This window comes from Globicephala melas, chromosome 3, assembly GCF_963455315.2.
Source record: "Globicephala melas chromosome 3, mGloMel1.2, whole genome shotgun sequence".
NCBI lineage: Eukaryota > Metazoa > Chordata > Mammalia > Artiodactyla > Delphinidae > Globicephala > Globicephala melas.
The window spans coordinates 144,563,659-145,122,203 of record NC_083316.1 but is presented as its reverse complement, the minus strand read 5'-3'; the positions used below and the strand labels follow the sequence as shown (position 1 = coordinate 145,122,203).

General features: G+C 44.6%; 4 protein-coding genes across 10 annotated transcripts; 1 reads left to right on the top strand and 3 right to left on the bottom strand.

Annotated features, from left to right (window-relative positions):
* Positions 1–92,096: 92,096 nt before the first annotated feature.
* FOXI1 (forkhead box I1) lies at positions 92,097–95,122 on the bottom strand. 2 transcript variants are annotated; one of them, XM_030829967.3, is made up of 2 exons: positions 94,546–95,122; positions 92,097–93,102 (listed from the first exon to the last, which is right to left on the bottom strand). In XM_030829967.3, exons 1-2 carry the CDS (start codon positions 95,120–95,122, stop codon positions 92,543–92,545), a joined length of 1,137 nt encoding a protein of 378 aa, XP_030685827.1. In that variant the 3' UTR covers positions 92,097–92,542. The 2 variants fall into 2 exon arrangements, with proteins under 2 accessions (XP_030685827.1, XP_060151478.1); XM_060295495.2 differs by having other exon boundaries at positions 92,097–92,820.
* Positions 95,123–104,757: 9,635 nt separating this feature from the next.
* Positions 104,758–512,645, bottom strand: DOCK2 (dedicator of cytokinesis 2). The gene is made up of 52 exons (XM_030829968.3): positions 512,548–512,645; positions 491,731–491,814; positions 481,391–481,431; positions 480,256–480,311; positions 479,671–479,767; positions 476,989–477,137; positions 471,485–471,620; positions 468,734–468,888; positions 464,677–464,758; positions 459,324–459,459; positions 457,159–457,234; positions 455,316–455,392; positions 454,603–454,728; positions 453,258–453,382; positions 447,764–447,862; positions 446,019–446,091; positions 445,803–445,906; positions 443,847–444,030; positions 443,579–443,676; positions 441,810–441,899; positions 440,644–440,744; positions 439,677–439,811; positions 409,539–409,647; positions 398,305–398,375; positions 396,415–396,521; positions 359,275–359,423; positions 331,764–331,859; positions 201,280–201,378; positions 198,648–198,742; positions 187,196–187,274; positions 177,240–177,340; positions 177,089–177,147; positions 166,337–166,485; positions 157,128–157,213; positions 150,361–150,517; positions 147,706–147,746; positions 143,523–143,613; positions 142,780–142,899; positions 138,539–138,628; positions 136,856–136,960; positions 134,445–134,586; positions 129,609–129,690; positions 128,122–128,206; positions 127,304–127,390; positions 120,875–121,051; positions 119,360–119,443; positions 112,008–112,145; positions 110,086–110,213; positions 109,016–109,181; positions 107,868–107,988; positions 106,396–106,538; positions 104,758–105,519 (listed from the first exon to the last, which is right to left on the bottom strand). Exons 1-52 carry the CDS (start codon positions 512,588–512,590, stop codon positions 105,457–105,459), a joined length of 5,487 nt encoding a protein of 1,828 aa, XP_030685828.1. The 5' UTR covers positions 512,591–512,645; the 3' UTR covers positions 104,758–105,456.
* On the top strand, positions 203,522–316,918 carry INSYN2B (inhibitory synaptic factor family member 2B). Of its 3 annotated transcripts, XR_009563504.1 has the most exons (5): positions 203,522–203,720; positions 295,331–297,586; positions 298,698–298,772; positions 308,721–308,910; positions 313,950–314,075. XR_009563504.1 is itself a non-coding variant. In XM_060296591.1 (4 exons), the coding sequence occupies exons 2-4, from the start codon at positions 296,241–296,243 to the stop codon at positions 314,134–314,136; spliced, it is 1,608 nt and encodes a 535-aa protein (XP_060152574.1). In that variant the 5' UTR covers positions 203,522–203,720; positions 295,331–296,240; the 3' UTR covers positions 314,137–316,918. The 3 variants fall into 3 exon arrangements, 2 of the variants coding, with proteins under 2 accessions (XP_060152574.1, XP_060152575.1); XM_060296591.1 differs by lacking the exon at positions 308,721–308,910 and having other exon boundaries at positions 313,950–316,918; XM_060296592.1 differs by lacking the exon at positions 313,950–314,075 and having other exon boundaries at positions 308,721–313,938.
* A 17,743-nt stretch (positions 512,646–530,388) lies between the features above and the next one.
* Positions 530,389–556,404, bottom strand: SPDL1 (spindle apparatus coiled-coil protein 1). Of its 4 annotated transcripts, XM_070045224.1 has the most exons (12): positions 556,266–556,404; positions 551,654–551,825; positions 549,696–549,872; positions 545,115–545,309; positions 544,119–544,268; positions 543,921–544,019; positions 543,734–543,844; positions 541,624–541,764; positions 536,572–536,675; positions 535,784–535,971; positions 533,516–533,855; positions 530,389–531,060 (listed from the first exon to the last, which is right to left on the bottom strand). In XM_070045224.1, the coding sequence occupies exons 2-12, from the start codon at positions 551,810–551,812 to the stop codon at positions 530,913–530,915; spliced, it is 1,812 nt and encodes a 603-aa protein (XP_069901325.1). In that variant the 5' UTR covers positions 551,813–551,825; positions 556,266–556,404; the 3' UTR covers positions 530,389–530,912. The 4 variants fall into 4 exon arrangements, with proteins under 4 accessions (XP_069901325.1, XP_030685834.1, XP_030685836.1 ...); XM_030829974.2 differs by lacking the exon at positions 530,389–531,060 and having other exon boundaries at positions 531,090–533,855; XM_030829976.2 differs by lacking the exon at positions 530,389–531,060 and having other exon boundaries at positions 531,090–533,855; positions 556,278–556,399.
* Positions 556,405–558,545: the final 2,141 nt, after the last annotated feature.

Genomic DNA, 558,545 nt, shown 5'->3' with positions numbered 1-558,545 from the left:
TCTCCCTTATAACACTCATCAGCCTCTTCAAACAGTCCCTTCCCAACAACCTTCAACACATAGTCTGTTTTTATTTTATATCCAATTATCTTCAGTTTAACACTAGAGTTTGTCTGATGCAGAGTTAGATAAATGAACAGTGGCACAGAAGGACTGAACCTCAGTCCTAAGGATAGCTAGCTATGTGATCTTGGAAAAGAGTAACTTCTTTTCTCTGAATCTCATTTTACTCATCCGTTTCCTTATGAGAGACACGGGCCTGATCAGTGTTTTCTAAAGTTTGCTCATTATGGGGCCACTGTTATGATTGGTTGCCCTTGCTGTGTACCACCTACATTATTACCTTAATGCTTGAAATTTACTTCCCTTTAACATTTAAATCTACTTAAAATTTTTTATATCATCAATGTGAATGAAATAAAATTTAAGCAGAAGGGAATGGGAAAAATAAAGACAATGAAAATAAAACATTTTTAATCATTTAGATATTTCTTGCTTCTCAATGGCTGCGATACTGAAGCCTGAAATTCTTTGTTAAAATGGGTTATTAAGTATTAGAGAAATGTTAAAGATAGTCTAGTACAAACTGAGACTTTCTTCTTGATGTAGTCAGAAGAATTGAAAGAGTTGGATGGGGAATAACTCTAACAGTGTGACTAAACATTGTTTAATGCCTCTGTACCATATAAAACATCACTCATATCCTTAGTGAGATATATCCCACACGTTGGTGAACGTAGGATTAGCTTTTGTCCAATACACCATCCCTGTGTAAGATTTCTTTTATGCTTGTGGAATCTAAAAAAAGAAAGCAAACAAATGTATAAAACAAAACAGAAAGAGACTCACAGACACAGAGAACAAATTAGTGGTTACCAGGGGGGGAAAGGGGAGGAGGGGTGGTGTAAGATAGGGGTAGGGGATTAAGAGATACAAACTACTATGCATAAAGTAAATAAGCAACAAGAATACGGCACAGAGAAATATAGCCATTACTTTGTAATAACTTAAGTTATTAATTGGAGTATAATCTATAACAAATCTGAATCACTACGTTGTACACCTGAAACTAATATAATATTGTAAATCAACTATACTTCAATTTAAAAAAAAGACTTCTTCATACTCAACGGGCTTCAAAACTCACCTCAATCCTGGAAAGAGTCTTCCAGAATTAACCCTACCCAACTCTGCAATTTCCAACTAGTCTCTCTGCCAATGCTTCCTTCACTCACTATTTTAACTGTAGACACTTGCTAGCGTCAGAGTCTTGCATTTTCTTTTTTTCTGATTTGTGTACTGAGCGTTTTTTAATCTATTTCTCCAAGTGCTGAGTAGGGGGGGACAAAAAGAGGCACAGAAGTCCAGGGAATCAACATTCTTTCAGCATTCACTATATTATACATTAAGTTAGAAGTGTTCATCTTCTGACAACTCTCTGAGGTAGCTGTTATCACCCTCGTTGTATGGAAAGTGAAGCTTGAGCTCAGAGAGCTTAGTGCCTGCTCAGGGGCCACAAGAACCAGATTCAGTTCCAAGCACAGACCCTGTCTGTGAGACTCCAGAACCTTCTGTGCTTTTCATTGTACCAAGTTGTCTGCCAGTCCAGGACACCATCTTTTGAAACATGATGGAAACAAGTACACCGTGGCTTTGAAATGATTTGAGCTTCACAGACTATTGAATTGGAACACACACACACTAATATACAAAGGAGCATATAAATATGTGACCAACATAGGGTGAGCAACATTTATTCTCTGAATTAAGGATATCATTAACAAAACAAAAATAACTGCCACTACTGTTTTATATGAGCAGAGATAATTTAACATCAAAAAGGAAGGAAGAAAGAAAAGGAAGGAAGACAGAAAAAGAAGGAAGATCATAATAATTTTGGAATAGGACTACCTTAACAAAAATCTTACTGGATGTGTCTCTTTGCCTCTCCTTCACTGATGCAGACTAGTGAAAACTTCACCTCAGATCTGCATGATTCTGGATGTGTGTTTGGAAACTCCCCATAGATAACAGCAGGAGAAAAGAAGGAGTTTAAGAGAAGTAGGGTGAAAAAGGTAGGTGGGCTAAGATAGCATTGAGGCTGAGAATTCTGAAAATCAAGTGACGATGGGGGCTGGGGCTGAGTAGGATGTGGTGTCTCTGGGGCCCCATTGTCCCCAAAACACTGAATCCATTCATCCGCAGGGTCCAGCAAGTGTTTGCAGGACCTGCTTCAGCTCAAATACCTGTGGACTAAGATTCTGTTCACAGGATTTTTGATTAAATCTGAAGACCTTCTACCCATCCATAGTTCCGATCACTTCTTATGAGTATGTTCAAACTACTGTACTTGGGAAAAAGTCATTAATGAGCCTTTAAAAATAAAGAATTAACTTTGTGTTTCTTCTAAATTAATGTTATAAGAAGGAAAAAGAGATCTGAAGTCAGAAAAAGATAGATTGTAATAATGTATTTTCCTCCATAAAAATGTCTTAGAACAATGATGACTACTTACTGTAGTGCTTTCCCTCTTCAAGTTACTATAGATTCCGTCTTTTTTCCCCTAAGAACATAAAACTTTAAAAGCATGATTTGCTAATTAAGGCTTGAGACTGTTATAGATGAGGCCCTAAAAAAATCTATCTTCTTACCAAATGTAAAATAGACAGCTAGTGGGAAGCAGCCGCATAGCACAGGGAGATCAGCTCTGTGCTTTGTGACTGCCTAGACGGGTGGGATAGGGAGGGTGGGAGGGAGACACAAGGGGGAAGAGATATGGGAACATATGTATATGTATAGCTGATTCACTTTGTCATAAAGCAGAAACTAACACACGATTGTAAAGCAATTATACTCCAATAAAGATGTTTTAAAAAAATCTATCTTCCTTAATAAGTTTGCAAATACAACACTTTACTGAAACCCAACACTGGTTGCTATTGTTGATTCTAATGTTAATCAAATAAAGGAGATTAAAAAGCTGGTAAATTCTCCCATAAAGAAAAACGCTGTTAGAGAACAACAAGGTGATTAAGCATTTTATGGAGCTGAGTGTGAGTGCCTCAGTTAGTTTTATTACAAATTCTTGACATAAAGTCTTCATTTCCAGGAAAACGAATTGAGTAAATTATCTCACATCTTCCCCTTGTTCTCAGAGTTCCCATTCCCATCCTCCCACAGCTCATGGTAAATTACAAGAGCTGGTCTCTGTGCCTAGGGCTGGCTTCCTGCTGGAGCATCAACTCCCTTCTGAATATTGCTTTGTGCAACTCCTGTGTACACAGATTTGGGAGGTAATGAGCATGTGCTTGGATCATTCCCTGAGGAACATGACCTGTGTGCTCGCTCATTAGAACAGCCAATGGATTGGGAGATTGGGATTGACATATATACGCTAATATTATAAAATAGATAACTAATAAGAACCTGCGGTATAAAAAATAAATAAAATAAAATTCAAAAATTAAAAAAAAAAAGAAAAGAACAGCCAATGCTTTCGCCATAGCCAATCACATAAAGGAAGGAAGGAAGACAGTGCATGGCTTCTGCCTCTGGTCTGAAGTGGAAGTTGGATTAGCTGCCTTCTGTCTTCCATAGCAGCTGAGATTACATTTTGGACCGAGTCATTTTCTTTTTCTCTGAAACACTTCTGAACTTTAGAAAGAGGTTATTAACAGAAATCCACATGGATCACTGCATTAACTAAAATATTTTGATTTCTAATTAAGAAATTACTTTATGTAAAAATCCTGCCATTTGTGACAGCAGGAATGGACCTTGAGGATATTATGCTAAGTGAAATCAGCATAATTCACCTTTCAGACAGAGAAAGATGAATACCGTATGTTATCACTTATATGTGGAACCTAAAAACACTGAACTCACAGAAACAGAATGTAGAATGGTGGTACCAGAGGCTGAGTGGTGGGGAAAATGGGAAAATTTGGTCAGGCGGTACAAATTTTAAGTTATAAGATGAATAAGTTCCAGGGATGTAATGTATAGCATGGCACTCCAGTTAACAACACTGTATTGTATACTTGAAAGTTGCTAAGAGAGTAGAGCTTTACTGTTCTCCCCATCACAGCAACAACATGGTAATTGTGTGAACTGAAGGGTGGGTGAACTAACCTTATTGTGGTAAACATTTCACAATATATCCATGTATCAAATCATCACACTGTACACTTTAAACTTATGTTATATGTCAGTTACATCTCAATAAAACTGGGCAAAAGATAAAGTTCTGTGTCAACATTTCCCTCTGAAATAGGAAGCTACCCAAATAGAGTTGCCAATAAAATATGGGACATCCAGTTAAATCTGAATTGCAAGTAAGTGACAGATAATTTTGTTACTATAAATATGTCCTTACCATAAATGTCCTGTTACTATAAATATTGTACAGCACATAATTATATTAAAAATTTGTTTATCTCAGAATCAAATTTAACTGGGAATTCTGTACTTTTATTTGCTAAATCTGGCAATTCTATGCCCCAAACACTACAACCATGAAAAGAAAAGCAGTCTGAAGGCTTGTAGATTCAGTAGGTATGGAAGCCAAGAAAATATTGAGGTTTTCCAACTTGATGTCTAAAATAATAAAATGCAGACACTTACTGTGCCAGAATTTGTCTCCCTCCTTCCTTCAACATTCTTGTAACCCAAGAAAGAAGATGCGTCTTTGAGAAAGCCGACAAAAGATGGACAAAAGCCGACAGTATTCGACATGGTGCTGTTTTTGACAGTTGCTTGCTATGCCTGTTTGCCTGAAAACTCTTTGCACTTGGCTTTTCAGAAAATGCCTTCATCCAGCAAGGCATATTCATGACACAAGTTGGATTTATTTTCAGAGATCCATCAATCAGGGAAAACCTTCTCTGTCCCTAAATAAAATGTGTTTCTAATTCTATCATGTCAGCCCTCCATCTCCCAACAATACTTCCCAGGTTTATTAAAGACATAGATCCTGATCAGGTGTTTCTCCCTCTGGGCGTTGCCCCCAATGCCCACACCTCACTCTCATCAGCCAGCCATGTAATGAAAAATGAGTGCCTTTATGAAAAAAAAAAAGTATTATGTTCATGAGGTCAATTACAATAGACTCTAAGTGTGCACTCACTTTTTTTAAATGAAAAAAATGTATATGTGCATGAAAACAAGTTTGGAAGAATAAACACCAAAATGTTAATGATTATCCCTGCGTAGTGAGATTTATGGGTGATTTCACTTTTTTGCATTTATTTATTTAGCCTAGCTGTAACTTTAGTCCCAACCCATCTTCTCTATGGTTTAAACTCTCCAGGGCATTTCTCACCATGTTAAAATATCAGTCACTTTGAGGCAGAGCTTCTCAGACTTTACAGTGTAGAAAAACTACTTAGGGAGCTAGTGAAAATGCAGATTCCAAGGCTCTCCCCAATGACTCTGATTTAGTAAATCTAAGCTGGGGCTCCCTAAATCTGCATTTTAAATCCCTCCTCTTCCATTCTAACCTAGGGGAACTATGGACCATATTTTGAGGAATATTGGCTTATGGCTTCATTGAGTATTTTCTACATAAATTAAATGTGTGACCATAGTTGAAATTTATTTTGGCTACTGATGCCAGAATTCAGTCATTTTTGAAAATTTTATGCGTATATATGTATATAAAATATATATAAATGTATATAAAATTATACACACGCACACGCACACGCACACGCACACACACACACACATTGGGCTGGCCAAAAAGTTCGTTCGAGTTTTTCCGTAAGATCTTATATGTATACATGTATGTATGTAATTTTCAGGCATATATCAGGTCCACTTCATTTCTAATTAAGTGTTTGGGGCAGAAGCTCCCCCCCTCCCCGGGAAACAGAGACTCACAAGGTCTGCTTGATTCTGGGAGGGGGGAGGAAGGAGATGGATATTCCAGCTTCAGGTGCTTTCTAATTCAGGTCTTTATTTCTTCTATTTCCTAGCCTTTTTGTTTGTCTGCTTCCAGTTTCACTTGCCAACATAATGTAAATTCCAGTGCTAAGGTCTGAGATTTTACATGATTTTCTTTAATATTTACATTTCAATACGTAACTCTTTGTGCTAAAAAACTCCCTACTGCTAGCCCTGCTGCCATTCCCCTGGTCTTGGAAACCATCCCCCGCCCCCACCCCTCTACCCCGGCCTGTGCTGCTTGCTATAGCATCCCTACTGGCTTCCCACTGCTGCTTTTGCCCCCATGATCTGCTCGCTCTGCACACTACAGGTGGATGTGCTTTATAAAAGGTAAATTAGATCATGGCATCTCCTGCTCCAAATCCTCCAGCGGTTTCCTACAGTCCACTTTGGAAGAAGCACAGAGCTCCTGACTCTGGTCTATAAGGCCTTATGAGCTCCGGTTTCTGTTTGTCTCATACATCTTTCAGTCCTAGAACATGCTGACAACTGTTTTGCAGTTGTTTCCTTCTGACCCTCCCAAACTGGTTTCTTTTTACGCTTTAGGGTTCAGAGAGGCCATCCTCTAATATCACCCCATCCTCTCTCTCAGCCCCTTATTTGTTTCCATATAATACTTGATTTAAATTGTACTTTTTAAATTTATGTTTCTCTTTACTTTTCAGTTTTGTTTGGGTTGGTCTCTTTCACTATGACTACATATCTTTTATAAGGGCAAGAAACTATCACTGTGCTCACCCTTGTCTACTCATTGCCTATGATTGTCCTCTGTGCCTAGCACGATTCCTGGAACATAGTTAGTGCTCAATAAATCTTGGTCCAGTGACTGAATGAAGGGGTTGGCCTGCTACAGTAGCAACCTGTAGAGTCAGAGAAACCAGGGTGTGCATCAGCGTCCGTCACTCTGTTGGGCCCTCAGCAAAGTTCTGACGTGGAAGTCACACCTTCGTGGCTTCTAAAGCCCTCTGATGGAGGGACAGTTCCCATGGGGGCCAAGGAGAAAGTGGATGAACCACAGAATCCGAACACTGAATATTCTTAGTTTTTTTCTGCTGTCTGATTCATCCTGGCGCACAGACCAAACATCCAAGAGAGCAATGAAAAGCACACTCATGGCTGTCCTAGAAGGCAACAGCACGCCTGAGAGCTTCAGAGCAGCCTCGTGTGGTGTGGGAAGGATTATGAAACTCTGATAAAAGAACCCTCTGGGCTGCGGACCATCATTTGAATAAAAATCAAATGACTTAGGATCTGTCCAAAATGAAGGATGTTTTAATACTTTGTGTGTAAAAACACTGATATTTTGCTTCTTTTTTATTAAACAGATTTTATTATTTTTCAGAATCTTGTCAGCATAATCATTTTATGGGTGGATGAAATATTCAGCCCTGCTGAGGCAGGAGTTCTTTCGTAGCAATTACCTTGTGGCACTTTCGCTGTAATGAGGTTTTCACCGAAGGTTTTTCCCCGGGTCTGTGTAATAAATGAAATATGACCAGAATTTAAATTTGTCAATTACAAGCAAGCACAGTGCATAAACACACAACAGAGCCATGAATTCCAAATCGCAGGCTGTTGCTGGGGGGCAGATGCTCTGAAAATTAAAATGGAAATAAAACTACTGACTGGCAAAGTGAAAAGTGGCCCCCATAGAAAGCAAATATCCCCTAACACTCATGCATGAATCTAACCAACAGGGCGAGCTCTTGATTACAAATTCTTTACCGTGAAACTGACAAATTAAGCAGCGAGTAGTGAATTTGTGTTCGAATAATTTACATTGGCCTCTGATCTCTTGCCCTATGTCTTCCTATGTTTCTTGAGGCTAGATCAAAAGGATTTTGGACACGGTGGGTCAGAGCCCACAGCAGTGTGCAGCCTGCTGGTGGTGTTCTGTCTGAGTGGTTCAAGGAGAGACAGACTTGGGGACAGGGTCTGCTGTCTCCCAGCAGCTGCTATTTTCACTGACCTGACTTCAATAATTGCTCCTGTGGGGCCCTCTGCCGACCATCTCTTGTACAGGGAGAAATTCTAGGAGTCTGCAACTGTTGAGGACTCTTGACACATCGTTCATTTCATTAAACGAGCCACAAAACAAGAGCAACTTTTTTTGAACTGCATGTATAAGAAGCCCTAGGCAAGGGAAAAGAAACACATTTTTGTAAACTTATCGGAGTACCGTGCATGCATTCATGTGACAATTCTTTCTTGAGTATCTCTTGTGTGTCAGTCACCAAGTTTTAGGCATATAAGGGTGAGCCCAAACTGACAGGTCTCTTGCTGGTCTGCTGGTGGACATGGATAGCTCGTGGTCTGGAGGAAGAAACAGACTGGAATCCACAAACAGCTCGATTTAATTAGGGGCATGCCATGTGTTGGGGGCAGCTTTCAGGAAGAGTGTCCCTGAGGTAGGGACATTCAGGCTGAGATCAGAAGGAGAGAAGGACATTCCAGGCTGAGGAAACAGCCTGTTCATGGGCCCTGCATCAGAAGACAGCTTAGTGCATGAGAGGGCTTGAAAGAATGTCCAGCAAGGCTAGAGAGCAGGGAGCAAGGAGATGCCTAGGGCAAGAAGAGATGGGAGAAGGGGCAGAGGCCAGACCATGGAGGTTGTGTGGAGGAATGCAGTCGCTCCTGAAACCCATGGGAAGCTACTAAGGGCTCTTAGACAGGTAAAGACTGGGAATGGTGGTGGTTGATAAGATCATATTTGTGGTTTGGAAAGATGGCCCTGGCTTCATGATGGAGAACAGATTGAAAGAGGGAAAGAATAGGCTCAGGAAGTCCAGTTAAGAGTCTAGTTGATAGTCCGTGTGAAAGTTGGCAATACCTTGTTTAAAATGGTGTGCAGAAAGATGGAAATGAAATCAGAGAGTGTTTAGGGGATAGAATTAACATGGACTTGGTGATGAGTGATACACGGTGCTGGAGGGTCAGGAGCATTAAGCGTGGCCTGCATTATCTCCTTATTGTTAGAGCCTTGCAAAATAGCATTGTCCCCATTGTACACCTGAGGACAAAAATGGGCTCAGAGCGGTTTAGTCTTGGGCTAGAGATCATTCAGCTGGGAAGTGGCAGGGCCATATGACTACTACTCCCCTGCAGTGTCTCTGAGATCCCATGGGGATATTTACCCAGGAATTCATCTCTCCCATGTACTCTCAATGTATCCCCTACTTCTTGAGAACACCCTAAAATGCTTACTGTATTTGTTTCCTTGTCTGTCTTTCCTGCTAGCTTGTTGAGGCCTGGGCCTTATTTGTCCCTGTATTGTCAGTAATTAGTCCAGTGCCTGGCTCAGAGTGGGGACCAGGAGGGTTTGTTGAGTGAATAAGAAACTTTCACCAGTCTCTCATGGAAGGGAGCCAGTTGGAGGTCACTGTGTGTTTTAAAACAACATTCTCACTGATCTAATTCTCTCTTGCATCAGGACCACAGTTTGGGAGTTTTTGCTGGGAGACTCGAAAAGGACTTTCAAGAAGGATCTAGAAGTTTCTAGTAGTCTAGTGTGGTTAAAAAAGCATAGGCTTTGGAATCGTGTGTCTTTGAATTTAAACCTTAGCTCCTCAGTTTATAAGCTGCACATCCTAGAGTTACTTATCCTTTCTGAGTATTCATGTCCTCATATGTAAAACGAGGATAATTTAAGTATTTACTTAATTGGGCTGTTATGAAGATTGCATCTGAACATCTTTACAAAGGGCTTGGCACATTAGTTTATAATTCCCTGTTTTTGTAGAAAACAAGGGGCAAGGTTTCATGGCTAGTCAAGAAGGCAGATGGGGCTGGGAATGTCTCTCCATTTGGCCTCGAAATTCCTGTCGCTTACACACTCCTCTTCCTGTGGTTTATTCTGGAATAAGGAAAGAGGAAGCTGGCTCTCTGGGAGTCCCTGACAAGCTGACAGATGTCCCCTAAGGCAGCTTTCAACAGAGAGCTCTTTTTTATTATTATTATTATTCTTTGTGATTTACAGTGTGTGCCTACAAGCCTCTGGGCATGATCATGGGGTAGGAATGGAATTAATAAATCGTATCTGGTTCCTGCTTAATTCACGGCTCTGACAAAATTAAAAATGGAGACAAGTAGGAGAACCTAAGCAAACAGTGTCCCATAGCCTGGATTCTGGGGCACAGGAGGCTGCGGGAAGAATGTTGCCTAGCCAGAACTGCAGCTGGAGCCAGACAGATATCCAGATGCAACAGAGGAGCCTGAGGACGTGCCAGAAAGCAACAAGTCTTTCCAATTGAAACCTTTTGATCTAAGAAACCCAGGACTCTGGGATCATATAGGCATGGGTTCAAATCCTGGCCATGTGGCTTTTTTCTGTTAGCTGAGCAAATGGCTAAAGTCACACAGCTGGTTATTTGCAGAACCAGATTAAGATGTAAATCTGAATCCAAACCTGTGGTTTTATACACTGTGGGAGAGGAAAAATAGTTTTCTCTCTACCCTTCTAAGTTCTTGGCTACAACTCCCTGTAATAAAAGACAGATTTTATTACAAGAGAAAAACAAACAGAAGTTTATTAAAATGGTTAAAAAACAAAATTCAACGGAGTAAATTTTAAAGATCTTACTGGCTTTATGCAACAATTCATGAATCAGGCAGCACCCAAGCCAGCAGAGAGAAAGGCGCTCTGAGTAGCTGTACAAAATGAAAGGCTTTTATAGGCAGAAGGGAGCAGGAGCAAGAACTTTATACTAGGCAAAGAAGTGGGTTGGTTACTGTAAGGTTACTTTCCTTTAGGGGTTGGCAGGGGTCTATCGGGCAGATGACCTCACTAGTGCCGATCAGGTGATTCCTGATCGACTGGTTTAAGATTCCTTTTCTGGGAGAGGCAAAACAGTAATTTCACTAAGTCAAGCCTCAGCTTTATGGGTTCAGGGCTTAGCATAAGCAATTCCATTTTAAGCCTGTTGTCTTGCTTTTAACAACATGTGTTCCTTTTGTATACATGGGAGATACCCAGAGAAACTGAGTAACTCCCTGAGATGGTCCAAGCCTCTACCTTAAATACCAGCTTCCACTAAAGACAAAAGAAAGATGGGGAGAGGAAGAGAGGCTGGTTATGAGAAGTTCCCAGGAAAGACACAGCAAACAGGAGTAAGGTTTGCTATACAGACTTAAGTCAGTGTCTTCTCCATTGACCAGAGTTTCTTCTGATTTAGAGTTATCCTCCTCTTCCTGGTACAGGGTCGGAGATGCCTACAAATAGATACGTCCTTTATAAATGTAAATGTCCCTTACACAAGGGTAACTTCTACTCTGTTTAAGAGCTTCTCTTGTGTCTGCAGTTTCTCAAAAATAATCAGCTCAAAATAATCCTTATGCCAAAAAGGCATATTATGGGGTGGCATATTCTGCAACCCTTCACAATCATGTTATATTGTTTATGAACATAGTATAGCATATTATTGTTGCTTAAATATTTACTGCATAACTATGAGTTCCTTAGAATAAATGCCTGGTATACATAAGGAGCTCGATAAATGCATGCTGAAAGTTTTGCTGTCTTAGATTTTTCTCCCCTGAAATTCCCTGCCCCCTCAATACCCCACTCTCACCTCACAAACAATTACATCAGTCCCTGGAAAAAGCATCTTAGAGAAAAACATCTCAAGATCTTCACAAATTGCCTAATTCACAATATAAAAATAAATATCTGCACAGTATGTCTTTCAAATCTCATTTCCCTCCAGTCATGACATTCCTGGGTAAACTCTCACGTCACACATTGACCACTGACTTTTTTCCCCCATTACTTGATGGCCACTTTTCGCAATGAAATATGGTTTTTATCTTAGGAGAATTGCCTCATATGTGCTGCAAAGTCAAGTGGTGATGAATGTGATGAAGGGGGAGCTCAGCTCCCTTACTCCATCCCCAGGACAGCAGGATTCGAATTCTCCCCTCAGCAAAATGTCAACCTGTCACTCACTTACCCCTGGGGTGCTTGCCCAGAGTCAAAGCCAGGGAACCCCAGGCCAAGGGTCAGTAGTATTGTAAAGTCCCTGTGGGCCATTCCTCCCCCAAGTCCAGGCTCAACCCTCTTTCGGTCCACGGACACCCACCCCCATTTTCATCCCGAGCTTTCTAATATTTCCAGGCTTATGTCTTATCATAGTCAATATATTATTTTTAATGTAAAATTTTCCTAGTTACAAAACCAACACCATTGTGGAAGACTCAGAAAAGTGCCCCAAAAGTAAAACAAAAAATCACCTGTAATCTCTCCACATAAGGACTATAACTGCTAATATTTTTGCACAAAACCTACCAATCTTTTCCCCCACTTATTCTGCAGCTTTGGAAAAAGAATGTGCCTTCAAATGTCCTTATGTTTAAGAGGGAAAAAAGTCCTTATGTTATCCCTTCCGGAAAGAACTCAAGTTATTCTTATCATGTAAACTCTTTCAAATAAACAGTCTGTCAAAACTGCCCCTACGTCATTTGTTGCTATAGCAACGCTTGGCCCTAAAGTGCAGTTAACAACCCTCCTGACTCCAGCCTCCAAACAGAAGCTGCCTTTATCTCCCTCAGAGCTCTTTAGAGGCGCTCACTTTGCCAAACTATACATTTAAATTAGCAGCTCCCTTCTTAGTGGCTACAATTTCTTTTGCTTCATACCATGCCACACCAGGGGTCTGAGAAAGCAGTTAGGGCAATAAATGGAGATGCGGAGGGTTGGCAGCAGCTCCCCTTTGGTTGGTGGCCTTCTGGGGATCTGAGGCAAATGCAGATTCTTTTCTTCTGGTGCCATCTTTGCTGGGCACATCGACTGTCGTCTTGGATGCATGTCACCCAGGGCAAAGCAAGGTAGATTTCAGCATATGGCTTCAATCCAATTATAGCGAAAATTCTGACGGTACCATATTTAACCAAACCCATGTAACTTTTTTGAACTAAAAGTACTGAGGAAAATCTCACACACGACATTCTGGAAAGCTCTTTGTAATGTTATGTACAGCTGCAGAATATTACAGCTGAAGGGACGAGGGTTGGTGATGAGGGAAGATATTCAAAGTGCAGAATATACATTATTTCATTTGATTCTGACAACAACCCTATAAAGGCAGGCAGTATCTTTTCTTTCCTGTTTTAAAGATGAGGATGCAGAGGCTTAGAAAGATTAAATGACTTGCCCAAGGTCCCTGACCAGAAAGTGGTAGAGCCAGATTCAAACCCAATCTACCTCAGAGGCTGTGGTCTCGGTGCTTATGACATGTTGCCTTGAAGGACAGGAATAGACATGCATGGAGCTCCTATTCTTTGCACAAAATGCTAGAGGTTTTACATACAGTGTTTAAACGTCGTGATTGGCCTGGGTGGACACTGTCATCCCCACTTGCCAGGTAGCGAAGCTGAGGCCCAGAGATATGGTGTGTCCAAGGTCGCCCAGCTAGTAGTATAGAGGGACTTGAACTCACGCTGCTGGGCTTCAAAGCCTGTGCTTCTTCCTCTGTACAGCCTTGCCTGGTATCTAGAAATCATTAAGCCTACTGCCCCCTGTATACAAATGAGGAAACTGAGGCCTGGGAATACTAAGTGGCTAGCCCAAGGTCATCGATCAAGGTCCAGAGACCACCTCCCTCCAGGCTGACAAGAGTTCCTCGGCTGACCTGGTATGCAAATAGCCCCTTTTCAATGGCCAAATCGCAGGGTGTCTGCAAAGCAACTGCACTTGAAGAGTGTGGTTTACTGTGGGATTACAGTGGGGTCTTGAGCCATTGCTGCTCTGTGCTTGGCCATCTCTTCTCCCTCACCTGCCATTGTCACGCCTCACATCCAGGGAAATCCATCTTAGAAGTGAAGTATCAAAGTGTTTCCACCGAATGATATTTCTTTTTTTTTTTTTAAGTCTGTATTGAATTTGTTACAATATTGCTTCTCTTTTATGTTTTTTGGCCAAGAGGCATGTGGGATCTTAGCTCCTAGCTCCTCGACCAGGGATCGAATCAGCACCCTCTGCATTGGAAGGCGAAGTCTTAACCACTGGACTGCCAGGGAAGTCCCCTCAAATGATATTTCTTTCTTTCTTTTTTTTTCTTTAACATTTTTATTGGAGTATAATTGCTTTACAATGGTATGTTAGTTTCTGCTGTATAACAAAGTGAATCGGCTATATGTATACATATATCCCCATATCCCCTCACTCTTGCGTCTCCCTCCCACCCTCCCTATCCCACCCCTCTAGGTGGTCACAAAGCACCGAGCTGATCTCCCTGTGCTATGCGGCTGCTTCCCACTAGCTATCTATTTTACATTTGGTAGTGTATATATGTCCATGCCACTCTCATTTCGTCCCAGCTTACCTCCCCGTGTCCTCAAGTCCATTCTCTATGTCTGCGTCTTTATTCCTGTCCTGCCTCTAGGTTCTTCAGAACCAATTTTTTAGATTCCATATATATGTGTTAGCATAAAGTATTTTTTTTTTCTCTTTCTGACTTACTTCACTCTGTATGACAGACTCTAGGTCCATCCACCTCACTATAAATAACTCAATTTTGTTTCTTTTTATGGCTGAGTAATATTCCATTGTATATATGTGCCACATCTTCTTTATCCATTCATCTGTCACTGGACACTTAGGTTGCTTCCATGTCCTGGCTATTGTAAATAGTGCTGCAATGAACATTGTGGTATATGCCTCTTTTTGAATGATGGTTTTCTCAGGGTATATGCCCAGTAGTGGGATTGCTGGGTCATATGGTAGCTCTATTTTTAGTTTTTTAAGGAACCTACATACCGTTCTCCATAGTGGCTGTATCAATTTACATTCCCACCAAGAGTGCAAGAGGGTTCCCTTTTCTCCACACCCTCTCCAGCATTTATTGTTTGTAGATGTTTTGATGATGGCCATTCTGACCGGTGTGAGGTGATACCTCATTGTACTTGTGATTTGCATTTCTCTAATGATTAGTGGTGTTGAGCATCCTTTCATGTGTTTGTTGGCAGTCTGTATACCTTCTCTGGAGAAATGTCTGTTTAGGTCTTTTGCCCATTTTTGGATTGGGTTGTTTGTGGTTTTTTTTGATATTGCGCTGCTTGTAAATTTTGGAGATTAATCGTTTGTCAATTGCTTCATCAAATGATATTTCTGATGTTAGGTCCTATTTATTACTTCTGCTCCCTGTGTGCTGGGTCATTGAAGGTGGTGGTGTCACTTCTGCTTCCAAAGGTCACAACTGCTGTCGATCATCCTCTAAAATGGCCTCTGGTTCCAGGTTCTGGTAACTGCCTTCTCCCCTTGCCCCTTCAGGCTATGGATAGAAATGGTGCCGTTTCTAGCCGTGGTGCTACTACCCCATAGCTTTCTTCTTTATCCAATCTTTCCCACACCTTTGTAAACTGTCTCTTTACAAACTCTCTCCAGTCACCCAGTTTGAATGTTTCCCACTGGGACCCCGAATGATTCACTGCCCCAGTTATTCTCTGACTCATCACCCAGTTTATTTCCTTCCCCAAACTTACCACAGTCAGTAATTGTTTTATTTATTACGAATTTGCTTTCTTAATGCCTTTCTGCCTTCTACAATGGCAGCTTCAAGAAGAACAAGTCTTTGTTGATTTATTTTCAAACATTTTCTCCTAATGTCAGGATGGCCACCTTCTCAGCCCAGTTGTCAGTTCTGTAGGAAGTTTGCAGAGAGACCTCTGGAATGATTGGTTGCAACTGAGTGTAATGTTGGCGGCCACCTCAATTGAAAAGTTCCCTCTGAGACTCTGTTTTTAGGGTGAGAGCAGAGGTGGTATTTCACAGCCTGTCTGACCCTGATTGCTATTTGCTTCTTCGGATTTGTCCTGGATGATTCCCACTGCCACGATGCTGTCTGTGAAGAGCATTATTATCACCGTGCTGAGGTCAAATTCATCTCAACCCACAAGTGGATTCCACTTGCTATGTGCACTGAATAGGGCTGTGGTGCTGTGGCCTGTACCCGCTAGAAAGGGAGACCCACCTGTGCAAAACACGACCTGCCTTCAGCCGCTGTCCTCGGACGTTCAATGTCTGAGTGAGAACTGTTTGAGGAATCACGTGGAAAGAAATGAAAACCTCACCCATGAGTCCATCCAGATAATTTCTCAAAGGCCATTCAGGAAGAGCCATGGGACCTCCATCTATTTGGTGCCAGAAGGAGGGCCCCCACTTCAGACACACAGGGACCAGCACTCCCAGCATCAGGGGTCCCAGGGAATCCCCCAGCTGCCTTCCAAAGATAGTCTCACCTCCACTTCACTGGCCAAAGCTTGCAGTCTCTCATCAGCATGAGAGACAGGCCTCATTGAGTTTGAAAGTTCAGCCTCTGGTTCAAATTCTGGGTTCTCCACTCACTAGCTCTGTGTCTCTGAGCAACTCACTTAACTTCCCTGAACTTAGTTTTTTCATCTGTATAACGGGAATACCGTCAGCCTTCTGGATCTACACACGGGAACCCGGAGGTGCGGAGGGCAGATTTTACTACATATTTTTATATAAGGGACTTGAACATCTTTGGATTTTCAGTATCTGCAGGGGGTCCTGGAACCAGTCCTCCCGGGATACCAAGGGATGACTGGACTCAAACCTACTTCCTAGGGTCATGGTGAAGATTGAATGAGATAATACAGGTAAGGCACTGAGCACATGTTCAGTGAAGGGTCACTCTAGCAATTTTAAGGAGATATCAGATTTTCCATCTGAAAGGTCTTCTAGGTAATGTTTAAACAACCAGTTTTGCAGCCCTTACACCCCTTCTGTATCATCTTTCCTTTGCATTTCAGTGTTTCCCTAAAGCAGTCATTTAGGTTGTTTTCTATTTCTACTCCAACCAAACATTTTAAAAGATAGTTTATCATTGCTTTTGAATACCCCCACCAACCCCAGTGACCCAGCAAAGGAAAATGTGTTAAGATATGGAATATTTCCCCAACAGCCCTCCCAGTCCTGCCCTGGGGCCCTTGAACCACCCATCCTACCCACCAGGTCCCTTGTCTCCCACTTGACAAGCATGGCAGTGTGACTGAGCCCAGAGGTGTGTGAACCGTGGGAAGAAGTGCACGTTCTGGGCTGGAATCCTACATCTGCCATTTACTTAGTTGTGTGAATGTCGGGACCCTATGGAATTGCTCTGAGCTTCACTATGTTTGTGAATATAGTGTGAAAAACATTTGTACCCAGGGCTTGGAAATGGAAGCGATTTCTATTACACTTAGATTTTTCTTTTCTTTTTTTCTTTTTCGGAATGATTAAATGAATAATTCTAATACCCGAGATTGAGTCAAATAGTTACTATGAAGTATAGGCCACTCCTACTGGTTAAAGATCTTCAGTGATTGCATTTCTAAGCATTCTAATCAAATTATAAATGGTTGCCTTGACTTAAGTATTGATCCAATCAGGTGCTTTGTTTTTCTTTCTTACTTTTGTGTGTGTGTGTGTGTGTGGAGGGAGAATGCTGAGGTTGGCGATCAGGTGCGCAAACCATGATGATTCATGCACATAGAACTGCCCATGGCTGCTTTACACCACTCAAAAGAGAGCAATGACCCTGCCAGCAGCTTTTGCTATTTAGGGTCTGCTCAGTGCAGTTCTAACTGCTCATCTCTTCACCAAAGCTAAGGAAGCCTCCCAGACCTGAGCCTCCTTGCCAACCTCGCCTCTCACCCCTTCGGCCCACCTACCCCATACTCTGCCGTTCCCCAAACACGTCAGGTTGCTCTCCATGGCTCTGCCTCTGCCCTCAAGGCCCTCCTCTCGTAGTTTTCTCATTCTCCCCTGGCTGAATGTTACTTATCCTTCCAGAAACAGATACAATGGCTCCCTGAGGCTCTAAGCAGTGCTTCGCATGGGAAGCATCCGCAACAGGTGCCAGTTTGCAAACTGTAACTGGTCCACAGTGAGACAAGTAGAAAAACAGCAATTTGACAGAGCCGTTTTAGGTCCATCGAATCTGGTAATCATAAGTTTATGCCATTATTTTGTGTATGTTTGCTTTTTTAATTTTCATTTTTATTGTATTTTACAAAAGTGTTGGTATATGAGAGACCAGAGAAACAAAAACAGAACTTTTGTTTCCTGCAGCTAGTTTGAGAAGCCCTACTCCAGACATACGTGCCCAACCCTTAACCTGGCTTGATTTCCTGTGATCCTCGCCCCCTCCCCAGCCTCACCTTCCTTCCCATCTCTCCTTTTCACAAACTCCGTGCTCCTAGCTGCTCCCTGCCTTGAATCTTCCCATGTGCTCTCCCTTCTGCCTGGCAGCTCTTACATCCTCTCTCTCTATGTAGCCTCTGCTCATGGCCTTCTGGGGCAGCTCAAATGTGAATTCCTCATCCAGGCTTCCCAACACACCTCAGTCTCACTTAGGGCACCCCTTGTACTTCTGTGACACCTGTTATTTCTCTTGCTTCCTAGCACCTGATCCCAACTGGAGAGTTTGCTGGGAGTTGCATTGTTTAATGCTAGACCTCCCTTATCCCCTGATATCGCATCCCTATGAAGGCAGATAACATCATACTAGCTTGTCCATCATCTCCCTGGTTTCCGTAAAATGTCTGGCACAACTAGGTGCTCAGTAAACATTTTCTGGCTCTTTGGATGACTGAGGAAATGAATGTTCAATGGAACTCAAAGATCACCAACTGTTTTAGTGAATTATCTGCCTGCCCTTGGGCAGAGTTGTTCATTTCACCTTCCTGACCCCTTCTTATGCCTTAATAAACTTTTTTTTTAAAAAAAAAAACAGCATTTCTTTGAATATATACTCACAAGAAGTAGGGCTTTGGCATCAGGGAGAAATGAGTTTAAATCCTAGCTCCTCCACCAACCAGCTGTACAGACATAGTCAAGTCATTTGAACTCCCTGAGACTCAGTTTTTCTCATCTGTAAAATGGATATATAAACACTTACTTCACAGGATTGTTGGAAGAGTTGATGAGATAGTGCAATTAAAAACATTGAGTGGAGTGGCACAGAGTGGATGCCCAATCAATATTAGTTCTTTTCTCCTCTTGTTCCCCCTCCTTACTCTGTCGTTACTTCATGAAGGCACAGGCAGTGCCTTATTCCTTGTGGTACTAAATAGATGCTAAATACAAATTGTGGAGTGAATAAATGAATAAATACTTATTAAATTATTCTTATTAAATTGTTAAATAAAAAATAATTATACCAAGTGATCAATGTTTTCAGCTTCTAATCTGCAAAGTGGGAATAATAACCTTTATTGTTGAGATGATTAAACAAAATAATGCATGTAAGGGCTTCCCTGGTGGCGTAGTGGTTGGGAGTCCACCTGCTGATGTAGGGGACACGGGTTCGTGCCCCGGTCCGGGAAGATCCTATATGCCGCGGAGCGGCTGGGCCTGTGAGCCATGGCCGCTGAGCCTGCGTGTCCAGAGCCTGTGCTCTGCAACGGGAGAGGCCACAACAGTGAGAGGCCCGCGTACCGCAAAAAAAAAAAAAAATTGCATGTAAGTGCTTAACACATAATAAGTGTTCAATAATTGGTCATTGCTGTTATTATAATTAATAATAATAATAATAGATCAGATGGTATCCCCAAATCCTCAGCCCGAGTTCATTTGAAATAAAGCAGATGAGCAAACAAATAAAGGCAGTGGACAGTGGTCTGGCTGGACTCCTTTCCAGAAATGTCGTGGTGGATGTATAAATAAAATCCTCCTCCCGCTCGGAGCACAGCTCAGGTCATAAGCTCTACCCGGAGTGACAGCAGGGGCTGCTGTTTCCTTAATAAAGAATCGGCCAACTGAACTTCAGCTTCGATACAGAGCTTGAGAACTGAGTTTAGTTGGAAGCTTGAGGAGCGGTAAGTTCCTTGTGGCAGGAATCGCGTAGGTTCTGAACAGAAATCCGTTGCCCGATACTCCCAAATCCAGGGCCCTGAATGTCAGCCTCTTTTTATCTTTGGCTGGCTTGGGGACTGCAGGCTAGTCACATGCCCTCTCCTCCAACACCAGCTTAAAGGGAGGCATCCATGCGTATGGATGAAAGAGGAAGAGAAGCAGAGCACCAGACCACACTGGGGGTGGGTGGAGAGAGGGAGCAGTACTGAGGCTGCTGAGGGCTGCCCTTTTCGAATTCTCACTTGCACTAAGGCCCCACATGAGCTCTCAGCAGTCTTTTAGAGCACGCAGGTATTCCTCAGGGTGACTTTCTCTTTCAGGTGGAAGTGGTTTCCTGGTTGCAGCAAGGCTTAGCCTTGGTCTCGTCCCCATGATCACTAACAACTTGGAGGAAGATGTAGACGGCTCGTGTGTCAGATCCAATGATACAATCATCTGGTCATCCCCTATGATCTCACGCCACGTCACTTCCTCCAGAAGCCTTCCCTGGCCCTCTTGTCTGGTCCAAGTGCCACTCTATGAGCTGAGCACCGCCATTCTTCTCTACAGTCACACTCAGCCCATTGAGTTGTCATCAGCTATTTACCTGCATGTTTCCTCCTTTGCCAGAGATTCTCAAGGGTAGAGACAGGTCACTCATTTCTGTGCCCTCAGCACAGAGCTTGACTCAGAACAGGTGCTCAGGGAATATATGATGAGTGAATGAATGAATGAATGAATGGAAACAAGGCTCAGGAAAATAGCTAATAGGCTGAATAATAAATAAGGACCTAAGAAAAGATGATACACAGCAGGAGGAGTTGCTGAAAGAAACAAGACAAAATTTATTCAGGTTAACTGTAAAGTTCTGCTCCCGGTCTTAAGACATCAACTGTGCAAGGGTAGGATGGGCCAGTGCTGGCTTGACAGAGCCCATGTGTGTATCTGGGAGGGAATGGAGGGGCAGAGACAGACCTAGTGTGAAGAGGAGAGGTGTTAAGAGTCAAGAAGTGAAATCTTAGAATTAACAGTACAGTGTGCAGAGCTTGGAAGATGACAGCCTTTTCCACCATATCTTCTGGTTTGACCTCATCTGGAGTCCAGGGATGTGAAAGAGAGAGTTACCTTTCTGGAGAGGGTGTAGGATGAGGCAAGAGAGGTGCCCAGGGTGCAACGTATAAAGAAGTCCTCACTCCCAGGCTCGTGCAAGTGCAGGATGGGCACATGAGAGCTGGGGCTTCTTCAACATTGCAACTTGGGCGTCTCTCTTATTCTCGCTGGTCCTGACCCTGGGGGTCATCGAGAAAGCTCTGAGAAGTGAAAATGGTTGAATGTGTGAGGGATGTTTACCCGGGAGAAGAGAAAACTCCATGGGGATCTGATCACAACAATTAGTTCATTAATTAAACAAGTATTTGTTGGATACCCATTTTGTAATACAAAGCATCATGCTAGACATTGGAGAAGGGTCTTCGATACAAAAATGAGCAGGATAGAGCTTCCCTGGTGGCACAGTGGTTAAGAATCCGCCTGCCAATGCAGGGGACACGGGTTAGAGCCCTGGTCCTGGAAGATCCCACATGCTGCGGAGCAACCAAGCCCATGCACCACAACTGCTGAGCCTGTGCTCTAGAGTCTGTGAGCCACAACTACTGAGCCCACGTGCCACAACTACTGAAGCCCACGTGCCTATAGCCCGTGCTCTGCAACAAGAGAAGCCACCGCAATAAGAAACCCACGCACCGCAATGAAGAGTAGCCCTCACTTGCTGCAACTAGAGAAAGCCCGCAGACAGCAACGAAGACCCAACGCAACCAAAAAATATATAATAATAATAATAATAATAAATATATCCCTGCCAGAAGGGAGTGGTAGGATGTATTTAAAGTGATGAAAGGGAAAAACTTACAACCAAGATTACTCTACCCATTTGGTAGGCTATATATGTACATGCCACTGTCTCACTTTGTCCCAGCTTACCCTTCCCCCTCGCCATGTCCTCAAGACCACCTAGAGGGGTGGGATAGGGAGGGACAGAGGGAGGGGGATGCAAGAGGGAAAAGATATGGGGATATATGTATATGTATAGCTGATTCACTTTGTTATAATGCAGAAACTAACACACCATTGTAAAGCAAATATACTCCAATAAAGATGTTAAAAAAAATTACTCTACCCAGAAGGATCTCATTCAGATTCGATGGAGAAATTAAAATCTTTACAGACAAGCAAAGGCTAAGAGAATTCAGCACCACCAAACCAACTTTACAACAAATGCTGAAGGAACTTCTCTAGGCAGGAAACACAAGAGAAGGAAAAGACCTACAATAACAAACCCAAAACAGTTAAGTAAATGGTAATAGGAACATACATATCAATAATTATCTTAAGTGTAAATGGATTAAATGCTCCAACCAAAAGACATAGACTGGTTGAATGGATATATAAACAAGACCCATATATATGCTGTCTACACGAGACCCACTTTAGACCTAGGGACACATACAGACTGAAAGTGAGGGGATGGAAAAAGATTTTCCATGCAAATGGAAATCAAAAGAAAGCTGGAGTAGCAATTCTCATATCAGACAAAATAGACTTTAAAACAAACACTATTGCAAGAGACAAAGAAGGACACTACATAATGATCAAGGGATCAATCCAAGAAGAAGATATAACAATTGTAAATATTTATGCACCCAACATAGGAGCACCTCAATACATAAGGCAAATGCTAACAGCCGTAAAAGGGGAAATTGACAGTAACACAATCATAGTAGGGAACTTTAACACCCCACTTTCACCAATGGACAGGTCATCCAAAGTGAAAATAAATAAGGAAACACAAGCTTTAAATGATACATAAAGCAAGATGGACTTAACTGATATTTACAGGACATTCCATCCAAAAACAACAGAATACACTTTCTTCTCAAGTGCTCACAGAACATTCTCAAGGATAGATCATATCTTGGGTCACAAATCAAGCCTTGGTAAATTTAAGAAAATTGAAATCATATCAAGTGACTTTTCTGACCACAATGCTACGAGACTAGATATCAATTACAGGGAAAAATCTGTAAAAAATACAAACACATGGAAGCTAAATAATACACTACTAAATAACCAAAGGATCACTGAAGAAATCAAAGAGAAAATCAAAAAACACCTAGAAACAAATGACAATGAAAACATGAAAACCCAAAACCTATGGGATGCAGCAAAAACAGTTCTAAGAAGGAAGTTTATAGCAATATAATCCTACCTTAAGAAACAAGAAAAATCTCAAATAAACAACCTAACCTTACACCTAAAGCAATTAGAGAAAGAAGAACAACAACAACAAAAAAAACTCCAGAGCTAGCAGAAGGAAAGAAATCATAAAGATCAGATCAGAAATAAATGAAAAAGAAATGAAGGAAATAATAGCAAAGATCAATAAAACTAAAAGCTGGTTCTTTGAGAAGATAAACAAAATTGATAAACCATTAGCCAGACTCATCAAGAAAAAAAGGGAGAAGACTCAAATCAATAGAATTAGAAATGAAAAAGGAGAAGTAACAACTGACAATGCAGAAATACAAAGAATCATGAGAGATTACTACAAGCAATTATATGCCAATAAAATGGACAACCTGGAAGAAATGGACAAATTCTTAGAAAAGCAAAACCTTCCGAGACTGAACCAGGAAGAAATAGAAAATATAAACAGACCAATCACAAACACTGAAATTGAGACTGTGATTAAAAATCTTCCAACAAAAAAAAGCCCAGGAGCAGATGGCTTCACAGGTGAATTCTATCAAACATTTAGAGAAGAGTTAACACCTATACTTCTCAAACTCTTCCAAAATATAGCAGAGGGAGGAACACTCCAAACTCATTCTACGAGGCCACCATCACCCTGATACCAATATCAGACAAAGATGTCACAAAGAAAGAAAACTACAGGCCAATATCACTGATGAACATAGATGCAAAAATCCTCAACAAAATACTAGCAAACAGAATCCAACAGCACATTAAAAGGATCATACACCATGATCAAGTGGGGTTTATTCCAGGAAGGCAAGGATTCTTCAATATATGCAAATCAATCAATGTGATACACCATATTAACAAACTGAAGGAGAAAAACCATATGATCATCTCAATAGATGCAGAAAAATCTTTTGACAAAATTCAACACCCATTCATGATAAAAACTCTCCAGAAAGTAGGCATAGAGGGAACTTACTTCAACATAATAAAGGCCACATATGACAAACCCACAGCCAACATTGTTCTCAATGGTGAAAAACTGAAACCATTTCCACTAAGATCAGGAACAAGACAAGGTTGCCCACTCTCACCACTATTACTCAACATAGTTTTGGAAGTTTTAGTCACAGCAATCAGAGACGAAAAAGAAATAAAAGGAATCCAAATCAGAAAAGAAGTAAAATTGTCACTGTTTGCATATGACATGATACTTTACATAGAGAACCCTAAAGATGCTACCAGAAAACTACTAGAGCTAATCAATGAATTTGGTAAAGTAGCAGGATGCAAAGTTAATGCACAGAATTCTCTTGCATCCCTATACACTAATGATGAAAAATCTGAAAGAGAAATTAAGGAAACACTCCCATTTACCACTGCAACAAAAAGAATAAAATACCTAGGAATAAACCTACCTAAGGAGACAAAAGACCCGTACACAGAAAACTATAAGACACTGATGAAAGAAATTAAAGATGATACAAACAGATGGAGAGATATACCATGTTCTCGGATTGGAAGAATCAGCATTGTGAAAAAGACTATATTACCCAAAGCAATCTAAAGATTCAATGCAATCCCTATCAAACTACCAATGACATTTTTCACAGAACTGGAACAAAAAAATTCACAATTTGTATGGAAACACAAAAGACCCCGAATAGCCAAAGCAATCTTGAGAAAGAAAAACGGAGCTGGAGGAATCAGGCTCCCAGACTTCAGACTAGACCACAAAGCTACAGTAATCAAGACAGTATGGTACTGGCATTAAAAACAGAAATATAGATCCATGGAACAGGATAGAAAGCCCAGAGATAAACCCATGCACATATGGTCACCTTATCTTTGCTAAAGGGGGCAAGAATGTACAATGGAGAAAAGACAGCCTCTTCAATAAGTGATGCTGGGAAAACTGGACAGCTACATGAAAAAGAATGAAATTAGAACAGTCCCTAACAACATACAGCAAAATAAACTCAAAATGGATTAAAGACCTAAATGTAAGGCCAGACACTATAAAACTCTTAGAGGAAAACATAGACAGAACACTCTAGGACATAAATCATAGCAAGATCCTTTTTGACTCACCTCCTAGAGAAATGGAAATAAAAATAAACAAAAGGGACCTAATGAAACTTAAAAGCTTTTGCACAGCAAAAGAAACCATAAACAAGACGAAAAGACAACCCTCAGAATGGGAGAAAATATTTTCAAATGAAGTAACTGACAAAGGATTAATCTCCAAAATAGACAAGTAGCTCATGTAGCTCAATATCAAAAACACAAGAAACCCAATCCAAAAATGGGCAGAAGAACTAAACAGACACTTCTCCAAAGAAGATATACAGACTGCCAACAAACACATGAAAGGATGCTCAACATCACTAATCATTAGAGAAATGCAAATCAAAACTACAATGAGGTATCAACTCACACCTGTCAGAATGGCCATCGTCAAAAAATCTACAAACAGTAAATGCTGGAGAGCGTGTGGAGAAAAGGGAACCCTCTTGCACTATTGGTGAGAATGTAAATTGATACAGCCACTATGGAGAACAGTGTGGAGTTTCCTTAAAAAACTAAAAATAGAACTACCATCCAACCCAGCAATCCCACTACTGGGCATATACCCTGAGAAAACCGTAGTTCAAAAAGAGTCATGTACCACAATCTTCATTTCAGCTCTATTTACAATAGCCAGGACATGGAAGCAAGCTAAGTGTCCATTGACAGATGAATGGATAAAGACGATGTGTCACATATATACAATGGAATATTACTCAGCCATAAAAAGAAACGAAATTGAGTTATTTGTAGTGAGGTGGGTGGACATAGAGTCTGTCATACAGAGTGAAGTAAGTCAGAAAGAGAAAAACAACTACCGTATGCTAACACATATATATGGAATCTAAAAAAAAAAAAGGTTCTGATGAACCTAGGGGCAGGACGGGAATAAAGACGCAGACATAGAGAATGGACTTGAGCACATGGGGAGGGGGAAGCGTAAGCTAGGAGAAATGAAAGAGTGGCATGGACATATATACACTACCAAATGTAAAATAGGTAGCTAGTCGGAAGCAGCCACATAGCACAGGGAGGTCAGCTTGGTGATTTGTGACCACCTAGAGGGGTGGGATAGGGAGGGTGGGAGGGAGATGCAAGAGGGAGGAGATATGGGGATATATGTATAGCTGATTCACTTTGTTATACAGCAGAAACCAACATACCATTGTAAAGCAAATTTAGTCATACTGCAACATGGATATACCTGAGAAACACTATGCTAAGTGAAAGAAGTCAGTTACAAAGGTCACATATGGTATGATTCATTTATATGAAATATCCAGAACAGGTAAATTCACAGAGATAGACAAGACAGATGCAGGATGGTAGTTACCAGAGGAAGTAGGGAGTGGGGAATGGGGAGCAAATGCTTCAGGGGTATGGGGCTTCCATTTGGGGTGATGAAAATGTTTTGAAACTAGATAGAGATGGTGGTTGCACTACATTGTGAATATACTAAATGCCACTGAACTGTTCACTTTAAAGTGGTTGGTTTTCTGTTATATGAATTTCACCTCAGTTAAGACAACTAAAATCACCCCAATACCATTTACATACCTACAAAATTAACAAGAACTGCTTCAATATCATCAAATATCTAGTCAGTATTCACATTTCCCTGATTGTTAAAAAACAGATTGCTAAAATTGGGATCCAAATACGATTCATACATTCCAAATGGTTGATATATTTTTAAGTCTCCTTTAATCTACAGATTCCTCACTCTCCCTTTCTTTCTCTTTCTATTCGATACCTATCTTCTTCCATTTTTGGGGGGGTTATTTGTCTTGTAGTTTCTCAGTTTGCTGACTATAGCTCTGTGGTGGTATTGAACATATTCCTTTGTCCCATGCACTTTTTGTAATCAGACAATTAGACCTAGAAGCGTGATAAGGTTCTATGTTTTTATTCTTTGAAGGGACAAGATTATGTCACAGCACATGATATGTGGTTGTCTCTCTTTGGTGACGTGAGCAACCATGGATGGTCATTGACTAGATCCATTAATCTATCAGGAGTGTACAAAATGGTGATATTCTACCATTCCCTTGGAGTTTATTATCTGGAATCTTCCTAGATAAAGAGACTTCTTTTATTAAACTATTTGATTATGCAGAGGAACAGTTCCTCTAGGAAGGCAGGATAAATTCTTGATTCTCTCCCCTTTTTAAAATCAGTTTTGAAAATAAAAAAGTTGGCTCTCTAGAATCTTCCCACAGTGGTCATTTGCCCAGTATCATTTACAAACTCACCTTTGAGCATAGTTGATATTTCTCAATCCTTTGCCGTTATAGCCTTTACTGATGTTCCAGTTGTCCCAGTTTTCGGCCAGTGGGAGCCTCTTCAAACTGGCTCCTGAGTCCTATTGTCACAGCCCTGGTGGTCTTTGACGGCTCCCTGGCTGACAAGATGTCTTATCTTGTACATTTCCTCCTAGACCTGGAATCAGTCCTTATCATTTTTCCCACAAAGCCCTGGTTCTTTTTAATAGTTAGTGGTATTTAGAAGCTACAATCTGGAAGGGTCCCTTTTAAAAACATAACCCTAATGCCACTATCATACCTAGAAATTTAACCATTATTCCTTAAAATGTGAATCCCATTTAAAATAATACCCCTTATGTGAAATTTTCGAGGCACTTAACTTTCACATTCTATTCTCATAATCCAACCTTCACATTTTATTGTGCGATGCAATAAATACTACCAATATATGCCGGTCACCATGCCAGGGGCTTCGCATAGCTTACTCACTTACTACTTGCTTAATACACACCACGAGGTAAGGAACATTATCTTCATTACATAGACAGGAAAACTGAGGCCTAGAAACACAAAATCACTTGCTTATGAATAGAAGCTCATACAGAATAATGGAAGTCATGTAATTCTGGGCCGTGAGCTCTTTACTCTGCAATACAGAAGGAATGGGACATGCGTGGAGGGCAGATAAGATGTGCAAATATGTTCTGAGATGTTTAAAGTGCCCTTTAAATGTACACTTGTTGCTGGTTATTATGAGTAGTGCTATCTTATTCTATACTTGAACAACCCCTCGTAAAATAAATTACCTTTGACTTGGATGTAACTGGTCTTTTTTTAAAGTTTTTCTTTTAATTGGAAATAAAATTTTACCTCCTAGCTTAGAGAAAATCTGTGTTTATTTTTGCCTCCTTTATAGAGGACTTGAAAGTCAAGGATCTTAGTGGAATCAATTTTAGGGATTCGCCAGAGAGGGTTGCACACTGTGTATCAAGTTCTCATTGATTTCTCCCCCATAGGAATTGCCAACTCTACAGGCAGAACAAAAAAGATTTTCTTCCTGACTCCTTCCTGCCCTCCTGAGCAGATACCTTTGAAACAAAAATGCAGAAATAAGTACAGACATCCAAGGCTCTGAGGTTACAATCTATAATTTTCTCTCTTGTTTGAATTGACCACAAAGTACTGACATTTATTTAACAAACACGTAGTATGAGACCCTGTTCAAATCCCTTTACAAATACCTACTCATTTAATCCTCTTATGAAACCCTCTGAGATAGATATTCTGATTAGCCTAATTTTACAGATGGAGAAACTGAGGCACGGAGGTAAAGTAATTTTTGCCCCAGATGGTGCAGTTAGTGAGCTGTGGGGCTGGCGTCTGATGTCTGCGTGCCTAACCACAGTGCATTGCTGCCTCTCCAGCCTCAGTCTCTCCAGCTGCAACGTTCATGCTCATAGGACTAAAGTCTCTGGAGCTGGTAGCCCAGTTTTTATCGGTAAATGTACCTGAAAAAATGTACTTTCAGGACCGAAGAATTATCTTGCCTGACTCAAGGTTGCAGACCAGACTTAGCAAAACACATCTGTCTTGGTTGTGGACACCAGAGACTGGGAATTTGAAATGATGTGCTTTCTTTTTCCCTAATCAGGTTTGAGTTTGACAAAGGAAACAGAAATCTTGTGTGCAGAGGTAGATCCTGCTTGAGGCAAGACCCCCCGATGCTGCGGTACATCCAACATCTGGAGGAAGAGTCAATTACACTTCTGGGTGTTTATCCAGGTTTCCATGGTAGCAGCCAGCTGAATGTCTATGTCTGCTTCTTTTACTTCTAATATGGCTTTAATAATAATCATGATAATAATTATAATAACATAACAAATCGCAATCCTAATGGCCTACACTTACCCAGTGTTTGCCAGGGTCAGGGAGAGTGATGACAAGTTCCATGGGTGTAACATTTGATGCTCATAATAGAACTATGAGGCAGATGCAGTGCTGACGTGCATTTTACAGATGAGGAAACAGACCTAGAGACATTAGGTAACTCATTTAAAGGCACAGAGTGTTGCAGATCTGGGACCCCAAAGCAGGTCTGCTTGACCAGGACCTGAGTTAGTTTTCCAAACTACTTCTTGCATTATAGAATCATGGCCTTAACTCAAAACCCTCATCAACACATATGGAAATTCAGGTTAAGATTAAAGTTCTCCTTCCTTTATTTACTCATGGACCAAATATTTCCTGAGTCATTACTCTGTATTAAGCTATGGCCAATAAATTGGGGGAACAAAACATAGCCCCTGTTTCACGGGACTATAAAGAGCCTATATAGGGAGAGAGATGGGCCTTTACAAGATTAATAGGGAACAAAAAAAAGTTAATACCTTGGTGCCTGGAGACCCCAAAGGAGGGGCACCTACTCTAGTCTAGAATTCAGGGAAGGCTTCCTGGAGGAAGTGATATCTAGGCTGTGACAAAAAGAACAAACCAGAATTTTGTAGGAAAAGTTGGAGTTAGGACAAGGGGCATTCTGGACATAGGAGAGAGCATTTGCCCAAAGGTGAGAAAAATCAGACACTTTCAGGGAAGTGGAAGAAACTTAGTATGATCTGAACAGGGAATGAAGGAGGGGCAGTAAGACATGAAACTGGAAAGGAAAGGACTGATTTTTCAGGAACTTGTATGCTCTGTAAGAGTTAATACTTGATTCCTGGGTTGATGGAGAGCCTTCCAAAGGGGAATTCTCTTGAGCTATCAGCCAACAGAAGTCAGCCTTTCCCAACTCACTCATGAAGAGCTGTGGTCTGACCGTGGGACCAGCCATTTGACAAGGAGACCACCCTGGGAAAGTCAGAATGCCTGGTGATGGTAATGACAGCACTTGGTGAGTTGCCAGTGATTTCTAAATCCCCTGTGGTTGCTCAGAAGCCAGCTGATGTCCTATGGCAGGGAACCATTCATGATACCTTACTAAAGATGCTTCTCCAGAAAACGAAGATTACTGTCCCAGCGCATAAGAGTAGTGACTGGGACACTGAGTAGAGATTAGGAAATCAGCTGTGCATCTTGGGAAGAATGCAAGCTCCTGTATTAATTGGTATCTAGTTTCTTCTGCTGTGAAAGCAAACTGTTCCCTTGTTTGGAAGATTGCACTTTTAAAGGTGTCTCAGTTCAAACCTCAGCTTTGTTGCTTATTTGCTGAGGGGCTTGAGGCCAGTTACAACACTCTCTGTGCCCAGGTTTCTGGGTCTCCAAAATGAGGAGAGTAAGAGTGCCTACGTTTTATGGCGTTTGGGACTATTAAGTTGATTAGGTGAGACAACACAGAGAAAGTCCTTATCACCATCCCTGGCATGTAACACTCAACAAATGATGGTGCGTATTAACATTTCCAGCTCCATCTCCTTAAGATCTGAATGACACATAACTCAAAGATAAGTGCATTTTAAAATTAGACATGTAAAGCTGAAGGAATGAATTGGTAATGGTGGCATTTCAGACAGAGCGGAAGAATTAGGATACTGAAAAGGGTTGAAAATCCTTGGAGGAGGACTCAGGAAAAAACCACAAGCTCATTTTGACATCTGGCAATTCTTTCTCTCTCTTTTCAACTTTTTATTTGGAAATAATTTCAAACTTACAGAAAAGTAAATAAACCTATTAGATTCATCTACTGTTAACATTTTGCCTCATTTGCTTTTTCTCTCTATATGCATGTGTGTGCACACACACACACATGCGTGTACTCACATACACAATTTTTTTTTCTGAACCGTATAAACAAGTTGCATATATCATGGCCTTTCACCTCTGAATACTGTACTGTATGTTTACTAAGGATGAAGATATTCTCTTACATAATTATAGCAGAGTCACCAACATCATAAATTCAATATCGAATTTTTATCTAATCTACCATCCACATTCCAGTTTTGTCAGTTGACCACAAAATAACACTTTCCCCTCAGTACAGTTACCAGTCTAGAATCAGACTTTGCATTTGGTTGTCATATCTCTTTGGCCTCTTTTAATATGGAACATTTCTATCTTTTCCTCGCTTGAGTCTCTTTAGTCTCTCTTTCTGAAAAAAAAAAGGGGAGAGGGTGTCAATCAGAGATACCTGGGTTTGAATCGTGGCTTTTCACTTAGGAGCTGAGTGACCTGGGCAAGGTACTCCAGCTCCCTGAGTCTCAATCTTGTCATCTGCCAGATGGAAATAGGAATCACATATGGTGGGATTTCAGTGAAATCATCTGTGAGCCTAGGCATCTAACAAGGAGCCTGGAACCTAGTATGATGGATCAATACATTGGATTAATGATCAATACGTTGGATTAATGCAATTAATGTAATCAGTAACCCATTAGAAATTAATGTAATATAGGGTAATTTTTTCTGGCTCTGCCACTTCCTTGCTATGTGACCTTCAAGAAGTTGTTTTGCCTCTCAGAGAACTCAGTATCCCGGGCTATAAAATTGCATCTTTTAATACCTTCCGCCTGGGAATGAAGGAGACAACACAGGTGAAGCATCCAGCTCAAGGCTGGTGCTCAAGGTGTTCAGTTAATGCCAGTAGCTTCCCCCTTTGCGAATGCCAGCTAGCCTCTATCAGCAATGAAAACTTATGCCTCCATTTTCCCTTATGATTTCATGCAGAATCCTGAATAAGGCAGGTGTGGAAATTAACTCCAGGCCCTTACAGCAGGTGCCATCCTGTGAGAAGCTCTGAATTCCCCAAAATGTTTACTGTTTAAAGGAGAAACTGCATGGAATTCCCTGGCTGTCCGGTGGTTAGGACTCGGCGCTTTCACTGCCTTGGCCCGGGTTCAATCCCTGGTCCAGGAACTGAAATTCCGCAAGCCATGAGGCATGGCCGAGATGGAAGGAAGGAAGAAAGGAAGAAAGAAGGGAGGAAGAAAGGAAGGAAGGAAGAAAGGAAGGAAGGGAAGAAGGAAGGAAGGGAAGAAAGAAAGAAAGAAACTGGAGACCTCACCTCCCCAGGGAGGTTTTCGCTGAGTGTGTTTTGGAACGCTACTCTGTTGGTCAAACAAGCTTCTGCTGTGGGTGTGTGCCTGCAGTGGGGGTTTGGGGCCATGGTGCTCACAGAGGGATGTGATTCGTTGTGGACCGAAATTAGAGTCTGGGGATTCTTGTGACCTTCCTGTCATCATGGACACTCTGACGGGTGACTGCCCCAAACAGAGTTCCCCAGGGCTGCTCGGGATGCCCAGGTCTTCCTAGGGCGGCCCCTTCCCATCAGTCAGGTCCCAGTCAGTGTTAGCTCCTCAGGGAAGCCTTCTCTGACCTCTGCATCTAATGTTACCCCCCAAACTCCCCAGTATCACACCCCCTGTTTTATTGTCTTCTTACACTTAGCACCATCTGATAGCTGGTCTGGTTTATCTGTTTCCCCGATTCTTATCTGTTTCCCTGACTAGGATATAAGTCCCAGATACTGGAGAATGTGTCTGTGCTCCTCTCCACCAAATCCCCAGCCCATGACATGGTGTCACCAATTTCATGGTCACCAATATTTGTTGCCCGAATAAGTGAGTCCTCTCTATTCTCACCTCCCTGTGATGGGGTCCAGTGAAAGCAGATTGACAGAACTCACCATTCTTTGGGTTCTGTCTTGACTTTGGGGCACATAGTGGAAGGTCACCAGGGGATCTGTGATGGATGGGTCAGGACTGAGTTAGGAGGGTCGTGGCATTTAACCCCTGGGAGATCAGCTTGCTCTCTGGGGTGGGGTTTCCTCCCTTCCTTTTTTAACTGGAGTTGGTTGTTTTGACCCATCCAACCCACCCTGGATGCAGAAACCCTGGGGATGGTCAAGAGCGCTTTACTGAACTGTCTTCTCAAACATGGCGACCTTCCTTGTCCAAATGAGCTGCAAGTAAAAAAATAGGAATCGTAGGTTGCAAAATGAGGTTACTGATTTGATTACCCATGAAACTCACCCAACATGTAGGACTGATAAGGAGCGTGGTGGGCTGGGGAAGGTATAATCACTACACCTTCAAACTCTCATTTTATATCCCCCAGGATTTGGAATCAGGGCTTGGGGTCCGAATCCCAGTCAAGCTCCATAACATTTGCATGACTTGGGAAAATGCTTTTCCTCTCTGGAGCCTCACTTTGCTCATCCATGTGTTGGAACCATAATGCCTACCTCACCTGGGAGGATTGAATGACGTACCCTTGTTGGGGCACCCAGCACAGGCTGAGGCTTTCGTAATGGGTGGTCACGCAGGTTAGGGTAAAGTTCAGGATCATGGCCTCTGGAGTCAAACAGACCTGAATGTGTGTCTCAATTCTCCGTCTTGCAAGCTGGGTGACCGTGGATAATGCACTTTACTTCTCTCAAGCCTCTGTTTTCTCATCTATAAAGTGGCTCTAATGATACCCGCATATTTCTTAGCGCTATTGGGTGAAACAGCTAGAATATATATATTTTTGCATAAAATGTCTTTCAGTTAATTATTACTGTTTAAAGCTTTATAAATTTACACCCTTCCCTCTCAGACAGAAATGAAACCATCACTGTGACCAGGTCTCACAGGACACCCAAATCCCTAACTAAAATAACAGATTTATTTTTTAACCAAATCCATGAAAAAAATTGGTCTCATTAGAGGTCAGTAACCTGTGCAACAAAAGCGTTGATGGAAGGATCTCTAGCTTTTGGGAATGTGGGGATTCAGCTCGTAGGGATGCAGCCCAGAGAAAAGATGGAGTCACTGCCTCTGTCTGCTCTCCTGTATTTCCTCTTTCCTGCCTCCCTTGGCTCGAAGCATGAACCCCGTTCACTTGGCCTCTCTCACATCCCCCTTCAGTTTCTCAGGAAGCCAAGTTAGCAACACTTCAGACACTTCATCCTGAGATGCGCTCATCGAGTATGACCGGCCCCAGAGGCCCTCTCCCGCCAAATAAATCTGCGCTGCTTGGTCTGTGTGTGGACAAGGCAGGTGCCCTGTGGTTCAAAGAGGCTGGAAGTGACCTTCTCTAACTCGACTCCACGGGTTTGTTTGCAAGAACACAGACACACGAGCGGCCACTGACAATATGTGTTCCAACATCATATATGGGGCATATTTTGCTCAGAAACATGCCCTGTTAGTTGTTGAAACCTTTTTTGCATTCCCTGAAACAAATGACTCTACAGTGTATTTTCTTTTGGGGGGCTGTAAATAAAAGTCTTTTGTGTTGACAATGATAATATTATATTATACGATCTATTTGCATTTCTCTATTCTGCGGATTTTATTGCTTGGTATAAATCCCCAGGCGGAGGCACATTAAGCTTCACTTGGGGAGACACAGCACATTTTATCAAAGGGCTGGACAGCTATGTGCATGAGATGTCATGTGCGGGGACGGGTGTTTGCCCAGATGTGCGGGAGATATGCATAGGGAGCGAGAAACGCATACGTGTGTGCAGGATTTGGTGTGTGGCACGAAGCCTGGAAGGATTTTCTTTGGATCCACAGTCAAAATGGATTTCCAAGACAGTGATGGTCTGAGCACACGCCTCTTTCTTGTGCTACATATGGCCCCATCCCTCCAGCCAGGTCCTCAGGAAAATGATCGCGCCTGCTTCCGGTCAGTGCTCTTTGGCCCACGTGGTGGGCAGAAAACTGAAATGAGGACAGAAAAGCATCTCAGAGACTCACGGAGGAGTTGAGTCACTCACCACCTTCCTGCAGGTCTTCTGAATACTTCTGAGCGTAGGAGCGTCTTCTCCCAACAGGCAAGTCAGTAGTTGCTGAGCTAAACCACACACAAGCTTGAGCCAGGGTTAATGTCAACCATCGACCGTCCGCTGAGCACAGACCATGTGTCACGCATTGTGCTAAGCATGCTCTCATTTAATCCTTACAACAATCCGATGTGAGGTAGGTGTTATTATTATCCCCATTTTACAGATGGGGAAACAGGTTCCAAGTTCCACAGCTGGTAACTTGCAGAGTAGAAATTCAACCCCTGAGCAGTCTGGCTCCAGCTGTCATTATTTACGGCAGGAGAAAATATGCTAAGTATACCTTAAGAAAACAGCAACCGTCACTCCAATACCAGGCATTAAAAACATAAAGAAAAAAAGAATGGGTAGTGGTTTTCATGGGATAATGATGGTTGTCTGGCATAAGTTAATTTCCATATTGTCTTTCTACTTCAAGCAAGGTATCTTCTTTTCTAGTGAAGTTTTCCAGGTGTAGGAAGTGGGAACAGATTGGGCAGGCTTATCTAAGCGTCTTTGGCTCTGTTAGAGGGTTGGGTTGAAATTCACCCGAAATCCCTTGGAGAAGAGCAGAGAGTCCTTCTCCAGCTCCATGTAGAAGAACACCTGAAACACGGTGGTTTTGGGGTCACTAGACGGGTTGGGTCTTCTAAATACCCAACTTTTAATGGAAAAGTTCTGGGGCTTGGATTATTGAAGTCATAAAGTGCTTATTTAATTGTTTCAAGCCCATTTATCCTTTTTTTGAGTCTAAGGAAGATTCATTCAGTCAGGAGTAGATGGAAGGGGATTAATAAATGATTTCCTTTTTGTTTTTCCCCTTTTAACTTGGCCTGGGATTCCTTTGAATTGCTATTTTCAAACTGAACTTCTAAGTATGTAATTTGTGAGTGAAATGGCCCCCTTTTTTTTCAAGGTAATTGAATCCCATTTTTTCACTTACCTTTTCCTTCTAGAAAAATCAAAATGGTTTTAGAACTTAGCTTCAGTGGGTGATTTGATAAGGTGGGAACTTCAGTATCCTGAAAGGGACTGGTCTGGCGATGACATTCAGAACAGGGCAGTCAGGCTTGTCCTCTGCAGCTGAGCCAACCCCGCCAGCCGGCCTGGAGAGCATTTTGATTTCACTGTGTTTGCACTTGAAACACCAAAGGAATATCCACACCTCAGCCTTGGGCCAGGTCTGGGGGATAGGAGAGCGAAAATTCCGGCCAGAATTTTGTCATCCGTGGAGCAGCTGAGGGGCAATATTACTCAGAGGCAAAGCCTGGAACCATGGGCTAAAGGCCTAGATCAGTGTCTTGGAAAGTGTTGGGCAGTTGAGTCGTTCTTAGGTGGCACCTGGATAGGACTGAGTCACATTGTGACATAATGATTATCTTTCCAACTCTCTTTCAAGCCTTCTGATTATCTCAAGGTCAAAGTCTCAGTTTCATGCTCATGTCTTTGACATTTTTCTCATCTTTCTTTTTTAGAGAAAAACCAGGCCTGAGTCTTGGACTTTTAGAAGGTAACGGTTTCTGCTTTGGATTCAATAACATTGTTTCATTTTTCATTGTTGTATTTTTATGAGAACTTTTGCTGGACAGCAGTTTCTATGGTAGTACATAAAGTTTTGTTTTAAAACAAATGAGTTTGTTCTTCACTGTTAAGTACATGATTGTGCGTACGGATGCGGTAAAACTCACCTGTATGGTGTACAAACCCTAAAGTTTGGGAAACACTGGTTTAAGTGGCCCGATAGGAAATAAAAGGAGGTTGGTTTCTCCCAAACGCATAGATGTTTGCTATTTACTGGAAGGCTGTGTTCTAACCAGGGGAGGGCACAGGCGTTGAGACCAGATCTGATTTCTGGTCTTCCCTCTACCCCCACTAGCCGTGAGCCTTAGCCTCTGAGAGCTTTGGTTTTCTCATCTGTAGAGTGGGTATCATGAGAATTGGAGAACAGCGAGTGAGCTTTATTTCCTAAGACAAGGTGGGCAATGTGGGTGATGTTCCCCCAAGAGTTGCGGACCCCTGGGCTGAGCCTCAGGAACTGCAGTCCCCCTACACTCGGGATGGTTTTGTTCTGTTTTCTTGTTGCCTGAGCTCTGAGTGTGCGGCTGGCTGGGAGGGAAGGTGGGAAGGCAGTTTATATCCCCTGCAGCGTGGTGAAGAAATGTGCTCCTGAGGCCAGAAATTCAAGCAAACCCATCTGGTCGAGACAGCTCAGGAGCACAAAGGTCAAAGTTTTGTGCACAGGCAGGCTTTCCCCTTCTCAGGCTGCAAATCTTTGGCAATCAGAGGCAGGCTCTGAAGGAAGCTTAATTAAAATTCACTCTTAATTAGGGCCATTACTTAACATCAAGTCTATGTACTAAAGCTGTGTAATCTTAATTAAGAAATGGCATTAGGAAGCACAGAATGCGAAAGCCAAACGTGGATGGGCCCAGTGCCAGCACGGACAGTGGCAGACTTCTCAAATCAATAGAATTTCCAAATAGTCAAGGACCAATGAGCGCGTTGATGTGTACATGCCAGTCTGCCCCAATGCACAACTCCAGGGGGCACCCTTCACGTGGTTATGCCACATAGAGGCCCTGATGCAAACCCCAGAGGGAGCTAATGCCACACCAGGAGCCTGAACTCCTCATTGCAAAGGTGTTCACAGACACTGGCTCATGCGGAGGCCACTGTCCCTCTCCCAGCCGTGACCTCTTTGTCCTTTATCTCCTGAGCATTTGCCTCTATTTACACTAAATAGACCCAGCGCTGTTTGCTGGTTCCTGTATTTTGGGCAAGCTGAGCTGGAGGTCCCGGCAGCCGGTATGAGCAGGCAACCGTCCTGGTTGTGGTCACGCGGAAGGTCCTGCTCTTCCCACAAAGTTTAGCAAACACCTTATCTCCCACAAAGCAGGTGAGGTAATGTTTATGAAAGATCACTCTGTCCCCTTCCACCAGGCAGGGGTGCCAATGTGACCAACCTGTGTCCAAGGGTGAACTCCCCTTGGCCACCTTGCTTCACCTTTCTCCTCTCCTGTGCACTCATTTGGGTGGAAAACCTCCATGATGTCCTTCCTCCCTGCAGGTCTAGGGAGAGCAAGACTCTCTATCCACTCTCGCATCGGCCTTCCTGTCTCCACATTCCAAGGCACATTCACAGTCCCCTTGGGAGGTATTAGGGAACTCATCTTTTCATATTAGGAAATCGAGGCAGAGAGAAGTAAGGTATCTTGGCTAATGTTACAAAGCAGGTGGTTAGCTGGGCTGGGGAACCAGGGCGCTATCTCTTAAAGTCCATTCTAAACTGCTCTATTTGTGGTTAACATTCATTTAAAGATTCCTGATTTTTTATATGGATGGATGGATGGATAGATGGATGGATGGATGGATGGATGGTTGGATGGATGGATGGATAGATGAATGGATGGATAGATGGATGGATGGATAGATGGATGGATGGGTGGATGGATGGATGGACGGGTGGGTGGATGAGTAGCTAGCTATATAAGTACATGGAAAAAAGATAGCTGGACAAGTGAATAGATAGGTGGAAAGATAGAAAAATGATTGTGTAAGTGTAGACAGTTCCTGAAGACATGAGAAACCATGGACCGTATTTGCCTATGGAAAGGTAATAGGGAATCTGGGTGTGAGAGAGAGATTACTTTTTGTGGCCTTTTTCCTTTTCTTCCTCTGAAATGTTGGAATGTTTTTCATGTGCAAATATTCATTTTTTTCATTGGAGTATAATTGCTTTACAATGTTGTGTTAGTTTCTGTTGTACAGTGAAGTGAATCAGCTCTGCGTATACATATATCCCCTCCCTCTTGAACCTCCCCCCCACCCCCACCCATCTAGGTCAGCACAGAGCACCGAGCTGAGCTCCCTGTGCTATACCACATGTTCCCACTAGCTAGCTATTTTACACATGGCAGTGTCTTTCACATATTCATTTTTAAAAGTTCCTTTTCTACGTTTTTGCCCTCTCTATCCCTGTGCATCCATCTATAAGGGAGATCAGAAGCTGACGCTCTAGAAAGATTGCAGGAGGTTCCTAAGGGGAACCCACAAAGTCATTTCCTCATCAGAAACTTGCTCCTTCAGATGAATCAAACCCATCGGCTCTCTCAGATCCATGGGCACTCAGGCTTATCCCGAAAAGAACGGAAGGCAGGTGAAACTCGGCCTTTGGAATCCAAGCGCCCATGTGGCTGCCCCGGTTACCTCTGAGTCAATGACCAGAGAGCCTGCTAGCAGAGGTAACAGCAGAGATGTCGGTTTCACAGGTGCTTACAAACATGACTGGTCGAAAACCACCAACATGCCCAACCACTTGGAACTGGTTAAATGATTTTGGGTTCAGCCATGTGATAGAATTATCAAGTAGTCATTAATGGGAGATTGGGATTGACATATATACACTAATATGCATAAAATGGATAACTAATAAGAACCTGCCGTATATATAAAAAAAGAGTAACTAAGAAATCCTATACTTTCCTATACAATCCTACACATTCAACATTAGATTAAAACAGCTGAACAAACACCTCTGCTTTATGCACTCTGGTTTCATGGATCGTAGAGATGTTCTTTGGCTGATCTGAACCTCAGCCAGGCCTGGGAGCCCCCCGTTCTGCAATTCGGGGTCCTCAGAATGAAATGCGGAGAAGTCAAGTCAAAATATGCCTAAGATTTTAACAGTAACTATCTCTTGGTTGTAATCTTTTGAGTAACTTGTATTATTTTTCTGGGTTTTTTTTTTCCCTTTTCCAATGTGCAAATATACTTTTTGATTGTAAAAAAATAAACATTTATAATGAATAGTCTCTTAGATAAAGAGCAATAATAAAAATCTCTGCACAGGGAGATTGGAAGGAAATAGGACAAAATAATACTTTGGGGTGGTTAGATCATAAATTATTTTTTTCTCTTTATTTTTATAGTTTTCTGAATTTTCTGCATTTGATATGTTTACTTTTATAATGGAACATTCATATTTAAGATGACTTTTTTTAATGGGTGGACAGGGAAAGATAGCTGGGCTGTTGAAAAATTCTCTCCAAAGCCTGTTCATGTCAATCGGTTGCTATTTCATGAACTGCTCAAATGTGGGGAGGGGGTGATGATACAGAGGTGAAGGAGATGCAAATCCTTTAATCAAATAAATGGCAGCCCAGTTGAGGAGATAGACCCTTCATGATACAAGATGCAAAGTAATTTCCTAGAGGTTAGGCTATCAAAAGTAATGAAAACACAATGATATGGCAGAGGGGCTGTGAATTTCAGCTTTAAAGCCACTTCCTCCTCTGGGGAGAAACTCACCTCCATTTCTAATCATGTTGGGTCTGAACCTGAGTTTCCTCTTCTGTAAACGTTTCCTGTCTCATGGGATCGTTGTGAAGATTAAATGAAGCCTGCACAGGAAGGTGCTTAGCAAACATCCTCAGCACGAATCGCTGTGGTCATCACTTCGGTTCCTGTGTGCCAGGGCCGCTATTTGAAAGTCAGGCTTTTACAGATGTGGTCGAGTTGGGATTTGAACTCACATTTATCTCATCTCAAAGCCAATGATCTTACCCCAACAAGCCGCTGCGTTTCCCTTCTAAGCTTAATCTAAATTTCTTCTAAACTTCAGCGTATGGTCTTGCCAGAAAGAAAAATCTGAATTTCCATGAGAACATCAAAGGAGAAATGAATCTGTTTGAAAGAACATCAGAGAAACATAGACTCATCCTTTCGTGCAGCATCTTGCAACTTCGTCCACCAGTTTGCAGTTCATGTCTCTTGCTGCAGGATTCCTCCCTGGCTGTGAGTGTGACAGAGGGGGGCTGGTTTGTTTCGGCTGGAGGGAAGAGGGTCAGGACATATAGAGGAGGGCAGTGGGGTCTGGGAGAGCCCCAAGGACCTCTGCAGTGAAAGCCAAGAGGTGTGGGCAGACTGACTGCCGGCAGGCCAAGGTCAGAAGTCTGGGGGAGCCGAGAGGAAAGCAATGGAAGTTCAGGAAGAGGAACAAGAAAAGTCAAAGCGGAGAGCAGAGGAATTCTGTCTAAGGGCCTCCACTCATTCCAAAACTGGTTAGGTCCTTGGGAGAGGCTTAATACTGATCATTTCTCCCTGTCCCTCTGGTCAAGGAATCTATCTATGTAAACCCAACTGTATCTCTTCCCACCTCATTCCTTTCTATTCCATTCACTCACTCTGTGCCCGGTCTCTATAGATCAGTGTTTTCTAGAGTTTCGTATAAATGGAATCATACAACATGCATTCTTTTGAGCCTGGCCTCTTCCACTCAACATACTGTTTCTGAGTGTCTTCCCCGTTGTTGTGTTAGTAGTTTGTTCCTTTTTATTGCTGAATGACACGCTTTCCAATTGGTTCATGGGAGTTAGCTCTGTCTCTTCAGATAAGCCAGAGGCCACATTCTCTGACACCTCTGGTACATGGTATGAGCCTGGTCCTGTGGACAAAACTGGGGAGTGGCATAGTCCATCTTTCCTGACCCAAGGCATGGGAGTAACCACTCTGTACCCACATTCGACAGTTGCCCCGACACACACAGCCTTCCCCTCTACTCCTACAGGCTGACATGCTGGGCCCTGGGAGCCCAAGCATGTCTCCCTCCCTTCAGAATCATTCCAACACTTCCCACAGCCATGGAGAGAAGTTCTGGTTCAGCCACAGGGACTTAGGGGAAAAGGCCAGGTGATCACGAGCAGATCCCTCCAATACTGAGAACTTTAATTTCCTCATTTGTCAAACAGAGATACTGATATCTACCTCATGGGGTCGTTAAGTGTGCACATGGGCGTGAAAGTGCTGTTCAAAGCAGAAAATACGGTACTGTGCAGTGACAGTTAATTTGCTCATTTAATTTCACCCCGTCCTGTATTAACAACTGCCTGCATTACCTGGGACTCCCTCTCTCTCTCTGGATCTTCAATTTCTTTACTCGTCAGATGAGGGGTTGAGCTTGAGTTCTCTAAGGTGTCTTCTATCTTGAACCTTCTTGGATTCGACGGTGCTGGAACACTAGAGAAAGGGCCTACCTCATCATCCAGCCTTGAAAAAAAATACGTGTGATTTTTATTTTTTTTTTTAGAGGACCACTTGCTTCTCTAAAAATTCTCTCCCTGGGTAAAGAATTCAACTCTCATTTCGAGAACAAACCAGTGTTTTTGCATCAATAGGCTTAAATCTGTAGCTATTTCCAAGCTCATCACAGAAAATAATAGAGCTCCTTCCTTCTGGGTGTGCTGGCTGGTGCTATGAAGCAGGTCTTGCTGGAACCTGGATCTTTGATGGGGACAAACATGTCCCCACCTGGCTGGGGTAGCAGGAGCAGTGTTCCATTGTGTGAGCCAGTAGCTTCATTCAAACCACCTCTACAGGGGCCCTGTCCTTCAACAGAGGATTCCTGAGGGCCTACTCTGTGTTAGGGACTTTGTAGGTACTGTCACTCTCAACAGCCCTATGATGAAGGTTTTAGATCATTTTAAGGTGGAGAAATAGGGTCAGTGAGACGTGGCTTGCCACGTTCTTTCAGTCAGTTAATTACCAACTTGGGGCTACTAGGTCCTTTCTGCTGTAATAGGCCCTGGATTGGGCAGAGATGATCCAGATACACTTGAATTCTTTGTGGCTAGGAAGAGAAGGCAACAGTTTAATATTTACTGAAGAGAAATCCAAGAATTTCAAGGTGTCAGTAACTTACCACCTAGTTCGACTGCCTTGTTTTACTGAGGAGGAGGAGGTCCAGAGACGTGATCTGACTTGCCCAGGGTGACACGGCTGGCTGGCTGTGCGCAGGAGCTGTTACCCAGGCCCAGATGACAGCTTTCCCGGCTGCAGCGTGCCCAAGGGCAGAGTGGGGACTGCTGCAGAAACAAGGAAATGGAGAATTAGGAGCAAGGCTGTTTCCACATCACCTGCAGTCTGCAGAGCTCAAAGTAAAGAGCAGAGTTCTGGGAACCAGTCAGAAGAGATGGTTTCATAACCACCCTTCAAATAGCACAATGCCCTGTCCCTTTCCTGTGACCTCTGGCAGACTCAAGGACAAATTTCAGAGCAGCCATTTCTGAAAGACCCTCACTTCTGTGTTAAGACACAAATACTTCAGAGCAGCAGTTCCCTTTCTAAGAGCAAAGACTTTGTTTACTATTTGACCTCACGTGCCCTTTGTCTTGAAAAATCTTGGCTAACTATGAAGTTATCTTTATTACTCCATCACAAATTATTTTTTCCATTCTATTTTTGTTTTATAAATTTATTTATTTATTTATTTTTGGCTGTGTTGGGTCTTCGTTGCTGCACGCGGGCTTTCTCTAGTTGTGGCAAGCGGGGGCTACTCTTCGTTGTGGTGCGCGGGCTTCTCACTGAGGTGGCTTCTCTTGTTGTGGAGCACAGGCTCTAGGCGCACGGGCTCAGTAGTTGTGGCTCGCAGGCTCTAGAGTGCAGGCTCAGTAGTTGTGGAGCACGGGCTTAGTTGCTCCGCAGCATGTGGGATTTTCCCGGACCAGGGCTCTAACCCGTGTCCCCTGCATTGGCGGGCGGATTCTTAACCACTGCACCGCCAGGGAAGTCCCTCCATTCTATCTTTTGCAAAGACAAGAACTCCAGATCAGCAGGAGATGATCAGCGAATTGACAGTACTGATGACAGCTGCCCCTGAGGGGGCACCCACCTCCTGTCAGAGGTTATGCTGGGTAAGCACCTGACAGTCTTAGCTCACTGGATCCCCCTGCCAACCCTTGGAGGTCAGTACCCTTATGATCCCCATTTCCCAAGGGCAGGCACTAGTGTTCAGGAAGTCCATGCTGCTAGGAAGTGGCAGAGCCGGGAAATCTGAGTCCCCGAGCTGTGCTGGGAAGGATCCTCCAGTAGTCTGTGTAACTTGCTGAGGCCAGAAGAGCGAGCGCTCAGGCACTTTGAACCTAGAGCCCTTGACTGCCTCTGTGGGTCCTGGCAGAGTGGACCTCCTCCATCCGGGAGGCCTTTCCAGGATTTGGGGTGGCTGAGGAGCTGTAGAGGGTGACGTAAGATCCAGAAGGACCCCTGCCATCGAGGAAGCCTGGACGGAGGCATGAGGGACTCCTCAGCGTTGTGCATGGTGACTGCTCCCCCAGCAGAACACAGGCCTCCCACAGCTGGGCAGGTTGGGTCACATGACCCATGAGGGCAAGAACACAGAAGTTTGTGGGCCAGGCAGACGGGGAGGCTGACCCGCATTCTCCCAGCTTGTAGCTGTATGAACTTGAGCAAGGCTTCTCATCTCTTCAAGCCTTGGTTTTCTCACCTGTAAAATGGGACCAGTATACCCTACCTCAGTGTTACTTCAGATGATCTGGTGAGAGAAGACATTGTCTGATGCCTGGAAGACAGTAGATGCTTAATAATTGAGAGCTGCCATTCTTGCTACTTGGCAGGTGAGGCTCTAAGAGTCTCCTTTGGCCATAAACCTGAAATATTCTATTTCTGCCTCACCCAGAGTCTGGAGCACTGTAAGAGTGGGCTATAGCTCTAGCCCTGGCTAGGTCCAGAGCAGCTCTCTGTGGGTCAGCACCCCATCCTTTTCAATCTGGGGAGCGGCACACCTCCTCCGTGCTAAGACCTGGATGCACCCCGTGCCAGGATAACGATGCTGGACAGCTGACCTGGAGAAGTTGACAAGTGACTCGATTCAAGGCAACCAAGAACAGAGAAAGCCTGAGAGAGAAGAGCGAGGAAAGAGATGGGAGAGAGATGCAGAGGTGATGGTGGAGGCTACCTTGAACCTCCCTCACTCCTTGGGGGTTGTCTGTCCCTGGCTGACTTTTCCCAGCCTCTTCAAAGTACTGTCAGGGCTCAGGAGCAAAGCTGCAGGAACTGGCCTCAAGGGGGCAGCAGGAGCCGTGGAAACCCCAGGCTGGGTGCAAGGCTGGACTGTGCTGGTGGCCAGCTGGGAAGGGCACACAAGAGGCAATCCGGGGGACCCCGGGGAGGAGGCTGACCTGCTGAGGCCCGCACTGCCTGTGCTGGGAGCTGGAGTGAGGGCTGAGGGGGCAAGAGAGGGGGAAGCGGAGGGGTGCTGAGCTAGGATGCTTGGCCTCCTTCTGCAATCCCCTCTTCCCGGAGAGCCACAGGGATTAAACGTGGTACACCTCAGCCCTCTGGGCAGTGAGGGAGGCCAGTATAGCCTGGGGAGTGGCAGGACCAGGGATCAGGGGTGCCTGGAAGCGCATCAGGCTGGAGGCCATCAGAAAGAGCCTGTCCCAAGCCACCAGGGACCACGCAGAGCCCAGGACATTTCTTAGGACTGTGCTTGGACCCCTCTGGCCTTTGCCTAAGGGAATTGCCATCAGTGTGTAGTTCTAGGGTCCCCTAACAGCCAGATTCCTGGGCCTCCCTCAGGCCTCTGAGTCAGAAGATCTGCTGTTTGGGCCCGCTGTCCAGGGGATCTCTGTGCAGGCTCACATCTGACAGCCTCTGCCCTGTGCTGGCAACAGGAAAGCCTCATAAAAGAGCCACAGAAGGAATGAATACAGCTGTTTATTGTTCAACCCCTTGCCAGGCCCTGAGGCTAAGCGCTCTGGCATATCTTTCTATGTATTTTCCCCTTCACAATATTTCCTTCGTCTGTTCTTTACAGATGATGACCCAGACTGAGGCTCAGAGAGGTGAAGTGACATGCCCAATGGCACACAGCAGCCAGTGCCTGAGGCAGAAGCGGAATTCAGGGCTGCCTTGTTCTAAAGCATGAGCCCTTTTACTCTCCAGGTAACCAGGCCTGTGTTGGAGAAGGAATTAGTCTGTGCCCAGCCCATGGTTAAGGAAAGGAGTCAAGACGTCCCTGGCCTTCAAGAGGGGTGCATGCCTTGGACTCTGCACCACGGGGCCTGGCCTATATCAAACACTGAAACACTTAAGATTTTTTTAAAAAAACATTTGGTGATACAGGAGAACTAAGCCTTTCATTCTTTCCTCCACCCTGGCCTCTGCCAGAGATGGCTCATCCCCCTGATCAGACCAGAGTCCGTGTGGTTCTAAGCTTGAACTGTGCATTGAGGTAGGAAAAGGGGGAGGGTGGGAGAAGGGTCTGGGTCTGAGGCTCCCTGCCAGTCTGTCTTCAGACTCCTCCAGCTTCCTGGAAGCGGGTCCTTCCAGCTCTGCTTCCTACTGCCCTTGGATTTTCAACCTCAGTTTCTTTGTATGAAAAATGGATCTCCTGCTTGTGGCCTCACTGGAAATTTGCAAAGATTCCACGAGATCATGAGAGGAAGGCTCTGGGAACCCGAATATGCAGTACAGACCTCAATCATTACTTAGGACAGCTGCTGTGTGCTGCCTTGGTCAGTGTGGGGTGACCCTCTGACCACACTGACTATCCCACTAGTCAAATAAGATTCAAATAGTCCATTTGAATGTTCCCTGTGATGACCTCATAAAAGTTTTGACTCCAGCTCCGGTAAATCAGATGGTCTCTCTCTGTCATTTGTGCCTTCTCACCTTGTTCTGTCCCTAATCTGTCTGCCTCCGGTTCTTCACTATTCAAATTAGTTATCTGAACGTCTAGAAGCCAGAAGTTTCTTTCCAGGCCCCATGGCCCAGACTGAAGGATTCTCCTCCCTCAGGCTTCTGTAGATTCAGAAATGCCAAGGTTCCCACTGTGATCCAGCCAGTCCTTCTGCCACCTGAGCGTCCTACCAGTTCAACATGGTGGGGCCCACAGGTCATCAGCAAAGCATCAGCTTCCTCCCCAGCCTGCAGAGATAAGAAAAGGAAAGGAGGCCACCCGAGCATCCTTAGGTGTTCTAGACAGGCAGATTTGTTCTGTCTTTCCATCAAAGGTGATGCTTAGCCAGGAGGTTGATGGATTGGAAACAGGGAGAAGGAAAGACAGAGATAATTAATAACATTGATTGTTCCTGAGCAGAAAGATAGCCCAACAGCAGACACCTCTCACCTTTGGAAACTTTCAGGTCTTCCTGCACCAGATACCTTCTGCTTATGGCTCAACCCACAGAGGCAATTAAGAGGGGGTAACAGGTCTTCAGCTCCCTGGAGTTGGGCTGAGATCTCAGAAGCCCCCAATCTGGGCAAGTGCTTTCTTCTCTCTGAGCCTCTGTTTCCACATCTGTGTGATGGGTACTCCCTACGCCTACTCCCCCAGTCGAGGATTAATGGGAGGACTTTGAGATAATTCATAGAGGCAAGTGTTTGGTATTTAGTAGATGTGGACCCTGCCCTCCCACCAAATCTCCAGGCTTTCTAGAATGTTGTTGCTTTGTAGTCAACAAATTTCTGTACCCTCAAATAAGGGTAGACATTTGACTAGAAATTGCACTTCTGGGTCTCTAACCAGTAGAAATGAAAACTCCTAAGGATACACGGACATGGATGATTATTGCTACATTGGTTGAATTTGTAGAGAGGAAACTAGAAAAATCCTACAAAACTAATATACATCAATAGGGGAGAGGCTGAATAAACTACGGTACATCCACAGTACTGGATGAAGCGTCTATGATAAATAATGATTTTTTTTTCTTTCTATTCGTCTGGAGAGATGGCTATGATACATTCAGTGAAAAATGTATGCAGGGACATATGTACAGTATGGTTTTTTTTAAAACTTCCTTCCTTTTCTCTCACTCCCATGGGTGAACATACATATTTCTATGAACCTAATGCACCCCAGCTGTCAACACTGCAAGTGGGGTACAGAAGGGAGACTTGAGGGGGAGAAAAAAGGCTTAAGAGTCTATTAAATTTACTTCTATTCATCTCTGAATTGTTTGCTTTTTTCTAAACGTGTGTCATGTATTTATTTATTTTGTAATGAAATAAAGTTGTTAGAAGGTACGGCACTTATGTCCTCAGTGAATGAAATGAATGATTGAAGGAGGTCTGGTCATCCTACCATTTCACTCTTTGGAAATGGGAAGTGTTTTCATGTCTCTACCAATATGCAAATACCCCTAAGGGGGTTGATAAAGCCAAAGTTGTCACTGAGCACTAATCTGGGGCTTGTCAGCCTCAGGTCAAGACTAAAATAGGAGGGGGTGTGTGTGTGTGTGTGTGTGTGAGCACGCATGCTCCTGTGTGTCTGGGGGGACGAGGAGAGAAAAGTATCACGTGTCAGATATCTGCTGCGCGTCCAGCAACGTGCTAGGTATCTTCGTACGCAGACTCCAGTTCACTGAATCCAGATACAGCGCTGCAGTGCAGGGATCAGCCTCATTTTATGAACAAGGAAACTAAGGCTTAAATGCTTTGTGATGGTTTTGCCTAAGATTACATCCCCAAAGACTGAGCTGGATGCAAACGCAGGCCATTGGACTCCAAGGCAAAGCAGGATGGTTCCAAAGGCCCTAACACGCTAGGAAACTTCTGCTTTAAAACAATACGCATGATAAGAATAGAAATAGTAAGACAGTTAGCATTTATTGAGTTTTAGCTTTACCCTTGCTAGACCCTGTCAAGTACTTTAGGTATCTCAATCTTCACAAAGACCGATAAGAACCATTATTATTCCCATTTAACAGATGAGGAAACTGAGCCACAAGTAAATTGTGGAAGGATACAAACTCAGAAAGTGAAGAGAAGAAATTTGAGCCCAGACAGTCTAATTCTAGAGCCTGCCCCTTTGGCTCCCCGGGGAAACAGCATTTGATGCGATAATGCTGACGCTGGAGCTCTGCTTTCCGTGCTCTTTCCACTGAGCCTGGCTGACCTCAGTCCCCAGGCACTGCTCAAAGACAGAAAGTCTAGGTGTTGCTCTGGTTTTCCTCTGGCTCACCCTGACAGGTCTAAGTGAGGCTTCCAGGGCCAACTTTAACTTGGGCCTTCTCTGGGTCAACTTAGAACATCTCGGTTCCAACATCCCGGTGGATGTCAGGCTGCCCACTCCCCAGAAGTCCTGCCCTGGGGTGCCCAGGCCTTGGTGCAAGCCTTCACGGTGGCTGGGCAACTCTCTTCAGGGCTTTGCTCAGGAGAAGGCCATCCTCATTTATCTAAGACAGTGAGTGCCAGAATTCCACCCTTTCCTTCCCACCAGAATGATTGTTGCCATTTCTGCCAATCACCCAAAACATTATTTATTTAACATTTTAATTAAAACCCTCTTGCTGTTTAAAATTAGAAGAAAAAAAAAGCAAAACAAACTTTAGGAGGAAATCTATATTTGGTATGGTAAACCTATATCACGTATGTTACACATGGTAAACCAGCAAGGCTTACCATAAGTAGGTTACCGTAAAGTGAAGATGATAAAAGCAGAACAAGCATTGGAGAGACAGTCAGACCTACCAGCATCTACCGAGACTTTCTCCTTGACACCCTGTGAAGGCTTGAGGGAGAGTCGGAGGTACCACCCCCTGTGCCTGGGAGCTGGCAGCTCTGACTCAGGGGGGTCCCACAGCTGTTACTGGGAAGCATCGCCTTGGATGTGTTCGTCCTCCTTGATGCCCAGGTGTTTTCCATGAAGCTCTCAAAACTGCTTTAAGGACCTCCATGCTCATCAGCCTCTGGGGAGAGGCTCTTGGCCAGAGGATCTGTCTTGCACAGTGATGGCCAGCCCAAGACCTCTGTCCCTCAGACCAGCCTGGGGCCCTCAGCCGGCCCATGGGGCTGCTTTGAGAGTCTCCCCAGGAAAAGGTCTGGAAAAATGTGACATTACCTTTAACAGGTAATACTGCCCCTGAGAAAGGGAGTGATATTAGGGGAGACAAACTCTATCTTTTTTGTCATCTGTTTTTTTTTTTAATAATGAGAAAATATTTATATGTTGTTTAATAATAATAACGAAGACTTTCCTGAGACTGTCTGGCATCCCAGTGCGCTGTCCCAACATCCTGGTGGATGTCAGGCTGCCCACTCTGGGCGTTGAATGTTCACAACAACTGTTGTTTAGAGTTGAGGAAACTGAGGCACAGAGAGGTTAAATAACTAGCCCCAGGCCATAGAAAGATGCATGGGAGAGCCGGGACTTGAACCCACGCAGTCTGGTTTTGCATCTGTATTTATTTGCTCATGTTGCCACTCAGCCGGAGAGCCAAGAACTGTGCCAGACGCTGGGGAGACGGACGGAGGCAGAGTGAGACCCCCAGGGTTCTCTCAGCAGGTTCTTTTACCCCTTTTCTTTCCTGGGAAGGCAAGGCTTAAACCTACACTGCTTGTCTCAGCCCAGCCAGAGGCTGCCAGGATGGAGGGTGCAGAGCTCACTGGAGGCGGATGAAGCCAACCTCCCCTTCTCATGACGACTGGTGCCGACCCTAACAGCAGCCCCTGGCCCAGGCTGGCCCCCAGCTGGCCCTTGGCGACCTCCCAGGCGCAGGAGGAACCCGGCGGCACTCGCTCTTTGTTTTGGATTGGCAGAGGTGCATACCCTCCTCCCCAGTCATCGCTCCAGCCCTCCTGTTTACCCTGCAAACAGCCAAACACTCCACACTGTCATTTAGAGGCCAGGGGGTGGCTGCCTCAGGGCACTAGGCGGCCCAGGCCTGTTTGAGCTGTCCCTGGACCGCCCCCCTCCTCCCCCGACACACACGCCCAGAGCCCATTTGCCTAGGAATTAATGGGTCCCCACACCCTCTCTAGGTGCAGACATGAGCCCGCCGGGTGGGGAGGCAGCCACGGAAGGAGGAGGGGAGGGGCTGTGGGAAGGGAGGTGCTGCTGGGCTCTGCCTGACTCAGTTCCTTGGGAGCCCTGTGACCTTGAGCCTCTGGGGCCTGATGCCTCAGTTTCCCTATCAGCGTCTGCCCTTCCAGAACTCTGGAAAGCAGCAAACGCATGAACTCAGAAGATTCTGATGAGGCATCTACTGGGGGCATGGCCGTGGGACAAGAGCACCAATATTTAACATTTATTATAGTTAGAAATATTCAACACTGGCATTGAACTGAATCGTGAAAACCTGTCATTGAAAGTATAACATACTTTCAGAAAAGTGTGCTAATTATAAGTGTTCCCCTCAATGAATGTTCACACGCTGACCATACCTGTGCAATTAGCACTCAATTAAGAAGGGGAATATCCCCAGCACTCCTGACAAAGTTCTCACGTGCCCCTTCGGGCCACTGACTGCATCGTCTCTTTTCATTCTCCCCAGAGCTCCGTGAGGTGGTGATCAAGATGATTTCACAGTATCCTCTGCTCTGACGTTCCAATTCTCCTGTAGTCTGTTTGGTTTGCGGAGATAGTCTTTCCTCCCTTACCTGAAGGTGTGTCTAACTCTTAAGTTAAGACGAATTTTATCAGAAGAGTTTTCTGAGGCTTTTATGGAAAAGGTTTCAAGAGGGCTGGAGATCTCCTAACAGTAACAAGAACGCCCCTGGCAACAGAAATAGCTCTTATTTGTGGAGCATTGGCTTGTGGCAAGAACTTACATAGCTAAGTGCAATGAATTCTGAGAAGTAAGGTGGGCACTGTGTGTCCCCATTTACAGATGTGGACACTGAGGCCAGGAGAGGTAAAATAATTTTTCCAGGACTTTACCATCAATAATTGGCAGAGCCAGTATTCTAAACCTGGTCTGCTCGGTATAACATACTTAATGATGAAGTATGATCTTAATGATGAAGCATCTGATCTAATGATGAAGCTAGACTGCACTCTACACCCTCTTGCCTTTGAAGGCTTCTAAAAATCACGACTGCTCATTGATCCTTGGTCAGAACCAGGGAGGCTAATAGAACTTTCTCTTTCCAGTGAGAAAGTTATATTAGCTTCTCTTTTAGAGAAGGAAACAAGCCCAGAAGGGTCAGTGACTTGGGCAATACGGTAGTTCCCAAAATTTCCGTGTTCATGGGATACTTTGGAATATTGGAATTTGAGGGGCATACTCCAAAGAATCGCAAAGCAAACACCAAATTTTTTTTTTTTTTTTTTTGTGGTACGCGGGCCTCTCACTGTCGTGGCCTCTCCCGTTGCGGAGCACAGGCTCTGGACACTCAGGCTCAGCGGCCATGGCTCACGGGCCCAGCCGCTCTGCAGCACGTGGGATCTTCCCGGACCGGGGCACGAACCCGTGTCCCCTGCATCGGCAAGCGGACTCTCAACCACTGCACCACCAGGGAAGCCCAAACACCAAATTTTATAAAAATAAGTTTGAGGGATATTGAAGGTTTGGATAAGTTTATTAAACGCATGAATGAACAGATGAGTAGAGACATGTATTTGCAGCTCTGCATCTTCATCACCTCCTCCGGGGCTGGCCACTTTGTAAGCCCTGGCGTCTACTTTGTTGGTGGAAGGAGTGAGCACATTGAGTGACGCGAGAGATCTTAGTAACTCACCAAATTCTGTCTGGAGGCCTGGGATGCGGGGATGTGGTGCGGCCTCAGATCCAGCAGCCTTCCTTGATGTCTCAGTGTCTGTCATTTTCATTCAGGCCAGAGAAGGGCAGTAGGACGCCCTAGGAACAGCTGGTATAGAGTCCCAGACTCACTGTGGGTCAAGATGCTTTTCTCAAGCTTAAAAAGTCTGGTGCTGGGATGTTTTTTGCTTCAAATAATAAAAAACCTGGCAAAAGTGGCTTGAGCCATGACTTCATTTATTCTCCCATTATAAGAACTCTGGAGCCATGAAAGTTCCAGAAAGTTCCTCCCATCTGCCTGATCCTTTGCACATTGGTCTTGAGACTGTCCTCACGTGGTTGCAACATGGCATCTGCAGCTCCCAGCATCACAGATAGCCACATCCATGGCCAGCCAAAGAAGTGTGCTTCCTTCTGTGAACAGATCCTATGCTCATAGGCAAGGAAGCCTGGGAAAGACAATGTATAGCGTTTCTAGTTTCTACAATGGAAAGTGGCTCTGCCTGCAATGAAGAAATGGGTGTGGGTTTCAGGAGAGTGTCTGTTGGGAGGGTAATCAATAGAAATTACCACAGCTGGCAAAGGAGAACACCACTCCACCAATATGGTTCTGCAGCTGTCTCCCACGTGAGACATGGACTCATGTAGCCAAGGGAAGCTCCTGCTGCAGTCGCTGTCCCAGCAGAGGCTTGTTCTCCAGCCTCTCCCCTTTCCCCTCATCCCAGACTGCATACTTCATCCACGTCCCCTCCCTGTGTAAGGAGGGGGGACATAAGCACGGAGAATCTCTTACTACAAAAACCAGTTGCCTTGAGCATCCACAATATGCCAGGTTCTGTGCTGAGCACCCAATCTATTGTTTCAGTTGTCCTCACAGAAATTCCCATTTCACAGATGAGGAAGTTGAGGCTCAGAGAGGTAAAGGGACTTGTCCAAGGTCACACAGGTGGTATGAGAAGAGATTAGAGTTGAACCCAGTTCTCTGACTCCAGACCTGTCCTCTTGGAAACTATTATTAAATTGCCTTGACCTAAAGGTTCTGGGCTCCAACTCTAGAGGCTATGGGCTGGAGCATGAATTTCCATTCTGTTAGCATCTCCCTGGCTTAAGGCCAGGCAGCAAGGGTCCTCCTTTCCCCACCTGGCCTGGCCTCAGTTGATCCCTAATCTAGGTTCTGTCTCCTGACAGGCTCCTTTGCTCCTACTACTTACTTTCTTTGTGCGTGCATGGGCGGGGTGGGAGGGTCACGTCTACCTGCCACCTTCAGGAGTGCCTCTTTCGAGGCAGCTCAGGCCCACGGCTACTCTGAGCCCCCTGCTCTGCCCCGACAGGCCTCAGAAGGCGCATGGGCAATCAGAGCTGATCTTGGAATCACTGACATGGAAAATCCAGGGGAACAGATCTTGCTGGCTCTGGGCAGGTGCAGCTGTCACTGTCCCCAGCCCCAAGTTCTGGCTGGCTGGCCCCCTCCCTGGGGTGCAGGCAAAGGCAGGGGAGGGCGAGGGTGCTGCAGGAGTACTAGGGAGTAGGGTGCCGGGTGTGCTCCACATGGACACGCCCTTGCCGGCCCCAGCAGCTCCTCTGCTAGAACAAACCTGTTCCCCACGCCGTCAAGAAAACCCACTGGAGAGAGTGAGGTTGTGCCTGCCAGATAAACACAGTTAAGCTTATTGTGCGTTTTCCCCAAAATAAAGACCATCAGATGCCCCCAGTTTCCAGGGCCAGGCTCTTTGGGAAGTCACTCCCTCCTGTAACTAGTCCCTGTAAGAAAATTCTGGCTCGAGGGAGAACTGCCATACACACAGCAAACGATCTGCTGCCTCTTGTCCATCTCACTCTCCCATCTTCTTCTCTGGATCTGAAATGGCTTTATAGGAAGGGCGCTCATCTTTGTACAATGGAGTCCTACTTGGGGGTAGGAAGTTGGTCACCCCACCAATATTTCTGGATCCCCTGCAATGGGCTCACGCCGCGCTCCCTAGCTTAGAGCACTGTACATGGATGTGCCTGTTTCTATCCGTCCATTCGCTCGTCCATCCAACAAGCATTTGCTGAGTGCCGGCAGTGTGGCAGGTACTGAGGACCAGGGAACGAGATGTCCTGCCTGTGCAGAGCTTACCGTGTGGTGTGGGAGACAGACAGGTCACCCCTGTGATGTGGTCACATGCAGGGAGCTACATGTCTTGATAGGAGTCCATCTCTGCCTCACCCCAAAGGTCTCAGTTTCACTGGGCTTTGTCCTCGCTTCATCTCTTTCAGGAGCAGAAGATGCTCTCAGGAAACACTTAAGGCAGGAAGTGATCAGATTTGTGTTTAAGGAAGATCACCCTGGATTTGAGAGGGTGGGATAGGAGGCAGACACAGGTGGGGAAGTTGACCCAGAGGTGAGAGGATGGCCCTGAAGCAGCTGAGGAGGGGATGGAGAGGAAGGGCAAGGGATGGATAGGGAGGGAGTTGAACACTATGTAAGAGGTGGTGCCAATAAGACTAGAAGAGGGATGAAACGGCGGTGGTAGGAAGAGAGGGTCAAAGGTGATGCCCACACTTCTGCACTGGGCAATTGGGTGGATGTTGGGGGCCTTTAAAATTTTTTTTTGCAGTACGCGGGCCTCTCACTGCTGTGGCCTCTCCCGTTGCGGAGCACAGGCTCCGGACGCGCAGGCTCAGCGACCATGACTCACGGGCCCAGCCGCTCTGCGGCATGTGGGATCTTCCCAGACCGGGGCACGAACCCGTGTCCCCTGCCTCGGCAGGCGGACTCTCAACCACTGCACCACCAGGGAAGCCTGGGAGTCTTTTTTGATGGCAAAGAAATGTTAAGAAAAGGGACTGACTCACCAGGTCACCCACAGCTGGAACGGCTCTCCGCTTCCGGTCAAGGCGCTACATCCAGGAGACATGGCCTCGGGGCGCCGAAGGGGAGAGGGCTGCTTTGGGCTGAGGAGAGGGGAGAGGTGCTGCCCCCTTACGGCAGTGGTTTCAAATGGGTATTCTCAACCCAAGGGACATTTATCAAGGTCAGGAGACAATTTCATTTGTCCCAACGTGGCGTCTAGTGGGTGGAGGAAGGGAGGCTGCTGAACGTCATGCAATGCACAGGGCAGCCCCATAATGAAGAATGACCTGGCCCCATACGCCCATAGCGTTGAGGTCATGAAACCCCTCATTAGAGAAGCTGAATAGTGAAGTTCAATCATGGCAGCTGTGGAGCCAGATGCTCCGGTTCAAATCTCAGCTCTATCACTGAGTGCCTCTCTGGTCACGGGCCAGTTACTTAGCTGCTCTGTGCCTGCCTGTCAGGCATTTTGCATGGTGCCTCGTGTCTAGGAGATGAGCATTTAGTAAAAAGGGAGTAGTCTCTAAGCTGGTCCAAGAGTCACCTCAGATGGCTACACCCTGGGAGTGTCAGGGAGCTGACCTTTACCTGCCTGCTCAGCTCTGGACTCTGGCTGTGACGCCTTTGTGGAAGCTGGTTACGATCCCAGTTGGGCTCTTACATGATGCCAGGCACCATGCAAAGTGTTGTACGTGCATTAGCTCATGTCACCCTCAGAAAACCCTATCAAATAGGGATTTCATTCCCATTATTCAGGTGAGAAAACTGAGACTCAGAGAGGTTGTGTGCTAGGCACTGGGAATACTAGAGGAATAAGGTTTATCTGTAATCTCTAGGGCTTCAGTTTCGTTAGGGAGACAGGAAAATAAATTGACACGATAACAAAACAACAGAAAGTGTAATTTCCACTCTGCCTCATCTGCCGTGCATCCAGCAAATAATTGATGGGCATCGACCATGAGCCTGGCCCTGTCTCAGTCACCTGGGTTCCTGCCCCATAATATCTCCAGTCTATCGGTAAGATAGATGACAGAATAACACAAGCTCTGCAGATCTACCAGCATCCATGTTACTTGGCATCTTCCTAGTGCCATGTACTAACAAGCTTTGGCTCATTCAACCTTAAAATTTGTCATGGCAAGGTATTATTGCTAACCTCATTTTACAGTTTGGGGACTGAGCTTTTGAAAGATTATTAAAAAACTTACCCAAAATATTATAGTTGGTTTGTGGTGGAGCCAAGTGGGGGAGCCCTGGTCTTTCTAACCCCAGAGCTCAAGATCTTCACCACTCAGATGGATCCCCTGTTTATAGGTTCCACCTGCTCATATCTGGCACCTGGTTCCCACCACGTTCTCTGTCCGTTTGCCCCAGACATCCCTTTGAACTTCACCCTTTTGGAAGTGATCTGCAGTCAGCCTGGGCTTGCTCAGCTTTGGGAGAGGAGCCCATTCATAGTTCCGAGGTGGTGGGATCCTGAGCGGTGGCAGCCTGAAGCTTGTTCCTATGGAGCCCAGACAGCAATAGACAAAGCAGGGCAGTCCTAGGGCACCACCAGACCTCAGACAGCCTCCTGAGAGCACTTCCTACTCATCAGACAGGATCTCCTTGCCCTGATGTGACCAGGAAAATATAGGCTCAGCCTGTTCTCTGAGAGAGGCTGTGGGCATGTGTGTATTAAAGGAAGAGGAAGACATCTCATAAAAGGGGCTCCCTGCAGGGACCCCGGGGTGGGTCCTATGTCTTCCCTAGTTTCCTTTCCAAGTTTCCTTCAATGGAACCTAATCAAATGGCTCCAGGGACCTCACACCCTGACAAAATGCAAGTCAGTAGATTCCCCTCTTCTGGGCACAGATCCTGGAGGTAACTGCAGTTACTGTAGGGTGACAACATACCAGCTGGAGCCCTGTCATTGCCTGCACACTGAACAACCAGTAAGGTGCACGTTTATGGCCAAATCTTTTTTGGTTCCATTTATTCCACAAATATCACTGAGGTTCTCTAAGAGGCCAGGCAGTAGCATCTGAAAGTCAGGATGTAAATGGATGTCCCGGTGGTGAGCCAAGCAGATATGGCCTGTCCTCAAGGGCAGGTGGGATGCAAGCTGTTGCCAGGGCTACTGTCATGGCTGGGGGTGTGGTTTCCTGTCTCCAGCAACAGACAGTCTCTCTAGAGGAGTGGAGAACGGGCACAGCTAACTAGCATGTGTGATGTTCTGACATGAGAGTGTCAGGCGGCCTCCACATCCATCTGGGGGACCCCAGAGGCCTCTCAGAGGTGGTGTCCGCTGACCAGACAGAATGTTCACAAGTGGGGTTGGAGAAACCCTTTCAGTGCAGAAAAAAATTCTCGGACAAACGTTTTCAACCAATCATGAAGATAAATTGGAAAACTTGCCATGTTCCAGACTCAATATAAGCCTCACAAACGACGGATGAGCAACAGGGCTTTAAATAGGACTGGAGCTGAGTTGCTCTCCAATCCCTGATCCTTCTACTCACTTGTTCGTTCAAGAGATATTTATTGTATGCCTGGCACTGTGCCACGGGCTTTACAGGGTGATCTCATTTAAACTTCATAGCACCTCCCTGAAGTAGGTACTATTCATGCCACATTGTACATATACGGAAGCTGAAGCCCAGAGAGGGCAAGGTCGTTCCTCAAGGTTGCACAGCCAGTAGGCTGACTTAGGTCAAATCCTGGTTCTGCCATCTTCATCTGCGTGACTGCAAAGTGATCACTTCACAAACCTTGGTTTTCTCATGTGCAAAATGGCTGTGATGATCCCTAACCCACAGCGGCAGTGGGGTTTAAATGTTCCCGAAGGGTCAGGTCTGTAGATGCCTTTAGTATACTTCAATTCTTCGGCCCTGTCTTGGGGCCCAGTGTTCTGGGCTGTGACTTCTTCTAGAACCAGGCAGGGCTTGCTCTGCTCCTGAAAATTAGCCCCATCAGCCCTCAGACCACCTATTCCTGACCCTCTGGGGGCGTCTACGACAGCTGAGTTGTGGTGTCCAGGCCCAGACCTCTGGTGCGTGTGTCCTGGGGGTGCCCACCCCACAGGGAGGGTGCGGGGAGGGTGGAAATTTCCCTCAGCCAAGCATTTAAGGATTCAGCAGTCCTATTTCTCATATCTCCATGCCTGGGCACTGCGGCCGGAAATCAGCAAGGCAATAAATGTTTTAAATGTAAGGTAATAAAAACTTGGAAAAATAAAATTGAAATCCTGCCCAAGTGCTAGCTCCTGAAAGGGACTGTTTGTCTTATTGGGAGCCAGGTGAACCGGTTTTAATGGAAACGCTGGTGGCAGTTAGAGATCTGGCTCAACAAGGGAGTGATTCCCACTGGCCCCAACTCCTGGAGCCTCAGTGTCTAATGCCTGTTTGGGGAAAGGGACTCCCTGTAAAACTTCCATGGGCTCCGCTGGGCTGGAAGACTCAGAAACCCAGTTTGCAAAATAGGAGTCAGATGAGAAGAGAAAGAGCTAGAAGGTAAAACCGGGATTTTAATCCTAGTTTAGCTCCACACTACATAGCACTGTCTCTTGCCAGGTTTTGTGCAGGGTGCTTTAATAAATGCGTCCTCTTCAAGCCGTACAGCAGCCCTAGGAGTTGAGAGCATGCACTGTGATAGCAGAGACACCTGAATGTATTGCTCTGTGATGGGCCGGCACTAAGGAGAGGCAAGGTAGGTGCATGGGGCGCTCCGTTTAAGGAGGCTCCCACTCTCAGGGTCGTGAAGGTGCAGGGTTGGCATCGGAGAGTGAGGGCCTCCTTAAATGGTGGTCCGGGGGTCGGAGATGGGGGTTGTGGGGGTCAGAGGTCTCGCCTCGCCCTGGTCCCGTCCTGTTCTGTGACCTCAGGACAGCTACTTTTCCAGGCCTGAATTTCCTCAGCTGTGAACCTGGGTCCCAGAAGTACCCAGCCCTCAGGGTCACTGTGAGGAGGACATAAGATATGCTGGGTAAAAGTGCCTAGATCACCGTGAGCGCTTCCTACATGCGAACTGATATTATTACCAGGCCATTTGACAGATGGGGAAACTGAGGCTTAGAAAGGTCACACAGCTAGGAGGCAGGGTTGGATGGAACTCAGGCTGGGGTGGGGGGTTTAGAGTGAGGTGAGGGCTGAGAGGAGACCTTTGGATTTGAGGCCTGGAGATAAGGTGAAGAGGTAGGACTGTTACCCAGGACCTGACCTTGAACTTGGGTGTTAGCAGCATTGGGGTGTTGCTGTGAGATTCTGGATCTATCATGAAGCTATAGCTCGCTTCTTGGAGAATCCGATGGAAGTTGGCACCCATCTCCCCCCAAACTGCACCCACCCCATCCCATACAACCTGTTGCATATCCTTGGTCTGTGCCGAAAGGAGGCTCTTGATTTTTAGATATTGCGTGGGTGCAGCAAGTGAGTCCTGGCCCACCCCTGTTTATGGCCATCTTTGCCATAGTCCCTCTGACCCTCCCTTCCCTCTCACTGTCCCCTCTCTCCCTTGCTAGGACCTGCTTGAAAGGTTGAACCACTGGGGTTCCCCGGTTTCCCACCTCTCCCTGTCCCCTGCTTGGGACACTGCATAGGACACTGCTTGGGCGGACCCAAGTGGCCCAGGCTGAATTCCCAGGTCATGATCTACATCCTGGCAACAATTCCTGCTTTGGGCACTGCACACGGTATTGAGCCAGCTCAGGTTACAGAAATGGAAGTGGGGAATGCAGAACTGGCATTTACCAGGCACCCAATAAAATTATTCAGAATCTGTACATACTTTTGCCATGGCCCTGATAATAAAATGTCATAGCTATTGGTATATGGCCAGTTTCTTCCCCACTGGATTGTAAGACCTTTGAGGACAGCGGATAGCAACCCTGTTTTATTCATCTTGGAATAAGAGATGGAGAGAGGGATGGAAGGAGGAGAGAAAAGAGAAGGTGTGTGAGCATCATCGTTTGTGTTGGCCTGGTAGAACCTCTTTTTCTACAAGCTAAATAGGCTGAGAAAATATCAAGTTGGAGCTGTAGATTGTCAGAGGCAATCTGTTGGGAGAAAATTGTTGTGACCCAGAGGGATGGAGAAAGCAAGCCTTGACAATATCATTTGAGACCTTGAATCCAGCCAGACCTGAAGGCACATCCTGGTTATATGAGTCAATGGTTTTCTGTTTTGTTCTTTTATTTACTTTTTACCCCCAAAGCTAGTGTGCGTGGGGTATCCATCACTTGTTACTAAGGATCCTGTCTAATTCAGAAGCGGGGATGCAGTCAAGAGAGAGGGAGGGAGGGAGGGATGTCTGCAATGTGCAGGGATTGTGGTACCACAGACCCTAAGGCCTCTGGGCTTCTCTTGCTGTGGATCAAGGGCTAGAATGCAGCCTCCAGAGTCTGTCAGAGAAGAGATCTAGGGCAAGAGGGAGGCTGCAGGTCAGGCAGGGGAGGGGGCAGAAGGGAGGTGTGGAAGACAGGATTAGTGGAAGCCTGAGCAGCAGTTCCTGGCGTTTACAGCAAACAGAAGATGAGTGGCCCAGTGCCCCCCAGACCTCAGAGGGGAGGGAACGGGTATAAACAGGGGTGGGGGTGATGGGTGGGGAGTGTGGAGGCATGTAGAAGGGAGGGGCTGTCATAATCCCCAGGGTTGTCGCCCCTCCTCCCCATGACTCTGGCTCCTTCCAGCACCTGCGTTTCCCCTTGCCCCCCGGCATTCCGGCAGACCCTGTTCTGAGCTCTCCCTACCCACTTTGCCACCAATATTCAAAGATCTAAATCTGGGTCGGGGCGGGAATCAGGATTTTATCAGACTTCCCGGGTGATTCTCATGACACCCCACATTTGGAGACAACGGACCTCATTCGAAACTCTGTATTTTATGGGTGGAGTGAATGAGGACTGAAAAGGAAAGGGGCTTCACACACCAAGTCATCACACACCAAGTCAGTGGCTGAAGCTAGGACCCAGGTCCCCCCAGCAGAGTAAACAATGCTGGGTTTCTGTCTCTCGTGCGTGGACTATTTAATCCCAGCAGGGCCTGGAGTGCTGACTGAAAGTTGAAAAGAACACAGGCCTCCCCGTGCCTTTTTAAATTTTCAGAACTTAGGAGCAGGGTGAAGGTCCAGAGCCAGCCCTCTGCACTGATGGTACCAACTGTGTGTCAAGTAAGAGTCCCCTGGCTCTGGGTGAGGGCTAAAAGCACCCACCAACGTGGAGGGACTAACGACAGCCATAGAGTAATTGTCAATGTATTTCCCTCCTCCTTTGGCCTTTTCAGGTTCTAGGGAAGCCTGATCCCCCAATAAGACAAAGTTACTGTGTTTCAATCTCTTGCTGCTCAAAGGATGAGCCCTAGACCAGTGGCATCACCCCGAAGCTTGTAGAAGTGCAGAATCTCAGGCCCCGCACCACACCTACTGAATCAGAATCTATATTTTAACCCCGAGACGGGAGGGGGGTGGGGGGGTGATTCCTATACGTATCGAAGTCTGAGGCGCACTGTTACCTGCCACAGTGTAGCATGAAATAAGCACGCGCGATTGACTCTACAGCAAAGCAAACTGGCCTTGTTGACGTATTAGGATGGGCTGTGAAATATTTGGTGTCAAACGTTTTTCTGCACATTTGCTGGAAACCCACCAAAGGAATCAGAGAGTTCAAACAGAACAGCGGCAGTGACAACAACAAGCATGGATGCCTTGCTTGGTGATGGGAGGCGTCGCAACTTCCCTTAGGAAGTTCGTATATTTTTCTTATTAAATGAAGTTAAGCTAAAGCATCGCTGTCCATCCAACACGCTCACGCCCGTTGCAGAGTTTGCATTTGGTGAGCCGTGTGTGGCACTAGGAGCTGTACCAAACATTCAACACGCTTGGCCTTATGGACTCTTCACCGCAAACGTTGAGGGAGGTGTTACTTCTACTCCCATTTAGCAAATGAGCGAAGTAAGGAACGTACAGGGGAGGTCACTCTGGTTTGGGCATTTTAGCTCGCCTTTTACTTTTGTTTTATAATCCTTTTCCTACCATCTCCCACACGCCGCAGTTTTGTGTTTTCTTGCATTTATTCTGTACGTCTGCTCAGCAACCATTCAACACGAGGTCATATTATTGGGTGGAACTGGCCTTTCTTGCAAGCTGGCTGATCCATGACTGAGTCCTCATCCACCATCTTCTCTCTCACACACCAAGCTGATATTTCCTTTGCCCTAAATCATCCCAGGGCCAGGTATCACAACTAAGATCACCCCTTGAGCCCAAAGTCCACCCGAATCATTCACACTGGCCCACCTTAAACTGTTTATCTAGCCCTGTCTTGCCTTTTCTGTGGAAACCCCAATAAAGGCTGTGGTTCAGGCCTTCCCCTTGTTCCTGCTTACCTCCTGACCCAAACCTGCTTCTTCCCATGTGGCTGGCATGGCATGGGCCCTCCTTTCAGGAAATGGAAATAATAAAAATCTTCTTTCCATGGCATAGACCTCTCTGTGCTGCCACTCAGTCACCTCCATAAATGAAAACCCCTTGGGTACCGATAATACTCCCACCCCCATCACCGCCAAACCCTGACATTTAAGACTTTGAGCCTCCTGGTTTCTGGAAGTTAACAAAGACTGGACTGTGCAGTGCTCACCACGTGTCTCCTGGGTTAGGTGTCAAGACTACTGCAATAGAGGAGAGAGATCGGGCTCTACTCTGAATACAATGAAGACAGCTGGAGATGTACAGCCAACCAACAGAGTAGGGGGTCAGCGGATGGAAAATTACTAAGAGAAGACATCAAGGGTAGGAGAATTCTTCCTAAAATGACTTCATAGGATTCATACTGAAGGCAGGCCAAAGACTTAGACATCAAGGGTGGGAGTTGAGGAATTTGATCAGATATCGGAGGTGATCAGATATCTGTGTGGGAATTCTTGCTAAATTGACTCAGCAGAATTGCTAGGCAGGCCAATGACAAGGTCCAAGGATGAGGCCTTGTCAAAAAAGAGGGCTCAGAGGAGTCCATCTAAAGTTTGGTCAAGGAGCGACCCTTGATCAGTTTTGTGTGGAGTCCTTTTCTTCCCCCACCTTAACTATGTGCATCATATCAATTCTGTTTGCATCTCTTTTCATTTGGATTCTGGTTCTTCAGGATAAAAAAAGTATTGAATAAATAGACAGATTCCATATTCAAGGATAGGAGGACTCAATATTGCCAAGATGTCAATTCTTTCCAACTTACTGTGTAGATTCAATGTCACCCCAACCAAAATCCCAGCAAGTTATTTTGTAAATATCAAATAAAAACAACAACAACAACAACAACTGATTCTGAAGTTGTATGGAGAGGCAAAAGACCCAAAATACCTGACACAGTATCAGAGAAGAACAGAGTCAGAGGCTGACACTATCTGTTTCCAAGAATTACTAGAAAGCTACAGTTATCAAGACAGTGTGGTATTGGTGAATGAACAGACAAATAAATCCATTGAACAGTTCATTGCAGCACTATTCACTATAGCCAGGACATAGAAGCAACCTAAATGTCCATCAACGGAGGAATGGATAAAGAAGATGTGGTATATATATATATATATATATATATATATATATATATATATATATATATATATATATATACAAAGGAATATTACTCAGCCATTAAAAAAGAACAAAATAATGCCATGTGCAGTAACATGGATGGACCTAGAGATTCTCATACTGAGTGAAGTAAGTCAGACAGAGAAAGACAAATATCATATGATATCTCTTTTATGTGGAATCTAAAAAAAGGACTGCAAATGAACTTATCTACAAAACTGAAATAGAGTTACAGATGTAGAAAATAAACTTGTGGTTACCAGGGGGTTGGGGGGAAGGGATGAATTGGAAAATTGGGATTGACACATGCACATTACTATGTATAAAATAGATAACTAATAAGGACCTACTTAAAACACAGGGAACTCTACTCAATACTCTGTAATGGCCTATATGGGAAAAGAATCTAAAAAAGAGTGAATATATGTATTTGTACAACAGAGTCACTTTGCTGTACACCTGAAACTAATACAACATTGTAAATCAATTATGCCCCAATAAAAATTTAAAAATAAATAAATAACTTTACACATTAATGCAAATGAAAGCACACACACACACACACACAAATCCGTGGAACAGAATAGACAGCCCAGAGATAAACCCACATAAACGTAGTTAACTGATTTATTGACAAAGGACCACAGACAACACAATGGAAAAATTCTTTTCAACAAATAGTGCTAGAAAAACCTATAACCACATGCAAAAAAAGAATCTAGATACAGGCCTTATACCTTTGACAAGAGTTAACTCAAAATATATTATAGTACTTAGTGTAAAATGCAAAACTACAATACTCCTAGAAGATAATATAGGAGAAAATCTACATGACCTTGGGTTTGGTGCTGACTTTTTAGATGCAACACCAAAGGCACAATCCGTCTAACAGGCATTCAGCAAACGTAAGCTATTTTTATGGTGAAATTTTATGTGTATATAGACAAAGATTAAAGAGGGTTTATGTGCTGTTGTGATGGAATTGCAGGTAAACATTTTTGTAGTTTTTATTAACATTTAAATTATGTCGATGTTGCAAAAAATGTTTTATTTTAAATCAAAACAGTCCCTTTTTCCCCCTGTCCCTCCCTTTCTCCCTCCCTCCCACCTTTCTTTCCTTCTTCCTTTCCTTTCTTTTTTTTTTTTTTTAATAGGAGCAAAGCCAAAAGTCTTCTCTGAAAGGGTTCTGGTGGCCTGCCTGGAAGCAAGGAACTAACCCGAGAACCCTTCTGAGCCTGGGACTATGTCTGGAAAAGCTTGATTCTGGTGGCTTTTCAACTAAGAAAACGAGAGCTCTTGTTTAGGAGGAAGAAATAAACCTGAAAATACGAGTCCAGGCAACACAGAGGTCACAGGTGACACCCCTCTCTCCACTCCAGGGGACTCAGTGTCACAGGGGACAGACATGTCTGGTCTCAGGGCACTGCGTACTGGCCAAGGGAGAGCTGGATGAGTTGTTCAATGCAAACAGTGGAAGCTCCTTTTAGAAGTTCAGGGCCAGAAAGCAGAAAATGACTCAGGTGTCTGTGCGGCATCACATGAGGAGCTTGGGTGACTTGTCCTAAGTCACATGGTGAGGTAGGTGGCAGAGCTGGACCTGGCACTGTAGCAGGGCCTAGGAGGTAACATGTATGACATAAGCAGACCTGATGGGGAACACCTGTCTGTCTACAGAGGGCAGCTGTTAGCCAGAGCCTCCGAATTCTGGCCTCGCGTTTCTAGACCTTCCAAATCTCTCCAGATCTTTTTCAAATGGAAGCAGGAAACGCATGTTGTTACATGAAATGTCTCAGTTTTTGAGTGATGGTGACTCATTGTCTATATTTAAAGAACGTCATGGGTCAAATTCAGTCAGGGGTCTGCCATCATACCTTAGGGTGCCTTCTTCTGAAAACTAGGAGAGATTTTTGAATTATGCTGGAGAGTTAAATGGAAGTCCTTGAAGAGTATGATGAGCTCAGTAACTGAAGGGCCTTCAGACCAAAGTAAACATTGGCTTCTCCTTCTCTCAAACTAATATTCAAAGATTTCGGTTGAAACCAATTGAGCAATGCTGGATACACCCAAGCGACATCTTTGAATATTTAGGCTGCAAACTTAAATACAAATATTTAGCCTACAATAGTTGGGCTTTGATCTAGATGGGAACAGGGAGAGCTTGGGAAAAAAAAAAATCAGGGGAAATTTAGCAGGCCTGACCGTGTTTAGGGTTGGATTAAAGCAAGATAGGAGAGGGTCACAATCTGAGGACTGTCCTCTCAAACTGTAACAAAGGGGATGGGAAATAGCAATCAGACCATTTCTGGAAAATGCTGAGTAACAGGCCTATAGAAACAAGCCTATCAAAGCAATTTGGAAATTAAGAGGAGGAGCTGGGCTGACGTTTTCTTCTCTAATTTAGCCAAGAAACTCTGGCAAAGCTGTATCACCAGCTCATCTTGGTTCTCAGGAGACCTGGGTTCAAATCTCAGCTCCCCCACTTGCTAGCTGCTGTGATCTAGGGTAGGGTTGTGGACCTCACTGAGTTTCAGGGCTCTCGTAGATAAAATGGGAATTATAATACGTTACTAGAAAGAAGGAAGATAAACGTAGCAGCTTCCAACTGCTGAACGCTTGCTGTGTGTCAGGCATAGATCATATCACTTAACCTCATTACTTCAACATTCTTGCCATCATCATTGTCGTCTGCATATGTGTAAGCCCCTGGTAAGTGTAATAGTGCCATTTACCTCATTGTCATTATTTTTATTACAGGCCATGTACAACCTCCTGGTCCAGGGCGGGAGGTATCTTCTCTGAATCATATGATTGATGCCCCAGGAAAACTTCCCTATGCAATCCTGCCACATGAGAATCATCCTCTAAAACATAAGCAGGGTTTCTTGTCCTTCTCCTCTAACCCTTGAGTGTATTAAACAGCTTGAAAGGAAAATAGATAGTCTTTTTTTAATAAGTAGATGTGAAGATGTTTCTTTTACATCTATTACCTCTCACATAGTGCTTGCCCAAGTACTGGGCATGTAATACCTGCTAAATAAATTTTGTTAAAAAATAAGTGTGGGGCTTCCCTGGTGGCACAGTGGTTGAGAGTCCGCCTGCCAATGTAGGGGACACGGGTTCGTGCCCCAGTCCGGGAGGATCCCACATGCCGCGGAGTGGGTGGGCCCGTGAGCCATGGCCGCTGGGCCTGCGTGTCCGGAGCCTGTGCTCCGCAACGGGAGAGGCCACAACAGTGAGAGGCCTGCGTACAGAAAAAAAAAAAAAAAAAAAAGTGTGCTGTGTTTCCCCGTTACAAAAGCAATTTAAGCTTGTGATGATAAACTTGGGAACTGCAGGTAGGCAAGAAGAAGAAGGGCAGTGGGGAATGCTAAGGGACATAAGGGTCTTTAGAAAGCAAAATGCAAATCCCAATCTGGAAACTGGAAGATGGGAGGGTGGCTGCTTTCTCGGCCAAACCCCAGCGAGCTGTGACACATAGGGTACTGGCTCTCAGCTGCATCTTGCCCATTGCAGCCTGCCCCGGGCCTAGCACAGTGCAAGAGAGATGCTTGGTAAAAACGTCTGAGCTTGGGACTGCCGATTTCCCTGCCTAAGGTATGTGCAGGAATGGTGGGGTCAGGGACACCCAAGTGCCAGGAAGACAGAGTTCTCTGTGCAGCGATGCGCAGAGTGAGTCTGAGAGAACATACAACCCCTCCAGGAGTTAATGGTGGTGATGCTCTGGGCAGGGGAATGTTGGGAGTTTTAGGATCACATATCCTTTTTTTCACATTGTGTATCAGCATTAAAATTTTTTTTTTTTCCTGCAGAGAACTTACGTGATGTATATGATGTGATCACTTAAAAAAATGAATAGATTTCCTTTCGGATTTCCCCCCTAAAGATAGGTATTATTTGTGAATACAGTTGAAAGGTTCACATGGTGAAGGATGAAATGGTTGAATGAAGTCCTTCAGGATTAATGGAGTAGTGGATCAGGAAACCCTCTTTAGGGGCAATGGTCCCCTAACCCTGCTCCTTGCCCTTGACCTCAATGGAACCAGAAGGAACAATAAAGAATCATTTCTCTTTCTCCCAGGTCCCACCACAAGCAGGTGGCTTGTTAGTCACCGAGGGGCCGGTGAAATGGAGAAGCCAGCTTATCATAAGCCCCCGCCCAGGGTGGGACAGATGCTATCACTGAAGCTCAGACCCACACGAGAGCCTCAGCCCAGACTCGTGTTTAAACTCCGCCTGTTCCCCCCAGATTCCCCGACAGCCATCAGATAAGATGCATTTAGCTGTCTGGTTTGCATGGGCGTGACAATTTTCATTCAAAACGTATGCAAATACTGAGAGCAGGTTGCTGGGGACAGAGGTTGTGGTGAAATGCTTCTCAGCTTTTAACCAAATGAATCTATTAACCTCAAGAAGAGGAGCTTTTGATTTTGGCCTCTATTTGCATCAAAAGTGCAGTTAGACCCCTGTTGATTCCTTCTCCCATCTGGTGGCTTATCTCATCTCTGGGAAGGTGACATTAGCAAAGTGTTCCAGTGACTTGCCTCAAGTCACTGGGTTCCTTGGTTCCTAGTGAGGTGGCCACTGAACGCCCTCTGAACCCTCCAGCGGGGCCCTGTGTGAGATGGAGCCTGGGTGACTCTGGGCACATCCCCAAGCCGCTGGGCAGTGGTTGGAGCCAGCGCTTATGGGAAGCAGGCTTTTAGGTCCTCCTGGGCACCCGCCTCCTGTGTTTATACAGCAGCAGGGTCAGCTGGGTGAGGAATTAGTGCACAAAGAGAAAAGTGCAGCACAATCCTCTCTAATTAATTAAGGCTCTGAAAACAGTGCGTCTGGAATGGTAACCCGATCTCTGCAAAGGGAAGGGGCTAATCTCCCATGAGGCCAGGAGAATTTTGAAGAGGTGTTTCCTGCTTCCCCTCTCAGGCCTGGTGGGCTCAGTCTGTCATCTCCTAAATCCCAGGCAGGACATCAGCTCAGACCAGTGGCCTTGGGCATCGCCACCTTCACGGGCAGTCATGTGGTGCCCTGGGCTTAGAAGGACCCTCCTCTAAAGTTGAGCTGTAACTGTCTTGAAATTCTTAATAATTTTTGAACAAGGTCCCCCCCCACTTTCAGTGTGTATTGGACCCCCAAACTGTGTAACTGGTCCTAGGCCTGAAGATTGCCAAGCTACAGCTCCTTAGCTCAGCATTCAAGGCCTGTTCCGATTTAGTCTCCTCATTGCCTTTTCCAATCATCCGCACGTTCTGCACTCTCAGGAACTGGTTGCCTTTAGCCTGAGATTCTTTCACACACCTCTCTGCCTTTGTACTTCTTGTTCGCTGCACCTAGTAAGGCTTTCCCGCTCTTCATCTTCCTGCAGACTCCTATTCATCCTTCAAGATCCTGGAGAAGAATCTTTTTTTTTTCCTCTGAAGATTTCTTTGAAATCCTGCTGCAGGCAGTTGGTGGCTCTGTCCTCAGGGCTCTCAGAGCTGCTCAACATCTGCTTCGGTGCTCTTAGTGGTCTGCAGCGTGATGAGGCCTCTGTCTCCTAGGAGTGTCTGAAAATATCTAACAGCTGGTATGGCAGACGCACCAACTGATCAGAGCTGATGGAGGGAGGCCGGCACAGCCCAGAAGCAGGGTCCCTGGAGGCTCCCTGCAGGGCCTGGGTTAGCCCGTCACTTCCTGGATCGTGGGAATCAGGGGGCCTTTGGGACTCAGGGCAGAGGCTGTTTGCCAAACGTTAAGGAGTATTTCAACCTTTTAAAAGCAGGTACTGCTGTCCGGGTACATCCTGGCTGACCAGCAGCCCTGAGAGCTCCCACTGGAACATGAGCTGACTTTCAGCAGGGACTGGGTGTGAGCATCTCTCCGTCCAGGTGTCCAGGACAGGGCTTGGCCCGGAGTCAGTGCTCAGAAAAGGAGGATGGAAAGGTGTGGGGAAAGGCAGGATGGTGTATGACAACCTGGGTCCTGGGCATGCTTCTCAGGGGAGAGGGAGTAAAGAGCCTGCTCTGGAATCTGGAGACATCCATCCTTCCAGCTTTCCCCTAAGGACCCTCTACAGCTAATGAGTCCAGCATGTTGCAAAGTATCCTGCAGAGACTGGGAGACAACGCAAGAAGAAAGAGGCAGTCCCAGGACATAGGCATCCACACAAGACACAGAAACTCACACTCACACAACAACATACACACAAAACGCTCAGTACATGTGCAAATCTATAGATACATGTCATTCACACATACCACATACTCCCAAATATGCCCCCATACCCCCAGAGCCAGGAATGACCCGTAGAAGCCAGTGCGTGGCCAAGGCAGGCATCTCTGCTGGCTTAGGAGGGTGGCCAGAGGGTGAGGGTAGAATAGGTGCTCCGGAGGGACAGTGACCTGGGCACTGGGAGGGTTTGGACAGGCAGAGAGAGGGAGGCAGAGGCCACAGGGGAAGGAAGGTGCCAATGGGAAAGCTGTGGAAAGGGGAAATAGAGTCAGGGGAGGAGGTCGGCATGTGTGGGGAACTTCCATGCTCCAGGCAGACACGAGGTACTCGGCCAATGTCATCACCGCTCATTTTCATACCCACCCTGTGAGGTGGCGATGCTGACCTCGTTTCCCAGGTCAGGCTGAATGAACCTCACGAAGTGACTTGCCCAGAGCCCCACAGCTGGGGAATGGAGGCTGTGCGCCGATCCAGGTCCGCTGGATTCCAAATCCTCTGTAGTCTATCTCCACCTTGCACCCATCCTGTAGGCAGCCGTGTATATCGGTCTTCATTCCCCACCCTGCACCTGTCTCTCCTTCCTAAAAGATGCACCTGGGTCACTGCCCCTTCTCCCCTGGTTACACCTCCGTGAACTCTAATCGGGAAAAAGTGGACAAGAGCGGCAGCACAATGGATTGACACTTGTTATCAGGGCTGCTGGCTCGTTCTTTGTTGTGGGAACAGGGATGTCCTGTGCCTTGTGGGACGCTGGGCAGCATCCTTGGTCAGGAGCGTCCGTTCTTCCTCCTCCTCCAGTTGTGACAACCAAAAATGTCACCCCTGGGAGCCCAAATCACGTCCTAGTTGAGACGCTGAGTTAGACAGACGGCTAGTGTGTGAGGACCTGGAGGGGATCTCGCAAGCCTCCTGGCCCCTTCTGCAAAGCAGGGTAGATGCCTGTTCCTCTGGCCCGGGTGCTGATGAGTCAGGCTGAGAGGCAGGGGGATGGATGCCATGACCTCTGGAGGGCCTTGTGGGCGAAGCCGGCCCCGCCCTCCCCCACGGGCGACTGGGCTCCCACAGAGACACTTTGTCCAGCAGCTCCCTTCCGCCTGCCGCCCCAGGACGTGCAGACCCAACGGCCAATTATGAAAATGAAAAATCCATGTCTGGGCCTCAAATGAGTATTTTCCTTTGGCGCTTTGAGTCTCTTGTAATAAGTGGCTGGTTCACCCAGGAATCCCAGGAATGTGGGCCTGATAATGAAAATAGGTGTCTGGCCCACTCACTGGCCTGGCACAGAGGCCTGCGCGGGCAGCCTCCCCATCTCGAGCTGGCCCTCCCCTGCTGGGCCGGGACACTTGGATGGGATTCGCTGTCCCCACTTGGCCCTGGGCCTGTTTCCATATCCCCGCTTCCAGCCACCTGGCTGCAGCTCCTGCCGCCCGGAGAAAGCAAGAATCCTTATGAATGTTTGGCTTCATTTCAGGAGAGACAACACAAAACACACCTCCACGTCCAAACTAACATTTTTGGAGGGTTTACTGTCTCGTGTATCACCACAACCATGATACTGTTGTTATTTCCATTTTACAGGTGAAGGTGTCGAGGCACAGAGAGATTAAGTCCCTTGCCCAGGGGGTCACAGCTGGCAAGGGGTGTTGCTGGGATTTGAATTTAGGCGGCCGTTTCCAGAGCTGATGCTCTAAGGAACTGAACTTGGATGGCAAAGTGACCAAGTTGTCTGGGGTCACTGGGACCGAAAACTGGGACAGGAGGTCTTGGCTTTGAGTGTCCGCTGGGTGGGCGAGATGGGAGGAGCTCTGCAGAGGCTGAGAACTCCCAGCCCTTCCATGTCTCCGGGGCCCTGGGAATCTTACTACACCCTATAAACGACAATGGAAGTGTTGACAGGGAGGAAAGTGTACTTGGCCAGGGTGGTCAGGGAAGTCCACCTTCCTCGGGGCTCCTCCTGAGGTCCTAAATCTTTGATATTTTTACCCCAAAAGAGCATGTCTCCAGTTCAGGATGCTAGTCCACGGTATCACCCCAGGAATCAGTTTAGCAAGTCAGTTGGATCCCGAGGGGCTAGGGTTGCAGGGTATCTCTGCCACCTGACACCACGTGCTCCCAGGCAAGCGACTGAACTGGGGCTTCCTCACCTGTAAGCTGGGGAGAATAAAACTGACCTCAGAGTGAGATGGCGAATGTGAAGTCTGGCACATGGGACTCTCTGGGGACACTTGATTACTATTTTGGTGGAAGATGTGGGGAGGGGGGTCACCTGTGGCCCTTGGGAGTTGGGAGCCCCTGGGTCACCTGCGTCAGGTGACCAAACCTCTCTGGGACTCAGCTGACTTACCTGTGAAATAAGGGAAATGACAAAATCCCATTTCAGAGCCAAGGGCCATAGGTGGAATGCACTGGGAGCGTCAGGTGGTGTGGACAGCGTGTGCAAAGGCTCACTAGTGTGAATGGCCTTGGCTGGTTTGGGATTCCAGGGAGTCGGTGATGCTCAGACAGGGCTGCATGGAGGGTGTTCATGAGAGATGAGGCTGCCACGTGGGCTGGCTCCAGTTTTGAGTCTGATATCCTCCCCTGGTTTCTGAAGTCCAGGGACTTGAAGGTACAAGAGATGTTGACACAACTGAAAAGGTTGTTGACTGTGCCGCTCTGTTCCCAGCACCCCTGGGGCCCAGAGCTGGGATCCCAGAGGAGTGAAGTTCTACAGAGTGGAGGAAACACTTTCGCTGGGCTGGGAAGGAAGAGAATTCCAGGATGAGAGTCCCCCCCGGGGGCAGATACCTCCTCTTCCTCCCCTGTGCTCTGGTCCCTCCCTGCAAACACGCACAATTATGTGACACTTACAGGGGACTGATTGTGGGCTCAGAGGACAAGGGTAGGGCCTGGGCTGGAGCACAACACTACTAATAATTGCCACTACTTATCAAGGGCTTGCTGTCTGCCAGGCACTGAGCTAAAAGCTTCCCAGTCATCGTCTCATTGAATCCTTACCAGGGCTCTGTGGCGTAGGGATCACACTTCCTGTTTCATGAGGAAAACAAGGTTCACAGTGGTTAAGCACTGTGCTTAAGGTCACACAGCCGGCCTTAAGCCGTGGAGCCCAGATTCATCGGCAGGTGATCCAATCCCAAGGCCTTAACTAGTACACTCTCTGCAGCCTTCTCACGGGCCTGCTTCTCTTAAACAGGTGAATAAGGTAAGAGGAGTACCCTATAAACGTCTTTTTCAAGCTCCCTTAAGAGTTTATCCCATTGCGTTTCAAGTCAAATGTGTTCAACATTTAGTGAGTGACTTCTACAAGCTGAGTTTTCTATGTTCAGTGTTCTAAGACAAATCATCTATTTGAAGATGCATCACTGGTCCAATGATGACTTTCCAAGAGGAAGCATAAAGAAAGATCACATTAATGTAATGTGCTCTGAATTTGGCCACTTGACGTCACGGGAATGGAGGAAACATTGGGCCAGGCTCTGTGTTAAACACCAGTGATGCAAATACAATTAATAAGATACATACGCAAATTCATGCATTATCCCTTATCATTTTTAATGCATTTATAAGTATTCAGTACACTTTGTATATATTTTTATTAAAGTGTAGTTTACGTATGGTAAGATGCACACGTATTAGGTGAATTCCTTCATATGTGTACACTCACATAACCACTAGTCCTTCAATGACTATTTCTTAAGCATGATTTTTTGAAGGCTGGGTATACAATGGTGAGACTCGACAGCAAGACCTCCTCCGTTCATGAAATCGAAAGTCCAGCGGACAGGAAGGCGATAACTGGGTCGACAAAGGAAGAAGTCCACACAATTATTGCAATTGTGTTTGTATTATGAGAAAACCAAGCAGTGTGTGAAGATAAAGAAGAAAGAGGAAGAGACTCCATTTCAATAGGGCAGTGGGGGAGAATCTCTCTTTTGTGGAAGCTGGAACCTGAAAAACGAAAGTTGCGGCTCCTGGGGGAAAACGTGACAGGCAGAGAAAACAGAAAGTGTGGAGTCCATGAGATGACAAAGAGCTGGCATTTAAGAAGACCAGGGTGGGACTTCCCTGGCGGTCCAGTGGTTAAGACTCCGTGCTTCCACTGCAGGGGGCATACATTTGATCCCTGGTCGCGGAACTAAGATCCCGCGAGCCCCGTGGCACAACCCAAAAATTAAAAAACAAAACAAAACAAAAAACCTTCTAAGAAAATTTAAAAAGAACAACAACAACAAAAACTTCTAAAAAGAAAAAGACCAGGGTAACTGGTAAGATGTGGGTGATGGGGAGGGGTGGGCATTGGCCAAGACAGACCAGGCTGTTACCAAATGCAGATGTGTGTGCCCAACACACAGTGAGGCCAAACAAAATGAAATGCCAGCGTTTGGAGCAGAGAACGGCTTATCGCAGGGCCAAGCAAGGAGAACGCGTGGCTTGCGCTCAAAAGCCCAAACTCCCCGAAGGGTTTCAGCAAAGTATTTTTAGAAGCCGGGTGAGGGAGGGTGCTCATAGGGTAGGTGATCAGTTTATGTACAATTCTCTGGTTGGTTGATGGTGAGGTAACAGGGTGGTGGACGTTATCAATTCATAGGCACCAGTAGGTCTGGGGGCTCACGCTCATCAAGTAGTTAATTTCTTCCATTTGGTGTTGGTTTTAGCATCTGTAAATCAACTCAGGAAGTGTGCATCAGATACTGTTATCTAAGTACTTCAGAGAGGAGCTACAGCAGAGGATATAGGGGAGGTGTCTGTCCGGGGAAGGCCCCATAGGGTCCTGCTCAGTTACAAGACCTCACCAACCAGCCAAACATGGTGAGGAATTGGAAGTTGCTTTTATGGACAGAGACGTACCATCCAGGGGTACTGGTGTTGTGGCTGAGACATCAGAGAGGACTTCACGAGGGGATAACTTCCAGCTGCCAGGTGGGCAAGGCAGGGAATGGGCATTCCAGGCAGGACACTGTGAGTCCAAAGGCCCCGTGGTATGAAGCAAGAGTGCTTGTTCAAGTGTCTGCCCGGAGCCCTGCTTGGCTGAAGCCCAGGGGAAAACGAGGAGCTGGGTGGGAGGTGCGAGTGAGGAGCGAGAGGCATCCGGAGACCAGCCTTAGTGGGCACTGAAGGAGTTTGATTTAATCCAGAAAACAATGCTAGAGAAAGATCGTCTGGGCGGTGTGTAAGGCGAATTGGAGACCACAGATGTGGTACGTGGGGAGTCCCCAGAGGCACTGGGGATCTCTGGAAACTGCGGCAGATGGTCTCCTGCGAGCCTCACAGTGCTGTGGATAGAGGCCCTAGAGCACCAGCGTCTGTCTCGGAAGTCTACTTGAGGAAGGTGCTGTGTTTTATTTTGAGGTCCACGGTACCTGGACATAGCAGGGGATCAGGACTGACTGATTGAATGCATGGATTCTCATCTCTCACGTACCTCTTGCTACCACGCCAGCAAGAGTGCTCATGGCCAGGAGCCTCCAAAGGGAAAGGCTTCTCTTGGGAGGTGTGTCTCACGCTGCAGGGACTTTCATAGCCAATCCTGTGCGCTCAAGCAGTCTGCTACCCAAACACCCCCGCCTGGGGATGAGCTCTGGGGCACCATCCACGTCCCTGGGGGAAGTCAGTGACCCCTAAGCCATGGTGGGAGGCTGGGCTTCAGTGGGACAGGGGTTTCCTCTGGCAGTCACCAGAGGCCACGTTCCCTGGCACCAGGGTGTGGGGTTTACACGGGTCCCAGCCTGAGCCCTGTGTGATATCCCTGTGTTTTATTTTTTTCACAATCACCACCAGTGGGTGCCCATCCGGTACCGGGGCTGAGGCTGGGGTTCTGGGTTGGTCGAGACATCCAGAAAGAACCACAGTTCCTCAGGGGCCTTCCACTGGCAGGAGTCAAGGAGCTCTGTCAAACTTGGCTCCAACTCTGCCCGCAGGGAGGGAATGGCAAAAACAGGGCTCCCTCTGCCTTCTCCTGAGCTCTGTACACTCGCGCCCTCAGGCTGGATCCAGAGGGTCCAGGCCCAGACCCTCATGGCAGCTGTGTCCTAGAAAGTTCTAGAAGGCCTGCTTGGTGGTGGGTAGAGGAATGGTAGGGGTGTAGAGAGAGAGGTCTGCTTCTGAGAGCCTTTCCTTGGGCTCTCGTCCTCACGGTATCTCCCCACTGCTCAGCTGGCTGAAGACTAGGGTACCAGGAGGGGAGGGGAGAGGAAGTTCCTGGGAACTGGGGAAACGGAGGCTGAAAATCAACCAGGTTTCCACCCTTAGAAGTCACCTGGGAAGGCCTGGATTTTATCCCAGAGCTTGGGGAATTAAAGGTAGGTTTAAGCAGGAGTGGGACAGCATCCAGCTTGTGTTCTAGAACGATCTCTGGGGCAGTGTGGATAGGGATATCCAAATCGGTATCAGTCAAGTTTCTCCAGAGAGATAGAACTAATTAGATCTATATGTATAATGTATATAGAATATACATATATCCTAAGATTTATACATATCCAAAGAGAGGTAGAGAAAGATTTATTTTGAGGACTTGCCTCACATGGCAAGTCTGCAATCTGCAGACTTGGGAGGCTGGAAATTCACCCTTTCTGAGTTCAAGGGTGCCCTGCAAAAACACGTGGTAGGCCAGAGTTAGCTCACGAGTCACAGCCTAGCATGACAAGTTAAGCTATTCATAATCAGCATGGCCCGGGGACATCTCTGATGTTATCCCTGATATCTGACTGGCAGGAAGGCAGTATCTGGGAGGAACTAGACATGAGGAGTTATGGAAGCTTCTGGAGCCTTGGGAAGTTACCAGCCTCAGTTCTGGAATGAGGGTCCCTGACGTGGTGGGTTTGGTGGACCCACCAGTGTTCTCCTCGCCCAAGACTCCTTTAATTCTGGAAGTCTGATCGTGGATTCTACTTGTCTCTGTGGCCATTCTGGGGCCCCAACGTCTTGATACTTAACACAAGGGTTTCTAAAGGACAGAGCAGAGCTGCCTGAGAAGGATAACCTCCCAGACAGCTGAGGCCAAGGCGGATGGCTGGGCTGGGGCACGGAGAACAGCATGTAGTGCTGGGGCTTGGAAATGGCCCTTATCTCTAGCTGCTCAGGGGGAGCGTGGCAGCTGTTTATGGGTAAACTCAGAGCCTAACCTCAGCTGGAGGCAAGGTAATGGGGCAAGACAGGTTTGGAGAGCACCCAGGCCAGGCCGCCGAGGTTTAACCTTTTCCAGGCGGCAGTGGGTGAAGGTATAACACTGCCCCAGATGAAGGACCAGCCCTAACCCGCCACCCTGTTTTCAGCTGGTTCCTACAGGAGAGGGGAGAGCCCTGCCGTGGTCCAGCCAAGGTCAAGTTGCTTTTGCAGATTTTAGTAACTGAAGTGGCTGAGAAAAGCACTGAGTCATTTACTCCTGCAGCAAATAACCACGACACCTGCTGTATGCCGGGCACTCTTGGGGCTGCACCGTGAACAAGACCAGCATCATCCAGCTATGTTCAAGCTCAAGGGTTCTTTAATGACCCCTCGGCCCCATCTCCAGGCCAAGGCAGAGAGTACATGATTATCCCCATTTTACAAAAGAAACAACTGACACACACAGGGTCACCCAGGATATAAGGGTAGAAGGTAGACGATAACTCAGTTCTCCTTCATTGGAGCATAAAGTTTCCACTTTGTTAAAACACAAGACGGTTTTTCTAAACCCTCCACTATTCGTGTATCTATTCACTCAGTAGCTTTGTCTGACATGCTTAGTGATTGTGACCCTGCCCCAGACTCAGCGTGGCGTGCCTGGGATGTAAAAACAAAGGAGCTCGTTCCCTTTCCTCAAAGAGTCTGTGGTCTACGTGGACCACAGGGGTCATGGGCTCCACAGCCACCCCAGGCACAGTGAAGGAGCGGGTGGAGGGGCCCTGAGTGAGGAGGCTGAGACATAGGATGGCTTGGAGACAGACCTTCCATTTGCTGTGTCACCTTCGTCAAGCCACTCTCCTCTCTGAGCCTCAGTTTTCCTCATCACTTAAGTGGGCATAGCAATAGTACCTACCTCAGTGGGCTGGTGTGAGGGCTGAATAAGGTGATATGGTGCCTGACACAGTCAGCACTCAATGAATGATGATCATTTCAAGGTCCAGGAAAGGAAACCCAGAAGGACAGGTAAACAGGTCCAGAATTCAGTAGGACAACCGATTTTGTGTGTCTGTCACGGCGTTTTGTTTTTAAACAGTTTTGCGCAGTTATTAAGTGTATGTACTGAGCACAAATCAACACCTCGAAGCAACCCCTTGAAGCAGGTATGGTTGTTTTCTTCCCATTTTGCAGACGAGGAAATTGAGGACCAGTGATAGAACGTTCTCCAAGACCACACGGCAAGAAAGAATAAAAGACTGTGTCCCCCAACGCTTGTCCCCGCACTGGGCCGCCCCACTGTTAAATGGAGGAGGGAGTTTGGCTGTCATTTTGCTGTGGACAGGACAGGAAAACCGAGGTTTAAATGGTGGCGTGAAGGGCGCAAAGGTGACGGGGAGGTGCTGACAGAAAGGGCTCTGAGACCCAGAAAGGGGGACTCCAGCAAAAGCGGAACCGCACCCAGGATGACCTCCTCTGCAACATCAGGCCTATCTTCTCTGCGTGATGCTCTGTGGTCCTACCGAGAGGAGGCATGAGCGGGTGGAAAAAGATGACCGGCTGTGGGACGCCTTCACTTCCCCAAGTTCCCAAAAGGTTTTCCACCTTCACGATGATCTCATCCAGCCAATGACAATGAAGCTACCGATGCTGCTGTTGCTGTCCATACCTCCCTGCTCCTCCCTTCAGCCAAAGGCAAGAAATCCTGATGGATTTCTGGACCATTGAGTGCTGAGTCACCATGATAGAAACATCTGGTATCTGCTCACACAGAGGAAGCCCCCAACCAGAATATCTGGTTGATCTAAGTCAAAGTTGGCTGATACTTAGCATGGGCCTGCCACCCTGTCCTCCCTCGCCCACGCAGACATCAGAAATCGGTCACGGCACTCCTTCCGCCGAGCTCTGAGAAGGCCGCTGTATTCATGGCCTAGTGCTGCCTTAACAAATTGCCGCACGCTGGGCGGCTTAAAGTGGCAGAAGTTTATTCTCTCCGAGTTCTGGAGGCCAGAAATCCAGAACTAAGGTGTCAAGAGGGCACACTCCCCCTGAAGGTTCTAGGAGAGAATCTTTCCTTGTCCCTTCCAGTTTCTAGCATGTCCAGGCTTTCCTTGGCTTGTGGCTGCATCCCTCCAATCTCTGTCTCAGTCTTCACGTGGCTTTCTCCCCTTCTGTGTGTCTGTGCTTCTGCTCTTCTCCTTCTTATAAGGATACGTGTCAATGATTTTAGGACCCACTGGGTAATCCAGGATAAACTCATTGCAAGACCCTTCACTTAATTACATCAACAAATGCAATTTTGCAAATTTTCTAATCCTTATTTTCTAATAAAATCTCATTCACATGCTCCAAGGGTTAAGTTGTAGAACTTTTGGGGTTGAGGGTGGGAGCCACCATTCAAACCACTACAGTCACAGAATCTTTCCCAGTATAGTGTTCAAATGAATTGACCCACACAAGGTAATGTTGGCCCGTGAAATGAAATCTTTTTACAATCTCTGGTCTAAATCAAACCTGGTGATTTGATCGAACTATAAATGTTTGTGGAGTGCCATTTATGTAAGAGCCTCAATGCTCTCAGCTGTGCAAGGGGCCATGGTGAAAACTAAGAGAGATCCATATCAAAAAACACGTGGCTGGCACAGGATGGGCCTTTAGTAAATGTTCATTGGGCTATCCAGGCACCTTGCTGCGTCCCGTAAAATATAGTTTCTGCCCTGAGGGAAAAACCCTGGTAGGTACTAAACCTCAGGAGATCCTAAAGGGATGAAGTTTCCCATGAAGTTTCCTTTCCTCCCACTGCAATCACGTTTAACAGCTGTCTTCCCCAGTCCTTGCTTTTATTCAACAAATATATTTTAGCTGCTACTCTGGGTCAGCTCTGTGACAGGTTTGGGAATAAAATGTCTGATGAGCCCTCATGGGACAGAGCCCACTGAAGGGGACAGGCTGGGAGGTGGGCTGTGAAAGACTATTGGGGCTCTACTTTAGACGGGAGGTCAGGGAAGCCTCTCTGAGGAAGAAAGAGGAAAGATGACAGGGTTTAGCCAAGCCATGAACTGAGGAACGATAGACCGAGAACCTGGTGGAGCCGAGGCTGCACCTGTGCTGGTCACCTCTGTACCCCCAGGAGCCCAATAAGGAGGTGTGAAATCACATTTAATAGAAAGGTGATTGTCTAGCCCATTTTACAGATGGGAACAGCAAGGCAGGACACCTAAGCTTGCACTGAGGGTATGGATTTCTGTGGATGAGGAGAGCCTGGCATGCGCTGACAGCCAGTTTGCAGAGGTGGCCCCTGCTGTCCTACCTGCCTCGCCCGGTATCCCTCACCCAGGCTCCTCCCCATTGGCTCAGGCTCTCTGAAGGAGCTCCATGCCAAGCCAGGGTGAGGGGAAGAGCGGGAGAAGGACAGGGAGGTCTCATTTCAACCTGGTACAAAGTGAATTCCTTATGCAAAGAACCAGATGAGCAGCCTGGGATGCTGAAAAGCTGGAAGAAACATGCCCAATTCCCAGCAAGAACGCCAAAGAATCATTCTATTGGGAAATCTCTCCCCTGCTGTACAGGTTTTTGTATTCCTAAACAGTTGAAAAAAAATCAAAAGAAGATTATTTTGTGACCTGTGAAAATTATAAGAAAGTTAAATTTTAGTGTCCATAAATAAAGTTTTATTGGAAAAAGACCCGCTCATTGTTTTACCTCCCATCCACGGAGGCTTTTGTGCTACGCAGAGCTGAGTAGTTGCTGGTCTCTCAGACCTTAGCCCTGTTGCTTGGTGCACTGCCAATCACAGGGATGCCACGAGTGTCACCTCTGTGTAAAAGACACTGTCAAATAGGAAGCATATAAAATTCACTACAGATCAGCATTAACAGATGACCATTTGCAATTGATTTTGAGGACAGGTGACACCCACTTTGAATCTCAACTAAATGAAATGTTATCCCTCCCTGAGAATCCCATCTTCTCATTAGTAGAACTGTATTCCAAAACATTGCACTCAGTTATTTTATTTTTATTTTATTTTTTCATTAATAAAAAGTTCAGAGAATTTTTCTCTCTTGTACCTTCATAGTATCCTAAGTTTTGTCACTTGGCTTGTAGAGCTTAATATAAAAAGTTTGCTGAACTCTGACCCAGACCATTGGACTGTGCCAGCAATTTCATTATTTTGGTCTCCCAATTCCATGTCTTAGGTTGTCTTACATCCATTCAGAGCCTAGGAATCCTTTACAGACCATAGTCAAATTTGGGTTCTCACCACCCTTAAGGGGGGCATTAAAAATTAATGGGAAGATCTGTTAAAAGGCATCTCTTGTCCTGGCCTCCGGGTTGGCTCTCTTCTCTTCTCCTGGCATATCCAGTCCTTCCCTTCCTACTCTTAGGGAAGACTCTCTGACTCATCAAGCCCTCATTGATTTTCCTCTCCTCTGCTCTGAATCCCCATAGGAGAACCTCAATTCATCCTGGTTGCTTGATAGATCAACGGATAGCAAACCAATGGAAAATAAATTCCCTTCTATGAATATTTATCAAACACTGTGCAAGTGGCTAAATCAGTGGGAGATTCTACGTGACATAAATCGCTACTCCCAGGACCTGGTGGCTCAGGGGCCCTGGATTCTACTGGCAGTCGGGAATCTTGAGCCAGATTTAGCTTGTGCTCCGCCACTTCCTAAGCGTGTGACCTTCTTTAGCTGTCCCAGCTTTCGTGGTCTCCGTTTCCTCATCTGCAAAAGATGGGGCTCAGGTTGGGTTCCCTCCAGGCTAGCCTGAAGATTTATTCAAAACCAAGTAAGTTGGCAAGAAGGCACAACTACAGGGACAGTGCTGAGTGTTGCCAATGTCCTCCTCCCTTCCAAGCAGTAAAACCCAGTCCCCTTGATTTTCCCAGCCCCAGTCCTGGACGAAATGTCTCTTTAAGCATTTGCAGCCCCACTCCTCCCCTCCTTCCTTCTCACCCATCAGGTACATGCCCCCAAGGAATTCTGGAGCAGACTTAACCTCCCATAGCCCCAGGCTCAGACAAGCCCAATTTCTTCATCCAGGACCAATTATTTGTTTCCTTCTCAACTTAACGAATAATAATGAATCACACTGTCAATGCAGAGGCCTTTCTGTTATTCTCTCTGTCTGCCTTTGGATTTCCTCTTTGGTTGTGCAATTTGGCCTTTACAATATCCTTTCCTTGCTAACAAAAATGAAGCACTTGAGGGCTTCCCTGGTGGCGCAGTGGTTGAGAGTCCGCCTGCCGATGCTGGGGACAGGGGTTCCTGCCCCGGTCCGAGAGGATCCCACATGCCGCGGCCGGCCCGTAAGCCATGGCCGCTGAGCCTGCGCGTCCGGAGCCTGTGCTCCGCAACGGGAGAGGCCACAGCAGTGAGAGGCCCGCGTTCCGCAAAAAAAATAAAAAAATAAAAAGTAAATAAAAAATGAAGCACTTGAGAGGAGGCGTTTGATGATGTTCGATCCCCTACGCCAGTAATTTGGTGAGTTCTTGACTCTTACTTCTCCCTCTCCCAACACGTCCCTTGTAGCTTCAGTCACCAGATCCTGCTGCCATTTTTTCTTCAGAAGGTCTCCAGTCCATCCCCTCCATCCGAACCCCACAGCCATGGCCTGATTCGCTGGCCCGACCATCTCTCTCTGTTTCCACGTCCCCCCCGCCTCTGGCTTAAATCTTCCTATGGCTCCCCATCACCCAAAAGATAAAGGTTAAGTTTCCTTCCATATCAGTGGCTCATAGCTGAATCTGACACAGTCTGTCCAAAAGAGTCATTTCTAAAACTGAATTTGGATGTCTTTAGTAGGGACATGTGATCAGCTGGCCCCCGAAGCATCAGAATGTGAATTCCCATGAGGTTCTTCCTCAGCTCACCTCTTCAAATGTTATGCTTTCTCCAGATTGGCATCCAAGCCCCCTTTTTTTTTGCGGTACGCGGGCCTCTCACTGTTGCAGCCTCTCCCGTTGCAGAGCACAGGCTCCGGATGCGCAGGCTCAGCGGCCATGGCTCACGGGCCCAGCTGCTCCGCGGCATGTGGGATCTTCCCGGACCGGGGCACGAACCCGTGTCCCCTGCATCGGCAGGCGGACTCTCAACCACTGCGCTACCAGGGAAGCCCCCAAGCCCCTTTTTATTAGGGAAGAATTTTGTGTTAGTCTTGGAAGAAGGCAGAGCCCAGATGCCACCCCTCCCTACTCAGATAGAGTGGAGCTACTGGACTTCAGCTGGGTCATTTGCATGTTGCCCTTGGGCTTTCAACCTTGAGGAGTGGCCCAGGTAAGAATTACTCCTGGAGGGGTGGTGAGGTGCCAGCACTGTGGTTCTCACCACAGGGGCCGGCGGCTGACCTGGACTGTCATTCCTGCACCTGGTCTTCCCTTGGCCTCATCTTTCTCCTGCACCTGGTTCCCCAGTCTTATCTTTGATCCATGAGCCCCTCAAGATCCTTCCCCTGTGTCCTTTTCCACTATTGTTATCCAGAGTGAGTTTCTGTGGCTGCAAATAAGATGCCCAACTCCTGCCCTGAGTCCATGACATCCACGTCCCCTTTCCTCCTTGATCTCAAGGCTCTGGCCATGCTCTTTCATGTCGCTACACACTTGCACCTGCTGGTGGTGGTGGGAGAGCAGTCAGCCCTATCATAGGAACTTTTTGTTACGTGAGCCAATAAAACTCTCTTGGGTGGGTGTTTCTGTCACTTGCAGCCAAAAGAGTCTTGACTAACGCAGTCGTTAAGTAGTAAATTTTATTAAACTTAGAAAACATTTACTGAACGCCTATTACAGGTCAGGCTTAAGTGGAGATCAGTGCTGAGTCTTACTGGCTAGCTCTGGGTAGTTTGCTCACCACAGAGCTGTTGTCCAAGGACAAAAATCAGGGTGCTGTTACCAGAAGGAGGAGGTGGGGCATAGGTGCTGAGCAGACAAGCACAGTAGTCTAGATAGACACTGGTTATCATCATTTTTATCTTATTAATTTTGAAGCTAAGGAAGTGTGGCTTTGTTAGGAAATAAGGGACCCTGGAGAAGGAGCAGAACGTTGATAAGCTTGGACCAGGTTTAGGATGCACCTTCCCCAGTGGGAGTTAGTGCTAAGACCTCAGTACTGGAGGGAGGACAGGTGTGGCCATGGGCTCTGAGGTTGGCCATCAGCTGACGTTCTGCTCACACATATTCAGATCGCCTCACTGCCGGTTCACCATTTTTAATATTATCAGGGAGAGCCAGAGCCAGAGAACATAGGACCATTTCTAATACTCAATTCCTTATACTCCTTCCCACACTCCATTTATTCATTGATAGATTGATGTTGCTCCAAAGACCTTGCCCTGCTTGTCAAACCGCTTTTATCAAGCCCTCCCACGTCCTTGTGCCTCAGTTTCCTCCTCTGTAACATGGGGGAGAGTTTGAACTGCACTATTGACCTTGCAAGGTTACAAGGTCATCAAACATGAGTTTCCAGTTTTGAATACACTGAAATGTACAAAGTCTCATGGAAACATCAGCCGAAGTGATTTCAGATATATGTACACGTACAGTTACTTTGCTGTACAGAAGAAATTAACACAACATTGTAAATCAACTATACTTCAATAAAATTTACAAAAAGAAAGAAAGAAAGTAAATGTCTTCATGTCTCTACCGGATTTAAACCACTTTGGTGGTGTTGCCTGTTTGTAGACTGAATCCAAATCCTTTCTCAGGTCCACAGAGCCCTGCCTGACCTGCCCCATGCCAAACTTCCAACATTGTCACCTATCCCTCTCCCTTCTGATCCTCAGAAGTACAAGACCTCTCCCAGGACAGGCCCTTGTGCCCGCTGATCCCTCTGGCTGGCTCAACGCTCTCTCCCCTCACTTCTCACCTCTCAGGCTCAGCACAAACCTCACCTCCTCACAGAAGCCTTCCCTGACACCCTGGTCCAAGTCAGGAATCCTGATAGACACACTCATAGCACCTGGACTTGGCCTTCTTAGCTCTAGCTTCAATTGCCGTTACTTATTTGTATAATGAGTTGCTTTATGCCTGTCTCCTGCTAGAATGTAAGTTCCTCGAGGGCAGGGTCTATGAGTGATTCACCTCCATGCTGAGTCCCACAGTTCAATGGAAGCTTCTCAATAAATATTTACTGAAAAAAAGAATGAATGAACAAATGCATTAAATATAGATATTAATTTAAATTCCTTTTCTGTATGGTAGAAGTTGGGGTAGACACTGGTTATGTCATATATTCTACCCATATCAACAGATTAGGTAGAAAATCCAAAGGTAGCTAGGATGTGTTAACAGACTCACAGGCATATCTGCTCACTCAGAGAGACATTTTCATGGAAATAACCATCACTACTAACCTTAACACAATACAAATCATGCAGTGCTCATTTGGACCCGAAAGAGAAAATCCTGTTGTGTAATATTCAGAAACTAAAGGATCTGAAGCCACATCCAACATTATATCTGCAGGTAATTAATAAGCATATACTATTCATTAATTGAGCAAATATTATTGTGCACTAACTGTGTGCCAGGTTCTGTGCATTGCCCTGGTGTCGCTGAGATGAACCAGCAGACAAGACCCTACTCTCAAGGCATCTACATCCTAGGTGGGGAGACAGAAAATAAATTAGGAAATAAATGAACTGGTCCTGCACAAAGTGTTTTCAAAAACCCAATCTTGATTAATTACCATGAGCCACTCTGGAAATGAGGCATGAGTAGCCCCATTTTACAGAGGAGGGGACTGAGGCTCAGAGAGGAGAAGTGACTCACCCCAGGTCACCTAGCTGGTGAGTGGTTTGTCACTGAGGGACATTGTTTCCCTTTTTGTCTAGCACATCCTGCAGCCAGAGACTCAGGTGGAATGCGTCAGAGCCTTTGGTGATTGAGATGGAGATAGAATTTTGCATAAGAAAGATTTACTGAAACCAGACCAGGTGTCATTGCCATCCTGCTAAAAGCCAGGCTCTCCACACCTGTATTTTGGAAAAAACAATCACAATTAGAAGAACTGCTGGGCACACTTTGACAGACATGTTCGGGAGGGCTGTGGGCTGCTCCTGGGGTGGGCGCTAAGTCCTTTGATCGCCCTTCAGAGTGCCCTGAACTTACTCTCTTCCATCTCTCCCTCCATGCAAATTCTTGCCCCCATGTTCTCCCCTATAGATGTAATGAGACCCACACTGCTGCCAAGGCCTGTGAGGTCCTACTAGTGTCTCGTCCTTAACATCTAATGTGCCAAGAGCTCGTTCCCACTCCAGGGCCTTTGCACTTGGCTGTTCCCATTGTCCTGCTGGAGTGGCCTTCTTCCAGATCTTGCAGGGCTCCTTCACATCTGCAAGTCTCTGCTCATATGTCACCTCTTCAGAGAGCCTTCTCACCCCTTCCGATCTTAAATAGTGTCCCCAGTCACTGCTGAGCCCTGTCTCTGCTGCAGTTCACTTCACAGCAATTGATCATTAACTGGCATGGTATTAAATGTGAATAAAATTATATAACCTGCTTATGTTTTATTGGCCGTTTCTCCCATTAGGAGGTAAGCTCTGTTAGGGTAGGGACTTTGCTCACCGCTGTGTCTCCTAGACCAACACCTAGATCAGCACCTGGTACATGGTAGGTGCTAAAGAAAATCTTCTTGACTGAATTACATTCCCAAAGCTAGAGGGAGTTGCCCCCTTCCATTGGCTACCTCACCCTTCAGTTTTACAAGACCCAAGAAGGCACCATTTGCATTGTGTCCTGTGTGAGTGGCGCCCCCTGGAGCCCACACAGCACCGTGGAATTCCCCGTGAAGCCTGCTTCCTGGAGTTGCGCAGCTGGGCTTTCTCGGACGTGCACAGTCCCTGACATCAGACAGCTCTGGGTTTGGATTCTGGTTCCATCACTTCCTGCTTGTGTAAACCTGGGCATGTATTTAAACTCTCTGTGTCTCAGCTTCCTCAGCTACATACTGGGGGTGATGACAGGACCTGCTTGGTAGGGTCGCTGTAAGGATTTAACACGATAATATACACAAAGTGCTTGAATATAACAATGAAACTCTATATCTATGCCTGATAGTAGGGTAAGTCAGATGCTGAGAGATCCATAGAGAAGCTATAGGGGCTAAACTAGACACTACGTGATAATCACTACAATCGCTTCAGTCAATGGGTCACAAACTCCAAGGCAACCAGGGCCAGACGGATCACTTATATGAGTGAAGCAGGCAGGGTGGCCGCTGGAAAGGCAGTGCTCCGTCTAAAGGGAGTAGCTGCTCCCCTGCTCCAGCCATGGTTTGGTGGGGGAGATGGCAGGTGGGCGAATCTTGGCTCAGTATTTCCTGCTTTTCAGAGAAGCCTAAGTCTTCATATTTGCCTGAAATCTCACAGGCTTTAAGTATTGGCAAATAATTAATTCAGTGTTCTGGAACCAGCCTCTGCTAAGGTTCTAACAAGCTTTGTCACTTCCTGGTATACATTCCAAAAGTCTCTTTTAATTTTCATCAACCTCATTGAGGTATAATTTACCTGCAGTAAAATGTTCCTGTTTTAAGTGTGCAGATCCATGAGTTTTGACAAATAGATGCATACATGTAATCACCACAATAGTCAAGGTATAGAATGTTTCCATCATCCCAGAAAGTTCCCTGGGGTTCCTTCCCGATCAATCTTCCCCTCTGCCTCCACCACAGCCCTAGACAACTACAGGCCACCCTTGCTTTATTGTCCTTCATTTTATTGCACTTTGCAGACATCTTTATACACTGAAGGTTTGTGGTAACCCTGCATCTAGCAAGTCTGTCGGTACCATTTTTCCAGCAGCATTTGATCAATTCATGCCTCTGTGTTGTATGCCATTGTATGTATTGTAATTCTCACAGTATTTCAAACCCTCCACCAGCAAAAAGATGATGACTTACTGACGGCTCAGATACTGGTTAGCAGTTTTAAGCAATAATGTATTTTAAAATTAAGGTGTAAACATTGTTTTTTTAGACATAATGCTATTTCATCCTTAATAGACTATAGTGTAAAGTTAACATAACTCTTTTTTTTTTTAACATAACTCTTATATGTACTGGGAAATCAAAAAATTCATGGGACCAAAAAATTATTGCTATGTTTGCTTTATTGTGGTGGTCTGGAATCAAACCCACAGTATCTCTGAGTTATACCTGTATCGATCTGCTTTCTGTCACTACAGATTGACTCTTCTAGAATTTTATATAAATATTTATATAAGTATTTACTCTTTGTGTCTGGCGTCTTTCACGTAGCACAGTGTTTTAAAATCCTTTTGAATTTTGTAAGGCTTGTTTTACGGCCCAGAATATGGTAAACATATCATAGGCCCTAGAAAATAATATGTATACTACATTGTTGGATGTAAGGTTCTAGAAATATCAATTTAGTCAAGGGGGTTTCTAGTATTGTTCAGATCCTCTATGTCTTTACGGATTGTTTTGACTATTTATTTCATCAGTTATTGAGAGAGAAGTGTTAAAACCTCCAACCAAAATTGTGGAATTGTTTGCTTCTCCCTTTCATTCTGTCAATTTTGCTTCATGTATTTAAACTTCTTCCATTTATGAATACTTGTCTACCTAATGAGTTGACTGTTTCATTACTTTAAAAGTCCCTATTTTGCTCTGATAATATTCCTGGTCTTCAGGTCTATTTTATCTAATGTTAATAGGGCCAGCTCCTGCTTCTTGGGCTTACTATTTGCATCCATTGACTTTTTTTTTTTTTTTTTTGCGGTACGCGGGCCTCTCACTGTTGTGGCCTCTCCCGTTGCGGAGCACAGGCTCCGGACGCGCAGGCTCAGCGGCCACGGCTCACGGGCCCAGCCGCTCCGCGGCATGTGGGATCCTCCCGGACCGGGGCACGAACCCGTGTCCCCTGCATCGGCAGGCGGACTCTCAACCACTGCGCCACCAGGGAAGCCCAACAGTCTATTTAGAGTTAAGTTTGTACCACTTTACAAAATATGCAGAAAAAAAAATCTTGCAATCCTATAGATCCATTTACCATAAAACCTTAGCCCTTATAGCAAAGTTGCCATTTGAAAATCTATATACACCTACATACATTATAGACTCTACAAGACAATGTTACAGTTTTGTTTTCAAGCAGCCTTGTGTATTTTAAAGAAATTAGGAAGAAAAAATAGACTTTAATAATATTTACCCAGAATTTTACCATTTCTGATGTTCCTCATTCCTTTTGAAAGACTTGAGCTTCCATGTACTACCATTTCCCTTCAGACTGAGCAATTTCCTCTAGTTTAGGTCTGCAGGTGATTAATTCTCTTAGTTCCCTTTTATTTGAAAATTCTTTGCATTAGTTCATTTCCACCGTCCTTCAGGTCCCGTCTCACCTCCTCCACGCAGCCTTCCTGGGCTCCCAAAACACAGGAGGCCCTCTTCTCAGACACTTTATTGGTGCTGGAGGACGTGTCTTTAATGTAGAGCCACATTGTAGGAGGCTAATGAGCCCAAAGGCCATCCACAGAATTGAATGCTTGGTGGACGACCCGTCCTCTTTCATCCATCCTTCCCTCTCTCCTTCCCTTTCTGCCTTCCCTCTCTCTCTTCAGATCCCATTTCTTCTCAGAGGAAGAGGACCATAAGAGGGCAAGAAGCAGCCTGCAGAAGCTGACCGGGGAGACCCCCTTCTTGACCCGGGTCCCCCCTCCAGCAGTGCGCAGTCCCCCCTCCCCTCCCGTGAGCTCCTAGCGTTGCTACTTGGAACGTCGCAGCCACCGACAAGAGTTGTCAGAGCCCTGCAGACAATCCTTTTACTGCCGTGCCCATTACATTCTGGGCTGAAGGAGAGTGGGCACTTTGTGTCGTGGATCTGGGTTCTAAATCGCCACCTCCCTCCCGGGGGGCTAGGCTGGTCTCTGTTTGGGCCCCTTCACACCGGGTGCCTTGTCCAGACTGCACACCCGGCAGACCCGTCGTGGGAAAGGAGTGGGGCTCAAAGAGCGGGCGCGGAGATTATTCATGGAGGGGGGTGTGTGTTTGGGCAAATTTGGTGGCAGTGGGATCTAGTGTGACAAAGAATCCTGGTGCAGCCTTCAGGGACCCACATTCCACCTCTGCCTCCGACTCCATCTCACCGGAGACATTTGTGGGGTCCCTTCCTCTTCCAGCCTCAGGTTTCCACTCTGTGCAGCAAGAGGTCAGCTTGTTCCAAGTTTTCTAAGGTTTTTTTTTTATGGTCTGAGACTGTATCCCTTCCCTTTACCTCCTTAGCCAGCACTGCATCTGCCTCTACCGCCAGGAGAAGTCTGGGCCTCTGTGGAACGGAGTTCCCCGGGAAACAATCTGAGGGGTTTTTAAGGAGGCCCGCTTGTTCTCATCTCGGTTTTCCTGGTTTTGCTCTCTCACGGTGAGTCCAGGGCTCCCCAGTGCCAGGTGCAGTGGACAAGGGTTTTAGCCATGGCATCGATGGATCTGCGTTCGAATCCTGGCTGTGTGTCCTTGATCAAGTTACAGAATCTCTCTGTAAGTTACAGTTTTCTCACCTATACGGTGGAGATAGTAGTATTGATTGCACTGGACTATTTGGAGGATTAAATGCAGTAAGGCAGGTCAAGTCCTAACACAGTGCCTGGCACGTAGTAAACCTACAATGAATGTCATCATCATCACCATCATCATCGCTATCGACCACCTCCTCTCTTACTCCAGGGAAAGAGAGCCCCCCAGAGTCTGAGGGGGCAGCTTGGTATGGCTTGAGCCCTCGGTATGGGCGTCTGAGGAGGGCTCTCCAACTAGAAGACCTCCAGCTTCCACGCACACGTCATCCAGCAGGCCTTGTGCCAGGACCCCAGTCACTCGCCAGTGTCCACACTTGTGGGCTGTTGTGAGGATAAAAGAGCTCCCCCTGCACAGCACTTGGCCCAGGGCCTGCCCACAGTCCTCGGCGAATTGTAGCCAATAGGACTGTTGTCACTGCCACTACGGTCAGCCACATCTGAGGCTGTGCTACAGATGAGCTGCAGAGTCAGATGTGGGCAGGGATGGCCTGGGGACTTGAGGAAATTTGCTCAAGCACTCTGAGCCTCGTTTTTCTCATCTGTATAATGATGGGATTAGTACCACTCCCTGCACAGGGCTGTTAGGGGGATCACATGATCATAACACAGGAATGACAATCGCATGAGCCGTAATCCGGGCCATATTTTGTGTCCCACAAGCTCTCCTCTTTTTGGGGGCACCTTTGTCCTGTCCGCATGCCAATGTGGCAGAGGGAAAGAGCCTGACACCCATTCTTTCTCTGCCTCTTGTCTCAAAAGCCTTCAGCTCCAGGCTGCACTTGGCCCCATATTGAGTCAACCAGCAGCCAAGTGACAGGAAAACTCACAAGGAAGGGACACACGTAGATTTTTTTTTTTTAATTAAAAAGAACATAAGAAAACAAAAAAATACTTCCCAGGGTGTGCTGTGATGCAACGTCACAGGCATGTAAAGTACATACAAAACAAGAAAAAGATTCCAGAAGCAGCACGCAGGGACCCCTCTGCGGCGGTCTGCAGCCCCTCCCGGGCTGTAAAAAAGGAAGCACTTATTCAGCCTTGTTTCTCTTGGCAGACTCAGCCACCTCCAGCTCACTGGTCCATGACGTGCACACAGGAAGCTGGGCTTTACAAGATTTTGTCAGTGGGCAGTGAGGGGGTGGGGGGGTTGGGGTGCACACTGCCCCTCTCCCTGCTCTGCTCATGGTCTGCGGGGCTGGGGAAGCAACACCCCTCTGTGGGGAGAGGCTGGACGCATCGTCCTGCAGGGGCACAGATCTGGGCTTCTCCCTTGAGTAGTAGCAAAAGGAGTGTCGGCCGGTAAGTGGGGGGCCATAGAATGAGGACTTGGACCAAGATGAGATGTGCCTAGGGCTGGTGCTAAATTTCATGGACGGCCAGAAGGCAGTGGGGAGATTTGCATATGCTTGCCCTCATCAGCTCTCCACACTGACCTTCCCTGGCTGCTCAACCAATTCCTCCATCCCAGCCTTCATTGGCCCAAACTTTGGGAGTCATAGAGACCTGGACTTGACTCCTGGTTCTGCCGCTTCCTAGTTTGTATGACCCTGGGAAAGTTACTTAACTTCCTCAAGCCTCAGTTTTCTCATCTGTAAAATGGGGAGGTTTATATGACCCTCACAAGGTGGCTGTAAATAGAAAGTACGATCACGCCTTCAAAGAGCTTAGTACAGCACCCAGCACATAGTAAGTGCTCAATAAATGGCCAAGTTGATTACTGTCATGCAGGCACCAGTATTTCTACTGCAAAGCTGGTTGTGGGTCTGTGGATGGATATGTGATAAACACAAGGTTTACACAATGTTCTAGAAAAACGATGAATTCCTCTGAGCCTCCTGTGTATGTCTGGGCAGTTTGGAGGTCTTGGACCACTTGGATGCTGAAATGGAGGACCCCGAGCGTGTCCATCTGGTTCGGGAGCTGTTGTGTTTCTAGACCTCGGTGCCCTCCCTGGGGTAGAGGATGCTGTTTGTGTTGACGCTGTTGTAGAAGTGAGGGCTGAACTGGTTGAAGACGGAGCCTCCGTAGCCCAGAGCATTGCTGGGTGTGGGGCTGGCCCACTCACCCCCGCCCGCGTGGCCACTGAAGTTGGTGAGTGGGGTGTAGGAGTTGAAGTTCAGCAAGTTCTGCCCCACCTTGTCAGCGGGCTCCGGGCTCAGTCCCGGCGTGGTCACAGGGCGGCCCACGGGGCTTGACCCACTCACATAGGCTGACATGGTGGAGAGGAAGCTGTTGAGGCACGGGGTTCCCGGCGGGGGCGGCGAGGGCTGCTTCTCTGGGGAGCTGGTGGGACCCGGCGAAGCACCATCCAAGATGTCCTGGGCCTCCGTGGTCTTGGGGCTGCCTGCCAGGAGACTGGGCTCCGTTTTCTCCGAGGCCAAGGAGCCCGTACTGGAGGAAACGTCCGATTTTCTCTTCCTCTTCCTGCGGAAGTTTCCATTGTCGAACATCTTCTCACAGTTGGGGTCCAGGGTCCAGTAATTCCCTTTGCCTGGCACAAAAGCAGGAGAAGGTAAGTAGAGAGACGGAGCCAATGCTTTGCTTCTGCTCCTTCTTACTGTCACAAACTACAATCGAAGGTAACAAATGCAGAAAGGCAGAGAACAAAACAGGAATTCCACAAACCCCCTCCAAGGCCACAGCACACGGATCTTTATTTAAGCACCCACCTCACACCAAGGCACCCTGGGAGCACAACACAAGAGAGGCCTAAGCCACGAAGGAGTTTACAGTGCGGTCTCTTTAAGAAGTTCAAGTACTGGGGGAAGGTGAGGGTGGGGCTTCTTCCATTACTGATGTAAAAGAAAACTCAGGGAGAAATTCAGGGCTCCCTGAAAGTCTCGGGGGTGAACTCCAAGGATGGACTTGAGTCCCTGCTTCGGACTGAGGGACTTTGGGTGAGCCTCAGTTTCCTAGCATGAGAAGTGGGCCCATTGGGCCTGTCCCTTCTTCCTCACGCTGGCTGTGAGAGAGGGCTAATGCTAGATGTATAAAAGGGGCTTTGTAGCCAGGAAGGACAGTCTGAACCCTGCCTGCCTGAGTCTCTCGGCCTGAGGGTGAGGCCAGTCTTTGGATGGGATGCTCACCCTCTTCTGGGGGACAAACAGCCCTGCCCACACAAGCCTCAAAGAGGGTGGAGGTGGGGTTCCTCTGAGAGGTACCCTGGGCTCCTATGTTGGGACAAGAGTGGACTTTAATTCTGGGAAATGGACACATGACTATTTAATATATTACTCTGTGTACGTCTCTATATTTTAGAAATTGCTCATTAAAAAATTCACACCGTGGTGTGAGTCACCTCCATTCAGATTCATTCTCCGTCACTGTCACATCCTTCTGTGTCACCCGAGGCAGGCTGCTTCACCTCTAGGTGTTATTTTCCTCATATGTAAAATGGGTTTCATAAGAGCCACCCCACAGGGCTGGAGTCAAAGAAACCATGTAACTAGGGCAGGCAGCATCATGTGGCCCTTACTGGTTGTTTCACAGACACCGGTCCCTTCCCATCAGGCCTAGGATACACTTGCCTTTATCTAGTCCAAGCACTCATTTCCCATCCCCTGCCGGCAAAGGACTTCCTACATGCTGGATTCTGGGGATTCAGGTTAATTGTCACAATCACTGCAGCCCATCGAGCACTCGTTAGCACCAAACACCTCACATACATCATCTCGTGACCCCGCCACCCACAAGCCTGTATAGGATCCACTCTTACATTCCTATTTTTCAGATGGGGAAACTGAGGCTCACAGGTCCCTGACTGGTCAGCGGCACGGCCAGGATCCAAACCCACATCTGCCTCCAGGGTCCATGTGTACAGATGACTCCCTTTGGCCCCCAGTCTCGGGGGGCACGGCCGTATTCAGGACTTTCTAGAATGGGGTGTCGGGAGGACTGAGCCTTCCCTGGGGGCACGAGCCTGCAGGCCCCTTACCTGGGTCGTCCTCGTCACGGGGCACCTTCTTGAAGCAGTCGTTGAGAGACAGGTTGTGGCGGATGGAGTTCTGCCAGCCGGCCTTGCTCTTGTTGTAGAAGGGGAAGTTGTCGGCCACATACTGGTAGATCTGGCTGAGGGTGAGGCGCCTGTCGGGTGCCCCGTGGATGGCCATGGCGATGAGCGCCGAGTAGGAGTAGGGGGGCCGCACCAGCTTCATCAGCTCCTCCTGCGAGGGGATAGGCAGCCAGCCCAGGTCGCCGCCCCCCAGCCCGGACACGCCGGGCAGCAGCTGCCTCTGCACCCCGTAGGTCTGGGGCAGGAAGGGGCTGGCGCTGGCGCCCGGCAGGTAAGGTGGAGGGGTCATGGCCGGCCCGTTGAGCCAGAGGTAGGGGTTGGGGGTGGCCCCGTACTCGCCGCCGCCCTCGAAGGAGGGGGGCCGCTGAGGGCTGGGCACGCCCTGGGGGTGGAAGAAGTTCTCGTAGTAGAGGTTCATCTCGGGGGGCTCCTGGCCGATGCTGGGGAACTGGGGGCTGCAGCGGGGCGGGGAGGGCGCTGGGAGGTCGAAGGAGCTCATGCTGGGGCTGGGCTCGGCCGGAGCCACCTGCCTGGCACCTGCGCAGGGGAGCTGGCCCTGACAGGTGCTCAGCCGGCTGGGCCTCCCACTTATACCCCAGGGCTCCGCTGGCGGCCCCACCCAGGGGCGGCCACCTGCTGCAGACCTGCCCCTCCCTCCTTCGACTGCCACCCATGTCACCAGAGGGGCACTTCCCTGCTGGCCATGGCCACGGCAGGGCCCATAAGGACACGCTCGGCCAGCTTCCTCGCGGATGTTAACAAGGACAAGGGCGCCTGTCTTCTCCTCCTCTGCTTTGCCTTTCCTCCCTCCTCACTGTCTCCCCTCTTTCTCCTCAGCACGTTCCCCGGTTCCTCCTTCATTCTGTCTCAGCTTGCCTTTCCCCTTTCTCTCCTTCTGAGTTTTCTACCCTCTCACTCTCCTTCTCTCTCCTCCCATCCTCTCTGCATCTCACTCTTGGTCTCCTTCCTTCTCTCTATGCACTGAGCTGTTTGCGTCTCCCTTCTTACAGTCTCTCTGTCTCTCCCTGAGCTTGATTCCAGATCTTTCTGCCTCTGTCTCCTCTCACTCACGTCCTCACTACCTCTGCTTCTCTCCCTCTTCCTTTCACTATTGGTCTCTCTCTCTCTGTCTCACGTCATCTCTGTGTCTCTTCCCCAGCCCCTCTGTCTCCCTCTTCCTTCTTACCCTGACACCTCACCCAGATTGGAGGGGACACTTTATGAGAAGCCACATTGTGGGGTCTTTTGAAGTGAAGACACATCTTCTGGAGTTTGCAGGAGAGAAGCTGGTCCTGGAGAATCAGAAGCACCTCTGGTCAGTTTCAAAAGGACAGGCAGTTATAGGCAATCTTCTTACACACAACACACACACACACACACACACACACACACACACACACACACACACACACACACACACACACACACACACACACACACACACACACACACACTGCAGGCAGGCAGAGAAAGGCCTGTGGATTCTCCCGAAGGGGCAGTGGAGCTCCTAAAAATAACAACAAAAGGAAGAGGATGTGAATGGGACTCCAGGGGAAAATGAGAGAACTTGTACTCTCCAGGTTTCTTTCTGGCTGCAGAGACAAAGCAGGCTCTGGTTCCTTATCTGATCACAGTCCCTTCATGTTTCAGCCTGCAGAGTCCCCCAGGGACCCAGGAGCTGAGGCCAGGAGCAGAGCCCACCACAGCCCATTCCCCTCACCCCATCTCTGCCCCAGGCTCCAGAAGCAGGTGCCCCACCCCAGTTGGGCTTCTCTCTGCCTGTGGCCAGTCTGTCCCCTCCCTGGGCTCCGTTCTCCATCTGTGGGCTTGGAGATGACTTATCCCAGCCGCCCCTCCATCCCAGGGCAGGCCCTCAGCTTGCGGAGCGGGTGGGTCCCCTTTCTCAGAGGGCAGGCAGCTGCCCCTGAGCAGGTTTTAGAGCAGCTGGAGACCTCTCTTTGGGATCAGCAGATCGGAGAAAAGTTTGAGCCAGCCTCTCCGGTCACCACCTCCCTCTGGCCCTCCTGCCTCTACTTCCTTCTTTCTCCCCATTCAACTTCCTCTCACCTCCTCTGGACCTCATGTGTCTTCAAGGCCGAAGAAGGAGGCTGCTTCCTGTCCCAGCTGGAGGAGGTGCTTCCCAGGAATCCTTCCCTGTTTGTGTCTCCTCCTCCACATCAGGTACACGTGGAAAACCTAGATGCCATCAAATGGATCTCATTAACAGCGTCTGGGTGCCCAGAGGATGGGTTTGGGCACCTCGGTGGGAGGTGTCCTCCCAGGCCCTGAGGAGCCTCCTGTCCTCACCATAGAACCAGCGAATGAAAGGTGGCTCAGAAAGGGCATGATTGCCCAGGTGAGGCTTGGGGTCAGCACCCTTTGCACTTCCTTTCCGAAGAGCAAAGTGACAGAGGCTGCACTTTCGTTTAGAGTTTTTCTACCAGGCCTGACTTGCTGAGGGCAGGGCCCTGACTTTTCAAAGGACAGTCACGCTGGAGCTCACCAGTACAGATCCAAAGCCTGACGGTGAACCTGCCAATGTCAGTTCTGATCATTTATCCTGCAGAATTAAACAGAGCAAGAATTAGCTACAGGGGTATCCACCATAGCATTATATATAGCTGTAACAAACTGTAACTCACCCCAATGTCCAACCATAGGGGACTGGTTTTAAAAAAAAAAATTAGTATCATTCAAACGATGAAATATTATGCAGCTATGAAAATTAGATTGTAGAATATTTAGTGATATGAAAAAATATTATGTTCTAAAAATATATGAAAAAACAGGCTGCAAAATAGCATGATTTTTTTGGTAAAAATACATATTTACACATGTATGTGAACTATGTAAATATAAAACTGTCCATTATTATTTCAAGATAGAGAATTAGATGTTATTTTGTTGTTGCTTTCTATAGTTTCCGATTTAAATGATTAGAGAAAGGCAAGCACACATGTGATTTTCTTTGGGGGTTAAATATAAAAGGCCAGCAAGAGGCACTGTAGAAGAGATACAGCAGACACAGGCCCTGAGATCAGGAGGATCTGGGTTCAAATCCCAGCTTTGCCGCTGAACAACTGTGCAAGCTTGACGAGTGATTTAACTTTTCTTGGCCTCAGTTTTTTCAGGTGAGAATGGAAATAATGCTGTGAATTCTGTGGATGCTGTGAGCATTCAATGATATAATCGATGTCAGTCATTTAACATGGTGGTTAGAGACACCCTCAAATTTTACTTACTATACAGAAGAGTCAGTATACATTTGATACGTACAGTTCATCACTGAGTTTGCTACCTTTCCAGTTAATTGTTTTTTGCAGCAGCACGTGGGCAGGGGGATGGTATGGCAGGTGGGGATTTACAATGAAGGAACAAAGGGAGGAATACTTAGTGCAGACACCAGCTATACAGCTGGACTCTACCATCTGCAGGTGAGGGTCAGAGGGGCCCCGAGTTACGTGACAAGTTCACAGCTGGGCTGGGTTTGGACCCCGTCTCCCGACCCCTTGTTCCGCCCTGTGCCTATTGCCAGGGTCTCCTTCCTTAGAGGTGTTTTTGAGAAATACTCACCTAACCCTCCCATCGCACCTGGGCCCCGGTTCCTTCCCCTGCAGATCAGAGAGAGTCCAGCCTGTCAGGAGGCCTTGCCCACACAGAGGCTCTGGCCCAGGAGTCCAGTGGCCGGGGATCCCAGCCTCTCATGCCCTCCCCACACCTCGCAACTGGGCCAAGCCTTCAGGCCAGGGGCACCCAACTCATCCCCAGAGTCCTCATTCATTCCTGATTTCAGGAGCACTGCTGCAGCCCTTGGGGTGTGTAACAGGAGCTGCCTGTCCTACCCCCAGGGGAGGTTTGGGCGCTATATCCCGGAAGCCCCCCTGAGCCGTCCCAGGGCCTCTAGGAAAAGAGTCAAGTGTCTCTATAAACTAGGGTCCTTTTAGAGATGAAATTATTTTAGCCTTTTTTGAGATTTCCCAGAGGTGGAAATCCAAGCCTGAGAAGGGATGGTCTGCCCAGCTTCAGGGGAAACAGTAAAAGGTTGGACAGGTGGGGCCTGAGCCAGCCAGAGATGCGGGGCAGCAGTTTGCATGTTGCAGTCCAGAGGGAGCACTTCTTGAATGAGAAAAGACCATATATTCTGAGCCCCAGATTAAGACGTTTGGCACAAGGCAATAGAACATGAAAAACATGCACTCTGGGGCTGGGTGGAGCTGGGTTCAAGCCCTTCCTTTGCTGTCTGGTAGCTGCATGATCTTGGCTCTGTTTCTCGGCCTCACAAAGCCTCAGTTTGCTTATCTCTTAAATGGAGCTGCACATAGAACCTGTCTCGTGTGCATTTTGCATGAAAAATGATGTGATATATATCAGGTGTAGAGCCCAGGATGTGGCAGACACTGCTGATGAGGAAGAGGGTGATTGTTGAATGCCTGGGTACCAGAGGACGGATACTGACAGGGAGGCTTGGGCAGGAGGCCCAGCATTTATCCTCCTCCACACAGTGTTTTTGCTCTCACCTTGGGACAATCTCACCAGTTGGGGGCAATGCCGGGGGAGGAGGGAAGGCTTTGCCACTCTTCTGGAGCATGTGCCCAGCAGTCGGCCATAGGCACTGGAGCCCATATGGCTCTAGGAGCCCACACGGGCTCAAGGCCTGCAGAAAGGGTGAATGTGCACAGGCCCCACCCCCCTGGGGCCATCACCTCTGATTTTGACTTTCATGGGCTGGAGGACTGTGTGAAGAAACAGGCCAAGGAGGATGAACAACCAGAGGCCGAGGAGGCAGGTGGGGTCTGAACTGGCTGCTGCTGCATCACAGGGCAGGGCAGGGAGCAGGAAGCTCAAGCTCTGGAGCCAAACTTCCGGGTCTCAGTCCTGACTCTGCTCCTTGGTAAGGTAACACCTCAGATAGCAATCAACTGTCCTGGGCCTCAGTTTCCTCATCTGTAAAATGGGGAGAGGCAACTCCCTCCCAGTGCTGCTCTGAGGACTAAGCCAGGCACGTACGTAGCACGTGCTCCGTGAATGTGAGCGCTTCTCAGGGGCTGGGAGCCTGAGGGCAAGGGGAGAGGCCTCTGGGGAGAGGGCCACCAGCTGAGGCTACACGTCCCCGAGCTTGTGCACTTACCTGCCTTCCCTGGATTCCCCTTTTGTAGGCTTGGCTGCTCGGGCTCTGTTCCTTAGTACACATGAAACACAATAGCTCCTGAGTTTCAAGGTTTCTGGAAGCCTGACAGGGTGAGGATTGGTTGGGATGGGGAATGGGGGCATCTGGGACTAGTTGGCTTCTAGCCTAAGACTATCTGTGCCACGGTTTCCTTATCTGTAAAATGGTGACAAGAGATCGGTTCTCTGCGAATGGCAATGAGCTGTTATCTGGGCCTCCTGTCCTGCCAGGGTAGCAGTGTTCCGCAGCGCTGTCTCAGTGTACTCTGGAGGCTTGCCATGGGGCTGGCTTCTCTGTCCCCAAGTGTGGGCTTCTAGGAGCCTGGCCCAGGCTTTAACCAGGCTGGAACTGATCCTGGGTCCCCTCTCTGCTGCTCCGGTTTCTGGGTGATTTTGAGGCTGGAGAAACATAGGCCAACACTGCTCTCTGGTGGCCAACTCTTTAAAGGCAGGGAGCAGAGTGCAGAGACTGGGTGACATCTCTGGTCAGTGGCCCAGGGTTTCTGAGCCCCTTTAATAAAGAGAAAGGTTCCCAGGACCAGCAGCAGCTTCAAGGAGGAAACATGCCCCCTGGAGAAAAACACCTTAACGCCACTGTGATGGAAATAGTGGGAACTGGGTTGGCAATGGGGCAAAATGCCTTAGAAGGCAGCCAAGGGGGACAGTTGGACTGGTCTGGATTCCAATTGGGCTCCTCCAGTTATATTTTCGGAGTGCCTTGCTGTTGTTTAATCTCTGAACCTCTGTTTGCTCATATGGAAAATGAGGTTAACCAGGGTCACCCCCCTCAAAGGACTGTTGCAAGAACTGAATGAGACGATGCAGGAAATGCCTCTGAAGCGATGCTTGGCAATAGCTCATTCCTTCACTTACTCAGAAAATGCTAATCGAGTCTCTCCACGGCAGTAGTTCTGGGCGTGTGTGTGCAGGACACTGTCAGAGTCACACAGTGTTGAGGCTCACACCCCTTCTCCTTTTGCCATCTTTGTGCAGTGCCTGTAGTTGTGATTTACTTACAATTTTTTAATCGGTTCTCACATTTCTTTTCCTTTGTTGTTGTTTTTTTTTTACTTAATGAATTTATTTTAAAGATAAATTCCATACGATTTCTGGGAATGGATCATCAGTACCAGTATCATTTTCCATAAATAAAATAGGGAGAATGAGCATTTACTTAGAGCTTACACCATGCTGGGCACAGCCCGAATCCTTGCCTTGTTATCTCATCCAGTCCTCGCAGCAGTTCTAGGAGGTACTGTAATTATCACCATTTTACAGATGAGGAAACTGAGGCAGCACCGGCCTGAGCTTGCTCACTCTGTGCTAGGACGTGAGATCAGCCAGGTGTTAGAGAGGGGATGAAACACACCGGCCAAGGACCTTCTCCTTGGAGAAGGCAAAAGCACTGAAGAGAACTGAAAAGGGAGCGATTTTTCTCATCCTGTGTGTGACAGACAGAATAAGGACCCCTCCCCAAGAAGTCCACTTCCAGATCCCCAGAATCTGTGAATTTGTCATCTTCCAAGGTAAAAGGGACTTTGCAGAAGTGATTAAGTAAAGACCAGATAGGGTGATTATCCTGCACAATCCAGGTGGGCCCAGTGTAATCAGAATTGTCCTTCTAAGAGGGAGACAGGGGAGATTTAATAACAGAGGGGGAGAGGTAAAAATGGAGGCAGAGATTGGAGCGATGTAGCCACAAGCCAGGGAATGCTGAATGCCTTGCCACCTTTAGAAGTTGGAAGAGGCAAGGAAATGGTCTAGTGGAATCTCCAGAAGGAACCAGCCATGCTGTCATCTTGATTTTCACCCCTAAGACTAATTTAGGACTTCTGACCTCAAGAACAGTAGTAGGTAAGTTTGTGTTGTTTTAAGCCACTAAGCTTGTGATAATTTGTGACACTAGCAATAGGAAGCTAATGTAACTGGATTCCATGTTATGTGAAGCTGTGACCACGTGCACTGAAGATCCCTCCTATACCACCAGTGGCCTTTGTGCTGCACCTAGAGAAACAGTCTGCTCCACAAGGAGTTCCCCTCCCTCTCTGTCTCTCCCCCTCCCTCCCCTTCCCCCATCTCTGGGTAAAGAACACTGGTTAGAGGCAGTCGCTCTAGCTGGGCTTGGTCACTTATTCCTTTTTTCACTCTGGGACTTGGTGGGCTGTGTTGGCCCCTCTGGGCCTCAGTTTCCTCATCTAGCAAATGGGAAGCAAAGCTGTGTGGATTTCAAGGTCCTGCCCAGCAGGTCTCATATATAGGACCCACCTACAGAACTGATCAAAACCACTCTCCCGGGCCTGTGCCCCAGAGATTCTGACCTGTGAGGCCCAGGTGGGGCTGGGCATAGTGCTTTTAGGGAGCCCCAGTGCACACGCAGCTTAGAGAGCAAGTGATCTGGGGATAAAGGCTGTGTCCCCCATGTTATCCCTTGGAAACATGCTGCTCAACAGCCTGCTCCTCGGACCCCAAAGCATAAAGTCCCTGCTCTGCCATTTCCAAGCTGTGTGACCCAGGACAAGTGCCTGTGCCTCTCTGGACCTGTTTCCTTATTGTAAATTGGAACAAATAATAGTCTATGCTTCAGAGGGTGGTTGTGAGGATTCAACAGTTACTAAAGTGCAAATTGCCAAGAGCAGTGGCTGGCACATAGTAGGTACTCATGTGTGTTGCCCACCATGGCATTCAAGACCCTGCACACACCTGTCTGACCTCTCCCATCCCACGCACCCCACCCCCTCTCTGAGGCCCCGCCTCCGGTTGTGGCCATGTGAGCTTCTCACAATTGCTCAGCACGTGCCTGCCTTTCCTCCTCTCCACCTGGACGACTCCGACTCACCTTCCCATCCTGCCGGGGAAGCCTTCCTCCCCTGCTGGGTCCCTCCGTACCTGGCACACTTTGCTTCACTGTGGGACCCGCAGCACCTTGAGGGCAGGGATGGTGCTTTCTCCAGGGCTTTGGACAGTCCTCATCACGTTCGTGAGGGAGGAGAATGGGCTGTGAGCTCTCCTCTTTACTGTGGTTTGCACTGTAGAAATTGGGGCCACAGTGGTGACCACCCCATGTGTCCCTGTAAATCAGAAGAGTTGATGCTTCTACGCCTGGCCCAGGGATCACCTGCTCTTACCTCTGTGTCTCATGGTCAGGGTCGCTATGATTACCCAGGGTGCAGCTGGGTGGATCTTCCTGTGACCTGCCCTAACGGCAAATCCTAAGATCCCTGGAAACCACACCTACTCATTTGTAAATGTGGTCATTTAACCCTAAGATTCAGGCAGCCACTGTTTATGAGAACCTAATATTTTCCCAAGTGTTCACTGATTTAAACATTTAACACAAAATATGTCATTTGTGTTTAGTTTTAAACTCCATTTAAGATCTGTGTGAATTTGGGGAGTCTGCCGTTGGGATATATTTTTCATAAAATCTACTTCCTTTCCCCCCAGTTTTATAAACAGTCAAAAATAACTGCATCTAACTCTCTTAAGAATTTTCTCATTGGAGTCATTAAGAGTTAAATCTAAGAAAAACAATATGGTTAACTGTGCTTATTATTATAAGAGTTTGGGTTAGTAGCCCTGATTATTATAAGGGTTATTTATTATAAACCTCTCAGTAAATAGAAGACATTCATATTTTATAAATAGCTATGGAAGTCTTTTGCATGGTACTTGCACTGCGGGTTTGGTGAACATCAACTCTTGCCTTATCTGTGCTCTGTCCTGACTCCTTCTGGGCAGGAGAAACCCACCCTAACCTCGCTGCCCTACCCCCTTCACAGGGGACGATTCCTTTACCCCCAACGCCTCTGTTCCTCACCTGACCCACTCTTTCTTCCAGAGTCCACCTCTCGCAAAATCCTATGAAGAGAAAAGTTAGCTTTGGGGCTGGTCCTTGCCTCTCCTGATACCCTCGTTATCACACCCTGAAACGTCTCTCATTCTGGGCCTCACCGCTCCGAAGATCTTCCTCTAAGCAGTATTTAAACTTCACCCACGGGACTTCCCTGGCAGTCCAGAGGTTAAGACTTTGCCTTCCAATGCAGGGGGTGTGGGTTCGATCCCTGGTAGGGGAGCTAAGATCCCACATGCTTTGCGGCCAAAAGAAAAAAAAAACCCGAAACATAAAACAGAAGCAATATTGTAACAAATTCAATAAAAAGACTTTAAAAATGGTCCACATGAAAAAAAAAATCTTTAAAATAAATAAATAAATAACTGTCACCCACCGCTCACAGCGCCAGCCGTGAAGCCACGAAGATGCCCTGGTGGGTCCAGCTCTTCAGCTCCCTGGGGACACTCCTTTGCGCACGTGCACTTCCTTGCCCCTTTGGAAAGTGAACTCAGCCAGATTCCGAGCCTCTGGGTGCTGTCACCTCACCTTAGAGCACTCGTGATGCAGCCAAAGCCCCAACTACCACCGAAACAGAACCCACTGGACTGTTGAGGAGAGAGTGGAAGCTGGACCGGGCAACAGGGCTGGGGCTTGGTGAGAGGCCGTGGTGGCTACGGGAAGAGACTGGGGTGGACAAAGGCGACAGACGGCCCATGCGTGAAGGCGTGCAAGAGGCAGCACAGAGTTAAAGCCAAGTTTCCTGTCCAGCTCCTGCCAGTTTGATCCCAGCCTTTCCATGTATCACGTGTATGATCTTAGCTCACACAGCGCCTCTGTGCCTCGGTGTCTTCATCTGGGAAATAATGTAAAGTACGAAACTGTTAACCCAAAATGAAATAAACGAATATTTAAACGAACTGAAGTCGCGGAGAAGATTCTTGGGGGTGGCACAAACAAGGTGGACGGATTTTGCACTGGGATGGGCTGCAGCCAGGTTTCTTAACATCACTGGAGGCCCTGGGCCTGCCCGTCCTCCCGACCAGCCCCAGGAGCAACCTGTCCAGTCCTGGGCCGTAGGGATTCAGCTGATGGAATTATGCAATGAGGCTTGCTTGAGTCACGGAATCGTTTTTATTGTCAGTAAGAAATAGCAACACTTTGGAGATGATCAGCTAGAAAAAAGATGGGTGGGTTGTATTAAAAAATGTAAAGTACAAAACTGTTAACCAAAAATAAAATAAAAGAATATTTAAAAGCGTTTCTGGGGGCTTCCCTGGTGGTGCAATGGTTGAGAGTCCGCCTGCCGATGCAGGGGACACGGGTTCGTGCCCCGGTCCGGGGGGATCCCACATGCTGCGGAGCGGCTGGGCCCGTGAGCCATGGCCGCTGAGCCTGCGTGTCCGGAGCCTGTGCTCCGCAACGGGAGAGGCCACGACAGTGAGAGGCCCGCGTACCGAAAAAAAAAAGCTTTTCTGTTAAGCTTAGAAAATGATACAAAAATATACCTCCTTATACCTAAGAAACTGGGCTATGAAAAGGTGTGCCCAGGATGCTGGGCAGAGCGTACTGGGAGAAGGCATTCTTGCTGGATCCTCGTGTGGCTAAGAATCCAGGTGGGGCATTGTCACCCAGCACCTGGGTCACGGGCCCTGGTGACACTGGGTCTGTCACCACTGACAGTTCTGGGGCCTAGATCAGCCCACTCCCTCTGTCTGAGTGCAGGCAACCAATGGACGGTCTCCCCACTCTTAGAGGCATCAATGTCCCGCTGTGTGTCTCCTCTTCTGGAAACTCCCATCCTTGTCTCCCCAGGTGCAGCCCTGGTCAGCAGCATCTCACAGGTCGGTGGACATTAAGTTGGAGGTCTGCTTGCCTTCTTCGGCAGGTTTGCTAGCCAGCTGTGCGGGAGAAGAGGATAAGGAGACACAACCCAAAATGGGGTTCTCATGAGCACCAAAGCAGGGCTTCCTGTCCCACTCACAAGGGCTGCTGAGCTGACCCCTCCCTTAACCCAGTGAGCCTGAGCTGCCGTGACTTTGACTGATGTGACCAGAAAGGCTGTGCCACGCAGTGGTTAGAACACAGCCTTTGCTGTTTCGTGGACCGTGTGAACTTGGGCAAGTCACTTGCCTAACTCTGTGAGCCTGATAAAATCCTCACAGTGGAAGGTCAAATGGGATCGTGTTTGGAAAGGGCTTAGCATGGTGCCTGACTCACTGCACGCTCACGGTGAACTTGCAGTTATTACGGCAGCGGAGTCCTGCTTTAATTGCACCCTGAGGATCAAGGTGGTGAAGGTCAGTGGTACCTTCATCTTGAGCAAAGACTGACAAGTAACAATAGGAGACGGGACTTGAGAAGTCAGGGCTTGGAAACAAAACTTTTAAATAGTAGGATTCTGTAATATAAGTTGAATAGGAAAGTTCTTCCAAAAGAATTAAAAAGCACTTTTAGCTGCCCAGGTGCAGCAAAGGACAGCTATGGTTTCTCAGGTCCCAGGGGCCCTGCACACCCGTCTGGCACATTCCTGCAGCCCAGCTGGGGTCCAACCTGCTCAGGGCAGCCACCTGGGGACCAAGAGGAGAACTGCACTCTGGGCATTTCTGGCCACCGTCCCCACCCTAGGGGGCCCTGTCCATACCTCCCTGAGGGTGACCACACCGTGCACACGCGCATATACACACACGCCCCCATTTTCTCCTCTCTCCGCCTCCCCCACTTCCCTTCCTCCTCCCCACACCCACCCCCCTTCCTTGCACTGTCTGGGAGCTCACCATCGTCTTGAAGAACTGATTTACTTTCTTCCGCTTGAGCGTCTTCTTGTCGCCTTCTGACAGAGGGAAGAAGGTCTGGCTGAGGCGGGGGGATGAGTTGGCCTCTTCCGTCCCGGGCATGCCGGCCACCGAGAGCGTGAGGGCTGCGGGAGAGCCGAGAGCCGCCGTGAGCGGTGGGCGGAGAGAGGGTGACTTCGGGGGGCAGATGGGAGATGCACGTGGGGGACAGAGATAGCATCCAGGGAGAACAGGCAGGGCAGGCAGGAGGCGGGAGGCCCGAGTACTGCCGTGCCGGGACTGTCGAGCCCGTCCGTCCACTGCGCTGAGGCCTGCCCAGCCCCGCACACAGCAGCCTGCAACGTGACCCGATCGAGGCCTCGTCCAAGGGCTTCTGGGCTGGAAACACGGGTCCATGGTGAGGGAAGGCCCTGGCCACTGGGGCCCTGACTTCCTCAGGGAACAGGGCCTTTTGCCCAGGTCGGGGAGATCGTGTGGGCTCACTCTTGTCTTCCAACACGGAGAACCCAGAGGTCCCGGAAGGAGAGCATCTCCAAACAAGGTGTCATCTGGTGATTATGGCCCCCAGCTCAGAGTCACACAGACGACTCTGACCCTCGGTTTTGACTTTGGGTACCTGGGGGTAAGAGCACAGACCTCAAGGGCGTTGTGAGGCCTGCTGCGAGGACAAGAGTGAAACGGCCGCACGGGGGTGTCCTGCCTGGGGAGGCTGGGCAGTCGTTAGGGGTACAGTTCCAGGGGCCTCCACTACTTAGTGGCTGGGACAGTCAGGAGATTGACACTCTCAGTGCCTCAGTTTCCTCATCCATACAATGGGGCTGGTCACACGATCTACTTCATAGGTTTGTGCTGAGGCTTAAATGAAACAACGAAGGAGGAACATTTGTCACCAAGCACAGACTGGCGGACACTAGAGACTTGCCACGTGCCAGATGGAGCGCTCTTGGGCAGGCTACATCCCCAGTTAGAGCCCCAGGTCCCCCTCTGTGAATTAGCAAAGGTCACCTGTAAGCTGCAGACCTCCTCACGACAATGAATGAGTGATGGGGGGAATGGAAGTACCTGTGCATCAAACACTCTGCAACTGTAAGGTATGGCAGAGATTTCTGTAAGTTCCGGAAACAGCCTTCCAGGCCCCAGAGGGAAACACAGGCTAAGAGATTTACCCGATCCCTGGGAGGGCCTGGCTAACTGAGAACCCAGGACCACCTGGTGGGACATACCACATTCCCAGTGGATCCTGAGCTCCAGAGTGACAGCAGGCCTCCACTCCAGCCCTGGCAGGGCCACAGAAGTGGGTGGATGTGGCGAGAGCTCAAAGGACAGGGGGGCTGTGAGCAGAGCCTCTTACCCCCATGGTGCTTAGCTCACTTTGCTATGTAGATATGGTTCCCACCCTCCTCCACCCCCAGACACCTCTATACCCCCCGTGCTGGTGGTGGCAGGGTGCATACCTGGGATGGTGGGCATGGACTGGCTGGCGAAACTCATTTGAGAGAGGATGGATGCCCTGGGGGCGACGGCCACATGCTCCGAAAGGTTGGTATCACTCATGAACTCGTGCTTCCTGGAAAGCTGGATGAACATATCATGCCCACATGTGCATACAGAGACACACAGACACACAGACACACACCACAGAGGCTTAGCATGAGGCAGTTCTAGGCCCTGAAAAGTCAGCGATAAAGGTTTGCCATGGCTTCTAGGGCCCCGCCCCAAGTTCATTTATTCTGTTTTGTGTCACTCTATGTCAGCGTGCCATGCATGGTTGCACAGGTTGTATACTATACAACTCTGCTGTGTGTGTGGGGGGGCGGGGGGGGCATACGTTTAGACTATTGTGTGAATGACGCCCCCTAGAATTGTGAAACACAGTCTTGTTTCCGGCCTTCCCCCCCTGGCAAGAATAGCCTCTGAGGCCTACTGGGAAGTTTGTGGGGGATTCTTTCGTCGCTGGAAGGCATCTCAGCTGGGCCTTTGCCCTTTCATCCGGCAGCCCTCCCTTCCCAGGAGAGTAAATCCCTCTCCCCCTTCCAGGCTCCCAGAATGCTTTCAACAAACCTCTCTTTCAGGGGGAAGCTGGGGTTGAACCCAGGGCTGTCTGGTACCAAGTCTCATATTAAATAGTTATTCGTTTATAAGACAGTAACTCTTAAAGTCAGGGCAGTGAGAAGTTCATCTCTGCATCCCCAGCTGGGCTCCCGGTCCACTGGAAGAGCTTAGCAGAGTCTGAGACGTCAGTGGTTAGAATGGCCCTGAGGTGGGGATAGAGGGCCGAGGCGGAAACACCTGGCCCAGCCCTGGGAGGGCGGCTCTCCTGCTCAGTGGTGGACCGGGCAGCCTCTCCCCAGCCTCAGAGTCCTCTGCGATGGTAGGAAGGACACAGTGACAGGCTGGGTCATACCCCACTCTGTCACATCCAGGCTGCAGGGGCGCCAGCAAGCACTTCACCTCCCTGCCCCTGAGATGCCACCTCGGGAACCCCACTTCATCGTGAGGGTGAGGCTTGAGCGGCGCTCGTCTCGGAGCCCCAGGCAGTGTGCCGGGCATGCAGTGGAGATCTGCCGAGGGTGTCAGAGAAGATCCAGCCTTGGCCACTCACCCGCTTCAGGTCTGCCGTGGCCTTCTCGTCCGCAAACACCACACTGCTTCTCTTGCTCCTCTTCTTGGACCGCCGCAGCTTGACCTCTGGCAGAGTGCTCCCTGGGAAGATCGGCTCCTCTTGCTCCACTTTCGGAGCCTTGGGAGGTGCTAACTCCTGGTCGAAGCTGAATGGTAAGAGAGACAGCAGCAAAAACTGCAGTTAAGAGCTTCAGTGGAACTGTCTTGCAGGGACCCAGGCTGACTGAGCTGTCACCACGGGGTCGGGGGGTAGATCAGCTCACCTGGCAGAGTTTGGGGAGCCACTGGCTTAATTTGCAAACACTCAAACTACAGGGTAAAATAAAATTGAAGGCAGCGGGCCGTAAGACTGGTGATAGGAAGAGAAAACCGGTTAAAAATAGGGATCTGGATTCAAATCTACGCCACTTTTTAGCCGAATGACTTTGGGCAAATCACTCAACCTCTCTGAGGCACGATTTCCTTTTCAGTAAACGGGGGTGTTTGCAGCAACCTTGCAGAGTAGACAAGAGATGAGGTCAAGGACCCCTTAGCACATTCTCCCAGAGAGAGTTCTCCATCACAGGATCTGCTATTACGTTAGTTGAGTTGGGCCAGGTCGCGCAGATGGCTCCAAGAAAGTGGAAGGGGAGAGGCTCTTCTTGGCCGAGGAGGGGAACCCCGACAGAGGTACAGGCAGGCACAGGAGGAGGAGCTCTGGGATGGGGAGTTGGTGGGGACGGGAGCCCCGGCAGAGGCAAGAAGATGAGGAGCTCAGGCTGGCTGATGGAGGTGGCTGGACAGGGAGCCTGTGGGCCGTGCGGTGTCCTGCTGGGTCCTCAGGAAGAGCCACCACACCTCTCTGGGCCTCGACTGACCCGCTAACAACGGCAATAAGCCGCACAGGGTAGTTGTGAGGGTTTTGATGAGGCGCTAGGTGGGGAAGGGCTTTCAAACAGAAGGGCACGGAGATGTAGAAGGACGGCCAAGGACAGAAGGGCAAGGAGCGAGGCTTTGCTGAGGGCTAGGCTGCTGCAGGGGCACGGGGGGCTGCGTGGGGTGGGGACTGACCTCTCGGAGGTGAGTTTGCTGGGCGTGCTGCAGTCAGAGCTCGTGGAAGCCATGGAGATGATGGACATCTGCCTGTAGGAGCGCAGCATGGACCGGGGCCGGCCCACTCGCCTGTCCTCGAATTCGGGCTGCGGGCGGGGAGGAGGGTGTGGTTAGTAGCCAGGTCTGCGTGGGGCAGAGCAAAAACTTCCTGGCTGGCTGAGGCTACGCACAGCTGTTTAATAAAGAATTTGTCAGGCCTTTATTCCTGGCTCCTGGGAGGTGATGTCTAAATCCTTGCCATTTCCCCACTGGTAGGAGTGTCTTTTGTTTTTCACAGTGGCCCCTTTACACTGATGGGAAGACTCAGGATGGGAGCTGGCCAGAAAGAGCAACCTTGTGATTACAGGGCTGGGACTCTGGGCCAGATAATATCAGCTCAGCCTCTGGGGAGGAAGGGGGACTGGAGATGGATGTCAACCACGTGGCCAACGATTCATTCGATCATGCCTATGAACCCCAATTAAAACTCCAGACACTTAGGCTCAGGTGAGCTTTCCCGGCTGGTAATCACACATGGAGGTGCCAGTAGGAGAGATACGGTGACATGTCCTGAGGACACAGAAGCTGTGTGTTTGGGACCCTCCCAGACCTATGCTTCTCTTCATTTGGCTGGTCCTGATTTGTTTCCTTGCTAATAAAACTGTAATCGTAAGTACAGTCATCCTTCAGTACCTACGACCTCGGAGGATACCAAAATCCAGCGATGCCCAAGTCCCTGACATAAAATGGCACAGTATTTGCATGTAGCCTGTACATGTCCTCCAGTAGAATTTAAATCCTCTCTAGATTACTTATAATACCTAATGCAATGTAAACGCTATGTCAATAGTTGTAACTATAATGTAAATGGGAGGTAAACAGTTGCCGGCACAGCAAATTCAAGTTTTGCTTTTTGGAACTTTCTCGATTTTTTTCCCCAAGTATTTCTGATCCTCCGTTGGTTGAATCTGCGACTAGGGAACTCATGGATATTGGAGGGAGGGCCGACTCCTTGACTTTTGTGAAATTATCAGACCTGAAGGGGTGGTGGGAACCTCCAGAGTTGTAACCAGTTGGTCAGAGGTGCAGGTGGCCTGGGAACCCTGGTGTCTGAAGTGAGGGGAGTCTTGTGGAGGACTTTGCCCTTAACCTATGCAATGTCACCTAACTCTGGGTGGTTGCCATCAGAACTGCATTGGGCTGTCACACAGGGAGTGCTGGAAGAGGCGACCTGTCTCATGGAAAAACTGTTGTGCCAGAAGATGAGACCTGAGTTCACCTCCATGCTTTCCAGTAACTCACTTCTCGTCTCTGGGCCTCAGTTTTCCCATCTGTAAACTCAGAGGGTTGGGCCAGAAGGCCTCTGAAGGACACACTGCCTTGCCGTTTTATGATGCTACTTTCTGGGGAAGAGGATAAAGAAGAAGTCCCGTGAGCACCAGGCTGATGGCCTCTTGAGGACTCGGAGCTTGTGAGTGGCCCAAAGCACTGGCTTTGCAGGCCAACAGAGCCGGGGGCAGTGACCTGCACTCACTTGTCATGTAGCCTCTGGCAAGTCACTTACACCTAGGAACCTCCAGAAGAGACACAGGGCGTTAAAAGTCACGCCCAGGCTTGTTGTGAAGACAAAATGACCTACGTGCTTAGATTAGACCGGCACATAACAGGTGCTTCACCAACATTGCTTTTATTATTAGCACGGTCCCTTGAGTGCTAAGGCCTCAATTTGTAACTGGCGTTTATCTGGGGTGACTTTTGAGGGACCAAGTTTCCAGAAAGGTTCCTTGGATTGGCCCTGGCACTGCTGGCTCTCAGGTCCTTCTCCTCAAGGGCAGGTTCCTTGGCTCCAATCTCATCCTCCTCCCTGCCCCACCCCTCCCGGCCACAGGGACCACCAGTACCATCTCTCTGACACCGTACTCCTTCTCCACCTTCACTTTCAGGCTCTTGAAACATTCTTCCATCCGGTCGTGGAAGGGCCGCAGATTTTCTGACACCCTTTTCTCATGGATCTTAATCCCAGCTCCCAGGAAGGGGATCTGGAGAGAAAGGTGGTAAATGATGAGCCAAAGGTTGGCCACCGGGCCCCATGGAGGTGGTGGAAGCAAGTCTGCCTGCTGAGAATTTGTTGAGGGCTTTAGGGTCTTGGAAACCTTCAAGCGGGGTCACCAACCCTGAGAAATGGGAAAGCTGAATCCTTGGGGTTTGCTCTGAAAACAAGACCTCTAGGAGAAAGACCTCCGGCTGCCCTTGCCCCACAGGAGGGCTGGACGCCCCCCACCCCCATTAGAAGCCATGTGTTAGGGAAAGTCTGCACCTTATAGAATCTACTGAGGGGCAGAGTGTGAGACCAGAGGAGAGGACTCTCTGTTGCTTTAACTTAAAGCCTTGCCCAAGAAGTTCTTGGCAATGCAAAAGGGAAGGTATGATTGTCAGAGGCTGGGAGATAGGAGAAGGGAAGGGTTGAACAGAAAAGGAGGAGTGGGCACAGCCTGGTCTCACAGCACAGGAGATCCAGTGATACGACCTCATGTGGCTGCTGAAGAAAGATACCCAAATGTTAACACCGTGGAGTTAACCAGCCAATAGGGAGCTTTTAAAAAGTGATGTGAAAAGCCTTGGGAAGATGAGAGGGGAAGAGATAATTGACGGGAGACAGTTACGCTCTTATATTATCAACAGAGGGCAGGGATGAGGAACCAAACAGGAAAATAGGGGGTTGGTCTGCACACTAACAGACAGTGAGACCTTCACTTTCCAGTCCCCACATTGCCAGCAGTGCAGGAGCCAGGGGGACCTTCATATGCAATAGCTTGAAGGGTCTGTCCTGGAGAAAGTGAATGGCGCATGTTATACAGACGTCTGTGGATCACTCAGTTACCATATGTAATGCCGTCCAGGCGACAATACCTTCTCTCATATGCACAGAAATTCATTCAGCTTTTTTAGTGCCCCACTCTTTACTATGAACAGACTGCCAAGGATCACCAGGCATTGAAGGAAATTCTCCAGTGTGAAAGACAGAGATCAGAACCAACAGATAGGAAGAAAAGCAAAAAGGGAGGGAGGGAGTAAGGGAGAGAGGAAGAAAAGAATGAATGGACTAACGTGGAAGAAACAGAGAATGAAGAGAGCTTAAGAAAACTTTATATTTTTTTAAATAAGCAATATATAGAAAAAGAAAAAATTTTCTATCCATGACACAAGACAAAGATTTTATTTAAAAAAGAAAGGAATGGGACTTCCCTGGTGGCACAGTGGTTAAGAAATCACCTGCCAATGCAGGGGACACGGGTTTGAGCCCTGGTCCAGGAAGATCCTACATGCCACGGAGCACACCACAACTACTGAGCCTGTGCTCTAGAGCCTGTGAGCCACAACTACTGAAGCTCGAGTGCCCAGAGCCCGCGTTCCGCAACAAGAGAAGCCACCGCAATGAGAGAGTAGATCCCGCTCACCACAACTAGAGAAAGTTCGCGCGCAGAAATGAAGACCCAGCACAGCCAAAAATAAATAAATAAATTTATAAATAAAAAGAGAAGGGAATGATAATGGAAATACTACATACAAATACTAGTGAGATATAAAGTTGCTAATGGAGATAAATGTATAGCTTTAGTTTTACATATTAGAAAAGACAGAAAATCAATTAGCTAAGTATACATCTCAAGATATTAGTAGAAGAACAGCAAACTAAACCCAAAGAGAGTAAAAGGAAGGAAATAATAAAAGTAAGAGTGGACATGAATGAAAAAGAAAACAAACTGACAACACAGAGGATTGACAAATCCAAAGGTTGGTTCTTTGAAAAGACAAAAACATTGATAAACAACTTAAAGGGCTAATAAAAAAAAATAGAAGGTACCAATAACCAATATCAGAATTTAAAAAGGAGTATCACTATAGGAAGTACAAGCATTATAAAAGATAATAAGAGGACATTATAAAAAAGTTTATGTCAATAAATTTAATATTTACATAAAATGGACAAATTGCTAGAAAAATACAACTTACCAAAAAGGGGACGAAAGAAATAGGAAATCTGAAAACTATTAAATTAAATACATACTTTAAAACATTCCTGGCCCATATGGCTTCACAGACAAATTCTAGCAAACATTTAAGGGATAAATAAATGCCAACTTTATACAAACTCTTAAAAATTTTTAAAATAGGGAGTAATTTTCAACCCACTTTTTGAGACCAGGGTAACTTTGTTACAAGAATTGAACAAGGATATTATAAAAAAGGAAAATTATAGGTTAATACCTCTTTTGAGCATAGACACAAAAATCCTGAAGAGCATATTTTCTAATAGAACCCAGAAATATATAAAAATGATAATACATTACGACCAAGTGGGATTTATGTCATACATGCAAGGTTGGTTTAATAGTCCAAAACCAACTAATATAATTCACTGAATTAGCATAATAATGAAGAAAAACAATATGAGTATCTCAATAGATGCATAAAAGGCATTTGACAAATTAAAAATCCATTCAGGATAAACCAGCAAACTAGGCATAGAATGGGACATCATCTTTAAAGCATCCCACTCTGTGAAATACTGACTCTTGCCCTGATGTGGGAGACGCTGGAACAGAAGAAGTAAAACTTCTTATATTAGCAGATGATATGTTTGTCTGTAGAACATCCAAAAGAATGTACAAACAATTTGACTTATTAAGTGAATTTAGTAAGGTCGCTGGATACAAGGTAAACATACCAAAAAAAAATTGTGATGATATTGGGAAATTAAAAAAAATACCATTTATAATAGTTAAAAATATCAAATATCTTAAAACAAATCTAATAAAATTTGTGAAAGATCTTTCCAGTGAAAACTACAAAACTTTGCTGAGTGAAATTAAAGAACTAAAGAAAGGGAGAGAGATTCCATATTCATGTACTGGAAGAATCAATTATCATTAAAACAGAAATTCTTCCTAAATTAATCTACGTGCCTAATATATTCCTATCCAAAATCTCAATGTGTTTTGGGGGTGTGTGAAAATTGGCAGGCTGATTTAAAAATTTATATGGAAATACAAAGGACTAGAAGGACCAAGACAAATTTGAAAAAAAAATTGCAGTACTGTCACTATCAGATCTCGAGTCACTATAAAGCTACAGTAATTAGGAACAGTATATGGCATTGGACAAACAGACCAATGGAATGAGTAGGAAGTCCAGAAATAGACTGACATCTATATGATCACTTTATGTCAAAGTTGGGAAAAGTAATAGTCTTTTCAACAAATGGTGCTGGAATAATTAGAAATCTGCATAGAAAAATAATTTACCCCTTACTTCATGTCAGCCAAAATGGATCATACACTTAAGAGTATAGGACAAAACAATAAAACTTCCCAAGAAAACACAGGAAATATCGTCATGATCTTGGGAGAGCCAGAGATTTCATAAAGTGAAGACAAAAGTAATAATCATTAAAAAAATTGATAAATTGGACCTCATTAAAATGACAAACTTCTGTTCTTCAAAAATATATCATTAGAAAGTAAACAGATAAGCCACAGACTGAATGAAGATATTTGCAATACATAGATTTGACAAAGGACTCATATCTAGAATAGATATAAACTCCTATGAATTATTAATAAAAAGACAATTCAGTTAATAAGTAAAAGATTTGAACAAACGTTTCAAAGAAAGGCTATTCAATTAGCCAATAAACACATGAAAAGGCGATGAACACCGCTGCTCGCAAAGGAAATGCAAATTAAAATTAAACTGAGATACCACCTCACAACCACCAGAAAGACTAAAATTAAAGACTCACAGTATCATGCGTCAGCGAGAATGTGGAGCAACCCAGATTCACAGAAGTTCTTGGTGGGAGTGTAAATTGGCTCAGCCACTTTGGAAAACTGCCTCTTGGTATCCAGTAAGGCTAAAGATAAACGCGTGACCCAGCACTCCCACTACTAGAGAGAGAGTGAGGACGCTGAGAGTTTATGCCCATCAAAAAACACGAACGAGAATGTTCCTACAACTCTGTCCACACTGTCCAAAACCTGAAAACAACCCACCATCAACAGGAGAATGGATAAATACATCGGTATATTATTGGTATATTGTATAGTCACACAACGGATACCACTTAGAACAAAAAAAGAAAAACTTCTCTTGCATGTAACAGCCTGGATGAATCACAAAGGCGTTACAGTGAAAAGAAGAAGCCAGGCACACAGTAACACATACTGTGTAATACCACTTTTATGACGTTCAAGAACTGACAAAACTAATCTATAGTGATAGAAGTTTGGCAGTCATCTGTTCAAGCCAGATATTCTAACATAGTATAACCGAGCAATTCCACACCTAGGTATACATCCAACAGAAACTGTGCATGTGTGTGCCAAAAAGACACACACAGAGATGTTCAGAACAGCACGACCTGTAATACCCTCAAACTGAAATCAACCCAAATCTCCATCAGTTGAAAACTAAATAAATATGTTTTGGCACAGTTATACAGTCCCGCTGCACAGACGATTATACATCAATGAAAATGAATCAATGATGGCTATGTACAACAAAATAAATCAATTTTGAAACATAACAGTAAACAAAATAAGTTAGACACAAAAGAATGCACACTGTGTGATTCCATTTATATATAGGTCAAAAACAAGCAAAAGTAAACTACAGTGTTTAGCAATGAGTGCTTGGGTGGTTAAAAAGTATTTTTACAAAGCAAGTTAATGGTTACTGTAAAAGCAGGAGAGGGGTCGACCTTGGGGAGGGCTGGCAATGACTAAAAGAAGGCACAAGAGAGGCTTCTGGGTGCTAGAGGAATCCTGCTTCTTCATCTGGTGGTGGCCACGTAAGTGTACAGTGACAACTCAGTGTGCTGTGTATTTTTGTTATGTGTAGTTTCCTCTATGTAATATCTCGTGAAATGTTTACAAGAGGAATGTACTGTAGACATCGTTCCATGCCAATAAATAGAGAGAAAATTTTTACGAAGAAAAAAATTAAGAAGCGATCACTCTTGAAAACCATGAAATCTTGAACACATAATGTACTTTGCACTTCTAGCTTCTGTTGGGTTGCTAGTGGTGCAAGTACATCTCCCTTTGAAATCTAAGGGTCTCGTGTTCTGAGAAGATCCAAAGTGAATCTGGCTTTGGCAAACCAAGATCCAATCTATAATTAAGCTCCAAGAAGGGAGGGAGGTAGCAGGCCCACAATTTTATCCAGCGCTTTATTTCTGTTGCGTGGCACACAGTTGGGACTCAAATATATATAAGTTGCAAGAATGAATGGAATAAAATGGAAGAGCTAATGTGCTGTGTGTAACGTAAAAAAGGTCACCTTCACCCTGCGCAGAGCAGCGTCTTTTGAGTATTCAGGATGCTGGACTCTGAGTGGGAGGAATGTGGCCCAGGGCAATCCCCTTTGCAGGCTCTCAGAAGCTGTAACATCAAATACATGCTTTCAAAGTCTCCTTCCTTTGCTTGTGGTGCCCCTCTATGAACTGCAAGACTTTGGAAGAATTTCCTTAGAAGGCACGGCCTGCTATCGGCTGTGCTCTGAGGCCACAGTCTGGTCCATGCTTTGGGTGTGGTGAATACAGCCCAGAGAGTCCACTACCAGGTGATAAGACATGCGCAGCAGAAAGGCCCAGGACAGTGATATGGATTGAGAATGACCCCCAGCACCCAGACACATTTGTGTGACATGTTAGCCCTCCCTGGGGCACCCCAGAAAGAGCTGAGGAAGGGAACCAACCAAAGCTGAGTCTTCCTGCTTCCCGAGCTGGGGATGGGGAGCGGGGAGTATCATTATTTGAGTATTAAAGGGCACGATGACCTCAGAAGGCTGGGGCTCTTGGGGGTGTCTGGGTTTCACAGGTGGCACAAGGTAAGAAGGGAGAGAAAATTCCAGACTCACAAAATGCATTCAGGAGAGTGTATCTGCGCAGCGCCTGGCATTTTATTTTTAAGGCCTCACTTTGCATAATTTGGCAGAGGCAGAGAAGGACTTGAATTAGGAATCCTTATTTTAAGAAAAGAGGCTGCACCCAATGCTTCTCACTCCCTAATTCCCCTAGAGTAACAAAAACTCCCTACCACAGTAGCTGGCTTTTCTTTGCACTGTAACTGGCAAGAAGGGAGGAGGGAGGGCCAGCAGCTGCAGACGCTGCCCCCTGCTGCCCTGCTCGTCTCCCCAGCCTCCCCCCAGCGCACCCTCCAGAGCCCACCCTGCGTCCTGGGTGCTGGGTGGTCCGTGGAGAGCACGGAGATGCTTGAGGAGGGGCTGCTGCAGGCCTAGACCAGGAGCCTGGTCCTCTGAATGCCTCTGGGCTAGGGGTCTGGGGATTGTTTCTTCTCTAGGGAGTGGCAGAGAGCAGGAGAGAGCAGGAGGGAGAGAAAACACGGGAGAGGGAGCCAGAGAGAAAGCAGAGAAGGAGGGAGGGCAGTGGAGAGAGATGCGCAAGGGAAGCAGAGCCAGGAGTGAGGTGTGAGGCGGGCAGCAGAGACAGGCCAAAGTCAGAGAGGGGACGGGGAGAAGCAAAGAACTTCCAAGGAGAGGAGAAAGACAGAGACACATGCACAGCAAGAGTCAGAGAGAAGGAGATGGCGGAGGGAAGGGGCAGAGGGACAAGGATGCAAGGAGAGGGCAGATAAGCAGATAGCAGGACAAAGCGGGCGGGAAGGACAGTCCTTCCAAGGTGCCGGGCTGGGCTCCGGAGGGCTGAGCAGCTCGTGCAGAGTGCAGACCCTTTGCCTGAAAACCAACCAAACCGAGGCCTCGATTATTTTCAAAACCTGATATCCATCTGAGCACTGTCTGCGACAAATTGGGTCAGCCTTAGTAGGAGGAGAGGTGGGGTAGGGGCCGAAGTCTTCCATTATCTGACTGGCGGGTGCTGGGTGTGGTGGGAGGTGGTGGGAGGTGCGTGGGACCCTGGCTTTCACTTCAGTCCCCCTGGGGGAAGCCACCTCCTGAATTCAACATCCAACAGGGCAGTCTTAGCAACACGCAGCACAGCATCACTGCCCGGCGCCAGTGCAGCACCCCAAGGGTGCAGGGCCCCAAATCCCGCTTCCACGATGCACCTGCTCAGGTGAAGACAGAGTCAGAAGAAAGGCCAAAAGCCAGAGGGCAGGAGAGCAGTATGAAAGTCGGCCATACCGGCCAGAGGCTAGCAGAGGGCAGGCGAACCGGGGAGGCGAAAGGACGGACACAGGGCTGGCCTACCCCCAGTCTGCCTCTGATTTACCTGCCACGCAATCAGGTCCTTGAGGCAGCTCAGCTTGTCCTGGTCCTCGGGGTGGTCCCTGGTGTACTCTTCAGTGAAGAAGGCCTAGCAGGACAAACAGACGTTGGGGGTTTCCTGTTCCTTTGCCGTGGACCCCACGACCCACCTCTCTGGCACTGGGAGAGGCTTCCAGTTGACAGGGGCAGGAATGAGGCCATTCCTACGTGGATGGGCAACAGTCAGGGACGTGTAGGGACTGACGTTTCCTCCTCCCGGGGCTCAGATCGGTATCCACTGGGAAAGGGTCACAAACCCCAGGAAATTGTTCTTGAAGAGGGGTCTCTGGACCCGCAGCAGCAGCATCACCTGGGAACTTGCCAGAGATGCAAATTCTCAGGCCCCACCCGGACGTACTGAATCAGAGCCTCTGGGGTCGGAGGTGGGGTGGAGGCAGCTGTGTGTGAAGAAGCCCTGCTGGGGATTCTGCTGCACAGTCAAGGCACCGTCCCAGGAGAGAAAACTCAGTAAGGAAGTTCACCTGGTGGGCTTTCCAGCTCACCTCCCTCATCGTGTGTGACCTTGGCAGCCCCAGCTCCTTCTCGGCTCCTGTTCTCAGTGTGTGCACGTACATACACAGGCATATCACCCCTCAAGGCTGAACAAAGGATTACCAATGGATGACTCTACGGGGTGTCCAAGGGTAGCTGGAAGGACTAACCGGAATTACTGTCCGTGAGTTATACTATTGTGCCGTATTCCTAGTTTTACATCAATGGATGACATAGAAAAGATAATAAAGAGTCCATCATGAGACTTACGAGAACGAAGAGTCCATTTTTCCCTCCCATTAACGTATGGCCCAGGTGAGAGCCAAATAAGGACTTTCTATTCTTTTTCAGAGCTGGGAAAAGTTATGTCTCCTTATTGAGTAATTATTTTCCCCCAGTGGAAAATGTGACTCATATAACTGATGGCGTTTCCCTTTTCGCCACGGACACCAGGAGCCTCAGAAATGAAATCTGTGGCTGAAATGTGTGGGGATTTCTGGAGGGTCCTTATGACCTGAATATCTAGATTATAACTCTCGCTTGAGAGTCGATCTCCCATCCCTTCTGTATTTTCACAGATTCCGTGTTTCATTCCTTCCCATTTCTGGAGGTCATTTCCATCATCTATAGAAGAGATGGCTTGACACAGGTAGCGTGTACTTTGATTTGTGGTGCTTGACTTTTATGGTCTGGCTCGAGGACATCCCAGAGCCTCCTCTTGACAAAGGTATCTCGATGTGCCCAGTGGGATAAGGGATCTCTATGACCCCTGACAGAGCATGGCATTGAGGGTGGGAAGGAGATGAGATGAGAGGTGAAGGAGATGAGGCTAAAGAAACTCTGGAATGTGTATGAGGTCTAAACAAGCTGAAGTGTCCTTCTGAGGGACAAACAGCCACAGCAAGATGAGTGGCATGCAGCTGTGTCTGCTCTGGGCCCTCCTGCCACTGCTCTGTCTCCACCAGGGCCTGGAGAGGGGAGCCCTCACCGTCTCATACTTGGCGAACCCTCCCATGACAGCAGGGTCCACGATTCCATTCAGGAGCATGGAGAGTGGGTTTATCGGGAGGCTTTCGTCACTCTGGTACTGGTTTATCATCATCAGGATCTTCTCGTTGGCCACGGACATGGTTTCGATGGCGTTCTCCAGAGGGCTAATTGTGGTCTGTTGAAAACGAGATCAAGAAGAAAGGGCCTCAGCAGGTCGCTTTAAAAATAGATAAAATTATTGGTATTGATTTCATTTGGGGTTGGAATTCAAATGAGGCAATGCTCCCCAAGGGGCTGTAGCAGGCTCTTGTGGTAATTACTGAGCCCTGGGGGTTGCCGGCTGTGTGGGGAGAGACAGGCTGAATCTGTGCTTAGCAAAAGAGGGATCTCCCTGGGGAAATGCAGGCAGGAAGTGTCAGGCGCTCGCTGGGGTCTCAGAGGCTGGGTGTGCTCCAGGGAGGGTTTTTCTTCTTACTACCTGGTGAAAGACGCTCCAATTCAACCCATCTGGTATTGGTTGTGCACCTACTATGTGCGAGCACTTAGCTGAAGGGATTAGAGCAGCTGACGATGTGATCACCTGGCCTGGCCCACAGTAGGTCCCGAGACTTGTTATATGAGGGGTCACTGCTCCAAGGTAGATTCGGTTTAGTTGGGAAGATAAAACTAACCACGTCTTCAACACCTCTTAGAAAGCAAGATAAACACAGTGCCATCAGGTGCTAACTGGCAGAACAGTGGTTCCCAAGAGCATGGGATCGAGAGTAAAACACTAAGCAAGAAGTCTGCACACTTTTTCTGTGAAAGGGCCAGATGTTGTGTGTGGCAACAACTCAACTCTGTTATTGTAGGAAGAAATCAGCTACAGGTGATATGTAAATCAATGAGCATGGTGGTTCCAATAAACCTATTTACAAAATTAGGCGCAGGTGGGCTCTGGCTCACAGGCCATAGTTTCCTGACTCCTGAACTAAACTAAGCAAATAAAAATGAGTGCCAATCTTAGCCATTTTTTCCTGTGTGACCTTGGGCAAGTTTCCCAAACGTTCTGAGCCTCAGTTGACTTACTGGTAAAATGAGGATAAGAAAACCTACTTCAAAAAGTAGCTGGTAGGGCTTCCCTGGTGGCGCAGTGGTTGAGAGTCCGCCTGCCGATGCAGGGGACACGGGTTCAGGCCCCGGTCCAGGAAGATCCCACATGCCACGGAGCGGCTGGGCCCATGAGCCATGGCCGCTGAGCCTGCGCGTCCGGAGCCTGTGCTCCACAACGGGAGAGGCCACAGCAGTGAGAGGCCCACATACCGCAAAAAAAAAAGTAGCTGGTAGTTACTGTTATTAACTCTTGTAGGTGTCAGGACAGGGACTAGCAGCTGTCCTGAGAAGGGAAGACTCCCTGGCAGGGTGGGTGGGGCTGGAGGGAAGGGTGAAGTAATCCGGGAAAACTTCATGGAGGCAACCCTAAGTGTTACCATCTGTTCAGTGGTGGTGCTACAGGGCCTGCTTCAGTGGGGACATAGCAAAGATTAGTTGAGATAATATGACACTTGACTTAGCAAAGATTAGTTGAGATAATATGACACTTGACTTACAGCGGAGTTCTTTAAAAAGTGCACCTGCTAGTTATTGTTAACTGTTGAGTATATGTGAAGGGGAGAACCAGCCTCTACAGCCATGCTCTTGGTCATCTTTTTAAACCATTTCCTTAAATCCCTGTGAAATCTTAGCCTCCTCACCCCCCTTCCTTGTTTCTGGACATTTTTGAAAGTGGCTGTCTCTGCAGTGAGAAGGCCCTGGGAGTAGGCTCTCTCCTCTCTCTCTCTGTGATACAAGACACAGTGACACAATGTCATCCTCTTTCCGTCACACATGCACGCACATACACACTCAAGTAAGCATGCGTGCGCGCGCGCGCACACACACACACACACACACACAGAGCTGTGGGGGGAAGGCTGCTCGGCCTGGTAGAGGCGGCAGCCCATGTTCCACAAGCTGCAACCCATGGTCCAGTTTCTGTCAAGCACACAGACCTACCCTGCAGGGGCTTCTCCAAGCTGAGGTCTAGACTGAGTTCTAAAGGAAAATCTATCACAACCACTTGGACTGAGCCCAGTAGCACACCTGGATTTCAACAGTAGCCTGGTATGTCTGAGAGACTCATGCTTTACGGTGAGTTGTTAAAAATGGAAAGTCCTGTTGCTTGGCTTTCTTCCTCATTTCTGAAGCTATTTTTGTATCCCTACATCTTTAACCTCGTTACAGACAACAGGACAGAGAATGAGAACGAAACTCCTTTGGATTCTCACCTCTGGATGTTTGTGTAGATGAGTACGTCACTCTCTAGAGCAGAGCGATGGGGGTTACATATTTGGTGGAAGACCTGGAGGTCCGGAGCTGGTAACAGTTATAAAAGCACTGATCACGGTAAAAGAGATGGCGCCGTTTGTGGACTGCCTCCCCTGTGCCAGCCCATGCTGGGTGTGTCCCACACGTGCTCTCATTCAATCCCCCCAACAGCAGGTAAGTCCTTCACCTAAGGGTAGATGGGGCAGCGCTGGGGAGAGAGCGCCAGTGTCCGAATTCCAAAGGCGAGCTTCTCCCCCACATACAGACCACACTCTGCTACCAAACTTGCCATACACTGGTTGTTAGGACTTGGTCAGGCCTTCAAATCTCTGGTCTCTTTCCTAAGCTGAGCCTCAGTTTCCTTACTGGCAGCACAGGTATATAGCCCCTGCCCAGCTTGCTGTGCGGGGAAAATGAATTATCCTGGAAGATACAGTCAGAGCTCCATACCCTTGGGTTTTACATCCTTGGATTTAACCAACCTCGAATTCAACCAACCACTGATACGGAGGCCCAACTGTATTCACTGTACTTACGCCCTTTTATGTAAGGGACTTAAACAATTTTGGTATCCGAGGGGGCTCCTAGAACCAACACCCTCAGATACTGAGGAATAACTGTACTTTGGAAACAATGTTAAAGGCACTCGGGAAAGCGGTGATAATCCCTCGCCATCGAGTGGTGTTTCACATTCCTCAAAGGCCTCTCCCACATTATCACCTTCATGAATCCTCTTAGGAAACCTCTGAACTGTGTAAGATAGACATCATTATTACAACCTACTTCTACCACTGATCACTTTGGCAGTTCAAGTCCCATCTTTGAGCTTCAGTTTTCTCATATGCAAAATAATTTAAATGGACAAGGGCTAGGAATGGGGTTGCACATTGGAGATGTGTAGGCCAAACTGGGCCTGGGTCTGTCATTTAGCCAGCAAGTGAGTTCTAAGTTTTTAAGAAACTAATTCAGCTGGAAGGAGTTTGCCACAGCTTCTACCACTCCCCGTTGTCTTAATGGGACGAGTTCCCATATTTACAGTTATCTTCCTGGGCTCTGAAGGTATTTGAATTTATAGCTCTTGGATTAAATGACCTTCAGAGTGTCTTTCAGCTCTGAAATTCCATAGTTTCCTCATGTCTATTTTACAGATGATGAAAACTAAGGCCAGAGATACACTGTGTTTGTCCAACATCCTATAGCTTGTTAATAACCAAGTTGAATTTGGGTCTCTGACCCCCAGCTCAGGACTTCTTGTAAAGATTACATATTCTCAGGGCCAAGAAAAAGGAAAGGACCCTCAATAAGCAGAACTTACACTTGAATCCTATCAGAAAACACCTCTCTGTACAAACAGCACTGTAGTCATGACGATTCATAAAAGAAACAACCAAGGACAAGGTACAAATTCTATACCACAAAAACAAATGCTTGGAGAGGAATTCACTCAGCACCCATGAAACTTCTGTGTCTGAGACATCCTGAAATTCTTGGTAACTCAAATGAGGGAGGCTATCAGAGATAAAGTCACTCTGGTCAACTTTTTGGAGGTTTTCCCAATCCCTTCTATCAGAGGGTATCAGGATAAAAGAAGTGAAACAAAAATGTTGACTATTTCTTTCCTAATTTCAGAATCCTGAGTTCATAAAACGAGGTAAGCACTTCATATATTATGGGTTTCTGCATATTAACTGACTGATTGGTTAATGGATTTACTTAATAACTATTATTCTTTTTAATATAAATTTATTTATTTATTTTTGGCTGCATTGGGTCTTCGTTGCTGTGCATGGGCTTTCTCTAGTTGTGGTGAGCGGGAGCTACTCTTTGTTGCAGTGCGTGGGCTTCTCATTGCAGTGGCTTCTCTTGTTGCGGAGCACAGGCTCTAGGCATGCGGGCTTCAGTAGTTGCGGCATGTGGGCTCAGCAGTTGTGGCTCGTGGGCTCTAGGGCACAGCCTCGGTAGCTGTGGCGCACAGGCTTAGCTGTTCCATGGCATGTGGGATCTTCGAGGACCAGGGATCGAACCCGTGTCCCCTGCATTGGCAGGCAGATTCTCAACCACTGCACCATCAGGGAAGTCCCTTAATAACTATTCTTGAGCACCAATTATGTGTCTAGGACTATTCCTTGCACTCAGAGATATGGCAGGGAACAAAACGGACAAAAATCTGTCTTCCTGGAGCTCACAGTCTAGTGGAGCTTATATTATAATGCTATTATATTTAAAATTCTAGATATTAAAAATAAACACACAGGCAAATTATGTAGTCTATTAGGAGGTGAGATACCATGGCGGGAGATGAGGCGTTCAGAGAGTGCAGGCGGGAATTCCTTCAGTTTGCCTACAGTCCTGTGGGGACAGCGAAGGAGGAGAGGCACCTTACTGAGCACCACCAGAGGAAAGGGCACAGCCAGGGCCAATGGGTAGAGACTACGGCTTAGTAGAAAGTTTCTGATTTCTCACCTCAAAAATGGGATTCATAATATGATGTACTTCACACAGTTTTGTGGGATTAAACAGGATAATGTTACAAAGTCCTTGACACAGCACCTGGGACACTTATCCAAGCTTATCATGAACCGATGTGTCCCATGAATAAAGGGCATGAGTAGTTTCTTCCTCTCCAGGGCACTAATTATTGGGGTGGGCTGGGGACATGTTAAGGAAAGAGGAGAGAATGAGTCCATCCAGGTGCCTGGTATGAGAGGTTATAGTCAAACCTCACCTCTTTTACTAACCTTGAGCAACCCACTAACTCACTCGGTTTCCTCATCTGTAAAACGGGAGAATAATAATATCTACCTCGCAGCCTTGTTGAGGGGTTTAAGTGAGGTCACACATGTGAACAGTCTGGCACATGCTCAGTAATGTCTGCTGATGTCATCATCGTTATTATATGGTCCCTAAGGTCTACGCCATGACTGTGAAAAGGAGATTGGAGGACCACCTGGCTGCTGGGGGCCCTTAAGGGCTGAAGGGGGATGGTCTCAATGTTGATCATACAGTAGCTTGAAAACGTCAGTCAGACAATGTCCCTCCTCTGCTTGTGACTCAAATTCACCCAGTGGAAAAGCCCAAGTCCTTATGGTGCCTACAAGGCCCTATATGACCTGCTATCAGACTCCTGCTACTCCCCCGTCACTTGTTCTAATTCAGACATAAGCCTGTTCTGTCCCAGGGCCCTTGCACTTGCTATTTCCTCTGCTAGAATGTCCTTCTCTTCGGTATCTGCAAGGACCATGTCCTCACTTCCTTCAGACCTTTGATCTAAAGCCATTTAGCAGGAAGGATTTCTACGACCATCCTACTTAAAATACCCACCACTCCTTCATCACCTTTCTCTTTTATTTTTCTCCATAGTGGTTATCTCCACCTGACATAGTATATATTCACTTAGGCTTTTTAGTGCGTCTTTGCCACTAGAATGTAAGCTTCATTGCAAAATCTCTAGGTGCTTGATTGACATGTGTTAGGTACTCATTAAATATTTGTTGAATGAATAAGTGAATAAGACATCCCGAATATGTCCCTGCTTCTCAGATTTCACCGGATTGACCTTTGCATCCTGAGGGCTGCAAGATCCCCAGCTGTTTGAGGACATGGAGACCCTGAAGTGTGTTGAGAAGCAAAACACATGCTATCTGCACCATGGAGTTCAAATACTTGCATTCTAGCCAGAGCTTTGCCTCTGTGTAATTTCCTTTCTCTGAGCTTCAGTTTATCCAAGTATAAAATGGACTCATAGTGAGATTCTGCAGAGGGGTCCCCAAAGGGCTGTTGGGAGGGGAGGATATGAGAGGGTGGTTGTGTCGATTGAGTTCCAGGCCCTCTTCCTCCCCCTGCACCCAACCACAGAAGCTCCCCATTCATCTGCTTTATTACTGGATTCTATGGTACCTTTCATTTGCAGGGAAAAAAATGTTATCTGATGCTTAAAAAAAAAAAAAATTTGAAAGCAGGTAAACTGGATGCTGCCTCAGGTCCCTTCCTGCACCAGAATTCCTGGACTCCTGCAGTGGCTTTGAACAAAAGCATTTCCCTTTTTCCAGTCTCAGGAGCCTCCTGAGCCCCACAGACTCACCTGGGACATTTGAGTCACCTCAAACCAGCGCAGGATGCCCGGAAGCTTGTACGCGGTCACAAAGGAGGTCCTCTCGATCCACATCGACTGTCCCGTGGGCAGGGGTGACAAGGGCAGGAAAGCAACACACATGAAACCTGACCATCAGAGTTTGGTGGGAACCCAGCCAGGCCCCCAGGCCTCCTATCCACCCGGAATCAGAATAAAAATTACAAGACTCAGAAATACGCTCCCACTTTACCCTGAAGAATTCTTTCCCAAGGTGAAGTTTAAGTTTTCCCTGGATTTGGGTCCAGTATGTTTTAACCTGGGTCTCTGAACAGGCAGAAGTTTTAGGCAATATTGAATGCATCCACCTGCATTTTCTGGGGGGAGGTCTACAGTGTTCATCAGATTCTTCAAGGGACAGTGACTCCCCCAGTGCAAAGAATCACAGTCCAAGGGAAAGAGCTGAGAGAGACTTGGAGCTGTCTCCTCGTGCCAGCCTCGGCCCTCGGGAATAGAAGACAGGTAGGTCCTGGCTGGGAAGCACACAGTGACACTGGGGACTGTGAACTCCCTGAGGTTGAAAGGTGCATCTCACGCCAGGCCTGGGTGGTATCTAGAGAGTGGAGAGGCTCAAGAAATGAGAAAGCAAACCCAACGGAAGAGCCTGGAGAATGGGTGTCATCGTACCAATGGAAGCTAGTGTTCCTTCCTTTGGCTTTAGATCAGATGCCCTCCCAATTCTGATTCTGGCAGGTGCAGGCTCTGGTTGGTAAAGGAGGCCCTGGGCAATGATCAAGGCTGCCAAAGGGGAGGGGAGGGGAGATACTTACGGCAAACTCATTCTCAGGGTCAACGGTCCCCCTGCGCACTGGCCGGGAGTAGTGGAACTTCTGCACGTAGTTGGACTTATAAAAGCTGCAAGACAGGAAGAGGCTGAGGCTCCTGAGAGCAAAACCTGACCTGACCCTGTACCGTCCAGGGAGGCCCACTACGGTAAACTCCACGTCTGGCAGAGTCCTCGCTGCAACATTTAAAACCAGGCTTTCCTTGTAAGATGATTTAGAAGCTAGTCGGTCTTAGGCCCTCATGAGAATATAGCACCCCGTAGGGTGCCCCCAAAGTTGGAATTCTATCACTAATGCACATAGTGGTGCCTGGGTTATTGTTTCTTGTGATCTCAATGAAGGGTCTGGATACATCTAAGGTCCTAGGCTAATGTCCCAGGGGTATCTTCCAAGGATCTCCTTAGGTGTCCCAGCCATCCCCCAAATCACTCTCCCTTGAACCTCTGGGGCGGTTCTAACGTCAGGGCCAGCAGGGCATGGTAGCCGTATGGTGGTCATCCCCTGCCCAAGGGTGCCTGGCCGAGAGGTGACGGGAGGCTGAGCTCCAAGATGAGCTTGAGGATCTGCTCAGCCGCCTGCACTGCCGTGAGGCTGCTTCTCCCCGTAGGAACAGGCCTTTCCTCTCACAAAGGAGCTCCTGCTTCCAACGGGTCTTCCCAGAAGAGAGGCCTTTTCCTAAGCCACTCGAGGTGCTCAACTGGGTGTCTGGGCCTGAGTGGCGTGAGCCAGACAGCTTGGAGGGGGCAGCGTGGTGCCCTGCTTTGTTGCCTCATCCCTGACCTTGCGATCTGGCATTAAACAGACCACACCTGCCTTCATGCTGCTTCCTCTAATGTCCCCTATTTCATTTTATTATTTATTTTTTATTTTATGTTTTGGCTGTGCCTCACAACTTGTGGGTTCCCCAACCAGGGATTGAACCCAGGCCCTCAGCAGTGAAAGCGCCGAGTCCTAACCACTGGACAGCCAGGGAATTCCTCTGATGTCCCCTTTTTACGTCGTAATCTGAACACAACCATTGTCAATGCACCTTAACAAATGCCTACAAGATGTCCCTGTGGAGGAAGTGCTCGGCCTGAGCACCGGCCCTCTGTCCCCCACCTGCCTGTCGCCCGTCTGCCCACACTCTCTGGCTGTGGATTTCTGGAGCCACTCTGGGATCAACCTGAGCAACCGGCTCTCCACGTCCACTTCAGCGAAGCCCACTGCTGCTTCCTGCGGACTCGCTCTGCCACAAGGTGAGCCTCACCCCTCGCTCTCCCCGGCCATCTCTGGTGTCAGCCTTTTCAGGGACAGAGCCCAGAGGGGTCATGGGAGAGGTGGTGCTTCTCCCAAGAGGAAAAGGGAGGACAGGCTGGCTAAGATAGGGAAGGAACTAGAAGGCACCACGGCCTGTCCTGCTGCCAGCTCGTCTTGGCAGCCCCATGGGATGCTCCTCCCCAACACTCCCTCCCCTGAGCTGTGGGACTTACTTCATAATCTGGTCAGGCACCGGCTTATTCTTGAACCTTGGGTGTTCATACAAGACGGGCTGGACAGTGAAACACTGGATGTCTGTGATTCCCGCAGTTAAGAGCTCACAACGTCTCAGTCGGGGGGACAGTTCCAAGCACAGCAGGTCCCAGGTGAGACCTCCCAGGACAGTCCTTCTGGGCCCAAGTTTTTAACGAGTGACCAACCTCAGGGTGCTGGCTGCCAACTAGGTCCTAGTGACCAGTTAGCAGTCACCGTGGTCCTTGACAGAGCTGCCCGTCACTTGCAACCCATGCCAGGGCTCAACCTCTGCTAACAGTTGGTTAGTAGTCCTTAATTATCATTATCATTGCTATATTATTATCATTAACAAGAATAACGCCTAATGCATTTATAGCTGTCCATCAACTGCAGCGCACGTCTCCCCATGGTCTCCTTTCATCTCTCCGGTTTTGCTGAGCAGCGCTGTTAACGTGAATCATACTTTCCAGAGACAAGGACATCAAGGTCAAAGAAGCTGGACAACCTGTTGAAGGTCACACAGCTTGTGAGCACAGAGCAAGGGCCTGTATTGGGGTCTCTTAACCCTAAGCTCAGGGTTCTTTGATTCCAGACTTCTGTTCAGTGCAGCCCTCTGACCAGCAGCATCACCATCACCTGAGAGCTTGTTAGAAATGGTGAATCTCAGGTCCCACATCAGACCTACTGAATCAGAGTCTGTATTTTATAAGATACTCAGGTGATTCATATGCACGCTCCAGTTTGAGAAGCACTGCTTTAGAGAAGGCAAATACGTTCATTTTGTACTCCAACTCTGAAAGTTTGAGAGTAACTGTCTGGGGCAGGAATGTAAGGCCATGTCCAGGCTCAGTGGGAAAGAGGTCCATGATCGATTAGTGATGCCTGCCATGGGCACAGGATACAGGAGAGGCATCAGGTGTGCCAGATCTTTGTCATGCCTATTCTAGACCTTTATTCATTGTAAATCGATAATATGGCAAGCCAAATAAACAAGGTCAGTAGTCACTGGTCCCATCCCTGGACCTTACTTCCCTTTCCCTACCTTCCATGGCTTCTTTACCCATCTCTCTTCTTCAGGTATCCAAGTACTCTCATCCCTCTATTCTACCTGATGACCACCATAAGTCCAAAAACTCTTCCCCTAAGCCTGACACTTCTGCCAACTAAGGAATCACAGACTCCTCTTGTTGGCATTCAAATATGCCAATATTTGAATATGGAGTATTCAGATATTCTAATATGATTCCAAGTCATTTCCCACCATTATCTCTGAGTATCCAACAGACTATACTGTTCCCTTTGTGTGGACGATTTCCCCACAGCTCCATGAACATTCAATCTATCCTCATCCAGGTGTCCTTTTCCTTCCTGACCCTCCAAAGCAACGCATCTGTAATTAGGACTCTTATCTCTCCAGCTCCCTCTCTTCTCCCTTCTGTTGCTTCCCCACCAGACTGTGAGCTTTCTGATGCAGAGGCTAGGGCTCTTTCACACATAAGAAATGGCCGAAATATAATTCCAAGTTAAATTTAATCCCCCTCCCCCAATAAGTTCACTTCATACTAATGTCTTGGGGCTTTAACTGTTTTACCTCTGAAGAGTATTTCCACATGAAATGAGAGTGCCTCAGAGAGAGACAGAGAGACACAGAGACACACACACATACGCGCACGTGCACGCGCGCACACACACACACACACACACACACACACACAGAGGAGAGGGCAAGAGCGAGCAATACTTAACACAAATGAATAAACCTCACTGGGAGGATTTCCATAATCAGGAAAACTACCTTCCTTCTCAAGTCAAATAGCAAACAGCCTTCTCTGGGAGGGAAATCACCCTGGATTAAGTCTAGAGCAGGACTGGCAAACTATGGCCCTCGGGTCAAATCCTGCTCACTGCCTGTCCTTGTATGGCTCACAGCTAAGAATACTTTTTATATTTTAAAATATTTGAAAAAAAGTATTATGTGACGTGTGAAAATATATTAAATTCAAATTTCGGTGTTCATAAATATAGTCTTATCGGGGCACAGTCATACCCGTCCATTTATGTACTACCTACGGCTGCTCTCCCACCACAGCAGAGTTGAGTAATTGTGACAGAGACACATGGCCCACAGAGACTAAAATATGTCCTATCTGGTCCTTTACAGAGAAGTCTGCCAACCCCTATTTTAAAGTAGGTTCTAAACCATGTCTACTGATCTTAGCAATTGGACTTGGCCTAAGAGAAGAATCCAAACCTGTCCTGGAGAAGCCAGTGACATCAGAGCCCTCTGATCACGTCCAGCAGGATGCATGGCTTGACTCTCTCACCATGTGCTGAATGTATGCATGGAACCGTGCTGAATCTATACATGGAACTGTAGCTCCAAGGTCTAGGCAGAGGAGAGGGCGGGGGACAGGAGACACCCAACAGAGACCTTTGCTTTCAAATGTCTTCTACTACTTGGATACCTAAGTGAGAAGACATGAGATTTGTCCCCTTTTCAAACTGCTTGTCAGCTTTGCAACACGTAAAGGCAAGAGAACAGAGCCTTAAGAGCTTAGATTTTGGCAAAAGTCCAACCCGAGTTCAAATCCTAGTTCCATCAATTCCTGGGACCTGGTATAAGCTGCTTACATTTTCCTGAGCCTTAGTCTTCTTATTTGCAAAATGCAGAGTGATACTACCCAACTCACAGGATTACTATGAGGATAAAATGAAACAATGCGTGAAAATGCCTGGTGCGCCACCATGTTACAATAGTTAATAAAGAACATTCTGTTCACTAATCTTAAACAAAACAACGGCACTACAGAAAGAATGCAGACTTTGAGACAGATCTTGGAGTTCAAATCTCAACTCCATCATTAACTAGCTTTGTAACCCTAGGCAAAGCACCTTACCTCTCTGCCCTGTATGTTCCTTCTCTATGAAATAGGGAAAATCAATACCCACCTAATAGGGTTGTATGGGGATTAGAAAAATTAGTTATAAAACACTCAGTCTCATGTGTGGCATGAAGAAGATATTTAGCAAATGTCAGCCCTCCCACTTTCTCTTTTCTACCTGGTTCCTGGAGCTGAATCAGGCCTGCGTATAATGACGTGGCCCAGTCACACAAGCTCTCCCCTCCCACCGCGAGTTAAAAGGTCACAGAGTTGTTCAACACCAGGATATCCACTTAGAAGGGCCTTAGTACTAATCCCATGTCTCGCCTATAACCAAACTCCCATTTGTAACCAGCCAGGCCCACCACCGGTTGCACTTCCTCCTGCAAACAACCATGGTAGAGCAGGCATGAAGGGCAGGCGAGCACAATGAAAAGGTTACAGATGAATATTTATCACGCGAGTGGAAAATATTTGGCTTAAGGTTCGGCAGACTTAGCAGACCAGCCATGAAACCTGTCAGCCCCATTTTAAAGGATGTAACTTAATTTGTGCTACAGGGTGCAACACAGGAGCCAGGCTAGGTTAACGTATCCCCTCCCCCGTCGCTCAGCTGTCTGCCTTATCCTTGGGTCTGTACCCTCTCTGACCCCCTGAGCCCTGACCCAGCCCAGCGTCAGAACCGGCCTTATGAACATTATGCTTTGCTGCAATGGAGCCCATTTCCAGCACGCTCTACCCAACCTCACTAGCACCATCTCCTGTCGCCTTGGCCTTCTGTGTGCTCCAGAGAGCTGGCTCCATCGGTGGTACCTCCCTCCCTCCTTCCTTTCTCTATCTATCTCCTCTTGCTTTTTCCTTCTCTCTTGTTTTCTTTCTCTTTCTGTTAACCAGCAAGTATTTTCTGAGAGTTGGCTTCGGGGATTACTGCAGTGAGCTTGGCAGCGCAGGTCTCTGCCCTCCCGGAGCTTCTGTTCTAGTTCTGTCTTTGAGAGCACAACAGATAACGACAGATTGAGATCAATTCTCTAAAGCAAACAAACAGGGTTTCAGATAACAGAGTCCAGAAGGCTTCCGATATGGGGGCCAGGGAAGGCCTCTTGTGGGAGGTGACACTGAGTTAGGATCTGATGGGTGAGACAGGAGCTGGGGGAAAGGCATTCCAAGCAGAGGGAAGAGAGAATGCACAGGCCCAGAGGCGGGAACAAGCTGGGCATGTTTAAGGAACAGAAACAAGATCTGTGCGGCCAGAGAGAAAGGGAAGGAAGAGTCGGAGGCGAGGACACTGGAGACACAGGAAGGGGTCAGATGATGGACAGACAGCCTCGCAGGCCTTGGTCGGGAGTTTGGGTTTTATTATAAGGGCAATGTGGCACCATTCCAGTTCTCGGAACCTTTGCTTTTGCGGATGGCGGCTCTTCCCGCTGTCTGGGACATTCTTCCCACCTCCCACTAAGCTTTGGCTCATTACCTCACCTTCAACATCGCCCTCCTCAAGGAAGCGTTCCCTGCCCTCCCAATCACGGCAAGCTGAAGGGCTTTCTTTTAGCATTGATCACGTTTTTCTAAATGCATATTTAACAATGCAATTAGCTGTTCAATGTCTTTTACTTGCTACACTGAAAGCTCCCTGGAGGTAGAACCCCTTTGTGAGTGTAGTCTCCAATGCCTTGCACAAGGCTTGGCAGAGTCAGGGCTGGCAGTACTCATCACAAGAATGAAGGAATGAGTGAGTGAGTGAATTTATCAATGAAGGCAACATTTAGAGTTTCCTGAGATGGGTTCTTTTTGGATCCCACACTGGACACTAATATTGGCACCACTGCAATGATTCTGGCAGCACTTCTGAGCTCTAAGACGGGGCTCTGTGGACTGAAGTCCCGGCAGGGCTGCCCATGCCTGGCCCTTGGCTGGGGCATTCTTAAAGGATACACTGGCCTGGGGCATTCTTCACATCATCCCCGGGGGCAGAGGTTGTGTTCATCTTCTCTGCGTTGGGGAACTGGCTCATCAGCTGCATCTGGAAATCTTCTCTTCGCTCATACTCCTTCCCTCGGTAGATGAACACTTTGTTCTGCAGAGAAATGACACCCATCAGAGATCCCAGGGCCCAGCCTTGGAGGAGATGGTTCAAGCAAAGCTGGGAGGCCTGTCATGGGGACCTTCTATAGATCTCTCCACTCTCTGTTTCTCCCCAAGGGAAAGAAAGGAAGAGCTCAAGTCACTGACCTTCTAGCTAGACACACCACTTCTTTAAAAAGATGGGTTCTAAAGGGAGAGGAGATCATGGATGCTGAGAACTTTTTCTTCCAACGATCTTAAGTGCAGCTTCCAGAATAATTCCTCACTCAGCTTTCACTGTGTCACACCCACTCTCCCATTTACTTGACCACACAGTTTCCCTCCTGCCTTTAATGGACCTTGTGGGCTGGACCTGTGGGCTGGAAGGGACCAGCATTCAGGTCCTTCACCACTTGGATCTGTGGAAACACGCTCTTTATTGCTCCTTGACCATGTTAGCTTCTTTTAGACTGGTCGTTTTCAAACAGGGCGTGATTTGGGATGCTGGCAATGCCTGGAAACATTTTTGGTTGTCACGGCTCCAGAGAGGGCCACTACTGGAACCTAGTGGGTAGAGGCCCAGGTGCTGCTAAACATCCTTCAGTGCACAGGACAGGCCCTCACAGCTAAGAGTCACCTGGTCTAAAATGTCCACAGAGCTGAAGGTGAGAAACCCTGTTTTAGACCATATCTGTGCTGCCTCTAATGGCCCCTAAATTCTTCTGTCCAAACCCATGTCTGCCACTGACCTTTATATATCAGTGTTTGTTTCCAAACCTGGCCTCTCATCACAAAAGCCTAGGAGCCTTCTAGAAGTTCAGATTCTTGGGCCTCACTCCAGACTTGCTGAAATGGAGTCTGTGGGAGTGGGACCCAGGAACGTGAACTTTTAACAAGTTCCCCAGGGGTCTGTGATGCAGGATCAGGTGTGGGAAGTCATCTCTATTCCATGCAGGAAAACTTCACTAGCTCCCCCCTCTGCAGCTCACTCTGGAGGGCCACCCTGACTGCCGCACCGACTGGTCATGGTGAGTGGTTTGTCTCCTTGACGAGACTCAATCAGGGGAGGTCAGGTTTCTTTTGTATCTCCCTGACCTGAGGATTGAACCACAGACTCAAAGACCAGAAGAGAAGTCTTCAGCTGACCTAACGCAACTCTCTCCCTGATGAATCAATAATCCAGGAAAGCAGCAGTTCAGACACTGTGCTCCAGGGGATCCCTGAGGGGCCCCAAGACCCCGTCAGGGCCTCACAAGATTAAAACTCTTTTCATAACAGCCATTTTCCTTTTTCACTCTCATTCTCTCATGAGTATACATTTAAGGCTGCATGATGTGTGGTATCACCAACAGACTGAATGCAGAAGCAGATATAAGAATCTAAGCTGCCTTCTCTTAATCTAGATATTTAAGAGATTTGCAAAAATATGAAACAATCTCACTATATGCACTAATTTTTTATTGGAAAATACAGCCATTTTCATAAAGATCTAATTTATGTTAACATATGATGGGTTTATTCTTCTTATTTTTAAATAAATGGATACAGTTAATCCTCCGTGTCTTCAGGTTCTTAATCCATGGATTCAGCCGTGTATCAAAAATATTTGAAAAAAAATTCCAGAAAGTTCCAAAAGGCAAAACTTGAATTTGCTGCACTCCAGCAACTATTTACATAGCATTTACATTGTATTTGGTATTATAAGTAGTCCAGAGGTGATTTAAAGCACTTAGGAGGTTATATGCAAATACTACACTATTTCATACAAGGGACTTGAGTACTAGATTTTGGTATCTGCAGAGGGTCCTGAAACCAATTCCTGGTGGATACCAAGGGACAACTGCATTTAAAAATCTTCTTAGCTTTAATTTTGAGTATCGTAAATGTAGACAGATAAAGTCTACAAATACAGAAGTTCTTCAGGGGCCTTGATCATTTTTCAGAGAGAAAATGGCCCTGAGACCAAAAGGTCTGACAACTAGTGCTCTGCAGTGCCTGCTGGGTAGCAGAGCTCCTCCAGCCTCTCTGAGCACCTCATTCCCAGTATGGGGTGCTCACTACCTCACAAGGCAGCTCTGATTGCTGTGTATGTCGAGAAACACGGGGGGTGGCTGAGGTGCTGAGGATGGAGGGGGACTGGGGTGTGTGTGAAGGTGGGGACAGCGTTCAGACAGAGAAGAGCACAGGTTCTGAGCACAAGCAGAGCCTCAAAGCACAGAGGGAGAGCCGGGATGCCAAGGCCGCGGATCCCTGGCCTGTGTCTGCGTCACCCACAGACTTACCCGGAGAAAGGAGGGGAAACCCTGGCCGTAGTATCCCACAGCAAAGTAGTCTGGCTTGGGTCTGAGGATTTTCATGATGTTTTCATAGAATTTTGCCTGCTGGACCTGGAAGAAGAAAACCCATAACTTGTGACAACATAGATGTGTATTAAAGGCACATTCAACTCCAAGAGGCCACAGTTAAGATGGGCTCCTTCCACCAGAACCAATGTGCCGAGTGCACGTGTTTGCATAGTCATGGAACTGTCTGTAATCATAATAGTGATGGCTGTAACCAGATACCCTGTTAATCACGCTACCTGCACCAGCACATTTACTTGCATTGCCCTCATGACAATCCCATGGAATTGTATCTCTGTTTTGCAGATAAAGAAATGGTATCTCACAGCGCAGCCAGGAAGCACGGAACTGAACCCAGCCAGCTGTTCAGAGCCCCCAGCAGCATCGTCACTCCACTCTCCCTGGAAATGTGTTTGTGGCGGCCTATGGATGGATAAGTGTTTCCGGATATAGACGTCTTCCTATGCATGCACACCTAACATATTTCATCAATTCCAAGCGGTGTGTGTTTTTCATATTTTAACATCTTTGAAAATAGTCTGTGTTTTACTTTACACCTAATGGCATCTCCCAATTACTATTAACTGGAGAGAAATCATGATGGGGCACGTAAAATAGACTGGTGCATCTTAAATTGGACACAACATGGAAGATATATGTGTGTGGCCCCGGACATGAAGCCTGTGCGACGTGGGCTTGGTGCACGGATGTGCATGCCCATCAGCGTGTGCGTGAATGTACACTGGGTACGTGTGTGTGCATGGATGTGTGCTGTGTGTGTGCCTGTGCACTGCACACGTTTAGAAGGCGTGCGTGCCTCCACACCCACAAACAACTATGTGGACAGACTCAGGTAGATGTAAGTGTTTCTTGGTGCAAGTAGTGTGTGTGTTTGCCTCATACCTTAGAGCACTATAATCCACGTCCACGCCCCCACCAGAAGCTATCAATCTTCTTCCAACATTCTGACTCTCGTTTTACAGTTCCCTACGAACAGCTGGACTGGCATCTCAAAATGGGCTCAGATGGGGCCCTGGGGTCCTGGCTCTCAGGCCAGTGGGAAGAGAGTGGGGGGAGCAGACAAAAAGTCCTGCATTTTCCCTGCAGGGGTCACCCACCCCCAAGCCCTGGCCTCTGCGGCATAAACAGGATAGGCTGGCTTCCCCCCACTTTCCACTGGTACCACCAAGTCACAAGCTTCGAGGAGCTAATGGGGATGGCCAGATGGGGAGCATTTTAATGTGATTTACCTGTTAATCAGAAAGCACGCATTTGCGTTTTTATTTAATTGGCCTAGTGATTTGTGGGAATTTTCCTGCAAATGTAGCACAGTGTTTACTGGGTGGGCAACGGCAGCGGCCCCAACGCCAAGCAGGTACTTAACGCTCCATCTGAGAAACTGATGAGTTTTCCCAGAAGACCTCCCTTGGGAAATATTCCCAACTGGGAGGGAGATGCTCAGCACAGCCTGGCTCAGCTCAGGCCCTACTTCCATTCCTTTCCTGATGTCCTAACCCCATGTGGCTTCCTGCCCCGCCTCCCCCTCTGCCCAGCCTCTCTGCCGGGCTAAGGCCCTGAGCACCCAGCCTCCAGGGCAGTCAGCTCCCCCTGGGGACAGCTTACCAGGTTCTGGCTCAGCAGCTGATAGTCAAAGATTTCCATCTCATACTGTTCCGCCAGCTCCTTGCACAGACTGATGGCCTCTTCCCACATCTACGAGGAAGGTCGTGGAGACAACGGTTAGGGGGACCTCCAGGCTTGCAGAGCCCTTGCTAAGGAAGGGACCAGGGCAGCTCTCTCCTGGGACTGAGCCACGGGCCTTACTCTGGCCCGGACCCAGTCCTACACCCAGGGAGCTGAGCGTTTCCCAGGAAGCAGACCTACCCTCTGCCTCTCACCCTAGTTTCGTGATAAATAATGGAACACCCACAGACGAGGCTGGATACTTTATTTACATGCTCTCGGGATCTTCACAACCACCCTGAGAGGTGACTAGTAGCATCTGCATTTCCCAGGTGAGAAATGGAGGCTCAGATCAGCAGAGCATCTGCCCCAGGTCAAACGCCCAACCAAAAGCAGGGCCAGGATGCACACGAGTGTGACCCTCGACCTTGTGCTTCATTCCCTCCCTTAGAAGTGCTCAGTAAATGAACATTTGACTGCCTCAGCTCCCTGTGTGCAGGTGGGGCAGGGAGGTGGTAACCCCATTTCCCAAACAGAAATGGTTCACAAAGAAGTAAGAGGGCAGCGAGTTTCCGGGGACAGAGTTGACGCCAGATCCAGTTCCCCTGATGTTCGCTCTTAGGATCTTTCCACTCTGCCAGTCCGTCACTTTCTTTTTTCCTTTGGCCAACTTTCTTCCCTCCCTCCCTTCCTCCCTCCCTCTCTTTCTCTCACTTTTTAAAAAACTTGTGGTGAGGACACAACCTGAGATCTACCCACTTAACAGATTTTTAAATGCACAATAAAGAATTGTTAACTATAGGCCCAATGTTGTACAGAAGATGTCTAGAATTTATTCATCTTGCGTAAATGAAATTTTATACCCATCACTTCTTAACGGTGTTATTTAGGGTGACTGTGCAGGGGGCAGCATGAAAAAGAGTGATGAAAACTTTTTTTAAATAGGTCTTTTCCATCTTTAAAAAAAAATCTGAAAAACAAACTCTGGACAGAGGGGGTCCTTTTCATCTGCTCCGTTTTGACTGAAACCAATAGATTATCATTCCATCCTTGATCAAAGGGGTCATCAACCTCTGCAGAGAGGCAGAGGGAGGTGCTGGGTGGGCTGGAGATCTGGCAATCTCAAGGGACACCCATTACATTTCACATTTGGCTTAAAATGGAAGATGCACCTTAATGGAAAAGCTGGGGGAGGTGGGGGAGGAGAGAGGCGACGTTGCCAAAACACAGTGTGTGCTTTGTCGCAAAAGTGCTCTCTCTGCATCCAAGCATAAAAATAAATAAAGGCAAGTGCTGAGTGGAGGAGCCACGGCTGTAAACCCATGGACAGCTTAGTGAGCAGCATAAAAATGCTTTATGTGCCAGGAGGAATCAAGTCCACAGACCAGGCTGGGCTGAGGCTTTTTTTTTTTTTTTTTGGCTGCATTGTGTCTTCGTTGCTGCGCGTGGGTTTTCTCAAATTGCGGTGAGAGGGGGCTACTCTGTGTTGCAGTGTGTGGGCTTCTCACTGCGGTGGCTTCTCGTTGCGGAGCACGGGCTCTAGGTGTGTGGGCTTTAGTAGTTGTGGTGCGTGGGCTCAGTAGTCATGGCTCAAGGGCTCTAGAGCGCAGGCTCGGTAGTTGTGGCACACGGGCTTAGCTGCTCCACCGCATGTGGGATCTTCCCCGGACCAGGGATCGAACCCGTGTACCCTGCACTGGCAGGAGGATTCTCAACCACTGTGCCACCAGGGAAGTCCCTGGGGCTTTCTTTAAAACCCCCAGGCCGGGCCAGGGGACTGTTCAGCTCAAGTGGAGGTCTTTGCCAACTTCCCACCATAACATGCCAGAAATACTCTCCCCATGTGTTAAGAGATCACTAAGGGGCCAAGGAGGGGGACAGGCAGGGAGTCAGATACCTGGAATTTCCTTCAGGTCTGCCCATGTGGTCACTAAGACCTCTGACAGTCCCTGATCCCTGAGTCTCATACATTAGTTACTGAGCATCTGCTGGCTTCTGGGCATGGTATACACTGACGGAACAGTGATAAAAATGGCCAAGACACAGTCTCTGCTTTCATGACATAGGAGTGTGTAAAGCACACACATAAACAGATGTACTAGTTGGGTTTTGAGGGATGTACAGGAGTCCACCAGGTAATGACAGATGGACTTATGGAGTAGAAAGTCATTGTGTGTGTCTAGATCAATGAGTCTCCATGAGGGGAGATATGGGGAAAGGAAGTTAAAGGGATGCTAAAGAGTTTGGGCTTCATTCTAGAAGCTACGACAGCAGTGGCTTCCAGGGTGAGCTATACCCATCTGCCCCCTCCTCTCTGCTCCCAAAGTACTTTAATACCACCCCGTTCCCACCTCCTTTCCCCGTTTTTGCACAACACCAAAGGGTAGTGTGCAAAAAAAGATGATAATCGGTATGTCTGCTTTACCCACTAGATAATAAGCCCCTTGACACTGGGGATTATGCCTTTTTCCTCTCTGCTCAGCACAGAGTGGGTTGAACTGGATAGTTGGCAGAGGACAAGGCTTGACATGTCCTTTTGGGGCTTTCACACTGTGACCGACTTAGTCAGCTCATAAACCAAGAGTAAGCTCTGACATCGAGTCAGCAGGACAGGAGGTTCCAGGGATGGCAGAGTCTCTGCCCTCAAGAGGCTTATAATTGTAAATTATAAAGACAGTGTTCTCCAACCGCTCAACTCCTGGGAATTTATAAGCCCTTCCACAGACATTACCTCATTTTATCTTTCCAGGGAAGGTGGGAAGATCAGACTAAGACAGATGCAATGAACTGCAGTGACAGAACAGGCCAAAATTAAGTATTAAATTGTGTCTTGATGAACTGTAAGAGGCCTTGCCATTCAGAGGAGAGGCAGAGCTGTATGGAAGCTGGAGGACTCAAGAAAAACTTGACAGAGGAAGTGGCCAGTCAACTGGGGCCTCGAGGGCAGAGTAGGTAATAACGATGACAGTTAAAATTTAACAAGCTACTACTATGTACCAGGTCCTCTGTTAGGTGCTCTACATGCATTTTCTCACCTAATTTTCACAATGCAACTAGGAAGTACGTACTGTTAATGTCCCACTATTATGGATGGGGAATTGGAATCTCTGAAAGGCCAAGGAGATTGTGGGTGGTAGAGGAACGAGGCTTGAAACCCAGAGCCTGAGCACTTAACCACCGTGCTATGCTTCCTACAGCATTTGGGTTGGTGTTTCCTGAAGGTCTACTGGAGACTGGAGGATGGGCAGTAGCAGGTCTGGCCAACCTCCAGACCAAACCCAACAAAACATCCTGTTCTTGCTGTTTAGAGATCAATGGTGGTACCATGATGTCATTCATACATTCAATTAATTAAGTTATTCAATATATATCTACTAGGCCCCATATGTAAGGCTCTGTGCTAGCTACGGGGCACTTAGCAGTGGACAAGGCAAGTCTCTGTGCTCATGGCCTTCTAAAGTGGGGAGCCAGACATGAGCAAGCAAAAACAAAACGATCAAGGTCATGTCTGATAGTGATAAGTACTCTGAAGATAAGTCAGTAAGCGTGGCTCAGGGCAGGAGTGCTGCTGTGTCTCAGGTGGTCTGGAAAGGCCTCCTTCAGGACATGACATCCTTTGCTTGGGCAAAACCCTGAGCTGTGAGAAGGAGCTGGCCATGGTAAGATATGGAGGAGAAATGTTCTAAGCTGGGAAAAGCAAGTGCAAAGGCCCTGAGGTGGAAAAGAGCTTGGCATAGAGCATGTGAGCAAAAGGGAGCCTGGCAGAGATGAAATGAGAGAAGTAGTCAGGGGACAGCTCGTGTGGGGCCTCATGGGTCATGGGAGGGATTGTGTAATTTGTTCTAAGTGGATTGGGAGAGCCATTTGAGATGACTGTACGCAGGACAATGGCGTGATCCAATGCATGTTTTATGATCACCGTTTCCCATATGGAGGATGATCTGTTGGGGGGAATAGAGGAGGCAGGGAGATTGCTTAGGATTCACTGAGTGTCCAGGTGAGCAATGTTGGTGCCTTGAATGGAGGTGGAAGGAATGGAGATGGAGAGAAGTGATCAGACTTAGGGTCGGGCGGGAGAGCTGACCAGACCTGCAGATGGACTGGGTGTAAAATATGGGAGAGAACAATCCTTTCTGGTAGCTAGGGTTTCCACAGAGAGAGGAAGGGCAGGGACCAATTACCTTTCCTTTGTCAAAGTAGCCTATGATGATCTCATAGAGCGTCTCCTTCAGCTGTCGGTGGGTCTGGGGGTGCTGCTGGCCTGTCTGCATGACCTGCGATGCGCACTGTTCATCTGACCACTGCGGAGAGAGGACACACACAGTCACCTGAGGCAGGTGTCTCCCCTAACTGCTGAGGAGTGGGAGGAAGCCCTGCAAACATCCCTGCCGGCCTCCTTGTCACCCTGAGTGTCAATCAGAGAGATGCTGGTCTGCAGTTCCCACGGGAAGCGCCTCCTCATTGCTGTGGAGTTACACTTATTTGACTCTCCATTGGCTCATGTGTATGGCTTGTAGGATTTTTCTCTGCAACCCTGCAAGACATGGTCTCAGCACTTCAAAAGCCAAAGGAAATCTTACAGACTTTGTCCTGCTCCAGCAGCACTTTCAAGAGAAGAAAAACAGCTCACAGGGCATGCTAATGATTTACAGTTGATGTTTGGATGTTATATAAAACAGTTTGAATGTTATGTAAAACTGCAAGACGTATCTCGGGTGTTGTTGCTGCTGAATGTGAGGGTCACTAGAAACCTTATGTGACCAGACAAAGCAGTGCAGAAAAGTAACCTGCCAGCTTAAGAGTTTGGGGACACAGAGCAGAACAAAATGTATTTGGCTAATTCTTTTTCTTTTTCACTCTCCAACTTGCTGTGAGGGCTCCATGGGGATCCCAGCATGAATCCCCTTTACTGGAAAGGCAGTACCTTGAGAAGCCAGGTGTGGAGAAGGAGTGTATAGGCAGCCTCTGTGTAATTGTCACAGTCCAGGTGAAGGTCGCGGAGTTTGTACAGGTACCTGTTTGGGGAAATATGCTAAATCACCAGGTGCAATAACAAGCAGGCAGGTGGTAGGGCCAGGCCAGAGAGAACAACTGAGTCACAAGGGAGTCCTCCATTCCCGCTATCCAGACTCGCATGGGTGACAGTGATAGCACCTAGCACTCGTGGGGCATTTAGTGTATGACGGGAACCATGCTAAGTATTTTGAATGCCTCAGATCACTTAATCTGTCTGACAATCGTGTAAAATAGGTCCATCGAGACTTCTCATTTACAGATAAGAAAATTCTGGCCTGGAGAAGTTAGGTAACATTCCAGCCAGTATTCAACTTGATACTGAATACTCTGCCCAGTGCAATACAACAAGGGAAATCAGGCAAGGAGAAATAAATAGCTTGTCAGAGGTCATGTGCTAATGAATGAAGAACTGGAACGTGATCCCAGTCTAACTGCCTTCAGAGCCTATGCCCTAATCATTGTACAACTCCAAGGGCATGGACAAGCCACAGCACTGTAAAGGGCAACTCCTACCCTCTCTTCAATGCTCTCTAGATGTAAAGGAACTGAATTTTCTGATAAGCAAAGCAAGTGGACCAGGGGCTAGAGACTGGATATTCACGTGGAGGCCTGGAGATGTCAGCAGAGAGAACCTACTATTCAACTGTAATAACACTCCCATCTCCCACTCTTTTCCAATGTGACAATCCAGTTCTGAATCCTAGAATGAGTCTACGGTTGAAAGGTGTTAAGAACCGGACAAGAACAAAGGAAGGGAGCTTAGGTCAATTAACTGATACATAGTAAGTATTAAGGGGCAGTGAATTCACTTCTCTGTGCCTTAGTTTGCTCATCTGTAAAATGGCAGTGCTCAGAGAACCTACCTATAGAGTTGCTGGGCCTATAAAGGGACAAGCAGATCGTGTATAAAAGGCTCTGTGAATGACAGCCTGCACCGCTGCTCATAAATGTGAGTATGCACCGAAAGCGATTAGCCCGTAGCCAGTGCTGAGCAGTGACAGCCATTATCTACGATCATTGTGAACCACGTTCTTCTACAAAACGTTCCCTCCTGCCACTGCTGGAAACAGAATCCAGAGCCAAAAAACCCCCACTGCTTTGGTGACTTGCACGTCATCAGGAGCATTTATTTAAACGCAGCTCTTAGTAATTGGTGAAGGGAAGATGCTGTGATGTGATGCCCTTGGTCCTTCCTCCAAGAGGAAAGGTGCTGTCTGTAACCCTGCCAATATTCTGCCTTGGCTGTCTAACTACAGGGAACAAAGGGCTTCTCAAGCATCTGTACTCAAAGCAAGTCTCAATGCTCAGGCTTAGATTCCTTTTATAAGAAAGCTTTCTGCTTAGAATGTCACCCAAGGAGGAGCTAGAGCTGAATGTCCCTGGCTACATAAAACATGGCCAGAGAGCCAAATGGAGGCTGCCTGAACTCAGGGTAGGGACTGCCAAAGATTTGAAGGGGAAGAAAGTTCAATGAGTGGTTTCTGATAACTAAAGAGCGAGTGACCTTTTGCTCATTTATTTATTCAATCAGCAAAGCTGTACTGAGCACACAGGCTGTGCCAGGCATTACAGATAAATGGTGGCAAAAGCAGATGCCACTCTCAGGGTTTGGGATTTATAATTTAGGAAAAGGGACAGGCATCAATCAAATAATCAAATAAGTAATTGCAAAAATACAGCTGTGATCAATGCTCTGAAGGAGAGGTCTATGGTACCACGAGAGCAGGACTCATCCAGGTAGGGCTTCTAGAAAGGTTCCCCTAGTGTGACAGTTGGGCTGGGATCCCAAGGTAAGAGGATGAGTAGGGGAGCATCCAAGAGAGATTCTTCATTCATTTATTCATTCTACGAATGGGTGCTTTATATATTATATCAATTCATCCTCCCAACAATTCTTTTATAGGTAAGAAAACTGAGACCTACACTCGAGTAGATAGAGCTAGAAATAGACAGAACCAGGTTTTGATAGCAGCTATTTCTGCCTCGACAGTCACTCCTGCTGCCCTAACTTTCTGCTGATCAATAGAGCTTTCAGGGAAACTCCACGTGGCGTGTGTGTAAGGAGTGTTGAGCCTGCGGTCCACCTTTAAAAACCCCTGCGTAGATGGTCAAATCCTGTCTTATCTCCACCTGCCTGGCCTTGGTCTCTTAGATTCCTGATGACTGGGTCCAAAAAATTTGAAGAGAGTAGTCAGAGGGAGAGCTTCCCTGCTGCTTTCAACTCCTTAATTGGCCAAGGCACCCCCTCCAATCCTTTGTCAACTCAAGGGTTTGGTGATCAACTACAGAGCCCAATGGAAGACACCCTGATGGGCCCGACTAGGGATTTGAATGCAAACAGATGCCAGGTGGGCAGCTTGAGTGAGGTGGATGGGATGAAGTTCAATGGGGAATGGAAACGATGTCATGACCAGAGCACTCCTGCCCCCGTCTAAAGGGGCCACTACCACCTAGCCTAGGCAGTGGTCGTCAGGACAGGATGAGGGCCCAGTGTTGCCATACCTTCTGAGTTTTTCAGAAGAGGGAAATTTTGATTTTTATGTAACATCTCTAGAGTTTTAAAATTTGGCAACCAATTAAAAATGTTTTTAAATACTATGCCTGCCAAATAGGACAGATTTTCATACTATATCCTGTTTACAATGTCTGGTTTAGGCAAATGTGGTCTTCCTAGATTACTATAGGATTCACATCTCCAAAACTTATGGAAATCTGGGATTCCCCATCTGTGTTTCTAAAATGGGAAGAAAAGAAAAGATGTTGGGGGAGAGAACCATGTGCCAGGCACTCTACCTGTAGCATCTCATTTAATCCTCAGAACAGAACGGAAACATTCTACATGGGGAAACTTCAGCCCGAAGACACTGAGTGATTTATCCAGGGTCACAGAGGAAAACAGGTAAAGCCTCCCAGGTCCTTTGGATCCAAAGCCCCATGCCACTACAATAAGTCATGTCTAGTGATGTTATAAATACTAACCAAGCTCAGGACAACCTATGGAATTATCTTTTTTCCAAACGATAGTTCTTATTTCTGGAATAATGCTAACTAAGTACCTAAAAATATTTGCAGTATTTTGCAGAGTGAATTTGGACTCGGAGTCTCCGGTCTTTGATAGAATGTGTCAAAAGCCTTGAAAGGGCCTTGGTCGTTAACCCTTACAGTCAACGCCACTTTGCAGGCTTTTGTCGCATAAGGAGATGCATAAAGATATATGTATGTCCAAGAATTTTGTCATTGTGCTATTTATGATAGAAGAAAGTTGGAAACAACCTAAATATTCAACAACATAGGATTGGCTATATAAATTATGGTGTATTCTGGAAAGGGAATTTTATAGTTTCATTAAAAATTAAGTTGAAATACTTCTGTTGACATGGAATTCTTGTCAAGCAAAGAATAAATTATGAGCAATATGATCTCATTATTGCAGAAACTAGGCATGCATAGAATTTGATCTATATATAAACATAGATATAAAAAGGTCTGGGAATATGTACAGATTATGGGAGTTTATTTCATATTTTGTTTTGCTTGTATGTATTTTATGAGGTTTTTTTGGTAATAAGTATGTATTATTTTTGTAATGAGTAAAAGTACCAATAAAAAAAACTTTGGAGGAAAAAAATGAGATCCTGAGACACACTGGCAAGGGAGTTCTTTGCTTCAGCCGAATGTCCCCCCAGAATCCTTCATATGATGTTCAAATACATATCTTTTAAATGCCTACAAAGAAGCAGGCATCATACATCTTGGTATTTTTTTCCCTTCAGAACTGGGCTGGCGGATGTTCTACCAACCCTGGACTAGGGCTCCACATGCCAATCTTGTAACAAACGCAAGTGCAATTCACCAGCTCAATCCACAGCAAAACAGCATGGCAGGTCAGAGAACTCCAAGTGGATTTGGGGGGCTGATTGTAGGAGATGGAAGGAGTTGAATCTGGGGAGATGGATAGGAATCAGAACAAAGAGGGTCTGAGTGTCAACAAGATACGCTTAAACTCTATGCTGAAGGCAGCGGGGAGCCATCGATGGATTGAGCAGGAGAGTGACACAGCAGGCCTGGGTTTTAGAAAACAAAAATCTTACCTTATGTACATCTCTTCCCGGTTATTATCTTTGTAGAAATTCTAGATAAGGGAGGAAAAACAGTGATGAGGTTTTTTCTTTGCAGAGCCGCAGGGGTGGAAGGCAATGTGATGAAGATGAGAGGAAATTGCTATGTACTACCTGGGCGAGATGGGAGCAAGAAATTTACTTTCCTGAATGCATCAAGCAGCTCATTCTGCCTTGAAAGTCACTTCCCTGATCCTTAGACTATAAAGGGGCAGAGGAAGTATCTCAGCCATCACATCGGGGGGTGCAATCCAGCTACTGGCTGCACTGAGGGATGCCAAGATTGAGGCCGTTTACTCTGACAAAGTCTACTATGAAAGGCAACCCAGCCTAATCTTTGAAAGCCCAGACCCTGCACTCAGGCAGAACTGAGTTGGAATCAGAGTAATAGCAATAGAGTAATAGTAATCACAACAGATCCCAGTGATGATAACAGATCATAACTTCTGATAGTGCAGAACTATCAGAAGTTATGCTGAGATTCCACAGTCAAAAACATTTAAGCCTGGCAATACCTATTCCAGCTCAGGGCTCATGTAGACCAGCAGTTGTCCTGGAATCCTGTGCATTTTAAAACAAGTCCTTACAGATTTTGAGCCAGGAGGTCGGGACCCGATCCTTGAGCCACACTTTGAGAAAACCCAAGTTTAATTCAATGCATCCATGTGCACCTGAGGCTCCGAGAGGGCGAGGTGATGTGTTCCAGGTGTTCCAGAGCACAGTCAGTGGGTGGCAGAGCCATACTAGACCTCCAGACACACCCACCCCATCCTGTTCTTCTCCCTGATACCATGTTTAAGCCACACACCAAAATCTAGCAGAATCTAACTGCTTATAGACCTGCCTGTCCCAACTTTCTCCCAGGTCATATTCTGACAGTTGAAGGTCAGTTTCTTCAACCAACTTCTACCTCTCCAAAGAGAGAAACTGCTGAACTCCTAGAAAACGCCTCTTCCTGGTGCTCTTTATGTAAATTGGGCCTTGTGGAGTCATTAGCAATGAATTCCTTTCTGCTGTAATCAGGAGTTTTAAACTCCCCTTAGCATTTCAGAAAATCAATGGCAATATCTGGGCTGTTTAAAAAGAGTCCACTTAGGGAACCTAGAAAAATGGTACAGATGAACCGGTTTGCAGGGCAGACATTGAGGAGACACAGATGTAGAGAACAAACGTACGGACACCAAGCGGGGAAAGTGGCAGGGGGCGGTGGTGGTGGTGTGATGAATTGGGAGATTGGGATTGACATGTATACACCAATATGTATAAAATGGATCACTAATGAGAACCTGCTGTATAAAAAAATAAAATTCAAAAAAATAAATAATAATACACTTTAACATATTGTTGCTGAATTGTAATGACTTCAGCATTCATTACAGATATGTTAGTCATTTTCAAATCACTGAAGAGGAAGTGTATTTTAACTATAGAATTAAAAAAAAAAAGAGTCCACTTAGGGTAAACAGAAGACACACAACAGAACTATGGGGACAGGATTTATATTTCTGGAACACTGGCAATGGCAGGGGGGATTGATGTGATAGATGCCACATGGTCTTTTGGTCAACTTTATTCATTTTAACCACTTTAGGGTGGGCTGGCATGGTGAGTATGAAGCACTGTGGCTGCTACTAGCTGTCTCATAGCCACATCACAGTACATCTGAAGGGAGACTATTTGGGAGCTGGCCAATGGCAGGTCGTGTGGTACAGGGGTGAAGAGTCTGGGTTTGGGACTAGCTGCTCTGGTTAGCCTATCCCATAGTAATTGTCTATAAATGCTAGTTATCAGTATTACTTCGTTCTGTAAGAGAAGGAAACAAACACACAGTGAGCATTTAACCATGGGTCAGGACTGCGCAACCTATGAAATACGTACTATTATTTTCACCATGGAACAGATAAGAAAACTAAACCTTCAGAAAACTTTCTTGACTTGTGTAGTCTATTAATTACCAGAGGTAGGATGAGAACCCACAGCCTATGTGACTCTAAAACTCATACTCTTGACTTCTTTATGCTGCCACCTTCCTTCTTTGTGTGTTAAATGCTAAAGGAAATACTGTCATCCCCTGACAGCTGCAGGGGATTGGTCCCAGGACCCCCACAGACACCAAAGTCTGAGAATGCTCAATTGCCTTAAATACAATGGCGTAGAATTTGCACATAACCTACGCACATCCATATACTTTAAATCAGCTCTAGATTACTTATAATTACTTAAACAATGTAAAGGCTATGTAAAGAGCTGTAAATCCAATGTAAATGCTATGTAAATAGTGGCCAGCATGAGGCAAATTCAAGTTTTGCTTTTTGGAACTTTGTGGAATTTTTTTTCCTGATTATTTTCAATCTGTAGTTGGATCAGCAAATGCCGAACCCTTGGATAGGGAGAGCCAACTATAGTCATTCCCATCTCATATGCATGATAAACTGAGGCACAGGGAACGTGAAATGATTGACTTCAAGATGCAGAGCTAGCGGATGTCAGGGAAAGGACACTCTCACGTTTGTCTGATTTCTAAAGCTCTTAGTGCTGCTTCCCTATCCAGAGCCATAGTGGAACCCAAAGCCAGACCTGCTCCCAAGACTCCGATCTGACCCAAAATGGGGAGAGCCGCGCACATACCAGCAGGTTCACGGTGCAGCTCATGCGGTTGTCTTTGCTCTCGTCCGTCATCACGCCCCGGTAATCCAGCAGCTTCTCCAGGAGGCCTTTGACCAGGTTCACAAAGTTCTCCACGGACTTGGAGATAGTTGGGTGTTCCGCAGCACACTCCATCAGGCTGCGGCACAGACGGGAGGGCGGTGAGCTCGAGGCCGAGGGAGAAAGAGCGTGCTCGGGGTCGGGGGTCGGGGGCGGGGCTGCGAGTTGGGGGCGGGGCTCGGGAAGGGTGGAGAACAAGCCAAACAAACAGGTGTATCCAAGTTCCCCTGGTTCACTGGCTCATTTTGTTCCTTTATTCAATCACTTAACTCATTTATACGCTTATTTGCCCATATGGTGTAGAAAGTAACTTTTTCCCCACCATCAAAATGAGAAAAAATAAAAATAAATTTCTACTGAGGGCAATGGTGTGGAGAAATGGTCACCTTTACAGACCCACATTGGGAGTAAATCAGTACAACTTTTTGGGGCAGCAATTTTCACAATATCTGTAAAAATTGTCAAAGTACATATCCTTTGATCCAATAATTCTACTTTGGGGAATCTATTTTACAGAAATAATCCCAGAAGTATGTAAGGATATATTTACAGTACATACAAATTGTGTCTAATAGTGAAATAGTTGGAACTATCTTAAATGTCCAATTAAAGCATATTCACAAAATGTGACTATGAAGTCATTAAAAAGTATGAGATCAATATGTTTTGAAACAAAAAGCTCTGTAAAATGTATAGTTGAGAAAAGTGAGTCTCAGAACAATATGTTCCATTTAACCAACTTGCAAAGAACCTACCACGTCCCAGGCATTATTCTAAACGTCTTACAAATTTTACCTCATTTAATCTCCCATCACAGTCTCATGAAATAAGATGTTTGCAGATGGGGAAATTAATGCACAGAGAGGTCAACTAACTTGCCCAAGGTCACACAGTTGGTAAATAACAACAGTCTGGCTCCAGCATCTGCTCTCAACCACCAAATGCTATATGTGAGTGGAAGTTCATGTCTACTTTTAAAATTTTTATTTATTTATTTATTTTTGGCTGTGTTGGGTCTTCATTGCTGCACTCAGGCTTTCTCTAGTTGTGGCGAGCAGGGGCTTCTCTTGTTGTGGAGCACGGGCTGTAGGCGAGCAGGCTTCAGTAGTTGTGGCTCGCGGGCTCTAGAGCACAGGCTCAGTAGTTGCTCCATGGCATGTGGGATCTTCCCAGACCAGGGATCGAACCCGTGTCCCCTGCATTGGCAGGCGGATTCTTAACCACTGCACCACCAGGGAAGTCCCTGTGTGTCTACTTTTATGTGTCTCTGTGTGTTTATGAATGTGACAGATATGGTCAGGAAGGATAAACACCAAACTAAATGCACGTTGCTTCTGAAAAGGGGTCTAGGTGGGGGAATAGAGGAGGACAATGTTCATTTTTCAACTGAAATGTGCATATCGTATTTGAACAATTTACAACATTTGTTGTAATAATAATATTCTAAATTTTAAAAACAAAAATTAAAATAGTGACATTCCTTAAGTACCTGTGAGTTGCTAGGCACTATTCCAGGCATTGTGTAGGGCGGGGATGGGGAGAAAGATATTAAAAAAAAAAAAAAAAGAAATATAAAAAGAATCATGCCTACCCTCAAGCAGCCCACAGGAGAGGTAGGGAGAGACAGATGGATTAAAATTTTGGTTAATGACTACTTCTTCATCACTTATTCTCCACCAGACATTGTCTAATCACTTTTTCTAAAGAAATGATCACAGTCATTATGGTAAGTAAAAATTATTCCCCTCATTTTGCAGATGAGGTAATCAAGGCCCAGAGAAGCTAAATGTCCTTCCCGGCATCATTCCGATAGTCAGTGGTGACCTTGGGAATCAAGACAATCACGGGTCAGTATTTTCCGCAGAGAAACACTGTGGTGTGTTCTCAGGCATCTTGAGTAGACAAGCATTTCCCAGGCTACGTCTGTTTCTGCCTACTCTGCCCATAGCAGTTTATAAGTCCCAAGAGCTCCTAAGAGGGGGAAGGTGAGGAAGGCAAGGACTCTGGAGGGTCATTCTGCCCAGAAGCCAAGCCATGCTGCAAGGACGCGATGTCTCAAACTGTGGCTGTGATCAGACAAATCCACCTTCGCCATGAGAGAAGCACCTGTTCCCGGCTCTCAAGGAGAGATGGAAATTGCCCTGTGATTTAGGCCTGTCTGGCTCAGTCATCAGCTGTGCCTAACTCCTTGTGGGATGGTCACTTCCAGCCTTGCTTTCCGTCTTAATGACAATGCAATGAAACTTTGTCCCAGTGTTTGGGGTGTGATTTCTCACAGCCTCCCAGTAGGAGGCATCTGAGGGCCTGAGCATGGCCAGACCAGTGGCTCTCTGCCCTGGTCGCATGGCAGAATCACAAGGGGGGCTTTTCCAAAGCTCAGTCTCCACTCTGGGTCAATGTCTTTGTATCTCTGGGGATGGGAGCCAGGAAGCAGTATTTTATTTTTTCAGTTCTCCAGGTGATTCCAATGTACAGCCAATATTAAGAACAACTGGCTTTGTCTGCTGCTTTGCAGGCTTCAGTGTGCTTGGGAATCACCTGGGCACTGCGTTCATTGATTCTGATTCAGCAGGTTTGGGGTAAGGCCTGAGATTCTACATTTTGACAAGCTCCCAGGTGATGCTATATGGTTGGTCCTTTGAGAAGCAAGTGTTTAGAAAAACAAAGTCTTGGCTTTCTTAATCTATTTTTTGGCCATAAGGCAAGAAAAGTGCTCATATGGTCTAGGGTGGGAGAGGTAGATGGGCAGATTGGTTTGAAATCACCCATCCGTCCACCATCTATCTATCTATCTATCTGTGCACTCAACATGTACTCTTCTGGGAACTAGGGATTCAGAGATCTCAGAGCTAGCAATTCACTGACCTCCAGGAGTTCACCATCTAGCAGTGGAAGTGGATATAGAAATAAAAGCTAACTGTAATACATGATACTATCATTTATTGAGTACCTGTGTTCCAGATGTTGTGCTAAGCTGGTTTTACTGATTATCTTGTTTAACACGCACATCTTCTTGAGGTAGGCATTGTTGTCACCCTCAGTTTGTAGGCTAGGCTCGAGGTGCGTGGGGCTGAGTTCTAATCTCCATTCTGCCAACCTGCCAAGGTCCTCTCCTTTGAGCCCAACAATGGAATGGAAGTGGCAACGATAAAGAGCTAGGAGACTCTCGAAGTGATGCAATAGTCCCTCACTCGGTGCAAGGAGGGATGGCAGAACACTGGCCACTCCGCATCTATGCTCCCGCCTTGGTGGGGGCTGAAGGGAGCTCACACCTCCCTCGAATAGACCTGCATGCAGTATGGGAGGCCTTCAGAGGGAGGGAGTCCTGACCCACACCTTTGTCAGTGCCTATGGAACTGGACTTTTCACTTATTCCTTTAAAAACTATGTATTTTGTGCTTCTTATGACAGGTCCCCTTTCAACTGAACTGGTCTGAGTGGGATCTGGGCCCCAGAACACACCTTCTCTGTCCCTTTCAGGCTTCCAGCCCCCGTGCCACTTTTAGAAATATTCCCAGGCAGATGGAATACAGGAGGGTAGAATGTGTCTCATTACTCCATTCAGTATGGGACTCCCACTTTAAGACAGATGTGGACTAATGTGGGTGGGCTCCAAGGAGAGCTCTAAGGATGGGGAGGGGCGGGACGCTGTGTAAGGCTGTGCACTGCATGAGAGCACATGAATGCTGACATGCAGCACCACTTCATGCCCTCACCCTTGTGCCTCGATGCAGGGCTTCAGCTGCCACCAGAAGGGAAGCCTTGCTCGATTCACAAAAACACCATCCAGTTACCAAGCCATGTGCCCGCAGAACTGTGTCTGCCCAGAGTGGGCCCTATGTAACAGTGGAGGCCCTGAATGAGGGGCTGGGAAGAAGGGTTAGAGGAGCTAAGGTTCACTAGTCTGGAAGAGGAATGATAGGTAAGCTCATGGCTTCAAATAATCACATCGATATCCACCTGATCAATGATAATAATAACTACTATTTCCAGATTACCTACAAGGTGTCACAAACTGTGCTAAGCACTTTTCACGATGTGTCTTGTTTCTTCTCAATAAAAACTCTAGGAGTTGGATGGTATTTTTATCCCCAATTTGCAGATAAGGAAACTGAGGCTCAGAAAGTCAAAAGGAAGGAAGGTGCAGGGACTTGGCCCCTGGGTGTTCTGATGGGGTCCTGACTCTTCAGGTTGGGCTTGATTAGTTTTGCAAAAATCATTCACGCCTCTGTTTCAGGAGGAAAATAATGAGCTGTTTTTTAATTTCCTTGACCTCTAAGGACTCCTTTTATAAATAATCGCTCAGGAAGGATTTGAAAATCCTGCTGATCATCTGAAGACTGGCCGCAGGGCCCCATCCGCTTATAAAAATGGAAACTGCCAGCGCCAGCCCTGGTCTCACTTCTGGTCAATATTTAGATGCTTCCTTTCTTGAGCTTTAAGAAAAACATTAACTCAGGCACAATGTCATCTCCCCACTGGACAATCAGTCTCGATACCTACCCGAGGAGCAGATGATGGGTTGCTCCGCTAGCCCAGTGGCCTTTGCTTTCTAGGTGTTTAGTGATGGCTGTGCACAGTGACAGGAGGGGGCGAGGGCAGCTGGGACGGTGCTGCCTGGGACTCAACTCTGTCCACGGGGCTCTGCCCGCTGGGCAGGGGAGAGAGGGTCATTGTGAGGGTCAGAGCAAGACCTTCAGTCTGCTTTTGTTGTTAAAGTTAAAATATTCCAAGAGGACTGGGGAAAGAATTCAAGATCAGATATATATCAGAGAATCATACAAATCAGGGAATCTACAATTAAGAGGGAATCTGGGGGCTTCCCTGGTGGCGCAGTGGTTCAGAGTCCGCCTGCTGATGCGGGGGACGCGGGTTCGTGCCCCGGGCCGGGAGGATCCCGCGTGCCACGGAGCGGCTGGGCCCGTGGGCCATGGTCGCTGGGACTGCGCGTCCGGAGCCTGTGCTCCGCAACGGTAGAGGTCACAACAGTGAGAGGCCCGCTTACCGCAAAAAAAAAAAAAGGGAATTTGGGATGTGTGAGTCACATTCCTGAACCTTGGGAGAAGTCCTCACTCTTACCATGGTGTCAGAGATAGAAACTGGGAGTTAGGTGAGGGATCAAAGGACATTTCCTGAGCTTCTACCTGCTGTGTGCGCATGTTTTATAGTTATTCACTCTTCAGTATAACCATAGGAGGCTTATTATCCCCATTTTACAGCTGGGCACACTGAAGCCAACGATGGTGCATGACTGTTCCAAAGTGGTGCAGCTGCTAAGTGCTGGAATCAAGATGGAAATCCAGTGACTTCCTCCAACGATACACTAATGGCCAATAAGCACATGAAAAGATGCTCAACATCATTAGCCATGTAGGAAATGCAAACTGAAGTGACGATGAGATTTCATTTCACACTGATTATAGGATGGCTATAATCAGTAAGATGGATACTAACAAGTGCTCAGAAGGATGTGGAGAAATTGGAAGCCTTGTACATTGCTGGTAGGAAGGTAACTGGTATAGTCACTTTGGAAAACAGTCTGATGCTTCCTCAAAAGGTTACATACAGAGTTGCCATATGACCCAGCAATTCCACTCCTAGTTATACACCCAAGAGGACTGTAAACATGCGTCCACACAAAAATTTGTATATGAACGCTCAAAGTAGCATCATTCCTGACAGCCCCAAATGGAGACAGTCTAAAAATCCAACCGCTGATGAATGAATAAACAAAATGGGGTGTTTCCAAACAGTGAAATATTATTCGGCAATAAAAAGAAGTGAAATACTGACACGTGTTACAGCATGGGTGAACCCTGAGAACATGTTATGAGAAAGAAGCCAGTCACAAAGGACCACGTATCGTATGATTCTATTTGTATGTAATGTCCAGGATAGACACATCCATAGACAGCCCAGAGAAGGGGAGGGGGTGATGGCTAAGGGGTATGGGCTTTCTTTCGGGAGGTAACAAAAATGTTCTACAATTGACTGTAGTAATGGTTGCACAGCTCTGTGAATATACTGAAAGCCATTGAATTGTACACTTTAGGTGAACTGTATGGTATGTGAATTACATCTCAATGAGCTGTTAAAACAACACAGTGTCCTGAGTCCAAGGCCAGTGCTCCTGGGTGCTACCCACTGCCCACTGCCTCACCAGGCCTGTGCGCTGGAGTCCAGCAGAGCTGGGTTCAGTCCCAGCTTGTCCACTTGACTAGCTTGGCCTAGTTTCCTCGGACAAGACATTTCCCTGAGCTTTGGGGGCCACCTATGTGAAATGGGATCAAACAGAGAAAACGCAACTAAATGAGACAATACAGGGAGAGCACTTAGCGTGGTTTCCATAAATGTTGGTTGTGACCAATATCTGTCAAAGATTGAGAAAGAAAAAAGGAAAAGACAGCAAAAATTATTCCACAGCTAAGAGATAACAAGAGTGAACATTTTGGTGGATTATTTCCCTCTCCAACACAGCAAAGTTTCTTTTTATCTGACCTGTCCCATCGATATCAAAGAAACAGCCACTGCAGAGAGAGATGTGAGATTTCTTCCAAAAATGGAGCCTCTCCCATACCCATGAGCCTATCTCCAGGGGAGGACAGAGCCACTGGAGCCCCCTGGAGTCCTAAGCCCTCCAGCCTCGGGCCCACCTTCCCGGCTCCTCCCATGCTGGGCACTGAACTTACATCGACTCCAGCAGCTGCATGTACTGCTCGTCCCCTCGGCCCCCTTCCACCTCGTGGTCCAGCTTGAGGATGATTTCATTTTCAAACTGAAGAAGCAGGAGATGAAAATCAACAATAACATTAGAAGGCTGAATACTGAAATTAGTCAATTCATTTTTTTAACCAAAGCTTAGGGAGCATATATCATCTCCCAGGTTCAGTGCTGAGCACTGGGAATGCAAAATGGAACAGGATACTACATTTGCCTTTTAGCAGTTCCCGGAGAGTGGAGAAGAGCCATAGATGGTAAGTGCTGGAGCAGAGAGATGGGCATAGGAGAGAGAGAGAGGAGAGTCTACAGGGAAGGCTCACAGCCCATGTCATTTGACCTTGTTCTCAAGTTTATCTTGAAATTTTGCAGGAGAATGGAAAGAGAAAGGGCATTCCTAGCAGAGGGTATAACATGTGCAAAGGCACTGAGGGATGTGACAGAGCACTGATCTTCAGAGAATGGCATGTTGTCATGAACAGCTATTATTTCTGCCTGCCTAGCATTCCTTTCTCTATACTTTGGTAATCACATCAACCCTAATTTCAGTTTGTGAGACTCAGGTGGGCTGACCATACCTCCCCAGCTCTAGGTGTGGGTACATGACACAGGCGAAGCTCCTGGTCAGTATCTTTCATTATCTAGACCCTACAATTAAGGCCCAGATCAAGCCAGTGAGACTGAAATCTGAGGTTTTGTTGACACTCTTAGGAAAAAGAAGTCTTTCTGCTTAACTTGATGATGGAAGGTTTTAAGCCCGGGGCTGCTGGAAAGGACCACAATGAAAGAGGCTGTGGGCTTCCCTGGTGGCGCAGTGGTTGAGAGTCCGCCTGCCCATGCAGGGGACACGGGTTCGTGCCCCAGTCCGGGAAGATCCCACATGCCGTGGAGCGGCTGCACCCGTGAGCCATGGCCGCTGAGCCTGCGCGTCCGGAGCCTGTGCTCCGCAGCGGGAGAGGCCACAACAGTGAGAGGCCCATGTACCGCAAAAAAGAAAGAGGCTGCCTGAGAATGACACCAATGTAGTGGAAGGCAGAGAGGAAGGGATGGAGAGAGACTGAAACCTCGTGCCATTTTTGAGCTCCTGAATCCAGCCATAACTGAAGCTGTCATATTTATATGAATTAATGCCTCAGAGAGTCAAGTCTGGTGACAACTGTAATGGTCAGAGATCAGACTAGCTAAGTGACCTGAAAGTAAGTATGCACCTACACACCAAATCTTGTAACACTGAAGCCAGAGAGTATTTTGTCTTCCTACTTTCAATGTCAAGAAGCATTTCACCCAGCTGAGTTCAACGTTCTGAAGAGCCATTTGTTGTCTCTCTTACATGGCTGTAATGCAAAAATGGTTTGTATACTGTTTTAATATCATGCCTTGATGAGTCCATCCAAATCATGCAGTCCACCCATCTCCCTTCTTACCAGTAGATAAGAAACTGGCACTTAGCGAAGGGAGGGAGGTTCTCGGCAAAGCTCAACAAGGTCCAGGGAGCCCTTGGGCGCTCCTGGATCCTAACTCAGCCCCTTTACCCTCAGTCCTCACAATAACTCCATGAGGTCTGGAAGTCAAGGATCACCTTGAAATGCTATAATGCATGAAAAACAGCCAGCCCCTGCTTAGCACCACCCTCAGTAAGTGTCAGTTATTATTACAGATGAAATAGAGGCCCAGAGAGTTTAAGTGGCTTGTCTGAAGTCTCAGATGAATGGCAGAGACATTGGCAGGCTCTTTCCAGTGCACAAAGGATCAAGCCCAGTCGAGTTGGCTGGAATCTTTCGGTGACGGAAGGCAGAGCCCAGATTCACTTTCCCTCTGCTTCACATATCATCCGTGGGGCCGTTGTTCCCTCACTTTTGTGGGCTAAGGGCCAAAGGTAAGGACCAGAAGCTTGTGCTGATACAGCTTGTGCTGAGAGAGAATTTCCTGTGAGTTTCCACGGTTGAGGAAGATTTATGGAAGGAGATACACAGGCCTGGAAAGATGGGTAGGATTGTGATAAATAGGAAAAGGAAAGGCATTCTATGTGTGTGTGTGTCGGGGGGGCGGATGGACTGAGCAAAGGTGTGGAGCTTGGAACGTGGAGAAAAATGAGGAGAGCGTTCAGCTGGAGCAGAGAGTTCAAGCAAGAAAGGATGGAAATCAGAACGGAGACCTAGACAGAGGCCAATATGGCGAGGGTCTGGGCTGCCACTCTACACGTGAATCACGCCCCTTACGTGATGCATTTTGTTAAGCATGTCAAGCGTCATCCAAAGTCGGGGACTGGGGGCTAGCACGATTAGACGTGTATACTGTGTCAAGCCTAGGGCAGGAAGAAATATAGCCAAGGGACTACAAGAGTAGGTGCTGACGTTAGGCCACGGTTGGGGTAAGTAAGCACTGGCTTTCAATGTCTCCTCCATCCCCTCCACCATCTTGGGAAAGCTAGTAGGTCTTTCTAATCCTCAGTGTCATAGTTTATATCAGGGCTCAGTAGACATTTTCTTTAAGGGCCAGATAGTAAATATTTTAGGCGTCGTGGGTCAGTCTCTGTCACAACGACTCACCTCTGCTGTTACAGCGCCAAATCAGCCGTAGCCAATACAAAAACAAATGGGCATGACTCCAGTCCAGTAAAACTTTATTTACAAAAACAGGTGGCAGGACAGATTCGGTCTGGGGCCATAGTTTGTTGATTCTGATCAATATTATAGGAATAACAGTGGTGCCTACCTCATGGGGTAGTTGGGAGGGCTGGGGAAATTTTATTTATGAAGCACTAGGGGAGTGCGTAGGCTCAAGTATGCACTGGGTTTGCTTGTCATCTTATGATTGCTGCTAATGTTATTGTTATTACCGCTGAATGTTACTGGAAAGCAGTTCTCGGGGGAGAAAACCAGCTTTTTTGTCTAAATTGTTCAATGATAAATGCTGGCACGATTCCTCCTCATGAGATGAACTTTCCTTTAGAGCCAAGAAGCGGATGGGCTAAATAAGCACTTGTCTCAGGGTCACAAAAGAGCCCACAGGGAGGGAAATTACAAGGTTCCAGGAATGTGCAGAGCTGAGGACGCCAGCCATGCCTGAACCCTCCGGAGTGGGTTAGAGAGGGAAGGCCTCAGTCAAGCATGTCCCAGGGTAGACTCTGGCCCTTTGGGCTGCCGGGGCCAGTGCTGTGCTCTGCTCAGGAGTGGCTATGACCACAGGGTTTGACAACAAACAGACTTAGTTTGAGTCGTGCTTTGACTGTTTTCCCCACCATGTGATGTTGGGCAAGTTAATAAGCCTTTCTGAGGCTCAGTTTCCTCATCTATTAAATGGAAATTTAAAACAGCACCGACTTTATAGTGCTGTGGCGAGAAGTTAATGGGAAAACACATGTGAAAGGCCTGGCCTGGCGCTTAGCACGGGGTAAGTGCTTCATATTTGGTAGCCATCATCATCATGACATTGTTGACACTGTCCTCTTCATTAGCATCATATTACAACAGTCAAGGGAAATGGATATCATCAGCCTCATTTACAAATCAGGAAACAGGCAACGTGGGACCTTTGTCTTGGGTTTCAAAGGATGGATGGGCTTGACTTAGGGTCCTCCCAAGGGTCCCATACACTCCCAAACACACACTACGTTACGTCAGCATGACAGGCCTTACCCCCCGACACTGTCACTATGCAGAGCTTAGGGCGCAGCTCTGGCTTCTCCAAATTAATCCCATTTCATCCACACTACAAGACTGCATCACATCACTGACTCCTTCCCCCACCCCTGCAACATGGATATTTGTTAAGGAGCATCCTCAGGTTACTTTCACAAAAGTTACATGCCACAGGGCCCAATACCCATCTTAAACACTCAGGAAAACGGGGGTGAGCTCTAGGAGTCCAGACCTCCTGCTGCAGCAGAATGACATCACGTGGGCCTCACATTTGCATCATGCCTTCCCTGCACTGTTTCCTCTGCCTCTCTTGACTGCTTTAGAACCTCTTGGCTATTTTCATCATCTTGTTTGCCTAGAACATGTCTTTGATAGGAGCCGGGCCCCTCCAAAGTGTGAAATTTAGGGATCAAGAGCCCTTCCTCAGCTACCTTCAAAGGTAAAGTGCTGGGCTTCCCTGGTGGTGCAGTGGTTGAGAATCTACCTGCCAATGCAGGGGACACGGGTTCGAGCCCTGGTCTGGGAAGATCCCACATGCCGCGGAGCAGCTGGCCCCATGAGCCACAATTACTGAGCCTGCGCGTCTGGAGCCTGTGCTCCGCACAAGAGAGGCTGCAATAGTGAGAGGCCCATGCACCGCGATGAGGAGTGGCCCCCACTTGCCGCAACTAGAGAAAGCCCTCGCACAGAAACGAAGACCCAACACAGTCAAAAATAAATAAAATAAATAAATAAAATTAAAAAAGAAAAAGGCAAAATTCCTTTAAAAAAAAAAGGTAAAGTGCTGACTATGACACGGGAGGGGGCAGAGATAGTGTGACAGGCCAGAAACTGGCACCAGTAAGTCAGCCTGTGGTCTCCTTTGTTAACTAAATGCTGGCTGTCCTGGGGCAGGTGGAAGCGGACATGGGAGGAAGCTGGAGGAGACAGTGTCATGTGAGGAGGGACGCCGATACAAGTTGGTGCACCTTCCTAATTTTCTTTGAGTTATCTCATCTCTTCCTGTTTCATTTCATCACCCATGGAGCTTGAGTTTGGGAACCTATGATGGTATTATGATACACATTTTAGGGATGAAAAACTGAGACTGAGAAAGGTTAACTAACCTACCCAAATTTATTCAGCTGATAAGCAGCAAGTCTATCTGACTCCAAAGCACAGTGTCCAGAAGACAGTAGGTGCTCAGTACATATTTAGTGAATTGATTTGCACTTTTCCACATTATGTTCTAAGCCATTTGAATCACCAATTCACTCCATGCCAACACTCAGTCTCAGTGGAATCTGCCAAACTGGTATCTTTGTCCATTAATTCATTCAACAAGCAATTATTGAGTTCCTGCTGTGTTCCAGGCACTGTTTTAAGTGCTGCTGTCAAATGCTATTATCTCTTCCTTCTCTGAGAAAGGGATCCTCTCTGGATCTCCTGCCTGCTGAGAGCTCAGACCCTCCTGCTGATTAGTACCTAATCCTGTTCTACAATCTGCCTCATAGGTAACCCCCCTACTTCCTCTCTACATCCCAGGACCTTCATTCCTTCCCACCAACATCATCTAGAAAGCCCACAGTCCCTCCCTCCACAAAGACTTGGCCAGCAAGACAGCTGGTCTACCCAGCCTCCTATGGGGTTACTCAGGCAGTGGTCAGCCACCCTCATTATCCTACATTATAAAAACATTTACTGGAATGTTCCTCTCTGTACCAAGGCAGTGGTGGGATGGAGGTCTAAATGCCTCCATTCATACTGAGAACGTTGACATGGTTCACGTCACATTCCCGTCAGGCACTTGACAGGTGCTGGGAGTTCAGGCCTGAGGGAACCGCTTTGGCCCTCAAAGAGGAGCTCACAGTCTTGTGATGGAGGCAGACCTATGAGCAGGTTGTCATGCTATGGGGCACAGGTGACATGCCTGAGCTCCACGCAGGTAGGACTGGATGCATTTCACTTTAACTGGGGCATGGCCACGCCAGCCACAGCGTGGCCAACTCAAGGCCCCTCTTGCGGTCCACAGCCCCACCACGGGAATCATGGAGTGTACCAGAGACATGAAATCCGTCCCAGTTAAAGACAGAGACGGTCTGGGGTGAAGTGATGTACTCCTGACGGGTAACGGCTGTCAGTCAAATGCATCGGGCATTTAATTGGGGCTAGAGGGGGAGGGAGGGAAACCTGGTGATGAGGTTGCATAAGAAACTTATAGCAGAGAGACTGCCCTGGAGCCTCCTTCTCCCCAGCCCAGCCACTCAGAGTCTACCCTCTTCCTGTCCCAGTTCCGTCCATGCTCATCCTGCTGGAACAAATCTTGGTCTCTTGCATCCAGGTGCTCCGCTGCCCCAAGAAGCAGGAAAGGCTTTCCCAACATGTGAGGCCTCAGCTGAAGGATGACTAGGATTCTTCAGGCGAAGAAATCAGAGGAAGAGCCCAGCAAAGGGACGACAGCAAAGGAACTACACGACATTGGGTATCAGGCCAGAGGGCCTGGCGTGAGCCAGGAGCAAAGGCCCTGCTAAGTTCTCCTGTGAGCTCTGCTATTTCCATTAAAACCCACATTTTAGAAAGGGAACCCTGTCATCTTCTGGGCACGTGGTTCTTCCCTTATCTCATTGTTTGGCATCGTGCACTAATACCAGCTTGCACACGAGGCCTGCTGGGTCTCAAACCCCGGTTCTGCGGTTCATTCTGGATCTGGCCATCAGGGCAGCTTGGGGCTCATGGGGGCCATGCTTCCTCCCTTTCCTGGGGACACCGTCCATGGCTGCTTACTCCGAACCAAGCGGTAACACCTGGGTCTGCTCATCCCACAGCTGGGCTCCCATCAAGCATGCAGCTTGCGTTCACATGGGAAGCTGCCCCATTAGTCAGCCTGACTGTCCCATCCCTTTTGATAAGGTAGCAATGAAGAGAAGCAACTGGGGAAGGAGCTAACGATGAACACATGCCTGGAGCGAGGAGCCCAGGGATGACCCCATTCATGGGGAATAGGTGGGTGCATGCCACAGGGATGCCTCAATAAGGGAATCCATTAGGGCAGGAAAATCACATGACAGGCAAGCCTCGGAAGACATGAGGCCACCAAACACAACTGTCAGGTTGTAATCCAGAAAGGACCTGGGTGCGCTTCTCCTTCGTACATTGTATACCATCAGTACTGGGAGTGTATCTTTTGCACACCTGCTCCCAGGACATCTTCTGAGCCAGCTGGTGCCCATACCATTGCGGGAAGTGCTGACCTGAGGGGAAGCACGATGCCCTTCATCCCATGTACTGTGCCCTTCACAGGTTCCCAAGCTTCACAGACTTTCCCCCCCGCCCCTTAAAAGGCAGCAGATTCCAGACAACCATCAAACACTCGATCCAGGGCTGCGCCTTCTACTCCCCCACCCCAGCTGGTTGGATATGGTGTCTTTCTCCATCTGAACTCCTCACCTGATTTCTTTACAGGCTCCTTGCAGGGGGGCAGCTGGTCACCAGCCTTCCTGGGACTAGAGAGCTCCCACCAGTCCCTGGGCGGGGAGCGCACCCTCTCACACTGAGATCATCACAGCTAACTAGTCTCTTTCCTCTTAGAACCACCTTTCCCAAAGTGATTGGCACATCCAATGGCTGTTTCTTCAAGAAACAAATTTGAGAAATTCAACAGGTCTGTTTACTGTGGAACAGCTCAGTGCCTTGGCTACGTTAATGTGCACTGGAAGTCTCCAACAGGGGTTATGGCATGCAGGGGCTTCCCAAGGTATTTAACCTCGAAACCCTCTTCCATAGAGCATCTGGTGGGATTAGAGCTCCACGGAACATTTTCTGAGAAGGCACTGCTTGCAAGGATGCCACTCGTTCTTTCATTCAGCCAGCACTTACTGCGACGAGGCCAGTGGCTGGATGGTGCAGTGGGCACAGCCTGGGCTTGGGATTGTAGTGATCTGTGTGTTGCAACCTCTGCTCTGCCTCTTTCTTGATGTGTGACTTCGGGTAAGTGACTTCACCTCTCTAAGCCTCAGCACTTCCATCTTAAAATTGGGTGGTAATGCTGCCTACCTCACAGGGTTGTAATAAAAAGTTCATCCCATGAACTAACTACTGTATGGAAGTTATTTACAGTGCTTGACACAGAGTAAACGCCCAGTTAATGGCAGTCATTGTCACCATCATCATCACTTTAATGACATGAAGATGAGGAAGATGCAGAAATGAGTTTAGTGCAAGGCAGTGTATAATAAGGATACCTCAGACAGCTGGAATGACACAGGAATAGAGGGCAAAGATCTCGTAAAGGATGAGCGTTGCAGTGGGCTTTGCAGGATTGGCAGGAGTGTAGACGATGTTGGCAGGAAGGACTGTGAATGTGGCAGAGAACCCGAGGAAGAGGAAACATGAAGGAGGATGCTCACCAAGGCAACGCAATTCAGGTGAGCTGGTGGGGGTGGGGGGTGGGGGTTGCCTGGAGGTGAGGTGGGAGGAAGGAGTTGGAGGAAATGGCTGGAACATTTGATGGAAGGCCAGAGCAAGGAGGGCCTGAAATGCAGGAGACAGGGTTTGGGCTTTATTTGGTGAGGATTAGAGAACCAGTGAACAATGGGAGGGTAAGGTCTGCAAGGATTTTAAGGAAAAGCACTTGGGAATCTGCTGCCTTTTAGAAGGCACTCAGATACCTGTTTTAAGGAAAACTGTTTGGCGGCCAGACGTGGTATAGAATGAGAGGCAGAAATGCGGCAAGGCCGGAGAGAGGGCACGGAGCCCAGTTAGGCGGAGCACCAGGTGAGAAGGGGGCTGAGCGGACAGGAGGGCGAGACCTGGAGGTACTGCTAAGGCAAACTTGGCAGGACTTAGACACACCTTCCTAAACTGGGAGTGACTACTGAATGTTGCCAGGAAACTGTTGTGGAAACCAGCGCTTATTCCACTGGCAGAAGCATCTGGAGTGACTGGGCCCAGAAAACGGTCCTTATCCTTCCAGTTTGACAGGATTTTCAATGCTCGGTCAGTGGCCCTCGCGTTTGACACAGGTGGCCCACTCCCTACATGCTGGGGAAAGCCTCCCATTCCATCCCCGCGGCAGGTCTGCGGGGCCTCCCTACGTATGGGCCTTGGGCTCTACTTGCTGTCAACCCTGACGCATGGCCAGGTCTGACACCTGGCGGGGTAGGCTCTCTCTCAGCTATTCAGATCTTCTGAGTCATCCCAGAGCAGAAGTGCTGGACAGAGGTGGGTGTCCCGTTGGGGCAGGTGGGAGGGAGGGGGCCTTTGGACACACCTTGAGGGGGCTCTTGGGTACAGAAATAGAATCCTTACTATTTCCTGTTGAGAAAGGGACCACGCTGATACACAGCAAGAAAGTGCATTTTAATCTCGGCCTCGGGCAGGAAAGTGTGATAGAATACTGACCAAATCCGAGCTGCCAGCTCATTCAGGGTACCAGAATAAAGGTCCCCAGCCTACCGTCAAGCCTCTGAATGAGGTCCAGGCAGATGGAGCAAGGATATCATTATGGAGAAATGGGCTGGGGATTAGGGATGCTGGCATGAGTTTCCAGCCTCATTTTTTACCTTTTTGAAATCCCCACTCCTTTGATATTCACACAGCATCATGTCGAAGAAGATTGGGATGGTGGCTTTCCGGAGCTCAGCCTCAGGGATAAGTGTCATCTCTAATATAGGTCCCACCATGCCTGGGATGAAGCAGATTTTGTTCTGGCCTGAAAGAGAAGAGGGACATGGACCCATGAGACAGTTTTCATGATGCGCAGGTTCTCAGACCATGCCTGGGGAAAGAAAAAAAGGGAGGCAAGATTGTAAAAGCAATAGTTAACACTGATATAGTTGTTTACCGGGATCCAGGCACCATTTTGGACACTTTACGTACATCCACTCTTGTAAGAGACATGTGCATCTTCCAAAACAAGCTCCGTTGTTAAGGATAATAACCCAGGCGTGTGTAAAGCACGTCGCTGTGTATAAGGGTTTTCACCTGCATCATCTCCTTTGCAAATAGGGCCCTGACGGAATACGCTAGTGATGGCAAATCAGAGGGGTACTTGAAATTATGTCTGTCTGCAACACAAGCCATGTTCCTGAGATTTGGAAAACATGCTTTTACCAACTGTTTCAGGAAAACAAGAAAAGCAAACTTTGCTGCCAAGAACCTGCTATAAAAGTATGGTCAGTGTAATAGCGGGAGTTAAAACATCACTTATGGTCAGAGAAACTACAAGTTCTTGTTTCTTCAGCCTCATTTCAAGACATTTCTGCGTCCCCTCCCCTGGCTCTTGGCATTCTTGCCACACTGGCCTGGTTCCACTGTCACAAGCTCACCTTGTTTCCTCACTGCCAGACCCGTGCACACACAGCTCCTTTGTTGGTAATATTTTCCGCTGCCTTTTCCCCAACATCTGCCCATTACCACCTGGCTTCTCATGGATGGATGGGCTGAGAAAAGCCCTACTGCATGCCCACCCCACTGCCAGCTATGTCAGATACTGCACTGGTTGGAGGTCTGTCTTCTTAGTCAACTTGGCAATGATGGCTTCATTTGATAAACGTCTGCCTCCCCCCACAGAGAGCTTTGTGAGAGTAGAGGTCATGTCTGTTCTTATTGTTGTATCTGTAGCACTGAGCATAGAACATATTAGATCCTCAGTAAATGTCTGCTGAATGAGTAAATAAATTTGTCTAGCTCCTACACTCACTGGCTATGTGACTTGGATATGTGTCTTATAAAAATGCAATGACAATGCCCACCTGTTGAGAAGACCATGTGAAAACATGTCTGTGTATACTTAGCCCAGAGCCCGGGAGAATCAGCACCGAGAGGGAGGGGTAGCGTGGCCCAGTGGTGAAGGGCACCGATTCTGGATGCAGATTGCCTGAATTATGTAAATGGATTCTGCCATCAACTAGCTATGTGATGTTGGGCAAGTTGACCCCTTGAGGCCTCCGTGTCCTCATCTGTAATGGGAGAGAATAACAGTATTTATTTCATAGGGTTGTTGTGAAGAATAAATGAATTATTATTTATCAAGCACCCTGGACGGTGCTTGGCACGTCATATAGTGTTAGCTATTGCTGCTGTCATGTTTGGCCAAAACGAACCGTGAAGGGCAGCCTTGTTGAGCAGAACGGATCAGACTCCTCAGAATACACACATCAGATGTGGCAGAGGAGGGGAAAAGAGAGGGGCACTTAAGAGTTGCGGGGATTTCCTAGGGAGCATGGGCAAGGCTATCCCAGCAACCCTGTCACTGAGCTGACACCCAGGTGTTTCATCAGCAGCTGCGTCTTTCTTTTCCTGAGTTTCAGAAGCTAAGAAGCCCATCCTGGTTTTCCCCATTGTCAGGATGCACACTGGTGGTCTCCGCCTGGGGGGGAGAGCTCCTGGGGTGCAGAAACTCAGGCGGTACGGCGTACAGCCTGGCGCCGCTGCTTTCGACTAAAGCTGAGAAAAGGAGCCAAGAGGGAAGGCGGCAAGAAAATGAATTTTAATTCAGCCTAAATGAGGCTTAAGGTTGGAGTGAGTATTTCCCCAGAATTCAGATAAAAAAGGCATCATCCTCGGAATATCTTTGGCTAGTGAGAATGAAATGATGACGGCTGGCAGAGAGTTGAGTGAAATATAAAGACACTTAACCAGGATATCAGCTTCATTATAGGATGTATTTGGATTGTACTTCACATTGATCCAAAGAGAAAAAAAGGGGGAAAAAAACGAGCTTTCCTGAAGGTTTATAGTAACTGCTAATCTAGGTTTCTGATTTAGTCCTTCAAGATCCTTTAAACCCTCAGTGGGGTTTTAAAATTCAAAGTCGACTGCAATAATAAGTAGAAGGTAAATGAGAAACTGTCAGATAAGCCACCATGGAATGGAGAAATTGCTTATACAACAAAGGCCTTTAGAATACTGGAGGGCATTGGGTCTGATAAGGATATATTTAAGATGGTTTAAAATAAAGAGCGGACATCCATGGACCAGGGACTTCTTAGACACTTTGGACCTGCATTCAGTGGAAGAGATGTTTGGAAGAATAGGGAAAGAGGAGAGAAAGAGATGCTGCTCTCTAAATGCAGTGTGATTTCAACGGCACTTACAACGCTCCAGAAAGAAAGTTTATTCATTTACATCAAAAATGGAATTTCAGCACATTGGATTTTGTGTTCAAGTAATCTGAATGTGTGCCTTTATCATCATAGATGCCCACACAGGCACACAAACACAGAGAACATATTTATGGCTAAGTGAATGCAAACTCATTTGGGAAAAAAAAATTCCTCATTCGAGGGACACGTCTGCTGTTGTTTTCAAAAAAAGGCAAGGAAGGGAATGGGCGAGAGGGTCTTTTTCACATAATGGAAGCGGACTCTCACTGGGAACAGATACAAAGTGCCGATAAGCCAGCAGGATAAATCCAAATGCCGAGGTACACAGGCTTCAGGAAAGGATCTGGTGGTAATGAGAGCACAGGGAAGAGCTTAGGTGTGCTGGTGGAAAGCAGTCCCCTGTGCTCTCTGGCCTCAGTTTCCAGTCTGTGCAATGGCCTTGTCTATCACCCCTCTCAGGAAGAGACCGTGAGATTGCAGGCCAAGGGTCTGAGGGCACTAAGAAGGCGACCTGGCAAAAAAGAAACAAAGAAAGAAAAAAGGAAGAAGGAAGGGAGGAGACAATCGCGTGAACCAGGCTGAGAATGAAGGTGGGCAAGTTGCTCACCTCAGGGGGCTGACAGGGCACCAGGCGCGCTCGAGCTGAGAGCGTGAGGCCCTGCGAGGGCTGGCACAGACCCTGAAATGAATGGGATGAGGGCAAGTTACCACCCTCTGGATTTCAGCGTCCCGCAAGCCTCTTGGGGACTCTGAAATAAAGTCGGGCTGCTCAGGAAAGACCACTCATTCACTTCAAAAGAGGAAGAAAGAACACAGATGTCTGCTCCACCTTCCCAGGCTTGGAAAATCGCCCTCCCAGCACTGCTCTAAGACAGGCGGTTGTTTCTCTCCTCGTTACCCAGAACGTGCCCGGCCCCGGCTTCCCTCCGGGCCCTGATAACCTGGGTCAAGTCCCCCCACTGCCACTCCAGGCCGTGTGGCTTTGTGCCTGTCACTTAATGTCCCTGAGCCTCTGTTATCTCATCCGTTAAATGGAGGTAATAATCATAATCCCTGTCTGGAAGAATCGTTGAGAAGCTTAAAACAAAGGGCTTTGTACAGGGTCTGGCTCATCAGAAAGGCTCAGGAAGTGTCGATGCTGGTTATGATGATGACGCTGAGCAGTACAAGCTCAGCGTAGGGCGGGTTCTGGAAAAGCAATGTGAGGAGACCGGGTCCGACCTCATGGAGCCCCCTGGGGCTTTTCACGGAACTTCTCAGTCCAGTCAGTTTGTTTGTTCACCTCTAGAGTAAAGCGCTGGCACGGGAAGAAGGTTGGATTAGACGTATCTGATCTCCCATGGCTGACATTCACCACCCTCTAAACCCTTCTCTATCCGATAGAAACATGTTCTTATCTGTTCTCAAAGATGTCTGAAAAGCCCCCGTCTGATTATGTTGGTCCACAGCTTACAGTCCTTCCATGGGTCCCACTGCTCCGCAGGCCCATTTGGCCCGATGCTCCGTCTGCACACCCCAGCCTCCCTCCACTGGCTTGCCTCCTGTTCCTCCGGTTCGCCCTGCTTCCCCCTCCTCAGGCCTGCACACTGCCCCCTTCTGCCCACCATGCTCTTCCCTCCCGCTCCCTGACCCCATCACCGCCCTGAATCCTATCACCACCGCCTCCACAAGTAAATCTTACTCGTTCTCTATCCAGTATGGAAGCTACTTGGCTACATGTGTCTTTGAGCACTTGAAATAAGGCTACTCCGAGCTGAGATGTGCTGTAAGTGTAAAAAAACCCACTAGATTTCAAAGAAAGAGTTCTGGAAAACAAACCAAAAAGAGGTAACATATCTCAGTAATGTTTTATATTGGTTACATGTTGAAATGATAACACTTTGGAATATGGGGTTCAATAAAACATATTGTTAACACGAATTTCACTGCTTTTTAAATACTTAAAAAAAAATTTGGACACTAGAGAATTTGAATTTAGACAGGTGGCTCACATGCTAGTTCCTTAGGACAGCACTGCTTTGGAGCTCAGGGCTCCCCCCGTTCCTCATCAAGGCCCCCTCAGCTCACTCACTAGGCAGGAGTTCTTTACACACTCTCTGGACGCCCCCAGCTTCTGCTCTACAGCTATGTCCCCTTGCAACCATAATTAAATAGCTCCACAATTAGTTTGTTACTATTCAGTGCAAAGTCCCTGAGGTTGGGGGCTATGTCTCTAACTACAACTGTTTTCAGTTGTAGCCTCAGCTACAGGCATAGTGCCTGGCACAGGGTACTTGTCTTCATTTCCTGTTGCTGCTATTATAAATCACCACAGACGGTGGTTTAATGCAGCACAGATTAATCTTATGCTTCTGGAGGTCAGAAGTCTGAAATGGGTTTCGCTGGGCTAAAGTCAAGTGTGAGCAGGGCTGAGTTCTTTCTGGAGGGTCTAAGGAGGAAATTGTTTCCTTCCCTTCTCCAGCTTCTGGAGGTCGCCCACATTCCTTGGTTCATGGCCCCTTCCTCCATCTTCAAGCCAATGGTGTTGCTTTTTCTAATCTTTCTCTGACTCCCCTGCCTCCTTTCCTCACTTATAAGGACACTGTAATTGCATTGGGTCCATGTGGATACTCCAGGATACTCTTACCATCTTCAAGATCCTTAATTACACCTAAAAAGTCTACTTTGCCATGTAAGGTCACTTATACACAGGTTCTGGGGGTTAGGACTTGGACATTTTTGGGGAGCTATTATTCTGCCTATCACAGTGCTCAATATTTGTTGTTAAATGAATCAATGAATGGGTGGATGGATGGATGCCTTTCTAATCCCATTTCGTATTTCTTCCCAGCAGCTTCTGCCCAACTCTAAGAAGTCATGCTTGCTTAGGCTGGTTGCTCTCCTGGAACAGTTGCCCCTCCCCCGTTCCCCTCTGTTTCAGTTCTGACCACCCTGGGGTCTACTTCAAGAGCCATTTACTCAAAAGAGCCATCCTCCTGTTTGCCTGAACTCCTGAGTCTCCACCACACATTCCACATTAAAGAACATGCTCTTACTTTGTTCTTTACACTCTTAGTTTGTTCTACTCCCAGAGCCGGATGGTAGGCTCTTCCAGGCAGGGCAGGGACTGTGCCTTTCCCAACTCTCCCGCCCTTCCCTGGAGCTTAGCACCAAGCTGGGCACCCCACAGATGCTTAAAACGTAATGGTGCAGTTGCTCTCACAGCTCTGCCGGGAGTGACCTCCCCACGTGTGAGGCCATGATGCCAGCCGCTGGAATTTGTCTTTCTTTCCCATGAAGACTGTTAACACAGCAGACCAGCATTAACCCAAGTGAATGTGGGATGGTTAAGTACAGTTATTTTGGCAAAACGTGCATTGCTTCACTCTAAGCAGAAATCAAATGTTATGATGCTACGTTATCAGGAAGAGTACATTATATTTGGCATCATCCCAGGATTCCAAGACTCAAATGGCATTAACCCTTTAGTGGCTGGGTCCTAGTACCAACATATGGTCCTTCTCTCCATAAAGACCTCCCTGCATGTACCCTCTCTCACAAAAGCACGCACACACACACACACACACACACACAGATGTCTAGACTTTTCCCTGAATAATCTTCCAGCCTGGGATTATCTTTGCAATTAGCTATCTTATAATCACAGGGTTGCTCAAATCTCTCCTGATGAGAAAAAGATGATGATACTGACGATCATGGTGATGATGCCCTGACTGCACTGGGCATTAAAACAAAAGTTTAAAACTTCACACGCATCATGATTTACTCATTATCAGCAGTCTTTGAAAAACGCAGTTGGCTATTTCATACTCTTGGAAAGTAATCTGCATATTCTGAACCAAATTATTAGTAAGAACGTTGGACTTGAGGTCAAGAGTCTGGCTCTTTTGCCTCAGCTGAGTCACTGATTTGTTGTTGACCTTGGGAATGTCCTTGTGCCTCTCTGGGCCTCAGTGACCTCACCTGTAAAATCAGGGCATTGAATTAGATGATGTATGTATCAGATGGGGATGTAGCAGAAATCTGATCGCCATGGCTAAACCGAATAAGTTCTGCTTTAGTTTTCTTCCTTAACAAGAAGCCAGAGATGGTCAGTCCAGAGCTGCTCCTCCATCCTTAGGGTGTGACTCTGGTCTTCATGGCTTCAAGGTGGCTACCACACCTCCAGGCATCTTATTGTTTCCCAGAAAGGAAGAGGGGGAAAGACTATGGGCAAAAAATGTGTTGTGCTCATTGAATTTGTCCCCCTTCCTTTTACTTTAATTGGGAAAAAAATGTTTTCCTGAAGCCCCAGGAAGTTTATTTCTTCTGATTCTCATTGGCTAGAGCAGGGTCACATGGCCATCACCTGTTATAAGTCATTGTTAACTGAGCAAATTGTGATCATGAAAAAAAAAATCAGGGATCACTTAGCCAGGAAGAAGGATGGAATGGCTATTGTGTGGGCACTCAGCCTCGTCTGCCACAGATAGCTTCTAAGTTTCACTCTGTCTTGGATATTCCACAAATTGCACTTTAAAACCCATCATTACCCAAGGCAGTGTTCTCACTACACTGGGCCCTCATGTATACAGTGCTTAGTCCTGGTTTGGATTAGCAGATTAACCTCATTAGCACGTTAGAGAAAGTGTGCTAATGACATCATCTGGCAGAACGCGGAGTGGGGTGGGGATGGGGAACCATCCATTCACTCTGCCTCCCCTTATCCCTGAAGGAGATAGGCAAAGAGAAGGCAGCAATGTAACTAATTAGCAGCAGGAAAACCCCTTCAGGCTGATATACCTTCCTCTTCCTTGGAGCCTCCGCCATCCTTGCCAGCAGCATCCTTTACTTTTTGTTTTCTGCTGTGGACATCTGTGCCTTTGTCTGACCTCTCATAACTCCATGAACGTTTTCCTTTGGGAAATTCTACCTCCCTTGATGGATGTAGGCTTGGTGGGGGCATGGATGGAGAGGTCATCCAAGGAAGGCCAATAGAATGGTGTCCCCTGGAGACTGGACCTTTAGCAGAGTGATGCTGGGAGGGAACATTCTGAAGGCAATGTCACACCACCTGTCGTGGATCCTTGAGTGTCTCTGGCCCTACCCTTCGTAGCCCATTTCCCCTTCCCCTTCCCATAAGTACCTTCCCTGATTAAGGCGGCCACAGTCAGCATCTCTTTCTTGCAACCCCCAAACCCTAACAAGTATATCTTTTAATTACATTAATTCATCCTACAGGTACTTGAATACATCAAGAAGTTTGTGATGCTTCTGGACAAACACTCGTGCCAGGGTACTTGCCCTGAATCTAACTCTAATCCACTCCAGGATCCCGTACACACCTCTTTGTCTCTCTGTGCCTTAGTTTCCTCATTGGTAAAATGGTGGGTTGGACCAGACCTGTAGCTTCAAACTATTCTCTGAAGTACTTCAGGATTTCTCCCCAGAAAATCCACAGGGCTCTACATGGGAGCTCAGGAGAGGCCCATTATAATGGGCTCTGGGCCCCCCACTCGACTTCAATTAGAATAGCTTGGCTTTCATCCAATTTCTGTGTTGAGCAGGATTTTTTTTTATTGGTCCTCAGCTAAAAATAGACGTTTGAAAAATGCTGGACAATATGATCTCTAAAGGGCCCTTCCAGTTCTGATGTTCTGTGATTCTAAGCAGGTGGAATATTTGGTAACATCTTTTCATTCATCAGCATAATTGGGAACACAGGAACGCCTGCCAAAACATAATCTATATCTAAATAAAATCTTCTGTGTGCAAAACAACGGCAATGAAGGACATTCAGAAAAGAGCAGGCTGTGTGGAAGAACTAGAAACAAACAAAGCACAGATCCCTGCTTTGCAATTCTGGCAACGCTTGATATGTAGATCTGGGAAAGGAAGCCCACCACGGCTTTACCTCCTCTTTGCTGTTGTAAAGCAAAGAACGCAAACTCATATGCAAACCGAATCTGGGCCCCATGTTTCACTGGACACATTCAGTGTTTTAAAAACTTGCAATTAGTTATCACCAATATTCATAAACTGGAAAATGCATTTAAAAATTATGTTTCCTGGCTCCTTTTGAAAAAACGGAAGATGTGACAGTGTCGGCCTTGCATTGTAAAAGGACGGCAGTCAACCAGAGCAGGACAGCAACTGCCCCTTTTAGCTGGGGCACATCTGCTTCACTCTGCTGCAGGCCCACCTACTCCTTCCTATAATCCTGACCCCTGAGGCCAGATGCTGGCTACCAGGTAGGCCTTCACTGGCACTATGCTTTTTTGTTTTTCCCTATTGCAGGGTAATGGTGAATGAAGCATAAAGTATTTCTTACATCCCTGTCATTATCCAAAGTGGAAAAACAAAAGATAGAGTGAGAAAGGTATGCTGTTCTAGAAAAACAGGGCAGAGATGGTATTTATTTATGATAGTGGCTTACAAATGGGGGTAATTCTGTATACACACATGCACGTGCACACACACACACAGACACACACACACACACACATGACATCTGGCAATGTCTAGAGACTTTTTTGGGTTAACCCAACTAAGGAGGATCTGGTGGGTAGGCATCTGGTGGCTAGAGGTCAGGGATGCTACTACGTATCCTACAATACATAGGGCAGCCACCACAACAAAGAATTGTCCAACCCCAAATGTTGACAGTACCCTGCTTTATGGATTTCTGTGGGTTTAACATACATCAGCCCCTTCACTCTTTTACATTACCTGCCTGGGCCCTGCCCGGGCCCTGCCCTTCAGGCCTTAGTGACACAGGCCTGGCTTTGATGACTACTGAGCTAGAACAGGAAAATGAGGCTCCCTCCTGATGGCAAGAGGGTGAAAATAATGATAAAAACTCTGATATGGGTGTGGCCTCCATGGCCTCACTCTCCCAGTATTTGCTCTCATGATCCTCGTAAGCACCCTGGGAGAAGATGCTGTTTCCCCAGGTTAGGCCCAGTGTCACTCAGTCCCCTGGCTTTGGGGCCCCAGGCAGAGATGTAGAGTCTGTTCTGGGCCTGGTTCCCCAGCTCTCACTTTGATTTTGTGAGCCAGTCCACAACCCTCCTGTTACCAGTATGTGCTCTTGGCCTGAGTTGAGTTGCTGCCAGCAAACACAAAACCCAGGCTGATATCCACTGTGCTTTCCCCACAACGAACGGGCCTTGCTGGAAAGGGTGAGGAACGGCTGTCCAGGAAATCAGATGGGAACTGAAAGACACTAAGATGTCTGGGGAGGCAAGAAGCAAAGTCAGGGGAGGTGATACAGGTTGAATCTAAGAGATGGGCACAGCACTGCAAGTGCTTGACTGAAGAGGGCCCACATCCGGGCCCAGGGCAGAGCAATTCGGCAGCAGAGAGTCAAGGAGGGTGCACAAAAATCGGAGGTGAAAATGGTTCATTACTTTTTACTATTTATTCATCCATCCATCTACCCATTCATCCTTTCCGCACCTATTTATGGAGCAGGATTCAGGCCTTGGGCGAGGTATGTGGCCCCCAGCCTCGTGGAATCAAAACCAAGCTCTGGGATTTGCCACTGTTTCATCTCAAGCAAGTTGCTTCCCTCTCTGAGTTTCCTGATCAGTAAAAGGAGCAGGTAATGTTTCCATCTTGCAGGAGGTGATGTGAAGACTAGATAAAGATCTCCTTAGCCCTGGTCTGACTCAGACCCTCCCTAAATGCCTGGCGGACTCCATCTCCCCTTCTTTCCTCCCACAGATGCCACTCAGCTCACACAGGATTCCTGCAGCTCACTGAAGCAGGGACAGCTTCTGGGGTCACGTTTCAGCTCAAACATACCGCAAAAGACCTTCGTCTTCCATGGAAACAATTCTCCCCCATGCGGTTGGAGGGTCTTTTGTAGATCACTACATCACATAGGAAGCGGGATGCAGAACGGCCACCAGTCAGCAGAAAGCACACGTGTGACGTGTACTCCCACAGCAGTCATGCTCTTTCTCCTTCTTGTAAAATCCAGTTTGAGTTCTTAACCCCTCAGGGGCACCAAGGAGAAGCAGATCCACAGCTGTTTTGGGGGGTGGGATTTGGGGGATGGGCACCCTCTCTCATCAGGCACTTATTAAGGACCCGGGGCGCGTACAGCGATAGACTATTATTTCAAGCTCCCACTGCTGAAGTCCCCATGGCCCTCTAACGGATGGTCTTCAAGAAGGAGCCTGGCCTGTGCAGATGGTGTCTGTCTGGTTGTGTGTGCCTACTCACCAAGTTTGTACCACATATCACGGATGGAGAAGCCAATTAGCCGTCTCATGTCCCCGTACCTAGGAGGAACAAAAAATGTCTGCTTCAGTCACCATCTCAGAGATTCTCATGAACCCCTACCCCCCTTTCAAGAGATCCAAATGCAACCTACTTATTCAGGATTTTGTTGTATTTGGCGTGTGAGAACTGCTCCAGCTGCAGAGAATCCTGAGTGATAAAAGCCACCGCCAGATGAAAATAGTTGTTCCACAGCTGTAAATGAAAGAGTGGAGAACAGTCACGGAGAGGGTCTGAAGTGGGAAAGCATATTAAACGCTGGGTAACGTGAATAATTTATGAAGATGGCAGAAGACCGAGGCAGAACCAGTTTAATTCTGTGCGCTGCAATTTTCTAACTGGCACTGACTCTGAAATTAACATCCCGGCCAGAGCGAGGATAACTGATGGATTTCTCTAGGTGCCGACCACATCCTCTCTCTGACAAATCTCTGGATTTGGGCAAGGAGGAAGACTTTAGGGCTGCTTTTTCATTGTTGTTGTTTTGCTTCATTTTGTTTTTTTGAAAGACAAGTCGCCCCAGCTGGGTGCCCTGGTGAGCTGGTTCTCTGCCCTAGAAGTAGAGGGTGATGAGGGATTAAGTATTTCAGAGCCTCTCAGCCTCTACGGAAGTCCTCCCTAATTCACCCGACAGCTCAGAGGACCAGCCTGCAACCTATTCCAGCTTAGAATATTTTGCCTTTTCCTTCTCTTTAGTTCAATGGTTCTGAAGTGTGGCTCTGCTCAGCAGTACCAGCAGCACGTGGGAGCTCATTAGAAATGCAAATGCTCTGGACCCACCCCTGACCTACTGAATCGGACCCCAGAAATCCGTGTGTTCACAAGTACTCTGGGTGATTGCAATGCTAATTTGAGTTCAAAAACCACTGAGGGCCAAGTTTACAGGTAAGCTTGTCATAACCATCACATTTACATGATCTCTTGGTGCTAAATGAAGAGACTAATACTAGAACCCACTCCACGGCTCATGGTGAAAGAGATCAGGTCAAGTGTGCAGCGCAGGGCAAGGGCTCCAAAGATTAGCAGCAGTGACAATGATATTGACACAGGATACAGAACCGAGATGGAGACCCAAACCAAGGTATTGTTGAGCCTCAGTGAACCCATCTGCAAAAGGGGTACCTGTGTATCCACTGCAGAGGGTTATGGTAAAGATGATGTGTTTAAAGGGCATGAATCTCAGTAAGAGCTCCAAAGCACTGGTTTGCCCTATTATTCTTTTCATTATTCAAGTGACTCCTTTGGTACCAAAGCAAATAGTACAACCTGGTGCCTTCGGAGCTCAGGGGCAATTATTATGAGATGCCATGGCCCTGCAAGGAGCAGGTGGGGGGCGGCTTTGCTGGACAAAGCCCACACACTTCCAGCCTCCTCTAAACATTGACTAGCAAGGGGAGGGTTAACACCAGCTGGGGAAATCACCTGCCAGTGTGACCTTCATCCTTCACTCAAAGATGTTCATCGGAAGTTTCAGATGGCCAAGACTAAATGAAAGGCAGCTCTACCCTTGATAAAGCCCCTACTGCTGCCCAGAGTATTACTTTCATTTGGGCTTGTGGTTCCAGTTTCAGAAAGGAGCAAAACAAGCCCTTCATTTTACCATGAGCCAGGAACTTTCCCACACATCCCTCCTTTCATCTCTCAAAACTTGGTAGCCATTATTAGGCCCATTTTACAGTTGAGGACACTGAGGCTTAGAGGGCTTAAGTATTTTGCCTAAGGTCACACAGCTTGTTAAACATACAGCAGAGCTGCGATTTAAACCCAAGCCTTCTGATTGACGTTCAAGTCTCTTTCTACACGCTGCGATCAGTCTTTAGCTGAGGATGCATTAACACATATTTATTGAACATCTTCAATGGGCCAGGCATTGCCATCACGTGGGGATAGGGCAATGGTTATACAGACAGCTGTCCCTGCCCTTGTGCAGCTCATACTCTGTTGAGGAAATGAGCTTTCCTTCTTTTACTTGAAACTTTATCTCCCAGAGTCCAAAAAGACCAAGTCTCTCCAGGGGTGCAGTGAAGTGACCTCCTGGCTTGTGGCCCCCGTAAAGTCAACTCTGCACACAGAAGCCGGAAGGATCATATCGTATCACTCCCTTCCTCAAAGTCCTCCAAAAACTGCCCATCACCCTGAGAATCAGATCTCAGGCTCCTCTGTTTCCGTAATAACCTCGCTTATCCAAACACAGTAAAGGTCAGGGCGTCTCTCAGCCACTCTGACTGTCCTTCCTCCTGGCGTCTCTCAGCCACTCTGACTGTCCTTCCTCCTGACGTCCCCATGACTTGCAGGTTCTGAAAGTGTACTGTTTTGGTCTGTGTAAGCCCAGAGCTTACACCTCCTCCCGTCTAAGACAAGGATATGAAACCACAAGCCAAGGAACGGGAAAACTTGGTCATAGGACATGTAATGGGTTATTTCTAGGGTGAAAAATTCCTGAATTTAGGGGATTTCATGAGAATAATCAGGTTACAACAGGAAATAGGTATGTGACAAAGTAAGTTGAACTGGTATCACTTTTGAGAATAATTCCAGAAATCCCCCTCTCCCAACCATGTTTGAGAATACCTAGACACTGTCAAATCTAATTAAGCTTCTTGCTAGCCTCTATTCTACCTGACTTGGTCCTTCAAAAATGTTTTCTGTCACACATTCCTGATTTTCTTTTTTAAAGTTGAGATATAATTCACATATCATAACATTAACTTTTTAAAGTATATCATTCAGTGGGTTTGAGTATACTCACAAGGTACTACTACCTAATTTTAGAACATTTTCATTGCCCCAAAAAGAAACCGTCCACCCATTAGCAGTCACTTCCATTCTTCCTTCCTCCTCAGCCCCTGGCAACCACAAAGCTGCTTCTGTCTCTGTGGATTTGACATTTCATAGAAATGGAATCAGAAAATATGTGACCTTTCCTTAGTGTCTGGCTCCTTTCACCACGCATGACCTTTTCAAGGTTCATCCACGTTGTCACAGGTGTCAGTCCGTCATTTCTGTTTATTGCTGAATACTATTCTGGGTATAAATATATATGGACGTACCACATTTTGTTTATCCCTGATGGACATTTGGTTTGTTTCCGCCTTTTGGCGATTATGCTGCTATGAACATCTACATGTGAGTTTTTGTGTGGATGTGTGTTTTCAGTTCTCTTGGGTATATACTTAGGAGTGCACCTGATTTTCTTTTGACTTCTCTCCTTGAAGATCTTCGTGGACCATGAGACCATAGATACAGTGCTGCTTCTTCTTGGTGGATCAGAAATGGTGCCCCTAGGTGTCTCACCCACAGCCCCTGCCCAGTTCTGCCCATGAGGCTCTGTGGGTCCAACTTTGGAACGGAGGGAAGGCCGTCATGGTCAGTGGCTCTGTGCAGTGCCTGAGAGCTGAGCAGTGGCCACAAATAGACACGGCTGGGCACTCATGATACTTCTTGCCTGAACCTTCCTTGACTCTTGCTCCTGAAGAATCAGAACCAAATGAACTAACCTGGCTTTTCAGGCAATTTCCAGTGTTATCTCCCTCAGCAAACTGCCTGGGGAGGGGGCAGGGGCTGATCTGCTCAGACTCACAGATAGAACACAAGCGTCTTGGCCTCCGTGGCTTTGCTCACAGTGGTTCTCACACCTGCAGCATCTAACTTCCATCCTTTCATCAAAGCCCAGTTCGAGACCCACTTCCTTCATAAGGCCTTCCCAGAAGGCAGAGCACATCAGGTATGCTCAGCCCTTCCGGATCTGAGGAGCACTTAGTAGGTGCAACCACAGACATGGGTCCATCGTTCCGCACCTGACCTTGTGCTCCACTCACTTCCCGTGACAGGATCCTCCAGCGGTTAAGAGCACATGCCTCAGTGTCTCACAGACTAGGGAATGGATACCAGTCTCTCTCTTACTAGCTGAGCCGTCTTTGGCTAGCTACTTGACCTTTCTGAGCCTCATTTTCCTTACTTGTAAAATGGAAAAAATATGGTAACTACCATAAAGGATTGTTGTAAGTACTGGTCGTAGAGCATTTGTAAGCCCTGTCTTTTCCGATTGTAAGTTCCACCAGTACCAAGGGTTCTGGCTTCTACTTATTTGTATCCCTAATGCTAAATTCAGTACGATGGCTTGAATACAGTTGTGCTCCAGAAAATATTTATTTATTGATCACCATTTTGTTAGAGAGATTCTCCAGTTGTTTCAAAAGATCCCAGATTTTTCTTTCCTCCCTGGCCCAAGCTGCCTGGTGGCATTTTATTAACAGCCCAGCCTGGATGGCTCAGAGAAGCCACAGAATCTTTGGCAAAACACACAGGTTCCTTTTCCCCGGGGAAGAAGTAAGGTGATTTCTGATTGGGAATTTCATCTTTTGAAATCGTAGGACAAAAGAAGGTTAAAGCTGGAATAAATTTAAGGGTCATCTGGTCCAAATCTATTACTTCGCAGATGTAAACAGTGAGATCCAGATAAATTAAACAACCACCCAGTCATACCGCTAGTGGGTGTAATTAGAATTCAGCTATTTTTAATTAACTCTCAAAAAATTATAAATGTAATATACACACAGTGAAAGAAATTAAATGACTGAAAAGATTAAATAATCAAAAGTTATTTTCCATCCTACCTTGGACCCTAGTCTAATTCCCCAGAAGAAAATGTTGCTAACAATTTCCTGGATATCCTTCCAAAAATTTTTGTGTATAAACAAACATATGTATAGACATCTTTTCTTAATAGTCTGCTATACTTTGCTTTTTTCTCTCATCAATATTTCTTGCAGATGTTTCCACATTAGCATACACAGATCTGCTTCATTCTCTTTTATTGCTGCATGGTCTTCTGCTCTAAGAATGTACTTTAATTGTAACCAATTTCCTATTTATAGACATTTAGCTTGACTCCAACTTTTTTCTTCTTTAGCATTGGTGCTGTAATCAACATCCTTGTTTATATATCTTTATGCATGAGAGACTGTTATGTAGTATACATTCCTAGACGTGGAACTGCTAAGGCACAGGGTCTATGCAGATATTGTTATTGTTTGTGTTGTCTTTGTTGTTTGTTTTCATAGATACCGTCAGGTCACCTTCCAGAATTCCAATCCAATTACAAGTTCCACTGTCATGGGCAAGTTACCCTACCTCTCTGAGACTTTAGATAGTATCTAAAGGGGGTACTTATAAGGACAAAATGAGGAAATTGCTACCTAGTAAACTCCTACTCAGCCTTTTGATCTCAGTTCAAAAATCACTTCCAGGGGAAGCCTTCCCAGCCCGCCTGGACTAAACTAGATCCATCCATTATCTGCCCTCATTACACCCTGTTCACAGGATTCATGACATATTTTAAGCAGAACTAATTTATTTTCTGTCTCCTCTACCGGATGTAAGCATCATGCAAGCAAGAAACTCATCTTTTTACTCCCTGTTGTATATCCAGTGTCTAGGATCATGTCTAACCCAACATGTACTCAGGAAATATTTGTTGAATGAGTTCATTAATGAGCCCAGCATGCCGCATGTGTTCTTGTTAAATCCTCCCCAGAAACTATGCTACTGGTATTATGATTCTCCCCATTTTAGAGAACAGGGAACTGAGGCCCAGAGAGGTTGACTAACTTGCCCAAGGTCACACAGTTACAAAATGATGAAGCTGGCATTTGAATCCAAGTGCATCTGTCTCCAGAACTTGCATTCTTTAACCACTCTGCTCTTCTGTTAAAATTGCTCTTCTTCTTCTCTCTTGGTTCTTGTTAGCCTTTGTCGTTGGTTGAGTTTTCCACTGGTTCATCAGATATCTTTACAGCAGAGACATCAAGAATGTCTGATCCTATAAGTTTCTTTCTCAATGGCCTTGAATTATTATTTACCCCAAATTCTTATTTAAAAAAAAAAAAAGACCCAACACCCAGGGTTGTTGAAATGCAGTCAGCATACCCACCTCTGTGGTGCAGAGGCCCAGCTGCCATGGCCATTGTGAAGATGCCATTGATTCTGGGAGTAAAAGTTTCCAGCTACAGATTCAGGTTGGGAACATCAGTCCAGAGGTTGTCTAGGGTCCTCAAGCTGAAGCAGGCAGGGCCGCAGAAGCTGTCCCCAAGCACGTGACCATCTTCCTGCCTGGTGGAGGCGTCCTGCCATGACCTCCCTGTGGGTAGTGCTGTGGGCCTCTTCAAGGCGCCAATGAGTGCTCCCTCTGTGTCTGTGCTCCCTCTCTCATGTATTTTGCCATCACTGGTTACACTTCCCATTATAAAGACCAAGCCTGCCCTCATTCCTCCACCAACGGCTGGGAATACTCTGGAAGCTTTTCATTTCACAGGGTCTCCAGTACAGGTTTAAAAATGATCCCAAGGTGGTCTGGTGCCCAGAAGCTGATCCAGAAATGCCTCAAGACTAAGGCTGGAATTACCAAAGGCAGAGCCAATTACAGCTTCCCAAGTAGAGAGAATGGTCTTAGTAGCAATCAGACAGCCACCTAAGATGGAAAAAAGTTATTTGGAGCCAAAGAACACATCTGAAGTGCAACCACTGATTTCTGGACCAATCAGAGTTTCCAACATGGAGAGTCTAATTCTGCAGCCAATCATTGAAGAGCTCCCTGTCCCACGGCCAGCAAAAGCTAACAAGGGCAGACTGTTTCCGGAGCTACATAGAGCTGTCTCCTAGATCCGAAAGGCACCCTGTTCCTAAGAGACAGTGCAGAAGAGTGAAAAGAGCTTGGGTATTGCAGACAGGCCTGGGGTTGAATCCCAGAAGACCCACTTAATAGTTAGGTGACCTTTAACAGGAAAGTCAACCACTTCTCTGAAGCTCAGTTTCGTCACCAGTAAAATGGGTATATCCCAACCTAATAGGATCATGATTAAGGGTCAAAATGCCCTAAGTCGATGCCTAATAAAGCTTAGTCACCTTCTTCAAAAGTTTGGATGCTATAAGATGGATTTATAGTCTGCTATTGAGACCCCAAGATCTTTGAAGGCAGGCCAGTGCTCTGTTTTGCTTCTGAGTTTCTCAAGGCATGTTGCAACAGCCTGGACTCATGAGAATTGCTCTGAAACAAAAATTCTCACTGAGTTAAACTCGAAATCCTCTCTTGGTCTTCCCTGACCATGCAAACAGATGTGAATCTCAAGGCCCAGCATCTTGAATAGGGCCTGGGAATGCAAACTTTTTTAGCCCCAAGCAGGAAGCATCATTTTTCTAATTCCCAGGTCTTGTCACCTACAGAACGGCACCCACAGAGCTCCTTGCTTTTTGCCCTTTGAATCATAAAACCACAGTTCTGGAAAAGATATTAGGGCTAATCTCATTGTACTTGCCCCTCCTCTGGGCAGCAGCTGGCAAGGGCAGCCGCGCTTAGTGGTGGATGCTGTTCCTGCTGATATTAAAGGCATAATTAATGAAACGGTAAGAAGAAAACGAGGCGTGTTCCAGGCAGGGTACAGAGAACAAATCCATTCTCACACAAGTGAGGAGAAGGTAGGAGAACAAAGATAGGTTTGAAGAATGATCCTGTTCTTGAGTGCTTCCCACTAAATATCTGTGGAAGTCTCATTCGAAAAGGAGATTTATTTCATTTTGTAATGTTGGCCGCTTTCCCGTTTTACAAATCTTGTGGGTGTGACAGCCCTAGGCAGTTGTTGTGGTGACCAGAAAGATGCCTCCCTACTGTTCTGTTGGCTGAGGACTGACATGTGGGTTCCCAGACCTGACACACTTAGGACCACCACCACCGTCATCATCATCACATCAAAATGATAATTATTGTAATTATAATGAGCTAACATTTATTAACCATTTATTAACTACCATGTTCCCAGCATTCTAGGTATTTTACACGAATTAATTCACTGAATCCTCTCAACAATCCAGAGAAGTAGCTACTATTAGTGTCATAATTTGATGTTGAGGACACCGGGGCACAGAGAGGTGAAGTAATTTGCCTAAAGCCACACAGCTCATAAGCTCAAACCTTCCATGTATGAAACCCCCACTTCTCTGGGGCACTCTCAGATGCAGATCTTCTTTCAGGAAAACTGGATAAAACCTAAAAGAATGGCATGAAGGACTAAAGCTGAGCTTCTCTTGGAAAGTACCGCTCTAAGACCACGGAGGAGAGCCAGAGGCAGGAAATCAGGTCCAAGGCTACAATTACCAAAGCCCACGGAAAGAGATGAACAAACCAGCCAACGGTTTTATGGCCCAAACACGGCCTTGCCACTGGCCCCTAGGTGTGTTCTTCCGAGCTGCCCCTCCAAGAAAGCAATGGCCTTATTAACTTCCCTGATCGTACTCGTAACCAGAGCCTGCAGGCACCTGGGCCACATTTGGAAAGGGATCAAACACTTGTCCTGATTCAAACAGCCAAAGTGACATGTTTTGTTTCCATGTCAAAGATTTATAACTCTCACCCAGACCCTGCCAAACAGTCAACCCAACGTGGTGGTGAAACTCTATCTCTAGCATGTGGCTGCAGTGATCTGCAGGCTCTGGGGCCAGCCACTGCTGTGCTTTCGTCCCACCTCTGCACTGACACGCTGTGTGACTTCAGGCTATCTGCTTGTCGCCTGGGAGTCTTAGTGTCCACATCCCTCCAGTAGAGAAAATAAGAGTCATAGTAACTACCTTGTAGGGTAGTTGTAAGGACTGAGAAAGATAACGCATAAAGCGCTTCTTGTGAGATGTGCACGTACACTGCTGTCAGAGAATGGCAGCTGTTCTCTTCATCATCATTATCATTACAGTTCAGTCGCCTGATTTAAATGCAAGGTAGTGGGAGAGAATCTCATTCAAAGATAACATTTATTAAGTATTTATAGGCCGGTGCTGTCTAGCAGAGTGGATCTCACAGACCTCAGCCCAGGCATCACCTCCCCAAGGAGACCTACTATGTGCCAGGAACACAGCATAGATTCCCTGTGAGTACAGGTCTTCACACTCCCGACTCCCGAAGCTTACCTTCTACCAGAGGAAAGAAAGAGAACAGGCATGTAGGCAAATAAGAAAGATGGCACGGAGTGCTATGAAGAGACTACAGCAGGCTAAGTGGTGATACACAGTGGCCATGGGGTTGTTAGGGGACCTTCGGAGAGGAATCAGGCAGGGGAGGCCTCTTGGAGGAGGAAGTGTTTGATCGGAAACTGTTGGGACCCTCCTTACAAGTGAGTTCCCCTAGCAAGTGCCTTGGCACGTTCCCGTTCTGGAAAAACCCTACGAAGTAGCGAGGGGAGGTGTTGTGGAGCATCTTACAGATGAGTCAGCTGAGGCACGGATGCAGTCCAGGCCTTGCCTGAGGCTCCTCGGCTGGCCAGAGGCCAGAGCCCAGACAGGAACTGAAACCCCAGACGAGCAGGCAGAAAAAGCCATCGCCCCAGTTTGCTGGCCACTCCCTAAGCTTGTGCTGTGAGAGATCCTGGGGGTCAGAGGCTTCCCTGGAGGGGGGATCCCCTTTTAAGGGTCTCCTCTCTCACACCTCCAGCCAGAGGTAGCAACCTGAACTTGTCCACAAGGCTTTGAAGAGCTGGTTCTTCTTGCCTGGGCCCTGAGCAGATGTGTCGCCCTGTCTGCCCCAGGGGCATGCTTTGAAGCCCCTGAACCTCACAGAGTCCCCAGGTCTTGTCTGAGCACTAAAAGTGGTTTCTGGAGGAATCAGAAAATCACAGAAATGTACTAGTGAGCTTTATCTTTCAGTATCTGAGAATGGCTGCTTTTCTAGGCTCCAGTGAATAAAAAAGTAAGAAAAAAATTAATACATATTTAAAAGGTGGCACCCACTTTGACAATGAATGACTGCAAGTCTCCTCTTCAACACAAGATACATCATACGGTCACATTTGCATATGCTGCTCAGTTGATGACTATTTAATCAAGGGCCTGGTTCCAAACGCTGAGTACTTCCCGCCCTCCCCTCTCCCCGCCATGGCTCTGTGGAAACACCCGGAGACACAGACATAGCTTCCGAGTGTTTTGGGATGTGTCTGATGGAGCAGTTAGCCCAGATTGCTGGAGCAGCCCAGCCAGGGCACTCCAAGGGCAAGTCTGGCGCCTCACACTCACCTGAAACTCAAAGTTCGTGTTTTCCAGGAACTTCTGGTTCATGGTTTCTGCAAACTTGTTGATAGCTCTCAGGAAGACCCTGGAAGAAGGCAGAAGGTCACCAGGCCATCTGAGCACGCTACCCCAAACATTCCTCCCCCATGCTTCAGACTGAAGTTCCTTTAGTTCCAAAGACCCAAGGAAGAGGTTCGTTGACCCACATTAACACCTGCTCTCACTGTAGACCTGAGGCCATGTTTGCCCTGCCCTGCCTGTCTGTTTGACTTCCTTTAGAAAATCTGTATTGTCTCTTGTTTAAACTGTTACAAGCCTGTGTCAGAAAATTCATGCCATGCAGGAAGACAGAAAAATTGCCTCCTCCTAAATCAAATAAATAAACGAACAAACGACACACCAGCAATCCTATCATCTGGGGAAAACCATCACTGACATTTTGACGAACATAATTTCAAAGGTCTCCCTAGACATATATACACAAACGATATTATAAAGATAGCATTTTGATAAATGGGGTTAAACGATAAATTCTGTTTCACAGCCTCTTTTACTCAACAATAAATTGTGTGTTCCTTTCATGCCAGTGAATTCAGATATATATCATCCCTTTTAATCACTGAAGAGCATTCTATTGTATAGATGTATCACAGCGTATTGCATCAGTCTTATTGATGGACCTTTATGTTGCTTCTCAGCATTTTCTGTTATAAACAGTGTTTCAATGATCACTCTTCCATGTATGCCTTGCACCTCCCATATATACCTCTTCTCCACTCTTCTTCTCGAGATGGTAATGCTGATCAAATCTTACACGTATTGAACATTTTGTTACCTCCTGTCAAATTGTGTTTCTTCTTGAATGTCTTCCCATCCATCCCTTCCTCTCCTTCCTCCCTACTCTCTGGTCTTACAGCCTCTTCTTATCTCTCTCCCTTTCAGCCTCCAGAGTGAGTTGCCCTATGGAACAGTTCCAATCCTGTCGTTCACCCACCTCAGTGGCTCCCCACTGCCCACAGGAGAAATCTAAACTCTTTCTCTTGACCGTCAATGCTCTCCATGATTGGACCCCACCTTCTTTGCTAGGATCCTTTCTCACTATTACTTTGTGCTTCTGGTTGTTTTCTGAGTTCACAGCTGTATTCTTCCTTTGTATAGAATGCCCCCTCCTTCTAATTGTTTCAGGGCAGGGTCTGCTGCATCTTTCAGGCCCTCAGAGGACAGTCAGTACAACTGCCTTTCCAGACTTCATCATGGTCTGCGAATGAGCTATTTGTGTGACTCAGTAACGACTGTCTCCTCCAACTAGACTGTGCTTTCCTTGAAATGAGAGACTCCCTCTATGATCTCATCTACTCTCCAATCTACATGCCTTTGAGTCCCAAATTTTATATCTTCATCCCTGGCCTTTCCCCTGAGCTCCAGCTTGCATTCCAGCTCTCTGCTCTATACCTTCACTTGGACGACTAATAGGCATTGCAAGCATACATGTCAAAAGCTTGACTCCTATTACCTGCCCTCTTTCTGTCGTCCTCCCATCTAAGCTGAAAACAACTCCATTCTTCCAGTTGCTCAAGGGGTAGGGGGACTTAGCATCCTTGACTTTCCTCTTTCTCTCACATCCTACACCTGACCTGTCAGCAAAACCTCTTAGCATTACTTTCAAAATATATCCAAATGCAACTACTTCTCGTCACTCACTGCCACTGACCCGAACCAAGTCACCATCATTTCTGTCCTGGATTTTTGCAGTCACCTCCCAAGCTGCTACATGCCCAACTGTGGCCAAGTCTCCACTGTGTGTGTGTGTGTGTGTGTGTTTGTTTGTAAAATCTAAAAGGGCAGGGGCCAGATCTTCCCTGTACTACTGTCTATAATCTTTGATTAACAGAGGACAATCAATAATTTCTCTACTGAGTGGCTGGTCCAGGGAAAATGTCTATTTGGCTACCCGTGGGAAGCCAGTAAAAGGAAGTGTTTATCAGCAGGTTATTGCTTTGGCTAATAACTGGGACTCAATTCTACATGGGAACTTCTGAGTTTAGACTGTAGCGAACATACTTGAGCATCAGAAGTGTCCTGGGCTATTTACCCATTAATACCAGCCCCCCCATGGTTGAAAGTTGCTCTTACGGACATTAAGTCCCTAGCACTTCTGGCCTGCCCTGCAGGTGGGCTGAGAACTCTCCTGTAGCCAGAGAAAGCCCAGAGAATGAAAGAAGTAGGAAGCTCTCAGGATGCATGGGAAATGCCCACCGAAGCTGCAGGTATATTTTGGGTGGGCCACGAGTGTGGGAAGGGCAACTACAGCATGTGCTACACCAGTCATTGCTATTTGGGAAGCTGGGCTAGGTGTTCGTTAAACACTAAATATCTGTTTTCTTTTGTTTTAAGATCAGCACTTCATTATTCGACTTTGTATAACATCCATCTGTTAGAAGCCAGAAAGAGAAAATGTACATAAAAAAGCTTTGAAAGTTACAGAACCTTGTTTAAATGTAAAGTAGCAAACAGACCTAAGACATGTAGATAAAGGTGGCCCAAGGACTAATTTTCAGTAGCACTGGGCTCTCTTCTTCATCACCTCTGAAAACTTCACCTATAAATATTTGCTGAACAAAGAAGGCAGTGTATCCTGTTATCAGGATCACGAGATTTGTGTACACACACACACACACACACACACACACAACTGGATGTGATTTCTCGCTTTGCCAATTCCCAGCTGTGTGGATTTGGGACATGTTAATGTCGTGTTTGACACCTAGTTTCCTTTTCTGTGAAACAGCAGCGATGTAACCCCTTTCGCAGGGTCCCCGCAGGGTGTAATGGCAAATGTATGGTAAGTGCTGAGCACGGTGCCTGCCACATGGTGACAACGGTAACATGGTCGCTGTGGCCGCCCAGACCCCTTTGGGTTGCTTAATCCTTCTTCCAAAGGCAGGTACCGACAGCAAAATGGACAGTCAGAGGACAAGCTGCAGCCATCAGGACCATGTACAGACAGGAAATATAAACCCCACAAAACCCTCCACCCCATCAGGCTGCCACAAGGAGAGACGTCTTTGGTTTTGTTATTCTGTCATTTGCTAATATGTCTTTGAAAAAACATCTATATTTTCTTCTTAAAGATTCGTATCTGATTCTCCAGATGGAAATGCATTGAGTGGCTGTCATATTATGTATAAACATCTCAGACAGTCTAATATGATAGCAAAATGAGGGGTTTTACACATTCTCAGTAGTTTCCATAACAGTTATTATTTTGATTGTCAACCTAAACCTCCTCTGGCTCACAAAGGCCAGCCCAATAACCAGGAAGGATTAGCTCCCTGTGCTGATGGGGGGACTGGTGGCAGAGAGGGGCTGAAGTAAATCAAGGCTCCTCCCTCTCTCTGGATTCCTCTGCAGCCACCCTCTGGGAATCAGAATATCACTTAACTTTGGTTTCCCACCTATGGGTTTGGAAAAGTATGTCTTCTGTATTCTTAAAAAAAAAAAATTGTACTTAAAGCCTAAGCATGAATATGTTGAAGTGGGTTAGAATGAAAACACACTCAACTTTTTCTGTTACTTTCAAAAATGATCTCGAAGTGTTGAAAGCAAAGTTCACGATCAACTAACAACCTCACATTTCCTGCATTTCATCCGTGATGCTTAGCAGCCTCTAAAAAAATTAATAATAATCACAGTCATGGTTACCAACGATGTGCCAGGCTCTGCGCTAAGTACTCTGCATGGATTTCTTCCGTGTTTTCTTCCCAGCTTTTTAAATTCTCACATGAACTCTCTGAGTTAGATATTGTTTGCCTTTTAGAGATGTGAGTTTAGGTAACTTTCCCAAGAACCCAGCCAATACATGTGGAACCAGTATTTAAACAAAGTTATGCTGCCTTCAGAACCTTGGTATTTAACCACCATGCTATTCTGTTCACAAAGAAATCTGTGTAATTCTGTTCAACCCAAGCTGTGAGCTCACCTTGTTAATAATGACAATGATGGGAGTCTCATGCATATATCCTGTGCCAAGTGCTCTATAGACTTTGTTTCATTTAATCCTACAAACTGAAGGAGGTGTTACTGTCGCACCCATTTAACAGAAGAGGAAACTGAGCCCTGGAACGATCAAAATATTTCCCCACATTCCCACAGCTAATAAGCAGCAGAGTCCACCCAACCTCAGGTCTGTCTTTCTTTAAAGCCCTTGCAATTAACCAGAAAGATATACTGGCTCCCCTGAAGGCCAGCCTGCATGGTGTTTTGGCACTGGGCATGCTCCTACTCATGCCCACAAGGCACAGAGCCCCTTCCCACTTAGTCCCCATTATCCTGCTGCCCTGCCCACAGCTGAGAGGGCCCAGAACCAACACTCGACTCAGGCAGTCTTCCATGGGCTGACTAGAAGCCCATGGGTAATCATATGGGTACCAGTGGGGGCACCCAAGCCTGGATAGCAGTAAATCAAGCCCTTTTAGACAGTTCAAAAGCAGGACAACCAGGGAGGATGCAACGAACCCTGCCCTGAGCAGAAGCCATGAGCAGATAATTCTGTGAGGAAGCAAAGGCCATACTGCAAGAGAAGTCAGCTGCTGTGAGCAGGAAGAAGCTGGCAGAAAGGGAGCTTGGTACCCGAGGATACCCGAGGTTGCTACCCTGAGAACTGCTCCACGGGAAGCTCACTGCAGCCACTGGACCAGGTTCCCAGTTTCCTACTTCCCTTCATGTAACAGAACGAATCCTCGTTACTGGAGGCAACTGAGAGTTCCTATGTTTCGTGTCCTGAATAAACCTATGCACCATATGCATCAGTCCTTGGACTGGATGCAGTAATGAAAGGTGCACACAGACTCCTGAAGCAGCTAGAGCAAGCCTGCCTGGGGGCACGTTCCCGCTCTGCTACTCTCCCTTGCTGTGGTCTTGAGCGTGTTGCTTTGCCTCTGGTACTCTCAGCTGCCCCATCGGTATGATGAGCCGTGGGTGAAGATGAAATGAGATGTGGTGCCGGTGGCCCGGGGCCTCAGTCCATAGGAGTCCTTAATAAATGTCAGTTGTGTGGCTATCATTATCCTTAACTGCCCAGCCACCTTGTAGCTCTGAGGCAGGAGGATCCGAAGCTGAGAACACTCCAGTGTGACAACCAACCCATGCCCACAGGTTGTATGATGTGAATGAAAGAGGGAACTGGAGGTGGACACGCCCTTTCCAGTGAGAATGCCGAAGGCAGAGAGAGGGCCTCCCTGAATCCCATTCCCCTTTGGGCTGTGATTCATGGGATGTAGTTGATTCTACTGGTCAAAACTTGAAGATGGAGATAAAAGAGGTGGCCAGAAGAAGGGAGTCCTTATTCCTCCCCTAGAAGCAGTGAAAAAGCCATTCTCCCAGAGCCTTTAAGCTGCTTCCCTCACAACACACAAGGGTTCCATGCACCAAGAGGCTAGAGTGTATCAGAGGATTCCAGCTCAGGGTCAGGGCACGGCCCACCCCAAGTACCCCTGACCCTTCTTGAGTGGTTCTGGATTCTAGTTAGGGGTGCAGCAGACTCCTGGGACTGGAATTCCATGGCCAGCTGGACATCAGGATTAGATGTGCCCTGCTGGCTATAAAACCCATGGAGAGGCCTTCTTCCGGACCATATGATTTGGAGGAGATGAGGTCTACAAAAAGGGTAGGCAGTACAAATTAATGTAGGTAGGAGAAAGGGGAAGCGGGCGACGACGATTGTCAGCACACTGATGGAGCCGCCAGCGGACTGCTGAGCACTGCCCTGCTCAGTTTCCTAGGGTCAACTATTGTGACCCTACTATGTGCCTAGTGTGTGCTGGAGACAATATTAGACCTTGAAACACGTCACCAGTAAGGTAGACAAGATCCAGCCCGATGTGCCTCTTCTGTGAAATGTTCTGGATGTTCCCAGATCATAGGAATGTGAGAACAAAAATAATAGCTCACATTTACGAAATGCTTGCTGAACACTGTTCTAACTACTTTATGCGTATTATTTCATTTTGATCCTCACAAAAATCCTTTGTGGTAGGTCTTATTAGTACCCCATTTTACAGTGAGAAAAACAGAGTCCAGAGTGGTTAAGTAACTTTACCAGAGGTAACGTAACTATAAGATGGTTCGAACCTAGGCAGTCATAAATCCTAACTTCTCTGTGCTCTGGACTCTGTGCTCTGAACTCACTACAGTGGCTGCAGCGCTTGGTCATATTTCCATGGGCATACTTACTGTCTCACCAACAAGACTGTAAGCACCCTGCCTTCTGGGGCCATGGCGTAGATGGGCTCCGGATGCCCGGGACACTCAATATGTATGTGTTGATTGGTTCCATTTAGAGAAGCTTTAGGGATGCGTATAAATCCCCAACGGCCACCACTTGCCCCCTGCCCAAAATGTTGAATTTCCAGATTGAGGTGCAGATGGAGGAGAGGAAAAGAGGTTCCTAGGCATATTTTGTTCATTTACAATATTACAAAGAACTTGATCATTTAAAAATTAACCATGTCACGTACATCAGATCTTACTGAATGTTGCGTCTTACCAATAAGAAGAATGCTCTAACAGGAGGTATTTCTTGCAGTAGACATGTCACCACGTTTGCATACACAAACAGTACACAGCTGAGGAGACATTCAAATCTGCAAAACTCCATTCCCTCCTCCAACAAGCAGATAGATAAATTATATATGACTAATACATACATACATACATACATACACAGATAACAAGCGATAATTGGGAAATTATGAAAACAGAAAATCATAAAAATGTAAGTAATAGGGAGGGAAGGAAGGAAGGAAGGAAAGAAGGAAGGAAGAAAAGGAGGAAAGAAAAGAAAGGAAGAAAGATGTTGTAACATACAGACTAACCAACATATGGAGTTCACCTTGTCCACGTGAATGAATGGAGCTTAGGATGCATATTTTTAGAGGAGAGAAAATGACATTCTGGGGAACAGTGATCTGGGCTCAACCATGGTGTATGTTCCGTTTTTCCAATTTATGTTGAAATCTTTCATTAACTAGCTGCATGACCTTGTGCAGGTTACCTCTTTGGGCCTCTTTAAGGTATCTGAGCCAATAAATATGCAGTTTGCACATCCTTACAATGCACTTAATAAGACAAGCCTCACTATTTTACAGGATGAAGCAGTAGAGATGAAGAACATGGGCTCTGATTGCCTGACTTCTCTGTTCTTTCGCTAGTAATACAACACTGAGTAAGTTATTCATCTATTCTGTGCTTCAGTTTCCTCAGGTATCAAATGTGGATTATAACAGTTCCACATCATAAAGTTGTTGCAAAGATTAAATGAGCGAATACATGTAAAGTATTTACAATGGGGGTGGATCTAGGTGCATAATACATGTTAGCTATCGTAACACCACACAAGATGCAACAATCGTGAAAAAAATTTCAGGTGCTCTGTAAATGGAAGGGATCACTGTGGCCAGAAGATGAAGGAAGTCTACAACCTAAGCTATATGCCAGCAAGGAGAAAAACAGTCATCTTTTCTGGTCGACACTAGGCACATGCTTCTCTACTCCAAGGCTACATTTGTTGTCTGCAATGCTCCCATTCACTGAGTTCTTCCCAGGTACCAGCACTGTGCTAAGGAGTAACTCATTCTACCCTCACAAAAACATACCATGAAATGGATATAATCATCCCCATTTTGCAGATCAGAAAACCGAGGTTCCAAGAAGTTGAATGACTTCCCAAGAAAGAGAAGGTGGCAGAACTAAGAAGTCTGAAACCCAGGCTGTGTTTCTGAGTCTAACTTATCTTAAATGTAAAGACTTAAGTACTCAGCAGATCCTTTAGAGATACAAATGTTTCTATTTAGGAGACAATTCCATTTTCTTAGGTCCCTTAGAAAATTATATTCTGATTTTGTAGGTATAAAGAAACAAGGATTATTGCATCATCTCTGGGGGCCAGTCTCCCACAAAAAGACTAAAGTCTGTGGGATTTCGGGTAAGGACAGTCCTTCAAAGCACTTCTACGTATTTCCTCCAGGATGACTGTCGGCAGCTCAGAAGGGGGGTTTGCCCTGGTCAGGGCTCCAGCCTCTCTGGGCTTCCATCCTCCTGACCCTGTATCAGTAGTAGATGTCTGTGCATTTATTTGCTTGCCCATCGTCCATTTCTCCTTCTGGTAATAACTCTCAGATTTTCCTATGAAGAATTACTCCCCCAGCCTCCCCCTTTGCTCCCAGACTTTGTGGTTTGGGTAGAACTAACCACAGCCTCCCCAGTTCCAAAGGTGGGTCATATGACCCAAGCCTGATGAAATAGCGTATTTCATTCTCCTGGCCACAGAGGTTATGGATGGGCATGTAGCTCAAGATTAGTCTGGGAAATTTTGCTGTACCTATTGAAGAAGAGGCTTTTTCTTTCTACTGGGGCTGCTAATCCAACAAGACATATTTCTGGAACTTCTATAGCCAGGTTTCCACTGCAAAGAGAGCATCTGTCTAAGAATGAAGCCAACAGAGGAAAGAGCAGAGGTAGATACAGATTCCCTACAACACTGTCTGAGCACCTAGATACATCCATGCCTGCACCCATAACTCTGGGCTCTTTCAGTTGTCTGAGCCAATACTTTCTCTTTCTATTTAGGCAAATTTGAATTGAATTTCTTAAAGAAAAAACCCTAATCAGTAAGTACCCATTGTTACCACAGGGGAAGTGTAGTGGGGAGGGCTAAATCAGGAGCTTGGGATGAACAAACACACACACTACAATATATAAGATAGATAACCAATGAAGACCTACTGTATAGCTCATGGAACTCTATTCAATATTCTGTGATAACCTATATGAGAAAAGAATCTAAAAAAGAATGAATATATGTATATGTATAACTGAATCACTTTGCTGTACACTTGAAACTAACACAACATTGTAAATCAACTGTACTCCAATAAAATTAATTTTTTTTTTTTTTTTTGCCATACGCGGGGCCTCTCACTGTTGTGGCCTCTCCCGTTGCAGAGCACAGGCTCCGGACGCGCAGGCCCAGTGGCCGTGGCTCACGGGCCCAGCCGCTCCGCAGCATGTGGGATCCTCCCAGACCGGGGCACGAACTCGTGTCCCCTGCATCGGCAGGCGGACTCTCAACCACTGCACCACCAGGGAGCCCAAATTAAAATATTTTTTAAAACTTTAAAAAATAAGTACCCATTGGATACACAGAGTTCATTACACATGTTTATGAATGTCAGGTTCTGTGCCAGGAGTTAGAAACACAGAGATAAATTGGACATAGTGCCTGCCTTCAGGAAGCCCATTCTCTAGTGGCAGAAATAGTCCTATGAAGAGCTAATTACAGTACAGTGGGTAAGTGTTATAATATGGGTGTGTATGTAAACGAAGAGGAGGGGACATATTCTCCTACCATAAAGGAGTCCTAGAAGGATCCACTAAGAAGAAATTACATGGACAAGGATTTGAAGGATGCTTTCATGTTGAGTTTGGTCTAGAGAGGAGGAGAGTCATAGTTTATGCGAAGTCACGAGAAGTATGAAACAGTAGGCAACAGTGAATAGTTGAGTGTACCTGAAATGTAGGGTGAGTCGAAGGTGACTCACCTGGGTGCTTCATGTAATTTGGCAAAACCCCAAGACATTATTGACCAGCTGGCAAACAGTGAAGGGATTCGCACGCAGTTTGGGAGCTGGCTTCTTCCAAACACAGGTGACTGGACATTGCTGTGAGGTACAACCAACTACATAATTTGTTGAGCTCAGTGCACGGTGAAAATGCAAGTCTCCTAGTCCAAAAATTATTAAGAATTCAAGATGGTGACATTAGGACCCTTCAGAGTGCAAGGTCCTATACACCTACACAGGTTGCATACTCAGGAAGCTGGTCCTGACAGAAGGGCTAGGGAGATACCCACCTCTCATCTGTAACGTGGCCTGGCCTAATTCCCACCAATGCTTTAAGCACTGTAAAAGCCAGCCTCCCAGCTGAGTGATGTGAACAGGGAGAATCAGGGCAGTGCAAGCCCAAGCTAAGAATTCTTACATCTTTGTTGCTGTGCTGATTTATCCACCTCCCACCATCAGCAACAATGTACATACAGATAGCTATCTCCTTCTGCCTTGACAAACCGCTCCTCCCCTTCACCAGCCCCTAAAGCTGGCCCCAAGAGCAAGTGTGTCTGTAAAGTCACTTGGCTAGGCACTTAGGCATCCAAGTAGTGGAAGAACAGCTTTTCAGAGGACGGAAGAGTAAGGGATGGAGGCCATCTGGGACGGGAGTAAGATCCTAGGCATAGATGAGATAGAAATTCCCAGACTGTATCCAATGACAAACTTATTAATATTTATAGTTTTCCCTCTTTGCCTCCCACTGAAGAGGATCCGCCTTTGCCTCTTCAACTTCTCCTCTTCTTCTACCCTCTCAGGATATTTCTGTCTTTGCCAGTCAATTCTTGGCTCTTGTGATACAAAACAAGGACAATAGGTAGAGAGAGAGAAAACTTCCAACCAGTGTAGAGTGAAGGGGTTTCCATGTGAAGGACCTAAAACAAATATAAGAAGCCAAAGGAAAGTGAGAGAGAAAGGAAAGAAAGGAGCCGAGAAGACCCCAGTTTTAAAGGGGTTTGTGGACAGGAATTGAGGATAAGGTTCTGAGAGAGACTTGGGTAAACCATGGAATAGGAGAGATACTGAGAGACAGAAGAATGGAGAAAGGGAATATTAGATAATATTGCTGAGTGTTATGACTTGAACTTCATTTTGATGAAATGACATGATTTGAGAGAAAGAATTAAAGACTGAAATTGCTCACAGTTACTCTCATCTATTGTTGTACTGGGCCATGTGGGACCTGAGCTATACTTGGGTTACTCTGGTATTCTATGAGATGCTAATAAGTATTATATATACGCACGGAGACATAAATATATTCACACCAAATGTTTCAAAGGGCAAGTAAATCTGTGAAATGCTGTATCCTAAATCTTTCTCTTAAAGAATTCTATTAGCATACTAAAGGCTCTGAGAAGTCCTGCAGCACAGAAAGCTGTTCAAAGCTGTGTAATCCAGTGCTTCCTAAACTTATTCTACTGCATGTCACAGAATATATTTTATTGTTTTGAATAAATTTAAAATAATACAATTTTAATAAGACTGACCTTAAGCTCTCCTGTCTCAAGAGTTTAGGGAAGGCTTCATAGACAAAGTATATTTTAACTAGTATTTGAAGAATGGAGAAGGCAGGGAGTAGCCAGTTCAGTATATAAAAAGGAATAAATAATAGCAAATAAATAAATAGCTCAAGATCGGTGAGCAATTCCCTGGGGTTTAAATGTAGAAAGAAAGGGTCTGTGGCACTTTGGTTTATTTTCACCACGGAGAAACTATCCCCACCTTCCTTCTCTAACAGTGCACTGTAAAGTGAGTGCTGAGATGACGGGGCTGTTAGGCAGCAGGTGGCAGCTCACCTGTTCTGAACCATACTCATGGCCATCCAGTCTACAGGATACACATTCTTCCCAATGAGGTCCTTGAACATGATGAATGTCTCCATCAAGAAGTCCTGCAATAGTAAAGCAAAACACACCTGTCATTTTGCTTTATAGGAAATGACTGGAAGGGCCCAGATCTTGTTGGCTGTTCAAATTTTTTCTTTATTATTTTTTGGAGGTGCAGAAAGGGAAGGGGTACAGGCTGTTATTAAGTAAATCCAATGAAACCAATAGAGTGGATTTTTTAATGAAATCTTAACGATTTGTTACTGGGAGACTGTTTCACAAATATAAGTGGAACATGAATATGGAATGAGAAAATACTCTCAAAATAAAGAACTATTAATTCTGTCTTTGGGAGTAAAGAAGTAAATGCATTCATTGATGTGGCAGTTTTATAATCATCTTTCCAAATATGTATTTGAGGAGGAAATAATCTACACTATATGAATGCATCTCAGGTCATTGAGCAAACAAACTATTATTAAAATGAACATCTAATTACTGTACTGTAAACACAGCTAATTCATATGTCATAGGCACGTGAACAAGCAGCTTAGAGGAAACATGACAGGGATTCTCTCCCTCTCCTTTGAAGAGGTTCAAAGTGGACCTCAGCATGCCCCATCAGATTTTTCAGTGGATCAAACTTGTTCTCTACCTTTGGAGAACACAAATTCAAGACAAATCTAGATAGCAAAGACCAGAACCACTGGCGCCCTCCTGAGCTAGAGGAAACGAAGGCATCCAGGCTATTTGCTTAAGGTAAAATTAAAATCCATAGGAAACCCGTTCAGAGTTCTTTCCTTAAGCCAGCGGTTTTCAGATTATTTTAATAGCAGAATTCTTTGTTCAGAGAAAATCTTACCTGGAACCTAATATATAAAATAGATAAAAGTAGAAAACAGCTCTGGTTGAAGTGTGCGTGCATGCATGCGTGTGTGTGTGTGTGTGTGTGTTTATGGTAGAAGACAGTGAGGCTAGGAGAAATATAATTTGAAAATCACTGCTTTAAGCTAAATTGCAAAATTCTGGAAATGAGATTGGTTCCTTTCCAGCAATCATTGCTTCTAGGGAAAATTACCTCAATGCTTTAAGTCCCAGTTTCTGCATTAGCAGAATGGGGATAACATCTACCTCAAAGGGTTGATTAAGTGCACACTGTCTATGAGATGCTCCACACAGAGTCTGGCCCACTGTAAGTGTTCACTAAGTGCTCGAGGATGACGATGGTGAGTATAATCGCTCATCCTTGACGTCACCTGGGGAGGTGTGGATATCGTCACAGGCACACTCCCTTCCTGTGGGAATGGAGAAGAGAAGACCTCTGCCTCACAGATGGAAAGCCTGGCTTCTGAATGAGAAGATGCAGCACGGTGTAAGGGCTGGAGCAGAGGTTCAAATCCTCTCTCTGCCACATTCTGTTGTGTGGCCTTGAGCAAGCAGATTGTAGACTTGTAAAATGTGACTACTAACACCTATGCCGTACTGTTGGAGGACTACATAAGAAGTGTATAATTTAATACATAACAATTCTCTTTCCTACCATCCTTCCCACCTTTCCTTCCACTGAGGATCAAAAATTAGGAATGCAGTCTTTCTATTTCCATGTCACATAACATAGAGAACTTGAGGGGGAGAAATCTTGGGTTGTTTAGATTTCCTTTTGTTTCTTTTTTTTGTGTATCCAGAAAGAGGTTCCATTTCTTGCCAATCCTACTCCAGTTAGGAGACCTTCTCAAAGCTAAATGGATGAAGTGGCAGGACATTGGCTTCCTATTGATTCTTTTTGTGGGCAACTCTCTGAGGTTGGTCCAATTCTGGTGCCCTTGCTTCCTTCAAGGAGAGTTAAAAGTGAGCCCCTGGTAGCAGAACCCCTGCATCTGGCAATAGTAAGGAGACAATGACAAAGTTGACCATACTGAGGGCAAAGGGATGACTACACCCTGGGACAGCCCGGGCTGGGCTTTACGTTGATGATATCATCTGCTGCAGAGGTACAGGCCCACAGGCCACCCGCCGCAGGCAGACAGTCCTAGCAAACGAGCCCTGAGAGGTTAGAAGAAGAAAGGGGCTCAGAGGCCAACTTTCTCTATGCATTCGTTATTATAATGTAATAATAGCTAACTTTTAGTGGACTCTTACAGTGTGAGAGCTACTGTGCTCTCATTTAATCCCTTTACAGCCCTGTGACATAAATGATATGATCCCTACTTTACAGATGGGTAAACGGAGGCTTAAGAAATGTTAAAATTAACCTCCTCAGCTAGCTGGTGACAAACCCTGGATTCAAACCCAAGACTGTGTGACTCCAACACCCATGCTCTTAAGCCTCAAAATGTCCATGATTCATCAGCAAATACTGGTTTTAAGGCATATGTAGACTAGGCACTCAGGGCTCGTGTATGACATGGACAGAAGATGTGTCCCAGAAGTGATATTTACAAGCCTAAATGGGAGTGAGAAACAGGGAATCACACGAACATGCCTGCAAACGTAGACCCACACATTCTCCCGGTGCACAGGAAGACCTTCTGCCCTAAACTCTCAAGAATCTTTTGTGTAACGCGTCTCCCCAACACTGCCCCAGAGCATCCTATAGACTCACCACAAGTTCAGAGCTGGTCTGGAATGTCTCAATATAGAAGGAATAGTGCTGGTCACCCATCTGGTTTAAGATGGCTGTCATACATGCCACAAAGTGACTCTGCAAGAAATAAAGAAAAATGCCGTGAAACAGTGGAGAGAGGACCATGACATTCACCTTCTTCAATTACTTGACTTCAGACCAGAAAACACCTCTCTATCCCAGGTGAGTATAAAAAGGTCCCCCAGGGAGGGAGAATTTCTCCTTAGCAGATGAGCATGCGAAATTTCCCTGAGAGTAAATGTCTTCTTATGGCTCATTCATCAGCTCATTCATCCAAAAAGCATTTATTGAACACCTATTACATGACTAGGACTATAACAGGAGCTCCAGATACAGACAATAAGGGCCCTATTCTTTACCTCTCCAGCTGCTTGTACATTGGGAAGAGAGCACTGTATTAACGTCAGGAGATCCAGCGTGTATCAAGATTCTGGAGACAGTTTGATTTTCTGGTAAATAATTTTACATGTCTAATCTCCAACTGTTCCATCTGTAAAGTGGGACAATAATCCATCTGTATCTACCCTGAGAGGTGTATCAGAAGGATCAGATGGCTCCTATGGTGCCCTGAATACACTGAGGTTCCCTACAAGGGCATCAATTGTTGGACCATGAATCAGTCAGTGAGAAGCCAGCAGCTACCGGGGACAAGTACTCGCTAAGGGCCATAAAAGAAATGAGAGGAGGTAGTCCTTGCTCTCAGGAGTTCATGATCTAGTTGGGAAAGCAAGATTAACAACCATGAGGAAAAAAGCACAAGACTCTGATCAGCGAAGCAGATCAAGTGCCAGAGGGATTCAGACAAGAGGGAAATCAATGCAAGGACTTGGAGAGGATCCGCGGGGTCAGAGGAGCAAGAACCACATCCTTTCGTGCACCAGAAGACATCACCACACCCTTTTCTGCTTTTTCTCTCCCAGATTTTATAACTGTACCAGGGTGGCACTTTCTGGCAGGGCTAGTGCCTGAAAGCAGAACTTAGAGAGATCTACTCTGGGAACCTGGTAAACGAAGGACTGACCATACAGCCACCAGCTGGGAGAAGCCACTCAAGAGTGTCTCCCACAAGACTCCACTGGGCTGCCATCTCAACCAAAGGAAGTCCCACTGTCAAGGGCAGGCCTGTGGAAGCTTGGGCAGCTTGGTGTGATGCAGGTGTCTCCAGGAAACCCCACTCCTAAAGGGTGTCAGACGTAACACACCAGAGAGGTGGGCCTGGACGTGTTATGTTTGAACCAAGTATTATATTTGTATCACAAACTGCTGTCTTTGTTAAAAAAAAAAAAATAAAACTAAAAGACCAAAAAAATATAGTGTGAAAAAAAAAAAATCCTCCCAGATTACAGGGTTACAGTTCAGTGACAGTGGTGGAAGGAACAGCCTTGATGTCCCCAGGAAGCTCCTTCTGAATTCCTCCACAGGAAGTCTTTTGGGTAATTGAATGTTCTTCAAGTTCACATCCCCAAAAGTAACTCCCAAAGATACAGATTCTCATTTGCTTCTAGGTTCTTTTCAATTAGGACGTTAGGGATAAAATGCTTTCCCAGTCAGCAGGACCAGCTGTGCAATCTGTGGGGCTCAGAACAAAATGAAAATTGAAGAGTCCTTGTAAAAATTCTTCAGATTTTCAAGACAGCCACAGGGTCCTTCTGAGCACCGGGCCAGGTCACACGCCTGGGAAGCCAGCTCTGCCTGCCAGTGACCACCACACGCATGCACCATAAATGTTCAGAAAACATGCAGAGGTGTCAGGGGGCACAAAACTGGGACTCTCAGGGGTAACGTCAATGACACTATGTTGCTGGGGACCTGGAACCTCTATATGGGGGCCAACCGCCTTGGCCGTCCAGGGAGTCAAACCCTCTCTCCAGCTCACGCCCTCAGGGGGTGATGGTGAGTCTGTGAAATTATCTGTCCCTTTCAAACCAGACAGAATGCCACCATCACTGTAAATTAACCAGGTCCCACTGAAACCAAGAAACAAGCATATTATTTTTTATCCCTCCATCCAGGCTGGACGCAAGAGGGGAGAAATCTTCTGAATTTGTGTGTGTGTGTGTGTGTGCGTGAAAGAGAGAGAGAGAGAGAGCACATACACACACGCGTGTGTCTCCTCTACTCCCTCCATCTCTTCTGTGAGGGGCTTCCTCCAAGAATTCAGCCGGTGGCCACTAGAGGTCTTTCCTTTTCACATGGTAGCTGCCGTGCAGTTTTTCCGGCTTTTTATTTATTCCTACGTGAGCAGACCCACTACACTTCTTGCATATAAACAGTGAAAATTACAATATAAAGGACTTATTATTTCTCCTTTTGGAGTAATTCTGCTGCTGGCCAAAGCCTGGCTCATTTTGCAAAGAAAGGAAGGATATTCTCTGCAGGTAATTCCACTGCTTCAAAAGGTAAGAGATCTGGGGAGGTTTTATTTTTTGTGATCGATCGTCCTCTCAGAGGAAATGCTGTCGTCTCTTGGACAACAGTTTACTTTTAAAGCTTTGGCTTAAATGAGTCCTGGGATTGTGAGCTTGTGTGTGTGTGTGTTGTAAAATCCACCATTGTCAGAACTGCAGGCTGCCCCAAACGCATAGATACAGATACGGAATGCTTGGTATTTCCAAAGGCTTGATTTGAATTTGAAGGGGGGAAAAGCAAACAAAGCTCAAGTTGCCTGGAAATTACCTTGAAAAGGCTGCATTGTCTTAAGCCTCGTTTAAAGAAACTTCCGTGCTTCATATTAAATGAAAATAAAAGGGGAAGGGGATTCCAAGTGCCCATCTAGAGAGAGTGACCATTTTACTAAAGAAACCATTATCCTTTTATAAGGACTTGCTCAGGGTGTATAGTTCATCGATCAATCAAAATTACTTTTACCAGCTTGTTCATTTCTTCGTTCTAACTGCCCCATAGAAAATCCCAGCTGAGTGCCTTCCAGTACGATCTGTAGTGTGATGTTTGTGTAGTTTGAAGTTTGGACAAGTTACCTGCATTTGGCTGTTAATGAGAAATGACAGTGCTTTACTTCCCACTTGGAAGCTTCCCTTTTTGTCTGCTATGGTGTCTAGCCCACTTCAGTATCAAATCTGTCAGCAATCGCACCAATGTGACTGACTGATTTCTGAAATGGCATGATATGCCAGCAGCAGGTTCGAATTCAGTAAAGGCTCCTCTCTGTCATTTAAATTAAAAACCAAAAACTCCTCTCTGTCATGCAGTGATAGAATGGTGGAATCACATTGTGTTTCTCTGACGCTTATCCCTTTTTCAGTAGCGTCTTCAGCACGGCAATCCACCTCTTTGCTTCCTGCCCCTCTTCCCTTTTACAAGTTTGAGACCTTCTACATCCACCATGTCTTAAGTGTTTAGAAAGAGCTGTAGGGATTGGGAGTGGGGGTGATGAACAGACTGCATTTGCCCTAGCAACTCAGACACTCCTGTTGTTGACATGGCTCAAACTTTACGGTGTCGGACCCCAAACTCCCAGCCCTGTCAGCAACGTGGAAAAGCCTGAATACTGCATGGGGGACAGAGGGTTAGAGGGATCTCTTGCAATTCAGGCTAGTGAGAATGCCCTGCCTTCCATCCTTGGTGGAAATTTTGTGGTCAGCATATATTTACTACCAAGGCGTGAGGCAGCCACTCATCCACACCCAAGCAGCATTCCAGGTGCCCAGAAAGGAAATTGCTTCTTAAAACAGAATACCGGGTTGGGGGGGGGGGACCTGCATATTAAATTCTGGGGAGAAACTGTATCTGAGATGCTGTCACAAACCAGGCAGAGTCACGTCGGCTCCATTCGGGGTGGTTTAAAATGTAGCTAATGAATCACAGCATGAAGAGACATGGTTTGAAACTGGGTCAAACGTGTAAAAATAAATGCAGTCGTCGCAGGCACTCGGCTGATGAGGGGCTGCTTAACGCCTGCAGTGGCGGGGCTTACTTGCCATACAGAACCCTCTTCAGTGATCCATAACAATCAGTTGATCCGGACAATTCAGCCCGTCAGTAGGTAGGGAGCCCTTGCACACCTGGGAGAGAGCTGAAGCTCCAAAGGAAAACAATCAGGGTCTCTTCACTGTGTGATGGCAAGAGAGGAAAGAGAGAAACCCACTATTGTGTCATTAATATTAATTAGCTGGGATACTGGCTGACTGCGGTCAGGGGAGTAGCCGTCTCCAAATCAATCTACTCCTTTGCATAAAAAATCATCATCATCTTATTGACGAGGCCGATAGCTTTGGTGCACAACACTCAAACATATCTATTTAGCCACCTCTAAAGCAAACACACCTACACACACGGTCAGGACCCTGCAGTGCTGAGTGAACCGGGAAGAGGTGATCAGTTTGCCCTGCCTTGAAGAGCTAACCAAACGAGGGGAGAGGGGCATGGTTGCTGCAATGCGTCCCCCACTCCGCTCACCTGAGATCAGTGGGAGTGATGAGATCGCAGAGGGAGGGAAAGAGCCGACTTTGGGAGCTTGCTACCTAAATGCCAGCATTACTATGCGATGCCAGCTGGTGACACGTTGCCATAGTAACTTCAAATAATGTGCTCGACCAAAATAAAATAAAATACAGAGAGCGCCAAGGAGAGGAGATGAGCGAGGAAACTTTGCATGCCGAGGGAGATGAGAAGTTTTATCTATGGGGCCACCCAATTCCTTTGAAGACTAAGAGTAGCCTAATGCCACTCTCAGGTTGCTTTTCCATTCACTCCCATGTCTGCCATGCGGTTATATAACAGATTTTCTTCTTGGATGGAATTGGTGCTGTCTTTGTGACAGATCCAGGACCGGAGGTAGGAGGCTATGGTGTGAGGAATTCAGGGACCCTAAAACCCGTTCATCTTAGAGCTTTGTCAGGAAGCTCAGTTGTAGTTTGCAGCAATCTTTGGGGAAAGTAGTGTGTGTGGTATCTCAAGTTCTGGGCACTGCGCTAGGTGCCCGGGTGCAGCAGTGAGCCGGATGGATAAGGTTGTGCTCCAAAGAAGCAACGTCAGGTGGAGACCTAGGAGCTGGACAGCCTGAGTTCAAATCTCAGCTCTACCTCTTCCTAGGCATGTGACCTTGGGCAGTGTCTTGTGCCTCAGAGTAAAAGGGAATAGAAACAGTTCTTACTGCATACAGTTTTGGTGAGAATTAAATCAATTTGTATAGAGCACTTAGAACATAGAAAACCCTCAATATGATCAGCTGTTAGTGTTATTGTTGCTGTCGCTGACTCTGGTCCAGAGAAACTATGCAGATTGGCTAACTGAAATTCCTGAACTGGACAGAGGATATGATGACCCCACCTACCCCTGACCGTCTGTGGATGCATCAGGCACTCCCAATCACAGCTTCGGACAAAGAGCCAAGTGTCCTTTGACTCTGAACATGCCTTTGGTTAACAGCACGCCCCAAATAAAGCTGTTTAGTAAACCGCGTGTGTGCCTCTTCAAGCAGGGCATGTTTGGAGGTTTCTTTTATTTGGGGACAGTTGCTGGCAGGTAGGATGAATGACAACGGTGCCCAGATTGTTCAAAAGCCTGAAATGTAACTGTCTTCATCGAAAGCCTCGTCTTCCGGCTGTTTGGCTTTAGGAAGTGTCTGTCTTTGTGTGCAGTGACATCCTTTGGTTACCCAGGGATCCTGCTGTATGACAGAGTAAACCAAGTCACCTTCCTTCAGGGAGAAGCTTCTTGATGGGCACAGATCCAGGGGTTTTGTGTAGCCTGATCCAGGTCAAGGCATAACATCACAGGAAGACGGGAATGTGCCTCTTGGATGCTATGTGCTCTGGATGCACCTAGACATGTTCCATCTGTACAACACAGCAACTCTTCAGAGGTAGCTGTGTGTACCACTACCTGGCACTGTGGGCATTAATGATCAGCTCTCCAGCATCACTAGGGCCAGAACCGCAGGCAAGGCGTCTCCTCAGAGAGCTATTCTCACTGTCAAAGAGCAAGGGGTGGGGGGGTTGGTAACAAGACTGCTTTGAACCCAGGCTGGAAGGCGAGACTAAAGCGGCCACACACTCTTCCTTTGAAGCGAACACTTTCTGATCTTGGCTGGAGCCTGTGCATGTGGCTTTGTAGTGTGGGGTCACTTTAAATCTTCCAAAGGACACAATGAGGTGTTTAATCGCAAAGGGATGTGGAAGGCAAGCAAATTCTGTTCAATCATTCCTTGTGCTTAGGACTCCACCTTTATCATCTCACTGAGTCCTCTCAACAACCTCATTAGGTCAACTTTATGCCCATTTCACAGATGAGGAAAGTGAGATGCATAGAGGTCAAGCAGCTTGCCTAGACAGACATTTAGTATATGGTGGGGCAGGAATTAGAATCTGGGTCTTTCTGACTCGAAAACCTGTGTTCTTTTCATAAATCCATGATGTCTCTCATGTCAGCACTGTCAGCTCCACCTGGGCTGAGATTTTTGTCCTTTATTCACTGCTGTATCACCAGAATCTGGAATTGAACTTGCATACAGTATGAGCTCAATAAATATTTTTTAGATGACAGATTGAACTTCTATAGTATTCCCCATCTTTAAAAGAATGTTACAGGGACCACTCCCCCAAACACTGAAGAGTTAGGGTCATGTATAGAACACCTTTGCCTTAGGAGAGGACAGAAATGAAAGAATTTTTGTTCTACTTCTGAGCTTACTCCATCTTAAGTTATATTTGATCAAGCCAGAGTGAGATCACTCTTTCACACGTGCCTTAATGTAACAAATATTTCTCGAGCACCTACTATGTTCCAGGCATGGTTCTAGGTGCTCTGGACAGTCATGAATGAGATTAACAAGGGATTTGTTCTTAAGGAACTCACACCCTCATTAGGGTCAGGGATGGGGAAACACCATAAGCAAGTGAATACATAAATAAGATCATTTTAGGTAGTGATACCTGCTACTAGTGGAATATTACAGAGCAATGAGGTGGAGACGGGAGGAGACCGGTTTTCAATAGGGGAGACAGAGGTGGCCTCTTAGAGGGCTGATATTTGGGTGGAGATCTAATGGTGAGAGTTGGTCCTGCAAAAATCTGGCAGAACAGCATGCCAGGGCAATTGAGTAGCAGATACAAAGGCCCTGGGGTCAGATGCGCTTGGCGTGCTGGAGGATCGAAAAGAGGGTACAAAATGAGGAAAAGCACATATAAGATGAGGTTGGAGAGACAGGTTGGGACCAGATCCTGAAGGCCCTGGAAGGTCGGGGCAAGGGTTTAGGTTTACTTCCAAGTGCAAAGGGAGGCCATTCATTTGGGTTTTAAGAAGCTCCTTCTGGCTGCTGTGTGTTTCAAGAACCCCTCTTTAAAGAGGTGGTTTCCATGTCTTACCACCCTTCTCCAAGACGTTACACTGGAGCTGTTCCCAGGGTGGTGGGTGCGTGAAAAGTGCAACTATGTGCTCAGTGTTGACCCTTCCTGTTCGTGGTAGTGTCACCACTCCTCAGCAAGCTTTTCTCACTAACTGACCATTCTATAGCAGACTCTGACCCTCCTCCGGCAGGTGTGGACATGGACTCTAGTTTTACGTGGATCCCCCTTGTCTTCAAGTTCTGTGGTTCGTCTCCCTGTTGTTCAGAGCCGAATGAAGGGGAGGGAGCCTGCTACAGCGGCTCTCAGCCTCTGATTAAAGCCATTCGAGCCTGTGGGACTTGAGAAGGCTGCTTGCCAGGAGACGGGCTATCATTTAGGACACCCCAGTTTTTAACTGAACAGAAGATGATTTTTCTAAATGTTTCCAATTACATCTGTGGAGGTGTGGGTGGGGAAGTGCACAAATGAACACACACACCGGTGGTGGTCTTCCAAGCTTGGCACCGAATGCCTCAGGAAGGGCTGTGCAGAAACGTTTGTTTTGAGTCCTGGAGAATACAGTATTGTCCTCGGCTCACGTATTCCTGAGAAAAATCAAAGCCAGGAGCATCGCTAGGATGTGGGCTCTGCATGAGTATCCTACATGGCCCCTCACCTTCTCCTGCAAACGTTTTCATCAAGGTCGTTTAAGACACCAAGGTCAACTTTCAACACAAAAAAGGGTCATGAAAGGATATTATGACTCAGGAAGGAGGTACCGTGGGCTGCAGGATGCGATAATAACTGCCCTTTAAAGGGCTAAGAGTATGTCGTGCAATGTACTAAACCCTCTGCTTCTCCATCAATAAGGACGTTTCATAAGTTGTGGCCAGGCAAGGAAACGGCTGGAAGAGAGAGAAGTTAACATCAGTCGGACATTTATGTGTCGGACACCGTGCAAAAAAGTATGCCAATGGTCACAACAGCTACCAGTTACTGAGCGCTTACTATGGGCCAAGCGCTGTGTATGCTTCATCTCAATTAATCCTCCCAGCAGTCAGTCGATGTCGGTAAAACCACGCGCACTTTACAGATGAGGAAGTCAAGGAGCAGGGAGGTGACACGACTTGCCTAGCTCAGCTTGATTCCAGAATATTGTTTTGTAATCATGACATCATCTTATTGATATGAAAATTAAGCAATACCTCAAAGTATAATGAAGAAAGGAAAAGTGCAAAATATTTCACTCCACCATGCCGCCTGCCTAACCTTGAATATTAAGAATATTCAATATTCATTTCAATCTAATAAGCCTCTAGAATGTTAAGGACATTCTAGACATCTATTGTGCCTAAATAGAGATGGAAGGATGGGTGGAGAGATGGAGAGATGGTTGGATGGAGCTAGGTGGGCAGATTACATAGGTAGATAGGTCAGGGTTGATACCTAGCTACGTAAATAAGACCAGCCCTCTTTTTTTTTTTTTTTTTCTGTACGCGGGCCTCTCACTGTTGTGGCCTCTCCCGTTGCGGAGCACAGGCTCAGCGGCCATGGCTCACGGGCCCAGCTGCTCCACGGCACGTGGGATCTTCCCGGACCAGGGCACGAACCCGTGTCCCCTGCATCGGCAGGCGGACTCTCAACCACTGCGCCACCAGGGAAGCCCGACCAGCCCTCTTAATGACTGTGCTCTGTGGCTTATGAGTCTCCATGATTTTAGGCTCAGCTGAGGATAACCCCTCCATTTTCTGCATTGCTTGGGGTTTTGAAGGCCGAGAAAGGTTAAGTGACAGACACCAACACCACATATTAGGAAATATATCTGGTTTCGCATAGAAGCAGCTTTCCTGGAAGGCACTGAGCAGAGCATACTAAGTACTGGGATCAAATCCCAGCTCTCTGCAATATGCTCTGGATCTTTGGACAAGTTACTTTACCTCTCTGAGCCTCAGTTCTCTGGTCTCTGAAATGGGGATAACAGTGGTGACTATAGGACTGTTGTAAGGACAAAGTAGAAGCCAGGTGCAGAGGGTCCCTGTAGAGCCTGGCAACACCACGGGCACTCAAAAAGCCTTCTTGCAATGCTTAGCCTCAGCTGTCTTTCCAGTTTACCAGGAACAGTTAGTTGATCAGCTGGGGAAGTGTGGAGTTAGCTTTTGGTTGACTCGTGAAGGGTGATTTAAACCCCTCTGTGGACCTGGAGAGCTGCACTGCGGATAATGATTTGTACAAGCTCTCCCTGCCCTTTGTTTCCCTTTACAGAGACTCCATGTTTCAAGGGGTGTGGGCGGGGGGGTGGGCAGGCAGATAAATATGTTCACAGACAGCCAGGCAGCCAGGTAAGGGAGAGTTTTCAGGAGGGATGATTATTTTGTGGATAAAAGGATGTCTTTAGTTTCCTTCAGGAGGACTGAAGACAAGTGAAGAAGAGTGAAGAAGGTCTCCCACATCGTGTTCTAAACTTCAAGCCTAACTCTTCAACCAGCCCTCTCCTAGCACCTCCTCCCACCACCCCGAAATAGGTCTAGTTGTCCCTGATGCAAATGATCTGCTAGTCGCAGCACACTCAGGTATGGTGTCTGATAACAGCTTATCGGGTGTGTGTGGAGGTGGCCTCTTTGCAAGCTCTCTGCATTGCTCAACTCAGTAGGGCTTAACCAAAGCAATGACACACTGATGGTGTAACTCTCAGTCCACACTAGGGAAGGGTTTTCTCCCTTCCCAGACAATTCCTCACTCCCAATTAATCAATCAATTAGCAAATATTTACTCAGACTCATAAGGAAGATTCTTCCCTTCTCTTCCTTTCCTTTTCTCCTCTCTCTCTCTCTCTCTTTCTGTCTCTCTGTCTCTGTCTCTCTCTGTCTCTCTGTCTCTCTGTCTTTCTCTCTCTCAATACAGTAGTTCTAACCTGGAGATAATTTTCTCCCCCAGAGGGCATTTAACAATGTCTGGAAACTGGAAACATTTCTGTCTGTCACATACAGGGAGAGGGGGAGGTTGACATCTATTGGGTAAAGGCTAGAAATGCTGCTAAACATCCTGTAATTCACAGTTCAGCCTAACAGCAAAGAATGATCCAGGCCAAAATATCACTAGTGCTGAAGTGAGAAACTCGCATCTTAGAGAGATGTATACATTATGATGCTGAATGACAGGTGCAAAATGAATGTTATAGTTTCCTCTAGGCTTTTAAGAAGTGGGAATGACCTCTGTAGTTAGGAATGTTCAGGGGAAATTTCATGGAGCATGTGGGATTTGAGGAATGAGAAGAGTGAAAGAGATTAAGCTAAGAGTGGGAAAGGACATCTATAATAGGAAAAACATTTCATTTTATAATTTGATTGATTGGTAGTAACTGTCTAAAGAGCTGTGTGGGGAATGATTCTAATGCCAAGTCCTACCTCAGCAGGAAAGAGTGTGGCAATCAATTAGTGATGTCTGCTATAGGCAAGGGAGAGAGGGATAATACATGTGCTGAGAAATTGCTGTCCCACTTTTATATGGAACACAGTGAGGAAAGAAGCAGAGGTGGAAATGAGCAAAGTGTTTTGGTACAACAGAGGTTCACAGAGGGAGATCACAAGAGATATTTGGAGGCGCAGACGGAAGGACCTTGAATGCCAGGCTGAGGGCTTTGAATCTCAATCTGTTGATAATGGGATGTCATGCAGGCATCTGCCTACTGGGTTGCCTTCAGGCCAGCTCTGTTGACAAGGTCTTGGGAACTAAAGAAAGCTACCCAGAGTCCTTGCTCTTCATTTCTATAAAGGGAGTACTATTTCATCTGTTAACAGTAAAAACTGGCAGAATTATCATGCTCTGGCTTTTATGAAGCTGATCCCAATGATGAAAAAGATCCTATGAAGCTGAACTCAGAGATAAGTGTTTGAAAAGCTGACTCCGAGGGTTCACGTTAACGAGCTCCTGTAAAGCCCTTTTGGATAAAGAAGTCCTTCTGATGTCATTCACACAAAAAAACAAAACAAAACAAAAAACCCTCAAGGAGGAGGGGAGAGAAGGGAGTAGAAGTCCATTATTCCATTCCTGGGGCTCACGTTCCAGCTGACCCCTGACGAGGACACTGCCTACTGATCTGGTGCTTCCTGTCAGCCCCCAGCTCCCTGCCTGGCTGGGTCCTTCTTAGGCAGTTTCCTCTCTGTCCTGGGAATGATACCTCATTGATTTATTGGTTTGCAATTTTCCAAATGACATCACGCTCTTTTTTTTTTTTTTTTTCATTCTTTCCCTCCTCTTAAATTCCCATTTGTCCCACTTCCACTTCCCTGTCCTTTGGAATGGTAACAACTTCCAATTACCATCCTCCGCAGCCTGCATTAGCTGCCTGCAGACTCCCTCTCCCTGCCATCATTAATAAAGGTGACACTGCGGCTTGGCACGAATGCAGGTCCTCCCCCACCTGCCCCACTGTCCCCTCTCTGGGAGCAGAAGGCTCCCTGGCCAGGGAGCCCCTGCCTTTGACACTTCCTCCTGCACGCAGTTCCCATCCCTATGTTCTGATCCACACTCAGCTAAAGAAAAATCAAGTGACACAATGAAAAATGCCATCCAGAGAGCTGTCCCGGTGGCACCCAGGTATCAGATCAACCTACTACAGCTCCACATCTACTAATTCCATCTAGAAAGGAAAAAAGATGTCACAGTTGTCTGGACTGATTTGTCCTTAAAAACCCCTGCTGACTCCTTCACCCTGGCAGGCCTGGAGAAATCCTAGTAAAAGTCTAATTGAAGTTAAAGCTTAGAATTAGACAGCTGATGGGGGGTGTGATCCTTGGGAGTCCTTGCAAGACAGCTTCCTTGCAGCACAAGTGGGGAAGCCATGGACCAGAGAGGTTAGGTGGTTTCCCCAGGGCCACACAGCCTCTGGAAGTGGCAGAGCTGGTTCTGACCAGAGTGCTGAATCAACTGTACCATAATCTACCACCTGCAAACACTGGCCCCTGAGCCTCCAAGTTCCCCAAAAGCAAAATGACTGTTCTTTCCCACTGTTATCTCAGCCAGGGGGTTGTCCTGATCCCAGAAAAACAGACCTCAACTAAGGCTGATGTTTGAGATGTGCATTCTCCTTTAACTTCCTCACCACATAGGTTTCCAGATTTGGGAAAGAACAAGCCACTGAGCACTAATTTCATCTTTCAAGAAAACTGAATGGGTGTCTCTATTACCACTATTCATCCCTGCTTTGATCTATTACATTCTGTGCCCAGCATCCAAATATGGTTAAGAACATCAAATTAAAAACCAAAAGATTGATCACTGAAGTCACTCTGTATAATGAGAATTGTCTGAATGTGCGTTTACGGGGCCTCAGGGCAGGAGCAGGGTGGGATATGGGGGCTTTGCTTATGTCACTTTGCCCAAAGATCCTCAAACCCGCAGCCCACGGGCCTCATGTAGTTCACAGAAATGCTTTGTTTCATCGGAACGTGTTTTAAGAACAACTGACGTTTTGTCAACATTTTAAAACTAGAAGCCATTGCATCAATTTTGGATTTTCAGCTTCTCTGGGGTACTCGGCAGATTCAGAGACAACCATTCTGCATTCTGCACTCCCCTATGGCAGCACTGGGAGCTGCCTCCTGAAGAGGTAGGGGCTTGGGTGGGGGTAGGCACGCACTTTCCAGGTAGCCAGAGCCTGGCCTCATCCAAGAGTGACCAACTTGTCCTGGTCTGCCTGGGACTTTACCAGTTTTAGCATGGAAAATCCTGTGTCCCAGGAAACCCCTCAATCCCTGGCAAACACCCTACGTAGTTCTTCTTTTATGTACCTGGTTGGTTCCTGTGGGCACTTGCAGGTAAGGCCTCTTCCTCACTGCTTCCTTCATGCCCACATGCCTCCCGAGAATGACATTCAAGGCTTCTCACCATGTCAATCCTGTTTCTCTCCCAGCCCCCTCTTCCCACCTACATGCTATCTACTCTAGACTTCTTTTCACTCCCCTGGCATTTGCACAAGCCAAAGATGCCTTCTTTTACACACCATGAAGTCTAATTCATTTTTAAAGACCCATGCAGGTGCTATCCCCTCTTCCAGGAAGGCTTCTCTGATTTTACCTGATGCTCTTCTGTCCAGACAGAGCTAGGCACTCCCTCCCTCCCTCTGCTCCAATGACACTCAGATCTTTCTCCTTTCATTGTCCTCATCACCATTAATACAGCATCAAGTGAGAAGACCCTGGGGGTGGCCTTCCTAAGGACTCAGAGAGAATCAGAATTGTGATAAAATCAAAAACCGTAAAAATTGTGAAACTTAATTTGAAGTCCCAGTCTCTCTGTGGTTGTGAGTTTTGCACAAGTCACCAAAATGAAAACTGAAAACCATCCCATACTCCATGGCGATATTTAGCATTCCAAAGTCTAAGAACATCTGGGTCTCCTGAACATTGACATCCGACTCTCCTCCTGCCTGTAACATGGAATTGTAATCGCATGCCCTGGCATCTGTGTTCTCCACTAGCCCTGGAGACACTCAAAGGCAGGGACTTTCTTCCACATCCTGTATCCTCTATACCTGGCACATGGAAATTGCTCAGTTAAAGGCTTCCCAAGTGGGTGAGTGAGTGAGTGAGTGGACTCCCATCAAGGAGACCAGGAGGACTGACCCACTTGCCGTAATTTTAAAGAAAAAAGGTCTCCTTAGCTGTCCCAGTGCCCACAGGGCCCCTGTCGTGTTAGCTGATCACCCTGAGCCGTATTACAAGCTAGATCAACCAGTCTACGATTGAGGTCAAGCCGTCATTCTTTTGGTCATTTCTCATCAGATCATAAGATTCCAAAGTGTTGACAGCTTTAGGGTCTTTTCTGATAAATAAAGAGAATGCCAGCCCTCTAGCTTTGTACTGAGCATTTCCCCTGGGACTCTCTGTAGGCAGCTTGTAATAAACATGCCGACACCATCTTTCCCCACTCAGACCCCTCTTTCTCCTCCCCGAGCGCTCCTTCTCCGAGCCACCCGCTACCTCAACACAACACTCCAGCCCCCCGCCCCACCCCCACCCCCCGGCCGCCTCCATGGATCACCGAGCCCTGGAGATTAGACATTTGTCTTGAACGTGTTCATTCCTCTGCCCCCGGTCTCACTGCCCGTATTGAAGCTACCATCTTCACTACCTGGATTACTGCTGCAGCCTCCTAAGGGGTCCCCTGCCTCCAGCTCTGCCCCCTTTAATCTCCATGTTGCAGTCAGAGTGTGAGCTTACTGAAATGGAAATGAGACCAACTCTCACTCCTGCTTAAAATCTTCAGCAGATCCTACTGACTCTTGGAATAAAAAAATCAACCTCTTAGTACAGGGTATGATTCCCTGCATGCCCCTTTTCAACTTCCTTTCTTCCCCTCTTCCTACTCGCTCCTTTAAACTCTACCGTCAGGCCACACAGAATTGGTCCTGATTCCAGCCTCAGTATGCGCGTGTGTGTGCCCACACACACATACACACATACCTTTAAACAATTTGCCTCATCATCTCTACTGAACTTCAGGTCTCATATTTGAAATCACTTCCCCCAGAAAGGCTTTTGGGATTCTCTCCACCCCCAGCTAGGTTGGAGGTCCCTCTCTGAGCTCTCATGCCCCTGGAATCATCACTCTGATGGCATTAATCAGTTTTCGGGAGCTCTCTCCTCATCTGTCTACCTCTGCTGTAAGACTGTGAAGTCAGAGACTGGGTTAGGGTCCCACTTTCTTCTTATCTCTTCATCTGCAATATAGTGCATGGTACATACAGGTAACCAAGAGATATTTGCTCAATGAATGGATATGTGGTCTCAGATGGAAGAGTAAATGGGACACAGATTGGGAAGGTACCTAAATGGTGTGTGCTAATTTAGGTCTGCTCTGAGGGGACACACAGATTGGTAAAAGGCTCTCTTCTAATCAAATGGGAATTGGACTGAAGTCTTGTCTGTCATGGAACATAGTTTCCTCACCGTGTGATGGCTTGAGCCTGAGTGGGAAGATTTTGGAGTCCTGGCTCTTCTTTCTGGCCTCATGTCCACAGACATAGTAGGAAACAACACTGGGCCCAGTGTCAGGAGATCTTGGTCTCAGGTCTAGTCCTGCCATTTGCTTCCTGTGTGCCCCAGGGCAGGTTTCTTTCCCTCTCTCAGGTCTTCATCTATAAAACCAGACTAAGGAACCAGTTCCTACTCTGCGTGCGGTGGTGACGTAGAGTGAGCCACAGCTGACTTTACATCCTGGCTCCCCCGTTCCTAGCTGTGTAGGCCTCTAAGTAATGCTGACTTCTCGGAGTGTTATGCAGATTAAGTGTAATTACATTCCTTAAGTGGGTGCTGCAGTAGTGCTCACAGCGTAAGTGCTCAATAAATGATTACAATTAAGAGTACACGCATCCTCATATGACTAATTTATCAATGGTTATAAGGTAAAGCTACACAGAAACAGCTAAGATTTGGGCTCTTCAATTCTAAGTCATGTAACACTCCCTCCCCCAGCCCCCCATAAAGTGCCGATTGTACATATTTATAGCCCCTATATCTTTCAGACGAAGCATTCAACAAAACTGACATTATGTCACAATTAAGACAATAAATGCTTATTACATCGAATCAAGCCACAGTTACACCCATACCATAATAGGATTATATACTTCATTTTGGAATTTGAAAGCCCTTAAAACTTCAAAACATGATTTGTCACATGTTATCAGTTAAAGATTGGTAGGATATTGTAAAGGAAAACTTCCCTGCCCTTGTGATGTCAGATGATGCTCCCCTGAGGGCTCCCAGGTCTTACTCGAGTCTCCAAGGTTCTGGCTGGTAGAGGGGCATGAAGATGGCCTTCAAATGAATACCCTGTGTTCCTGGAATCCTCCTCTGGCACAGGAAACATGTAGGTTGCTGCCTTTGCAGCTGGTTAGAACAAGGGGGCACATGGAAAGTGAGAGCCAAAAGGCCTGAACGCTAGTTCTAATTTTGCCATCAATGAGTCTGGTGATCTTGGATGAATCTCTTAACCGCTATGGGCCTCAATTTCTCATCTGTAAAATAATAAGGCCTATGGCTCTAAATTCTGAAAGTCTATGATTGGTACCTGAAATTAGAGAGATTGCAAAATTAAGCCCCTTCCTTTCTTATTCCTCTGATGACGTTTTGGCCTGGAGGTTGTGGTTCCCAAACTTCACTGCGCACTAGAATTACCTGCTATCTACTTCCCCACACCTTGGGATTTTTAACGTTCCTTGGGCAATTCCAAATGTGCAGTGAACTTTGGGAACAACTGCTCTTAGGGAGCCAGTGTAGCTCAAAAGACAAAAACGAGGCAGGCCACCCTGACGGCAGACTGGCCAGCTGTCTTAAACAACTACTCAACTCCTATGAACCTACTTTTCCTCATTTCTGAACCCATAAGGGTTTTACAAGCAATAAGAGATAATGCATGGGCACCTAGTGCCTTGCTGCTCAAAGTGTGGTCCATAGACCAGCAGCATCATGGTCACCTGGGAACTTGTGAAGAAATGAAGAATCTCAGATCCCAGTCCAGACTTGATGAATCAGAATCTGATTCTAAGAAGATTCCCAGGTGGGTAGTAGGCCCAACTGAAGTTTGAGAAGCACTGCTCTAGCACACAGTGCTGCTGGATAAAAATGTATCTTTTGTACATTTGTATTTACCTTCCATCAATCCTCCCCTTTCATTCATTAACCATTCGTCAACACTTGTACACCATGTGCAGGGCCAGACGCTGGGCCCTTAGCCCACTGACTGGCACATAGTAGGGCTTCAACAGATGTTTGGTGATTGAATGAATGGATACAAAAAGGAATCAGACCTGGCTATTGGTCTCAGGGAGCTCACAGTCCAGGAGGAAAATTAAGACATGAATCCCAATATCCAGGACAGAGTAACAGTGATGAATGATGCACACGTTACTTGCACACTTCCTACGTGGCAGATACATGCTAAGCAATTTACAGGTACTATCTCATCGAATGCTCACAACAATTTTGGGGGTAGATGCTATTACTATCTGCCTTATACAAATGAGGAAACTGGCACAGAGAGGAAAAGTGGCTTGTCCAAAACTACACTCAGCTAGTATGTGGCACTGACAAGATGTGAAAGCAGGGCAGCCCCAGCCTGACCACTCTGCACCACTGTCACTGCAAGATGAAGCACTAGGGGCAATTTCTGCCTTAACAGCTTTGACTAGGCCCTTTCAAGGGCAGCTCCATCCCCAGGTGCTGTGGGGAGAGGCAGCAGGAGGCCCTGCGGGTAGGGATGCTGCAGGGTTGTTATTCCCAGCAGAAGAGCTGGCCAGAGGGCCGAGAGCTCCTGCAGGCTGCTTATCTGACACAGTTCACCACATCTAGCTGCCCCTCTGCCGGGCCTCTCTCTTGCCACTTGGACATTTTACTTGCAAATACGTTCTGCAGGCGACGCCAGGCTTCTCAACAACAAGTCCAGACAGCAGAAAGAAAAATCATTGTCTGGGCTTGTGGGTAGGAGGAAGCAATTTTCTGAAAATCGCCTGATGAGGAATAGAGGCGGGGAGTCCCAAACCAGGGGTCCTGAGCTCCAGGCTACGGTGGAGCCATGAACAAGGACAGGCCTGTGGTCACCAGGGATACAAGATATAATGTAATTCCCCTTGGTCTTCCTCACCAAACAGAAGAGTTCCCAAAAATCTGCATCTAAATCATGTTTTGGTCACTATAATTTTATCATTCAACATGAGATGGTGGATGGCATGGTAATTAACTGAAATACTTACTTGTGTTTCAACCGTCCTGTAATTTTCATTCCCTTCTCCCTCCCATATCCCTGCCATTTCTGTAGGGGGAGCCAGGCATTTTGTTCCCTCCACTTGCAGTGGTGTCCTCACAATGTGGACCAGCCTCATGGGTATCACCTGGGACCTTGTTGGAAATGCACATTCTCAGGCCCCACTCCAGACCTGATGAATCAGAACCTTGGGAGTGGGCCCAGGGATCTGTGCCTAACGAGCCTCCCAGGGGGCTCTGATGGGAGAATGGCTGCCTTCGACAGCTTTGGGCAAAGCAGCTCCAGTGAGCAACTGACGTCAGGAGAAAGGAAGAGGGACACACGGTGCTGAGAGGGATGAGAAGGCAGAAACAGAGGGAAAAAAGGGTGAAGAAAGATTCCTAGGACTAGGAGGGGAGAGGTGAATTGGGGTCCTGAATAACAAAGATCCGTAACTCCTGCCCTTGGCTGTGCCCCTAGGGTGGCTGGACCCCTGGCCCCAGCAGTACTGAACCAGAAAAGCTTCCCTCGCTTAGGGATGTGCTTGACCAATGGCTACATCAGCAGTGAGCAGGGTGCACCTAGGACCAGTGGGGTCTCCATGGGTGCTCAGCGAGGCATAAGACCCCAGGGACTTTGCACTGACTCTCTGGGTGGGGAGGGACGAAACTGAGTCTGAGTCCTTGTGAATGCCAGGTAAGTCAGGTCAGGGCTACTCCGGGTTAAATTTAAGTTGATTTAGAGAAAACCAGGGGTTGGTCGTCTTCTATCTCACAACAGTTCATGGGTGTAAATTTAAAGAGGTACTTCTTGGAAGAACGTTCTCAGTCCCTCCCAAACTCTCTTTAAGCAAAGGCAACAGTGTCCCATGAACAGAGAACAGAGGGGTGGGATGTTTTATTTCCCAATACAGATGTTGCAGGGGCACCCAGTGGAAATCCAGGGGCAGAGGCTGGGACAGCTCAAAGCCCTGCTTCTGTTCTCCTTGCTTCTAGAGAAGCAGTTTCTCTAGCGCAGACCCGGCCAATATCCCTCCGGTTACTTGGCTTCTTCATGGTGGGTAGGTTCTCTCCAGACCCTCATTTTAACCATCAAAATGTCAATTCTCACACCCTTGGGTTTAACCCAACAGGAGCTCAGGGTCTAGCACCCTTCTACCTCCCAGCCCACACCTGGCCAGGTAGTGGTTACAGAGCACTGCCCAGGCAGACGTGGTGCTAAAGCTTTCTCTGTTCTGGGCAATGAGAACTCTGCCTCCTCTTGAGTCTGGCCTCCGTGCCCTCTGACTTCTACCTTGATAGCCACTGTCTACCGTCTCAGCAGGAAGCTCTTTCCTTCTCTTTTCAGCTCACACAGCCCTATTTCTTTCTTTCTCTAATGTTTTTTAAAATCAGTTCCAACCTTTTGTTGCAATATTTTCTGATATGTCATCTAAGTCGTTGTCATTAAGTTCCTAGAGGTCAGAGACCGTGACTTACATACATCTTTGTATTATGCCCACCCCGGTGCCTGACACAGATTAGGTTTTCAGTGAATATTTACAGGATGACTCTGTACACACAACTACCTACTTGACAACCTCAGAAGGATATTTTACAGGCATCTCAAACTCAAGATGCTCAACTGGGTTGCTTGATCTTAACCTCTTCACTCACCTTAAGTCTGATCCTCTTCCTTATTTCAGGAAATAACCCCTCCATCCTCCCAGTTGCCTATATGGAAAGCTTCAGGCATCTCTGGCTCCTTCTCTTCCTGGCTACATCCAGTTGTTGGCCAAGTTCTTTCCAATTCTACCTATGAAATATGGCTAGACTCTCTATTTCTCTCTACCCCAGTTCAATACACCACCACATCTCCCCGCACTATAGAGTAGCCTCCTAACTGGTTTCTGCTTCCAATCTTGCTTCCTCCCCTTCAGGGAGCTACCAGAGTTGATTAAAAAAAATCCAAGTCTCATTACTCATGTCTCTACTTAGCCACAACAAAGCCTAAAGTCCTTTCTCTGGGTTCATCTCCCACTGCTCTGCTCAGACACACTGGCTTTCTCTAAGTTGGACAAATTAGCTTGCCCCTTACTTTATTCTTCTTACAAAAATTAACATTTTTCCTTCTCAGCACTTGTCACAATTCTTAATTAGGTATTTACGGATGCACTGACTTGTTTAACGCCTATTTCCTTTCCTTATTCCTTTCCTAAGGTGGAGCTTCTTGAGGGCAGGGACAATGTCTGCCTAGCTCACCATTGTCTTTCCAGGACCAACACAGTACCTGAATACAAGATGTGCACAATAAATACTTTTTGGATGAACACATGTTTAAGTTCTAAACATCACGCTCAGCATGCTATGCTTCCTCTTGCTCTGCTGTTACAGTTGATTAGCTAGCAAAGGTGAGACATTCCCCTGATGTAAGGCAAGACTAGGCAATTCAATTTAATCCTGTTCAGTGCAGTTCAAGTCATTTCAATTATATTCAATTCATTTTAATTTAATTCAACAGACCTTCACAGACACCAGAAATCTGACAGGCTTTATGCTAGGAGCAGAGAAATCAGTGATGAAAAGTATTCATTCCCTGCCCTCAGGGGGCTTCCCATTTATTGATCCGCATCTTATGGCCAATGACAATTGTAGGACATAGGACTGGACTTACCATGATGAAATCACAAATAGACTACTGATCGACCTAAACTGCCTCTCATTGCCTGCTGTCATCTACCAATGCAATGTACTGGGGTATCTGATATCAGTTATAGAGGTTTAAATATTGCACAAGACTAGTGGAAGTGAAAAATGAGACGATGACCAAGAATGCTGAGTACAATGACACCCTCCATCACTGGTCATCTGCAGTGACAGAAATTCTCCAATTCATCCTGAAAACTTATCCTAGAACTTCATCTTCCTTTCCAATTGATAATGTCTTCCTTTTACTCTATTTTGTCTTGGATATATGAGATTTTAGCCTACTCACTTTCCAAAAGATGTGAGATGAATGACCGATTAAAACACAAGAAGTATTATCAATGCTGTGAAGTGAGTTCATCTATTACAAGAAGCAGAAATAGTGACTTTCAAGGCACCACCACTAAGCAGATATAAATACTCGAGGATCTGGCTCTGAGTTCTCTGGCAGTTAAGGCAGAAATAAAAGGAAATCTATCAATTTACACAGTTTTAATTTTCTGACACGGGAGGCAAGGACACCCTTCTGCAGGGACCACATTATTTTCTCCTCTGTAACTACACACTGGCAGGAATTTGTCATGGGTCCTTATGAAAGGACTTAGAGAAGCAGAGTAGACCTTACCTTAATCAGTTTCACGGAAGCAACAAATGCAGCTCAACCTGACTATTCTTATATACACGCTAAATAAAGGCTAGTCTTTGAAAGGTTGATAGCATGGGATACAACACTCTGCCTTCTGATGATCTAGCTTTACACTGGATTAATTTAACTTAGCCTCTCTTACTCTTATCTGGACCTCGATGGAAACCAAACAACTATTTGCCCTCCCTCCAAGCATTAGCAGAGTTGGCTCCCTGAGATGTTTCTGTTTCCTCTTTTCTAGGCCAAATCTTCTTTCCCATCCTGTTATTTTGCTTCCTATTTTCCTCTCTGAGTATTCTACCTCATCTCCACACTACTCTTTCTTGATCTTTCTAGATCTATGATGACTCGTAAGATGTGGGAGGCACAACTAGGATAGTGTTTGTTAATAAATATCTGACTGCAAATAAAAAATATAAAGTCAGAGGATCTCAGAACTGGAAGGACTCAAAGGTCATTCAGTCCAACACTCACCCTCGTGCATGATTCCCTCTGTAGCAACCCCAATAAGGGATCCAATGACCTCTGCTTGAATAACTCCAGAAAGAGAGAAATGTCCACCTAATCAGGTACCTCTCCCCCTGTGGATAGTTACAACTGTTAGAAACCTTTCTTGTGTTGGGATGTAAACTTCTTTCTTATAACCTCAAGATGTTGAACCAGGATTCTGAGAAGTTAATGTTTTCATACAGATCCATCCCTGATCACTGGAATATTCTGCGATACTACTTAAATTTTCACATGTTGTTTCTGCCCAGTCCGAGGCTTAAATACTTTGAAAGTCAGTATTAATGGAATCTATTTGATCTGTATTCTGGAAACCTGTGTCATTCCTTACCAAACCTATGATGAGCTGGTCATGCTGATAAAACACGATCATTTGAGGGACACGAAGCATGCTATATATTTTTCCCACTGTCTTAAGTATTTGTGGCAAAATAGAGAAGTGTGAAATGGTGCAAGCCTTTTACCCTGAGTCAATTACGAGGGTGACTGGGTAGCTGATAAATGACAGCCTCTTCTGTGTGAATGGCTTCTCTACTGCTGGGCACTGCTGGCACACCAGCTTTTTTCCTGGCCTTAGTACTTATTTAACAATCTTTAAGAGAGCTCTATGCCTAACACTGAATCTTAAAATGTGACACTGTTCTTATAAAATGAATATTTAAACCACATGCTGCAAATTCATACAAAAAAAGGGAAAAATACCTGCTTTGTCCTCTAGTTTAATAATAAGAAGGAAGGGGTATAGGGGGGACGGATGAAGAGAACAGCCACCCTGTGTGTGTATGGAAAGCTACAATTTCAATACACACACCAGGATTTCAACGAGAACATTCTAAGCCATCAGCCCTGTTATTCGGGTGGTGGGTTTTTCAGACTCCCTGTTTGCCCTGCTCTTGTTTGCCCACCTCTGGGGCTCTTCATTGTCCCTACAAATCCAAGCATAGCCTGGGGAAGGCAGGCAAAGATGGTACCTAACAGTCTCATAAGCTCCTCATTAACAACAGCGCAGCAAGGTGTGAACGGGGCAGGTGTCTTTTCCTGCCAAGCAAAGTTTCCGGATTATCTACCTTTACGTCCACTGAGTCGGGACTCCTTCTTCCCCGCTGTGAGGGCAGATAATCAAGCTGACTAAAGACCGTGCTTTGTCCATCTATGTGCGTGTGGACACCACGTTTCCCACGTGCACACCCGTCCACTACGTTCAGGGAGAGAGCGTCCACCAGGTGAGTTTTAAATGTGCCTGCACTGCTTTTTTTTTTTTTTTTTTTGCGGTACACGGGCCTCTCACTGTTGTGGCCTCTCCCGTTGTGGAGCACAGGCTCCGGACGTGCAGGCTCAGCGGCCATGGCTCACGGGTGCAGCCGCTCCGCGGCATGTAGGATCTTCCCGGACCGGGGCATGAACCCGCGTCCCCTGCATCGGCAGGCAGACTCTCAACCACTACGCCACCAGGGAAGCCCTGCACTGCTTTAATTTTCAAGAGCACAGCACACAGCGTCTCGGTTGAGGTGAGCTGGCAGGGCCTCCCCTGGTGCTGTGCTCACTCAGGGTGGACGGTGCAGTGGAAAGCTTCCCTTCCACCGCTTAACTCAGTGTGTCTCTGTAAGCTGGCTTTTTTAAGGAAATAATAAATTGTTGTGAGCAGGGGGAGTCAAGGGGGCAAAGAGGACAACGGGACTAACTGGAGTCCAACCAAACCTGAAGCTAACAGGGCCAGCCCTTCACCCCACAAGGCCAGGTCACCCTGGGAGCCTGGAAAACCCAAAAGGTTTCCATATGGTCCTCAGCCTTCCATCAGCAGGATTAAGAGCCTTCTGCAGTTTTCACGGACTGACCATTCAGCAGTGGAAAGAGACCCAGTTCTACCTGTGACCTTGGCCAGGCACCTGACACCTCTGAGCCTCAGTTTTCTCATCTACTCAGGGGGGATGGTTATACTTTCCTCACAGGGCTGTGGAAAGGACAAAATAAGAGCATTACACTGAAACAATAATAATAGCTAACACTGGTAAAGTACCTACTACGTGTCGGTCAATGTGCTGCATTTTCTATATTTTGTCTTATTTAATCCTCACAACAATCTACAAGGTAGCAACTCTTACTATCCCCATGATATGGAGGCAGAAACTGAGGCTCAGAGCAGTTAAGTAAGTGGCTAAAGGTCACACAGCCAACCAGTACTGATGGCACCCGTTTTCACTCATGCATTCACCACCACTTACTGCTTGCTTGCTCCACACTAGGCAGTGAGAAGCAAAACCACAGGCAGTCCCTGCCCTCATGGCTCTTAGTCTCGTTACCAGAATGAACAAACTTCAGAGTAAATGGAAGTGGACTAGAACTCCAAGTTCTACTCAAACCCCAGTGGGATGTGGGACAAGCCCTGCCTGGTGCTGATGACTGAGACGTGCTCAAGGAGACAGTGCTGGTTCTACAGATCCTCCAGGGACAGAAACCAGGCATACTGGCCAAGGCAGAAAGGTCTTGTACATTTTCCTTATGTTTGACGCAAGCCCAGAATTACAGGTCTGAAAGGAACCTTGAGAATGAATTGAATCCATTTCTCTGCCTCTGAGAAAGACTGCATTTGTACTCTTCTTTGCCAGAGAGTTTCAGCCAGGGAAACTCGCTTATTTAAAAACCTGGTTAGGGCTTCCCTGGTGGTGCAGTGGTTAAGAATCCACCTGCCAAGCAGGCGGCCCGGGTTTGAGCCCTGGTCCGGGAAGATCCCACGTGCCGCGGAGCAACTAAGCCCGTGTGCCACAACTACTGAGCCTGTGCTCTAGAGCCCACAAGCCACAACTACTGATCATGCATGCCACAACTACTGAAGCCCCCGTGCCACAATTACTGAAGCCCCCGTGCCACAACTACTGAAGCCCATGCTCCGCAACAAGAGAAGCCACCGCAGTGAGAAGCCCTCGCACCGCAATGAAGAGTAGCCCCCGCTCACCGCAACTAGAGAAACCCTGCGCACAGCAACGGAGACCCAACGCAGCCAAAAATAAATAAATTTAAAACAAAACAAAACAAAAAAAACCTGGTTGTTTTAAACAAAGTCTGTATTTACACAGAGGTGAATTTAAGGGCATTCTAGTACCTTTAAATAGTGAGCATTTTAAATAGGATTGATTCAATGCATTTTCTTGGCACACAGCTTTTCAGGAATGCAAAATACACCTGTGCCCAGCATCTTAAGGCTTCTAAAAGATAGATGATGCCTTTCTTCCCCTTTGGGTACATGCTCGTACAACTAAAAGCATTTGTATAGAAGACGTTCCTTAAATCTTAGCTGAATCCTACCTGGGATGATTAAGGTCACTTGAGTGATCTTTCTAATACAACCCAAGAGAGAGGGATCTGAGTGAAGAGGGTGGATCTGGAATGGATCACAGCCTTGCACTGAGGACTCCGGGGAAATCTGGGACAGCCTCTTGGATTAACAGCATCATTTGTGGCTACCTCTTGGCATCATTTTCCTAATTCTGTTCTAGCTGCTCCCAGAAAATCAGTACATCCCTGAAAATCCTTTTCTTGGAGACACTTAAGGGATCATCTATAATTTGTGCCATGCAGCTTAGTACTTGATCAACCAGGATGGCTCTTAGGGATCACCAAGTCCTGCCCTTGCAGGACAGAGGAGCAACTTGAGGCTTCAGGGACCAAAGTGACTTGATCCCGGATGTGCAGCAAATCTGTGGCAAAACTGAGAAGACCATCCAGTCTCCAGACCCCAGACCTTTCCTGCTCAAATCTGAGTCTCCTCCCCTCAGCTAACTCTTTGCTTCCCTAAGGCCCAGAGCTGCGTCTCATTCTTTTCTAGGACCTCACAGCCCAGATTTGGGCACATTAGTTGCCTGAAGTACGTGTGGCTTTGCTTTGACTTGAGTGGGTTCAGACAAGACCAATCTGGCCGTGAGACATGATGGGGAACTGAATCTATGAAGCCTCTGTATTTGTCTGTAAATATAGACTTTGTTTAGCCAAGTTTTCAAAGTGAAGGTCCCTGGCTGAATCTCTCCAGAGAAGAAGAGGACAAATGGGGTCTCCCTCCATTCCTTCTTTACATACTTTTGGAATATGCTCAGTAGGTATTTGAGCCCAGAACCTTCCTATTGGAAAGAAAGGCCCCTTGCTCTCGAGCCAGATGACCTTCTGCCCCTAGTGGTCCTGGGCAGGGGTTCCCCCCCTTCCTCTCCTCCAGGACCACCCTAAGCTCTAGTTAGATAGCAGAAGCCTGGCATTCTTCCCTCCCTTGGGAACAGCCGTGAAGCTCCTCAGCTTTCCATCATGCCTGGATCTCGGCAAGGTTACAGGCTGTGTGGCTCAGGACGGCACAAAAGCGCTTAGCTCTGCCTGGGGTTTGCTCTTGTAGGGTGGGGTCCTGCTACAGCTCTTCCACTCCCTGGAGCTCTCCGCTGGGAGGTTTTGCCAAGTCACTGTCTGTAACTGATGCCCCTGCTAAGTTTTAACAACTGGTGAAAATACCTGCTCGTATTTCATGGGCACTCCTCTGGCTGGTGGTTCAAGTTGATATTGATTTACTCGTTGGGTTGCACACATGTGCAGCCCAGGTGGACCTGTCTGAGCCTTCTCAGGCGTCGGCGACCTTGACCATTCATGAAGTAGCTCCCCTCAACTTTGGGAGCTACCCCTTGAAGATGTGTATAAAAAAAAAATCAGCTCGGGAAGGCGCAGGACTCTGCATTTGGGCAAGTCACTCCCCTCCTTGGATCTCATGTTCCTCATTCATAAAATGGGAGAACAAGGATGGATGTGTTCACGGGTCCCTTCTGCATCCAGGCCCCACCCAACTGCTGAGCCACAGCAGTGAGCGGGCAGGTTGGAGGAGTCTTTCTGCCCATGAGCTGACAGCCTGTCATAATTGCCTTGCCTGAGGCCTGAAATATATTATTTTTTGCTTCAAAATACAAAAATAGAAAACTGAAAAATCAAAATGAGCAAATATTTAATTAAATGTCTACATAATGTAACATTATGTAAATGCCATTAATTATTAAATTTGATATCATAAACATTTCACTACACTTTAAAACAATTTGTTTCTTAGAATTTCTCACTTTGAAAGAATTCTCGAATACTGTGCCTGGCGATTGCTGAGGGCTTACAGCTATGAGTTACTCCCAGCCAAATGCTTTCAACAGCCAAATTATTATTTTAATTAAATATTTTAAATATTAAATATTTAAATATTTAAAAAATATTTTAAATATCACCTTTTAAATGTGTTATAGCAAGAAATATTAATGTAGAACGTGGGTAACTTTCAATGTGTGTGATAAGATGTGACGTGAAATCTCCAAAAGTGAGAATGCCTAGGCCTTTGAAAACTTAAACGTTGTTCTGGAACCACAGGGTATAATACTAAGAACTAATATTAGTAAGCATTTACTCTGTGCCAGACTCTCTTTCTAGCCTTTTGCATGCATTAGCTCATTTAATCCCCGAGACCATCTTTGAGGTAGAAACTATCCCCGTTTTACAGGTGAGGAAAGTGACACAGAGGTAAGTAATCCTTCCAAGGACACAAGTTAGTTATCAGCGCAGATAGGATGGGAAACCAACAGCTCCAGGGCTTGTGCTCTTAGCCACTCTACCATACAAAATGCTAGGCATCCCTCGGCTTTTCCAGAGGAGACAACAAGTGCTGGCAGGGCAAGAAGGAAGGGTTGCATGTCTCCACGAATTAGGAGTGTAATTTATGCGGCAAGAAATAGAATTTATCACTTGCTTGGCCCTGCTGTTACTGCTACCTCTTCTGTAGTTCTCTTCTGCCCACAGAAGTCTTCTTTCCAGCTAACTCTCAGCCCCACCTACATGCTGTTAATAATGCAAAAAAATATATTTTTTTTAAAAAAGAGCTGATAGCCATTGACAGCTCAGTCAGTATTTCATATAGCACTTAATTTCATTCAATCCTCACAACAAACTCCATCGTATAAACAAGGGATTTGGGGTTTAGAGACTTGAAATACTTTTGTCCTTGGTCATATGGCTTTCAGAAGTAGTGGAAGCTAGGATTTATACTCTGGTTTTATTGTAAAGCCTGAACTCTCTTTTCTGTTAGGAATATATGTGTATTGTTTAAGCAATTTGATTAATAAGAAGCATAGTGAATAAAAAAAGTAAAGCCCTCCCTTTCCCACAACCAACCTATTCCTCTTCCCCTATCTGGTCCCCTCTCCATGTGTTCCTCTGTTAATAGTTTGGCGGGCATTCTTCCAGACTTTTGCTACCTAATTACGTACCTATGTAGGTATCTATTAATCTATTCATTCCTTCCTCACTTATGTATTCCCATGGCTTCACTCTCTACATGTGGCAGCTCCCAGGGTGGAAAAGGCAGTGACAACCCCTTAACAGAGATGCTGAAATCCCAAGGGCAAGGCTGACCATGATAAATGTCCACGGGATCAGGAAATGCAGGTGGGGTGCTTCTCACCCCTCCTGTCTCCCTAGACCTTTGCACGGCTCCTCTGGCTCACACAGCAGTTTTGTCTACTCCTGCACGTCTCATGTGCTGAAATGGCACACTTCATTCTCAGCCTGGGAGGTCTCTGGGCTCAGGTGGCCCAGACCCCACATCTGGGGAGCTTCGAGAAGAACGGGTTATCTGCATAAGGCTAGCGGCAAAAATCTGACTCACTGCTACTTCTCTGTCCTTCGCTTAAAGGGGAATCTTAATTAGTTTATCCAGAAGAGAGAATCAGACGATAGACTGAATGACTTGGGAACGGACCATGCTGCATTGGTTTTTGCATCCCTGATGCCAAAATCGAGCGCACAGTAGGTACTCACAAAATTATCAAATGAAGAAGTTGGTACAGTAAGAACAGGGTCTCCTCCCACTGTTGCATGCGGAAGAGCTCTGTTACAGTCAATTTTTTGTTTGCAAAGATGAGCGATTTTTAGTCCTCTGGTGGATTTTTTTCCTTTTATTTTCACAGTCACAGTTCAGGGGCAAAGAAAAGCTTTCCTCTCTCTGAAAGAATAGGAGAAACCGAGGGGGTTTGGGTAACTTAAACTACAAGGCTCCCTCTTTCATATGGTGCAAAGATGGGAATATTTAATAATTGCACCAACAATGTCATCTGTATAAAAGCTGCGACTTCCTGGCTGACAGACAGTCAGAATAACCTTGTGCCTAAGAGTGGAGGCTGGGTAGTCTGTGAGCTCAGGGCTCTGGTTCTGGTGCCTGCTTCTTGGCTGTGTGATCTTCTGTTTCTCAGTTTCATCATCTGTAAAACGGGGATAATAATGGCACCTACCTCATGCAGTGTGTGGAAGAGGATTAGGCAAGATGATATAAGTAAAATATTGAACACAGTGCTTGCTATATATATACATGTGTATGCACGTGTGCATGTGTGTGTCTGTGTGTGTGTATAATAGGAGCTCAAAATTATACTAGTATTGTTAATAATAAACTCTGGACCTTCATCATAATGCTACTCTAAATATCTAAGAACTTGATTTCTATTGACAACCATTTGTTGAATGAATGAATGAATGAATGAATGCACTATACTGACCAGGGTGAGATGCTGGAGCAGGTGTTCCCCCTAAACCACCCCTGAATCCCCAGAGTTGAGCAGGTGGCACAGAGCAATCTTTCCACGCGAGTTAGCCGAATGTTCCTAATTCAGAAGACTGGGTAGTGCAGGGGGCAAGGGTTCTGAATTTTTACCCAGAAGATCTGGATTCAAGTCCCAAGTCTGCCATTTGTCATCTTACGTGGAATCATTAAGAACACCTCTCTCCGTCTGGGGCCAAATATGCAGCTTCAGGAGGGAAGTCCACAGAACAAGCAAGAAACTTAAAGAATACAATCCAGAAGGGCCTCTAATACTGTCTCGAATAGGGGTGATAAGACACAAAGTCTTCCCATTTTTGATGAAGAAATGGGTATAACAGACACTCTACTTTCCTCATACTTCTACTCTATCCCTGCAAGAGTGACGATCAATGAGCAAAGGTGGGGATGCAAGAGGGAGTGGTGGGGACTGTGCCCATCTAAAGCAGGCAGCTCTCATCAGCTGTAGCCAGTCACCACCAAGCAGGAAGGCAGGCCCAGCCAAGCCAGCGGAGCAGCTGGAAATCTGGGCAACCCTGTGAAACCCGCCTAATTTTATTTGTGTCCATCTAACTCAAAATTAATTTTATAACTTTGAATGGGCCAGCACCATGAGGGACAATCAAAACACTGTGGGCCAGATTTATCCCAGGGGCTGCCAACAGGGGTAAACGACTGCTAACCCTAAGTGTAATGCAGTCCAACATGCTCAGCCTACAAAGTGAGGTAGGAACCTGAAACCCATATCACGGAAGGGGCCTGCTGAAGCTGGCGGTTAGTCACACAGAGTCAGGGATGGGATCTGGTCCCAATACTCCAGCCAATCTTAGGAGATCAAGTAATGCCGTGGCAGAACGTGGCCGTTAGAAGGAATAACAAGAAAATGCCCAGCGTAACTCAACACTAGACAAAATACTTCATAGGTAAAAATAGTACACCCGAGGCTTCCCATCATAGAAAATCCACAGCAGACTCCAGGTGCGTGAACCAAAACCAGCACAGAAACCTATTTTGAAGGCTATTACATAACCTTCGGTGAACAAGTCCTCTGCTACAAGACAGAGCCATGCTGCGTGCTCCCAAACTCAAGCCTCTCAGTCCTGGTCACACAGCAATTTCCACTCCTGATTACTCAGCTTTGTCTTGAAGCCTCTGTTGTCTGAAAAGGCTGTTGTGCTGAGATAATACTAATATTTACTGAGCTCTTAGTACACGCCTAGTCCCGCCTAAGCTCTTTGCATACATCAGTGCACTTAATCCTCAAAAAAACCCTATGAGGAAGGCTTACTAGTTCCCCTATGAGTGTATTGAGGCCCAGAAAGGTTAATAACATTCCCAAGGACTCAGAGCTAGAAAACAGCAGCTCTGGGGTTTAAACCCAGACAGGCTGACTCCGGAGTCCAAGCTTTTAGCCACTGCCCATGATGGTGCCTGCCTAATCTTATGATACCAGGACAGAGAGAGGGCAGGAAGGGCACCACCACCTACTGAGAACATTGCAAGATAGGCAGTAGGATTCGGTTTGTCTCCAGCTTGAACATTCTTGGGAACAGAAGTCACCAGATCCCTTAGTGAACAGTATCTGTGATCCCCAAAGGGACAGACCCTCCTCCCCTGTGACTTTTAGAGGATAATCTAAATGGCCATTTGCTCTAAAAGAAAATTGAGAAAGGAGGGTGACTTGCTAACTGATGTAAGGATGGATAGAGGTTCAAAGGTCTATTTGCATTCCCCACTTCAAAACTGAAACCTCCGGCTCTTTTATCAAGAAGTCTTAAATGACAGGGCGGTATCCTCCTCCATCGGCTCCTTTAATTAATGAACTCTGAAACGTTACACCTCCGTGTACACACCTCCGTGTACGCTCAGAAGCTCTCCTTCTCTGTTCCCTTCTGAGCTCTGTAATTTATTTTAAAAATCCCATTGAACATGTGATTTGCTCTGTGAGACACGGCCCAGAGGAATCAAATTCTAACCTGATCACAGCATTCCTTTCCATGTGGCCCCAGTCATTAAAAAGCTGCCACGTCCCCCACCCTCACTTACCCCTGCCTCCGAATTAAGTGTGAATTCAGTCTGCAGTTCCAGGCTCCAGCCACCTTTCCAAGTTATTACCCACTTTTCATTGACTAATTCTCCTCCCCTTTAGCTAAACTGGGCTGCTGGTCATGATCTCCTTCGAAGAGTATTTCAAAAACCAACCCTTCATGCAGTCCTCTGGCACGAGGAATGGGTTCTCTCCTCTCATGGGTCTCCATGAGGCTTCCCAGACAGCTGCATTTGTAATTCTGCTCATGTCAGAATCTGCACTGCCATGATCTCCCTCCTGGGAAGTAAGCAACGGAATAGGAAACAGAAGGGCAAGGACTGTACTGTCAATGATTCCCTGTCACGTTTCACACACAGTAGGTATTCAGCAAATGTTTCTAAAGCCGAATTTATCATCTGGGAAATTGGTTCGTGCATGGAGCAGTCTTGGGCTTTTGTGTTTACCTTCAAAAAGATGCCAAGGAAACTACTCTAGGGCTATAAACCTTTATCTGCATGCTCTGGTTTTCACTGAGTGACACTCCTTTGTTTGGAAACTGTAATCCTGAGGTAGGGAGGGCACTCAGGGGCTTCCGTTATACCTCTGGAACTGGATGCATATAAAAACAGTGTAGGAATAATCTTTTAATTTGGTAACTTAGCAAACCTGCCTTATGCGGACCAGTGTGTTCAGTATGGAGGAGACATGGAGGAATAACCCGGGCCAGTCGCTTTCCTTGTCAGCAAAGGAAACAGAGAAAGCGCCCTGAGGATCTTGCCCTGAGCGGGTGGCCAAAGTAATCTGCAGAAGGAAGGAATAAGGGAAGGGATAAGGGAGGGGGAAGGAGGAGGGAGGGAGAGAGACCTAGAAAGAAGATATCAATGTATGGTTGTCTGTACGTGTGTGTGTAGGTAAGTGATAAATGGGCAGCTAGATAGATGATAGACGATGTAGATGATGGATGGATGGATATGAAAAAAATGAAGAGAGTTGCAAATAACCATTCTCCCCTCCACCTTAAGTCTCTCTGTCACATTATCCTATTTTATCTTTTTTATGGCACTAATCACAACCTGAAATCAATTTATCTGCATGTTTGTTTACCCTTTATGAAAAACATTCTGAATCCCCCTATTAAAATGTAAGCTCCGTGAGATGAGGGGTCTTATCTGTACTGTCCCTCACGGTCTCTCCCCCGAGCCCTGGCCATAACAGACAAATGACCATTAGTTAAGTGAGTCAACAAAAGAAGCGGTCGGATGGAATTTTCACACCTAGAATTTAGACCAGGAAGTAAAGAGGGTGAGTATCGAGTGGTAGCCTGGCTCCTCTCTTGGTGCCTTACAAGAGGAGCTCTCCAGGCTTCTCCCAGAGCAGGGTTAGCCCCAGGGGGAGAAACCTGAGGGTTTCCCCTCAGCAGCTGCTGACCCTGCTTCGCGCAATCGCAGGGACTCCCCCCTCCCTCTGAAACTGGGCGTACATTTTCAGCGTGCTGCATGGTGTGGGACTTACTTTTTATTTATGGGATTGCTTGTGTGCTCATGCCAAGCCAACAGGCACCATGACACAGGAGGACCCGTTCCCGCTCCTCTCCTCCACGTAAGAGTCAATGTGAAGGACAATGCGCTCATGCTGCCAGCCGGTCATTCCCTCCCCACGAAACAAATACACTTATTGTTAAGGTTTCATCATAGTTGGGGATTTTCACCTCCATTTTTAGAGGGGGAGAATAAGAAACAATGAAACCAGAGAGGCCGTTTAACATGGAGGGTTGGAAAAGCCCAGGTTCCGGGGCAGCGAGACTGAACCCTAATCAGGACGAGCTTGTATTAGTTGAGTGACCCTGGGCAGCTGCACCACTTGTCTGAGCCCTGCTTTCCCATCCGTGCAAAGGGGGTAGTGAAGTCTACCTGGGAGGGTTGTGGAGAGGATAACGGATGAGGAAGTGTGCCGCCTGGTGCTTGGCACTCCGTCTGGGCACTATCACTGAATGCCAGTTCCCTCCTCATTCCGCTTGGAAAACGCTCAGTCCTAGTCCAAGATCCATCTCCTCTTCCCAACCTTGGCTCAGTTCATGAGTTCAAGTGGGCTCACAGTGACTGTCTTCTGTGCCAGCTAGAATCTGGGCTCCACTGTGAGGCGGCCTAGGTTCAAAGCATGGCTCCACCACTCATTTGGTGAGTGACCTTGGAGGGCTGTGCCATCTCTCTGAACTTCAGTTTCTGCAGCTCTAAGTGGGAACAGGGCCTCGTGGGTTGTGTGAAAATTAAGCGGCTGTTGCAGGTGAGACATTTAGAACTGTGCTAGGTACGCGATAAGTGCCCTCCAGCGTGAGTGTACTCAGTGCTCCCCGGCAACCCTTCTGGCCTTCGTTCTGTCCCAGTAACATGACAAAACTCCTTCCCGACTGAGGGCCTTTGCCCACGCTCTTATTCCCTCTGCCTGGAATACCGTGTCCCCAGTTCTTCACCAGCTGACTCCTCCTCAATATTCAGGACCCGGCCTAAAGGCCCTCTCCAAGGGGAGGTCTTTACTGCCCACTCAGCCTTAGTCAGCCTCCCATTCTCTATGACAAGCTCCTATCGTGTGATTTTTCAGAGCACTTATTACCACATGAAATTATTTTTCCTATTTGGTTTGCGTCTTTATCATCTTTCCTCACCCCACTAGAATGTAGCTTATTCCTTGAAACAGCATCTGATGCTGGTGGGTCCTCAGTAGATCGGTGGGGCGACCACGTGAGTGAATGGCTGACAGTGAATGAATGAACGACTGTGCCTCCAGGGGGGCAAGTGCACTGGAGCACCTGACTCTTCACAGTGTTTGGTTGAGGTTCTGCCCACCGGATGCCCAACACAGGAGGTGCAGTAAAGGCCAGTTTCCAGAACTCCTCTGCGCTCTCCTCTAAATACGAAAACTAGCTAATGATGCACTTGCTAAAGCCTAAAGATAGCTCCCAGGAGAGCCCTCTGGGACTTCCTGTGACTAATCACCCTCAGTCACCCAGTCAGAGGAGCTAACGTACCTCATCCCTCAGATTCTGCCTCTCGGTGCATCAGACCAGGCTGGATGGTGGGGGTGTGGGGGGGGCGGGGCTGGAACATGACTCTCCCCACTGTTGCCTTCCAGAATGGCTCTGTGGGGCTGGAGACTGCTCTTCTCGTCAAGTGACAAGAGTTTGGGTCCCCTTCTCCCTCAAGAGCAGAAAGACCATAAAATTATGCCTTCCTGACATTTACTGCTGCTGCGATTGCATGTGGAATGATCCGGGTCCTCTTGGGTAAACACCGCTTTGGCTCTGAGGAGCCTCACTCAGCTGATGGCTTGTGAATGGATGGTGGGCAGCAGAGGGGAGGGGAGGGCGTCGGTGCTGCACCAGGGCTGGAGCCTGCCTGCCTGGCCCACGTGGCTTCCTGGAGCCGGCAAGGAGGGGGATGTTCACTTTTCTGGAAAAGAACCACATCAATATTCTGGGTGACTCTTACGCAAATAAGGGCAAACCTTGGGGCCGGGAGCCAGGAAAAAAAAAATAGGCCACACAAGGGACTGAGGCTATGGACGCATCAAAATAATAAGCAAAAACCAGAGGTACTGGCTGCTGGAGAAAAAACTTGAGGCTAATGCTTCCAGAGGGAAGTTTTCTGCAGGCTGGAAGAATGAGTGATTTTCAAGTGGGAGGAGAACACCCTGCATCCTTTCTACTCCTTCTTAGTGTACCTGTAAAGAGGCTGCTACTGACCTGCTGACACAGCCCAGCAGGTTATTAACTGAGGACCTTGGGCAACCTACTTCACTTCCCTGAGCCTCGATTTTCTCACCTATGAAATGGGAGAAATAATACCCCCCTAATCCAATAAGAACTCTTGGGATGATTAAATGAGACAATATGTAGAAAATGCTTAGCACCGTCCTGGGCACAGAGTAACAACTCAATTAATGGTACTAATTATTGTCGTTTCAGTTGAATTTATCCCCATTAATTTTTCACACTAAGACACAAAAGAGTTCAAATGGGTTCCATCCAGTCTATCCTCCTGATCTTTCTGCACAAAATGACATGTCTCCTCTAACTAGAGGAGGGAAGGGAACTACCACTCATTATGCACCTGCTACGGCATTACTAGGGGATTACTGACCCATTATATGGATGGTAATACAGCCCCAGAGAGATGACGTGACTTTCCCAAGGTCACACAGCTAGTAAGTAGCAGAGAAAGAGCTGTTTGGTTTGAAACCCACAGACTTTGAACAATGCCAAAGCGTTCTTCCCTGGTCAGGAGAAAGTGACGGGGACTACACTGTGTTCCCTGATCTGGGAATGGAGGGGCCCCATGGAGGTAAATGTCTTTTGTCTTGGTTATGTCAAGAAGATAACTCTGAAGTTATAATAAGGGTCTAAATCCTCCTACAGCTATTTACCAGACATTCTCGGGGAAGACAGACCCCAGAGAGGAGGTCTGAAAGGAAAAAAAAAATTAGAACGTTTGACTGATGGAGACAGAGAAATGAGACGAGGCATCTGGGAAATGAAGTGCCCTGAGTGACTGGAGCCCACTGGGCTAACTGAGGACAGAGATTTCTTCCCACGGTCAGAGACTGTTCAGCTTCTCCATCATCACAGCCAATACCACAGGGTGCTTCTAGAGCTGCTCAGAAAGGGCAAGGTTGCTAGTATTGATGATTGCCACCCAGTGCTTTCTTAAACCTGTTTGCTCATTTAATCCTCTCGACCATTGGGAAGCGGGTATCACTGTCCCCATTTCACAGACAAGGAAACTGAGGACCAGGGTGGCAACATGCTCTCCCAGGGTCACACTTTAAGGGATGGGGCTGGGATTCCACTGAGGATGGGGAGGGGGGTCCAAAGCCTGCCTGGTGCTCACTCCACGGGGTTGTTTGCTCTCCCTCCCTCCAAAACTCCTTACAAGGAGTGATGCCTCCAGCATCACTCCTAGTGTCACTGCCTGTTCCTTTAACTGGGGCAGGGGAAGGCCACTGCTGCCGTGCTCTATTTTTGATAATACTCCTTGCTCTGCAAAACATGCCTCTGCCTGCCTTACAGGGCCGCTCAGCTTTGCTCTGAGGTGCCAGGCATGTTGCTGACATTACCTTTCAGACACCTCTCCAGGCAGGCAGGCCACAGGGAGTCAAGGGCTCGCCAGCTCTCTGGGTGACATAAAAATCAGCAGGATCTGTGGCAGGCACTTTGGCATGTCATCTCACTTCTCTGTGCCTCTCTTTCCTCCTCGATAAAATGGGTCCTCAAAAGGGACCACGGCAACAGGCAGGGCTAAAGGGCATCATCTAAGTAAAGTGCAGAGCCCGTTCCTGGGATGTGGCCAGCACTTTATAAATGCTAATTAGTCCACACACACCTGAAGAATATAGAAATCACACCGTGCTAAGGTCAGAAGGTCCTTGGAAACTAGTTAGCCCCCAACCCTCTCGCTTTACAGAGAAGGTAAATAAGGCCCCCCCCAAAAGTAAAGCGACATTTCTATTATTTCACAGCAAGTAGCGGAGAGGACGGAGAACCAGTTCCCATCATTCCCAAGCAGGTGTTCCAGGGCAGGGGTTCTCAGACATAACCGGCATCAGGGTCACCTGCAAGCTGGGCTGAAACAAAGAGCATCAGGCCCCACCCCCAACCTTCTGATTCACTGGGTCGGGGCTGGGACCCATAATGTGCATTTCTATCAAGATCCCGGGTGATGCCAATTCTGCGCATCCCAGGACCCCGCCTTGAGAGGCACTGCCACAGGGTCTGCAAACTCTAAGTACTCTGGTGGAGCCAGGCAGCTAGGTTACTGTACCAGGCGAGCTGGGAACTAAAGGGTGACTGAAGATCATGCCAGGTCTTGTGGGAACAGCTGCTACTCATCATCACAGGATGGTGCTGTGCGGAAATGTGGGTCCTGTGTTTCCGGACCTTCTGTTTTCTCAGGAGAAGCCATAAATCTGTCTTTTTTATGTGAAAACTCCTAGCATTCAAATGTTAGCAACTATTTTCCATTTTTTAAAAACTGTTCCGACCAATAAATCACATCCATGTGTTGAATTTGGCCCACGGGCCCCAAGTTTGGGACCTCGGTGTTGCCCTGTCCCCGGGGCCTGGATCTGAGGGCAGAACCAGCCCTACAGAGAACTGGTGCTCTCTTTCTCTGCAAGAGGAATCTAATCCAGAAATTGTGGGTTATACCCCAAGAGGGAAGGTACCAGTGAACATTTTTTAATCTGTTGATCCCATTCACATTCCCCACGCCTACTCCAAAGGTGAAACTTAAGTTCCTCTGTGTACATTACAAAACAGGAACATTTGATCTGGATGTGGAGGAAACTCAACATCACCCTCCACTTGATGGAACAGAGAGATGTTGCAGGGGGCATCCCACAGCTGTGTGGGCTCATCCAGCTCATGGTGGAGCATTCCTGTGTTTACGCCTCTCTTCTGGAGATCGATATCAACAACGTTTGTTGCCTGTGTATGATTTGCCAGATATTTTACATATGGCGTCTCATTTAACGCTAACAACATTGTGAAAAAGTGTTATCGACCCTGTACTTCAGCCTAGCAAGCAATCCTACACCCAGAGCACCTGCAGGGGTCAGTGATGGGGGAAGAGCTCACACCAGGGCTTGGAAACATCAGTTAACTTTCCAGTAGGCTGGCTGGTTGGTTCCTGAGCCCACCTGGTCTCCCTTATGCAGAGGGCAGGGACTCTGTCCTCTATTTCTCTGTTCCCCTTACAGGGCCAAGGTCAGACCCTGCCTGCCTTGTATCCTCAAGGCATAAAAGCTGCAGCCGGAGGAGCCAGCGCCATCTTGGCAACAAATTCCTCCTCCTCACTGGAGAGGCAACTTGGGAAAGAAAATTACAGTTTTCTGTAAAATATGGAAATAGATGCTTACAAATGAGTTCAAATTTATGATAATTTCCCAATACCTCCAGACATCCCACTTTGAACATCTGTGTGGTTCACGGGTGAGTGTGTGACCTGTTGCTAACCAGAGATGAGTTGTGCCAGCTCCACAGACCCATGTTTCTTGCGTGTTTAGAATTTTCAGCTCTTGCTTAGTCTCCCTCTAAGTTAATTAGACTATGGGAGAGGCATGGGTACTCTTCCATGAATCAGAGTAGCCAGAAGTCACTGGGGAGGGAGAACAGACCAAGAAAAATAAGATTTTTCTTGCCTTGACAGTTGATTTTTTTTAACTCCCTTGTCTGTCACCTATACACACACTGCCATAAATAAGATGTACTACAGACTTTCTCAGATGTCAACATCTTAATGAGAGAATCTGCTCTCTGACACTTTGGAAAATGTCAATAAAGAAAAATGAAATTAGAGACAGGCCCACGTCCTTCCCATGTCAAACTCCCCCACTTCATGCAAGCGGCAGCAGTGGAATTGTTATTTTGCAACTGTAGAGCAGATGTGAAGCCCAAATGATATGGTAGAGTTTTATTTTCGAATGGTGCATATTTTTAAATTGGGGGAAAGGATGGGGCTTGACATTTATGGGCAACAGAGTTCCTGCTGCACAGAGACCCTGCCGTTAAGCACACGCTGAAACAGGCAGCCGCAGAGAAGTGGGGCTCTATTCTGGAGGGGCCTGTTCCCCATCCCATCCCTCCACCTGGAGAAAGCTCCTGGTATTAAGTGTCTGCTGGTTTCCTGTGGCCTCTTGGTCATGCCATTCTGTTTTCCACACAACGGTCAGAGTGGTCTTTTCCAACCCAGATGGAATCATGTCCTTCTCTGCTGAAGATTTCAGTGGAAAGCACGGCTCTTGGGATAAAGTCCAGAATCCTTAAGAAGGCCGAGGGTTCTGCCTGGTCTGCTTCTTCCTTCCCTTGTTATGCATCACATCCTTGGCATTCTCTGTTCTAGACCACAGGTCTTCAAATAGCCACTCACCCTCACTCCCTGGGGTCTCTGCACCTGCAGTGACTTCTGCCTAGAACACTCCTGCTCTACCCACCTTCTGCAGCCATCAGACCTCAGCCTCCCCCAACTTCCCAGACAAGGGGTCCCCCCTGTTACTACTTCTCCTTACACCACACACTTTCCCTTCAGAGCGCTTCTTCAGTTTATAACAAAAGACTCTATTGTCAATGACCTAATACCGGCCTACCCCGCTCAACACTCTGCAGGGACAGGTTCCCTGTTTGTTTTTGCTCGCCTCTGAATACCTGAGACTTTGCGTGATCAGGGTTCCCCAACCTCAGCACGACTGACATTTTTGGGTCAGATGATTCTTTGTTGGGGGCTCCGGGGCTGTCTCGTGCATGGTAGGATTAGCAGCAGCAGACCTGGCCTCTACCCACTAGGTGCCAGCAGCAACCCCCAAGGTGTGAAGACCCAAAATGTCTCTAGACATTGCTAAATGTCTCCTGGGGGCAAAGTCATCTCCGGCTGAGAATCACTGAACTAGGGCCTGGCACACATTTGGCACTCAATAAAGACACACCCACTGTCCAAAGCCCTTTGTCCTGTCCTTTCGAAAGTAGCAGATCCCTTTCCAAAGTCAGTAGAAGAATTAATTGCAGAAAACAGTGGAATAGGTGCTGCTCCAGTGGAGGGATGAGGATCCTGGGACCCTACTCACTGCTCTCCCCTCTGCAGCTGTCCCCAGGACTCTGGACAACACAGAAAACTCCTGGGAAATGTAGGAGTATAGGCTTGGGGATAAAACATAAAAGATGGCTCTGCCAGATGACCCTGAGCAAGTCACTCAAATGCTCAGAGCCTCCATTTTTCCATCTGTAAATTGGGAAATGACAGTCTCTACCTTACAGGTTTGTGGTGAGCAAAGTATCTCATTCAGTGCCTGACACACAAGAGGAACTAACTATAGGTTTACTTTTTTCCCCCTTTCTTATATCCTTCAGGGATCTAACCAGACAGCTGAGTTCCTTACAAAAACTTTAAGTATCTTACTAATTTTATATGAAAACAAATATTTGGAGATCGAGATCCTAGAACGAACCATTTATTTTTATGTAAAAAAAAAAAAAATCCCCCAGAAAAGAAAAACAAAAAATTTGTTTAAGATGGCAGTCATTCTGGGTAGCTCTGTAAATATTTCCGGAATAGACTGTCAGCTTTAGAGAGGTAGGTTTGCCCCTGCAGGTATAACCTCCACGGTCGGTGAACTATAGGCACACAAAAAAATCAGTTGAATAAATGAACGTCTGGTTATTTCAAAACTTAATGGTTCCCCGGATTTCAGAATATTAGTCAGCCTGAGTTTTTGTTCGTTTGTTTGTTTGCGGTACGCGGGCCTCTCACTGTTGTGGCCTCTCCCATTGTGGAGCACAGGCTCTGGACGCGCAGGCTCAGCGGCCATGGCTCATGGGCCCAGCCGCTCCGCGGCATGTGGGATCTTCCCGGACCGGGACACGAACTCGTGTCCCCTGCATCGGCAGGCGGACTCTCAACCACTGCGCCACCAGGGAAGCCCCAGCCTGAGTTTTTACTACTGGAACTCCATGGTGATGTTCCCCTCCCATTCCACCACAAAAGACAGGAGAATTTGGTCTGAAAGATGAAGAAGGGAGACTGGGCTGGCGGAATGTGGAAAGGACCCTCCACTCATGTGAGAGAAGAAATGTTTGATTTCACTGCTGTTAGTGACCAAGAGTAGAATTATTGACACCCTGATGCCTGCTGGGTCCCAGGCCCCAGAGGTCCAGGGATAAGGAGGCACATCCAAATCTTGCCCTTGAGAAGATTACCATCAGTTGAAGAGCTGCTGCTGGGCAGAAGTAGTACATACAGGAGGTAAAAAGAGGACAGTTTAGAAGGGATAAAAGAAAAATAAGAAAGTGCTCTTTCTTCATCTGCAAAATTAAAATAATTATAATATCTACCTCCTAGAGTTGTTGAAAGGAATTAAATGAGCTGATCTATTTAAAGAATAGGGTCTGCCACATAGTAAGCACTCAACACAACTTACTGTTATCATTATTGTTATTATTATCTTTAGTCCTTTCTTGAATACCTACTGTGTGCCAAGCACAGATAAGCATGTGTCATCTCTCCTCATTCTCACAGCCTCAGGAGACAGACTTTATATTAACTCCATTTTACATTTAAGGAAACTATAGATCAGGGAGGTGGGAAAGACGCACCCAAGGTCACACACTCAGGGAACACAGATCCAGGAAGCAAACCCAAGTCTAGGGCTTAGCAAACGTTTTCTTAAAGGGTCAGATTTTTCTTAAAGGGCCAGATAACAAAGTTTTAGGCTTTGCAGGCCATAAAGTCTTTGCTGCAACTATTCAACTCTTCCATTGTAGTGTGAAAGCCCTCACAGGCAATATGTAAAACAAATGGGCATGACTGTGTTCCAATAAAACTTTATTTACAAAACCAGGCAGCTAGGTTGCCAGCCCCTCTAAACCACTGCCATATACAGTCTCTCAAAAGATGTCTTCCAGCTGAAGCTATTAGCAAGAGCTGTCAAGGCTGTGATTTTTTTGGGGTGGGGGTGTGGTAGATATTTAAGACTGTGACTTAGGGCACAGCATGTGGGCTAGGGCATGGCCTTATAGAAGTCACCTAACCAATTCTTTGGCCCATAAACTGGGCAGCCCCTACCTAGTGGCCACATACCACACCCCTCCTCCCAGAGTGTGCAAAGCAGCAGTGGGCGAGGTGGCGGGAGATCCAACAGGTGATGGAGACGCTTCGTTTGACTTCTCTCTAGGTATGTTTGAATTATTAAGTGTCAGTCTCATTAAGGGAAGGGTGCTGGTATGATTCTATCTCTGGAGACAAAATCGCTATTTAAACTGAGTTTTGCCAATTTAGCTCATTTACTAAGTGGGCGTTGCCCCGTCTTAATCATTATCCTCTGGTCACAGAGTATTCGTGGGGACGATACAGTGTTGGTGCCCCACATCAATACCCAAGAGTGCACCCCCATCGGAGGCTTATGCGCCCTGGAGGATGCTCCTTCCTGCTGTGGATGGGTAGCCAAACTGGCTCCTCCAGTGATGTCCAAATATTTTTTAATTCATAAAGAAAAGAAGTCCGGCATTTGCCACGATGAAAATCTGCTGATTCTCCCCACCCCTGACAAAAACACACAGAGGATGGAATAGGGGTCATTACTGGCTGTGTTTCCCTCCCTCTGCACTAGGTCTGTTATCGACGAGCAGTGAGATCTTTGACAGGTCGCTTCGCCTCCCGGCCTCAGTTTCCTCCCCTACAGCTGCCAGGCGAGTTCAGAGTTTTGGCTGCGGCAGGCAGTGGAGGTGCCCTGACCCTGCCCCACCCTCCTCCTTGCTGCCTTCTTCAGTGCTGCACTCGGGACCCCTTCCTTGCTGCACCCTAGCCCCAGCTCTGTCTCAGAGGCACAGGCATTCCCTTCTCTATAAAAGGATGGCCCACAGCCTTATCATTCTTTGGTCTCTTTAGAAAAATTCCTTGCTTCTGTGGATTAATTCTGTGTGTACAGTCAAGATGCAGATTTTGTTGATTTTGTTCTCGACCTCCTGAAGGACAGACAGGTGGTTTTGTAATATTTTCAGACAACTGCGGAACTCTTTTGCTCTTATTTGCAAAAATACATAGAAAACAAAGAATACTTCCTTAAAGTTCATCGCTTTTTCCTTCAAGAAAAAATTCCTGCTAGCCTCCTAAAGGCTGTTTGCTTGGCCTTTTTTTTTAGTTGTATTTAGAGGTGTGAAACTATAACCATTTAAGGATGTAGCTGATACAGAGTATTGTTTTCTACGTGCTCTGCTGAGTAAGTGTCATTCCTAACTATTATTTATCTGCAGAACTTTTGGGTTATAATGTCTCATTCTACCAGAATTGTCTGATTTTTGTAGAGAACCCATTTTTCTCCCATGAAGTCGGTGTAGTGTGCACAATTTGACAATTTTAAGACATAATGTAGCCGTTGGAGCTCTAAGCAAAATAACATGGTGATGAAGGATGACTTCCCTGCATCTGCAATGTCCATCACTGCCTCACTATGAAGACCTTCATCTCACCACAAAGTAGGTAGGACATGATAAAGCGCTGGCTTCTCAACCAGCATATATTAGCGTCAGCTCCTTAATACAGTCTCCCAAACCGTGACCTGATGCTCGAATGGCTGCTGTCCAAAGGTGCTAGTGTCTTTAGAAACCGGTTCTCAGTCTAAACTGCTCCATTCAGTTGCCCTCTGAGCACACACCAGGCCTTGATGATTTAGCACAAAAGAAGGGAAAGAGAGCTAGAGCGATCCAGTCTTCTGGGACGGGATGGCTCAGCCGGATCAGGACACACCCGACATTCAGTTTCCCTCCTGGCTTGTGAGTCAAGACCCTCTCCTCTGCTGATTTTACATTTTGATCCCATAACACACAGGAGAAAGGACCTTGGCTGTGACTCACAGGTCTTGGCTCTCGCAAGCGGCGTACAAATTCCCTCAGAAGTGGCAAAGGCACGGGGGGGCTGCAGGCCATCCTTGTACACTGCTGCTCCCTCCAATTAGAGGGCTCTTCACGCCACAGTCCGGTCCGTCTATAGGAACTCTGCCAGGCTGTCCTGACTGCCGCTTAGCTGCCCACCCGACACTGTACTCCTGCTCCAGTGCTCTTTCTGTTAATTATCGGAACTCCACGAGATTAAACTCCTCGTCTCAGAAGGCCACGGCCAACACGCCGGCAGCTAGGTTCACATCTGGCCAACAGCGGATCCGCTAACCCCTGCACAGCACTCTCACTTTACAAGCCACTTTCTCAGGACTTTTTTTTTTTTTTTAATCAGAATTAATATCCAAGCCAGATGGTTAAAGTTGTTTTGGCGAAGCATCTTACTTTCTTTGCCTACTCGCAGATGATGTTAAAATTAACTTATCACACATACAGTAATGAAACTAAGAATAAAAACAATGGCATGATAACTAACGTTTATCGAGTCCTGACCCTGTGAGCAGTGCTTCACATCCACTACCTCCTTTAATACTCATTAGTACCTGAACGTGTAGGGTCACATCAAAATGAGAGAGAGAAAGCTTAGCAAAGGGTCAGGCAGCCTGGAAGTAAAGAGCAGGGTTTAGATCTAGGTCTATGTGAATCCAGTGTGTGCGCTTAGGTTGGGAGAAATGCGGACGCCGCCAAGCAGCCCCATCCTGGCACACGTGCATATGTTCCCTTACTGTATGACAAGGGTCGTGCTGGGCTGGGCAGACTCTGCCCTCAAAGGTTTGTGTGTAGTGGGCATGAGGATGGGTAAACCAGTGGGGACAGCCCAGGGTGATACTGGCTATGATCTGCTTCCGGAACAACTACCAGAGTATCTAGGAGCGGGTGTAAATCAGCCCTGATCAAAGAAGTCTGCCTGGGCAAAGCTGGCAAGGGGGGCAGGGGGAGTTGGAAATCATTCTAAGGGATTCCCAGTTCTATCCCATTTCTACTAAATGCAAAATAAAGCATGTGACCTAGGCCCTGTCCCAGTTCCTGGCTACTGCCACCGTGGCACCCACTGGCCCCCTGCCTTGGCATTTCTCAACCTCAGAGACACCCCAGGCAGACATGTGGAGAGCTGCAAGTGGGGTCACCGATCAACGCGCAGACGAACAGCAGAAAGACTGGCGCTCTTGGTCCTGCGTGGGGAGACCTAACGTTAGTCATGGACTTTGGTCACGCTGAGTGAGGAGAAGGACAAAGAAGCAGGTGAGGTCCCTAAGTCAGCAGCATTAAAGACGACACCAGAAAGATGTTCAGGAAGCGTGGGGCTCCCTGGAGCACACTTTGTTCATTCTTCTTCGTGATTACACTACGCCTGGACTCCAGCCGCCCCGCCTCCACTCCCTGCCTCATAAATCTGCACGTTGAAGGAAATCCAAGAAGGGAATGCAAAGGTTGGCAACTGCCTGGAAGTTGGAAAAGTGGGTGGCTGACCACAACACTGCTTGAAGGCTAATGCACACAGGTGATCCTCTAGCATGGCCATATTTCCAGAACAGAGGTCAGCAAGGTCCCTCCTTGTCCATATGCATTGCTCCTGCTCATCAGGAAGATTAAAACAGAGGATAGGGGGCTTCCCTGGTGGCACAGTGGTTGAGAGTCCGCCTGCCGATGCAGGGGACACGGGTTCGTGCCCCGGTCTGGGAAGATCCCACATGCCGCGGAGCGGCTGGGCCCGTGAGCCATGGCCGCTGAGCCTGCGCGTCTGGAGCCTGTGCTCCGCAACGGGAGAGGCCACAGCAGTGAGAGGCCCGCGTACCGCAAAAAACAAAACAAACAAACAAACAAAACAGAAAAGGGAAGGAGTTGGACTAAAGATGCCTTGCTTCTGAGGGTGGACAAATGAGCAGATTTCTTGCCCAGCTGAATGTGATATCAATATTAAAATATAACGAAGTGCTGAATTCATTTATGCTGACTCTTGAGGCTCAGGATAATGACTAATTTACTAGAACAGGGAGAGCTGACCTACAGCAGTGGCTCTCAGCCTTTGCCTGCACGTTAGAATTACCTGGGGATGCCCGGCTGCCACAAAAACTAGTGCAATCATAATTGCTGGGGGTGGGGCCAGGTGCCAGTGTTTGTGTAGCCCCCAGGTGACTCCAACGTGTAGCCAAGGTTGAGAACCACCGTCCCACAGGCTAAGCTGTCACACTCCAATAGAGGAAGCTACCAGTAAACAGAACCTGGTTTCCATGGCAACACGTAGCTCAGCTCCTCTCCCTTTCAGAGCACACTGGGAGGTGAATTATTTAGTCTCCTTGTCCCTACCGCCACCCTGTTTCAGGTGACAGGGCCTCAAGTGGCAGGGGATCTCTCTTACTTAATGACTGGAGTATCGGCTGGGGGTCATGATACAATCTTGTCTGTAAACACCTGCTGGAGAAACCATTTCTTTGTAGAGAATGGTGGGCAGACGTGGAGTGTGTGGAGTGGTTAGGACCTGATGCTGGGGGCAAGAGGGAGGTTTTTCTCTGAGAACTGCTGTCTGTAGTTTGAGCATGCAGCGTTGATACCAGAATGTTCTGGTAGTCTTTCTTGGGATTTGGTCCTTGGGGAGTTATGATATCAGACCTCTTCTTTTAAAAAAGAGAAGGAAACCACTGTTTATTTTTAAACATTATGCATGTGTAGTGTTTGTATATTTATTAAAAAAATATCAGAAAGGATACACATTTTACTTTCAATGTGAGTCACCTTTGGAGAGCAGAATTTGGGAAACAGTGAAAGGGACTAGGGCTTTTTACTTTACACTTGTTTGGAAGGTTTGGATTATTTAAAACAAGGAGCATATAAATAGTGGCTCCCTGGGCCAACCATGTCATTTTCACATGTCCCAGATCTAAAAGCCCCAAAATCTAACTGCAAAAGCCTCAGTGGGCCATGCACATGTTTGCTAAGGGCTTTCATGAGGAGGCCCAGGGGCCAGGAAATCTCTGACGCCTTCCCTCTCTCCTTCCCCACACATCTGCCCATGTGGCAGCTGCCTTGCATCTCCTCTTTCCCCTCCTCCTCTTCGGCCCAGCTCACCCCAACCGTCTTCCACCTCCTGTAGCCACTGTGGCCCCCCAGTCTCACTTCTTCATGCCCTTTGTCCTCCTCACTCCGTAAAATAAAGGATCCACACTCCTTACTGTGTGTGGGGGGTGTGTGTGTGTGTGCAAGTGTCATCTTAAAGATCACATACTAGCTGTGAGGTTTCCATCACTTTCATCAGATCCCTTCACTCTACTTTATCTTTCCACAAAGTACTAATCACCATCTGAAGTTATGTCTTCATTTGTTTACTGAGTCTGTGTCTACCTCTCCACTAAAATGTAAGCATCACGAGGTCAGGACTCTTGTTCACTGCTGTATCCCTATAGCACCTACAGCAATTCCTGGCATGCGGTAGGCTTTCTATGAGTAGATGAAAGAATGAAAGAATAAATGATATTGCTCTGACCCACAACAAAGAAAAGGCAAGGCAGGAGGGAAATGACTGAACGATAGGGTCCCTGGAGGAAGGTTTCTGGGGCTAGCTAGGAACTGTCTTCTGCATTTCTTGGCTGCATCTACTGTGCTGGCCACCTGACCACTTATAAGCCACTGTAGCTAGAAATGTCACAGTTTTCATTTATAACCGTTGCCACCACCCCACAAATTAGCAATAGCTGTTTCACAGATAAGGAAACAGGCTCAGAACTGTTTTGTCACTTCACTAGTCAAACAGCCAGCAAGTGACAGAAATGGGATTAAAACTCCAGTCAGTCTGATCCCAAAGCACCTTCCACAAAACCACACCATCTCATCAAATAACCAAATCTCACTTTATAAGGCAGGGTCTCAGTACACTTGGATAGGTGAGAAAGATTTCTTCAAAGAAGCCTGAAGCCTCAAGCAACCAAGGTGGGAATTCTTCTGTTGCTAAGAGACGGCAATATCAAGCCAGGCCCCCTGGAGCAGCTCTGGTGTCTGTGAGCTTCTCACTGCCCCACTGTAAGTAGCGCATGGCTTTGCTTAGTAATAGGACTGAGGTGGGCCGAGCCATCCTCACTCTCTCCAGGTCCTCTCTGGGATGCACATGTATTTGTAAGATGGCTTTCCGGGACTGGACTCTGCACAAAGGAATCACGGTTGAAAGCATCCCATGCAAGGCTTAATCCTGAGATCAAGGATGTCAGTAGCACAGTGACTTCACCAAATAGGCCAATCAGCCAAAGTCCTCATATCTTTCCCAAGAGGAAAACGACCTCCCACAAATTCACTTTTCCGAGCTTATGTGCTCCGTTCTTATGCCGTGGCTGTGCAGGGACACCTGTGGAAGAGACCTGAAATTTGATGAGGATGCTTTCTCCCTTGTTGTTGTCTTATTAACACTTATTTATATAGCTAATTTGTTGCAAATATGGAAAGAAAAAAAAGAAATGCAAACTCTGAGGAAGAGCTGAGAGCAGCAGAAAAGAACCCAAGAGAGAAGGCCGCTCAACAAGCTAGAAAGAGAAGCTCACCCATCCGGTGCTTCCCACTGATACTCGGGGGGCGAGGAAGATGTAGATTTAAGAGAGAGAAACGACACTTCTTGAAATTAATAATTCAAGGCAAAATCACACAACTTAATCGCTCCCTGTCAGCCACAGCTCATCCTTGTCTTCCGTCATTTTGCACAAATTGATTTGGCAGCATTGAACAGTCACCACATTCATTTTTTTTCTTGCAGTACGCAGGCCTCTCACTGCTGTGGCCTCTCCTGTTGTGGAGCACAAGGCTCCGGACGCGCAGGCTCAATGGCCATGGCTCATGGGCCCAGCCGCTCTGCGGCACGTGGGATCCTCCCGGACCGGGGCATGAACCCGTGTCCCCTGCATCGGCAGGCGGACTCTCAACCACTGCGCCACCAGGGAAGCCCTCATTTTTAAAGGACTTGCTTGTTATCTATAGCCTGTTAATATGTCCATCCTCCACCCCCATAAGTAATTAAGGGCAGATGTTTTCTTATTTGGAGTGAATGAAGCTCTCTTCTGATAGGAGGAGGGAAATTGTCCAAGATGAAATGTCATCCCAGAGGACACACATCACCCTAAGAGGCTCTGAGGTCCCCTCGAGTCCAGACAGGAGCTCCAGATGTGACTGCATAAGGGTGGAAGTAAAGCTGGAGTGTCTTCTGAAGCTGTGCTTTCACCACAACCCATATGGGCTGTGTAAATGTCAATTAATTAAACTTAAATAAAACTAAAAGTTCCATTGTCAGTCACATTAGCCCCTCTCTAAGTGCCTGATACACACATGTGGCTAGTGGCCACCACGGTGGTAGCACAAAACATGATTTCTATGATCTCAGAAGGATCTATTGGACAGGGCAGGTTCAAAACTTTCAGACTCTGATAGGCTTCTTACTGTCTTATCTCATCCCACAACCAGATAAGCTAGCTGTTCTGCCTACAGTTTGCCATAATCCACTTTGTGGAAAATCCAGACGTGAACTTAGGAGCTTTGTGTCTGTTTTTACGCATGCAGGATGATTTAGTTGGTGTCAAGAGGGCAAGGAATGGGGAATGTTTATCATGTGGCCAAGGATGGATGAATCAGAGAGAAGCGAATACTGGTCCTTGGGGGCCTGGCTTATAAATGTCTCCTGCATAGAACCTGAGAACCCCTTTCACCCGCACTGTGCCTCAGTGCCATTTGCACACACACTGCAGGTGGCCTCTGAGCCTGCATGGGCTCACTGCACAGGCACTCCGGTTTCCTTTTCAGGGCGGAGCATGAAGGAACTTCAGTCAACGGGGCCAGCTGTGGGCTCAAGTTGACTTCAAGCATTCCATCTGCTCTTCTCAGGGCACAGGGATAAAAGGAATTCCTAGATCCTCCTCATCCTACATGTATGGCGTTTAGCCTATCTCCAAGCAAGCCTTGGCATAATTAATAGTGCAGTTATCTGCCAATTATTCCACTATTCAAGCAGGACTAGTAGTACCCGGGGCATGGAGTGAGCATCCTGTGCAAGATTAATAATTTTCATCACTCAATTACTTGTGTAGTATTTAACCTAATAACATTAGATGCGCATTATTGTGTTTTGATTGCTGTTTCCTTCCATTCGCCCACTCTTGTGTAGCTGCTCTCTATGAAGTTGTCGTGATTTGTTGACAAATCACGTTGGGTTCCTTTTTCCTAATTTCTTACACTGTTCAACAGTTCGGATGTATCTGGGCCTCTCCGCTTCTTTTATAACTTTTCTCTCCTTTGGCTACCATGACACTGTCCTTTCCATGATCTCTTGGCCTCTCCTGTGGGTGGGCCACGCTTCAGGTCACTCACTGGTTTTGTCTGCAGCCCAGCAAAGCTGCCCTCATAACTTGGATGTGCTGTCAGCAGCACACACACTAATGGGGGGTGGGGGCGGGAGAGGAAGCTGTGCTCTGGGGGAAGTAAGGCTGGGAGATTTGACTGACCACACGCACACAGTGGAGCATTCCAGGGGCAAAGGCAGACCTGGTTCATTCAGGTGGACAGTGGGTGTCCCTGCTCAGGGTCAGTGCTTACAAGAATTAGTTTCTTCATCATAGGATGCAAGAAGTAGAGTCCAGCCCTCTACAAGATGGTAGAGAAGGGGGATGGCAAAACAGACCAGCTTATTTGCTGGTGGACTGAGGTTGCTGCCAACATTGGTTTGGTCTTGGGCCAGGCAAGCCAGTGGGGTGGCTGGCCCCGAGTCTGCAGGGTGAAAAGGTTGGGTGGGAGGACCTGGAGAAACCTCAGGTTGACTGTATCATATTCCTGTTTCTGTGCTTCCTCCCCTATACTTACACCCTCCCTACCACCCATCTGTGGAAGTCTTACGAATCTCTGAATTCCACATCCACTGAAACCCACAGAAGATTCCTGCTGGGCACACCATCTCATCGTCCAACACCAGCTAAAGAGTTTTGCCTACATATTTTACCTCCCGATCACGTGGGATTGTACCTTTGTGATTATCTCTGATTCCTTTCCCTCTTGAGCCCCACTCAGCTGGTTAGCAAGTTCTGCCAGTTCTCTTAAACATATTTCTAATAGGCTTCTCACTGCCTCAGAGCAGTTGTTCTAAAGTCTAGTCTCTAGACCAGCAGCATCAGTACCACCTGGGAATGTCTTAGAAATGCAAATTCTCAGGTCACACCATGAGAATCAGCAACTCTAGGGATGGGGTCCAGCAATCTGTTTAAGGTACCCTCCACATGATTCTGATTCATGCTTGAGTTTGCGAACTACTGCCTTGCATCACAGTTTACCCCCCTAACTATGACTTCCAAGGCTCTAGACGATCTGGCCTCTCCTTACCTCTCCAAAGTCATCTGAACCCGCTCTGCCCTCTCTTGACTTTCCAGACACAGTGGCCTTATTTCAAGCCTTAGAAAGGCCCAGGATCTTCTCAACTCAAGCCTTTGCAAATTCCTCCACCTCAAATGTTCTTATGCTCTTTGCTCTTCTTCCCACTTTTCACGTGGAAGCTCCTTTTAATCTTTTAATTCTTAGCATAAATGTCATAGAGGTTAAGCTTTATCACCCTGCCTAAAGTATCTGCTTCACCTCTGCCCTAACCTTTATTGCTTCCCTATCTCTGTTTCTTGGCTGGTTGTTTTGTATCACGATTTACAATTGTTTTCCTGTTTACTGGCTGTTGTTTTTTTTTTTTGAACTTAGAGCTAGGGACATTTGCCTGTGTGTTTCTCCTTGTTTTCACCCCTGTGTTTCCAGCATAGTGTCTGAGACACAATAAAAGCTCACTAAGTAGCCAGTTGTTGAATAAATGCACCCAGCCTAACCTCCCCTCTGTTTACAGAGCTACAAGCCTTGGAGCCCTTGGTTTGTTTATCTTCAAATGATCTTCACGATCCCCTCCAGCTCTTCATCACTGTTGGATGGGTGAAAATATGATATAACATGATGCACAAGCATTATTTGTTCTGACTACATCCTAGTCGATCCTGCCTTGGCCAGCCTTAGAGCCAAGTCACTGCTCCCAACTTTCAGCCTCATGCAGCTGCCAGATTCATCTTCCTCAGTCATCGTTTTCACCATGCCCTCTTTGGACTTGGCCATCAGAACTCATAGAATATTGATGTAGACCATTCCCATTGTCAGGCTCATGCGATTAGGGAAAAAAATGCCTGTTTGTTAACAGTAATACCAAGGCTTATATGGCAGTTCAAAAAAAGTAGAAGATAAATTGTTCAGTTTGCAGACACTCATCCTAAGTAAGAAAAGCACCCTTCTATGTAAAGTGGCAATGTCCCTCTAATATCAAGAATGGAGCAGGGTGCTAGGACAAGATCTGCATGTGGCAGGTGTGAGACCATGAGATGCATGGCCTCCCTGGGGTTCCAAGTCAGGGCCTGAGTCCACAGCTGTGGGGACTCTTGATCCTAGATCTCCGAGGCCTCACTGGCTTTCCAGATCCATATTTTTCCAGAGCATCCCACGTGACTCTGAGAGAAGGATTCCCTTTGCCAAGGTCAGCTCTAAGCAATGGGCCCAGAGACCTGAGCTGAGAACACCCCGCCAAGGCATGTAGGCCATGGTGTGGGCACACAGTTATGCTTACAAAGCTCCTTTAGGAACCTCACAGTTTGTCTCTGCGAAAATGTAAGACCTAAACCAGGCCTGCTGTCAGGGGACACTTCTTCCTCAGTGAGCCAGAACTTGCTAAATCCAGGAAGAATAACAGCCATCAATAATACTTATGGAGGGGCTTCCCTGGTGGCGCAGTGGTTGAGAGTCCGCCTGCCTATGCAGGGGACGCGGTTCGTGCCCCGGTCCGGGAAGATCCCACATGCCGCGGAGCGGCTGGGCCCGTGAGCCATGGCCGCTGAGCCTGCGCGTCCGGAGCCTGTGCTTCGCAACGGGAGAGTCCACAACAGTGAGAAGCCCGCGTACCGCAAAAATAATAATAATAATAATACTTACGGAGGACTTTATTGGTTTGGCACTCTGTGAAGCAATTTACATGAAGGATCTGTTTTAATCCTTCCAACACAACCCTATTAAACAGATGCTATTATTACCCTGCTCCACAGATGAAAAAGCTGAAGTACAGAGGTCCCCACGGGTCACACAGCCAGTCAAAGGCAGGGCTGGGATTCCACCCCGGACAGTGTTCTTACCATGACCCACCACGGCAGCATTCCCACTGCCCCTCCCACGAGGCGGATCTGGACTTGCTCCACTTTATGGAAGAGGAAACTGAGGCTCAGATGAGACTGCCCAGCTGTACCAGGTCCTCAACTCCCTCCTGTAAAGTTCACGTGTCCCCTCTTTACCATCTGTTAAGCTTTTTGGCCTTCCATATAAAGAACAGATGGATGAGAGGCAGGGGAGGGTAGTAAAGAAAAAAAGCATCACAGAGGAAAAAAAATTTTTTTTAATAAAAAAGAGGGAGTCTAATGTTATAGGTGGTTAAGTTACTTGGGAAAAACAGTGCGAGACAGAGCTGAGAGCTGCCTGATAGGACTGAAGGCTCTCCAGGAGGACTGGGAAGGAGTAAGTATGCCCGCATGCAGCCTCTTCATTTTCAGTTCTAGGGGCTCCTCGAGGAAGCAGTTACTAGCAAAGTCCAAAACTGAGGAATTCAGCTTGGCCTTCAATGATATGTCTACCAACCCATGTGCCAGGCCAAAGAGAAGATCAGAAGCCACCGAACTGATGAAGAGGAAAAAAGAGTTCAGAAAAGATGGTTTTGTTAATTATTCAGTTTTCAGCCCTCCTTTCAGAGAAGTTATCTCAGATCTGTTGTAATGGCAGCGAGGAGGCACTCCACTTTTTAAGCAGGATGGAGTTGCTAATAAGAAGTCTCAGTCCCTTCAAATGAACTTCAGTGTGATTGGAGCCAAAGAGATGAAGCGGATGCTCAACGAGGGTCTAAACTGTTATCCAGGCGGCAGCCGAAAGATCAGCAAGGTTTTCAGGTCCTAATTCTTCTTGGCAACAAATGAACGAGAAAAGTCCGCCCTAGTTGAGAGGGCACACGGGGAAATCTGGACTTGCCAACAAGATGGTTGGTGGAGGCAAAAATGGGTCACCGGGCACCAAGAACCAACAAGGCAGAGGCCAGGCTTTGGGGGAGAAGAGGTGAGAGGCAAAGAAGACAGGGGCAGAGAATTCCTATTTATATTAAACCTATTCCCTGCCTGAAGCCTGATGTCTTACAGGCCTGACCTCATATCCTCATATCCTGCTGGCCCAGGGCTGCAGGGCCAGAGCTCATTTGTGTGGCGGGCTTAACTCTCACCCCTGGTACCAACTCATTAGACGGCTGCGGCCCTCTGGGGCTTTACTAAGGAGCCACTAGGGAGCAACATAGGAAGAGGGTGCAGGGGACTCTGCCTCTGAATTCAAGGCAGCACAGTGAGATGGGAGAAAGGGAAGAATGGCAGGAGGAGGCAAGGGGAGGTCAGCTAATTACCTATCACCAAGCCCTCTGCAAACACAGAGGCCCCACCTGAATGATAAATGTTATTACTACTGCAGCTCCATTTCGTCAACCGCAGTGTTTCTATTTGCAAATTCAGAGAATCTCCAAGGGAGCAGCAGATTGCTTATCCCACAAAACTTCCACCCTAGCTTACATTCTGACTGGCTAAGGGCTACAGGATAAAACTCTTTCTGGCAAACTCCGAAACACACGTTGCGTAACATCTATGCAAATAACAGAGAATGGAAACTTTTGAAAACATTTCATAAGTATCTTTACCTAGAGTCATTTACATTTTTATAGCACTTTGAAACTTACAAAGTGTGTGCTCATCCAATGTCTCACTTAGCGCTCCTAATCTTCTATGAAGTAGTATTATCCTTCATTTATCAGATGAGAAAACAGCAGCTCAAAGAAGTACAGAGATATGCCCAAGGTCACCAAAGGAATGTGCAAAAAGGAACATAGGAGCTTAAAGCCAAGTTTCCTGGCTCAAAATTCCCCTTGTATGAATGTATGTGCATGCATGTGTGTGCTCATGTGTGTTCGCCAATATATCTTTCAGCACCTAAGATAAAGGCCGCAGCCTTATGCTAGAATAATGTTTCTGTATATGCTCATTATTATTATGAAAGGGACACACAAATACTACAGGAAATTTAGCAAAGATATGAAAGTATGAATAACAAAGTAAAAAACATCAATTTATGCTTACCTAGACACATCATGCTTAGAACAAAATATCTATCCGGAATCACACTCAACCTGATTTTTCTATACAATCCTATGCTTGCATAAACAGAGGAGGTGACAGAAGAAGGTGTAGTGATGAAGAGCACAGACTCTGGAGTCAGAGAGCCTGCGTGAAAATCCTAGTTCTGATAGGTGGTGGCTCTGTGTCCTCAGGCAAGTGATCTGGCCTCTCTGATCATAGTTTCCATGTCTGTAAAACTGAGTAAAATTATATCTGCACTGTAAGACTGGTAAGAGATATCCACAACTTGGTGGTTCCAAAGTGCTTAGAAACCTGCCGTGACAATAAGCATTATAGAGGTATTTGTTAAATAAAGGGGTTACCCAATCGCAACATACAAATTCCAAGCTCCCTTCCAAATGATTTCCTTTGGAAAAAACCCAGGAATGTGTCAGATACTCAAAAGAGTTTATATCCAATCAAACAACTCTGCTTGAGGAGCTCTGTGGAATGAGACAGTACAGTTTAAGGAAGGCACAGTGGGTTAGGTTCTGGTTCCAGCTTTGCTACGTATCAGCTGTGTGACCACACACAAATCACTTAACCTCTCTGAGCATGTAAATCTGTGAATTGAGATAACTCTGCCATCCTACGAAGAAAACGTAGGTGATATTATAAAGTGTAAAATCCTTAATTGGTAAGGGTTGATATTCTCATTCCTGATAATTATTATAAAAGTAATGGCCAATATCAACCTTGTTGAGATAATTAAACATATCAGGCCTGGTTCCAGATGTAACATTACAGGCATTAAGAAAGCTCTAACCTGACCAGGTGAACTAGTTCCAGATCATCCAGCTAACAGATTCAGTTTGTGGACATTACTGACATTATTTTTACTTGTTAACATGATTTCTTGGTATTCCAGGTGAATATTATTATGTTTCTACCTGCATAAATTCGGCCTCATCTTCTCTGAAGCTCTACCTCTTAATCCATAAAATGGTAGAATTCACTCTTTGGAAGCAACTAATAATATCCTTAGGCAATGCAGACGCTTTATTGGAAATCACAAAGCTACCTCCAAAAGCTGCACCCCACCTATGCAAATACTGAAAAGTGATGTTACTGCAATTTGTGTTAACATTTTTTTTCAAAAATAGAATGACATTAAAGCTAAAGAAATGAGTGAACTGAATAGAAAGGTCCTTTGGGTTATGGCAACGCTCTCAAATAATAGTTGCCTAGTCCCAGGATGTTCATGGCATTCTGATTAGACACAGAAAAATTCCTCCAAGTCCTCTGGGGCTTTTGTGTGTGTGTGTGTGTGTGTGTGGGAAGATCATCCTTCCATTCACAAGGGGCCATCACAGTATTATTAAGTTCCTTGCAGCAAAGAGGCAAAATACTGTGGTTGTGCACTATCCAATTGAGGAACTTAAAAGTTCAGTTAAGACCTCGGGAAAAGACTGTTTGTCATTAACGCTGTTTACCACCTGTTCTGAATAGTGGGCTCTAATCGTCAGCAGTGTCAATCATCTCAACGTACTTTGTGGGTGCAGAGATGTAATCCCATCTCTGAAAGCAGCTTCCCCTGAGCACTCCCCCTCCACATGGGCTATGTAAGGGCTCTGATTAAATGAGTTTGGAAGACACTGGGTTAAACAAAGTTAAATAGACATCTTTACTGGATATTGGAATTCTCAGAGCTTTTAATGTATATGTCAAATTCCTAAGAGAGGGATAAAAGAGGCAGAGTTCCCCTTGTGAATGTGACCACAGAACCTGTGGGCCTGGGTTTCCATGAAATGGGTTTGGAAAAGTTTGCCTTGTACACAATGCTCATCTTTTAAAAAATATTGTAACAGTCCTCAATTACTCAAAAACCCAGGCTCATTGATTTTTCTGGATATCCTCTTGAAACTTGACGTTAAGAAAGCAGAAAAATAAAGATTATGTGGTGTTAGGGCAGCTGGTTAGCTCAGCTGGTTAGAGTAGGGTGCTTACTGAGATGACACAGTGTTTCTTGTTAGGAAATGATGATCTTGAATGTTATAACCCCAAGCCTCATAACAGGAGCAATATGGGTTTACTTCCAATCACAAAGATGATTTCCTGAGTGCTCTCCCCATTCCAGACACTGTTTTGGCTTACACTGCATTCATTCCTGTTGACCATTTCCTGACATGCTTTTCCTTCATGGCAGTAAGGCACTGGCACTGGGACTCTTTTTTTAAACATTCGTAGAAGGAATTGGAAAATAAATAACTAAGAGGGATAAATAGGATACTTGCAAAGATAACTGAGAAAGTGTTTCTGTGGTCTGAGTGAAGACCTAACCAAATGAGTCTCGGTTCATTCAGCAAACTGTCTAACTACATATTTTCACAAGAGCTGCCAATCTCTAGGAAAACAACTTTCTGCTACTGGGCTTGGAAGAGCTCCAGGTGTCCTTGGGTGGAGGTCAGAGAGCTGAGAAGAGCCTTCCACACAGATCACGGTGAGCTAAGCCATTCAGCTCCTAGGCTTCCTGTAAGTCCAAAGGAAGGGCCAAGTCCCAGCCATAAATTAAATCTGCAGAAACAGGAACAAGGACAGAGCTGATGTGCTCTCAAGGGTTACACTGTCCATCACCTGCCATTGGGGCTGGGCTATCACCTCTTATGATTTCAGCGGAATTCTTCAGCTGAGTTACAGCCACGCCCTCTTACCAAATTCAGTTACTGTCAGTTACTCAGTAAGTGATGTATGAGCTTCCTGAGTGGTACGGATAGTGAGATCTTAGGTTAGATTTATCTCCCAAGTATGAGTGCCAGCTAGCAAACTGCTGAACCAAGAAAGTAGGGGCAGGGGAGGGGGAAGCACCTTTCCAACTTTGCCCAAACCCACCCAGTTTCTGGAATTCTACTAACAACTCTCAGAGAGGGTGTTACCCCCGCCTTGGCATTTCTGAAATCAGAGTATGCAAATGAGTCCCCACACAGCTAATTGCATAGAATTATATCTTACACAATATTACATTTTACTGTATTACATTATATTTTGTACATTCATAATAATTACATGATCATTACTGTGGTGCAGCAGTATGGTATGGTGCTGAAGAGCTGAGGCTTTGAATCAGATTATGGGATTTGAACCCAGCTCTGTCTCCTACACTGTGACCTCCTCCAAGTTGCTAAATTTTGAGAAAACAATCTTTTTCTCAGAGTTCTAGTCAATTGAGATAAAAACAGTCTCTATCTCATAAAGTTGTTTTGTAGATTAGATGACATAATTCACATAAAGTGCTGGGTTCTAAATTCAAGAACACTAATGACAATTATTACTAGGTTGTGTATTAATGATTAACAGAAAGTGTAGTTGTTTGGTGTAATTTCAGGAATATTAGGAAGGCAAAAAAAAAAGTTCAGTAAAATCCTTTCCACTAATCCTTCCCACTAATACTAATCTGCTGGTTAATGTTTAAGCTTCTACCTTTAAAGCACCATCAAATTTAACTTCAGGTCCTGATCTCTGTTAACATGAAAACACTCCAGGGAAGAATCATGTTTTGGCTGCTTTAAGTTGCCTACATATTAGCAGGTTTCACTGGGGCTCAAAGAATCACCGGGGAAGAAAAGGCCATTGAAAACACTGTTTACCCGAGGAAAGATGGTGACACAAACCAAGGCAGGTGACCCCATGATTACTGTAATAAAAACATGTCAGAAAAATCCTATTTGCCACACACCTGCCACTTCTTCAAACCATTAATGACCATTTTAATGTCCACATCAAATTAACACATGCTGGAGAATTAGGGTCAGAACAAAGCCACACTGATGGGCTCAGCATCCCTGGCTATTACTTTTTGGTCTGGAGTTAAGAGGAAGTAAAATTTGATGAGCATGGTTAAGTTTGTGTCCAGCCATTCATCTCCATGGAGTGGAGTCAACTTAATAAATCTTCATAAACCTTGGAGAAGAGCACAGTCCAGTTAGAGAATAAGAAACAGGGTGTCAGGAGACTCATGTGGGCCTCAGCTCTACACCATATTTATAGTGTGACCTGGAAGATGTATGTGGCTTCTCTGGGCCTCAGTTACCTCAATCTCAAACAATGAGTTGAGTGACATCACCTTTAGGACATTGTTTTAAATTTAAAATTATATTTAAAATCGATCAATTCCACAAATGATGTGAAATTATAGTGCCCTTGTGAAAAAGCTGAAATGTGACAGTTAATGTCATTCTTAACCACCATATCGAGTGCCAACCTACCCCTTCTATCCAGCTTAACCCCTGTTAATAGTTTGATGAATGTTCTTTCATTTTCTGTCTTTACATACTTATATATGTGGCTCCTACAATATATTTTAAAGTAGTTTGCATTTTTTAAAGTCACCTAAGCATTATAATATTGGACAATATTCTGAAAATTGTCTTTTTTCCCCCCTAGAGACGTATCTAGGAGACCTACCCATTTCAGTACATACACATCTAGCACATTCTATTTTTTTGTCATTTATTTTATTTATTTACTTTTTTTAAAAAAACATCTTTATTGGAGTATAATTGCTTTACAATGGTATGTTAGTTTCTGCTTTATAACAAAGTGAATCAGCTATACGTATACATATATCCCCATATCTCCTCCGTCTAGGGTCTCCCTCCCACCCTCCCTATCCCACCCCTCTAGGTGGTCACAAAGCACCAAGCTGATCTCCCTGTGCTATGCAGCTGCTTCCCACGAGCTATCTATTTTACATTTGGTAGTGTATATATGTCCATGCCACTCTCTCACTTGTCTCAGCTTCCCCTTCGCCTTCCCGTGTCCTCAGGTCCGTTCTCTACATCTGCGTCTTTATTCCTGTCCTGCTCCTAGGTTCATCAGAACCATTTGTTTATTTAGATTCCATATATATGTGTTAGCATACGGTATTTGTTTTTCTCTTTCTGATTTACTTCACTCTGTCTGACAGACTCTAGGTCCATCCACCTCACTACAAATAACTCAATTTTGTTTCTTTTTATGGCTGAGTAATATTCCATTGTATATATGTGCCACCTCTTCTTTATCCACTCATCTGTCAATGGGCACTTAGGTTGCTTCCATGACCTGGCTATTGTAAATAGAGCTGCAATGAACATTGTGGTACATGCCTCTTTTAGAATTATGGTTTCCTTAGGGTATATAGCACATTCTTTTAATTGCAGGATGGTGCTCCCTAGGATGAATGCCATTTTCCGCCTAGAGGGCATTCATGTGGTTTTCTATGTTGTGATATTGCCAATAGAACTGCAATAACCATGTGCATATATGTGAGTAATTTTCTAGATTAGACACTGAACAGAGGAATCAGTGGTGTATAGAGTACTACTTATCATCCAAATATGAACATTTTAAAAAGATATTGATAATTATACCAGTAAAACCAGCAGAAGTTGACACTACCCGTGGCAAACCAGAATGTACGGTCTCCCTAGGCAAGGAGCTTATATTTTTTAAAATTTTAATAGATAGTGACAAATGCCCTCCTAAGCAAATTGAATGAGATATTTTTAAACTTTCAAATTCTACTGTCTAAAGTTTGACTTTTTCCCCCAAAAATGAAGGATAGAATATCAAAAGCTTATGCTAATACTCAGATGCCAGCTAAACACCCTTCCTTGCTGAAAGGCAGAATTCATTACGAGAGGGCACACATTAGTGCAGAGTTCCTGCCAATCCTAGTTTTGATGGTCTGCAAGCACTCTGCCCTGGAATACAGTGCCATTGTTTATTTAATGTCTCATTGCAGTTTCCAGAATGAAAGTACCATTGGAAAAGAAAGACCAGCTTTAGCACAACTTTCCTTAAAATTACGAGTCTTATCGCCACTATAAAGTCCTCATTTCCTACGCTGTTGACCAGGATAAGGCCCTTTCTGAGTGTGACATCATGACTTCCGTCGTCTTCAATGACTTTTCCTGTGGCCTGTGAGCACGTTCTCTTTTCTACTCTTATTTAAGCATATCTGGTTTCTTTGGTACTTTCTAATCTTTCACAACCACTAAAAACCAGCAAACAATCAATTAAATAATCAGCAAATAATGCTCAATTTTTACTTTCTCCTACAATTATCTTGATGGGAAATAAAGATTATCAGCAGAGCCTCTCACTTCATTAAAGAGCTTTCTTTGCAGACATAGAAGAGATATGATGGTTTCATTATCAACAAGTAATTTGCTCCAGTGATATTCACTGGAATTAGAGAGCACTAGAGCTCCAACTTTGTACCAAAGGGAACTCTAGAATTCCTACCTTGACTACTGGAAAAATCTGTACGCAACAAGGTTGTTGATATCAGGGTGCAAAACAAGTGGAACCAATCCATTCACTGGTATTTATTGAATTTTAGAGTGTCCAGCACTCATGACTGTCATGGGAGATTAGCAGTTGTAGAAACATAGCCTAGTCTACCAAGAGTTTATAATCTAGTTGGGGAGCCAACACTGGTGAGAGCAACTGAAAACAACGTATTAAGAAGTACCTGGGGGCTTCCCTGGTGGCGCAGTGGTTGAGAGTCCGCCTGCCGATGCAGGGGACACGGGTTCGTGCCCCGGTCCGGGAAGATCCCACATGCCGCGGAGCGGCTGGGCCCGTGAGCCATGGCCGCTGAGCCTGTGCGTCTGGAGCCTGTGCTCCACAACGGCAGAGGCCACAACAGTGAGAGGCCTGCGTACCGCAAAAAAAAAAAGAAGTACCTGGAATCCCTAGCCAGGCTGGTTACTGTGGATTTTCCTTCACTAGAAACCCTGAGTCTTTTGTCCAAGGAAGTGCTGTGATTTGATGACTTGACTGTATCAACCTTACTTGCTCTAAACCATGGGTAATAAGGGAGCAATACGTGTGCTGATCTTCTGCCCAGGCTCTCAGAAATCTGGCATTTCTGCAATGAATAAATTCAATCTTGGATTTGGAAGAGTAAGAACAAAGGTGGTTTGTATATCTTTTTAGGACAGTGGTTAAGAGCATGGATTCCACAGACTGATGCCTGCTTTCTTTCAAGCTTGGGTTCCATTACTTGCTACTCTGTGACTTGGGCATATTTTTTAACATTTCTACACCTCAGTTTTCTCAACTGAAAACAGAGATAAGATGGTATTATCCTGCATGTTCTGTAAATATTCCTTGTATATTCTGCAGATTAAATGACCTAATATAGGCTAAATGCTTGAACTGATTCGGGCACATAAAAGGGCTCAACAGCCTAGTTGTTATTATTAAAAGCAATATGTCACACATTAGAATGTTATTTAGCAACCTCTAACCTAACTTAACCCATGATGCGCAAAGTACTATTCTGAGCCTTTTAAATATATTAATTTGTTTGATCCTCTAACAATCCTACGAGAGAGGTACTAGCCTTGTCCTCATTTTATACATGAAAGAGCTGAGGCACAGAAAGGTTGCCCAATGGCTAGCTAGTGGCAGAGCCATGGTTCAACTATCACGCTCTTAACCTCTGCATTACACTGCTCTCACCACTCACAGGGGCACTAGGAAGGTTTCCTCAGCTCCAGAACAGGGATAACTGGGAGGGCCAGGAACACAGTGTGACCAAAGAGACACTGACCGAAGGATCTCTGCCAAGAGGCTGGTCCCTTAGATCCACATGTGTGCAGACATGGATCATAAATAACAGGTTCCGCTTTGACAAACACACCTACAATTATTCCACTCCACATCTGGGCCTCAGACAGCTTGTTTACAATGGATTCTTTGGGACTCTTACCCTCTTAGAGAACTCTCTCCTCAGAATTTCAGCAGCTTACGCTTCAGCCTGGCAGAGTATAACATGGGAGTCAGGAAGACCTCAAGTCCAGTTTGAATTCTCATGAACTGCCTGGACAACCCTCTGTTCTGCCTTAAGAGTTCCCCATGTTATATCTGAGTATAAACAGGAGAAAGTAAGGGAGAATCAAGGACTTTTAAAAAATATTTCTGGTCTAGTGTGACATGTTTCTTACAATCTTATAGAATTCAGCAAAAAAATTTTTGAGAGGTAGGCTTTGCCCTGAGAGATTCTTTTTTAAACAAAATTATATACTTTAATCAGATTTACTACGAGGATCGAATCTCAAATCAGCAAACTCACACTTGGCATTTCTTCTATTTACCAGCTTGCTTTTGGTATATCATCCAGTTCCCTGTGTGGACTCTTCAGTAAAACATCTTGATCACTGTCCCTTGATGGTTTAATATAGCTGAATTGATCAGAATGAAAATTTTCATTAAATGTTGAAAATAGATCTAGATAATGAACGTCAGTGGGGAAAGAATCTGCTCAACTCCTGACAATGGAGGTTCCATCTTTGTCTGTAGAAGCTTGGCACTAATTGTGTGCATGTGTGTGTGTGACCTCTGTCAATCCCCCAAGTCATTTCTCTATATGGTCAGGTAAATTAAGAAATGAACCAAAATCATTAAAACATCTGAGTGGTTGAACACATTCGTTAGATGACCTTGGACAAGTGATCTAATCTCCTTGAGTCTCAGTTTCCCATCTGTAAAATGGGAGCAGTGGGTTAAATTAAGGGAGAGAGACAACACACAACAGGCTTGCAATTAATATTAGCTGTTGTTCGTGTTGCTTTTGCTGCTGATTTTGAGTCAAGGTTTTCAGAGTACCAAAGCCAACTTTAACGATATAATAGTCAGCATTAGTTCTCCCAAATATTATGCAGCCTTTATTTGCTTTTGCTCAACAGTTCTCTCCTTATTCACTTCTGATTCATTTGGCTCTTACCTGAGATAATTTCTTATTTTCTGGTTTTGTTGGTTTTTTAACTTCCACTAAGTGTCTTGAAAAGTTCAAGTAGTGGGGCCTCAACATCAAGGCCTGGAATGGATAATAAATGGCTCTGGGGTGCAGAGAGCTGGTCGCTGTCCAGGGTCTGAATGTGCTCTGAGTTTGCCCTGTGATGGAGACCCAGATGGTCTCCTCTGGGTCCACAGAGATTCTCTTTGTTTGGCTGCTGGCTCTAGTCCAGGAGAGGCCACAGTGGTGCCAGGATACAAAGGGACTTTTAGAGCATTTGCTCCAAGGATTGTAAAATCTAAGATGTCTACAGGGATCAGCAGGTCATGCGAATGAGTCTAGCTGACTGGGCACAAGAAGGTGTGGTGGAGGCAGGGGTGGTGAAAGGCCCCACCCCATCCAAAGGGTGCAGAACTGTTCATATCATAGGGAATGCGGATGGGTGCCTTACGGGGATGTGGGCCCAGGTCACCACCGAGACGCCAGAAATCCAGATGGTTTTCTACGTAGAATCTCTTGGTTTTAAAATGTTCCCAATCCATTTAATTTTTCAGACACTGTATAGGCCAAATCAAAAATAACCGTTTGACACATCTGTTAGTTTTCACATTCTGATTTAGCCTTGGTCTTTTGAATCTAAATGTAGTGCTTTCCAATAATCCCTCCAGCCGGGAGTGTAGAGCTCCGCAAAACAGGACCCTGTCAGTCTGGTTCACTGATGTACCCCGAGAGCAGTTCCTGACTCAAGGACAGGCACTTGATATCGTTTTCTTTCAGAATGAAGGGATCAGTGAGATTAATTCAAGAAGGGTGAGGAAGAGAAAGCCACTGATATGGGTTATAAAAGAGTCAGAAAGGGTGGGGTAAGGCTACTTGAGCTTTAGAACACAGCAGAAGGGAAACATCAGGTGGAAAATCAACAAATCATGGAGGCTGGAGGAAAGCAGGTGAGACAGAATAAGGAGCTTGGCTGGAGCCAAGGCTCGGTTCAAAGGGCTGCCCTCAGGGTGTAAAATCCAGAAGACAACCCCACCACAGAGCTTCTGAGAAATGAGGGCATGCATTTTGGTTTTTCACTCAAAAGCTTCATTTGAAAGGGCATCCTCAGTAAATCCAGGGTGTCAACCAACCTGTTGTGTGATATGGGCCAAGACATCGGAGTTTTCTAAACTATTTCCTCTTCCTGTAGAAACGGACATGATCCTACCTACTCTGGCAGCCAAAACTGAGGATTAAAAGACAGAATGTTCTCAGAGCCTCTTGCTCAGTACACAAAAAGTCCTTAAACGGGATCGACATTGTGGTACCTAAGTGTCAAATCCCTCATTGTTAAAATGGGAGGCTTAGAGCAGTGATGTCATTTTTAGACCTATTTTGGCTAGAAAATGTCCAGGCAGAGGCCATGATAAGACCATACCATCCCCACTGAATTCAACAGCAAAGTTTGAAATAGCTCTGCTCATAAACTATCCACTCTCAGAAAGCCAAAAGCATGAAAACTGCCACAAACATCATAGGGAATTTTGGCATGCTTGTTTGCTTTTGGTTTATTTCAAATTTTCTAGAGCTCCTTTTAGGTAATACAGTTCGGTGCCATCTTCTAAAGGGTCAAAGCAAACCAGTTGAAAATAGGACCAAACTGTACTGTCAGAGAGTTTTCTTGGCAATGAGCTTGCTCTATTCCCAGGGTATTTTGGGGAGAAGAGAAGGGCAGAGGACTCATAACCAGGTTCTAGTGAGGCTTTATATTGCCCTAGCCATAGATCAAGCTGGTAAATAAGACTCAGGCGGAGTGGACTTTAAAGGAAGCAACTCCGTGTACAAAGAGAAAGATTATCTCTACTCTTGGGATGAGTACAGCCAAACTGTTTCCATCAGGAGCCGCAAAGCTCTATAAACTTCAATAGCACATTCTAATTCTCCTAGCACACTAATGAAATAGTAAAAGTATAGCTGTCCTTTAAATGTTTGTGCCTGGAGTTATGACCTGTTTCAAATGACAGGAAACCGGAGACAACATTTGAATGGTTATGAATGCATTCAGAAAGAAGCCCTGGTGTCTAATGAGAGTTGAGAAGGCACTACAATCGAGGAGCAATTTACTACCAAGAAATCAATTTGAAAATTCCATACAACATTATCACCCACTAAATGGTCTTTCTTCAAAACTGCAGGCCCTAAAATGTTACTTCTGGATAAGGAATTTTACAAACAATAAATGCTAATTAAGTAATCTCTTCAAGTGAGTTGATTGAAAGAAAAAAAGGAATTACCTCCTGTGAAAAAAATCTCAACACTCCAGCTATATTGCTGCGGCTGCTACTGCTGCTGCTTTTGGTCTTTCTTTCTTTAGGAAAAACTGAAAGACACTGGGCAATATACTGGACCACTCCATTTTCCTCTCACCTTCATACATTATGGGTGTAACGCAATGTGAATGAATGTTCACACACACACACACACAGACACACACACACTCCACCACACACTCCACCACACACCGTGGCACATAAAGAATTCTGTTTCTGATGTAATGAATTAAGTAGACAGAGATAGTATGTAGTATAGTCCATAGTTATAAGGGTAGAGGAGAATGTTGATGTCTGAAAAAGATCCTATAAAACACACACACGCACACACATACTCATCACACAATAGAAGACGAATTAGTGTGGCGCTAAGACTGTTTAAGAGCCTTGGCAAACAGAGCAACGATCCTGAAAGCCAACAGATAACGAGAATAGAAAATGGCGTGCACATGAGAGCCACCCGTCAGCCAAGGAAATCCAAATACTTTCTAACCAAAAATAAAGAATGGCCTGGCCTACGGCTAAGACAAAGGACATGGAAGCAAGAGGAAAACATCATCACTTCCCTCTTCTCATATCCAGGGCCCCTCACAACATCACATCTTTCAGTAGATGCCATTTTCTAAAACAGCAAGGTGTTTGGTTTGGGTTTTCCTCAGCCTGGTGCACATGGGCGCCCAGTTAGTCAGGCCCTCAGATCTCAGATATCTTGTATGACAACATCATGCTAGAGAAGACACCGCTTCTGACCCAGCAAACAGCATGGGAATGAAAGCAAAAAGACATGAAATAGCCCTGTTGCACGGTGGAAGTAAAGACAATGGGGCATTATTTTCCCCAATGGTTGATCAGAATACACAGCCCTCTCTATTTCCTTTCCTGGTGTCTAGGCTTTCCAGGGCACTTGTGGATGGAAGTTGGTGACCCAAAACACCTCCTGTCTTGTGTTGATTTTGCCTTTAGGCAAAGGGCATGAAGTCCGTTCTTACCATTTGTGCAGCACCAACTTCTTGGCTAATTATGGGGAAGTTTCATATCGTGCCCTTTAACTTGAACACAGAGAAGTATTGAATATGAGCGTTGATTTAACATATTGTGAAATTAAGCCTGAAGGACATTATGTCCTCATAAAGCATAATTACTCCTGAAGTTTTATCTCAAATTGTCTCAGAGGAACTCTCACCAGCTGGTCATAAACAGGCTTGGAAAAATGTCACTGGCCATATTAAATATCCCCTAGTCTGGACAGGGAGCGCAGTTTCATGCACACCTAAGTGGAGTGGGAACAGCTCTTGGTTCTCAAAGCTCCACGGCCCTGACGGCTTGTGAGCACCACATGGAAAGAGAAGTGAAGAGAGGGTTCTCTGATCAACAGCAGTTCGTACAAGATCTGCATGTGTGTACAATGCAACACAGCTTAATAAGGATCTGAGAAAGGCATACAACTCTTAAATTAATAATAATCTTTCTTTTCTAATCCTCTCCTTCTAAGCATAGCACATACCTGACCTGTTATATAAATTACCTGAAGAGGGGCCATTTCGTCAGTGTAAAATAAAATGAAATAAGAACACTAAAAAAGGAATAAACCCAGAAACGAAATGAACTCACTGAGATATTAGCAACCAGAACCACAGCTGCCTGCAAGTTTGCCGACAAGCATCACCAAGAGTAGAAATATTATTTGAGGGGGGCTTCGGAGGGACCTGAGGGTTTTGCTGGTCACTCTCACCTCCAGATGACTCGCACGCCAAATACATATGAAGGGCTCAGAGATTGTGCCGTCTCCAAGATTGTGCCCAGGGATGATCAACCCACCAGATGGTTAACCCACTCTGGGTGATCAACAGTGTGAGTGGGCTGGACAGGGTGCAGAGAGACCAGAGACAAGGGGACACCTGCCACGTTCTCTGGAATGCTGAGACCTCAAAAGGTCATGGTCAGCAGTCCAAATTCCTGGATCCCGCTTGGAACTCTCTCAGCTTCCCTTAGTCTTGTAGCTGGAGGTGGGATGGTTCACCCTGGGGATGCGGTTGCCATGCCCCCTTCTGGGTCATCTGCTGTGAATGTGGCATACTGCTTTCACTCAGGGCTAAACACGTAGGCTACAAATCTCAGAGAAGTTCCCTGGCATAGAGGGGAATGATGCTGAAAACAGGTCAGTGATGTTTTATGAATCAGGCCTGAGAAAAACTAAGCACGTCTCCAACAATACGCAGCGCAATCAACCTGTCGATCTTTTTAAAAAAGTTAAAAGAGTAAGCAATAAATCAACAGTGAGGGGTAGGTACTTGGCCACTGAACTGTTGTGAGATGCAATTTTAAATGACTTTGTAGTGACCTTGCCTACAACATTTCAGGGCTCAAAAGACATTTTCCTCACATATTCCTTGCGGCAACTCTATTGGAAAAATGTCCTGCTTCTCTCAGATGTCTACTTCTAACAATTAGATGCCTGTGTGGAGATGGTCCTCTTTCCTGTAAATGGACAGACTTGGGATGTGGATTTTTGATTCTAATCATCTGAAGGTGAGAAAGCCATCTGGGCCAGGAAGATGTGTCATTAGAACACGTGGTTCAACTAACACCAGGCCACAGACATGGAAACAAGCCTGGCTCTGGTGCCATTAAGAGTACCTTTAAGTGTCATCACTGCTATTCCACAGCAAACCTGTTCCAAGTGCTGAGAGAAAGGCACCCTGGTGGCTTGTAGAGTCATAAAGAAACAATGCAGCTGCAGAAGTTGAGTGGCATTTTGTAACTCAAGCTGTGCCAGGGGTAACTGTGTGATAGGAAAGAAAAGAGTAGAGGATTAGCCCAAGGAAAGGGCTCAGTGATATTTAGCCTAAAGTATATCTTGTGGGATTCCACTATTGTTTATCCACTCAGATTCTTCCAAAAGCGCCAAATCTGGATGATAATAATCCTTGTAAGTGATGATCCTGCAGTGTATCTTACTCGAAGCGTATCTTATTCATTGACTTTGCAGGTAGAATCAAAGCCCTTATTTTTATTGAGGATTCATGGTGTAGAAGAGAGAAGATGTATGGGTTTGGGAAGCAGATCTGAATTTGAGTCCTTGCTCTGCTAGTTAGAAGATGCATATGTTGGTCCAGTAACTAAACTTCAGTTTCTTCAACCATAAAATGGGGATAATAATACCCACCTTGCAAGACTGTCATAAAGATTAGCACAAGGGAAATATCCCCTGCCTGATACCAGACTGAGAGTGGGTTCATAACAAACAGGAAAACTTTCTTCCTTAAAAAGCAAAAACTTAAGACTTTTTTTTTTTTAAGTTCATCGCAAACTGAATAACACCTTTCTGAAATACTATGTATCTTGCAGGTTTTGTTTCTTTAATTTAATCATTCTGATCCTGTGTCAGTCAATAGAGGGAAATGTTCTACCCTGTCCAATATGGTAGCCAATCGCAATGTGTGGCTTTTAGCACTGGAAATGTGGCTAGTGTGATCAAGAAATTGAATTTCTGATTTTATTTCATTTTAATTCATTTAAATATAAATAGCTTCATGTGGTAGACGACTCCTATAGTGTTGGACAGCACATTAAGTCTGAGCCCTGATTGATAAGGAAGGAAGGATTTGAAAATGCAGGCACAGCAAAGGTGAGGAAAGTACCCACAGAGTCTTCACATCCTCAGCAGTCACTGCAGGCAGGCGGATGGGCCCCGCCTGGCTTGCATTCACTCTAGGGACTAGCGATTATGACAGAAATAGCACCAAAACGGCCACTCTCTCCAACGGAGCAGGGTTCTGTGACCTTGTACAAGTTTCCCAACGTTTCTGAACCTGTTTTCTCATCTATAAAATGGGGCTAACGCCCCAAGGTTGTTTGCAACATGAAATGCAATAATAGATGTCAAAATGTACTGAAACTTGTAAAATGAGAGACAACTGCAAACAGTTCACCGTAGCCTTAGTTTTGTAACACTGGTCATGATTCAATCTCCTTTTTGCCAGCTTCTTTGAGGTACAATTGGCAAATAAAATTGTAACTTATGTAAAGTGTACAAGGTGATGATTTGGCATGTGGACACATTATAAAAGGTCTCTCCCCATCAAGTTAATTAACACATTCATCACCTAACATATTTGCCTTTTTTTTCTTTCTTTCTCCCCACAACCCTTTTTTTTTTTTTTTTTTTTTGGTGAGAACACTTAACTCTACTCTTTTAGCAAATTATAATTACAATATAGTGTTATCAACTATAGTCACTATGTTATAAATTAGATCCTCAGACCTTATTCATCATATAGTTGAAAGTTTGTACCTGTTTTTACCAACATCTCCCTATTTCTCCCACCTTCTAGCTCCTAGCAATCACCTTTCTACTGTTTGTTTTTATGAATTCAAATTTTTAGATTCCACATATAAGTAATAACATGCAGTATTTATCTTTCTCTGTGTCTTACTTCACTTAGTATAATGCCTCCAGACTCATCCATACTGTTGCAAATGACAGTATTTTCTTCTTTTCAAGGCTGAGTAATATATTTCACGTAGAGATATACCACATATTCTTTATCCATTAATCTGTCAACAGACACAGGTTATTCCCATACCTTGGCTATTGTGAATAATGCTGCTATGAACATGGAAGTACAGATGTCTCTTTGAGATAATGATTTTATTTAATTTGGATATGTACCCAGAAGTGGGATTGCTGGATCATATGGTAGTTCTATTTTTAATTTCTTAAGGAAGCTCCATACTGTTTTCCATACTGATTGTACCAGTTTACATTCCCACCAACAGTGCACAAAGGTTCCCTTTTCTCCACATCCTCACCAGTACCTGTTAGTCCTTGTCCTTTTTGATGACAGCCTTTCTAACAGGAGTGAGGTGAGATCTCATTTGGTTTTGATTTGCATTTCCCTAATATTAGTGATGATGAGCATCTTTTCATGTACTTGTTGGCCATCTGTATGCCTTCTTTGGAAAAATGCCTATTCAGGTCCTCTGTCCATTTTTTAACTGGGTTAGTTATTGTTTTGCTTTCGAGCTGTATGAGTTCCATATGTATTTTGGATATTAATCCCTTATCAGATATGTGGTTTGCAAATATTCTCTCCTATTCCATAGGTTTCCTTTTCATTTTGTTAATGGTTTCCTTTGCTTTGCAGAAATGTTTAGTTTGATGTAGTCCCACTTGTTATTTTTACTTTTTGTTGTCTTTGCTTTTGGATTTTTTCAAATTCAAGAAAGCATTGCCAAGATCAATATCAAGGAGCTTATCCCTTATATTTTCTCCTAGGAGTTTCACGGTTTCAGGTCTTACGTTTAAGTCTTTAATCCGTTTTGAATTGATTTTCGTGTTTGATGTAAGACAGGGGTCCAATCTCATTCTTTTGCTTGTGGCTATCAAGTTTCCCCCACACCGCTTACTGAAGAGACTATCCTTTCCCCATTGTATATTCTTAGCTCCTCTGTCATAAATTAATCGAATATATATGCATGGGTTTACTTTTGGTCTCTCTATTCTGTTCCATTGTCTACTATGCCGATACTGTTTTCATTACTATAGCCTTATAGTATACTTTGAAATCAGGGATTGTGATGCCTCCTCAAAATTGCTTTGGCTATTTGGGGCATTTTGTGGTTCCATGCAAAGTTAGAAATGCTTTTCCTATTTCTGCAAAAAAATGCCGTTGGAATTTTGATAAGGATCGCATTGAGTCTACAGATTGCTTTGGGTAGTATATACATTTTAACAAAATTCTTTCAAACCATGACCACAAAATGTCTTTCCACTTATTTGTGTCCTGTCCAATTTGTTTCATCAATGTCTTATAGTTTTCAGTGTACAGATCTTTCACCTCTTTGGTTAAAGCATTTTATTTTATTTTTGATGCTATTGTAAATAGGATTATTTTCTTAATTTCTCTTTCTGATAGTTTGTTGGTATAGAGACAGGCAAGTGATTTTTGTATATCAATTTTATATACTGAAAGGTTATGAAATTCTTTTATTAGTTCTAAGAATTTTTTTGGTGGAGTCTTTAGGGTTTTCCATATATAATATCATGTCATCTGCAAATAGAGACAATGTTACTTCTTCCTTTCTGATTTGGATGACTTTTAATTAGTTTTCTTGCCTAAATGATCTGGCTAGGACTTCCAGTAATATGTTGAATAAAAGTAGCGAGTGGGTATCCTTGTCTTGTTCCTGATCTTAGAGGAAAAGCTTTCAGTATTGCACTGTTGAATATGATGGCAGCTGAGAGCTTGTCATAAAGAGTCTTTATTATGTTGAAGTATGTTCCTTCTATACTCACTTTGTTGAGAGTTTTTCATCATGAAAGGATGTAGAATTCTGTAAAATGCTTCTTCTGCATCTATTGAGATGATCATATAATTTTTACCCTTGGTTTTGTTAATATGGTTTTGTCACATCAATTTGTGGATGTTGAACCAATTTTGCCTCCCTGGAATAAATCCCATTTGATCATGGTGTATGATTTTTCTAATGTATTGTTGAATTCGGTTTGCTAACATTTTGTTAAGGATTTTTGCATTTGTGTTCATCATGGTCTATGGTTATTATTCTTTTTTTCTTGTAGTGTCCTTGCCAGGCTTTAGAATCAGGGCAATGCTGGCCTTGGAAAATGAGTTTGGAAGTGCTCCGTCCTCTTTTATTTTTTGGAAGACTTTAAGAAGGACCAGCATTAGTTTTCCTTTAAATGTTTTGTAGAATTCACCTGTGAAGCCATCTGGTCCTGGAATTTTCTTTGTTGAGAGGTTTTTGATTACTGAATTCAATCTCCTTTTGGGTAATTGGTCTGTTCAGATTTTTCATTTCTTCATGATTCAGTTTGGGTAGGTTGTACGTTTCTAGGAGTTTATGCATTTCCTTTAGGTTGTCCAATATTTTGGCATATAATTGCTTATAGTAGTCTTTTATAATCCATTGTATTTTTGTGGCTTCAGTTGTAACATCTCCTCTTTTCATTTATAATTTCATTTGTTTGTGTCCTCTTCCTCTGTTTTTCTTGGTAAGTTCATCTTTTCAAAAAAACAGTTCTTAGTTTCACTGATCTTTTCTGTTGTCTTTTTAGTTTCTGCTTCATTTATTTCTGCTCTGATCTTTGTTATTTCTTTCCTTCTAACTTTGGGCTTAGTTTGTTCTTCTTCTAGTTCCTTGAGGTATAAAGTTAAGTTGTTTATTCAACACCTTTCTTTTTTCTTAATGTAGGCATTTATCACTATAAAATTCCCTTTTAGAACTGCTTTTGCTGCATTCCAGCAAGCACTGGCTGAGACACTATGTTAGGTACTTCCTACCCATCTCACTTATTGTTCCTTACAGCACTTTGAGGAAGTCTTTATTATTATTATTGTTGTTGTTACTTATTATTGTTGTTATTTTACAGATGAGAAGACTAGGTTTCAGAGAGGTTTAGTAACTTGCCCATGGTCACACAGTTAATAATCAGTGGAGTCAGGATACCACCCCAGGGCTGTCTTACTCCTAAATCTGTGCTCTTAACCAGTCTTCTATATTGACTCAGTAGAATGGATTGGAAGTAGAAAACAAAAACTGAAACAAAAAATCCCATAAGTTTTGGTATGTTGTGTTTCCATTTTCATTTATCTCAAGATATCTTTTGATTTCTCTTTTGATTTCTTCTTTGACCCATCGGTTGTTCAGAAGCATACTGTTTAATCTCCACATATTTGCAAATTTTCCAGTTTTTTTCTTGAGGTTTTTTTCCAGTTTCATACCACTGTGGCTGGAAAAGATGCTTGATATAATTTCAGTCTTCTTAAATTTATTAAGACTTGTTTTGTGGCCTAGCATATGATCTACCCTGGAGAATGTTCCATGTGTGCTTGAGAAGAATATGTATTCAGCTGCTACTGAGTGGAATGTTTCTCTATATGTCTGTTAGGTCCAGCTGGTATGTATAGTTCAATTCCAATCATAATTTCATCTTTCAATAAGTTACTCGTCTTTATGGGTAAGCAAAAGCACCATCCAGGACCCATATACTTTGAGGATATTTTTTTCCCTTAGCAAGTAGGAATTTATTGGTGTTCCTTTCTCTATTCATTCCAACCTTGGCCCATCTCATAACTTGGGGAACACATTCAGAAGACCAAATGCTCTGATTTGTGAGTCAATTTTAAAACACAGAGCAGAAGGAAGCATATTCTTAAATACTATATGAATATGCATATATGTACATGAGGAATCAGAATTATATTTGCAAACAGCACAAGAATCACATGTGCTTATATACTTTATTGATTTTCCTCAGCTTTTAAAAATGCCTTAATAAATCTAGTTGCTACCAAAGGACCAGCTATAAAAAAAAAAGTCCAGCTTAATTTAAAGTTGAAGATATTAACCTGCATTTGTCCTGCAGCCTATAAGACTCTAATGCGTTCCTTTCTGGCATGAGTGAACTGGAACCTTAGCTGAAATGGGGCTGCAAACCCACTGGGGTTTCCCTTGTTCTGTAGTTCATTAAAAGTTTCTCTTGGGGATGGCTTGATCTAAATTGTTCCATCACAGGTTCTTAGATGAAGACAGAGCAAGCAAGGATATAAACATAACACCTCACCAAACATTGGGAATATTTTATAAAAGCAAAGTGCTTCAGCAAGAAGTTACACGAGAGATGTTTAGTGATGGGGACAGGGCAGTGACACATACTGGGGCTCGACAAGAGGCTTTCTCAGCTGCAGCTCCATTGGCACTTGGTACCTGATCTTTCTTCACTGTAGGAGGCTGTCCTGTATATCGTGGGATGTTTAGAATATTCCTGGCCTCTACCCGCCAGGTGCCAGTAGCAATCTCCTCCCAGTCCTGACAAGCAAAGATGTCTCCAGACTTCCCAAAATGTCCCCTGGGGGTCAAAATTGCCCCTGGATGAGAACCACTGGTCTAGAGACAGTCAAACCTGGTTCAGTCTCCCCTCTGCCATTTTCCACCTGTGAGACCTTCAGCAAGGATTTGACCTCTCTGTGCCTTAACTTCCTCGTGTGTAAAATAGAGATAACTGCACTTTCAATTGTATTGGGTTGTTTGTAAGGATTAAATTAGATAATGCATGCACAGCATTTACCATAACATCTGGCGAACAGTCTACACAAAGTGGTAGTTATGATTATCATTAACTACTTTGACTTTCTAAAGTGTTCCAGCAAACAAGCCACAGACTCTAGCTCCTTCTCTGCACCGAGCCCAATTACCAGGCACTTGGTCTAAACAGAGAGTAAACAGAGAAGCAGAATAGCCAAAAGAATCTCCCTGCAGGAAATGCATTGTTACTGCCTCCAGATGAAAGCAGGCTCTTCTCCTATGATCGGGCTTGTTGATAGGACCTGGACACCTTGATTTATCTTCCGTATCCCTAAGAATGGATACAAACCAAATGCAAAATCAAGTTGCCTGTCAATAAGCAAAAAATGATTTCATTAGTGACCAAAATGCCTCAGTGGCCATCAGAAATGGGTCCCAATAGCATTTCCAGCCACATCTTTTTCTTCATTTTGATTGGGGTTTCTAAAACCTCACATTTACATTTGCACATCTTCACATCTGCAGGATTGTGACAGACTGTAAACTCTGTGAGGAAAGTGACTCTGTTCACTGCTGTGTTCCCAGTGACGAGGACAGTGCCCAGCTTAGAGAAGGATCCAATAAATATCTATTGAATGACCGTACTTCCCTCCAACCAGCATTTGTGTTCTCAGCACCCTGAGCGTTGCCCTTTCACACACTTCCAGCAGGAGAGAGCTGGCTGGAAGTATTTTATCCTCAGCCTCTAAATCCCCTGTTGTCTTTTTTTTTTTATATTTAATTTTTTAATAACTTTATATATTTATTTTAATTAATTTATTTATGTACTAATTTATTTTTGGCTGCATTGGGTCTTTGTTGCTGCGCACAGGCTTCAGTAGTTCTGGCTCACGGGCTCTAGAGAGCAGGCTCGGTAGTTGTGGCTCACGGGCTTAGTTGCTCCGCAGCATGTGGGATCTTCCCGGACCAGGGCTTGAACCCGCGTCCCCTGCACTGGCAGGCGGATTCTTAACCACTGCGTCACCAGAGAAGTCCTCCTCTGTAGTCTTTACAGAGCTTAAATTTAGAACTGCTCCTAATTCTTTCAGACAGTAAAGCAAGGAGGTCAGGAATGGTTTGCCCCTGGAAGGCTGGTTTGGTAGAAAGACAATGGGTTTTGGTGACTGACGGATCCCAGCTCCAACATCTGCTGGCTGTGTGACCTTGGACAAGTTAATTCATCACATTAAAACGTGGCTTCCTCCTCTGTTACAAAGCTGAGGGTAACAGCAGCAGCCCCAAAGGCTGTGGCGATAATTGAGATGAATGATCATTTGGTGGCTAATATTTATTGAATGCTGGCCATAAGTATACACTGCCTGGTGTAACCCTTCGACTCTCATATGAGTTAGCACTATTACCATCCCCATTTTACATACGACGAAACTGAGGCTCTCTTAGCAAGCAGCAAAGCCTGTATTTTACCTCAGAACTTTCTGACTATCCAAGGCCCCTTCCACAATGCCTGGTGTGTGGTAGACACTCACTATGTATTGAGCAAATGAAGGAAGTAATTAAGGAAAAGAAGGGCAAACTCGAGACTGCTTAATAACTCTTAGCGTGAGAAAAATGTCTTCGTATTCATTAGCAATTAGTACCCCACACGCTGAGATGTTAAACCTAGCAGAAGAGAAAATGTTTATGGGTAAAATGGAATAGAGGCTTTCTGAAGGCAACAGACATTTTAGATATAGTCAGGTTCAAGGGAACTGATGTTAGGAAAACAACTCGACTCTGAAAATGAATGTTTAGCTATCCTCTTTTCAGAAAGCAAACATTCCCTGACTGCTGTAATTTCCCCTAAGTGTTCTCACTCTGTTCACGTCTGAAAAGGACAGAAGAGTCAAGTCACAGCAGAGGTAGGCACAGCACATGTGAGTGATTTGGAACCCCTAGATGTAGATGCCACCATTTTGCTGGTCACCTCCTGGGGACCCTCTGCCACAGCATATGACACAGTGCATTTGTCCAGTCCCTGCCCATACCTCACTACTTCAGTTTGATTCTGGACATCACACAAGCCCAGACACAGGACCTGAGGAATGAGCTATATTACCCTGGAAGGAGTGGGGCATTTCACTACTTCCAACCTGCCACAGACAGAGTCAGCTCCCAACACAGTTTGTGCTTGGCAGCCTGGAACGACTTACATTTAGGACTTAGTCTCAAATCAGTACTTGCAGAAAGGAGAACCCAGAGATTGCAAAGGGGCAGCTTTCAGATGTGTTTGGTTTGCCCCCCAAATTATTTAAAAATTTAAAATCTGTTACCAACAATTAAAAATTGGAACATTTTAACACTAAACTCTGGCTTCTTCTGAAAACTCCTTGGCTCTAATGATGCAGGACCTGGGTATCACCTGACAATGAAGGCTGACGCTGAGCAGCGGCTGTGCCCTGGGAGTCATTGTTCTCTCTTCGGATCTTTCCCTCAGCCTGCTTCACTCATTTACGTTACCCTGAAGGCACTTGAATTTGTAGCCCTTCCTAAAACCACTATAGAAAGTAATAATAATAACGGTTCCTCAGATCTACTGAACACTCTGCAGGACCTCACTTAATTCTGACCACAGCCCAGCAAGAGGGTTATGACTAGTACCTTGTTTTGTAGATGAGTAACTGAGGCTCAGAGAGCTTCAACCACTTGCTCAGGGTCACACAGCTGCAAAATGGAAGAGCAGGGATTCAAACCTGTGTCTCTCTGGTTCCAGAGGCCGGTTCCTTCCCTAATACTGAACTGCTTTGGCTGGGGAGCAATCACAAAGGTGCCCCTAGTCCTCTGTGCAGGCATTCCCACAGGAACATGGATCCTCATTAGGAGTGATCTGGGGGTTAATAAACCCACAAATTAGCTCCATAAAGTGTTACTGATGGCAATTCTGATGTGGCTAATACAGTTAACGCTCGGTGAGCTGCAGCCACCCACAGCATCTGAATCAGACTGTCACTTTCCATTTAAATGATGGGGAACCTTCTTTTTTTCTTTTCCTTTTCTGGCCACGCTGGGTCTTCGTTGCTGTGTGCGGGCTTTCTCTAGTTGTGGAGAGCGGGGTCTACTCTTGGTTGCAGAAGAGGCTTCTCATTGTGGTGGCTTCTCTTGTTGCGGAGCACGGGCTCTAGGCACACGGGCTTCAGTAGTTGTGGCACGTGACTCAGTAGTTGTGGTGCACGGGCTTAGTTACTCCACAGAATGTGGGATCTTCCCAGAACAGGGCTCGAACCTGTGTCCCCTGCATTGGCAGGCGGATTCTTAACCACTGCGCCACCAGGGAGTTCCTGGGGAGCCTTCTTAATTGACTGGGGAGCCCTCACGAGGGGGAAGAATAAGTTGGGAGGCCCCCATGTGACTGAGACAAGATGAGCCAAGGGGGCTCCTGAGGTCGCCATCATGATCCCTCCTGGCCCCTCCCCCTCCCCCTCCTACATGCTCTCCCCCTGCTGCTCACCTACATCCTCCCCCCATGACTCCCACTGAGGAGAAGTTGCCCAGAAATGAGACCTTGGAGGTATGTTTGAACACCCTGGGAGAAATCCCATAGACAGGCAGACCGTACAGAGGAGCAAGTCGTTCTTTAAAAAATAAAACACACCTCAGCTACTTGGTAAGCCCAATGCAGAAAGGAGAGACAACTTCCATTAAGATGCAGGGGGAAAACCACCCTCAGAGCCAAACCACTCTCTGGGGGCCAGATCATCAGGCCTCTTGCTAAAGATGCCGTCAGCACATCACCATAACCCAAGACGCGTACAAAGGATTAGACTACCCCCAAGAACCTGTTACCTTCTACTCCTCTCAAAGCCAGGGAGGCTTTCGTTGCCCTCAGGGTGAGGTCCAAGCTCCCTGAAAGATGACCCAGCCCCCGACAACCTTTCTCCAGACTTAACTCTGTTCTCACGTCTTCCCCGAATGCGTTCTACCCTCCTGTTCCTCCAGAGAACCTGCTCTCTCTTATATCCATGCTTGGAGGGCTTCCCGCATAGTGTTTCCTGAAGTGATTTACTTCCTCCGTTGCCCCATTTGCTGCCACCCCCAAACCCTTCACCTGGCTAAGTCCTGCTCATCTTCCATGCTCACACCCGATGTCCCTTTCTTTGAAGAGACTCCCCTACCCATGGCGCCTCACGCTCAAGCCACAAAAACGTATCATCGATGCCTGCCTCTCCTATGGACTCCTACAGCATGTGGCTTCCTCATGGTGGGTGCTCATCACACTGCATTGAAATGAACGCTTTTCCTTTATGACTCTTTCACTACCCAGTGAGCTCTGGGGGAACATCTCAACTCACTGCTGTAGCCCAGTACCCATCCCAGTTCCTGCAGATCAAGGGTGCTTGGGAAGGTTTTGAGGAAGGAATACATGAACAGGAGTAGGGTTCTCCACTCTATAAAACACTCAGCACCACATGGGGAACCTTAGTTCTCAGATGGCCCCACAGAACCTCAGCAGCATGAAACCTATAAAACAGCTGAGACTCACTGTTTCCTAATTTCCTCTACCCCGGCCATGGCCTTTCCCTCTAGGGAGCCACTCCACCTGACTCAATCACATCGAAGCCAAGAGCATGAGCTCTCGAGTATGTAAGTCCCTGGGTTCCAAACCCTTTGTGCTACTTACTGCTGTGGGAGCTTAGCAAAGTTACTCAACTTCTCTGTGTTTCAGCTTCCTAAACCGGAGCTCACTGTGTAGCTGTGAGGATTAAATGAAATAGAATTCACAGCCTTTAAAAGAGCACCTGGTCCATAGTAACTGCACAGTGATGTTACTTATTATCACACCTCTTCACTCCCGGGAGAGGTTGTCTTGGCAGTTCATCACCTCCTTACTGGGGGAGCTAACACATGCTTGGACTAACCTGTCATTACTCTCCTGCACTTCCCTTGGTCTTGTTAATGTTTTTGTGCTGTCTGCCCTGATGGATGGAGTAATCCCTGAAGGTCAAGATGCCCTCTCACTTGTACTGTGGGGCCTGTAGTGACCCTGCATAGAGAGCTGGAGAACCAAACAGTTTGACTGACTGCACATCTGGGTGATCTTTCTCTTCTGCAGGGTGACGCCTTAGATGGATGGTACGGTGCACAGCACCCGGGTTCTGAACGCGAGGTAGGAGAGGGCGTCACTGACCCCAGGACCAGGCACTCTTACAAATTGGCCACCACCGAAGAAGGGGGTGCCTTCCTTACCAAAAGACGTAAGCAAACATGGTGGTCACATCATAGCCCATGGCTGAGAGGATCCAGAAAATCCTACAAGTGCCCCTGGAAAATCCTGGTTTGAACCCATTATTTTGTCCCTGTATAACTATTTTTCTCAGGACAACAAGAAGATTCATTTTAAAACACAAACGTGCTCATGTCTCTCTCTCATACACACACACACCTACACACACACCCACACACCCTGCTTGGAACTCTTAAAGTCATCCCGCTGTTTTCAGAATCACCTGAAAGACTTAACATGACCTTTAGGACCAGCATAACCGCCCCTGCCCATCCTCTCAGGGCCCACCCTGGCCTGCTCCCTGGGCTCCAGCCACAGCGGCCTTTCTTTAGCTATTACACAGGCCAAGCACCTCCTTGCCTCAGGACCAAGATGCACAGCGTTCTTCTGCCTGAAACACCCTCCTTCCATGCCCAGCCGCTCACCTAGATCACTCGCCCCATCTCTCCTGAGCTCAAATGTCACTTTCTCAGAAAGTACTTCCCTTATCCTCGATGTGAATTTGGTCTCCCTGTTACTCCCTCAGAGGACCCCATCTTTTCTCACAACACTTAGCACATCTTATAATTGCATAGTTATTTGTGTGTTTATTTGCTTACCATTGTTTCCTACCCACGGCTAAGTTCCAAAATGGGCAGGACCATGACTGTTTGCTATTCCAGTTTTATCCCGGGTGACCCACAGTGCTAGGCACATGGTGAACTGCTAATCAACTCTTTGCTTGTCTTTATCAATTTACTTAAATTAAATTCCAGAACAGGTTTTACATGCGTCTTGGTAATAGGAGGAAATATTTTTCAGTTTTTTTCACCATCAAGAGCTCTTTTCTTGCTCCCCCTCTCCCAACAGACTTCATGTATTGAAAGACAGCAGGTAGCAAACTCTACATATTAAGTCATAATTAACTTACTTTATCACCTTATTCATCAAAGGCATGTATAACGAATTAGTAGCAGTGGACAAAGGAGATGACATTCTTGACATAATTACAGCCAAATCAGAGAAACAGTAGCTCCAGAAGATCTCTTTGGCCTAAAAGTCCTGATATGCCCTGCCTCCTGCCAGCCAGTCTTCTCCTGACATTTCCCACATGCCCTTGCCCCACCAAATAACCAAGTTCAGGTAGAGGGAGCAACATTCATTTCCCTGCCTAGACTAGGCACACCTTTGACTTTGCCTCTCCCTTCATCTTCACGTACTTGAACTCCTACTCATCCTAAAAAGTGTAGCTCAAGGGTCACCTCCAACAGGAAGCATTTCCCCACTACAGTAATGGGTCAGGGTCCTGGTAGGTAGATTTCCACAGTACCCCAAAGTTGCTTAGAGCTTGCCTCTTACCACACTGTCTGTAGCTTGCCCATCTCATCCTTTAGACTCGAGAACGTCAAGGTATTCCTGATGCCCAACACAATCTTTGGCACATATCAGGTGTTTGATAAAAATATATTGGGAAGGAGAAAGGAGAGAAGGGAGGAAGGAAGGAAGGGAGGAAGGGAGGAAGGGAGGAAAGGAAAAGAGAGTTTGTGGTTTCTAGTCATGGGGAAAAAAGATAGGACATTTTGGGAAAATCCCATCATCTTAGTAGAGAGAAATGACATAATTGAAAATCAATACCAATTAGTATATTGTTAGGGTATAGAGGCCTGATATCATTAATTAGGGCTATAGGACTCCAGAATATTTTTTTTCTGTGAAACCTGAGGCAAAGAAAATAAGACATAAAAACTTCTGGAGTTAAAAAAAGCACAGTATGAACGTAGCGGAGACCCACTGGTTAGGCAGTCTTCATGCATCGACAAGGAGTGGAGAGGAACACCGTGAGCCTCACCTTTGACAGCAATATCTTCCCTGAACAAAATGTGATATGCAGAGATCCTTTCCCAGGACACTAATCTCCAACAAAAGCAATTCAAAGTCAAAGGCCTTCCCAGACCTGCTCCAAACTCAAGTCTCCAAGTGGCTCTGCACAGCCCAGGACAAAAATTCATATTCTCCATTACTGATCTTTTTGGCCCCTCTAGCTATCTGCAGATCCACTTGAGGAGGGCAAGACTGGCTCGTTTCTGACACACACGATCGTAGCCATTGATTCTGGTGCTGACTTAGCATCATGTTTCTAGGAGGTAGGCAGGCTCTCCCACCAAGGTCTTATTATATCTGCCTCTGCAGGGAGAAAGCCAGGAATACTGGCCCCATTCATGGACAGTGGAATAGAAGGCTCATTGCAGGGTGCCAGCCACTCTCAGGATCGGAAGTCCTTTTTCTACCTAATGAGCCATTCTGTGTGGGCATCCTCAATGCAAGAGTAGGTGTGGTTCAATTTCCCTTAGTTCAGTTCAACAGTCACTTTGTCATCACAATCCTTGTTGCTAACACTTACTAACATCTTATTAGATGCCTAGCACTCTGTCTCATCATCTCTTTTCATCCACACATCAGCCATTTGAGACAGGTCCCTTTTACTCACCATTTAGCATTTTATATACTTGGAAACCAAGACACAGAGAGCATACACCATTCACCCAAACGAGATTTAAACCCAGATCTATCTGACTCTACAGCCTGAGTCCTTACCCACTGGGCACTACTGTTGAAATCACCATTCTACCACCTTTCATTTCTTCCCTGTAGCCTCTGTGGTTGCTTAAGTTTTCCATCTGATCATCTCACTTATTGCTTCCTATAATCACAGGGATTGGCAGACTATGGCCTACATCTCATCCACTCCCTGTTTGTGTAAATAAGGTTTTACTGGAATACCACCAGGCTCATTCATTTATGTATTACCTATGGGTGCTTTCATGCTACAATGGCAGAGCTGAATAGTTGTAACAGAGACCTCCAGAGCTGCAAATATTTACTATCTGACCCTTGACAGAAATAGTCTGCCAACCTCTGATACAATAGATAAGGCAAACACTTGCCAAAAGCTTACCTTTTATTATCTCATTTAACACATACTACAATTGCATGTGTGTGTGCGCGTGATGCACACGCACAGGGTACTCTTATCAATCCCATTTTACAGACAGAGAAACTGAGGCTCAAAGAGCTCACAGCTAATAAATGATAGAGCCAGAATTCAAACGCAGGCTGTCAGGCTCTAGAGCCCATGCTCCTAGCCATATGCTACAGCTGTCTGCTATGAGCCTGGCACTGTGGAGGCACTGGCCATACATGCTGAGCAGGATATGGCCTTGTCCCAAAAGAGCCCCAGTGAGGGAGGAGATGATGGCAGTCCAGCTGATGAATGCCTGGATGGAGGAGAGCAGGGCTGGGGCTGTGGGAGCCCCAGGGATGTGCACTTGCTTATGTCGATGGCAGATGGGACACACAGGAGGTTGGTGACAAGTGACACAGTCACTTCTGACAAGGGGAACATTTCCTGAAATCTGCTGACAATTGCTTGGCCAAATGATTTGCTAATAGTCTTTATCTTAAGTAATAATTTAAAAAGGGATTTGGTTGCTCTAGCCAGCCTGCTCCTTGATTTTTAAGGGAGCAGATTTGTAGGAAATGGGTTTTGTTATAGCTGTTAATCTACATTCAAGGGAGAAAAGCTCATCTCATCTTTGGAGAGTCTGCTCCTATATTACATGGACTTGGAAAATATGAAAGTGGCCTAGGGTGCAGGAGTCATCTCTACTCTCCCTGGCAGTGCCATGAACCTCCCCACTTGGCCCTGAAAGTTTGGCCGTCCAGACAAACATTTGCATGGGCAGGGAGCTCACTACCTAACAGCCAGTTCACCCCACTGTTGGATTACTCGAGTTTGGGGGAATTTTTACCTTTAGCTGAGACTTAGTTTGCATCCTTGAGGCACTCAACCAAGGAGTTCTGATTCCTTTTTTCAGACACATCGCAGAAAAATGCTGCCCCCATCCCCCTACTTGACGGGGTAGTGAAGTCTTCACCTGGAACCTATTTCTCTCATATGGTTAAAGAACTCACATTCCTTCAACCAATTTTATCGTGATACTTCCCAAATCTCATCAGAATTATCTTTTCTATTGGAGTTTAGGACTGAAATTTTAGATTTGAAAAAACTTTTTATAGTGAATATTCTCATGGTAAATTTTTCTTAGAGCTCAAAGCTATGAAAAAGGTCATTACTTGTGATGAAATGACACATTTTATGTACTAAGTAATGATAATGACATGCCCCACGGGGTTTCCCTTTTTGCCATGGTTTACTAGGAAGCTCACACCAAAGTTTATGCTCAGTTTTTCTCCTCTTTCCTAACTCTGTTTTTTGCTTCCTATCTTCTGTTAGTTAATATTGCTTTTAGTTTTATGATATCTGCTTTTTTATGGTAAACTATCACGTTCATTCACTTCTATATCAGTCAGTTCTCACAAACGCTGAGTGTAGTAGGTAGGAGATGAATGATAAATACATGTGTTTCATAGATGAGAGTTTGAGCAGCATGTCTGGTGAGTGATAGAACCTTTGTTGGTTCTCACACTTTGATGGTAATGATGGTGATGATGATGCCAAGAGTCATGATACTAGGAATGATAACAGAAGCCAACATTTATTCAGTGCTCATGGCCTCCCCTGAATGCTTTACAAGTGTAATTTCATTTAAACCTTACAGTCAACTTATGAAGTAATGTTATTAGCCACATATTACAGATGGAGAAACCGAAGCACAGAGAGGTTAGGTAGTTTACCCTAAGTCATAGATTCAGAAAATGGCAGAGCCAGCATCAAAAGCTGGGCAGCCCATCTTCAAAATGTATGCCCTTGTCCACCGTGCTATACTACCTAAGTGATCTGACCACTCCAAACCGCTCCACAGGGATCCTGGTATTTCAGATGAAGACAGCCATTCATAGCAACTCTGGCCTGTGCGGCTGTGGACCTCATTCTAGGGAATATTGAGGTGAGCTTTAGAGAGCTGCTCACCATCATCCCCTCCCCCCACACACACCCCCAGCAGCAGTGTTTCTGGCTCCCTCCTCCTGTCCCAGTGTTCTGGGTGCCCCTCCCAGCCCCTGTGCCTCTGCTCAGCAAGCCAACCTCCAACACAAGACCAGCAGGAATTGTGGAAGGTGGCCAGGGCCTGGCTTGAGACCATGCCATTTGTATAAAGGTCTCTGTTCAAGCAAGACAAGGGCAGGGGATGGGGGTGGGGGCAATCAGGGGACAATGGCCAAGCCAGAAAATAGGAAGGAAGGAAGGAAGGAAGCCAAGAGGTCTGCTGCCTGGGGGAGCTCTCAGCAAGATAGGATAATGAATGCCAGGTGCTTCTCCCCAGGCTAGGGGCAGGGGTGGAGACTCGGGGGGCTGCAGGTGGCTAAGAGTGAGGACCCCTGGGCCCTGGGAAAGCAGTCTGCCCAGCTCAGTGCTTTTCTCCATCTCCTACCCTGGAGGGTAAGAAGGGGGCTGAGGCTGCCTGGCTCTCTCTGCCTACATGTCCTTCCGCTTGCAAGAAGGAAGGGAGGGAATGAGGAGGGACAGGAAGGCAGAGAAGAAAAGGAGAAATAAGGAGGAGGGAAGATGTTTAAACACGAGCTTTCATCTTTTTTTTTTTTTTCAAGCTTTCATCCTTTTGTGATTTGACCAGTATCAGTATGCCACAGGGCGTCCTTGTCATTAGGCCAACACCGTGGGCCCATCAAGTGAGAGGCAATGAGAGGTGTCCTCGCCCACCTGTGACTTGCAGCGGAGGCAGATGGGGTTTCAGAACTAGCACTTGTGGGGACCGTATGGGAAGCCAGAAGGGGACACTGATTCCAGCAATGGTCTGAGGTGTCTGCACCAGAGGACCGGGACAGAGTCAGAGAGGAGGAAATGAACAACAAAAGCCACAGAGACATCCGTGGCCCCTTGGGAATCACCAAGCCTCGTGGGGAACACGAAAACCAGAGGAGACATTGGACGGCATTTTCTCCTTAAAGCTCACTTGTATTACTTCACTTCACTCCTTAATGTTACTTGAGATTTGCCACAGCTCCCAGCAGGCACTTTCAAACCCTGGGATTTTGTCCTCTGTCCCCTGTGTGGGCTGGGGCCCAAGGCATCATGGTAATTGTGGTAAAAATGAGAACAATGGAAGCCACTGTATTTGAGCACCTACTACACGCTGCACATGCTACAGGCTGGGCACACCGTTTGCTCGGCTCAGAATCGAGGGATGGGCTCTTTAACAGCACCGGAGTCCTGCGCAGTCTGCAAACTTCTGCCTGCCGCAGAGTTCTCGGTTCATCTGTGATTAGATCAGACCATAAACTTCCCACCCTTCCCTTCTCCTTGTGAAAATTCTGCAGTGCAGGCAGGGATCCAGCAGCGGGAAAGCCTTCACTGCAGCTGCCTGCCAATGCTTTGCAGTACTGGGGTGGGTGGAGTGCTGCAGAGTCCAGGACCTGACAATGACAATTGTCCCTGCTGGGTCTGCGGTGCGGGTCCCCGACAAGGCCGTGCTGTGGGCCAGTTCTGTTGGCCCTCACCCAAGGCCCCTCTGGTGGGCGCTGGCCTTCCTCCAGCCCCAATGGACACTCCCTGATCTAAAAAGTTTTGAGGTCCCTTTGGCCATAGCAGACCACACTCAACTTGGGTAAATCTCTCCCCTCCCTTCCACAATTTCCTCATCTGCAGAATGGGAGTGATAATGTCTGGTCTTGGCAGAAATTGGTGTGAGGCCCAAATGGGCCAATAAATCTGAAAACACTCTGAAAAAACCTTAGCATTTCTATTAAAGACCAAAGGGTCACTGGAGTCATTCTTATTTCTAGTATAACTACTAGAATTTTAATCAACCAAATGCATTTGGCTGGTTTACACCGGAGTATAGGTCCCTTTGGAATGGGGAGACTTTTCCTGTTTTATTCATAACAGCTTCAGACAATTACTGAATGAGATTACCAAGTGTAAATCAGACTGATTAAGAAGGGAACAGGTGCCACAAAACCAAAGGAGGTCGTACTGACATGGGGAAGGAGTTTCCTGCCTTCTTTTGCTGTAAATGATCCCTCCCCGCAAACTGATCCCTCCCCGCAAACTGAAACAGGAAGTATGGACACCTCCACCTTGAAAAGGAACCTAGACGTGGCCTAATCCAACTCCACACCCAATGAATGAATCCATTTAAACAACGCAAATCATTGTTGCCCAGCTTCTTGCTGGCTCTCCTGGACTTGAGCTGATGGAGGAGAGGACTGAGATGTAACCACTCAACCCTGTGCCCCACTTTCATCTGACACAGAGTTACTCCTCTGATGACAAATACAAAATGGTCCAGATTCTTCTGCATGTCTGAGCAGGCAGCTCCCCCAGTGTCAGGCCTCGGGAAGAGTAAATCAAATTCTTTAAAGTTCAAAGAGTATAACCTTAAAAATGGTAAGAAAACGTCCCGAGTGATGTAGTGAAATAACATGCAGTGAGAGAGATCAGAAAATCTTTCTGGAAAAAATTCAAAAGGCCGAGTAAAATACCGAGATATCTCATCAGACTATTGCTCTTTCCTTTGTGAGAAGAAGCTGGAAGAAGTGACCAGCAATTGCATCTGAAGGTAGTAACACTTCTACCCTGGAGAGAGCAAGCTGGAGGTGACCCTTCTGATGCACCAGCAGGAACAGCTAGTGCCTCTAGCTAGGGGATGTGTGGACCAGAGAACTGTCCCTGCAGGGCAGGTACGCTAAGGTTTGTAGGAGAAGCAATTCCAAGGGATACTGAGTTCCCACCCTTGACACTGAACAGCCAAAGGAATGCATTGCTGACCCACAGACTCTTCTTAAAGATGCAAGGGAGAATGAGAATGAGAAGGCAAGCGAAGGGTATGGAGAAGAAGAAAAGAAAAGGAGAAGGGGACAAGGATGAGGAAGGAGGGTGTGATAAAGACAATGCAAGAGAGGTGTCAGGGCAAAGAGAGCGGGGGGAGATGGAGAGGGAAATCAGGAGGAGGAGAAGGGCAAGAGAAGACAGAAGAGGGGAATAAAAGGAGAGAGGAGAGGGAACAGAGGAGGAAGGCTTCGCTGGATTTGTAACCTTTTCTTTCTGAAGCTAGGCTGTAGGTTCGCAGTGATTGCCATGTTCGCTGTACTCTCCTCTGTGCTGTTTTGCATGCCTGGAACATTTCATAATTTAAAAAAGGAAGAGAAGGGAGAAGAAAGAATAAGAATAAAGAGGCGAGAACCCAGGGCATGCAGGTCCACAGGGGCCTGGTTCAGGTTCTTCTCCACGAGCACGGCGACTCCCATAGCATTTTGGGTTTTGCCCCACTCATCTTGGGGAGGCTTCTGCTCGTCCTGGAAGAGAGGGCGGCAGCCACACTGGGTCTGCATTTTCAGGATGCTCGGCGCCCTCATGGTTCTCCTCAGCCAATTCCCAGAAGAGTGGCCCATGCTCTCCAGAGCCACATCATCAAAACAGAAGCCCAGAGCGAGCTGTGTGGCTGACAGGGTCTTGGGGCTCCAGCCAGTGTCAGGCCTGAGACTCTGAGGTGGGAGAGCCAAGTTCAGGACATTGGTCCACCAGAGACCTCCCGGTCCCACGTAATATCAATCTGCAAGAGCTTTCCCAGAGATCTCTGTCTCATGGAGGCTAAACAATACACTACTAAATAACCAAGAGATCACTGAAGAAATCAAAGAGGAAATCAAAATATACCTAGAAACAAACGACAATGAAAACATGATGATCTAAAACCTATGGGATGCAGCAAAAGCAGTTCAAAGAGGGAAGTTTATAGCAATACAATCCTACCTCAAGAAACAAGAAATATCTCAAATAAAAAATCTAACCTTACACCTAAACCAATTAGAGAAAGAAGAACCAAAAAAACCCCCAAAGTCAGCAGAAGGAAAGAAATCAAAAACATCAGATCAGGAGGACTTCCCTGGTGCCGTAGTGGTTAAGAATCTGCCTGCCAATGAAGGGAACACGGGTTCGAGCCCTGGTCCGGGAAGATCCCAAATGCTGCAGAGCAACTAAGCCCACGTGCCACAACTACTGATCCTGCGTGCCACAACTACTGATGCCTGTGCACCTAGAGCCCATGCTCCACAACAAGAGAAGCCACTGCCATAAGAAGTCCATGCACTGCAACGAAGAGTAGCCCCTGCTCACCGCAACTAGAGAAAGCCTGTGTGCAGCAACAAAGACCCAACGCAGCCAAAAATTAAATTAAATTAATTAATTAATTAAAAATAAGAACAGAAAAAGAAATGAAGTACACTAGCAAAGATCAATAAAACTAAAAGCTGGTTCTTTGAGAAGATAAACAAAATTGATAAACCATTAGCCAGAGTCATCAAGAAAAAAAGGGAGAAGACTCAGATCAACAGAATTAGAAAGGAAAAAGGAGAAGTAACAACTGACACTGCAGAAATACAAAGGATCAGGATAGATTACTACAAGCAACTATACGCCAATAAAATGGACAAGCTGGAAGAAGTGGACAAATTCTTAGAAATGCACAACCTTCTCAAACGGAACCAGGAAGAAATAGAAAATATAAACAGACCAAACACAAGCACTGAAATTGAAACTGTCATTAAAAATCTTCCAACAAACAAAAGCCCAGGACCAGATGGCTTCACAGGAGAATTCTATCAAACATTCAGAGAAGAGCTAACACCTATCCTTCTCAAACTCTTCCAAAATATAGCAGAGGGAGGAACACTCCCAAACTCATTCTACGAGGCCACCATCACCCTGACACGAAAACCAGACAAACATGTCACAAAGAAAGAAAACTGCAGGCCAATATCACTGATGAACACATACGCAAAGAGGTAATATCAACAAAATGTAAAATGCCTAGGCACCTTAATCCACTAATTTTTCTTCCACAAATTTATTCCAAGAAAATAATTAGACAAGTGCTCCAAGGTTCACAGAGCAAAACATGTTATTTACGGAACTCTTAATAACACCAAGTATTTAGCAACAACCTAAATATCCAGAAAAGGATATCATTTGAATAGATCACGGTATAACTAGACAACGAAGTGCGATTAGCCTACTTAAAAGGATGGTGTGAATCTATGTGCCATAATGTGGAACTTTCTCCATGTTGTTCAGTAAAAAAACGTCTTCCTGTAAACGTGCACGCATATGCAATGTGCCTACTATGAATGTGCAAATGTTGCACAGCAGGGTGCCGAGAGTGAACTTCACCAAATTATTGGTACATAGTGGCTCTTTCTGGGTGGTGAGAAATCAAGTGATTTTCCTTCCTTCCTTTGTTTATCTATCTTAGAAATCAAGTGATTTTCCTTCCTTTCTTTGTTTATCTATACTATTGGAATTTTTACAATGAACATGTAATAATTTAAATATAGAAAACTGTTTTCAAAGATGAAAGTAAAACATGTCAAGGATATACACATTTTCTGGAGAAAAAGCAGGGTGAAAAGCAGAATAATGGCTGACTTTCAGAAGGAAAATGTGGAGTGACTTTGAAACCTGCCTAACAGCCTGACAAGATCAGTCCTTTCGCAGTTCTGGAGAAGGCAGGAAATCCCAGTGGTTAGGAGCTTATGCTCCAGGGTCAGTCCTTGGGTTCAGCGGGTAAGTGACTTGGGACAAATTACTTAAGCTTCTGTGCCTCAGTTTCCTCATTTACAAAATGTGTGACTGACAGCACCTGCCTCTAAGGCTGTCATGAAGATTAAGGACAAGAGTAAATGAACACCTATGACAATGCCTGGCACATAATCAATGTTCACTAGATATTAGCTCTTATGAAAACCAGCTTCAGGCAATTGTAGTCTAAGTGAGTTAACTTTCCCAGAATGAAGCACTAATGAACAGTTAAGGAGAGGGAGAAGGTAGAGGACAATTAAGCAAAGAAATCCACACAAGTAGACATATAAATATCTAGGCTCTGCAGCACAAGGGTTAAAGATATGGGCTGTGTGGTTTTAGACTTAACCTAGTAAGTTTTAATTGCTCATTCTGCAAAAGGGGGGTCATATACAAAAGGCCATTTTAAGGATTAAATGCCAAGTGCTAACACAGTGCTTGGTAATAACAAGTTTTTAACACATATTTGCTAATATTAATAAAAATAATTATTGTTGACTGTGAGATTAGGTAGTGGCTCCCTGTCACTACAGGTATCCAGGCAGGCTTACTTATTACAGGAAGACGACGATGGAGAGAAGACTTAGCCTTGGAAGGAGGGGATGAGCTACTGGATTCTTCCAGATCTAAAGATTCTGCTGTTGTTGAAACACAAAACTGATTTTTAAAATGGAGTTGTTTGGGATTGTTGTGCAGAGTGACTGGGGAGCCCTTCACCAACAGGGCCATCTCCCCAGAGTTACAGGGCGATGCAGCTCTCATAGGCCAGCCCTGCTTTTCAGACAGGTGAGGCAAGTGTTCCCCCAGACTGCCCATTCTCTGTACCAAGAGTGGCTCTACCTGCTCTGGAAAAGCTGCAGATAGCAGCTCTACATGCTCTCCCGCATTCACAAAAAGGAAAGCTAACTGCGTGGTGACAACAGTATTAACAGCAACAGCAAGCCCACGCTGATCACTTACTGTGTCCTGAGCTCTGCGCTGAGGGCTTTGCATGCATTGTCTTATTACTTCCCCCAACAGACCCATGCATATGTAGTGCCTATGCTATATGTGTCATCCCCATTTGACAGATGAAAGCAATGAGGCTTGGAGGGAATAAGTATTGTCAAAAACCCTTCAGCCAGTAAGGGACAGGGGTTTGAACCCAGAATGTGAGAAGTAGTTGCAGGACCTCATGATAAGTTGACAACTCATTAGCATTAGATGAATCCTTTCCTCTTTCAGGACCTGCCACTACCTGTGCCAGCCCCACTGGGTCAGGTGACCCTTCTCAAGGTAGCTGGGAGCTGGGAAAGCTGAAATTGCCATTGGCATTATCTAGTAATTCCTGGGGAGAGCAGAACACTGAGAAACAAGGCTTAAGCTGCACCCACAAAACAGCACCCCAAGCAGCAGGATGAAGATCATCTTGGGAGCAAAGCCCCGGTGCTTAGAGAAGCCAGAGGTTTTGACCTTAATGATAAGGCCAAGTACCATAGAGACAGAATACTCCCTCAGAGACATCCAAATACTTGCGGACTGTTTTACCACTTTCATTTTCTTGTAATATCCTTTGGTCAACTCAAGCAGGCTTCAAACTTGCCTCATTCCACTTCTGTGGGCTCCCTCAGACTAGCAGCAAACAGGTTCACTTTGCCATGGCAAGGCCAGGGCACAATCCCCTGCATCTCTCCAGACCTGCACATGTCCTCAAACTCTGTACTCAAATCACTAATACCATCTGCCCCGAATACCAGGAAGATGCCAAGGGGACAAAGTCATAACCTCATGTGCAAGAACATGGACTTTGGAGTCAAAGACTCCTGGGTTCATGTCTCAGCTTCTCCACTGCGTATTTATCCTCTCTGAGCCTCAGTTTCCTCATCAGTCCAATGGGCATCATAATACCTCATAGTTTTGTTCCAAGGATTAATGAGATAATGTAATACTGGGAAAGCAGTGGAGCATTGAGGCTAAGAGCACAGGCTCTGATGCCAGACTGTTTAAGTTCAGACGCTGGCTCTGTCACTAACTGTGTGTCCCTGGGCCTCAGCATATTCAATTGTAATATGGGGATAATAAGAGTATCCACCTCTATAGGGCAGGGAATGAATGAGTTATGGCTTGGAAAGTGCTTAGAACAGCACCTGGTGCATTGGTGACTACTTGGTAAATGAGAGTTGTTATGATTAATGAAAGTAAAGCCCACAGCACGGTAAAGATAAGTGTTCAATAAATGGTAACTGTTATTATTACAAGGTTCACTCTGCACGGAGAATTTTATGCATGTTTATCTCCTAGAAAGCAATTAAGAAATGAAGACATTAGGGGAAAATCTTGTCCTCTAGCAAAAGTTTCAGTCCGAGCAGAGAGAATTCACCATCCTGTTGCCCTGGCAAGATACCTTAGGAACCCCGTCCACCATTCCCAGGCTCTCCTTTCCTTTACTCAGCCATCCTCTCTTTCAGTAAATACTCATTAAGCACCACAGTGAGCCTAAAGGAGGAATGGAAATACCTAAGCTGTAAAAAAAATGCTCCAGCTCCTGCCACCCTGGAGCTTACAGGGTAGCAGGGGAGATACACGTTAAATAAATACGTACACAAATGATTATTCAGGGACAGCTACAATTTGTGTTATGAAGAATGTGGTGAAAAGGTATAATGGGGGTCCTGATATGATGTAGCATCAGAGGTGTATGTGAGGGAGGAGTTGTTAGAAAAACTTCGTGAGGAAGTGCCGTTTAAGCTGGGACTTCACGGATGAATAGGAGTTGGCTGGGGGATGCCTGGGAGTGGAAGGAGGAAGCGATCCGGGCAGACAGGCATTTTGTTCCGAGGCCCTGTAGCCACAAGGTGGCTGGCTCACTAGGGGAAAAGACACAAAGGTAGTAAGTTGACTTACCCCCAGACCATCCACTATCAAAAGCCCTCAGCTGGGAGGTTGGAAATTGGAGAGAAACCCAGGCCCCCAGGAACTGTGTTCTCAGTTGCATCTGTTATCTCTTCCCTTTCAGACTCTCCCTGCCTGGTGGCAAAGACTGCCAGGTCCCAGACCCTGACCCCGAGGCCAAGCGAACAAAGGTTTTGGCTCAAATACCCAGAAGTTGCAGACGTGGCTCACTTTTCCCACATGTGAACTTCAGCCAAGACACCACGACAGGGACTCTGCCCTCTGAATGCCCTCGGATGCCTCAATCCTGTCCCCATCACACGCCACTGGGTTTTGTGAGGCTATTCAGGCAGATAAGTTTCCCTCACTGAAGAAAAGGGAAACAGCATGAAAGAAAAGAATGGCCCCAAAGGAAGAATATGTGATTGACGTAAATGGGGATGTTCCCTTAGGAGCATCATGTATCATCAAAGAAGCCAAGCCCCAGGTCATTTATTTCTCTGCCTGTTTACACGAAATGGAAAGATATGTTTAAGTTTCCTGTAGCTTTACACTGCAAATTGACGCTCCCAGAAAGGAAGCCGTATGTTCCAGACGTAGCAGGTTTCTTTTGGAATTCGCATGTTGGCAGTCTGGCGCTATCCCCTAAATGGTACTTTCATTGTCTTTTTGTTCAAGACAGCAAGCTTCTTCCAGGATCAGAACTGCCTGCCAGCCTCCGTTGATAAACAGCCCACCAGCTCTCGTGGTAGATCAGGTTTAATGATTAGCCTAACTCCTTGTTTACCTAAGTGGCAATTACCACTGCAATGGAATAATATTTTAACTGCAGGGGAAGCATTACGGAGAGCCCCCCAAGAAAACCTACTGGCTGGGAATGGCCAACAGAGCTGCCCATACTCAGAGGAGAGGACCACTCCATCCCGGCTGGCAGATCTCTGTGTCTGAGATGCTGTCATTAGATGCTGCTCCAAAGACCTAAGGAAATGTGCCCAGGAGAAGTGTATGGTCCCAATCCTTTCAACTGAGGCTCAATGGCCCAGCAAAGTATGAAAGTGAGGCCTGTGCTTCTGAAGCATAACAGTCTAGAGTCGGTGGAGCTTGCGAAGCAACCTCACCACCGCAGGAGCAAATCTCAGCAGGTGCGATTTAAGGAAGATGGCACCAGTAAGACTCCACCTGCCCGAGCTGAGGTTGACATCCAAACTCCTGAGCACCCGGCTGTAATGGGCGAGACTCAGGCCTCCGGGCACCATCACCTCCCCACCTACTCACTCTCCTTCCCCAGGTCCCAGAAGGCAGGGGGCTTTCGGCACATCGCCATCCAAACCTCCCCCAGTCTCAGGAAGCACTTCCCAGTTTTCAAAAGGAAGAGACTCACAGCTAGCAAGTCCCTGGTGGAAATGCAGACAGCATCCCAAAGTGCCATCCAGGTGAACGGCAATCTCTCTGAACAGGACATTGTGTCCTCTGACCTTGCCTACTTAAGGCTGTCTCGGCATCTTGAAGATGGGCCTCAAAGGGTCAAGGCGTCCCACCCATTTCTCCCTAGAATGTCCAAGGTGCAAAGCAATGGGCCTGTGAGCATATGCTTGGAAGCAGGGACATGGAGGGCCTCAGAGAAAGCAACAGCTGCCATTCAGGTTCCAGATGATATTTATCACAGCCCTACCTGGGCAGGTAGAGAGTCCACTTTCAGCCCAGACAGGTCTGCTGAGATTAGCAACTCCATACCCACTTTCGTTGACATGTGTCCAGGTGATGGGAGAAGAGTGCCACCGTCAGATTCAGAAAGACCCCTCTCCTGCTTAAATGCCACCAGCGGTGCCAACCACATGCCCGGCACAGGGAAACTTAAACCTGAAATGCTTTTGCCCAAAGATAACTCTGATGACAAAGACCTTGGCCCATTGTCATCTCAGTCAAAGGAAACGTGTGTTCCCTCACATCCACAGACTCACAGCTCCCCTTCGCCAGGCTCCCACAGCCAGCCAGCCCAGCCAGGGGGAGCTTCAGATTGTGCTTCATTGAGTAACAATCACCAGGATCTGCAGGCACTCAAAACTAACAGTGAGTCAAAATCTGCCCCTGTGTGTCAGGAGCAGATGGCAAAGAACCCCTTCCAGTCACACATCCCAGCGTTTCAAAACTGTCCAGAAAGCGATCACCTCCCATCCTCTCTTCCAAGGAGGGAGACCGAACGGCAGGGCACCACGGAGATGGGTGCACTTAATCCAATCCACCTGGCACAGGGTGAGTTCTGCGACCTCCAGGGCAGGCTGCAATCCGTGGAGGAATCTCTGCACTCAAACCAAGAGAAAATTAAAGTCCTTCTGAATGTAATTCAAGACTTGGAGAAAGCTCGAGCTCTCACAGAAGGGTAAGGTGGATTTTTTTTATTGGGTTAAGCCACTTGCCAGGATAGGGGCAGAGAGAGAGCACAGGTTTCCGTTAGTAAGATGTCTCCAAAATGTCTGAGATTCTGTTGTTTCCCCAGATTGTAAGCAATGGTCCCCCTTTGTTCTGACTGGGTTTCGCCTGGTTGTAGGCTTTGGTGGATTTCCACGGTGATGTGTTTTTGTTTCCAGATGTCAACAGACTGCAGAAAGGGGGCCATGAAGCAGCAGAGTCAAAAGTGATTTTTATTAAGATGTGAGTCCAGCTGATAAATGATGGGGGAAAATGCTAGCATGTAGGTGCTTCCCCCACCCCCATCCTTGAAGCAAGTTACTGCATTTGCACAGTATTTTAGTTATTTATGGGTTTGTCACAGGGACTTGAGGTGGCCACTAAGCTTACTGTTGACCTTTCCCACCACTGACCACTTTGAAGGCTTGGGCCAGTCCATCATGGACCAGCTAAATGGAAACTGAAATGAGATCACAATTTTGCAAAGAGAAAAAAGTCACAAAATGCTTTCCTGGATGACTCAGCATCAGTCTGGGGAGGGGAAGGCAGTTTTCTGTTTAGGTGTGAGTTGTTCTTTCCTTGAAACAGTGCTCTCTAAAGACTGAGAAGAAGGAATGGCCAAAGCTAATCGACAAAAGGGTAGGAGAGGGAGGAAGTAATTAACTGGCCTTTGCTGATAGGGATCAGAATCAACATTGCCTTGTAAGAGAGAAGCACTGTGATGATACAGAGAGAAATGCACTGAACTAAGGGATCTGGAGTTTTAATCATCTTCCTCTACTCATTTGCAAAGTCCCTCAGTTTCCCCATCTATCATGCGGGGGTAAGAATAACTGGCTCATCTCATAGGGTCATTGTCAGCATGAAGAAAACCCATATGTCAAAGTGCTTAAACATTTATAAAGCGCTCTAGAAATGTGAGCTTCTATTAACGGGGGTTTCTTGTCTCTGTGTCTGTAATGGCCAGGCTTTGGTACTCATGAGAGGGGCAATGCTGTGCTGCAGGGAATGAGTCTGTAGAATGCGTGCATCCCAGGGGGATTTTGCCCACAGATTTATCTAGTAAATGCTCTGTCTTGCAGGCGCAACTTTTATCGAACCGGCCAAGATCTCAACAACTGCAGGACCTGCCAGAACACGGCGTGCATCATATACAGGTACCTGGCCGCAACCGAGGCCTGCTCTCGAGAGCACAGAAGTTGCAGGGTCCACAGGACATTCTCGTAAGCTCTCTTAGGCACAGAAACTCAAGAGAGGGGCAAAGACAGGAGGCCTTGGAATACCTGAGACTTAAAAAGCAAGGTGTTTAACTATGAAATGTTAGCATCTGGTTTCAAGGCAGGCATTGCTTTGTTTCCTCACAACAAGGTCTATGAGCAAATCCTCTTGAGATCATCATCCCTCCACTTACTGAATACCGAGTACAGGCGCCTTGCTAAGCTCTGCACGCCCGTTTGCGTCTCTTTCACAGTATACCTCGTGAGGTAGGCGTTAAGGTCCTCAGAGAAGTTCAGCCATTTGGCTCCACTCCCATAAAGCATTTTCAGAGAGCGGGGGCGGGGGGGCTCGCCAACCAAATATTCAGAGTCTTGGGACTCAAATCCAGATCCTTCTGATCCCAAGCCCTATGATCTCGATTGCTGTACCACACAGCCTCTTCCTCCACAGTAGCTATCACATGCCAACAATTACTATATGTCAAGAACTATGCTCAGCACTGTGCGTTCGTTTCTAAGTACACTGTTTCTTTCCAGCAGGGGGTAAGGCTGCTGCAATAGAGTGAATTTTTATAAGTAATAGAAGGGAAACAGCATACAGTTGGAAGAGCACTAAACTTGGAGTCAAAATCCCCAAGTCTACGCCTGCTTACTTGTCTGGAGCTCAGTTTCCTCATCTGTAGAGTGGGAACAATTATCCCTCTTGAGAGTTGCCGTTAGGAACAAATGAGAAAATACATCTGAATGCCTTTTGCAACAGAAAATTTCTGTACAAATCCAAGAGCTTATTCCTGTTATTACTGGAAAAATCAACACCCCTTTAGCTGGAAGTCTACTTTCGGTGGCACACTGGAAAAGTGGTCTAAAGCAGTCATTTCAGTTGATGGAATCTATGTTTAACAAAAGTGTATGCTTTGGTTTTCTGTATTATTTTCTCTCTCTGATGAGAAAGGCAGCTAGGGCCTGAGCAAACTGAAGCCCAACTGGGTTGCCTGTGTCTTCTTTTTAAAATGTCTCATTCCTTCCAGCAGAATCCTGAGGTTTCATCCTGGCAAGGGATGGGGGCCTGGTAGTCAGGGGGCCCCTACCCTTAGGTGAGGCCTTGGGCATTTTCTCACTGAACTGTCAACACTTTATACCTAAAAGCCAAAGGACCATAAAGTTTTTTCACCAATAACAATAACAATAACAGGAGCTTCAGGACCTCTCAGAAAAAAACATGCCCTTTACCCTGGCATGAAATATCCCCTCTTAAAAGGGGGCTCTGGAAAAGGCTTGTGCATTGGAAAGAAAAATTAGGGAGTCGCATCAATTGCTTACCTTTTGCTCCTTCTTTTTTTATATTCCCCATCTTAAGCAAATTTCCTCATCATCAGGAGGACAAAAATCATTAAATGTCTAGACTGTTAGGGAGGACAAAAACTTTTCCTCATAAACAAAAATAATTATTTTTAACTAACTTCCATTTAAATTTTGAAAAGTCTCTTTTTCAGCAGCCACATGATGTATTTTCTATTACCTTCAGATGACTTTTTATTTAGCTTATGTAAGAGAAAAGGACAAATGTTTATTTTCCAATCTACTATGAGTTTCTTGCCCTGGCCTTCGGCAAATCGTTTCTGGCCTCTGAGTTTCCTCATCTGAAGAATGAGGGCCTTTAACTAGATGGTCCCTATGGTCCCTTTCAGTTCTGACATTCTGATGTTCTAGGCTGAATTTAAAATAGTAATATTTGGCTAAACTACAACCTTCCAACAAGTCTGAGAATGTTTGCATTTTTCTAGTACTTACTTCAAATATCTCAAGCAAACATTCTAAATTTACCCCTGGATGCGCTGGCAAACCTTTATCCACACATCCCTTTCCAGTTTTCCAAGAAAAGCAGCCATTGCATGCATCTATCCCTCATTACCATTCAAAGCCAGACTTTTCTCCCAGACAGTATCTATATCGTTGTATCTAAGCCATTGGGAAGGAACAGGCAATTAGTTTGATGAAAGCAAAGAAATAAGAACAACATCTCCATCACAGTAACAGTGGGAAGATGAGAGTTGTCTTTTTTTTTTTTTTTTAACATTTCAAATGACTTCAAACCCTGTGTGGTACCCTGGAAAGTCAGATCTTGCAAACCAATAAATAAATGATGTGAAATACTCATCCTCGGGCCTTGTTAAGCTGCAGTCTCTCCCTGATGACGGATGGACCGAGTGCATGTCACTGAACATAAAGCACATGGATGCGTGACGGATTGCCTGCCGGGTCTTCTTCTCTGGAGATGTTGCTGCTAAGTTAGCAGTCCATAAGGTTTTCTAAGTGGCCCCATCAGCCGAAGACTATGGCTATGCTACTCGCTTCCATCAAGACACATGGGGTCACTGGTTCTATCCGACTCATTCTCTCTGCTCCAAGAGGAGCCTTCTGTCCACCCACTCCTCAAAGCCTCACTGGCATTCTTCTTACCATGGATCACTGTGATAGATCCTACCTCACCAAGGAGAACAGCACCAAAACTGATGCCCAAAGATTCCGTGTATTCTCATGAGTACACCAGGAAGAATGAACTCCTTGCAGTTTTGACTGCTGTGGGCTCCAGGGGAAGGGTGTGGGGACTGGCTCTATGACTCAAGCTGGTTCCAGGCTGTTTAGACCCCAAACACTCTCCTCACGTCTCCTTAGCATTAATCCTAGGACAAGGTACTCAAAGGGTTTCTGCATGCCTCCTGCGGTACCTAAGATTCAATAGCATTGGATTACCTAGTGAGAAGGTTGTTCTCTTTTCAAATTCATTTCAATTCTTCTGATTTACCCAGAGGGAAAAATCTGAGTTTGGTGCTAGAATGTCTTCAAAACCTTTCTAATGCTTACTTATCACACTTCTTTGCCAAGAGTGAGCATGTTTCATGTTCATAGCCATAGGCAAGCAAGAGTGCACAGCCAGAATGTAATCATTTCTAAATCTTTATGGGAAGATTTTAACTTTTAAAACTAGTCCCCCTACCTACTCACTGTTAGGCACGTCTCCATTTTCAAAAGGTATATTGCCTGTTTTGTACAAATGTTTTTAAGTCTAAAAAGTGAATTGGTCTAGAGAGAAAAAAATTATTGTGCATGTGGTATGGGGAGTTTCACAAAAACCATGAAGGTGGTGAATGAATGACTGCAGTTTTGGAAACTGTGCCTTAAGGAACCAGCTCCCTTTCCTCTCTCAAGGACATGAAGTCTCTCCAAGCCATATCTCTCCTCCTTCCCTCACCCCGTTCTCTGCTCCTCCAGCCACATCTGCCTGCACTTCATCTTCACGTTCACTCTAAAAATAACCACAGAACCTCTCTGGAGGTCTCTGACTACACCAATCATGCATTTATTTTACTGATGTAGCTCCCAGGAAAAAAATCTGCCTGGTTTAAGTTGTAAAATGCCTCAAATGTTTTAAGGAAAAAGAATGGGAAGTCTTTCTCAGAAAAAAAAAATTTCTTCTATCATCCAAGTGTGTTTCTTAGAAAATGGAAATAAAAAGCAAACAGCAAACTTACCATTTTCAATGGGTGAAGGGAGAGGCTGGCCATGAAAAATTTGAAAGGTGCTAGAGAGGAGAGAACAACAGAAGAGCACTTGTTTGCTCAGGGGTCTCTCTGGACAGGCTGTCTCCTCTTCTCATCCTTAGCCTCTGTTCATGACTTCAACTGCACTCATGGATTTTAATTTTAATTTCTGTGACATCAGCTTCCCCTATTTTTTATGAGTTCTCTCTCTCTCTCTCTCTCTCTCTCTCTCTCTCTCTCTATATATATATATATATACACTACCTACAGATCTTTCCATTTCTATCTTGATATCTCAAAGGTACCTCAAATTCTCCATATACGAAAACATACTTCTTATTTTCCTCCACAAAATTCTTTTCCTATGTTTCTTATTTTGCTCAACATTGTTAACCACAGTTCCATAAAGAAACTATAGTCCCCATAGTGCCTCGCTCCTCTCCTTTACAACACACATCAAACTGGCTACTGATTCTACCCTCTCTCTCTGGTCCATAAAGGCTCTCATCATTGGTCACTTCAACGCTAGCTGGCCTTTTTGCCACAGGTACCTTTTGCCTTGTCCCGAGTAATCCTCCACACAGATTGCTAAATTACCTGAAAAGAAGAATCTGATCATGTCACTCCCCTGCTAAACAATTTTGTTCCAGTTCCTGTTGTTTCCTTCAGCTAATTTTTCAAAGCCCTTTGAACATGATACTAACCTTCTTACCTGCTGGGTCTCCTATTTCTCCCCAGCCGCAGGGAACTACTCAGCTGGCTTCATATACTGTGCATTTTCTCATGCATGTTTCCTTATTTCCTGAAATGCCTTTTCTGCCCTGCTTTGTCTGGAAATCTCCTAGTCTTGCAGCTTAAAAGTCAGTTCCTCTGAATAGCCTTACATGCCTTCCCAAGAAGGACCCCCTTGGCACACACATTCCTCGACTATACCATTTATCCTATTGCATTGTAACACAGTGTTTATGAGTTTCTTTCCTTCAGCAGATGGCTAGTACCTCAAAGTCGTGGGCCAGTGTCTAACACATAGTTGGTGCTCAACAGAATCTTGTCAAGGAAGAGAATGGCTATACTGACTAGGGGAGGGATGAAAAACAGTGGTGGGCTTGAGACGGCTATTCAGACGCCCCAAAGTCAAGTCAGTGTGACCATTTGTGTGTGCCCCTACCCTTGGGTGGGGAAACGGAAGGCCTTAATTAATCAAATGTTCTTATTAGGGAAGGAAGGCTTCTGTGCAGCAGGTCCTCAGAAGATCTTTCGGAACTAAATCAAACGACTATATGTAGTACATGGACTGTCAGTTTTCAAACACCTGGAACACTACAAGATGAAACCTAATCAAATCTTCCTTCGATGACTCAGAATGCTTGTTGCAATTTCACAGGACATTGAGATCCTCGTTCATCATGGCCATCCAACATTATTGCCCAGTACTTCTGTACTGGCTGTGGTAGGAAAGGCGGTTTGCTTTGTGGAAAAGTGAAAACTCCCTCCAGGCTAAAATATCTCCCTTCTACGGTGTCTAAACTGCACCAATGATCTCTATGGAAAAGGGAATTAAGGCATTAGATTGGCAGGTTCTGTTGGTAAAGCATCAAAACCCAGTGTAGTAGGCAGAATAATGTCCACAAAAGATGCCCACATTCTAATTCCTGGACCCTGTGAATACCTTTTACTTGGTAAAAGGGACACTGCAGGTGTGATTAAGTTAAGGATCTCAGGACAAGGTAAGTAGCCTGGACTGTCCAGGTGAGCCTAACATAATCATAAGGATCCTTACAAGGGAAAGATGAAGGCGGGAGAGGCAGAGTCAGAGAGGATGTGACAACAGAAGCAGAGGTAGAAGTGATGTGGTCACAAGCTAAAGAAGGTAGGCAGCCTCCAAAAGCTGGAAAAGGCAAGGGACACATTCTCTCCTCGAACCTCCAGAAGGAACACAGTTCTGCTGACACCCTGATTTACAGTTCTGCAGGACTTCTGATCTCTGGACTCTAAGAGTAAAATCTGTCTTGTTTTAAACCACTACATTTGTGGTAATTTGTTTCAGTAGTAATAGGAAACTAAGACGCCTGCATTAAACCCTTGTAATTCGTAAACTACTCACATCTAATTGGAGGTCTGTTAACTTGACTTTATGATCTTTGCAACTATGACAGCTAGGGGAAGACAGAGATCTGTTGGGATGAAGATTAGGGAAAAGAAATAAGAAGAGAGCTACCACTTATTGAGTGTCTATTATTACTGGTCATTATAAATGCCTTTTATTTTCATATCTAATCCCCACAACCATGTGAGACAGATAAAAATACTCCCATTTTACAGATAACTGAGATAACTGAGGTTCAGGGACTTGCACACTATTCAGATTAGACAATTGAGACAGAGAGAGAGAGGAACTTGCACTCTTATTCTGAAACTTGTAAGCGGCAATGTCGAGATTGGAACTTAGTACTCCCTTCCTGTTGGCCAGATTCTACAGCATGCTGCCTTCAGAGGACAGACCTGCTTGAGGGGTATCAGGGCTCAGCAGAATGTTGTATGGCTGAGTTCTCATAATCCAAGGACATCGTGAGGGTTTGTGTTTAAGTTGCAGGACCTAAATAGTGTTCTCAAAGTGTGATCCTGGGCCATCTGCATCAGTCTCCTGGCTGTGAATACTGGTTGCTGGCCTTCACTCCCCAAACCTGCTGGATCAGAGGGGTGGCGTGGAGGATGGGAATCTACAGGCACAGCCAGTTTCCTGGGAAAGCCTGATCCCAGTGAAGCTTGAGAAACATTCAACTAGGTAAAATTAGGGTCTTGAAAGGAGGAGGTTTCTGGTTGATTTATTAGAAACTTTTGTGACATAGAAAGCTCTTGCTAATAAAGTAACCCAGAAAGTAGCTTTTGTTTGAAACGCATCATTGGACAGATGATTTACCTTTCTGCTTGGCTTCAATTACAGGGTTAGGTGGTCAGGTATAGACCTAACTAGGGGGTGCAGGTGAAAGCGGAGGCAAGAGAAAGGGAAGGGAAGAGGATTGGTGGGGGGGGGGGGTGCTTCTTCATAGACTAAGGGTATTTTTGATGCCTCCTATTTCCAATGAGAAGACAAAATGAGCTTCTGCCGGTCCACGTGGGCACACAGGCTTTCATTATGCACTACTTAGGGGATTCATTTGTAGCCTCTCCTCCCTCCCACATTTCCCAGCTCCTTGGTCCTCGTCTGAGATCAGGAACGGAATGGCAATCCCTGCTGTGCTTCCTCCTCCAATTAAGGTTCAGATCAGTTAGAGCCCAATTCTGCTCCCAGGCCAAGGGCCCAAATGCTAGGAACTGCCCTCTGGTGCGTCCTGGAGGAGCAGTTACAAACACCTGACAGGGTGGCCATGCAAAGTGCTGCCCAGGACCACCCACCCTGCTCCAGGAGAGGGTGTGGTCACGACAGGCTCCAGAACCAGGGAATATGCGTGAAGCTGAACACCAGAATCCTCCACCACTTTCCTCTCATTTCCTCAAACGCCATAGACCATAGACTGCTTTTTTATCATTATTGATTCCTCCACTGTTACAACTCCTCTGAGCAAGACAGAGAAGAAGTTAAGGATATGCAAAAGGAGATTTGCTGCAAGTGCCGTCCTTTGTACCTGGCGACCAGCATCCCTGTTCTTGGGGTCGCCCCCTCATTGTTTTAATATCTGGAACTTCCCATAAGGAGTCTCTCTGGAACACAGGCCAAAGCTGTACAGCTGTGTGCCCTGTCGGAGAAAAGCCAGGCCTTCGTCTAACCAAGGAAAGCAACGTGAGTTACCTGGGGTCATGCAGTCAGAGGCGCTGAGAGCCTTCTAGAGTTTCCTTCTATGGTTAAGTCACTTGGCCACTGGGTCTTAGTCTTGCCTGCCACTTAAAGCTATTACTTAACCAGAGAAAAAGGCATTTTACTAGAAATGCAATATGCACCCAGGCTTGTGAATTCAGCAACCAACTTTCCACGTAAATTATTTAGTATGTTCCTTTCGTTTGCTTAAGATGCCCTCCCAGCGCGGAGCCAAGTGAACTGTCAGAGCCTCATCTTCCAGCCACGGTCCTCTCTCTGGCCAGCAATGAATTCCACAGTGAGGAGTAATTATAAAGCACACAGCAGGTGTGTTCTTTCTAGTAATCACAGATGCCTTTGCAGCTCTCATCCCATGGTAGTATGGACTGAGCAGCATTCATTTCAAATGCCGGAACGTGAATGTGAATGGCAATACTACCCAGCATCCCCCAAACAACTACCACCAAACATAGCTCAAGCTCTCTTTTGGAAGCAGACATAAAGTTTGGGGTACATGTGAAAACCTCTCTGAGCCTCGACAGTTTGATCCCCAAGATATTTGCCATTAGTCCCTGTTTCTCTCAGTATGCTTATCCCTTTCTTCTTTTCCCTGGAGTGTAAGTGGAAAGAAGTAGGATTTACAGCATCAGCAATTTATCTGCAATAAAAATGAAACCTATTTTAATGCATTAATAGCTAAAGAGGCTGAAACATGCCATAAATATAAAATCAAGAAAGTTGAGCATTTCACAGGAATAACAAATGGATGGCTGCTGGCAGGAGGCCACAGCTGACCACAAAATGACCCAATCGTTATTCCTCCGTCAAGTTAACGCAACAATCATTACCATTTGTTGAACCAGGCACTGTGCCAGGAATTCTGCTAAACACTGTACACGTATCATGTCTTTTCAGACTCCCCAAAACCCTAAAATATGGGTATGGTTATTATTCCCATTTTACAGATGAGGAAACTGAGACTCAGAGAAGCTATGTGACTTGTCCAAGATCCAACAGAGCTAGGGCTTAAACCAGTCCTGCTTTCAGGAGACCTTCTTGTGCCTTTCCCTCTTACTTTCTGACCTTGCACAATCAGTGAATATTTGTGTTAAAGTTCTCTGAGACGACCTTCTCTTTCTAAGGACTTAATGTGAAGACATTCTCAACACAGAGCCACAGAACCCAGAGCGCAGACCTCCCTCACAGACAGCAATCAGCAGTGAGGTTTCTGCAGCGTGGCTCTGCTTACTTATGTGCCTAGAAGAGAACGTGCAATTCTCTGAGGACTCGTCAGCAGACAGTTGCCCAAGAAGAGGTGTACTTGCCAGCTGGAAATGGCTGTGAGTTGTGAAGCTTAAAATTGCACCCTATAAATAATGAGCAAACTGGTCATTAGGAGAAAGTTTTAGGAACAATATCCCTTCCAGACTGGGGAAAAACACTAACTAAGGTTCCTACTTTCCCAGACTGTGATTTTTCCACAGAGACACTTCCCAAAGTGGTGTGATTTATTCACGTAGACAGGAACCAAACTACCCGTGCTGATTCCATTGATTCTTACAGCTAATTCTAAAACAAAAGTTGCTGGAGCTCAATGAATCTGTGTTGCACCTGAGTTCCGTGGCAAGAGGGGCCACAGAAACACTCTAACAGAGATGAAGAGGTGGAGAGGGACTTGGAAGTGGTTTTGTCTTCAGGGAGATGCCATGGATCATTAGTTTCTCAGCCAACCTGCTTGGGGTGTACGGTTTATGGTTTAAAAGAACGGTACGGTTTAAAAGAACAAGACCCGCCTGCTGAGAAGGAAGAGCAAAGGGCCCCCGAGGACCTCAGCAACCTACACCAGACCCAAAATTGCACCGCCCAGATACTACCTTGAGTAAGCTGCCTCCTGTGGGGTGTCTGTCTTCTCTGGTACGCGGCCTCCCTGTCAGAACGTCCCTGAAATCTGGAAACACTGTGGCAGGGTGGGCTGGTCAGCTGGGTCACGCAGGGTCGTGCATGCAGCCCAGCCCAGGTTGGGTCTGATTCCACAGCGGGCTGCAAGTTCATTTAGGTGCACTAGGCCTTGGTCACCAGCCCCTCCCCTCCCCCCCGCCACGCTCATCTGGTGACCAGGATCTCACACAGATTGAAGACTGCTGTTCTTTCGATGCTGTGTGCCTTCGTGTACAAGCTTTGGAGCCAGACAACCTAGGCTCAAACCTTGACTCTGTCACTTATTAGTGTGTGCCCTTGGCAGAATATTTAACCTCCCCTTGCCTTGCCTCAGTTTCCTCACCTGTGAAATGAAGATAATATCTACCTCATGGGGCTCTGAGAATCACATGAGACGTGAGAATTACTAAACTTGTAGTATAGTGTCCGGAATATAGATTTCATTACATAAATGAGAGTCATTCTCCTCCTCTTCCTTCTTCTTCATCATTTAAATTACCATATGGCCTCACCTAACATGACCCAGATACTCTCATGTTATATCTCTTTCTTCTTAGAGTAAGACCCTGGTACCAGCCAAGCCCTGGGCTAAAACATCTGATCCCTTTTTAGGAAAAAAACAGAGGACTAGAGGTCAGGAAAGCAAGCTGAGATTCTGATCATAAATTATGGTGTGACTCCCTTCACCAACTCACTTGTCAGCTGAACGGAGATAACAACCTTCCTAGATTCCTGAGCTATTGTGAAGATAAAATGAAAATGCAGATCTGGAGTGTCTGCAATCTGAAAGTGCTATATAAAAGTAAGAGGTTTCTATTGTTTGTTTCTATATAAACTTTTATCTCTGTGTGTCTCACCCAACTTCAGTTTGCCCAGCCAAGATGCTACATCCAGAATCTGTCTCTGTTGTTTGCTTATGTATTTACGCATTTATCTACTTTTTGCTTCTCACTATTTCTTCTTCCAGACAAGCCATGACTTAGGCTTCTCGCTACTTCCCATTACCTAGAAAAACATCCTTCTGTTTTTCACCTAGCATGATGGCTGGAGCATTGATCTGTCAGCTAGATGAGTGAAATGCCCTCAAGAGGGAAACCTGAAAGCTCTCTTCCATGCTTGGTCTACACACAGCTCACTTTCTAAATGCAAAGTGGCACCATGCACAGACATCTTGGCTGGGAAAGGCTCTAAGGATCCCCAGACAGTGAACTGGGCACTCCTGAACCAGGTGTCAGGTATTCCTGTGTCCCCAGAGGGCCAACCTTGCAGACCTTGAATGCTCCAAACTATCTCAATGGCTCCGGGCCTGAATCCTGTATTATAACGATTTCTTGACCACCATTTGCCACTCCCATCCCACCGTGAGCCAGAGCTCTGTACAAACTAAGCATTCAGCACTCCTCTTCATCCATGTGGATATGAATGGAGAAGATGGTAAAGGTGGGAGGATAGGTAGATTAAGAGGAAAGAGAGAAGGGAAGGTTGGAAAAGTTACTGGTGTTCTACCTTGATACCAAACCCAAGGCAGGCATTTATTCCCCAGAACCTGCCAACAACCCTCTGCTAAGAGTCTGCTTGAATTCTCTCAAGCTGGCATTTTATTCCCTCTTTCAAGATGTTGCTGAAAGTGCTGTGGGCTGGCTAACTAAGAAGTTGAGGGGCATCTCCTCTTCTCGACCCAGCCTCAAAATGAAAGACAGATGAGAGAGGGCACTGCCTCCTGCCCATTTACAGGGCAGCTGCTACCAAAACAAAATATACGCCTTCTCCTCCCTTCCAAACTAAACAGTAGTTTGTCAAATGGATGGATAAGAAGAAAAGTGACAATTTTCCTTTATGTTAATAAATTGCCTAAAAAAACATTAATCAGTTTCTTTCCAAAGCACAGATGCTTCTCTGTACTCTGTTATTTGCCTGACCTTGAAAAGAAAGTCACCTTCAATCCTCTTTGAATTGTCAAGACCAATGGGGGCAGTTGCAAGAAGAGGATGGGGAGTTCCCTAAGTCCCAGTGATTATAATGGAAGCCTGTGGTGTTTCCATAGAAATATAAAGAGCATATTCTTCCCTGAATGTACATGGAGGGGAGAGGTGAAAAGTGATGTTTCTGGCAAGGTATACAATTACTGAAGAGTTGAAGGTATGAGTGAGGAGGTGAGGCATTCAGTCTCTAAGATAGGAAGATAAGAGACTTACTGGAGTGGGTAGAGATCACATCCTACATAAGGACATTTCCCGTTATTGTGTCCCATCTGCACAACTACCCACTGAAGTAGCTTTATAACCCCCACTTTCAGTTGGGTCTCAGAAAGAGAAGCAACTTACCCAAGGTCACCCAGCCAGTAAGTGGTACAGCCTTGGTTCAAACCCAGGAGTATTCCATTCGAGAGCCATTTCTGTATTGTCTACAATGTGCTTTAAATTGTGAACTAAGACAGACTTTATCTTCTTTTTTTTTTAAATAAATTTATTTATTTAATTTTTGGCTGCACTGGGTCTTCGTTGCTGTGCGCAGGCTTTCTCTAGTTGCGGTGAGCGGGAGCTACTCTTCGTTGCCATGTGTGGGTTTCTCATTGCGGTGGCTTCTCTTATTGCAGAGCACGGGCTCTAGGCGCCCGGGCTTCAGTAGTTGCAGCACGCGGGCTCAGTAGTTGTGGCACACGGGCTTAGTTGCTCCATGGCATATGGGATCGTTCCAGACCAGGGCTCAAACCCGTGTCTCCTGTCTGGCCTCTTGGTGCTGGTAACTAGTGGCTCTGTGTCCTTAGTAAATGCTAGCCAATATCAAGAGCTACTAGAGATCTTCTAGCCAAAGCTTAGGATTTGCCAGATCAGTGAACATAAGTATCCACTGAGGCTCCCACTTCCAGGATGTACTGCCCAGCACTGCACCCCTATTTGTCTCTGAGCCTGGGGTGGGTTTCTGTCACCACTACCTGCAACTCAATCTCCCCAACTGAAATTTAAGGAGATGGATTCAGAGGCCGGGGAAGAGTTGTCTCCAGCAAACTCTCATTGCTTTAAGGAAGGAATTTAAAGCAGTGAGTTGCAAACTCTGATTCTTACCCTCTCTTACACTATTTCACAGATAGAGAACATCTACATTCATAGTTCTCCTAGCTCCTGAAATATCCCTGCCCTCTTTTCACCAGGCAGAAAAATAACCTTCATCCTAGAGCATCAGCTGGAGCCAAAGAAAGTAGGCACCCCTTACTCATTCTAGGAATTTCCTCAGCTTTCTGGTATCAGAAATTTCATCCATCCATCCATCCATCCATCCATCCAGCTGGTCAACAGTCTAAACATCCATTCATTCATCCAACCATCCATTCATCCATACAACCATCTAACCATTCATCCAGCCATCCAACCAATGATCCATCCATCCATCCATCCATCCATCCATCCATCCATCCATCCCCCCATGCACCCAGCCATCCATCCTACTCTAGGCCTGATACTGTGCTCAGTTACAGGGACATCACAGTGAGATGGACAGATGTGGATACTGCTTTGGGGATCTTTCTTACCAGCATGTGAGACAGATGATTAAACTAACAATTGCTTTAAAAATCTGCCTTGTACGTATCTCAACTACCCCTACTTTCCAGCTCTTCATCCATATACCTCTACCAAATTATATGAACAGCCTCCTTCTTCTCCTTATATGTGATATTTCCCTGACTCCTTAATTCAAACAAACAACAAAAACAAACCACCTGAGTTTGTCAAGACTCACAACAGTGTCCTAACACCAATTAGAAAAAACAGTTCTCTGGGTGAGTCCTCAGTGTCAGACCTCCGTGTCTGTCTGTCTGTCTGTTTACCACTCTGCCCCCAGCACCTAACATAGGGCCTGGAACATGGGACATACTCAGTAAATTTAGTTTGTTGAATGATTAGCTGAATACCATTCAGTGTTTGTTGGCGCCTGGCTCTGAGCTGAGTGTTGTACCATTCTGTTGTTTATACTTCACTGAGATCCTATGAGTACGTACCATGCTTATTCTGCAGATAAGGACACTGTGGCTTGAATATGAGAAATGACTTTGCCAAAATCTCACAGTTAATCAATCGTGGAGCTTTGCCTAGAAAAACATAGCCTGCATTACTACACTCATTATTATAAGTCACCCAGCCAGGAGTATGTCCCTGTGGAGGAGACCAGGGGGCACAGAAAGTAAAAGGATATAAGCCGAAGAGAAGAAAATCTGGTGGAAGCATATCAAAAATACAGAAACAAAATAATCAGACACCCATCCCTGATGCTCCTTAAGCATGGTTATTCAGCCCCTATTACTGCTACTATTATCATCATTAATGTTATTACTACTAATATATTATGTCTTGCTCTTTGCTTTGCTTCTCAACGATGTGTCTTGGAGAGCTTTACACCTATGCTTACTTCATAGGATTCCTCAATACAGACATATTTAAATACTCTCCTTTAATGGGCATTTCCTAATCTCCATTCCTTTTTTTGTTATTTTATTTGTGTGTTTTGGAGTCATTAATGTACAGACTCCATTGTATCATCTGTACACAGGTCTGTGAGGTAAACATGACACTGTTGGGGACCAGGGTTCTCAGGGGTTTAGAGAGTCAGAGGCTGGGGAGAGCAGAAGCTCTGGCCTGCGTGCAGTGGGTGCTCAGGCTCGCCTTGACCTTTGAGGGCTTGGGAATCAGGCCAGTGGGCATCAGGAAGGGTCAGCCCATCTGGTAAGTCTGGCTCAGCCTTCTCAGAACCTGGAGAGCCGGGCCAGGAAGACTGAGTCCTGCAGACGTCCCTACAGACTGTGTATGTGCTCCCTCCACCCTTAATTGTCCACTTTCCTCCATAGGAGATTTACTTACAGAGGAGTTGCCAGTGCCAGGATGACTGGAAGAAGGCTCTTAAGCTTATAGCTGTGTTTGTTACCTGGTTTCATACTAGAACTCTCAGAAGGCCCAAAGATGAGGAGCTAGCTTGGGAGTACGGAAAGTGGGGGAAATGCAGAGTCACGAAAACGGTGTCCCTCCTTGTTTAGCAAGGAGGAAAATGAAATGTTTCATACGGAAGAGGAAAGACCCCATGTTGGTTTGTGATGTGGCATGACTGGCCAAAGCCTTCTACCCAGCAAGGGCTAGAAAGGAGCTGTCATTAAAGGGACACTTTCCTGGTCTGCTATGCCCATGTCACCTCCCAGAGACCCAGGATCGGAGTAAGTGCCACCAAAAAGGCAGATCACGATTGCCACACGTGACTGATAAAGTCCCCAAATGGTACCTTGTCACTGGGCATTCTGAGATGGCTTACTATATGCCAGGAACCACTCTAAGTACTTCATTTATATTCTCTCAATTAATATACATCTTAATTCCAGAGAAAGCCTTTGAGATAGGTGCCATTTTTATGTGCATTTTATGGATAAGGAAACTGAGTTGTTAGTTTTAGCACATAATCCTCTGTGTTACTTAAATACTTTATAATGAGGCAGTTTTCATGCATAAAATGTATGTAAAAAGAATGAACAATTAGGAGCATTAAATAAATGTGAGAGAGAGATTGGAGACGTTTTCACTGGACATCTACTATTAGGCTGCCATGTTACGTGCTTCGTTTAAACTTAGTATAACATGCCCAAGAGGAAGGCATTACAGATGCCAATTCAGTCAATGAGAAACTGGAGCTTCAGAGAGGTGGCACAAGCTCCTCAAGGTCACACAGCCAAGCAGCTGCCTAAGCATCTGGGACCTGACCTCAAAGCACATGTTTTTCCATGTCAGTTGGACACTTGGTGATGCTACATCAGTATGTGCTGATTTGAATTTACTTTCCTTCCTTCCTCTTTGTGATTTTCAGTGTAGAATATGACTTCCGGCAGCAGGAAGGCAGGTTCCATGAAGTTCTACAGAGTCTGGAGGAAGCAGAGCCAGTTGCGGAGGCATCTCCCCCACCAAAGTCCCCGGCAGAGCCCTCAGTCCCTGAGAAACAGGACTTAAGGCGGAAAACCAAGAAGGTGAAGAAGAAATGCTTCTGGTGGATCTGAGCTCATGGGGACCTTTACCTCTGCCCTTCCCGAGGTGGGGAACCACTGCCCTCAGGCCTTCTCTACTTCTTAGCGAAGGCCCCAGGCTATGTGAAACCAGAACAACTTGGGGCTGGATTACCTGCCACTGGACACATGACCACACCTCACCTGAGTGCGTGCCACTGCTCGCTGAGGACCTCACGGACCCGAGTGCCCACTTGCCTAGCTTCCTGTCACACATCCTGGTTTGTGAGTCTAGATTCCCACCATGGGCAAATCCCCCATCGCACTTTCCTACACCTCTGTAACGCTAAGCACTTCCTGCCCATCCTGGGTTCATCGTCCCAAAGGAAAGAAACAAAAATGTTGTGCAGAGCAGTAAGATAGAGGAGGATTACAAGCAGATACCCAGAGAAAAACAGATACCCAAACTGGCAGTTTTCTAAGATATTGGCATACATGAGCACAACAGAAGTGGGCAGGACATGAGAACGCAAGATCACCTTGTGGGTTGGGTCCTCTTCATTTTTAATTAGCCCCTTGATCCCAAAGCAAGGATTTGTCATTTCATGCTGTGTGGACCTTAAGAGTCTGTGGCAGAGTAAGCTCACCACAGGGTATATGGGACTTGCAGGTATGACTATCCTACAGTTGTAGCTACTCCAGGGCCCACCTTAAATCATCCTGCTTCTCAGTCTGAGGCCTGAGACTGCCTGGCAAATGGATGGGGTCTGGTTTGGGTTTGAACTTTAAGATTCCACCGTTAATTTCTCTGCAACATTTAAGATCATGAGATCCAGCAGCCTATCTGTCCGTTTCATCTTACCAGAAACATAAATAAGACTAAGACAAAACACAACACTGGTTCTCGCCCATTCACCCCTACAGCAGCCTTGTAGACAAGTTCAAAGTATATTAATCTACACAATCTCCCTTCCTGGTGACCAGGCAATGGTCACCTGATTGAAGCAGCAGCAGAGCTGGGGATGAGGATATATTTTTTTCCATTTTAGTATTAAAGACCTTTCCCTCCCAAAGTCTGAATTCTTTTAGAGTCTGGCTCATTCTTTTGACAAGACCTCCATACATGTGGGTCCAGTCAAACTTGCATGGCTGAACAAACAGCTAAAGTAATGTAATTCAGTAACTGCTACCTACTCTTAGGGACGAGGGGTAGGTTGGCAAGGCTCATAGTCCTTCTTGTTAGACTCTCTACCAGCCTGTGGTTGGACTGAGCCTGCTTAGAAAAGGCATCCTAAACTCAACGAGCATTCAGTGAGGAAGGCACTTCATAATCCCCTTTGCTGAAGACTGGGTGTCTGAGTTAGAGTCTTTGCAGAGTGCAGCATCCTGTGTAAACGTGGGACGTACGTTCCCCGCTGCAAATTGAGGCTAACTGAGCAAACCACCCGGACACTTTCACCTTCCCCTGTCCCTGCGCTGCAGTGCCCAAAGCTATTTCAGTGACAGCAAGAGGGAAATTTGGCAAGGAATCTTGGCTGGCACTATTAAATCCTGGAATGTCATTCAAGATGTTCTTGTTCTGTTTCTAGTGTAATGTTTAAACCCACAAAATGAGACCGGAATACATAACGTGAAGTTAGAATTAAGATAAATACACTTGTCATACTTAAGCCACGTTTCAATAAGATATGGTACCATTGGCTAAAAGCCACAGATTTTTCAGTATGTATCCACACGATCAACACTCAGTTGACCCCAACAACCGAAAAGAACAGCACAGAGGATAATCCAGTAAAGCAAAATCATTGGGGATCTCATATAATTTTATCTTGTAGGAGCGCTTCCATCTTAATTTGCTTTGCTTCCGCTAATTTTCAAATTAATTTATGTTCCTGGGCGGCACAGTAAAATGCAAATAATCCTATTCCCAGAATTAAGACACCCAGGCAACAGAACAGTCTATTCCAAGGCCTGTTTGTCCATTCCCGAGTGGAGATATGAACACCTACTCTACCTGTTTTATAAAGTCCGTGCACATGCCAACATTAAATGGGCAGAGCCACCCAGAGGTGATCAGGATCATTTGTCAAAGTCAGCCTGCAATGAGGAAGAGATGTCTGGGATAACTCACACAAAATGGATAATCCAACATTTGGATAATTAAGAAGTGTATGCTGCCATACACTTCTGTTGGGGTGGCCTTGGGATAAACCCTCAACTGAGTTAGATGAAATAGTGGTCTGAAAAGGTTGACATTTCTAGAGATAAAACCAAACAAGGCTATAATGATTCTATACCAAAGCACAACACAACATTGCTTGGGCCACCAAGCTGAAACTGGGAAGGAAGTCTCTTCTGAAAATTGAACGTTTAAATTGTTATGGGGGAAGTGGATTCAGTAAACACATTCCTGCTAAACAGAAACGATCATCTCTGTGTTAAATTTCAAAAAGTATACATATACCAAGACTCTATATTCACCTACTCATGCGAAAATTGCTTCTTTGTAAAGTATTATGTGACATCTACCGTGATATCCTACAGAAATGCTGTACTTGAAGTTATCTGGTTTTACAGAGCGATATTAATTTAGCAAAGGTTACTTTTATAAAATTGAAAGGTGAAGGACTGATACATCACCTTAAGTTGCAGGCGTTTATGTAGCTGCTTTCTCTGTAGTTAAAAAAATGTGTACTCGCTATACTTGGAATTAATACCAGCTCATCTATAGAGCACCTTCTTAAAGACTACGTACTGATGTAAGGTTTTGTAAATTTCTAAACTGTTTTAAATGGGATATTATCTTTTGCAATAAACTTACATATTTTTCCTAGGTTTTAAGACTCCATCACTAGCTTGGGTTGGTTTGGGTTATAAAAGTTAAACCTAAGAAGGATGTCCAATGGTCCTAATGGCAGGGAGAGTTTTCATTATAATCGCTTCTATATGTTTCCCAGGGAAACAAATAAAAAAAGAGCAGCTTCAGAACTTAGCATGGCAATGATCTCCTCAAGGCCCACACGTCCTGGGAGCCAGAGAGGCACTGTGAATCAATGATGCAATTCCCAGCTTCATTCAGACGGATACATATTCATGCTTTTTATCATTATTATGCTCATATACCTGAAATGTAACTTACTCAATATTTTTCTTTAATTATTTTTCCCATAATTCTCTTCCTAGAAAGAGGAATAATTTCTTTAATTATTTTCCCCATAATCCTCTTCCTTTATATCTATCACCACCATGAGAGAAACCAGTATGATGTTCCAAAAATAAAAGATGAAACCAAAATAATTTTTAAAAATTCTTGCTGGAGCCTGTTGAGTGTTAACGGTGCTGAGCCTGAGACCAGCTCTCTTTGTTAAAATGGCAGATCAGCAAATATTCAACACGTGCTAAAGCCCCTTTAACACCAAATGCATCTTCTACTTGACTAATCAGGATGCTTGAGAGAGAACTGAAAAGAAAACAACATTACCATCACGTGATTTAATTTTTTCCCTGCGCTGTCCATTAGCCATCTAAAACCAGTTTGTTTACCAGTTTAGGTGGGAAAAACCAGAATCAGAAGTCTTGGGTTTAATATTATTCTACTACCCTCTTTTTTGCAGGATGACCTTGGGAAAGTTAGCCTCTGTGAGCTGCTGATTCCTTTTCTTATAATGCTGAACATCACCCTTCCCTGACAAGGGTGCCTGACAATTAGGTGGGAGAGAACCTTGAGCATTACGGAGGGCACACAACAGGTGCTCAATAAATGTGTATTTATTCATTTGTTTATTGAAGTAAATTGGGGGAGAAGAGGGACGATGCCTTTATGGGACTGCAATGGGTTTTCAGAAACAGGCTTGAGGTTTTCTCAGGGCAAAAAGTGGTGTTAATAAGGAATGAACTCTTCCTGGCCTTATTAAGACTAGAAACCATGACAATGATCGATAAGTAACAAAGGCCTCAGTGAGCAAGAATACGCAGGCATGTCTAGCACAGAACAGCACTCTGGGGAATAAAGGATTCTTGCCGCGTGGAATCAAATACCCTAGAGGTAAAAGACACTGCAAGGGCTGGGCCCCTGCCATTTGAAGCGTGAGGCAACTAAGAGAGGCTAGATAGATGAGGCATCCAAGGGCTCGTGGAAATCATGTGGGAAGCCAGTGCTGGCAGCAATGTGGTGGGTGGGTGCAACGTGTGAAGGTCTACCAGACACCAGCACCCAGGGTAGTTCCAGGAACCACTGGCACTAGACTTGAGACGCATTCTGACCTCCAGGTACAGTTTCTTTCTTAGCCCATCAGAGGCCTCAATATAGCCTTCACTTGAAAAGGCTCTCATTTTAAGCAGCTCAAGGCAAATTGCTGGATGCTAAAAACGTATTTCTCTTTTTAAGTTCCAAGAAACATAGATGCTTTGTGATCATTATGCCCATCAAGCATAGCTTGCAATAAAAAGAACTAAAAGACAAATCCACACGCAACACTCCTTGCATTTGGTGAAAACCATGTTTGACCGGCTTAAGGCTCATAACCCCTTTGGGGTACTTTCATCCCAACTTCATCCCCATTTTCTTTCCACCAGTTTACAGCCTGAATTCCTACTGCTTATGTCTATCACCCCTAGTCCTGAGGTTTCCCAAATATATGATTTCTTCCTGCATCCTCCAGGATCCTCAGCCCGGGCAGAACCACCTAGAGTCTGGTTTTCTCACTGCCAGGCTAAGCCGGCTTCCCAGGTAAGTGTGCCTCTCCACTACCGGCCTCCCGTTGCAAACCCCCTTCTTCTCTCAGCTGGCCTCCACAGAAGCATCCCACCTGGTCTCCCCATGTGCACGCCCTTCCCTTTCACCACGTAGCAGCAAAACCAGTCATTGCTGAATTTAGACCTGACCCATGTCACACTCTGGCTGTCATAATCTGGCGTCCTGATAAATTTAGGAAGTCAGACTAGGTCTGTCACTATGGCTCAGGAGGTCCCACCTGGCTCTCCTGTGGAAGTTCCCATCACAGGCCCTTTCACTGTCTGCTCTACAGTCACAGTGAGTCACCTTGGGTTCCTCAGAACCACCATGCGAACACTCCCTTAAGGGTCTGTACACACTTTTCCTTCTGCCTGGAACAGTCCCCACCACACCACCCGCCCTGCCCAGTTTCCAGCTCTGCTGGGGTTTCCCAAGTAAGGCTTTCCAAGACTACAACCACCGCTGCCCCAGATCACCCCAAATACCCCTCTTATACACTCACCTGGCACCAGGACCCCTCCACCCAAGTCCTTGGCACAGCTGTCCTTGTACATATATTTATGTAATTCTTTGATGAATGTATTTCTCTCTCATTAGCCTATTATCTTCCTAAGGTAAGAATTCTGCTTATTTTTGCTCACCTTTGAATCTCCAGCACTTAGCACAATGAGATTCAAATATTTTTTGCAGGGATAAATTAAAGAATGAATTGGATTCAGTGGAGAGACAGGAAGAAATGACTCCCCGTTTTTTCCCTTATCTATGTACAGGCTCTATCTGTGCTGCAAGGAGCATCTAGCCTTCCACAGATTGGGGCCTTCAGCAGCTAATGTGGCCAGTTCTTCTAATTCCACTGTGGTCCACATGGCATTCAGGACTCAGGAACATCAAGCCACTACCATCTTCCCCCACCATTCATCTTGAATATTGACAGCCCAGCTTAACCTTGTTTCAGAACAAATTGTTTAACCTTGTTTCGGAACTTAATTAAATCCCCATGCATTTTGCACATTTTACCAAGATACTGCCTTACCGTATGAAAGAGAAAATTAGTTTTGAAATTAAAGCAGATTGTTAACTATTTTTGCCGTAATGTTTCCATTAAAATGCCAGAACTTATTACATGTGACCTAGCCCATTTCAGACAAAACGCAATTTAAAGGAGACAGGGTCTGTCTCCCTAAAGAAGCATTTGGGGCAGAGCATGTTGTCTTGGCTTAAACCACAATTAAAATGAAAAGACAATAAGCATCACACCAAAGGATTATTTACTTCAAAGCAAATAAAAGCTTTATTTATTTACCTTTTTAAAAAAATTTGGGGGGCTTCCCTGGTGGCGCAGTGGTTGAGAGTCCGCCTGCCGATGCAGGGGACACGGGTTCGTGCCCCAGTCCGGGAAGATCCCACATGCCGTGGAGCGGCTGGGTCCGTGAGCCATGGCCACTGAGCCTGGGCATCCGGAGCCTGTGCTCCGCAACGGGAGAGGCCACAGCGGTGAGAGGCCCACGTACCAAAAAAAAAAAAAAAAAAAAAATTTTTTTGGCTGCGTTGGGTCTTTGCTGCTACGCATGGGCTTTCTCTAGCTGCAGCAAGCGGGCTTCTTATTGTGGTGGCTTCTCTTGTTGCAGAGCATGGGCTCTAGGCACACAGGCTCAGTAGTTGTGGCTCACGGGCTCTAAAGCGCAGGCTCAGTAGTTGTGGCACACAGACTTACTTGTTCCGCAGCGTGTGGGATCTTCCCAGACCAGGGCTCAAACCCGTGTCCGCTGCATTGGCAGGCAGATTCCTAACCACTGTGCCATCAGGGAAGCCCCAAATAAAAGCTTTATTATCGTGAACGGCTTTCACGAATTCTCAGAATCCATAACTAACTATGGTATATTAAATTTCACTCTAATGAAACCCATAATTTTTTCTCCTGGCAAAACCTCAATATATATTTCTTAAATCTTCAGCCACACACAGTGACCTCTCATCCGTGCTTGGGCTTGGTTCCCCAGGTAGCACACGCAATGTTGTGATACCCTGGTTATGCTGATAGAAAAGCCTTCTTCCTCCTGAGCCAAACGGGCTGAGTCATTTTAACTGATGAAATCAAGAGTGGTTCACGTAGCTCTTACCCCGAGCACACCAAGCCCCACTGAACCTAATCCCACGTGCAGAGCTCCCATATGCATGATGGACAAGAGAAGTCATGTGTTTTTGTCATTGCTTTTCGTTTGCTTGTGTGTTTCAAGGTAAAAACAATATGCTTTCTTCAATCAGGGATCAAAGAGAGCAAAATAAAAGCCATGCAGAGCATCAGCATTTGCAAACTCAGACTCCGGACCTGATCTTAATTCCCGGAACTGATCCCTCACTCTTCTCCACTACTACACGACAACCAGCTCCAAGGAAACTTCTCACGTGAACCTCAGTCCATAACCACTTTTTTTCCTAATAAACAGTTATAGATTCCCTTCTCTGTCCCAGCTTACTACAGTCTAGTAAGGGGTGGGGGAGAGGGATTCTGACAATGAGCACATGTCCTTTGCTGATTCACCCATCTGGATATCATGCCCCTCCTCCTTTTGACACTCTTAATGCTGTCCTTGTTATTCTCTTATGATGATTATCTGTCTTGAATTATAGCTGTTTCTAGTTTTCTCCCTGTTTCCCAACTCTATGTAACATGTCATGAGAGTAGGAACTTCTTTCCTCCCCTTGTAAAGTCTTAAGACCAGGAAGTCTTTGTTTAATTAAAGACTTCAACGTTATGAGCCCTTGTCTGTTCCGTGTGGACCACTGCACTGGCCTTCAAAGTCTACTTTCCTTACAGTTTTCCAGCTCCCTTGGATCTAGCTTCCTCGCAGCTACCTGGGGGTTGCTCTAAGATGTATATCTGGCCATGCCACTCCAAGTTTTTCTAACTGTGCCCACCACCATCCAGGGCATAAAATTCCTCCCATAGCAACGAGGTTCTTTGCAATCCAACTCCAACCTAGTACGTGCAGCCTAACTTCCTACCACTCCACTTTCCCCTGTACCATCTCCTTGCCACCTCCTAAAACGTCAGAGGACATTACATATCAGTGGCTTAGCACACGCTGTTCCCCCTACCTGGGACACTGTTCCATTACCTATTTACCATGGGAAATAATTTTTGTTTGGGGGAATAAATGAATAGTAGCCATATTACTACTAATCATGATAATAAAGGCTCCGATTTCTTGAAGTTACAATGGGCTATTATCAAATGTTTTGCTTCCATTATCTTATATTTTCCTCAAAAAATTACCATAAGGTAGCTAATGATGACCCCTATTTCCCAGAAGAATAATCGAGGCTTGGAGGGAGATAAGTAATTTGTCCAAGTCCACAAGTATGAGATGGTGAAGGCTGGAGCTCTTGCAAGGTCTGTCAAACATGAGAGCTTGGGCTCTTCACTCCTATGCCAGACATCAAGTTGCAATTTAAATGTCAACTCTTCTCTGCAACTTTTTCTGATCATTCCCCGCTCCTGCCATGGGATTAGTCACTCCATCGTCCTCCAAGTACTCATGGTGCTTTGACCAGACTGCTGCTTATATTATCCTGGCATTTCTTTTGTCAACCCCTCACACTCACCTCCACCAGGAAGCAAAGTCCTGGGGGATAGGAAATGTCATCTGTATCCCTGGGATCCTCGAAGTGTTGATCACGTTTCCTGAGATGCTGTAAATGCTTCACATGCTTGTTGAACGAATTGGGAGAAAATATGGAGATGGACACAATCCAGGGTGGAAAGACAGACCAGAACAAGACCAGGAGTCCGACTTCAGCCCCCGATTTCCTGCACAGTTTTGGAAAGTACCTTCACCTCCACCCCCCACCTCTGTCTTCAGAATGAAACCATCTGGCTTCACAGGCTAGTTAGAAGAAAAGTGGAATTATATACATGAAAATGCTTCAGTAAGTTTGACTATCTCGTTAATTCCTATTTTTAAAGAAATAGTGTTTGAGGGTTTTTTTTTTTTTCTCCTGATTTTAAAAGGAAAGCCGAATCATTTTAGAAAGAGTAAAACTACAGAAATGTACAAATCATGTGTCCTTTAAGCAGACGATACCAACATTATTTTAGCTTCTGAACAAGGTCCCTGGGTCTGACCTCTAAGAGATCCAGAGCCTCTGGTGAGGGGCCACATTTCTTCCCCTCTTTGACCTTCAGGGCCCCATGATGGCTTTCTTATTGTTGTTGTTATATTTCTATAATCCTTCTCCATATTTAAGTCCTAGAATATCCTCACGTTATTAAAAAATTATCATAAATATTTAATGGCAACATAAATGCATCACTTATGAATGTAGCATGAATCTAGAAAAGTGGGTTCTGATTTTGAAGGATCATTGGACAGAACTGAATCCCTTGAGTCACTGAGAAGGCCAGCGCCCTGGCACGGACGACAGGGACGGAGACCTGCAGGGAAGCCTGTTTCATTCGCCGTTGTTCTAACAGGGTTTTTTCTCTGTGGGCAGCTCCATTCCCTCCGCATCCCCAGGGAAGGAGCCTCTGGATGGGATTTCTCCTTCCTGTCTGGGATTCAAGCCTTTGTGGCAGACATCTGGTGGCTGGTTTCATCTCGGGGGGCGGGGGGGGGCTTTATTTACAGCCCAGCTGTAGCAACAGCTTAATAATAACGCACGAACCCAGGTGCTATCCCAAGTCACGCCATAAAATAACTTGTAATCTGACTCATAACACTTGTGTCAAAGTAGGGAGAAGACTGTAGCACTGAAGGGGGAAAATAATGGCTCTTATTTACCGAGGGTCTGCTATGTGTTAAACTCCGTGCTGCGAGCCTTACACATGGGTTTTTACCCAGTCCTCACCATGGAACTGACAAGTAATAACCATTACTAGCCCCATTTTACAGACATGGAAACTGAGGAGCAGAACTGTGAAGTAAAGAGACTTCCTAGCTATGGAATAAGGTCACCTCACCCCTTGAGAAAAAGAGGACCAGTTCCCAGCCAGTAAAATCCTTTCAAACTCCATAACTTGTGCCCCAACCCCCACAGCCCTTAGAAAGAAATGCTGGGAGTGAGGGTGCTCATCAATGCCTAAATGGGAGACAGGCGCCAAGAGGGAGGGGATATGGGGACATATGTATATGTAGAGCTGATTCACTTTGTTATACAGCAGAAGCTAACACACCATTGTAAAGCAATTATACTCCAATAAGGATGTTAAAACTAAATAAATAAAGTTTCCGAAATTCACCAAGGACAAGAAAAGACTGGCATCTCTTCTAGCACCAGGAAACAGGACAGAAGATACAATGGAGTCTAACCTTTAAGACACACTGAAGTTACTTGTTCAAAGTCAGATCTGTCCAGCTCCACTAAGAGAAGCCAAAAGGCACTGAGATATTTGGAGGCAATTTCATTAGGATATGATGCACTGGTCATGCATCTCCTAGTACTAACTGTATGATACCCAAACTCCGTCTCTGCCTCTCCCTCTCTGGGTGCTAACAACAGCAGCCCCTGGGTGGCCAGTGGAGGCCCCAGCTTCTCTAGAGTCTGAGCTCACCTCCTCTGAAGAACCACAAGGCACATGTTACTGAGCCACGTGTGAAACTGTCACAGCAGCAGCATGTTTATTATCTAGGAGTGCTCTCTTTCCTTGTAGCAGAGGTCTGCTCGATTAGGTGGACTAGGGAGAACGCAGTGGCTATTTTAAAAAATTTAGGAACTTCATAATTCCCATCTCTGTGACTCATCATGGAACAAAAGGAAGGTCTGGAGATGAAGCTGGCATTTTTATGCTCCAGCTCTCAAACTTTGATTTGTCTAAAAGAATGCTACCACACAGGGCTAGTAAAGTATTTGGGAATTTTATATTTAAAAAAAAAGATCCTTAAGGGAAAGCCTAGCATGAAATAAATCTTTTCTCATCTTATTTTTAAAATCAGAATCTTTTAAAGCTAAACAGTGATTTGTGCTTTCAATTAGTTCTGTTCTTTCCACTCACTCCTGCAGCTTGGATAAGCGCCTGCTACATGCCATGCCCTGGGCCGATGGACAGCTTCCCCACTCACTGGCTATAAGCACCATCCACAAGACCATATCAAGCAGCAACGGAGCTACCCCAAGCTCATTATGCCATCTTTCGGTTACCAGCTGGAATTTCAGGTCTCTTGTATAATGTTTATTTTCTCTCTTAACCTGATCCCCCTCTAATACACAACATACATACATATTTACTCTTCTCTCTCTCTCTCTCTCAGGAATTTTCTCTAATTAATTTCATCTCAGGAAAACAATTTCCCAGATATGTATAGTGAAATGCTTAAGATGTCAGCTTCAAACTCTGTAGATTTGGGTATGGACTCTAGCTTTCTCCTTCCCAGGTGTGTGATGCTGGACAAGGAGCTTAAGCCCTTCTGACTACTGTTTCCTCTTTGAGAGGGGATCATAGTATTTGTCAACCTCACAGATTAAATGTGATCATATCCCCAAAGTACCATCTCCGCCACACAACGAACACTCTGGAAATGTTAACTGACATTATTATTGACATATGCATCCTCTGAAGGGTATGAATACATTCTCCCCCCATTTCCTTTCCATTTGGTCTGGGTATTCAATAACAATTCTTTTCCTCCCTTATTCTCCTAGCTTAATCATATCACAAGGGTAATAACAGTAACACTTGTATAAGGGTAATGCAAGTACCACTTAACATGTTAAGGAAAAGAATGATGGGTTGTATGTAAATAAAATAGACAGCAGAAATCTTTCATTCCTTCAGCAGGTATTCACTGAGATCATCCTGCATGCCAGGGAACCACTGTGTCCTTAGAAACGCAGGAGTGATGAAGACAGGCATTGTTCTGCAGTTGCTAGGAAGGATGTTCTCATGACAGTATGATGAGTACACAAGGTTGAAGAGAGTAGAGGTCTGATCCCAACTTGGTGGAGTGGAATGTGCGTCAAGACATGAAGGAGGAAGCGGAGTTTGCAAGGTGGAAGGTCTTGGAAGGAAAGTTAGGAGGGGTATGTTCTAGACAGAGGGAATGGTGTGCAGGGGGACGCAGAGGGGAAAAAGAGCATTCTGGGACCAAGAGAGCCGTTCCCTTGAGTTGGCACAAGTGTGGGAGGTAAGGGGCACTGGGAGAAGATGCAGGCCTAGACTGGGTGCCCTGAAAGCCACGGTGAGCAGCTGGGCCTTCATCCTTGGCCACTGTGGGGTCACTGATGCTTTATCTCCAAGAAACTGCTACTTTAAAAGACCGTGTTGGCCACAGTGTGAAGAATTAGAAAGGGACGAGAGCGGAGGCAGTGTGTCTTATCAGAAGACATAGCAGGGCACCAGTGAGAGATGGTCATGGCCAGACACAGGCTAGTGGCATCGATGGTAATGAGAAACGCTTGGATAGAGGCCTTTAGACCTAGAACAAACAGAACCCGGAGATGAGCTGGATGTGGAAGGAGGAGACTACCTCTCCTTCCGGAACCCTTTAGAATCTCCACGTCTCCATTCTAGCTGTGTCACCTTCTGTAAAACCTGCTATTTCATAAGCACCAGCATTCAAGGAGACGGAGAGTTCTTCAGATTTTATGGGTTGTTATGGTTCAATTACCAGAATTGAGGAGCTTGATCCTAAAGATATCACTGTCATCATAAAACCACCAAAATTCTACGCCATCTTAAGGTTTCTGAAAGTTACTATACAGGTCATCCCATTAGATTCCAAAGTCTAGGCAGGGCAATAGCTGGGTTTAAGGTGCTCATTATTATCTTTAAAATACCTGATGCCTAAATAGTAACTTAAGGTATTAATAGTGCAGGAGTGCATAATATGCTATTTAAAAACAGGGACTCTAGCAGTGGCACTGCTTGGGCTCAAATTCCAGCTCTTCCACGAACAAGCTGTGTGATTATAGGCAAGTTACATAACCTTCCTGTGCTTGTTAACTCACACGTAAAACATGAGTACCTGATGCAGGTTAAGTGATGTCAAACACACATCCTACTTAGCCTTCTGCCTGAAAGCAGGATATCTGCTCAATAAGTGATGGCTTTAGTATAAACACTGCTTTCTGAACAAGGTGCTGAGTCACGCCGTGAAGGTCAGGCATCCACCGACCACTTCTGGCTGGGAACACCCCACCTTCTCGTGTCCTAGACTGTCCTCACGCGTGCTCTCCGTGGGATGGGGCTGGATGTGGGTGGAGTTGGCACTGTGTCGCGGTGGCCCCTGCAGAGGCCTCCTGAGTCTTTGGGCTCACAGTGACAGAGAGTGGTCATGCAGGTGGGCTATCTGTCATTTGGGAAGTGAAGTCAGAGCTTTGAAACCCTGGCTCTCTGATGACTCAGGCATTTTCTGGAGTCTTCAGTGCTATTATGAGGTGAAGCAATGGAGGGTGGGGTGATTCCCACGTGTTTTCTTCCTTTTTGAATAAATGGCTCTGAAATTCTGGAGCTGGCCTCGTGCCAACTGCATTTACTTTTATTTAATCACTCAATAGACTCCTCTGCGAAAACTGGGGTAATTAGACCCAAAATGTATCACCCAGAGGCTTATTCGAACTACCTAAAATAAAAGCTAGAACCCAATTTCAGCAAAATTACCAGTTTGTTTCCCTTCCAAGAACTTCTGGCAGTGCTTAGGTTCCCTGATTCTGCCTATGGGACTGTCCATCCCCAGCACCAGGGAGGCCAGAGGCAGGGGATGGCCTTCTCTAGAGCAGACAGCAGCAGGACTCATTGGCGAGGGAGGGGTTCCCTGACAAACCCCCTCACCTGTGCAAACAAGCTTGGACATTTCCCCCCACACTCTGAGACCTGTGGGACAGCACAAAGTACACATGATCTGATATCAGACGTCCCTGGGTTCACAGCCCATCTTACTACTAGCCGTGTGACTTCGGCCAGGATGCTTCCATCCTTTGAAGCTCAGTCAGTCTATTCTCCTGAACAACGGGAGAGGATGACACTTACCTGTGAGGACTCAGATGAGCTCCATCACACAACAGGGATTTTCAGTCAAACTTACTTTTTTATTTTTTAACAATCTCTGAAGAGTACAAGCAGTGCAATAATAAACCACTGTGTTGCAGTTTAACTGGTAGCATATCTCTTTGTAATGTGAACATAAAATCATGGTGCATCTTACACTTGATAAAATATGACTGTAGCACATAGAAACCATTCCCTGGTAAAAATGCAAGCTCTCAGATTACTGGCTTTTTCCATTATGTGTCTGCTCGGACACCACTACCTCCTTAAAGGAACCAAGAATATGTGAAAGGGAATATTGGTTTTACAAGAGTGTTTGGATTGGGCAAAAAAAGCACCAATAACTTCAGTCAATACATAATATTTCCAAGAATCTTGCATACATCACTGTTTTCCAATCTCATCCTTATGACAGACATCACTAATCAATTCAGCACTTCTTTCTACCAAGCCAAGATGTAGCTCCGGAATCTTTCTCAACACAGTGCAACAGGGAGCCATTGAGAAGCCACCAGAGTTGGCACATAAAGTGAAATCTATTTTCTGTCCCTGACTCAGGACCTTGGGAGGCAGGGAAAGAGAATGGGCATTGGCCAAATGAGAAAACTTCCATACATGACAAAGATCTCAAAAATGATACAGTTCATTACACAGAAGAAACTAAGGTCTAGAGTGTGGAAACTTTCTCCAGCTCTCCCTTATCCAAAATGTCCTTTACCAAACCATGCTGCCTTTCTCATCATCATAGTCAAAAATCCTTGGTCATTTAAGTAAACAAACATTTATCTGATACGTTAGACTCTGGCTAAGAAAGGAAGAGAGGGCAGCAGTCATGTAAAAAGTTTTTTGCTTTTTGTTTTTGTAAACTTTCCTTCTGCTCATTTGTCACCACCGACACTTCATTGTTCAGGCAGATGATCTACAGAAAAAATCAGGAATGGCTATTTCCAGCAAATGATAATTACAATGTGCTGTGCATAAGAATCAATCCATCCTACCCCTATGGTACCTGTAATTTTAATACCTTTTATCACAACATTTCTACTCCTACAAATAAGAAAAAAAGTCACTATGTAATCCCACATAATGACACGAGAACAACCAGCCCTACACCCAATCGGGTCTTCTTGGGATTTCAGAAGAACTAGACACGTCTGGTGTTTGCCATAAATATTGATTGTTTAATATTCCAGAGTAATGAAACTAACCAATAAAAATCATATCTGGAAAGTTAAAAGTGATGGTTGGAATGGGGATCTCTCCTCCTTGCCAGATTTCAATTTGAAATGAAATTGGGGCCTTCAGCGCTAAGACAGGGACCCCTGACCTCCGAGTAATTACTTTCCAACGTCATTTTCTTTAATTTGGATGAGCTAGTTCTATTCTAAGAATTGCTGGAAAGGCCCATTTTATGAAAATGAAGCCAAATCTTAGGAAAGACCTGTTTATTTCTTCCTTCCAGTTCAGGCACATCCCTGCTCCTAGTGAGGTGTGCTTGCTACATACCTCTAGTACTCCCCACTCAGCACTCTTTATCATTGTAATTACAGCAGCAAACCCAAGAGTCATTGAGGCTAATGACACAGCTTGCAGCTTAGAATGTCTGCAAGGCTCCTGGAATCAGCCCAGGGGACAGGGAAAGTCTGAGCAGGCAATTCCTTACACTTCTCCCACACTCCCTGAGATGTGGGTTCCTGGTATTTAGAAAAAGTGTTCCTTGAAGAAGGAAAAGCAATCTAAACTGAGGGGAAAGCATGTACAAAAATATGAAGGTATGGTACAGCACCACATTTTCGGGAGTATTTCACTCATTCATTCGCTCAACAAGCATTTATTGAGTATCCACAGTAAGCCAGGCACCCTCTGGGTGATAAGGATAAAAGAATGAGTAAATGTGATCCCTGCCCTCAAAGGGGTCCACAGAATGTAGGGGGCATGAGCACAAAAATCAGAAAATCACCTTGCAAGGGACTAAGTATGGCAAGCCTGATGACTGATCGTGTTATGGCCAGATCACAGAAGCTACGAATGGCCAGACTAGTGCATTTATGCCTTAATTTGGTAGACAGTAGGGAGCCACTGAACATTCTAGAGTAGGGGAGTTTCCTGGCAAAGATGAACAGGCCAGCTGTGAGCAGTGTGCACTGGAAGGGCAAGCAACCAGGACAGAGCATCAGATAAAAGTCTCAGCGTGAAAGAGGGCCAAACTATGTTCACCTGACTATGTCGATAACACAAAGGGACAGAGAGACACACTGTACCAGAGAGAAAGGAAAATAATAATAATAGACACCACTTATTTGGTGCTTTCTATGATACAGGCACTGTTTTAAAGAATCACTGCTCTGAAGGAGAGACAGAGAGTTAAGAGCCTGCTATAGATGGAATGAGCCAAATGGATGGATGACCATCTTTAGGTCTGGCTCCAAAGAGAAGGAATGAAGATTAGGGAGGTCATAAAGTGTTTATCTAAGGTGCATTATGGGAACTGCAGATATGGAAGATTATAACTGAATAAGAAATGGTGATGCTTTTAAGGTGGAAGGACAGTAAGACAAACAACAGAGAATGATTTACATGGCTCTCTGCACCAGTAAGGCAGGAGTACCCAGCACAGCTGGCGCCCTCTAAGGATGTCACCACTCCTTTAAATGTACATAATATACAGTAAGGAACCATGCACTGACATAAGTAGGCGGAAGCAAATGGCTATAAAGAAGGTTGTTACACTTGGCTTCTAGAGATCAAATCCTTGCCAAGCTACTGTTAGAATAAACACTCAGCATGTTAAGTTCTGTAACCGTGAAGCAGGACTACAGTTATTGACATCAACTTCCCCAAACCGGCTCATACCGTACCAGTTTAAAGCAGACATCCCAAACTGACTTTCTGAGAGCTGAATCCAGCTGTTTGAGGATCATAAAATGTTTATAAATATTTTTTAGTTAGCTGCCAACACTTAAACGTCAGGAAATTTCACATAAAGTACGGGGATTTTTAGCTTCTCTCAAGAAGTTGGGAGTTCTAGCAGCTGTATGGCTAATCCCACATGGTGTCAGTCAATCAAAGCTGAGTACTACTTGTCTTCATTAAACTTTAGAGTCCCTGCCTGGTACATTTCATTCTCTCCTTCACTCATTCAGTCACTCATTCTTTCATTCATTCGTTCAACAAGTATTTATCAAGTACTTACTATATGCCAGGCACTGCTGTAGGGTCCGGAGATACAAATGAACAAAACAAAAATCCTTTCATTCTGGAGCTCATATTCTTACAAGGAGAGCCAGCCAATAAACAAATAAATAAAGGAAAATATATCTATATCTATCTATATATCTATATAATCTATAGATATCTATATCTGTATCTATATAGCTATATAAATTATATAGCTATATAGATAGATACAGATATATATCTCACTCATCTGGTGATAAGTACTAAGAAACATGAAGGAGTAGGGTGTAGAAATTGAAAGAGGATGGAGGGGTGTGGGGTGTTATAGACAGGGCAGTCAGGGCAGGGAAGCCTCTCTGATTAGATGACACCTAAGCCAAGATCTGATTAACAGGAGGGCACAAGCCCTCAGACCTGAGGGAGAGATAAGCCAAGCAGAGATGGAAATCCACCAGTGAGCTTAAGCAAAGGAGTGACACGGTTGGACATGCAACACTTACAAAAGCCTTCTCTCTGGTGAGAGAACCTTCCACCAGTCATAGATGAGGAAGTTGAGGCTCAACTCATCTGGTACACTCATCCTGGTAGACAAGTTCTAAGTCTAATTTTATTTCAGCAACTTGAGTTAACGCTCATGTTCTCCCAGCCCACGCAGGAAAAATCTGACCCATGTAGTCCAAAACAAAGCAACAACTGGTGCTGAGCATTTGACGAGACCTGGTATTCCAGAAAATTCATTCCTTGACCCAGTTTGAAATGCTTGACAAGAGGAAAAGATCTACTCACAATCAGAACGTGATCCCGCCCCATTGTGATGACTGTCCGGTTCACCGTGCGAAGAAGCTGGACCATGATTTCTTGGATGTGGTGGTAGGTGAAGGCCTGTAACACAATCAGAGACATCTGTGTGACAATCAGGACATTGTATCTGCACACCTATCCCAAAGGACATACAACAGTTGTCAAACATGGTGATCACCAAGATCACTGCCACCACTACCGTCAGCATCAACATCAGCACCATCATCGTCATAATCACTGTCGTCCTCGTATCTCCATCGCCATCACCACCTGGCTTTGAGCACCAGGAACTTCACTAACCACCTTAAATTATAAGTCAGTGATTAAGAGCTTAAGCTCTGGAATCAGAAACTTATGGTTCAGAATAGTAACTCTGTCAAGAACTATTGTATTATATTGGCTGAGTTACCTAACTTCTATGAACCTTGGTTTCTTTATCTGTGTAACAGGATCTAACCTGGAATAAGGAGGGGATTTGATGCAGGAAATTGGCTATACAGGTGATGAAAAAGCTGAGACACCAAAGAAGGTAACTTAGGGATTAGCAACAGCAGGCGGCCACTGTCATCCCTAGGCTGCAGAGACAAATAAAAGGAGGCAGTGTTTCTGGAGCCCGGGACTGGGGTTATGTGATGGAAACTGTAACATGAGAGAGCTTTGTGCAGTAGACACTGCATTATCCACCTTGGAGGAAATCCACCATGAGCCAGGTTGTAACATTTATAGGGTTCTGTCCACTTTAAATCCAAGTCCCTGAACCTTGGGTAGGACTTACCGATGCTTTCTGAGCATTTTTTGGGGTAGGCAAGGGTTTCATGCATGTTTACCTACACCCTCAGATCCTTTTACCGGCGCAGACTTAAGGCACAGACTTAATGCATACCTGGGAGAGTGGTCATGGCTAAGAGGAAGGCCCTTGGGATTATAAATTCAGTAGCTCTGTGTCTGAGTTCCAGCTCTGCCCTTGCCAGCAGTGTGTCCTCACTTATCATCCTAACCTATCTGAGCTTCAACTTCCTTATCTATAAACTGTGGAAGGTTCTCTCACCAGTCTTTCAAGGTTGACGTGAACATAAAAGTGACACATGCCGTGGTGGAAAAATACACTCGCCTAATTCCACTGCAGGAGAATCTGTAGGTCTGAGACAGATCCTGGACATCTGTGATTTCTGAATTTTATGTGGGTTACTCTGATGACTGAGAACCATGACACAACACAGTAAAGCTCTGGAAATGAAGGCTTGTATTTGGGAACATCCTGTGACTCCAGGACCTAACCAGACCCTGACATCAAGAAAGTGATAAATAAATGGTGGCTGAAAAAGCAGACGACCACTCACTCATTCATAAGTACCTTATTAATCTTTGCTGCATTCAACTTAACTGTGGTTTCTTTCTTAATGTAACGAATGAATGGAAAATAGATTCATAGTTGGGGGAGGGAGAATGAGATAACAAAAGAAGATGTGCTTATTAAAAAATTCCCTCCCCTCCCAATGTGCTTTCCATGACTACTGCACCCAAAGACGAATAACCCAGAGCTTGCTTTCTCTCTCTGCCCCAGACTCACTTCTTCTGTATGTTGGCTAATCTCCGATTCCCCAGCCCTGTGGAGCTCACCAGAAGAACCTCTGCCACCAGAGCTTCCATCAGAGCATATATTTTACAGAAACAATTTCTCATGCTCCATTAAATCCATCCAGACCTCAATGTCTTGCTAGGTTTGAGCTCCCCGCACCATCCAGCCTTTCCCCACATCTGGCATTTCCTCCTGATGCTCAGTGGTGGGCAAGAGAAAATTGCCCTTTACTTCCTGGCTGCAGGTGAACTTCTCTCCCGACTTCCTTCCCGTTTGTTTCTTCGAGTCTTTTTACTGACTTACAATCTCGTATTTCTTGCAATATATGAGCGTGATGCTTATGGTAATAACAACAATAGCTAACTTTCTGTGAGTTCTTACTAAGTGCCTGGCACCTCGCTAAACATTTTACTTCCTCTCACAACAAGATTGACGCTGTTATGATCGCCATTGTTCAGATGAGGAAACTGAAGCCAGAGAGGTTAAGTAATTTGTCCAGGGTCACCCAGCCAGACAGTCAGGGAAAAGAATTCAAGCCCAGAAGTCTGGCTCCAGAGCCTGCTCCTCACCCAAAGCCCACCCAGGCTGACTGGAACATGAACACAGATCTCTGGTTGTTACTTTGGAGCTTCACTTGCCTCTTTCCATATGTCAAGATACATAGGTACCCTGCCTTCAACTGAGCCAACTTCCAACTGCCTTCAGTGACTTCTGACCTTTTCTTTCCCTTCTAGAAAATCTTCAGTGCTTTTTCTCATTAATCCCTTACCTTCTCTTCATTCCTTTGCAGTTTCATCAACCTAAACCCACTGCAAATGTATGTGATAGTTTCCATTTCATGTTATTTTGTTTTTCAGGATTACATCTCTTCTTTTACCAACAGAGATAATAAAACCCTGTTCTCTTGCCCTCCTGCCCACTGGTTCTTTTTAATAGTCATTTCTTCTTAGTCCAAAGAGTAGCAATTAGACTGCTTGGGAAGTTTGGTATTTAAAAGCCGAAAACTGACAAATTCAATTCATTTCACTCTGAAAGCTCCCAATAAGGGAGGCTGTGTAGCAGAGTGTTCTGGGATCAGACCGATTTGAGTTTGAATCTCAATTCTGCTTATTTGAGCTGGCTGACCTTGAGCAAATTACCTTTCCTCTCTGAGTTTCAGCTTCTTTATTTATAAAATGTGGCAAACAGTAGAAACCTCAAAGTACGGGTTTGAGGAATAAATAAAGTACTGCAGGGAAAGCCCTTGATACTAAGGACTGTCACGTAGTAAGCCTTCAATAAGTGGTGGCTGCAACTCACGTTCCCCTAGGTCTACAGCAGCATTCCGGCCGGGCTTGCAGATTCCCATCACGTAGCAGAGAGTGCAGCAAAAGGCAATGCATAATCTAAACTCTGGATGATATTGAAATGCCGTCCAAAGAATGTATAGCACGTATGCAAATGGAAAACTTTCAAGATGATAAACCTGTGCGAAGCAGTAAAAATGCAGCCACAAATCACCCGCCATTCATTGATCCACTGTCAGGCAAGTGGAGGGAACCTCCAGGAAAGTGTCTTCCGGGCTCGACTAAACAGTCAGTGGCTTATAATTGAAATGACAAAGTCAGTCTTCCTATTATGGCCCTGGCAAAGGAATTAATCCATCCAACCTAAACACACTGCAAATCGTAGTGACTTTTTCCTTTTAATAATCATAGGCTGTGAGATCTGGAAGGAACTTGGAGTCCTTTCTTTAAATGAAATCTTATCCATAAACCTACTACACAACATAGTAAAAGGAGAACTCGAAGTGGGTGGGGCAACCCCTGTCTTCCTAGCTCACCCTAGGCCTGAAGCCAGCCCAAGGCTTTGTAGGACGAGGTTCAAAACTACTGCTTTCCTACAGTATTTCCAGAATTGTGATAGAGCATGCCATATATGAGACGATTTTAAGTAATAATACGCAGACACAGCATTTCCTAACTTTGAATCAAATTATGTGAAAGGTATCCCCTTCTTTCAGTTTTTTCTTTAACCCTTTCAATAACACCAAGTAGAAAAATCTCTCTTTGGCGCTAATATGTTTTTAATACCCCTTTAGTTCATGCACGACTCCTTTTTTAACAAAGAGGAAAGTCCTCAGGTTAGAGTAGACAGTACACAACAGAATCTAGTTAGAACTTAATAAAATTGTTTCATTTTTATTGTGTTTATTTTTAAAGCTATATTTATGGCAAGTGTTTAGGGAAAATATCCAAAACTTGGAAATAAAGCAAAACGAGGATGCATGGTTTTTATTTTATTTATTTAATTTTTGAGCCTACTATTTTATTTTTTTTGAATTTCTGAATTTTATTTATTTTTTTATACAGCAGGCTCTTATTAGTCATCCATTTTATACACATCAGTGTATACACGTCAATCCCGATCTCCCAATTCATCCCACCACCACCCCCACCTCCTGGTCACTTTCCCCCCTTGGTGTCCATACGTTAGTTCTCTACATCTGTGCCTTAATTTCTGCCCTGCAAACCGGTTCATCTGTACCATTTTTCTAGGTTCCACATATATGCGTTAATATGCAATATTTGTTTTTCTCTTTCTGACTTACTTCACTCTGTATGACAGTCTCTAGATTCATCCACATGTCTACAAATGACCCAGTTTCGTTCCTTTTTATGGCTGAGTAATATTCCATTGTATCTACGTACCACACCTTCTTTATCCATTCCTCTGTCGATGGGCATTAGGTTGCTTCCATGACCTGGCTATTGTAAATAGGGCTGCAATGAACACTGGGGTGCATGTGTCTCTTTGAATTATGATTTTCTCTGGGTATGTGAACAGTAGTGGGATTGTTGGGTCATATGGTAGTTCTAGTTTTAGTTTTTGAAGGAACCTCCATACTGTTCTCCATAGTGGCTGTATCAATTTACATTCCCACCAACAGTGCAAGAGGGTTCCCTTTTCTCCACATCCTCTCCAGCATTCGTTGTTTGTAGACTTTCTGATGATGCCCATTCTAACTGGTGTGAGGTGATACCTCATTGTAGTTTTTTGTTGTTTTTTTTTTGTGGTACGTGGGCCTCTCACTGTTGTGGCCTCTCCCGTTGTGGAGCACAGGCTCCAGACGTGCAGGCTCAGCGGCCATGGCTCACAGGCCCAGCTGCTCCGTGGCATGTGGGATCCTCCTGGACCGGGGCACGAGGCCGTGTCCCTTGCATCGGCAGGCGGACTCTCAACCACTGCACCACCAGGGAAGCCCTCATTGTAGTTTTGATTTGCATTTCTCTAATAATTAGTGGTGTTGAGCAGCTTTTCATGTGCCTGTTGGCCATCTGTATGTCCTCTTTGGAGAAATGTCTATTTAGGTCTTCTGCCCATTTTTTGATTGGGTTGTTTTTTTAATATTGAGCTGCATGAGCTGTTTATATATTTTGGAGATTAATCCTCATGGTTTTTAAATAGAGCATTTCTGTTAAGCCCATACTGGGGGGAGAGGAGAAATGTGCTCTTACCCTCTCAGGAAACGTACCTTTATTTGATTAATCGTCTACAATTGATTACAAACCAGAAATATCATAGCTACATAAAGATGGAGGTTAACTTGTAGAAAAACGACCAAATGTGATTTTTTTTGTTTTGCTTTTTGCTGGTTCTCTAAAGGTTCTACTGATCTGTAGAATTCTGTCTTACATGTAAGGACAATTTTCTATAAGCATCTCTTCTCCCACAAAAAAGTCAAGAATTCTAAATACTTTTGAATCAGCTCTTTCATTGTTCAGCTTGTTCTTCCCTAGTTTATCAAATAAAACTTTGATACATGCTCACTATCTAACTGTGTAAGATATTTTTAACCGTTTGAGGGCTCTACGTTATACAAGTGATGCTGACTACTTAATGGCAGTGATGTAACTTTCTTTATTTTTATCAAAGTTACAAATGTATGTAGTTTAAAAACATTCTCCAAGGTTCATTAAAAATACAAAACAGCAGTGCCTCACCTTCTCCTCCCCAGGGGAACTTCTTTACTTCTTTTAGCTGACATAGTTGTTATTTTGGTATTTACGACCATGTTGCCAGTAACACACTTGCATTACTTCTTTTATAAGCAAATGTCTTCCTCTTTCTGGTATTATCTGTAAACCCTCCACCATATATAAGACAAGGATTTCACTGTTGTTCCCCGCTCTGCCCCATTAGGCCCTGGCATCCTTCCCATTTCTCCTTCTTCCCATACAGCTATACTGTAATTTTGGTTTGATCAATAGTTGGTGTTTAAAATGTTTTGTAAACTATGACCAATTCCCATTTCTTGTACAACTTTTCATTTCCCAAAATGAGAAAAGCAATTTTGGGGGAAAAAAATCAGATATTCCTTTTAGTTCTTCGGATGATTGTTTTTAAACTATCTTTTCCCTAATTCATGATTGCCTCTTCTCCTATTTTTCAAAATTCTCTCTGCCTATTTTTAAGTTTGCTTTGCCTCATGGAGTCACTGTTTTCCTCCAGGTTACTCGTCTTCTGTTTGCCTGTTTTGCACTCTCTCTTTCTTGTTAGAGTTCTTTCTTAGTTCTCTGTAACCAGTGGTGGTAGGTCACATTTCAGTGCGGGTGACTCGAAGGCTGTTTGCCAACTCTGGGCATAGGAGTAGAGCTTGTGGTCTGGGAGCTTCACTGCAGGGTGATCTGGCTGGGACAGTTAGGAGGAGAGGCTCAAGTATCAGTATATACAAGTTTCTCTTCTGGATCAGTCTGGGCTGGTCGGATTACACAGTGGAGAATTCTCTGATTTCTCTTGTCTGAAGGGTTAAGACCTGGCTGCCAGCATTCCAGGAGCTGAGTGGGAGGAAAGTGCTGGAGCCTTCAGCTTCCAGGATGCATACTTTGGTTAAAAGCTTATGTTGAGTATGGCATCACTGCCTTCGATTTTGCCTGGTGTACGCTACTCCAGGTGCCCGCTGTTTTATCCTCTTTATAGAATAAACCTCCAGTGACCCAGATGCATGGAGTCAGGCTGCTTCTTACACAGATTTGCAACTGATCCTACTTGTTTGAACTCCTCTCCTTCCTCCCACCTCCAGCGGCACCCGGTACTACCATTACCTGAAACTTTGAGGGGACTCTTTGCTTTAGAATGGAAGAGTTTTCAGCTTTCCCCACTGCTGGCTTATGAATACCCTTCTTGGGTCTGCTGTGTCATTTATTACTTTTCCACTTGATATCTACTTTCCTTTTAAAAAAACTCCCTTTAATATTTTTCAGTAGGTTTTTAACAGGGAGCAAAATATATAACTGTGTTTCATCTACCATCTTTTCAGGGATTTCTACCCTAACATTTCATGTTTAAGTGTTTATAAGTGAGCTGATTTAATCAGAAATATTAAAAGTACATGGGATAATGGTTAAATAACAAAAAAATGAGACTGTGCAATACAAACGTCTGAAGTTTTGAAAAGAGTTCTAACGCAGCTCCTAATTTTACAGAAAGAAAAACTTCAATTTTTTTTTTGGAGGCGGGTGTGATAGTATAAGGTCATGTGACCAGTGACAAGTCGTGTCATTACAGCTAGAATGAAAAATCAGTTCTGCTGAGCAAGGTCCAGCCGACTGTTCCCTCTGCTCCAGCATGCGAACAGTCTTGGTCCTTGTGTTCATGCCAAGGACAATCCCAGCTCCTCTTTTCAGTATTAAGACGAAGGATACCAGGTCACAGCTACAGAGTTAAATCCAACGACCTTCTTTGTTCGTTTAGCAAAAGAGAAATAATGCATATTCTGACCATGACATCTATGGCCACTACTATTCTTCTCTGCTCTGTGTTCCTATATAAGTCTTTTCAACCTCGTTCTGATCTTGAAGGCACCACAAACACTCACCTAGAAAGAAAATACACTAAATTCCAAAAAACAGTACCAGCCATCACCTAGAGCAGAGTCGCCCTCTCTCTTTTTATGGCTCCTGGAGGTGATGTGATTTTTCTCATGAGTTCTGGGTTTAATGCTAGTTTATTTCCTCCTGTGTGAACTGGTTTCCATCCTGAAAGACTTGACTTCACTGCACAACAGCTCATTGTGTGAAGCAAGCGACAGAGGCAGCTGCTGACTCAAGAGAAGTGGGAGTCGGGGTCAGTGCAGTCAGGCGGGGGGGGCTTTGCTGCACCCTATCATCTCTGCCTCTCCTACCCACTGGACCACACCGCCCCCCCCACTTCCCAGGTAGGACTTGGGCAATGCCTTCATGTGGTCATGAGTGTCTGCACCGTGGGTTAGCTTTCTCTAGAAGGGGAGAGTTTGAGTTGGTGGTAGGGGGAGATAATAAAGGAAAAGAAGATGTGAGTTCTCATTCTCATGCTGCTGTTACCTGACAATCTTGAGGTCATCCTATAAGCTAGGAGCTGTGCATGTAGACTTGACATCTATGATCTCATTTAGCTTTTTAAAAAAAATCCAGTGAAGCCCCAGATGTGAAATATGAGGGTTAAGAGAAGCTTAGTCACTTGCCCAGAAATTATCCACTCACTGCGGGGCAAGCCTGAACCCAAGCTCAGCTCTGTCTAATTCCACACTCTTTCCCTGATACGAAGTGCAGTGGTGCTGGGAGGTGGGAGATGCTTCAGGCCCTCCAAAACCTCTCTGGCAATGATTCTCAGGGTTACGAAAATACAGAGTCTCTCCTAGCACAGAGGTTATGGAGCTACCCCTAATTATGCTCCTTTCTTCTGTTGGTCAACCTTACATCTCTGAGCCTCGGTTTCCTCATCTGTACACAGGCATAATCGCACCCACAGTATCAGAATTATCTTGAGAATCTCATGGTTCTCTGCAGGTATTTCTAACACTGATCGCTAGTATTCTTTGAGCTTTCACTACATGCTGTGCATACATTACCTTAAGGAATTCTGCAATCCCCTCCCTATGAAATGCAGGAAATACTTCTATTATCCCAGATTTACAGATGAGGAAATAGACTCTGGCTGTGGTCACACACCATGTAAATGCTGACGCAAGTTCCAGCCCAGGCCTGTCTGACTCCAGAGTCCAGGCTTGTAACTGCCACTGGCTCCATCTTTTAGGATCACAGAAATGAATGGATGCGGCAGCACTCTGTAGATGATAAATCATTCAGCAAATTTTTCCAAAGTAGATAATAACACAAACATTTGTGTGCACAGCTGTTTATAGCATATTGTATTGCTTATAAGATCCAAATGTAGAAAGCAAGATAAATGTCCCCAAATCAGGGATCCTATTATATAAATGATGGCTTATCCACACAGTGGAGTAGGAGAGCATAGATATTCCTTGATCTGGAAAGATATCCTTAATATATCAGTAAAAGGAGACTACAGAGCACCACATGTGATAGAAGCCCACTTATGTTTTTGAAAAATATTTTCTATGTCCAAAAGGTCTGGAAAAATGCATAGGAAATCATTAAACAGGGAGAGGAGGGAGAGATGTGAGATTAAAGGGATAATTTACTTGCTATGGTTTGTTGGACATCTTCACAGTAATCATGTATAGTAACAAAGAAAATAGAACTATTGCCCAATTGGAACAAAATGAAAGTCAGTCTACACACCTAAGGAATCATATTACAGAGGACTGAGTGGATACCTATCAGGGACCGCAGTGTGCTGCAGGCAGCCCTGTGTTCAGAGGCGAGGGTGCTTCCCCTCCTGAGAGCTCCCACCCTGTGCTAGCGTGGCCATGGAGTCTCAGTGCTCACGTGCTGGAGGGCTGTTGTCAACGTTACCGAGCGGACAGAGAAGAACTACAAAGTCACGTGGGTTAACACTTTTGTAGAAGGCGCAACTATGAAATATTTTATTCCATTTATCAGATGCTTTTAACTTCCATTTCCTGGCAGGTGAAAAAAAAATCTACTTAAAGCAACCAGAAAAAAAAAAAAATGACAAAACCATCACCTCCCACAGAAAAATCCCATTGTGCCTAGAGAGAAATGTTGCTTTTATTCAGATCCTGCAAGTTGCTCTGTGGGGCTTTTATTACAATACACTGAAATCTACAACCTACAGCCTAGAGTGGAAAAAATGAACCTCCCAAGGTCTATGAGGTTAATGCTGATGAATGGAGGCTGGTTGGAGCCACTTGTGAAGATGTACCTTGGAGACGCTCCACTTTTGGGTTTTGTTCTTCAAAACAGGAGGAATCTATGGGGACTGTGTAAGGAGAAATGGATAAGGAACACAACTAACATCTGCTGAATTCATACTACGTGCCAGGCAATGGGCTACGTGCTTTGTATTTATTATCTCACCGCATCTCGACCAAAACCCTGGGAATAAATATTACCCTATTTTAAGATGTAAAATAAGATCCATTCTAATCTAACTATTATTACTGTTCAGTATATACCGAGCACTTAATATATGCCAGATACTATTTATAAGTTCTTTACACGAATATCTCAGCTAATTCACAGAATAATCTTATCAATCTACTACACTGGCTCTCCCCATGTTACAGATGAGAAAATTCAGAGGTTTATGAAACTTGTCCAAAGTCACAGAACTGTAGGTCGTGGAACTGGATTTGGATCCACGTCCCCTTGGTTGCAAGGCTCCTGTGTTGTATACATGGCTATTGACAGCAATTTTGTATTGTCTGTAATAGCTAAATGTAACAAGGAAGATAAATATGCAAATGGCCTGCCAGAAATGGGCACCTTTAAGGTCTCCACTGTAGAAATGGGGTCTGTGAACTATTTATAATATTTTTTAAAAATTAACAGAAATTGTACACTCACTCGTTTTCAGTGTTATTACACTGGCTTAGGGCAATGTCAAAATTCCTTATGTGAATGAGAATAAGATAAACTCCAGATAGGAAGGCTGTTTAATTCTGCTGGTTTAGAAGATTCAGAAGGCGCTTATATATTACCCTTTTTTTTAATGAGTAAACAAATTATCTAATGTTTAATACATTTTGCTTGTTCAGGAGACAATGTATTTTATGCCTCCATCAGAATATGGTAAGGAATGGTGGAAAAAACCCTGGTGGTGAAGATCTTTGTTCCTATTTATCCAGAAAGTCATTCAAATATGGTTCCATCCCTCCATGTCCTGATTACGCAGTGAGCCTCCTCCCTCCATTCCTGTGCTCCTCTCTCTCTCCCCTTCCGCTAGCAGTCTGGCATTTCTCTTCTGCTTCCTTCTGCTTTGTGCCTCTGCTTTGTCACCAGCCTTCACCCACCATCCTGGGATGGCTTTAGCCACAGGCAAAGAAGGTACCTATTCAGACCAGAATGATTCTCCCCCACCCCAAATGATTTCCCAAATATACCTCCAACTATTTGTTGATATTTGAGGTTCCATGAATAAAATGTCATTCTTTGACTGAAGGCTAATTCTCTCCTGTTAAAATGAGGCCCCGAATGAGAGCATTAGAATACTAGACCATAAGCCCCTCTGAGGTAAAAGTCATAACATATCCACTCCTACCTGACCCCGCTTCATGGTTGAACAAATAGATTGTGAATCACCTGTGAGATCCTTGAGGACAGAGATTAGGTCTGTGTCATTATTTTAGGTTCAACACCTAGCACAAATATCTGACACACAAGAAGTAATCACCACATTTTTATTAAGGGGATGTAGATTTCGTTTAATTAATTAATTAGAAAAGCAAATACGAGATGTCAGATAACTGTTGTAGAGAGTAAGGAGAGATTGTTAGATAAGGGGATGAAATCAGAATGTCAAATCTAGAAGCTTCTGGGCGTGGACTTCCTCAACTGTATGGGCCACACAGCTTTACCCTACACAAATGACTAAGGGGTTCTTAGACAAGCTGAGAGTGGAATCAAAATACATACACAATCTTCTAACCTCCTTCCCACAGTGAAAATGTCCCTAATCCTCCCGACAAAGAATAGAGATACCAGACAGCTCATCTGGCGGTGACTGATCTAGTTTCCTCAGTAGGGTCTCCCCAAATCAAAACTCTACTGTCCTCTTTTTTTTAATGGACTCTCTGCCCCACAAATCCCTCCCAAATCAGGCAGGCACAAAACTGAGCTCAGAAACAGGTCTCATGAAACATCCCAGGATCCTGTGTCTCAGCCAGAATTCAGAGCCCTCGCTCACTGACAAGTCTTAAAGATCAATTAGGCCAGAAACGTTAGAAAAATTACCACCAACAGGAGGAGACTTTAAAATCTTACCCTTGAACCTCTGTTGCTTGGCCTGGAGGGGATGGAGGAAGTAGGCCAATCTTAAATGCAAGAGAACTGGCCGGAAAAGAGCAATAAGTCTGAGGAGTGAATGTGCATCCTCTGATCTCCATGTGCAGTTACACAGACATCGATGTTGCCTTTTCAGTTAAGAAAAACTCTCCCTGGAAACTCATCTCTAGAAGGAACGAGCAATACAAAACTTGTGCCGCTCTCCATGGTGCTGATAAAATCCTTCCTCCTAGAACAAAGGCATTTTCCTCATCTGGAGAAGGTGGAGTCCAATCTCTCTCCCCCTCCCTCTCTCTCTTTCTCTCTCTCTCCCCTCACTGACCCCCAGAGCATGTGCATGTGTCTGTTTTAATGTTCATAAAGCATGCGTGATTTTCTTCACTGTTCCCAAATTGTAATGATGATTTCAAATATTTTTAAAGTTCTATCACACAGCTAATATTTACTTTCATCCCCAGCCAACTCTTTTCAGAAAGTTTAGGTTGTGTGCTTCCTCCTCCCTCATTATCTCTCTCTGACCACTATATATCTGCAATAAATTTGAAAGAGGAAGAACTAGTTTATTCTTCTGATTTACTCCAAAATTTCCAATTTGATCTATGGTTTCTGGTGGCTTTCTGGAAAAGAAGGCGGCCATCTATTTCCTGGTCTCCATAATATACTCAGTGCCCTCCACTTTAATCCCTGGCTCTGATCCTTCCCTGACCAGCTGCAAGCAGGGAAGTCCTTCTTCTGAGTATTCAGTCCCTTTTTATTCTCAGCGAGCGAGAGTCTAGCATAATTCATTAGTATAACCAATTCATCTTGAACGAAATGCAAGTGTTTAGTCCTAGAAGTACATTGAGTTCCTTTCTGGTAAGTGTGTAGCATCTAGAAGTAATCTTCCACTCCCAATGCTCCTAGTTCTGGGGTGATTTTAATCTTCCCATAATCACAATGTCATCACGTGGCAGAGTTCACCTCACTTTAGCCTTGGACTGCAACCAGCTCCTTCAAGGGGTTGTCTTTTGTGTCTGGTGTAGTTTTGCTTCTCCCAGGTCCTAATCCAGCCACCCTTGGTCAGCTCATTCTTCCCACAGAGAAGAACCTGAATGCCTTTAAGAGCAAGTTTTTACCTGTGTCTGCGATGCCCTTCTACCCATGGCCACCTGCCAATCAGGTGACTCAGCAGTCAGAAAACCCAGCTCAATCATCACCTTTGGGAAGCCTTTTCTGACTCAATCACTCTAAACTCCCACTTCACCCCAGGCAGGATTAGTCGTTGTTCTTTTTGGGTGCCCACAAAACCTTACTCATACTTCCCAAAACTAAGGGACCACATATTTCAATTCTGAATGACCAAAGTGCGGTATCTCCTTGACACAGAGGAAGCTCAAAGTACATGAATAAATATATAAAATCAATGTGTCAGTGAATAGAAGGATGGTTGGACAGATGGATGGAAGGATGAATGGATAGATGAATGATATTGCCTAAATTTACATCTTATCAATTCAGAGTCTGATGCAAAATATCAGATGTGTTATCTATTCTCAAAGAACAAAGATGCTGACAGTTTCTTTCCTTCTTTTTCTTATATGAAGACACCATCTCCTCTTCTTTCACTTTTTACCCTATAACTAAGAGGATGTGGTGTTGTAGCTTGCCTTTCAGAATAGGTTTCAAGCAGATAAATATTTAGTCTTTTAGGGGTCGTTTAGAAGCTTGGAAGATTATAACTACTCCTCTCCAACCTTCCCTGAATCGTGCCATTCCTTGTCCCCAGATATAAAAACATCTCTTCTGTTCCCTAAAGTTTCTGTTTCTCTACTCACAGAAAAAAAAAAAAAAAATACTCCCCTTTCCATGGAGGTTGCTTTCAAACTCTGCTTATGAGGTTTCTAGTGCCTCTCCATAAGGTTCTTTGAGGCACAGCTGCCTTGTTACCTACTCACAGCTACAGGGATGCTTGTCAAGCCAGAGGGGGACATAAAAAATACCAGCTTTGCCTGCATTTTTACATTTCTGATCCCTCACAAAAATGTACAGGAAAAATTATAATGTCTAACAAAATCAACTATCCCTTTATCCATTCAGTATACTTCTAAATTACACAGAGTAGTTATTTAAAGTCATTATTTCTTGCACAAATATTACCAGGAACAAAAGTGACATAATATACCCATAATCCAGCCCTGAAACATATCTAAATCCTTCTTCTGTGATGCCTTCAAGCTCTCATGCCTAAGAAATCCCTCTGCAGCTCGCAGACAATTTGTGTTCTGCTTTTTCCAGTTAACATGGCATAGCATTTTTATTAATATACTTGATGGCCAAGGGAAGTCTGTTTTTACTTACCCCTTGAGGAGGTGTAGGGGAAACGTTCAGATTTAGACAGATTGAATTCTGACTCTGCTGCTAATCTGCTGTTTGTTCATCAGTAACAGGGGCATGATAACAGCTTACTCACAAGATTATGGTAAGAGTTGATTTCTGTATATAAGGTCCTTGACAAAGCATCTGGCTTATAGCAAACATTCATTTATGGGTGACTCACAAATAACAGTAATACTTTGAAAACATTAATCTATCATGAATTAGAAAATAAAGTATGCATGAGTAATTAAGATAAGACACGAGACTGAATTCAAATAAATTCAACCTTTGGGCAAGATCCCCAGCACATTGAGAGTTTATATTTATTCACCTGAAATTAGAGATACTTAGGTGGAAAAGCTTGAAAATAACTGAAATCCATCATCACTCTTTCACAGATATACTTGAGTGACCTGCCTCAGATCACACAGACTGTCAGAACTAGAGCTGGATATAGAACTCACATGGTCTCAAAAACTGTTGCAGGTTCTGATATCAAACGTCACCTCCCTGTCACCACCACCTCAACCAATGCAGCATGGAAAGCAGACATCATTAATGAATTAATCAAATACTTTTTGAGGGATTAATTCAGGCCAAGAGGGAAGGAAAGAAGAGACACATATTGAGTATCAACATGGTAGCCATGGCTAACAAAATATGAAGCTGAGGCTCAGGCAGGACATACAGCTTCCCCAAGATCACACAGCTAGCTAGTGGTGAATCCACGGTCTATGTGTCTCCAAAGTTCATAATCTTTCAACTAGAATTTAACTCAATGAAAACCAACAGGTATTTCTGACTGCACAGTCTGTACCAGATGCTATGTTAGGATATGGCAGTGAACAATACAGATGCAGTCCCTGCATCCATGAGGCTTAAAAGACACTTCAAAGGTGAGCAAAATGTGATGAGAGTCAGGTAAGGTGAAGTACCTACCACCTCTGTAAACTATTCATGTAATATGGACGCGTAAATATGAGCCTCTACCCTCTGTCCAGAGTTCAGTTACACTATAGGTTAAACGTGCTCAAACAGGCTGGCCTGGAAATTTGACCACCATTATTCTTCTGCATTATTTCTGTGGGAAAATGCATGCTGAATTCTAAACTGATATATAACAACTTTGGGAGCACAACAATACTCAAAGTTAGTACCTGCTTTTTATCTGAGGTTTTAATGCAACAGCAGCAGATTTACCTTTCTCATTAGGTTCTTCTGAGTATAAAAAATAAAATTAGTGTCAGCATGTATTTCTAGAAAGTAGACTCATTGAAGATAGGAGGATCAATCAAACCACAAAGATTAATTATTGAGTTCCTGCTCGGAATTGGGCACTATGCCCAGGCAATGTACAAATATAGAAAAAAAATATAAGATCGAATCAGCCCTATCCATGGAGAGTCTGTAAACCAGCTATAGGACACCCACATAAGAGCACTTGCAGTAAATGGTAGTCTATGTCAAAATTCTAGACGACTGGGGTAAATACATGTCTTTGAAATGGGCTGGGGGGTCAGAGATAAGGAGAATTAACCCAGGCTTCAAAATAGCTCTGATCTGGAAACAAATGCATTCAGAAAGAGCTCATGGTGGCAGTAGGAGGAGTGCTAACCATGGAGGAAGGTGCAGGGCAAGTGTGCCCCCCAAAATGAATAGACTACGGACTGGAGCTAGGAGTACTGGGAAATAGGTCTCAGAGGTAGTTGTAAATGAGGGAGCATTTTGTCTTAATCACCTTTGCCCCCTGCCCCCATGCCTAGAACGGTGCCTGACAACAGTAGGCGCTCAGTTAATGTTTAGTGAGGTGGAAAGACGTCACCTTCATAGAAAAGAGAAATAACAAAAAAAGTGCTAGTCCTGCTTCAACATATTGAAGTCCTATTGACAGTCCATATTGACAGTCCAATATGACAATAACAAACATAACACTGCACACAATTAAGTGCTAAATTCTATGATAAGTCAGAAGTTGTCAGCATGCAGGAGGGAAAGTGACTAAGGTAGGGCAAAAAGAATCGGGGATGATTTCTTTTTTTTTGGTGGTATGTGGGCCTCTCCCTGTTGGGGCCTCTCGCATCGTGGAGCACAGGCTCCGGACGCGCAGGCTCAACGGCCATGGCTCACGGGCCCAGTCGCTCCGCGGCATGCGGGATCCTCCCGGACCGGGGCACGAACCCACGTCCCCTGCATCGGCAGGCGGACCCCCAACCACTGTGCCGCCAGGGAAGCCCGGGGATGATTTCTTAATGCGAGGGGACTTGGGTTGGGTCTATCAGGAGGGGCAAGGTTTGGCTTTCAGGAGTCACAGCTGAGATACTTACAAGGCTGAGACAGAAACAAATGCATGGGAACAGACACTTAGGAAACAATAGGAAGTGGTGGGATTGTGGTTTTTAGTAAATAATTTGGCAAGCCAATCAAAACACATCTGTGGGCTAGATTCAGGCTGTGAACCACCAACTGGAGGCCCTCAGGACAAGAAGAAGGAAGAAAAAAAATGCTTTTCAGATGGAGGAAACAGGTAAATGACAGAGAGAGCAAGGAGCAGGAAGGCTTAGTGGGAGAGGAAGAGGGGTCTCCCCAGAACCCAGAGTGCCACTGAAAGCAGTAGGAAATGTGGCTGCAGAGAAAAGCTAAGTTGAGTTTGTATTCCAGGTAAAGGAAAAGATAATAAATTAAGAGTGAAAGACAACTTCAGCATGCTATGTTGCTTGGAGAAATTGTGCTGGAATTAAACGTTGTCTTTTCTAACCTTGGCTGCTAAATCAACTGTGTTTATCTCTAAGACTAATATCATCTAAAATCGCCCTGACAGAATGTCCATTCTAGAACTCTTGGGTGGTTTTCTGGAAACGTCCCTAGTGCAGTCATGGTTGCTGCCCCCAGATTGCCTATGACAGCTGGGGCTCTATAGACAGAGCTGTGGATCAAAAGCATCTTCAAAAACAGAGCACTTGTTTCCTCACTTAACACATTTCACTTAAGGATTTACATTTATACCAGTTGAGCAAATCAAAGTTATAGTTCCCTCAGTAACTGTAACCTGGACCAAATATAGCTATATTTTTCTGCCGCTGAGCGGGCTTTTAACTCATGCCTCCCAACTGTGAACAGGAGATTTAATTCAAACATTATGCAAGAAATGTTTTTTTGGAAAACAAGTGGCTGGTCCAGTGAAGGTTTAGTGTAAATGATTGTTCCTTTCAATTTGTGTTTTTATGCAAGGGTTCCCTACAGACACTGATCTTCACAGCATACTCCACAGTCTTGTGAACAGGGGTGAATGGAAAGGTACCTTCTCCACTCTTGCAAGCTGCCAGCTTGCCCATTCATGGGTCAGAGTCTAGCTTTGCCATCGCAGGCTGCTGGTGTTGACTGAAGCCTCCATACAGAGCCAGGACTGAGGTGAGAGGGTAAGGTGATCAAGGCACTTGCCCAGGAGGAAAAATTTCAGGAGTGTCAAGAAACTCATTAGTCAAAACAAATAAAATTTAATGCTACATTTTTAAAAAATATATAAATGCAAAAAATGTATGACAAACAAAATCTTAAAATACTGATTTTTAAAAATATTGCACTGAAATATTCTTTTTCTTGATTACTGAATTTCTGGTGCCCACTTATACTTTGCCTCCACCCCCAGGCAAGTGCCTCACTTGCCTGACCCTCGTCCTGGCCCTGGGAAGCCGTCGGGAGGGAGTGCAGAGAGGACGTAGTGGATTTGGCTGCAGGCAAACTCTTTTAAACTTTGGTCATAGCCAATAGAGGAATACTGAAGAAGACCTTCAGAAGTATTTCTAGTTGGTGCTGATGGAGCAGAAGGTGTTGGATTATTCATTTTATTGGGAGGAGTTCTCGTCAACCATCAACAAAAACTGTCTTCTAATTTTCCAGGTGACTCCCCTGAGAAGAAACGACCCAAAGACCATCCAGTAAGTTATGCCAAACCACCCACTTACCAAGCCTGCCAAACAAAGATCAGGCGACATTCATGTCCCAAACGCTGGCCTAGCAATTACCGCATGAACAGGCTTGTCAAATAGCCCAAGTGAATGCTGTAGCCTGCGAGGTCCTCGAGACCAGGAGAGGTTGCAATACTCCACGTTCCCGGTCCCCAGAGCCTAGTTCTGGGTTAGTGCACGCTGATGTCAGATTAGTCAAGTAATTACACAATTGCTCATTTAGTCGGAGGTTCCAATCACCTCCAGACAGATTGAGGCAGTTAACAGAGTGGAATCCTCTACTAAGGCTAGTGATTTGTCTGTGGGTTTTGTTGTTTTGACTGAAAAAGCAGAGAAAACTCCTTATCTATCAGCAGCCCTTCACACTGGATCAGGTGTACTTTGGGGAACTGCTCATCCTCAAAATGCATTCTTTGGAAGTGAGCAATCATTCCTGAAATACTTCAAAAATAAGCTTAATTAAAAATAAAAAAGTTAGACCTACAGAAAAGTTGCAAAAACAGTACCGAAAATTCCTATGCATCCTTCCTCCAGCTTCCCTTAGTGTTAACATCCTAATGTGAGCATAATCAGAGCACAACTATCAAAGCAGGACATTTGTATCAGTACAATACTATTAACTAAATGGCAGACCTTATTCTAATTTTGCCAATTTTCCTTCTCACGCCATTTTCTGCTTCATGACCTAATTCAGAATCGCAGTTTGAATTTAGTTGCCATGTTTCCTAAGTCCCCACCAATCTGTGACAGTGCCTCGGTATTTCCTCATCTTTCATGACCTCAAGTTTTTAAGAGTACTCATCTGTTATTTTGTAGAATATCCCTCAGTTGGGGATCGTTTAATGTCTTCTCATTATTAGACTGAGGTTGTGTATTTTTGGCAGGATTCCCCAAAAGAACGGTGTCGTGTCCTTCTCAGTACCTTTCTCAGGAGGCACATGATGCTGATGTGTGCCCTTCCTGGTGATGCTCCCTTTCATCACTTGGTTAAGGTGGTGTCTGTCAGGTTTCTCCACTGTAAAGTTACTATCTTTCCTTGTGTCATTGATAAGTGGATACTTTGGGAGGATACTTTGAGACTATGCAGATATCCTGTTTCTCATCATACTTTTGCCCATCACGTTCAGTATCCATTGGTGGTTCTTCCTGTAATAATGATAACTGAGGTGTTTGCCTAATTGAAAATGATGAGCTTCTTATCATCTTTAAACCCTATGTAAGGCCCAAAGGCCCAAAGCTACTGAGGTGAAAGATAATAATCTCCCTGTCAAATGTGACTTTCCCACAGCTGTATGGATCAGACATCTAGTTTAGGCACAGCACATCCATGGCACCAGAGTCATCATCCCCAACCTTCACTTATGCAGGAAACTGGGCTCTCGTTCTCACTGGCCCACATGAGTCTTCAAAATTCTCCACGCTACTAGGAAAGAAGCCATTGCCAATCAGTAAGAATTGTCATGGGAAATGAAACACATTTCTTTATCTCTGCTCTAGGTTGGGGGTTTAGTTTGTCTTTAAATTGCTATATCCCTGGAGCATCTTCTCATTGCCCAGTCTCATGAGAACCTTTAGAAGCAGCAGATCCAGGGTCACTGGGGAGAACGGAAGTGCACAGGCAGCTCCCCTGTGCCTGTGGGTTTTTCTCATTTGGGGCAATTCCTTTGAGTCCCAGACAGTGGTATGCTGGTAAATGTTTATCAACTGTCTCTCCAGGAAGGGAAAAAAATACAAGTCTGGATATTAAGTGTTTGTCAATTTTCTGGTAAGAGTACTTCCTTCATGGTTGATTTCAAGCTACCACTGTGACATCACTGAACACAACTGGGAAGAAACGGGCTGCAGCAGAGCATTAAACATTACTATCTATAATATTAAATATCTGTATGTATTTCTACCATACAGACACAACAATGTAAATAACCTCGAGCACACAGATAAGAATAAAATACGGTAAGATAATTAGGAAGTGGTACTTCTGAGTATGCATTTATTACCTTTGATTGCAATGTAGTTTATTAGTTATAGATATCTATATAAAATTTTAATAATGGCTGTTACCTAACAAATAACTCACAAAATTCCTAAAAATTTAAAACTTGGTTCTCATGAGCTGGGATGAGCCAGCTCCAGCACACCACCCCATTATACAGCGGTTATCCTGAGCCCCCGAGTACCGGAATAACCCGAAGGAGCCCCTGAAACAGCAGGATGACACTTTTCTCCAGTCCGTCCAGGAAACCTGACGAGGTCCAGATGCCCTGCAGGCGATGGCACTGCTCCAGCAGCGGTATCTGCTGCTTCTTGGCAAGCCTCCCATGATGCCTCCAAAGGATCTGGAGGGCTCCAAAGCATCTGGCTGCCGCCAGGGCTAATGGGGTACCAAGTCCTCCCCAGGCTCAGAACCTGTTTGCCGTTCTTCCAGGAGACCACTTGGCCCTTAACTGTTCTTAAAAGAATTACAGGGATGTTTCAGAAGCCGCCTGGAACAGTGGAAGGAGCATAGGAGGGAAGGGGAATAGTGAAGGAAGAGGCAAAACCACATGTATCGGGTAGAGATTATATGCCAAATAAGGGCTGCATGCTTTCACAGATGTTCTTGTTTACTGTAATCCTGGCACACCCAGAGAAAGAACAACCACCTTTTTCCAAGAGATTATATGACTTCCCAAGGTTCCCCAGCTAATAAGAAGCAGAGCTAGGATGCACTCCAGCTCTGCTCAGCCCTATAGCTCTAGCATGTAGTGTAGTACACATGGTGCTTTCTACGTTATTTGTGGGATGGATACATGAATGTAGCCTAACTCCAAAGCTTGTGCTCTTACCTCCACCGGGGAAATAATGCTGGTAAAGAGCTCTTACATGGCAGAGCATAAATGAAGTAATGGAAGGTACTGTGGTGTGTGAAAGGCTGGCTTCAGAGTGAGATGAGGTGATTCCCTGTAGGCTCAGCCTTTTACTAATTCTCTGACCTTAGTTAGGAATGTCACCAAGTCTCTCTCTGAGGCTCGGCTTCCTCACCAGTAAAATGGGGCTAATAAAGCTAATCTTGCCATGTGGTGGCCAGAAACAAACAACTGTGATGTATGAGAAAGCACTCTGCAGGCTAAAAGGTGCCAGGAGAGAAAGTATCCTGTATGTCACCGTCCATGACATCGTAATGTCATTCCACTGGCCTAGGAAGGGCACGTCTAACACCACGGTTGCAGAGGAAGAGCAACGGGTAAAAGAAATGGCCCTGAACACAGCAGAAGGTACAGCATTCTCATCTATTTCAACTTTAAGTTTAGGACTTACTTGGCTGTCCTCTGTTTGGAATGCACCACAAACAAAAGAATTTCAGCGAGCCTTGTCTCCCTACCTTTTATATAATATACAAGGGAGCAGACAGGTTAGAAGAAAACCCTGCTGTTTTTGCAGTGTGGTATTGATCCTGGAAACTAAATGATAATGCAAAGAGGCAGCATCAGCCTCTCTTCAAGCCTGCATCATGCAGGCTGCCTGGGATTCTCAGAGAGCCTAGAATTTCAGAGGAAGACACCCAAGCACAGACTGGCAGGGTCTGCTTCTATCACACACGGTTAGGTCAGGGGTGGCGCTAGACGGAGAACACCCTCTAAGCAGACTACTCCCTGTGCACGCCTCAGTCCCTTCCCCACCCATGGGGACCCTAACAGAACTGAAGACGCTAATGGCCTTCTGCAGTCAATGTCTGCTCCTCTGTAAGGAAGAGACATGAGGGTGAGTGTATGTGTTTGTGTGTTTTAAAATACATGCACCCAAACTCACACATGTGTATTCAACACAGTAGGCAAATCGCCCATAGCAGGTAAGCGAAGTAGGGGAATGGAAGCAGGAGACAGGGATAAAGGTAAGAAACACACACACACACACACACACACACACACACACACACACACACACACGAAACAAGAGAGGGCCTTGCACAGACCAATGAGGATAAAGTGTCATAAACTGAGTGTGATTAATTCAACCCCTGCACCTGACACCCAAGGAAGACAAAAAGAGTTAGGAGCATACCCTCCTAGCACTCAGAGTGGAAGACCCAAGGGAGAAATCAGTCTCTGCCATTGATTGGGACGAGTCCTATTCATTCACTTATCCGTTCTTTCAACAGATAGGCATTGTGCGGGATGGGCAATGGGGAAGGGGAGCGCGGCAGGGCAGGGCAGTCTAGGGTAGGGCACTCCCAATTACACAGGCAGATGGGTCCACAGAGGATGATAACCCAGGTGCTATGACAGAGCAGGCATAAGCTCTATGGGCCACAGGAGAGGGGTATGGAGGAGGGTTAGAGAAAGCTTCCTGGGGAGAGTGACATTTCATCTGACTTCTGAATATTTAGCAAGGCAAAGAGAGGAGGTGATGCATTCCGACAAGAGCAAACAGCACACACAGCAGCCCAGAAGAGAGAGAGTGTGGCCCCTGAGGGACTGAAAGAATTTTAATGGAGCAGGAGTTGGAGAGTAAAAGTGGAATTGGCAAGAGGGAAGGCTGAAAGTGTAAGCTCTGTGAAGCTGGGGGAGGGAGGCTTGCTCTCTGAGCTTCTGTGCGCAAAGCCTGGCATGGGACACACACAGGAAAGTGTAACACAAAGCAATTAGTGCTGTGATATCAGTCTGAACACATAGTTATGAACACAGAGAAGGAAGCCCTTAAACCTGCCTTGAGGTTGGCAGGTGCGGGAGGGGTGTGTGTGGAGAGGACACAGAAGTGAGATTTCAGAAAGGAACTATTACCTGAGCTGAACCTAAAAGGAGTTTAAGATTTTACTTGCATAAAAAGAACAGGAACTGGAAAGGAAATTTCAAGCATGAGCAAAAGCATGAGCAAAAGCCCTCTCTATCAGCGTCTAAGCTGATGAATAAAAACACCAGAAACCCCAAACTAATCATGACTAACAGAGGGCCTCGACAAAACCCCTCAGGTCTAGTCAATGGGCTCAGAGGTTTATTTTTTAAGCTGATTCTGTGTATTCTCTGCCTTCATGATGCAGATACAACCAACACCAACTTCTCTTCAGAGCCAGGAGTCACCTTTACCCACTCTGTGATTGCTAAGCAGGGTTCAACATGACGACTCTCCCGTCTGTGTCAGAGGAATGAAACACAGAAACAAAAAGCCTGCTTCAAGAGGGGGGGAAAGCCAACTCTCTCCAGGTCTGGCGCAAAATTAAATTTTATGAGTTACTTGGCAGCCAGCAAGGCACAGAACAAAGCCAGTGTGAAACCACCTTTTAAAGTAACCTAAGTTGACAATTAAACTTGCTCTCGGTGAGGGGGAGAAAAGGAGTTAATACAGGCAGAAGGCCTTTCATCCTACACCTGAGCCTGTCCCTTTCCTATGTTAAATGCAACAGCAAGCAAGCTGAGTGAGGGGATTTAACACTATCATTACAAAAATATCAACATCCAGGCTTAGGTGGACATCCCTCCCTGAGTCATATGCCACCCAGGGTTACCATGAATACGGTAATAACAGGAAAACATAGCTTCCACATGCCAGGCCTGCTGTGCTGGGCTGTAATTACCCAAACGATGACAATCTATTGAAGACAAACATTCTTTCCCAACCCCCAAACACACAATGCCCCCCAGAAGGAAGCTTGGCATACTGCACTGTAATTGCTAAATTTCTACACGTGGTTCTGCCCTTGGGCAATGGTTCCAGTAGGTATAGTCCATTCTTGGGCTGGAGAGATCAACTATCCCATGGTGCCAAGAAAAAGTCAGTAAAGAAATAGATGGCTATGTTGTTATCAACAGGGAGGATCCAAACAACCAGAAGAAAAATCCAGGAATTTACCCTGGGAGCCTTTTGAATTTTTCTCCGAAATTTCCAATTTTGAAGAGTTAGTGCCTGAAGAAACCAACAGCACACCTGATGGTTTGGATTTTCAAAGTCAGATCTTTGTACAGGCGATGTCCCCACCACTGCATAAAAATGAATTGATGAGTACAAATGAATGTGTTTGAAGACTCTGCCGTTTTATGGTTTATTAAATGCCACACTGGAAGATGCAAAGTTTTATAGACTGGAAAGGGCCCTTCAATTAAGAAGGTAAAGAACTGAGGATGAGCCCAACTGTTCTTCCATTTCCAGTGAATACTAAAGATAAAAAAAAATTAGGTCACATTAGAGTAGTGGTTCTTAAAGTGTATCCCTGGACCAGCAGTATCCACATCATCTGGGCACTTGTTAGAAAAATAAATGATCAGGGGACTTCCCTGGTGGTCCCGAGGGTAAGACTCTGTGCTCCCAATACAGGGGGCCCGGGTTAGATCTCTAGTTGGGGAACTAGATCCCACACGCATGCCGCAACTAAGAGTCCTCATGCCACAACTAAGAGTCCTCATGCCACAACTAAGAGGCCCACATGCTGCAACAAATATCCCACGTGCCGCAGATAAGACCCGGTGTAGCCTAAATAAATAAATATTTTTTAAAATATAAATACATAAATAAATAAATGATCAGGCCCCATCCTCCAAACCTAATGATCGGAAACCTGTTTTAACAGCTCCTCCAGGTCACTGGGATGTACTATCATGTTTAAGACCTTTTGCACTAGAACTGTGGTCCTCCACCCTGCCTATTATCATCACCTGGTGAACATGTTATTGCGATGCCCTGGCCAACCCCAGGCAAGTAAATCACAACCACTAGGACTGGAACTTAGCAACAGCTACTTTTAAAAAGGCTCCTTGGGTGATGTAATGTGTAGGCAGAGTTGACAGTTGCCATATACTAGAATAAGAGAGATTTAGATTAGACACTTTGCAACTTCTGATTTCTGGTTTAACTCAAAGTTATAGTGGTTGCTGAATGAATCTTCTTCGCGAAAGAAAAAGCTTTTGAGAAGAGGAGAGATTTCCATCTTCATGAGCTGGAGAAGTTAGATGTGAAGCTCACACACTGTACCAACATTGTACCAAACCCAACGGTAATAACAGTATTTAACAACTCATCAGCAAAGACAGTTGCTCATCCTGGGAAAGAGGCGGGCTAGTCCCCACGTTCAGAAGTCACTATAAAAGCAGTGCGCTCGGAGGCAGTGAGGAGTGACACTGCACCACCCACACGCCTCAAGTCCAGCTGCCACAATCCACCAAGGGGAGCTCAGAGCCTTGGCTTCTTGGCTTTGAAGTCCCAAGTATTCAGGGTGTGTGAGAGAGCAGCCTCTTCTCACCAGTGTCTGGTGTCACCCAATGTGCAAAGTGATGACAACCTGCCAGCATAGAATTCTAGGGGGCCACTCCCATGGGACAGGCAGAGCCTAGCATCGCTGCTTAACAAATAAACTGTGTACTGGGGCCATCCCTCTACCCAAATTAGGAAATTGGCAGAACACATTATAAGTCTGTTCCTCAAACCAGGGTCCACTAGTGTAGTCCCAAGCATCTAGGATTTTTTTCCCCATGAAAACGGACGTGAGCACTACTAAAATGTAAGAAACACTAAATTCTTTTCAACAAGAAGAGGCAACATTATTTGGGAAGTTTCTGGAGAAATAATAGGCCAACCATCATGTTTTTACACTGTGAGAGTAAGATCAAACATTCCCTTAAATTTTTTTTAAAGATAGAATAACAAAGAGTGGAACCAGTTCAATAGCTGGCTAGTGAACATGCTTATGAAAATAACACCATCACCATGACATTCTCACAGAGTGAATTTTAGATATCCAAGCTTTGGGGCATTATATTCCCTCTCCCCCAAAAAAGGATGAGGATAGGAAAAAATGAGAGGGAAAAGACCATGCTTTTATATCCCCAGTGCCTACGATTATGCAGACTTTGGAGTTGGACCAACCTGGGTTTCGATTTTCACCCTACAATTTATTTGCTGTTTGGCCTTGAACTTTTTAAGTCTGTGAATTTCAGGTTTTCATCTATAAAATGGGAATGGTAATCCTTAGCAGTGATCAGGGTGAGCAGAAAGAAGGCTTGGATTGCATTTAACACAATGTCTAGAAAACAGCAAATTAAGTAGCAGTTGTGATCATTAACTATTCACTCTTGAACACCCAGCTGAAGCTTCACTTCTCTTGTGAAGGCTTCCTTGACAAAAATGCTTACACACACACACACACACACACACAGTCTTTTTGTAGTTCCAGTACCCCTAGTATGCATCTAGATTTTAGTCATTATATTATATTGCAATTGCTTATTTATATGTTTATAAGTATTTTCTTAAGAAAAAATACATGCCTTTGTGTACCCAATGCCTGGCACATACTTGGTACATCATATGTACAAATGAATGAATGAATGAACAAATGAAGCTAGCTATGTATCTCACTTACCTAGAAATGAGATAAGAAAAAATTAGGATGGTAAGAGTGGAAAGGACAAGACAGGAGAGAGACATACAGGGAAATTGATAATAATGGTTGACTGTGGGATATGAGCAGGAAAAAAAAATATTGTTTTGCAGAGTTTTCTAATACAGTCAATCATAGACACCGTTCATCCAGAAAGCCCTTCTCTGGGGATTTTCTAGGGAGGAGAGGGGATGGAGAGAATGGTCACACAAATACTTAGATTTATTGGTTGTTTGGGTCTACCCAGTCCTCTGAAACCAGCCCACATAAGGACAGATATTCCTGGACATTATTCAAGGACAAGGTAAGGCTGCAAAAGGAACCTGAGTCAAATCAAGAACGTTTATCTCTGTCTTCCAAGTCTCAAGAATTGTAGTCCTGTGTTTAATCACTGCCTCTCAGTCTTTACCATTATCACCACTCCGTCTCCCTCATTATCTTCTGCAGACTCTGCCCTTTGGAAGCCCTCTACTTACTCCCACTGAGACTTTCCTTTTGGTCTCATTCCTACCTAATCTCTGAATGATGTTGACCAATATTACGTTGGCTTCACTGCCACAGCCATCTCTCTATCATCACTTAACGCCTCAACCTATCTCAAGGGTCTAGGCATGAGCAATCTGCTCATCCAGAAAGAGTCTTAACCGTTTCACCACTGCAGGAGGTAACTGGAGAAACAAAACCAAGGAAAATCAGCCAAGAAAGCAGGTAAGTGGGGTCTTCTTGGCTATGTAGACATAGAAAAACTTTCCTACCCTCATCCCTGCAAACCAGGGCTTTAGTAAATGGACAGGCAATCTAAAAAGTCTGCAGTATGTCCATACCTACACCCTGAGAAAGCCTGTCCAACAAGAAATATGGTGACAAAATGCTACATGCTTAACTCTAGTCCCCAAGCTGTCTTTCACAGCCAGGGAATTAGTCACTGGAAAAGTAGGCCCATTGAGAAAGCCATTGACTTTTGATCTTTAGACTTCGAATGCTATTCATCAGCATCAATATTTTAGAACTTAACTCAGCCCTAGTCTGAGTCCAGGACGTCTACAACATCACGATGACTCACCGCATCCTGACAGCTGAGGACCTCCAAAATGCTGTTGAGTAACTCGACACAGTACTTCTTCTCCTGGACCTGGTGCTGCATCTCATCCTTCTGCTCCAGCAGCTCCTTCAGTTCCTTGGTGATGACAGGAAGCAAAATGTCCCGGCATTCTGGAATGAAGGCAGTTCAGAGGCATCTGAGCTTCCTCGTTTTTTAGCTTCTTTTCTTTATTTTTTAGATAACATTTCATTAAATAAATAATTCATGAATATCTTCTTCTTGTAAAAAATGCAAATATTAGAAATTAGGTTAAGGGACTTCCCTGGTGGCGCAGTGGTTAAGAGTCCACCTGCCAATGCAGGGGACACGGGTTCAAGCCCTGGGCCGGGAAGATCCCACATGCCGCAGAGCAACTAAGCCTGTGCGCCACAACAACTGAGCCCGTGCTCTAGAGCCCGTGAGCCACAACTACTGAGCCCATGTGCCACAACTGCTGAGGCCCGCACACCTAGAGCCCGTGCTCCGCAACAAGAGAAGCCCGCGAACCACAACCAAGAGTAGCCCCCACTTGCCACAACTAGAGAAAGCCCACGCGCAGCAACAAAGACCCAGTGCAGCCAAAAATAAATAAGTTTTTTTAAAAATTAGGGTAAGATTTCCTTAGAACATTATTCACAGTTCTGGCCCCTCCCACAACCCCTACTCCCTAGAGGCAACCAACCAGTTATTCTATTCTATATAGATGTATGTGTATGTGCATATAAAAATGTATGTATGTGTGTTTGTATACCAGTATAAAATATGTAGTATCATTTTGATTTGGCTTTTCATTTAAGTAAAACATATCGCACTGTGATGATCATCTTTCAAGATCTTCTTATATGTTTTACATATGTACGTTATCAGTACAAGAACATTTAGTGTCATTTTGGTTTTGTTGTCTTTTCTTTCTTTCTTTTTTTTTTTTTTTTTTGTGGCCTCTCCTGTTGCGGAGCACAGGCTCCAGACGTGCAGGCTCAGTGGCCATAGCTCACGGGCCTAGGTGCTCTGTGGCATGTGGAATCTTCCCGGACCGGGGCATGAACCCGTGTCCCCTGCATCGGCAGGCGGACTCTCAACCACTGCGCCACCAGGGAAGCCCTGTTGCCTTTTTATAAAAGGGGACTATACTGCACATATTGTTCTGTACCTTGATTGTTTTCATTCACCGATATTTTTTGGAGCACCTTCTATGTTATTACATAGAAGGATCAACGTTAATTATTTATAGCTGTTTTATAGTATTCTCTATTATGGACATATTTGTTCATTTAGTCATACCCCTATTGATGGACATTTTTCACTGGCATAAACAGTACAAAAATGAACAACTTTTCACTTGCACCCTTATACACCATGACTTTCATTTTAAATAAATTAATACCTTTGCAAAGATGGGTAACTCTCTTGGCTTTGCTGTCTCAGGAAATACCCGGAAGTTTCTGAAATCCTACACAGCATTCTTTCTATATTTCTATTAAAAATGGCAAACCTTGAGAGATCAAAAACATCCCCCCAAATTTCAAGCCATCCCTACCTAGATGCTTCTAGAGCTGACATGTGAATCATATATGCCAATTTTATTTTAATTCAATACAACAAGTAGGTGCTGAACATCTTTGATGTGGAAGGCACTGTATTTCTGGAAGTACAGAGATAATATATGGTTCTCACCCGGTAGATATTTAAAATACGACAGAGGTGATCAGCAACAGAACAAAGGGCAATGGCAGAAGACAGAATAAGATACCGGTGGGAAGAATCAGACATCAGCTCTTGTTCTGTCAGCCTAGCATCTATACCTGCTCTGGCACAGCACCCTGGTTTCACCCTGGTGAGCCACCCTGCTATGGGATATAAACCTAGGGATACTGTCATAAGGCTCCCTGCCCTCCTCTGGACCAGGGTTGGGTACCTGACCCTAATTAGGATAACCTCTTGATCTGCACCTTAAGGGAACTTTAATAACAGTTACTGCTGACATTGCTAACATATTGAGCGCTTACAATGTGCCAGGCACTGTTTGAAGTTTCTTGCATGAACTACTTCAATCTTCCCAATGAGTCTAGGAGGTAGATACTGTTATTTCTCCCGTTTTGCTGATGAGGAAACAAAGGGACATGCCCAAGTGTACAGAGCTAGTAAGTGGTGGATCCAGTCTGACTGCAGAGCCTGTGCTCATCATCACTAGACAAAGGGTAGTATCTTTCCTGGAGCTCATCTGTCTGCACAGAAGTGCCCTGGGGAGGCTCGCTGCTTCCTCTCTCAGGGCTATTCTGAATCTCCCCTCTCTGAAGACTGGTTCCCCAGCTTTTCCTCTGATTCTTAAACTGCTCCCTATCATCCAAATACATTTATTTTCGGTTAAATTTATCAGACTAGGTGTATGTCACTCACAACCAAAGAATTCAGACTTGTAGAGTCATAAAATACCATGAGGGCTTCAGAAGAGAGAAATGATCTATGGTTGGAAGGTTCATAGAAGACTTTATAGGCTCTGATAGAATTGCGTCCCTTGTCTCAGAGCACTAATGTCAGTTTGTAATTAAATTCTAATTAGTATAATTAATGTCCATTCATCCAACCAAAGTGTAAGCTTCATGACAGCCAGACTAAATCTCAGATGCCCAACACAGTACCTGGATCATGGTAGCTACTCAGTAAATCTTGATGGAGTGAATGGAAGAGGTATCATTTGAGATGGTCACTGATGAGTAAATAATATTGCCATCAGGAGAGTGGGGATTTAGAGAACAGAGAGTGATTTAGAGTTCATGGACCAAGATGTAGCAACGTATACAATGGTGGAATATTACTCAGCCATAAAAAAAGAATAAAATAATGCCATTTGCAGCAACATAGATGCAACTAGAGATTATCATACTAAGTGAAGTAAGTCAGAAAGAGAAAGACAAATACCACATGATATCACTTATATGTGGAATCTAAAATATGGCACAGATGAACCTAACTATGAAACAGAAACAGACTCACAGACATGGAGAACAGACTTGTTGTTGCCAAGGGGGAGGAGGGTGGGGGAGGGATGGGGTGGGAGTTTGGGATTAGCAGAGGTAAACAATTATATATAGGATGGATAAACAACAAGGTCCTACTGTACAGCCCAGGAAACTATATTCAATATCTTGTGATATACCATAAGAGAAAAGAATATATTAAAAATAGAATGTATATATGTGTATAACTGAGTCACTCTGCTGTACAGCAGAAATGAACACAACATTGTAAATCAACTACACTTCAATAATAAAATAAAATAAAATTTTAATAAAAATAAAAATAGAGTACATGGACCTGGGTAAGTAGAATAGTCTCTTGGAAGTAGAATAACAGGAGATAACATTGAAAAGGAAAATTCTTAAATGCAATGGGTGGTGTAAGATTATAGTTCTATGGAAACAGAAAATTACAGGCAACAAAAATTTTGATTCAGCTTTGCTTAATGTTATAGATGGAATCATGGGCCACGGATTAATGGTACTTTGTTTGGACTCAAGAAATGGTTGGCCTAAGGACTTCTGAGAATACAAGGTGCTGAGTTAGCCATTACCCTTTGTTTAGAGAGAGAAGAAAAAAGACTGGATAATATTTACATACCAATTACCATAACATTTAAGTTAAATCTATACTTAGTCCGTTGAAATTTTGTCCAGGTCTGTTTATTAAAAGGGGTAAAGAAATTTCCTGCAAATTTCATGCAGAAGTTTGTTTTAAAAGTTATCTTCTAAAAGATGTTAACTTGTAACTTTGAAACTTTTTGTTTGTTAGAGGAAACTGTATGTGTAAAAATGCTTGTTGTAGGAAAAACTAGGTGAGTTCATTTGAAGTTGTAAACTCTTTGTCTTTGGGAGATGAATGACCTCACCAACTTCATGAAACTTAACTCCCTTCACTGATGTTGTCATAATTAAACCCCATCAGAAGATAAGAACTGTGCCTTCACTTAAGTTAGGTAAGAATTATAAAGTCTTCCTCTCTGAAAAGTTAATTTTTGCTAGTAAAATTAAAAAGATTCTAATAAAGGAAATTTAAAACACAACAAAAATCTTGTTCTTCCATAGTTCTCTGGGCAAAGGGAGTCTTCAAAAGATGTTTTTTTAAGGTGATTCATGTCATTGTAGCATGTAGGGCAGCTGCAGGAAGAAAAGACCAAAGAGCAGACAGAGACCAGTGTATATGCCACTGCAGTAGTCCAGGTGATGGCAAATGAGAATAAAAGTGCTGGGTTCTACCCCGCTAGACTCCTAGCCTCTGATACAACATTCTTGTTCTCTGTTGAAGCTAAAGATTTGATAAGACCTTAAAGAAAGTTGGTCTTGAGTTTAAAGCATAGTAAGACAATGTTTTAAAGCCTAGAGCAATAGGCTTTTGTGATCCAAGATTAAAAATCACTTAAAACCTCTCCATCTGTAAATGGGATCACCAGGACCTGCAGAGAGGAGGTTTGTAAAGGTAGACAAAGGGTTCATCTACTGAGGCAGTTAATTAACTCATTCATTCATTTAGTCAGTCAGTCTACTACATATTGAAGGCTCCCTAAGTGCCAGTCACTATTCTGGGATGGGAGGGAATGTAACCAGGGGCTGCTTGCCCATCACAGCAGCAGAGCCAACAGAGATAAGAGGCAGACTTAAGTAGACAAGAAAAACCCTGGTGCCTCTACCTCTTGGGAGTGGCAACCTGTCAGTGGCCATATAACAGAGCTATAGAATAGTAAAGGCCAGGTTTTTCCTAAAAAGCTCATTCTGTTGGTGTTCTAGTTGAGATACTTCAGTTAGATCTTATTACAAAGACGTGGGTGCAAGGGAAAAGGCCCATTGGAAGATTTTAGATATTAATGAAGATCTCCTTGAGAAGTCACCGGACTTTACATTCTACTTAAAATTGAGCTAAATTAGTAGATTCTCATGGAAAAGTCTAATAGTGAGTTCTCCATCCCTAGAAATATTTAAGCAGTAGGTAGCTGTCTCTGGGCAGGGATAATGAAGAGGTATTCAAAGTATCAGATGAAGGGTTAAACGGAATGATTTATTAAATCCCCATCCAAAACTCTGTGATCCATAAAACAGAGGTCCAAAGGAAGTGGCAGGAGGAAGGATGTATTTGCTAGGTGGAAAGACAGTGGACATGTCTGCATTGTTTACAGACCACTGAGGTCGCGGGAGCTACAGACCAGGCCGCAGCAGAAGCCGTGGTTTATCAATCTGAAAGTCACCGACTTTACAGGTGATCAAAACCAGCATCCCCACAGGACGAGGGCTCTTCGTGCTGAGAGTCAGAGGGATTTGAGCTGAGGAAGCCATTAATAACATAGCCTGTTTTGCAGAAAGTACTCTGTCTTCTCGTTAACCATGATTTCTCAGAAACGTCTGGCTCCTCTGTTTTGAAATGAAATAATTTTTCTCATTTGTAATTGGAGCTGTGAAATTACATTAGTCTGTAAAGCTTCAGGAAGCAGCATTTCTAAACTGTGGCTTGAATGTCAAGCAAACAAACAGAAACGGTTAAAAGATAAATATTGCAGAGCCTTAAATCAATCTTTATAGGTAGAGGCAATGAGCGTGAGAGACCTGCAAACAGAGCCTGGGTAACTTAGCCCCACAAAGCCTGGAGATCGGCCAACAAGCGATGACAAGTCCAAACTGTAATTCAGACCAGGAACTTAGGAACCCGCAGAGCTACTCAACTCTGTGTTTCCATAGAAAGGAGTTTTCTTTTGTCAAAGCGACCTGCAGAGAGGAAAATGCAGTGTTTCTGGGCTCTGGAGTCTTCCTTTTCAGAGAAACTTTTATCCTATGGCAGAAGATGCCACTGCCTGGATTCACAGCTCTCTTGAAGTGTGATATGCTTTTGCAATAATTTCACGACTCAGGTATACTTCAAATAAGATGGTCCTTTTCGTCACCTCCTTCTCCCCAGTATCAGCTCCATGGAAAGATCAAAATGTATCCTTTGTCCACGTTGGAAAACCATCTTGAGGTGCATCAGGCCACAGATATATCTGTGATCTCAGCCATAACTGCAGCCCCAGAGGAGAACACTCCTAAGAACTACACCTGGACTTGCTGTCTTCCCCACAAACCTGCTCCTTCTTTGCTCACTCTGAGCAAAGACACCCTCGGGCACACAGTCAGCCAAGCAGACTTGATTTCTCCCTCTCTCTATCCCCAACATCTTCTCCATCAGGAAGTCAAACCCATCTCACCCCCAAGCCAACTTCCTGCATCCTCTGTTCCAAGTTTCCCAAACTGATCTCCCACTTCCAATCTCAGCAGCAGGAAATTTCCCCAAACCCAAACCTGACCACGGGACTTCCCTCCTTGAAGGGCTTCAGTAGTCTCCCAGGGGTGAGTTTGACCGCGGCTCTGGCATAGCTGAAGGCCGTTAGTGGGCAGGCCCTTCCTTACCTCTCCACCCTCCACCTCCTGCATCACTCCACCATAGCCTCTCCTCTCCTGCTTCTGAGTTTTTGCATGCTATTTTCTTTGCCCAGAATGTACTTATCCCACCCATCTTCACCTGACTAACTCCTCCCTGCCTCCTAGGTCTTACCTTAGTTGCCAAATCCCCTAGGACAATGTTCCTGACACCCCAATTCTGACTTGGGTGACCCTGTTCTGTGCTCCTGTAGTATCCAGACTAGAATTTCATCTATTCATTCCATTTCCCACATTACGTGGCTATCGTCTAGGTAACAGGACGAACAGTAAGGTTCTCATTAACATCCCAGAAATGAAGCTGAGGTCCAAAGCTGAGGACAAAAGGTGTAACTGCTCCACATTCTAAATCCAAACCGTCTCCAGTAGCTGGTGTACACCAACATCCCCCGTGGTTTTTTGAGAGGCACCAGTTCAGTACCAGTCCTACAGTAATCTGCATGCACCTCATCCCAGAACTGAGGGAGGGTCTGCAGAGGACTCTGGATACAAAGCAATGCCCATAGAAAGAAGGCATTGCCTCTCCTCCCTGGAGCTGAGGTGAAGGGAGGTAGAGCCAAAAGAATCACTCATGAAACATATGAAGACGAGACTGGCACCTTATGGCCCCACTAGGGAAATGTCTGCTGATCTTCCATCCCAGGTACATCCTGGCTCCACCAGCAGAACAGAGACACTTGAGAACGTTTGGGAATCCCTCTCTTACTGTGGGGAGAAAGGTTAAACCCACAAGGTGTGTGTGTCAGGGCCTCAGTCATGTCCTCAGTGTGGTTACCCCATTTCTAAGCCTGCCTGTGGCAGCCTTCGCTTGGAATTTCACTCCACTCACAGCCAGCCCCTTACGTTATCACCAGCATGGGTTAATGGACTCCTCAATCTTGTTCGATTTTTCACAGGCTTTAAAGTGAAAGTCGTTCTGCTTTGGTCAAGTTTCTATTGACTGAAAGGCGAATTCAGCTCCGCGCAACCCTCCTGGAGAAGAGTGAGGAACTTGTGATGGCCAAGGTTTGCCCTGCTCTCCCACACTGCCCACCCCCAGCCTTTTGGCAAGCAGGGAAGACCCCTAACTGAAACCCAACATTCTCCCCAGGCAAAGCTGAGCAGGGCCAGCGCTGCTCTGCTCGGCCGCTTTCCTTCTGTTTGGTAGGGGGTGCATCTGCAGATGCCAGAGGCCACTTGGTTCCATCAGCTAGCCACGAAGGAGGACCGCCACACACAGCTCTAATCTGATAGCAGTTTGTTCTCACAACCGCCTTCCTCCAGCCAGCGCCTCATGAAGGAAAGTAATTCCACCCACTGGGAAATCAGTAACTACCCACAAACCTCATACTCCAGATCAGGTTACAAGCCTTTTACAACCCTACCACTGTTGTGCCCCCGCGCATTCTTCAGCAGCTCCTCGTGACTCACTCTCCTTACCTTCCCAGAAACACGCCTAAGTACAATGTCAGAATCACTCCTCACTCCCCCTCCAGCCTGCCTCAGCCATGACATACATCTCCACTTTACGAACCCTGAGGGCCAGAATATGTCTCCCCAGCTCAACAAACATAGCCTATTTAGAGATTTCAGAACTCAGCAACTGCAAACTTTCTCTTCAGGTATCTTACAGGGGTGAAAATATAATTAGGCAGTAAATCCTAAAGAAGAAACATACGTTCAGAACTTTATACTAGATACCCACTTAAAGTCCAAACCGAGCTATTGCTTTTGCCATATATCCTTTATATTTAACATAAACCATGATATTGCACTAAACCTACAAGCGAACCCCTATAACAAGTTAGTGTTCGCCATTCAGAAGCATAGTGATGGCAGGAAGAGTAGACTGATGTATAATTGTTGGAATTTACACAGTGATGGGAGTGTGGTTATGTCCAAAAATGTCACACTGGTTATAAATATAATTTGTAAGCTCTGATAGTCTATATGCTTATATTTATATCCTTAAACATATATAGACATAATTATTGTAACAGGTACTATTCTCATGGATATCCTGTTCTAGTGGGATATCAGAAACAATTTAAGAAGATAATAATTGTCTTAGGTTGGATCTTCGAGAAGCAAACTCTGAGATGAGGTTTGGGTGAAGGTGTATTAAATAAGGAGGTGTTCCAGAAAACACTGGAAGGGGAGTAGGGAAGTGGGACCATGAAGGGAAGGAGACCAGGTAGCCTTCAAGTCTCACAGAAGGGGAGCTCTGGGGACAGGGTGGGCCACAGGGGTGAAGCAGCTGGAGTATTTAGACCTTGGGGATGGGTGGTCCCGGGCACTTCAGGTGCTCTCAGTGTTCAGGCAAAGCAGGCCCTGCTGCCTGAGGGCAGCCAGAGAAGGCAGGAGCTGGCTATTGGGAGAGAGAGTCCTCCTGGAGCTCTTGTACACAAAAATGATCACGATTACAGGAGACATGGGAAGAGCCCTGAAAGTTGATGCTGTTACAACAAATGCCAATAGCTCCCAGCAAGACAATTAACTGGGTAACCTGGGAAAGAGAGTCTGGAGGTGCAGGGAAGACTGTTCCATGTGGGGCAGTTAAGAAGCCTTCTGAGACGGAGAACTGGAGCTGAGACCTGAGGGTGAGAAGGGAACAGCCTAGAAAGATCTCAGGGAAGGCCATTCCAAGCAGAGGAAACAGCATGTGAAGGCCCTGGGGTAGAAATTTGCTCAACATGTTGGAGGAATCATGTGGAAATAAGTGTGGCCAGATTATAGGAAATGGGAAGCATAATATGAGAGTTTGGCCGGGGCCAGGTCTCATCAGGCCCTGTGGCCCATGGTAAGGAGTTTGATTACTGGGTGGAAATAAAGATGTTTTGTTTTTGTATTTTTAATAGAGGGTAGGGGGTGGGCCTAGAGAGGAAGGTAGGAGAAGACTGAGGAGGCTTTTCATAGAGAGGAAAAAGAAGTCTAATGGTTATTGAGCCCTTACTCTCTACCAGGCAGTCTCTCTTTGAAGAAGTCTATCATTGTACCTATTTTATGGATGAGGAAACTAAAACTCAGAGAGATTCAGTAACTCGCCTAAGATTACACAGCTAGTAAGTGGCAGAGCTGGGATTTAAACATAGAAAATGTGATCTCAGAGCCCATTTTCACATCTACTAAACTACCCTGCCTCCTTACTATAACAGTGAAGGGGAAAGGAGATAAAAACTTGATTAGTTTGTAGCAGGAGAGACAAAGGAAAATGGACAGACTTGGGTTACAGTTCAGAGGCAGAATCGAACTTGCTGATGGGTTTAAATGTACTATAGAGATGTGTAAGCATATGCATTTTGAATGCTGGAGAGACTCATTTTAGGGTTTATCAAGTTAGGATCTAGTCATGAAGCCCATTTCACTGCCTCAACTAGCAAGTAATGAAAAGACTCCCATCAACATTTCTCTGATAGTGTGAAGTGGCTGCCGAGATGGCCCATTATCACACCTCTGCAAGCTCTTAGGGCATAGTCAGTGTGTCCGATATTATATTATATATGACACATAATCAGTGTGTCCTGACAGGTGCTTCCACTTTCGGTTACCCCTCTGCACTTTCCAGGATCACTTACACCGCCACTGTGACCAACCTCCTCCCTAGCCAGCACACTCATTAAACCACAGTCTAGCTCCATCGAAAGTGCTTTTAGGAATATAAAGGTGCAGATATGGCCAACTGAGTAGTGACCCAAAATTTGATTTGTTCCCTAATGCTTAGAATGATTACATTCACGATGCCACACCAGAGGAGTGTAGCTCAGCCTTAGAAGATTGTCTCATCCATCTCCTAACCCTGGCTAATGGAAGGAGAAGCCAATGAAAAGCTTGGGGCTGAACCAGCTGGCCTCTACACTGGATAATCCGGGCAGTCTTTAAAGGAGGATTCTCATCAAAGCAATGTGCTCCATTTCAAATTCATGCAAGAGGAGAAATGAGTCAAGGTAGCTTTTTGACTGGCAGGAGCTAGGTCTTACATCCTTTGCCCCCATTTTGTTCCAATTCAGTGACATCTGAAATTCAAATCCATTTATAAGCACTTAGGATACCTATTATAACAGTAAGTACCACCCACACCCTTCCAGAGCATATCATCCTTGACCCCACTGCCTTTCTTTTGTACTATGCTACACAGATCCTTTAATCCCTTCACCCCAGCCCCTGTCTCCTCTGGAGATTCACATGATTCCCTGGCTCCATGAATTTCAATCTTTACTTAACCAGTCTTTCTGAGCTAATCTGTGGTCACATACTCAAACAGGGTTTTCTCAGCAGTAGGAGTCAAATTTTAATAAAGGGTAGAAACCATTTGTCTAGAAATCCATTGAGAATGAAAGGGAGTGGCTGAGTGGAATACCAAGTATGAGAGCTAGGTAACATATGTTGAACTCCTGCTGGGTTCTGGGCACCATATTGGGAAACTACTTAACCCTTACCAAAATCTGTTCTGTATATGGCATTGTCCCCATTTTACAGATGAGAAAACAGGAACTCTAAGCAGCTTGCTCAGGGTAGGGTCAGTTAGCTAGTGTGACTCCAACAGAGGCAAGATTTCACGGTAGACTCCAATGCCAGCACTGTTCCAACTTCACTCACAGGCTCATGAGTACAAACAATTATTCCCAACTTTGAGATTCTGCAAACTGAAGGCAGCCACCCTTTGAATTTGTTAGCTCCCTTAAGCTAGCCTTAAGTAGGAATTCCAAGACCCTGGCTGGTTGGTTTGTTTAATTGTTGGTTGTTTTGTATGTTTTAGTGAAGGTTACAGTACCAGGGGAATAAAACAAACAACAAATCGCAGTCCTAGAATCATAGATTTAAATAATAATGAACATTCATCAACTCGGTGATTTAGTCATCAGTTTAGTCACTCACTTCACTTTTTAAAATTCAACCAACCATTTATTCAACTCCAATTGGTTAAATAACCTGAGCTTACCCGTCTCACTGCAGTTGGCTAGCAGATAGCAATCATGACCTTCAAACCTCTCACTCCCTGTTTCCCAGAAGACAGTGAGAGCGTGGGGTGAGATACCTAATCTCCATCAGGTCATGTCTCCTGCAGCTCATAGCACAATGTCTGTCACACGGTAGGATCCTAGGAAGTGTTAGATGAGTGAACGAGTCTTTGCTGATTTCAGAGAGAGACAGCCCTGTCTGCCTACACCGAGGGCAACTCTCAGAATCAGAAACCTATCTGGTGTTGGGTTATTTCACTATTCATTATCCTGTGCTGTCCTTGAAGAAATCAGATGGCAGCAGCTAGGGGCTGGAAGAAGGGTGTTCAGGAGGAGAACTGCACGTGTGTTTCTTCATCTTCACCACTTCCCCTGAGCAGCTGTTCTTGTAACATCTTTCCATCTTTGGCTTCATCTGATCCCAAAGGCAGTTATGGAGAAGTGGGCAGAACTCTGGATTGAGGGTCCAGAGACCTAGGTCTGAATCCCCGACTTACTACTGCCAGGATGCGTGATGTCAAATACGTCACTTTACCTCTCTTCCTCCAAAAATGGGGATTAAAATGCCCATAAGAGGATCCAAATAAAACATACAAATTCAGTTGTAGTTATAGGCGTACCTCAGAGATATTGCAGATTCGGCTTCAGACCACCACAATAAAGTGAAATACCACAATAAAACCAGTCACATAAATTGTTTTGGTTTCCCAGTGCATATAAAAGTTATGTTTACACTATATTGTAGTCTATTAAGTGTGCAGTAGTATTATGTCTAAAAAAATACATACCTTCGTTTTTAGATGCTTTACTGGTAAAAAAATAAAATAAAATAAATGCTTACCATCATCTGACAACACAAGGTTGCCATAAACCTCCAATTTGTAAAAAAGAAAAAGAAAAATGTGGTATCTGTGAAGTGCAATAAAATTGGATGTGCCTGTATTAAGTGTAATGAGGCATAGGGATCTGATGCTACACCTAAGAAGTTTTTGAGTCCAAAGCAGAGCACATCGAAACTCCAGCAGTTGACACGTACACTTGACAAAACACCTTGGTCCAGGCGTACTGGAATAAAATGGACTAGAAGCTGTTACCTGCATCATTCAAACGAAGCGTCCTTTGTCTGAAATACCAAACTCCAGAGAACTGAGTTCCGAGAGGAGGGAATAAACTGAAATGATTGGGGTATACGCCTCAGATTTTCATGCTCCCTTTTGTATGTGGAGAGACTGAAAGAAGGCTCAGGCAAGCGTTCTCTGAACTTCCTTGTACATTTCTGCTTGCAACTTAGAATAATAATGCCACTTACTGGCAATCCTCAAGCTGCACACGAACAACCCTGTATCGCTGGCATCACAAAACTTACACATACCAAAAAGAACAAAAACCAACAGCAATGTTTTGGATCAATATGACAGCCGGCATTCCATTTCTGAGACAAGCACACACTAAAAGCCTCTCGTTTGCACTTTAAGGCCAACAGAGGGGCCCTTCATTTCAGAGAATTAAATGAGAAAATTCTCCTGGATTCAAGCATTAGCAAAATGGAAGGGCTGTGTAATTGTTTCCAATCATCATCTGATTCTCTCCTTCCCTCACCTTCCCCATAACAGCTCCAGAGGACAGGAAACTGGGGTCCCTCTCACAGCCTCACACATTTAAAATCTAGTGTTGTTTATTACAAAGGGAGAACAGACAAGTGTAACAGCTTTCAAACAAGCTGAAGAATTGGAAGCAAACTCCAAAGAGGAAGGAAAAACCATTGCTATGCCCCCCCTCCCCCTGATCCTGCCCAAATAAAAATGAAAATGGGAAAAAATTCTCCTTCTGGCCTGTTTTTCTTTTCTAGAAGCACTCAGCTAAGAAGGCAGAGAAGAGAGACAGCCTTCAGGGGGCAGGGGGTTTTGCCTGCTTCATTTCTCCATTCATGCGACAGAACCCACACGAGCCCTCCCCTGGAAGGCCCAAAGCGAAAGAGTGACTTGAGAAATGAATCACCCACTTAGGCCCAAAATTTAAATGAGAGGATCAAAGAGAGCCTGTTTCGATTCTGAAGCCAATGAAGAGGAAATCGGGAAAGTGTGAGAAGGGAGAAAGTAAAGAGAATACATGTCGGTCAACAATATGTAATGAGCTTTCTGTACAGAGGGAGGACAACATATGGTCCTTACCCTTGGGGCAGTCCAAGTGTAATAAAGAAAAGAACCAGTCAACTGACGGGAACAGTATAAAAACATACGATGAAACACATTGTGTTTCCACTATGTTCAGTCCCTGCCAATGAATCTCAGATTGCACTCCTATGAAAATGACATTAATATTTTATTTTAGGCATGACTTGTTGATATATTTATTTTTAGTTATATGTATTCCTTCCTATGCTACCTTAGTGCAAAAAGATGCAAAAAGGAGATGACACGCCAAAGTAAAAGGTAACATAAGGGCTTCAATTACCCACAAAATGTAGCTCCTCACTTGTGTGATAAACTGTCCGGACAATGAAGGAGATCATCCAAGTTCTAGAGTGTATGGATCACTGAAGTAGAAGAGAACCAATTCCTCAAGAGAAACACAGCTTTTTCTGGCACTAAATTCTTTAAGAGATTTTTTGTATTTTGAGTTTTAATGTTAATGTTCTAGATTAAGTTCAGTAGTGATTAGCTGCTTTTGACATCAAGTTGTGGAATTTTAGCTCTAAGAAGAACCTGAGAAAAGCTAATGGTTTTCATTCATTTGACTGCGTTATGTGCTCACATAAAACATGAAAACAATAAATGGAGGACGACTCATGACGTGTACTTGTCCTTACATGGCATCTTCATTTATTTTTCATCTGGACAAATGTTTATGGAGTGCCTAGCAAATGCCAAGCACTGGGGTGTATAGGACCAGGACATAAGTGGTAAAGACTGAGAGAAGTGACCAGACTCAAGGCATATGTGGGAAACAGTCAAAGGCCTTAGTGATTTATTGAAAGTGAAAAATAAGGCACAGGAAGATTTGAAGGCTAACTCCAAATGACCAGCAGAAAAATAATGGAAGAAGAGAAAGTTTTCATGAACAGAATGAATACAATTTTGGAAGTGTTGAGTTTGAGTACCTGTAAGACATTCAGATGAAGATGTCAAAGGGACAAAGGTCTGAGAATGATTTCATATAAATGTGCAAGCATGAATTCAACTATATGAAAGATACATGGTACATGACCTCCTTCCATAAAGAATTTATAATAAGCAATCACAGTGCATTTAGCAGAGAGCAGTTTATTAAAGTTTATCTGGTGATGATCATGAAGACCACAATGAAATGAAAAGAAAGGAAAAGGAGGGGAAAGAAGATACAGAAGCAAGGAAGAGGAGAAGGAAAAGCAGCTGGGGTCTGAACAGGGACTGACTGGGGATATATGAACACAGGAAGTTGGGACAAGGGAGCTTAGAGGGGCTTGGTAACATGAGAGGTTTTCGCTTGAAACTTTTAGCTCATCACAAAGACAAGGTTTAGGCAGAGTCCAAAGAGGGGTAAGCAGTCCAAACTGCCCAGGTGATCTAACCAGTATGTTTGTCAATACTGTCACTTTACCAAGTAAGGCTAATTGAATAGGAACTGGAAAGCAGGGTTTGCAGGGCACAACAGCCAACGACTATTTCTAGAGTATCTACAATGCACCTGGCTGTTGAAACTGGGATGGAAATGTAGCTAAAACCTGGTCCTTTCCCTCAAGGGCTCTCCTGCTAGAGCATCATGCACAGCCTACTGGCCCAAGATAAGGCAAAGGGATAAACTGGACTGTGAGGAGGAGGAATGGAAAGAACTGTCAGACATTAAGGAGGCTCCATTCTCATTCTTCTGACACAATAAGTACCAGGCCCCTCGATAAGGCGGAGTACAGGATGGATGCTAAGAGCAGGAATCTCAGTTACTGTCTGTGTGACCCTGGACAAGTCACTTAATCTCTCTAAATCTCTGTGTCTTTGTCTGTAAAGTGGAGATAATAAGAGCACCTCCCTTCACAAGACTGTGAGAATGAAATAAGAATATGTGAAGCACTTAGAGCAGCAAACCTGGCCCATGGTAAGCGCCATGAAAATGGAAGCTATTACTATCATATTTTTTTAAATATCCATATGTAACTTTCTGGGTAATGGAAATATGCTATATCTTGACATGGGTGGTGGTTACACGGGTGTCTACAAATGTAAAAAAAATTCACTGAGCTGTACACTTCAGATTTGTACATTTCACTGTATGTAAGTTATACCAAAATTTAAAATATACATTGCTATCAGGTAGATATTATTATTTTCCCTGTTTGACAGGTGTGCACAGTGAGGCTTGAGGAAGTTAAGCAAATTGCCTGAGATCCTGCACCAGGTCTCACTCTCAGGCATTCAGACTCCAGAGCCTGAGCTCTCAAAGACTGGGCTTGGGTTCCTGCGTTGGCCGAGCGTTGGTCCTCTATAGGGCTCAAGGAGCAGTTACCCAAAGATGCTGTCCCCAACTCTACATGGAGAATCTCCTGCATGAAGAGAGAGCAGCTCTTCCTTCCTCTCTCCCATTCTTTACCCCACCTTCCACACTCTTCTCATCTCAGCTCAGTTCCATTGCCTTATTAACTATTAAAACAAAAATGCCTGCCAAATCACAACCTGGCTGGTGATGAAGTGCACACATGCCAGCAGGGGGACACCCAGCAGAAGACTGGCAGTGATTAAGGACTTGAAGGGAATACACCCGAGCTCTCCAAATTCCTCTGGAGCATAAGATGTCCCACTAGGAACTGACGGGCACCCATTCTAAGTCTGCATGCAGCTCTTGCCAAGACAAAGCATCAGGCAGGGACGAGTGAGTGATCATAATTTATGAGGTGCTGTAGAAATTAATTTTGTATGTCTCCTCCATTAGCAGTGTGTCTGGACTAACTTTAATATGCAAGTTATCATGTTAATCTTTGATACTAGAAAAGAATGTGCCGTCATTAACCTTCCTAGCCCTGAATTTAGCAATGCAGTCTTTTTTTTTTTACTTTATTTTTGGCTGTGTTGGGTCTTCGTTGCTGCGCGCGGGCTTTCTCTAGTTGCGGTGAGCGGGGGCTATTCCTTGTTGAGGTGCACGGGCCCCTCATGGCAGCGGCTTCTCTTGTTGCGGAGCACAGGCTCCAGGTGCACAGGCCTCAGTAGTTGTGGCTCGTGGGCTCTAGAGCACAGGCTCAGTAGTTGTGGCACACGGATTCAGCTGCTCCGTGGCATATGGGATCCTCCTGGACCAGGGCTCAAACCCGCGTCCCCTGCAATAGCAGGCGTATTCTCAACCACTGCGCCACCAGGGAAGCCGTACAATGCAGTCTTTTTATTAGCCCTAACAGAAGCAGCATTCTTTCTTGGCATCTCAGTACCCTACCTACCTGTATGCAGCTCTACCAGGCACTTTGTAAAATCTCTGCTGATTCAGAAGCCCGTTTCTCAAACATTTGACTCTAACTGCCCATAAGTCACCAGAAGTTGACTCCGCCTTCCTTTTTTCTTTTTTATTCAGATTCCTCTCAATGAGAATAAATTCTCTGCCGAAGGAGCATTCCACAAAAAGCACATAATGGCCAGTTCTTAGAAGGAGAGGCCCACAGTATGAGGGGACATGAATGAGTTCTGTGTGATATTTATGAAGGCTAGCTCATGCCAGCCTAGCAGTGATTGGTCTTCAGAACCCCAGCATCTCTGGGTAACTAAATTATAGAAGCAGGAACTTTTGCTTCAGGGAACAGGGAAAAAAATTAGGCAATATTGGAAGATTAGCTGTTAAAGACAATAGGAAAATCACCCAAATAGTGTAATCTAGTACATCTTTTTCTCCATGTATTCAATTCATATAGGCATATACCTATTTATAGGTAAAAGAAAGTTACCTATGCCCCCATCTGATGAATAACTTTAATATTCTTATTCCATTCATCCCATACATTCTAACCTTTAAAATGTGATAACAGTGGGAAAATCTTTGATAAATTGCATTTTGCCACTTTTTCTTTCATTCACACCCTCTCACTGAACAGCAAGGTAATCAGAAATTAGAGAACTTTTTAGATGGGGAAAACAAGGTAAGAATGAGGTCTAAAATAGAATTTTAAAATAGAGCCTAAGTAAGTCCCTGAAAAATAAAACCAGTTTCTGTTCTCAACAAATGCAATAGCATGCAGTTTATAATTTAAAATACACACAAAAATACATACATACTGAAACAAAATTGACTACTGACCAAACTTCTTGGATTGTAGGAAAGTTACCAATAATGAGACCTTCAATATATCTCTGGTATATGGGTAGTTTTTATGTTCTCCATTTTGATTTAATAATTGTTTTTCTGGCTGCTACATAAAAAAGACATGACATGAATAAGAAGGAAACTGGGATTCAGCCACATCTATCCTCAAAAGGCTTAGGGCATTCTAAAGGGCAGAATCAAATATTTTCCAAGCTTTAGTTAACCATTTCACATTTTGACAACGTGAAACCTACCCTGTACTCCTCAAAATTTACAGCCTACACTATGGTTTACTTAATTTTTTTCATAAAGGAGATTCATTCTAATCTGCTTACATTCATTTTAAAAGAAAATTTTGCTATTTCAAATGGAAAACCATTGTCGCTTCCCATAGATGGAAGGTAAGGTAACAATCAATACCAGGAAAACAAAACACTTACATTAAATTCTAAGAGGCACTTAAAGCCGAGGTCTGTTCCTTTTGCGCTATCAAAGGAGATTAGCAGAGAAAGATTATAGACAAAATAGCAGAGGTATACAATCCTTGACATAATGAGAAAGATTGAAAAGGACTTGAGAGAGAACGAATGATCTGCTTCTGTGATATAGTACTTTAACTGTGCATAGCTAAAATTATCCTTCATGCCAAGGAAAAGAATTTTGCATGTGGTGGTACATATCACACTTTGAGAAACACAAGTAAAAAGAAAGAAACCAAAATCAGGATCTCTGGCTTCCCATCTCTGCAACTAACCCATGGTGTGATCTTGAGCAGGTCATGTCCACTCTTTGGACCAGTTTCCTCAACTGTAAAATGAGGAGGTTGTGGATTAGGCAATCTCTCCAAGGAGCCGCTCAACTCTATGTGTCTGTGTTTTGTGAAACCTTTAAACGTGTTCTAGAATATTTCTTCATCATCTAAAATATGTGGTTGTTAACTGCATTTATCCTATTATCTGAAACGCTTACCAGAAAGAAATAGCAAAGATTTGAAAAGATCAGCTACTTTGGGGCAAAAGAGCCTTTTGAAGCTGTTGCGTTGAAACAAAAATTGATACAATCGACTGCAGTGCAAGCACAGCAGAAGCTGACTCTCCAGGATATATACCCGTGCACCCCTCAGCTTTAGAAGCCAGTGGGCAAAGCACTGCCTTTAAATTGGCCTTACCAACCATCATGTAATCATTTGCCTAGGTCAAGTGGTAGTGTCTGCCAAGTGAGTAAAAAAGGGCGCTGATTCAAAATACCGGCTTTACTAATGGCAGGCTGAGAGGGGAAGAAACAGATCAGCAGTCAAAAACCAGCTAAGTAACTGTAAGCTTGCTCACTAGCAAGATCTGGTGTAGTTAAGCAAGTTTTTCTCCATCTGTAAAAGAATGACTGTAACCTACTTTATAAGGTTTCCATAAGAAATTATACAAAGTTTAACTATTATCATAATTATGGCAGTACATATGTTTATCCCCTTTCTCAGTTTTTCTCCTGTCTTTATATTCTGGAAAAATCAATTTAAGCAACATTTTATTTTTAATGCTGTACTTTGGCTCCAACTCTGAGAAGATAATAGTGAAAATGAATATAATAATTATAAATAATAATTTATGAAAATAATAATTATACTTACATTAAGTTTAAGGTACCATTTAGAGAACATTATCTACCATCCAGGAACTGCACTAAGCATTATTTAATTTAATATTCACATCAATCCAATTATTATTCCCATTTTACAGATAAAGAAACCAAGAACCAAAGAAGGGATGTGACTTTTCCAAAGTCACTGATGGATACAACTTAGAGATTATGAAATTTCACAGTGTCTCTCCAGATCTCAACAAGTGTGAGTGAGGAGATCATCCAGGAAGTCTTTTTTATACATCTGGGGTCAAAGTCGAATCATAAAAAAAAAAATCAGAGATTACCAAAATCTAGTTTAATAAATTAAGAAAGGTTGAATATTCACAATTCTGAAGGTCTCTTGTGTTTCTTATGGTTTTTTAAAATAAATTTTTAGAGGTAATAAACAATAAGAAAGACTTGAACATCATCTAGCTCTCTCCTCTGAAATCCCCTGGCACTTGGCTTATGCCTCTACTGTAGAAAATTCATCCTGCATTTTAACAAGGAGTGCCTCATTTTGCAAATGAAGGCATGCTCCTTGAGGACATCACCATATTCTTGCCAACTTTGTATTTTCTAAATGGCTAGTCAATGCTTTGTTTATAGCAGAGGATCATAAACATTTGTTGAATTGGAAAAACTGTTTGAAACATTATGTCTCTTCGTTAAAGAGGTGGTCCCATCTATCCTGTATGGAATTTGAGATGTCAGAGAGACAAAGATACGGGGATTGAGGTGAAAGCAAAGACATGGACTAAAGATTAAGGCTGGCGGGGCTTCCCTGGTGGCGCAGTGGTTGAGAATCTGCCTGCCAATGCAGGGGACACGGGTTCGAGCCCTGGTCTGGGAAGATCCCACATACCGTGGAGCAACTAGCCCCGTGAGCCATAATTACTGAGCCTGCGTGTCTGGAGCCTGTGCTCCGCAACAAGAGAGGCCGCGATAGTGAGAGGCCCGCGCACCGCGATGAGGAGAGGCCTCCACTTGCCGCAACTGGAGAAAGCCTCGCACAGAAATGAAGAGCCAACACAGCCATAAATAAATAAATAAATTTAAAAAAAAAGAAAAAAAAAAAGATTAAGGTTGGCGGTTGTAAGCATCAAGATGGCACTGAGCCCTAGGGTGGATGAACTCCCCTAGGCAAGAGCGGGCAGAGCAAAACCAGAATACAGCTTAGAACTGGAGCCCCAAGAGTGGTTGCTGAATGAACTGAATTTGCTCCAAGGCAATACTCCTCCTCTCTCTGGGACCCTCATTCCTGACCCTCAGGCATGGAAAGAAGCACGTGGAGCACTGCAGCCCTGTAACATGCACTCTGAGGATGTCCCCATTTCCCAAGAAAGAAACGGTGGAGGGCTCCCCAGCGTTCTCCCCTAGGTTGGCAAGAGAGGGAGAAGGGGGTAGCTGACCAGAGTTAGGCATGGGAAGTAAAATGGTGCAAGAAGCCTGGCCACAAGGAAGGGCCAGATTTGCCCCCTCCCATGGGACAGGAGTAAGAACACCATCTCTCCTGCTCCACTCCACAAACCCCAGGGTCTGTCTCTCGATGTGTATGGCCCAGATTTCCTGGTGAACAAGGAAGAGGGAACAACACATCTCACTCTCAGAGAATGATTTTATCTTTTTCCTGTTGAACCACAGTACAAACCATTTTGCTGTTTGCAGACTGGCCCCACCAACTATGGAGATTCACAACTCGCTGTAGGCCTCTGAAACAGCACAAATGTTCCTGAGAGGTAACCGGGACCTGCTTTCTCAACACAGCCCTCAAGCAAACAGCAGAGCACTGCAGTGAACCTCTTGCTACCGGTACTGTAATTGTTTTAAGCCTGCAGCTGTAACCGGAGGGGAGCCCAGAACCCCCATAAACCAAACCAAAGCACCTCACTGCACACTTAGGTTCTGGCCAATCAGGGACATCGGCAGGGGCAAACCTGATGAAAAGCAATTTTTCAGACCCACAGAAATATTTACATGGAGAGAAAAACCCAGTAGAGCAAGTGGGGCTCTGCTGTCCTAACTGCTGGCCCCTCTCCAAAGGCTCAGAAGACTGGTGGAGTCTCAGGTCCCTCCCGCCAAGAAGCACAGAGCCAGTTCGGACAAACCTCTCAATGACACGCCATGGATTCACAATGGCCTGTGTGGACAATGTACCGCCCAGGATACATCTGAACACAAGGAGTCCTTCCATATCTTTCATGTTAAACTGACACCACTGCCCTCAAAACCCCAGAATAACTAAGTGCTTTTCAAGCAGTGTTAAGGTTGAAATTGCTGCCTCTTTTTCTATGCTGTTCTAGCAATACAGACTCACCGACTATCAGAGATGGACAGGATCTTAGACATTCAACTCTCTAATGACACTCATGAGAAATGGAGCCCAGAGAGGTTAAGTGGTTTGTCCAAGGTCATGCAGCTTGTTAGTAGCTTTCCTGGACTAGAGTTTAAATCTTCCCACTCTTAGTACAGTGTTTCCTCCAATAGATTATGTTACCTTCCTCAGTTAAGGTTCCTTCATCCTTTAAACACATTGAGCACCTACTCAGAGCCAATTCTTTGGAATACAGAGAAAACACTCTTTACCTGAACTCAAGAAGGTTGTGCTGTGCAAATGCAAGGAAAATCTCAGAGAAGCATCAGGAAGAGGAGAGCCTCTCAGATGCAGAATGTGTGGATTCTCACTGCATTTGTTTGACTTATGATAAGCCATATGCGAACTGGGAAGAACCCCCTACGTGGCCAGAAGCTGCCAGCATAAGATGCCCAAAGGTACTCTACTGGGTGCCAAATTCTTTTATCTCATCATCATGGGAGGAGGAGTTCATGACCTCCCCATCTGTTTGGGGGAGCCAGCAATGATTCACTAGAGGAAGGTGTGTTAGAATTACACAACACACATTTAAAAACAGAAAACAGGGCTTCCCTGGTGGCGCAGTGGTTGGGAGTCTGCCTGCCGATGCAGGGGACACGGGTTCGTGCCCCGGTCCGGGAAGATCCCACATGCCGCGGAGCGGCTAAGCCCGTGAGCCATGGCCACTGGGCCTGCGCGTCCGGAGCCTGTGCTCCGCAACGGGAGAGGCCACAACAGTGAGAAGCCCGCGTACCGAAAAAAAACAAAACAAAACTACACTTTTATTACTTGGGGGGAGTGGGGGGATAGTAGTGCTTAAAATTTAAAAACCTAATCAGAGCTGACTCTGTCCCACCTGGGTAACAAAACCAGTTGCAACCAGAGTAGAGTGGTAACTGTCAGGACAAAATGGGCTCAAGCTGGGTGGGGAAGAGGCAAAAAAATAAATAAATAATGCTCACCTTGGCACGGTGTGCCCACATCTTAGATGAACCAGAAAGAAAATTCACTGTAGCTCTCTCTGGGAGGGAAAATGACATAGGATGACCTCCTATAGCCCACACTCTCTCTGTGGGGCATATAGTCCATCACCACCCCTACCTTACATCCTGGAACTCCAGGGGATGGGCAGAGGAGAGCCTCGCTGAAAATCAGTTAACGCCCAAAGCAGGCTTAAAAAGAGGGCAGGGGGCAAGGTGGAGTTTCTTCAGGATGGTGCTGAGGCAGTGGATTTGAAGAAGGGACTGCATGGGGGAGATGTGGGGATGGGGTGGGAGGCAGAGACAGAGAGACTGAGACACAGACAGGGAGGTGGTTAGACCTGCACAGCTGGGAGCTAGTGGGCAGTGGAGTGGGCAGAGGGCAGCCCGAACCACCACCTAATCATTCCGTAGTTCCTCCAGAGGTAGCCTTGGGAAGTGATCCCCAGGCCCAGCGCACAGGGTTTTGCTGCAGCACGGTGATACTTGAGTGCCAGCAAAGACAACGTGCCGCGACCATAGGCATGGGCAATGAAAATGAACTAATTCCCTTGCTACTTCCCTAAGGCGCTGACATGTGTCCCTGAACCAGAAAGAAAAGGGACCCAACCACACTAGAGTCGCACTTCCAATGACACAACTGATGTGTGGGCAACTAACTGACCTGAAGGAACCACTTAACGTTTCGGGGCCTTTTCCCCCATCCTCTGCAAAATAGATTGTGGGAAGGGCAGGTCAATTTGTGTGTGTGTGTGTGTTGTGTGTGTGTGTTCACTGCATTTTTAACATTTTAAAATAGACTTTATTTTTTAGAGCAGTTTGAATTCACAGCAAAATTGAACAGAAGGTACGAGTCTCCCACACATGCCCAGCCTCCTCCACGGTCAGCATCCCTCATCAGAGCCAGATCAATTTTCCAGACACTCCTTTACACCTAGAATTTTTTGCGTTAAGTCAAATTGTCTTGGATAGAGAGAGACGGTGGGGGGAAGGGGGGGAAGGGGGCGAGAGAGAGAAAGAAAGGGAAAGAGGGAGGGAGAGCTGGAGGTAGAGGGGTGGGGAGTACAAGAGCAGCTTTCACTGCTCTTGGGGAAGGAGAAGGAGAGAGTAGCTAGCCTGGTAGATGCAGAGGGAAGGTGGCCAGCTTGCTGTACGTGTCAGGGTGACCCCTCTTCAGAGGTTCTCCGAATTGCTGCTTTGGACCATCTCTGGGCAGCGGGTTGTTAACGTCCGTTCCAGCTCAGACGTTCGATTAACCCAGTGGTGCCAAGTTCTTTAATGCACACATGCATACACAATCCTTCGGGTAACTCACAAAATGACCCACTTGCCATGAAGAGCAAGTGTTTAACAGTCTCATTTATGTTAAATAGAGCTGAGGTATCAGGAGCTGCCCCCAAAGTCTGACAAGAGTCTCTTTCTGGACTTTTGTGCCTACAATTTTGGGAGGATTGAGTAAAAGAGACAAGGGTGCGGTGTGAGCACAGCCCCAAGCTTCACCACCATTCCCATTGTTCAAAAGCCTGGAGTGCAGCCAACAAATACGTTTGAGCACAAGCCTACCATCAGTCACTACACTGAATGCTGGGACACGCAGACAATTAAGTATACAATGGATGTTAGGAGCCTGGGGTTGAATCCCAGCTTCCTGTGTAAGTCTCAACTTCAGCACCTTCAAAAAGGAGATAATAGCACCTATAAGACAGGGTTGACATGAGGCTCCATGAAGAGGATGATATATAGTTCTCAGCACGTGTAGGTCCACAAATCTCCGAATGAAAGGGACCTGATGTAACCCTTGATCCAAGTTTCTCATTTGAGAGACAAAAAAAAAATAAAACTCAGAGATTTATTCACTTCTAAGTTGCAATAGAAAACTGCAGAACTGAGAATTCAGGTCTCCTGAGCTCCACTTCCACATTCTGTTCCACTGTCAAATGATTACAAATAATAGTAATACTAGTAAGAGTTACCGATGACGATGATACTCCATTTATGAGTCCTCACTAAATGTCAGACCCCACCTGGCCTCTCCCAGGCATTATCCCATGTCATTCTCACAGTAAACCAACGAGGTAAACATCCTAGATTGTTCCCATTTGACAGAAGAGGAATCAGATGCTCCTAGACAGGAAGTGTCGTGGTTAAGGCAGCAAAACCAGGACTTGATCCAAGTCCTTGTTCTGAACAAGTGTCCTGGGCTGTGCGTACTTCAGAAATGAGATGTCTCTCCTCAAATAATTTTACCCTCTTTAGCTAAAGCCATAATTACAGCCTCATTTGCCTTTGGATAATTGGCTTCCCTCTTTGCTCTGGTGTCTGGTTCCTCTTGGGCAGCCGCTCCAGCCTGGAGGGTGTCACACTCAGCACATCCACTGTGGCTGCCCAGGGCTAATGAGGGCTCTCAGTGTGGTTGCATTTAAGTGCCCGGTGTTGCAGGGAAGGTCCATGCACAGACATACCCCCTACCATCAAGAATGACGGCAGGGCTGTGAAAACATGTCCCTCCCAAATGGGAACATGCCGCTCCAGCTCTTTAAGAGAGGACAACATGATCTGCTTTGCGCTGAGCCTATCGCACAAGGAGATAGAAAAATCCTGTGGGCGAGTGTGTGTGTGTGTGTGTGTGTGTGTGTGTGTGTGCGCGCGCGCGCCCCCGCACGCACGTGAAGAGGAGGAAGAAGGGAGAATAAGAATCCTCGACAAGCACTAGAAAAGCTGGATGAGATTCATGCCCAACAGTGAAGAAATAAGGAGCACAGAGGACAACCATTTATCTATTAAGACAATGAATTCCAGTAAGTTTTTCTTGCATAAAATTAAATGAATCCAAATGTCCCTAAATAGGAAAACAGTGAAATCAGTTATAGCCCATCTATACAACAGAGTCCTATGAAGTCCTTAGAAATGGCATGGGAAAATGTTCCTAATGATTCTCAGTGAAAGAAGCAGATTACAAACCTGGCAAAACATTATCCCAGTTATATATAATATATGATACAAAAGAAAGGAAGAATAACAATGTTTACCTCTAAATCATGAGATCACAGGTGCTTTTATTTACTTCCAAATATTCTACAAAAACACAATATTTTTATAATACTAATTTCTATGAACAATAAACATCATTTTTTCCAACAATGGCCCAGCATTCCCAGGAGAATGCCTGATAGAGGTTATGGTGTGGTCTGAGGCCCTCATTAGCAAGGGAGTGTGTCAGGCAAGGATGAACCCTGAGCTCTCCTAAGGCTTGAAAGGCAGTGGTCTTCAGTGAGACAGTGCTCCAGCCCTGACACTACAAGTTCTCCCAAAGAACTGTTTTCTGGAGGGGCCTACATCATACTCACTACCCCTCAAAGTTCAGCTGACATCCTAGCTCTTCTTGTCCTCAACATTCCAAAAGCACTATTCTCACTGAATTCCAATAGTAGTCATTCTTATGGGATTATTTGTAAATAACTCTATAAATTTATAATACATTTATTAAAACCCTATAAATTATTTAAAACCCTGTAAGTTATAAATTTACACCAGAGGCTGCTGTGCTGGGTCCATATGCAGATTTTATTCAGCCTGAAAATATCATTTAAAACCTAAATCAGCAGGTTTCTCATAAAAAAAAAAAATTTGTGGGACCTCTCTCTCAAAAGAAAAAAAAGAGAGATAAGGTAGCATTGGGCCCACATATTGACATAGATAGTAACAATCACTTAGCATTGATTCACAGCTGTCCTATATACCCAGTGACATGGACTTTGCCCCAGTCCTCACTGCTCCCTATTGCTCCCCACTCTGAGCTGTGTGTGGATTGATCATTTTCACTCTTGTTTCCTTAGTAGTAGAGAAATATTTTTCTGTATACTTATCTCTGTCAAAGGTGGGGAAATGAATGACTGACCAAATGGCACTGTGCTTTAGGGAAAAAATGAAAGGAATCACATTTCTTTGTGAAGTGAAGAAAGTTCTCACACGTTTACTAGGCAAATGGAAAATCTGTTGTAAAAAATACAACTGAAGATGACATTAAGTGTGTTTGTGTGTGTGTATATATGCATATTTGCTTAGGTTATTATATATATTATATACTATATATAAAATATATATTTAATATATTTGCTTAGGTTACTATATAAAATGGCATAATAACTATCACTCTGTACGTTCATTTCTATTACCTTCATGGCCTATGTGGGCTCAAGTTTGAAGATCTTTGGGGTAAGTCTTTTCTCTCCCAACTGTAAGCTCCCTGGGGGGCGCTGAAAATTTTCTGTTCCAGATGCCATATTGCACAGCAGTTTAGAGAGTGGATGTTGAAATCAGACAGACCTCATTTGGAATCCTGGCCCTGCCATGCTACTTGACCTATGACTCTTGGCAAGTTTCCCAACCTCTCTAACCTTCAGTTTCCTCACCTGTAAAAGGGGGTATTAATATCTACACTTTACAGGGATGTCATGATAATGAAATGAGATAATGTGTGAAAAGTCTTAGCATAGTGCCTGCCACAAAACAGTTAAATAAATGGTGACCATGAAATTATTTATTACTGTATTTCTTTCACATTTCCCATAACACAGTGTTGCTACATTTTTAGCTTTTCAATAAATATTATTGAATTAAATCTTCAGCTGGTCTTCAATTCAACTGTATCATGGTCTTAAGGAAACTTTCTCCTATTCTAGGAAGATGTGGAGAAAAAAATCGGCAAAATCAAACTTAAAAAGGTCAACATAAAAGTCTCTGAACATTTTAAAACCTGCCTCAGTATAATTCAAACCATCTATAACTGTAACTTCACAATGAAAACAAACAAAAAATTTGGAGTAAACATAGAACCTTTTAAAGATTTATATAAACTCTATCCTTTTGTGTGTTTCCACTTGTCATTCCAAAATTGGAAAAAATCCCATGGAACTTGGTTTGAAAGGTGTGAGAACAGCCTGATTTTGCTCGTTAGTTTTAATGAGGTAAATTGTTTTTAATTGCACAAGAGTTGATTTGGTTTACCACTAAAGAAGTAATCTGGGATTCTCTGCCCCACACTCCGCCCCCAAATAAACTGTATTCTGTAATGTCATTAAAAGCTGCTATTCTAAGTATTTGAGGAGGTTCAAGAGGGATTCTTTTCTTTGATTGTATGCCAACTTTTTTTTTTAACTTCAGCCAAAAAAAAAAAAGAGGACAGTTTAATAAATCTCTCTTGGATTTGTTCTGCAGCTTATTAAATCACTGTCTTCTCTGATTCTGGATCTGAAGGTTTCTTTCTGACATTGAATTCTGAGATCAGTCACATCGAAAAGGAAAGAGATGTAAGGAACAGCCCCTTCTCAGATCTGCAAGTGTAGAAGGGACGTTTTAGAACTGGAGGTAGCTTTGTAACACTGTAGGTGGGAGGGGCAAGCCCCTATCTGAACAAAGATCTTCGATGCCTCCAAATGCTCTGAGGAGAAAAATCTTAGATTCTCAAAACTCAACAGCTCTTTCTGGAAGAAAATAAATTGGCTCCAGTAAGAATATCCTTTTACCTTTCCCAGGGTTCTGAGCCTTACTGTGTGATCTTGAGGGCATCGTGCCACTTCCCTGCATCCGTTTAACCTTCTATAAAATATCCTCATTCCTCACTCCCAGCTCAGGCAGGACATTTAGAAGTGTTGGGGTCAATATATGGGAGAAGGCGTTTTTAGGCACTAAATGGTGTTAGAAAGACTCAGCAGTATTGCCATTGTCACTCAGGGAATGTTTTTATAAATCAAAGATTTTCATGTCGGTAGAGCTCTGGAAAATCTTGCTCAGTCTCATGATTTTATAGTTGTTCTACAGAGCTTAAGTGACTTGCCGAAGATGACACAACTGTGCAGTAAATGAGATAATGTACATCAGTGTTTGTCGCAGTGCCTGGTGTATAATAAGCACTCAGTAAACCTCACCTACAGTTGCTACTGCTGACATTATTGTTGCTATTATTCAGGTCTCCTTACTCTCAGTTCAGTGCTCTTTCTATCAGATACATACAGAAACTACAAGAAGCTTGCCCCATGGGCCCAAGAAATTTCTTGCTATAAGAAAAATGATCATTCCAAGAAACCATCTCATTTTTTTCATAACTGAGAAGGTCCAAAACCTGGAGAAGTGTTATTTCTTGGCACATAGTTCCCAGGATGCTAACGTAACACAGGATCCGAATTTGGGGCCTTGCTTGGGAAGGAGAAGCTATCCCTTTCTCCTGACCCTTCTGACCCTTCCACCCACAAGTAACACAGAGAAACTGCACACTGTGGACCAGGGATTGAATCCAGGCTCCAACAACCCTGCCCTCAAGTCCCCAGGGAAGAGCAATGTCCTGGAAATGGAAAATGACACTGACTTGGAGAAAGGAAAGACTGGCCAACACTTGAAACTGGGAACGCTATGTGGCCAAATGGCAAAAAAGACAAAATCTGACTCCTACCTCACACCATACATAAAACATAAGCTCTATAGGTTGATTAAAGACTTGTGTATCAAAAACAAAACTATGAAATTCTTAGTAAAAATATAAATGAAAATCTTTCAGACTTTGGTATTGAGAAAGATTTCTTAAAGATGACACAAAAAGGTTTGACTGTTAAAAAGATGGATAAATCTGTACAAAGAGTAAGAAATGAAAAAAATATATATCTTAAGTAAAATGAAAAGACAAGCTGTAAGTGGGAAGAAGATTCTCATAATACATAAAATCAGCAAAACATGAGTATGAAGAATATATAAAATATCCTGCAAGTTCATAAGAGGAATACAACCAACCCCAAAGAAAAATGGACCAAAGTCATGGACAGACATCACAGACATGAAACCCAAGTGACAAGAAACACAAGGAAAGATTTTCAGTGCCACTGGTGATCAAGAAACTGCAGATCAAGACAGTGATGACGTATGTTACACCCATTTTACTGGCAAATTTTTAAATTGGGACAATATCAAGTGTTGAAGAGAATGCAGAGCCACATAATCTCTCATCCACTATTGCTGGGAGAGTAAATTAGTGCAAGCACCTTTGGAAACGCGTTTAGCAGTACCTCCTAAAGTTAAATATTCAGATCTCCCATGACCAAGCAAATCTACTGGTAGTTATATGCTCCACAGAGACTCTTGAACATGTACAAAGAGAGACATGTACAAGAACATTCTTAGCAGCAATGCTTACAATTAAAAAAAAAAAATCCGAAACAACCCAAGTGCCTAAAATTGAAAGCATGAGTGAATAAACTATGGCTTATTCACACAATAGAATTTTCTACACTCATCAGAAAAATGACCTCCAACAGTTTGTAATATGAATGAATTTTAGTATAATATTAAGTGAAAAAAGTAAGTCCCTTCAAATTACTCATAGTTCAATACCCTTCTTTATAAAGCTAAAATAACCAAAACACTAGAGATATGTATAGATGCAGTAACACTGCATTAAAGCAGTGGAATGATTAACAAAAGATTCAAGAATGGGTTACCTTAGGTGGGGAAAGACACACATAGTTATAGGTAGTTGATTGTTCAGTTTCTAGTGTTTGGTTTGGGTGGTGAGTACAAGGATGTGTAATTTATTATTAAAAATAACAAACTAAATATGTTAATAAATAAAAGCAAGCCCTTGTGTGGACCAGTGATGAGCTACATTATGAGTCGAGTATTATGACAACCCCTGTTCTCTACAACTGAGGGCCCATCTTCCCTTTTCCTTTGTTTTAAGGGACACTGGTCACTGAATAATGGTATATTTTACTGCCCAGGTGCACAGACTAGTTTCTGAGAGTGGATATCAGTGAGGCCCTAGGCAGACTAGGCACATAAAGAAATAATATATATCCCTTATCCGTAAGGAGCTCTCTCCAGCAGCATAGATGGTCGCACCAACAGACAATGAGAGAGAGAAATGCCAAGTATCAGGGTGAGGTCTCTGCTATGTGTTGTGGGATCTGCTCCTCTTTGCTGCACTGCTCTCCTTCCCCCACTCAGGCTCTAGGAGCTCCGCTTGCCAACTAGAGAGGGTCAGTCAGGGGGCCACCTGCATCAGAATCCCCTTGGAGGGCTGATACCATGCACATCCCTGGCCCCTCCCCAGATCTGCAGTGTCAGAATCTTTGGGGTAGGGTCCAGGATTCTGCAATTTTAGCAAACTTCCCAGATGCTCCTAAGGTCTGAGAAATCTTCCCCGCAGAGATTCTATGTCTTGCTTTATCCCCTTTGAGAATCCAGGATAATCTTTTGAATGTGCTACTCTCTACTGTCACACTTCCCCCCTTGGTCAAGAACCCTGGCAGCCATTCCATTGTTATAGCCCCAGGGAAGAGAGATGAGGAAGGCTTCCTCAGAAAAGAAGATATTATAGAGCAAAAAGGTAGCGGCCCCTGAAGCCACAAGACATGTGTGTCCCAACATGCCCACCTTGGACTAAAGTCCCAAAGAGAGATATTTTAGATAGGTTGTGGGAAAAGGCAAAAACAGAGTCTCTCTTCCCTTTCCTAATTGGGTCCCTGGGACCTGGTCCCAGACACTATTTTGGAGAGGGAAGGGGAACTATTTTGAAACAGAAAGACTTGTTAAATCTGAAGCCACAAGATGTCATTGACTGAAAATTTTAAGTTGCCACAGTACAAAGCGAGGTGGAGACTCAAAAAGATTAGATTAGATTTAGAACAAACAAAACCAAGAAGCTTCATCGTCTTTGTACGTTGAGTGTGGTGCAGAAATTTGCAAACTGGCACGGCTGTATCTGCACTACCACCCCAGGGCCTGTCCTGCAGCAGGGACTGAGTAAATGCGGAATGCGACTAGGCTGAGATGCCTGAGACATCAGGGAAGACGCGCTGCACACTTGACCTTGGGTCAGGGTCTTAAAGGGATGAGTGGGAGTTCCTAGTTAGTGTGTCTAGGGGTGGGAGTAGGGAATGGGGAGGGGGGGTGGTGGTGCAGTAGAAGGTATTCCGGGCAGTATTCACGAAGAAAAGAACTGTGGAAGGTCATGTATGGTGCCAGGAGAGACGAGGAGCCAGCCAGGAGCCCAGAGCATGTCCTCGGAGGAAGAGGACTTGTTCCTTTCCTGCCTTGTCTTTCACAGCAGTCTTAGTACCCAGCCTGATGTGGACATCCCAAGTCCCAGGCAGCCTGCTTATACCACTTCTCACTGCAGGAAAGCTGTGCCTTAAAAACCTGCAGTGACATAGCAACCACTGGCATCTAGAGTCCCATCTCCTGCCCAAGCAAAGGTCCCCGTACACAGCTGTCAGAGAGTTGCCCAGTATTTGGAACAGGGGCAGAGAGTGAGGAAGGAGGAAAAAAATCTCTCAGGAGGAACAGTGTGGCACTTTTTTCTAACATGGAGAAGGAAGCATTTTCAATAAGAAAATAAACATATCTTCTCCTTTTTATTCATTATAAGAACAAAGCATGGTGTAGTGGGAAGAAGAGGAGTTTTGTTATTCAAAGGACTTGTGTTCCAAATCCAGCTCCACCACTGCTACCTATGGGTAGCAGAGACGGTCATCAAATATGCCACGCATTTCCCTTCAGTTCCCAGATTCCCTTGCAACGAGGTTGGGAACATGTGATGGGGTCTGGCCAGTGGACTGCGGGTGGAATCTCTGGGTGTCACTTTCAGGCTGATGTAGTTGAAAGTGGTTGTACTTCGTTCCTCGCTCTCTTCCCTGCTGCAAAGAGGCCATGGGTACAAGCTGGCATAGCTTCACAAGGGACAAAAGGCGTCCGACCTTCCTGACCTTTATCAGACTTTGCACAAGAGAGAAGTAAACCTTTGTTAAACCACTGATATTTGGAGATTGATTTGTTACCCCAGAATCACATAGCCAAATACACTAATGCACTAATACATTGTATAACCCTTGGTCTCATTGGGATGAAAGTTACTTGACTCTCTAGGCCTTGGTTTTCCCATCTATAAGATGAGAATAATTATACCTATGTAATTGGGTTGTAAGAATTTACTATATGTTTATGTCCTATATAGCAAATAATATATAGCTGGCATTTAATAAATGTCTCTTCCTTTAAGATGCAGTTGATGTCATTATTATTCCTGTGGTTATTACTGTTATACAGGGGATACAATAAATGTCTTTAAATAAGCAGCAACTGTGTCAGGCACTCTACTCGTTGTTTTACATGCATGATCTCATTTTTGTAGCTAAAGAAACCAAGCCTCAAAGAGGTTACTTGTTCAAAGGAACACAGAGCTAGTAAGTGATCAAGTCAGGATCAGAAACAGGGATTTTCCTAAACCAAAAGTCCATACTCTAATGGCAACATTCCTACTCACATTTCTCAGATGTGGAACCCCGGAGGCTCAGAGATGTTACATAAGTTCACCAAGCAAAGCAATAACTGTTAGAACGAGAGGACTTTTCTCTATTCCAGACCAGTGTTGCAATGATGTGATGATTCGAAAAGATAATCCCCCGCTAGGGCACTGGACAGTGATGTCTGTGCCCCCTCCCACCACAGAGGCCTCGCCCATTGTGAACTGAGGTCCTAGCAGCTCCGGATACTGTGGGCAACAGATAAGAAGAGGGGGAAAGAAGGAAACTACATCTTGATAAAAGAAAAACTGGATGCTTTGTGTTCAGAGAACGGCTTCTCAACAAAGTTTCCAAAGAAAATCCCACTAGCTGAAAATAAACATTGAAAGGGTTTCCAAATCTCTGTCAGATCTCTGTCTCTCTCTCTTTCTCTGTCTCCCTGTTGGTCCCTCTCTCTGTGTGTCTCTCTGTTTCTCTCTCTGTCTCTCTGTCTTCCCCCCACCGCCCCCTGTTTGTTTTGGAAGTTGAGAAAAGTGAGCAGTGTGGATCCTAAAGCAGTTTACACTGAACCAGATGGCACATGTGATTAGCATCAGACTAAAAAGACACATTACTTAGAGATTAGGTTCTAAGCAGGGACAAATCTGTTCCAAAGGAACAGAAGGTTTGGTTTTCTCGCAGACTCCCCTCAAGAGCTTCCTCGGGGCGTACCTATTCATCCCTTCTCCCATCAGCACCATCAGGCAAGCCCGAGCTGGAGAAAACAGGAAATTCGTCTCCATAGATGTCCCAGTTCTCCTCCCGCTGAACCCGGAAGTCATTCACACAGGGCAAGCCACTCCCTGCGGGACCTCGACTGCTGGTGGCCCCTGACTCCCTCACACCCCAGGCTAACAAGTCACATTATGCCACTGAGTCTGCACAAAAACCCAATGAGACTCGTTCTGTGGTTATTCCCACTTTACAGCCGAGGAAATTGAGACTTATAAGGATTAAGTACTTTACTCAGGATCACAAGTCAAGTAAAAGTTGAGGCGAATGGAGGCTAACTGCCTCCATGAAACAAGAAAGAATTAAAAAGTGTGCGTGTGTGTATGTTTTAAAAGAGCCCCAAGGAGCAAACCATCCTAGAGGATGTCTGTCAAGTGTCCCAAACTATGTAACTATCTTGAGGCCTGCAGCAAGGTAAACAATGAGGTGAGAAACCACAAACATCTCACCCTGACCTATTCTTCTGGGCTCACATCGCACAGGTCCTATGCAAAAACACTCTAGGGAAATGAAATAAAAATTGGAAAACCCATTCAAAGCAGGAATGAGACATGGATACAGACCAAGGCCTTTTTGTTCCTTAAGTCCTGTGCTTCTCAGACCCTGGAGAAAAACACACAGCCTTCAGGGAAACAAGGAAGCTTAGCTTAGGGTTACGTGCAACTATCAACTATGAAGGGATGCCCTTATTGCAAAGAACCTGAACGTTAGGACAGAAGTTGGGAAAATGAAAGGAGCAGCAGAAATAATAACCACAACACCAGTAATAACAGTGATCACTTAGTATGGGATATTATACTGCTCTGATAAGCACTTTAAACGTACTGTTGGTCTCATCTGCCCACACAACAACCTTCTAAGACAGACATTGCTATCATTTTTCCCATTTTACAGATGAGCTTACTGAAGATCAGAGAGGTTAAGTAAATTGCCCATGGTCACCCAGCTGAAAAGGGGCTAAACTAGGAATCCAACCCAAGAACCAGTGCCCTTAACCAGTAAACTTTCTCCCCCTTCTGCATAGGACCCTCCTGAAGAGAGGCCAATAGGATAGTCTGCCAACATTTCGGAAAGTGCTTAAAAGCCTTCTGGTTCCTCTGCTTGATGTCAGTACAAGTGCTCAAGGCTGTGAGTACAAGCTAATGTCATCGACAATACTCCAGGCAATTTGCACATCTGGCAGTTAGATAAGTGCAGACTTAAAGCAAACTGCATCCCTGAGGCACAGGACAATTCACAGGGAGAACAACAGAAGGGATTTCATTATAACTCAGACTTGGCCAAGGAATCAAACTCCCCTTATTTCAGGGTATAAAGGAGACACTCACCCAAGAGCCCCAGACACCCAGTAAGTTCGTGTGTATGAACTCAGATTGTATTCACTTGGAACTTGAGGATTTAAGGAGAAGGCTGAGCTGAAGTTTCCCTTGGGGTGTTTTTTTAATTTGTTTTTTTAATTGAAGTATAGTTGATTTACAATGTTGTCTTAGTTTCAGATGTACAGCAAAGTGATTCCGTTTTATATATATATATATACATATATACAGATATATACAGATATATATATGTGTGTGTGTGTATATATACTCTTTTTCAGATTCTTCTCCTCTTTTGGGTTACTTTTGTAAGAGGGTTCACTTAACAAATAAAGAGTGGGAGAAGAGTTACCTTTAAGCTGTGCATAAGAGCATACTGCTTTCACACGTGAACCAAGGATGGATAGACTAATTATACATTGCAGCCTCTTTAAAATGGGTCCCCAAAGGGCTCTCTGTTCACCTACTTCTAGTCTCTGTACGTATGTAAAGGTAAGAATTTTGCATTTTCTTTGTAACTGTGTACAACACTGGGGCTGGCCTTCTGTCAATTAATATTAATCAGAGGGTTTTTACTGAATCTGAAACTCAAAGACGCAGCAGGACTGGCGAGCAGCAGCTGTCCAGCCTGCCCTGTGATTATGCTAACCCTCAGAGGCCACCATCAGCCCAGGAGATGTGACTCCAGTAAAGGAATCACTCCTACTCCTACCAGGCTGGAATTGACACCGCATGCCCCATCCAGGACCGCGCTAACACTCCATCTGGCCTCGATGCTGAGCCGGGCCCCTGACCGTGACTGCCGCTCTGAACAACGAAAGGGAGCCAAGCAGCCCTTGCCCTCTGCTGCCTGTGCAGCACCGCACGCAGCAAGAGTCGGCCTTGCCACGCCCCTAGGATGGGACTCACTTCACTTCTACAGTGACACCACTGAAATCCAGAAAGGGACTGCCAGGGCAGGAAGGGGCAGGCATATTTCAAAGTTTTCAGAGTGAGGGTAATTTATTCCGACATGGAAATCAGAAGGTGAGAACCGAGGAAGGCTCACTTAAAAAAAACCCAGTAATACAAGGCATACAGTAAGACTTAACCAGGATTAGTTTCCAATCACCTTACACAAACCACCTTGCACAAACCAACCATGTATGTACTGCGTTAACCTGCTGTCACACATCTGTCTAAATGGTCAGGAAACTCCAGGCATGAATATGAAATCACAAGAATGCTTTTCTTCCCACGCCCTTCTCCTAGCTTTAGTTCCACGGAATGAGATTCAGACAGCAATTCTGGATGCACCATGTCAACCAGACATTAGGGGGGAAAGTCTTTACAGTGAAGTGGTTCCTGAATCTTTAATACATAAATATTCAAGCTTCACTCTGAATAAATCCCGGGTGGGAGATGACTGATCCTCTGCTTTCTAAGACTTCTTATTTCTTGCACAGTTTGCTTCTCACAGAGAGGAGTGTTGTAGGAAATGGTGAATACTGACATCCAAGTCCTACCTGCTCATAGCTGGAGGACGTGTGGCCATCCATCCCACTGATCCCAAAAACAGGGAACCCCAAGGCTCTTGACTGTGGGATGCTGGCTGGGGACTGGTGGTTACCAGAGATCAGTTTGGGTGAGCAGAAGCTCTGACCACAACCATTGCCCAAGTCCACTGTCATTTCCTGCTCTCCAGGAAATACCGTTACGTGAAGAAAGGCAATGTCCAGAGCAGTTGTAGAACATGCTACTATGAGAGTAGTAATAAAAGACCAGGGGAGAATATATAGTTAATGTGTGTTTGCTTGCTTATATAGTGAGTGCCCCTGGAAGCAAACACAACAGGAGACTGAAGCCACTGGTGCCTCTGTGAAGGGATCAGACCTTTACCTACTTCTCACGTAGAGCAAAAACCTCACAGCAAAATGACTCCAAATTTAGCCTCTCAGTAAACTTTCTCAGGAAAACAAACAGTTCAGCCTACGTTTTCCCTAAATTAGTTTAGATTCTGATATCTAAGTCGTCAGCTACTTTCTGCTTTCCCCCTTCATTCAGACCAAGGGAGTTGTTAGAGAAGAAACATTTCCTAACTGCGCAGCATGTGATGAGCACGTGGGGTTTCTGGCACCCCCAACCGGCCAGGATGCTTTGCACTCACCTTGCTTTTTAAAGAGGTTGCTCTGGACTATCTCATTCATGGACTGGACTTTCTGCTTCTGGAGTTTCTCGGGAGGGATGCAGGTATAGAACTCATAGAGGAGTTGGCTAAGGGCAGGAAAAACCAGAGCACGCAGAGCTCGTTAAACCAATGTCTGCCACCCACTGGCACTTACAGTCTGTCCATCCCCAGCCTGCCAGCTCTGCAGGGGCAGAAACAATGTACCTCTTGCTCCCTTCGCCCCCCACCTCCGTGCATGATAAGCCTTCAGTAAGTATGCATAGTTGGTCTTGGTGTTGAATACTGACAGTGTTCAAAGAGATGTGGAAATCTGAAAAGAATATCAAGAAACCCAACCACTTACTGTGTGTATCAGGCACATGTTTTGCACTTGGCATCCACTGTGCCATTTAAGCCTCACAATTCTATGACGTAGATCCAATGCTTATCTCAATTTTACAAGTGGGAAATGTAAGGTTTAAAAAGGTTACCTAACTTTCCCAAAGTTACACAGCTAGGGAGGGTCAAAGAAACAAGGGTTCAAAACCAGATTCTAATTTCATTGCCATGCCGTTTTATTCACTAATGTTTTATGCTTAGTAATGTTTTATGATAAATCTTAAGATCAAAAACGTCCTTAATTTTTTAAAAAACTCTGAAAAGTTGTGGGTTAGAACCAGTTTGGGATATGAAAAAGGAGATAGCTCTTTCCAAATACAGTGAAAATAAAAATACCACTGAAACAAAATTACAGCTCCTGTCAGCTTTCCAAAATCAGCTCATTGTGCTTATTCATTCTTTCAAATCCTTATTAAGCATCTGCTTAATATGTGACAGGCAATGTGCAGGGCAGTGGGATACAATAGGAACAGACTTGGTCCCAATTGGCATGGAACTTACATTCTAATGGAGGTCAACGTACAACACAAAAGCAAGCAAATCAATACAAGGCCGTAGATGCGATGAAGGAAATGAACAGGGAGTTGTGTCAGAGAGTAACAGTGCAGGGGTTGAGGGAGGAATAGAATTAATTTACAATGTTCAGAGGTAGCTTCTCCAAGAAGATAACATTTAGCTTGAGACCAGAAGAATGAGAAGAAGCCAGAAGAAATCTTCGTATGAACAGTGGATAAACTGACGAGAGCTGAATAAAGTTTGGAATGCACTGAAAAGAATTGTGCCCATGTTTATTTCTTAGTTTTGATAGCTATGCTGTAGTTATCTAAAATGTGAACATTAAGGGGAGCTGAGTGAAAAGTATGCAGGAACTCTCTATACACTATCTCTGAAGTGCTTTTCCAAATCTAAAAGTATTGCAATATAAAAAGTTTTAAAAATCTTCTATACGTTATCTTGGAACTTAAGTGAATTTAGGAAAAAGAGGAAAAGGGTGTATCTGGCTCAGATGCCCCTATTCTAAGAGCATAAGCACAGTAAAATAATGTGTTCCTCCCATGAGAGGAATGGGGTGAAGAAGGAGAGAGCGAAGGGGAGCCCATCTCATTATCCCATTAAGTGTCCATAGGTTGTTCTCCATTTGTAACTACAGGGCTTACAGGGCAAAGACTGGAATCCCAAAATAACCTTCAAGCCCAGGTGAAATGGAGACATTTACACCAAACATCAGTTTTTTAACCTACATGTTCGTATTCTGCATCACTGATATTGTCAAAGAAGTATGTTTACTTTATAGTTGGTTTTCACCAAATCTGACACAACCCAATGAAACTGTAAAAATCCCACACCAATATCCCTGCAGGAAGCTCTGACCATGTGTCCTCCCTGTCCCCGCGCTGAGCGCCTGGCTGGAATTACCCACAAGAGCTCTCCTCTCCCTCTGAATCCCTGGCTTGACAACAGAGCCCAGGAAAGTACACACCATAAGCTCACCTGAGTAACTTTGCATCAAAGACGGTTTCCACATCATAGAGGACAGATGGGATGTATTTCAAAGCTGCCACCTAGGTAGAAAGTGAAATAAACATGAGCAGTGCCCACGGCCAACAACTCTGCCTGGTGGTGAGAATACTTTGCAACATAACACAGATCAAGGGAAAATGATCCTGAATCCTGGGCACTGCTACAGTGATTCAGACTCTGCATGTAGATTGAAACACCAGGTGTACTTCTTTCAAAAGTTTCTTCTGTCTTCAAGGGAGCAGAAATGTAGAGTAGAGCAATCAAAAACTTTGAGGTTATACACACTTACAGTCAAATCCTGGGTCTACTCCTTAGTGGCCAGGTGACTTTGGACAAAACACTTACCCTCTCTGATGTCTCAATTTCCTTATCCATAAGATAGAGGAAATAATGTCTATTTTGCAGGATTATACAGATTCAAAATAATATAAATGTGGCATCCAGCAGAAAGCCAGACATATTTGCGTGCTCAATAAAGGGTAACTTCTATCTTTATTGGAAGATGGTAAGCTTGAATTGTTTTGTTGGTGGCAAGGATGACATGGACTGAGTTATTTCTATTTTCTCTCCCTGGCCAATTTGTGAACAATCGTCAGCGTGTTTTGGTCCACTAGCTGGATTAGGAAAACTGGGCATTGTGGTGGATTGTTTCTGTCCTCTGTGCAAGATAACTGATACATTCATAGGCGGGAAAAAGACCCAGGCCCTTGCAAACCAGCACCATTTGCTAAACAGCAGAGTAGACTGTAATTTCCACAGGAGGAGTTGTAAGTCACATAGTTGGAAAATAATGTTTAAAAATCTGGTAGATGTATTCATTTTATATTTTCTTCTTATTTTTCTGTATATTCTAAGTGTTTCATAGTCAACAAGTATCATCCTTTTACAAACAGACCAAAATTAAAATAGAGAAAATTCTTTTTTTAAAGAAAATCTTATCCTAGCCATATACAGTTGCACTTCTTAGTTAACATAAATAACAATTATGACTATCCTCTGAGAGTGTTCAGTGGAGCAGACACCATGCTGTTAGATTATTTTGTTAAACCTTATTTCAGCCTACAAGGGATACACTATTTTCATAGATCAGGAACCACTAGGGCATCAAGATTCAATAGCTAACTAGGTCACAAAGTTAGCAAGTGGCAGAGTCAGGATTCACAATCAGGCAGGCCACTTACAGAGCCACTCCTTGCAACCCTCAAATAGCACTGTTTTTCTCCGTGCCCCCACGCTTTTTTTTCTTGTTATGATTTTTACAAGTCAGTATTATATGTTTGATATTAAAAAATTCACACAAGTATTAGGGTGAAAATTGTCCCTGAAGTCCCACATCTCCATCTCAGCCCCAATCCCTACTCCTCAGAAGGGATCACTGTCAATATTGTGGTGAGTCCCAACTGTTTTCTGTGCATGAACAAGTATGTGTTTGTGTGTGTGTGCATGCATGTGCACGTGCACATGTATGTGTGTGATTATACAGTTCAGTAACTTGCTTTTTGCAGTTAACCATGTTATCACCAGTATTTTTGCACACCACTTCATAGAGTGCACTCTTCATTTCTAATCACTGCACAACAATGCTCACATGGGTACACCAAGTCCTCCTTACTGACGGACTCCATGCTATCTTTAGTTTTTCTTTATTATAAAATAAGTGATAAGAAAATATTAAAATATGCATCTGTGTATCTGTGAGAACCCCTGTGTGATGGATGGGCTGCTTGAAGAGAAATTAGTGTGTAAAATGTATGTACACATATGCAAATGTACATACAAATGTATACACATATACGTTTTAGGAGATAATGTCATATTAACTTAGAAGCAGTAATCAATTTCCTTCTACTCCTTTCCCTATAACCTTGCTAACACTAGTATACAAATCTGTCTCATTTTGTCAATCTGATACATAATTTGCAGCTGCAATCTGCGAATTTTTGGATCTAGTCCAGGTGGGCACCTTTTCTATACTTATTGAAAAACTGTATTTACTATATATAGCTTGTTTATATTCTTTCCCCATTTTTCTTTTGGGTGATTTCTTATTGGTGTGGAATTCTTTATATATCATTAATATTAAGCCCTTTGCACAGCTGCATGTAAAAGAACGAAATTAGAACACTCCCTAACACCATACACAAAAATAAACTCAAAATGGATTAAAGTCCTAAATGTAAGACCAGACACTATAAAACTCTTAGAGGAACACACAGGCAGAACACTCTATGACATAAATCACAGCAAGATCCTTTTTGACCCACCTCCTAGAGAAATGGAATTAAAAATAAACAAATGGGACCTAATGAAACTTAAAAGCTTTTGCACAGCAAAGGAAAACATAAACAAGACGAAAAGACAACCCTCAGAATGGGAGAAAGTATTTGCAAATGAAGAAATTGACAAAGGATTAATCTCCAAAATTTACAAGCAGCTCATGCAGCTCAATATCAAAAAAACAAACAACCCAATCCAAAAATGGGCAGAAGACCTAAATAGACATTTCTCCAAAGAAGATATACAGATTGCCAACAAACACATGAAAGGATGCTCAACATCACTAATCATTAGAGAAATGTAAATCAAAACTACAATGAGGTATCACCTCACACTTGTCAGAATGGCCATCATCAAAAAATCTCCCCCCCAAAAAAAAATGGTTCTGAAGAACCTAGGGGCAGGAAAGGAATAAAGATGCAGACGTAGAGAATGGACTTGAGAACACGGGGAGGGGGAAGGGTAATCTGGGACGAAGTGAGAGAGTGGCATGGACATACATACACTACCAAATGTAAAACAGATAGCTAGTGGGAAGCAGCCGCATAGCACAGGGAGATCAGCTAGGTGCTGCTCTGTGACCACATAGAGGGGTGGGATAGGCAGGGTGGGAGGGAGACACAAGAGGGTGGAGATATGGGGATATATGTATATGTATATAGCTGATTCACTTTGTTATAAAGCAGAAACTAACACACCATTGTAAAGCAATTAAACTCCAATAAAGATGTTTAAAAAAAAATTAACCCCTTTGCAGTAACACATTTTGCAAGAATTTTCTCTTGCTTGTCCTATAGTTTGATTGTTGCTTGTCTTTTAGCTTCGTTTATCGTATCTTTCATTGCACAGTAGGATTTTAATTTGTATGTTGTCAGATGTGTCAGATCTTTTCTTTACATTATTGGATTTTGTGTCCAGAGATTTATTCTTTATTTTTTCAAATCAAGATGGCAAGAGATAACAAGATTCCAAAGTGAATGTTTCTAAAACTAGGGTCTATTGGGACACCCTTTTCCCATAGGATGACGTTAGGTATTCTGTGGCGGGAAGGTGCGGGGGTAAGGAATTGCAATCAAATAATTAGAGGAAAGTTTGATTTAAGCAAAGATAAACCAGTAAGGTGTTTCTGGAGGGGGTTTTTTGGCAGAACTTTTCAGAATTTTAATATGCTAAGATGCATTACGACATTCTTCCAGGCAATTATAGTATACAGTACATTTCAGCCTAGCTGGTCAGGCCATCTGTATCAGGAAACATCAAGATGTGGCAAAAGCAGATGCCTGCAGGGCTGGGAAAGCAGCAGAAAGAGTGAAATGAGAAGAGCACAGGCCAGTGGAGGCACAGGAGGTATGTGGAACCCACACTCTGTCTAAAGAATGAGTCATTCTTGTTCACTTGTTTTAACACTGTGCTAGCCAAATCAAACACACCTGCAGGCTGCACTTCTCCCGTGGGCTGCCAGCGTATAAGCCCTACATCCTAAAGAGACATCTGAGGCACACGCCCTGATAAAAGCCCATCTAAGCATTCTAGCAAACTGCTCCTTCCTTCACTCTTAGGCTGAGAAACATAGAGCTCTGGGCCCACAGGCACCTGGGGCGGGGTGTGGGGGGGATCCCTGTGCTCCACCCAGCACTTGCATGCTCCGAGGCCCATTTCTTCACCCACTGAGCCTCAGCATCTTCATGTGGGGCAGAGAGGAATGATGCAAAATAAAGTATATCTTGCAGCTATTGTAATGCCCAGCACGCAGCAGGCCCCCAAAAGTGCGTGTGCTGGATCTCTCCTTATCTCATCTCTCTGACACCAGCCCTCATTACCTGGCACCTGGACAAAGTGTAACATGGACTCACCATAATTAAGACCAAAGTGAGGGAACAAAAACAGAAATGAAATTCTCGGCGAGTTGGGGAAAGCCAGGACTTCAGTGTCTGCAGCAAGTTGCTGGCTTTCAAGGGCTGCATGTGATTCCAGGGCTTCAGAGTGATACTGTAGAGCACTAATCACCAGGTGTCTACATGGACACTCACACTTAAATGCTTCAGCTAGTAGTAAAGAGGAGCTGGGCAAAGCCGGGACAAGGGCTGCTTCAGAAGGAGCCAATCTTCCCAGCCTCCCAGCCCTGGGCTGGCAATAAAGTAAAACAAACTGAGGGGTTGTCATGCTGAGACTCAAAGGGTGTTATCACCTCGACAGGTGTATTAAACTTCCATTTGGTCCCGGGGGCCTCACAGAGAAATGGCAGGCCTGTGGTTTTCTTTTCCAAAGGGGACAGGAAGTTTGCCAAGTCTGTTGTCACAGCCAGCACTGGCCTCAGGAGGCCTGTCCACAGTCCTCACCTTCACACAGCCCTGACACACCTGAGTGGAGTAATAGCAGGTGGGTTCAAGCAGGCACTACCACCAAGCACTCCCAGGAGGCAGAAGAGCTCAGCCATAAGACCCGCTAGAGACCTCCATTCATTGCAAGTTTCTAAGGTCTGGGACTAGAAACAGCTTGGCTTTCTAGACCTGTTGGCCTCCTGCGAACTGCGCTGCTCTACTGTTGTTATTATCTTTACTCTCATTAATATTACTATTGCACATAAAATTATATTCCTGTGTTATTACTTTCATCCCATAGTGTGTATCCCTATATCACATATAATATTTAATAAAAACAAACCGATGTTTTTATGTAGGTGTGTATGTGCATATATATACACATATACCTGTGTATATATTAGGATTAAAATATATTAATCAAAATAGCAAACCATTATCGGAAACTTTATACATGCATGATCTCATTTTATTTTTACAACTGCTCTATGAATAGACACTGTCATCCCAATTTACCAGTGAGGAAAATGATAGCACGGAGAGGTAAAAATAACTTGCCAGAAGCCACATAGCTAATAAGCCACATACACAGCAAAGATATGTACCTGATTCTGTCCAACTGGCTTCGGACCAGTACGCTCTACTACTGCCTACCCTGCTTTAGGAAAAGTTTCCATCTTGGTAAGTGCGGAGGTTTTAACACGGGAGACAAGGCTGAAGTGGGGGAGGAGGCAGATAAAGAAACATCTCCCGTTTAGGAGAATGGCTTTTGAAAGAAGGTACAGTTTTTCTGATATGCCTTAAGTTAAGAATCCTCCTCACCACATATATGAAGGTTGCAAGAATGGTCACCAGGACCACATTTTCCATCTCAGTAATTAGTTTATAATGGGGCACCGAGTGAATTTCCTAGATGAATCATCAATTCCAAGCCCCTCTGCCAGAAGCCAGGTACAGGCCACAAGAAGAGAGCCAGCCCCAAATCAAGGAATCGTGATTTTACTGTGGCCCTAAGAGAAGTCGCAGGAAAACACTTGAAATGATTGCTATCCAGATGGACTTCACCAGAGCTGATAATCCTGGGCTGCTAGCACACAACAGATGTTTAAAAATAGCAACAAAAACCAAAACCACACAGTTGCACTCCCTCAAGCTCAACAGGGATTTGTCTTCTACGTGTTTCCAGGGTTCCTTATCTCCCCCCGCCCTCTCTTTTTCATTCTAACCAAGACTGCACAGTGTTGGTGCCAGCAGACACAGACTTCTGGGCAAAAGAACACATCCTGCAATGGTGCAAGGTTATACGAGAACACTAGACATCTTCCTCATTCAAGAGCTCTGACAATATTCCCATTCCATCAATTTTCAACCCTTTTATTTTAGCCAAGTAATGGACAGTCAAGGTCCATGGAAACTGGACAAACAGTGTTACAGGGATTCACCACAGGTGACCAGAAGCAGCAGCTTCCTTATAGATGCTAAGCTGTCCCTGAGGAAAGTACATCCACTCTCCCCAGACATTCACCCTTGCCACTGGTCTTTCAGTGAAAGCGAAGGGAAGAGGGACCAATAGGTTCTGGGATATGAATGTCTCTGTGCTTTCTGTAACCCAACAGTGTGCTGGCCCCTGAGTCTTGGCATGAGGCAGGAGAATGCAGTGTTTAAAATGGCTGGCTGAAGAGGCCAAGTTCAACTCTAGGTGGGTCCCTTTTACGTGAGTGTCCTTGGGGAAGTTAACTCTCTATGCTCCAGTTTCCTCATCAGGAGAATGAAGGGAATAAAGTCACCTACTTTATAGGGTTGATGTGACGATTAAATGAAAAATAAGAGCTATCAATGGGACTGCAGCACCTCATTGGAACAGAATTTCATCCTACCCTCCATAAATCCAACATTCCCAAGTACTGCCCTTAAGTATAGGGTAGGTGGTTAAGAAGGGGACAGTAAAGAATCATTTAACAACTGGAGATGAAACCCTGGCTCTGGCTGTTAGATATGAGTCTCCCCTCTCCTACCTCTGGGGGCAGCCTGTAGGCCACTTCTCCAGAAGGAACCACCTTCTTCCCTTACTTCGGACATGTGGGTGTTTTACAAAACTTAACAATGGAAAGAGAGGAAAGGAAGAGGCCTCCTTAACTAGCCTGGCTTCATCACTGCAGACCAGACATCTGCCCATCTGTACTGTTGTTTACGTTGCTCATTGCTTAGCCACCTAGCATTTTGCCTGAAGACTCAGCTCTTTAATGAAACCATACTTTCAAACTCTGGGCTTACACAGCCTGGATTCAAGTCCCAGACCTGCCACTTCTCAGCTGTGGTTAAGTTACTCAATCTCTCTAAGCCTCCACTTCCTCAACTGTAAAGTAGAGATAAGAAGAGTATTTGCCTAATAAGGTGGTGGTTATAAAAATCAAATAAGCTAACAGTATATGTAAAGGTTTTAGCTCAGCATGTGACACATAATAAATGCTAAAATATAAAATAGTGCAAACTAGTATTCATTCTTTCATTCACTCAGCCAAAAGATATTCAAGTACCCACTATGTGACAGCCACTGTTTCAGATACTGGAGACCTAAAAGGCAGAGCCCCCTGCACTCCTGGACACTCTAGTGGCTATATTAGCAATCATGTGTGGCGATCATAGTGGCCAAGGGAGCATATCATACAATTATGAGTTGCTTATTTATTTCCACTCATACCATCAACTTGGAGAATTATAAAGAATCATGACCTAAAGGAGAATGGTCTAATGGGTCTGCACAACGTCACCAAATGGCCATTACTCACACTTGAGCTACATCCAATTCACAACTGTCTGGTGTTGACTGTCTCATTCTGCCATCAGTTTTATCAACAATATTCACAGGGCTGGCACACATGGGGACTTCTGAGCATACAGCCCGTTCTTGAAAACACGTGGAAACCCCTGGCCATACCCATTCGTTGTGGCTTAGAGAAGAATATTAACTTTGGAGTTAGAAGAGCTGGGTGGATTGAAATCATAGCTCCACCACTATGAATAGGTATAATTTAGGATGAATTATTTAACCTTATGAGCCTTCTGTGGACACTGAAGACAGCGATTCCTTGCAGACCTTTGGTAGGACTAAAAACACTGCATGTGAAAGGTCAGCTTCATGCCTCACACACGGTAAGTACTCAATCAGTGGAACGTGTTTTTAATGCTCCCTCTACCCTCTTTGGATGGCTAGCTTTAAATTCTCCATAGCTTTGGGTGAGCTACTGCCATGCCAGCTCTGAACAATAAGGAAAACCACAGAAAGCAATTCACAAAAGCCAGATGAAACTCAGACATTGAGAAATAACTTGCTTGGGCCCCAAAACTCACAATAGGCAAAGCTAAATTGAACCAGATAGGCTTTACTCTGAACTGAGGCAGGCATGAATTAGGGTTTCCACCTAAGCCACTACCCAGCTGGAAGTAGAAAGTCTGGACTAGAATGTCAATCATTGGCATTCTTACTCCGTGCTCTCACCCAAAACTTATGGCAGACATTACTAATAGATCACAGCACTCTTTCCTACTGTACCCCCATGCAGGCTCAGAATCAAGACTACAGTCATGTTGTACTATTTCACTGGTGAAACTTTCCCTTCCTTTTTTATTTTTCATAGAGTCAGTTCTTGTGAGTTTATCCTCCTTGAAATTTATATCTGTTTCTTGATCTAACAGAATAACTGGATGACCTAACACTGTTCGACTTCATGTGACAGGGTTAGAAACAAAAATATTCCCTTCCAGATTCCACTATAGGAAAATGCCCTCAAGGCTTCTGTTTTACGATGAGGTAAAGGAGGGAGAGATATAAATGACTAAAAATTATTTAAATGGAACTATGTAACAGGCTTTACACACCATGCTTTACATGCATTACTTTCTTTAATCCTCTCAATAATCCTCTAAATTAGACTTCCCATTTTATAAAAGGATAAACGAGGCCCAGGAAACTGAAGTGATTTGCCCAGTGTTACCTGCCCAAGGGGGCGTGCCCCATTTCCCACCCAGATCTCTCTGGCTCAAAATCCAAAGCTCTTTCTCCTGTAGCAAATGTCAAAGTCTGCAGAAGATCTCTTGTGTGGGGTTTGCTAACATCAAATGGCCCTGACTCCTTTCCCCTCATCGGCCCATTCCTGGCACCCTAAAACAGCATTCAGTTTTTTTCAATGGTATTGCTCTCTGTATTTGAATATGACTTTACATTCTTCTTTGACAACTTTTCAACAACCATAGGAATAGACGGAAAGCATCACTGATTTTATGTAACTCCTAGAAGCTAAATTTGACCCTTAAAGTAAATTTAAAAAGAGACAAAGTCCCTTTCCATGACTTCAGGGTAGAAATCCATAAGGAGAAACCAGCATAACCTGGAAAACAAGACATTTCTGACACAGTTACCCAGACAATAAGAACCTGGGTTCTTACTGACTCATGCCAAAGCCATAATAATCCTATTGGCTCTCTGCATTTGCATAGCATTTTATAATTGGCTCTTTTGCAGACAATGTTCATCTGATCCAAACAGTGAAGTTCTAGAGATGAGGAAACAGAGACACTGAGAAGTTAAATCCAGGGTAAAATCATATTGCTGATCAAGAAGAACATTCTGTTGACCCAGGTCTCCTCAGGACCAGAAATTCTCCTGGCTCATCTTTTTGCTTCCTTGCTTCCTTTTTTTTTTCCTCCTTTCTTTCCCTACCTTCTTGTTCCCTCTGCCCTTTATTCCTTCCCCCCAAATACCTGTAGTTCATCACAGGGAAAGAGGTGCTGAAATTGGAAAGGGTGGCTCTAGGATGGCTTATCCCCTTGTCTTTCTCAAGGTCATGCGGTCTCTCTCCTGGCACCTCTGCTTCTCTGGGGCATCTACTCCGATTTCCTCCCCACCAACCGGCTTCCTCTGTTTGTCCATCGTTTCTGCTCCCTCACACTTCAGCTTCCTTGGAGCCTATTTCAGACCTGATGCAATGCCACAGCCTCTCATTGCAACCGGGCATCCTCAGCTGTCACCGGATATCCTAACACTCACTGTGTGGTCTCTCACTGGAAATCAGCTGCTTCCAGTGTGATATCAGTGTGAAGAGGTGTGGAAATCACTCTGCCTCGGGGGTGATAGGCTCTGGCTCTTGTCATATTTCTTCATGCTGCCCCCTGCTCCCGTTACTCCCTTTGCTTTGAAATGATGAGGGTTTGAGGAATAGAGGGAAGACTTTAAAAAAAAAAAAAAAAGACTAGCAAGAGGGAAGAGAAGGTGAAAACTGTAAGACTGCAGCCCCAACTCATTTCAGAGAAAACCACCATATCCCCAGTAGGTGCTAAATGTGGAGTATAAAGAACAGTGTGATGGAGCGGCTCAGAGCATGGTTTTAGAGCCAGGCAGAAAGAGATCTGGATCCCAGCTACACCCCTTAGTGCATAGGAGCCTTTCAATTTCCTTATCTATAAAACAGAGATGTGAACACCTATTCCGAGGGTTATTCATTCAACAGATATTTATCAAGCATCAACTATGTATTAGGACTGTTCTAGGTGCTGAGGATACAACGATGAACGAGACAAAGCTCCCCTCTAAGGAAGCCATTAGCAGAGTGATTCCCAAACTTTGCTTCATACTAAAATCAAGTTGGGAGATTTTTAGACTCCCTTTTCCCTAGTCACACTCCATACTAATTAAATTAGAATGTTTGCTGGTGGTAGTCAGTCATCAGAATTTATTCAAGATCCTCAAGGGATTTTAATATGCAAAGTTTGGAATCCATCATGTTAGCAGCCAACACTCCCCAGAGAGACTTCTGCCTTTGCCTCCTCACCTGCATTCTGGCTGAACTAGTACCTCATTCGTTCTAACCAGAGGCTGGGCAACCCCAGGCATAGCTAGCTAGTGAGTATTTAAATTAGCAATGAAAAAGAAAACTCTGATCAAAAGAAGAGGAGGTACTCTGCATTAACCCACTGGTTTAAATCAATGTGTCTGGGTTTTCTTCTTCCTAACTCATGAGGCAGCTCTTCCCGAACACTTGTGAATAAATGCTGTGAAAGTCAGGAAGTCTCCCTGAAACAGCCTCTTCACTCAGCCTCTTGGCTGCTAAACTCATTCTCAAACATAGGGTTAGACCTCAAGGTTTCTCAAAGATTTACAGAGTTTGTAGGTCATGGACCACTAAATTACAGGACCCATTTTCTCCGAAGTATCTCTTGTTTATTGAGGACATTCTCACCCCAAAATGGGAGCTCAGTTTATGGTGTGGAGAATAAAAAGTGGACGATTTAAGAGACTGACAACTTAACTTCTGTCACCACTAGAAGTGGATCGGGTTTGATCTCCTTCCTTCCAGGGAGCAAAAGCTTCAGAGTTATTTAAGAAGAGGCACCACTACCTTCATGGGAAACGAACAATAAATATGCCATCTCCTGCTCCGAGGAGCCCTTGGTGTTCACGATCCTTACACCACAGGGCCAGCCCAGGCCTTCAGTTAACACATGGCTGCTATTCAAGCAAAAGTAGACGTTATCTCACTACGCTGTTAGATATCTATCAGATGACCAAGCGAAAAGACAGAATTTTTTTCTTTTGTAGTGTAAACCAACCTGCAAAAGGATGGTTGTTTTATATTGACTTTTCATCAAGTTGTTGATGGATTCAAAGAGGCGTCTCATGGATTCTTCAAACTCCATCTGTTCCTTGCCTTCGTAAAGCCTGAAAGAAGACACATCTGAGTCATTTCTCAAGCCAACAGGCAATACCTTTGAAAGTGTGTGCCGGCCACAAACTTCATTTGAAATTGAGAAGAGACAGGGGTGGAGATAGTGACTTAAGGGGAGGGGGCTTGATTCAGCAGTCGCTGCTTGCATATGCCACTCAGGGGAAACCCAGGTCCCCAGAACAGGTACCATCCAACTGACTCGGCATAATAAACCGCCCCCTCCTGCCTCTTTTTTTCTTTTTCCCCTTGCGGTACGCGGGCCTCTCATGGCCGCAGCCTCTCCCGTTTTGGAGCACAGGGTGTGGACGCGCAGGCTCAGCGGCCATGGCTCATGGGCCTAGCTGCTCCGTGACATGTGGGATCCTCCCGGACCGGGGCACAAACCCGTGTCCCCTGCATCGGCAGGCAGTCTCCCAACCACTGCGCCACCAGGGAAGCCCCCTCCTGCCTTTTTTTAAACCCTGAAGGACCTCAAAGGAATGAAACTCATCCAAGCTGAGGGGACCTTAATAATTTCATCCTTCTGCAAGAATCAGAGGGAGACTGTGGTCATCAGACTTTCAAAGTATCTTGAAAGTATCAAGGAGAAATATTTTCAAATACACTTCCCCTTAGCCACTGCCCGCTTGTCGGATGAATACAGTTGTGTCTGTTCCACATCAGGGGCCATCATTTTCCCTGTCCTCTTATTTCAGGAGTGTACTTGATACCTAATTTAAAATTTTTTGCCTCTGATTATAAAGGCCCTACATTGATATTGTAAAAAGAAAAAAAATGCATTACTTATGAAGTGAGACTCCTCATTAATCCTACCATAAAATTAGCAACCGTTAAGGATATCCTTGCAGAGATTTTCAAGGCCTGTCTAATATATATACATGTGACTTTTTATAGAAACCATCCCCTTGCATAAAATCAGTCTCCAGGCCCCTGAGTCTCAGTGCCCTCGTGGCCCAGCCTTGGAGTGTCGTTCACCCCAAGGCCTCTCCAAACAAGCTTTTATTGCCAACGGGTGAAAATTCTGCAGCCTAATCTTTGGCATTCTGGGTGAAACACAGAGAAGGGTGCTTCTGTCTCCCATTCAGATAGAGGGTCTCCTGTCACAGCCCTACACAGCCAGACACCACTGAGCTGCCAGCTGCCGTGAAGGTGCTTTCCCCAGATAAAACGCCGACACACTTAAGGGGTTTATTTGCTCCATCAATCACCGGTCGAGCGGTCCATCACGGCCACCTCAGCGCTGTCTCCACTCAATCCCCCACCCATGCTCTCGCCCCTCTTTTCTTCCTGCTTCTCTCCTACCTCTTTTCTCTGTCTTTAGGTGTGCGTCTCTCTGTTCTTCTCCTGAGTATCACTCACTTTGTCTCTCTGTCAGTCTCTAGGTGTCCCTCTGCCATTCTCTCTCTCTTTGACTTCATCTCTCTTTCTTCTGTCTCAGTCACTCTCTGTGTCTCCTTCTCTTCTTTTTTCCTAGGTGGCCCCTTCCTAAAGCCTCCTGAAGTAAGAAGCTTAAGGGGAAGTCAATGCCAGATGTTTCAATCCACTACAGGGATCCGGAAACTGCTGCTGACTTTCTGGGTATCTACTTCAAGGTCATAGAGACAAGGTTGTGAGAGGAGCCAGGAGTCCTAAGGCTTCTCTCCTTCTCTGTCCCCACCTGTCCCATTCCTCCTTCTCTTCTTCCCTTCTCCCCTCTCCTACACCACTCAGTCCTGAACACAGAGATGTTCTGCCATAGACGATGTGTTTTAGAGTCAGCCTGGGTTCCAATCTCCACTCTGCCCAGTACTAACTGAAGACCTTATAAATAACAGCAAACATCACAGAGGATCACTCTGCCCCAGGCACGGTCTGTATTATTAACTCACATACCCTCATCACCACACCATGGTAAGGGGCCCCATCCTTATCACCATTTTGTAGACTGGTGACTTAAGCCCAAGGACTCCGCGCCAGTAAGTGTTGGAGCCAAAATTCAAACCTGGCCATCAGCTCCTAAGCCTCCCTCTCAATCATTTCGCAGACCACTGTGCTCAATGCTTTACTACCTCTCTTAATTCCTGTAAGCCTCAGTTTCTCACCTGCAAATGCAGGCTGTCACAGCACTGTGTCCAGGAATTATGAGGAGCCCAGCTCACATGTGACGTGCTTGGCACACACTGGGCCCTGGTAAATGCTAGCCATTGTCTTGTTGTTGTTAATTGTTGGAGTATTACACCGATAAAGACATAAAAAACTCTCAACAGGTTGAGACTTGCCCAAATCCCATCAAAGTGGAAAAGATGAGACCAGGTCTGGCAGGGAGGAAGGGAGGGTCTGAATTCAAAGTGGTGATGCTTTCCCTGTGAGATGGTGCTGTGAGCTTTTCTCTGTGCCCAAAGCTAAGCTAATGGACGGTCCATCCCCCAAGGCTTTTGCCTTGAAATCCCTTGCTCTTTCCTCTAGCCACAGCCGCCTGAAAACATCTAATAAGCGACATCGTAATTCCTGTTCCTGGTCTATGGTGTCTCCCTCCCACATTTAACAGCCAGACGTGGCTGCCCATGGTGAGCTCATCATTATTTACCATGCATGGACTTTCTCTGTAAGGCGTACTTATTTGTATATTTGTGGCCGTATGTGTGTGTGGCTTGCGGGGTGGGCGGAGGGGACCCCACCAGGTCCTCTTCTTGGGAACCACTGGTACTGCCAACAAAAATGGTCTCCAGCAGCTTTCTCCTGCTGGTGACCCTAGCGCCCCCCACCCCCAGCCCACCTCCCATAACTGAATAGTCCCATGGCAGCTCCCTCCCTGGAATTCATCATTCTTAACAGAGAAACACAGAAATGGGCTTTGTTGGGAGTCATCTTAAGGCAGTGCTCCAGGAGGAAAGTTCATGAACTCCTGCTGAAGAGATCTTTGAGGCTACCCTGGTTCCTTACATCCCTGAGTCTGGTTATTTAACTCTTCTTGGATTTTATAAGCTGCACAAATATCCCTCCAATAAACTCCCTTTTTTTTTTTGCGTAGACTAGCCCTGGTTGGATTCGTTGAAAACTCCTGTCCAGTCAGAGCTCTGTAGGGTGAGACGGGCTTGTTCCTGCAGCTCCCTGGGGTTCTAAAGCAAGAGCTGCTGGGAACGCCAGTGAGCACTGGGTCCATGCTTCCTATTGTACAGATGAAGAGACTGAGGGCCTGAGTGCGGAGGTGACTCAGCTTCATTACCATCTTTTAAAGGTTATTTGACTGAGGTAGGAAGGAAAAGAGACTTTTAGGCGGTAAAATCAAGTCGAGGCTTTCCACTCAAATTTAAACTTAGGAAACTGAATTTAATTTCTACCAGCAAGACATGTGATTCGCTCTAGGTCACAGACTGCACCAGTGGCATAGCTATAGACCCAGAACTCAGCATTCTTCTCCTTCTATGCTCTGAGAACCTAACAGCACAGCACAGGTGACACAGATCTTATGAAGCCAAGACTGGGGTGCCTGCCTCCCTGGGAATCCAAGCTGCTCCCTGCTATTCATGTCACAAGTTAAGTACCTTAACACCACACTCTAGTTAAGGGAAGGAAATACATTCTATACCTGCTGAAGTTTTATAGAGGGTAAAAACAATTCTGTTGGGGAAATGGCTTGCGTTTTACAGTTGACTACATCATTAAGCAAAATCGTTGCAGTCTTATCAATTGTGTGTGTGTGTGTGTGTGTGAATTTTTAAGCCTGGGCTTTTATTTGCTGGGAATGGGAAGAACAGTTGAAGAAAATGACTACAGTTGGGAAGAAGAAAGGAAGCAAAAAACTATTTAGTGTAAAGAGCTTTGCTGTCTAGCTAGACTCCTCCACAGACTGGCTGTTTGGCCTCAGACAAATTACATCTCCGAATCTTACCTTCCTTGTCGATAAAACAGAGATATAATGCTCATTCGAAGGGTTATTTTAAGGTGAAAAAAATGAGATCGTGCATCTCAAGTGCTTAGTACTATAGCTGGCACTTAACAAGTGTTAAGTAAATATCAGTAATTCTTGTTGTTGATTCCTAAGCACAGAAGTGATCATACTGGCAAACTCTCTGATCTGAGTGTACGTAAATAAAAGGAATATTTCTTAGAAGGAGTGAATAAGGAAAAAAAATACATAAAGCCTTTAGATTATGTGGAAGAAATAAACTGATGGCGGTGGGGGTGGGTGAGGGGGGCATTCAGCACCATGGGACCTCCCCTGAGAAGCATAAGGAGGAAAGAAAAATAATGTCTTTTGTCTATCTGCAAGGCTTTAAATGTGGCCTTGAAGTCAAGGGCACAGCAGATGTGGTTTCAAGGTCCCTCTTTAACACTTGCTCTCTGTATATAGCTTCAGGAGGGAAACATTTTTTCTGGCTTCAGAGCACCTAGAAACCAGCTGATTCCGCCAGGGGACGAATTATTGAAGGGCCCAAAGGCCCTGACCACAAGAAAAACTGGAACACCCTGCGAGGCGCTGTTCTGGGGCGTGCCAGCCCAACCACGGCGGGCACTCAGCTCCCGGGGCTGGGATAAATACAGCAGTGCTCGGCTGGCATGTGATTCATTAAGGAGACGCTGTGCACAGCTGAGCACTCACTAAATGCAAATGGGGCCCCACGTGGAGCGTACAATGCCTTGCACCACCTTCTCTGTGCAGGTACATAAAGCCTCAGCCATAAACGGAGACGCCCACCTCAGGCCAGCAGCGCAGGGAAGCAGAATCGAACCAAGGCAACCTCGGGCTGCAGAAAGCCAGGAGGAAGATCCACCTGAGAATCCAGGGTGGAGTGTTTCCTGAGTACCGGCCTCTTTACATTTCTATACCTCATACCTCGGCGACTCCAGCTCCCCTGAGCCACATTCCCAGGCATCCTCCTGATTTCCTACCCACCTCTTGGAGGCAATACAGACATTTAAGTAAGACTGTGTCGCTTTCCAAACCCTGCCGTGACCCTTGTCAGCTGGGTGATCTTGACTAAGTTTCTTCATCTCTAGAAGGCTCAGTTTTCTCACTAGGAAAATGGTACTAGCCCCACACAGTTGTCCTACATTAAAATAATGCGTGTAAAGCGATTAGCACAGTGCCTGGTGCAGAGTTAACACTCAATAACTATTAGCTATTGTTATATAGTAGCACTGGTTTCTTCTGGATCCACTCCTTTCGGCTTTCTAAAGTCTTAGGAGGAGGAAGTCAGCCACTTCACAAAAGCAACTGCCATTTATAGAGCACCCACTGTGTGCCAGGCACTGCAGTGGAGGGAACGGGAGCAGGACTCAGTCCCCAGCCCCAAGAAGTCAGGAGGCAAACCCACAGGTAAATCATATAATGCTGGGTAGCGAGAAAAGCTGAACAATAAAAGTTTAATATTATTGCTGAGTGATTCCTAAGGTTCAGGCACTGTGCTCAGTTCCTCGCACGGATTAGCTCATTTGATAGAGGCTCTTATTATCTACGTCTTACATATGAGAAAAGAAAAAAAATTAAAGAGGCGTGAACAAGGGGAATGGAAGCTGAGAGGAAGGAGCAGGGGCCCCGCTGACACTGACCTCAGTGAGCCACCTACCTGAAGGCCCCTCTCAGCCCTCAGCACCTCGCCCCCCTCCCATGCCACCACCACAGCCTGTCCCCCGCCTCCCTCCTTCCTCCCAGAAGTCCTGGAAAGGCCCCCAGGATTAGACCTGGGCCTGGCTTGCCTCTGTCTCCCTTACCTGGTCACATCTTTTGCCTCAATTTGCTCTTGGCAAGACACACACCTGACTCATTTCACAAGTGCCTGGGAGCAAGACCAGATTCACTGGAAGCTTTTAAAAATGAAAATTCTATTTTAAATGTCTCCATGATCTTACACGGAACTGAGCAAAATTACTTAAACAATGAGATCTCACCACACCACTTTGTTACCTTGCCATACAAGTCAAGATACTTTTGTGCGCCCAGTGATGCCAGGACATGAGGAATACTGTAGAAGGGAGGCCACTTACCCAGTGCATTTCCTTAGATGAATGATATGCACTGCACACAGCATTTAATGCAGACTGTCACAATGACTGAGGCTTCCCTGTTAGAATACTTCATTCTTTATCATCACCACTTACTTGCCTGTCTTCTCCACTGGAGGATAAGCTCCGTGCAGGCAGAGATCAAGGCTATTTTGTCAGAATATCCCCACGTCTAGCAAGAGGCATGGAACATCAAAAGTGAGTTTTAAGCAAACGCATCAACAAATGATAAATTATTAGATGAATGAACTTCAGCACCTTCAATGTGGATGTACAGAAATGTCTTAGGAATCCACAGAACTCATAGAAGTTCAGCTAATGCTAACGGTACCTAAACAACATCGTGAGGATGCTATTAATAGTCATCTTCAGCTCTGCCACCTTTAGTTTTTATCGTAACTTTTACCACTAAGACGACTAATACTGTTAACAGCTGCTACTTATTAAGCATTTACTATATGCACCAGGCACTATGCTAACCGCACAAGTTCACCCAGCTAGTAAATGGCACAGTCAGGATTTGAGCCGAGGAGTTGTCTGGATGCAAATTTCACTCCTTCAACCACTAAACAATACTGCCTCCTGGAACAGAGCAAAGTAAGAGCAGATCCCTGGGACCGGAACAAGTCAGGTGGATAGGAAAGCATCATTTGCCCCTGGGATGATATCCTGCAACTGTGTAGGGAAGTGAGATGGCTAGCTCCCACCTTTTTTTGTTCAGGCTCTAAATCCATGGTTACTTGGCTGGTATTCCTACCCCTGAGCCAATAATTTGCTCTATTACAGGAGGTGTAAATTAGTGACTTTACAAAGAGAACCATTAAGCCATTCATGGTTTCAGAAGAGTAATTACTCTGGAAAATTCACAGCAGTCTAAGACCAGAACCTACTTACCTCTCTATTACCTCTCTGTCTCTGTCTGTCTGTGTGTCTCTCTGTGTCTCTTTCTATCTCTTGTCTCTGTCTCTCTCTCTCCACATCCCTACCATTTGGGATAAAGAATAACTGTGGGCAAACCAGGAGCTGAGTCTGTCTGAAAATCATCCTTGCATTTATCGTTCCTGCTTATAGAAAGAAACCCTTCAGTGCACTCAGCAGGCACATTTAAATCAAAGCAATAGGGCTGGAAAGGGATTATGAAAGAGAGGGTCCCCTCTCTGGTTCCGCTCTTCCCCACGTGGTCATCATCACCATCGCCACCCCCTCTCCCACCACCAAGGTCTATCCTATGGACCTGAAATGAATCAGAAATTGCAGATTAAGACATGGAATTTTGGTGCAATGAGCCTGGAGTGAGCTGCCCAGCTCAACAGCGGCCAGAGAAAATTTCATTTGAAGGGTAACAAAGTTGAAATGTAAGGAGTTATTCTCAGAAGAGAAAGAGTAAAGTTGTACCCTATTAGAAAGGAACTATATAAGAAAGGGCTAGGATAACTACAAAGTTGCCAGTGTGAACTGGCAAGCAGCTCTGGTGGCCAGAGAGTATTTCATGAAGACTTGATTGAATTGAATACTACCAGCAGTCCACAGGCAGGGCTCAGACAGTTCCTGGTGCCAATCCTTTTGTCATTGACAAAATTATTTCTACTTGAGCTGCTACTTCTCCAGAATCTGACATTTGAGGTGGATTGCCCCTTAGGGCAAACTGCAAAGAAGTTTCACTAAACAGTCTTCTTCCTGTAAATCACCCCAGGGAAGAAAGATTTGTAGAAGAGAGGGAAAAAAAGGCAAACTCAAAGTGTGGGGTATCCTGTTTTGAATAATGTCTAGAATGAATGCACAAAAATTAATGCAATCACTGAAGAAAAACTGCCTCAGGTAGAAGTGTAAACAGCTTAAATTAAAAAAAAAAAAATAGAAGTTAACAATATGGACAAAATGAAAGAAAAACAATCCATCTAAAACATTCACTTTACTTTTAAAATATGGCAACCCTGTACAATAAATTAATAGTAAGTAGGTAATGAAATGCAGGCAAAAGCTAAGTTATGAATAGAGTGTGATGTATGCCCTGTGCCATCCTTCATTCTACCCAGAGGAGCTGCAACCTTTATGTAATTTGGCAGGAAGAACTAAGTTGCCTAAGTCTGCACTTAGGTAAATTTCTCCATTAGCATGAAAAATGGTATTCAGGGTCTTTTCCCTCAATATAATTAGAAATTGAGTGTTCCCAAAACAATGTTCCTAAGGATAGAAACACACACACACACACACACACACACACACACACTTCCACAGTTTCAAGACATATAGAGAAAAAGACGGATTACATCATCTACTTGAAAGAGAAGCTAATACTCAGCAAAGTCCTTCCAGCTCTTTCTCTTCAGGCCAAGTTGGTCTAAAAAGTTTAGGTACTAAAAAGAAACTATGTCTTGACTGCTTCTCTTACCATTTCTTCCTTTAGTTTTTTAATGACCTGGGAGGTGTCCTTGGTATCTTTTTTTAAAGTTTATTGAAGTGTAGTTGATTTACAATATCATGTTAGTTTCAGGTGTATGGCATAATGTCCAGTATTTTTGCAGATTATACTCCATTAAAGGTTATTACAAGACAATGGGTATAATTCTCTGTGCTATACAGTATATCCTTGCTTCTTATCTATTTTATATACAGTAGCTGTACCTGTTAATCTCATACCCCTAATTTGCCCCTCCCCCCCTTCCCTCTCCCCTTTGGTAACCACAAGTTCATTTTCTCTATCTGTAAGTCTGCTCCTGTTTTGCAAATACATTCATTCATATTATTTTTTAGATTCTACATGTAAGTGATAACATACAGTATTTGTCTTTCTCTTACTTATTTTACTAAGCATAATATTCTCTACATCATAACAGAAAAAAATTAAGTTGCAGAATAATTACACACATGTGCACACACATACACACTTTGTAAAATCTGTACATTAAATTGATCATTTCATTACCTCTTAGAAAAGGGATTGTGTCAACAGTCCCCTTATACACTTTTATATTATATTCTGATTTTATAACAAGTAAATACTGCCTTTAATTTTAAAAAGATCTTTCTACTCTTTTTGGGGGGTGGGGGTGGGGAGTGAATGTTTCTTGGCCTCCAGTTCCTTTCTACAACAATCCTTTCCCCCAGGGTCTTTCCTGAACTCTCTCATTCTCATCATAGGAACTAGAGCTGGAGCCAGGAGGTCTAGCTCAAGGCCATACAACTGGTGGCAGTTTTCCCTCTACAATCATTGAATCAAGATGCTGACTTCTCACCTACTTCCTGGTTCTTGGCATGGACTGCCTCTAGAGAAACACTTGCCTAAGAAATGTCAAGTTAGTATTACTCTAAACGGTGGTCATGCCAAAACCATCTAAACTGTGCCCTTTCAGTCTGTGGTTTTCCGAGAAGTATAAGTAACCCCGGGCTACATGATCTTGTTCCACTGAGAGCCTTGACATTTGGTGTGTAGAATTAAATAGAATTTTTAACAGTTTCTTTACTAATGGTGCTGGTTTGAAAAATGCATGTGCAGTAAAACTCTTTGTTTTGAAATCTGGGAACACCTGAGGAAGTGTCGAGTCCAAACACGGTGAGGTTTGCATTACTGGAATCGTCAGTTGAGTGGTAGGATGGCTGAGGGCCAGAGAAGTTGCCAGGAGAGGGCAGTGTGGCAGAAAGACCAGTGGTCTGTGTCCCTGGACTGAATTCTAGAACAGATGTCAGCACCATTGTGTACTGTCACCTTTAGGAGGTCACATCACTCTGGGCACCGGGTCACTCATCTCTAAGGAGACACATTATCATTGAGGGAAACCTCCAGGATTCCTAATTGGCTTCTATTGTCAAAGAGTCAGCATGGGGTATGACAATCATCCAAGGGCAACCCTGCTCACTCTGCAGAGCTCCCCAACATGACATGGCCTCATAGCTGCCCAAGCCAGAGCCTGGGGTAAGTAGGGGTGGATCTTGAAGAGCCTGAGGGTCATTCAGTCATCAAGCCCCATTAATTCCACCCCCCCAAACCATTTTTTTCCAGCTTTATTGAGATATAATTGACATATGATACTGTGTAAGTTTAAGGTGTACAACGTGATAATGTGATACAAGTATATGTGGCAGAAGCATTGCCACAATAAGGCTGGTTAACACATCCATCACCTCACAAAATTACAGTCGTGTGTGTGCATGTGTGTGTGTTGAGAACTTCTAAGATATACTCTGTTAGCAACTTTCCAGTACATGATACAGTACTGTTAACTACCGTCACCAAAGCCATTTACCATCCTTCATCCTCATCGGCACCATCTTCATCCAAGTCCCCGTCACCTCTCACCAGTAGAGGTTTCTGAACCATCTCCCTTCTTTCACTCTTACTTCCTTTCAATCCATTTTCTACACATTGGCCAGAGGGACCAATTTAAGAACACAAATGTTATCATACCATTCACTTGTTCATAATCCCTTTTTTTTTTTTTTTACTGTATAGCACAGGGAACTATATTCAATATCTTATAATTAACGGAAAAGAACTGAAAAAGAATACAGATATATATATGTATAACTGAATCACTTTGCTATACACCTGAAAACAACACAATATTGTAAATCAACTACACTTAAAAAAAAAAAGTCAGTATAGCTCCCAATTTCCCTCAGGATATTGTCTAAATGCCACGGCCTGACCGTCAAGATCTGTCTCTTCCTGTCCCTCCAGGCAATCTACTGCTACTCTCATCCCTCCATCACTGAATTCCAGTCACTTCTGCCTTTCCACAGCTCAACTGAGTCAAGTTCTCTACTGTCTCAGGGACCTCCCTCCAGCTTTCTTTTCACCAGTTACGCCCTCCTCCTCTTTACCTGCCAACTGTTACTCATCACTCACGTCACAGATGGCACTTCCTCCAGGACACCTCCCTGACTTCATGATGAGATATGATCTCCTTGTTACATGCTCTCAAGGCATCTCACACACACATCTCTCTTAATTTCATATGCGCCCACATGACTACCTGCTTAATGACTCCCTTCCCACCTAGACTAAAAATCCCATGAATAGGCTTGAGTCTCTCTGATTCATTGTCGTATTTCCAGTGCTTAGCAGAGTGGTCCAGGGGCTACTCAATAAATATTTGTCGGGTAAACACTTGATTGCTAATGCAAACCAAAACCTTGACCACTAGACAAATACTTCAACGACACTTTTAGAAACTTTCATTACCAAGTCAAGGGCTTAAAAAGAAGGACCAAGTTTTAGGGCTCAGTGTACCTGGGACAGGTATACAATGTGTTGATGCTTAATGTAAGGAAGAATAAATGCTGAGTTACAGGCCTTTCAGCAGCTGTATGCTCAGAGGGAAATTAGATTTCCAGGCCTCGGATGACCTGTGAATTAGTTACAAGGCACACATTCCTCCTGCCCCATGGATACCCCTAAAATGGAAAATGGCACAGTTCCAGGTTCAGAGAAGCAGGACATGCAGTGTGTGTAGCAGACCAAAGCTCCCGGGCAGGGCCCTCAACAGGCTCTCTACTGGTTTCTGGGGTTTGGGAGAGGCCACCTTCTAACATGTATTACAATGGAGGAGGCACCAGATTATCACATTAAATCATATCAGAAGAGGAAATGTTGGTCACAGAAGAGGGGTCCTGATCCAGAGGTGAGCTTTAAAACCCAGGGCTGCATTTCAGTCACCAGACCTTAATGACCCAGTTGTGCGTACCTGGTTTAAAATCAAACACAGAGAGCAAGCCATGAGGGACGAGGGAAGGGAAAACTAAAAAATAATGGACTCTCTAAAGTCTAGGAGAAGGACACTTTTACTTGGCTTGAGCAGTTGTGTTTAAGGTTTCCATTAGATAGTTACTTCAACTATAAAAATAGTTGATAATAAATATTTGTTGATCACCTACTATGCACCAATCATTGTGCTATCAAGGAATTTATAAGAAGAAACAAAAATCAACCCCCAAATACGTAAAATGGCAGCTATGATATGTATTTGGGTGTCAATTTTTATTTCTCTTTCCAAATTCCTTGAGAGCACAGTAATTGATGTATAATAGGTGCTCAACAAATATTTATTTGTGATACATACTTGAAAGACAAAATACATGGGCAATGAGAATTTAAAGAGGTTTGACCTAGCCAGAAAATACAGGGATAGGTTCTCTGAGGGAGTGATGCTTCAGGTGACCCAGGAAAGGAGAATAAGAAAGAACTAGGAGAAAAGGAGAAGAAAGGGCATTCCATCCACAGGTCAGCAAGCACACAGGCCCTGCAGCAGAAGGGAGCCGAGTGGGTCAGAGGGACTGAATGAAGGCCCCTGAATCCGGAGTGGAGAGACTGGGTAAGCCGGGTGAAAAGAGGCTGGCGGGCAGCCAGGACGGGACCCTCGCAGGTCACGTGAAGTTTTGCCTTCATCCTAAGAGCAATGAGAAGAAATTAGAGGATTTTAAGAAGGTGAGCACCTCAGTCTGACCTGAAATGTGGAAAGATCATTCTGGCTGCAGTGAAATTTAAAGACTTCTACTTCTGACATTGTGGTAGACACAGTGCCCTAGAAAACCTCTCAATAAAAATGACTCCCAGGGCTTCCCTGGTGGCACAGTGGTTAAGAATCCACCTGCCAATGCAGGGGACACAGGTTTGAGCCCTGGTCCGGGAAGATCCCACATGCCGTGGAGCAACTAAGTCCACGCACACGACTACTGAGCCTGCGCTCTAGAGCCCGCAAGCCACAACTACTGGGGCCTGCAAGCCACAACTCCTGAAGCCCGCATGCCACAACTACTGAAGTTAACTGGTTGGGGAAGAGAAAGAATGAGATCAATCCTGGGGCCTGCATATTGGTGACCCTTGCAGTAAGCTGATACCCCAAATTGTTATACCTTCCTATAAAGGAAGGTGAGAAATAAATCTACTGCATGAAAGAAAACTTGGTGCTGGGTGAAGAAGGAAAACACATCTCCACTGAGATTTCTTAACCACAAGCCAGTCCTCACCTGGATTTTGTTTGTTTGTGATCTTGTTTGTTTTTGTTTTCTCCAAATTCATGTGCCTCACTTGGATTGACAAAGAGAAATTTTAACTTAAAGAGGTCTCCGGTTGTTAGTGACCCCCAGGTGAACAATGGAAGGACATTCTGATTTTCTCTGGAAGAAAATAAAAAACTTTAATTCAAGACTAAAAATACACAAGAACTGATAAAGTTGAAAGGGAAATAAGCTTTAAAAAATAATAATAACAACAAAATGCACAAGGACTCAAGGTCACCCAAAACAGAAACAGCGGAATCAGCCTCACAAAGAATCCCCCTATTGGAGTTATCCAGCAAAGAATATAAAATCTCATATTTAATGTGCTTCAAAATATAGAAAGGATGTTTGAAAATACGATCAAGAAACAAAAAAAAGTTAAAAAGTTATATTTGAATAAGAACTCAATAGAATTTCTGAAAATGAATAATATAATGATTAAAATAAAAAATCTCATTCAATGAATCAAACAGCATATTAGATGCAGTTAAGAGGGAAATCGGTAAGCTGGAAAATAGGTTGAAAGAAATTAGCCAGAATGAACCCCAAAAAACAAAAGATAGAAAATATGAGAGTTTATGAGACATGGAGAATATGAGGTCTAACATACACTAACTGACATTTCAGAGAGATCATAGAATATAAGCGGAAAATGCAAAAATTAAAAAGAATGATGAATGAGAAATTTTATAGAATTGGTATTGCAAATACCAAACTCCAGATCCAGGAAAACTAACTTCTAGCTATATAAACAAACTCATTCTTAAGTACAACATAGAGAAATGCAGAATACCAAAGACAAAGAGATGATCTTAAAGGCTGCCAGGGAGAAAAAAACAGAATGCCTATAAAGGAACAACAGTAAGACTGACAGCTAACCTTAACAGCTGATCACAATGAACAAAAGAGCTAGAACTCTATATCCAGGGAAACCCCATTCCAAGTTTCAGAATAAAATCAGAGAGACTTTAGCAACTCTACCAGTAAATTTCCTGCCATTAATAATAAACGATTTACTTCAAGGAGAAGAAAAACAAATATGGATGGTCAAAGATGACAGGAGAAATGATACCTTTTTTTTCACTGTGATAAAAAAAATAACATGAAATTTACCACTTTAACCACTTTTAAGTTTACAGTATAGTAGTGTTGATGAACTTTTTTTTTTTTTAATTTATTTATTTATTTATTTATTTTTGGCTGCGTTGGGTCTTCGTTGCTGCACTGGGGCTTTCTCTAGTTGCAGCGAGCGGGGGCCACTCTTCATCGCGGTGCACGGGCCTCTCACTGTCGCAGCCTCTCTTGTTGCGGAGCACAGGCTCTAGACGCGCAGGCTCAGTAGTTGTGGCTCACGGGCCCAGTTGCTCTGCGGCATGTGGGATCTTCCCAGACCAGGGCTCGAACCCGTGTCCCCTGCATTGGCAGGCAGATTCTCAACCACTGCGCCACCAGGGAAGCCCCCGTTGATGAACTTTTATTGGTAAAATCATATAAACAAGTACCAACTGCTTAAAACAATAATAATGTCTAATTTGTGGAATTATCAAAAAAGGCAAAACTGACATACTACACAATTATAGTATAATATTTAAGAAGGAAGTGGAAGTATCTTCTAAAATCCTTTATTTTTCAGAAGGACTGTAAAGATACTAAGATTTTATTAAGTTAAATATGTATGATAGAATACCTAAGTAGCCACTAATAGAACTGCATATAAAATGTAACTTTCAAACTATTAAAGGCGAAAAGAGAGTGAAAAAACTGAAGACAATCCAAAAAAAAGAAGGAAAAAGAGAACAGAAAATCAGAGTGTTGGCGAAGATGCACATCTAAGATGATATAAATAAGTTCAAAACATCAGTGATCACAATAAAATGTAATACTGCTTCACGATGAACATTATTATCAAATTAGTGATAGAAAAGAACTACCTTAAATTGATAAAAGATATCTAAAATATTTTTTAAATCTAATACATAATACATATCACCATTTTTATTCAACATTGGTCTAGAATCCTAGCCAATGCAATAAGACAGGGAGAAAAAGGATTCAAATTAGAAAGAGAGAAACAAAGCTTTCCATATTTACAGGTGTTATAATTGTCTACTTAGGAAATTTGTGAGACTCCATAGCAAAACAGATTCTAAGAAGACAAGGATGGAAGCAGCAAGACCACTGGAGAAAGCTAACACAGTGATCCAGGTGTGAGGTGATGAGAACTGTGAACAGGAAGTTGGTAGTGAAGATGGAAAGATGTGGATGAATTTGAGAGACATTTAAGAGGGGACTTGACTGTGGATTACGTGGGAAAAACACAAAAAATGAGGTGTCAAAAAATCCTATTTGTCTGCCCCATGCAACATGCTGGGTTGTACGTCAGTGAGATGAGGGGACATCATGAGTTTGGTTCTGGTTATGCTAACTTTGAATTGCCTCGGAGATACGAAAGATATCAAGTAAACTGGACACACAGATTTGGAACTTGTTGAAGAGGTCAAGCTGGATTTCTGGGTTATCTGCATAGAAGCAGTAACTGAAGAGATGGGTTTGAATTTGGTCACCTAGGTGGAGGGAGTTGAGTGAAAGGAGGATTGGTTTAAACTGAGCATTTAGGACCTCCAAAGGGTGTGAGAAGTATGAAGAATACTAAAAGAGTTCTGTGCTACAGAGGCCAAGGGGAGAAAGTGTTTTGAGGAAGCGGAGAGGTTAGCAATGTAAAATGCTGTGGCTCGTGCTATCTGGGATATTCTTAACTGTTGACATAATAATGTTATCATCTGTGGCTTGTTCACAAAATATGTTTGATCATAGACAAGCTCTTCATTTTTATCACCCCTATGGTACCCAAGACGAGTAGGCCTGCCCTCCCTCCAGAATGCCCATCTGATAGGAAATCAGGAAATAATAATTAACGATATTATTTATCCCAGCAAACTGATTTGGAAAAACATTCTTCTGTGGAAAAGTTCACCTGTACACAGATACACACATCTGCATAGTGCACTCTGATGATCAAATCAAGTGAAGTTGACACTATCTGCTACTTCAGGTAATATGGGTCTTTAGACCCATACATTAACAGGTCACTGAGAAGTGACTATATATTTTAAAAAACTTGTCCAAAACTGCAGCCAACAATTCATGGTCGCTAAAACATATATGGCATTAAAAAGTAATAAACGGGGGGCTTCCCTGGTGGCGCAGTGGTTGAGAGTCCGCCTGCCGATGCAGGGGACACGGGTTCGTGCCCCGGTCCGGGAAGATCCCACATGCCACAGAGCGGCTGGGCCCATGAGCCATGGCCGCTAAGCCTGCGCGTCCGGAGCATGTGCTCTGCAACAGGAGAGGCCACAACAGTGAGAGGCCCGCGTACCGCAAAAAAAAAAAAGTAATAAACGTTATGACCGTAAAACAGTAATGCTTAGCAGAGATGAGATACTGCAAAAAACAAATCAACCAACCAACAAACAGAAAAACCTAAAGGGATTGCTCAGTGAAATAAGGTAGCACAGGCTGTGTCTGTCCCCCAACCCAATTAAAGATGGGCGGTTTATGTCTTTGAATCTTACAGGAGGCAACCAAAGAGGCTTGTGGGAGGTTATGAAACACATGCTTTTCAATTTTAAATATGGAATTACTATAATCTAAAACACAAACGCTTTGTAGGACAACATGCACTCTGTCTGTATTCTTGAGTCCTTTACTCCTATCCAGGATTGTGTAATTAACTCAGGGATTAACAATCTGTCACTTCCTACTGAGCTGCCCATTTCAGGTACCACTGGTCAGTCACAGCTCCCTGTGCAGTTACCTCCGCCCCCAATCCACCCATGTGGCACATGACACAAGCCCTCTTCACCATCAAGTGTCAGCATGCTACGTCACATGAAAGCATCTTCAACTACATGCCTCCCGAGGACTCTGTAATACACTTAGAATGATCTTTGCATGGTAGGCTCTGCCTATCTCACCCAGTTTATCTTCCTCCTAATCTCCCCTGTGCTCTCTATACTTCAGCCACGATAACTTTCTGAAAAAAACTCTTTCAAGCTCTTTCTTATTCAAGATCTCTTGCTCAGACTTTCCCTCCCTGAAGGACTCTTCCTTCAATCCCTGCATGGCTGGATCATTGCCATCCCTCACATCTCAGTTTAAACGTCACTTCAGGGAATTCCCTGGTGGTACAGTCGTTAAGAATCCGCCTGCCAATGCAGGGAACACGAGTTCGAGCCTGGTCCGGGAAGATCCCACATGCCGCAGAGCACCTAAGCCCGTGAGCCACAACTACTGAGCCCGCGTGCCACAACTGCTGAGGCCTGCGCACCTAGAGCCTGTGCTCCACAACAAGAGAAGCCACCGCAATGAGAAGCCTGCTCACCACTACGAAGAGTAGCCCCCGCTCACCGCAACTAGAGAAAGCCCGCGTGCAGCAACAAAGACCCAATGCAGCCAAAAATAAAAAACAAATTAATTAATTAAACGTCACTTCATCAGAATCCTCACAATAACACTGTGAAGTAATCCCAACTTTAGACAAGGAAACTGGGGCACAGAGGTTAGGTCACTTGCCCACAATTATACAGGTAGTTACTGGGATTATTCACTGCTGTACTGGACCACCTATCTCAACTACTTGCTTAATTCCCGTACAGGCATTTATCATGGTTTGCAACGACTTGGTGTATTTGTTTATTTTATTTTTTTCCCCCACAGTATTATATAAGGGAAGCATGAGGGCAGGGCTACATCTGCCTTTTTCACTGCAGTATCCTAGCATAGAACTTCCAAATAGTAAGACTCAAAAATGTTTACTGAACGAATGAATGAACAAACGAATTGAACTGAACTCATATGTCTTTGCAACTGACTACATTAGGAGAGGAGATCTGAGATACAGAGGAGCTAGTTTGGAGATTTGAAGGACAGTGACCGTATGTGCCCCATAACTAAGTCCTTTTTAATTTTCCATCCACCCCAAAGACACAATAAGAAACAAGCCCAACAACTGAGTAATATATTATTAATACTGCCTAATAAGGAAACAAATTCTACTTCAGGGTGATGCCTGCCTCAAGTGCATCTGAAGTGGATCACAAAATACATCTAGTCATCCTGATTCAGTTCAGCATCCCTGACAGTTAGGTTAGCTTGGTGAATTTCACCCCTCTGGCAAACTAGACCCTTTATTATCCTGCATGTCCATACTAAGTTACAGGGGATTTGCAAACACATATCCTAAATCTACATATTTATTCAGTAAATTGATCTCCCACCCAAGTCATTCTCTGAGGAACTGTCAGCCTAGGCATTTGACAGAAAGTTATTTTTGTGCAAAGGCAAAGATTCTACCAGCAAGCTAGCCCCAGACTTCTAACAAGGAGTTAACAAGGAGAGGAAATCGGCTACTGCTTCAACCTGAAAGAATGAATATCTGTGTCCTCCTTGGCTTTTCCCTTAACTATCTATAGCATCTTGTTCTGCAAAATTAAGCCATTTAAAGGTACAATGGAAGCAAACAAGACCAGCATTTTACACTTTGCTGTAAGCAGAGTATGAGATTGGTAAGAAATAGGAAACAACTGGCTCAGCTTCTGAGGGATGGTGGGGGGAAGCCAGTCTTGGATTATACCCTGGCAAAGAACAATCCACGATGTAAGTAATTCACGCGCAGATGGTGGGAAATCAATCATCAAAGCCTGATCCCTCTGCCCCCGATGGCCTCCTGTTTGGATACTAGGAAAGATGCTAAACTCTCGGAAAGGGTCGGCTGATTCACCAAAGATCTCCTAATTGTGAAATATCTTGTTCCTGATCAGTTTTCAGTTCCCAGGACCTCACTGTAACAGTGAATACTGCTGACATTCCCTCTCGGAAATGCTCTGTTTCCTGGGTCCTGTAATGCCAATCCTTCCTGCTTCCTCTCCTATATCTCCAATCCTCCTTCCCTGGGACTCTCCCCTCATCCATCCCTCCAACATGCGCATCTCCTGCATTCCATTCTGAGTTTTATAGCACTGCTCACCTTGTGCTACAGCTTCAAGCACATCCTCTTTCTACCAAAGGAGATCAATTTCTACCAAAACCATATCTCCATTCTCCACTCCCCTGAACTCCAAATCTGTATCTAACCGCCTGCTGTGCATTTCCATCTGGCTGCGCCAGTAAACACCTCCGGCATCACATGCCCAAACACATCGTCTTCCCCCCAAAACCTGCTCCTCCCCTCACTCATCATGCTGATGAGCAATACCTGATAAAAGTGGACCACGAAGTTCAGGGTCAGATCAGCCAATTGGCCCCCTCCATCAGTTCCACTCCCACATTCAATTAGTTTGGGCAATCCTGCCATCTATAAACCCTCATCTTCTTACTTTCCTTCTTCTCCAGCCCCACCGTGACTACCTGAGTTCAAGTCCTCCTGCCTGGATTACTGCAATAGCTTCGTTATTGATCTCCTGCCTCCCCTCCTCTGTCTACCACATACTAACCTTACTTCTGCACTAATCATTCTAAAACATGAATCTAATCATGTTAATCCCCTGCTTTAGAACTTCAATGGCTCCCCACTGCCAAAAGCAGGGGTTTCCAAAACTGCTCCTATGAGGAAAAAAAAAAAAATTTAAGTATGAGTCTCAACAGATGCTTATTTATATATAAATTATATCCATGTACTATTCTAAGTCAAATGTTTATAAAGTTTAGTTTCTTCATCTTAGGACAAAATGAAGAAATTTTAATATTTTTGTCTGATCCCAGTAGATTAGTTTGTACCTCTGCTGGGGTATTCACTCTGTGCTCTGAGGATGGAGGGTAGCATCTATGCCAATATCCCCCAGCATAGAGGATGACATCAAACTCCTTGGTCTGGCATTCAAGGTGTTTCACAATCTAGCTCCAAATCCCCTCTTCAAACACCTCCTCACTCCTCTACCACCACAGCTGCACCCACTAGCGACTGTTCCATAAAAGTGCCATTCATGGGCAAGCACAAGATAGCACAAAGAGCTGAGACTTTGATGTCAGATCCCTCCCTGCCAACATCTAACTGTGTGACCTAAAGTCACTTTCTGCACCTCTCTGGGTCTCAGTTTCCCCTTCTGTAAAGTGAACATAAAATGAATATAATAATACCTGTACTTTGCAGGGTTGTCGTGAGTATTAAGTGAGGTAGAGCAAAAAGTGATACAGGGCCATGCAAAGAGGCGAGGCTTTTATAAATGGTACCTCAGAGTAAGTTCTATATCATATGTTGTCCCCTCTACTTGGAATTCCCGATTCTCTTTTCTTCCATGGCCAGGCTTCTTAAATACCTTCCAATGTCTAGTTTAAAAGATCACCTCCTCCGAGAAGAATGACTCATCCTCCCGAGGTGGAGTCTGTCATTCAAACCTGTCTGCCCCCGGGAACCATTTGTAAGCCTCCACTGAATCATATCACTGATCATTGCTTATCCCAGGCATGCTGGCATTTGACTGCTGGCATGCGTGTCTTTCTTGCTCACTAAACTGCCACTGCTTGAGGAAGTCTGACATCAATTTCAGAGTTCCCAGCACTTAACAAAGTCCCTAGCACATAACAGGTGCTCAATAATAGTTTATCAATATTTCCATATGCAAAGGGGAAAGAGGACTGTTTAAAAGTGCACATATATGCACAATTTCATGTTATAATAAGGATGACTTACTTAATGATTTACAAAACGCTTTCACATATGTTTGTAAGAAACAGGTTGTTACCTCCCCCTCTGCCCTGTAGCAACTCATAAAATAGATAATAACTTAGAGAAAAGTAACTATTTGACTATATCCCTTTGATGAGTTTTCTCTTCCATCCTGATCTGATGCCAAGTTAATGTTATCATAAAATAATTCCATTAAGTGCAATTGTGCAGTTTACTGAGCCATTACTGTCATCAAAAAGTGAAATTACATTCAAAGCCTAAAACAGAGGTTTACACAGGAATAAATGTCATTAACATGGCAAACAAATTACATGCAGGAGAAACAGAAATAGCAATATGACCAGAATTCCAACCCATCCTCAGCATAAACAGATGATCACGTTTTAGTATTTATTCATACATGAACGGTGAAAACAAATCACACTGGCAAGTACCTTCGAGTTAAATTCATATTTTTTCAAAAAGGCGGAGGCTTATGTATCCTCTGTGACTGCAGGCTACACTGGGCATGCCTGAGCTTTATGCAGACAACCTTGCTGCCTAAAATATTCATGACCTGCAGGATAAACTAGTATATAATATTTACATAAGAAGAAATTGAACTGGTGGAAAGATGAGGTGGAGGCCAGGGGAGGGAGGGCGGGATGGGTAGAATAAAGCCAGACGCAAAATAAAAAGGCAAAAGCGAGCATCAGAGAGCATCAAATCATCTGATGTGAAGGCAATTAGAGAAAGGGCAATGATGTCTGGCCCTGGGTGACCAGAGCCAGATTGGGGCTGTCTGCTGGAGGTGAGAACCGTGGTCCTTTGAGCCTGTGTTAATGGAGTGGCAGTCCCAGTGCAGGCAAATGACACTGTGCATGCCATGGCCAGCCTGCCCAGGTCCCAGGTGAGGGCTGGGGAGCAGAAGGACTCCTGGAGATGCTGCTGCTTCCATTAGGATACTGAGTGCCTTCCTCTTTCCCTGACCAGTGACTTGTTTCCAAGGGGTGTGAGCTCACCTGGACTGGCCCCATGTCAGCTTTTCTTTGTTCATTTCTTGGGAGGATATGAGGACAAAGTCACTGCTGCCAGGACAGCCTCACCATGCTGGCGAGGATGCCCTTCCTGGCAACTCCTGCTCCAAGTCATCATGCTCTTCACTGAAGTCCTACTGTGCTTAGGGATGGATGACAGCACCTAAACCCACACAGCCTCGCGCCTCTCAGCAGCCCCAGCAGCGCCCAGCAAGTTGACCCTTCCAGCTGGAGTTGCTTCCTCTCAGGACAGCCCCTCCTCTCAGCCAGCCAGGCTTCCCACCTGCACAGCCTGGAAAAAGTGCCAGTTCTCAAATCTGCTTGATCAGGTGAGGTAGAATGCGAAGCTTGCTCTACTGAGTCTTAGCTGTGTGACCTTTGAGCTTGAATTGAAGCCTCAGCCTCCTCATTTGTGAAAGGGGGATAGAAATGCTGTCCCACTGCTTACTGAAGGAGTGCCTACCGTGTGCTGTCCTCAGCGCTTGGAATGCAGCACGAAACAGTCAAAGACTCCTGTCCTCGTGGACCTGACATTCTAGCAGGAAGAGCGTTAAAATGTCATAACTTATTATTGTATGTTAACATGGGGAGGAAGAATGACAGAAAGCAGAGTGAACGGGAGGGCAATCAGAAGGGCCAGGGGCCAGGTGACAGGCCTAGGCTGCTCTCTGGGAAAGGCTGGATGCTGTCTTATGCCCCCTTCCAGCCCCTCCTCCCCCACTCACGCACACAGGCACCCACCACACCCTGGTCGGCTTGTTCCTCACCACATACAGGGAGGGGGAGACCAGCCCCTTAGGGTCTTTTGAAACAGGAAGACAAATGTGTGATCAGGAGCATGACTCCTGTGCTGGGCTCTTGGGCCCACTTCAGTCTGTCTGTCTCAAATCTAGGTATTTTTGCTTCCATTTTATTTTATTTTTAAGAAAACAAAACAAAAATCTGCACCAATTTACCTGGTTTCGTACGAAAACTTTTTTTTTTAACTTTTTACATTTTTTGGTGTCCGTTTGTATTGAATAATTGGCTACATTTGTATAATGTAATTTCTAACGTAAAAAAACATAATTCTTTTCTTCTCAAGATTTTTTCTTAAGAGGAGAGAAAGATATTTTTTCAGGAAAAACAAACTTTAAAATAAAAGAAGAGGAGAATAAAATCTACTTCTCCCCTTTCCCCAACCTCTGTCTACCCCTCTTTCCCAGGAACAAATCAAAAGGTGGATCGTCTTGTAAAGAACGTAAACTTTTAGTCCAGAACGATGTCTTTTTCTCAATGCAGTGAGCTGTAGATTCTCTAGTTTGACCCCTGCAGGTGGGAATTGGGGCACTGAGGCAACATGGAGAGGAGCTCGGGGGGAGCAGGGTCATGAATTTGTTTTCTTTAGTGAAAGAGAAATACAATCAAGCATTTTGTATTCAGAATGTTGTGCAATATTTTGGAATGGAACACTGGTGTGTTTAGAGATTGAGTTTAAAAACAAAACAAAAAGATTGATCAAATCTGTACAGTTTATATTGTTCCAGATTGTTTTAAGTCTGTATTAAAAGCATGATATATAATAACAAAAAAACAAACCAAAAGAAGAAGTGCCAGGGGCAGGGCTTGCCCCTGTACGTAAGGGAATGAGGAGAAGTTTGAATAAAGCTCTAAAAGAGGCGAGTGGGTGAGCAAGCAGTTGTCTGGGAAAGGGTGCAAAGGCCCTGCCCTGGGAACCTGAGCCACAGCAAGGAGGCCTGTGAGGCTGGCACACAGTGAGAGAGGAGTAGGAGGAGGTGAAGTCAGGAGACGAGGGTCTCCACCGCATTTATGTGAAGGCTGATGGAGATAATGAGGGAAATGCACTTAGCAGGACATCATAACCGTGGGCACTCGCTATGTGACAGGCACTGTGCCACATGCCTGATGTCCATTAGCTCAGTGAGTCTGCACAACCGCCCTGCAAGGGTTGTTCCGTACTTGCCTGTTTTACACACAAGGAAACTGAGCTTTGGGCAGATTATTTAATCTGCCCAAGGTCATAAACCTTCATACCTGGTAGTGATAGGATGCAAAGGCAGAATTCAAACCCAAGTAGCCTAGCTCCACTGTCCAGAGACAGTGCCTTTACCCCCTGAGCTGACTGACTCGCAAGCAAAAGATGTGGATGAGTGTGGCGAAGGAGAAGCGTGTGATGGCAGAGCAGCCCCAGGAGAGGGATAACATGGAGAAGGAGGGGGAAGCAAGAACTAAGCAGGTCTGTAACAAGAGTAGAAGGCATGAGGCCAAAGAAAAGACAGGCAGAGCAAGCAGGGAACAGAGGGAGAGCTGGGTACACAGCTGCTTGGCCACAGGGGCCTGACCACACACACACAGGGCAAGTGGGAGCCACAGACAAAAGCAGGGCCCATGCAGTGGGCCAGCAGCAGACCCAGGTGAATTCACGGAGCCATAACAATTCCCTACATTGAGGTCTTCTAAATGGTAAAGGTTCCCATCCTCCTAAAAAATAGAGAGCAAGAAATGTTTTGTATAGCATGAACAGTAAGCCAGGTTGTGAGCAGGAATCAAGACACTAACACTTTCTCTTTCTAATCTGAGTTTTTGAAACAAGTACCCTTTCTGTCTCTCCTAGGTGAAAACATGATAACAGCTAACAGATTCATTTTGCTCACGGAATAAATATCAGACACTACATGGAAGCTCTGTACATGTAATCTCATTTCATCACCAAAACACTAAAAGCTGGTTTATCCTCATTCATGGGTGGGGAAACTGAGGCTCAGAGAGGTTAGGTCACTCATCAAGCCAGGTGCTGACAGGGACAGGAAGTGTCCAGTGTGAGCACTGACCGTCACTGATCCAGCACTGCCCAGTACAGTGTGAACATAACCATGCCCCACACTATCCCCTATACGCGAGCCTACAGCAGCACCAAGATTTACAAGGAACACAGACAAGCAGGAGCAAACGCTCTTATTGCAGAACAGAGCTCTGGATCTTCTCTCATTCGGGAAGTCATCCTTACAGAGCTCTGCAGTCTCATTACTATGTGCCTGGACAGCAGGAAGGGCAGCTCTTCCTGGAGTGTCCACCACGTGGACCAGGGAAGCATGGACTACCACAGACTCTGAGTAATTCCACGGGCTCAGAAACCTTGGGGATCAGCTCAGCTGGTTGTCTGAGGTTCAGGATAAAAGGCACTGCAAGGGGGTTTATAAAGAAACTCAATGCCTAGAACATAATCACTTCGGCTCCTTCTGAATGTTCCTCACTATGCTCTATACCTCCCAGGGCCTCAGTTAATCTAGAAAAGCCCAGTGGATACTGGTCATATTTATAGCCACTCAGCATCTTTTGGACTCACTTCCTACAATTCAGAATTCCCCATATTTTGAAGCCTGCCTCCCTATGACAGAAGCTCAAACCTGCTCTGCCAGCTTCCATTGCAACTATGGCACAGGTATGTGCCCAGAGACACCTGTACAGACTTTGACTCAGGAGCTACTGACATAAGAAGAGGGGACAGGAAAATCATTTTCTTTGGCTGTGTGACAAAATGAATGATTCTTACAAAAATTCCAATCCCGTACAAAATAAATGCACAGAAATCTCTTGAATTTCTACACACTAATGACGAAAAATCTGAAAGAGAAATTAAGGAAACACTCCCATTTACCACTGTAACAAAACGAATAAAATACCTAGGAATAAACTGACCTAAGGAGACAAAAGACCTGTATGCAGAAAATTATAAGACATTGATGAAAGAAATTAAAGATGATACAAACAGATGGAGAGATATACCATGTTCTTGGATTGGAAGAATCAACATTGTGAAAATGACTCTACTACCCAAAGCAATCTACAGATTCAATGCAATCGCTATCAAACAACCAATGGGGCTTCCCTGGTGGCGCAGTGGTTGAGAGTCCACCTGCCGATGCAGGGGACATGGCTTCGTGCCCCGGTCCGGGAAGATCCCACATGCCGCAGAGCGGCTAGGCCTGTGAGCCATGGCCACTGAGCCTGCGCGTCCGGAGCCTGTGCTCCGCAACGTGAGAGGCCACAACAGTGAGAGGCCCGCGTACCACAAAAAAAAAACAACAACAACCAATGGCATTTTTCACAGAACTAGAACAAAAAATTTCACAATTTGTATGGAAACACAAAAGACCCTGAATAGCCAAAGCAATCTTGAAGAAGAAAAACAGAGCTGGAAGAATCAGGCTCCCTGGCTTCAAACTATACTACAAAGATACAGTAACCAAGACAGCATGGTACTGGCACAAAAACAGAAATATAGATCAATGGAACAGGATAGAAAGCCCAGAGATAAACCCACACACATATGGTCACCTTATCTTTGATAAAGGAGGCAAAAGTATACCGTGGAGAAAAGACAGCCTCTTCAATAAGTGGTGCTGGGAAAACTGGACAGCTACATGTAAAAGAATGAAATGAGAACACTCCCTAACACCATACACAAAAATAAACTCAAAATGGTTTAAAGACCTAAATGTAAGGCCAGACACTATCAAACTCTTAGAGGAAAACATAGGCAGAACACTCTATGACACAAATCACAGCAAGATCCTTTTTGACCCACCTCCTAGAGAAATGGAAATAAAAACAAAACTAAACAAATGGGACCTAATGAAACTTAAAAGCTTTTGCACAGCAAAGGAAACCATAAATAAGACGAAAAGACAACTCTCAGAATGGGAGAAAATATCTGTAAATGAGGCAACTGACAAAAGATTAATCTCCAAAATTTACAAGCAGCTCATGCAGCTCAATATCAAAAAATCAAACAACCCAATCCAAAAACGGGCAGAAGACCTAAATAGACATTTCTCCAAAGAAGATATACAGATTGCCAACAAACACATGAAAGGATGTTCACCATCACTAATCATTAGAGAAATGCAAATCAAAACTACAATGAGGTATCACCTCACACCAGTGAGAATAGGTTTCATCAGAAAAATCTAGAAACAATAAATGCTGGAGAGGGTGTGGAGAAAAGGGAACCCTCTTGTACTGTTGGTGGGAATGTAAATTGATACAGCCACTATGGAGAGCAGTATGGAGGTTCCTTAAAACACTAAAAATAGAACTACCATATGACCCAGCAATCCCACTACTGGGCATAAACCCTGAGAAGACATAATTCAAAAACAGTCATGTACCACAACGTTCACTGCAGCCCTATTTACAGTAGCCAGGATGTGGAAGCAACCTAAGTGTCCATCAACAGATGAATGGATAAAGAAGATGTGGCACAGATATACAATGGAATATTACTCAGCCATAAAAAGAAACAAAACTGAGTTATTTGTAGTGAGGTGGATGGACCTAGGTGGATGTCATACATAGTGAAGTAAGTCAGAAAGAGGAAAACAAATACCGTATGCTAACACATATATATGGAATCTAAAGAAAAAAAATGGTTCTGAAGAACCTAGGGGCAGAACAATAATTAAGATGCAGACATAGAGAATGGACTTGAGGACACAGGGATGGGGAAGGGTAAGTTGGGACGAAGTGAGACAGTGGCATGGACATATATACACTACCAAATGTAAAACAGATAGCTAGTGGGAAGCAGCTGCATAGCACAGGGAGATCAGCTCGGTGCTCTGTGACCACCTAGAGGGGTAGGATAGGGAGGGTGGGATGGAGACGCAAGAGGGAGGGGATATGGGGATACATGTATACGTATAGCTGATTCACTTGGTTATACAGCAGAAACTAGCACACCACTGTAAAGCAATCATACTCTAATAAAGATGTTAAAAAAAAAAAGTTCCAATCCTTCTCAACAAGTTTTCTTCCTCTCTTACCCAAGTGTATCTTGCATATTGATACAGGAAAATCCCTAGCCCTTGTAAACGCTCATGTGCAGCACGCCCAAAGAAAAAATGGCAGGGAACAATTAACGGGAGCTGGATCAGCTGTAACTATGCACACCAGGAAAGACAAAGGAATAACAGGAAACGGAAACACAATACCAGACACAGTAAGCTCCCAAAGCAATAACTATATTACAATTTCCCACCAGCTGGCTTAGAAATCTCAAAGCACTGAAACGCCTATCTTCCATTCCCAAGTAAAATTCCCTTCTAGTTTGGGGAGATACTACCATCACTTCCCAATGTCCCTGAGGCTCCACTGAAGAGAACCCATTGTGAAAGATTCTAGAATGAACAAGACCTACTACCTTCCCTCAGCATGAGGTCCTAGACACTCCTTGCAGGTCAGCCTATATTTCTGATCATGACAAAGGATTCAAGATTATGTCTGGATTACCTTCGAGACATCTCCTCTGACCAAATGGCTTCTCCTAGCCCCCAGAATGCACTTCATCCAACAAGCGTTCTTGAGTGTCAGTGATGTTCTATATATGCTATGCTGGGAGTACATAAGAGAATAACAGATTATCCCACTCCTTAAGAAGCCAAAACTCACTTAGAGTTCCAGCAGCACTGAATTTATACTGAATGAAGAGCTGGGGGCACTGCAAGATGACATGCCCTCAGGTAGAAAAGAAGAAAGCAGATGTACAAATGCTCTTTGTTCCAGTGGAGGAAAGAGATGAAGACTAAGAGAGGTAAGACAAGGAAGAAGGAAGGAAGGAAGGAAAGGAAGAGAGGGAGGGAGAGAGGGAGGAAGGAAAGAAATAAGGAATGGGGGGAGGGAGGGAAGAGAAATAAATTAAAAGGACAAACTGAGGCATAAGATATGATACATGGAAAGATATGTTCTTGTAGATCTGAAATTCTCGCTTGGAGATGGGATAAGATATCATTGCCTAATCTGGAATTACAACGTTTGAATCCTTGAACCTCTCCAAGAGTTCAACTCTTAGGAAGACCCATAATTGTCTCTTACTGGTTTTCAAATAATTCAAATATTCTTTCAAGTTCAAGAATACCCCTAAGACTTCAATACACAGTCTCTGCCTTGACTATGTGACAAAAGAGAGGAATCGAAACAGATATTTCACTTTTAGAATAGCCTAAGTGACATATGTTTTGTGACATGGTTCAAGACACTCATCTCTTTCTATTCATCAACTGAAATATCAAAGAATTCTCCTACAAAGGAGAATCTCAAATAATTACCCATTTCAGCTGCCTTTGAGTATGAAGCTTTCATAACTCATCCAATGTCTTGATCAGAATGATGATTTACGGACTTCTACTTTTTTTTTTTTTTTGAGAAACCATCCCTTCAAGTAAACAAGTTCATACCATAAGTTGCTGACCTGACCCATGGCTCCAGAGGTGAACATGGGACCATAAGTACACAACCTGCATATTCATTCTCCTGGTCACAGTGTTTAAGACCTTAGTACATGACTCAAGATAGTTCTTGGCATAGGATTTTGGTCGAACAACAGGGAACCTAGCGTTGCTTAAGCTAGTAGAATATGAGTCTGAGTTTCCCAGTGGCTTCCCCATTGGAAAACTTGCCTCAGAAGGCAGCCAACAAAAGGAAAGCAGAGCCAAGATCTAGAGAGACAGAGACCATCCGAACGACACTAAGCATCTGGACCCAGCCGTACCGAAGGCCAAGTACCCCCAAGATTTTTCAATAATGCGAAATAAAATAAAGTCCTATTTCCCCGAGTCAGCTTGGGTTGCATGCTCTTCCTTTGCACCGATAAGAATCCAGACAATACATTTCCTGTATGCTTCTTCTTACTTCCCATCACACACAACCAACCTGGTCACACACACAACCAATTCCCTGCCTAACTCTGTCTTGTAGCCAGGAGACACATAAATTGTTATTTTGCAGGTTGCATTGGAATGACTCCACCTCTAAAGCCTTTTAAACGGGTAGCTAACCTCTGTGATGCTGACCATCGAATATCAAATCTCTTAGGTGCTCTAACATGTCAGCTCACTTTTTGGCCACCAGGATTTCACGGACAGGCGGATCAGCTGCAAATACCCGCTCATCTGTCATGTGCATCCTCCTACAACCAAATAAATGTCAAATTCTCTGAGATCTGCTTCCCTGTCCCCATGGAATATAGATTCCTGGAAGGTTTTCACCATACCTCAAATCAAATGAAGAATGTTAGATGAAATGCAGAAGAGCCTCAAATCACAAATCATAGTCACTGGAGGAGACATAACTCTTCAACATATGAAGATTTCTTCTTTTTTTCCCCAAATGAACTTCGAACAATTATTACCTATTCATAACTCTCTAAATTGGATTTTTAAGCTGTTTTTGATCAGCAGCTGGTTACAATTTTGTAAAAGAGTTTCTCCAATGGCACAAATACTGCTGTACCCCAGAGGAATTGCAGAGCTAATCAATCACTTACGTAACTAGTACTCACTGTGAAAATAATGTCCTTGACCGAACAATGAACTTGAAAACATATTCCAAAGCTTTCAGCGTTCTTAAAATTGGCTCACATTGCTCTCCTCTGCTGGAGGTATCCAAGTAAGTCTTCAGCACCATCATCAATTTCCTGAATAAGGGATTACATTTTCAAAATACATCTCTTTTCAGCCCACAGCATGGTAATTAGTTTGTTTACTAAATTATAAGGCATTCAATCAAAGGTTAGAGGTGATGGTATAGCCAAGCTCACATAGTCATTTACACCATAAAAATAACTCTGCCTAAAAATATATGTTTAATACAGGGAGTGAGTATTTCCTGTCCATAAACAGCCAGCAAAGGAAAAAGTAGTGAGAAAAAAATCTTTTGACTCTGGGAAAACTAGTCACAGTGAGGATGTGAGGGGGGATGGTGGTGGTGATAATGTTCTTTTCAGCTTTTTCTTCCCACAGAAAATGTTCCTGTAATATCATGGAACTCCGTTGCCTGGAAACTTACCATGTTTCTTTATTACCAGCAGGGCGGACTTCGAACTACTTGGCCTGCTTTTCCAGGTCCCTTCACAAACAGGCCTCCACCAACTTTTCCAGCATCGTCTCTGATCTCTAACCCTCAGTTCTCTATACACAAGCTGTACTGAGCTACTTGTCATATGCACTTCCTTCTCTCTAGCCTTTGAATCCCAGTGTGTATCACAAGTAGCTGTTCAATAAATGATAGCTGACTGACTGACTAAATGAATGAACGAATGAGCAAACACTTCCACGTACTTCTGCCACCATAAAATATTCGTACCAACCTATGAGTTTGCATATTTTTATTTAATCCAAATGACACAGCCAGATTGGGTTTTGTCAAAAAAGGCAGAACTCACACAGGCTGGTGACAAAAAGAAACTACTCAAATTTTTGTGACCTAGGCATCCTGGCAGGGCAAGCAGGAAGTACACAGTTACTTACTTGTAAGCTAGGGTAGCACTGAAATGCTGTTGAATGTAAGCCTCCAGAACGGTGTTGAAATGCTGGAATTTCCGGTCAGCAATGAGTCCTATTATGTAGATCTTGAGGAGGAAGCAAGGAATCAGTGGGTTTTGTGGGCAGACCCAGGACAGGAAGCTGTATTCACATGGCATAACTGAAACCCTATCAAATTCTTTTGCCCAGGAATTAGGTCACTAATATAGCTTCAGTCCTTTTCATTAAGGTAGTACCTCTCCTCAAAAGTATTTCACGAAGTATGCTACAGGGTTTCACGGTCAGATAAGCTTGAGAAATCTCAAGTTATCAAAACCTTAGACCGCCTTCTTTATTGCAGGCCTTATCGGAGTCTTCCATATGCTTCTGTGCATTGTAAATCTCCAAGAGAGTCACGCAATGGTCAACACTTCCCTAAGTTCTTTAATCAAAGGATCTTTTTGTCAGGAAGCATTTTTCCTTAGACACAGCTTTCTAGGAGGCCCTCTTGGGAAGCACTGGATTAAGTCACAGTTGTCTCCAAGTAAGCTCTTTAAAAATGTAAATGTCACTGAGACAAAGGGTTGACACATTCATACTTTATTGGTCACTGATACCTTAATGCAGATTTTTTTTTATGTTTATTTTGACATGACATTGAGAAGATGTGAGTTGGGACCACAAGAGGAAGAACAGACCATTTCGAAAGGTGGAAAGGAGACAGATCTGCCTGGTGTACCACCCACTCTAAAATGTTCCGGGGTGGGCAGGAGGAGTGTAACAACTGCGCTGGAGACTGAGCAGGAAGAAGGTAAAAAAAAAGAGTTAGGAAACATTTTGGGTGCTTTACAACCTGGCCAAGGACTCACTCCCCGTATTCATGGAAAGCCAAAGCGACTATTCACGGTATCCAGCTTCATGTACCTTCAACCAGGGCCAATCCACCATCAGCACTTAAACACTCCCCTTTTAATCACCCTGCCCATGCTTTCAAATGAACTCGAAGCAAACGAAGGGAAACAGCAACTCGTTCATTGGTCTGGTTGCCAAATGTTACAATGCCTCCAAAAAAATCATGAAAAGGGCCATGTGGGCTATAAGTTCTCTGTGTTCTCACAGTGAGACACACGTTAATGCCTAATGTCACTAAACACTGGCCCCCTCTCTCTTACCAAAGCATCAAAGACGAGGATGTCATACTCATTACTTTGAGAATGTTCCATCATGATGTTGAAGAGGGCATCCAGAGTATCCTGGAGAAACTGGGCAAAATAATGAAGGTCTTGTAAGAAAGAGTGTAGGTGACCCAGCAGTCCCACTCATCAGTGTTTACCCAAGAGGGTGAGGGCACACATCCACCATGTGCCATGTTCAGGAGGGCCAGGTACTTTACTCACAAGAGCCAGAACTTGGAGCAACCCAGTTGTCCATCTTCAGCAGAGTGGATAATTATAGGGTGGCATTTTCACATTATAGAACACTCCACAGCAATAAAAAAAAAGAGCAAACTACTTCAAGGTGGAATGACGAATATAACTCGTGAGCATTGTGCAGGGTAAGATAAGTCAGACACAGAAATGTCTATTCATTATCACTCTCTTTTTATGAAATTCAAGAACAGGCAAAAACCCCATCTATAATGATGGTAGTCAGCTTAGTGGTTACTCCCGAACAGGTTACTGATGGAGAAGGGGTAAGAGGGAACCTACTGCAATGCTAAAAATGTTCTGTACCTTGACCTAGGTGGTGGGTACACAGTTGTGTACATGTGTAACAATACACTGAACTGTACTCTTAAGATACGTGCTCCGTACATATGTTACCATATGTAGAGTATACGTCAATAATAATTTTTTTCTAAAAACAAGAAAAAAAGAATGCAAAAGGGAGACAACAGAATGCCCTTTCAGATGACTTTTCCAGGCTGACAAAGGTGACAGGCCTTATTAAAGGATGTCTGGGGAATTTCCCTGCCATTGTTGAACCAGGTAGGTGGGTCAACAGTGCACAGTTAAAGCATTGATCTGGAAATCTGACCATTGCTTCTCCATGTATGGGCAATTAACTAAAATTTGATACCCCTCCCTCCTAAGAGATGGGTCAATATTTCCTATAGTCGAAACACAGAGCTACTACATAAAGATGTTCAATCTCAGAGTTTCTAGTTGTACCAGGTTCCCAATGGAAACAAGATCACCAGGACCTCTGGGAAACACTTGTCCCAATTCATAGTGCTGGAGAGACAGTTGCTTTCATTAGATTTGCGCTTCAGACACTATATTCTCCACCACCATGTGGACACAACAATACATCTGACATTTACATCGTTTTCTGCTTGTTTCACCTAAAATGTGAGCGCTGATGTCTTTCCTTTTCTCATGTTTAATACATAACATTCTCGAAGCAGCAGAAACCAAGAATACTTTTTATTTCTAACAGCAACATGTAGATAATACTAAGAGATCATCCTACCATAGCAACTTACAACAACAAAAATAAATAATAGTTACTATTTGTTGAACTTTGTACATTTTCATAAGCGTTAGTTCAATTATTGTGCATTATGTGTAAGAGACTTGTGGAGTAATTTTTAAATATGTATCATCTTGAATGCTCACAACCCTGGAAAATATGTCATATTGATAATACTATCACATAAAGTTGGCAAGCAGTTGAACTGGGATCTACACCAAAGTTGATCTATTTTCAGAGACTGAGCACAACCATACTTTTCTCCTGTTCAAGATTCAGCATCATTGAACAATATCATCCCCCAGATTTACCAATAAAGGCTTCTAATGCCGACTTCGGACACTGTATCCCATTGTCAGAAGCAAAGTTGTCCTATCTCCCTCAGCACTTCATCTCTCCCCTGAAGCCACCCATGATTTAAAGCTCTGTCACTGGTGGATGAATACAGGCAAAATGAAGCCCCACTGACCTTTACTACTTCTTCTCCATCGACAATCTTCAATTTTTCTAAATTCTCCTGTAGCAGTTGTGGCTTCATACGCCACTTCAGCAAACCCAGCAAACCCACTAAAATAGAGTCCAGACAAGCAGAATTACTATTACTGGCCTGAACTGTCTGTATCAGGACCTCCCCTGGCCTGCCCACACATAAACACACACACACACACACACACACACACACACACACACACACACACACACACACACACACACACAGCTATCAATGTTTCCGATACCATTCTGGGTGAGCTTTGTGGAGCACACCAGCGTAGAAATGCAGAATACATCCCGGGAGCTGACAGAGAGCCCCCCAACACTGCTGGAGCTTCGACTCAAGGTAGCCCCCTTGTTTTCCACATGGTGTCGGTAAGAAGGAAGAGTCAGGTAAGCACTGGCATCCTCCATCTTCTTGCTGTCCCCCTGGAAACAACACCTTGGTTACTTCCCCAAGCCAAGGGTATGCACCCAATGCTACACAGAGTTTGCAGTGGCCAGATTACACACTGTAGGTAGAGAGGATCAGAAACAGTGAGGGGCATCATAAGAGGAGCAGTGAACATCAGCGGGTAAGGTAAGGCTGTTTTTCCACAAAATAGGCGAGAACCCAAGGTTACGTTAATGGGAAAGGGGTTGATCAACCAACCACCTGAAGGCTCCGTGGACTTCATTAATGGCACAGAGGGAACTGAAGATTCCCAAACAGGATATTTTAATTCATTCTAAGTTTTATAAGATCTTAACACAAACAAGCCCACCAGCAGGATAAGGAATCGGCTTAAAGAAGAAGTTAACAGCAAAGGCACTAGATTCTGAAAGTGATGGTATTTACACCCTCTTCTCCCATTCACATGCCTGTGTCATTTTGGACACATTCCTTGGTCTCTCTGTGTCTCATTCTTCTCATGATTAAACTGAGAATTAATCATATTACCTACTTCTAGAAATCTGGAGCAGACTAGATGGCATAATGCATATAGAACGCTTAGTAAAATGACAGACACATAAGTCCCTTGGCATGCTGAAATGAATGACTAGAGGTAGGCATTACGGCAGTCAACATTTACTGAGCCCTTACTCTGCACTAGATGCTGCACTAAGTGCTTTGTATGCCTTAGTTCATGTCACTTAAGCCTCACAACAGTTGTTACTGTTGTGTATACTGTTATCATCTCCAGTTTACAGATGAGGAAACTGAGGCTTAAGGAGGGTGACTAAATTGAAAACTGACTGCAACTGGGACTCTGCCCCCAATGAGTTCACAATCTTTTAAACCAAGAACTACCTTGACGCGTCAAAACTGAGAAAACAGAGCCTGTACAGAAGGAAAAGGGGGGTTCTGGAAAAGCCAAAGAGACTCAGAGAAGAGTACCCTGTTATGAAGCTTTGATGAGGCTGTGTTTGCCATGCAGACCACAGGCAAAAGGGCAACTCCAACCTCCAATGCTGAGAAAGTCAAGGGCAAGGGTTTGATCCCTGTGCTGACCACTTAGGCTTTGCCCTGTTTCACAGTCATACCCTTTGCCTCCAGCCAGGGGCTAGCTAGATACGTGCCACTGTCACAGGAGTGGTTGTGGGAAAGCATGCATGTAAGATCAGGAAAATACTTCCCCACTTCTAGAGAACAGTGCAAGTCTCATGACGTAAAAATAACAGCAGCGGCCCTCTATACTCTTTTACATGGCCCTTCTGCGTGGGTCATCTTATGGTCATAAACATGGCCATCACCACTTAAGGAAAAGGAAACTGAGACTCAGCAAGACATGGGAGATGACTCCAATTTAGTCAACAGCAGGATCGGGACCCTAAATTGTGATATTTTTTCCATTAGCTACAGGGAGGAATCTCTCAAATATTTCTTGCTGGTCTTCTGTACATCCCACAGGTGTCTTAATAGAGTCAAAGCCCACTCTGTATGTAACAATAACCTTCCATTTCCTGAGAATTCCACGTACCCATCAATGTCATGCTTACATGCACTGACTCATATAATGCTCACAGTTACTCACTGAGAGCTCACAGATGAGGACACGGAGGCCCAGAGAAGTTACGACTTTGTACAAAAGGCCTCACAGCTGGGAAGCCCCTATGTGTGTGACTCTGGGGTCCCTGCTCTTAATTACCAAGCCATCCTGCCATCTCCCCCTCACTTCCTGCATGCTCCCCACTGCAGAGTTAATACCAGCTCATGGTACCTTTAGGACAACCAAGTCATGGCATCCGTCATGCAGAGTGGTCCCGTCTTCCTTCATCAACTTCACATAGGACATGGCAAAGTTCTTTTCTCCTTTATCCTTGGCTGAAAATAGCATTGTTGAGGTCAGGAAAAAAAAAGATACTTGGGCCACCCAATGATCCCACCCCTCTCCCCTTAGGGGTTTTGCAGAGATGCCATTTGGTTGGGCACTCACATTCCAGGGATGACCGATGTCGAAACATGAATCGCAGGTGGATCCTCTGCATGTCTTCAATAGGGACGGCCACCTCAATAGGCAGAAACCAGAGCTCAGGAGACAATGAGTTAAAGAGCCCTCCCCACGCCACCCCGCCCCCCGCAAAAGGCAGCCTGACCATTTAACTTAGAGTGCTGCGTGCTGATTTATTACCCAGCCATCAAGCCTGATGAACTGTAAATACATTACATAAGAACTGGCTATGAAGAGAAAATAAAGTACCAAATGTAATCCATTTGGCAAATTGCATTCCCAGCCAATGAAAAGAGATCTGTAAATTATAGTGAGGAAAAATGAATCTCTCCAAATTGATATAAAAGTCACATAACTTTAGCACAGGATTTAATGCACTGCAAACTGCACAGTGCACAGTTTCCTTACACACTCCAGGAGTCTGGGCAGTTGCAGCAGGGCTTAGAAAATTAACAGTGCCCATTAGGGGGCTTGATGGGGGACTGTCATTTATGTAAATTAATAAAAATGCTTGAATCCAATGATATTCGGGAAAATCCTAGGCCTCATTCCTCCAAGGACACTGGGCCAAGACAATCACCCCTTGGTCACCCAGTTTCACTGTCCAGTGAGTGGTCTGCTGTACCCTTGACTGAGGCGCTTTTGGCCTGTCTCTGGACTATCCTACCTCCCAAAGCCCCACAGCAATCCCTGTATTATACAATTCAGGCCCAGACAGAGAAGCTTAGCTACCTGTGAGAAAAACCACTCAGATTTTCTGTGGATACTTTCTGCTCCAGAAGATGAAATTTGAGCCCAAAGAGGTCCACCACTTGTTTGTGTGTCTCAGAGCACAAGAACTGAAAGTCACATGGGCAGCTGTTGTCCAATTCATTCTTTCACTGCATATTGAATCAATACTATAAGCTACAATCATGTGAAGCACGGGCCATGCTGACATAAGGCAGAGTCCCACTCAAAGAGCTCATGGCCCACACAGGGCAACACATAATTATCACCATGTGATGAGGGCTAGCAAAGAGATATAACTGGGGTACAAGAGAGCACAGAGAAAACAATCTGGTCCAACAGCTCTCTGACCCCAAAGCTGGGGAGGTCATTACTTTTAAGAGAGTGAGTACAGGGAGACCCACTGAGGAAAACACGAATATAGGTGACAACACAAGAACCACTGAGGCTTGAAGAGCTACCTCTGAAAGGGAAGACTTATGAATATCTTCAGTTTGGGTTCAGAGCACAGAGTGAGTAAAGACTGCTATTAATTACAAGGCAGAGACATCTGAAGCTGTAATCAAGCTTCACTGTCCACTAAATTAATTCCGAACTCCACTTCCAATGCATGATATTCCCTTCTGCTTCAGTGTGACAATCTGGTAATGCAAATATTTGTGGTTAATGCCACTTCCATCTGAGGTACCCTCCCAACAGTGTATCTACCAGGTATTAAATAGCTTTTTATAGCCTCACATTTGCTCCCAAGCTCTGTCACTCCTCACTGCTGAGTAAAACGACACTGTGCTTGGGCACAGTCCACAAGATCACCTGACAATGCCATGGTGGCTATAGCTGCCGGGCCGCTGAAGGGTGATCAAGAGAACCGGGCGGTCGCCCACTGGGCCACTATTTCCACTGCCTGACACACCACCAGAGACATGCTAGGCTACTGTTTCAGATCTTAGGGAGTCTTAGAGTCCCCCAACTATTATCATCATCATTATTATTATTATTACCTTGACTGTTTCCATCCACCGTGGCTGTTTGACTTGATAGTACACGACGGACCGATATTCATTCATAGGTTTGTCCCCAGCTCCCACGCAAATTGCATTCTGACCCAAGAAAAATGAAAAGAGAGAAAACACTATAGAATTGCCATTTTCTACGCTTGGGCAATTTTGGTCCCGAGGCCAAGGCTGGCCACAGGGCCTGGGATAACCCTGCCTTCTTTAAGCCTTCTGCCAGGTACCCTTCTACATTACGGATTTATACATGAATGTGCCGGGCCCTGGGAGCGACAGCTGCTTAACTATAGAAATTCTATTACTTGCATTCTGGAAACCACTGAAGCGCAGCAGGAGCTGACGTGGCTGCCCTATTGTCAACGGTAACCAGCCTTGGAGCTGCTGCGCGCTGCCAGTCTTATTAATTCTATTTGTTTCCTACATCTGAATTGCACAAAGTTACCAAACAGGCTCAGATCAGCCAAGCAGCAGCCCGTTCCAATGGATTTCTGATGCTAACACACCCAGGTGCTGGTGGGAGCTGGGCAAGCGGAGGGAGCTTGGGTTTCAGACAGACACATGGGCAGAGGGGGCTAAAGGAGCCCACAGTTAGGGAGCATCTTCCAGGTACCAGGCCCATGCTAAGCACTGGGATACGGGCATGAGTCAGAGAGTAAACCTGACATGAGGGCTCACAGTGTGGTGTAGGAATCGTTATATGAGCAGACAAATCACTAGGCAATGTGAAGTGATGACAGATATATGTATCCAGTTGTCCGTTGGTATCCACAGGGGCTTGGTTCCAGGGCCCTCCCTTCCCCACCACTGATTAAAAAAAAAAAAAAATCCACAGATGCTCACATCCCTTATATAAAACAGTGTAAACAGTGTAGTACAGTTGAACTTCTGCATCTGCAGATGCAGAACCTGCAGGTACAGAGGGCTGACTGTATAATACTATGGGGCACAGAGAAAGGACACCTCAGTGTTCCCTGAAGACTCAGGGACTATTTCTTGGAGGTGATGACAGTTGAAGTTCTTGAAGAAAGGTTCCAAGTTGGCTTTGAGCAGAAACACAGGAACGACGTTCTGAGAGAGAGTGAGCACAGAGCAAGCATACCTACATAGGATATTTATTCTTAAAAAAATCACCCTCAGAGTAACAAGGAATTACCTTGCAATAGAGTATGCCAACCCCTAATTCTACCTCTGTGCTCATTCCAGTTGTTTGGCCCCAAAACAAGATCTAAGGTAGGGTCACTCAGAAGGGGCCTAAGTTCAGTTTTTCTACCAGAACAAGAGATTTCAACCTCAAGTCTTCAGAGATCTAGGGACATGAGGATTGGTTTTGCAGCCCCAAGCCCCCAAACCACAAAACTGTGTGCCTCTGGGCACTTTTATGGTGAGAGAATCCATGACTCTCACTAGATTCCATCAGATTCTCCAGTGGATTCCCCACCAGGCTGAAGGACCAAAGCTGGCCACTCTGGGCCCCTGGGAAAGCAAGCTAAGCTGCGGGAAGGATAATTCTGTCCCTCTGTACTTCTGAGCTATAGGGAAAGAATGAGTTCAGTTTCAATATTGACTGATGCTACATATGGTCAGATCAAACCCATCTGAAAATAAGGCTACAGCATCCTTTCAAAACTTATCTCTGAAAAAACAAGGACAACCAGGGAACTGCAAATGAGGGAAGACATACAACTCTCTTTTCAATGGTATGGCGCCTTTCAGAACTTCTTGAGGTGCTGAAATAAAAACATGCTTCCAAAGTTGTCCTAACCATTTAGAGAGTGCTTTGTGTCCAGCATTATGCTAAGCCCTTTACACGAACTGCCTCACTCAATTCAATCCTCACAACCGCCTCTGACGATTACTGTCATTATCCCCATTTCAGAACTGAGTAAACTGAGATCTTGAGAGGTTACATCACTTGCCCCAAAAGGTACCAACGCCCGGACTACATCTCAGACCCTCTAATTCTTTGCCCAGTGTTCCCTCTGTAACAACCTAGATGCCTTCCAGCCTCCTAAGATTTATAGCTAGTGACAATGATGGGCTTAACATTTCTGTAGCTCAGCTGAATCCACATAGCTTATAAAAACTGAAAATACACATGTATCTGTGGTGAAAGTAAAGCTGCTGTACAACATGCAGCTGAATCCCACAAAACTATCCTGATGATGAAAATTTTTGATTGCCTAAAGCTGGAGAAAACAGTCTCAGTATTATTCTGAGAAAGACCTAAGACAGCTCCCTCCCTCGCAACACTTCAGAGATAAAACCGAATGTCGCTGGGTGTGTAGAAAGAGCATTGTGACCGGGGACGGGGCGGTTTTCAGGAAAATACAGCTTTGTGCTTGTCTCCAGTGAACCTATTCAATAATTTTCCCTATTGTCCACCCCCATGGCTCCCTGTTAACAACGAGAGCCCCTAATTGGCTTCAGGTCAGTAGAAAGAAGCCTGGAAATTTTAAAGCCGACTTGGCCTTGGTGGACACACTTCAGCAGGAGGAAAAATCAGGCTCCAAACACAGGTCTTGTTTACCTCGTAGGAATCACCTGAGGAATAAATGACACCAGGGGTGTGAACGCATTTCGAGAGCCAGGAAGTGCTTTAGGCTGACAAGGTCGGTCTTATCATGGGAAGATGTCAGTTGGTGTCCACGAGGCAGTAACCAAGCCTGCGACAGCTCTACCTTTCTGGTAATAGTGAACTTCGATGAACACCTGTTATGTCAATTACCTCAGCTGGCATTCACAAGAGTAAGGTGCCACTGCTGGTCTCAGTTTCAGACAGAGTCTCCTAGGCGTAGAGAGATTATGTAATTTGCTCCAGGTCATCCCGCTAATCAGGGCTGAGCTGGGCTTTCGGCCTGGATGCCTGGCCCCAGAGGTCATGTCTTAAGCACTACACAGCACTGCCCCCCATGCCCTACCTCCAGCCCTGTAACCTGGCTGGTCTCAGAAGAGCAAAGGTCTCTCAGCCCGGCATCTGAGCATTTTTACTTCTTGAAATTGCTTTAGGTATCCCCACTGGATTGTCTGTTTGACCCCCTCAGATCCTTTCCAGGGCTTTCCTGCAGTTGGTCTGCTTTTCCTAAATGTTACCTCCTTCCTGTTGCTGAGTATTTACTACATACCGGGTGCCTTACACCTACCATTTTGTATAAACAGCAACCCCACAAGGAAGAGATTATTATTCCTCTTTTATAGACATGTAAACTTGCCCAAGATCACACAGCTAATAGGAGGGGAGGGTGGGATTTGACTGCTGTCAGTCTGATCTCAGAGCCCAGCCTATTAGCTTCTCTGCTATGGGTCCTCCTAAGCAAGGTCGTTGAGACCCCAAAGTGAGCCAAGGACAAGTCTAACCTACTCTATCCTCCGACCCCACTCTTCCTAGGAGCGGGAGGACAAATCGATACCCCTAAAGGGGACTGTTCCCACCAACATCAAACAGGAACGTTTAAGTGTGCTGCCTGACACTTAATTAGGCAGTAATATTTATTTCTGCAAGTAGAGAAAGAAAAGCCTCCCACAGGCTTCCTTAGCAATTTTCAATAGTCAGTCAACTGAACTCCCCCTAACTTCCCTCACAGATGAAACTGCAAATTATCGCTGTGCCCCAGTTACCTCTCCATTTCTGCCCCCAAATTCCTGCCTATGTATTCATCTTTGATAAGTGCGTCTGTTCAGCCTGGTTGGGTGTGACACGAAAGGATGGCAGAGTCGGAAGTACAAATGGTTCAGAAACGAGATAAGAGGTCTGCTTTCCCATTAACCGTTCCTTCTAATTTGTCCTTCGGCAACATCGAGGGCAAGCACATCAGCGTTTTAAAAAATGAGGCTGAGGTTGAAACGTTCTCCAACAGGTAGTTGGATAAAAATGACTTCAGGGCTTCCCTGGTGGCGCAGTGGTTGGGAGTCCGCCTGCCGATGCAGGGGACGCGGGTTCGTGCCCCGGTCTGGGAGGATCCCACGTGCCGCGGAGCGGCTGGACCTGTGGGCCATGGCTGCTGGGCCTGCGCGTCCGGAGCCTGTGCTCCGCGACGGGAGAGGCCACGGCGGTGGGAGGCCCGCGTACCGGGCAAAAAAAAAAAAAAAAGACTTCAAAGCATGGTCTATGCATTGGTGAAACCCAATTTCCCTTTCAGATAAAAACCCTCTGCTCTTCCTTTGTGTTTCTTTGAGCAAAGTGTCTTTTACTTATTTTATTTTTCAGAAAAGTTTCAAAATCCAACAAAAAGAGGATTAAGTTAAATCCTTGGATTTTGCTCAACTAGATATTAATTAATGGGACCAGTCTTTCCGAACAAAAAGGTAATTGCGATGATTTCTTTAAATTTAAAAAATAATTATGACTCTTCCCAGAATTTGATGGGAGTGGTTATTAGCCTCATTTTTTAAATGAGAAATAAATTGGAGGATTTTTTTTTAATGTACACGCATTAGAGTGAAGTGTTTAATAAGAGGGACTGGAACCTGAAATCAAACCCCATCTCTGCCATATACTAACTTTATGACCCTGGGAAAGTTGTCTCACTTGACAAAGGTTTAGTTTCCCCCTTTGTAAAAATGGGGAAAATAACAGTAATGCAACCTACTTATCACAGTGCCTGGCAGGTAGCAATGCCTCTGTGAATGCCAGTTATTCGTAGGTAGAGGGTAGCAAAACCTGCCTGAGCTCCAGGCCCCCAGGCTAAAGCAGAAGATCTATCAATATTCACAGCCCTACCCTCCGGTGCTATCTGATCACCTCCTGCGGCCTAAGAGGAATATCTGCCCACGCTGAAACTTCTGCTGAGAGCTGATTTTATTTTCAGCTAAGTACTCTGAAAGGAGAAATTGAGAAGCAAAACCCTCCCACACACTGGACACAACTGCTGACAACCTTAAAGGAAATATAAGTAAATAAATGTAAACACACATGACAAATATTGTACAGGACATATGCTGTATAAATATAGCAATATGCTTTGCATTCTTGAATTCACTCTGCTGGCCCTCTGGAGACCAATTTACGGATAAGGCTTTCCACCAGAATGTCTGGCTGAGTGCTAGAGAATTAGATTAAGTGTTGGGAATGTCTGTTTTGAGGACATCCTGAGTCTTCACACCAGCCCAAGGCTCTGTATTGATCCTTTTTCTTGCCATGGAATTTTGCCTGAATAAACCAGCTCAGGTTTCGATGAGAACAACATTTTAACTGTGAAAAGCTAACCTATAAACTGAGGTGCCAAGCAAAAAAAAGAAGAGGTCATGAAAGGAAAGGAACAGACACTGAAAAGCCAACTGCTTTGGGGTAAAGAAAGAACAACACCAGGTCTTATTACGGGCTACTGTGCCAGCCAAGCTCTAAAGGTGTCGATCCCTTACTCAACACCACCCCGCAGGCCCCTGGCATTTAGAGAGCAGGATCGGGAACGGGAAAAGAAAATCTTTATGAACAGAGGCACCCTAGGGGAGCCCTGTCACCCAGAGCAACAGCAGGGTCCCTTACAGGAAGCGTTTTGCCATCCTCCGCGCACACACACATGATCACTTCCACATTCCTCTGAGTGGTCTTGTTGTACTTGTCAAAGTCACCTTGTAAGAGAGTGATGTAGATGTCGTTCCTGACGTCCCCTGTGGCACAGGGAGAGAGACAACAGTTGGAGTCTGTGTAGCAGGAGAGGCACTGACTAGAGGGCGCGGGGAGTTGGGGAGCTGGTGGAAGTGCCACACCTTGTCTGTTAATGAAGTTAAAATCAGAACGATTTGGAAAAGCATTTTTACTTCATCAGGGAGGCTGGAGCAGTAGGTAACAAGTGGATGGAGGAACAGTAGGAAATGAGTTGCAAAAAGGGAGGTAGGATGGTCACCACTGGTCATATTTTTTTCTCCATTAAAAATCATTTAATTTTCATCCTCTAGTGACACCTTCTGGGAAGGCAAAGGCAAACTCCAATTGGATTGATCTTGGTGCATGAATAACAACCACAGATGGTTCTCTCCGCAGATCTCTTACTGTGCAGAAGAAGACAGAATGACTTTCTGTGTCCGAGGAACACGGTTGGGGTGAGGGACGAGGTGTGGAGGGTCTTCAGGAATGGGGGGGTGAGAGCTGAAAACCCTACAGGGGAATGCACAAGGGACTGATGTCTCAGTGAAGCAGGCATAGCTAAATTACACCACCAGTGGACCACCATGCAACTGTGGACAGAAGGGGTAAGTCAGCGAGAGTGGTTATGGACACAAGTCCTAGACTCAAGTTTCAGGCAAAGAGGGAAGTTTCTAAAGAGTGCTATCATGCAGTCCCATTTACTTTCTTTTATTACATACACATTTGGAAAATACGTATCGTGGTTACTTCCGGAGACAAAGATTTGAGAGAGCTTTTAAGGTTTCACTTTAAATCTTTTCATGCCATTTGGACATTTTACAATGAGCGTGGACTCTTCTGGTAATAAAAAAATAGCTTAGCAATTTAAGAGAATGTCAGTATTCACCCCAGAAGGAGTGAAATTATTCCACGTGTAGTAAAGTGGAAAGGATGTCCATGATAAATTATTAAGTGAGAAGTGAGCTGCAGAACGCTATGTAAAGTATAATAAGTAATGGTATATGAAGTATATGAAGTGTGGTTCCCATTTGTGGGGGGGTGGGTGCATGTGTGTATATTTATGTGCTTGTGTTTATTATGTGAATGCATAGAAGATTTCTGGATATATAACAATTGTTTTCAGTGGTTACCTTCAGAGAGAGAAATAGAGAAAAGCAGTAGAAAAGAAGTAGTTGACTTTTTAAAAAGAAAATGGATCACACTAGCTAGACCACCCCCAGCCCCGCCCAGGGGGAAGGAGAACCTGGCATGATGATCTCCGGGAAGCCCAGCTTCCTGGCCACCACGGTGGTCCTGTCCACCAGGTGTGGGTAGTCCTTGCGGATCTGAATGATGTCACCCACAAGCATCTTCATGGTCACCCAGAGGCCTGGAAGGGAATGCTCATGGTGAAGAGTCAACTTCAAGGTGTTCCCTCAGCCTCACCCTCCCATCATCTCTCCCCTTGGTCTCTCTCTGGAGGAGACCATGGAAGCAGAGACAAGCGGCCACAGACGCAGTGACCCAGCCCCGGGGGAGGATGCAAGGCAGGATGCAGAGGGGCTCTAGAGCAAGACACCTCCAACTTAAATCCCACAGGTTACTTCTGGCAGGATCAACTTCTGCCAAATCATTGCACCCTTCTAAACCCAGACTTTGTAAAGTGGGTTTGATACCATCTATCTCACAGGACCGTGGGAAGGATGAAATTGAACAAGGAAACATTTTACAGTGCCTGACACATAGGAGATAGGCTATACCAATTCCCTTCTTCCTTCAGGCACTAGGACATGCCTCCTTCTGCTTCCCATTTAGAGATTTCCAGCTCTGTAGATCACACTCCCCCATTCCTCACAACGGTCTGTCTGGAAGGAAGGCTATGTTTCCCAGGGTTTAGGAGTTTGATCTGTTTGCCACAGAATCAAGGGATCTCAAGCTGAAGTCAGGCCCAGCCCACTTGGCCTGTTGGCACTCTACCTTGCCCTCCGCTGTCTCCCTTGGAGGCTGTGACTTTGCCCAGCAGGCTGTGCAGGAAGTCATTCTCAGCTGTCACCCTAGAAAGGAAAAGAGAGCACAAAATACTTGCGTGGTACCCCCATGGGGTCCCTACCTTGTGGTTCCAGGAGCTCCAGAAAGCTGCCCAACCCCTCCATACACCTTAGGTGAAAAGTGAGCCTGCCCATGTCAGCTCAGAGAGTGTACCTGCCATCAAGAAGCACATCTCTCTTTTTCACAGAGCAACATGGCTCTGAAATTTGGGGAATACCAATGCTACAAGTAGAGGCCATTTTTATTCCTAGGAAAACTCTTAAAAAGGAAGGATTCCCAAGCCCTCAAAATGAGCTCAGCAAGGTGGAAAAGGCTTTAGCTGCTCATACTAAGTCCTAATCCCATGACTTAGAGTCACTGACCTCATTATCTGTAACAAAACACCATCCTCCTTAGACAAAGGAGGACAAAGTTCTGAAACTACGGATCCGGCTTTCTCAAACTTGTTTTAGATCAAGGAAAGGATATTCACCCTCCTCACTACCCTCCTCTAAAGTCATGGATATTTCCACCCGCAAGAATTAGGTTCTGATTTCCTGTTATATGCTCCTGATACGCTGCTGCTTCACAGCTTCATGGTCCCTGTCATATTTAGTCTTTTGTTCATTTAATTCTGCATCTAAACATAAGCTTCAGGAAGAAAGGGCCACGTCGACCTTGTTCCCCACCTCATCCCCCCACGCCTGGCACAACGCCCAGCCCTCTGCCAGCCTTCAGTCAAAGTCCGTTGAATAAATAACATCTGATGAACGAATAGGTGAGAAGCTGGTTGGTTTTTTGTTCACCCCAAATTCATAGTTCATCTAAGGGTTCAATCTTGGTGGTGTACATTCAATAGGTTGGGACAAATATATAACAACATATGTCCATCCCTCCCACACTCCTGATAACTACTCATCCCTTTGTTGTCTCCATAGTTTTGCCTTTTCCAGAATGTTATATAGTTGAAATCATACAGTATGTAGCCTTCTCAGATTGGCTTCTTTCACTTCTAATACACATTTAAGGTTCCTCCATGTCTTTTCGTGGCTTAATAGCTCATTTCTTCTTAGTTCTGAATGGTATTCCATTGTCTTGAATGTACCACAGTTTATTTATCCATTCACCTACCGAAGGACATCTTGGTTGCTTCCAAGTTTGGGCAACTATGAATAAAGCTGCTATAAACATTTGTGTGCAGGTTTTTGTGTGGACATATTTTCAACTTCTTTGAGTAAATACCAAGAAGCATGATTGTTGGATCATATGGTAAGAGTATGTTTAATTTTATAAGAAACCAACACACTGTCTTCCAAAGTGGCTGCGCCATTTTGCGTTCCCACCAGCAATGGGTAAGAATATTTGTTGCTTCACATCCTCACCAGTATTTTGGTGTCGTTAGTGTTCCGGATTTTGGCCACTCTGATGGGTATGTAGTAGTTATCTCATTGTTGTTTTAATTTGCATTTCCCCGATGACATTTGATGTGGAACATCTTTTCATGTGCTTATTTGCCATTTGTATATCTACTTTGGTAAGGGGTCTGTTAAGGTCTTTGGCCCATTTTTAAATTGGGTCATTTTCTTATGGTTGATTTTTAATAGTTCTTTGTATAAGCTGCTTGGTTTTGAATGCCTCAGCACTGAGACCATCATTCTCAACCTGCCCTCCTCCTGGGAGGTCCTACCTGGGCTATCATCAACTCAGGGAATCAGTTCACCCTGCTTTTGTGTGGCCCTCAATCAGAAAGGATGTGGTTTCAGAGAATGGAAAGAAATGGGAAATCTCTCACGGGTGAAAAGGGATGAAGTGCTGCTTTTCTTCATCACTCTCTGCTTTCCCCTTGATGATGTCTGTTATATCCATAACTAGAAAGAAAAGAGAAATGAATTAATGGTTTAAGCCCTCTTGCTCCCAGGAAAGGGTAAGAATGGGGTGAGCTTGTAGGGCAGGAGGCTGGGACAGGAAAGCCTAAAAAGGCAAGCAAGCCAGCATGAGACGATATACAGACAGCAAGGACTCATTACAGGCAACAACTGGCAAACGCCTCTGGGCAAACCGGGCCGGGAGGTCAACAGTCAGGGAAGCATCCAAGAACCCAGGGCTTGGCAGAGGCCAAAAGGAAAGAGTCAGAGCCGTGCTTATGGAATTAAGCTTATGGAATTAATTAGGTTTGGACCTGACATATTTGTACTGGATGTTTACTGTGCTGACAAAACCCAAGCGCGGTGACTCCCTGTGGCATCTGAACACTTATTCACCCTCTTTTCGTAAACGTGCTCATAGGCACAGACACGTTATCTGTGGATCCTTGAACCCTGCATTTCCAGAGGGATCCTCTGAAACTTCTTAAATCAGCCACTGAAGGTCCATAAAAAACCAAGGTAAAGAACTCCTGCACTAGAGCAGGGATTATAGAAATGGGGGCAGGGGGAGGAGCACTGAGACATGCTAGCCAAATAGAGCCAAAACCCTAGTAGCATGAAATTCCTCAAACACTCCAGGCCCCAGTCAGGGAGCCATTAAAACTGCTTGGGTAATAATCAACTAGTGATTGCATCTAGCTCAAGAGAGGAGTTACGGAACTGAGAGAAGGAGGGGAAACTGTTATTTGAACCTGACCAGCATCCATTCTCTCTGATGAACAGAACCCCCCCTTGCCCATTCTCAGTGAGAATGATTTGGGTAGAACCATCTCCCTCTGGCTCCAGAGTTTTTCATACTGTAAATTCAATTGAGTTCCTGGATCCAGCTATGCCTGAAGCAATCTATTCCTAAACCTTTCAGTTACACCAGATTGCTGTCACCTGCAACCAAAAGAGAGAGCCAGCTACACCTGGAGACAAAGACACACTTTGCAGTAAGGCTGAAGGACCCTCACTGCCTTAACAGGGACATTGTGATGCCAAAAGTGTCCCTCATATAGAATCAGAGAATTTAGACCAAGGCATGGATCAACCAGGTCCAAGTCCCTCATTTTGCAGATAATGAAACTAAGGCCCTGGGGAATAAGCTTGTCCAAGATCGCCTAGCTAGCTAGCTAGCAATAATGCTAAGCTGAAACACCAGCTGGCTCAGTATAAGCTAACTTCTTCCGCTTCGCCACTTTGCAAGCAGTGCCAGGGGACTCACTGGACAGCCAGCTGGTTTGTGATAACAGAAGATCAGGGTGTCCTGAAGTGAGAAACCTGAAACACTGGGTTTAGATATGGTATACAAGGATTATAAATGGTACACAACTAAAATGTTATACTTTTAAAAAAAGAAGTAAAACTCCCATATCAAATTGCTATTTCCACAGGTATTTAAATTGTCTTTTAAGAAAAAAAATGTACTTCAGTTTAAATAAAGAAGGTTCCTTAAGAGAAAATATATTGGGTAAATAATAGTGCAAGTGACAGTCAAATATAACAAAAACTGTAAAAGTGGGACAAGAATGGTGAAGTCTTGGAAACCCCCAAGGGAGTTAAGGCTTGGAAGCAGTGTGGAGGCGCTGCCGCTCTCAAGCAGCCTCATTCGGTTATGCCAGCTCTCCACACGTCCACTTCCAGCTGGGATTTCTATGTGTGGTGGGTGACTCATTCTGTGTAACTGCATTTCCTGTCCTGGATATTTTTTTTAAAATGATTTGCTCCTCATAATTAGATCCCACCCATATTGTTCTTCCTTTTTCACTGTGCTGGGGAGTGAAGGTGCCGACTGCTCAGACTGCACTGTGGTCCCAGTGCTCTGCTCCAGACACGGGGATTCCATCATTCACCGTCTTCACCATAAATCTAGACTTAGTTACCAATTATTTTGATTTAGTCACAGGAAATGTAGGTATTAGGGGTTGTCTGGCCTAAGTTTTTGAGGGGGGGAGGGCAAGGAGGAGAGCGAAAGAAAAAAAATCTTCAAAATTCAGTCATATAAAATGTGCACTCCAGTAACAGTTAGTGCTGTGTGGTGTGTCATTACCTGCCACCCCAAAAGGCCGCCTCAGTCCCTGCGTGCATTTCTTTGTGTTCGTATCCTTAAGATCCATCTTCCCAACTCGGACTATTTGACAAATCAAGTAAATTTTATCCCTGTTGAGGTCTTTGTTTCCAAGATCCTGTAAGGCAGGAAACGAATAGTTACACACCATGTGTCTAATGAACAAAAAGTAGAAAAGCAAACTCAGTAATAGTAAATTCTGGGGGTGGGGGGAGGTTGGTGCTTAGCACTTAGCATCCATGGACCAATCATACAGTTAGTCCTGGGAAAGGCGGAAAACAAAGCTATCACCCCCGTTTCACACATAAGAAAGGTGAGTTTTGGAAAGGAAATTGGGTGACAGGGCTCTGGTGTTCAATCCCAATTCTTCCACCTCAAACTGATGGGAAGAGAAGGATAGAGGTACAGTATCAGTTGTATAGGTAGCCGTCTCTATATACCAGCTGATGTATCCAAAAATAGCATTTGCTGCAAATGACTCCATCCACCTGGTCATCGCTCAGCACCTCTGAGGGAGAAGGCAAAAGGAGGAAGGAAAAATCCTAACAATCACCGTTTACTGAGCACCTAATGCATGTATATCACTCGGGGTTGGGTTGTTGTGACACCAAACAACCCCAATATCTGAGCTTCTAACACAACAGGGTTTATTTCCAGCTCAGGCTACCGGTCCAGTGCAGATGGGCGGGGGCTCCACTCACTCACTCTGGGCCCCTGGCTGCTGGAGGATCTATCCTGTCACAATAGGTGCACTCACTGTCCCCAGAGCAGGGGAAGGTAACGGGGCAAATCACTCACTGGCTCTTAAAGCTCCCACCCAGAAGAGAGGCATATCACTTCCGCTTCCATTTCAGTGACCAAAGCAAGGGCCGTGGCCACACCTAACTGCAAGGGGGACAGGGGTGGGCTCAGGAGGAGGAACGCTGAAACCGTGAACTAAGCTGACGTCTCAAGCCCTGTGCTCAGTGTTGCACACATCATCGTCTTATTTGATCCTTCACAACACTCCGAAGTCCCATCACTAATACTATTACTGCAGCCCCATTTGACATATGGGGAAACTGAGACACAAAGAAGATAAGGGTCTTCCCCGAGGACATGACCTCAGTCCTTGCAGACACTGTCCGGTCACTCTGACCCCAAAGTCCATCCACCTAACCACCACCATACATTTCTTTCACCATCCAAAGGCACACAGGAAGGGAAACCACCTGGACTACCTCAGCATTCAAGTGCCCTGCTCAAATCTAAAAGCTTCGGTGTTCCTGGCACCCCCTTCCAGCTCAGATCAGCTGGAGAAGGGATGTCAAGGCATGTTGTTGGCATCAGAGCAGAGATTCCTGGGCCTGGCCTCACTAGAGAATAGTCGCTTCTCTTCTGAGTTAATCCTCATGCAGGCATAGGTACTGGGAGCAGCCTGTCAGCTGACATCAGAGCCAGGGCCTGGGTAAAGCAGCCATCCCCAGCCTCTCACTGTGGCTGGTGTGGGAAGAAGAGGGAGGGGTGTGCAGAGTCTCTGGGAACAAGACATGGCCTCAAAGTGGTCCACAGCTTCCTGCTTGGGGGTTTATGTGTCAACGTGGACAGGCTATGCTGCCTAGTTGCCTGATCAAACACTAGTCTAGATGTTGCTGTGAGGTATTTTGTAGGTCTGATTAGCATCTACAATCAGTTAACTTTAAGTAAAGGACACACCTTCCATAACGTAGGTGGGCCTCATCCAATCAGTTGAAGGTCTTAAGAACAGAATGCGAGGTTTCCCAGCGAAGAAGGAATTCTGCCTCGAGACTAGAGCATAGACTCCTCCCTGAGTTTCCAGCCTGCCGTCCAGCCCTACAGATTTCAAACCTGTCAGCCCCCACAATCACATGAGCCAAATCCTCACAACAAATCTACCTATTTACGTATCTTCCTGGTTCAACTTCCCTGGAGAATCTTCACTGATACAAGGGCTGTCCTTTCAAAGCTGGAGGAATGGACAGCTGCTTCTCCACTCTCCCAAGTCTCCCCACTGGGCAGGGAGACAGGGAAGGTAGGGGAGAGGCGGCTTTCTGATGGAGGCAGCCCCTCCACTCATTTGCATCTCCCGCCTTGCCCGGCAGGCAGCTGAGTTTGAGATTCCAATTATCTCACATCCAGATGGTGGGACAGCCTCTTCTCTGGCCTGCCTGACTCCTTCCTCCAACCCACCCTGAAATCCCCCTGAAACTCATCTTTACGAGCCACGTTCATCATTTCATTTCTCTCCCCGCAACAATGTTAATAGCTCGATATTTGCTACCCTGTTCGTGCTAGTTTTCCCCAGCTGACATGAAATATCCTAGACAAAATATATTTCCAGCTGTCCTATCCCACTGATTCCCCACTATTCTCAGCATGCAAGTACTCTATTTTTGTCACAAAGATTTCTTTATTGTTCCACAAACACACAATGTTCACTTTCGACTCTAGATCTTTCTTCCTAAGCCCCACATCTGTACCTCCACCTCTAAAGTTTACCCCTTATTCCTCTATATATCCAAATCCTTTCCATCCTTAACAGCTCAAGTCCTGCTTCCCTCACAACGACCTCCATCCCTAATTACTTCCCTCCTCCCATTAGGATTTTTTGTATTTTTGAAATATCTATATTGGTATCTTTCAGAGGCATTCCAGAGACACAGAAGCCCTGCCACCTGACAGGTTCCTTCCTAAATGTTATGGGATGAATTATGTCTCCCCCAAACTCATATGTTGACCCCTTCATGTCTTAGAATGTGACTGTATTTGGAGACAGGGCATTTAAAGAGGTGATTAAGCTAAAATGAGGTCATTAGGGTGAGCTCTAATCCAGTATGACTCGTGTCCTGATAAGAAGAGGAGTTTAGGACACAGACACGCAGAAGGACAGTCACATGAACACACAAGGAGAAGGTGGCCATCTGCAAGCCAAGGAGAGAGGCCTCGGAAGAAACCAACACTGCCAACACCTTGATCTTGGATTTCCAGCTACCGGAACTGTGAGAAAATACATTTCTATTGTTTAAGCCACTCTGTCTATGGTACTTTGTAATGACAGCCCTAGCAAATTAATACACTAGGTAACTATTTAAGATTCCTAGGTAAGTCCATTTTCCACTCCTCTTCTCTGAAAAAATTTCACTTGCTCAAAAGAAGACACGAGACCTTTAAGAGCTTCCTCATCAGAGGCCCTTGGTACTAGAGAAGCTTATTGCTATGAGAGCAAAGTAAAAATGCTTGAACACAGGTCATTCTCTGGAGAGTGTATAAACAGGCAATCTCAGAACTAGGCTTCAGTCTGCGGTGTCTCCCGATCATTCTCACTCGGGCCTCACAAAACTCAGACGTTTGGGGCAGCTGAGACACGAAACTTAAAACACGCGCTACCTGATTTAGTCATTCATCAGTGTTCCTTTTACTGTTCAGTCTTGTCCCCCACGTGTTAGCAGCAACCCCCAAACTGGGCAAAGTCTTAGGAAACCTCGCGGTATGTGCGCTTTCCTCTTACAGGGCCACGGAGGGTGAACGCTCATAAAGCAGACGGAAGGGAAACGCCACCATCAGCCCAAGCCACGTGCCAGCTTCTTGGGCTCTGCCTCCAAGGAGGAGACTAGGAAGAGCTGACATCCGGAGACAGGAGAAAGGAGGCCAGCAAGGCATGTGCCTGCCGAGTCGTATCTCATATCGAAAACATCACCTCGATGCCCAACTGAAAGTAATTCCCAGTCAAACGCCATCACATCACCCTGTTTTAATTATCTGCATGGCATGGATTGCCTTCTGAGATCTCTCTTATTTATTCATTTAATTATTTTCTGAATTCCCCCCATCACACCCTGAGGGCAGGAGCCTATCAGCTTACTCACTGCTGTATCCCCAGACACAGCACAGAGCTTACACACAGTAGGTGCTCACTGGGTAGCACTTGAATCAATAAAAGATGCTAGAGCACCGTGACGTTCCTTGTCTGAAATGAAGATTCCCATCATTTCAAGAGAAGGAAGTGTCAACCCATTAAACCAGTCAACCAAGGCTCTCAAGTTCGTTTGCTGTGTGAAGAAGAGGTGGTGGCACAGGCAGAATTCCGCAAAGGCAGGACCACATTCTCATCATTATTGAGTGACACAAATTTACTGATGACCTTTCCTGCACGTTTACATCATGAATTGGTTCTCTGCAAAATGAACCACTGATTGATTCCCCGTCCCTCTCCCTCTTGTGAAACATCTGTCTCTTGGTTTAATCAGGAAGCCCCGTGGGACTCTCCTATTTATCAAGAAAATAAATAGGCTCCTCCTTCTAACTAATAATAGACAAACGGCACCGAGGCACATTTATATATGCCAAGAAAACTTTGTCTAAGCAATTAGGATCTATGATCTTATTCCATGCCTCTAGCCCATTTTTCAGGAAATAACGAACAAAATAAATCAGCTGCACTCCAATCTAATTGTAACATAAGACATAGAACTTAATGGCCTGTAACTGGAAAATTATTGTGGAGCAAGGTAGGTTAATCCAGCATGTCGGTCACTCTGTAATGCCCAAACCCCTCCCTCGCTCCTCCTCTGTAATCTCTCTTGCTAACACAGGTGACACAGTGAAAAATCTCATAAATGCTCTTCTCCCCAGAGGTGCTTGCAGAAAACACCAATATCCTCAGATATCTTAAGATCATACTCTGAACACCACTCGGTGAAAACAGAAGAGAGGGGTTTCTGCTGGAAATGATAACTCTTATCTCCTTCTTTCCACTGCTTCTCCTTTCTAGAACTAAAAAGCCAGTTCACTCTCAGAAATAAATCATCCAAATAGCAATTGATTTCAACATTTCTCTGTTACGTCTTGCCTGGTGAGTATTGGTATTTAGAAGGATGATCCCAGGGAATCGTAAGATCTTTAGTCATCTATGACTTAATTATGTTCAGAATGTCTAATTTACCAAGGCAGTCAATGTTCTAGGAAGGCCTTTTTTAATCTGATGTATTTTGGAAAGGTTTCTAGATGGTCTGAACCAAAGTCAGGAACTCAAGTTAACCATGAATCAACCAGAAAATCAGAGTAGCTGCTGTACCTAGTCCACCTAGACATTACTGCTGGAAGAGGCTTGTGCTTGTTCACACAGTGCTCTGCACTGGGTACACACGAGTAAGATAGGGAGCGAGGAAGAGAGAGCAAGGAGGAGATCCATCTTCCCAATAGCTTCCTTTTACAGAAAGCCCAGAACACAGCTCTGCACCAAGGCCACGCTCCCTCCTGAGCGCCTGACCGGCCCCATCTCCAAGATCATGTCCGTGAGTATGGGATGTGGTACAAGAGGACAGTGCACACCTACCGTGAAGACCACCTTCAGGTTGTTGAGCATCTCAATCTCCTTTGGGAAGCCCCTGCTGCCCCATCGCACCAGGTAGTTCTCGCTGTGGGAAGAGGGGTGGCAACCCATTACTGCTAGGGGTCTCAATATTCATAAGGTAAAAATATTCACCAAGCCTCTGCTATGAGCCCAACACCAAGCTGGCAACTGGGGACATGGGAGTGTCTGAGACAGGCTCTCCATGTCTGTCCCTCCCTCCAGGAGATCACAGTCCCGTCAGGGAGACAGACGTTAGACAGGCAGGGGTAAGGAATTACTAACACTTGGTACTCACAACCTCTTTCCCTCCGCCATCTAGTAAGCAAATTCTAACCCAGCTATCTAATATTTTTGAAGAGCAGCAGCATTCTCTGTAGAGGTGATAAAGAGTGGCAGAAGTGAGAGGGAAAGGATTTTTGTACGTTTTGCTGGGCATTAAGAATGTATTTGTCCTTTCCACCCTATTCCCCTTTCAAGATTGAGTAAAGATCTGCATTATTTTAAATTATCCATTAGATGTCGGACCGTTTCCTTGAAGGAATGTCACACTGTGTTGGACCATAGAGGGCCTTAGCCATTATCTGAGATACACTTAAGTAATGATTTAAATGCAGTCGTGGCAACTATTTATATGCAATCATGCTACAAAAAAAAAGTTCAGGATGTTGTGAGAATGTATTATCAGAAGAACCATGCCTAGGCTGGGTGGTTAGGGAAGTCTTTGCTGAGGATGTGACATGTAAATAAAGTTGGTCAGGAAAAAGAGAGTGGGAAAGGGAAATGTTTCAGGCAAAGCAAACATGTGTGCAAAGGCCCTGAGACAGGACGGAGTTTGATGCACCTAAAAGACAGATCCAAGGGGAAAATGGTAAGAGAAAAATTAGAAAGATGGGCCAGCCCATGTAGGCTTTACAGGCCATTCAAGGATTCTGACTTGATCCTGATAGTAATGAGAACCCACTGACAGGTTTTATGAAGGGCAGTCACACAGTTCTGACATCTGATCATTCATCAATACACATCTTCTAGCAATCATACACACAACCCTGTGTGGTTCATACTAGTCAGTCTAGCTGCATCGACAAGATCAGGAAACCTAGCATTCTTTAACTTAGGAGAAGCTTGGTAGAGTCTGCTGAGTTGAGTCATTCAGTTTTCCATGCCATCCAGGAGCATATAGTTGCTTCTAAATAAATGCCCGTTATCTTGAATCAGGATACAAACAAAATAAAACTCAAAAACCAAGTCAGCCCAAAAAAGGCATAATAAGAGAATTCAGCAAAGTGCCTTCTTTTTAGAGGTTTGTTCTCTCTGATGCCTTGTTTTTTTCTCTCCACTCACCCCTAGAAGACTATTAAGAGCAGTCTGAGCAAGGTTCAAGGGGGAAATAGAACTTACAACAAAAAGAAAACTGTCCCAGATTAACCAATGGTTAAAATTTAATCAAGTTAAATGTACTTTTTTTTTTTTAGTAAGATCTAAAATTTTTAGTGGAATTTTCAGCAAAATAACCAAGAAGTCTCCAAGGCTCCATCCCCCCCCCCCAAATTGTTTTAATTATTTTCCATTGGTTATTTCTGGACTGTCATAGTGAAATACCTGGGTATTTCCCAGGACCTTTAATCACATGTGGCATGTCCAGTAGAGAACTAGCCTGCTAGGTCTAAACTCTAGGCACCAGCAATTTTCTTCTAGGGGAAAGAGAATCATAAATCAGAAAAGCAATTAGAGGGCTGAGCTGGCCCCATCCATCTTTGCCCAGGAAGACCTGGGTGGTAAATCTGAAGGCCTACTGGCACCCAGACAGGTAAGACCTCTTCCACATGACACCCTCCTCAGGGGAAGAGGGAGAACCATTCCAACTCTTTCTTGAGCTCCTTTTGGAAATTAGCCTTGCCACTGGCCTGATGCCTGAACTGCTTTCTTTTTCATACTACCAAAATTTATCTTAACTTTCCCAAACCAAATCTCTGCAGGCTCCATTGGAATCGGACCATCGTACATCCCAATACTGAAAGGTTGGTCCCAGCCAAATTCTCCCCAGCTCACATCTGGGCCACACTGAGGATGCCCTAACTTGCCTGTGGCTCACTGTATGCACACACTGGCTAGGGAAGGCAGGAATGGAGAAATTTGGTTTCTTAGGGAGAGAACAGCTACCCAGAGTCAGACCGACTTGGGGGAGTGCTTCCACATTCCCCTGCCCCTTTCCTGTATCATGCCTCTTCTCTTCTTTGTTTTCTACTTTTTTTTTATCCTTGGGGCGGGGGAGGGAGCAGGGTTCTGCCCCTTTGTCCCCTTCCTCCTCAGCCCTCACTCTCCCGAGGGCTTCCCTGTGTCTCTGGCACTCTCAGAGGCATCACTCAGGCATGCCCCATCGAGCGCATCATTCGGTGTGGCGCATCGGGGAACAGAGCTGCCACCTCACTGATCCACTGCCTCCCTCCACAGGGCTGGTTCAGGCCATCCATCACTTAGATGAGCCAGCAGGCCAGGCACCCTTGTCAATTCAGCCATGAGGAATCTTTGTGTTTTCTGAGAGGCAGGGAGTGCTTTTGGGATCTTTGTCACAGGTGCCTTGGAGCAGCTGACAGGGAACAGCAAGGGGCCTATGACACGCAGACCATCTCAAAGTGGGTTCTAAGGGAGCAGGTACACTTGTTCACAGTGTCTGCTGAGGCCTAGCCAGATGAGCTGGGCTCATTCTTTAAATTAGGGATTTAAGTTTGCTCTATAGAATAGCTTTCCACCGCAACAGTGCTAAGACCCTGGTGAGAACCACTGAGGATATTTGATACAACTCTTTCCTTGGTGACAGACTAAAACTGGAAACTAGCTTATCTTCGGAGTCAGATGGACTTGGGTGAACAGCTCAGTTCCGCCATTTATAAATATATGTGCCTTTGAGCAAGTCACCTGACCTCTCTGAGCCTCATTTTCTCACCCAAATCACAGGGTAATGACGATTATGTGAGATCATATACAGACCTCAGTTCCGTCTTCTTAGATGGACAGCCCCTCTATGTTTACTAAATGTCTCCATGAGAGCCATTATTTTCTAAAGTGAATTTTATAATTCAGTAGGAACTATATGTTATCTCCTTTAATCATCAACACAACCAAGGTAAGAAGATATCATTTTCTCCATAGAAGCAGAAGGATCATGCTCCAGCTCCACTGTACTGCGTTAACTGGGATCTCAAATACAGGACCACGTGTTGGCTCAGAACCCCACTGGAGGGGACAGGCAGTGGTCACCTGGGAGGAAGGATGGACTGAGCCATAAGCAGACGACAGGGCTGGTCGTGGGGGCCAGAAGTACATCAAAGTCTTTCCTCTGGAGATTCCCAAACGTGTTTTCCCTTCTTCGAGCTGAGGTACCTGGAAGTTCCCTTACTTTTTCCATTTCCAAGAACAATTAATTAAGGTAGTAACAATGATAACCACTGCCACTTGGAGCACCATGTGCCAGGCCCTGTGCTTCCTGTGCTTTTACTTATTAAAGTCTAACTAAAAGAAATGACCCCGTGAGGTTGACATCTACATTTTGCAAATGGGAAACTCAGGCTTAAGAAAGATTAACAACGTGCCCAAGGTTAAGAAAGAGTAAATGGTGGGGGCACGATGTGAACCCACACAGATTCCAGAGCCCACACTCTTAGCCTGCTACTGCCATTGAGGACAGGGCGTTTTCACTATTCATTTCTTAACTCTCCTTTTAAAATAGGTATTTTTATTCTATTCAGTGCTACCTGTCTGAATCTTGTTATTTCTGGTTGTTTTCCAGTAATCAAAGAACTGTTTACAAAACCCTACGGTGTAACCATAACCCTACTCTGGGGAAAAAAAAAAGTGGTGAAAGTAACATTTCCACCTGACTCCCACACCCTAAAAGAAGTTATTTCCACATTCTCAGCTAGACTGTTTCTCTACTGGGTGGGAATTTCTCCACAAGTGATGGCGGAAGGAAAAGGCACTCTGAGCTCTGCCAACTCCAACCTCCCGAATACAGAGAAGTCAGGCAATGTTGAACACTTACCTTATGACCATTTGCTTGTTGGGGTCATAGAGGGACATGAAAAGCTCAGCGTCTTCCCCAATTCTGCACACAAAGTTTCTCACAAAGACATAGAGGCTGTGGGTAGGGGATGAGGAGATCCGGGAATACATTCCATAATCAGGCTGATCTTTTGACTGAGAGGTGGAAGGAAAAGGGAGGAAAATGGAGAAAATTAGCCCAGCACCACTTAGAACAACAGAAAGATGGCCCTGAATATTAAGAATCATGTAAGTTTCAAGCCTAAAGATTTCAGCATTATATCCAGGCCTTCCACCAAAAGTTCCTGTTGTCTGAACCAAGTCACTTTGACTCTCTTGGCCTTGATCCTGGGAAATATCACAAATGACCCAGACTTCCACATAAAGTTTAGTGTCATAAAAAGCACAAACTATAAAAGAAAAAAAATGCTTAAACAGACTTTATCAAAACTGAAAATTTTGCTTTTTGAAAGACACATTTAAGAAACTGAAAGTCCAGGTACACACCGGGAGAAAATTTATTTGCAAAACATGTATCTGATAAAGAATTTGTATCCAGAATATACAAAGAATTCTTACAACTCAATGTCAAGAAAATCAACCCAATGAAAATGGGCAAGGTATCTGAACAGACACTTCACAAAAAAAAGATACAAATGGTAAATTAGGCCAGAAAGCACATGAAGAGATGCTCAAAATCACTAGTCATTCAGGGACATTCAAAACAACAGTGAGATACCACTACACAACCACTAGAATGGCTAAAGTTAAAAGACTGACAATATCAAGTGCTAACAAGAATGTAGAGGAACTGGCACTCCCATAGATTGCTGATGGGAATGCAAAATTGTACAGGCCTTTTGGGAAATAGTATGTTGGTACCTGAAAAAGTTAAATATGTACTTATCATATGCTCCAACGATTATTATCCAGAAAGAATAAAATCATATGCCCACACAAAGATTTATATGAAAATGTTCATAGTGTTATTAGTTATAATAGCCCTGAATTAGAAACAACCCACATATTCAACAACTGATCAATGATATATACCATTGGCAACTGGTCAATGGTATAGCAACTCAGCAATGAAAAGGAAAAAACATTAATACATACAACAACACGAACTTCAAAAATAGCATGCTGAGTAAAAGAAGTCAAACACAAAAACCATATGGGACTTCCCTGGTGGTGCAGCAGTTAAGAATCACCTGCCAATGCAGGGGATGCAGGTTCAAGCCCTGGTCCAGGAATAACCCACATGCCACAGAGCAACTAAGCCCGTGCACCACAACTACTGAGCCCACGTGTCACAACTACTGAAGCCCACGCACCTAGAGCCCGTGCTCCACAACAAGAGAAGCCACCGCAATGGGAAGCCCGCACACCCCATCGAAGAATAGCCCCCACTCGCCGGAAATAGAGAAAGCCCACATGCAGCAACGAAGACCCAATACAGCGAAAAATAAAAAATATATATTAAATAAATAAATAAATTTATAAAAAAAGACATGATTCCATTTTTATTAAATTCTAGAAAAGACAAAATATAGTCACAAAAGGGGTTGCCTGGGGCTTGGGACTGGGGAAGGGGGTTGACTGCAAAGGAACTCAAAGAAACTTTTAGGATCATGGAGCTATTCTATACCTTGATTGCGGTAGAGTCTGCCCAACACTATGTATTAATAAGATCCATTAGACTGTAATTTTAAATGAATTAATTTTATTGTATGAAAATTGTATCTCAGTAGAGCTAAAAATAAAGTTGCTTTCAAACAATACACAGTGGATAAAATACTTTTTAAAAATATAAATCAGATTATGTTAACCTTGTAAAGATTGTTTCCTTGGAATCTTTTATTGGCTTCTTACCACAGCTGGAATAATATTTTAGCTCTTCCCTATGACCGTTAGGTCCTATGAGAACTGGCTCCTGCTACCTACCTCTCCAAAGCATTGCCTTCACTCTTCCACTGTTCATTATGGCCCATCCATACTGACCTTCCTACTCCTTGAACATTCAAAACTCAGTCCTATCTCGGGGCCTTTGCACTTGCTGATCCCCCTGCACTGAACATCTTGTCCCCAGATCTTCCCAGGCCTGCTGCCTTCACATTATACAAGTGTCATCTCAGACGTCCCTCCTGGGAGGGGCCTTTCCTGATGGTACCTTTTAAAATAGCTCCTGATTCACTCCGATTCACATAACACTAATTGATTGCCTTTTAGAAACTTATCGCCATCTGGATTTACATTTTTAACATTTCTTCTTTTTTCCTCTCTGGAATATAAAAGGTCCGTGAGAACAGGAAACTTGCCTGGCATTAAACCACCTGGGGGCTGGTTGTGGAATGAATCAAGATACAAGTACAAAAACACAATAGGGGCTTCCCCGGTGGCACAGTGGTTGAGAGTCCCCCTGCCGATGCAGGGGACACGGGTTCGTGCCTCGGTCCGGGAAGATCCCACATGCCGCGGAGCGGCTGGGCCCGTGAGCCATGGCCACTGGACCTGTGCGTCCAGAGCCTGTGCTCCGCAACAGGACAGGCCACAGCAGTGAGAGGCCCGCGTACCCAAAAAAAAAAAAAAAAAAAAAAAAACACAATAAAATGCATGTGGTTACTGATGATCTCAGGTCATAGGACAGATGTCCCTTTGAATAATATACAGTCTGGTTAATGAGCTTATTATTTTAAGCTTATGACGTGCTAAAGCCTGCTTCGCTTGGCCAAGCCTAGTTCACAAAGCTCACCATCTCTTCCTTGATACGCTCTGTGATTTTATCAGTCGCTTCTTCGTGTGCATGGAACAAGCTGATGACACTGGTATTATCAGGGTCCAAGATATTTCCATCTTCATCTCTGACAATCAGATCAAGCTCAAGGATTCTGAAAAGCAAAAATGTGAGATGATAAATCAAGGGAGGTTGAAGCCTGTAGAATGTTGGTGAGAAGTTTCTACCAGAAAGCTCACCTGATTTCTAAGGATCATAGGCTCCCATAGCACAGCTCTATACAGACAGCCTTGCACACAGCTGGGAGTCACACTGATATAGCTCAGCCTTTCTGGGAGGTACTGTGGTAGTGTGTACTAAGAAAATTTTAATGTGTATTTCCTGTGATACTGAACTTAGAAAAACAATGAACAAGGATGTGTGTTGCATCAGCAAAGTGTTGAAAAAAACTAAAATGTCAGTCAAAGGGGGAATGACAAACTGTCATCTGTAATGGAATTCTATGTAGTTGGGTTTTAAAAATATGATATAGTTTTGATATGTTTAATGATATGTATTAGTGAAGAAAAAAATCAAGCATGGAAAGATGCATACAGTGTGTTTTAAGTAAAAAACAAGCAAACAAAGAAACCAAGGCAGGTATGTTACCTGGGTGCATGTACAGAGAGAAAGATATGGACAAAATGCACCAAACTACCAACCTGCGTGCCTGTGAGGAGAGGCAGGGCACTGGGACTAGGAGGGGTGGAGGGGCCAAGGGAGAATTTTGCCTTATCTCTATTTAATGTTTATATAACATAACATAATATAGTATGATATATAATACATATGCAGAGAAGGTATTCATGTATCGCTTATTCAATGGTACCTTGAAAATAGTCGTTGGGGGAGAAATCTCACATATATCCATTGTTACCCACAGTGTGCTCTTTAGCTCTGTGACTTCCAGGTCACAAGATTTTCCCTGTTTGGTATTGATTTGTTTCAACTGCATCTGCCATTCTGATTGGCATCAATGATACTAGTAACAGCAAAATAGTCACACAGCACTTGCGATAAGCGGTACCTTAAATTCTTCACACATATTAAGGCATTTAACTCTTGTAACAACGCTGTGAGGGAAGTACTATTAATACCTGCATTTTACAGATGAAGAAAAGACTGAGGATAATTTACTCCAGGTCACATAGCTAGTAAAAAGTAATATGGCATCCTAGTCTGCACTCTTAACCTTTATGGTATACTTTCAAGATAGGAGGCTCTTAGAGGCAGCACTGGGTTTGTGGACAGGGGTTATGTTTGCACAGGTCCTAACCTGAAGCTGCTTTTGCATCTGATGTTGACATGGAGGACCTCAGTTGTCCATACAAAGAGGGGAGGGGGCGGTGGGCTGATGGAGACTCTGAGAGGAACAACGGTGGTCCTGCTTAGGCACCACTACCGCCAAGCACCAGACAGGGTCAGGGCAGCAAGGACAGATGAAGGAGACTACGTTTTCATCTCTTATTTGTCAACTGGATTAAGAGGCACATCTCTCATGTCATCCAAATGCAAACAGAAGGGAGCCAAAGTTCACCCATTTGTCCACATTCATTAGGAAATTAACTTCCAACTAGATATGACTCATAATGTTGCACAGCCATGCTGCTGAACGGGCAATGCTAAGGGGGAAGAAATGTATTCAACTAATGCTGAGCAGAGGCTCTCACGACCTGGGAAAAGACGAAGCACCGCCAATACGTAATTTAATGCCGACATCTCTCTAGCTCCTTTCTCTTCGAAATTTATCAAAGTGGATTCGGTTCTAAAATGTATGAATAAAACATTCTCCCGGGTCCAGCTGTCTTGAGATTTGAAGGAATCATTTGAGGGTTCCTCACTCCTTGGATACCAAAGAGCTTGTCCATTACCAGTTTCATTTGAAACTTGGAAGCTTTAGTAGACAAGGGGCAGGATTGATGGGATTCCCATGACCCAAGATCAGGAGAGGCTTCTTCCCAATAGGACAGCAAACCATTCATTTTGGAGAACTGAGCATTTTGACAGTTTCTCCTTAGAAGGTAGCCCCACTGCTCTCTCTGTTCAAGAAAGTGATAAAATGAACCCAAGACGAGGGCAGGGGAGGAAGTCCTCACTGTATGCCTTTTTCAAAAAAATAAAAATTTTTAAGGTGAAGAAAACAGAAATGGCTTTTTCTGTGGCTCCCCATCGCTCTCTGGACAAATCTGAACTTTTCCACCTGGTACTCATGCCCTCGAGATTCCAGCCCCTGTCTACCTTCCTGTCCATATTCATGCTCATCTCTCAGCTCCTCTCAACTTCTCTCTCTCTCTTTCTCTAAATTTCTTCACCTAATAATTCCTGCCAGTGTTGTGTGATGCAGGTCAGGTGTCTCACCCTGCCCTGTCTCCTCCCACCCTCTTGTTCACGCTTCCTCCTCTCATGAAACGCGTGACTTCTTACTCAACTGTCTGCTTACTTCTCTTTCTCTTACTAATCCTCATAGTCCACAGGAGGCAGTAGAATGCAGTGGTTAAGTGCTTGAACTCTGGAGCCAAGCTACCTGGTTCAAATTCCAGTGCATCTTGGGCAAAATGACCTAATCAGCCTGTGAGCCTCCATTTCCTCATCTAAGAAATAGGGATGATAATAGTACCTGCCTCACAGAGTTGTTGCGAGACTTAACCGAGTTAATGCATGGAAAGTGCTTAAAACTGTACCTGGCAGACAGTAAGCACTCAGAAAGTTATTATTAGTTCTCTTTGCTTGCCTTTTGTTGTTGTTGTTGCATAGAGAGGCTGTATTTTGTAAATGTCTGTGTCTTGAGGGCCTCTCGGGTGCTCGACAAAAGTTTGATGGCTGAAGGAAGGAATGGAATTTCTGGGGGAAGAAGTAGGCTGATTCTGACCAGTCCTCCAAGACTCAGAGTCCTGCTTCCCTGACTCTCACAGCCTGAGGCTGATGGTCCTCATGCTGTTCCTGACACTCTGACCTGAAATCTGGCCTTCTGGTTTTCAGGAAGCTGCCTATCCCATATCAGAGCTCTGAACCCCCAAGACACCAGGCCTATATTAATTTAAGGTGCACAAATCTCTCTCACTTCCAGCTGAAGTCATCAGGGAAGTGAAGCAAGAAACAAGGGGCCCCTTAGCTCAGGGCCTCTGTCTCCGAGGATGTCTCTCACTTCCCCAAAGGCAACTGACTGAAACTGAAAGCACGGTGCTGATCCAGGCGATGCTGTAGAGGGAGGCTGATTTAGGGAGGATCCTCTTTCTCCTTTCACCACCATTCACCTACTGCATGCAGATCCTATGCCCAGCACATAGAAATGAATCTGCCTTAGAGGAGCTACCAAAACAGCATGGGAGACAGGCCAGTAAGGAGGTAATTACTGGTCAGGGTGCTAAGGGCCTGCAAGAGTGCCTAACCCAGCCAGGGTGGGTGGAGGAAAATCAGGGAAGGCTTCCTAAGAGTGGTGACCATTTTTTCCATCCTTGGTCCTTATTGTCAGAAGCCCCCATGAGGAAACATCTGAAGGTCACAGACGCCATTACTGCGAAGCAGCAAAACGTCCTCAATTCCCACGTCCCAGCTGCAACCATGCTTAGCTAAAGATATCACTGTACCAATGGCAGCAACAGCTGCAGAGCAAACCCTTCCTGTCACTTTGGGATGATGAGCAGGATAAGCAGATTTGGACTCGCCTGCCAGCTGCCAGCAGGGGAACCAGCAGAGGGATCGTGCTCCTGGGATGGGAATCAGCCATAAGTTGGACCCATTGGCTTTCCTCTTTGGATCATCTTCTTAGTGCGTGTGACAAAGGCAAGGAAGCCTGGCTGCTGGGAAAATTTCTTTTTTTATTCCCACTTAATAGGCTCTTTCCATTTCCCACTCAGGCCCTATGTTCCAGGCTTCTGATCCACTTTGCAGTCTTCTGAACATGCTATGTTTTCTCATGCACTCTCAGCCTCCCTTTTTTTAAAAACCTACTTAACACTTCTTTATCTTTCAAAATTTAACTGTGGTCACCTCCTCCAGGAAGCTTTGGAAAGTGCTTAAAACTGTACCTGGAAGTACAGGAAGCTTTCCTTGACTTCCTCCAGGAAGTCTTTCCTTGACTTCCTTCTCCAAATTGAATTAAGAATGCTCTTGCCTCCTAAGCCATCAAAGTTACAATACATATCAATAGTTTACTTGTAGCTCACTCTTAACTGGACTGTGGTCCCTTAGTGTACAGGAACTTTTATTTCTGTGGCCTCAAAAACCCTAGCAGGAAATCAGGCCAATCATAAGCGCTTAATACATGTTTGTTGCTGGGATGAATAAACAAGTAAGTAGGATGTTTGGAGAGCACTCACATAATCAGGACGGGGAGGGCCTTTACAGTTCGCAAATGTTATCCAACTAGTATATAATGGTGAGGCCCAGGGGCTCTAGAGTCAGATTGCCTGGTCTAAATTCTGGTTCTGCCATTTACTAGCTATGTGACTTTGGACCTGTTAGTTAACCTCTTTAAGAGCCTCAGCTTCTTCATCTGAAAAAATGAGGATACTAAAACTGCATGCCTCATAGAGTTGTTATAAAAATTAATAGTAGTGCAGTGGTTAAGAATCCAACTGCCAGTACAGGTGACACGGGTTTGAGTGCTGGTCCGGGAAGATCTCACATGCCGCGGAGCAACTAAGCCCGTGCACCACAACTACTGAGCCGGCGCTCTAGAGCCCGCGAGTCACAGCTACTGAGACCCGTGCGCCTGGAGCCTGTGCTCCACAATAAGAGAAGCCACCGCAATGAGAAGCCTGCACACCGCGACAAACCACAACTAGAGAAAGCCACGCACAGCAACAAAGACCCAACACAGCCAAAAAATAAATAAAAATTAAAAAAAAAATAAGACAATGGATGTGAAACACAAAGCTAAAGACTGGTGCATGATAAGCTTGGATTAGGTGTTAGTGTTAGTTATAATGTTATTTTCATTACTATTATTATTAGTGCATTGTCCTGCCTCAAAAAATTGTTTCACACTCTCCTTAACTTCACAGCATTCAAACTAACCAATTTCTGCTTCTTTCCCTTTGAGGAAATGCTTTTGTAACTGTGCATATGAGTTAGCTGATGGCATGTGGCTTAGATTAATGTAGGACGAGGAAGGGACATTAAGTCTCACATTGGGATTTAAGAGAGAGCTTTGTAAATGCAGGAATAAAATGACAACTAAGCCGAAAGTGAACCAGCATGACTGTGCTCCCCAGCCCCTTGGAAGTAGGTTAAATGAGTGTCCTGAATCTCTAGCTGGCTAATAACCACTGGACAAGCAAGCCTCTCTCCGCTTGCATGTCCCTGGGTCCCACGAGGGTGATAGCAAAGGCACACAAGCACGGTCGTTGGTAACAGCCTTCTCCCAAAGAGAAAGGGGCAAACTCGCATCTAAAAATGAAACTTAGCTTCTCATAGGGAGAAAGGGAAGAAGTGGGGTGGGTGGGGAAAGAAAACATCTTTTTGGAGGAAAGAGACGTTACTTGTTGCCATAGTCAATTCTGGACGTGACTTTCTGCTTCAGTTCCTTCAGCTCGTCCTTGGGCAAAGTTCCTGAGAGGAGCTGTGACCGCCAGTCCATCAGGTCGTACATCATGGACTGCACCTGTTGGAACCGCTCCTTTCTGCTGGCCTAGGAGCAGAAACAGGAAACAATCGCAGTCACCTGCACCGAAGGTCTTGGGCCTCCATCTGGCAAACTGGGCCAAAGGCAAGCATGCATGTTCAGGGGCCATGGCTCGAGTGCCTCTCTTGGCCCCTACCCAGCTGTGAAGGGATTGGGTGGTGGTCTGAGTCATTGACATGTTTCCTCCCCCAGGGCCACAGGGGTTTCTCAAAAGCAAAAGTAATAATCCCAATCACTTCCTGGTTTAAAAAAAGAGGGGTTATTTCTGACTCTTATCCAAGAAGTTACATGTTGAATAGGAATGCCAAGAACATCTGCTGCAATGCAGGTCTCAGAGACCAGGCCCTTTAAGGCTGAGAACCAGGGCCACTGCTCTGGTGCAGAAGGCCTGTTTCTAGGGCAGTGTTCCCCCAAGTGTAACATGCATACAACCCAAGGGACATGAGATGGTTTTGGTGGTACAAAGACACGTATTAGGGACCCATATGGTGATTCTCCTCTAGTCTCTTCCCATCCTTCTGTTTAAGGGCAAGAGAAAGTTGCAGTTTCATGGCAACATGACTTTAACCACTCTCTCACATTTGTTAATTTCTTTTTTTTTTTTTTTAACAAAAAGAGAGAGAAGTTCTTTGGCTCCGAGCTTTTGACAGGTACTACTCGATGACATTGTTTTGTTTTCGTGTATTTATCTGAATAATGTTCTAACTGTGCCAAGAGCTTTTGACTGTGCATTTGGGAAGCACATGTGAAGTGATAAAGGTATATATACCTATCGGGTCTTTCTCCCCAGTTTCTGGCACAGAGCTCTTAAAATGCTTGGAATTTTCTAAGTGATAGATGTGTCTTTTCTTATTCACAACGAGCCTGTTTTGACCAGACCTGAGTCTGTGCTAATGAGATGAGTCCTAGAGAGCTTCAAGAATGGGGGCTGGCTGTCAGAGGAACCAACCATGTGGTTAGAGGGTTGGAACTTCCAGCTCCAACCCCCAACCTCCAGGGAGGTTAGAAGGGTTGGAACTTGATTCAATCATTTAATCATGCCTATGTAATGAAATGCGGATAAAAACTCTTGAACAACGAGGTTCTAGTAGCTTCCCAGAAGGTAAACATATTGATGTGCTGGGAGGGTGGCACGCCTTCCCTGGGGAAGGCATGGAAACTCTGTGCCCATCGCTACCCCAGTACCTTCCTCTGTGTCTCTCTTCCATTGGCTGTTCCTGAGTTGTATCCTTTATAATAAAACTGTAAAAGTAGTACTTTCCTGAGTTTTATGAGTTGTTCTATGGACACACGGAACCTGAGGTGAGGTTGGAGGGGTGTTGTGGGAGTCCCCAAATTTGTACCAAGTTGGACAGATGTGTGGGGAGCCTGGGACCTGGGACTTGCAACTGGCATCTGAAGAGAGGGCAGTCGTGTAGAACTGAGCCCTTAAACTCTGGGGAGTCAGTGTTAGAACTGAATTGAATTGAATTATAGGGCATCCAGTTGGTGTTGGAGAGTTGGAGGATTGTTGGAATGACACAGCATGTTGTAAAGTTCCTTATGTAAGTCATTTAAGTTTACTAAAAAGGGAGACAACTTAGGTTTTAAGTAAATACTTCATGGGTGGTACGCAGATATGGTAAGAATCATGAAACTGGAGGTTTAAGGATCACTTTACTAGGGTAAAGGGCACGATGGACTTGCAATTCAAAGATTTCTTAAGGAAAATGCCAAGCTTCCACGACGCCTGTGTATGTGATGTGTAAAAGGGGTGGTAGAAATAAATAATAAATCACTTTAGCCTCAAGTCTGCTGTTTGCCCCCTAAACTGTCCTAACAACCTTTGGGAAACTTATAGAATGGTAACTGAATATGCCTATTACCATATATGATGAAATATCCACATGGGAGTCAACATTTATGACCATAAAATGTGACTCCACAAACAGAGCGTGTGCAACAGCAGGTGCACACGATGCTGTAGCAAATATGCAGTAAGCTTTGGTTGACATTTTCACTCTCAGTTTAATGGTTTTCTTAGCTGCTCACTTTCATTAGTTTTAGAAACATCAAAGGAGGATTTTAAATTAGATTTACTTCAATACAGGGAAAACGCGTATAAAACACCCTCTTTGTTTTCCAGGGTCAAAGCTCCCTCATAGATCTGAGGACAACAGTCATTAGTTAAATATACGAGAACAGTATTTCTCAACGTGTTATTGGCAGACCACCAAATCAAAATCTCTAAGTTTATTAAAATGCAGAGCCCCATTGAAGGAAGCTGTATTTTTAATAGCTCTCGAGGTGATTCTTAAGCATACTCAAGTTTGATGACTTTTTCAGTAGTTTAAAAAAAACAGAAGGATCACACCAGATGCCCATTCACTATGGCTCTGTCACTAGCTCGCTGTATGGCTTTGAGAAAGTCACCTAACTTCTCTGGGCCTTGATAGCCTCATACTGTTTGCTATACTATGTCAAGGCTAAGTTCCATATTTGAACCAAGCCAAAAACTGCAAGAAGCTTCTATCCCAGGGAGCAGGGTTTTGAGTCTTACCACGTAGAGCTGTTTCCAGATGCTGCCCCATTCCCAAAGTGTCGTTGTCACTTCTTGTGCCAGAGGAATTTCTGCAGGAATAATGTTCTCGATATTTCTATTTACGGTGGGAGAGAAAATGGTGTGAAATTGAGACCCAGGTGCTAACAAGATAAGATGCTGGCAAATTTGCATTAAGCTACAGCTGCTGAGAGGGGCCTTCCTGGCAGGAGACTAAACCGCCTCTAATGTCTACACCAATTACATTATGCAGATGCAAGGGACTTCCTTTTTAATGTCTCCTTCATTGGGTGGGCCCTCCAAGCTCATTATTCAGGAGTAATCTACTTTAATTCAGTTCAAAGGCAGCTGCCAGTGAAAAGTATGATTCTCCAGGTTTACTAATACCCCCTCAGAATCAGATGTGAACACGAATCAATCTGCATTGGGTCTCCCATCCAGTGAGGGAAAGAAGATAAACACAGCACAAGGAAGGCGGATCGGCTGAGCATCCTTCACATCTGCCCAGTCAGGTTTTCAGAGCAGACAGGACAGCGACATCCACGAACCACTGGAGGGTCTAGTGTGGGGAAGGAGGGCAAATACCTTTTTTTCTCCACTGTCACTTCTTTGATGTGGATAAAGGATTTAGGAAAAATGCCCTGTTGGGGATAAGATAAGACAAGGTGAGATAGCATGACCTGTCCCTACAGAAAAAAACTGACCCCAGGTCTTCATGATTTTTCCAAAAGCTGCTAGCTGGTAAAAACCTCAAACTTTACAGGAATAATCTCAGTCCAAGAGAACAAGTGGTAGGTGCCAAATCTACTCTTTCAGGTCTGGTTCCTCTCCAGTTCTTTATCAGTTGTTCAGGATCCCACAGTAGCCCTCGATTCCAAAGGATGCTCCAACCCCATTGCGGACACTCACCCTATCAGATGGGCAAGGCTGGAGTGCCTGAAAGACTCACTCTAAGGGAGAATAGCGTTCTGCCTCTCGCCTCTCCTGCCCGGGACAGCAGCCACCCTTCACAGTCAGGAAAGGTCAGGTCCTGAGGCAACAGTGTCCCTGGTTGCATATGGGTTGCTTTGATTTGAGATCTCTTTCTCTCTGGATTTATTTTATTGTTCATGATGGAGGAAGGAAAAAGCATCTATTATTTCCTTGCTCTATAAGCTTAGCTCCGTTAAGAGAAGTTGATCAACTACTTGGAAATTCCTTCATAAATTCAGCCAGCGTGTACACTGGGGACATCCGGTCACTGCGCTAGACACTGTGAGATGTAGAGAGATGAGCAAAGCAGGCGCTTGCTCCCATGGAGATGGCGGTGTGCTGTGGGGCTGGGGCAGGGGAACTCCCTGAGGGCGGAGACTGGACCTGTCCCTTCTGAGTCATGTTGCACACATAGGTGAGGAAATGATGAATGCCCCAAGCAATGCTAAAGAAAGGCAGTAGGAGATAAATTTCAGATAAAAAATGCACAATTCCACAGGACTCGAAAAATCATATGTGACTGGCATATTAGGAAAAGTTTCAGGGAGAAGAGAGCTCTGGAGGTTGACCTTAAAGAATGAGTGAAAGGGGAAGGCACTGAGGCACAGCGAGGAAATCACAGGACACAAGGAGGGAGGAATGGAATCAGTCTGCAGAGGAGCAACAGTGGGAGATGAGTGCCCAGGGGGCTGGCAGGGTCATGTACAGACATCCAATATTGTCCCAAATAAAAACAAATTGACCTCACCTGCAACATTTTGTGCTTTAGAAGGTATCCCCTATACCAGTCTGCAAAGAGAAAACAAAGAAACAGGTTTTTCATCTACTCGTACAAGTTCCTTGCTGGGTTTTGTTGTTGCTGTTTGTTTTTCACTGGCAAAGAAACTATTGAGAAGTGCTCAGGTACAGATCAAAGCCCTAGGATTCAACAGTTTCTTGAATTAGTTGCCAACATCTCCAAAAAGCATCCACAAATACAGGGATTTCACATAAAAATGCAAATTTCATCCTTCTTTTGAAAGAACAGGAGGCCCAGAGATGGTGGCCAGTGCTCCCGCATGGTTGCAGTTGGCTAGTGGTGAGAAGCAGCTGGTCCCATCAGACAAAGCAGGCGCCTCCAACTCACCAGCCTCTACCTAGCCCCTCACTTATTTCCATTAACTGCCTGGGTCCTTCCTGTGTTCATATGCATGTTTTCAACCTCTGCCTTAGGGACAAAGAAAGGCTGAGAATGTCTGAGGGAGTTTGGCGAACATCCTAAAATAATGGCCGCAGTGCTAACAGCAGCAAATTGTGTCTAAAATGTGACTTGCAGAAGTTAGTCATTACAAAACAGATAAGTTCAGGGATGGGTAAAATGACAGGAATTTTAAGAGATTCTTCCCTTTGCAGGAATATCAAAAATGACTCAATTAATAGAGATCCAAATTATACACAGTTCTCGGACAAAATGAACCTCAGTATAGCAAGTATTGATGACTATAATGAGCCTACTGGCCTTTGAAATGATTCAAGCACAGCCAAGTAGTGGCATTTGTCATCTCTGTAAATAAAAAGCGTCTGTCAGGCGCCTCATTAGCAAACCCTCATTACTGGGCTGACAGATTGTTGTCGAAATATGTTCTCAACAGACATACGTGCAAGCTCCAAAACAAACAACTTAAAATGCAAAGTCACCCCTCCCAGTCATGAGCCAGCTTGAGGCTCAGGTCATAAAGAAAGTTCTAAAGCAACAGGGGCCCAAAGTGGTTCCTATTCTGAAAGACAGAAGGGTAGAGGAAGGAGAGAAGGAGAAAAGGAAGGAGAGAGAAAGGAAGGAATGGAGGCTGGAGAGAAAGAATCTCAGGTTTGGAATAAAAAAACGTTCTAAGCACTCTTCATATATGAAGCCTTTTAATCTTCATAACAACCACATGAGGTGGGAAATTCAATTATCCCATTTTACAGAAGAGTGGCCCACCTGAGGCACAGAGAAATTGAGTAACTTGACCACAGTTACACAGCTAGTAAGTAACAGTGCCAGGATCTGAACGTAAACAGCCATCATACTGTGCTTCCTGTCTAATAGAAGAAGGAGCATGGTATTTGCCTAATATTTCCATTCTCCCAACATCTGAATCCCCAAAACTACAACCCCACTAAGTACTTCCAGTGGTGGAAAACTTTCTACTTCATGAAGAACATATTCTATTTTCACACTCCTCTAATAATTTTCCCTATAACTATCTGTAATAATTAACTGTGAACAATAATGCTTATATTATATTAATTATAGTGCTTGCTGTGTGCCAGGAACTCTGGTAAAGTTTTTTATTTTGTTTTTTTCAAATTATAAATTAATCTTCACAATGATTCTATAAAGTAGGTACTATTATTGCCTCAATTCTGCAAATGAAAATAGAGAGGCACAGAGAGATTAAGCAACTTGCTCATGGTCACACAGCTAGTGAGTAATGCAGTTAAGACCTAAACCCAAGCATCTGACTCTGGAGGTGACACTCTAGTACTGCACTAGAACAACCTCCTTTATTTGCAGTTCTTTCCCATTCAACAAACAAGATATGAGAGCATCTCTGTAACATTACTAGCTACCATTAATTGATCAGGGGATCTTAATGCACACGAAGCTATATGCTAAGTGTTGTACATGTATTCTCTCATTCAGTGCTCATATCCATACTGTGAGCTAAGTAATATTCCCATTCTGTAGATGAAGAAATTGAGATTCAAGTCAGTTGAGGTACTGGGCCAAATCACATGCCAGGGTTCAAGGGCAAGTCTGTGTGGCTTCAAAGCCAGCCCTCAAAGCTGTTCCACCACATTGTCCCCCATGCGATGAGCACAAATACAGATAACGTTCTCTTAAAGCACAGAGACAGTTAAGGGTTTCTTGGCTGCAGTGACCTGAATCCACCTTATTGGCCAAGGCCACCAAAATCCACCAGATAGTAGGAAAACAACCAAGGGACCACTAGTATGCCCACATCTGGCTCTCCACGACAGGGGCTCCATCTGGGACCCTTGAATTCCAGTGACATTGCCCTCTCTCACCCTTGAGAATCAGTGACTTGCCACCCCTTGTCGGTATCCTGATTTGCAAAACTTCAACTCACTCCTGAGCAAGAAATCGACTGACGCTTACCGCCTACCGTCAGCATATACATTCTGGCTCCCAGATTTAAGTTCAACAAACACTGACTGTGCACCTACTGTGTACATGACATTGGGCTAGGTGCTCTCAGAAATAGATCCCCAGTGATCCTTGACGAGACAGGCTTACCACCATCTCCACTTGCTGGATGATGAGAAAGCATCCACTGCATCAGAGCTGTCCTTAGGACTTTTTCTGATATCCCCAACCCTGCCGAATCACTGATCTCTATGACCCCTGATGTCCACTCCCTAGTCTGGTCACTGGCCAGTTATATCTGGCTGTACTCCAAGACCTGACTGGGCAGATAACAATAGTTGGCACACATAGCAAAATCCATGATCAAAACCAGGCTCAGGGTAACACAGCATTTACCACACCCCAGGACGCATCCCCTGGCTTAATGCCCTTTCAGTTAAGTAATAGAAAAGGCTTTTTTTGTCTAACCCTATCCATGAAAACTTTATAAACAGAAAACTCACAAAGTGCATCCTGGGGAATATGAGGAAAGGAAATTTTTTTTTACCATTCTTATGGAAAATGATAAACTCCAACTGTCCTCCTTTCCCACATTCCAAATATCAAAATGAAATGTACCTAAATTCTCTAATCACCCAGGAGTTGCGTGGGGAGGGGAAAAAGGAGGAGAGGTTAAAAGCATCCCAGAACATCAAACAAGAATCCACATCCTAGAAATCCAGTCCTCTCTCTGCCCTCTCCGGGCAACGTGATCTTTGGTCATGTCACTTAAGCCTCAGTGTTTTCACCTGTCAAATAAGGACAATAACAGCTACCATACACGGCTGTTGCACAAACTATTGTTTAAACAGAATTATGAAGGTGAACACATCTGGTAAAGGTACAAAACCTTAGACTGGAAGAAGACATACCAATTTCAGGATGAGTGTTACCTGAAGAATGGACAAAAAGACAAGAATGCAGTAGGAGAGGGGTAAACAGGGGATCTCGGTTGCACCTAAAATGTTTATTTCTTTAAAAATATATGTATGAACTAAACAAGGAAAAATGTTAATATCTATTTGAGTGGTGTGTGCCTGGGTGTATTTCACTTTCCTATTTGATTGAAATATCTAATAACATTAAGAAGAATGTAACAGAAGCCAGTATCAATCAGTGGTTAAGGGTATGAGCTCTGGAATCAAAGTCTGGATTTGAATGAAGATCTGCACTTCTGCATGATCTTAGACAAGTTAGTGCACTTCTCTAAGCCTTAGTTTCCTTATTTGTAAAATGTGAACAATAATAGTGCCCGTCTCATAGGCTTAAATTAGATAAGCAATTCAGAGTTTGTACAGTGCCTGGCATATGGTAAGTGTTAAAAAAATTACTAAATACCATATGTCAGTTAAAAATCCATAATCATCATCATCATCATTAACCAGAGAAACTTAGGCATATTTTCTATTTTATTTCCAGAACCTACAGAATTTGAATATTGTTTTTTGTTTTTGTGGTACGTAGGCCTCTCACTGCTGTGGCCTCTCCCGTTGTGGAGCACAGGCTCCAGATGCGCAGGCTCAGCGGCCATGGCTCACGGGCCTAGCCGCACCACGGCATGTGGGATCTTCCCGGACCGGGTCACGAACCCGTGTCGCCTGCATCGGCAGGCGGACTGTCAACCACCGCGCCACCAGGGAAGCCCTGTTTTTTGTTTTTTTGTGGGTTTTTTTTTTTTGTGTGTGAAGTCATTTCAACATATTCCCATAACAACAAAGTAAATGAAACATGCTTCAAATTCAACATAATGGAAGTTTACTGACGTTTTAGCCTCACCCACAAGCAAAAGGGAAGAAAAACTTCACTTACCAACTCCCTACAATGAAACAGCCTTACTTAAGAAAATGGAGTCCCTTTCATACCAACCTGTTTCTAGAGCAGATCTAAACAAAGGACCATCTCCCTGCAAAGTGGCACTTTAAAAAAATATCCTCTTAAGTGCACATAATGTCCCCCACCCACCACCCCACCGTGCCCTAAAAGCAAAGGACTCAGATGGGTCAGGATCACTCTCGGTGGAGTTGTCAGTAGGAAGAGGTGGCATGGCTCTGGGTGTACCCCACTCAGCAAGTGGGAGATTCGGAACTCTTCACGCAGAGCTCTTTGCAGCTGAACCAAGGTGGAGGTGATTCACACGTGCCAGCTTAGAAGGAATTCCAGATGTTTTTAAGTGAGAAGCACAAGTCTCAGAATGGTATGTACAGTATAGTCCCATTTTTTAGAAAACAATGACAATAAAAGCTATGCCTTACCTTAAGGAGGTTAAGCTATGTCAACTTCCTCCCTCATCCCCTCCCCTTGTTCCATTTTACTGGTAAATGAAATTCAAAAGCACCTTGGAAACCACTGTCTAGAAATCCCATTCTCTTCACCACTAAGAGTGGGCCCCCATGACCCGGGCAAGTATGTGTATCAGTAGATGGAATGGAACCTTCGCTGTTGTTCTGGAAAGGAAGAGTCAGGTAGCAAATAACTGAGAGTGGAGCAGACATTCCCTCTGAAGAGCTCATAAGGAAGAGTCTAAGTAACCTGGGATACCCCCAAGGAACATCCCCTCACCGCTGTCCAAGTAAGCAGGAGATGGGAGTTGGTCTTCGGAGGTAGCTGCTGTTGCCTTAGGAGTGCATGGTAGAGCTCTCTCACCCCCAGACCAAATCCAAGCGCGAAGGGTGCAGTCCAGAAGACTCACTCAGAGATATAGCGGGCATCTGGCATCTTGTTCCCCAGCTACATGGCTATTCGTGCAGGGGACTGGCTGATCTTTTGGCTTATTTGATCAGGAAGTCAAAGAATCAGAGAGAGAGTACCCCAAGCTCCCTCTACCCCCAGCCTTGTTTAAGCTAGGAAAAGGGAAGGAGGAGAGGAGCATTAAACTGCATATGGAATTGAAGCCTTCTTTTGAGATGTTGTTAAATATCTGGAAAGATGTCAACCAAATATAACTGAAGGAAGGGACTGGGGAAAAACAACACTCCTTTTTCACATTTATTCCCCCATGAGGAGTTCTGACTACTTAATAAACACATGTGTTTTCCACATCTAAAATCAGGAAGCAGAATGTTTATGCTGCCTCTGGGTAAGAGAGGCAGTCTGAGAGATGTAATATGGACAAAGAAATAGGCATTAGGATGTCTATTAGGAAAGCTTAGCAATGGGCACCCTTCTGAATTGTTTGAGTTTTTATCGCAATAAAATATTATCTAAAAGGAAATACTAAAACCATTAGAGCTCTAGTGAAAGGAAATTCATTCATGCCTAAGGTTTCAGCTCAGATTTTTGTTTTCCCCATTCATCTGGCTGAGTAAGTTTAGTGCATAGGCAAAGAAGGGCTAGCCTCACCCACTCCAGGCAATCAGAGGGTCACCTTCTGTGTTCCCTGGGCGATGTGGCTAAGATAGATACATACCTGCCAGTCTCAGTGTAGCTCTGTTTAATGGGGGAAAGAGATGGAATTCAACACAGAGCGCCTAGGAGCCAGGCATGAGGCTAAACAGCTTCTCTACTTCTCTCATTTTATCCTCATAATACACCCAGAAGCAAGGTGATGATAATACATTTTTGCAGGTGAGAAAACTGAGGCTTACTTCCCTAAGATTACTAAGCTAGTGGGTAAGTGGAGCAGAGGATAACTTTCTGATTCAAAAGCCCATGCTTTTTCTACTTCTTTTCTTTCTCTTTCTTCTTTCTTTCTTTTCTTCCTTCCTCCCTTCCTTCCTCTCTTCCTTCCTTCCTTCCTTCTTTTCTTTTCTCTTTGTGGAGGAGAGGGGAGAGTTTAAAATTACTGAAAAACACAAAATAAAAATATTCACATTCCTACCACCAAGAATTAATCCTTGCTGATATCTGGAGAAATGTGCTTTGAATCTTCAAGACTGTATCTATTCTATTCCATTCCCCTCTCCACTTCTCAATTGTATTCGTTTTTTTTGTGGGGTGGGGGGTGGGGGGTTACATTTTACAGTTTTCAAACAATGACATTCTTTTTGGTAGTCGTAACTACCATGACTTTTAATACTAATTTTGACAAATCAATTCACTTGGACTCAATGTTTGCCAGTATTTCCTCTTATCACAGCTTTTCAATTCCTATATTTTAACATTTTGATTCATCTCTCAATTGGCTGGATTTTATTTTTTGAGTAGGTTTCTGCAAGACGGTGATATAAGCACACCCATATTTTTTCTACTATGTCATTTTGACTAATTTTTGACTAACACTATGGTTTTCACTTTTTTATATCTGCAGAGGAACTGTTTTTCAACTGGAATCATAAGCAGAACTCCCCGCATGCAAAAAAGATAAGACCAGGCCTGATCTCAGAGCCCTTAGCCATCTAAGGCCCTCACGGACTCTTAGGATCCTATAAATTCCAGTTTGAAAACTCTATATGGGTATGAGTGCATGCATGATAAATCCTAATAATTTTCATACCAATTCCTCAGATATCTAGAATCAGTCTAACAGACTTCCAAATGTATTTTCAAAGTAGTCATGAACTGGCAATCACTTGCTCAATTAATATGTCCAGCTCTTTCCAGAAAAGTACTGTGGCTGCTTATTACAAGGATGCATTAAAATAAGACTGATAAAACAAAATTTTAAATGGGAAACCAGAACTAAAGAGCTTCGGAGCAAGGAGGTTAATCCCTGAAACAAAGGTGACTTGAGTCAGCAAGTGCAGTCTTTTTGAAGGTCAGGCTATAAGCCAGGCAAAAGTAAAGAAAGGCTCTGATTACAGCAACCTATGTGGTCAGTTTCCTGCCCTGAAGCACTTTCTCCAGGGAAACTGCATGAAAAGAAGAAAAAAACACTCATCTGAATTTCAAAATGTAGGACACAGAAAACATTCTGAGGCTTTTCACTGCCTTGGTAGGCATGGGGTGGAGAAAAGGGAGCAGTCTTAGGAGAGTGGAGAGAACAGCAACTGGCTCACTGTGCAAGCCTAGGCAAGTCATTTCTCTTCCCTGAGCCTTGCTCCTTCACCTGCAAATCTGAGGTCTCTGACTGTTTCTCGGGATTATCATCCAGTAGCACAAAAGTGACACTGAGGAGTTGTTTTGCTTGCTGTTTTTATTTTCAATCTTTGCCCTTGGTAGACACCTAGAGTTTGCTTAACTGCCACTGAGTAGAACTACATTTGTAAAGGGTAGGATTGCACTGTGGGAGGAGGGCAGGGTGTTTGGAATCAGATCCCTACCCCTCCCCCAGTCCCACTCACTCTGTGTGTAAAATAGGGCCAGACTGGGCACTATAGAGGCCTGGACACTGAAAAGTGCATGATGTCCAAAATAACAACACTGGGCTTCCCTGGTGGCGCAGTGGTTGAGAATCTGCCTGACAATGCAGGCGACATGGGTTTGAGCCCTGGTCAGGGAAGAGCCCACATGTCGCCGAGCAACTAAGTCCGTGCGCCACAACCACTGAGCCTGCACTCTAGAGCCCATGTGCTACAACTACTGAGCCCACGTGCCACAACGACTGAAGCCCACTCACCTAGAGCCCATGAGCCACAACTACTGAGCCCACGGGCCACAGCTACTGAGTCTGAGCTCTAGAGCTCACAAGCCACAACTACTGAGCCCGTGTGCCACAGCTACTGAGCCTGCACTCTAGAGCCCACGTGCCACAACTACTGAGCCCATGAGCCACAACTACTGAAGCCCACCCACCTAGAGCTCATGAGCCACAACTACTGAGCCTGAGCTCTAGAGCCCACGTGCACAACTACTGAGCCCATGCGCCACAACTACTGAAGCCCACGTGCCTAGAGCCCATGAGCCACAACTACTGGAGCCCGCATTTCACAACTACTGAGCCTGCGCTCTAGAGCCCACGAGCCACAACTACTGAGCCCGTCTGTCACACCTACTGAGCCTGTAGTCTAGACCCCGCATGCCACGACTACTGAGCCCACATGCCACAAGTACTGAAGCCCGTGCGCCTAGAGCCCGTGCTCCACAACAAGAGAAGCCACCGCAACGAGAAGCCTGCGCACTGCAATGAAGAGTAGCCCCTGCTCGCCACAACTAGAGAAAGCCCACGCACAGCAATGAGGACCCAATGCAGCCAAAAATAAATAAATTATTTTAAAAAAGAAATCCTTAAAAAATAAATAAATAAATAGCAACAGTACTAAAGCATAAAATAAACGTAAGGAAGGTGAACAAAGTTCTCATTTCCCCCATGATGATTCCTTTAAAGCTGCTTTGAGGGCTTCCCTGGTGGCGCAGTGGTTGAGAGTCTGCCTGCCGATGCAGGGGACATGGGTTCATGCCCCGGTCTGGGAAGATCCCACATGCCGCGGAGCGGCTGGGCCCGTGAGCCATGGCTGCTGAGCCTGCGCGTCCGGAGCCTGTGCTCCGCGATCGGAGAGGCCACAACAGTGAGAGGCCCGCGTACCGCAAAAAAAAAAAAAAGCTGCTTTGAAATATCAAATATCAAATTCTTTCTCCCTCCAAAAAGCATTTTCTGTTTGTTTGCTTTTTGGTTTGCATTTGTGTGTGTGTGTGTGTGTGTGTGTGTGTGTGTGTGTGTGGACACGCACTCCTTCACGAATCTGCAGAGGTGCTCTGTTAATTGCATATAGCTAATCTAGGGCTGAAGATACCACCTGTCCTGCAGGTTGCTGTGAGGAGTAACTAACATGTTATGGGAATTTAGCACAGTACTCACTATGTGGTTAAGAACCCAAAGATGGCTAGCTCTGTAGGCAAACTCCTTTCCTCCGGCCCTCTATTTCTCCTTGAGGGGGCCTCCTTTACAGTAGCACACCTGCCTCCTGCCTACCCCTCACCCCCATCCCAGCACAGGAGAGCCTAACCTGAGGGATTAGCTGGGAAACAGGGACAGAGCCCCCTCTGCCCTCCTTTCTCTTTGCTCTGCCTGACCACAGGAAGGACACACTCTACGCCCTCCACACCGCAGGATTATAGTCAGGTCCAGGCAGGAGGAGATACATGGTGGCCCAGCTGGGCAGTGAGGGCTGGGAAAGCCTGCCTGAATGTAGTCAGCCCATGAGCAAGCTCATTCGACACTTACACCCAAGCCGTGCTCCCAATGTCAATTTTATCAGTGACATAGGTGATACATTGATTTCTAATGGCCTGACTCATAAGTGCAAGGCTATTAACCTTTGTGCAAACTTTAAAAACCACCACCATCGCCACGATGGTGGACACAGCCCAACAGACACCTGGCTTCACAAGAGATGACACCTCTGTGGGAAGAAAGAGATGCCATTTTGCCCAAGACAGGGCACCCAGCTTGCTGAAGGGAGTGAGTTTTGCTTCCTGGCCCAGATGCAGTGTCCAAACCACACAGCTATGTGCAGCAGAACTGGAATCAGGATTATAATTTACTGGACCCTTCAAAACCCTAATAATGCTGATATTCCTTTATAATGGTGTTGAAACTAATAAAGAAGTGTATCTAGGGCTTCCCTGGAGGCGCAGTGCTTGAGAGTCCGCCTGCCGATGCCCCAGTCCGGGAGGATCCCACGTGCCGCAGAGCGGCTGGGCCCGTGAGCCATGGCCGCTGAGCCTGCACATCCGGAGCCTGTGCTCCGCAACGGGAGAGGCCACAGCAGTGAGAGGCCCGCATACCGCAAAAAAAAAAAAAAAAAAAAGAAGTGTATCTAGAAGGTGTCATAGGGCCCAACAGCTCCATGGCTGGGCAAACAGAGAGCACAATGAACATCAAACCACCCAGTTTGGCTTTTGTTTCTAAGTATGAATTCCTACAATAACAAAGCATTATTTTCAGTAAATCTGAAATACTAATATTAGCAAAATGTATTTAAATAGACCACACAGAGGTGCAAGTTCCAAGAGAGGGCTGAGGTGCTGGGTATGTCCTGGGGGTGTCCCAACACCATCAGCAAGCTCCTGGCATCCAAGGGTCGCCTGGGCCAGTGACTCACCTCCACAGGTCTCCTGTATTCGCACCACATCGCCAATCTGCAGGGAGAGCTGGGGGACTCCGCTCCCTTGGAAGTTGTATATGGCTGTGAAATGAAATGGAACAGAGAGGCAGCCTGGTGAGACCTCTGGATACCAAGAATCTCTGCTCCTTCCTGCCCTTCCTTTCTTGACTTTATCTGATGACCATGCAGCCCATATGGCTAAACAAAACCAATGTAAAACCAATGTAAAAACCACAGCCTGCCACAGGAGTCAATGCAGGCCCAGCCTGGCTCCCAAAGGCCCCCATTCATTAGTCAAACATGACCTCTCCCTAGCACAGGTAATGCACTCCAGTCTGAGTGACAAGGATGGCGTTTATGTCATTCCCATGGTTGACCTCCCACTGTACACCTGGCGTGTGCTCAGCACATCCTCTCATTTCATTCCCAAAGCAACCCTGTGAGGTGTAAACTGTGATCCCATTTTGCAGATAAGGAAATGGAGGTGCTTAGAGGTTAAACAATTTGGCCAAAATCATCAGGCTAGGAAGTGACAGGAAAACCAGTATCTAACTTCCATATTCTCAACTGCTATTGTGAGCCACTTGCTGCTCCCCAATTACTCCATCCTGGTGACAGCAGCCTAAAATGCCAGTCTTTCTACCACTCATTTACACTGTCTACCTTCCCATTTACACTGTCAGCTTCTGGGGAGTAGCAGTTGGCTATGAAAACACCCAGAGTCCCCTGTGTGGTATGGGAGCCTCTGCTAATCCCTTGGAATGTGAGATTACACCATATCATTGCAGTGCTCAGCCCCTACTCAGCATCACTTGCTAAGTGAGGACCAGGCCATTACCGTTAACCTAGGGATGAAGTTTGTTTAAGGAATATCCAGCTTGGAAGATCTTCAAGAACAGAATAGGACACAATGATGTTTGATATGACATGTGAATCAAAACACAAGTGTTTCAATTTAAGGAAAGACCCTCAGGAGGATGGACGGTATGATCCTACAAGGTTGTCCTCATTCAGGAGGATGGATGGTATGATCCTACAAGGTTGTCCTCATTTATGCATGCAGCAGATATTCAGTAAGTGCCTACAATATGCCAGGCACATGCTAGGCACTGATCTTGCTCTTTTGGTGAATACACAAATAAATATAAGGTTACAAAATATGATACATGTGATGTAAGAAACAAATAGGGCCTGATAGAGGAGGCACCAATTTTTGTTGGGGTAGTTAAGAAAGGACCCCCTGAGCTGATGATACATGGAGGATTCAAACAAGTCAGCTATGGGAACAGAAAGGGGGGAAGGGCATTTCAGGAAGTGGGAATAGCATACGCAAAGGCCCCAAGTAAGGAAGACACTTGGCACATTCAGAGAGCAAAAAGGAAACTGCTGTGCATGGAGTATAAGGGAGGAGGTGGGTGACACAGAGGATGCTGGAGAGGCAAGAACCAGGTCATGCAGGGCTTCACGATGACTTTGGGCTTTACTCCAAGAGAACAGGAAGCTGGATAGATTTTACTTAGTGATTTGGTAATAGCTTTATTTAGATACAATTTGCCCACTTAAAGTATATACTTCAATGATTTACTCAGAGAGCTGTGAAACCACCACCATGATTAATTTTAGAACATTCTCATCACCTCAAAAAAGTCCCCTGAGCCACAATCGGCCACTAATCTACTTTCTGTCTCTATAGATTTGCCTATTCTGGACATTTCGTACAAATAGAATCATATAATATGTGGTCTTTTGCAACTGGCTTCTTTTACTCAGCACAAGGTTTTTAAGATTCATTCATGTTGTAGCAACTATCATTACTTCATTCATTTTTATGGCTGAATAATATTCCATTGTATAAATACACCAGTGGATAGAAGGCTGAAGGCTGAAGGCTGTTAAGCGGGGGAGTGATGTAACCCCATCACGCTGACTGCTGTTGGGGGAGTGGATGGAGGGAGGCAGAGTGGATGTGGCGGAGCCCACGAGGAGACCCTTGCTTTGTCTCTCTAATCCCAGAGGTCTTTGAACCAAGGAGAGACTTGCTGCTGATGAACCATGTGACCAAGCAGTGCGGGAGGTAGATTAACTAAATAAGAGGTATCCTGAGTCCTCTTGGTAGTCTTACCACTGATTCAGTTCATTCCCTCTCCCTTTGCTCCTCAGTTTCCTCATGTGTCAACAAACAAAATGCATTTAAAAACTACTTTTTCGAGTGAAATCAGCAAAAATGGTGAAATAGGGAGTTCCAAGCGCCTGTCCCTCCAAAGAAGCAATTAAAAATCCAGCAAAAATGGTCAGAATCAACTTTACCAGAGCTCTGAAAAACAGTCAAAAGTTTACAGCAACCAAGCAAATGCTTACTCAAGAAAAGGCAACTGAAACCTGGTAAAGTTTTGTAGCATTTTAACTTATCCTTATCCCATTCTCTACTCCCCATCTTAGTGGCAGTCTTGAAGATGGTGTTCCGTGTTCCTGTGGGTTCCTGGGGCTGGAGGGAGCAGAGCAGACCTTGTCCCAAGAAACTGTACAGTAGTTGCTTGTTTTGATCTGTCTGTGGGCTCCCTGAAGGACTAAAGCCATGAGCTTGCCTTTATTTCCGTGACTTGGGACTCTCTTAAGGGAGAGAAACAGCTATGCAAAGGGCATTGATCAAAAACATTTAAAGTCAAAAGAACTACCTGCTTCCATACAGGGCAAAGAATATAAGTTTGGTCAAACAATAATACCACTAATAAACCTGGGAGGAAAGGCTTAGGAGTGAAATGCTTTGGAGAATAAAGAGCTTTGAAGAATACCACCTATTGCAGGGGATCTAGAAGGCCATGATGAGTTGGACACATGCTGAAAAAGGATGGGAGAAAGCCCAAAGTTCTCAGCTCTGGTTGACCTCCAAGCTCCACACAGGGAGGAAATGCAGGCTCTGGCAGAGCTGTAAATGGCCTGGCTAAGTGCTGAACGTAAGCCCCAACACACATGCGCGCAGCTGCAAAGACTAGGTTTTTTTTCTCTCGATTCCAGGCATTTAGAGACTTCAGTGACCACATGCAACAAACAATACAGTCTTAACAAAAATACTTCAGAAAAGTCACTAAACAAACAAACTACTACAATCTATATCAAGCAGTGACAATAGCCCTGGCAAGGAGGGAGACTCTGACGTCTGAGTTAGCACATCAAAATATTCAAGATATCCAGTTTTCAGCACAAAATTATGAGGCATGTAAGAAACAAGAAAGTATGGCCCATTCACAGGAAAAAGAGAATTTAATAGAAGCTGTCCCTAAAGAATGACAGACAGTGGACTTGGGAGACAAAGACTTTAAATCAATTATCTTAAGTATGCTCAAATATCCAAAGGAAACTATGGACAAAGAACTAAAGGAAACCAGGGGTATAATGTCTCAGAAAATGGAGAATATAGTCAAAGAGAGAGAAATTATAAAAAGGAATCAGATAAAAATTCTGGAGCTGAAAAGTACAATAACAAATGTAAAAATTTTATTAGAGAGGTTCAACATCAGATATGAGCAGTCAGAAGGAACCAATGACCTTAAAAATAGGTCTGTTGAGGGGCTTCCCTGGTGGTGCAGTGGTTGAGAGTCCGCCTGCTGATGCAGGGGACGCAGGTTCGTGCCCCAGTCCGGGAGGATCCCACATGCCGCGGAACGGCTGGGCCCATGAGTCATGGCCGCTGAGCCTGTGCGTCCGGAGCCTGTGCTCCGCAGCGGGAGAGGCCGCGGCAGTGAGAGGCCTGTGTACCGCAAAAAAAAAAAAAAAAACAAAAAACAAAACAAAAAAAACGTCTATTGAGATTAGCCAGACTGAGGAGCAGAAAGAAAAAGAATGAAGAAAAATTAACAGATCCTAAGGGACCTGTGGAACAATATCAAGCACACCAACATCCACATAATGGGAGTTCTATAATGAGAGGAAAGAAAGAGAAAGTAGCAGAAAGAAAATTTGAAAAAATAATGGTCAAAAACTTACATTTGATGGAAGACAAGAATCTATACATCCAAGAAGCTCAATGAAATCCAAGCAGGATAAACTTAAAGAGATCCATACCAAGACAAAATAGTCAAATTGTCAAGAACAAGAAACAGAGTCTTAAAAGTAGCAAGAGAGAAGCAATTCATCATGTACAATGAATCTTCAATAAAATTAACACATGATTTCTTTTTAGAAGCCAGTGAAACTAGAAGACAGTGGATGACATATTTAAAGTGCTGAAGGAAAAAAAAAATGTCAACCAAGAATTCTATATCACACAAAATTATCTTCAAAAATGAAGGAGAAATGAAGAGATAAACAAAAACAGGGATTCCATCACTGATAGACAATTGGAAAGACAAATACAGAAAGCAATAATTACAAATCCATGATAACAGGCATAGGGTGTATAAAGATGTAATGTGTGACAACAACAATACAAAAGGGAAGAAACAAACTTATATAGAAGCAGAGATTTTTGTATACTATTGAAGCTAAGTTGGTTTTAACTTAAACTATATTGTCATAAACGTAAGATACTGGTGGTAAAACCCAGGTTAACCACTAAGAAAATAACTAAAAAATATAGAGGAGGGAAAAAACAGTAAACCAGACAAAATCAGTTAAACATAGAAGAAGGTAGTAATGAAAAATTGAGGAACAAAAAAAGATGTAAGATACATAGAAAACAAATGGCAAAATGGAAGAAGTCCTTCCTTATGAGTATATACTTTAAATGTAAATGGATTAAACCCTTTTGTCAAAAGGCAGAAATTTACAGAAAAGATTTTTTTAAATCCGCCATAAAATAAATAAATACATACATACATACATACATAAATCCACCACGATCCAACTATATGTTGTCTACAAGAGATTCACTTTAGGTCCAAAGATACAAATAAGTTCAAAATAAAAGAATGAGGGAAAGAAGTTCCACACACATAGTAACAAAAAGAGAGCTTGGTGGGTATACCAACATTAGACAAAATAGACTTTAAGTCAAAAATTGTTACAAGAGACAAAGAAGGACATAATATATTGGCAAAAGAGTCAGTACACCAAGAAGATATAGCAATTACAAACATATATGTACTTAATAATATAACACCAAAATATATGAGGCAAACATTGACACAATTAAAGGGAGAAATAGATAGTTCTACAATAATAATTGGAGACCTCGATACTCTACTATCAATAATGGATAGAACAAGTAGGCATGAAATCAGTAGGGAAACAGAAGACCTGAACAACACTATAGATAACTAGTCCTGGGACTTCCGTGGTGGCGCAGTGGTTAAGAACCGCCTGCCAACGTAGGGGACACGGGTTCGATCCCTGGTCCGGGAAGATCCCACATGCCACGGAACAACAAAGCCCATGTGCCACAACTACAGAGCCTGCGCTCTAGAGCCTGCAAGCCACAACTACTGAGCCCACCTGCCACAACTACTGAAGCCCACGTGCCTAGAGCCTGTGCTCCACAACAAGAGAAGCCACCACAATGAGAAGCCTGCACAACACAACTAAGAGTAGGCCCAGCCCGCTGCAACTAGAGAAAGCCTGCACGCAGCAACAAAGACCCAAAATGCAGCCAAAAATAATAAAATTTTAAAAAATAATAACTAGTCCTAACAGACGTATACAGAATATTCCATCCTACAATAGCAGAATACATTCTTCTCAAGTGCACATGAAATAGTCTCCAGATAGATGACATGTTAGGCCACAAAACAAGTCTCAATAAATTAAGAAAAGACTGAAATTATACAAAGCATCTTTTCCAATCACAAAGGAATGAAGCTAGAAATGAAAAACAGAAAAAAAAACTGGAAAATTCACAAATACGTGTAAATGGAACAACATACCCTTAAACAACCAGTGGGTCAAATGAGAACTCACAAGCGAGATAAAAAAATATTTTAAGACAAATACAAATTAAAATACAACCTATCAGAACTTACAGATGCAGTGAAAGCAGTGATCACATCAGTGAAGAGGCCTTGGAAAGAAATGAGGTCAAAACCCTTCTCAAATATAAACAAGCAGCATTTATAATGTTCCTCCACTATATCACAGAGAAGCACATTCTCAACTGCCCTTTCATGTTGTCATTACAACTACTGCATGAGGTAGTACTATCCCCACTCTACAGAGGAGGAAACTGAGGTTCAGATGGTTTGAGTAGCTTATCCAAGACCCACCCACAGAGTGGTAAATCACAGAGCCAGACTTCAACCCTGTCCTGTGCCTTGTTCATTCCCTGCATCCACTGCCTCTCCACAGCATCTGATGGCAGGTGTTCAGGTGTTCACCAGACCCTGCTTCAGGCTTCTGTTTGCCACACTCTCTGAGCTGCATTCTCTGCGGGAAAAGGATGAAACCTGTAGGCTTTTTAGTCCAAAGACCTATACAAATCAGCCCTTTCACCAAGGGACCAACTAGCCATTTTGAGTATTCACAGGGGTGGAAAGTCTCAATCCTGAGAGATAATAAAGCTTGGGAGTTATGAGCCAGTGTCCCTGGAATAAGACAAATGTGGCTCCTGAGCCCAGTTCTGCCCTTTGCCAGCTCTGGTCTCAAGCCCAGGGTTGCAGAGTATGATTGTGCAGGCTTTGTCCAGCACAAGGCCACCAAGCCAAAGACAGCAGGAGAGGCTGGCACCCAACCTCTGATCTGCTTGCCAAGGCCTGGGCCCTACCGAGGCACTGTGCCCACCAGGGGAGGGGGTGTATCTTTGTAATTCACACAGAGGAACTGTAGGGGCCAGCGGCAGCCTGCCTGAGCAGCAACTTCACCTCCCCAAGCCTCATTTTCCTCAACTATAGAAAGGAGGAGATGATGGTCCCTACCTTGAAGAGTTCCTTGGAAGCTTGGCTGAGATCAATACACAGAAAAAGTCTTTACTCTGTGTCTGGCCGGAGTAAGTGGTCAATAAAAAGTAGTCACTTTTCTCTTTATTGGCACTATAATACCTCCTAGAGCAATCCATTCAGAGGAACTCCTTCAGAGCTCTTCTTTGTGTCACCTTTAAATCTGCTTCCTTGCAGTTTGCATTCAATGGCACTGTCAGTCAACAATGAATAAAATTAAACCTTTGCCCAAAAACAAACCTTGAGAGGACCCTCAGGGGACTCAGAGTTCTCTCCTCCTGCATAAAGCTTCCCCATTTCTTCATTCCCTCCACACTTGGCCTCAATTCAAATCCTGTCCCCACAAAGGCTGCTAGCATTTGGACCCACTCCAGCTTGCAGATACCCTAATTCTGCAGACTCTCCACTCCCTGATCCCTCCAGCTCCAGAGGTCTGGCTGAGGACATGCCTGCCAAGGAGTTGGGCAGGGCCACAGAGGCAACTGAAGGTTTCTAACAGAAGAAAACCATCCATGACATGTGTTTGCCTCTGGAGCACCAGCAAATTAGTTTCGTCCATCAGGTATTTAAAGGGCAGGGCAAGACTCTATTTTGTTCCCAGACTATATCCTTCCCATCTTTCCTGAGGAATCTCTTCCTCACCCTCTGCCCAGCTCTGTCAGGTGAGAAGGTACCAACCCATTGGCTTAAGAAGATATCTCGGACAGATCTTGAAACTTCATATTCAACATGGAGGTCTGTGTTCATTCCAAAGACTCACATCATACGAAAATGAAAGTAACTGACACTGCCCTTTAATTTATAAATGTATTTCTGCCTTTGCATGAAGACCTCTGTTCTCAAGGCTCCATTTGGGGAAAAGCAGACATTACTGACAAAGGAAGTGGCTTTGCATACCGGTACCCAATTCTGTTAAGTTTTCTAAATGACTAACAGGAAACTTTGAACCAGAATGCCACTCTTTGCTAAAGTTTGATTGCTTATCTATGAATCTCTCCTGAGTTGTTTCTGACCAGTGTCAGAACAGTTCATCTTCTTCCCCATTCCCTGCAGGCCTAACTACCCTTGAGTTCTGAGTGAGTGATGGAAAGGCCGGAAAACATAAGGAAGGTATAGGAATAAGTAGTAAGTAAAAATCACTGAAATCACAGCCTGCCCCACACTGGCCATGCCCATCATGGAAGATAAACAAGTGGTGAAAGGATTCCCACAGATACCCATTCCAGTTTCCCCTTTCATACGAGGTCTCCGTGCCTTGGAGAACACTGGCACATCCCAGTGAAGGATTTGACCTCTCCTTGTATCAAAATACTATACTCAGGAGCCAAGGCAGCAGCTAGTCGCTGGTAAGCCTAACCAGACCAAAATACTTATGACCAAAGACCAAGGGGGTGCTTCAAGTACCAGGGCCGTCTGAGGTCACTGAACCCAGTGAGGACTCTAATGCTGGAAATCCTAGAGTGTCAAGCCAGTGGGAGCTTTTGAGACAGGTGGGACTTCCAACAACCCTGGAAATACAATCTACTGATTAGCCGCCAACTTTACTTAAACGTATTGAAATGCCCTGCTCATCAGGAGCCCAAATCAAGAGAAATAAGGGAAAAGTGAACATACCATTGCTACAGCATGCAGCTCACAGAAACAAACAGGGTTGGGGTCTCTGTGCTTCGGGCAATGTTAGGAGATAAGTACAGTATTTCACTTGGATTTATACATGAGGAAACTGAGGCAGACAGAGAATAAACAACTTATTCTAATATCTCTAACTAATAAGGCAGTTATCCAGAAGTCTGGATTCTAACCACTTCATATACTGCTTGACGCCCCACAAATGGTAAACACACATACTGTGTACCAAGCACATGTTATTTTTCAACAGATATTCATTTGAGCACCTACTGTGTGCCAGATACTGAGTATATGGCAATAGTGATAAATAAGACAGACAAAATTCCTCACACTTTACTTATACCAGCTCGTTTAATCTTCACAGTAACACTCCAAGGTATTCCCCTCCACGTAACATATGAGAAACTTAAAGAGAGATTAAGGAACTTGCCCGTGGCCACACAGCTAGAAAGTGGTAGAAAGTGGAGTCAAACCCAGATTGGAGTCTAAAGTCCTTATTTCCCTGACTAATCCATTGCTGATGTCACGATTTACTGTGTGTGTATGAGTATATATGTATATGTGTATATGTGTGTGTGTGTGTGTGTGTGTGTGTATGTACTAGACTTGTTCATTTCCCATCTCCTTCAGCCTCAGCGAGGGTGGAGACTGAGTCTGCCTGTCGGCCACTGAATTCCCAGTGTTGAGAACAGCATCTGGCTCACAGTTGAAGTTCAATCAATATTTACTGAACTTTAAGAAATACTTGTTAAACTGAAGGAACACGAACATGAAGGGCAGGTATGTCTCTTCTTCTAAGTTTTTTCTTGCATTTCTTGAGATTACTTGCTGAGATGCTGAGCCAGCTGGGCTGCCAATTTTGATTGCAGCCATCAAGTGCCCTGTGACTCTTCAGGATGGATTCGTACCTCATCAGGGCCCCTGCCACTTGCTGATGTGTTTCAAAACAAAAGCTTCAGCAAACACCAAGTGTTAATAGAGTCTGTACAAGTAGCTACATAAGAGGAACACAAACAATATTGGAGAAAAAGAATGTAATTGCCTGAAGCTCACTTCTCTAGTCCCTGAACTGGGCTTTGGATGGTCTCCACTCCAGGGAGAAACAGAACTAGCCGGCAGGTCCACTTTGGATTCAAGTGAAACATATTCGTTGAAATATACAAGCAGTTTGCCTGGAGTCTCTGGACAAGGTGTTGACAGCTGCAGCACCAAGGCAACATCCTGACATTGCATCAGGGAGGGTGAATGCGATGACCCAGCAGAAGCTTCTGGCAGCGAGGTCAGAGCTCAAACCCGGTGCAAGTCAGCAGTGGATGAGGCAGGAGAATCACAGCCAGAGGGAACCAAGGGGGAGGAGGTGTTCCTCCCCTGACCAGGAGAGGACAAGAATGACAACCTCTACGGAACACTTTCTATGTATCAGACACTTCTCCAATGATTTTACCTACAGTCACCTATTTAATCCCAGCACCTGTTTAATCTTGTGGTGGGTAAAATTATGGTCAATTCTGTTTTACAGATGAGCAAACTGAGGTAGTGTGAGATGAAGTGAACAGCCCAGGGTGACACAGCTAGGAAGGTGGCGAGCCAGGATTTTGCCCCAGGCAGGCTGGCTCCAGAACATACACCCTCAACCATTACACCACACTGCCTCTCACTAGTGGATGTGTATTTAGCACCTGCTCCCTGCCAGGTGCTTTAGGACCCCTACTGGATCCTCCTAAAAACCTTACAGGTTGCCATAGGTGAGCCAAGGTGACATTCCCAGCCAACAAGAAGGAAGTTGAGATTCCCATGAGTTCTCTAAAACAGTGATTCTCAACTGGGAACAATTTCGCCCCCAAGGGAACATCTGTCAATGTCTGGACACATTTTTGGTTGTCACAATCCTGGGGGTGGGGGAGGCAGGGATGGGGAGGGGAGGAGCTCCTAGCGTCTAGCTGGGGAAGTCAGGGACACTGCTAAATGTCCTACAGAGCACAGGATAGCCCCATAACAAGAACCATCTGGCCCCACGTGTCAACAGTGTCAAGGTTGATGAGTCCTGCTAAAACATCATGCTGGGATTCACCCTCTCCTTCCCAGTGCTGCCAGTATAGGCACACGCACACAAACACTCACGCACACACTGTCTCACACTCTTCTACGTTCACACACTCACATGCTAGAATTGGAAGACAGGCTTTATGATGAAACCAAGGGCTGATTTCTCAGCCCCCAACCTCCAATGCAGGCAGCATATGGAAGGTTAGAAAGAAAGGTAGAGTGAGAGAGGATGGCTCCTGCTCCCCTGGAGCTTTGGGGAAATCTAGTTCAAGAGACAAAATGAACACACAAGAAACAAGAGGCTGCCTTTTTTTTAAAAAGAAAGGGCTAAGCTGTGGGGCACGGCAGCTGTGGGCTCTCAGAGAAGAGAGATCAAGAGAGGCCCCATCAAAGAATTGAGACTAGAGAGAGAGGAAGGGGCAGAGGGAGGGCAAGGAGAAGAACTGGGGTAAGAGCGCTGGGGAGGTTGGTGGGGAAGGAAATACCACAAGGGCAAGAAGGGAGGGGAAATCAGCTTGACGGGTGCACAGTCGCAGTGAGTCCTAAGGTGAGAACCATGGGGCTTGGTGCGGTGGCCAACTACAGGGGTCCAGGTGTTTGGAGCAGAATTCAAGAACACCCCAATTATTGTTGTGCTCTCTCTTAGGACTTAGCCTGCTGACAGGGAAGGGGGTAAGGGTGAGGAGATGAAGGCAAGATGGGGCAACTCACCTGAATCTTACGAGGCTACCAGAAAGTGTAAAACCTCCAACCTCTCTCCCTTCTCCATCCCCCACCTTCTGCCCACTCATTCACCCACCCATCCATCCGATCAACAACTCCTAAGTGAGCATCTGCTCTGTGCTAGGCACTCTGTGTGGGAGAAGAAGAAACACAGTATTGCGGTCATGGTGTTTACATTCTATGGAGGAGCCAGAGAATTCTACACAAGGCTACAATGAAATACGATGGGGGTGACAGCAGGGGCCATAGTGACCTGAAGTAAGGGGTGCAACCATCCCCAACCTGAGAAATGGGGACATTAGTACTAATAACAGTGTTCTTTCCTGCCTCAAACAAAAAGAAGGAGAGGTTACTACTGGCTCATGAGCTTTCTGAGAGCAGAGACTGTGTTTTTCAGCTCTGGGCCCCAGTACTCAGCTCAGGACCATAACTTAGCATGGGTTCACTGAACTTAATTGATCTGAATAGACTATAAAAATAGTTTTCTTAATCTTGGCCACTCCCAGATCTAAGGATTCACACCCTGGGCAGAACACCTTGGCTGTACCTATTATATCTAGTTACTGAGTACATTTTAGCAGGGTCCTTAACTGGCTTCCATGAATGGGCCATAATGAAACTGTAATGCAAAACTGCACATGTGCATGTTTTTGTAGGAATAGTGTTTGGATTCCCAAGGGTCCTGCGTTACAATAACGATGATCTTTTCTGCTAGTACCTTCTGTGGTACTAGCAGAAACCTACCATGTTTCTGCTAGTACCACAGAGCCAGATGGAATCAAATTCGACCCCCAACAGAGCTCTGCCGTCAGACAATAAGCCATCCAGTGGGGGAGACAACCTGCAGTCACATAACTAAAAGACAAGGTGAAAAATGAAGATTTTGATAAAGCAGAAGACATTTCTTCCAGGGATGAGATGTAAGAAAAGCACTGGAAAAAGGCTGCATTTCAGCAAGAGCTTAAATCTCTCTGCTCTTCAGTTTCCTCATCTCTGAAATGAAGATAAAAGTACCCATCTCTCAGGGTGGCCGTGAGGGTTAAACGTGGTACCACAAGTGCTTTATAAATGGACTGGACTGAAAAAAGTTGAGGCAATGTTATTATTTATGACAATGTTGATGACAACTTAGATCAGGGGACTAACTAAGGAAGTCCCGTAGGTAGTTCCATTCTCCCAGCTGCTCAGACCAAAACCATGGTGTCACCCTTAACTACTTCCTTTTATACCCACGTCCAATCCATGAGGAAAATCCTGTTTGCCACCTACAGCACACACAGCTAAGCACATCTCACCTCCTCCACTGCTTCATCCTTGGGGGGGTCCCCCACCATTTCTTGCCTGGTTATTGTACTGACTGCCATACTGGCCTCCCTGCTTCCACCTTTAATTCCCCTCTATCTACTAACCATAAAACTTCTAGAATAATTCTTTTAAAATAAGACAGAACAGTGGTTGCCAAGGGGGAGGGGGCAGGGGAGGGATGGATTGGGAGTTTGGGGTTAGTAGACGCAAACCATTATGTATAGAACAGATAAACAACAAGGTCCTACTGTATAGCACAGGGAACTTCATTCAATACCCAGGGATAAACCATAATGGAAAAGAATATACATATATGTGTGTGTGTGTATAATTGAGTCACTTTGCTGTACAGCAGAAATTAACACAACATTGTAAATCAACTATACTTCAGTTAAAAACCAAATTAAAAAAAAAATAAGACAGAACATTCTGCAATTCTTCTCAAACCCTACAGTGCCCCACCCGCTTCCATTCAGAGTAAAAGCCAAAGTCCTTATAACATGTACCAGGCACTACTCAATACAACCTCTCTTCAGAGAACTCATTTCCTACAGTTCTGCCCCTGGGTTACTCCACTCCATTCACAGTGGCCTCCCACACATCAGAGAGGCTCCCTCCTCAGGACATTTGCATTGGCTGTTTATTCTTCCTGGAACACTTTTTCCTGAGACAACGACCTTGTCGCCACCGCCAGTGAGGCAAGCAGCAAAATCCCCCTTCCCGGGCAAATCCTCAGGGTCCAGCTGGCACAAGGTGTGCCCCTTTGCGGCAGCAGTCGTGGGCTCTTGGGACCTGACATTGCTAGCACTTAATCCACCCCAACAAATGCCTGCTCAGCACTGTCTCTGGTCAGACCCTGTGCTGGATGCTGAGGCATCTCTGCAAGTCACATGGCCCACCTAGGTCCCCTTCACCATCCTGGTTTAGGATTTGACCCAAGGGATCATGTGTTGTCAGGGGAACACTGAGTGCCCTGGGGCAATGTCTGGAGAGGGGTCTGGAAAAGTGCCCACATTGTCAGTCACATCCCCCTCCTGCACTGCTTTAAATCAGTGCAGAAGCTGACAGTGTCCTAGTGGGGTCAGAAAGACAAGGGATGGATGGCTTTTTCCAAGGAGAACTAAAAACCGAGTAAGACTTAAGATGTTGACAAACTCAGCCTGACTGTTGTTCACCTCACGCGAATTAAAGAAAGTGGAATGAAAGGAGAGAGTGCCTATTAAAGGGAACATCTGCAGTGCCTGCACACAGATTCCTCTGGAGTCGGGTGGCAATAAGCACTAGCATTCACCATTTGCAGAACATATGCTGCAAAACTCAGACTGTGGCACCCCTGTGCAATTGAATATTAAAGGCCTGTAAGCTTAAACACAAAAAAAAGAAGTCCAAAGGTCCAGAAGTTAGCAGAATATTATGGTGACTACACTGTCTGTCTCAAAATATAGCAGCAATATAAGGATGCTGAACTCAAGAGGAAGCAGAGCTTAGCAAACACAGTCTGTCAAGGCTCATTTAAGCTCAAACATTATGGTTGGGGGCAAGATGGCCACTAACTAATGTAGTTCCCATAAACCTAGGGATTAGGACCATCTACTTAAATGAACTCAAACAGTCAGCCCAGCAGGCACTCCTGAACAACCCCAAGTTGCATCCGAAAGCAGGCAGCCCAGGCACCTAAGAACTGGTGGTAGGAAGGAATGAGATTTCCAATCCGTGTGTTTTTGTTGCACCAGACTAATTTCTGGGGACCAGTCCGAAGATACAATTGGCCTCCATAGCCAAGATACACGTACTAAGATCCCTCTAAGCATTTCCTTTGCAATTTTTTCCCCATTGCTCCTCAGAGGCCTTCTGAGACCATCCTATTTAAGATTCCTTCCCTCCAATACTCTCATTCATGAGTGAAACTCTTTTATTACAGGAGCACATATCACAATTTGTAGTGATATGCCTATTGATTTTTCCACAAGTTTCTTTTTGTCTTCCCCACTAGACTACAAGCTCCAAAAGGGTAGGAACGATATTGGCCAAATTCTAGTAATCTTACCGTCTAGCGCAGTGCCCGGCACATAGGAAATGCCCAATAAATATTTAAGAAATAAGTGAAGAGTGAATGAGTGAACAAGTTGGTGAGTAAACGATGGTCTCTATCTCTCCTCCTTAGCTATTAACTCCGGCAACAAGAGCAGTCTAAGTGGTCCCTCTGTAGTAGAGTTCTGCCCTGGGTGTGTTTGGGATGCACGTTTGACTCATGCCTCCTACTCCAAGAATCTGTCCCCATCCACGACACCTGCGATCCTCATGACCCCACCCCATAACCAGAGCGTATTGGAAAAGGCAGCACCCTGCTCAGAGTGGGGCCCATTCTTAGCATGGTGATGACCTCTGACCTGGGGGGCCTTTATTGAAAAGGTGAGTCAGTCCACTCAGATCTTCTCAAGACTTTGAACAAATAAACACAGAGAGAGGATTCAGAGGGTGCTGGCACTGCAAAGTCATGCCAGGTTGAGGCAGGTGGCAAGCTGGTGGTGTCAGAACACTGTGGTGTTCTCAGAATATGAAAGTTATGAAGAGGAGAAGAGGAAGGAGAACAGCGCTCATAAGTTTAGAGCAGCTGGGAAGCCATGAGAAGACAGGCAGAGTTTTCCGGTCTCCTCAGACCAGGCCTTTCCAGAGGACTGCTGCCCATGTTTCCTGGATTTCTGTTTGATGTCCCTTGATGCTTAAAACACACCACTTCCCTCCTCACATACAGCCACACACCACATACCTTTTAACTGAACTACTTTAAGTGGATTTTGTTCCTTGTAATAAGAGTCTGTGCTGCAAGGGACTCAATCACCCATTGTGCACTCCCAATCTGTCCATCTCAGTATGGACCAGATCTGTCCAGGAAACAGCATCACCTGCATCCCTGGACCAGGGAGAGGTCTCGCACTCATCCATAGTCCCCAATCAAGATGTGAAACAGACCCCTTCTCAACTTTTGCAGAGCCTGTTATGATTTGAATTGTGCCCCACCCCACAAAACAAAAGATATGCTATATGCCTAACTCCCAGCACCTCAGAATGCAGCCTTATTTGGAGATAGTCTTTTCAGAGGTAATAAGGTTCAAATGAGGTCATTAGGGTGGGCCCTCACCCAACATGACTGGTGTTCTTATTAAAACGGAAAATTTGGAAAGAGACACACACACAGGAAGAACGCCACGTGAAGACAGAGGCAGAGACTGGGGTGATACTTCTACTAAACCATGGGACACCAAAGATTGCCAGCCAGCAAGTCACTCGAAGCTAGGGGAGAGACACGGGACAGATTAGATTGTCCCTCAGCCCTCCGAAGGAACCAAGCAATAACTCCCCAGCACCACACATAGATACACAACCATAACTCGAGATGATCTGTACGGAGAAGAGGTTTCTGAGCATAACTGAAGCCCCTGCACAAATCTACCCAGCAGGCCCAGCTTCAGGGTAAACAAACCTTTCTTCTGCATTCACCCTCTGAGGACCCCTGCCTTGAAGGCTTCTTTTACAATCCCCAAATATCAGACCACAGACCACAGGTCAACTGTTAGGAACCCAGCTGTCGCCCTCCCTACTGCTCCAAATTCTCATGTTGAAGCTCCATATTTGGATCAGGTCTGTAAGGATGGGATTAAGTTAAAACGAAGCCGTCAGGGTGGGGCCCTAATCCAACTGGACTTGTGTCCTTCTAAGAAGAGGAGAAGACACAGGGGGTGAGCATGCACAGAGAGAAGAGCATATGAGGACAAAGCAAGGAGAAGGCAGGTGTCTGCAGGCCTAGGAGGCCTCAGGAGATATCAACTTACTAGCACCTTGGACTCGGAACTCCAGCCTCCAGAACTGTGAGAAAATAACTTCTGTTACTTAAGCCACCTGGTCTCTGGTATTTTGTTACGGCTGCCTGAGAAAACTAAAATATCATCCCTAATATCCTATTCCCTTCCTTCCTCAGGAATGCACACTGGATATTTAGCTGGGTGCATGGCTGCTTACATGGCAGACTACACTTCCAGGCTCCACTGCAGCCAGGTTCAGTCATGTGATTAGGTTTTAAGCCAAAAGGATACAAGAGGAAGTGTCCAGTGGGCCTTCAAGTAAGTGTCCTTAATGAGCAGTGTCATGCCCTTCTTGTTCCCTTCATCCTTCTTGCTGGCTGGAAAGTGGACCTGACAATAGAGGCTTAAGCAGCCAGTTTGGTTCAAAAGGCAGAAGCCTCGTGCCAAGGAAGCCATGCAGGAGACAGAAAGAGCCACGCTACTGCCTCTTCAGGGACCATTTCTGTGCTTTCTACATGAGAGGCAAATAAGCTTCTAGCTTGGTTAAGCCACTACTTTGGGCGTTTTCTGTCACCCGTAGTCATACTTATCCCTAACTGATACTGTTACTTGCTCTTTCTACCTCCTCCTTTTCTGTCTTCCATTGTCTCCTCCAAGGATAAAGCTCTGACCAATGACAAGAGTCTCAGGCAGAGAGGATTAAGATAGTAAAAGCCAAAGGGAAATGTTAATTATAAAGGGACTCCTGCGGGATTAACTAATGAGGCAGTCGGTAGATAGGTAAACTGTCACCCACTGCTGTTCCACTCTATGTCTAACCCCTGCCCCCCTCCCAAGTGATTAAATTATCTTCTTACAGGTGACACACCTGCTCAAAAACTCCACTGCTCACAAAATGAAGTCCAAACTTATAAGCTTGGTACTCAAAGCCCTTCACAACCTGACCATAATCTACCTCTCCAACTATTTTTTATTTCTACAAACATCCACTAAAACCAAAGCAGACTATTTATTGACCCAAAAGCCACACCCATTCCAACCTCCTGCCTTTGTCTATGATGTTTCTCCTCCCAGATTCCCTCCTAGTGTTGTGCAAAGGGTCTGGTGTCTGAAGACAACTGAATTTAAGGCCCAGCCCAAGCACTTCCAAGTTATGTGAACTCTGGAACTCTTCGTCTGTAAAATGAGAATAATAATATGCTGCCTCACATAGATGTTCTGAAGCCAGACAAAGATACTGCATGAGAATGGGTCTTGTAAACCATAAATTACTACACTTATTCCGATAAGGCATGACTTTCCTGAGCCTGGCATTAGGGCACATTACCTGTCTCTCGGCTCTGCACCTATTAGGTACGCCCCTTGACCTCAGTCGCTAACTTTCATTGACCAGTCTCATTACTAATGCTTTTCATTACACAATGATCTCATGAAATCCATATTATCATTATTACTCCTACATAAAGTAGGAGTAATGAGGAAAGATGAGGAAACAGGACCAAATTTGAACTCACAGCCCAAGCTTCTAACCTTACCCGTATCTCCACAAGGGCAGAGGCTGTGTCTTTTCTTCACAGCTACACTGTCTTGTCTGTGGAAACTCTTACCCACCTCCACCCAAGGGTCCTCTCTGGGACTCTAGTGGATCACATTTTAAAGCTCCATCAAGGAAGTAAGGAAGAACCTGGCCAGGGATCTACACGAGGCTCACCCTGGCTGCCCACCAGACAGTAGAGTGAGAAAGAAGCCAAGCGGTTCTGGTGAGGAAGCTGTGCCCAGAAAAGCCAGCCCCCAGACAAACAGGCACCAGCAGCCCTTGTCAGCTAGGCCAGAGGAAGAGGACACCAAATGGCAAAGCAAAGCTCAGGTTCTCCTGTGTTAGGCTGGCTGGGACTCTGGAGATGTTCCAAGGAGCCCCTAATCCTTACACGGCTCTAGCGCTTCGTTTTCAAGCCCCCATGCTCATTACCTCAGATACTCTTCTAAAAGAACGTCTTGAAAGACAAAAGTATTAATACCTAGACGTACAGTGAGGAAACTAGAGCACAGACCTGCCTGCAAAAATGATAGTGTCAGAACTAGAACCCAGACTCCTTACTCTCAGGCCACGGTTCTTTCTGCTGGGTGACTCCAGTCCCCTGTCTCATCATAACCTAAGCCTTGCCCTTCCCTTCCATCTACCTGGAGTCTACGGAGGAGGGTTGGAGATTACCTTCCTAACCTCTGACATTCATCTGCAGAGAAAAAGAGATCCTTTGATAAGCAGACACCTTCCAAGTGCTCTATGGCCCCCTAAAGGGTCATACACCTTCCGACTCCCAGCCCCAAACAGAATTTTCACAGGTAGGTGTGAAAACTCTCAGTTATACCATCAGAAGAATCCCCTGGGCCTAGAGCCTAACAGAGTTCCTAGTCTCTGAGCACATAGGTGGGATTTCCTCAGCAAAGGCGGGTGAAAACCTTACTTCATTCAGTAGCCCCCTCCCATCCTGTGATGTCATGTCCTGAACTGGGCTCCTAAGCAGAGAATAAAGGCTAAAAACAATAACTAATAACATTTAGTGAGGATTTGTACGACTGTCATTCCAGGCACTTTATATGGATCATTATCATTGAGTCCTCCCACAACCCTGGGAAGCAGGTGCTGTTATTACTCCCAATACACAGACAAGGAAACTGAGGCCTGGAGAGAGTAAGTAACTTGTCTAGCTCACAAGGCTGGGAAGCACTGGAAGCTGGAATCCAAGAGCAGGCACCAGAGCCCATGAGCTTCACACCATAGCACAGGGCCTACACAGCAGGAACACACTACAGCCCTTCGACCAGAGGGTGGGACTCTTCCGCCACACTCAACTGCCCCCATTAACTGCTCTCGTCATCCTGGACCACCAATACCATCCCTGTCTGCCACCCAGGCACCTTTGCTCTTCTGTCCGCCCAGCCTCCCTCCACACTGGCTTCAGCACAAATCTCATGTCCCTCCCCTGCTCAGAAGCCCTCTATGGCTCCCAACTGCCTCGATGGAAAAAGTCTCAACTTCTTAGCCTGGCATTCAGAGCCTTCCAAAATGTGGCTCCAACTTACTTTGAGCATCACCATTCCCTTCAATGCACCCTCCCCTCAAGGCGAAAGGAGCTACCACTCTTCTTTGCTGGATGTGCTCTTTTTTCCCTGGATAGTCCCTTCGTGTCCAGCTTTCATCTCCTAGACCACACGGGTCCCTCCACCTATAATGGTCTGCTCCATTTCTCAGTCCCCATCTTCACCTGAGCGGTGTTTCAGCCTGGAAGGGCCAGAGTTAGAGAAGCTTTATAGTTCAAAAGTTACTGAGTCTAGTTCAATATAGGTGGAGAAACTGAGAAACGGAGCCTCCTTCAGGGTATGGAATATTATTTGCTCTTTGGATAGGGACCATTCATCTTTAAACACTCCACAGTGCTTGGAGCCTAGTAAGTGAATGAATAAGTGTTGAGCCCTCCAGGACTGTGTTTCTCCAGCAGTGGCCTTGGGATTCCCTACATCATTCCCTACTCTTGGCCCTTGGATCTTCCAACATCTGACCTGTTCAACCCTTATCTCTGAGGGTGGTATCTGGTATCTGCCTGTGTAGCAAGCCACAGAGTGGTTTTTTAATTCACACTTATTTGAAAACCACAGTGAATCTATGGGGATTGCACCATGCGTGCCACTTAGTAGAAAGAGTCCTAGTACCTGAAGCCTCCCTTCCCCCAGCCACCACTTCCGGCCCTGAGCTTGAGGCAGAGGCCTCTGGGAGCTTAGATGGCTGGAGCTGATGAGGCTGGCTTCTTGGATATGCCCCTATAACCCGGTGGGAGCCTTTCTCCCCAGGGGCTCTCTGGGGCTGAGTGAAGGGTCTTGCCCTCCAGCCCTACGCCCCCAGCTTGCACAGCCCTCTGGACGCTCTGACAAATAAGGGTCATCTGACCCAGGAGGAACAGGCAGGGGAAGCGAGCAGATGGGTGTCGCTTTGGGCAGCGGGGGAGGGAGGCATGTTGGGCCGGGCCAGGCCAGGCTCGGCCAAGGGAGAGAATGATGCTCCCTCCAAGAGGTCAAGTCTCCAGATGGGGTGAAGGAGTCCTTACAATGCCAGGAGCCTGACGCAGAGCCAGGCTGCTAAGAGCTCTGCTGGAACCCGTCTAGGAAATGCATAAAGCCTTTGGAGAGAGAGGGTAGCCCTGTGGCGGCAGCAGGAGAGGGAGCGGGCTGGGCGTAGCCTGCTGGGCAGGGCACCCACCTTCATCTCCCCCCTGCCTCCCTTTTCCTGCCCAGCTGGTGCCACAGCAGGCTGAGGGAGCCACTGCACCCTCAAAGCTTGAGTCAGTGCTCTGAGCCCACGTCCGCGCCGCTGGCTCCCCAGCCTCTTCCTATGCGGTTCTTCGGCCACCTGCCCTTCTCCCTGCTGAGGACCCCATGCCCACACCTACCCACTCCGTGTCGCTCCTTGTCAGTTTTGCGCCAGGGGGCCATGGCTTGGCCGTGGGGCGTGGGGGCGGGGGGCGGCTGCAGGCACCTCGCGTCGTCCTGTGGGGAAGCAGCCGGGGGTGGCTAGGCGTTCTGCCGGGCCCCACTTCCTTCCTCTTTTCAAACTCCCTCTCAGGGCCCGCCCTCCCTCCCCAGGGTGACCCGCCCCTCCTCCTCTTCCTCCCTCCCTTTGGGCAGGGGCACCGCAGAAGGCTAGGGGTTAGAAAGCCCCCACAAAGCTTAGGGGCCACCTCCAACTTGTCTCCTGCCCAGGCAAGCTGGCAGAGGCCAAGCAGATACCTGGTGTCACCCAGGCCATCGCCACAAGTGCAGGAAGTTCCCTGGTAACTGAGCCTAGTGATTAAACCGAGCTCCCTCCCACCTAGCAGGAGCTTTAGCGTCAGATGCGGGTTCAAATCCAGACTCTGATGCTTTACAGCTATGCAACTAGGACAAATTACTTCATTTTTCTAAGCTTCAGTGTTTTTTTTCTGTAAAATGGGATACTGGTACCTACCTCATATGATTACTGCTAGAAGTAGAGAAGGCAAAACATGCAGCAGGTGACATCCAGGAGTTACTGTGATGACTAGAGGAGATATTACATGCCGTAGTTAACATATGAGTTAAACATCCACCTGGAGGGGAGGTCATTTGGAGTTTTATCCTTTTGGTGCCACGACCCATTTGAAAATCTGATAAAAGCTCAGGAAACTCTCCTCTGAAAATATACAAGCACAGAATTTATCAACAATGCCGGGAAGTCAAGGGTGCTCTAACAGCCAGCAACAGTGGACCCTGGCAAATGAGTCCTAGAGTAAAGGCTAATGGAGACATTTCTCAGAAAATGCTCTGGGAATAGACTCTATTGAGAAGCAAAAATCTCTCTTTGAACCACAGTGATAAGACTGAATTAAAGTCTTCCTGAATTTTCTTTATTCATAACTCTCACAGCCCTTTTCTGATTTGCACTAGAGAGTCAATAAGATAGATTAGGCAATACCACAGCTGACAGGCAGCTATGGCAAGCTATTAATTTCACTTTATCTAAAGTTATTTCCTTTTCAGTTGTCTAGCAGCACAAATTGGGTAGTATTTTTTATAGAGAGCGGTTGAATCAGTCAGAATTCCACCAGGGAAACGGAACCAGTAGGACATATATGTGTGTTCACTGACTGACTGACTGACTGATTGCACGGAATTGGCTTATGTAAGTGGAGCTGGCTAGGTAAGTCCGAAACGCATACGACGGGCCTCTAGGGAGTGCAGGCTGGAAACTCTCAGGCAGGAGCTGAAGCTGCTGTCCCCAGGTAGAAGTTCTTCTTTTTTCAAGGAAAGTACAGTCAAGGACTTCTAACTGATTGGATCCCGCCTACTCAGATTGTTGAAGATAATCTCCTTCACTTAACATCAACTGGTTGTAGATGTTAATGACATCTACAAACTACTTCCACAACACCACCTAGATTGGTGTTTGGTTGAATAATTAGGGTCTATAGCCTCACCAAGTTGACTCATAAAACTAACCATCAGAGCAGTATTACAAACTGGACTAAACACCAAAGGTTGGCAAACTTTTCTGTAAAAGATCAGATAGTAAATATTGCAGTCTGTGCAGGCCAACAGGCAAAATCAAGGATATTATGTAGTTACTTGTATAACAGACAGAAAACAAGCTTCCACAATTTTTATTGATAAAATTCAAAATGTGACATTAATAATTGAGTATATTCTTTTGTGATACAGGTCTACTAATGAGAAAAATAAATTTGTGGGTTAGGTCCCATTTCACCCCATTAGAGTTCAAAGTTAGTGTTCTCTCTGATCAAAGTCGATGGCAACTGTTCATCTGTTAATGGTGATCTGTAAGGACATTTTGCATTTCATCTTTGAAAATGGCTTTCCCCACAGGTGGTGTGTAGTAAAGAATTAATCTTGCCCCCAGAATGGCCAGGTATTTGCCCTCAGCTTTGGGAAGTGATCTCTTGGAATGTCATGGTTTGCCTGGGAAACTTGGGTCACACTGGGCGATCTAAAAACACGATTTAGGGGCTTCCCAGGTGGCGCAGTGGTTGAGAGTCCGCCTGCCGATGCAGGGGACACGGGTTCGTGCCCCGGTCCGGGAGGATCCCACATGCCGCGGAGCGGCTGGGCCCGTGAGTCATGGCCGCTGAGCCTGCGCGTCCGGAGCCTGTGCTCCGCAACGGGAGAGGCCACAACAGTGAGAGGCCCGCGTACCGCAAAAAAAAAAAAAAAAAAAAAATACGATTTAGGGTGGGGGCTGACCATGTCAGAAAGACCAATAATGTGATGTACGTGAGGCTTTGGGCCACATGGTATCAGTTGCCCTGATGGTTGAGATCAACCATGGGGGCAATCATGGGGGGAAAGTCTTGCCTACATGATAGAGCCCCAAAAGAATCTCTGGACACCAAGGTTTGGGTGAGCTTTGCTAGTTGGCAATATTCTACACGTACGGTCACACACTGATGCAGTGAAAATAAAGCATCCTGACCCCATGTGGAGAGAACAACAAAAATGTTTGGTCCTTCCCTGGACTCTGCTCTATGTACATCTCCCCTTGGCTGAATTAAATCTTCATCCTTTACCAGTAACAGATGGGAACTGAGAGTAACAATTTCAATGAGTTCTGGAAATCCTTCTAGGGAATTACTGACACTAAAGGTAGTTTTGGGAGCTCCTCCAAACTTGCAGTTAGTGTCAGAAGTGAGGATGGTCTTGTGTGAACTGCGTGCTCTTTAAATTTTATAGCTGACTAACTCTTGAAGTTGGCTGAAAATCTCAAAGTTCTGTCAAATACTGATATCAATCCATGTACATAAGCTTTTTTTTTTGTGGTACTCTCACTGTTGTGGCCTCTCCTGTTGTGGAGCACAGGCTCCGGACGCGCAGGCTCAGCGGCCATGGCTCACGGGCCCAGCCGCTCCATGGCATGTGGCATCTTCCCGGACTGGGGCACGAACCCGTGTCCCCTGCATCGGCAGGGGGACTCTCAACCACTGTGCCACCAGGGAAGCCCCATGTACATAAGCTTTTATTAAGCATTTTCATTGCTCAGAAGGCAGTCATAAAATTCTATTAAATATTCTCTTGATGTTTGCCTTTTAGCACACCATTTATTATATTGCTGGATGTGGAATTGCTGAATAGAAACCCTTCAATTGCACAGTTAAATGGATTTGAAATTTAAAAATTACTTTTACACTTGTATTGAGGTCTGAAAATACTGCTGGAACTATAGTTTGAGCCTGGAAAATATGTTCATTTAAATTTTTGTAGGAATGGAGATCTCACTTTCTGTTTTAATTTTTGACAACACAGGAAGTTTCTTAGGCCGCTTCATCTTGCTTGTGATTTAAACATTAATTGTCATCCAGAAACGAAGACCCAATACAGCAAGAATAAATAAATAAATACAAAAACATTAATTGTCATCAAAATGACTTTATCGCAGGTTTCTGCAGATAACCATTGTTTTGCTTTGTCATTTAGGTTGAATCCATTAAGAAACATTACGACGTCTGCAGCAGAAGCTAATTTCCCAAGTCATCCAGTGTTCAATAATAGTGGTTGAATAATAGTGGTTGAGGGCTGTTTTTGTTAAGAAATCTCAATCCTGAGCTCAAAAAGTCACAGATGACTTATCTGTTAAGCCATCAAACTGCTGTGTAGTTGATAGGGCAAGTCAGAATGTTCAGCTTCTATTTTGACAAAAGTTCACAAAACAGACAATGGTTAAGTCCAGGAGACATAATGATCACCTTTGACACAACTGGTTCAATAACACACAGTAGGTGCAAATATTTTCCACAAAGTACCTTCTGATGAATATTACAATAAATTAGTACAGGCTTTAAACACTTTACATTTTCACAACCTTTGTAAATTTGTCCAAAAAGCCTTTTCCTGCTCCACACATATTTTTATCATCAACAGTTGTAACACATCTTAGCGGATTCCACTTCAGGTTACACTGAATTAGTGTTTCCTCATTTTCTTTGAAAATAGTTTTGACCATAGTTTTTCCACATGGATTATTCATAAAAGCTGACTCTTCATTGACTTCAGACTCAGCATGAACCTGCCAAATAAACAACTGAGCTGTATTGGTAACACCAGTCAACTTGTCAAGAGCCAAGAAAAACCACTAGAAATCATCTGCCATGGTTTTAAATTGATTATTGATGTTGCTCCCCATGTTCTCAACTCTTCAAACAACGATTGTCACCAAAAGGCTAATAGCCTTAACTGTTTTATTTTCTCTAGACACATTTCATCTGCTGCTACCATCAAAAATATTTTAATCAACTCACCATCAATAAATATTTTTCCTTGCCTGGTTAATAAATGAGCCACCAGGGCACTTACATTAGGTACAATCTTATTTTCATTTTTTATTTGTAATGGAGAAATTGTGCTATTATGAGATATTCTGTTTTAAATTTTCTAATTTTTCTGGCAGCTCCTTTCTTGCAGTTGGGAATGTTGTGATGAGGGTTTACTCTGTCAGACCATATTCTTTTAGCACAGTTGTAGTGTCACTATACAACAAAGATGATGCTTTCCTGTCTCATCCTATAACAAAATAATCCACACTCCACTGTGACTTAAAAGCATGACATTTGGGTCCCACTATTCTCTTCTTTTGTTTTGTTTTGTTTTGACATATGGCTATTGTGCTGGTTAATAAAATAAAACAAAATTTAAAAAGTATTTCTGTACAGTGATGTACATGGTACTTGAAACAGGTGGCACTATAACCACATCCCTGAGATCTACAGGTTGCTAAACAGCACTGCAAAGCAATGAGAGCACCATCCATGGCCCATCTTTGCTGCAAGTACTCAACTCTGCCACTGTAGCATGAAAGCCACTATAGATGATATGTAAATGATGAGCATGGCTGTATTCCAATAAAACTTTATTCATTAATGGACAGTAAAATTTGCATTTCATATAATTTTCACATGTCATGAAATATTTTTCTTCTTTTGAACTCTTTTCAACCTTTTAAAACTGTAAAAACTATTCTTAGTTCATCGTCCATACCAGAACAGGTGTTGAGTCAAAGTTGGCCAATGAACCATAGTGTGTCATCCCTTGCTACAGACAATTTTATTGTCTTCATAAACCCATGGGAGGGATCTAAAAGATGCTTGTTTTTTCATCTTAGATTTCTGATATACATGCAGACAAGTTCATAACAACAGTGTGATAAGGTACTTGGTGGGGGGACAAAGGTAGGTGGTATGCCAGAAGGTAAATATGGTTGAGACTTGAGGAATACTGAAGATTTTCCCCCTCAGGAAAATCTGAGGGGGGAAATACTGAATACTGAATATTTATGGTTGAGACTTGAGGAATACTGAAGATTTTCCCCCTCAGGAAAACCTCAGGAAAACCTCAGGAATCTGGGTTTTTAAAATAACGTTAGAGTAACAAATTATTCAACATATTAAGAGGTGAAAAACTGCTTGTAGTTGAAGGAGATGAAGTTTAGAAAGTTATTTTGAGTGAAGGTTAACTTCTTAATGGAATGGTTTATAATACAGAAATCTTTAAGCTTCATACTGACTAGGATATGGCTTTTCTATTTCTGAAATACAGGCTTTTTATTATAATGATTCTATGGCACCATGGAAAAACTGTGGCAAGAGAGATTGACAGTCAAATATAAAAATGTGACTAAAACCACTTAAAGAATTTACAATTATCGTGGTCAAACAATTTTATTAAACACCATCTGCCAGATACCTGGCAATTAGGTAGTGCACCACTTTTGACTATAAATTTGCATAGACTCTGAGAGATGATTTTGGAAACAAGGACTCCTCTGGCCAAGACCCCTCCTGAGGTCCAGACTCGTGTCCAACTGCTTCCTGGACCTCCCTTCCCCACCCCACATTAATGTCTTCAATTCTGAAACCAAGCTCATCACCACAGCCACACCACAGACCTGTCATCCCTGTGTCTATTCTACATAACAGGTGATGTGAGTTGACTCTGTGCTCCAAGTGATATGCTAGAATCCCAACTCCATCACTTACATAGCTGTGTAGCTTGGAGAAGTTACTTAACCTTGCTAAGCCTCAGTTTCCTGATGAAAAAAGGTTTCTAACATTTATTGAGCACTTAACTGCATGCCAATCCCTCATTTAACACTTTACATGCATTATCTCATTTAATCCTCAAAGTAGCCATATGAGGTAGGCACCATTATGATCCCCATTTCTGTTAATAAGTAAACAAAGCCCAGAGGGGTGAGACTCCTTATTATAGCTGTCAACCATTATGACTGCCTAAGAGTGGTATGTATCATCACCCTCCACTTCACCCTCCCTTTCACTGCAAATGCTTATCTCAAAAACAGCTCTCGGATCTGCCGTCTGCTCCAGAGCACTACCTTGCCAAGATCCACCTCATCTGAATCTCGGACTTGAGCTCTTTGCCTCCAGTTTTGCCCCCTTCCAATCTCTTCACCATGTTACTTCCAGGATGCTTTACCCAAGCAACGGTGGCTGCCTCACAGTGCCTGATTGGAGAAAATGCAGACAGGCTACTGGAAAAAGCAGCTTGGCTAACAGAAGCCAGCCAGCCTCCTCTGGCCGAACAAATTCGGAGCAGAGGACCACAGGCTCTCCCCAGCATCACCTGTTTTCTACCTTTCCTGAGCCCCTTAACAACATTGTTCTCTTGCCGATATCTGGACCACGCATCTTAAATTTTCTGGTGTCCTCTGTCTCCAAAAGGTTAAAATCTATAAAACTCCAAATGGTGGTCGCTCAGGGGTATAAACAGGGCTAAGGCCGGGTGATAATCGAACGTATCTGAAGGCGGCTGGGGAGAACCTCTACTGCCCTCTCCGGGGTTATGACTGCACCCAAACTCAGGAAACAGTTACATAAGATGGACCGTCGCCCCCTCAGCACCCCCCAAGAATGGGGCGCAGGACAAAAGGCAGAGGAGGGGTTTGTCACCAGCAAAGCCCAATGGGGTCCCAGGGAAAAATAAGATGGAATCTAGGTGATAAGGTCTCACTTCTTTTGGGCTTAGTCTACTTTCACTTGCCTGTAGGTCGCTGGGTATGGAGGCCTGGCGGCGACCACATCAGATTAAAGTTCTCAGAGTAAAACCACAGCTCCCGATGTTTGAGCTCCGCGAACCACGTGCAGAAGCGCCGCAGGAAAACGTGAAGTAAAGATGGCGGCGGCGGGCGGTGTGCAAAGACGCCGCGGCGCGTGCTGCGCGGGAAGCCCCGAGCAGCACAGCTGAGCCCGCCCTGCGGGAACTCCGCCTCTCCCTCCTCCGACATAACCCTGCAAAGCAGCGCCCTGTGGGCCTTTCGGCAGAGCACATTCTCCAGAGCCTAGCTCGTACGGCTCCATTCTCAGACTGAAGAGGAAAGCTTTTGTCTGCTTCTGAGCCAAACTCAGTCTCCTTCTATTGGCTGGAACGACACCACGTAGGAGGACCCTTGTTGGGGACCAACTTGGGAGAGTCGGTAACTTTACTGGTGATGTTAACACTGATTGTTGATTTGGGTGATGCCTTTTAACTTTTCCATGTGAAGGTTACTAGTTCTCCTGTTGCAATTATGTATTTGTGGAGAGATACTGTAAGACTATGTAAATATTCTTTAACTCATCATACTTTTAGCTCTTTAGTTTTAGTATCATTTATTGATGGTTCTTTCCCGAATCACCTATTAGTATGATGATTACCAAATAGAGATTTTTTTTTAAGTTTATCATTCTTTCTACATTTATTAAATGGAATTCTGTGAGAAAAAGCTTTTCCTTTATCATTTATTCATTCATGTATTTATTCATTTATTTAAAACAACATGGGCTCATGGTTTCTTATTTTACTTAATAGGCTATAATCCATTGCTATTATTTATTTAGATGCTCAGATTGTCCTAGATTTGGACAGTGGGAGCCATCATGATGCCCCCATCATTTTTTGAGCACTTTCTTACTTTTTCCGACAAGATGTTTAGGGCTCATATCATTCATTCTCAACCTAACCCTGAAAGTAGCCAGTTCTGAAAGAAACGGTTCATATCAGTGGAGAATGATAGTAAGAAACCAAGATCTGGATGGTACATGTGCTACATGTGCTCATTGCTACTGAGATGTTATTGCTTCTAGAGTCCAGCAGAAGAGCTAGGAATTCTACATACACACACTTATATGTAAGTATATGTATATATATGTGTGTGTGTATGTTTGTGTGTACCTGTATATATATGTATGTGTATATGTACTTGCTTATCTTCATATCTAATTTTGAAAATCTATCTCCCCCAAACCATGAGTTTGTATCGATACCTCCAATTCCAACCCAACACCATAGGGTTCATTTTTAGCCTTCCTTTTCATTAATTTAGCCTCTCCCCTTCATTCATTTTCATTCCTTTGTCCAACAGTGAGAAATCTGGCTCTAATTATCCACAACATATTGTTATTTGTTCAGTCCTTTAGTCCTTTTGCAAAAGTTTCCCCAGTCATTTTTTTTTTAACATCTTTATTGGGGTATAATTGCTTTACAATGGTGTGTTAGTTTCTGCTTTATAGCAAAGTGAATCAGTTATACATATACATATGTTCCCATATCTCTTCCCTCTTGTATCTCCCTCCCTCCCACCCTCCCTATCCCACCCCTCCAGGCGGTCACAAAGACCCCAGTCATCTTTTGTTGGATGATTCCTCAGAGGGTTCACAGGCACACACACAAAAAAAAAATCACTGAATTTTAGCATGTTTAAAACTGTTTTCCAACAGTCTTGATGCCTAAAGAATAGATTTAATGAAAATACAACCTTTGGTTCACACTTTTCTTCCTTAAAGGTTTTTTGTTTTGTTTTGTTTTTTTAACTGAATCACATAAACCTTCTTCTGAATGCTGTTTTGGGGAGCTATTATCTTGCCTCTGTAAGTTATTTGATATTTTCTGCTCGAGTTCTAAAGGATTTTTCTGTAATTAAAAAACTTAACAGTTTTGAATGTTCTAGATCAATTTTCCCAGTTTGGAGTGTTCTGTTATATTTTGCTTCTCCTTCCTGTGGCTTTTGAGAGGGGAGGGCATGAGGTTCATGAAGTGGTCTTGTTTTGTTTCCTTCACGTAATAGCTTTTTACAGCTTTAATCTATTTATCAGAATTCTGGAGTATTTTTACAAGGTTCCTAGTCAAAGGGTGCCCCCTTCTGTCGGTGCAGTGAAGTCTTTAATAAATAATTTTTGTTCTCAGTGATGGGGGAGTTGGGAGAAAGTTCTGAGTCCATTGATATTATACTGATTTTGTCTTTTAAGGCCCCACGTTTTCCCTTTTGCTTCTTTTCCCCTCATTTTCCAATCTACAAAGGGGGCCCATATCCTTTTTTATGAGGGAAATTACATAATGATTTCTATTTTTTTAATTGATAAACTTTTTTTTAGAGCAGTTTTAGGTTTACATAAAAATAGAGCAGAACATACAGGGTTTGGATTTACCCGTTCTCCCCCATGGCACAGTTTCCCCTGTTATTAAAACATTGCATTAGTGTGGTGCATTTGTTATGACTAGTGAATTAATATTGATACATTATTATTAAAGTCTACAGTTTACATTAGAGATTACTCTTTGTGTTATATAGTTTTATGGGTTTTGACAGATGCATAATGTCATGTATCTACCACAACAGTATCATATAGAATAGTTTCACTGTCCTAAAAATCCCATGTTCTGCTTAGTCATCCCTCCATACTCCTCCCTCAAACCCCTGGCAACCACTGATTTTTTTCCTATATCTATAGTTTTAGCATTTTGAGAATTTCATATAGATGAAATCACACAAAATGTAGCCTGTTAAGGCTGGCTTCTTTCTTCTTTGTATTTGCATGCATTAAAATCTACCGCCTAGGGGCCAGGCTTCTAATTTAGCATGCATCTAGGGGCTGGCTGTGATCCCCCCTGCAGACCAGGGAAGCCTGTGGACACCTCACCTGCCCTTTCCCTCTAGTACACTCCAAATCACTAGTATCTCCCTGGAAGGAGCTTGTACATACACCTGGTGGCCCAGCTTTGACAGCTGCCATCCAAGGGATGGGCCCCTAGAATGCCTGGCTCTGAGAGTCAAAGGGGCTTGCATTCACGAGTACCACAGGATGGCAGCAAACAAGGAAGTAGTTACTAACAAGCGCAGGAGCACTCATCCACAGCAATGCACCCAGTCCCAGTGCAGAGGAATCAGACAAAAAAAGCCCTTTCCCAGTTTCTCCCTGGGAGGCACTAATTACATACTTTCCCAGCTGCTGCCTGAGGATCTGGCTTCGAGTCAGCATGCGTTGAGGTGCTGACCACAATCCTCCCATTTGGGAAACTGACAGGTCCTGACACACCCTCAAATACTGGGAGCCTCTAAGAATAAAGAAGGTGGCTTGGACACCACAAAGTTTTGAGAGACAACCAAGAGCTTGGGCCAGGCTGATGGATAAGGTTCATCTCCTACGCAAGACAACAGTGTCAAAACTACAAGAAGTGGCTGTTTTATCAAATGTGCAGAAACCAACAACCGAGAGTTAAAGAAAAGGAAGAAACAGAGGAATATGTTTCAAACAAAAGAAAAAGATAAAAAATAGAGAAGCAGACCTCAATGAAACAGAGATAACTGATTTACCTCATAAAGAGTACAAAATAACAGTAATCAAGTTGCTCACTGAGGTCAGGAGAACAATGCATGAACAAAATGAGAATTTCAACAAAGAGATGGAAAATATAAGAAAGTACCAAACAAATCACAGGGCTTAAAAATACTATAACTGAACTTAAAAAAAAAAATCAATAAAGGGGTTCAATAGTAAACTACACCAAGTGGAAAAAAAGGATCAGCAAACTCAGAGGAAGGACAGTAAAATTAATCCAATCTGAGGAACAAAAAGAAAAAAGAATGAAAAAGAGTGGAGATAGCTTAAGGGACTTACAAGACACCATTAAATGGACCAATATATGTATTATAAGGGGTCCTAGAAGGAGAAGAGAGAGAGAGAGAAAGAAAGCTTATTCAAAGAAAGAATGGTTGAAAACTTCCCTAACATGGGGAAAGAAACATGTCAAGATTCAGGAAGCATAGAGAGTTCCAAAAGGTGAATCCAAAGAGACCCACACTGAGACACATTATAATTAAACTGTCAAAAGCTAAAGACAAGGAGAGAATCATAAAAGAATCATAAACATCTTGTCACATACAAGGGAACCCCCATAAAGACTATTAGCAGATTTCTTTCAGCAGCACCTTTGCAGGCTGGAAGGGAGTGGCATGATATATTCAAAGTGTTAAAAACAAAAAAAACACCTGCCAAACAAGAATACTCTACCAGGCAAAGATGTCCTTCAGAACTGAAGGAGAGAGAAAGAGGTTTCAAGACAAGAAATGCTGAAGGAGTTCACAACTAGACTGGCCTTATAAGAAATGTTAAAAGGACTTCTTCAAGCTGAAACGAAAGAATGCTAATTAGTAACGGGAAAATATGTGAAGGTATATATCTCACTGGAAAAAAATATAAAGTTTAATTTAAAATACTCATGCTGTAATGGTGGAGAATAAATCACTTATAACTCTACTAGGAAGGTTAAAAGACAAAGTAATGAAATAAAACTACAATAATTTGTTAATGGACACACGAGGTAAAAAGATGCAAATTGTGACATAATAAAACAAAATTCGGGGGAGGGGAGTAAAAATGTAGAGCTTTAGTATGCATTCAAAGTTAAGTTGTTATCAGCTTAAATAGACTGTTATAAATATATGTAAACTCTATGGTAACCACAAAGGAAACACCTATACTAGATACACAAGAAATAAAAGAAAGGAATCTAAGCATACCACTACAGAAAAACCACCAAATTACAGAGAAGAAAGCAAGAGGGGAACAAAGGAATTATAAAACAGCCAGAAAACAATTAACAGAATGGCAATATTAAGTCCACACCTATAAATAATTACTTTAAATAGAAATGGACTGAGTCTCTAAAAATAGGAGCTTGGCTAAGATGGAAGAGTAGGAAGACCCTGAGCTCACTTTCTCTCATGAGCACACGAAAATGACAACTATTTACAGAGCAACTATTGATAAGAAAAACCAGAATCTGCCAGAAAAGACCTTCTACGACTAAAGATATAAAGAAGGAACCACAACAAGACAGGTAGTAGGGGCAGAGTCCAGGTACTCTGGACCCAGGACCCATACCCTGGGAAGATGACCCACGAACGGGAGAATAATTACAATTGCAGATGTTCTCCCCAAGGAACAGTAGGTCTGAGATCCACATCAGTCTCCCCAGCCTGGGGGTCCTTCACTGGGAAGATGAGACCCCAGAATGATTTGGCTTTGAAGGCCAGTGGGGCTTACTTTTGGGAGGCCCAGAGGGCTGCGGGAAATTGAGACTCCACTCTTGAAGGGCACACACAAAATCTCCCATGCTCTAGGATCCAGGGCAGAAGCAGTAATTTGAAAGGAGCCTGAATCAGACCCACCTGCTGATCCTGGAGGGCCTCCTGGACGGACAGGAGGTACCTGGAGCTCACCCTGGGGACAACAGACACTGGAGGCAGCCATATGGGGGAGCTCATTCTACCATATGGACACTGGTGCTGGCTGCCATTTTGGAGTCCTCCCTCTACCTTATTAGCACCGGGACCCAGCCCTGCCCACCAGCTTATCTGCACCAGTACTGTGACGCCTCAAGCCAAGCAACTAGCTGGGCTGCTCCCAGCAGGTAGGCTGCCTTAAGACCCCCTGAGCTCACAGCCACACCAAGACGTGACCCTGTCCACCAGAGAACCCGGAACTTGGCCCCAAACACCAGTGTGCCGGCACTAGCCCAGGACCCCACGGCCCAGTAGTCAGAGACCCCAGGACCCAGCTCTGCCCACAAACGGACAGGCACCAGCCCCAGGACCCCCTGACCTCCAGCCCTGCCCACTAGCAGACTGACACACCAACTCTACACTACCTTGATTACAACAGTTTTATAGTAATTCTCAAAATCGGGTAGTACATGTTCTCCAACTTTATTCTTCATTTTTAAAGTTTCTTTGGCAATGTCAGTTCTTTCCATTTCCATATTAATTTTAGAATCACATTTTTAATTTCTACAATAAAGCCTGCTTGGATTTCCATTGAGATTGTGTGGAATCCATAGGCAAATTTCAAAATTCAGTTTTTGCTTTAGATACTTTGAGGCTCTCTTGTTAGGTGCATATATGTTTAGAATTGTTCCACCATCTTGATAGATTGACACCTTTACCATTATATAATGTCCTTCTTAATATGTAAATTCATGTTTATAAGGGACCTCAGGGATTTGGAGGCTAACATGGAAAAATACAAGACCATGAAATGCAGTAACACACAGTAAGCTTTATTGCATGGTACTTGGACAGGATTGCCTGAGAGATGAAGTTCCTTACAGCATAAGACTATACAGAGGCTAGAGGTCAGGGGCCACCATCCAGGAGGGAACTCCTGGGCAAGAAGGGAACTGGAGGGAGAGCTTGCATGTCTACATAATGTTGCTAAGTAACATGGCAGCCATCTGTATGTCTTCCTTAGAAAAATGTCTATTCAGATCTTCTGCCTATTTTTTTTTGGCTGTTGAACTGTATGAGTTCTTTATATATTTTGGATATTAGCCCCTTATCAGACATGATTCGCAAATATTTTCTCCCATTCAGTAGGCTGCCTTTTCATTTTGTTGATGGTTACATTTGCTGTGCAGAAGCTTTTTAGTGTGATGTAGTTCCACTTTTTATTTTTGTTTTTGCTGTCAGATGCTTTTTCAGCATCTATTGAGATGATCACATAATTTTTATCCTTCATTTCATTAATGTGCTATATCACATTGGCTGATTTGCAGATGTTGAACCATCCTTGCATCCCTGGAATAAATCCCACTTAATCATTTTGTATGATCTTTATAATGTATTGCATTCGGTTTGCTAATATTTTGTTGAAGATTTTTGCATCAGTGTCCATCAAGGATATTGGACTGCAATTTTCTGGGGTTTTCTTGTCTGTTTGTTTCAAATATGCTCTTGCCCTTTTCTCTCTCCTCTTTCTGGGATTCCTATTATGTGTATGTTGCTATGTTTGATAGTGTCCAGTGAGTCCCTTAAACTCTGCTCACTTTTTTCATTCTTTTCTGTTCTTTAGCCTAAATAATCTCAATTGGCCAAATCTGATGTTGAATCTCTCTAGTTTCTCATTTGTTATTGTACTCTTCAACTCCAGAGTTTTTATCTGGCTCCTTTTAATAATTTCTGTCTCTTTGTTGATAGTCTCTACTTGGCATTGCTTTTATGGTTTCCTTTAGGTCTTTGTGCATGCTTTCCATTAGCTCTTTGAGCATATTTTAAATTGTTGATTTAAAGTTTTTGTCTAGCAAGTCCTATGTCTGGGCTTCCTCCTGGACAGTTTATTAATTTCTTTTTTCCTATGTATGGGTCATACCTTCTTGTTTCTTTCATGTCTTGTAATTTTTGTTGAAAATTGAACACTTTGAGAATTATAATGTGACCATGCTAGAAATCAGATTCTCCTCCCTCCCTAGTTTGTTGTTGCTGCTTGTTATAGTCATTGCTCCAGTTTTTAAAATGACTTTTCTAAACTAATTTTGTAAGGTCTGGGTTCCTTGTGTTTGACCACTGAAATCTCCATTTCATTAGCTTAGTGATCACCTAGTGATTCATCAGAGATTTCCAGAAATGCCAAGACTCAGCTGATTTTTCTTGATTAATTGTTCACCTCGTTGCTGTAAACCCTTGATTAGTTTCCAGAGTCTAAAAAATTTGGTTCTGACTGTCCTTGCTAGTTTATTGGCTGATTTTGTGGAGGGACAGGCTTTTGCTGTTTCCTATCCACAATTCCTCTCTGATATCACCCACCATTTTACTTTTATCTAAGAAAAAGAATGGAGATTCTACCTACCTACTATCTATATCTGCTATGTAGAAAGAAAAAAAAAAAAAAAAGGAAAAATAAACCATGAAATTTAAATGGTTCCTGGTGGGAGAAGGAAACAGTGATGGAAGCTGTATTTCCTTAAATATACCTTCTCTTGTAGATTTTACTTTGGATCCACATATCTTACATAATTCTAAAAAAATTAAAATATTAAAGGATTACCTAAACAAACTACTCTCAGAGTCATAAACCTGCTAAAGTCTAACATTTATATGGAGAAATTGAGATCTGAATTTAAGTAGTCTAACTACAGATGCTACAACAGTCACTATTAGGCTAAACTAGGTAGTACTGAGAGACATAACATAGGTAAGTCACCTAGCAAATCAATAAACATTAGCTCCCTTCCACCAATACCTTACTGGAGGAGAGAAAACATAATTACTTTGTCATCTTTGTTCTAGGCCCATACACAGGGCTCATGATGTATAATTAGTGTAAACAATAAATCAAGGCTATGATTATAAACATTTGACCATAAGGCCACTTTTTGAATAATGATGAGGAAAAAAAAGTGCCTACTAGAATAGTCATGTTAGTTTTACATTTTCCTTGTAAAAATAAAGGTTTGAAAAACAGACTAATTATTTTTGATTACGTAAACATACACGAACACTTCCGTTGACTCCAACATGGACACCCCACTGGTACCTGAATAAAAGTCCTCATCAAAATCAAAATACCTCCCACTCCTATTTTTGTTACCACCACCACTAATGCACATGTAGCAGATATATCCCTTTCCCACAGAGTACCACGTCCTATTTTGCCAACTCTTGACCACTTTGCTTCTTTAAACGGTATCTTAAATCCAACCACCACTCTATATTCCCACTGCCATTGCCTCAGTTCATACTTGTATTTCCTACCTGGACTACCAAATGGCCAAACTAGTCTTTTTGGCTTCCCTTCTTATCTTTTTCTAAATTCATTTTCCATTATGACTCCAGAGTATTTTTACTGAAAATAAATTGAACAGTTTATTCAACCTTTTAAATTTGTTCAGTAATTGCTTTGCTTATATTGATTATTCAGTTGCTTCTCATCATTTAGTGTGGCAGTTTTTCAAAATATATTCCTAAAAGACTCAAGACTCAGTAGAATTGCTTCAGTCCCCATGAGTGATAAGGCAGATGCTGGATGGATAATGTTCTCTTGTCATCCCTATTCTTTAACTCTCAATCACAGTTGCTCAATTTGTTTATAAGTCTTTGTAAATTTTCGTTTGTAAAATAGATTTCCCTAACTCACACTCTTCATGGTTTTGCTCCTAGCTATCTCTTCAGATTCAGTTTACTGTTACTGCTCTTTGCAAGCCCTATACATCCAGCCATCTCAAAATCTTCAGTTTCCTGAATTAGGGATATTGTGTCATACCTTTATTGGTTGAACAGCTATTTCTTCCACCTGTAATGCTATTCTCTGTGCCTTTGGAAACCACTGAAGAAATCTCAGCTTAGAAATTATGAAAATTTAAAAAAGCCCCCAGAGGCAGTTTCTTGTTTCCTTCTCTGTTCCTATAGAACCCTGTACACGTTATTACAACCTCTACCACTCTACTTCTTTTCATCGTTTACTGACGCTTGTGACCTTGGGCAAATAACTTAACCTTTTTGAGCCCTTGAATTCCTCATCTGTAAAATGAGGATCAGTAAGGTATAATATCTAGCTCATAGAGATGTTGGGAGGGTTAAATGTGGTAATATGTGAAAGGACTTAAGAGTGCTTGGCACATTAGATTTATTCAAATGTTATATGTAACTATTATTACTACTAATAGTACCAACTACCACTACTCATCTATCTGGGTCTATTAAACTGTGAGCTCTGAAGGCTTACTTTTGCACCACTAGCACCTAACTCATGATAAAAACTCAATGTTGGAAGGAATTGATCTACATTCTATAATATGCAGGAATATGGTGGTCATTCATGTTATTATCCTCAGGTTAAAATTATTTGTTCTCTAGTGCCTTCAGCTACTTCTTTTTGTAAGAAATATTATTTAATATGAAATTTCTAACTTCCTTAGAGTGTACTTTTTATAGAAAATTAAAATTAGAAGTTTATTAGTTGATTTAGAAGTGAGAGGCAATTTCCTTTCGCCTAACATATTTCAATAGACATCTAATTAACCCACTGTTAATGGTTAAGTATGTGTCAACTTGGCTGAGCCACAAAACCTAGATATGTTGTCAAACATCATTCTAGATGTTTCTGTGAGTTCTTTTGGATGAGATTAACATTTAAAGCTGTGGACTTTGAGTAAAGCAGATTTCCCTCCAGAATGTGGGTGGGCCTACGCATGCAATTAGTTGAAGCCCTGGATAAAACAAAAGGCTGACCTCCCCTGAACAAGGGAATCTTTTGCAGCAGACAGCTTTTGGACTTGAACTGTGCCGTCAGCTCTTCTTTGGGTCTACAGCCTGCCAGCCCACTCTGTAGATTTTGGACTTGTCAGCCTCCCTATTTATACAAAATGCAGTTCCTTAAAATAAACTTCCAATACATCCACTTAATGTATACATGAAATTAAGTTATAGACAAGGCTATAATCATTTACAGGAAAAAGTCTTTATTTGTAAAGTTTAGAATTGAAAATATATATTGTGTGTGTGTCTGTGTGTATATATATATATATATATATATATATAAAAATTATATGTACCAGGGAATTAAGAATCCCTGAAGTTTCTTTTTTCTTCCTTTATTCCCTTTGATAACATGCTATTATCCATACAAAGTAAAAAAACAAAAAGGGGATAAATTATAGCAGTTTTATTTTAAATTTCAAAATTATTTTTTTCATGTAATTGAGACAAAATTTAAATCATGTATATGAATACAAAGATGAACATATGTGCTTTACACGCTGACAAAATCTAGTTACAATATAATATATATTTTTAAACCAAGTGTTCTATTTTCACGACACAGTGAAAAACTACGTTCATAAAAATGTACATAGAAAAATATAATAGTTAATGTGTTCTCTTTTCAAATATATATGGCTCTGAAGGTACTTTAAAAATCTATATACAATGTAACCAATAAATTTGTAATAACACTTTCCTTCAGCTAATGGTTTCTTCACTGTGATTCATAGTTCATCACTTAGGGAACTCTCCTGGTTAGAATCACAACCACATTTTGAATGTTTGGTGAAAGGAGCATGAAAGTGCCAGTTCCTGGCACAATGAGTAGAAGGAAATAAGCTACAAGATGGTATACTTCAGATAAAGACAATCTTAACTAACCTCCAGAGCAATCTTTTGGGCAAGTGGTACCTTACTCTTATTAAGTCTTTACTGCTGAGGGCACTGGGTCTCTGGAGTTGATTTGGAGGACACGTATACAATAGGGTGTGATTTCTTACAGGTTGCCTTTTCCAATTTGCTTGCAGTTTCTTTCCCTTCTTTAACTTCTGTTTGAAGCCTTGATTCAGCAGCTAACCTACAGGCATTAAAGCATCCACTCTGAATTCAAATGTGGTTAGGAAAAATTAAAGAAGAAACAATCCACCAGTATAATGGACCTCTTAATGAGACATGGTGATTTTTTTTTTTTTAGGTATATAAGGAGAAAAATTATAGTTGACTTCAATACCATTAAAAAAACTAAGTCACTGCTGCACTAAAAGAACCTTTTTATATCAATAGACTTAATTTTTCAGATGTCTAAAGAAATGTCTTTAAGGTTGAATAAAAAGCCATGGCAAGGCCTAAATTAAAGAATTAAAATATAATGAGGGTGCCTATCATGATAAACACAACTAACAAAAAAAATTTTAATGCTAGAGCAGTATTTTAATGTTAACATGACTTACAAAAGGCAAACGCAAGACAAAAATTAACAAGGAATCCTGGGCTGCATGAATAGACGTCTATTTATCTCATTAAAAAAACTCAAATTGAATTTCAACTAGCAAAATAATAATTTAAGAAAAAAAAGTGAAGAGATATTTTAAAGTGCCTATAAGGATATTTTATAACAAGAGCATCAATTAAATTTATAAAGCATGCAATAGTGAAGTTCCCAATAAAAGCCGTATTTATTATTACAATATTACCATAGGATTGTGTGTCTAAGTTAAGCATGCAGAGAGCAAAAGGTTGGAAACATCTAAAGTTAGCAGATGGACACACACACACACACAAAAACAAATGTTTTGTTATTTTATTTGTTTTTGTTTAGCAAGACAAAAACATTCCAACGTGCTACTTGAGTCAAACAAGTAGCTAAATACATTTGCTTAAATAATTTTTATCAAGCAAAAAAAGGCAGAAAAAGAAATGAAGACAACGTAGATAGTAAGGTTTGCACTGATCATTTCTGGAAATTCACCTCCAGGAATATACAATGGTCAAAACACACATACACAGTGAATCACATATATACAAGCATAACCTGTTGAATTCACTTCAGAACTACTCGAAACCATGTGTGTATCAGATATCATTCATTTAAAGCTGCTTCTTCCTTGAGAATATTAAGCTTTGATTTTATGTGACTTATAATGTGATTACATAAAATTTCAAGAAATGGAGTAATACATTACTCCTATTACTAATTCTAATAACTGCAATATTGTTGAAGTGCTTTCTTTGTTGAATACTGTTTAGTAGCACGGAAGACTTGAAGACAAATCAGATAAAACATACAAGAAAGCCCTTTTACATAAGGTGGGCTATGTCTTACCATTTCAATTCGAATGCATACTAGTAAAATGTCTTATTCTGTACCCCTCCATCAAAGACTGACCCTGGGAATACCTTAAAGATCTCCTTTCATAGCAGACAATCCAAGCTAACTATTTTCACATCAATATGCTTAATTTTTAGAATGTCTATTTATTTTAATTACATTTTTCATTCCACTGCATAAAGACATCCTTCATCTTTTACCATCTTTTTTTACCTTCTCCATTTTCCACATTCACTTCTTTTTTGCCCATTCTTGGTCCTGCCACACACACCTGCGGTACGCGGGCCTCTCGCTGTTGTGGCCTCTCCCGTTGCGGAGCACAGGCTCTGGACGCGCAGGCTCAGCGGCCATGACTCATGGCCAATGGGCCATGAACGGGCCCAGTCGCGGCATGTGGGATCTTCCCGGACCGGGGCACGAACCCGTGTCGCCTGCATTGGCAGGCGGACTCTCAACCACTGAGCCACCAGGGAAGCCCAAGAACGTGTTTCTTATACCACCCTAACCTCACTGTACCTACCTTTTCCTTCCACTCACTTCTCTTACCTTCTGCCTTCTATTATTTTAATTTTTTTTTTTAAAGGATAAGGTCCTTAAAACATTAATTCCTACAGACACACGTCTGACACTTCCTCTTTTAGTCACAAACTCAATTATGCAGAAACTAGAGGCTTTGAAGTTTGGGTGTAAATTGAAAATGAATTACCTGTGATATTTTAAAATGTCAGAATAGGTATTAAAGCACATTCTTGAAGGCTTAGGATAAACAATTTCGAAAGCCATAAAACATTTCACCTAACAGTTTTTTGGAAGGCTGAATTTCTTAGACTAATGGAAAGCCCTTTTAGGAGATAAGTTAATTTTTTTTCACGGCAACTCTTGAACCAGGAAAAAAATAAAACTGTACATTTATTCAAACCAACAAAACATTCAAAGAGGTACTAGACTGGGGTATTTCTGCCTCATGACATAGAAAAGTGTTACTTTTTAAAACAATTCCCTTATTCAGGAGTCCTTTTCCCCTGTAATCATTTTAGTCTTTCTTAAAGTTTTAGAAAATCGGAAGGTAGGCAGATGAAATTGGGGAATTATACTGCATGCAATACTAAGAAAATAGATAAAGAAACAGATAGTGCAGTTCATGCAGCGATAGAGAAGAGATGGAGAAGGCTGCTCACTGCCTTGAAGGAAAGAGGACACTGACCTGGGAGAGTTAGGGGTGTTTCCACTTCTTTCACTTAAGGCTTCCGACTCAGCTGGAACTCCTATAAGTTTCACACATTTCTTTTCCTTCCTTGGCTGAGGACCCACGGACAGATTTTTGTAAGGAGACAGAATGACTCCTGATGTGCTTACAGAAACTGTCTTTTCCAATTGCAAGTTATCTTCTAAATTGTTAGGACAGGACTGTACCTCCTCTTTCTTAGGTGGTAATCTATAAACTTCTTCCTCAACAGCACTGGTGGTACATACATCGTTAGGGGTGGTGATATCCACAGGAAGTACCTCACGCCTCTTTTTGAGTACAGGCACTTCAATTTTCTCTGAGAAAAAAACCAATTAAAAATAGACCTAGTCAATAAATCACACAATCAACATAAGGTAAAACTAGTTATAAATGTATTTTTTTCCTTTCCTTTTTTCCCACTTCCATTCCTTTAAAACCCATTCATCTCCTTACTGAAATACATTGTCTTTAATCCTTTCTTTTTCATGGATTCCAGTAACTATATCTTTTCGAGGTTATCTGGCTATAAATTTTTCCTTAGGATCTCAATATATTTGACTCTCTAGGAATGAACACTTAAATGTTCTCTTCTAGGGTTATGATAAAAGTTGCATGGGGCTTCATAAGATCTCACCATGGAAATCAGGAAGGATATAGTGGCGAAGAGTCAAGGAATCCAGGTACTAATCCTAGTGCTAACAACACTCTGCAGCTGGGTGACCTTGGGAAAGTCCTTAACCTCTCTGAGCTTTGTATTTTCTTTTTTTAAACCTTGAATAATAATAGTCATCATTTATTGAGCAACTACTAAGTGTAAAGCACCGTGTTAATGTGCTATATGCATTCACATTTAATCTAAGGCGTGAGCTTTGTTTTCTTTACCTGTAAAATGGGGATTAAAAGCACCCATTGAGTGAAGACTCAATACTGTGTCTTATAAGGATTAACATAACATCATTCCATCCCTTATGCGGGTCCATATACATAGTCACAGAATTAACTGTTCTAATACCTTTTCTGTACCCCCATACCAATGTGTCTTTCATTTTCAATATCAAAATATTGGTGAGGTTGGAGAAACCATGGTTGAATGTGGGGCTGGTGTTCCTGTTGGTATCACTATTGTTTTTAAATCAGTATTTTCCCTTTCTCTAGCACTGCTCCTTTGAAATCCACACCATCTAGATTCATTATACTTCCTCCTGCTTGCTGTATTCAGTTCACAGCAGACCTTTGAAATTTGAAATGGATAATTCTTAATCAGGACAGGCTATTAATCAGGGAAGGGAGAAAGGATAAGGGAAAAAGAAGCTTTTTTAAACTATAAAGAATCCTTATTATTGCTGACAACCTCCCCACTATTGTTGAGAATCACTTCAGTCACTGAAATAATAATGAAGAGAAAGTTGTAGGCATGTGAACAGTATAGGGGCTGAAAAATCTATAACCTAAAACATGTAACAGAACTTTTTTTTGGTCTAAGAACCATCACATTCTTAGACTCTTTTATTTTGGGCCTTTTATTTTTTAATTTACATAATGTAAAATCACTTTTTAAAATGTATCATATGCAGAGCCTACATGCTTAGGCTATTTCCTATCTCAGTGATTACACTTGATAGTTGTCCTCTAATATCCGTCCTGCTATTCCTTAATAGAATCCCAAAGATTTAGTTGGGAACATGGACCCTGAGAATCAAGGCTGAATTTCTCTGCTACTCCTATAGGCAGGTAAGGCCATGTAACTAAATTCTGCTCAAGGAGATATATGTTGATGAACAATGCAAAAGAAGCCTAGATCCTGACATTGATCAGTCTTAGAATGCCCCCTCCAGACTTTTATCAGGGAGAGGAATAAATACCTATCTTGTTTAAGTCTCCATTATTTTAAGTTTTCTATAAACATTAGTATTAACTAATATAGCTCTCAAACATCAGTTGCCTCAACAAAACTGAACTCTTTGGTATTATGTAAGATGCTGCAATCTTAAATGGAAAAGTCTCAAATGTCAAGGTTCTACTATACAGATATCCAAAAAGAATACCCATTATATTCATGCACATCTAGTACCCAGTTTCTTTGAATTTTCCTACACATTTTGTAGCAATAAATTTATTAAATACAGATACATAGCCAAATTAGTTTGTAATATGATGTGCATAACGCTGTAGCAAGGAAAAAAAAATGATATGATCTCTCAGAGCTTCTTGTGATAGAAAAGACAAAATATGAGACATACATACCTTCAGGTTCATACTTCAGTTTTAACTCATCTAGTTTAGCTCTCAGTTTCATATTTTCACTTTGGGAAAGCTGGAGGCACCTTTCATTCAAAAAAAGTTTTCGCTCAATATCCAGAGCCCGCTGGCTCTCAAATAATGCTTTCATTCGCTGGATGGACAATTCACCTTTAGTGCTTTCATTCTCTTTGCTATATTAATTAAAAAAAAAAAAAGAGAACCAAGGAATATTAAAATAACACAATAAGCAAGTGTAATAGTTACTACAAATTATTTACTATATTATATATTTGAACTCTTAGTAAAATGTATTTCCCTGGGTTTTTAGTAACAAAGAAACAATAAGCAAAATAAGCTTTTTTATATTTAACAATAGCAGTTTCAAATTAGAAAAACAATCTCATTTCAAAGGAAATGAACAAAGGGGGGCATATTTTCCACATTTACGCATGTATAAATAAATTCCTTTAAGTTTTAAGTTACATGATATTTATTCTTTAAAAATTTAGACTATAAGAACATTTTCTACTTTAAAGTTCTTTTTTACTTACTAATCTGAAAAGCTTTATGAAAAACATAAAGAACTAAAAACATTTCATTATTCATTGAAAGTATTTTTCTTCAATAACCAGCACTAATTATATCTTGAATAAATCTCATTTGCTACACAGAGGTATTTCTGTTGCCATTCCTTTCTGGAATTTTCTTTTGGCAATTTAAAAATGAAACTATAACCACTTATTATAAGCAAGTCAAAAAAGTCTCTGTCTTCCCAGGCCCCCAACACTTACTTTAAGTTTTCAAGCTTTATTTGAAGTAAATCTGTGTAATAGGTGTCATCTTCCAGAGCAACAGAGTTGGCTGAAGGCTTAGATTCCATACTTTCATATAAACTCTAAAGAAAACAATTCTTATTACTTAAAATAAGTAACAAATTAGGTTAGCATAGGTTTATTAATAATAGTATCAGCTACCACTTATTGAATGCTTATCATATGGCAGACACTGTGCTAAGCACTATCCACTTAACTCATTTACCTTCTGAAGTAGGTACAAGAATGAGCATTCCTCTCCTACAGATGAGGGAACTGGCTCACAATGCTACAGGCAAGTAAACTGAGAAGAGAGAATCTGAACGCAGATCTGTCTCCAAAGCCTATGGTTCTAAGTACACCTGTATCCTCCCTCTGGTTTCTCTCTTCTGGCTTTTAAAATGGAAGAAACAAATACTCACAGGGTTTAGTTCTGGCCTTTATGACAAAGCCATAAATTACAAAAATATAAAAAAGAGTGGAGATCCTTACAGTTATTTTTGGTGCCCACTCTTCTGAGATTCTGATGGAATCTCTGTACAATTTCTCTAGGGGAAAAAAAAATGTAACTCTGCTTAAAAACCTGTAAACAATTTCAGAGATTGCAGGTAAAAGCCCCTAATTTAAAGCTGTAATTGTCAAAGTATAGTGCAGAGTCCACTAGTGAGCCACATACACCTGCCAAGAGATGTTTTGCAAATTTAACCAAAATTGCAGTCCTTTCAACAGTTCTTACAAGAGAAAGAAAGTTATATAAACTTAAAATTTTATGATACACTAACAGCTACAATTTAGAATGCCTAAAAGGTTATTAATGTTTACAAAATTTGTCATTTGTAAACTTTAATTAATTCTTTAGTGTGAAGATATCTGTGCTCCCTAAGTTAATTTATAAATTCAATGCAATCCTAATAAAAATGCCAACAAATTTTTTTTGGAGCTAGACAAGATGTTCATAGGGAAAAACAAACATGAAAGAATAGCCAGGAAAAATGCTGAGAAAGAAAAGCTATGGTGGGAGAATAGCCTTACCAGACAAAACATACTATAAAACCTCTAAAATTAAAAGCATGAGTCTGATGTGCAGAGAAGTAGGCCAGTGGAATAGAATGGAAAATCCAGAAATAGACTCAAGCATAAATGGATATTTGATATATGGTATAGGTGTCCTATTAAATCACTGCCACAGGAACTTCCCTGGTGGCACAGTGGTTAAGAATCTGCCTGCCAATGCAGGTGACATAGGTTTGATCCCTGGTCCGGGTAGATCCCACATGCTGTGGAGCAACTAAGCCCATGTGCCACAACTACTTAGCCTGTGTTCTAGACCCCGCGAGCCACTACTGAACCTGCATGCCCTAGATCCCATGCACTGTAAATACTGAGCCCACTCGCCACAGCTACTGAAGCCTGCGAGCTCTAGGGCCCATGTGCTGCAACTACTGAGTCCACGTGCTACAACTACTGAAGCCCGCATGCCTAGAGCCCATGCTCTGCAACAAGAGAAGCCACAATGAGAAGCCTGGACACTGCAACGAAGAGTAGCCCCTGCTCGCCGCAACTAGAGAAAGCCCGCGTGCAGCAACGAAGACCCAATGCAGCCAGTAAATAAATAAATAAAGTAAATAAATAAACAAATCACTGCCACCGAGATTGACTTCTTAATAAATGATGCTGGGACAACTGGCTAGTTATTTGGAAAAGATAAAACTCAACTTATATCTCACACTATACACAAGAATAAAATTCAGTAGAGATCAGATCTCTAAATGTAAAAAGTGAAACTGTACAAATACTACAAGAAAACGTGTTAAGTCCTCTATACACACAGGCAAATAAATACACCTATAAAACAATGATATGCACTATGATACATTATTGCCAGCGGGAATCTAAATTGGTACAAGCCATGTGGAGGAGTTTGGGAACATCTAACAAAACTATGTATTAATTTACTTTTTACCCAGCAATTGCACTGTAGGAATTATCCCTGATGATACATCTACAACAATAAGGAAATGCAAATCTATGCAAAATGTACTTTGTAGCACTATATATAGCACTGTATATAACTGCAAAATAATGGAAATAATCTAAATACCCAGAAACAGGAGAATGTATGAGAATCCATACAATGGAATTCTTTGTTGCTGTTAATAAGAATTAGGAAGTCTCTCTAAACTGAGATGAAGTGATTTCCAGGTTAAAGTTAAATGAAAAAAAGGAAAGTATAAAAGACTATCTGTGTTATTGCTACATTTTGTCCAAAAAAAAAAAGGGAGAAAATAAAGCCTATATAAAGCTGCTCTTTTTGCAAAAAGAAACAGCATGAGTAAATCAGAAACAAATGAAATTGGCTACCTAAAGGGGTGGGGTGGAAACAGCATAGGAGGGATGGGCAGACAGATATGTCTCTGAGTGTATCTTCTTTATAGTTCTTTTAGAACCTTGTTAATGTTTCACATGGAAAAAAGTATATACATAAATTCAACAAGGATGGATGGAGGGCAACAAAACAAAATAGAAACAGAAACAAACTTACCTAACTGTATTTCAGATGCATAACACACTCATACCAAAGAGGAGTAAGGGAGGAGGGGAAAAAAAACCCAAGTTAACTTTTGAACACAGTATTTTGACTATATACCCTCAGGCTAAAAACAAAAAGAACTACAAACAAATCCTGAACTTCAGTGAGTAGGGTAATTCTGAAACTATCAATATATGTATTCTAAGAATGAGTAAATAAGCAAATATATTGAGGACAATAACCGCCAGGTTTTTCACTGGTGGGTAAAACGGGGTAGGCAATGAAGCCTGTGGTATCAGATTCAAACTGGAGTTATTAAGTATGAAATCAAGGTTTTCTTATGTGTATATATATATATAAATACATATACTCACACAAACCTATTCACACAAAACATTCATAAATATGCATATAACACATACATAAATACACTAAATATATGCACACAGACTTCTAGTTCTGTCTGCTAAAAGGGTCTAGAAGTGATAACATTCCAGTAGCAATAAGCACATCTAGTGCCCATTTCTTGGTTTCTAAGTGCCATTGTCCACTTAAAGGAACCCGTGCTCCTTGCAGAAATGCTGATTCCAAGGCTGGGGCAGGTGAGCTAGGAATATCTTGTTGTGCCAGAGTAAGGAAGCATTCCTGCTGGCCAAATCTGGGCGATCAGAGTAAATAAAGAAGTTACAGACTACAATCCATAGGATAAAATAAGAATTCATGAGGCTATATGATATCAATAAATAAGCGAGGAGGAAAGTTCTTTTCAATCCCTTTATTATTCTTCTAACTAATAAATGTAGAAGGAATGATGAAATGATCATTTGGCAATCATCACAGAACCTGTTTCAGGCAAGAATCATCAATGGATGTTCAAGTATAAGGAAAAACAGATATATACTTGGTATAAGTAACTCCCCCCAAGATATTTATTAATTACAAAGGGAAGAATCATAACCGTACACTGGAGAAACCTGCTGGCATAACCACAACCAATCAAGGTTAATATAACCAGTTACGGTACAAACAGACATTATGTGCCACCTGATGTACACATTGAGAAGGGTATAATAATACTCCTGTAGTTTTCCATCAAAAATACATAGCCTGAATCTAATTATATCACACACACCCTAAAATGAGAGAAAATCTACAAAGCAAACGGCTGTACTCTTCAAAAATGTCAAGGTCATAAAAGTTAAAGAAAGCCTACAGAATTGTTCCAGGTTAAGGGAGACTAAAGAGACTTGGCAATTAAAGACAACATATGGGGCTTCCCTGGTGGCGCAGTGGTTGAGAGTCGGCTTGCCGATACAGGGGACACGGGTTCGTGCCCCGGTCTGGGAAGATCCCACATGCCGTGGAGCGGCTGGGCCCGTGAGCCATGGCCGCTGAGCCTGTGCGTCCAGAGCCTGTGCTCCGCAACGGGAGAGGCCACGACAGTGAGAGGCCCACGTACCGCAAAAAAAAAAAAAAAAAAAAAAAAAAAAGACAATGATCACAGATTGGACCCTAGAAAGGAAAGCATTTGGGTATTTTTGTTTTCCAAGAAAGACATTAGTGGTAATTGGTAAAATATAAAAGGCAACTTAGCCAAAACTACATATCAATGTTAGCTTCCTGATTTTGATCATTGTATCAATACTACGGTTATGTAAAATGATAAGCTTCAACACTGAGGTACAACATAAGGGTTAAGGGGTATCTGGTTTGCAACTTACTCTCAAATGTTTAAGATAAAAATGTACACACATGAGAGAGAGAAAATAAAAAAGCAGATGTGGTGAAATTGATAATTGGGGAATCTGGGTGAAGGGTGTATAGAAATAATTTCATGACTTTTCTGGGACTTTGAATTTATTTCAAAAAATTTTAAATAGCGTATTAAAGACCTCTATGAATTCCAGTTGCCACATAATATTGGACAATGTGACAAAAGTATTACTATGCATCCATTAAAAAACAGAGGTGGAGAGCACCGAAGAAGAATCAATTACTGTAACACTCAACAGGAGGAACAAATCTCACTGACAGAATGTTGAGTGGAAGACAGAAGCAAAAGAGTATGTAATGAATGATTCCATTTATACGAAGTTCAAGAGTATCTGTACATGTAAAGCTGATACAAAGTTAGAAGGTGGGAGGACTCACTTAAAAGGGACATGACAGTGCTGCTCTGGAGTGCTGGAAGTATTCTATATCGTGAGCTGGGGAGTAATTATAAGGGGGTATATGTATGTAAACTATGTATGTATACATATGTATACACTAAAGATATGTATGTACACTAAAGATATGGGCACTCTGAGTATAACTGAGTTACAATTTACAACAGCAACAGATATGAAAAGCATAAAGAAACTAGAAGAAAACATTAAATATTGGTAAATCTCAACGGAAATTATACGTTAATTACATAATAAAGAAACTCGTTCAAGTTAGAAGGATTAAGATACTCAAACCAAAATTTGGCTGTGTTTTTTAAAGGTGTTTATACATACCTTAAATTTCTCCAGATTCCTAATTTCACCTAAGAGATGTTTAATTTCCCCATTCTTCTGCTCCAGCATGGCAAGTAACCGTTCTTGCTGTTCAAATTCAGCTTGAGACCCTTTCATTTGTAGCAATGTGGCGATTTGTAACTAGAAAAAAAAAATCCCTCCTCCCATAAAAATTGAGTGGGGGAGAGGAAAAGTCTGATAAACATAGTTTCGATACAATTCATATTTTATACTATATTACTTTGACCTCATTTTGGAAGCTAAACTAATTAGCTATTTCTAGTCTAATACTAGACTAGAAAAATTTGAAAACATTTTATACCAATAATCTAGTTAGACATAACTCTTTAGTACTTATTTAGACTACTTATGAGTGATAGTTGAAGTCCATAACAATTATTTGTACTTCTGTGAAACATAATTGAGCTGCATGGCTGTGGTCTGGAAGCACATTACTTATGCAGTAAATGAGCCTGGCCAAATGCTGTGCTGTACTCATCATATGCACTCTCATTAAGGGTCTGAAGCAGTTTCTCAAAAATTTTGATTAACTTCAGTAGTATTAAGGGGGGAAATTATTAAGCTACTCACATTCACAAATGTTCGATTCACAAAGAACAAGGATGGAAAGCAAAGGTAAAAGGCAATCTAAGGATACTGAAGCAACCTTTAATACAAGTATAAATTTATTTTGTAAGAGCAGCAATCAACTTACCTTATTATGACTCCACCTAAACTTGGAGTTACACAGCAATCAGAAGGAAATTAACTAAAATCTAAACCTAGCAATCCTTTCTGCCTTTGGAAATTTCTGTAGTTCTTAAAAAATGTCAATTAATTTAAATACATTTTTGAGTAAAGCGAGCAATGATACAAAGTTTTAGCTATGGTTACAAGTAAGAGAGAAAGGTGAGTTTTAACATTTTTAAGGACCACTCTTTGTTCCTGCTTCAAACTGGAGGCTAGACACATTTAGCCTCAGAAGATTCAGAATGCTACCTGTGTCTAAAGACAGTCTGGGGTATCACGGGAACATTCAGAGATTAATAACAGTAGCCCAACAAATACAAAAAGAAAAGAAAGAGAAAATATGAGAAAATTTACAAAGAAACAATTCCCAGATAGGGGAGAGCCTCAGTAAGCCAGATGGCACAGTTAAAATCCTTAGAAATAAAAGCCACAACTATTGTTTAAGTCAGCACTTCATTTAACTCCAGGACAACTCTAAGAGTCAAGTTGTATCATCTCTATTTTACAGATGAGGTGACTGATGCTCTGCAAAATAAAAATACTTGCTCAAGGTCACACAACTAACAAGTGACAGACTAGGATTCAATCCCAAGTTCATCTAATGCCAAAGTTTAATCATTGACCTTTCCTATTTCTTTGGTGAATCTCATCATCCTGAAAAAGAGGCGGGAAGCCTTACAGACTTCTAGTTACCACCTCAGGAGAGTTAGGCACAACAGGTCAGGGATCAGGAGTCTAAGGATTGGTACAATACTGGAATCTTTCTAACTTCAGCACGTTTTTCTGTTACCAGCTGTTTGACTGAAATGACGCCCAACAAACCCTTAAAATCAGAAGGGATTATATGCTTGACTTGAGAAACTACAAGGAAAGGAAATTCAAATTTCAGTCTATAACTAAGCCTTTGTGGGAGAATTGAAGATTTGTGAGAGAGCTAGTTTTAGTTGAAGTAGGAACCTTAGGGCTATCCTCAGAAAGAAACTAGGCCAACAGTAGGAAAGAAAAACTTTTTAATACTTGTTTTTTCCCACTCTACAAAGAAAGAGCTAATGGCAAGGCTAGTGAGTAACAATTAAAAGCTCAATTTCTCTGGCAAGGCTAGTGAGTAACAATTAAAAACTCAATCAATCAATGGATGCTAAAAATACCACTACTAAATCTACACAGAATTAATTTTTTAAAATAAAATATAAAAGGGATCTTTCATTCAATTAAAAAGTTTTTTCTAAAATCATGCAGTTCTAGAAATAATTATGTAAGTATATTCCTTGAAGGAAAAGATGCCTTCTTTGATATATTTGTACATGTAATGCTGATTCAAAATAGGTTTAATAAATCTTTGATCATAATAATTCTGTACCTTCATTCTTTGCATCTGTTCTCTATTAAATGCATTTTGCTTCTTTAGTGACTGATACTTGACTTTCATGCTGATAAGCTGACGTTCCATTGCTGCCCTTCGATCTTCCACCTAGAAAATATTAACATGTTTAATTATGCTTTTATTAAGTGAAATGCCAATTTAATCAATGGAATATTTTAAGTACCTCTGAAAACAAAGAGTTGCCTTTACTGTTAGGGTCCAAGGCTTGCTGGAGTGCCTGGTCTAGCTGCACCTGAAGATCTTGATTTGCTACACGAGCTTTCTAAGTTCAAAAGAAAACAATTTAGCTAATAGAGATTAGATTAGCAAGAAAACAATTTATTATAAATTGGAAAAGATGATGTTACTGTAATCACAACACCTCTAAGGCATTATAGTAAGAAACTGCTTCTTTCTCTCGCTCTTCTTTTTCTTCTTTAAGCCGGTCTACCTGGCGCATTAAATTAGTATTAAGAAGTTCTAGTTGTTCTTGTCTGTACTGTAGTTCGTTCACTTCTTCTTTGAGGGTGGTCTATTCAACAGGAATGGAAAAAGAAGAAACTCTCTTGAATAATCCTTCATTTAGCAGCTGTTCAGTTTATCTATCAGCAGTGGTTCACACCCAAAACTAAAACTAAGAAATAGTCAAAGGTTATAAGGTGCATAATAAAATTTTTAAAAAATTATACTCATATACATATCAACTTCCATGCTACCAACTTTTTATATTGGGCTTTTATGACACAAACTAGGATCAGGATAAATGTCTAAATTCTTCCAGAAGTTTTATTAATCTAAAAGTAAAGTCTGCCTTACATAATCATGTAACCTAAAGCTTTACTTTATTTGAAGTAATCCATCTAAAAATCCTGTAAGGCTGCCCTGGTGGCACAGTGGTTAAGAATCCACCTGCCAATGCAGGGGACAGGGGTTCGAGCCCTGGTCCGGGAAGATCCCACATGCCGTGGAGCAACTAAACCCGTGCGCCACAGCTAGTGAGCCTGCGCTCTAGAGCCCGCGAGCCACAACTACTGAGCCCGCGAGCCACAACTACTGAAGCCCACGCGCCTAGAGCCTGCAACAAGAGAAGCCACCGCAATGAGAAGCCTGTGCACCTCAACAAACAGTAGAGAACTAGAGAACTAAGCCCAGGCGCAGCAACAAAGATCCAATGCAGCCAAAAATTAAAAATAAATAAATTTATTTTAAAAAATTAAAAAAATAAAAATTCTGTAAAACATTTTTTAATTAGTTAGATCAAAGTTAGGCCAAAAAATATTTCAGCCTTAAAACTAGCTCATAAGGATTATTACAAAAACATGAAAAATATACAAGGGAAAAAAAGAAAACTCCAGAATACACATGCCATAAAAATTACCTTCATACTTTCCATTTCAGTTAGCTCAATTTGAAGAGCCAGCATCTCTGAAGAGATGCTTTCGTGTGCACGTTCAGACATTATTCTCATTTCCTCTGATTTGCAAGAAAGGAGTTCCTTCTGATGATCCACTTTGTGCTTCAGCTGCTTTTCACTAAGCCTAGCTTCATCTAGTTCGGCTTTCAGTTTTTCTAACTAAGGTAAAAAAAAAAATCACAATCTATAAATCAAAAGGTAGTGAAGGTCATCAGAACATACAATTGCAATACAAATTGTTCTGGTATCTGCAGGATAACTATTTTGGAAGGTAGTCAAGCTGAACAAGACTATTTAACTCCTTTTCCCAAAATGTTACATAGTTCCAAATCTTGGAACACTAAGAATACAGGCATACCCTGTCTTATTGCATTTTGCTTAATTGCACTTCCCAGATATTGCTTTTTTTTTTTAACAAATGGAAGGTTTGTGGCAACCCTGAGCCAAGCCGAGTCTACCAAGCGATTTTTCCAACAGCATTTGCTCACTTCCTGTCTTTGTGCCTTATTTTGGAAATTCTCATAATCTTTCCAACTTTTGCATTACTATTATATTTGTTATGGTGATCAGTGATTTTTGATGTTATTATTGTAATTATTTTGGGGCATCACAAACCACACTCATATAAGAGGGTGAACTTAATCGATAAATGTTGTGTGTGCTCTGACTGCTCTACCGAATGAATGGTCATTCCTATCTCTCTCCCTCTCCTAGGGCCTCCCTATTCAAGACACAACTCAAAATTAGGCCAATTACTAACCTTAACAATGGCCTCTCAGTGTTCATATCTCTCACTTTAAATCAAAAGCTAGAAATGATTATGCTTAGTGAGGAAGGCATGTCAAAAGCTGAGACAGGCTGAAAGCTAGGCCTCCTGCACCAAACAGCCAAGCTGTGAGTGCAAAGGAAAAGTTCTTCAAGGAAGTTAAAAGTGATACTCCAGTGAACACACAAATGATAAGGAAGCTAAAGAGTCTAACTGCTGATATGGAGAAAATTTCAGACGTCTAGATAGATGAAAACAGCCACAACATTCCCTTAAGCCAAAGCCTAATCCAAACTCTCCTCAATTCTATGATGGCTGAGAGAGGGGAGAAAGCTTCAGAAGAAAAATTTGAAGCCAGCAGAAGGTGGTTCATGAAACAGGCTGTCTCCATAACATAAAAAAAAAAAGTGCAAGGTGAAGCAGGAAGTGCTGATTTAGAAGCTGCAGCAAGTTATCCAGAAGATCTAGCTAAGATAATCACTGAAAGTGGCTACACCAAACAATAGATTTTCAATGTACACAAAACAGCCTTCCAGTGGAAGAAGATGTCATCCAGAACTTCCATAGCTCGAGAGGAAAAGTCAGTGCCTGGCTTCAAAGGACAGGCTGACTCTCTTGCTAGGGGCTAATGCAGCTGGTGACTTTAAGTTGAAGCCAATGCTCACTGACCATTCTGAAAATCCTAGGCGCCTTAAGAATTATATTAAATCTACTCTGTCTGTGCTCTATAAATGCAACAATAAAGCCTGGCTGACAGCACATCTGGTTACAACATGGTTTACTGAATATGTTAAGTCTACTGTCGAGACTTACTGCTCAGAAAAAAGATTCCTTTCAAAATAGTACTGCTCACTGAAAATCCACCTGGTCACCCAAGCAAGATGTACAACGAGATTCATATTGTTTTCATGCCTGGTAACACACATCCATTCTGCAGCCTATGGATCAAGGAGTAATTTTGACTCTCAATTCTTATTACTTAAATACATTTTATAAGACTATAGCTATCTAAGATAGTGATTCCTCTGATGGATCTGGGCAAAGTCAATTGAAAACTTTCTGGAAAGGATTCACCATTCTAGATCCCATTAAGAACATTTGTGATTCATGGAAAGAGGTCAACATATCAAAATTAACAAGAACTTGTAAGAAGTTAAATCCAACCCTCATGGATGAGTTTGAGGGGTTCGAGACTTCCGTGAAGGAGTAACTGCAGATATAGTGGAAATAACAAGAGAACTAGAATTAGAAGTGGAACCTGAAGATGTGACTGAATTGCGGCAATCTCATGATAAAATGTTAATGGATGAGGAGTTGCTTCTTATGGATGAGCAAAGAAAGTGGTTTCTTGAGATGGAATCTGCTCTTGGTGAAGATGCTGTGAAGATTGTTGATATGACAACAAATGATACAGAATATAACATAATCTTAGTTGATAAAGTAGCGGCAGGGTTTGAGACAACTGACTCCAATTTTTAAAGAAGTTCTAGTGTGGATAAAATGCTAGCAAACGGCATTGATGCTATAGAGAAATCGCTCATGAAAGGAAGAGTCAACTGATGCAGCAAACTTCATTGTTGTCTTATTTTAAGAAATTGCCTCAGTTACCACAATCTTCAGCAACCACCACCCTGATCAGTCAGCAGCCATCAACATGGAGGCAACACCCTCCACCAGAAAAAGATTATGACTCACTGAAGTCTCAGATGGTTAGCATTTTTAACCATAAAATATTTTAAAATTAAGGTATATACATTGTTGTTTTTAGACCGAACGCTATCGCACACTTCAATAGACTACTTTGGAAACTAAAAAATTCATGTGACTTACTTTACTGTGATATTCACTTTTTTGTGGTGGTCTGGAACTGACTCTGAAGTATCTCTGAGGTATGCCTGTTTAAAGGGAACGAACTTATAGCAGAAGGGTGAAGCTTTAGGGTCAGGCCTAGGTTTAACCTGTCTCACTTACATTCCTCAAATGTAAAACTGTTAAGTGATCGTACCTACCATCACTGCGTTACTGTGAGGCTCTCAACTGAGATTGGGTGGGTAAAACATGTGGCACCACACTTAACACTCACTGAATGGTTTGTTATCAATAGAAAGCTTTTGCTTGATGTCCAGGGTTCTCATTATCATCTATATTGAATTCTCTTCAATAGGGTCTCAACATTCTTAGAATATATCCTGGTATTTGTTTTCTATTTAAAAAATAAGAGGCTTCTAGCATGATTTCTTTTCCCTTTTCTATTTTCATCATGTGAAATAAAAATTTCAGCTGATTGATCTATGTTGAAATGTGGACATTCTTCTGAAAAACATCACTGAATGACCCAAACTTATTGTATGGTGAGATGATTGGGGTTTCCTATTTGGCCAAGGCTAGGCATCTTTTAACAGACAGTGACATGCCTTGTTTTATAAGCATATAAATAATCCATACAAGTAATCAGAGTAGGTCTGGATTCCTGGCCACTTTGGCTGCCGTGTGAAGAATAAGTGGTATGACAGCAATGATGGAAGCAGGCTGCCTGGATAGTAGGGGAGAGACGATGGTGAGCTGGACTGCAGTGTTATAGCAGAGATGGGTATTTCATAGCTCAAGTTCTGAGAACTTGTTGATGGATTAAATATGAGAAATAAGTGAAAGAAAGATAGCAAATAAAACTCCAAATTATTGGCACAAGTAATGTGAGAACATCAATAAGACTGAAAATATTTTTTTGAATTATTTAGTCTTTACTCCACCAAAAAGCCATCTCTATAACTGGCTTTACTTCAGACTCTGAATATTTCCTACATTACTCTTTTTTGTTTAGGTAATGAAAATTACTGCTAAACTGAAAATAATATCCAGGAAAAAAAACAGCATCATTAACAGTTATTGGTGTCTTAACTCAGAGAAACTTCAGAGAAGCTGAATTATTATTTGTCAGAGTGGTATGCAAGATGATTCTAAGTATTACATGAAAGCATATTTTGATAGTTATCTTTGACTGCATATTAGGACAAAACATAACCAGCTCAAATATATTTCATTGATACCATTACTTAAAATGAGAAAACATTTAAAAAGGGAGTCAATTTAATGAGAATTAATTAACAGTATAGGTGGTACAGGTATATATAAACATCTTAAAAGATGGTACATGAAACACAGTGAAACAGGCTTTGATATCAGACAGCCTCAGTGCAAATTTTGACTGCTAATTTCTCGCTCTATAATCTTATCCAACTTTACTCAATCTGTTTAAACATTGGTTTTCTCATCTGTTATATGGAGATAATAATGGTACCTCCCTTATGGAATTGTGTAAGAAGTGGATCATATGTATTAGTTTATCTTCAATAAACAAACTATAAAGTATCAACTCTAATGTACATTAATTTACCAAAAACTATTGGCTTCTTTTGTGGAATTATAAAGTGTGCCACTAGTTGCAGTGAAGGTTAGGGAACTAGTCTTTCTGAAAAGGGACTAGCATACTAAGCACTCTAAGCAAGGAGGTTATGCTGACCACTAAACTAAAACTCCGTAACAAATACTCAGTTGCTAAAATTAAATAATCCTATTTAATTAATAGAATGTTATTTATACAAGTCTCTTAGGTGAACTATTGTTTCTCAGTGTTCCCACTCCTAATATTAAAATGATGGAGCCCTTAATCTCAGCTGTTTTGCATAGATGTTACTAAGAAAATCTTCTATCACCTAAAGTTTACACATGGTTGCATAAGCATGAAATATTTTTGTTCTAAAACACAGAGATATCCAAACCTTATTTTTTAGTTCATTCACTTCCTGCCCATGGCTTCTGCTCAGCTGTTCTTCTAATTTCTCCAGGTGCATTTTTTGTTGTTGTTTAATAGCTTCACATTCAGAGCTCAAACTTTCTAACATTCGACTCTTGAGCTCAACTTCTCTCTGAAGTGTATATTTTTCTTGTTCATAATTCTGAAAAGAGATTCAATTATAATTCAATTACATAAAAATAACTTAAAGCCAGCACACATAAGCAGTTTTCACCTTCAGCTGAATCATTCCTGTTTCACACATTTGCTGCTTTCTAAGTAACAACCACATGTTAAATCTGAAATAACTGTAGTTAGTATTAATGTTAACCCTAGAGGTATTTTGAGACTATATTAACGTTCGTGCTAGGGATATGGTAATTGCTTCTATGTCCTGCCAACGAAGTAAAAAGTGCTCTAAGGCTGTCAATGAGTCAAGTGCTCTCTGCTAGGAAAAAAAAAAAAATTAATAGCATTTAAGTTTTCCTAGTGAGAACTATTTGGTTTGATAATAATATGCTCTACTTGTAGCTCTGAGTAAAATGAAGAAATAGTGGACAAGGTATAAACAGAAATACTGAATTAGCTCTCACTTTCAGAATGTAGTCATCTGAAAAATGTTCATAAATGTTCATAACACCACTCAGATGAATACAGTGCTAAGACAAAAGTAGTATTTAAGAGGGCTTTTGCTTACTGTCAAGAAAGTTTAAAGATAAAAAGGGCATTAGTACAAACTTCTTCAACAAGCTTTAAAAAATAACATAAATAAAACTAGATTTAATACGAGAAAATTTTTAAAAAGGGTTGCCATTAGTTTTTTTTTCCTGATATATTTAAACTTTGAGATCAAAGTTTAAATACAATACTGAGCATTTATTAAATAAAACTGACTTATTCATTCTTTCAATAAATATATGCCAAATATTAGGGATACAGCCGTGAACAAGACAGACAAAATTCCCTCTCATGTCATGTCTCTCATGACAGTGGCGGATGAACCACTCAGATGGAGGCAACAGCTCCTGTAAGGCCCATAAGGCAGGACTAGTATAGCTAAGAACAAAGGAAAGTAGTTTGAGATGAGGTCAAAGGTTGAAAGAGGTCAGATCACATGGGGATATACAAATCCAGGTAAGGAGCTCGGATTTTGTTGTAAATAAAACTGGAAGCTGCTCTTTGCTTTCAGCAGGGCTGTGACATGATCTTTTGTATATTCTTCAATGACCACTTGGCTGATGTGTGAAGAATGAATGGTGTGAATGGCAAATGCAGGAAGCAGGCAACCTAGTCAAAAGGCTACAGTAGTAATCTAAGGGAGAGATGACGGTGGTCTGAACTAGAGTGGCAGTGGTATAGATATTTTGTAGGTCAAGTTATTAGAGCTTACTAATGGATTAAATACTAGAAATAAGGGACAGAAAGATATTGAGTAAAACTCCTAGATTTCTGGCTCAAGTAACTGGATGAACGTTATTACATTTACTAAGTAAGGTAAAGAATTTTGCAAGAGCATGTTTGGTTAGTGGGCAGGGAATTAACTATTCTGTTTATGTTAAGTCTGAGATGCCCATTAGTGGGCAATTGAATACAAAATTCTAAACTTTAGGGGAGAACTAAGGACTTGGTGTAACAATCATGGGGCATTTAGATGTTACCAAAAACTATGAAACAAGTGAGGTCACCTAGGAAGAGTGCAGACAAAGCAAAGTCTAAAATTCAGTATGTAGTAAAGAGAGTGAAAATAACTTATTTTTTAAACTCAGAACACACTGAGTCAGAAAAAATATTAGAAATTCATTTAGTTCATTTCCTTTTAATGGGGATGGGTGGGAACTAGGCCTAAAATCCTCAGAAAATAAAAATAATATTAATAATTGCTGGACAACACAGATCTTCAGTAGCTAAGCACATCTTTGTAAACAGAGGAATATAGTGTCCTACCTCAGTCATGGTCATCATTTCATTACGACATTTATCCAATTGATTCTGCAACTCGTTCTGGCTCTCCACTAGTTGTAAACCATACTGTGCAGCTTTTAGTCGCTCTTCTTCAACTTCTTTGAGCTTGCATCGAAGATCTGCTATTATATCTGCCTCCATGATTTTTTCCTGTCTATTGTAAATAGAGGAAATAAAAGTACTTAAGCTTAAACAAAAAACTCCATATCAATAATAAAAGATATGTGTGTGTTTGTGTGTTGTGTGTGTATGTATATATTCAATACCACTGCAATATAAAAACACAGCATTAAAGATTTTCTTCCTGACTTTTAAATGGTCAAATTTGCATTCTTGTTCTAAGAGCCAGGTCTGACTATTTTGTTACCCGATTTTAGACCAAATCAAAAAAAAGATGAATACATTTAATTTTGCTTCTAAGGGATGCACTATCAGGAAACCATTCAGTTATTGTGTGCTAAGCTTCCTTAAATGCTAAGGTAGGATGGTCTCATAATTATATCACTATACAGGTAACCAAGTTAAGAGAACAATAAAAGAAGCCAAAAAACTTTATAGTAGCATAAATGCTACTTAAAATATAAAAAGATGGCTTTGAATAAGATTCATAAGGTAAGGACTAGCCTGTCCACAATTTTTCACAACAGTGTTAACTTCCTGAACACATTAAATGTGCTTTATTGAAAACAGACTCACTAGCATTTTCCTAGTTATTCATAAGAAAGCATGCAAAACAGGCACCATGTTCAGAGTAATTAAAGGACAATCTCATTCTAGATTTTCAAGCAAAGACTTAAACATTATATATAGAAACATTCCACTTTAACTCAACCTCACTCATCATCCTTTCCAAATTGGTTCCAGGCTCTTAGGCCAGGCTTAAACTCAGCTTTGCCTTCAAAGAGCAACAAGCCATTATTAAGTTATTCTCCCATGTCTCCAGTCAATGTAGTCATTTCCTTCAACACATACTTCTTGAATGCCTATGTGCCGAGCTCCATTCTGGGCACTTCAGATACATCAAGTGGTCAAGCGGACCCCAAAAAAGGCTCTGCTTTCATAAAACTTACCCTCCAGTAGGAGAAGACAAGCAATAATAATATAATACCTAAATGCACTAGAAAGTGGAAATGGAAAAAAAAATAAAACAGGGTAAGTAAGCTTGGAAGAGGTGGGTGTATCCTAACTAGGATAAAATTTAAAATGTGTTGAATGGGGAGCCCCTCAGGTGACTTCTGAGCAAAGCCTTGCAGAGGATAAGAGAATTAGCCATGTACTATTTAGGGAAATCATGTTCCAAGTAGAGGTGTAGCACTACAGTTGAAGGAAGTCCAAAGAATGAACAAGATAGAGTATATATAGGTCAGAGGAGATAACAGAGGAGAATATGGAGATCAGGCCATTGTAAATAAAGGCTTTAGCTTTCTACTCTGGGTGAAATGGGGCATCACTGCAAAGTCTGGAGTAGAGATATGATACATTTAGAAGGATCATTTTGGCTGATATGCTGAACAGTTTGGAGGGAAGCAAGTTGGAAGCAGAAGATCAGGTGGGATGACCGCTCACACCAGAGTGGCTGCCATAGGAGGTGACGAGAAATGGTCAGATCTAGCATATATTTTGAAGGGAAAGCCAACGTGATTTTCTGAAAAATGGAAATGTGGGATGTGTGAAAGAGAATTTTTAAATGCCTCCAAAGCTTCTGGCTGAGCAACTAGTAGAATAGATTTGCCGATAGTTGAGGCATCAAAAACTGTGGGTAAAGACTGTTTGGGAGAGAAAATAAGAGGTTTAAGTTTTAAAACATGAAATATGTCAAGTAAGCAATGGCTATAAAAGTAGGAGAAGGGTATGGGCTGGAGATATAAATTTGGGAGTTATTAGCATAAATACATGAGCTTTGTTATCACCAAAGTATGAGCATAATTAAAGAGAAGAGGACAAAGGTTGGAGCCCTGTTATGAGGTGGGAAAGAAGACCGTAAAGTATACTCAAGCATGACCAGTGAGGTGGGAGGAAAATGAAGAGCATGTGTTGTCCTAGAAGTCAATAAACAAAAATGTACTAAGGAGGCAGAAGGTCAACTGCACCAAACGCTAAGTTAAATAAGGTGAAAACTGAGAACTGGCCAATGGATTTGAATTAATGGAGGTCAATTAGGAGATGACCCTAAGAGTAGTTTTGATGGGGAGATGTGGGCCTGATTGGAGTGAATTGGAAAGAATGGTAGGAGAATAGTAGACAGCAAGCATAGTTTTGCTGCAAAGAAGAGCAGATAAATGGAGCAGTAGCTAGAGAGAAAGTAAGATCAAGTTTTTGGGGTTTTTTTTTTAAGACAAAAAATTTTTTAAGAAAAAAATAATTTAAAAAAAAATTTTAAGGGCTTCCCTGGTGGCGCAGTGGTTGAGAATCCGCCTGCTGATGCAAGGCACACAGGTTCGTGCCCCCGTCCGGGAAGATCCCACATGCCACGGAGCGGCTGGGCCCGTGAGCCATGGCCGCTGAGCCTGCGCGTCCGGAGCCTGTGCTCCGCAATGCGAGAGGCCACAACAGTGAGAGGCCCGCGTACCATAAAAAAAAAAAAAAAAAAAAAAATTAAGAAAAAAATAACAGCATGCTTGTATGACATGGGATAGATCCAGGAGAGAAGGAAAACTAACGATATAGAAACATGGAGAACTACTGGAGTGATGAATGTGCAGGGTCTGATTTTTGGACAGGAACATAAATGTTTCATCTAAAGTAAAGGAAAGCATATGGGTACACTGATAAGCAGGTAGATATAGTGTTGGGAGTCAGCCTAAGTGCCCTTCTAATGTCTTCAATTTATCAGTAAATTAGGAAGCAAAATCTTTGAGAATGAAGATGAAGGAAGAAATACAGGATTTTAGAAGCAGGGGGAAAAAAAAGGTATCCTATGTTATCCAGGGCTGCCTGTCACTGCTCTAAAATGCAAGAACTTTCCAAAGCCTGTACATGATGGGGCCAGCCACTAATTGTTGCACTAATTGTTAATAATAATTTATATTTGCTAAGGATTTGCCATTTGCCAGGCAGAGTGCTTCAAATGCACTATCACATTTAATTCTCTTAATGGACCTGAACTAAGTACTACTGTCATCAATATTTACCAAAGAAAAAACAGAGCTAGCCTCAAGACATCCCAACCAGCAATGTCCAAGGCAGCCAAAAAATTAGCTCTCATTCATTCCAAAGATTTGCTGGAATTCCTATTTTGTGTCAGGTACTGTGCTACTGCTGAGGATACAATGTGATCCCCAAACTAGACAATATCCCCGCCTTCCTGAATCTTACAGTCTATTAGTGGAAAGGCATTAAATCAAATAACTGATACGTAAAGTTACAAGTGTGATAAGTGCAAGAGAGAGAGGTATATGGTGCTGAGACTATAACAAAGGGCAGCTGTCTTAATCTGGGTAGTGGGGTGAGGACAGGGTCAGGGGGAATATGGACAAGAAAGATTTCCCTGAGGAAGTGACTTTTCAACAGATGTAATGAATGTGTAAGAATTAACCTATCAATCTGCGGAGAAAGGTAGCCAGGGTTGAATAACAAGCACAGCAAAAATGTGCCAAACATTGTGCTCGGTACTTTGCAAACATTATCTTATTTAATCCTCTCAACAACTATATGAAATAAAAGGCTTTCACCCCCATTTTACATATGTACAAACTGAGGCACAGAAACGTCAAGTAACTTACCCAGGGTTATCAGGTAGTAAGTGGCTAAATGAGATGGGAACAGGATCTAGTTCCATAGCCTGGTGCTCCTAACCACTTTTCTGTTCTGCCTCTCAGAAACGTAGCATATACAAAGCATTTAGGAGACAGGGAGCTCAGGGAATCAGGCTGCTTGAGTTCTTACCCCACTTTCACTACTCAATGGCTGCATCAACTTGGACAACTTACCCAATGTCTTGTTTTGTCATCCGTAAAACAAGGACAATAACATCTACCTAAAGGGGTTTTTTTTAGAAGATTAAACCAACAAATGAGTAAAAAGCAACTAGGACAAAATCCAACACGTAACTGTATGAGGCAGCGCTGTCCAGCAGAAATATAATGCGAACAAGACATGTCGATTTTTAATTTTCTAGGTGCCACATTTTAAAAAAAAGTAAATACTGGCGAAACTCACTTTAACAATACGTTATTTAACCCAATACATCCAAAAGATGATCATTTCAACATGTAGTCATTATAAAGATTATTAATGAGGTTACTTTTTGGTGTAGTCTTCGGATTGCCAAATGGGGCTATATTGGCTGTCGTACTGGACAGCGCAGATCTAGTGTTTGTTATCCTCCGGAGGCCCAGGCAGCGGACCCGGCTTTCCGTATCTACGCAGAATCCTCGGGAGCGTTGAAGCGGCCCAACGGAATATTGAGACCGGCTCGGAACCTGGTTTATAAGAACTGAGTTCCGCCGAAGAAGCTGTTCCAGCTGAAAGCCTGGGCGGAGACCCAGGCCCCCAGTTTCCTTAGGCCCTGCTCTCCCCTCCCCAGTAGTCCTCTCCATGCCGCTCCCCAGCTTCCCTCTTCACACGCACTTCCATCCAGGTACCTTGCCCCTACCTCTCTCCTCACCCCTTCCCCTGCTGCTGCAGCTCGCCGCGCTCAGATTCTCGACGTTAACGCCACCGCACCGCAGACACCGGCCCATTCACTCAGCAAGCTCTCGGTTAAGCGCCAGGGCTTTTTGAATGTAGTTCCCGCGAGAACTCACATGTCTCGCGAGACTTTCCGCCCTGACGGCGCGTAAAGGCAAAACAGGGAGGAAGGTCCAAGACTGCCACGCCCTACCTACAGCGACTGCGCAGGTGCAAGTAGAGCGCTTCGGGCTTGGCGCAGACGTGGTTCTGTGGCTCGTTAGTCTTATTCAGGGTTGGTCCTCTAGGTGTTTTTTTGTTTGTTTGTTTTCGTAACGACAGTAGCTTCTGGAGGGACTGTGTCGCTAGAAGACGAGGCGGTGGGGGAATTCCATAGTGTGCTGGCCTAACAGCGCGTTGGCCAATGTGCGTTCTGAAAGCTCTGCCCTGTGACCTCCAGGAATTTAAATCAGTGTGACAGTGCTGAAAAATGTTATAGACAGAATCACAGTTACGCTTATAGGACAGAATGACAGTTATTATAGTGGCCTTAAACACTTGAACCTTCACCACTCGCGAGTACAGTGCTAAATTTTACACGGATTATCTCATTTAAGCCCGCCAACAGCCTTATGAGGTAGGTATTACTGTCTTTTTCTGCAAAGGAAAACAAAGCCCCTAGAAGAAAGATATCTTGGCCAAGTGGTAGAACCAGAATTTGAACTAATGCAGTCTGCTGCTGAAGTCCAAGCTCTTGCGTGTGTCTTTAAATATGATTTTATATTTTGTAAACCTGATGCCTATTCATTATTCAAAATTTTAGGCGATAAGAAATAATAATAGCCAACATTTAGTGAGCACTTCTGAGTCCTAGCAACTGTCGTATGGATCATGTTGTGCTTTTGAGGCCATCTTTTCTTGCCTACTTGGAGATTTGGCCATAGGTGCTCTGTTTTTCACATCAGTTTTTTCTTCCCTTTGAACAAATAAGCATGTTATAAGGACTTCCATCTCAAAAAATAACTCTAACCTCCCTTGACCTCAAATCAGCTACCACATCATTTATTTTCTTCCCTTGATAACAAAATTCCTGAAAAACAAAAAAAATTCAGGCTCATTATTTCATTTTCTTACTTTTTATTCTAACTTTTTTCCCCACTTCAGGTTTTGGTCCCATCACTCCAGTGAATGGCTCTTCTCAACGTCACCAGTGAGTTCTATCTTGCAAAATCCGTTATTCAGTCCTCATTTCTCTTAACAATTGATAGAGTTGATAGTTCTCCTTGAGTCTCCTTAGGTCTTGGTATGCCACACCCTCCCTGCTTTTCTCTTCTTAATTTCTTTTGCAGACTTCTATTTCTAACTGAGGTAGGCCATACTAAATAAAGGATTGTTCTGGCTTTGAAGACTGAAAACAATGATGTCTTCATGTTGTTCACAGTGTACCCTAGCAGGTGCATTTGGGGTCTGAATGAGTCAGATGTTCCTTCATTTGTCACCACTCCCATGTTCTTGAATAAATGAAATCTGATTTTCCCTTTCATTTGACAAAGATTCTTCAACTCAGGAGTCAGGAAGATACCCATTCTAGCTTAGGCCAATCATGACTGGCCGAAATTAGGTAACCTATAATGTATCTGAACTTCATTTTTCTCCTTTGTTACGTGAGAATGTAAACCTACATTTCACTGATGTTTCTTTCATATCTAATATTTTTAAAATATTTTAAACTTGTAGCTGAGTGACCACAGTGTGCTAGGCATAATGCAAAGAATTCAGAAGGTGGTAATTGCCACTTGACTCTGGAAGATGCTCACAGCATAGTAGGGGATTAAATAAAAGCAAATATAAATAACCACAGGGATGTGTATAAATGTCACATGAATGGTGTATACCCTACACTAAAGGAGATGTGTGATGGGAGAGGTCAGGTTTGTCATGGTGTTTCTTTAACGTTCCACAGTGCAGGAGGCACTTGAGCAGGGCCTTGAAGGTGACTGAGCTAAGCAAGGAGGAATGCATTCAAGGAGAGGAGACAGTATTAGTAAAATCATAGAAGCTACCCGTTTCAAAATTAAAGTCAGTCTTTAGGAACTGTCTGGATAGGGTGCTGCCTATACCACCACTGGACAGTAGATGTCACAAGTGAAATGAATTCTGCTTTTTTTGGATAACTTGCTTAAGATTCACAGTTACAAATGCAGTTCCACATACTGAGATGAGGTCCACATACCATGTGCTAAATGCCAAGGGTCAGGAAAATAAT

What these genes read in the sequence shown, in the direction of transcription:
- SPDL1 (XM_030829974.2), bottom strand. Translation starts at nt 551,812, where the DNA reads ATGGAGGCAGATATAATAGCAGATCTTCGATGCAAGCTCAAAGAAGTT. An exon ending in AAATGATGACCATGACTGAG is followed by an intron (nt 549,873 to 551,653) that starts GTAGGACACTAT and finishes ATCTCTTTTCAG; the next exon opens with AATTATGAACAAGAAAAATA. An exon ending in CTGAAATGGAAAGTATGAAG is followed by an intron (nt 544,269 to 545,114) that starts GTAATTTTTATG and finishes CCTGTTGAATAG; the next exon opens with ACCACCCTCAAAGAAGAAGT.
- DOCK2 (XM_030829968.3), bottom strand. Translation starts at nt 512,590, where the DNA reads ATGGCCCCCTGGCGCAAAACTGACAAGGAGCGACACGGAGTGG. An exon ending in CACTTCATCCCTTTTCACCC is followed by an intron (nt 455,393 to 457,158) that starts GTGAGAGATTTC and finishes TTTCCTTTCTAG; the next exon opens with GGTGACAGCTGAGAATGACT. An exon ending in TTTGATGCAAAGTTACTCAG is followed by an intron (nt 396,522 to 398,304) that starts GTGAGCTTATGG and finishes TCCTGCCCTTAG; the next exon opens with CCAACTCCTCTATGAGTTCT.
- INSYN2B (XM_060296591.1), top strand. Translation starts at nt 296,241, where the DNA reads ATGGCCCAGCAAAGTATGAAAGTGAGGCCTGTGCTTCTGAAGCATAAC. An exon ending in GCTCGAGCTCTCACAGAAGG is followed by an intron (nt 297,587 to 298,697) that starts GTAAGGTGGATT and finishes TCTGTCTTGCAG; the next exon opens with GCGCAACTTTTATCGAACCG. An exon ending in ACGGCGTGCATCATATACAG is followed by an intron (nt 298,773 to 313,949) that starts GTACCTGGCCGC and finishes TGTGATTTTCAG; the next exon opens with TGTAGAATATGACTTCCGGC.
- FOXI1 (XM_030829967.3), bottom strand. Translation starts at nt 95,122, where the DNA reads ATGAGCTCCTTCGACCTCCCAGCGCCCTCCCCGCCCCGCTGCAGCCCC. An exon ending in CCGTGACGAGGACGACCCAG is followed by an intron (nt 93,103 to 94,545) that starts GTAAGGGGCCTG and finishes CTTTTGTGCCAG; the next exon opens with GCAAAGGGAATTACTGGACC.